The 576716-nt window shown below is 33.8% G+C and overlaps 2 protein-coding genes, 1 long non-coding RNA gene, 1 other non-coding gene and 1 pseudogene across 16 annotated transcripts in view; 2 read left to right on the plus strand and 3 right to left on the minus strand.

Moving 5' to 3' along the window:
• The first annotated feature begins 132456 nt into the window (after positions 1–132456).
• LOC141550789 (crooked neck-like protein 1) lies at positions 132457–134384 on the plus strand (annotated as a pseudogene).
• A 27748-nt stretch (positions 134385–162132) lies between these two features.
• LOC141555202 (uncharacterized) lies at positions 162133–165571 on the minus strand. Its single transcript, XR_012486091.1, has 3 exons — positions 165329–165571; positions 164756–164988; positions 162133–162620 (listed from the first exon to the last, which is right to left on the minus strand). It is a non-coding gene; the product is annotated as an uncharacterized LOC141555202 (long non-coding RNA).
• A 46390-nt stretch (positions 165572–211961) lies between these two features.
• MLLT3 (MLLT3 super elongation complex subunit) lies at positions 211962–480811 on the minus strand. Of its 8 annotated transcripts, XM_074281850.1 has the most exons (14): positions 480391–480798; positions 479968–480062; positions 478804–478984; positions 350824–350862; positions 338452–338534; positions 325938–326081; positions 287196–287801; positions 259308–259364; positions 231849–231924; positions 230066–230198; positions 228144–228243; positions 222604–222675; positions 221304–221375; positions 211962–214732 (listed from the first exon to the last, which is right to left on the minus strand). In XM_074281850.1, exons 2-14 carry the CDS (start codon positions 479968–479970, stop codon positions 214601–214603), a joined length of 1698 nt encoding a protein of 565 aa, XP_074137951.1. In that variant the 5' UTR covers positions 479971–480062; positions 480391–480798; the 3' UTR covers positions 211962–214600. The 8 variants fall into 8 exon arrangements, with proteins under 8 accessions (XP_074137951.1, XP_074137953.1, XP_074137954.1 ...); XM_074281852.1 differs by lacking the exon at positions 350824–350862 and having other exon boundaries at positions 480391–480811; XM_074281853.1 differs by lacking the exon at positions 350824–350862 and having other exon boundaries at positions 479968–480065; positions 480391–480811.
• On the minus strand, positions 244883–244987 carry LOC141552320 (U6 spliceosomal RNA). Its single transcript, XR_012485124.1, has one exon. It is a non-coding gene; the product is annotated as a U6 spliceosomal RNA (small nuclear RNA).
• Positions 480812–542606: 61795 nt separating the features above from the next.
• FOCAD (focadhesin) overlaps positions 542607–576716 on the plus strand; it is a 369886-nt gene continuing 335776 nt past the window's right edge. For 4 of the 6 annotated variants that reach the window (XM_074281856.1, XM_074281859.1, XM_074281857.1 and 1 more), the window contains exons 1-4: positions 542607–542668; positions 558360–558445; positions 567738–567812; positions 570598–570752. In XM_074281856.1, coding sequence (XP_074137957.1) covers positions 558389–558445; positions 567738–567812; positions 570598–570752 — 287 coding nt within the window. In that variant the 5' untranslated portion in view covers positions 542607–542668; positions 558360–558388. Of the gene's footprint in view, positions 542669–558359; positions 558446–562206; positions 562226–564240; positions 564475–567737; positions 567813–570597; positions 570753–576716 lie in introns of those variants that run through there. The other 2 variants (XM_074281861.1, XM_074281862.1) reach the window with 2 other exon arrangements.

A 576716-nucleotide genomic window follows, 5' to 3' on the forward strand; every position in this document is an offset into this window, starting at 1 on the left:
TCCTGACTTTTAAGGAGTTATTTTCTTCTTTCACAGTTTTTAGTTCTTTTTGTAAATGCCCAATTTCGTTTTTAAATGAATTATTTTGCTCTATTGAGTTTTTTTCCATTTCCCTAATTTTTTTTTTGAGAATTATTTTCTTTTTCCAATTCAGAAATTCTATTTTCTTGAGACTTTTTTATCTTTTCCAATTCAGAAATCCTACTTTCCTGTGTTTTTTTAACCTTTTCTAATTCACTAATTTTGTTTCCCTGCATCTCCTGTGAATTCTTTATTTTTTCCAACTCCAATTTCAGTACGTTGTTATTCTCTATCATAACTTCCCTTTCTTTTCCCCATTTTTCTTCGATCTCCCTCAATTTTTTAAGAGCTTCTTCTAGGAGAGAGTTATGTGATGGGGGGCAGGAATCGTTCCCCTTTAGGTTGTTGTCTGTTGATTCTCTGCTATCAACTTCCTCGGGGTTGGTTACCCGCTCTTTCTCTGTATAGAAGGAATCTATGGTTTTTCTAGCTTTTTTGCTCATACTTAAAAAAATCTTTTGGGGTCTGTCTCTGGGGTAGGAAATTATTTACTTCTTTACCAGCTTCCTCCCAGACCGGATGGATGCAACGGCCCCTGCGCCTGAGCTAAGAGAGAGCTCTGGGAGAGAGTTCCCCACCCCCTCCCTGGGAGTGCCTCAGAGATGATTAGCACTGCTGTGCTTCGAGGGCGTAGAATAGTGAAGACAGCACGAAGCCCAGCCTATGTGTCCGGGTGGGGAGTGGACGTCTGCAGCAGGTGACGTGAGAAGCCCCTGTGCTCAAACTGGAAGTGTCTGCCAGAAACCGCGGTCCCTAGTTCAAAGGTTCCGCTTCTCTGGGACTTCCTGGAGCTGAGTTCCACTCCCTCCAGCTAAGCTAGGCAGGGTGTGTTGCCTTGGGCCGTATCCACCCACTTGTCAATCTCTTAACTATTCTCAGGTGGTAGCTGAGGCCACACCCCCTGGTGCCGATTCTCTGCTGAGTCACCCCCCCCCCCCTCGGGGAAAATCTAATTTGTTTTAAAATATTTTGGCTTTCTCTTCTGAACTGCTAAATAATTAGCAGAGAAGAGCTAACAGCCTGTGCCAGATTCCTTTACCTCAGTGGCTTCTCTGATCCCAGAGCCCTTCCCAGCGCAATGGGCGCAGTGTGCCCCTACCCCACCGTCTGTGCTGGTCTTTCTTATTCCTCCCCTGAGAACTGACCTTTCCTGTTGAAACTCCAGATTCTCTTCAGCTGGTAAGTCGTGCTTCCAGTCCTTGTGGTATCTATCAGTCCTGAGCTAATTTTGAGACTTAATTTATCTAATTGGTTGTGAGGGAGTGAGGACGTTCACTGAGTCGTGTGTTTCTTCTCCGCCATCTTGGCTCCGCCCAGCAAAGCATAGTATTTTTGATATGGTGAGTGGCAGTGCAGAGAGTTGTGAGAATACCCTCTGATCAGAGCACAGGTCCAATGCAAAAGAATTTACAAACCTGAAAAATTTGAATGGCAAAAGCTATAAAGGGCTAGAACTGAGCAGATGCACTTAGATAACTGAGCACTTGGGGTTAATTACCAATTGGACAATACTCTATTAACTTATGCTTGGATGATGACTCTGCTCAACTATTCTGTGCTGGCTCTATCTGTGGGTGTGGACAAAGAAGGGGAAGAGAGATCAGAGGATGGAATAGAACAAGCAGGATTATCTTTGGCATTGGAGAGAGAGAAAGGAGGTGTGGGGATTCTTATATCTAATTCTCTGACGGCTACCCCAAAAGACTAAGAATAAAGACTTTTGCTTATTCTGACTCTGGCTGATTCTAAGATATCCAGGGTACTACCGTGGTCACTACAAAAAGGGATTTTTATTGGCACTGAGAAGCCAGCTTTGCTAGGAAGGCAGACTTCTTAGTGGCAAGAGGTCTGTTAGGGATAAAATGTAATCACTGAGAAGAGGGCAAGAGTCCTGCAGACTATTGTGCCAAGAAGAGAGGTTCCTTGGCAAAGCATAACCCTGCTTCAGACTTCTGCAGAGATTTGGAGTTCAAAATTGTCTTTTATTGACAGTCTAGGGCTAGGGCTTGCATTGAATGAGATTCCTTCAATGTTGCCAATGCCCCTAAGCCAGTTGAAAAGAGAATACCTATCTTGGAGTTTCAAGCCACTCAATAGGAATATCAGGCCCAGATCTCCAAATGAATAAAATCATTTTGAAGGCTTTTTCCCAGAGCCTGGAATTTCCTGAAGAGGATCCGGGACACCCCAAAAGATCAATGGAGGGTGACCAAGATCTTCAATTGAATGACATTGTTTAACTTGGAAAAGGCTTGTCTGGAAAAGTATGCTTTTTCCCAGATTTTTCAGAATCTGAGACTCCAAATCTAGTTTCAGGGTTCACTCCCATCGTTTTCATCTTTTGTTTATTTTCTTTCTTCTGTTTTTTTCCCTTTTATTCTGACTTTTCTTCCACAGCATGACAAACCTGGAAATATGTTTGAAAGGATTGCACATAATTAACCTATATTCTATTGCTTGCCATCTTGGGGAGAGCAGAGGAAAGGAAGAGAAGGACGAAAATTTGGAACATAAAGTCTTACAAAAATGAATGTTGAAAACTATATTTATATATAAAATAGGGAAAATAAAATACTGTTTTAAAAATAACAAGTAGGTCATATTTCTATGGAGATGTTTTATGCTAGGACAAAAGTTATCCAAAGTCTGTTCAACAATGACAAGAGAAAGGAGTGAGGAACCTGCCTTCCAGAGGTTGGAAATTGGATTTCTACTTAACATCATTTCACAGGCAACAGCTGAGGGCAGCTATTGTTTGTATTATGGGGTTGGCAGGAATGTACTCATTGTAAATCAAACACAGCTGAGCAAGTAACTCAGAAATCCTTAGAGAAAAAGTCAAAAAGCTAACTCAGAAACCCCAGGTGCAAGGAGTAGTAGGGCAAAACAGACAATATGCTACTGAACTGATTACCAAAACTAGCAGCAAGAGCTACAATTAGCTGAGAATCTTACTTCTGGGAAGGAAGGAGAGTTTGGGGAATCTGTCAGTGATTTATAGAAATTGAGTCATCTTTATACTTCTGCTCATGCCAAGTTACAGTACATCTGGCCCTCTTTCATTTGTCTTCTTTCTGGACTCATTCACTCCCATAATCTACTTCTCCACTGTTCACTTGGATCTTCAGAAAGATAGTTGTGACAACTCTGTGTGCTAGGCACACACAGTTGTGTGGATGATTTTCTAACTCTATAGCTACTGAGCCCCCACCAGCTTCCCAAAAACAAATCAGCCAGTTAACTCATTTAACTTTTCTTTTCTAAATTTTCATTTCTAAATCCTCTCCTTCCTCTCTCTTCTTTCTATCCCTTCTCTCACATATTGACAAAGAAATATAATACCTATTCTACATGTGAAATGATGTAAAACATATTCCACATTATCCATGTTATAATTTTTTAAAAGAAAGAAAAATAAAGAAGCTGGCTCATTAAACTTATAACAAAATCATTTATTCAAAGGGCAAGATAAGAACAATAATTACATGATATTCTACCTACAAACTTCTCCCAATAGTTCTATAGTATCTACAGAAAAGAGAACAGATGCAAAATTAAAATACCAGTGTAGTGATGACAGGGACAGAGTATATTTAAAGAGGAATAATAAATATGCATATAAGACTTGCAGATTTTACAGTAGTGAAGCATCTCAGAGCTGGTAGATATAACCTAATTTAAAAAAAAAAAAACTTTGAACAGAGAGGAGAGAAAACTGGTCATACACAGTCACAAAAAACAGGTACTTCAGTGAGTAACACTTATGACAAAATAAGAATATCAGAGAAGGTAGTACTCATTCACAAGCGGTGATAAGCAAAAAGAAAAGCATGATCTGAGCTTTCTAAATATATTTCAATGGTTGATTAAGTTATGGTTAATAAAATAGAATTCTTAATCCTACCTCCTATCAGCATCCTTAAGATTTGTTAGAATGTTACTTATAAAGAGACTATGACAATTAAATGATAAATGTCAACAGATTTTGGTTTATTAAACTAAATTAAATTAAAAATTGATTTTGGAAAAATTTGTTACTTTTACTGTTACTGATGTAATTATTAACTTCCTATCAATGCAAACTAAAATATTTTGACACCTTCTATGTGTATGTCTGTCTTGTCCAGTTCTATTAGAGCCTCCCTTCTTCTTCTAATAGTTCTTTTAACGCATTGTTGTTCAATTACTTTGAGGTACAACCAATTCTTAAGTCTATTTGAGGTCTTCTTGGCAAAGATATTAGAATGAGTTGTCATTTCTTTCTCCAGCTATTTTACAAATGAGGAAACTGAGACAAACAGAATTGAGTGACTCTCTATTATATGTCTGAAGCCAAATTTAAATTCAGAAAGATGGGTCTTCCTGACTTTAGGTCCAGCACTCTCTCTGCTATGACACATTCTTTTAACTGAAGATTAATTGTACGTTATTTAAGAAGAACAGATTAGTTAAGAGGGGTAATGGCATATCATCAAGAGGTACAAAGAAAACCCAAGAACTAGAGAAAAGAATATTTGAATGAAGCGCAATAGAGAAAGAAACATAAGATACTATAATGAGAACCACCTAGCCAAAAGGAAGAAATAAATATTAATTACCAGAATAAGCATATAGATCTGGCAAAGATTCTTAATATAACAATGATTTAAGACTTCAATTATCTAAATATTTGCAACAGTCCTTTTTCTTTCTGTTAAATCGGAACAGTTAACAAATGCCTGGCTTAGTGTAATGAGTTTGTTGTTCAGTCATTTTCAATGATGTCCAACTTCTGTAGCTCATTTTACAAATGAAAAAACCAAGGCAAACATTGTTAAATTACTTGGCCATGGCTAGTATATATCTGGGGCTGGATTTGAATGGAAGAAGATGAGTCTTTTTGACTCCAGGCCTGGCATCCAATCCATTGTGCCAACCAGCTGTTCTTCTGATTAATGATAACTTCATTATTTTTAAAATGGGGGAAGGGTTGTTATTTGACTTATAAGTGCCCAAAAAGGAGGAGGCGATTGCTTCACAAAAAGTGACTAAGTAGTCTTAAAGTATTAAGACTAAATAAGACCAAATAAGACCTGACACAATCCCTAGATTATAACAAAACAAAGAAAAAAAAGTAGGATGTTGTCTCAAGACATTGATGTAAATGCATAGTGCACTCATGATCCAATTTTCAAAAAATTATTCACATGACACCATAAGTAAATAAATAAGAATGTTTGCAAAACTATGCTATATTAATAATAAGTTTGATAATGGCATATTGATAATACTATAAGAATAATATCAGGAATGCTAAAGCTCAGAATAAGCCACCATAAATACATGCATGAATGAATGGAAAAATGATTTTACTTCTATTTTCTCTCCAGAAGAAAAAGGATGACTTGTATTGAAAAGTTTAGAATAAACACAATTACCCAGAAGGTGGAACCCAAAATAAGTGAGCACTTTTTATTTTATTTTATTTTTAATTTATAAAATAAAACAAGTATTTAGAAAACAATACAAAAAAAAGACAATGCCTGAATTGCTATTGTTTTTAAGTGTATAAATTCACAAATAGTAATTGGACTTTAGTCAAATCTATAAGAATATAGAGCATTGCCCAATCTATAAATAGTCAAAAAATATGAACAGGCAGTTTTCCAATGAAGTATGCAAATTTTTAAGAGAGCACCTAACTGCACTTTATGCATTTCATTTACCCTGCCTATTTGAACTACTTGTGGAAAGAATTTGTATATTTGATTGCTGGGTCACTATCAATAATAAGTGAGCAACTTTGGAAAATGAGTAAATTTTGAATAATGAGTAAATGAGCAATGAGTAAATCTTAAACAATGAGTAAATATTATCTTGATTTTCAACAACAGAATAAGATAATTTCTGCAAACTAAGTTAATTTTTTGCCCAGAGTCACAAAAGTCAAACAATCAACTGTACAATGAAGGAGGCAGAACTAAGTTATGGAAAAAAAAAACATGAGAGTTTTAGCAATTGCAACTTAATTCAAATCAATAGTATGACATAGCAGCTGAAATCACTGTGACCTTAGTTGTATTAATAGTCCTAATTTCCAGAATGAACGAAGAGATAAAAGTATTTTGTTCAGGTAAAACCACTTCTGGAATATTGAGTTCTTCACTTCATATTTTAGAAAAGACAGTGATCTATAAGATTGAAAAATGTGGCCAAAAGGGAAAATGATAATTGTTTCAGAGAGAGCAGGAGACAGGCACAACTAGTACATTCTTGATAGAGCTGTGAATTGGTCAAGACACACTGAATAACAGTTTGAAATCATGTTTCCCAAGCCACTACACTGTGGCTATATTCTGACTCAATGATAATGCTGGGTAGATAACTGAAAGATATAAAAGAAACAAGAAAAGTATCCAAATGTACAAAAATATTTAAAGCATCAACTTTTGTTATAGCAAAGAACTGGAAACAAAAAAGCCAGTTGGGGAATGATTAAAATATTATGGCATATTAATTTAATGAAATATTTTATGCATTTTGGATGGTTTCAAAGAAATTTGGGAAACTGTAGGAAATTATACATAGCAGAGTTGAACTGGAACAATTTATATAAAAACAATATTGTAAAGAAAAATAATTTTAAAGTCATAAGATCTCTGATCACTGTAATGACTCAATGTTTATATTATACTATACTAATTAATACTATACTAACATTATAATGTCCAATGATCAAGCATAACAAATTTTACATGTAGAAAAATGTGTGAATTTGTTTTCTTTGACTATGCTTATTGATTTTAAAAAATTGTGTCCTATTTTAACATTGAGGGAAGAGATTTTGAGAGAGGGGAGCTAATGATAATGTTGCCAAAGAAAAAAAGAAACGAAATAAAAGAGGCTCTGTAGAGGGCCAGAACTTTAGAGACCTATACTTGAAACAAGGATATTTACAACAAGGTGTTAACTCAGTGGAATTGATGAGATGATGGTTCTTTCATATATATATATATATATATATATATATATATACTTAGTACTTGGTGATATAATGGTTCTCTAATTCACACACATTCAGTATGCTGTAATAGGGCTGAGAGGACTAGAAATAAGGCATTCCATCCTTGACCATCCTCCTAGTGGCTCTTCTGCCTTCCATACCCTTCCACTAAGATCAAAACTAGGTCAGACTGTGACAGACTCTGAAGGAGACAGACAATAAAGACTTTAGATTCTATTCCTGTCTATCCTCGTATTGACTATCCTGCGGAGACCCAGTCCCATCCAGAGGTCCTCCAGAAAGCTAGTCCAAAGATTACAAGAGTCATTCAAGCAATTTTTTAAATCCATTGAAGAAAACAGAATGAAGTTCAAAAGGGAACACAGGCAGGAAGGATAGCTTTGAAAGTAACTTTAAGTATTGTAGTGTTTTGGTTGGTTTTCTGGAGGTCTCTGGAGCAGCCATTTCAGCAGAGAATAGCCAGGTATTAAAGTCCAAATTCTTTATTGTCTCCTTGCTTGGGGCCTTGGCTAGCTTTCTGGAGGCCCTTAAGAGCAGCGTTGGTCTCAGTGGGGGAAGCAGGAGGACAGGTGGTGTGAGATGGAGTGAAACTGTCTCTGAGTCTGAAGGCTTGTGCTCTCACCTCCAGTCCTCTGTCTTCTCTGAGTCTGTCTCTGAGCCTCTTGATCCCCCAGAATCCTGACCAAAGATGGAATGAATCTTGCCTAATCCTTGCTGGCTGTTATATACTCTATTATAATTACAATATCATAGGTGTGAATCTTGTGGAACTATATTATGTACTAAATACATGTACTGAACTAGAGAACACTAATCACCATGCTAAACTAGATAACCACTGTCTTATCAATTCCACTGAATTAGCACTTTGTAAGAATCCTTGTTTCAGGTACAGAGTTCTGGCCCATAACATCTCCCACTTTCTTTTGTTTTAGAACATAGGTGGTCATGTCCTCCCTGACTTCTCAGGGAGGTGAGAACCCAATAGGAGGTGATCACGTCTTCCCTGACTGCTCAAAAATGTAGTGTTCTTGTTTGGTTTTCTGGAGGTCTCTGAACCAGCCTTCATTTCAGCAGATTAATCACCACAAGAACAGCCAGGTGTTAAGAGTGCAAATCCTTTATTATCTCCTTCACAGTCTAGTTTCCTTGCCTGTGGCCCGGGGCTAGCTTTCTTAGAGGCCTTCCAGAGTCCTGGTTTCAGTGGAGGAGAAAAGGAGAGCCAGCCACCACAATGGTGTGAGATAGAATGAATCTCTCTGAGTCTGAGGGCTTGAGCTTCAGCCTCCAGCTACCACAAAAGTGGATGATGGAATGAATCTGTCTTTGAGTCCCACCGTGGCTTTGTCCCAGCTTATATGCTCTATTATAATTAGATCATTTACAGTATACTGAGTATAAACCAATCATTATCTGACTAGGAAATCATTATTTGTTGTAATATTAAATCAATCATACTGAACTAAAGAACTAATAATCACCATGCTAAACTAGATAGCCATTGTTTTATCAATTCTACTCAATTAGCACCTTGTAAGAATCCTTGTTGCAGATACAGAACTCTGGCCCTTAACAAAGTATATCATATATCTTTCTAAAAGCAACCTGTACATAATAGAGATTTATATTCTCATATGTAATCCTCTTTTTTCTGTTCTGCTCTGAATATAGAAATATTATCTTTTAGAGGGGGATTTATAGGGGACATCTAGGTAGTGCAGTGGATAGAGCACTATCCCTGAATTCAGGAGGACCTGAGTTCAAATTTGGTCTCAGACATTTAGTACTCCTAGCTATATAACCCTGGGAGGACAAAGGAGGGTTGTTTGTAAAACTCAGATTTTAAAATTTCATTTATTTATTTATTTTTGCAGAGGCAATTAGGGTTAAGTAACTTGCCTAGAGTCACACAGCTAAGAAGTGTTAAATGTCTGAGACCAAATTTGAACTCAGATCTTCCAACTTCAAAGGTGGTACTCTATCCACTGTGCCACCTAGCTGCCCCAAATTTTTTTAAAGAAAAAAATTGGTTTGTGATAAACTAGAGTATTTCTACAAGAAAGTGGCTTTACTGTCAGAGATTTTTTTTCTAAAAGAAAAACATTTACAGGAGATAAAATAACTATTTCCAACTATTTAAAAGGCTGTCATATGAAAGAATATTTGACTTATATTAATATATCCTAGGAACAGGGTGGAGGGAGAGGAGAAGAATTGCTGAGAAGCAGATTTTGGTTTGATGAAATGATTTCCTAACAATTGAAGCTATTCAAAGTGGAATGGTGTTTCCCCACTCCCTTCCCACCACAGAAGGATATGATTTCCCCAGCATCAGAGGTCTCCACATGGAACTTAGATTCCAGTCAATCACCAGCATTGATTAAGGGCCCACTATATGCCAGACATTATAGAATACCAATTCTATCCTGAATATTTGTATGTTCTGATTTATTCTACCCCTTCTCTGGGAGATAAAGAATCACTGAAAGAAAATGTGGTCGGTTCCCACATATCTTGTTTCATACTACTAATCCCAGTGGGTTTAAAAATTAAGTCTGGAGCAGAATTCCCAGGATTCTGACCCTCTGAAGAAAAAAATTATTGAAGTCTCAGTTAAGTCCTGGCAAATCTTCACTTGACTCACTTTTTCAATCCAAGCACACCATTCTTAATGATTTACCTGAGTCTTTATTCTGGCTTTTATTTACCTTCTTTTCCCTCTTCTCTCATCTCACCTTCCCTTTCACCATGGGCTCATTAATATGCTGGGACACCTGAAAAAAATAACATCAACAAATCCAAACAAGACAAGTAATGAAACTAAGGTTTGGTTTGGTTTTTCAAACACACAAATGTTCCTCATTTATAAAATAAAGGTGTAAGAGGTAGATTAGAATACAAGTTTCTATCTTAAACTTGGATGGGGGAAAACTATATCTTTGTTTTCATTAATCTTTAACTGAAATTTTACATTTCTCCAATTGCTTAATTATCCTGAGAGAGGGTCCATAGGCCTCACCAAGCTATCAAAGGAATCTGTAACATGTAATAGATTAAGAAACTTTGAGTTCAGCAGTTATGTAAGTGTCTTCCAAATGATATCATTCTGCTAATATAAATAAAGAATCTGAAGACTTTTGAAAACCTAAAAAACTTTTAGAGGTTCAACAATAAATATTTGTTCAAAAATTGATTATCTGGCCTCTGCAGGTTGTATGAAGTGATGCATTGAATTAAATACATTTAAAAGGCTTGATTCCTATTTTAGCAAAAGAGGAAGCTGCTATTTTATTCAATGAATTAAAAAATTAAAATAATAATAAAAATAATAATCAGGAAGCATTATGAAGAAGCAAGAAGTTCATGAGCATTTGGAAATGGCAAATGCTTGCCATGGAAGCCACACCAGTAGATGCCAGAAGAATGGGGAGTTCAATGTAGACAGTGGGGGGGTGGGGAAATGGCAAAGAATCTGTTCAGGGAGGATGATCTAAAGGGGGAGAAATAACTGGCTATAAGTTATTGGCTGAAGATAAAAAGAAAGTTAATAAAGAATTGAAGAGCAGAGGTTTGTGATTTTTATGAGCTACGGAAGGGGCAGTTATAGGGTATGAGGAAACATTTAAAAAAAAAAAGACTGTCAACTTTAGTTAAATGGCATGATGATTTCTGGAATTTTTTATTTATTTTCCACTCTTGGAACTATTTGTTTTGCTGAAATTACCAAGCAAGACATACTCTTGATAGCCCAGTCTTCCTATATTTTACTTTCCTTCCCAAATGCTGTTTACTCTTTTGTCTGTAATAGTAAATGTAATATTTCCACTCTCACCCTCAAGTCCCAGAAAAAGAGCCCAAGCCAAGTATATGTGGTTTGCTTGAGTGTTTGGGGAAAATAATATTTTGAGAAAGAATAAAATAAATATTTATTTGGGCAGTCTGAAAGTCACACAGTAATATTATATATCATTGGGGATGAGAAGAAAATTTAAGTATTATAGAAGTTCCTTGAATATTATTTAAAGGAAATACAGAAAGTTTACATCCTACCCATAAGCTCTGTCAGAGTGGTGAATAGCAAACCAACCATAAATTGCCTACATCTCAAAGGTCTATATTTTTCAAGCTTAGGAAAATCAACTCCCTAAACAAGTACTGAAAATGTAAAAGCTAACTACTTGACATCTTAGGAAGAATAAAAAAGAAAAATGGAATGATTTTCAAAAATGTAGACATTTGAGACAAAGGCAATTGCATTCTAGTATCTCTGCCCAAAAAACCCCAAAATCAGGTCATAAAGACTTAGAAGTGATTGAAAACAGTAAAGGTAATAATGAACAAATAATGAAACTAGTAATAAATTACAAGAGAGAATGAACTTTATATGTAACAACATATGTATAGCAGTACAAAATTGTACGGAATCTAGAATGCCTCAAGTATTTTCAGAGATCAGAAAAATGGGGAGCTCTATGAGAGAAGACTGTACTACCCAGAGAAGACATTCTGGGATAAGTAATATTTGAGCTTGCCTTTAAAGGATAAATAGAGGAACAATTGAGATGGATAGTAAGACAAAGAAGGTCAGAAACAAGCATTTACTAAGTATCTACTTAAGTGCCAGAAAGCCTTTTGCAAATATTATCTCATTTGATCCTCACAACAACACTAGGAGATAGGTACTATTATTAGCCTCATTTGGCAGTGGAGGAAACTGAAGCAGACAGAGATTAAATTATTTGCCCAGGATCACACAGCTAGTATCTGAGATTAGACTTGGACTCATCTTCTTTCATCCCAGGTAAAAGCAACATGAGTGAAAATATAAATATAATTGCCATGCCTTCCATAATAGCTGACATTTTACAGTACTTTAAATTTTATGAAACACTTTATACATATATTCTCTCATATGAGCCTTACAGGTAGAATTAAGAGGGATCATCACTCCCAGATCTGAACTGAGATTCAGAAAGATTAACAGGCTTTTCCTATAGTCACCCACCTAAATAATTGTCAAAGATCTCAAATTAGTTTCCATTAGATATCTTAAACTAAACACATACAAAACAGAACTCATTCTCTCTCCTCCTAATTTCTCCCACTTTGCCTTTCCTATTAATGTAGAGGGCAGTATGATATTTCCAATCCCTCAAGCTCACGACCTTACAGTCATTCTAGATTCCTCACTATCTTTCCACACCCCCAAATCCAAGATGGCACCAAGTCTTTTCAATTTCTCCTTTTCAGGATTCTCTCCTCTGACCCTGCCTCCACTCTGCACCCTTCATCCCCTAACACTTGAATTATTGCAACAGCAGCTGGTGAGTCTACCTACCTCAAGTCTCTCCTGACTCCAACCCATCCTCCTTTCAACCACTAGAATGATTTTCCTAAAACACAAGTGTGGTCATGTCATTCTCCTATTCAATAAATTCCAGTGCCTTCATAACATCTCCAGGATCAAATATAACATGTTTTATTGTCTTCCAAAGCCCCTTATGTCTTAGCCCCCTTCTATCTTTTATAGCTTTCTTAAATCTTACTCCTCAAAATGTATTCTTCAATTAAGTAACATTGGCTTCCTAGCTGTTCCACAAATAAGAAACTCCATCTCTCTGCTCCAGGTATTTTCTCTGGCTGCCCCCCATGTCTGGAATGCTCTCCTTTTTCTACTCCAACTATTGACCTCCCAATAAGTTGGGAATTATTCCAACTGAAACCCCACCTTTTACCAGAAGCTTTCCCCAATACCTCTTAATTCCAGTATTTTTTGCCTCTGTTAATTATTGCCTATTTATTTTATATACATATATATGTAAACTAAACACATTTTATATATAAACTAAAAATATAGCTTAATAAATGCTTACTGATTGTTTTTTTTTTTAAATACAGGCCCTCCTGATTGGTAGAGCTCTTTTATCCATTATATCACCCTAATTACATGAAGTTATAGGGGAATATTCTTTGGATTTGTTGTGATATTATCATCTCAAAGCTTTAAATCAAAAACTAATAGCTTAATGGAGGTTAGAGAGAGGTATGTTTTAGAGGTAATCAGGGTTAAATGACTTGTTCAGAGTCACACAGCTAGTAAGTGTTTGAGACCAAATTTGAACTTAGATCCTCTTGACCCCAGGGCTAGTGTTCTATCCATTGTTCTAAGTACCCCTTGGTATGTATAGTTTGTACAGCCTTATGTCACCTATGATGATGGCAAATGTTTGTCAATTATGATGATCTATGAGGAGCTAAGCTAAGTGGTCATGTTCATGTCTACAGTTATTCCTGATCTCATAAATGTAGTTGAACAAGTAGTCTAGGTAGTGTTTTAGGGTGATTGATCTCACCAATGTTGGGTTGGTTTTTTTTTTTCATTTCTCTTTTTCTGTGGCTGATATTAGGTATTTTGCTTTCACACAGGAATAATTCTAGTCTACTTTCCCTATCCTTCTCTAAGGTTACCTAAACTTTCCCAGCCTTTGCTTCATTAGAGTAGATGGAAAGAGACTCATAGAGGTTCCTTTCCTGTATTTGGATGATATAATATAACCTAGCCTGAGTCCCTCTGATATATACAACTACATTGATGACACACAGCTGATTGAGTCAATAAAGGTCCATATGACGGATGATTGGTGGAAAATCACCCTAAGAAAATCCATGGTCCAGCATAGTCAGTTAAGTTTGGAAAAATACAATGATTGAAGAAACCCAAGAGGATTCCAGGCACAATCTAGAATAAGCTACTGACACTTATAGACACACACACTTACACACATATACACACACTCTCTCTCTCTCTCTGAAAGAAATTCAGAAACTTATTGGATTCTAGATTTTAAAGAAAATATTCCCCACTTGGGTATTCCCCATTTACTGAGTCATTTCCAAGTCTTTTCCTTTTTAGTGGAGCCCAGAATAGGCTGTAGCCCTGGAAGATATAAATCAGGCTGTCCAGCAGCCTCTCCCTCTGGGCCCTTATGTCCCTGCAGAGCTCAGCTTTGGGGAGGTCTCTGTCCATAAAGATTAGGCTGAGTGGAGCCTTTGGAAAACCCCAAGGGAGTAAATAGAATAAGTAACTATTAGGCCTCCCAAGTTACATTTCCTAAAGCAGCCACTCACTATACCACTTTTGAAAAATGATTGCTTGCCTATAATGGGCCCTAGCTGCTACTTAACAGATGATATGGGTCATATTTTTTATCCAGAATTGTTTATTATGGGTTAGATGATATAAGATGGTCTTGCCTGGGTTCTTTTGGTGTTAGTGCCATTCACAAATAGGTTGTGACTATTGGACAGTAAGGTGACCAGTACAAGCTCTGAAATCCTTTGTTCTCCTCTAGTCCAATGGGCCCATAACTATAAGGATCTAGCTCCTGAAGAATGCCATTTTGCCAGGTTTGCTGAAGCTTTCATTTGCTGTAATAAGGGCATAGGCAGCTGAACTCTAACAATCTCATCTGGTAACAGGGAACACTAGGAAATGAAATGCCAAACAAGGCCCCAAGGGCAAAACTTCCTGTTTTAGCCCCCTGTTTGGTTCATCTTCAACTAAGAATGGTATTCTCATTTTTAGATACAGTATAGAGTATCAAATACAGTATTTTAAAAATGTAAAAGTCATTCTTCATTCATGGATCATATGTGGATTTGGGACTCAGGACATTCTGGACCCCCTAAGGAATAAGGGTCCTATTTGGTCTTCCTAGGGAGCTGAACTCCAGGCCATAGGCTGGCATGTAAGAGAACTCTGAGGAATAGGGCAGAGAAGATTTTTCAATTACACTGATTTTTGGGTAATGGTGAGGAGACCGGACAAGTGGTTGGTGCCTGGAGAGCACAAGACTAGACAATCAAAGACTCTCCCCTTTGGAGCTAGGACCAATAAAGGGATTTTGTCAATGCAACTTATTACATAAAGTTCTTTGTGGGACTTTAAAAAGAGGTTAAAACTGTCATGATTCTCATGATTCAGGCCAGTTCCAATAGACTTATGATGGAAAGAGCCATCTGCATCCAGAAAGGAGACCATGGGGACTAAATGTGCATTACAAAATAGTATTTTCACCTTTTTTATTGTTGTTTGCTTGCTTTTAAAAAATTGTTTAGTTTTTATTTTATTTTTATTTTTCTTATTTATCATCAACATGATAAATGTTGAAATATGTTTAAAACAATTACACATGTTCAAACTGTATTGAATTACTTGCTGTTTAGGGAAGGGGGTGAAAAGAAGAGAGGGAGAAATATTTGGAACAAAAAGTTTTACAAGGGTCAGTGTTAAAAGCTATCTTTGCATGTATTTCAAAACAAAAAAGTATTATTAATTTCAAAAACAGGTTAAAACTATTACAAGAGCAGTAGAAATTGGAGAGGAAGGCCATTACCAATCTCAACTTTGGAATAATGACATGGTTGATTGGTTGGTTGATTTATTGTTGTCCTTTGTTCTGCCATAATTCTGTCCTTATTCCTTCCTCAGCACAGAGTTACCTTAGCCTCAAGGTCCTTGCCCTTTCAGAAGACTGTTCAGACTTCTTCCCACAATTCTGATTGCACTTAGGGGCACTATTGTTGTGAGCTACTTGCTTGCTAACAGCAGGGGGAGGTAAAACTGCCCCCCCCATATAACTACTATATAAGAGTATATTTTCTTGAAGGAAAGATGATAACTTGGTGGGAATTCTGAATCTGTTGATGAAGATTTGGGAAAATCTTTATTTAACCCCAGCCCCTCCAGGGAGGCCTCTAATGTTTCTAATATGATTCTTTACAAGGAGAGGGAAAGAAAAAGTCTAGAATTTCTATATTTGTTTTCTTCTTTTTCTTCTTTTTTCTTTATAGTGATTCCTTGGGGATCTAAAAATGTGTTATTGTTGCTCTGTGCCTTTTTTTCCTGCCCCACCTTTTCTCTATGCTAGTAGGATTGTTCAATAAAACCCCCTAAAAACATTTAAATGGTAAAAGATATAGAAAATCCTTAGAATCTTGTCATCATAGGTTGATATGAAATAATTCACTAATATATACCAGGACTCCTTCCTTCCCCTGAAAAAATGGACTAAGCTAGTTTTTCCTCTAAAAGTTAACAAAGCTGTCCCTGGAATTTTAACTTCAGTGTAATTTCCTGGTAGTCTTGGCCCTTATTTATATGGCTTTCTATTCACCTAAGGGGATAAAAAGGCCAAGCCACATGGGTTGGGGCCCCTCAGACTTGACAAATGTCTCCAGACCTTGCAAGTCACCACACCCTGCCCCTGTTGACCAGATGTGTTTCCATTTGGAGATGAGAAGGCTGGATCTACTCAAACTAAGTGCTGAAGTATACTTGTTCAATATACTTTGCCTAGTAAACCTTTGTTAGCTGTTGAATGACCCAGGAATGTCTCCTTTCATCCCAGCATTGAACATGAACTCACAAGGTACTGACCAGAGAAAGACTTCCTGAGAACATCTATCCTAAACCTGCTATTTTTCTAAATCCAAGTAACAGTTTCCGATTGGCCATTTCACTAGGACAAAATAGGAAAGCGACAGATCAAATATATTTTTTACAATATTATTGATTCTTCTAACAAATTAGATTGATCAAATACTGAATCACAGGTGCAGAAATCTGAAAAAACCCATAAAGATATTTGAAAATATAAAAATGGACAATTACTATTAGCAAACTCTGTCCAAATAATACAAATATAAAGACTACCTGAGGTAGCAAGAATGGTGCAGTGAATGGACTGCTGAGCCTGGAATTAGGACCTGATTCAGTGGGATAGTGCCAAGCATTTTGTACATCCTGAAGAACCATATCAATGTTTGTGGTTGTTATTATTATTAACAGTAGTAGCAGCAGCAGTAATAATAGCAGTAGTAGTAATAACAGTAGCAAGAGCAGTGAAAAAAAATACTCCCATACTGTTCCTCCTCATTCCTAACAGAGTGGGAATGTCACAACTTGTAACAAGGCAGTTTCAAGACGAATTCAGATTCAGATCCCAACACTTAACCAGCCATCTGACCTTTGGAAAATTATTTAACCTCTGTTTGTCTCAATTTTCTTAACTGTAAAATGGAAATAATAATTTATGTCTTATGATTTTAGTGAAGATCAAATGAGATATTTTTTAAATTAATGCCTGGCATATATTAGGCACCAAAAATACTTATTCCTCTTTCTTCCCCCTACTCTACACACACACACACACACACACACACACACACACACACATGCCCTAGACATAAGAACTTCAAAGAACCTGGAAATAACAATGCAATGGAATAGTATGCCCACTTTTTGAAGGAACATAACATAGCAGCAGCCTCTGGGTCTCTCTAGATGCTGATATGAATGAACTTACCCTGATTCCATTAATTCACCCAAAGAACTAAAGGAGGAAATTAACAGAAATGATGATGACTCTCGTTTCCACTTGAGAGCACAAACCCTTACCACTACTTTCATTCTTTACCTTCATGACTTTGAACAGAGCAAGTCTATAAAAAGATACTAAAGCTCTTAGAATTTGCAGGTTGACCTAGTTTCTAAACTATGCCAAGCTTCCTTATTCTTTTTTTCCCCATTCTCTACAAATCTTCCCTGAGAGGGTTTTTCTTGATTAACAAATGAAGCCATAGAAGAATAAGTGTCAAAGCCACTCGAATGGAAACTGCCTCTAAGCAGCTTTGTTGCAAGCCTGTGACATTCCCACTCTCATTGGAATGAGGGGAACAGTATGGGAGTATTTTTTGTTGCTATTGCTACTGCTACTATTACTACTACTATTAATAATAACAACAACTAATGGTTATATAATATTAATGTATGTCAGGGTTTATAAAATGCATAGCACTGATCCATTTAATCATCATAACAAATTTGGGAAGAAGGTGCTGTTATTTCTCCCATTTTCATCTTCATCCAGTCCTTCTTCCCATTCCTATTTCTTTTTGTTACCCCTGCTTTGTCCTTACTTTTCTCACAATATTGACTCCATTATTGTCAATTTCCATGATACACTATGTATGTTCTTAAATCCCTCACTCTCCTTTCCCATCCTTATTCATGTCTTCTAACACCAACCTTAAATACCAATACCATTTGCCTTCTTGAGAGCTATTCACAAGCTACTGGACACTTCAGAAAGAAGGCATACAACCATTTATGTTCATTTATCTCAACTGGGTTCTCACTATTACACAGAAATCCTTTTATTTTTCCCTAATTGCCTATCCATATGTGAACCACAGCACCTGTTTCAAACCTTCTCTCTTCCTCTCCTCAGGCCTCCCACGTCATCACATCCCCTTTATCCCTCTCAGCAAAGGAACATATTTGCTTTCCTGAGAAAACAGTGACCACCCACTGTGATCTTTCTCTCTTCTCCTATCACATGTCTCAGTCCTTCAATACCACCCAGCATTTGCTCCCCATTTATGCCAAGCTCTGATGAAAAGGTGGTTATTCTTCCAAAAACTAACTCCTTGACTTAAACCATTGGTTCTTTGCAATCTTCTCAAGTAGTTAAACCTTTCAATCATTACCTTTTCTCTAATCTTCAATCTCTTTCTACCTACTAATTTTTTATGCTGCCTTAAAACATGATTGGTTCTTCTATCTCACCTTTAAAAATCATTCACTTCATCCTGTTATCCTCTTAAGCTATTATATATATATATATATATGTATAATGCAAATTATATATATGTATATGTAGATATAAATAAACATGCATATACACATATACCTGTGTGTATGTGTATCTTCCCTTACATATCAAGAAAAAAATTGACCCTTCTCTTTACTCCTACTTATAATTTTTATGTAAAATTGTAAGCTTCCATTTTTTTTTTGCAATTTTAAAAAAATGCAAATTAAACTTAATATGATATATACTTTAACAGATTTAATATGTATTGGACTACCTGCCATCTAGGGGAGGGAATGAGGGGAAGGAGGGGAAAAGTTGGAACAGAAGGTTTTGCAAGGGTCAATGTTTAAAATTATTCATGCATATGTTTTATAAATCAAAAGCTATAATAAAAAACAAATAATAATAAACTTAATATGATAAGAACAGAATGCAAATATTTGTCTATGTCCCATTCTAAACTTCCTTATTCTCTCTTCTAAGTATGGTTTAATTTTTCTTTGATGCTCTTTTCATTCTTTTCTGCTTTTTTTTTTCTTTCTTTTCTTCTGGCCCCATGCATGAACACTTCTCAATCTCTGACTTCTGACTTCATCATAGTATAGTTTTGATAGCTATTTCTTCTGGCAGCTCTCTTAACTTCTCCTCTAGAAATTTGGATGCTATAACATTTGGTGCATATATGTTTAGTATTGATATTACTTCATTATCTATGGTACTCTTTAGCAAAATGTAGTTTCCTTTCTTATCTCTTTTAATTAGATCTATTTTTGCTTTTGCTTGATCTGAGATCAGGATCACTACCCCTATTTTTTTGTTTTTGTGCTTTTTTTACTTCAGCTGACCAATAGATTCTGCTCCAATCTTTTATCTTTACTCTGTATGTGTCATTCTGCTTTAAATATTTTTCTTGTAAGCAAAACATTGTAAGATTCTGACTTTTAATCCAGTCTGTTATCCACTTCCATTTTATGGGAGAATTCATCCCATTCATGTTCACATTTAAAATTATTAACTCTGTATTTCCTGCCATCTTATTTTTTTCTAAGTTATACTTTGCTCTTTCCTTTCCCCCTTTCCCTTTTCCCTAGTGTTTTGCTTCTGACCACCACCTCCCTTAAACAACCTTCCCCTTTTACAACCTCTTCCCACTTTCTTATCCTTTTCCCCTTCTATTTCTGTTCTCTCTTCTATTAGTTTCTCCCTTTCCTTTCCCCTTTCCCTATAGGGTAAGACAAGTTTCTCTATAAAATTAAATATGTCTGATAGTGTCTCTTTGAGCCACATCCAGTGAAATTAAGGTTCTCAAAATGCTCATCCCCCTCCCTTTTTTCCTTCAATTGTAATAGGCTTTTTTTGCTCTTTATGAGATATAATTTACCCCATTTTACTTCCCCTTTCCTCTTCTTCTAGCACAATCCCTTTTCTACTCCAAGTTTCTTTTTTTATGTCATCACAATAAAATCAAATTATACCTATATCTCTAAGTATACTTTTTAATAAAGCTTTTTTTATTTTCAAAACATATGCATAGATAATTTGACAACATTGATCCTTGCTTAGTCTTGTGTTTCAGATTTTCTCCTCCTTTCCCCTACCCCCTCCCCTAGATGGCAAACAATTCAATATATGTTAAACATGTTAAAATATATGTTAAATCCAATATGTATAAACATATTTATACAATTCTCTTGCTGCACAAGAGAAATCAAATCAAAAAAAGAAAGTAAATGAGTAAGAACTCAAAATGCAAGTGAACAACAACAGAAAGAATGAGAATATTATGTTGTGATCCACATTCAGTCCCTATAGTTCTCTCTCTGGGTGTAGATGGCTCTCTTCACCACAAGATCATTGGAACTGGCATCAACCATCTCATTGTTGGAAAGAGTCACATTCAGCAGAACCGACTGCATATAATATTAATGTTATCATGTACAATTATCTCCTGGTTCTGTTCATTTCACTTGGCATCAATTCATGTAAGTCTCTCCAGACCTTTCTAAAATCATCCTCCTGATCATTTCTTATAGAACAATAATATTCCATAACATAAATATATCATAACTTATTCAGGCATTCTCCAACTGATGGTTATTCATTCATTTTCCAGTTTGTTTATTTGTTTGTTTGTTTGTTTGCCACTATGAAAAAGGCTGCCACAAATATTTTTGTTTGTGTTTCCTTTCCTTTCTTTAAGATCTCTTTGGGATATAGACCCAATAGAAAAACTGCTGGGTCAAAGGGTATGCACAGTTTAATAACTTTTTGAACATAGTTCCAAATTGCTCTCCAGAATGACTGAATCCATTCACAGTTCTACCAACAACGTATTAGTATTCCAGTTTTCCTACATCTCCTCTAACATTCGTCCTTGTCTTTTCCTGTCATCTTAACCAATCTGAGAAGTGTGTAGTGGTATCTCAGAGTTGTCTTAATTTGTATTTCTCTAATCGATAGTGATTTAGACCACCTTCTCATATGATTAGAAATAGTTTTAATTTCTTCATCTGAAAATTTTATGTTCACATCCTTTGACCATTTATCAATTGGAGAATAGCTTGGATTCTTATAAATTTAAGTCAATTCTCAATATATTTTATAAATAAGGCCTTTATCAGAACTCTTAAATGTAATTTATTGCTTCCCTTCCGATCTTGTCTGCATTAGTTTTGTTTATACAAAATCTTTTTAACTTAATATAATCAAAATTATCTATCTATTGTTCAATTATGAGTTCCAGTTCTTTCTAAGTATACTTCTAACAAAGATATAGTTCTCAAGAGTTAAACATGTCATCTTCCCATATAGGGATGTAAACTTCTTAACTTTAAAAAAACATAGTGCTTTATATTTCAGAAAGATCTTTTTTTTACTAAATAAAAGAGAACCATTCTTTGCCTCAATTCTTATGTAGACTTAATCACTGAATGTTGCAGTCAAACTGAGGCCTGTTCTTTAACATCTCCAGCTGTCCTGATCTATAACTTGCCATTGGACCCAGATGGCTCTAGAGGAGATGGTGAAGCAGACAACTTTGCACAGTCCTAAATCTCTTAAATCCAATTTACTTGCAAGTCATGGTATCACCTTTCTGATGTCATTGTCCTCTTGAAGAATGAATGACAAATGACACCAACAACAACCACCCCATTCCCAATAATAATGGTAGTATTTATCTGATTATTGAACAAGAAGAAAAAATAGGACAGGAAAGTTCAAACACCATACAGTGTCAGCACACAAAGTGAAATCTCTGGTTCTGGTGAATTTCTGGAAGATAGGTGAAGCATACACAGTGGAATGAAAGAAACATTAAGTGATTTGTCCAGGCTCACACAAGTATGTGTAAAGACTGGAACCCAGATCTACTTAGCCCAAAGATCAGCACTCTAGTTACTATATTGTTATGTGACTGAGGCTTAAACAATTTAAATTGGCAAATGGGTGAAAAGAATACTCATTGTGTAAGAATAAGCACAATGTGTTTCTTAGATTAGAGAAGATTAGGTTGACTATGAGGATGCTTGTTGGAAAGTAATAAGAAAGAAAATTAGATAAACTGGATGAATGTATATTACAAAGAAATTTGAAAATCAGTGTAGCACTCTCCCAACTTGCCATTCACACTGGAACATGTGAATTCACAAATTCCCAGAGGATGGTTGCATGGTACTTTCTTCAAGATTCTACAAATAACCCTATGAAACCCAATAGATGTTTCTAGCATTGTTAGTTATAAGCCCCCATTGGTGTACTCCCCATTAACCATCAGTTAATTGACTCCAATAGTTAGTTTTTTTTAGAAAGAGATTTACTAAGAAAATATAGCTGACATAAAAAAATCTATTTGACACAAAACCTTTCTTCCAAACTGCTCCCCCCGTTTCCTTTTAAACACAAAGTCCATGAAAAGAGTAGACTCAAACTCAAAATACAATGGTACTAGGTTGTAGAAAGAATGTGTGGCTAAAGAGTACCTCCTGATTCCTCACCTTACAAGTTCATTTCACCCTTTATGTAGTCCTCAGGGTATGGCATAAGATGAATAAGTTGCTCAGATACTCTATTGAACTAGCTCTTCAAAAGACCATCTCTTTTGGAGTGGGTCAATCTGTTGCGAGACCAGGTACAACTGCTGCTAGACTGAGCAACTTTTCTACAGAGATGGACTGCTACTCTCTGTTGTCCGCTATTATCACCCCTGTGGACTTTTCTATAGATTGAGGTTACTCATCAGACCTCTGTTACAATTAAATCTCCCAGGCAGTCAAGATACTCTCTTCTTGTGAAAACTCATTCACCTAAGATCTGAAAAGAATAAACACAAAGAAATAAAACTCTCATGGCTGGATGGAAGACAATGATGATATCCTTTACTTCATGTGACTCTTGGAACCAACTCAAATATGTTTTTTTTTTTTCTCACAACCACAAAGGAAAATGAATGAGATTTGAGGTCACACTTTTATATGAACAAATAGCTTAACAATTAGTGATTATTGTATTCCACATATAAATTTGAAGACTTATCATCACACAATCTGAACCCTTAAGTCATTCATGGCCAAAAAGCCAGCATCCTAAAATTTGCACATTGTTGATTTAGGGTGAGGGTTCTTAACTTGGGTCTGTGAATTTGCTTTTTATTTTTTTATTTGTGAAAATTTTTATGGTATTTCCTCAAACACATGCAAAGTTTTCAACATTCACCCTCACAAAACCTTGGATTTATTCCATTCCTCCCCTCTCAAGACAGCAAGTAATCTGATATAAGTTAAATGTGTGCAATTAGTCTAAACATTTCCATATTTGTCATGCTGTGGGGAAAATTTCAAAAGAAAAAAATGAGGAAAAAAAGAAAAAGAAGCAAAAAAACTCAATAACAATAACAAAGATGAAACTATTATGTTTGATCCACATTCAATCTCCATAGCTCTGTGTTTGTAAAGTTTGGTACTTTCCATCACAAGTATACTGGAATTATCTTGAATCACCTTATTGTTGAAAAGAACCAAGTCTATCACAATTGATCATCACATAATCTTGTTGTTACTATGTACAATTTTCTCTTGGTTCTGTTCACTTCACTCAGCATCAGTTCACATAAATCTTTCCAGGCTTTTCTGAAATCTGCCTGCTCACCATTTCTTATTGAACAGCAATATTCCATTACATTCATATATCATAACTTATTCAGCCATTCCCCAACTGCTGGGCATCCACTCCATTTCTAGTACCTTGCCAGTACAAAAAGAACTACTGTAAATATTTTTGCACATGTGGGTCCTTTCCCTCTTTTATGATCTCTTTGATATATAGATTCAGTAAAGAGACTGTTAAAGGGTATGCAAAGTTTGGGGCATAATTCCAAATTGCTCTGCAGAAAGGTTGGATCATTTCACAACTCATTAATAATATATTAATGACCCATTTTTCCCACATCCCCTTAAACATTTATCATTGTCTTTTCCTGTCATCTTAGATAATATGGGCAGTGTGAAGTGATACCTCAGTTATTTTAATTTGCATTTTTCTAATCAAGTGATTTAGAGCATTTGTTCTTCATATGATTAATTTTAATTTCTTTGTCTGAAAATTGTCTGTTCATATCCTTTGACCACTTATCAAATGGGGAATGGCTAATATTCCTTTTTTTTTTTGATGGGGTGAAGAAATTGGGTTTAAGTGATTTCCCCAGGGTCACAGAGTTAGGAAGTATTATATGTCTGAAGCTGGATTTGACTCAGTTTCTCCTAACTTGAGAGGCAGTACTGTATTCATTTCACCATCAACCTTCCCCTGAATAGTTTGTATTCTTATAAATTTGAGTCAGTTCTTTATATACTTTAGATATGAGGCCTTTATCAGGAACATTGGCTATAAACAAATTTCCCCAGATTTCTGCTTCCCTTTTAATCTTGGCTTCATTGATTTTGTTTGTGCAAAAACTTTTTAAGTTAATGTAATCAGTTATTCATTTTTGCATTTCATAATGTTCTCAAATTTTTCTTTGGCCAAAAATTCCTACCTTCTCCACACATCTGAGAGATTGACTAGCCCTTATTCTCATAACTTATTGTCTCATCCCTTATGGCTAAATCATGATCCCATTTCAATCTTATTTTAGTATAGGGTCTTAGATGTTGGTTAGCACCTGGTTTATGGCATACTATTTTCCAGTTTTCTCAGCAATTTTTGTCAAATAGTGAGTTCTTTTCCCAGAAGCTAAAGTCTTTGGGTTTATAAACACTAGAGTACTTTAGTCATTGACTATTGTGTCTTATGAAATTAATCTATTCCACAGATCTATTACTCTATTTCTTAGACAGTAGCAAATAGTTTGGATGACTGCCAGTTATAATATAGTTTTAGGTCTGGTATAGGTAAGCTATCTTCCTTTGCATTTTTTTTCTATTAGTTCCCTTAAAATTCTTGATCTTTTGTTCTTCTACATGAATTTTTAAAATTACTTTTTCTAGTTCTATGAAGTGATTTCTTGGCAGTTGAATTGATGTGGCCTTGAATAAGTTGATAATTTAGATACAATTATAAAATTTTTAATATTAGGTCAATCTTCTCATGAGCACTTGATGTTGTTGCAATTGTTTATATCTCACTTTATTTGTGTAAAAAGTGTTTGGTAATTGTGTTCATATAGTTCCTGGGTTTCCCTTGGCAGTTAGACTCTCAAATTTTCTATTATGTTCCTACTATATGTTGTTTACAGGAAACACACCTGAAACAGGATGAGACATTCAAACTAAAAGTAAAAGGGTGGAGCAGAATCTATTATGCTTCAGGCAAAACCAAAAAAGCAGGAGTAGCCATCCTCATCTCAGATCAAGCAAAAACAAAAATTGATCTAATTAAAAGAAATAAGGAAGGGCATTATATCCTGCTAAAGGGAAGCATCAATAGTGAAGCAGTATCAATATTAAACATGTATGCACCAAGTGGTGCAGCATCTAAATTCTTAAAAGAGAAATTAAGAGAGCTGCAAGAGGAAATAGATAGCAAAACTATGATAGCTGGAGATCTCAACCTTGCACTATCAGAATTAGATAAATCAAACCACAAAATAAATAAGAAAGAAGTCAAAGAGGTAAATAGAATACTAGAAAAGTTTGATATGATAGATCTTTGGCAAAAGCTAAATGGAGACAGAAAGGAATATACTTTCTTCTCAGCAGTTCATGGAACCTATACAAAAATTGATCATATACTAGGGCATAAAAACCTCAAAATCAAATGCTGTAAGGCAGAAATAGTAAAGGCATTCTTTTCAGACCATAATGCAATCAAAATAACATTTAATAAAAAGCCAGGGGAAAATAGACCAAAAAATAATTGGAAACTAAATAATCTTATACTAAAGAATGATTGGGTAAAACAGCAAATCATAGACATAATTAATAACTTCACCCAAGAAAATGACAATAATGAGACATCATACCAAAATGTGTGGGATACAGCCAAAGCAGTAATTAGGGGAAGTTTTATATCTCTACAGGCCTACTTGAATAAAATAGAGAAAGAGAGGGCCAACGAATTGGGTTTACAACTAAAATTGCTAGAAAAGGAACAAATTAAAAACCCCCAGACAAACACAAAACTTGAAATTCAAAAAATAAAAGGTGAGATTAATAAAATTGAAAGTAAAAAAACTATTGAATTAATTAATAAAACTAAGAGTTGGTTTTATGAAAAAACCAACAAAATAGACAAACCCTTAGTAAACCTGATTAAAAAAAGGAAAGAGAAAAAGCAAATTGATAGTCTTGAAAATGAAAAGGGTGAACTCACCACTAATGAAGAGGAAATTAGAACAATACTTAGGAGCTACTTTGCTCAACTTTATGCCGATAAATTCGATAACTTAAATGAAATGGAAGAATACCTTCAAAAATATAGCTTGCCCAGATTAACAGAGGAAGAAGTAAGTAGTCTAAATAGTCCCATCTCAGAAAAAGAAATAGACCAAGCTATTAACCAACTTCCTAAGAAAAAGTCCCCAGGACCAGATGGATTTACAGGTGAATTCTACCAAACATTTAAAGAACAACTAACTCCAATGCTATGTAAACTATTTGAAAAAATAGGGATTGAAGGAGTCCTACCAAATTCCTTCTATGACACAGACATGGTACTGATACCTAAACCAGGTAGATCGAAAACTGAGAAAGAAAACTATAGACCAATTTCCTTAATGAATATTGATGCTAAAATCTTAAATAAGATATTAGCAAATAGACTTCAGAAAATCATCCCCAGGATAATACACTATGACCAAGTGGGATTTATACCAGGAATGCAGGGCTGGTTTAATATTAGGAAAACTATTAGTATAATTGACCATATTAATAATCAAATTAATAAAAACCATATGATCATCTCAATAGATGCAGAAAAGGCATTTGATAAAATCCAACATCCATTCCTACTAAAAACGCTTGAGAGTATAGGAATAAATGGACTATTCCTTAAAATAATAAGGAGCATATATTTAAAACCTTCAGTAAACATCATATGTAATGGTGATAAACTAGAACCTTTCCCTGTAAGATCAGGAGTGAAACAAGGTTGCCCACTATCACCATTACTATTCAGTATAGTACTAGAAACTCTAGTCTTGGCAATAAGAGCCGAGAAAGAGATCCAAGGAATTAGAGTAGGAAATGAAGAAATCAAATTGTCACTTTTCGCAGATGACATGATGGTATACTTAGAGAACCCCAAAGACTCTGCTAAAAAGCTATTAGAAATAATTCAGAATTTTAGCAAAGTCGCAGGATACAAAATAAATCCACATAAATCCTCAGGATTTTTATACATTACCAACACAATCCAACAGCAAGAGATACAAAGAGAAATTCCATTCAAAATAACAGTCGATAGTATCAAATATTTGGGAATATATCTACCAAAGGAGAGTCAGGAATTATATGAGCAAAATTACAAAACACTTGCCACAAAAATAAAGTCAGATTTAAATAATTGGAAAGACATTCAGTGTTCTTGGATAGGCCGAGCGAATATAATAAAGATGACAATACTCCCCAAACTAATCTATTTATTTAGTGCTCTACCAATCAGACTACCAAGAAACTATTTTAATGACCTAGAAAAAATAACAACAAAATTCATATGGAAGAATAAAAGGTCGAGAATTGCAAGGGAACTAATGAAAAAAAAGTCAGAGGAAGGTGGTCTAAGTGTACCTGATTTAAAGCTATATTTTAAAGCAACAATCACCAAAACCATTTGGTATTGGCTAAGAAATAGAGTAGTTGATCAGTGGCATAGGTTAGGTTTACAGGGAAAGATAGTGAATAAAAATAGCAATCTAATCTTTGACAAACCCAAAGATCCCAAATTTTGGGATAAGAATTCATTATTTGACAAAAACTGCTGGGAAAACTGGAAATTAGTATGGCAGAAACTAGGCATGGACCCACACTTAACACCACATACTAAGATTAGATCAAAATGGGTCCAAGATTTAGGCATAAAGAACGAAATCATAAATAAATTGGAGGAACATGGGATGGTTTACCTCTCAGACTTGTGGAGGAGGAAGGAGTTTGTGTCCAAGGGAGAACTAGAGACCATTATTGATCACAAAATAGAACATTTTGATTACACCAAATTAAAAAGTTTCTGCACAAACAAAACTAATGCAAACAAGATTAGAAGGGAAGTAACAAATTGGGAAAAAAATTTTACAGTTAAAGGTTCTGAAAAAGGCCTCATCTCCAAAATATACAGAGAATTGACTTTAATTTATAAGAAATCAAGCCATTCTCCAATTGATAAATGGTCAAAGGATATGAACAGACAATTTTCAGATGATGAAATTAAAACTATTTCCACTCATATGAAAGAGTGTTCCAAATCACTATTGATCAGAGAAATGCAAATTAAGACAACTCTGAGGTATCATTACACACCTGTCAGATTGGCTAAGATGACAGGAACAAATAACGATGAATGTTGGAGGGGCTGTGGGAAAACTGGGACACTGATGCATTGTTGGTGGAGTTGTGAAAGAATCCAACCATTCTGGAGAGCAATCTGGAATTATGCCCAAAAAGTTATCAAAATGTGCATACCCTTTGACCCAGCCATACTACTACTGGGCTTATACCCCAAGGAACTACTAGAGAAGGGAAAGGGTCCTGTATGTGCCAAAATGTTTGTGGCAGCCCTTTTCATAGTGGCTAGAAGCTGGAAGATGAATGGATGTCCATCAATTGGAGAATGGTTGGGTAAACTATGGTATATGAATGTTATGGAATATTATTGTTCTATAAGAAATGACCAACAGGAGAAATACAGAGAGGCTTGGAAAGACTTACATCAACTGATGCTGAGTGAAACGAGCAGAACCAGAAGATCATTATACACTTCAACAATGATACTGTACGAGGATGTATGCTGATGGAAGTGGATTTCTTCAACATAGAGAAGAGCTAATCCAATTCCAATTGATTAATGATGGACAGAACCAGCTACATCCAGAAAAGGAACACTGGGAAATGAATGTAAACTGTTATTTTTACCTTCTGAATCCAATTCTTCCTGTGCAGCAAAAAATTCGGTTCTACACACATATATTGTATCTAAATTATACTGTAATATATTTAACATATATAAGACTGCTTGCCATCTGGGGGAGGGGGTTGGGGGAGGAAGGGAAAAAATCTGAATAGAAGTAAGTGCAAGGGATAATGTTGTAAAAAATTACCCATGCATATGTACTGTCAAAAAATGTTATAATTATAAAATAAAATTAAAAATTAAAAAAAAAAAGAACAACTAACAAAAAAAAAATTTTCTATTATGTATAATTATTTTAAATGGCATTTCTCTTTCTATCTCTTGCTGTTGGGCTTTGTTAGTTACATAAAAGTACCAAGAATTTATGTGGGTTTATTTTATATTCTGAAACTTTTCTCGTGTTGTTAACTGTTTCTAGTAGTTTTAGTTGATTTTCTAGGATTCTCTAAATATACCATCATATTCTCTACAAAGAGTGATAGTTTACCTATTCTAATTCTTTCAATTTTTTCTTCTTTCAATTTTTTTTTCTCTTATTGCTAAAGCTAACATTTCTAGTATAAAATGGAATAATAATGGTGATAACAGGAAACCTTGTTTCACCCATGATCTTATTGGGAATGCTTCTAGCTTATTCCCATTAGATATACATTGCTGATGTATGCATACATCATGTAATATGAATACATATTACATTGCTGATGATAGCATAAAATTGGACAAAATAGCTCTTAATTGTTGCTTTAATTTCTTCTTCATTAGTAGTGAGTTTACCCTTTTCATTTTTGACACTGGTAATTTATGTTTCTTCTTTCTTTTTTCTAATCACATTAACTAATTGTTTATCTATTTTGTTGGTTCTCTCATAAAATCAACTCTTATTTTTATTTATTAGTTCAATAGCTTTTTTATTTTCAATTTTATTAATCTCTCCTCTGATTCTCAGAATTTCTAATTTGGTATTTAACTGTGGTTTTTTAATTTGTTTTTTTTTTACTAGCTTTTTTAGTTGCATGCTCAATTCATTTATCTTCTCTTCCTCTATTTTATTTTGGAAGCATTGAGAGATATAAAATTTCCCCTAAGAAATGCTTTGGCTACAACCCATGAATATGTTGTCTCATTATTGTTATTCTCTTGGATGAAATTATCAATTATTTATATGATTTGTTGTTGGCACACTCATTCTTTAGGATTAGATTATTTAGTTTTCAATTACTTTTTTGTCTATTTTCCATAGAACTTTATTACATGTAATTTTTGTTGCATCATGATCTGAAAAGGATGCATTTAATATTTCTGCCTTTCTGCATTTGATTGTGAGATTTTTGTGTCCTAATACATGGTCAATTTTGTGTATGTGCCATTATCATTAAGAAAAAAGATATGTTCCTTTCTATTCCTATTCAAATTTCTCCAAAATTCTACCATACCTAACTTTTCTAAGTTTCTATTCACCTCCTTACCTTCTTTCTTATTTATTTTGTGGTTAGATTTATCTGGTTCTGATAGAGCAAGATTGAAATCCTCTAACTAGTATAGTTTTTCTAGTCTATTTCTACTTGTATTTAACTTCTCCTCTAGGAATATGGATATTATACAACTTGATGCATATATGTTTGGTATTGATATTACTTCATTATCTATGGTACCTTTTAGCAAAATGTAGTTCCTTTCATTATCTCTCTTGATTAGATCTATTTTTGCTTTTGCTTGATCTGAGATCAGGATCACTACCCCTGTTTTTTTTGTTTGTTTGTTTGTTTGTTTTTTGTTTTGTTTTTTTTTTAACTTCCGCTGAAGCATAATATACTCTGCTCCAGAATTTTACCTTACTTTGCTTGTATTTTTCTATTTCACATGTGTTTATTGTAATTAGCTATTGCAGGATTCTGGCTTTTGATTCAGTCTTCTATCCACTTCCACTTTATAAGAGAATTCATCCCATTCATTTTCACAGTTAAGATAACTAACTCTATATTTCCCACCATCCTGTTTTTCCCAAGTTATACTTTTCTCTTTTCTTTTACCCTTTCCCTCTTAATGAGTATTTTGTTTGTGATCATCATCTCCCTCAATTTGCCCTCCCTTTTTTCATTCTTCCCCCCTTTTGTTTCCTCTTTATTCTCCCATCACTCTATACAGTAAGATGAGTTTCTATACCAACTAAGTATTTGTTATTTTCTCTTTGAAACAAATTTGATGAGATTAAGATTCAAACAATGCTCATCTTCATTCCTTCTTTCCCTCAACTATAATAGGTCTTTTGTGCCTCTTCATGTGATTTAATTTACGCCATTTTATCTCCCCTTTCCTCTTCTCCCAATATAATTCCTTTTCCACCCATAATTGCTTTTTTATATTATCACCCTCTTATATACCTCTTCTAACTATCCTGAGAAAGACATAGTTTTCAAGAGTTACATGTACCATCTTCCCATGTAGGGATGTAACACTTTAAATTTTAGAAAACATAGATATTGGGGAGGGGGGTTCTTCCATTTACTTTTTTAATGCTTCTCTTGAGTGTTATATTTGAAGATCACATTTTCTGTTCAGCTCTGGTTTTTTTCATCAGAAATGATTGGAAATCCTCTATATCATTTAATATACATCTTTTCTCCTGAAAGATAGGGCTTAATTTTGCTGAGTTCTTAGTTGTAGTCCAAGCTCCTTTACTTCCAGAATATCATGTTTCAGGCCTCCAATTCTTTAATGTGGAAGTTGTTAGTACTTGATTATGGTTCATTGATATTTGAATTGTTTCCTTCTGGCTAATTGCCATATTTTTTCCTTGATTTGATAATTATTAAATTTAGCTACTATATTCCTATATTCATTGTGGGGTATTTTTCAGAGGGTGATCAGTGGATTCTTTCAATGACTAGTTTGTCCTTTGGTTCTGTGGTATCAAGGCAGTTTTCCTTGGTGATTTCTTGAAAGATTTGTCCAGGCTTTTTTTCATCATAATTTTTAGTTAGTCCAATAATTCTTATATTCTTTCTCTTTGGTTATTTTCCAAGTCAATTGTTTTTCCAATGAAGTATTTTACATTTTCTTCTCCTTTTTCATTTTCAAAAAACATTTGCTTGGCTGACTTATGATGTCTCATTGAGTCATTTACTTCCATTTGTCCAATTCTAATTTTTAGTCAATTATTTTCTCTAGTTAGCTTTTTTACCTCATTTTAATTTGGCCAATGACATTGGCCAACTTTTGAAGAAGCTGTTTTCAGTGGAATTTTTTTCTTCATTCACCAATTCTACCTTTTAAGGAGTTGTTTTCTTCAGTCAATTTCTGTGCTTCCTTTTCTGAGGTGTTGACTTTTTCCAAAAAACTTTCATAACTCTTCTGCAAAGTTCTCATTACTCCCTCTCCACTTTTTTCTATCTCTTTTTTAATATCTTTTTTGAACTGGAGACCAGGTCATACCCCACTCTGAGGCTTCACCTGAAAGCAATTTGCTTTGCTGTACTCTTCCAGATTCATGTTCTGTTCTTCCCTGTCTCCATAATAGCTCTCTATGGTCAGAGCTCTTTTTACTTTTTTGTTTATTTTTAAAGGTTGAACTCTATTTTTAGGGGACAAGGGAGATTGTCCCAAGTTTTCTCTGCAGGGCAACAGGGATTTCTCCCTGACTGTACTGGGATTGGTGATATTGCAAGTTTTCCCACTGTGCTAGGTTGGGGCTAAGTCCTACCTGTTATGCTAAGGTCGCAATTTGTCTTCTGGAGTTGTGTTTAAGGTCCTATAGATATGAAACACCTCACTCCTGCTCTTCTTTCGTGCCTTCCACAGGGTGGACCGTGGCGAGCATTACTGATAGGTCCCGTGCTAGGCCTCCGTACACTCAAGGCCTGTGAGAGGGTCCCAGATGGTCTAGCCTTCTGAACCAGCTACAGAGTAGCCAACACTGCTACATCTTGGCTAAGAGCCTCCTATTAAATTCCCTGGCCTGTGCTAGGCTGGGTTTTCCCCTGCCCAGTTGAGACAGACTTTTCTTGAAATCCTTTCAAGATATTTTAAGCTGGAAAATTATTACACTCTGAATGTTTGTGGGTTCTGTTACTCCAAAATCTGTTCATAGTTCTAGTATTGATTCTAAGGGAAGCTATGGAGATCTCAGGAAATATCCTGTCTATCTTGTCTATCCTCATCTGTCTATCTTGACTCTGCCACTTGTGAACTTGTTTTTTTTTTTTTATTTGATAATTATTTCAATAAAATAATTTTCCTTTTCAATCCTATGTGTTTTATGCATTTAGAAACATTAGTCTATGGTCCTGTCAGCTTCACTAGATTGCCAAAGGGATTAATGACACACAAAATTAAAAATTTCTGCAAAATAAAACATATCAGTACATGTTTTAAGCTAATTATACCAGAAAGAGGAGTTAGATAGGACATAGGAAAGCAAATGCCATTGAAGTTTTTTGAGTATGGGACTAATATGATGTTGAATGAAAATTAATCTGAATGCAGTATAAAGGATAGAGTGAGGAGGAAGGAAGAATCAGAATAAGAAATATTAGCTGGTAGCTAATGAAGTGATTATATTATAGTGCCTATCTCTTAGGGTTGTTGTAAAGATCAGATAATGAGGTAATAATTGTAAAGTGCTTAGCCCAATACCTGGCACATAGTAAGTGATACATAAATTTTGGCTATTATTATTAATTTATTAATTCAGGTGTTAAAGATGAGATCCTGGATTAAAGTAGTGGCAAGTGAAAGAGATAATTCTCTTTCCAAAAGAAAAATTGATAGTACCTGATAAGATTAAGTGGATAAGAATCAAGAAGGAAGTATTATAGATGAGATACAGGTTTCAAGCCTGAGAATGAGACTGACAAGGCTATTGATAAGAAATTAGGAAAAAAAATAATTGAACCAAACATACACTAATTTGGAAATTCTTTCAGCAATGTTCCAACTGTCACTTGTTATAATAATTATTATAGTTCTTATTATTATAGTAACTTATTATAATTCCAAGTGTCACTTATTATAGTAATCAAAGTAGAGTGTTTTCAGGAGATATTCAATCTGTAATTATATGTTACCCGAGAAATATAAGGACAGGTCATGTGCTCTCTGAAAAGTCTAATCATCATTGATAATTTAAACAGTGGGACTATTATGGGAAGTATTTGTCATTCAATTTTGTGGCTACAAGAGAACACATTCTCCACTAATAATAGGTTTTTATTTGTTTAGCACTTTATAGTTTACAAAGTAATTTACATATGTAGTAAATCCCATCCCCTTTTCTCTTATTGATTGACTCACTCATCAGATTAGTTGGTTATCTTCTTGATGGGTTCACTTTTCATTCTAACAGAGTAGGGTTAGGCATGGAGAAGGTAGATGCTAAAACAAACTCCAACTCAATCCCACAAACATTTATCAAGTACCTACTATGTGCAAAGCACCATGTTAAATGATAGGAATGCAATTAATAAAAAGAAAGATAGTCTTGCTTCAAGAAGCTTACAATCTAAGGGGAGAGACAATACACAAAAGTAGGTATTTTTGGCCCTCTATAAAGGAAAGCATTGTGAGGAATTTCGTACTCTCCACTTTAACTCATATAGAGGGAAGAGAAGGCTGAAAGAGTTGGTGTCATCAAATACTGAATTAGTAGCATGGTGGTGAATTTAGAAGGGATGAGCCTATCCTAGGCGGGACATCTTTTTCTGTGGAGTTAAAAATCAGGCAGAGCAGCATAGGTAAAGTGGAATTTTCTCAGAGTTCTCAAAGATCCAAGAGCTAGGAGGAGTCAAAAGGAGGAATATAGTTTCACTACGATACACTACTTTCTGATTCTTCATTGATGTGTTTTCCATTTAATAAATCAGCTAGTTGACTCCACTAAAGCTTTAAATAAAAATTTATCTTTATTTTTAACATGCTTTCTTTTTTACATTAGATTTTATTTTTTCTCAATTATATGTAGGCAAAAAAATTTAACATTAAGGTTTTTTTTAATTTTGAGTTTTAAATCTTCCCCTTAGTTCTTCCACTATCACTCCTTGAGAAAGCAAAATTTTATATAAATTACACGTTTAAAGCTGCAAAATATTTTTATATTAGCCATGTTGTAAAAAAGAACAAAACCCCCTCCAAAGAAATAAAGTTGTTTAAAAGTATGTTTCAATCTAAATACAGACTTTATCAGTTCTTTCTTGGGAAGTGAATTTTTTTTTAAAAATTTAAATTTTTTTTCAATTTTTCTATTTTTTCATCATAAGTCCTTTGAAACTGTATTAGATCATTGTAATGATGAGAATAGCAAGTCATTTACAACTGATCATCGTACAGTTATTACTAGGAATGATGTCCTCCTGCTTCTGCTTATTTGCATCAGTTCAAGCTGATGGCTCCAGGTTTTCCTGAAAGCATTCTGCCCAGCATTTCTTGTAGTGCAATAGTATTCTATCACAATCATATGCCACAATTTGTAAAGCCATTCCCATATTGATGGGCATTCCCTCAATTTCCAATTATTTGGTACCACAAAAAAAGAGCTGCTACAAATATTTTTTTACATATAGGTCTTTTTTATTTGATCCCTTTATGTACAGAATCATCAGTGGTATTGTTCAAACAGCATGCAGTTTTATAGCTCTTTGGGAATAGATCAAAATTGTTCTCCATAATGATTGGAGTTCCACCAATTCACAGTTCCACCAATGGTGCATTAGTGTTTCAATTTTCCAGATCTCCTCCAGCATGTCATTTTCCTTTTCTGTAAAATAAATCAACCTAATAGGTGTTGGATGATACCTCAGAGTTGTTTTAATTTGCATTTCTCTATTCAATAGTGATTTAGAGCATAGTTTTATATGACTATAGATAGCTTTGATTTCTTCTTTTGAAAACTATCAGTACATATATTTTATCAATTGAGGAGTGACTTACAAATTTGACATACTCCTTTATATATTTGAGAAATGAGGTCTTTCTCAGAATAACTTGCTGTATAATTTTTTTTCCAGTTACTTGCTTCCTATCCGATCTTGGTTGCATCAACTTGTTTTGGGATTTTTGTGCAAAAACTTTTTAATTTGAATTAATCAAAAGTACCCATTTTATATCCTATAATACTCTCTGTCTCTTGTTTGGTCATGAATTCTTCTCTAGTCCATAAATCTTGCATGTAAAATATTCCATGCACCATTATTTTGCTTATCATATCATTTATTTCTAAATCATGTATTCATTTTAACTGTATCCTCATTATATAGTGTAAGATATTGGTCTATACCTAATTTCTGCCATATTGATTTCCAGTTTTCCAGCAACTTTTGTCAAATAATAATTTCTTATCCCAAAATTTTGGATCTTTGGGTTTATTAAACATTAAATTGCTGTGTCATTTACTACTGTGTGTTGTCTACCTATTCAATTCATCCAGTTTTCTGTTTCTTGGTCAGTACCAGATTGTGTTGATAATTACCACTTTGTAATATAGTTTGAATTCTGGTATTGCCAAGCCACTTCCTTCACATTTTTTCATTGATTCCTTTAATATTCTTGATTTTTTGTTCCTCTAGATGAATTTTGCTGTTATTTTTCCTAGCTCTATAAAACTTTTTGGGTAATTTGTTAATATGGAACTATGTAAACTAATTTAGGTAGAATTATCATTTTATTATAATTGCTCAGCTGACCCATGAGTAATTATTTTCCAGTTGTTTAGATCTGAATGAAATGTTTTATAAATGAAAACTGTTTTATAAAATAGTTCTTATATTTGTCTTGGAAGGTAGACTTCTCAAGTATTTTATGTTGTCTACAATTATTTGAAATGAAATTTTTCTTTCTATCTCTTCCTGCTGGACATTGTTGGTAATATACAAAAATGCTAATGATTTATGAGAGTTTATTTCATATACTGCAACTTTGCTGAAGTTGTTAATTATTTTAAACTAAGTTTTTGTTGTTGTTGATTCCTTAGGATTTTCTAGGATTTTTCATAGAGTAACAGCTTTCATAGAGTAATAGCTTTTTTTTCCTTGTTGACTATTTTAATTCCTTTCATTTCTTTTTTTTCCCCTCTTATTGCTACAGCTAGTATTTCTAATATGATAGTGGTGATAATGGGCATCCTTGCTTCAACTCTTATTTTATTAAGAAGGCTTCTAGCATATCCCCATTACAATTAATGCTTTTTGATGGTTTTATTACTTGTCATTTTAAGGAAAGATCCTTTTAATCTTATGCTTTATAGTATTTTATTTTGTCAAGAGCTTTTCTGCATCTATTGAAATAATAAAATTATTTTTTGTTGTTTTTGTCATCTGTATGGTCAATTATGCTGATAATTTTCCTAATAAATATTTCCTAATTTGAATTCCTGGTATAATCCATAGCTGCCATAGAGTATGGCCTTTGTGATATATTTCTGTAATCTCCTTAGTAGTGTTTTATTTAAAATTTTTGCATCAAAATTCATTATGGAAATTAGTCTACAGTTTTCTTTCTCCGTTTTTGTGCTTCCTGATTTAGGTATCAGCACAATATTTGTGTTGTAAAGGAAATTTTGTTAAAACCCCTTCTTTGTGTATTTTCCCAAGTAGTTTATATATTATTGGAATGCATTGTTTTTTAATTGTTTGGTAACCATCTGGTACTGGGGATTTTTCTTGAAGAGCTCATTGATGGATTGTTCAATTTTTTTCTAAGATAATATTATTTAAGTATTCTATTTTCTGTTAATATGGACAATTTGTATTTTTGTAAATATTCATTCACTTCTCTGGTTAGTTTTATTAGCATAGAATTGGACAAGATAACTCCTAATAGTTGCTTTCATTTCATCTTCACTGATGATGAATTCACCCTTTTTTTTATACTGATAATTTGTTTTCTTCTTTCTTTTTTAAATCAAATTAACCAATAGTTTGTCTATTTATTTTTTTCCTAAAACAAGTTCCCAGTTTTATTTATTAATTCAGTGTTTCTTACTTTCAATTTTATTAATCTTTCTTGATTTTAAGATTTCCAATTTGATGTGAAGTTAGATTTTTTGTAAATGATTCTTTTTTTGTTTTTGTTTTTGTTTTTGTTTTTTTAGTTGCAAGTCCAGTTCATTGATCTGCTCTATTTTAGCAAAATGTAGTTTTCCAATTTATTTTAATTATGTCTATTTTTGCCTTTGCTGAGTCTGAGATCATGATTACTAACCTTTTTTTTTAACCTCAACTGAAGAATAACAGGTTATACTCCAGCCCCTTACTTTTAATTTTTGTGTGACTCTGTTTCAAGTGTGTTTCTTATAACACACTTGGATTCTGATTTGCTATCCCTTTACATTTTACAGTTATCATTATTACCTGTGCATTTCCCTTCATTCTATTTTTTCTGTTTATCCTTCTCTCTCTCTTTTTACCCTTCTGACCATAAACTCCCTTAATCTGCCCTTTTATCAGCCCCCTTCCCCTTCTTTAGCCTTCTCCACTTCTACTTCCCTGTGGGATAAAATAAATTTTTGAATTTATATGTTTTTTCCTCTTTGAGCCAAGTCCAATGAAAGTAAGGTTTAAGCATTCAAGCACTGCCTGCTTCCCCTCTCATCTTTTCTCCATTGGAAATGCTTTTTCTTTCATGCCTCTTTTATGTGAGATAATTTTTCCTATTCTTCCTCTTCCTTTCCTCTTCTCCAAGTGCATCCCTCTTTTTCACTTTTGCTTTTCCTCTTAATTTTACTTTTTAAAAATATTCCGTCTTAGACATCTGACCCCTGTATCCTCTATCTAGGTATACTCTTATACTCTCTATCTAAATATATGATAATATACCTAATATAATAATTTAATAATGAGAAAATTCTTCAGAGTTTTGATTGCCATCTTCCCATATACAAATGTAAATATATTAACCTTATTTATTCACTCATTGTTTTTCTTTCCTGCTACCTTTTTATGCTTCTTTTGAGTCTTGAATTTAGAAATCAAATTTTCTATTGAGCCTTGATCTTTTCAACAAGAATGCCTGAAAGTCTCTATTTTACTACATGCCCATTTTTCTTCCAAAGAATTGTACTGTTTTCCTGGATAAGTTTGCTGAATAATCATTACTGATTGTAATCCAAATTCCTTTGCTTTCCAAAATATCATATTCCAAGTTCTCTAATCTTTTAATGTAAAAGCTGCTAAATATTTTGTAATCTACTATGGCTCAATGATATTTGAATTGCTTTTTTCTGATTGCTTTTATCTTTAAAAAGATAAAGATAAAAAAGATAAAGAAAAAAGATTTGTTCTAGAACTTGGTTATAATATTCTGAGAGTTTAGACTTGGAGATTTTTTTCAGGAACTGATTGGTAGATTCTTTCCATTTCTGTTTTACTCTCTGTTTCTAGGATATCAAAACGGCTTTTCTTAATTTCTTCAAATATATCTAGGCTTTTTTTATTCACAGCATTCATGTAGTCCAATAAATCTTAAATTGTCTGTCTTTGAGTTACTTTCCACATCAGTTGTTTTGCTAATGAGATATTTCACATTTTCTTTTATTATTTCATTCTTTTGATTTTATTTTGTTTCTTGATTCTCATGGAGTTATTAGTTTCACTTGTCCAATTCTAATTTTGAAAGCATTATTTTCTTCAGTGAAATTTTGTACTCTTTTCCCATTTGACAAATTCTGGTTTTAATGTGTTATTTTCATCAGTTCTTTTACACCTTTTAAAAAACCAAACTCTTGGCTCTTTTTTTCATAATTTTCTTTCATCACTCTAATTTTTTCACAATTTTTCCACAGTCTTTCTTATTTGATTTTTGAGCACTTTCAGGAATTCTTTTTTGAGTCTGTGACCAATTCACATTTTTCTTTGAGGCTTTACTTCCTATGGTTTTGTTGTTGTTCTTTGTTCATTTTTCCTGTCCACTTCTTGACTTCAAATTTTTTGTTAAAATTGGGCTCTATTTCCCCAACTCCAGGTGTAAAAAACACTGTCCTAAGCTTCAGGACTTTTTTTGCTCCTATTTTCTCAGCTAACTCTGTAGTTATCTAGGTTTTTGGTCCTTCCACCTTGGAAGGACCCCTCTAAGGAGTGGTTGGTCATTGCTCTCCTGACCTATGCTCTAGTCTTTATCCAGGAAGAGACCTTGTTTCCATGTAGCCATCAGTGTTATCTCCTAGTAGACTGTGACCAGGTCCTTCACCCTTCTATATTAACAATTTCTAGTACTCCCCTCTCTCTTGAAATTGAGACCAGGGTTCCTACTCCCCCATGAATGACCACAAGCATTCATCTTAATCCCTGAATCATGAGCACAAGCTGCAGGTGTCACCATTCTTTTTGAACCTGAGACTGTGACCTGGAGCTATGAATGGATAATATAACAAGGTTCTGAATCCCGCACTGGCAAAAATCCCCTGCAATTTCTTTCCGACTAGAGGTCAAACCCCCATGTTTGGGGGCAATAAACTCTCCTAAGCGAAGATTATTTCCTTTCCCTTGCCAATCAGATCATTTAGGCTGATTAGGTAGCAGGGCAGGAAAAAAGTAAAACCTTTCTTTCATGAGTTTCCAGGGTTTCTTTTTAGACCTTCCTCTCCTCTCCCCCTGACAATTTTATGTCCAAAGCTGGGTCCTTTTAGTGATAAGCTCCCTCAGAATTTACTGTGATTCACCAGATACTCATTTCTGTTGGATAAGCCATAATTGGGTTAATTCTCCTTTCATATTGTAGACATTTTGTTTGCTGAAAACAAAGCACATTTATACAAAACACATGGCATGAGAAAAACACTGAAACAGTTCTGCAGCCCTAAGAGAAAAAAGCCCCTCAGATAAATGGATTGAATCTGGAAAACAGTTCAGAGGTAGCTGTAAAAATAGCTGTAAGTAATTATTGTTCACCACCTCATTTATATCTGACTACAGTTTTCCCTTCTACATTGCAACTTTCCCATCAGTTTCAATATATCACAGGTTGACATAAGAAATTAAAAGGAAATTTGTGGGAAGTGTTTCAGAAGCTGCAGATTACACATTAAAGCCAGCAGACAACACAGAGCCTAAGATCAAATACTTAACCAAAATTTTACAATGTAAACACCTCATAAAAGAAAAAGAAAAAAAATCTGACTTCTCTGGTACAAAGGGAGGATCAAAAAATTTTATGTGGATTTTCCAGAACACAGGAGTGGTGCACTTGTAACCTCCATGATGTGTAAAGGATAACCATATTTTCAAAATTTTGAAGAATATAAATGAAAATTTGTAAACCAAATGACAATGTTGGGGACTCTTTGGGGACTATGGGAAAATTGTTTAATGTCTATTTTATTTTACTTATTAGAACATTGGATTTGGGTCACTATTCATGAAAAGGTTTTCATTTGAGGCATAAGAGAAGTCAGATATTAGAAGAAGATCCAGAAGTCATCAGAATAAAGAAATGGGCTAGAGAAATGGAAGTACAATAATAGAGCAAAGCTTCATACTGAATAAGATGTAAGAACTGATTAATGCCAGCTATGCTTATTCACTATTGAGATTGCTATTTAGATGAGAGGAAAGCTCTGTAACTTTTAAAACCTCATAGTAGGAGACTAAATTCTGCTGTATGAAGAGTTGGCTGACTTGTCTGTATTGCACTTTAGTGCCTTTACCAGCCCAAGAAAACAGAGGCTTGATTACATTGTTCTTTCTAATCATCTCTGCCTTAAAGAGGCAGAAATTCCTCAAAAGCCAAAGAGCAGATCTAAGGAGCCATATAGTTCTCCAACTTAGGGGAACTACTTGTCACTAAAATGTCTTAAAATCGCTTTAGTGTCCACTCAAGACTTGAAAAGCTGCAGATGTGGGGCACAGAGATGCTGTTCCTTTGAAAAAACGTAATATTCCTGTTTCATCATTGCAAAAATAGCAGAGAAGCAGCTTGGTCCAACAATAGAGTAGTTACTACAGACCACCAACATTCAAGTCTGGGATCAAAAGCTATGATCCTGGGCATACCATGCTTCTCACCACTAGGCTTCTGTAAGGTGTTCACCTTCCTCCCCCCCACCCTCAGATGTAGTGTACATGGGTGGGAAAATATGATTCAAGTTTATTGGTGGACTATTATGTTGTTCAGTCATTTTTCAATTGTGTTTTATTCTTCATGATTTCTTTTGGGTTCTGTTTCAAAGATACTAGAATGGTTTGCCATTTCCTTCTCTATTTCATTTTACAGATGAGGAAACTGAGGCAAACAAGGTTAAATGTCTTACCCAGCATCATACAACTAGTAACTGTCTTCCTAGGGCTTCCTAATTCTGGGGCTGACACTCCAATTACTGAGCCAGATAACTGACTTTATTTTCATTATTTCTGCTTTTGCCTTCTAATAATTAATGTTATCATTATGTTTGGCTTTTGCCTTCTTATTTAGTAAATGTTTCATATTTGAGCCAATAATGTAATTAAGACTTGTTAATATAATTGAGAAACATATTAGTGGAGGCTAAAAAGCTACAGTGAGAAGTAATATGTTTTGGAACCTGAGAGTGAGAGAGATATATATTTGATCATGGCTGTATCTGGTTTCCCCTTCAGAAACTCCTCCATTCAGATTTGCCAGTATCAGTACACACTGAGATTAATAGGCCAACCCAGAGGGAGAGGAGTGGATATAGTTACCAAATCAGGTAACCAAAATAATTGTTATTATTATTAATATTTATATAGCATTTACTATGTGCCAGGCATTGTACTAAACAATTAAAATTATTATTTTATCTTATCTTTACAGCAACCCTGGGAGGAAAATGCTAATATTATCCCCTTTTACAGATGAGAAAACTGAGGTTGAAAGAGTTTACCAGAATCATATAGCTAGTAAATATCTGAAACTGATTTGAACCCAAGTCTTTCTGACTCCAGCCCTAGTGCCCACTGTACCACCTAATTGTAGGTGCCACACTCAGATTATAATGGCAATATACATTTACAAAACAATGTTGAGGTTCAAGGCATTCCAAACTACCAACTCTAAAATTCTTCCATAAGTCATATGAAAACTAGATGCTGAGTAGGGAGTTTTTTTTCTTCCCATCTTCTCCAGACAGCAAGCAATCTGATATAGGTTATACATGTACAATCATTTTAAACATATTTCCATGTTCATCATGTTGTGAAAGAAAAATCAGAACAAAAGGGGAAAATCATGAAAAGGAAAAAGCAAACAAACAAGTAATAGTGAAAATAGTATGCTTTGATCAATGTGAAGTCACCATCTCTCTGGATACAGATGGCATTTTCTATCCCGAGTCTATTGGAATTGTTTTGAATCACTGCAGTGCCCACTTTGAGTCAGTAAAATTACCAAAATTTGAAATTGGTATCTTTTCACAAATACATTTTATATGTATGTATATATAATATATGTATGCATATATAGTATTTTATTTTACTTGTCAGAATAATAGATTTTGGATTTCTTAACTTGTGTTAGAGATGGGACACACACTATTCATGAAGGGGTCAGAAAGGAAATGAGAAGTCAGACATTAGAAGAAGACCACTTAGTAGCCACTATAATAAAGAAATAGGCTAGAGAAATAACATACATACATAATAACAATATATGGTAATATAATATAATGTACACACAGAGCTACATGGTATAGTGGGAAGAGCATTGGAATCAGAGGCAGGAAGAATTGAGTTCAAATCCTTCCTCAGACATTTATTTAGCTTCATGACCCTGGGCAAGTTATTTAATCTCTCTCAGTCAATAAGCAAGTAATTATTACTTAATATGTATGTGCTAGACACTATGCCATACATAGGGATACAAAGAAAGACAATCTCTGCTGTCAAAGATTTCATAGTATTTGGGAAGACAGCATGAAAATAACTGTATAAATAAGATATTTATGGGATAAACTGCAAATTAACAATAAAGAGAAAGTACTAGCATTAGAGGAGACCAAGAAAGGTTCTTGAACATTTAGCTAGAATTTGAAGAAGCCAGTAGAGCCAAAAGATGGAGGTGAGAAGGGAGAACAGAGCATTTCAGGAATGGGAATTGATGTGTCCTGTCTGAGGCCTACAGCAAGCAGTCCTATGACCCTGGATCACAGAATATGTGAAGGGGAATATGTGTAAGACAATTGGGAAGTTAGGAAGAGAGCAAGTTGTGAAGGGCTGTGGATGGTAAACAGAAGGTTTTATATTTGATCCTTGAGGGGATAGTCACTCGAGTTTGCTTCCTCAACTATAAAATAGAGAATAATTATGGTACTTGTGTCACAGAGTGATTATGAGAATTAGACGAGATTATATATGGATAAAATCATTTGTATATTTTAAAGCATTATATATTGTTGTTCAGTCATTTCAGTGATATCTGACTCTTCATGACCCCATTTGGGGTTTTCTTGGGAAAGATACTAAAATTCTTCTCTAGCTCATTTTTAGATAAAGAAACTGAGGTAAATAGGGTTAAGTGACCTGCCCAGATTAATTAGTAAGGATCTAAGGCAGGAAAACTCAGGTTTTCCTGACTAGGCTCAATATTCTATCCATTGGGTCCCTAACTGCTCAAAGTGCTATATAAATGCTAACTATTGCTGTTCTTGTTGTTCTTGCTCTCATTATTTCATTTAGTTATCAATCTAATTTGTTACAATAAAACCATGTATAGTAAGAACTACAAGAATTATTTCCATTTGAGAGATTAGGAAACAGACTCAGAGTTTCAGTGATTTATCTGAAGTTATACAGTTATGTGTCAGAAGTGAAATTTAAAACTAAGTTTTCTTGAATCCAGGTCTACCATGTTATTTACTTCTCGAGATGCTGTCTCTCAACCACACTCCACAAATGGCCAAGATTCCTTGGTAATGCATCTTAATACCATGGACTCTAAACAAGTCCTCTGCCCACACTATAATCACGCTTCAAGTGACTACTTAGTGCCACTAAAAGAATAAATAAAAGGCATTATTAGATTGTGCTCTTTTTTCCCCTCTATAAGACAAAGTTCCCTAACATTTGTAAAATTACCCTGGGATTTACTAATTAACATTGAGTATGACAACTTCATGAAGTAGCTGAGAAGTAAATTGTGGGTTCAGAATGAGGAAAGGCAAAATCTGATGCCCACCCACATGCCTAGAGTATAAAACCAGTGAAAGGGAGAAGGGAATGATGAAAAGGACTGATGGACATTATCTTCCTTGTGTTACTTTTATCTCACCATTTAATCAAAGCCTATAAATAATACAAAGTATTTTATACACACTTCAGAAATTTTCATTAGTGTTGGTTTATGAGAAATTTTTTTAAGCAACATTATCTCTAACTGGATGATGAAATCCACTTGACATTACATGTAAGTTGATGGATGATTTTGTTAACAGCAAGCATGGGGAAAGAGCTCGGCTCCTCCTCTGAACTAGATATAAATTACAGGGTGTTAGCAGAGAGTGAAATGTCAGAAAGCCTCAGCACTACAGTAAAGCATGAAGGTCTTTATGAAAGTTCATCTTTTCACGGCAGTATTAAAGAGCTATACTACCTGTCAAAGTAATAAGACATGGCGGTAAACATCTATCATACTCAAACTGTGGCCACCTATGGCGCCATTACTCCCATCCCCCACAATCCTTTTCCCCAATGGTATTCATCAGCCCCATTCTAAAACTTGCCCACCGTGTGATGTCACGGACCCTCACCTCTAAATTTTGCCCAATTAGGTGACATCGCCTTATTGTTGCTGCATCCTTAAAGGCTTTGTTCTCCCAATATTTTGAAACCAGTTTCCCTATATCCTACATGTTTTCCTGGCTGATTTTCTACTTCAACTGAGTACTGGGTTAAGTTTCAGCAAGAAACTTAACCCTAGTGGCAGTTTTTTTTTTCTTTTCCAAGTTAGGAACAGAGATCAAAGAATGTTTGAAACTAATGGAAAAGATGCTAAGCCTATTAAAGGAATTCCCTCTATTAAAACTCTGTCCCTCTCTTCCAGGAAACTTTCAATAAACCTATATGTCCCTAATCTGTTGGTAGTCTATTTTTCTCACGGCCTTTCTGGTCTCCTTACCCAACTCAGTTTGGTCGCCCAAGAGAAGGTTTCCTAGGTTTAAGTTATTCTGTGTGCCCATACTCTTAGAACTAAAACTCATGAGCACCCACAATGTATTTTCCTGAGGACACAAAGCTAGCCAGAGGATACAAAAAATTAAGGTATTTGTTGAAATAATATACAAAAAGAATAGAATTATAAAATATCTCTCATACATCTAGAATATAGCCTTTCATAAATACACACAGGGCAGAAAGTGATCAAACTTTCTAGTAATACTAATCCTAGTAAATGTAACAGGAACAAACTTGGGGTCAATACATGACCAACCAAGACAAACCGATACTTATAAACCTCTGTGATTTTTCTTGTCCTCGTGCTGCTCCCTTGGATTCAGTATCTCTACTAGGGAGGTCATTCTCCCTTAAAATCTCTGACCCTATTCCTTTCTATAGATCAACTTGACTTTTTAGTGGAACCTTCAGGACTTGATTATTGCTGGATACAGTGTTTCCCTTGAATGGCTCCATTGAATTACATCATTGCTAAACACTTCTCTCAGAACTCTGGAAATAGAGTGAAGGAAAAGACCTTAAAGAGTAATTCTTTAAGCGCTGGGCTCTTCCTCCATAGCTGATTCTTTTCTCAATTTGCAGAAATGAATCTCAACTGGGAAAGATAACTTGACTCCTCAGAACTTATTCTTTTAAGACCACCAGGGGGCATGATTGATACTTCAGCCAGCCAATAACTAGCTATCCTCTCATGCAATCAAATTCATTGAAGACTTTCTTACACACCTAAAAAGAGCAAAGCAGGGTATAAATGTCTTTATATAATTCCTATATGCTAGCCAAAGTCTAAAAGAGATTAACTATTATTACAAGGCAAATGGGTCAATGCAAAGTTTGAAAGAGGGTTACCTTTACATTTCATTGTGTCTTTTATTGGTCCTTTATATCACAGCTGTCAAACGTCAACCCCATAATACTCCTGAGTAAAGTCTGCACTAAGTTAAAACATAATTGGGGATGCAGTACAGCGAGCAGTAGCTCTGAAGTCAGGAGGACCTGAGTTCAAATCTGCCCTCTGATAAGTCGTTCAACCCTGATATCTAAAAGAAAAGAAAAAAAAAAAAAAAAAAAAAAAAAAAAAAAAAAAAAAGGAAAAAATATATTTGGGCAATATTTAATTAAATAAATAAAATACAATATAGATAATGATACCTTTTAAAGCTTAGTCACTCTCTTCCACAGAGATCCTTATATACACAGATTAGTTGACCCACTTATGTTTGAATTTGACACTGTGCCTATATCCTGCAGTTTTATTCTATGGGTTGAGGAAACTCAATTGATCAAGAGTTCTATAAAGAAAGATTGATTCAATCTCTCTTCAAAACATCCTCATTTCCCCCACCCCTTCAGCTGAACTGATCAGCACCTGTATTCTTCCTGACCCATTCTCCCAATGTATTTCAAAAATATATCAGTTGAAGATGAAATGACAGGATGTGTTTAACCAAGCAATTGTTAAGATGGAGTTTGAGATCATAAAATTAAATTTGCAGTGATATGACCACAGTTGAAAAATAAAAACTATACCTGATATAAACAGCAAAAAAATTTTCTTTGGGGTTCTTTTGTTGTTAAATTATTCTCTTGGTAAAAATATTTTCTATAACCACATGGTAGATTTAGAGTTGTAAGGGACCTGTTTCAGAAGTAATCTAGATCAAATTCTCTTATTTTAGAGATAAAGAAGCCAAAGACTTGAAGGAGCAAATGCCCTCTCTAAAGTCACATGGGAAATAAGTGGCTAAGCAAGAATACAAACTAAGGTCCTTCGATGCCAAATCCATTTCTTTGTAAGCCTCACCACACTGCTTTGGAGCTGTTTCCTTCAGATGAATCAGTTGAATGAAAAATCAAAAATTCGCCTTGGTTGGGAACAATTACTTAAAAACTAAGTGTGAACACTGAATATATTGAAGTGATGTTGAGGTGAAGGTCTTCACTGGACAATATAAAGAAGAAAAAAGGTGTCCTTTGAGTTGGAATAGTAACTTTAAAACAAAGTGTGGAAGAGAATCAAAATGAAGTGGTGTTTGTTGTAATAGAGAAGGGGTTATTAACAGAAACCATTATAGTTGCAAGTTAATCTTGAAATGCACCCCCTCATGCATATATTCCACCACAACTATAGGATCTGAACTTGAACCTCAGGAAATTCTAATAATGTCCCTAGCTGACCCATGAGAAACCCCAGAAGATGGAGCAATCACAATATTTTTCTGAGTAAAATAGTATGTCCTAATCAAGACAGAAATATTATAAATGAAGCTAAGAATAAGATCATTGTATAGACTCTTTATAGGACCATGTTTTCATTTCTGTCTTGCTTAATTTCATGATCTCACTTAGTATCTTGGCAAAGATACAGGAATGCTTTGGCATTTCTTTCTCCAGCTCATTTTATAGATGAGGAAATTGAGGAAACAAGGTGAAATGACTTGAGAACCTGAAGTCAGATTTGAATTTAGGAAGAAGAATCTTCTTGATTCTAGTCTTTAAATTGCACTATACCACCTAGCTGCCCAATATAGCATCATGAAAAATCCCCCAAACAAACTCTGTTTTTAATGCTCAATATATTGATCCTAGAGACCCATATGATTCAAAAGCTTAGATATTTTAGACTCTCTTCTATGGAAGGGAATGGGTCTACAAAAGAAATTTTTTTTAATCCTTACTCATTGTGAATTATCTGAAGTTGTGAATGATTGTATATGTATAAGCAGCTTTTCTCAGACTCTGTTAAGTAATCCACAATCACCTATACGGGTGCAAAAGGTCTAGAATGACTTATGAAACAGACTATAGTTACAAGAAGAGATTTAACAACACACTCTGACTTTTAGCATACACTGGCGACCCTGTTGGCACTTACCAATTACAACTAATTAATTGACACTCTCCCTTTATAAATAATATTTTAAAAGGTTTGTTTTAATATCCCCTATCTCAGCGAATATGTATTTTGTGATCCTGACAATACACAGATATGTATAAATGGGGAATTTGACCTCCCTATTCCCTCATTCCTGAGGCTCAAGATATAATCACAAATTGATGAGGTTTTAACACCTCAGGATTTAGTCAGAGGTAAGGAGTTAATTCTTTAACAAGTTATTAACACTTTAGGAAGTGTTAAGCTCTTTATTAAATTAAAAGTATAGTTTCCCATTGGTTGGCAGAAAAATGGGCTTGCCCCAGGTAACCTTTAAAAGTTAGTTAGTATATTTAAGAGGTGGAAAAATTGAGCTAGTTAAAGAAAGAACCAGCAATCAGGGGAAAACCCTGCACTGCATAATTTTGTGCGGGGTGTAGAGGGATTTCTCACCTGCCCTCTCACTCATTAGTCCTGGCATCTAGCAATTCATTTGCTTTCTCAGAAGATATACCATCTAACAAATAGAACAAGTTTGAAAGAATTAAAGTGCAGTTGAGGGAGTTCACATACATACATACATACATACATACATACATATTCTGAGCAGACATGGATGCAAAGAAGTAATCATTCAAGGGTAGAAGCAGTTATAGAGATAGTGCCCTCTGCTAGGTAAGAGAGACAATAATCTACTCAAGACAGAATTAGTCCTAATAATAGAGAATAGAGGAGCAGAACTGGGGGAATCCTGTTGAGGACTCTATTTAGCAGAGACATTGGACAAGAATCTTACTCTTCTAAGAGAAAGGACATCAAAATTCTGCTAATTCCAGAGTTGAGAATTGCATTAGCCACATATATGACTGCCTCAGTTCCATTGTACTTCAAATTCTTGCTCACAATTCCCATAGATATTATAGATTTTTGTGGTAGGATTGTGATAGGACTTTTCCCAGTTATGGAGGAAATGTTTTGTAGTTATGGCTGGGACAGATTCTATGTAGGAGATATATTAAACTCTAGGGATAGAGAATTATTTATCAATTACATCTTTTTCAAAAGACTTTAAAGTGGAGTGGGGAGAAAATGACAAGGGTCATGTTTTTAACTGAGTGAGGAAGATTCTTACATTCAGAATTCATTTTAGAGGGAGTAAAACTATCCCTCCAAATGTATACACTCAATAACAGGCAGATCTACTGGGGATGTCAGCTTTCCGAGAATGATGGGACCCTGAGCTTCGAATTGATAATATTTGACCATTTCAAATCCAACCCTTCCAACATTTTCATGCTCAACTCCTGTTTAAGTTTTAATTTCCACCGAAATTCCAACATTCAACTCTTACCCTGGACTCCTGATTAATGAAATTCTACTTTTTTGAGCCTGATCCAGACCCACCACATTTCTGTTCTCTGAATTCATGCCATGCTGCTTTACTTAATATCCTGGACTCTCCTAAATTTCCAGTTTTGAATCTTGAAACAGAAATCATATCAACAGTAGAAGTCCTAAACAAAGGACATGTGAATTAATTGTTCTGTTACTCCATTCATTATCCCTTTGTTTTCTTGATTTAAAATACCTTATTCACCATTCCCCTGTATGTGTTTTTATTTTTCTATGAGAATGTAAGCTTCTTGAAGGCAAGGACTGTCTTGCTTTTTGTATGTGTATCCTCAAGGCTTGGCACAGTCCCTGATGAAAAATAAGTGCCTAATAAATGCTTCTTAAACTAATTTTTTCATTATTTGTAAGTTTGTTAATATCAATTGAAATCATTTCAAACTATCCTTTGATAGATCAAGAGGTATGTTGTGTCTTTGAGTCAATGTTTTACTCAGACAGCATATATCAAAAGGTCCAAACAAATCATGGAAAGTAAATTGTGAATATTTTTTTAGGAAACTTTGAAAGCTGGCCAAGCATGGCCCTAAAGAAAAAATGAAGATGTATCTCCTTTCCATCTTCACAGAGACAGGGGATTATAAGAATGGAGCATTACATATAATGTTGGATTTGGTTGAGTTTTAATTAGTTTTGCTAAATTTATTTTTTCCCTTTTTCTTTTATTCTTTGTTATAAGGAATGGCCTTCTGGATAAGGGGGGAAAAGGGATATATATTGGGGGAAAGAAGGAATAAAAAAAAGATTTATCAATAAAATTTTTTGAAGAAATCCTTTTCAAATGATATAGTATTTACCATTTTCTTGGGAAGGTAGGGGTAATTGAACATTTCAATTGTACATTGAAATAAACAAGGGAACATTATTTTAGAGCTTGTAAAACACATTTCAACATATTAATATGCTTAAGGTATTTTTAAGTAAACTGTTTCTATCTTTTGATGATATAGAAGCAATCCCCAGATTCCACTTCTGCACATTCTTTAGAGCTTTCAAAAACTACAGTGAAAGTCTCAAAAGAAAAATCAATAATCCTGTCTATGCAAAAGGTGACCACATGAGGGTGTCTAAGATAAAGGGGAAATTTGGACAGGGATATAAGCAGATTTTCACAAGTGAGATTTTTATAGTGCCAGATGTGATGACTAGGGGCTAACTGCCTGTTTATAAGTTGACAGGCTATGATAGGGAACAGATCATAGATACTTTTTTTAAACAGAGGAATTACAGAAAACAAATCCAGGTAAGGACATTACTTACAGAATAAGGGGAGGGGGAATTCTTTGCATCAGGGGTCAGGGGTAGAACAAGAGCATTTGTTCTGGGGGTGGGGGGGGAGGAGGGCCAAAAAGAAGAGTGGAGCCTGAAAAATTTAATAGCTAGATCAAAGTATCAAATTTCCAAGGTTTCTAGAGATAGGGTCATTCTATTCTGAGATGAATCAATCATTTAATTAATTGATTATTTAATGAATACACACACACACACACACACACACACACACACACACAGGAGAGGAAAGGAGACAGACAGAGAAATCATTGTATCTTCCCTAATTGACTTCCCTCTTCATCATAATTTTTGATTCCTCCTCAAATTCCTCATGGTTCCTTATCTCTCCACCTTTTGTTGAAGACTTTACCTCATACCTCACTGAAATATTGAAACCATTCACCAACAGCTCTTTCTTCATCCATCCTCTTCATGTCACATCACTCAGATGTCCTTCCCACTACCTCTTTCAGCATAAAGAGGTGGCTCTTTTTGCTAAGGCAAACCCTTCTACATGTATCCTTCATCCTATTCCATTATGTTTCCAGTATAGTGCCTTCTGTATCATGCCCACTTACTACTTTTCACCCCATCAACTGCTTCCTTGATCCCGACAAGCATACATATATAAGTTTTCTCCATTTTAAAAAATCCTTCTCTTGAGCTTACCGTCCCTGCTAATTATCAAACCATATCTCTCCTCCCAAAAGTCTTCTATCATCAGTGTCCCCACTTCATCTAATTTTTTCTAAACTCTCAGTTATATGGTTTCATCATTGAAATGAAACTACTCTCTCCAAAGTTATCAATAATCTCTTAATTACTAGATCTAATGATCTTTTCTTAATTATTCTTTCTGACCTCTCTGCAATCTTTGACACTATTAATCACCCTTTTCTCATTGATACTCTCTCCTCCCTAGGTTGTTTTTTGTTTGTTTGTTTACTCTGCTTTTTCTGGATTCTTCTCCTACATTCTGTCTCCTCACCACCTTTGCTGAATCTTCATTGTAGGTCATTCTCATTAATCATAGATGTTTTCTAACAGTCTAAAATGTCCTCTCTTCTCTTTCACTGCTATTCCTTCCTCTTCTCCTCTTCTTCCACTTCCTCTTCTCTTTTCCCCTCTCTCCTCTCTTCTCCCTAACCTATATACTATTTCTTTTTAATGATTTCTTCAGTTCAATTATCCTCTTCATGCAATAATTTATGTATCTATATATCCAGACCTAGTCTCTCTCAAGATGCAGTTCCATAGCAACAATTGTTTCTTGGACATATTGAACTACATTATCCTATAGGTATCTCAGTTTTAACACTACTTAAAACAGAACTCATTATCTTTCCACCCAAATCTATCATTTCCAATTTTTCTATTACTATTGAGAGAACCATCATTCTTCCAATTATCTAACCTGATGATACAACTTGTATCATCCTTACTTTTTCTCCCTCACAAACTCCACACACACTCCACATATCCAATCCATTGTCAAATCTTATGGTTTTCCTACTTTTCCAACATCTCTCCTCAGAGGCAATAAATACAAAACTCTTTACAAATAGAAAGTCATATAAAACTAATTTCTGCATTAGTCACAAGTAAGCTCTTTTTGATAGGAATCATGGCATTATTTGTATTTATATTTTATTTTTTTTACTTAGATAAAGAATATATTAGTTTCTTTATACATATATATATATATATTACTGCTATTTACCTAGCACAATGCCTAGCATATAGTAGGTGCTTCATAAATGTTTGCTTGACTGCTTACCCTTTTAAAAAATTATAAATAATGATGAATTCTGTCCACTGTTGCTTTAATGAATAAGTCAAGCGGTTATGGAATCTGTTTTATCTATTAACTTCTTATATTTGCATTGAAGAAAGTGTTTAATGTTGAAGTCCTCTATTAGCCAGCTTATCCAAATATACCCTTCTCTGGCCCAGAATTTGACAGAATTGGCAATTATGAAGTTTGTTTATAACTAAACAAAACCCTATCTTAAATCAGCTCATGAAATTGGTATGGATTTAAAGAGAGAAACAAATGTGTCACTAATCAACTAATCTGTTTTCTTGTGTTTTTTTTTTCCCAGCTGACCCTCAATTACTGTCTCATCAGCAAAAGGAATAGTTATTATCCTTTGTCAGATTTTATTGGATTAATTTGCTTGCTACTGAAATGACCCACTGATGATAGTTTTTGCCTGGACTGGGAAGGGATATTTTACTAGGAAAAGTCAGAATATCATGAAGTAATAAAAATAGAAAGAGATAATGAGGCTTTTGCAAGAATGTCTGACAGAAGGTAGCAGAAGAAGATTCCTCTATACAAGGATTCATCTTTTCAAGAAAAATTACTGCTAAGTGAAATGGACATAGAAATCAATCTAAAAAGGAAGAATGTGTCTGTCTAATCACTGTTGAAGAAACCCAATGGTCTAAGTTATATATTCTTTAGAGCACTGGGGAAAAGTTTTCTTGAGGGAAATAAAACTCTCTAGTATCTGAATGTGTAAGTTTCTGGAAGATATAATATTGAATGGACAGCAATGTTTCCCTGTTATCTCAGGATATATTAAGAGAAATACATGCACTGGGAAAATGCTTGGGAGAAGACACAGAATGTGTAATTTGCTTAGGAACTGAATAGGTAAGAGTGGGGTTAGAATGGAACTAACTGTGAGAGAAGTGGTTCTAGTGGCTAGTATGGATGGTACTGAGAGCAGTGGGCTTCACCATTGCCACTGCCTTCCCTATTTTGGACAGATTGGAATAGCTGAGGCAGGTGTGAGAGGCATGTTTGATATTTCCATTAGAGAAAACTTATATAATGAATGATTTTTTTTTTGCTTACCCTTACTGTTCCTTCTTCCACTTGAAGAGCATATATGTTAAATGTAAAGATTATCTTTCCTTAAAAATTTGCTTAATTAATTTGAAAGCCTAATGAAGAAGTTACTGACCACCAACATTTTGGTGTGTCTTTGTGTTTCATTATTTATGAATTGAAATTTGCAAAATAAAGAGGGACAATGGTATTAAGAGGACAAAGAAAAAGAGATGAGGTTTGAATCCTCTTTTGCTTAAGAAATCATCAATACTATTCTGAATGGAAGTTCTTAAACTAAACAAGAAAGAATCTTAATTATGCTTATATCCTTCATATTATTTTGTATAAATGTTTCAAAGCTGGATAGAACTTTGTTTTCCCCCTTTGGATGAAAAGTGACTTTATTGACATTGCTAGCTATTGGGAGTTTGAGTCATACTGACTTGCTGATTATTACCTCTGTCAAGGACTCATGTACAGAGGGTTCTGTATGGGTAGGGTTAAGAACAATGAGTTGAGAGTCCTTGAATAGTTCCAATAGAGTCTGATTTTTATGACTTCATTTGGGGCTTTCTTGGTAGAGATTCAGGAGTGGTTTGCCATTTCCTTTTCCACCCCATTTTAAGGGGAAACAAGCAAAAAGGGTTAAGTCATTTGCCCTGGATTACACAGCTAATAAATGTCTAAGGCACATTTGAACTCCAGGCCTGGAATTCTATCCACTAAGCCATGTAGTAGATTCTATTCGAGCACGGTTGGAAAAGTCTAATAATATCCACATTCCAAAGGTATGGGCCATCAAAAATGAAGTAGTCTTCTATTTACACAGGTATCTGTACAAACTCTCACTTTCTGTCTTTATCAGAATAACATATCTGTATATATCTGGGGCATGATGAAGCTTTGTTAATATTCAGTTCCAATTGTGGACTGCATATGGGTTAAAATACTCAGCATCCTAAAAGGCAGCCAGATCTATAATCAAGAGAACCTTTTCCCAGGCTAGCAACCTAAGAAGGGCATTGTAAGGTTTATGGATAATGACGTCTTTAATGGGAATAATGTTTCTTAAAACCTTATTGAACTTCAAACATTATGACATTAATTATGTGGCTCTGTATGTAGGTAGTCAACAGGCTTCCATTAAGCCTCTTCCCTCTATTTTTGAGGCCAGAAACTATTATAGAAAGTATATAAACCTGGTCAGACCTCTGGGAAGCATAAGAATGATTGTGAATTCCTATTGAACCATGTAGAATCCTGACAATGTTATATCCTTCTCCCTTTCAATTTGTTTCCTGGAAAAGAACACTTGAGCCTGAAGGCAGAGGCACAGTTTGCCAAAGCCTTAACTTAACAGCGTTAACATGATTATTTAGAAGTATTTGACAATGTTGTGGAGATTAACCTAAGATGCAACATGCACATAACCATGAATGTGTAACAACTTCCAATCTTTTTATTGAAGCAATCTAAACATGAAGCAGGTTCTTGTATGCTTTACTCTGTGACTATCTCCATCTTCTGGCTCTAGGCTTTTTCACTGACTATATCCCCCATCATTTCTGGCTCTTGGCTTCCTTCAAATCCCAGCTAAAATCCCACCTTCTACAAGAATCCTTCCTCAATCCCGCTTAATCCCTCAATCCTTTTTTACCTTTGCTTGTATCCTTGGTTCTAAGCATAGTACCTGATACATAGTAGGTATTTATTACTTATTGACTGAATGACTTACATCTTACAAAAGAAAGTTATTCTGGAAACCCTTGGTGATTACCAAACCAAGAAAGCATTAACTAACTGTTTTATCTAACTGAAAACTGAAAGGAGAAAGTTTTTTTACATCTATGAACATTGAGTAGAAAGTCCATGCTTTCTTAAATCTCTCATGATCTTCTTGAAGAAAATTCTAAAATTATTGTGTTCCAGAATAAACAGTGCTAAGAGTGTTTGACTTGTTACTATTATATTTTACCTGTTCTGCTGTTTTAAGGAGATATCCTTTAACTGAGTTGTAAACATGTATTTTGAAGAGGCTGGTCAAAATGTTAAGATGGATTTTGAAAATTGTAAAGGATGGGTGTGTGCTAGACAAACAAGTCAGTAGTCTTAAACCCTTTATAGACCTATCTCTTGCTAAGAACCTCAATTGTATTAATAACAAAGTATTCCCAACAACTAGAAATTTATTTTATCTTGTCATATTTTTGTCTCTCTGGATCATAGAGCATATCATGCTCTAAATCATTATTGATTAGAGAAATACACATTAAAACATCTTTGAGATATCATTTTACGCAGATCTATCAGATTAGCTAAAGTGATCAGAGAAAGTGACAAATGTTAGAGAGGATGTGGAAAAATCAACACATGAATTCATTTTGGTGGTATTGTGAACTGATCCAAACATTTTGGAAAGTAATCTGGAATTATGCCCAAAGAATTTTTAAACTACCTATATATACCCTTTGATCCAGCAATACCACCCTTGATCTATTTCTGAGATTAATTAAGGGGAAAAGAGAAGAGCCTCTATGTTCTAAAATGTTTAGAGCAACTCTCTTTGTAGTGGCAAAAACTGAAAATTGCAAGGATGTTCCTAACTTTGGGAATGGCTAAACAAGTTGTGGTATATGATTCTAATAGAATACTACTATCCTATCAGAAATACTGAGTTCTGTAACTTAAAAAAATAAAACATAAAAACTTGCACAAAATAATACCAGAACTAAAACAATTTTCTATAGAGTAACAGCAATATTGTTTTAAGAATGACTTTAAGCAACTAAGTTATTTTGTTTGTAATAAATACCCAAATTAACTACAAAGGATTTGTGAAAGAAGACATCTACATCCAGAGAAAGAACTAATAAATATAAGTACATATAGAATAATTTTATACATATATACATATATGTATATGTATCTACCTATTTGTGTCTAATGGCAACCATTTCAGGGTAGGGGGATGAAAGAAAAAAAAGAAAATTACACATTAATTTTGTCATATATTTAAAAGGAATAGCAAAGTGTGCATAATAACTTTGTAGTTCCATGTGCAATCATCTTTTTATTGTATTATGTTAGGGAAATGCTTGCTTTTATTTCATAGAATAAAAATATTTCTTTTAAAAGTTAAATCCAAAATCATATTTTCACACTCATCCTAAACTTCCTATGCTCATTCTCCCATATCTATATCATGAGCCTTATGAGAAGAGGAAAGGAAATCACTGTGTGAGCCAGTATTTTCTTCTTAATTTTGTTCAGAGATTCGGTATAAGTCACCACATAACTTTTCTTCAGGGATACTTTGAAGGAAACTTGATAATTTGACACAACTATAACATTGGAGTGACATGACTTTGATAACTTAGATGTGTCCTGTGAGTAGGACTCCCATGAACAATGACTAGAAAAAGACAGAAGAAGTAAGATATGTTAGAACACTATATACCAGTGGTTCCTAATATGTTCATGATGATATACTTTTGGATACTCACCATCTGTTAAAAACAATTCCACATTTTTTATTAGAGGTTCACACTATCTAAGGCTTCCTGGCTAATGATATCCCATTCCAAGGTATCTTTTGAAGCAGGTGAGTTTGGAGACTCCAGCATTCCATGCTCAGGTAAAAATCATTTTATAGACTTTTTTTCTTAGTTACTTTTGCAAGAATAAGCCTACTACCTGTGAAACAGAAAATTATCTTCTCAGTGACAACTAATTCTCACCATAGTATTATATATTTAATGTCAAAATCCAATTCATGACCATATTTTCCCCACAAGTAACAGGTTTGTTCCTAAGTTGCTTCATCTGAAGGGATGGCACCAGGTATAGTCTTTGAAATGAGTATTGCATTAGTGGTTGATCAAAAATGAACAACCAGAAGGACAACTAAACTTAGCAGAGTTCCCAGAGAACCACATAATTTTTTCAATGATTGTTTTAAGGCTGATACACTTATTACCTAAACTTTTTATAAGCTTTAGCATGCATCAAAAAAAATTTCTGCATCAGTGATGGTGGATTGAAAGCAATTGCTGAAAGTAACTCATTAGAATTACTAGGCAATATAGATTTTCTTTATTGAGGGAGCAATTACACCAGGAGTTCAGCTTTCATCGTATTCTCTGAGATAAGTTTATTGCAATGCTGACTTGTGTGAGAACAAAACATATCTAGCTCTTGGACCTTCAGAGATTGACTTGACATTCCATGGAAATTGCCACAGCCAGCCAGTTTGATGTGAACATGCTGGTTCCCAGTATTCCTCGAATATGGACGGATTTAAAGATGCCAACAGTTATAGAATTTCTTTGTGACATTTTGGAAACTTTCCAGAAAGAAATGTGACCAAATGGAATACATTTGTTGAACCAGTGTCTTGATTTGTCATTTGTCATGGGGATTTTTAAAAAGAACCATGTGTCTCGTATAAGGCTGTAGCTCCTATTATTGTGATAGAATATGAGATGATGATGATGATGATGATGATGATGATGATGATGATGATGATGATGAAGTTAGATGATAAATGGAAGACAGAGAGATAGATTAATTATAGATAGATAGATATCTTAATGGTTCATTTTGCCCTTATAGGATAGGAGATAGATAGATAGATATCTAGATAGATAGATAGATATTTTATATGATAAATATTGTACATATATATGGTGAAATAATGCTGAAATTTGAAATTCTGGTGTTGGATATATCTGGTGAAAAATTATTTTTGAGACCATATTATTATAGACCTCATCCATTACATAATCTGTATTTACCACAGTGACATGATTGATGGGGTGGAGGGGGGAAATTCATTGTCATTAAATGTCAAGTGGAGGCCATAAAAATCATGTTTGGAAATTAATAATAAGCGATAATTTTTGTCACACAGTTTCTGCCAATAAGCTATAGCAACAAACATTGTTTTCAGGAACCCAGGACTTGAGTACTATAGCCAAATTCTAATATTTTTCTCAGAAAAAGGCATTGCTTTTCATTAAATACAGGCTAATAGACACATGGAAATGGATGTTGCCACTTATGGCCCATCCAAAAAGTTCAGTAGCCATAAAAGAATGTTTTGAAAGTCACAGCTAAGATCCATTTCTAATAGATCACATATTGTATCTTTTTCAACATCTTTTTTCTATCAGTCAATGTCTCCTTTCATTGATAGGGAGATTCTGCTCTATGGTTATTTGTACAAGCTCACTCTGTATAATAGTAAAGCTTTTTTTTTTCCAAATTCACTGTAATCTTCTTGACTTTTGGAATAGTCTTTCCATCCCAAGTCTTAAAACCAAATGATTGGAGCCAGCTAATGCCATCCATGTTGTCTTGCTGGTAATTAACTAATCAACTAACTCATCTGGTTAATAATTCCTACTTCCCCAAGTGACTAATGAAAATCTTAAACTTGATATTGTAGTGCTCCTTTAAATAATCAAAGAGCTTGTAAAGAAAGCTTCACTCATGAATAGGCAGTAGTTAAGCAAGCTATGAAGATGTTTAAGGGTCTCTATAACATGTATTGATCCTTGTCCTATTTCCATCAACACTTGAGTTCTGTCATCTTCTATAAAATCACAATATGACACCTTTGGGGAAGGTGAAAAGAGATCCTTGAGAGGCACGATGATGACATTAGGGGATAGATGAATGAGCTAATGGCTAAATTTATTCTATAATGAATTCAAAAGCAACTTCTCAGTCACTTCTGGCAGGGTTTGCAGAGCTGCATTTGAAGCCAAACTTATAGAATCTTTGCTATGGTCATCCTCTATGTATAGTGCTTCCTAAACAGTTGTCATACACCAACTAAAGAAACCTGAAATTTTCTCAATTCCAGTATAGGATGCACAGATAAAGTCACTGGGCATTTGTTGAAAAATTTTTTAAATGCCCAATTTCACAAATTTTGGTGATTTTCACATCCCTCTTTTCAGTGTACCAGGTCCCCATTACAACTTGTTCCTCATCACCATGACGGCCAGATCCGTGCTAATGTCTCTTCCCATATTTTCTCAAGCAACAGCTGCCAAAGCATAAAGTATATATCATAAGATTTTAAATTATGTGCAATGAATGTGAACTTTTAAAATCTGGCAGTTATGAACTTTTTCACAAACTGTTCCATGCAACCCACACTCTTAAATTCTCACTGCTAGTGATACTTGTACATGTGTACTGCATAAATATCATTTGTGCTATGCACTCTTATTTCTTGAATACACTCAAAGTAGCTACATGAATACTTCTCAGTGAGATAAGACACTTCGATAGGACCCAGATATCGTAAATGTCTGCCATCTTTTTCAACACAAATGGGACAGGTTCCACACCAGACATTCCTTACACTTGAAGTGTTTAGAAGACACATCCATTTAACAGCTGTCACAAAGTTTCTCATTCTTATATCATCTCCCTTCTATAGCTGCCAAAGTCACATGCTATAACCAATATGCATCTAGATGAGAAAAGATTCTGCAATGATGGAGCAGGTGAGCAGTTCACCTTTAAACAGGTGGATGACTGACAACTCTGGAAGAAATATGCTACATTTATTTATGCTTCTATACTGTGAGACGCCAATCCCAGAAGTAGTTTATATCAATAAATGCCTCTCCATCTAACAATCTAATTTTTTTTTTGCTAAGGAAATTGGGGTTAAGTGACTTGCCCAGGGTAACACAGCCAGGAACTATTAAGTGTCTGAGGCCAGATTTGAACTGAGGTCCTCCTGACTTCAAGGCTGGTGCTCTGTCCACTGCACCACCTAGCTGCCCTAATAGTCATCCATGTTAGTCAGTCAACAAGTATTTAAATGCCTACTATGTACCAGGCACGTTGATAAGTGGTGGGAATACAAAGAAAAGCAAAAAACAGTTCCTGATCTTAAGAAGCACAAAATCTAATAGGGAACACGATTGCAAAAGTTAAGTATAAATGAGAGATAATCAATAAAGAGAAGAAACTAACATTAAAAGGAATCAAGAAAGACTTGTTACAGAAGGTGGGATTTTTAGCTGAGACTTTAAGGAAGCCAAGAAAACTAGGATTCAAAGATGAGGAGGCAAAGATGAGAATTCCAGGCATGGGCAGACAATCAGTGAAAATGAAGAGAGCCCAGAGTGTTTTATTCTAAGAACAGCAAGGAGGCCATTGTTACTGGATCACAAAATGTGAAGGTTTAGGGGGGAGTTAAGGGGAAGTAGGTAAGACATAAGAAAACTGGAAAAATAGGAGAGGGTCAGGTAATATAGTACTCTATAAGTCAGGGGGCAGTTATGTAGTGCAATAGACCAAGTGCTGGGCATGTGGTCAAGGAAAATCCAAGTTCAAATCTGGCTTCATGCATTTTCTAGCTGTATGTTCCTGAGTAAGTTACTTAACCTGGTTCACCTCAGTTTTCTCATCTATAAAATGAGCTGGAGAAGAAAATGGCAAATGTTCAGTATTCATTATTCAGACAATATTATCCATAGAGTTATGAAGAGTCAGATATGATTAAACAACTTAAGAATCACAGCTTAGGTACAGCTAGGTAGTGCAGTGGATAGAGCACCAGCCCTAGAGTCAGGAGGACCTGAGTTCAAATATGGCCCCAGACTCTTAACACTTCTTAGTTGTGTGACTATTCTATTACATAAGGCAGATAGAAACCTATTGAAAAACAGAGTTTATTGTTTTTGGTTTTTTTTCATAAACTCAGGTAGGGCTAAACATTTTACTTGACAGTTACTTAGTTACTGATAGAAACAAGAGACAAATTCCTTATCACTTGAAGGGCCAATCCCAGCCTAGTTGCTAAGATTTCAAAGTATGTTAAAGACCTCCAGAATTTTCATGAAAAAGTATAACTACTTAATGTTTAAAAATTCTAAAAGTGCTTTCCTCACAACAACTCTTCAAAGTAGGCAGAACAAGTATTCAGGCCATCTTTCACTCAGCTGTCAAATTAATCTTCAGAAAAAGCACAAATCCAGACATGTCATCCCACCCCATTCCATAAACTGTAATGGTGCCTTGTCACTTTCATAATCAAATATTTTTTTAAATCCTCTGTTGGGCCTTTGAAACTCTTGACAATCTGGACCTCTCTTACTTTTCCACTCGTCTCATACTACCCTCCTGCCTCTACCCACTTGCTCTGCAATCCAATGCCAATGGCTTCCTTGCTGTTCCTTGAACAAGACACGCCATCTTCAGACTCAGGAACTTTTTTACTTGCTTCTCTTGGGCCTGGAATACTTCTTCTGTCTGTTTCCTGGCTCCTAGCTTCTTTTAAATCCCAACTAAAATCCTATCTTCTACAAGAAGACTTTATTGATTTTACTTTAATGCTATGCTTTGCTTTTCTTCTACTAATTATTTCCACTTGGTCTAGCATATATCTTATTTGTACATCAGTTTCTACATTGTCTCTCCCATTAAACTACGGGCTTCTTGGGATCACTGCCTTTTGCTTTTCTTTGTATCTTCAGGACTTAGCACATAGCATTTAATAAATGTTTATGTACAGATAAAGAAACTAAGGCTTAGAACAACTAAGCAATATACTTTAAAGTCACAGAGATGATTTCAGAGCTGAAATTTGAACTTATATCTATTGAATCAAAGTATACCAATCTTTCTGTTAACCTAAGGTACCTCTCTAAAACTGACTAATTTGTAACCTAATTGAAATGGTTCAATACTATTTAAGAACTGTCATTTAGCTATTGTTGTTTACAAAATATTTTTACAGATGAGTAAACAGACTAAGAGTCTGAAGTCAGGAAGACTTTAGTCCAAATCCGGGTCTTAGACAAGTACTTAGATGTGCGACTGTGGTCAGGTCACTTAATGCAATTTGTCTCAGTTTTGATGAGCTGGAAAACAAAATGGCAAAAACCACTCCATTATCTTTACCAAGAAAATGCTAAACGGTCTCACAAATAATCAGATAAGACTGAAAAAAATGACTAAATAACAAACAACAATAAAGGAAAGTGATTTTATAGTTAATTATTTGGAGATGGAATTTGAACCAAGTCTCCCAATTCCATTTCCAGTGCTCTCTATATCAAGATAATAGCAGTAAGTATGGCTCACTTCCCTGTGCTTTATTTGCTATAGATATTAACAAAGAAAAGGTAGTCATGGAACTGCCTGAGAAATATTCATTCCAATTTCAACAGATCATGAAATTTGGAACTGAGAGAAACATAGAGTTCCTTTAATTCAACACTCTAATTTTATAGATATGGAAAGTAAGGTCAGAAGAAACTGTGGTCATATAGTTAATCTATAGAAGAGCCAGAATTCAAATTCACCAAACAAAACATTACATCAGAAAAAAACTAGATTTGGAATCAGAGGACTTAGATTTTAATTGTCTTTGCTATCTACTACCTATGTGACTTTGGGTAAGTGACCACACTTCTTTGAGTATTAATTTCCTCATCTGTATAATGAGGGTATTTGGTAAAATTACCTCAAAGTTCTCATTTCTAACCAATGATCTCATGATTCTATTCTCTCTCTACATCAGGGATGTTTTGCCTTCTTTTGTGTCATGAGCCCCACTGATGATGTGGTAAAAGTAACAGAACCCTTCTCAGAATATGTTTTTATATGCATAAAAAAGAATACATAGGATTAAAAAGGAAGCACATTCTATTGAAATTGTTACTCAAAAAAGGAATTTTTAAAAACAAATTCTTGAGCTCCAAGTAAAGAACCCCTGCAATTCAAAATGGTTGACTCCAGATGTTGTAGCCTTAGGTAGGAATTCCCCAAGACCAGATGTGACACTGGAGAGAGTGGGGCTTCTTGAAGCTAATAACTGTAGATTATGAGGTCATGGGCACAAAAAAAGTGAGATGGAAGCATTCACTGGGGGAACAAGGAGGGGAAATATTGTCACTTTTTCTTTTTTCTTGTTTGAAGTCACTAAGCTTCAGGGTTAAGCCAGAATTGTTGCTTTGATTTTATTCTTTTTGGAGGCAAGTGGCTGCCTGCCAGTGGCAGCTGCATATGGGATCATTTGCATTGTGTGCAGTCTCTAGTTTTAAAGGGAACCTCTTCCTTTCCTTAGATCATGTGCTTCTTTAGACTCAGGCCATTGCTTCACACCGATTATATTCTTCCTTTAATCTTCCCCCTCCACCCACCGCTTTCTATGACGACTTATTCCATACAGTTTAACAAGCAACCCAGGAACAGGGCCAAAGGACTCATCCTGATAGCTGCGAAAGCCTAGCCCATGGACAAAAGAGGAATTATTTGATATTCTCATGGCTGGATGCTTAAAAAGAAGCTTTGGGGGATAACACATAGATTGTCTCTCAGATTTCTTTATCTTGCCTCTATCGCCTAGGTATTAATTCCTCTTGCCCAGGAACCAAACGGGCATTGAAATTTGCCTGAATATGATGAACATAGCCTTCCAAAGAAGGGCATTGAGACTCCTAGGATGGCATAAATTCACTTTTGTTGGTACATTATAAAATTAAATAGAGGGATCTTCTTATATTAATATGAAGGAATATAATAATTCAATCAAGCTACAAGCATTTATTAAATGTCTATTGTATGTGAGACACTATGCTAGACACTGGGGATACAAAACCAAAAGTTATTCCTGCCCTCAAGGAGTATAAGTTCTATTTGGGGAAACAACAAATAAATACAAACTCATTTCAAGGGGCCCGTTAGAATCTGGGATGTGGAGGAGAATTCACACAGGTCAAGAGCTCACAAGGTGGTCAGAAAAAAAGTGATACAAGGACATTCTCAAGGTCTTTCGTAAGAACTTTAGAATTGATTATATGAAATGGGAGATACTGACACAGGACCACCTAGGACCCTCATCAGAAAAGGTGCTGTGCTCTATGAGTAGAATTGAATTAACTCAAAAGAAAGATGGGATGTGCAAAGTGAGACCATCTACCCCCGATGTTTATATGAACTATTTGTGGCTGACCTGTGGTAAAGCAATCCAAGTTCATGTGGGTCTGATGAGTTGGACACACTAAACTGACTATAACATAGTGACAGAATTTTGGTCCTCTTCAGGAACAAAGGATCACGACTATCCATGTATCAATCCTAGTGGCAGTTAGGGGTACAGTGGTTGAAAGTTATTTGGTGGTTCGATCATGTTCTCCAAACATGTTTGACTTTTCATAACCCCATATGGGATTTTCCCGACAAAGATACTGGGATGGTTTGCCGTTCCTTCTCCAACTTATTTTATAGAGAAGGAAACTAAAGCAAACAGGATTAAGAGACAGTTATGACTTCCCAATTATATCCACTGATAGCTCCCTCAAATTAGATAGATACATATACACATACATTGACACACAATGCAATAAGACATAAATATACAGATTTGTGTGTATACATATATATATGTGTGTGTACATAATATGTAATCTTTTTTACTACTGATAATAATTCACTGTTACCCAAATTTCTCCTTTCCCTGAGAAGTTTAAACAGCTGTATTTGGTTTTAGTCACATGACCCAAGAGCTAGGAAAATTTTTTTTGCCTTTTTGTAAATAATCAGATGAATAAGCTGTCAATTAATGTTTTCGTAACACCCATATATGTATAAGATTCCACAGCCACTCCCCTCAAGGGGAGATATAAGATTTATTATACATGTAAACAATATAAATAATAGTACAAATGGGCTTTGAGCCTCCTCAAAAAAAGTATACAATAAATGCTATAAAAATTCAGAAGAAGGAGAAGTCACTACAGATTGAAAGATTAAGTGAGATAACATATGTAAAGTACTTTGCAAATCTTAAATAGACTTATAAATGCTAATTACTATTATTGTTGGAACTCTTATCATTACTGGATGAAAATATATTTTTCATGATTTTTATATGAATAGTTCACATCATATTTTTTGCCTTCTTAATGGGTGGGAGAGAAGATGGAGAGAGAATTTGAAACTCAATTTTTTAAATTAATGTTAAAATAATAACTACCTGTATGTGCCAAAATGTTTGTGGCAGCTCTTTTTGTTGTAGCTAGAAACTGGAAGTTGAATAGATGTCCATCAATTGGAGAATGGTTGGGTAAATTATGGTATATGAAGGTTATGGAATATTATCGCTCTGTAAGAAATGACCAGCAGGAGGAATACAGAGAGGCTTAGAGACTTACATCAACTGATGCTGAGTGAAATGAACAGAACCAGAAGATCACTATACACTTCAATGCTGTATGAAGAGGTATTCTGATGGAAGTGGATATCTTCAACATTAAGAAAATCCAACTCACTTCCAGTTGATCAATGATGGACAGAAACAACTACACCCAGAGAAGGAACACTGGGAAGTGAATGTAAATTGTTAGCACTACTGTCTCTCTACCCAGGTTACTTACACCTTCGGAAGCTAATACTTAATGTGCAACAAGAAAATGGTATTTACACACATATATTGTATCTAGGTTATATTGTAACACATTTAAAATGTATGGGATTGCCTGTCATCGGGGGAGGGAGTGGAGGGAGGGCGGGATAATTTGGAAAAATGAATACAAGGGATAATATTATAAAAAAAAATTACTCATGCATATATACTGTGGGGAAAAAAATTCTAAATAAATAAATAAATAATTTATTATTATTATTATTAATGGGACTTGACTGATAAAATTAAATGGAGTCATTCTGTATTTAGGACCATTAAATAAGGTCATTTCAGATGTGAAGAATAACATAAGTTCTGATATGCTAAAGTGGAAAGTTCATGTAGATAGAAGAAGTGAGATTAGGCTTGAGAGAAAAACTGGGAGATGCCTAAGAGTGTGTATTTTCTGCATGAGGAGAAATAAAGGTTTTGAATTGGGAGATAAACTTTGTCTAGCAATAGACTGCTGCCAGTTTGCAATACAGTTGCTAAAAAGGGTATTACTTTAAGGTTTTAAGATAGCTTTGTCAAACAGAATCTGCACAGCCAATGTTTTTTTAAATCATCTTAGGTGGCTATACAGTTATTCTTGACATTTTTAGAATTTCCCTTTTATCATTTGCATACAGAACCTACATCACATTCTTTTGAATATCCTTGATGCTGGTAAATCTCTATCTTTAAAAGATGAATTTAATTTGGGGGGAAAAATGAGATGTCATTCTGACTTGTTAAGTAAGGTAAAAGATTCATTCCAAAGGAGGAAGCCTAACTTACAAGTCACACAATCTTAAATTTATTCCTCATCCTGACCATAACTTCCAGATGTCCCTCCACTTTCTTGTTCTTGATTAGCAACTCCTTCACTGGCCTGTTTCCCTATTACTTCAACAGTGCATTGTTCTCTAATCTTCACTCCCTTTCCTCCTCACTCTTCCATCACCCATGCTCTGTCTGCCCTCAGCTTTGGCTCACCCCCCAACAATTTACTTCTATGTTCCTCCTACTCCTATACCACAGAACATATTAGAGGAAGTTATGTAGCCTGAGTCAACCACCTGGGTCTACTACAAATTCATATTATCCAACCTTACCTAGGCCCTCACTATTGCACAGAAATCTTTCTCTCCATTCCTGATTGATTATCTAACATTCCCCCAAGTGGCTGTTTTAAGTTTTCTTTTCAAGCTCTTAATGCCACTTTTTAATCCTCTCTTTCTATCAAGGGCCTTATTTCCTACTTAACTGTGAAAATTAAGATCATTCATCTCTTCTACTACACATATCAAAGCATTTATACAACTCCATCCATCCTCGCATCCTTTACTCCAATCTTAGAAAATGAGGTAATCTATCTCTTTGTCTCTCTACCTATCCCTTCCAGAAGTTTTTCTCATTGAAATGGAAAGAGAAAAGGAAAGAAACAAGGAAGGAAGGAAGGAAGGAAGGAAGGAAGAAAGGAAGGAAGGAAGGAAGGAAGAAAGGAAGGAAGGAAGGAAGGAAGGAAGGAAGGAAGGAAGGAAGGAAGGAAGGAAGGAAGGAAGGAAGGAAGGAAGGAAGGAAGGAAGGAAGGGAACAAAATATAGAAAAATACAAACAAGTTAAACACTTTTGATACTATACTAAATTTAATAAACTGTGTAATAGAAGTTCATAATTCTTTCCATATTATTTTTACATCAAAATGTTTTTGTTTGTTGATATTTGCTAAGTACATAATAATTTTTAAATGAAAGGATTAAATCTGCATTGATGGAAGGAAAATCCACACTGATTAAATATATTATGAATCATTTGAAGCTGAAAAAAAAAAGGATTATTTCTCGAGCTGACTACTGGTAAAAATTAGCTCAAGGAATCATGAATAAATAATCCATAACAACTTGGGTTGATCTAAGAAGAGAGATGTAATCTGAGAATTAAATTTCTTAGATTTATTTCTTAGGACATATTTTATGTGACTAGCCAAGTTACTTTAAGTTCTCTGTGTCTCACTTCGGAAATGTATGTGAACTAGTGGTTTTGGCAGGGCCTTTACTGTTCCTTTCCCTATTACTCCCTGAGACTTTTCTCAGATGTTATATCCTAGATACTCTGCTTGGCTCAGCCCCTTACTCCCTGGAACCTACTCCTGTTCATATGTACCCATTAAAATTCACTTAGACATCACAGAATAACTAAAGGAAAACTATTTAATTATATTGGAAAAGTATGATAATATCAAAAAGCACCAGATTTAGGCAGCATGAAATGCAGCAAACCAGTCACCATCTCAAATCATCACCAGTCCTCCAACTTTTCAAGTATCTAGGGCTTGCTTCTTGCTCCCCAGCCCTGAAAAGCAAAAACAGGATCCAATTGTTAACATTAGCAGTGAGTCACTGAGGTGCTGCCTTCTAGCCTTCAGAGTTTTTTCTCTAGGTAGTTTAAAGCCCTCTGAGTCATCCCATAAGACTGAAAGTTTGTAAGGATCTCTATGGGGAATGAAATTTTACAAGGGTCACTGTCAGGTTGGGGTATTACCTAACTAGCAATCCCAAATGTCTTTATCTTCTGAGTATCTTCTAATTCACAGGATGGTGTTCTACGTGTGGGGAATTGTGTGTGTGTGTGTGTGTGTGTGTGTGTGTGTGTGTGTGTGTATGTGCACATGCACATCCATGGAAAGCGGTGCTCACCCCACTGGAAAATGCAGGAGAACTGCTGCCCTGACTATCCCAATTCCGTTTCCCTTCTGAAGGGGATCTCCAACTAATTTCAAGGTCAGTTATGGTCAACCTACTACATGAAGCTTTCCTGATCTCCCAGTTTTTCAGTGCTTCCTCAACCAAAGTGACTTTGTATTTATATTGCATTATGTATGAATATATTGTTTCCCACCCTCAGCAGAATGTAAACTCATTGAGAGTAAGGACTATAATATGTTTTGCCTTTCTATTCTCAAGAATTTAGCATAGTTCTTTGAACATAGTAGATACTTGATGAAAGCATAGTAAACTCTGAACAAGTCAACATGAAATGACCTCAGTCATCTGCTTCACAGGAAGGAAATAAAACTCTAAATGTTACAAACTGAGGTAAAGCAATCCCCTCCTCTAATTTTTACTTCTCTCCATTTTCTAGTTGTCTCCATCTCTTTCTCTGTGTCTCTATCTTTGTCTCTGTCTCAATCTCTCTCTCCTTCCCTCCCTCCCTCCCTCCCTCTTTCTCCCTCCTTTCTTTCTCCTTCCTTCCTCTTCCTCCCTTTCTCCCTCTCTCCTCTTCTCTTCTCTTCTCTTCTCTCTCTCACTCCCTTCCTCTCTCTCTCTCTCCCTCACTCCCTTCCTCTCTCTCTCTCTCTCTCTCTCTCTCTCTCTCTCTCTCTCTCTCTCTCTCTCTCTCTCTCTCTCTGTCTCTGTCTGTCTGTCTGTCTGTCTGTCTGTCTCTCTCTCTGTCTCTCTCTCTCTGTCTCTCTCTCTCTCTCTCTCTCTCTGTCTCTCTCTCTCTCTCTCTCTCTCTCTCTCTCTCTCTGTCTCTCTCTCTCTCTCTCTCTCTCTCTCTCTCTCTCTCTTTGGCTCTCTCTATGTCTGTCTTTTTTGTCTCTCTCTATTTCTCTCTGTGTGTCTCTCTTCCTCTTAACCTTATACTCTTTCTTACTAGAATATAAACTCTTTCAGGAATTTTTTTCTTTGTATCCAAATGTTTAGCATCATACCTGGAAAATGGTAAATTTTCAATAAATGTTTGTTGGCTGAGTGATTAATTTGATTTCTCTTTCCTACAATTAGGTGGTGTAATAGATTAGTGCTGGCATGGGAAATTAGAAAGACATGAATTCAAATCCTGCATCAGAAAATACTGGCTTTTTGATCCTGAACAAATCATATTTTATTTCATTTTCCTCATTTGTAAAATGGGGATAATAATAGCACCTGTTTCATAGAGTTCTTGTGAGGACCAAAATGAGTGCTTTAAAAACTTTAAGGCACTAAATATCAACTGTTATTACTATTTTTACTCACTGCCCTTTTCTATATTCTCAATGCAACATCCTTGAGTCTGGAAGTTTGGGTTTGTACTTATCTGAGAATTTGCTTTTCCAGTTTTTTCTTCAACTTTTTTGCCTTTCTGTTTCCTTGAACCAATCCAACTTGAATATTCCATGATTCTAGCATTCTACTAATTTGTAAACAGTGCAGTGGAGGAAGCAGTTTGCTTCAAATCACACGTTTTCAACTCTAGGAATGAACCTGTAATTTCTGATGTTCAGCTAATTGTTCTCTTGGAGACACTTCCTGCACTGAAACACGGATGCTATTGTTTTAATAAAATGTTTGGTATATGCTAAATTTGGAGGTGCTGAAATCATCAGGGATAGCATAGGATCAGAGACTGGACCTTCCTGGCACATGGTAGATGCTAAATAAATTCTAGTTGATTAAAAGACTGACTAGCTGGCACAGGGAGTTCCCAGGAAGGAAGTCACTTTATAGCAAATCAGAATGCTTACCCTGAAGAACGACAGAACTTTTCCAGGTCTGCTCACTTGTCTGGGCTCTGATCCACCATTATATTCTTTTGGTCAAAAGCAGATCCCCTAAGCTTGAGTTCTGCAAAATTTTTCAAAATTGGTTCCCTTGGCTGAGCTTTGAAAAGTTTCTACTGCTTAAGTAGTAAATAGGAAAAAGGAAAAAGAAATCAGCATAATCTTTTGACCACCAGCAAACCTTTTCCTCCAAAGAATTCTGACCACCAGTAAATGTTTTTCTCTAATATGCTCTTCCAAGCAGCAAATAACGATTTAGGTTCTGAGCTCCTGCTATTAACCAACTCTGAAGTCACTTCCTGGATGTAAATCCGAAAACTATTCTCCAGATATTTGGAGATTTGGTCTTGGTCAATGCTACTTGATAAAGGAGAATCTTTTGTGTGAAATGATATATCTCTACCTTTTGCTGAAAAATCACATTTTTGTTAATCACACCACAAATAGGTGAACTCCAGGCCTTCTTGACAACATTCTGTTCACTGTACCATCTATGTTGATGATGGAATGTGTTATATTTATTATTTGACTCCTCATCACCCAACACAATGGGTAGTACATAGTAGATTATAAGTAAATGTATATTAATGAATTGACTTTTCGTGTTAATAAAGATCCTTATGGATAGCTAGGATACAGCTCAGTGTCATAGGAATCCTTACCTTATAGAGCCTGAGGCATTAATTACATTCAGCATAATTATCAAAAGTACTCAAAAAGTAAGACATCTTCTTGCAACTACCTGCTAAATGCCAAATATTTATGTTGTTAATTTTCAGTTTTAAAAAGAATAAGAAATAACAGCATTCTTGATTAGAATAAGAGAAATAAAAACCAAAACCCTCTCCTCTCCTCTTCATAGGTAATGGCTGTTTTTAAGGACCCACTAAACTTTTTCCATGGGGAGTGGTATCATGATAATAGTCTCCCCACATACCCTCTTTTTTTTGCGTATAATGCTGAATAAAAATTATTACTTTCAAGCATTTCTCTGTGGGAAACCCAAATTTCCTCTTGTTCCAGGAACATCTTTAACAGGTTCTGGCGAGCAACCTATAGTCAAAACTCTAGTGGATGTATAATCAGGGAATGGAAGAGGAATGGCATGGTTTTTACAACTGCTGTTCTTAGAGATTCCAATTTCTCCCTCTCTATTTGGAAGTATATTTATTGGAGCCATTCCATGTTCCTCAGAACATATCTTGCTGTAGCATGATCTTCCCTTTATGAAACACTATTGTCCCCTCCTCTCCCCAAGTTTATTTATCTTCTATTAATATTTTATGTCAATTTTTTTCTCTTGCAGACTATTTTTTCCCAGCTTCTTTCCCTTTCTAATTAGTATTCCAGTTTTTCTACATCTTTGAAGCCTTATATCTGATGGATGGGAGCATTGTTTCCAATTCTGGTGGGTGTAGAGATGGGAATGGGAGGGGTCTCTCTGCCAGGTGTAGCCCATTGGGACTCTGAGTGTTTGTGTGTGAAAGGGCACACATGCTTTGCATTCTTTGAAATTTACCCCTTAAAGAAAACCACATCAGGTATTCTATATCTTTTAATGTGGTAATGTATTTTTTAAAAAAATTCCATAAGTAAACTTCAGAGAACTTGTAAGGAATTCAGGAAAAAAATGACTCTAGAAATCTGAAACAAGATGCTACTCATGAACTTCTTTAAATCAAACTGTTCATGAGCATTTGGTGATGTTTAAAAATTTTAAATACTTTCTTGTACTCAGATGCATTAGAAAGTCCAGATAGAAGATATTATATAAAGAGGAAGTGTGGTTGGTAGTACCTTGGCTGTTTTACATAGTCTTTATTCTTTTTTTTTTTTCCTGTGACAAATGGGGTTAAGTGACTTGCCCAGGTTCACACAGCTAGGAAGTGTTAAGTGTTTGAGGCTGGATTTGAATTTAAGTCCTCCTGACTCCAGGGCTGGTGCTCTATCCACTGTGCCATCTAGCAACCCCCCATAGTCTTCTAACCCCTATATATATATATACATAGTGTTTTAAGGTTTGCAGAGCACTTTACCCATGTAATCTTATTTGATTCTCACAACCTTATAAGTAGGGATTTATAAATGAAGAAATGAAAGCTGATAAGAAAGAAAGAGAGAAAGAAAGAGAGAAAGAGAGAAAGAAAGAAAGAAAGAAAGAAAGAAAGAAAGAAAGAAAGAAAGAAAGAAAGAAAGAAAGAAAGAAAGAAAGAAAGAAAGAAGAAGAGAGAGAGAGAAAGAAGGAAAGAAAGAAAGAAAGAAAGAAAGAAAGAGAAAAAGAAAGAGAGAAAGAAAGAAAGAAAGAAAGAGAGAGAGAGAAAGAGAGAAAGAAAGAAAGAGAGAGAGAGAGAGAGAAAGAGAGAAAGAGAGAAAGAAAGAAAGAAAGAGAAAGAGAGAGAGAAAGAAAGAAAGAAAGAGAGAAAAAAAGAAAAAGAAAGAAAGAAAGAGAGAAAGAAAGAAAGAAAGAGAGAAAGAAAGAAAGAGAGAAAGAGAGAGAAAGAGAGAAAGAAAGAAAGAGAGAAAGAGAGAAAGAGAGAGAGAAAGAGAGAAAGAAAGAAAGGACGGAAGGAAGGAAGGAAGGAAGGAAGGAAGGAAGGAAGGAAGGAAGGAAGGAAGGAAGGAAGGAAGGAAGGAAGGAAGGAAGGAAGGAAGGAAGGAAGGAAGGAAGGAAGGAAGGAAGGAAGGAAGAAGCACATACTTTAAGGACCCTTACTCCATTACAGATTATATAAGATGAATTTTTCTTTTACCCATATATGTGACCTGAAGAACTATAGTAAGGAAATTCTCAGAAACTATTAGTACTATTTGGAGTCAGAATTCTTTCACTTACTAACATTCTCACTTGAACAAGTCACTTAGTTTTTCTGTGTGTCAGTTTCTATGTATATAATTGAATGATACAGTGTTTCTGGTTTTAAATCTATAATTCTATGAAGTTATCTTATGTCTTCCTAAATCTGGGAGATGAATAAGAGTAAAGAATAACTTCGATATGATGGTCAATATTATGTCAAGAACTCTGAAGAAACAAAGGCATGAATGATGATAAACAGATCTGCCTTATTTGGATTATATATTATTATGTATTAAATATTATATTACATGTAATAAACATTTTATTTTTTATTTATTAAATGGATCTGTCTTATTATGATTATATATTGTATATTGTTATTAATATATATTATATGTAAATTATTTTATTTACTTATTTTATTTATCTTTGTTATTTTAAAAGTGTCATTACTATGTTATATATATTATATATATATATATATATATATATATATATATATATATGTTTTTTGTTCAGGCAACTGAATTGTGTCTGATTCTTTGTGACCTCATGGAACATACTATTCATAGAGTTTTCTTGGCAAAGATATTGAAATGTTCTGTCATTTCCTTCTTCAGTAAATTAAAGCAAACAGAAGTTAATTTACTTGCCCCATGTCACACAGCTATTAAGTAAGTGTCTGAGGGCAAATTTGAATTTATGTCTTCTTGACTCCAGATTCAGCTCTCTATTCACCAAGGCACTTAGCTGTTTCCATATTTTTTGTAGTTATATATAATATATTATATATTATAAGAATGATTAATAATTATAATGATAATTAATGGCATATAGTACTACATATAAAAATTTGCAAAATAATTTACATACATAAGACATCCCAAAAGTCTTACTGCGTCTTTAAGCTTTTGAGATACCCTGTATAATCTTATTTGAGAGTCACAACAAGCCTACAAGTTATTGGTATCATTTACTAAATAACTTTCTTTTTTTTTCCTTCCTTCCTTCCTTCCTTCCTTCCTTCCTTCCTTCCTTCCTTTCTTTCTTTCTTTCTCTTTCTTCCTTCCTTCCTTCCTCTTTCTTTCTTTCTTCCTTTCTTTTTTCTTTCTTTCTTCCTTTCTTCTTTCTTTCTTTCTTTCTTCCTTCCTTTCTTTCTTTTTTCTTTCTTTCTTTCTTCCTTTCTTTCTTTTTTCTTTCTTTCTTTCTTCCTTCCTTCCTTTTTTCTTTCTTTCTTTCTTTCTTTCTTTCTTTCTTTCTTTCTTTCTTTCTTTCTTTCTTTCTTTCTTTCTTTCTTTCTTTCTTTCTTTCTTTCTTTCTTTCTTTTTCTTTTGTTTCCATCTTCTTTCTGATTCTCAGCCTAGAAATTGAGTTACTATTGAACTATTGCCATTTGTTGACTGACTCTTTGCTGAGTTTCTCTCCAATGAATTGCAACATGGACTTTTCCCAGAAGAGAAGTGGTTCCGTCTCTTCCTGAGAAGCTACAACCTCAGGGATAGTCTAGCTCTTTTGTGAATCATAATCACAGCTGTACTCAGCCAGCTGGCAAAAGGGTCAGGTCACTTTTGTCTTCTGAATTACTTTGTTTCCCTCCAACTGCACTCTTCCTTCTCTTGGAATGAGAAAATTATTTTACTGTCCTATTATATATCTGGCTGATAGCACTATATTCATGCATATTACCATGGTACTTCTACAATAAGAAGTCTAGAGCTCATGAGCCTTACTCCTCCTAGCACTAAAATTGCTATTTTCTATAGTGTCATCTCAGAATATAGTGCTAATGAGACTAAGTATAGTGTTATAGAGATGAGGCTATGCATTTAATTCTGTGTACTGCTTTATGTGACAATGAATTGAGTCTCCAGTCTCTATAATCATCTAATAAAGGGCCATTCCCTGTCTCAAATCTCTCCCTTATCTAATTGATCTTCCACATGACTGCCAAAATGATGTAAAGAAGAGGTTTGAGCATATTACTCCCCTACTCAATAAATTCTAATGGCTCCCTGTTATTAGAATGAAATATTAATACTTCTGGCATTCTTCTTAACTGGACTCCAATCTATCTTTCCAGAGCAATTATACTTCATGCACACCTAAGGTCCAGTTTACCTTCTTATTGGACTTTTGCCTTCCTTACACATGATACTCCTTCTCTGTGCTTTTGCACAGGCTATTTTTTTCATGCCTGAGAAAGCATTTCCTCTTTTTCTCCAACTGGTAGAAGCCTCAATCTCCTTCCAAGACCGACTTAAATTCTACGTTTTATATGAGGCATCTTTAACCTTGATGCATCTATTGTTTTCCATACCCTCCATATTATCTTGTGTTTATTATATGTAATTTTTTGTAACATATAGCAGGGAAAAAGGACTATACATATATTAAATTCCTTCTATGTGAAAGAAACTGAGTCAATGCTTTGCAAATTGCATCTTATTGGTTTCTCACAACAATCCTGACAATCCCCATTTTGTAGTTAAGCAAACTGAGACAGACAGAGGTGAAATAACTTGCCCAGAATCATACAGCTAGCAAGTTTCTGAGACCAGATTTAATTCAGATTTTCCAATTCTTACATCCAGTGTATATTATATCATTTATATATTTTTATAATATATGATATGTTGGATAATGTATGATATATATATTACCTAATTTATATACATGTTGTCTTGCCAAATACATTGTAAGCTTTTTGAGGATAATTACTATTTCATTTTGTCTTTCTATATCTAGGGCCTAGCATTTGCTTCTTGATTGATTTATTGATTGGTGATTCAGAGGACTTCTCAAAAAGAAATAATTAATACAAATCCATCTATATTGCAGGAAAATAAAGTAGCAGGTTTTTATATAATAAGGACATTCAGTATATTGTTGAACAATGCTTCCATTTTGCAGTCATGGGCAAAAGTCTCCTGGTTTTTTGTTCCTTTATTTAATATTTCTCTTCCTGCTTCTTTCTCCACAATGTGTATATATACCAGTCTTGGGATATATAATCTATATATAGCTTGGTATATATATATAGTCAATTCAAAACTTGAATCAGAGAAATCTATGACTTGAGAGATCAAATTTTCTTTTATAAATGACACATTTCAGTGAATTATCAAAATAAAAGCTGAAAGTAATATGATCTTAGGTATCATTTCATCTAATACTACCTATCCTTATAAACTGAGGCTAGGAGATATAGAGATAACAGAATCATACAACTGGATTGAGGGAGGCAGGACAATTAAATCCAGGTCTTCTAGGCATAGAAAAATATACCACATATGAGGGAATTTAGAGAGGGGGTGAAACATTGTGTGAATCTTACTCTCATCAGAGTAGGCTCAAAGAGTAAATAATTGACATATTTGTTTTTCAGAGAATTCTCTCTCATCTCATTAAAAGGGGGGAGAGGAAAAGGAAAAAGGAAAAGGGGAATAAGGGAAGGGTACAAGAAAAGTGAAGGGATTTGGAAGGAGGGGGAGGAATACTAAAAAGGGAGGGCTGCACATCACAAGTGCGGTCTATAAATTAAATATTGGGGAAGAGGTTCAGAGGGATCAGGAGAAAAAAGCATAATCTGGGGATAATATGATGGCAGGAAATACAGAATTAGTAATTTTAACTGTAAATGTGAATGGGATGAACTCTCCCATCAAACAGAGATGGATAGCAGACTGGATCAAAAGTCACAATCCTACAATATGTTGTTTACAGGAAACACACTTAAAGCAGGGAGATACATACAGAATAAAGATAAAAGGTTGGAGCAGAATCTATTATGCTTCAGGTAAAGCCAAAAAAGCAGGGGTAGCCATCCTTATCTCAGATCAAGCAAAAGCAGTTGATCTAATTAAAAGAGAAAAGGAAGGAAACTACATCCTGCTAAAAGTTAGCATAAACAATGAAGCCATAGCAATACTAAACATATATGCACCAAGTGGTATAGCATCTAACTTTCTAAAGGAAAAGTTAAGAGAGTTGCAAGAAGAAATAGACAGTAAAACTATAATAGTGGGAGACCTCAACCTTGCACTCTCAGATTTAGACAAATCAAACCACAAAACAAATAAGAAAGAAATTTAAAAAGTAAATAGAACATTAGAAAAACTAGGTATGATAGACCTTTGGAGAAAACTGAATGGTGATAGAAATGAATATACTTTCTTCTCAGCAGTTCATGGAACCTATACAAAAACTGACCATATATTAGGACATAAAGATCTCAAAATTAAATGCAGGAAGGCAGAAGTAATAAATGCCTTCTTCTCAGATCACAATGCAATTAAAAACTACATTCAATAAGAAGTTAGGGGTAAATAGACCAAAAAGTAATTGGAAACTGAATAATGTCATCTTAAAGAATGACTGGGTGAAACAGCAAATTATAGAAACAATAATTTCACCCAAGATAATGACAATGATGAGACATTACACCAAAATCTGTGGGATGCAGCTAAAGCAGTAATAAGGGGAAATTTTATATCTTTAGAGGCTTGTTTGAACAAAATAGAGAAAGAGAAGATTAATGAATTGGGCCTGCAACTTAAAAAGCTAGAAAAAGACCAAATTAAAAACCTCCAACCAAAAATCAAACTTGAAATATGAAAATTAAAAGGAGAAATCAATAATATTGAAAGTTTAAAAAAAACTATTGAATTAATAAATAAAACCAAGAGTTGGTTTTATGAAAAAGCCAATAAAATAGATAAACCTTTGGTAAATCTGATAAGAAAAAGGAAAAAGGAAAATCAAATTGTTAGTCTTACAAATGAAAAGGGGGATCTTTCTACCAATGAAGAGGAAATTAGAGAAATAATAAGGAATTACTTTGCCCAACTTTATGCCAATAAATTTGATAACTTAAGTGAAATGGATGACTTCCTCCAAAAATATAGGCTTCCTAGATTAACAGAGGAGGAGATAAATTGCTTATTAGTCCCATTTCAGAAAAAGAAATTGAACAAGCTATTAATCAACTCCCCAGGAAAAAATCCCCAGGACCAGATGGATTTACATGTGAATTCTACCAAACATTTAAAGAACAATTAGCCCCATTGTTATATAAACTATTTGAAAAAATAGGGGATGAAAGAGTCCTACCAAATTCCTTTTATGACACAGACATGGTACTTATACCTAAACCAGGTAGATCAAAAACTGAGAAAGAAAACTATAGACCAATTTCATTAATGAATATTGATGCTAAAATCTTAAATAAGATATTAGCAAAAAGAATTCAGAAAATCATCCCCAGCATAATACACTATGATCAAGTAGGATTTATACCAGGAATGCAGGGCTGGTTTAATATTAGGAAAACTATTTGTATAATTGACTATATTAATAATCAAATTAATAAAAACCATATGATCATCTCAATAGATGCAGAAAAAGCATTTGATACAATCCAACATCCATTCCTACTAAAAACGCTTGAGAGTATAGGAATAAATGGACTATTCCTTAGAATAATCAGGAGCATATATTTACAACCGTCAGTAAGCATAATATGCAATGGAGATAAACTGGAACCTTTCCCAGTAAGATCAGGAGTGAAACAAGGTTGCCCACTATCACCATTACTATTCAATATAGTGCTAGAAATGTTAGCCTTGGCAATAAGAGCTGAGAAAGAGATTCAAGGAATTAGAATAGGAAATTAGGAAATCAAACTATCACTCTTTGCAGATGACATGATGGTATACTTAGAGAACCCCAAAGACTCTGCTAAAAAGCTATTAGAAATAATTCAGAATTTTAGCAAAGTTACAGGATACAAAATAAATCCACATAAATCCTCAGCATTTTTATATATCACCAACAAAATGCAACAGCAAGAGAGACAAAGAGAAATTCCATTCCAAACAAATGTTGAGAGTATAAAATATTTGGGAATCCATCTACCAAAGAAAAATCAGGAATTATATGAGCAAAATTACAAAACACTTGCCACAAAAATAAAGTCAAATTTAAATAATTGGAAAGACATTCAGTGCTCTTGGATAGGCCGAGCGAATATAATAAAAATGACAATACTCCCCAAACTAATCTATTTATTTACTGCTATACCAATCAGACTCCCAAGAAACTATTTTAATGACCTAGAAAAAATAACAACAAAATTCATATAAAAGAATAAAAGGTTGAGAATTGCAAGGGAACTAATGAAAAAAAAGTCAGATGAAGGTGGTCTAGGTGTACCTGATATAAAGCTATATTATATAGCAGCAGTCACCAAAACCATTTGGTATTGGCTAAGAAATAGACCAGTCGATCAGTGGAACAGATTAGGTACAAAGGACAAAAAAGGGTATATCTATAGCAATCTAGTCTTTGACAAACCCAAAGATACCAACATTAGGGATAAAAATTCATTATTTGGAAAAAACTGTTGGGAAAACTGGAAATTAGTATGGCAGAAATTAGATATGGATCCACACTTAACATCATATACCAAGATAAGATCAAAATGGGTCCATGATTTAGGCATAAAGAATGAGATAATAAATAGATTAGAGGAACAGAGGATAATCTACCTCTCAGACCTGTGGAGGAGGAAGGAATTTATGACCAGAGGAGAACTAGAGATCATTATTGATCACAAAATACAAGATTTTGATTAGATCAAACTAAAAAGTTTCCGTACAAACAATACTAATGCAAACAAGATTAGAAGGGAAGTAACAACTTGGGAAAATATTTTTACAGTTAAAGGTTCTGATAAAGGTCTCATTTCCAAAATATATAGAGAACTAACCCTAATTTATAAGAAATTAAACCATTCTCCAATTGATAAATGGTCAAAGGATATGAACAGACAATTCTCAGATGATGAAATTGAAATTATATCCACTCATATGAAAGTGTTCCAAATCACTACTGATCAGAGAAATGAAAATTAAGACAACTCTGAGATACCACTACACACCTGTCAGATTGGCTAAGATGACAGGAACAAATAATGATGAATGTTGGAGGGGATGTGGGAAAACTGGGACACTAATACATTGTTGGTGGAGTTGTGAAAGAATCCAACCATTCTGGAGAGCAATTTGGAACTATGCCCAAAAAGTTATCAAACTGTGCATACCCTTTGATATTAGCATTGCTGCTATTGGGCTTATATCCCAAAGAAATACTAAAGAGGGGAAAGGGAACTATATGTGCCAAAATGTTTGTGGCAGCTCTTTTCATAGTGGCTAGAAACTGGAAGATGAATGGATGTCCATCAATTGGAGAATGGTTGAGTAAATTATGGTATATGAAGGTTATGGAATATTATTGCTCTGTAAGAAATGACCAGCAGGACGAATACAGAGAGGTTTGGAAAGATTTACATCAACTGATGCTGAGTGAAATGAATAGAACCAGAAGATGGCTGTACACTTCAGTGCTATATGAAGATGCATTCTGATGGAAGTGGTTATCTTCAACATAAAGAAGATCCAACTCACTTCCAGTTGATCAATGATGGACAGAAACAACTACACCCAGAGAAGGAACACTGGGGAGTGAATGTAAATTGTTAGCACTACTGTCTATCTACCCAGGTTACTTATACCTTCGGAATCTAATACTTAATGTGCAACAAGAAAATTGGGTTTACACACATATATTGTATCTAGGTTATACTGTAACACATGTAAAATGTATGGGATTGCCTGTCATCTAGGGGAGGGAGTAGAAGGAGGGAGGGGATAATTTGGAAAAATGAATACAAGGGATAATGTTATAAAAAAAATTACTTATGCATATATGCTGTCAAAAAAAATTTTATAATTATAAAATAAAATTAAAAATCCAGGTCTTCTGACCCCTTGGCCAAGATACTATTATATCTGCCACTCTATTATTTGATTTGGAGGATTTTGTTGTTGTTCAGTCATTTTACTGTATGTCCAATTCTTCATAAACTCTTTTGGGATTTTCTTGGCAAATAGAGAAGTTCTTTGAATTTCCTTTTCAGGTCATTTTACAAATAAGGTAAACAATGTTAAATGACTTGCCCAAGTCACACAGTTAATAAATATATAAGCCAGATTTGAACTCAAGAAATTGAATCTTCCTGACTCCAGCCCTAACAATCTAACCATGCAGCATGATTTAGAGGACAGTGATATCCTAAGACAATAATAAGGAAATTTGGAAGAGACAGGGGTTTTGGAGAAAAGATAATGAGTTCTATTTTAGATATATTAACTTTGAGAAATGTACAGGATATTTGGTTCTATATATCCAAAAGGCTTTTGGTAATGTGAGATCAGAGGATCTCAGATATGAAAATCACCTTTGTAGAGATGGTAATTGAACTCCTGCCTTTCCATAAACATTTCTTAAGGTAGGATCTCTGAACTTGGTTTTTAATAACATTTTGATAACTATAATTTGATAGTATTGATTTCCTTTATAATGCTATGTATTTTATTTTATCCATTTAAAAGCATTCTGAGAAGGGATTCATAGGCTCCATCAGACCACTAAAAAAATCCATGACAGAAAAAAGAATTCCTTGTTACCAAACATTAGATTGCTGTGCTCATTTGCTTCTATATATTGCCTTCCTCACCTATTTCACTGATCAAACTCTCAATTTTTTGTTCAGTATTGAACTATTTTGGTGACTACTGCTTTGTAGCATACCTCAATATCAGGTACTGCTGGGCTCCCTTCCTTCCTGTTTTCATTAGTTTTCTTGATATTCTTGACTTTTTGTTGTTCCAGACGGACTTTGTTATTATTTTTTCTAGCTCTAAAACTTAATCCTTTGGTAATTTGATTGCTATGACGTCAAACAAATAAATTCATTTAGGTACTATTAGCACAAATAGTTTCTTAACAAATAGCTTAGGGATGCCATCTAATCAAGTTTGTTTTCACATAAGTCACCTAATGATGGAATGGCTAGCTGGTGCAGTGGTTAGAGTGCTGGGCCTAAGAGACAGGAACTCAAATTCCTGAGTTTAAATATAGTCTCAGACACTTAGTAGGACAAGTCATTTAATCTTGTTTGGCTCAGTTTTTCATCTCTAAAATGAGCTGAAGGGGAAAATGGCAAACTACTCTAGCATCTTTGCCAAGAAAACTCTCAGTGGGGTAATGAAGAATTAATTGGACACAACTGAAAAATGATTGGACAACAACAATCACCTAATGATCAGTGCTGCCTTGTATATGATCAATGGCAAAATTATGAGAGTTATGCTTTAAAGGCCAGTTCAAACTGTCTAAAAAAGGCTAATGTTTCTTCCCTCTGTCTCCAGAAAGCCATTCCAATAAAAGCTCAACATAACAAGTTAGGCACATTGTCAGATCAAAACTATTCATTGACTTCAAAATAAAATTCAAATTCTTTTGTATGGCACCCAAGGCCCTGTCCAATATGACTATTTAATTATTCATACTTACAGAATTTACATTTGGTTAGGATCCTGTACATAATCTAATCTCTCATTCAACCACATCTTTATACTATACAGCTTTGAGTACCACTTTAGCTGTAAATTACTCATGTTGTTTTGTCAGTTAGTTATGTCTAACTCTAACCCCATTTGGGGTTTTCTTAGCAGAGATAATAGAATGGTTTGCTGTTTTTGTTTTTTTTCCAGTTCATTTTACAGATAGGGAAATTGAGACAAACAGAGCTGAGTGACTTGCCCCAGGTCACACAACTTTTATGTGTCTGACTAGACTTGTACTCCAGTCTTCCTGACTCCAGAGCTAGTACTCTATCCACTGATCCATCTAGCTGTATATAATAATATTTTCCTACCTTTGCATCTTTGCTCCTGCCATTTTTCTTTGAGCAAATTCCCTTTATTTCCCTGCCCTGGTTTTTTTTTTCCTTTTGAAATTCCATATTGTCTTTAAGTACCAACTTAGATCTCACTTTCTTCCACGAAAATTTCCATGATTTCCCGAACTGGTGATAATGTTTTCTTTCTCAGATCTTTTTCTGGAAAAAAGGGGGGAAACATTAGACTTTCTTGGCCATTGTGATTTAATCTTTAAAATATAACTCCTAAATTGGATGGATGCCCATCAGTTGGGGAGAGCTTGAATAAGTTTGGTATGTGAATGTAATGGGATATTATTGTTGTTTAAGAAATGACGAGCAGACCGATTTCAGAAAAGCCTGGAGAAACTCACATGAACTGATGCTAATGAAGTGAGCAGGACCAAGAAAACACTGTACACGTAATAGCAAGATTATGTGATGATCAACTGTGATGGACATGGCTCTTTTCAATAATGAGATAATTCAAGACAACTCCAATAGACTTGTGGTGAAGAGGGCCACCAACATCCAGAGAGAGAGAGAATGATGGAGATTGAATCTTGACCAAAGCATAGTATTTTCACCTTTATTGTTGTTTGTTTGTTTGTTTTTTCCTCATGTTTTCCCCCTTTGATCTGATTTTTTCTTGTATGACAGATATGACACATATGGAAATGCATAATTGCACTATATTGGATTGCTTATTGTCTTGGGAGGAAGGGTGGAAAGAGGGAGAAAAAACTGTGACTCAAGGTTTTGCAAAGGCAAATGGTGAAAGCTATTTTTGCATATATTTGGAAAAATAAGACACTATTAAAAATCAAAATAAAATACATAACTTGTATAACTTTGCTATTGATCAGATCAGGCAACAATAATCATTAGGTGACTAGAGGAAGACAAATTGATTAAGTGTATCACTAATGGAGAAGAAAAGCTCATTGTTAAAAAAAAAAAAAAAAAAAACATGTATAAGATTTTGGATCCCTCTTAGAGTCTTCAATGGAACTATAACAAATGGAATTACTCCCTCCAATAGTTCAGATTGCAATTTTCTCAGAAAGTGCTGTCTTCCCATATCTCAGATATCTACTGAGGTCTTCTCAAACTATTGACTAATTGATCATTAATCAATAGAGGGAATGGGCCTTCTTCAGTTTTCTATGACTGAATATATACCAATATGCCAATATATTATTACCATATATATATGTTACCAATATGCCTCACATGTATGTCCAACAATATCCTTTATAACAATTTTATTTCCCAATTCTTGCTTCGTAATATTTTTATGTTTATTCATACCCACCAGACACATTTCCATTGCTTTTTGAGTCTTCCTCAATTTTAATTCATTGGAGACCATAGTATTCTACATCATTGCTATAATATTGATTTTTAGAAACGCCTTTTTTCAGGATGATATTTAGAGTCATTAACTGTGCAAATTAGATAGAACTGAGATGAAAATTCAGGTTTCTAAATTCTCAGTCTTCAACTTAGTATATTATATCCCACTATTCCTCTAACTCTTAAACTGCTCCTAATAAAAATATCATATATAAAAGAAATCTGCCACCAATTGTTGATTTTTCCCAGTTTTACATTGTTCTAGAATATATTATCACTACCTTTACCTACAAATATTTACAGTATTTTCCTCCTGCCCTGAAACATTTGATGATGGGGGAGGGGGGGAATGTTCATCTGAGACCTACAGACTATCACTTGACCAAGCCAATATTTACAGTTTTCCATTGTGTACTTTCCCGTATTCTCCTCACAGGGAAACCCACAAAATCCTACCTCCAGCATTACAGTCAATGTTTTCACTGCTGCCAAACTCCCCATACTGAATCCTAGGTGGCAGGCACTGACCAGAACTGAATACCAATGAGTGTGTGGAAAATGGTATTGAGTTAGGTGAAGAACAAAAGCATTCTGGCTTCAAAGGGAAAGCCCTAGAGTGGAATCTACAGTTTCTGCACACAAGGGGCTTAACAGGGCCTGGGTTAACAACAGCCAAGACAAAAAAGGAAAGAAGAAGAAGAGAGAGAAAAGAACTACAAAGAACTGCAAACTAAGCATTTATCAGTCCTTTCTATACATTCTGCAAAAGCTTTTAGAACTTAAAAACATGTTCCAAAAAGTAGTTCTTTGGTCACCATTTGGCCTATGATGAGTGTAAGCAACATTAATTCTTTCTAATATTTCTCAATAATTTACTCAGATAGAACATTTTGTTGAATCCTTGCTATATTAAAAGAGAGAGAGCGAGAAGGAGAGAGAGAAAGATACATTTTCATATATAGGTGCTCTGAGAAAAACAGAAATGCAGACACATATACACATACATGCTCACACAAACACAAAACTTCTCCAGCAAATCTGAATTGGTTGGCTAGAAATGAGTTCTGGCTGACTTCCCAAAGATTAGAGGCCTTGCTGTGTTTTTTTTTCCTTGCTGATTTTTTCTCTTTTTATCCATTCTAGTCAGCCACTGATGTGTGCACCTCAAGCAATGGTGACTTCACAAATGCTCCATCCTATTTTTAATGCTTGTTCTAATGACCATGTTTTCAGGGGATAGAAACTGAGTTCTTGAAGGGTTAGAAGAGAAATGTTAGAATGGGGATGGAAAATAGGGAAAGAATCTTTATCTGATCTTTCCCCTTTTCCCTAAACTAGTGTGTTTTTATAAAAAAAAAACAAAACTATTATAACTACCTTTATACTTGATGTTGTATTATTTTCATTGTTGAAATACTAAATACTTTCTCCTTTTCTTCAGATTTTCTCATATATATCTCTTCCCCTCCACACTTTCTATTTTTCTTTTCTTCCCTTCCTGTGTTCCTCCCTTTCTGCCTTTCTCCCATACTTCTTCTCCCCTTCCCTTTCCTTGGAGAGAAGCCAGTCACTCAGGCCCCCGTCCTTTGCCATATCACTAGCTTTGCCAGTTGTTGATGAAAATCTGGCAGCAGGAAAAGGGACCATCTGTGGCAAAGTTGAAACTTATTTAGTTCTCTAACAAGCTGGGGAGGGTTGGGGGTGGGGAACATCTTTCTTTATATTCAACCAGGCTAAAGATGGCAATTATAGTTGGATTAAAATCATGAAATAAAGTATGAATGAGGAAGACTTCTCCAAAACAGCAAATATCATAATAACAATCAATTTTGAATATCAGAAACTCCCATATTTTTACAATGTGCACCTGAGACAAAAATCAGACTTTCTCTACAGCCAGCTATGTTAGAATTCTATTCTTGGACACCAAAAATTATAATCAAGACTGATACTCTCAAATGACATGATATTTGTAAAGTGCTTAATACAATGCCTAGCATGTAGTAGGCATTTAATAAATACTTGCTTCCTCCCTAGCCCCTACTTTTGCTAAGTGATTTTAGGTAATAATCTCCTGTATTTTCCACAAACATATTAAGCAACTACTATGTGAAAGGTATTGTGTTAGGCCCCAAAGATAAAAAGACAAAAGCAAAAATCCCTTTCCTCAAAAAACTTATATATTCTATTAGATGAATTTTTTACATAAACCCAACTATGTTCGTATTAGGTATAGAGTGAATGAATGACATGTATTCAGCATTTCTTACTTACCAACCACCTTGGTAAGTGCTAGAAATACAAATATTTTTTTTTAATTTTTTATTTTATTTTATAATTATAACATTTTTTGACAGTACATATGCATGGATAATTTTTTACAACATTATCCCTTGCACTTACTTCTATTCAGATTTTTTCCCTTCCTCCCCCAACCCCCTCCCCCAGATGGCAAGCAGTCTTATATATGTTAAATATATTACAGTATAATTTAGATACAATATATGTGTGTAGAACCGAATTTTTTGTTGCACAGGAAGAATTGGATTCAGAAGGTAAAAATAACAGTTTACATTCATTTCCCAGTGTTCCTTTTCTGGGTGTAGCTAGTTCTGTCCATCATTAATCAATTGAAATTGGATTAGTTCTTCTCTATGTTGAAGAAATCCACTTCCATCAGCATACATCCTCGTACAGTATCATTGTTGAAGTGTATAATGATCTTCTGGTTCTGCTCGTTTCACTCAGCATCAGTTGATGTAAGTCTCTCCAAGCCTCTCTGTATTTCTCCTGTTGGTCATTTCTTATAGAACAATAATATTCCATAACATTCATATACCATAGTTTACCCAACCATTCTCCAATTGATGGACATCCATTCATCTTCCAGCTTCTAGCCACTATGAAAAGGGCTGCCACAAACATTTTGGCACATACAGGACCCTTTCCCTTCTCTAGTAGTTCCTTGGGGTATAAGCCCAATAGTAGTATGGCTGGGTCAAAGGGTATGCACATTTTGATAACTTTTTGGGCATAATTCCAGATTGCTCTCCAGAATGGTTGGATTCTTTCACAACTCCACCAACAATGCATCAGTGTCCCAGTTTTCCCACAGCCCCTCCAACATTCATCGTTATTTGTTCCTGTCATCTTAGCCAATCTGACAGGTGTGTAATGATACCTCAGAGTTGTCTTAATTTGCATTTCTCTGATCAATAGTGATTTGGAACACTCTTTCATATGAGTGGAAATAGTTTTAATTTCATCATCTGAAAATTGTCTGTTCATATCCTTTGACCATTTATCAATTGGAGAATGGCTTGATAGAAATACAAATTTTAAAAAGACAATCCCTGACCTCATGAAGCTTTCATTATAATAGGGAAGGCATTACATATAAGGAAGTAGTTGCTTGAGAAGGAAATTTTGATCCAGAGCATAAGGGTCAAAGTACAGTTGAGCTAGAGAGCTCTAGGAATAATGAAGGAGGAAGAGAAAAGTCACTAAGAACTGAAGAATTCTAATAGTTTCCTGGATAAATATTTAAAATGATGTGAAGAGAGATTTAGGGATGGATTGGAATTTAGAAGGCAGCAAGTACAAATTTTTTTATTTTTATTTTATTTTATTTTTTTTGCTGAGGCAGGTGGGATTAAATGACTTGCCCAGGGTCACACAGCTAGCAAGTGTCGGAGACCAGTGTCTGATACCAGATTTGAACTCAGGTCCTCCTGACTTCAGGGCTGGTGCTCTATCCACTGTACTACATAGCTGCCTCCAAATCTTCGTTTTACAGAAGAGTAACTGAGAACAGAGAGATTAAGTGATCTGCTTCAGTTTATAATATCTGGAATAGAAATGCAACTCAGATCTTTCTGACTCTTAATCTAATTCTCTATCTATTTTGCCTTCATTGGCACCTAAGGTAGTAGCAGATAAGCTAATCCTGATGGAATATAAAAATTTGGAAGGGTATAAATGAGGAAAGAGTGTATTACCGGGAAATAGGATGGCTTGCATGAATGCATGGAAGCAAGAGATGAACTTTTGAGTTCTTTTCCAATTTTGATTGAAATGAAGAGTTAATAGAAATGATAGAATTTAAAAATAAGGCCAGAACAGTAGATGGAACCAGATTATGGTGGGTCTTAAATAGCAGTTTATCTTTTATCCTAGAGATGATGAAGAAAACTGAAACTTTTTAGTCCAAAAAGTTACAAAGTCAGTCCTATGCCTTTGAAAAATTATTTTGGTAGTCATGTAAAGGATGGATTATGAAAAGGAGAGATAGCTACTTAATAAACTTATCATAATAATCCCAGATGAAAGCGATGACAGCTTGAACAAGAGTTATTGCCACAAGAGTGAAGAGGAGATGGGTTTGAGAAGTGATAATCAAATGAATCTCCCAAAAATAGAATCTTCAAAACATAGACTATTGGGGTAAAAAGGAGAAGGAGGAGGCAAAAATGATCCTGAAGCTATAAATCTCCATGACTAAAGGATGGTAGTGATGAACAGAAATTGGGTTTACACAGTAATATCATGACTCCAATTTTGTATATATTGAGATTAAGATATCCATATCAGATATCCAAAAAGTAGTTGGTGATATGGGTCTAGAATTTAAGAGATTTGTCTCCAAAAGGATGGCATGTAAACCATGGGAAGAGATGAGATGATGAAGTAATGAAGAGATAGCTTTTGTTGAGTCACTTCCATCATGTCTGAGTCTTCATGATTCCATTTGGGGTTTTCTTGACAAAGATACTGGGATGGGTTGCCATTCCTTCTCCACCTCATTTTATAGAAAGGGAACTGAGGCAAACAGGATTAAGTCATTTGCCCAGGGTCATACATCTAGTTAGTGTCCAAGGATGAATTTGAACTCATGAAGATGTATGTATCTCCTTGATTCCAAGTCCAGTATTCTATACTCTATGTCACTTAGCTGCCCTCTTTATTTACATATTGAAACAGAAAAAGAGGAGACTATAAATCTTTAGTATGTACAGTTTTCCTTTTTAGAGCATATGGTAAATTGAAACTTTTGTATTATTTTGAAGATGAAGTGTTTTTAATTTTTCCATGCTGGATTTTGTTTATAATATAGGGGGGAAAGCTGATAATTATATGGCTTTGTTTTACACCTTCCAAATAAAAATATAGCATAGATTATGGCAGGTTTCCTTCAGCATTTTACCATGATAGAAAAGCTTTAGGTATAATGTCAGATTTATTTTCCATAGACCAAACTAGTCCCCTACCAACTAATGAATTTTGGGGGCTATGACAATCCATTAAACAACGATAAATTTTAAATGGCCCTCAGACCCTCAAGATACCCTTTCTCCTTTTGTGGTATGGTAACAAAGTGATGGGAAAGAGTGCTAAGAGTACTCAGAGAAAGAGAGCTAAGAGTACTAAGAATCACAAATCAGTATTTTTCACTTTGACTCTCTAAATGGTATTTCAAATGTTATCCTTTTAAAGAATAAGAAGGAAGGAAGGAAGGAAGGAAGGAAGGAAGGAAGGAAGGAAGGAAGGAAGGAAGGAAGGAAGGAAGGAAGGAAGGAAGGAAGGAAGGAAGGAAGGAAGAGGGAGGGAGGGAGGGAGAGAGGGAGGAAAAGAGGGAGGGAGAAAGGAAGAAAAGTTTCATAAAGAACAAATTAAAGTATAGTTTTATCATACAGAAAAAGACTTATTATTGATATAAAAAATATTCCCAAGTCAATTATCTTTATATAGTCAGATCATTCATTCATATTATAAGATCAGAATTAGAAAAGTACAAAAAAGACAATAAAAAGATGGCATGCAGAGAAATTACTTATGTCTAAATTATTTAAACAAGTACCTGAAAATCAAAAAGGAGAAATGGAGAACAAAATTACATAGACATTGACTTTATTTCATCCAGAAGTTTAATTGATATAAATTAATTTCTGCAACAAAGAAACCAAAAGAGCCAAAAATATGCCTTGGTCAGCAAATATCTAACTTATTTGCCAAATAGAAAGAGATGGCTCCCAAAGGGAACAATAAGTTAGAATAGAAACTTATTGTAAAACCTGTTTGTAAAATCTTACAAACCAGAATGAGGGATTACTCTTAGTAGTATTCTTCATATAAAGGGAAGTAGAGAAGATGAGAAATATAAAATACTATACTGAGGTAATTAGAATCTGTGTGTTAGACTTCCTTGGGATGCCTAGACATTTGGGGGGGGTTATTACATTTTTTCATATATTTATGAATATGCCACCCTTCCTCTATTTTAGATTAAAAATTCTTAAGGACATAGACTATGAGATATCTGCCTCAAGAGGTAATAGATAGATTTCCAGGCGAAGCTTTGATGACCACTTGCTATATATATATATGTATGTATATATAAAACTTCTTGCTCAAGACTTGTCTGACCTCTGGGGTCCCTTCAAGTTGGGATTCTGGGATTCTGTATTTCCATTTTTAGCACAGTATCTTGCATACAGTGAATAACATGTTTCCTGATTTGTTTGAATTCCTGGGTCCCTAAAATATTTAAATATGTTCATCAGAGGCTCCTGATGGCTTATTCCTATGGTATATTACCACTTCCTTCACTCCACCAGACTAGTTTTATGTGTCAAATAGAGCAACCCCAAGAACTCATAGGTGGATCTCTATATGTCTCTCCATGATACCTCACTGCAGAGATATCTAAGAATAAATATATTTCCCAAAACAGGTTTTCTAGAGACATCTTTTTGTTACCTTGACATACTTATGCATCCCCTGATGACTACCTGTAATTCATATTTTTAAATACTCAGCTCTGAATTATTACCATATTTCCAATTACCTCCCCTGTATAGATAGCAAGGAACCCCTTAATGGCTCAGCCACTGGTGGAATTCTCTACTTCCTAGAGCATAAAGCCTTTCTAAAAAGTAAAACAAAACTTTGTTTGATCCATGCTTTTCACCCTTTGTTACCCAACAGATGTGGAAAAGGAAGTTTCCTGTGATTTCTAGCACCTCCATCACAGACAACAGAAAAAGGATGGGATTCTATGTTTGTTTAGCTCTCACTTTGCTGGTCTGAGGCAAAAGTTGATTTTTTAAAATTTATTTTCTTTTCTAAAAATGTCATTTTTATCTTTTTTCATTTATATTTCCCCTTTTCTCAGAATTTATCCATGATATCATGTCACTCTTAATTGTTGTTGAATCTACTAGTCATAGAAGACATGTTTATAATGTATACTAGTTGCATTTCTGGCTAAAGTTAAGCAATATAACTTTGCTTATATCATTTTCCTTTGAAATCCCCATGATCTACAATTGTCCAAAGCTGACAAATTAATTTTCAATTCCATTCCATTAAAGAAATATTTATTAAGCATCTGCTATGTGCAGACCGCAGTTCTAAGTACTAGAAGAGATAAAAATAAATAAATGAAAAGCAATTTCTATCAATACTAGCTTATATTCATTTTCAAATCATTCTATCTAAATGATTGACTTAAAAAGCTGAATTCAATGTTTTGTGAATATCCAAAGCTTTTCTCCATGGCATATTATCTCCTCACAATTCATTCTTTTCATAATGATTCCTAATGCTTTATCTCAGCCATCATTTGGCTAACAGGTTCCTGGCCTCTTCCACCCTAGCTTTTTTTTTTTACACCTATTCCCTTCTTCTTTCATTAGAGATGATTTCCTATTGCAAAACTTTGACATTGAACAGTTGAAGCTTCCCCTCAGCCCATTCTTTGTAAGAAATGGTTCAGCTGTGCCTGTTTGTGACAAATCAGCCAGTAAACATTTATTAAGAGCCTACTGTGTGCCAGGTACTATACTAAGTGCTAGGGATTTAAAGAAAGACCAAATATGGTCAGAATAGCCCCTGATAGCCTGGATTGCAATGAAAGACCTTAGGATCTTTGTTATCTGACCAAGCTCTAAGAGTCCCAAAGCACCTGCTTTAGCCATCTTTGTTGACATTGAAACAAATTGTTCTCATCCACCTATTCCACCAGAGAAAGTCTCCGCATGCCTCAGGGACACATCCCCCTGATTCAGCAACAGACCTGTTAGCTATTCTCAATCTAGTTTAGACCATTTGCTGCGATGTAGCCACTGTGCATAACACAATTTCTTGAGCCACAGGTGAAAGTTGGTTGGCAGATGGAAAAGTACTCAAAGGTGCTAAGCCTCCTTGAATGCCCCTACAATTACTATAACAAGGAAGCATGAAGGGATTGGGATCAAAAGTTTAGTTAGAAAAATTTGCCATCTTTTCAACAATGAAGTGATTCAAGACAATTCAAATAGTCTTGTTATGGAAAGAGCCATATGGAGACTGAATGTGGATCAAAGCATAGTGTTTTCACCTTTTTTGTTGTTGCTGCTGATTTTTTGTTTGCTTTTTTTCCCTTGATTTTTTTCCCCTTTTGATCTTATTTTTCTTGTGCAGCATGATGAATACAGAAATATGTTTAGAAGAACTGAACATGTTTAACCTATATCAGATGGCTTACTATCTTGAGGGGGGGACAGAGAAGAGAGAGGGAGAAAAAATTAGAAGACAAGGTTTTTCAAATATGAATGTTGAAAACTGCCTTTGCATGTATTTGGGAAAATATAATACTATTTTAAAAAAGAAATATTAGCCATGATAAAGTAATAGAAATTCCCCATAACAGGAGGTAAGAAAGAGAAGGAGGTAAGGCTGCTAATGAAGAGATAGAGAAATTGGGGCAATAGGGAGTAGAGCAGAGATTGAAGGGATGGGATTTAAATTCAGGTATCCATAATCCAGAGATAATGTTCTTTGCACCATTCCAAGACAATCCAAAATTAACTGGAGAGCTTAAACAGAGATTGAATGACCACTTGTCAAGTATGATAGCATGGATTTTCTTTCAAATTCTCTGGATTCTGTGATTCTGAAATTCAATAAATTAAGTATATAACTGTTTTTATGAGCTAGAGATACAAAGCTTTTAAAAACAACAATGACAATATTACTTATCTTCAAGGATCTTGTAACATATTGAGTGGGGGAATGGGGTATGGCAGAGATTGACACATACAGCACTGCAGGAAGAATCTATGTACTCCCAAACTTCTATATTATGTGACTTTTAGAAATTTAAGAAAAGAATTATTGAGATCATTTAAAAAAACAGTGAGTGCATTAATTACGATTCACTAGAGTTATATTAGTATTTGTTAGTGCTTACTGTGTTCTAGTTGGCAGCTAGGTGGTTCAGCATGTTCCAGAGTTTAGATCTGGCTTCACACTAGCTACGTGATTCTGGGCAAGTCACTTACCTCTGTTTACCCCAATTTCCTCATGAATTAAATGAGTTGGAGAAGGAAATAGAAAACTGCTCCAGTATTTTTGGAATATAAAGATAGGCACACCTGACATTCTCTCCCAATGAGAAGCACATATTCTAATGAGGGAAAACAATACTTAAATGAAACCTGGGAAAACTGGTAGAAGAGCAGTTTTGCAGCATGGCTTGGAGCAATCCAGAAAGTTGTGTGGAGACCTGAGCCTTACAAAATACAGCAAAAACTGACTTATATGCGCATAGGGACGCACAGGTCCCTAAGGCCATAAACATTAAGGAAGTGAAGGTGATGGTCTTAGAAGAAAAGGCATGGAATGGATAAATATGGAAAGTGATGTGGAATCCTCACCCTGGCAATATAAGAAAGTATGTTTTAAAAAACTGTTCCCAGTGTCAACTTCAGGAAGTATAGTTGGTTTTTTTAAAATTATATTTAAATTATTTTTTCCAATTACAAATGAAAGCATTCTTTTAAAAAAAAATAGGGGAAAGGATTCTGGAAAGATGGCAAAATAGGTAAGAAAAGTTTCAACTCTCCAAATTTTCTCCCCCCAAAAAAGACAGAACATCATCTCAAAGGGAACATAGAGCAGAGGACACAAACAAAAGTTGAGAGAAAGCAATTGTACAACTAAAGACAACTCCTAAAATCCCAGGAAAGACTTCCAAGGGGTGGAGATTTGGCTTGAATGAAGTGCAAACGCCTCTGGCTTATTCTGTGGAATAAACAAATAATAACCTTGGGGACAGCTGGGTTAAGAGGCAGCCTCAGCCTTAGAAACTTTAATCTCATAGGCAGTGTGGAGGTTTGGTCACCGAGTAGGAGAAGATTGTAGGACCTTCTACTGAGAGACACCAAGCACAGCTGTGCTGCCCAGACTGCCTAAGCTGCAGCTGCAGGGAAAAGAAGCTAGCACACATCTGGTAGTAACAATAGGAAAAGATGAACAGAGATTCATTCCTCATACCTTGGGACTAGAACTTGATTACACTCATTGTTACTAAAAACAAAACAAAAAATAAAAATAAAAATGAGTAAGCAAAGGAGAAAGAATTCAATCATAGATAGCTACTATTGGGATGGAGAATAATTGGGTTCATATGCAGAGAAAGATAATGAATTGTAAAAAGCTATGCCTTTTCCAATGAAAAAGTCAAATGATTCCAAGAACACAAAAAAAGCTCTTAGAAGAACTTTAAAAAAAAATTTTTAAATAAAATAAGAGAGATCAAGGAAAAGTTAGAAAAGAAATATGAACAATCCAGGAAAATCATGAAAATTATTAAAAGAAAGTCAAACAAGGTAAAAATAGAGAATCAAAAACTTAAAAAAGAAAATAATTCCTAGAAAATAAGAATTGAAAAAGGGGAAGCTAATGACATGCTAAGTCACCAAGAAACTATAAAAAAAAAAATTAACAGAATGAAAAAATGGAAGATGTGAAACATCAGAAAAATAACATCTAAAGAACAGCTTAAAGAGAAATAATATAATAATGTTCACAATACCTAAAAATTATAATTAAAAAAATAAGTTTGATACAGTATTATAAGAAATTATCAAGGAAAATTGTCCATAAGTTCTAGACCAAGAAGGCAAAGGAGAAATAAGAAAAACCCAGTGATCCACACCTGAAAAAGGCCCCAGGAGAAAAACTTACAGGAATATCATAGCCAAATTTCAAAGCTCCTAGGCTAAAGATAAATATTGGAAACAACCAGAAAAAATTAAATATCATGAAGCTATAATAAATATTACACAAGACTTCGAAGCTACCATACTGAAGGACCATGGTCTTGAAATACTTTATTTCATAGAACAAAAGAGATGAGGCTATGACCAAGAGTAACTTACAAAGTTAAGTATATAATGATAATATATATAATATATATATATTAAGTATATAATGACATATAAAGTAAGTATAAATGATAAAAAGGACATTTAATAAACTCAAACACTTTCAAGAATTTGTGACAAAAACAGCAGAATTTAAGGGGAAATTCAACATATAATATACAGGAGAAATATGAAGTAAAAATAAAAGATCAATTAAAAGTGATTCAATAAGGTCAAATTGTGTTTACTTATATGTGAAAATGCAATCAAGTATTGTTATAACTTTCATCATTATTTGGTAGTTTAAAAAAAAGGCTTGGACTAAGCTGAATATGATAAAGTGATTCTTTAAAAAACTGTAGGGAGAGATTAAAAGGAGAATTATGTCATATAAATGAGGCAAAAAAAAAAGGAAAAACTGATACAGAAGAAGCTAGTGGGGGGAAGGCAGGTAGTACAACCTTACTCTCATTGGGAATGGGTTAAACAGGGAACTCTGTGGGGGGAGGTGGGGTGTGCATGTCTGTGTGATATATGTGATAAATTCAGAATAAGAATAAATTCAGAAAGAAATAAGAGGGTGGACAGAGTTGGGAGCGAGGATAAGGAAGGGACTCTTAGAGGAGTGTGTAGGCTAAAAAAGAGAACGAGGTAGAAGAAGTAAAGCAGAAGAGTGAGGAAGAATAGGGTAAACAGGGTGAGAAAGATAGTGAGGAAAAATAGGAAGGAGGAAAATATACAATAAGTAATTATAATATGTCATATGAATAGTATGGATTTACCCATAAGATGGAAATTGAATACAGCAATATGTCGCTTTCAGGAAATACTAAAAAAAAATAAATGAAACATACACACAAAGATAAAATAAAGGGCAGAGTAGAATTTATGTTAAAAAAAAAAAAGCAGAGGTAGTAATCAATGATCTCAGACAAAGTTAAAGCTTAAATAGACTTAATTAAAAGAGAAAAATAGGGCAATTACACTATATATCAGCAATATTATTCTAAATTGTTTCAGACCATTTAAAATAACTAGATAGTATAAAATACTTGAGAGTCTACCTGCCAAAATAGGCACAGGAACTATATGGGCATAAACATAAAACACTTTTATACAAATAAAGTTAGATCTAAATAATTTAAATAATATTTCTTGTTCATGTTCTGAATATTTAAAAATGACCATTTTACCTAACTAATCTATTATTTAATGTCATCCCAATTAAATCACTAAAAAAATTTAACTTGTTACAAAAAATAATAAATTTCATTTGAAAGAACAAACAGTAATTTCAAAGAAACTGGGGGGAAAGATTTATTTATAGATATTATAATACCCTTAAGTCACAAGAGCTTATAGAAAATTATGTCAAATTTTGGTTGCCCAAAGAAGTTCATCATTATCATACAACAGTTTCAGACAATGCTTGTCTGGGTTCTTGATAATGGATGATGCTCTAGTGTTCAAATCCCAGTCACCAATGGAGTAAAACAAGGCTATGTTACAGCAAATGGAGAAGTTTTGGATGCAGTGGATAAGTTCACTTACCTTGGCAGTATACTTGGTGATATCACTACCTTTGGCAGTATTATCAATATATACATTGATAGTGAGGTTGACACATGCTAGCTCAGTGTTTGGGAGACTTAGAAGGAAAGTATGGGAGAAAAGAGCATCAAACTAAAGGTCTGCAGAGCTATTATACTGACCTCATTGCTGTTTGCCTGTGAAAGCTGGACAATATATCAGTACCATGCCAGGAAACTGAATCACTTCCATTTGAGCTATCTCAAGAAGATTCTGAAGATCACCTGGCAGGATAAGATACCAAGCACTAAGGTCCTTTCTTGATCTAAACCTGTCAAGCATTCCTATTCTACTGGAGAAAGCACAACTACTGCAGATGGCTGGCCATGTTGTTCAAATGCCAAACATGTGATTATAAAAAAGATTTCTTCATGGAGAACTCTTTTAGGGCAAGTGCTCACTTGTTAGTCAGAAAAGTAGAAAAAGCAGAAGCAGGAAAATACTTTTAAAGTCTTTCTGAAGAACTTTGGAATTGATTATGTAACATGAAAAACATGGGGGGAAAGAAAGGGAAAAAATAGAGATAGAAACATAGGTAGCTAAAGATACAGATATAGTTAAAGTACAGCTACTAGTTATATACCAAACAAATAGTTCTTGAATTCAATGAAGCATGGAGGTGATTTGTAGAGGTCAAATTCAATATTTAGGCATCTGTAAGGATATGTGGTCACAAACATATGAAATGAAATGATCCAATCTGTCTGCTAACTGCATACATATGACACAAGGCAATATAACTTTTGACCTTTGGCTCCCAAACAACATGCTTTCTACTTATTTAAAATAGAGCTTGGGATTCATCATATAAGTTCTAGCTTAACAATATTAGGCAAATAGTAGCTAGAAATTAATAAGATGAGTATTACAGTTTTCTCTCTCTGGTCTTAAGTGTGTTTATACACATCTGCTTACCATATATGTCTTGATATATAACTATCTATTTCCCTTTTTCATCAGCTAGTTGGTATATTCTTATTTCTAATATTATTTAAATGTTATGTATCAAAATTTCTTAACCTGAAGCCCATGTAAACCCCAAGGGTTCTGTGAATAGATTTTAAGGAATCCATATAATTGAAACATTTCATATTTTGGTCATTGTATTTCAATATAATTGGTTTCCCTGAACCATTCTCCAATTGATAAATGGTCAAAGGATATGAACAGACAATTCTCAGATGAAGAAATTGAAACTATATCCACTCACATGAAAGAGTGTTCCAAATCACTACTGATTAGAGAAATGCAAATTAAGACAACTCTGAGATACCACTACACACCTGTCAGATTGGCTAAGATGACAGGAACAAATAATGATGAATGTTGGAGAGGATGTGGGAAAACTGGGACACTAATACATTGCTGGTGGAGTTGTGAAAGAATCCAGCCATTCTGGAGAGCAATTTGGAACTATGCCCAAAAAGTTATCAAACTGTGCATACCCTTTGACCCAGCAGTGCTACTACTGGGCTTATATCCCAAAGAAATACTAAAGAGTGGAAAGGGACCTGTATGTGCCAAAATGTTTGTGGCAGCTCTTTTTGTTGTAGCTAGAAACTGGAAGATGAATGGATGTCCATCAGTTGGAGAATGGTTGGGTAAATTATGGTATATGAAGGTTATGGAATATTATTGCTCTGTAAGAAATGACCAGCAGGAGGAATGCAGAGAGGCCTGGAGAGACTTACATCAACTGATGCTGAGTGAAATGAGCAGAACCAGAAGATCACTGTACACTTCAACAACAATAATGTATGAGGATGTATTCTGATGGAAGTGGAAATCTTCAACATAAAGAAGATCCAACTCACTTCCAGTTGATCAATGATGGACAGAGGTAGCTACACCCAGAGAAGAAACACTGGGAAATGAATGTAAATTGTTAGCACTAATATGTCTGCCCAGGTTACATGTACCTTCGGAATCTAATGCTTATTGTGCAACAAGAAAATGGTATTTACACACATGTATTGTATCTAGGTTATATTGTAACACAAGTAAAATGTATGGGATTGCCTGTCATCGGGGGGAGGGAGTAGAAGGGGGGGGATAATTTGGAAAAATGAATACAAGGGATAATATTATAAAAATATATATAATAAAAAATTATTTAAAAAAATATATAATTGGTTTCCTTTGTATTTTAAGTATTTTATTTTATGCATTTCAAAAGAGAAATGATCTCTAAGTAGCCAGGCTACCATATGGTTCTATGACACACACAAAAGATTAAAAACTCTTATTATTGATAGATAAATATTTATGATCTTTCCAAGGATGCCAGGACAGCTGAACTACAGCATGGATAAGCAGAAATTGTATTCATTGATACTGGAGAGATAACATTTAGTTAAATAACATTGGGGAACATAGAAGATGAGACTCAGTATTACTAAGGAAAAAAACTCAGCTTTTAAGGGTTATATACAAAACCCTAAGGGGAGAAGTTAGTCAAGCACCTTCTGGGAACTAAGTCTACAAGTTGAGTAAGTTCATAGAATCTATGCTATATAAAATGCCACAATTAGCAAAGAGGATAACCTAAAGAGATCAATCTTAGAAGGAGGAATTATAGTTTGTTAAAAAACTATCTTTAAAAGCTACCAGACTTTTTAAAGAAAAAGTAATTCTTATATCATCTAGACTATTTCTAAACATAGAGAAAAACTAGAGAATTATGGTAGGCCAAACATATGCATATATGAATATTTATGTGTATGTATGGAACATACCTATATTGTATACTATAATATTAGACATATATACATGTATGTATACATACACATATATATATATATATATATATAGGAGATCCCCCTACAGAGGATTTTTAATTAATAAAATAGAGGAAGCATTAACTATGCTGATTTTTTTTTTCCTGAGGCAATTGGAGTTGTGACTTGCCCAGGAATACACAGCTAGGAAATGTTAAGTGTCTGAGAGGAGATTTGAACTCAGGTCCTCCTGACTTCAGGGTAGGTGCTCTATGCACTGTGCCATCTAGCTGTCCCCCTAAGCTGATTTTTTTTAAAAGAGAAATCAAATCAGCAAGATAAAGAAAAATCACTATCAATGAAAATATTTTTTTAATTGCTATAATTATTTTACTCTATTCTATTCCAGCAAGAATATTTGCCAAAAATATGATATTCAGATTAAGGTAGTATAAAGATGAGAATTTAAACATCAAAATCTTAAAATAAAAGAAAGAAACTGAACAAACCTTGAATAAACTCCTGTCCTTTGGTTGCTGATTAGATCTGTGAAAGATCAACTCCTTTTCATCAATATGAAGAGACTTCTAAGAAATGAGGAATGAAGCAAGTAGGATGAGAAGAACAGCAATGACTAAAATAATGTAAATGAATATAACACTAAAAGCTAATCAGATTCTCAGTGATAACAATTACTAATCTCAGTCCCAGAGAAATGATGATGAAACGCATTTCACTATTTTCTGACTATAGAAAGGGAAGGTAATGTACACTTATTTTATTAAGCAAAATCACTAAGTTAACTGGCTTTGCTTAATTTTTTTTTCCTTTTTTACAAAGGAATATTCAAAGAAGACCTAGCTTCCTTTGAGTCTCATCTCAAGCTGTACTTCCTGCATGGGTCTATTCCTGACCTCTATAGTTTCTAGGGATTTTCACCACCACCTCCAATGTCCTTATCTTTATTTTGTGTCTGTTTTATATGTACTTATCATATACATAGTTATATATATATATATATATACACATGTATATGTATACATATATATGCAATACCCATTCATATATATGTAGGCATATAAAGCACACAAGCACAACGCATATACATTCACATCCATATAAATATATACTATATATATGTGTATATGCATATATATACATAAATACCATACATATACATGTTTATTCTCCTATCAAAAATATAAGCTCTTTTAGATCAGGGATGGTTGCTTTTCTGGTTTTGTATTAAGTGCCCAGCTTTTAATAAACTACTTATAAATTGAGTGGTTGAGATATCAAAACAAAAGGCTTAAATAAAACTTACTCAAAATGGAAAGGAGGAAAAATAATCTTATTTGTCATTAATATCACATTTGAGAGGATTAGTCCACTCTATCAATAAAGCAAAGCTCCAGCACCACCAAAAGCTGAATATCCCAATTATGCTGAAAAATCCAAATAATTGAATTAAAATTTCTTTGCACAATGAATAATCAAATGGCTCCCAGTGTACAAATTTGGTCTTCTTTAGCCCTAAAAAGTGGGATTTTTTTTTCCCTCTGCAGTGGATGGAACTATTTGCACAAGGAACTGCAGCATTAGACTTGTCAAGACACTGGCACTAGACTTCTTTCCGGTTGTGCTGTGCTGTTATGCTATTGGAAAGGTATGTGCCTGTGATTTCTTAATTATCAGCATCTGCTTGTTTGGTCCTGCACTTAATCAAGTACAGTTAAAGCTAAACGTGACCCAAATCAATGAGGACATATAGAATGGGGTGAGGGGAGGGTTGGTGTATAGGGGAGGGGAGACACAAGCCATGTGTGTGCAAGCAGAGGCAAAGCAGATCCCACATGGGCAAGTAGGAATGGTATGCAGTCAGAAAAGCCAGAGGGAAGTCTAAAAAAGACATTCAAAATGTGGGAGCAAAACAAATTGCTAGGAGAAAGGGAGCTACCAGCAGGTAGGATCAAGGAACACCTCATGGATTAGTTTTTTTGTTTGTTTGTTTTGCTTTGTTTTGTTTTTAACTAAGTAGGAATCCAGCAGAGTAATATGGGGCAGGAAGGGCATTAGAAGTACTAGGAACATGAATAAAGACAGAGTTGGGAAAGCTGTGAAAAAGGCAGCCAGAAGTAAGACTATGGAGAATGCCAGACTAAGAACTCTGAATTATTAAGGCAACGATTAAAAATCAGGGGATCAAGATATTGGATCTTTGAAACCAAATCATTTTACCTTTTTAAGTTCTCATCCTAGCCACTCATCATGCCAAACAATTAATCAAGAAGCATTTATTAAAAACCTACTATGAGCTAGATCCTGTGCTAAGAGCACAAAAGGAGCACAAAGAAATGAATGAAACAGTTCCTGCCTTCAAGAAGCTTATAAGGAAACAATGTCCCTATAAGCATATATTAAAATACATATTTTAATATGTATAAAATAAACATGACAGCTGGGGATAGGAAACACAACTCACTCATGGGCTTGTGTAGAAGGTTGCTTTATAGTTAAGCTTTTGAAGAGAATTAGAGATTACAAGAGTCAGAGATAATAATTATTTTGCAAGTATTAATGGACAGTTTTTGCAAAGACCTGAAGATAAGAAATGGAGCATTGTGTGTAAGGATTAGCAAGACCAATTTGGTTAAACCATAGCATGTATGAAGTGTAATGAAGGACTGACCCCTAAAAGCCCAGTTTTCATGAGAATGTGCAGCTCTGTGCGAGGCAATCTCCTTGATGGACTCTGCAACAACAGGCATTCTGTGAATGTTTCCTATCCCTTACCGTATGTGATGAAGACAAGATCTCTAGGTTGGCTCCTAAGTTAGGGCATATGAAAGATGCTCACTGGATAATTCCATCTCTCTCCTTGGTGATATCAGTGTAAGAACTACTGTAAGCCTTGGGATGAGGAGAGAGGTAGAAGCATGTACTTTCTTGTTCAGGCTGTGTCTGTAAACTCAATGCTCCTGTTCCTTTGCCTCTTCTTGACCAGGAAGTGCTGGAGAAGGAAAGAACTAGGATTTGATCTTGTGAGATCTCAAAAGGTCCAGGAACTGGAATCCATACCAGAATTGCCACAAGCCAAATTCAGCAAAGAGCAACTTTTTTCATCACAGAAGCCAAGAAGTCAGTCATCCATTGGCTGTTATATTCAAAATTCTACTTGATGAGGGTGAATACTTTGTAACCACCACTGAAGCTCAAGGTAGTATAGAGGGAAAATTGTTTCCAGTTCAGGAGAATATGTTTATTCTATTCTAGTTGTATCATCTCAGTAAATCTTTCTGTAAAAGCTAATTGATATTCATTAGTTAAATAATACTGAGGTACAATCACTGTATAGCATCAATGATATGAGTAGATAATAACTATAATCGTGAATTAATATTAGAAAGAACACACCAGACTATAGTTATCCCTTCCCCATTGTGACTTTCCCTATTGTGGTTTTGATATATCACAGGTCAAAATAAGAAATCAAATGGGAATTTTGAGAGAGTTTTGTGGAAGCCACAGATAGTATGCAAGGCCCAGCAGATGAAACAGAAAATGTTTAGAAACTTAGAAATGCATGAAAATGAAACATATGTATAACACTGTATGATATTAATATATTTTATCTTGTAATATAATAAATATTCATAATTTCTTTTTTAAGTCAAAATTGTTTCATATTTCTATTTCTTTTTCATACAGCATTTTTTCTTAACATTTACCTACATATAGTCTATGGTAAGTCAAATATTTACACAAGTTTTACTGTAAACACCTCATAAAAAAGGGGGAAAAAATTCCAATTTCTTCTCTTGTACAGAGAGTGCCAAAAAATTTGGATTTTCCAAATCATGGGCCATGCCCATGACCCTAAGAGATAATTGTAGTAACTTAAACCAATGACATTAAAAAGATAATCCCAATCCCTCAGCAGTTGAATCCTGAGAGGAAGATTAAGTCTTCACAGGGAAGCCAACTTTCTAGTAAGAATAGAAATTTGAATAGGACTCCCAAAGGATATAGCTAATAGCCTTATGGAAAATCAATTTGCAAATGAGAACAAATTATGATATGGATATCCAGAATCCAAAATTCTAAAGCTTAAACCTGGACTAAAACTTTTGGAATACCCTGTGTAGTTTACACGAGTAATATATAAGACTAGAAAGTCAGGTTATTATGGACTTTAAATATAAAGGAAACGAGTTTGCATTTCATTTTATAGGAGATAAAGACTCACTGAAGGTATTGAGCCAAGGAATACTGTGGTCAGTCTAAGTGGCTGGATGAAGGATGAAGAGGAGAAGGAAGAGATTTGAGGCAGGAAGATCATTTAGGAAATATTACAATAGTTCAGGTAAAAGATAAGGAGGGTCTAAACTAGGGTATGTGTGAGTAAAGAAAAGAAGGCAAATGGGAGAGATGCTATGAAGGCAAAATCAGAAGGATTTGACTAATGATTAGATGTGTAAGGAAACAGACTTTGTGAACATTATGCTTCATGGACAAAAGACAGAGCTTGCTGTGACAACCTAGTTAAGGAATTTGAGGATTCATATGAGATATGAAGAGTATTCCCCCTAGCTAGAGGACACAAAGGTGATTGAAAGGAAGTTGCCAAGTCAAGACAACAGAAGAAGGTCAAATGTGTAAATAACTTCTAAAGGAAGGACCAGGTAGCCTCAGAAAATCCTTCAAACTCTGAAATCTTGGAATTGAGAAAAAATAAAATGGAAGGATATTCACAAATAATCATTTTAACTCTGAATGTGAATGGTTATAGCAGCTCTCTTTGTGGGAGCAAAGAACTAGAAATTGCAAAGGTCCTCATAAATTGGCTGAACAAATTGTGGTATAAGATTTTGATGGAATTCTACTTATGTTATAAGAAATGATGAACTCAGTGATCTTAGAAAGTCATGGAAAGACTTTCACAAAACGATGAGGAACAAAGTGACCAGAACCAAGAGAAGATTGTATACAGTAACAGCAATTTTGTTTTAAAAATGACTTTGAATGAATATTATTTTGATTATTATAAATACACAAATTAAAAATAAAGGACATATGAGCAAAGAACTGATAAAGAGAAATATGTATGGAATAATATTTGTGTCTAATAGTAGAGCAGAGGTAGGGGCAGGAAAAAAAGGAGAAAAAAAGAAATTTATATCATAATTTTATTGTATATTTGGAGGGAATAGCAAGTTGTACATGGTAGATTTGGAGTTTTGTGTGCAGTCATATTTTTAATCATATTGTGTTGTGAAAATGCTTATTCTGTTCCACGAATTGAAAATAAAATAAATTTGTAATGCAAAAAAAAAAAAAAACCTATAAGATGGAGGTGGGGGAAAAGAATTCTAATACTAACAAAAAAAGAAGTTTCCTCAATCTTTGAATTTTATTGTCTTTACTATGAGCAGGAGCATGGGGATGAGAGGGAGGAAGAGATCAACTTTTTGTTTTATTTTGTTCTACTTTGTTTTTGGTCAAAAGTTAGCTGTCACTCTACTGGGCTCCTGTGATTTGTATTATAATTAATTATCACCTGTTATATGTCTCACATAAGATTCTCAAGAGTAGGAATGGGTGTGATATTATTTTAATAATATTTTATTTTTCCAGATATATGCAAAGATCGTTTTTAACATTCACCTTCACAAAACCTTGTGTTCCAGATTTTTCTCTTTCTCCTCCTCAAGAGAGCAAGCAATCTGAAGGGTTAAATGTGTGCAATTCTTTTAAATATATTTCCATATCTGTCATGTTGAACAGAAGAAAAAAAATCAGATCAAAATGAGAAAATCACCAGAAAGGAAAATAAAAACAAAAACAAACAAACAAAAAAAAAGGTGAAAATACTATGTTTTGATCCACATTCAGTCTTCATAGTTCTCTCTTTGGATGTGGATGGCATTTTCTATTACAAGTCTATTGAAATTGCCTTGAATCACCTCATTGTTGAAAAGGACTTGGGTCCATGTGATCCATTTGTAGGTCATTACACCAAATATATGACTCTGTCTATGCTTTACTTCACTTCCTCAAGAATTCACATTTTCATTTATGTGTCTTTCAGAGTTGTAATGAGGAATTTTTACACCAAAAGCAAGTAATATAAATGATATTTAGAGGCAAATGGAAAAAATAATCACTGGAGAATATTTGATTATCTTTGACCCTAAGCAAATTTCCAAAAACCTCCTTCTCTGTCACTCAGAGATTACCTAACTCCTTGTACAGAACTTAACTGGAGTCTGCCCTTCTCCTTGCCCCACTCCCCATTTCAGTCTTGCTATTGCTTTTCAGCATTCCTGCAGAACTACACAGTTACCTACCAACTGCCAGTGTTGGTAAATATTAATATGCTACTAATCAAATTTCCTGCAAAGACTTTTGGAGTTCTTCCTTTCTGGAAGAATCCAGTTGAACAAGCTAAATGGGTAATAGCTCAAGGCATGATTACTTCTCTTAACTTGCTGAACCAATGACCGGAGTTATGACTAAGATTCCCAGCTGTTCTACCTCCAGAAACAGTGACAGATAGCCCCACTTCTACTCCTGTCCATTCCAAAGAGGAAAGGGAATGGGTTTCTAAACCATGGGTTCCAGTATTAGGAATGCCTGCAATCATTACCTTTTTTTCCCATCTCTAAGCTCATGTACTGTTGTCCAGAAAGAGGATTGTTCAATATCCCAATATCCTGATGAGCATGTGTAATGATTCGGAACTCAAAACCCAAGGACTTGGCTGGGGAATCTTGTAGTTTCCTATTACATCCAAAAATTTCTGATGGAGGCTGAAACTAGTACCATCAGTATCCTGATAAACATGGCACTGTGATATAAGACCCAAAAGCAAAAGTCAAGGACCTCAACCCTATGTTTCAATAAAAGGAAACTCCCTTCTTCCCTTTAAATTCATGAGTTTGGGCCAAGGCTGCGAGAAGGGTCCCCAGCAGTTACACCTTCACAAATAGGAATTCTTGCAACCACCAGAGCCAGAACCAAATGCCTCAGCAACCAAAAAAAACCTCTCTCCTTCCTTGTGGCTAAGATAAATCCAGTATCCTCCTAATAATGCAAATGAGTTAAAACATAAATTGTACCCATGAGCAAAACATAAGTAAAGTAGAATTTAATTTTAATTTAATTAGGCATTGTATTTTTTTTTTATTTCATAGCTACAATTGTCCTATTGAACTTTATGGTCCATTGCATTCTTATTTCAAGCTTGGACTTGCCTGAGCTATCTGATACAGAATAGCAAGGGGTGAGGGTGGGAGGAGTTATCAAAGAGCTCACTTGGGGTGTGCCTGCTACAGAAGGGAACTGAGAGTTTTCTATTCATTCTAATTATTACTGCCAAGGAGGTGCTGATTGTTTCTGTACTATAGAAGTGCTGTCAGCACCCTATAAATTTCATCACTTTAAATCAAAATTTCAGCAACCCATCTACCCTCATCTTCAACATCTTCTGACCTGACATACTCTACATGGACTACAGGACTTCCTATGTCACGTTACAGTAAATATACATTTATCATATAAGACTGAATCGTGGGTCCAATCTCTAGCACCAACTCTAGAGCTTTAATCAAATGCCTCTCTGCCCATTCTCCCATCTTTAAAAGAAAGTTTATAATAGCTCAAGAGAGTTGTAAGCCTTAAGGAGACTATATTTATAAAAGAATGAGGCTAGAGAAATTTATATCATTTAGTATTTTTCTAGTTGTTTGCAGTATATGAATTTAATAAATTAGTATAACTAATGTGAGCTCCCAGAGAGTAGGAACTATCTTTTGCTTTTAGTACAGTGTTTGACACATAGTAGATACATAATAAATATTTATTGACTGGTTGAATTGTAGTATGTGAACACACAGTAGAATGTTGTTGCTCCATAAAAAACAATGTGTTTGAAGAATTCAGAGAAACTGTGGAAAACTTGTATAAGCTGACATAAAGTGAAGTAAGCAGGACCAACAAAACCATTTGTGAAATGATCACAAGACAATAAAAGGGAGAAAAAACTTTCAAAACAGAAAATCTTAGTTCAATGTCATGATCATTCTTAACGTTAGAAATGGTAAGCCACAGATGTGGAATCAAACATACATTGACATGGTCAAGGTGCTAATTTCATTTTCTTTACTATACTTCTTATTTTTTTAAAAGAGTATTGGAATATGAAATCAAAAAAGAAATCATAATAAATCCATTTTTATCAAGCTAGATCTTCATAAAGACAGCCAGAAGCCTTCAGAAACTAAGGGAGGTTTTAAGTTAGAAAAAGCCTTGCCCAAGAGTACAATACCCAGCAACTTTCCAATTCAAAGAACAGAGGAAGCCTGAAGACTCTATGTACTGAGATAAGGCCCCCAGATCAAGGTCTAATTGAGAAAACTTGAAAAAAATCCCAAGATCAGACACATTAATAAATTAATTTTACCAGGTGTTCAAAGAACAATAAATTATAATATTACATATTTTTTTGGCAAAAATTAGTAAAGATAGGGTTCTTCTAAATTCCTATTATGGCCCATATATGATCTTGATACTTAGAACAAGGAGATACAACTCAAAGAAAGAAAAGTATGGATTCGTATCACTATTGAATGTTGACACACACAAAAAAAAAAAAACTGAAATAAAATATTAGCAAAGAGGCTGCAAGACACATCATACATTATAATCAGGCAAGATTTATATTAAGAATGGTTAGTTTAATATTAGGGGAAATTTAACTATAATAGGCCATATCAACAATAAAAACAATCAATAAATAATTTTATTAAGAACTTACTGTGTGCCAGATACTATACTAAGCATTAGAGGTATGAAAAAGAGACAAAAGAATATTAATAGATGCAGGACATGCTTTTGACAAAATAAAATACCAATTTTGGGAGAGGGAGGGATCAAACACACTAAAAGCCTAAGAATAAATTAATTTTTCCTTATGACAAAATAGTATCTCTTTAAATCTGAAAGGTAGTCTTACATGTAATGGATTTATCTAGAGGCCTTTCCAATAAGATCAGAGGTAAAGCAAAGGATATCCATTGTCATAAGTATTATTTAACATAGTACTAGAAATATTAGTTATAGAAAAAAGGAAGAAATTAAATTGAAGAAATAAACATAGTCAAAGAAGAAACAAAATATATCTTTTTGCAGATAATATGACAGTTTATTTAAAGAACCCTAGAGAGTCAACTAAAAGTTAATAAAAAGAATTAGCAATTCAAACAAAATGGAAGGAATTAGCAGCCAGAAGAAATAAAAGAAATTCCATTCAAGATGATGGAATGTTTAAATAGTAATAATAGAATATTGTATCTATCATGCTACACACAAAACGATGTGGCTGCAAATAAACAGTTCTTTGTTACAGGGAAAGGTTCTATGAGAGAAAGGTGTGTGATTGGGAGATGATTTTAAAAGGCAACTTTCTTTTTAAAAGAACTAAGGTATCTTATTAAATACTTTGTTTTCTTTTCCTTTGCCTCTGGTGTCATTCTGTCTCCTAGTATCATAATGTATATTGCTGACTATGTGGAAGTGAATAAATCCATGTCCTGTATAGAATCTGGCCAGAATTATCTTCCAAAACCATTGACTCACGTCATCTTCTGGTTAGAACCAAGGAAACTTACCTTGAATAGAATAAGAATTTTATTTTATTTCTCTTTTTTTTTTTTCCTTTTCAGTTTTGGTTTCCCTTTACTTCTCTTTTTTTCTTTTCCTTTCACACCCTCTCTTTTTCCTTCTCCCATTCGCCCCTCACCCAAAAGTAGCAACACACTATATCAAAGAAACTCTAGCCAGTGTAGTTCTCCAAATGGCTGGAGAGAAAACATCCTGGCGTTAATTAAAAACATAGAATTTAGCTACAAGAAAAAGTAAACATTACCTAATGAAGTTCTTTGTCTTCTGCCAAAACACTTAACTTCTTGCTTCATTCATTTGGTTAATTGCTCCCTCACTGTTGATCTGCTCCTGTCAGCTAGGCCAATTACCATTAAGACATATATGCAAACCACATAGCCCACTCAGTCCTAGACCTTATCCTTTGAAAGAAAAGTGTGAAAGACTATCGCATCTCCCACCAGTCCATTGCAAAGGGAAAAACTTCATTTTTATTGGATTAGGTGCCAAGAGCTTTCTTCAGTCACCCAGTGGCACTTTCTTTTTTATTTCGTAAACTTTAAAATGAGGCTTATTATCCTCTACTTCCTGCAGACCAAAGGAGCCCTGCCATGTTTTTGTTGTTGTTGTGTGTTTTTTTTCACTCCCCTTTTTATTACTGTTTGCCCTTCCACGTTTTTCCCTCTCTGAAAAATTTGCACTCTCCCCACCCCCCCACTCCAAGCACCATAAATTAATAGCCTCCTTCCCTTATGGTCATTTTTATTCTTTCAGACTAGTTGCAAATTAAAGCTTTGCTTTCAAAAAAAAAAATCCCCATGACAAAAGCACTTGTAAACTGAAAGCTGCTACACTATAACCTCTCCTATAGTTCTTCAGGAAGCTTGTGACCTGGGATAATTTTACAAGTCCAGTTATGAATCAGCTTATAAATACACACACACACACATACACACACACACACACACACATACACACACACACCTTCTTATGTGCACATACTCCTTCAGTTTGGAGTTGTATGAACAAACAGGTCTGGAGTTTTATTACAAGCCTGAAAGATTACTTCGTAGGCTTTTAATTTATCGTTTAAAAATGAAAGCTGGATAAATGAGAGTTTTGTTGTTGCTGGTAGTTTAATGACTTCCCTTTTCAGGGGCTCTCTGACTGCCTTCCAGTAGCTCCCCTCCTGGGTCCATTTTTGTGCCACACTAAAGCTTGGCCCCGTGCCAGTGTGACAATCACTGCCTGAGAAGCCTCCTCTGTAAGAGATTATTTCTCAGGTTTCTTTGTTTTATTGGTAGTTGGGGGAAAGGGGGAGAAGAGGGTGGAGATAGAAAGAGAGAGAAGGGAAATGGGACAGAGGGGGTAGGGGGGTGATTTCTAAACTCAAACAGGATGTCCTGCTGGCGTCTCAGGCTGGGAACGCTTCGGTTTCACCAAAAGGGCAATGTAGGATGGCTTAAGTTAATCCAGGGTGTCTAGGCTGGCGAATTTTGCTTTGGGCTTTTTCTCTTTGAGAAGCTCTAAATCTCAGAGGGGACTCCACCCACCCTGGCAGCACTGAAGCTGTAGATTCTAAAAACAATGAACTCAGAAAAAGGAAAGAAGGGTGAAAAGGAAAAAAAAAAATCATGTTAAAACATGTGCCTTTGAACATATAACGGCTAGACACTAAAATAGTCTTTAATGTGTGTGTATGTTGTCTCCACAAGATAAATAAGAAACAAGTATAAAAATTAAACAATGGCAAATTACCTCATTTCAACACATGCCCACTTTAATATAGGTGCAGAGAGGAAAGAGCAGTCACCAAATCTCAGCTCTTAAACTCTCAAATTGAGCAAGGAAGGAAAAAGGGAGCAGATGGCCCTTACCCTTATGCCAGCTCCCTGCCTTCATACAAAGTATATGCAGATTGCATATCCTGCCAAATTTACACCCTCCCTTTATAAGTTTTGAAATGATAGCAACCATTACTAAGTGTTCTTGAACATCAATTTAAAAAAACTAATATTCAAGGATTAATTTCTTTGATTGCATGATTGATGTTCTCATTTAAAAAAAAAATAAAAATAATTTCCCTCCATAATTGAATGGGAGTCCCTACAAAATCTCACCCTTTATGTTCAAAAAGGAAATCTATATTTCCACTAACTCTTAAATGGCTGATCTGACAGAAAAGAAGGAATTGTACTGGAGGATACAAAAGAGAGACAGACAGAGAGAGAGAAAAATAGACACAGAGACTGAGATAAAGACAAAAAAGACAGAGCTAGGGATGGAGATAGACAGAAAGACACACAGAGAGAGCAAGCAAAATAATTGTACTTAGAGAAATTTTCCTAAAAAGTGAAATTATTTTTCTTTGCTTAGAAATCTGAAACAAAGAGAAATGTCTCATGCTTTTCAACAAGGTGATATAGCAAAAGTGTACGTCTGCTCTGTTGCTTTAGAGGTTTTTGTCTGTATTGTCGTCATAGGCACTAGCTGCTCTCTACTTCTCCAGGACCTCGATAGATAAGTTAACACTTTAATAAGTTACAGACTATTTCTGCTCCAAATTTCATGTCTGTCATAATCATAATTTTTCACATTTATAAAGTGACTAAGGTTTGCAGTAAACAAGATAGTCAGGTGCTGGGCAGAGACAGAAATGAGAGGTATAGAAGACAGATAGAGAGATAGGGGAGGAAGGAAGGGAGAGAGAGACAGAGAGAGAGAGAGTCGAGAGAGACTGACTGAGAAAGAGGAATCTATAAATCTCATTTGATCCTATATACCTGTTAGATATATTCATCCCTTTCAGACGAGGATAAAGATAAGGAAAGTAAGGATGAGAGAGATTAAGTGGCTTCTCCAGGGTCACACAGTAAGAGTATGAGGCAGAATTTGAATACAGATCAAACCCTCCATCTACTATATCACCTAGTTTGGGCACATGGATTGGTTGGCCCTGCTAAAGGTAATAATGTCTGTGTCATTTGCATTGACAGTCATTAAATTCAGTTCAACAATAATTTTAACATTTATCATATGCATATTGGGTATTATAAAAAAGGTTTTAAGTTTTGAGTGATGTATAAAGTTTAAAAAAGACAAAGCCCTACCTTTGTGGAGTCTAGTAGGGGACTGGACCAAAAACACAAACAATAATACAAAATAATATTATGAGATACATAATATACATATATGCATATATACACATTAATATTTAAAAGAATAGTAAGATCTGAGAGGAAAACTGGGAGGACCAGAGAAGGCTTCAACAAATACAAGGAATAAGCTGAACCTTCAAAGGAATTGTAAAAGATTAGTAGGAATAGTTTTCTGTTGGATTCTTGCTGGATGGAAGGCAGAGCATAGTTGGACTCCAAGTTGGAAGTTCCAAGCGGAGAGGATTAACTCTCCCAAGGAGCTAGAGGAAAGACGTTTAAAGGTCCACAAAAAAATAAATTTCTCTTTGTGACTCTCTGTGCCTCTGTATACCTATCTGTCTGTCTTTCTCTATCTCTCCGTTCTCTCTCTCACTTTCTCTCTTTCCTTCCCTCTTTCCAACCCTGCACTTTTTCCTTACTTACACACACGCACACACACACACGACACACACACACACACACACACACACACTTCTAAGTTCAGGCTTTACAACAGCCGTATTCTGTGGGCTCTTGGAAATTATTCCTATAACTACTACAACCTGTGTTTCCTCATCTATAAATAAAGAGAGATATGTCAACAGGCATCATCATCAATGTCTGTGAGCAAATATTGGAGTTTCCCCAAAATTGAGGGCTCTTTTCACTTACCATTGCTTTTATAGTAAGCTACTACCTGAACATTAAAAAGAATGCAAGTTCTCTCCACTTTAGATGGTGAATTGAGAAAATAGTCCTGCAATTCCTTTTGAACTTGTTCCCTTGTGAGTGAGTGAGACTGCATCTAGTTAGTCACTTAAGAGTTCAAAAAACTTCCTTTTTTTTTTCTTTTTTGAGGCAATTGGAGTTAAATGATTTGCCCAGGTACATATAGCTAGGGAGTGTTAAGTGTCTGAAGCCAGATTTGATTTCAGGGGTGGTGCTGTATCCACTGCACCAACTAGCTGCCCCTCAGGAAACTTCTTTACCATACTGGGACACATTCTATTTATCAGCAAATTATAGTTGTACAGTTTAGTCACAGTGTATCACCTTCTAACAATTTGAAACAATTCTCTTTCTTGTTGACTACACACTATGACAAGCTGCTTCTCTTAGAAGCAGATAAAAAGACATTCCCTAAGGATGATGAGGATCTCCAGATTCTATTTGTGGATGACATTTTACAAGTTGAATCAATCCCCAGAGCAATGTAAAACTTCCTAAAAACCATCTACTCAGCAAAGACCAACTGTCTTAAGGAAACTCTATAATAGACCAAATTTAGATTAGATTGCCTTCACAATAATGAAAATATCCTATGGCAATCACAAGTGTCCTTGAAACTGAGTTCAACCAAGAAAACACTGTACATAGTAACAACAAGATTATGTGATAATCAATTGTGATGGATTTGGCTCTTTTCAGCAATGCCATGATTCCAGGGAAATTCAACAGGCATGGGATGGAAAGTGTCATTTACATCTTGAGAGAGGACTATGGAAACTGAATGTGGATCAAAGCATAGTATTTTTACCTATTTTGTTGTTGTTTGCTTGTTTTTTATCTTATTTTTTCCCTCTTGATTTGATTTTTCTTGCATAGCATGACAAATATGGAAATATGTTTTAAAGAATTATGTGTGTTTAACCTATGTCAGATTGCTTGTTTCTTGGGGAGGGAGGGAGAAAGGGGAAAAAATTTCTAAAACAAGATTTTGCAAAGATGAATGATAAAAACTATCTTTACATATATTTGGGGAAATAAAATACTATTTAAAAATAAAAACAAAATGCTTTAATTTTTTTTAAAGAAACTGAGTTCAAATCTAGAAAGAAAAAAAAAGACTTATTTTTTAATACTAGTATTCTACTTCTGTGACTTCTCTGAGACCTGGAATATAGAAGTCTGCAAAGAACACAAAAAGGGGTATCACACAGGAGACAGTGGGGACCTTTATGGTGATTATGAACAGGTTGTGAAATGTAACAATTAGGAACTTTGAAGAACAAAAGTTTCATCAGGAAAATGTATGAGTGACTAGAAAATAAGCTGACTATATAGTAAGGATTTGGGATGACAAGTAAACAACCTCACTGATATCCTCTCTGCATCATGAGAAAGTAAGAAACACTTTCAGGGTACTTAGTGGAACTGCTGTGGCAAACTTGTTGAAAAGCACAGACAAGAAAGGCACAGGATGGGAAAGCATGTCTGGATTATGATCTATATACTGTAGGGAAAGGTTAATAGGAGCCAGCTCTAATCAACTCATGGATTATTAAATTTACAATGTAAGCATTTATATCTCAAAAATTAGCAGTCGATATAAATCAAGACTTGATTTTTTATTTAATTGATTGTCTGAACTGAAGAAAGTGCTAATAATATAGATTAAACTTAAAAGTGTATTCATATATTTTTCCTCTGACCCCAATTGTTAAACATTTACCAATGTTTATTCCTATATACATATTCCTATAAACATTGCTTGAACCTAGAAAAAACATGGTAGAAGGCTCAGGTTAAAAAGCTGTCATCAGGCTGGAAGGGATGATGATGATGATGATGATGATGATGATGATGATGATACCCATTTGTATAGAGCTTTAAGGTTTGTAAAGTGCTTTATATCCATTATTTCATTTTAACCTCACAATATCCCCAATTATAAAGAACATTCAAACCCTTGAACTCACTGATCAAGCTCAGTAAAGCATTCTCCCTGCCTTCATAGAGTGATGGTCAATTAGAGTGGTAGATATAAAGCAAAATAATATATGATGAAGGCCTAAGAACAGAATAAACCAAGTATGATATGCAAAATCCATGTTGGGAAAGATTATTGTTTAGTAAGGAAAAATCAGAGAAGGCTTCACAGATTTGAATTGGCCGTTAAAAGATAGGTTAGAAATCAACAAGTAGGAGGAATAAGGGTATATGAATGAATTTAATTATGCCAAGTAGAAGGCTAAGGGGTGTCCTGTAAGTAATGTTGGACAACCTTGCATAGTTATGCTGCATTTGGGGGTTCATCCTTCCCATAGCTCTGTTAGATATAAAGGAGCATCCTCTCAAACCTGGTTAAATTTATATTATGTTTATATTCTCAATGATCTCTAAACCCAAAGATGCATCTTTAACCTAATATATGTATATGGGCTAGAGGAAAAATACTGACCAACACAGGGCTGCCATAAAAATAAAATACCACATCAAGCCAATTCTCTGTATGAAACAAATTGCCATTAGTTGAAATCCCTCTCATCCATGAGTTATTTCCCTAATTCTTGTGTGTGTGTGTGTGTGTGTGTGTGTGTGTGTGTGTGTGTGTGTGTGTGTGGATTCACCCTGATTTGAACTTATTATTCCAAAACTCAGTTCCTGCCTAACCCACTAGATCTGTTATGTCTTGAATTTGTCTTTGACTTTTGGATGACTTAACATTTGCTTCTTTGATCCTGGCTTAGGCATTATGCACAAAACATTCTTAAAAGCTTGTGAATTTCTTCTTACCTGTTATAAATCAAGATCTAATTCTCGGGACCAGCCGACCCCTCCCCATCTCTAGAAGGCATATCCTGGAAAAAAAAGGTTGAAACAGTATGCCAAGCAGCAGTTACTTTCATAAGACTAATGTTATAAATGGGCTATTGGACAAATTAGTAGGGTTTCATGATTCTACCATGAGGTTTAGTTATAATACATTAATCAGTATATTTCATTGATCAAAGTAACTTCATATGGAACATAATATGGTTGTATATAGGATGTTACATTACTACATATTAGGCTGTTATTTTAAAAAATCATTTCCTGTAATCACAATAACAAATCTTTCAGTTGAAATGGAATCTTTTTCAAAGAAATTCGGTTGGCTTTCAGGTAAATTTTCAACAATCCTCACAGTTTTCTTTCAGAAAAAAGTCTGGTAGTCACCTCTGAAAAAGAAGTTACACTAAAGAAATTAAAATAAGCATTTTTCCCTAATTCTACCTATCCAAACATCTTCCAGTCTGTTCTGTAAAATGAGAATAATAATAATAATAATAATAATAATAATAATAATAATAATATCTACCTCCTAGAGTTATCATAAGAATAAGAATAAATCTTTATAAACTGCTCTATAGATCTTAAAAAGCACTATATAAACACTATCATTATTATTGATAGTTTGTCATTCCCCTAAATGTTAATGCCTCCACTAAAAATAATCTCATATTTATTTTGAATATACTGATTTGTGTATATATATCTTTATTTAACCAATTTAATATAAACTCCTTAAGGTCAGAGAATATTTCAATTTAATCTTTGTATCTATCGTTCCCCACACATAGTAGGCACTTAATTAATGTTTGTGTATTGATTGTTTTGAGTTAATTGCAGATTTGAGAACAAATAACCTGAATTGAAATCCTATGCCACATCTAAACTAGATGCCATTAGTCAAGTTATTTCAATCTCTCAGATAAGTTTCCACATCCGTCAAATAAGGAGGTTGAGCTAGATGCCCTCCAAAGTCCCTGCCCATTGCTCTTTCTAAAACATATTTTGTACTTCTCTTGAAAGAACAGCTAATATGCCAGAGTAATTATTAAGTAGCTGTTTGTATATCCATTCTCCTCCCATTCTCATCCACTCTTTTTGTTGGTCCTTTTGGCACTCAACTTATTTCCAGTCTTTATCTCTTTGGGTAGTTTATTTTATGAAGTTAATATTTTAAAAAAATTTACAAGTAAGAATTATTATATAATGAATCATTTCAGAATTTCCGTTTTATTCCACTCATGCTTGATAAGTTAGATATAATAACATGAGTTTAATATACATGTATGTGTATATTCATATAAACAATATCTATATCTCATTTAAAAATAAGAAAAAATAATTTGTGGAAAGCTTCTCTATAAAGTAAACTAGAAATAACTTCTCAGGTTCAATGAAGTTAATATCATTTTGCCTAAAGGATTTGCCATAATACTATATGCCATACAATGTTATATAATATATGTCATAGTACATAACATATGTTATATAATATATAATTGTAATATAAATGTATATTATATTATCATATTACATATATTATATAATCTATCCATGGATCTCTATGAAACAAGAAGAAAAGCATAGAATTCTTGGGTCAGAAAGCTCAAATTTAGTCTAAGATCTTCCCAGAGCAAACATTTTGGCTTAAAAAAAACTTTCTGGACAGAACCAAGACCAGTGTTAGATAAGGTAAATAGCTAAGAGGCAATACACAGTGGGATGCATCAAGAAAAACTTTTTAACATGGTAAACAGCAAATATATATTTACATTCTAAGTCTTTGATGAATCTATGATGTCATGAATGTGAATCTTCTTTCCTCTAACAGGAACATCTGGGACATAGACTAAGCTAGTTTCTCTCTAAAAAGGCAAGGACAATTTATCTCAGAACTTCTTTGGTTCAACTGATTAAGGTTTCAACCACTGGGAAAACTTGCCAGTTGCTTAAGGTATTAAAATCCCTTCTAATGAGGAATCAGCACTTCTTAGACTTGATAGAGTTCCAGGTACCATGCAGAGCAGGAGGACTCTCTTCTTACCAAATACATTTACCTTAGGCCATAAGAGTTGACTATTTGATCTACTGCTATATCAGAGCTGAAAATTTTTAGAATGTTGCTATGAAATAAACTCTCTTTTTTGGTTGTTAAATAACTAGCATTACAAAGCACTTTGGTTTTCAAAGTACTTTGCAAATATCTCATTTTATCCTTCCAATTTGTGGTATTATTATCCCCACTTTATAAATGAAAAAGCTGAAGCAAACCAAGATTAAATGACTTGCCCAGGGTCATCCAGATAATAAGTATATGAGACTGGGTTTGAATTTAGGTTTTTCTGATTCTATTGCTCTAACCTGCTCTTTTTCTGAAAATAAGCTCAAGGATAAGCCACTTATTATACATATATCATCACTGGAAACAGATTACAGCCTATGTCCCTCACCATGTGTCTCCCCATTCCTTTTCAGAGGAAGGAAAGATGTTTTCAACATTGATGTTTCAGATATTATGGTGTCCCAGGGTTCAATCATATGGTAACACTGGAGAACTTTAGTATTTAGAAGAAAAATAAATTTGTTTTTTGGGTTTTTTTTCTGAACTGGAGAACAGCTTGGAATCATTAAAAAAAAAAAGTGCTGCCCTCTTCTCAAATGCAATCCAGCTTGCTATTTTCCTAGTACTCACTCCCAGGAGCAACTTATTCCCATTCCACAGGGACTATTTTAAATATATGGCCTGATTATCTAACTCAATGGACTAGCCACACAGCTATTTGTCATCATTTGGACAACAGGCATTTTTCATCTATTTAATTTTAATATAGATTATTAGGTCAATCTCTTTTAAGTAATTAAGGCTTTCATTGGGGAAGACCTATTCTGAAGCTTGATGCACTCAGTACAGTATCTTCTGCCAACAGGAAACTCCAGGAGATCTTAACATCTACAAAGAACCCTGCTTGCATTTGGAGCCTGAACAAGACATCATCCATGACAGCAACAAGCACCACTGGCAAGCAAGTATTTTCCTGTTTTTTGACTTGCTTGTTGTTAATAATTACAGTTTCACTGAATAGTATTATTTTTCATATTTGCATTAGCAAGGAATTTTGTGGGATCTCAACATATGCACAAGATTTCTTAGAGGAGAAAAAATCAGTTGAATGTTACTTGACCACATCAAAAATCTTTTTTTATAATTAATAAATAATAAAATGAGCACCTTTCAGTAGGTTTTGCAACTACAAAGATAATGTCTACAGTAGAAAAATATGTGTAAAAGCATATTTCTAATGCCAGAAAATTCTACTCTGTGTCGTAAGTTGGTATTTATTTTGGGATATCAAGTTACATTCATCATGACAAGAATTCAAAACCTTTCAATATACAATTCAATTCAAATCAATTCTTAAAATATTCATTAAGCATCTATTATATACAAAAATCTAAAATATTCCACTCCCTTTATCACTGTAATATAGAAGTGATTGTATTTCTTGAGGAATATTTCTACAGAACAAAGGTTCTGGCAGGTTCTACCATGCTGAAAAGTTTGGAGATTAGGTATCATTAATTATCTGTTGGATAAAGATATCTTAAACATAACCAAAACTGAACTTTTTATCTTTTATCCTAAATTTTCTTATCTTCTAAACTTCCCTATTTCTCTCAAAGGAGCCTCTATTTCCCCAGTATCTCAGACTCATTATACCTGCATTTTCCTAGATTTCTTACTGTCCCTTATCCCTCATATGCTGGAACTCTGTCTTCCCAGAAATCAGCCCGAGTCAGGATAATCAAAAGTCTTTATTCTTGGTCTTTTGCGGTTGAGCTCAGGGGATTAGATCTAGCAATCTCCACACCTCCTTTCTCTCTCTCCACCACCAGGAGAATGCCTCAATTTCCTCCTCCTACTCTAAGCACTCATGTCACTTCCCCTCCTTTGTCCACACCCACTGATCCAGCCAGCACGGAATAGTTGGGGAGGGTCATCCTTCAAACATGTTAATAGAGAATTGTCTAATTGGCAATTAGCCTCATGTGCCCCATTATCCAAATGTATTTGCTCAGTTCTAGCCCTTTACACCTCATATCCAATCTATCAATAAAGCTGGCCATTTTTACTTTCACAACTTTCCTCACACATATAGTTTTCTTTTTAATTATGCAGCTACTACTTTAGTTCAAATGCTCCTCTATTCTTGCCATGGCTGTGCTTTTTTTTTTTTTTTAATTTTGACAAAAATTGTTGAGAAAACTGGAAAATAATATGGCAGAAACTAAGCATAGCCCAACATCTCACACTGTATAGAAAGTGATAAGGTTAAAATGAGGATATGATTTAGATATAAAGAGTAATACTATAAGCAAATTATTAGAGAAAGGAATAATTTACCTCCCAGATCTATAAAGAAGGAAAGAATTTATAACCATACAAGAAATAGAGAACATTTGAAATGCAAAATAGATAATTTTAATTGCATTTAAATGGTTATGCACAAAGTCAGTGCAGACAAGATTAGAAGGGAAGAAAGCTGGGAAACAATTTTTACATTTAGTATTTCTGATAAAGGCCTCATTTCTATAATATAGAGATAACTGAGTCAAATTTATAAGAATATATAAGAATGTATAAAAATTAATAAATGGAGAAAGCATATAAAGAGGAAATTTTCAGATGAAGAAATTAAAACTATCATCATATGAAAAAAATTGCTCTAAATCACTATTGATTAGAGAAATGCAAATTAAAACAAATTTAAGGTACGACCTCACAGTTATCATATTGGCTAAAATGACAATGTTGGAGAAGATGTGGGAAAAATGGAACACTGATGCATTGTTGATAGAGTTGTGAACTGATCCAGTCATTCTGGAGAGAAATTTGGAACTATGCACAAAAGGCTATAAAACTGTGCATACCCTTTGATCCAGCAATACCACTATTAGGTCTGTATTCCAAAGAGATTATGTGGGTACCTACACAGAAATATTTATAGTAACTTTGTGGTGGCAAAGAATTTGACATTGAGGGGATACCCATCAGTTGGGAGAATGGCTGAACAAGTTGTGGTATATGAATGTAATGGAATACTATTGTGTTGTAAAAAATAATTTCAGAAAAATTCTAGAAAGTCTTAAATGAACCAATAAGGAGTGAAATGAGCAGAACCAAGAGAACATTGTACACAATAACAGGAACATTGTGTGATGACCAACTATGATAGACTTAGATCTTCTCAGCAATACAATGATGGGACATAATTCAAAATAATCCATGATGGAAAATGCTATCCATATCTAGAGAAAGAACTATAGAACTTAAATGCAGATTGAACAATATTATTTTTACTTTTTTCTTTTTCATGTTGTTTTTTTTTCCTTCTCATTGTTTCTTTTGGTTCTGATTCTTCTTTCACAAGATGACTAATGTTTAACATGGATACACATTCTGTCTCTCTCTTGACCATACTCATTGAGAAGGCAAGAAATATAATACCCATTATACATATGAAGTCATTCAAAACACATTTCTGCATTAGCTTTGTTGCACCCCCTCAAAAAAACAAAAATATGTTTCAATCTGCACTCAATGCAGGAGTATTTTATTTAGAAGTGAATAGCATCTTTCATCATGGAGTTGTAATAAATTACTATAATAATTATAGTTCCTTGTCTAAATTATCAAAACAATCTCCCCATTTGCCTTCTTCCCTTGAGTCTCTCCCCAATTCTGTCCATCTTACATGCTGCTAAAAAATTAAGTTTCTTTAAACATAGATCTAATCCTATAATTCAACCATCTTCAGTAGCTTCCTATTGCCTCTAAGATAAATTATAAATTTCTATTTACTTCTAAAAGCCTTATGCAACTTGGTCTCAACCTCTCTTTAAAAGCTTATTGAATATTATTCTCCCTCATGAACTTTTCAAAGAAGATAAACTGACCTTTTCTCTGTCCTTCACAAAAGATACTTCATTTCATGTCTCTTTTCCTTTGCCCTGGCTTCCTCCATATTTGGAATGTATTCCTTTGCTATCTTTCTCCTTTATTCCCTTAAAATGCATTTTAAGCATTTTCTTCAAAATGAAGCCTTTCCTGATCCTAACTGCTAATATAATCCTTCTCAAACTACTTTGTATTTAACTACTTTCTACATATTTTTATTTATTTCCCTAATATTTGTGATTAATATATTTTTATGCATCTGTTTCTCCCTCATTAGAAAACAAGTCCATTGTGAGGAGAGATTATTTCATTCTTTGTATTTGTTTTGCCAGTACTCAGCACATTGCCTAACACTCAGTGGATACATAGTACATAACAGATTGATTGATTGGCTAGTGATTTCTTTGGCCATGGCTATCCATTAGGAAGGGAGGAAGGGAGGAAAGGAGGAAGGGAAGAAAAGAAGAAGGGAAGAAAGGAGGAAGGGAGGAAGAGAAGAAAGGAGGAAGTGTGAAAGGAAAAAGGGAGGAAGAGAGGGAAGGAAGAAAAGAAGGAAGGAAGGGAAGGAAGGAAGGAAGAAACAAACAAAGAAGTTCTCAGGATCTTCAGAATCAGACAGTTTTTAGGCTGCCTATAAATATTAATTTTTGACTTAATAGTATTTTAATTTTTCCAATTATATATAAATATACTTTTCAATATTTACTTATAAAATTTTGAGTTGTAAAATGTTTATATGTACAATCATATTAAACATATTTTCACAGGTGAAAAAATGAATCAGAACAAAAGGGAAAAGAACAAAAGAAAGAAAAAAAAAAGGGAAAATAGTATGCTTATTTCTGCATTCACACATCATAGTTCTTTCTCTGGATAGCATTTTCCATCATAAGTCTTTTGTAATTGTCTTAGACCACTGAGCTAAACATATCAAAGTTGATCATCACACAATGCTGTCACTCCGTTCTCTCAGTAAAGTTCTCTCAGCTCTGCTCATCTCACTCAGCATCAATTCACATAAGACCTTTGAAGTTTTTTTTCTGAAATCCACCTGCTCATCATTTCTTATAGAATAATAGTATTCCATTACATTTATATACCACAATTTGTTCAAGCATTTGTACACTACAATTGCTCAACCATTTCTAGTTGATAGGTACTCCCTCAATTTCTAATTCTTTGCCAACATAAAAAGAACTACTATAAGTGTATACATGTGGGTCCTTTTTTTCTTTTTTTAATCTCTTTTGAATACAGACCTAGTTAACAGTATTGCTGGATCAAAGGGTATGAACAGTTTTATAGTCCTTTGGGCATAATTCCAAATTGCTCTCCAAAATGATTGGATCAGTTCACAACTCTACCAACAATTCAATAGTGTTCCACTTTCCCCATGCTGTCTCCAATACTTATCTTCCTTTTCTGTCATTTTAGCCAATCTGGTAAGTGTGAGGTGGTACCTTACATTTGTTTTAATTTGCATTTCTCTAATCAATAGTGATTTAGACCATTTTTTCATATGACTATAAATAACTTTAATTTCTTAATCTGAAAATTGCCTGTCCATGTCCTTCAGCTATCCATCAATTGGGAAATGACCTGCATTCCAATGTAATTGACCCAGTTAGGCTTTCATCAGAAACACTGACTGAAAAATTATTTCCCAGCTTTCTACTTTTCTTCTAATCTTGGTAGCTTTGGCTCCATTTGTGCAAACACTTTTTAATGTAATCAAACCCATTTATTTTGTACTTTATAATGTCTCTATCTTCTATTTGGTCATAAATTCTTCCTATCTTCATTAATCTGACAGGTAAACTATTCTTTGAACTTCTAATTTGCTTAAGGTATTACATCTAAACCCAATTTCCCAGGTGTTAAACCCTATGTCTAAATCATGTACTCATTTTCACCTTTTCTTGGTATATGGAATGTTGATCAATGCCTGGATTCTGTCATGCTATTTTCCAGTTTTCCCAGCAGTTTTTGTCAAATGGTGAGCTCTTAACCCAGAAACCGAAGTCTGTGGGTTTATTAAACAGTGCATTATTATAGTTATTTTCTACTGTGTCTTGTGTACCTAACTTATTTCATTGATCCATCACTAAATTTCTTAACTAGTACCAAATAGTTTTTTTAATAGTTTTTATTTACCAGATATATGCATGGGTAATTTTACAACATTGACAATTGCCAAACTTTTTGTTCTAATTTTTCCCCTCCTTACCCCTCCCCAGATGGCAGATTGACCAATACATGTTAAATTTGTTAAAGTATACATTAAATACAATATATTTATACTGTCCAAACAGTTGTTTTGCTGTAGTACCAAATAGTTGTGATGACTGCTACTCTATAATATAGTTTTAGATCTGATAGATCTTAGGGCATCTTCTTTTGCATTTTTCCATAACTTCTCTTGATATTCTTGACCTTTTGTTCTTCTAGACAAATTTTGTTATGATTTTCCTAGCTCTGAAATAAATATTAATTTAGAAATGCATATTCTAAATATCAGATCTTTATCCTGGGACCAATGAATGAACTTACTAATGAAAGAACTGAGTTATAACAATCTCTGCATTCTCACTGTAAATGAATTCCTAACATGAAAAGAAGTTGAAGTTAAGTGGAAGGATATCTCAAATATTTTCTTTTCAAGAACAAATAAAAGAGTTGGAAGAGTTGTTTTTATCATTCATCTGAAGGCAATAGGAAATATTTCAGGGGAAGTGTGATCATTTTATTTGACAGTTTTCATGATAAGCATTTTTTAAAAGATCACCATGAAAATAATTTCAGCTTACAGATCACCATCTATTGCAGAGGGTAAGGACATAAAGAATTACTACACAAAATTGCTAAGATTTTTTTCCAGATAAATAAACATATAATTTAATACTTTGCTACTTCAGTGTAAAAAGTAGCATAGAGGAATACAGAATCATGCTTCCTGCACTCTGGCCCTTCTCTTCCAATGGCAGGAATTTAGACTTTAACAAAAGCCTAGGAACTTGGGTTCAGACAGATGGGACAAAAAAACTGGATGAAAAGTTCCACATCTATATCATAAAGAACATAAAGAAATAAGTACTATGGGAAAGATCTCAGTAGGGGTACATACTAAGTAAGGTCTGAACAGGGAAGTTTTATATCTTAAAGATAGGCTTGGTTGTGAACAGGTAATCAATGCCAGATAGAAAAGGGGGCATTCCTAAACAGATCCAGATGTGTTGAGAAAATCTGGCTGGGTTGCTTATTGATACCAGAATCAAGTAAGGTAGTTACCTCATTGGAACCAGAAATTGGGTGAGATTTTGAATGCATATTGGTGATCTCAGAAATGGGTGTTGGCTTGAAAGTGCTACAGTCCAAGAGCCTTGTCCAATGAGGAGTCTCTGTCACTGACATCAGTGGTATCAAACTCAAACAGAAACAGATTCCTGCAGGCTGCATATTGATGTTAAAAAAATACAAATTAATATTATTTATGTTTTTATTTTTATTTTTTGTTAAACATTTCATTTTAATCTCGTTTCCTTGAACTTGGGTCACTGACAACTCTGATTTACAACATATTTAACAAAGAATTAGAACACTAGAAAATTATAAACTATTTGTCATTGGTCTTTAGGGCTACTTAGCCTAAGTGACTCCTTACTGGAATCCTATCACTTATAACATCAAACAATATATTTCAAATTATAACTACTGCAGTTCTTCATCTATAAACTGAGGAACTGGGATAGATTAATTCTAAAGATCCTTCCAACTTTAATCTATAATCCTATAAATACTTTGTTCAGTAAGAGGAATAGAAATGTAGGGAAGAATCAGGGAGTGCTGAACATCACAAATGCTAAATAAAATCACAAAAATGAAATTGATTCTATTATAACGGACAGGAAAGAGCTCAGAAGCAGCAAGATGGTGAAGTTTCATACAGATCTCTTCAACCCAAAGCTCACCCCCAAAAAAGAAATAAGCTATCATATATAGAATCATTAAAGCTGAATCCACAAAATAAAAATGTAGAAACCTGGTACAAGCAAGATATAAAGCTTATGATATAACACTAAAGAACTGAATATTTGATTCTCCCATTCCCAAACTATGCCATATACAACCAACGCAAGCAACTTCATAGCCTTACTCTTCAGGGTTTTGCTATGAGGAGTTTCTCCTTATTATATCCAGTGAAAAGACTCAATCTGAATAGCAACATGCACTCCTAAAAAGAAGTCATACATTGATTCTTTTTGGCCACAGGAAGGAAAAGGAGAAAGGAGGGAGGGCAAAGGAAGAAAGTATTTCTGTCATTAAAAAAAAAAAGGACAAATTCAGAGAAATCTGGAAAAACTTGTGTGAAATGCAGAGAGAAGTGAGCAAAACCAGGAAAGTAATTTAAACAAGTAGAAGAATATAAAGGAAAATAACTCTGAAAGACTTAACTCTGATCAAGGTAAGAATCAACCGTGACTCCAAAAGACTGATGGTGAAACATGCTTTTTAACTCTTGACAGAGATGTGATGGATTATTGGTACAGATTAAGACATGTTTTTTCAGACACAATCAATGTGGATTTGGGAGATTTTTTTTTTAGTTCATTATGCTTATTTATTGAAGAAAATGCTACTATGGAAGGAGAGGAGAATATGAAGAATGAGAAAAAAAAAGAAAAAGAAAAAAAGAGAAAATCAGGAAGAGATTTTAAAATCCATAGAAAAAAAGCAGATAGAAATCCAGAGGGAGACATTAAAAAGGCCAATTCGTGTTAAATTTGTTACACACTAATCTAGAAAAAAAGCTAATCTCATCAACAATGAGATGATTCAGACCAGTTCCAATGATCTTGTGATGAAGAAAACTATCTATACTCAGAAAGAGGACTGTGGGAACTGAGTGTGGTTCACAACATAGCATTTTCACTCTTTTTGTTATTTGCTTGCATTATATTTTTTCTCATTTTTTCTGGTTTGATTTGATTTTTCTTGTGCAACAAGATAATTGTATAAATATGTATGCATATATTGGATTTAACATGTATTTCTACCATGTTTAACATATATTGGACTACTTGCCATCTAGGAGAGAGGGGCGAATTGGAACACAAGGTTTTGCAATGGTTAATGTAGAAGAATTCTCCATGCATATGTTTTGGAAAATTAAAATTAAAGAAAACAAGTCAATATCACTACTAAGTCTATTTCCAAGGATGACTAGGGAAAAGGTAAAAAAATTACATGTTCTAAAATGTTTAAAGAAGTTCCCTTTATAGTAGCAAAGAACTGGAAATTTTGGGAATCCCCATCAATTTCCTAATGGTTGAACAAGTTGTGGTATACAATTGTAATGTAAATATCACTGTGCTATAAGAAATTAACTTGATAATTTTAGAAAAACATGGATAGACTTGCATGAAATAATCAAGAATAGAATGGACAGAATCAAGAGAATATTATATAGAGTAAAAACAATATTATTTTAAAAACAACTTTGAGTGAATAAGTCATTTTGAATATTATAAACAAATACTTTAACTACAAGAGAGAAATAAAGATGCTATCTGCATCCAGAGAAAGAACAGTTCAATAGAAGTATGTATAAGATAATTTTACATAAATACATATATATGCATATATTTATATATGTGTGTGTATATGTGTGTATGTGTTTGATCATAATCATTTCTAGCACAGGGCAGGGAGAGAGAAAAAAGAAATTACATGATAACTATTATACATTCTTTTAAAAATAGCAAATTGTACATACTAGATTTACTGTTTCACATAAAATCATTTTTCTATTATACTATGTTAAAGAAATGCTTTTTTATTCCACTTTTAAAAGTCAATCATAATAAATTCATGTTTCATATATAATCTTATTTTTTTATTCTTTTTAGTTTTTAAATATATTTTAATAGTATTTTATTTTTCAAAGTACACCCAAAATAGTTTTCAACATTCACCTTTGCAAAATCTTGCATTCCAAATTTTTCTCCCCACCCCCTTCACTTTCCCCAAGACAGAAAGAAATCTGATATAGGTTAAATGTGTGCAATTCTTCTAAATATATTTCCATGTTCATCATGCTGCACAAGAAAAATCAGTTCAAAAAAGAAAAAATATTAGAAAGAAAAAACAAGCAAACAAACAGCAACAATAAAAAATATGAAAATACCATGTTTTGATATACATTCAGTCTTCATAGTTCTTTCTCTGGATGCACATGAAATGGTCTTGGACCTCCTCATTTTTTAAAAGAGCCAAGTCCATTACAGTTGATCATCACAGTCTTCTTGTTATGGTATAGAATATTTTCTTGGTTCTGCTCATTTTACTTAGCACAAGTTTATATAAGTCTTTCCAGGCTTTTCTTTTCTTTGCAGCCTACTAATCATTTCTGTTTTTTTATGTGGAAATTACAATATACTTTATATTTGTCAAGTTCATAAGAGGAAAAAAAAAGCTGTGAAACTTTGAATTGGGTGGTCTGAGAATTTAGTGAAAAAAAAATAGAGAAATTATAAAACTAGACACAAGTAATTTGGATATGGAAAACATAGGAAAGGAGAAAGTAAGGTGGAGGCTAAAAAATGCCTTTAACAGAAACAGAGGAATTGGAAAATGGCAAATTTAGGAGACTAGAAGCTGCATGTTGCCACAGAAGGAGCATTGAATTTGGAATCAAGAGTACTTTAAATCCAAACCCTAACTCTGCCACAGAGGAGCAAGTTGTTTAAAAATCAAAACAATGAATTGAGTTGACTCTCCAAAAAATAGTTATGAAGGCAAAAAGACAAGAATAATGGCTTGAACCCATGGCAGAGTCAAGTGAATAATTTTTATTTACTTTTGTTTTATTTTTATAAGATCAAAAGACCATAGTTTCATAACTGGAAGAGATCTCATAAATTATATAGTTCAACTCCTTCATTTTATAGATGGAGAAACTGATGTTTACTGAGCTTTTATGACTTGCTCAAGGACTACAAAGGTAGCAAACATCAAGAGCAAGATTTGAATGTAGTCCTCCAATTTGAGATATAGTGCCTTTCCTACCATAACACATTGCTTTGGTTTGGTTTAGGAAAGAAATAACTTTGAATGTTTGTAAGTAATAAGGAAAAACCCAATAGAAAGGACTAGGTTGATTATAAAGAGAGAACAGAAATGATCAATGAAGCAAGATTCTGGAGTCAAAAGTGAGAGGAAGATGGAGAAGAAGGATAAAGGAGATGGAGATGGAGGAGAAGGATGGGAGAGAATGGAGAAGATGGAAGAGGAGATGAAGGAGATGGAGGAGATAGAGAAGGAGATGGAGGAGAAAGAGATGGACGATTGATGATAGTTAGCATTCATTTAATGCTTTAAGGTCTGCAAAGCACTTTACAAATATTATTTCATCTGGTCCTCACAACAATCCTGGGATATAGGTGCTATTATTAATACATATTTTAAAAATAAGAATACTGAAGTAAACGTTAAATTACTTAAGTATGTATGGGTCCACACATCTTATAAATGTCTGAGGCCTGATCTCAATTTGGGTCTTCAGTCCAGACCTGTCGCTCTATCCGCTACATCATATATATGATGGACTTAAAGGCAAAGAGGCAAAACTGTAGACACATAAAAGTCTAATTTCCGACCCTTGTCTAAGGTGTATGAATATCCCCCTATCATTCATTCCATGGATGAGGAAAAAGAGGGCCAGATACATTAAATAACTTTCCAAAAGTCACATAGCTAATGACAGAACCAAGATTAAAACAGAAATTCCCTGACTCTCCATTTAGGATTTTTCCCATGATACCAGCTTGTGTTCCTTCCTATTCTCTCTGTCCTCCACATTCTATTTCATCTTCAAAATCCAGGAGTAATCTTCTTTCCTTTATCTTTTCAAGGAAAGTGAATATTTCCAAGAAACAAGAAGCTGGTATTTTACCTGTCACTAGAATGGTGGCTATTAGCTTTTACTTTCTGTCTTCCTCCTTAGGAGATCAGAATCATTTCGATTAAATTAAGGAGTCCACAGTCATTGAACTTTCCTATCTAAATTTTAAATGGGGAGACTGAAGCAGAAGTAATTTGCTTGTCATCAATCCTCCAATTTCTTCTTTAAATAAAGACAAATAATTATTAGTCCTCTGATCGCTACAAGTCTTCTCTTACTTTGTCAATTTTCTTCTGGCCATATTACTCTTACTCTTTCAGAAAGCAATACAAAAAGAAACTATGTCCAGTAAGTGGTAAGCCAGAGAGACTTTTAAATAAAAAAGCAAGAATTAAACTTCATACAAGAAAACATCATTACAAAAAAATAATCATAAAAAGCATACTGGATTCATTTTCCTATTTATCCAAGCCTTTCTTCCACCATGATTATGTTTTACACTTTCATTTCCCCAAGAATGTGTCCTCAAGAGTACTCTTTCTTTCTCTTTTCCTTTGCTAATTGGTCTCTATATTTGGAGGAATAGCTAGGTGGATAGAGAGCCCTGGTCCTGGAATTGAGAAGACTCGTATTCCTGATCTCAAATCCAACCCAGATATTTAATAACTGTATGATCCTGGGCAAATCAATTAACACTATTTGCCTCAGTTTCCCCATCTGTAAAAAGAATTGGAGAAGGAAATGGAACATTGGGAAGACACATAAGCCCTTCTCTCCTGAGCTGAGCCCATCTTACTTGATTCACCTCAGCTACAGCTCTCTTCACTGTAATTCCTGAGACACTTTCAAGTATTATAAAAAGGGTATTCTCCATCATGTGATAGCGAAGGGTGAACAGTCACATCACAGGGGCCCACACTTACATTTCCAGTTTCTGCTTGGAGTTTCTAGGGGGCTCTTGAACTGGTTGAGTCTGAGGAAGTTCCATAGGAGGCACAACCTGGGGATTGGAACCAGCCCACATATATGGAGGCCTCTACCTTGGCCCAAAGTAGCAGATCTCCAAAATGGCCAGAGTGAAAAACAAAGCCCCTGCTGAAGCACAGGTCACAGCAGATCAGGTTTTAAGGGCAGCTAAAGAGAATTTGAACTTCTTTCTCTAATTCCTCAACAGAAAATTCACAGGTAAAATGATTAAATGGTTATAAATTAAGGAAAAGGAAGACTTTTGAGGACAATATAAGGAAGAACAGAGAAGAACTGAGATTAATAACTGGATAACATATGTTAATGCAAAGAGAGTCTAAAAGGACCTCTTACATATAAGAAGTGTGCTTTAGAGATTAACTTTTGAAATATCACTCTGGCTAAAATACACAAAAATGAAAATGAAAAATTGGCAAGTAAATCATGCCTGAAATATCTAGGATAAGGCCTTCACTACCAGCTCTGGTACAAATAGGAACTGTGGGAAAATATTGCTGAACACTGGCAAATATTTGATGGGTGGATGGAATGGCAACTTGAGAAGCAAGTCTGACAATCTTAGATCAACTCTGAAGGGAGATATAAAGATGTAGCTAGGATGTGTTGCATTTTTTTCAAGATTTGACCTGGTGTACCCTCATGTTAATAACTATGTCAAGTATGCTCACTTTGAAGAAAAACAGCCACTTTGACTAAAAAAGGAAAATATTTAAAAGAACTGCCCAGTTCTTTGGAGATGAGCATATAGATGGCCATCTCTATGTGGTCTTTACAAAGTTTAAAGAAAATCAGAAAAAATTTTAAAGGGTAAAAGTAATTGACAAATATGCCTTATGCAGGATTTGGAAGCAGGAAGCATAAGAACTCTTTTAAAATTACACATTTTTCAAAGAAACTTGGGGATAGGGGCAGCTAGGTGGCGCAGTGGATAGAGCACCAGCCTTGAATTCAGGAGGACCCGAGTTCAAATCTGGTCTCAGACACTTAACACATCCTCGCTGTGTGACCTTAGGCAAGTCACCTAATTCCCAGCCTCAAAAAGAAAAAAAAAGAAACTTGGGGATATATGGAATATTGAAGATGTCATTGTGACCAAATGAAGATTCCAGTATGAAGAAGAGATGAAGGCTTATCTGCACAATTATCCTGCCTCATTTGATTATTTGTGATTGGTGGAAAATGATATGCAACCAAATACTATGTGTCAGTGTACCAGGGGTCCAAGAGAAGAAGCATTGTAAGTGGTATATATTCCTCTGGTTCAACTATGCATTTTATGAAGAGTTGGAATAAAGGACCACATAGATATATCAAACTTGGAACCTGCTCCTCACAAAAAGTTTATATTTGTCAAAATATGGCATCTGTGTGCCCAGTTCAAAATAAGACAGGAAAATGAATCATTCTCCAAAGAGCTTTGGGAATTTCCAAAAACAAATTATTTAAAGTCTATACTAAATTGAAATTGCAGCTTCAAGAAACTGAATAGTGCCAGAAACTCTATGAAAACTTCCTGGAATTTGCATCAGAAAAATTGGACATCATGGCATCAAATTTGCTGAGATAAAGACAATTTTTGGAGATATTGAGGTACCCTAGACAACATATTAGTTGGCTATTAGCTAGCCATACTAGGCATGCCATAGGTATTTTGGAAATTCTACACAGATTTTGAAATTGAACAATGAATAATCTAAAAAACAAAAAGTTTTTACTGGAGCTTGTTGCAATGAACACACATCAAGGTATAGGTCAGTTTTGCACCATTTGAGCTGTCTGCAGGAAATGAGAAAGTTTAAATGCAGACAAATTTATGAAGAAGCCAGCAAAACTATGAGAAACTGACAAGAGAAGAAAAAAATACTCATGTTACTACAATCCTGGTGAAACCTTGAAGATGAATTTGGAACAGAATCTCATAAGTAGAGTGGACAAACTCATGCCAGAGAAAGTTAAGGAGCTTGAGGGAAAGACAAAAACACTGTCCCTTATCCCATTCTAATGGGGGAGATGACATTCAAATAATTAAGTAGATACACAATGCCAATAGAAAGTAAGTCAAAAAGAAAGGCACTAGAATCAGGAGGACTAGAAAAGGTTTCCTGTGATACTCATATGAGCAGAGAGAATGGAACATATACAATGTGAAAGAAACAAAGAATTAAGGGAATAATTACTGAAAGAAATGACATATGAGTTGGGCTTTGGAGAAATAAAGGAATAAATGAAAATGGAGGTGAGAGTCAATCCAAGGCACAGGAATGTAAATCAAAGATGTGGAGATGGGTGTGGATGGGACCAGAACAAGGGACAGAAAATAGTTCAGATTGACTGGAATATAGAGGAATATTGTAAAATAAAGCTGCATACATAGATTGGAATCAATTGTGAAGGGTTCTAAATGTCAGAGTAATGAGCTTCTTGTTCATTTTTCCTTCTGAAAGAGTGAGTAAATCCTTTACTAGTGCAGGTGAGCACTTTTTTTGTTTTTCAACTTAGACTGTTAGAAAGTTATATAGAATGCTAAGATATTAAGGAATTTGTCAATATCATAGCCAGTATGTGTCAGAAGCAAGATTTGAACCCAGGTTTCTCAAACTCTAAGGGTAGCATTCTATACATTATGTTATTCTGTTTCCTCAAGAAATAATGAATTTAAGAATTCAAAAAATGATGAAAATGAAAAGTTATATGAACAGATACAGAATGAAGTAAGCAGAACCACTTTCAAATAAATTGGATTTAAGTGATGCAGAGCTTCTCAATGTCATCAGCCTCTCCCTTCTCCAGAATCACTGGAAGTCTAAAGGCAAGACTTAAGTTGAGATGATTGGCCCAGAAAATCATGAATTTATATTTTATGCAATAGATGAGAGAGATCCACTTTAGGTTTCTGTGTGAAAGAATAAAGTGATCATAGAGATAAATTAGGAAGATATCCAGGTAGTAGAGTGGAAAATGGATGGAATAAATGGGCAATTCATAGTAGCTGAACCAGTTACTATCACTGATTGATTTCTCAGTACCTTGAATTTCTTCCCTGCTTTGTCCAATTATTAGTCATGTTGTTAACCCCAATCCTGGGTGCACTTGATTTCCTACAAGCTTGTTATCTAAACTCCTCTGGATCCTTACTGCTATAAAGTAACCCTCTTATTCCTCCTAGAACTACTCTCTATCCCTGTGCTTTCAAGGACAAATGGACTTGGGGCCAGAAGTCAAGGACACCCATTTCATTGTTTCAGAAACAACAGAGCCAAAGAACTGAGCTGCATTTTGTTACAAATATATATTGGATGCTCAAGAAGGGAATCCAGTCCTTGTTTGCTGTACATCAGACTGGCACTGAAAAATAGAAATGAGGGATAAAATCCCTCAAAACCTTTGTACCTAAAATCATAAGATCTTTAAACATCAAAGGTAGTGAAGATTAAAGAAGATTATACTGAACTGTGTCCCAAATGACAGTTATATTCTGGATGTTTTTTAAAGGGAACTTGCAGTATAGTTCTGGGACTATATGCAAGGGGCTGGGCTTCAGTGGATTTACAAGAAGGACTACATACATTTGGATTGTCTTAGTAAGTCTAGAGTTCCCTAAGGGAAGTTATAGCAAAAAGGGGTGAGGGATTCTAGAGTACTTTGAAGTCAATAATAGTTAAAGCTGATTCAGCAGCTATGAACAGCCCCATTCACTCATCTTCCCATTCACTTTCCACACTGCTACCTGAATATTTATCTTCCTAATCCATCCTATGATAACTTCACTCCTTTATACAAATTTTAAATGGTTTTTCTTGTCTATAGAAAAAAAAAGTTTAAAGAGATGAATGTAATGAATAACCAATTCCAGAAAACTGATGAAACAAGCCACTTACCTTCCTGACAGAGTGATAATGGAGTCAGGGTAAAATGTGAGACATATTTTGAATATGCCACAGAAAATATGCTACAAGAAATTTTTTAACAGTGGATTAAGAGGAAGAAATAGATTTTTTACCTAGTTAAAAAACTTGCAACTAGTTAGAACTTTCCCCATTTTTTCATTAAGTTGAAATTTAGCTATAATATTCTTGGGAGTTTTCTTTTGGGGATCTCTCAGGAGGTGATAAGTAAATTCTTTCCATTTCTATTTTATCCTCTGAATCTAAGGTATCTAGGAAAGTTTTCCTTTATGACTTTTTGAAATATGATATCTAAGTTGTTTTTTGATTATAACTTTCAGGTAGGTAGTCCAATAATTCTTAAATTCTCTCTCCCAATTTATTGTTTTCCAGGTCAATTGTTTTTCTGATGAGATATTTCACATATTCTTCTATGTTCATTCTGTTGATTTTGTTTTATTGTTTCTTGATATTTCATGGAGTCATTAGCTTCCACTTGCCCAATTCCAATTTTTAAGAGTAGCCATTCTATAAGAAATGATTAGCAGGATGATTTCAGAGAGGCCTGAAGAGACTTACATGATGTTAAGTGAATAACATTAAGTTATTATTAAGTGAAGTGAGTAGAACCAGAAGAACATTGTACACAGCAACAGCAAGTTTATATGATGATCAATTCTGATGGATGTGGCTCTTTTCAACAATGAGATGATTCAGGCCAGTTCCTATGGTCTTGTGATGAAGAGAGCTATGTGCACCCAGAGAGAGTCTGTGGGGATTGAGCGTGTATCATAACATAGTATTTTCACTTTTTTGTTGTTTGCTTGCCTTTTGTTCTCTCTCATTTTTTTTTCCTTTTTGATCTGAATTTTCTTGTGTAGCATGATAATTGTGGAAATTTGTATAGGAGATTTGTACATGTTTAACATATTATTTACTTGCCATTTGGGAGGGGTTTTGGGGAAGCAAGAAGAAAAAAAATTTGGAACACAAAATTTTGCAAGAGTGAATGTTGAAAATCATAGATAATTTGTGAAAATAAAAATTTGTAATAATTATGAAAATAAAAAACTTTTTAAAAAAAGAGATGCCAATCAGCACCAACTGTAACCAGTTACAGTAACCAGGAAAGGGTCCCCTATAATCTCTTTCTGACCAGTTCTCCTACCACTTGATTTTTCTGAGCTATGATCTCCCAAATCTGCTGCTGCTGCCATTGTTGTAGTTCCAAGGCTCTGCATGAGCCTACTCACAGCAAATCCTCCAGATGCAGCTCTATTCAATATCAGAAACTTCTCCCACTGACATCCTAAGTTGTCTTTAGCTAGAAAAAGGTCTCACTTTGAGCTTTTATTGCCTCTGCTTTTCCAAAACTTGAGTTGAGGAGTTATGTTAAGTTGTTGATAGAGAAACAGTGGGAGCATTCAGCTGGCTTACTGCCTGTACTCTAACATCTTGGCTCCACTTTTTCATTTAATCGGAATAAACCTAAGAATGCGATCATTCTGTCCTTTTATTAAAACTTCAGACTGAGTTCTTAAGAAAGTGATAAGATTTTTCTCTCTACAACCTCAGGACTCTAGGGGATTGCCTAGAGATCACAGAAGTTCTTACATTTAACTAGATCCGCCTATGATTTAGCTGCAATGAGAGGAGCAAAAAATTCTAAGGGCTGTAATTACTTCTGCTGATGCTTAAAGAATTCATTCTGAAGACTTTTAAGAACTAAAGGTATGTACCTAGAAGGCAATAGAGGAAGGAAAATGGGAAATGTCAGTAATGAGACAGGCAAAGAACTAAAGAAAAAGACAAGCGGTAACACAATAAGAAAGCAAAATTACATTGATAGTAGATTTCAGAATTCAAACTGGTAAACATATGGCCAAGCTATTAGCTTGCCTGTAATTACTACTTTCTCAGAAATAAGACAACTTACATTAAAAGATATGGATTGAAGCTTTTGCATCTTTTTTAATAATTCTGCTCCAGGCTCATACTTTATTTTGTTTCAATTCAGAGTTATGTTTCCTATGATGTCAATTATTCTGAATTTTAGTATTTTAAAATGTAAAAATAACAGTACAAATTTTAAGAGAGTGAGTTCATATCTCTTTAGCCTGACCTTTTATCTAAGAATTTAAAATAGGTCCCTTAGGTCATACCAAAAAAAATAGAGAATTATACACAATGATCATAGGGAATAAAATGGAAGTGTGATAAGAGGTTTGAGTAGTTCATTATTTCTTATAAATGGGAATATGATCAGGAAGATTCAAATGTTAATTGATCACAGTTTTTTGGGAGTGGTTTTTTATTTGTTTTGAGATTTGGGATAGGGTTTTTGTTGTGTTGTTTTTTTGTTGTTTGTTTTGTTTGTTTTTTTTCCTGAGGCTGAGGTTAAGTGACTTGCCCAGGGTCACACAGCTAGGAAATGTTAAGTGTCTGAGACCAGATTTGAACTTGGGTCCTCCTGACTTCAAGGCTGATGATCCTGATGATCCACTATACCACCTAACTGCCCCCCCCCTTTTTTTTTTTTTTTTTTTTTTTTTTACAAATTACTATCAATTTCTCTCATTTCCATCTCTCCACTGGGGGGAGGGGGAGGGGAAGAGGGGGAAGAAAAGGAAAGAAAAACCTTTAAGATGTATATGCATAATCAAGGAAAACAAATGTCCACATTGACTGTATCAAAAATGTGTCTCATTCTTCATATTTAGTCCTCCTTTCTGTCAGAAGAAAAATAGCATTCTTCAGCATCAGTGCTGTCTTTGATTTGATTCTTCTCTCTCAAAATCGTTCACTTGCACAATTTAGTTGTTATATTATGTCATGCTACTGATTTTGATCACTTTATTATGGTATGTGAATATAATGGATTACTCCTGTGCCATAAGCAGGTGCTGATAATGACTTGAACACACAACATGAAAGCAATGGCATACTGAAGACAGTTCAAATCATGTGTTAGCATTTACACCTTGGAAATCAGGCAAAACTACAAACCAAGGTTTGATTTATTGTTTTGTTGATTTTCTAAAATTAAGAAAGTGATGGAAAAAATGTCAATGATTCATTTTCAGCTAAAAAGTATGTCATGCATACCTTTTTTTTTTTCCCCCAGAGCATCTGGTCATTAAATTTAACAGCACATTCCTGTACAAAAGTCATATCAAAAGCACATATGAATGGGGAAAAGATAGTGAAGTAAAATAGTGAAAACGAAGGCTAACAGATACTGGTATTCACAAAATATTAAAATACTTAGAGGATCTATTCACAATGGTTTGGCAATATATTGTAAATTGCTGTACAGAGTTTCAAAATTCAAAGAATGGGAAAGGTTTCTTGTAGAAGCTGGGATTTTAATTAGGACTTGAAGAGGAATTAGAGTAGGAAATGAGGAAATCAAACTATCACTCTTTGCAGATGACATGATGGTATACTTAGAGAACCCCAAAGACTCTGCTAAAAAGCTATTAGAAATAATTCAGAATTTTAGCAAAGTTGCAGGATACAAAATAAATCCACATAAATCCTCAGCATTTTTATATATCACCAACAAAATGCAACAGCAAGAGATACAAAGAGAAATTCCATTCCAAACAAATGTTGAGAGTATAAAATATTTGGGAATCCATCTACCAAAGAATAGTCAGGAATTATATGAAAAAAATTATGAAACACTTGACACAAAAATAAAGTCAGATTTAAATGATTAGAAAGACATTCAGTGCTCTTGGATAGGCCGAGCGAATATAATAAAGATGACAATACTCCCCAAACTAATCTATTTATTTAGTGCTATATCAATCAGACTCCCAAGAAACTATTTTAATGACCTAGAAAAAATAACAACAAAATTCATATGGAAGAATAACAGGTCGAGAATTGCAAGGGAACTAATGAAAAAAAAGTCAGATGAAGGTGGTCTAGGTGTACCTGATCTAAAGCTATATTATATAGCAGCAATCATCAAAACCATTTGGTATTGGCTAAGAAATAGACCAGTCGATCAGTGGAACAGATTAGATACAAAGGACAAAAAAGGGTACATCTATAGCAATCTAATCTTTGACAAACCCAAAGATACCAACATTAGGGATAAAAATTCATTATTCGGAATAAACTGTTGGGAAAACTGGAAATTAGTATGGCAGAAATTAGATATGGATCCACACTTAACACCATATACCAAGATAAGATCAAAATGGGTCCATGATTTAGGCATAAAGAATGAGATCATAAATAGATTAGAGAAACAGAGAATAGTCTACCTCTCAGACCTGTGGAGGAGGAAGGAATTTATGACCAGAGGAGAATTAGAGATCATTACTGATCACAAAATAGAAGATTTTGATTAGATCAAACTAAAAAGTTTCTGTACAAACAATACTAATGCAAACAAGATTAGAAGGGAAGTAACAACTTGGGAAAATATTTTTACAGTTAAAGGTTCTGATAAAGGTCTCATTTCCAAAATATATAGAGAACTGACCCTAATTTATAAGAAATCAAACCATTCTCCAATTGATAAATGGTCAAAGGATATGAACAGACAATTATCAGATGATGAAATTGAAATTATATCCACTCATATGAAAGAGTGTTCCAAATCACTACTAATCAGAGAAATGCAAATTAAGACAACTCTGAGATACCACTACACACCTGTCAGATTGGCTAAGATGACAGGAACAAATAATGATGAATGTTGGAGGAGATGTGGGAAAACTGGGACACAAATACATTGTTGGTGGAATTGTGAAAGAATCCAGCCATTCTGGAGAGCAATTTGGAACTATGCCCAAAAAGTTATCAAACTGTGCATACCCTTTGATATTAGCATTGCTGCTATTGGGCTTATATCCCAAAGAAATACTAAAGAGGGGAAAGGGGCCTGTATGTGCCAAAATGTTTGTGGCAGCTCTTTTTGTTGTAGCTAGAAACTGGAGATGAATGGATGCTCATCAATTGGAAAATGGTTGGGTAAATTGTGGTATATGAAGGTTATGGAATATTATTGCTCTGTAAGAAATGACCAACAGGAGGAATACAGAGAGGGTTGGAGAGACTTACATCAACTGATGCTGAGTGAAATGAATAGAACCAGAACATCGTTGTACACTTCAATGTTGTATGAAGATGTATTCTGATGGAAGTGGAAATCTTCAACATAAAGAAGATCCAACTCACTTCCAGTTGATCAATGATGGACAGAAACAACTACACCCAGAGAAGGAACACTGGGAAGTAAATGTAAATTGTTAGCACTACTATCTATCTACCCAGGTTACTTATACCTTAGGAATCTAATACTTAATGTGCAACAAGAAAATGGTATTTACACACATATATTGTATCTAGGTTATACTGTAACACATGTAAAATGTATGGGATTGCCTGTCATCAAGGGGAGGGAGTAGAGGGAGGGAGGGGATAATTTGGAAAAATGAATACAAGGGATAATGTTATAAAAAAATTACTCATGCATATATACTGTCAAAAAAATTATAAATAAATAAAATTTAAAAATAAATAAAAATAATTAGGACTTGAAGGAAGCTGAGAGAACCAGGAAGAAGAGGTTTTCAGACATAGAGGACAGCCAGTGAAAATGTTTTAAGTCAGAAGTTACAGAATCTCTTGCACAAGGAATAGCAAAAAAAAAAAAAATTGAAGAATACATAGGATGTGTGTTGGAGGGAAGAGGAATAAATCTAGAATGGTCCAAATGTTGCATTCCCAGAGCAAGAGTCCTGCCAAGGCTCTGTCAATCTGGTCTCAGGTTGACATGGTCTATGCGCTAATGGACTTTTTTATTGATTACTTTTTTTCTCTTCTGATCCAAGAACTCTTTCTAACACACAGGTGTGCTATCTATTTTGTACTGTGAGTTCCTCCCCCCAATTCCTTTTCATTCCTGGCTTCCCACTGCCATTGGAGGTACAAGCATTTGTACTGTCTAAGTGTGGGATATTTCTTCATGATCCTCTTAAATCTAGTTGTATAGGGTAGAACTGATAGAAATGTCAGGCTTTGAGTATACGTATACTCAATATTTTTGGCTGTGGCTGTCGACACATTAGCCAGGTACTATTCACAGCTGCTCGAGTTAATGAATTCCAGACAAGTTTGTTGCATCTTTTAGTTTTTATTTTCTATTGCCATGCGCACTGAGCACGAAATGGCTCCCAAGGGGAGGAGGAGACTAAAAGATGGAGACAAAACCCCAACACTTCCCTAAAGTGAATCAGTATATGGAGTCAATCATATTATTCTCACACAATAAAAAAAAATCTTCCATTTGTTTCTGATTATCAAAGACTTGCTTAATGGGGGAAGAGGGGAAGAGAAAAAGCAATTTTATGACCTTCACTGTGGTGAATAAGGTAGAAATATATTAATTTGGTTTTACAACTTGTTACAGGTTTCTATAAATATCACCTCAGCTATATTCCCATTTTCTTAAGAACATTTCCAATGGAAATGTAAACACCCTGTTTTTGGATCTATTCACAATAGTTTGGCAATATATTGTAAATTGCTATTCAAAGTTTCAAAATTCAAATAGACAGTTGGAAAATTACAGAACTAAAATTAAAAATCTACCTAATTTAGAGCCTTCAGGATAACTTCAAGATCCTATGATCCATTTGGAATTTTTATAGTATGGTATAATGGAAGGATAATAGTTAAAAGTCAGGGAGACAGAGAATAATCAGCAGCTCCAATTCTGGATTAGGGAAATCTGTATTCAATTTTCAGCATGGTGAAGTGGGCAAATAACTTAATTTCTCTGAATCCCTGTTTTCTCACTAATAAAACAAAGATTAAAAATACTTGTGTGAACTTTTTTCATGTGGTAGCTGTGAAGTGACTTATAAGCCTTCAAGTGCTACTAAATAAAAATGTAGGCATTATTATTAAAACTCGTGGCCCAAGGGCTCCTCATATGTCTGTGGAGCAGGTCAAATTCTGAGGGCTTGACTCAAGAAAGGCCTGTTTTCTCTCTGTTTCATTTCCATCATCTGTAGTTACCCCATGAACTCTCCAAAAGATAATTGGGGTATAGTTCATGTCTAGATTTCACCAAACATAAGCAAATGAGTCCACAGTTCCCATATAAGTATTGAAGGTAGCAGATGCAAATAGGTAATGGACCACATCAAAGGTGGGCAGTGGAGACAGCATTTAACATGTTGTCAGGAAGATCTGAGTTCAAATACAACCTCACACACTTAATAGCAATGGGATCTTGGGCAAGAAATTTAACTTCTGCCTGCCTCACTTTCCTTTCCTATAAAACAGGGATTATCTTAATACCTATTCTCCCTTGTTGAGATGATCCAATGAAATATTTATAAAGTACTTAACACAATGTCTGGTACATAGTAATTTAGTAGATACTTAAAATCTTTTGAAAAAATTTTCAATTCAGAAAATACAGAAGAGGTCAAGTATTCATGGGATCCCATAAATTGATACATATATATAATATATATGTGTAAATATATTATAAGCATATGTTAGAAGAGTCAACAATCCTCTTCCCACTGGACTTTTATTGTCCAAAAAACTAATTGACTATGATATCGAGGCTAGACATTGTAATGTGCTGTTGTCTGCAGAAGCTGCCGATCGCTCTCTGGGAGGAAATCTGCTGTGTCAACTCAAATCTCTTGGACAGATTCTTCTTCCTGTAGAGAGCCAACTTCCCTTCCTGCAGAGAGCTGCCTCAAGTCTGTCTAGAGCAGAGACTGACTATCTCTGGAGTGCTGCCCTCTTTATCCTCCCAGAGAATGGGCATGGGATAATGCAAGGGCTTCTGGGAAGAATTACTTCAACCAATGAGCTTGCTCCTCCTAAGCATGCAAGCTCTTCCCCAGGAAAGGCCGGAACTAGAGAATTGTCAAGTACCGACTTAGCACTTAGTAAAAACCTAATATCTCATTATCTCATTAGCACTTAGTAAGAACCTAACATCTCCCCCTTTCTTTTGATTTAGAACATGATGTGGTCATGACCTTGAAACATAAATCCATCTATAGGGGAGGCATTACACATAATTACATAGATTATATAAACACATAGTAACATAGTAACATAACACATGCTAGAAGTATGTAACAAATAACATGATCAAATAATCATAAATTGAGAATTTATAAATGTCCATAAGTCCATTGTCCATTAGTCTCATCTTGTGTTAGGAAATCCAATGATTCCTGCTGGTTTTAAAGTTCTTTAACAGTCTTCTTATTAGCCATGCTCTTTCAGTGTCAGATGTTTCTTAGATTTTCTCCTTTGTTTTGAGGTCTTTCTCTTTTTCTGTCTCTCTCTGATGGACAAGGTGAATACGACTCGTTGGCACCCATCTGATTCCTTCTCCATCTGAAGGAATACAAGCAAACCCTCTCCCTCAGGCAGTTAATCTATCTGGTCCCTTCCATTCACCACTTTCTGGGTCTCTCCACATCACCTGGCGATTATCTAAGGACAGTGGAGCTGCTTGCACTGGACACTGCCCTTCTGGTGGGTTACAAAACCTGTCTGCTGGAGCCAGTGCATCTTTGTCAAAAATTAGAAAATTAATGGTATAGAGAACTAAATTTAGAAGTTCCCTAGGGCTACCTGTGGCTCCCCCTTTCTTTTGTTTTTGGAGGAGTGCCTTAATGTCTCTGTTTCTTCTCTCTACTATTGTCTGACCTTGCAGATTAAAAGGTATTCCAGTAATGTGTAATATCTTATACTGCACACAGAAGTGCACAAAATGTTTAGAACTATATGCAGGTCCATTATCTGTTTTTATTTCTTGTGGCACACCCATAATTGCAAATGCTTGGATAAGGAATTCAGTGACTACTCGGGCTGTCTCTTTTGCTGTTGGCACTGCAAAAGTGAATCCTGAAAAGGTATCTACTACCACATGGATGAAAGACAGACAACCAAAAGATTTATAGTGAATCACATCCATTTGCCAGATTTCATTGGGTTCCAAACCACAAGGATTTTCCCTGGAGGGAGTGTAGGAGTATGGAAAGGAAGACAAGCTGTACAGCTTTTTACTATGCTCCCAGCTTCCTCTCTTGTGATTCCAAATTGTAAACATAAAGCTCAAGCAGCCTGATGATATTTAGAATGAGATTCTTGTGCTTCCTGAAATAAAGGACTACTGGCTAACATGGTTAGAAGGCTATCTGTCTTTGAATTTCCATCAAAAATAGGGCCTGGAAGTCCACTATGTGAGTGGACATGCAAGATATAAATCTTGCCTAGATGTTTTCTCACTTGCTCTTGAAGTTCCTTAAAGAGCTGATAAATATTAGACGCTGCAAATTTTATTTGGGCTGTGGCAATTCTTTGTACTACACCTACTGAATAGGCTGAATCAGTAATTATATTTACGTCTCCTGGGTAATAAGTAAGAGCTAGCATGATAGCAAATAATTCATTCTGTTGAGTGGACTGAAAAGAAGTCCTGACTACTCTCTTTATGGTTAAATCATGAGAGTATACAGCACAAATATTTTCTTTTGGAGGCGTCTGTAAAGATTGTTGGTCCTTTAAGAGGAACCTTAGAAACCTTTTCTTCAAAAATCCATCCCCAATTATGTAGTAACCGGGTTATCTTTAATGGAGATCCATGTGCAAAATTTGGAGCAGTGGCCAATAAAATTTGCCATTCTGGGATGGTCTCACAGCATACATTAATTTGTGTGTTAGTATAGTTAGTATAGAATGTGTATATTTTTTTCAGGACTTATTCCTGAACCATCTTTCTTCTTTATCTAAGGAGTTGCTCTGAAAAGAGTCTATCCAACTAAGTCTCAATCAGCCATTGGTTGTATCCACATTGCAAAACACCTGGCACAGAGTAAGTACCAAAATGCTTGTTACCTAATTGACTAGCCAAACAAGACCCTAGAACACAGCCGTCTAGCCAGAGATTTGTTAGATGGTACTAGCTTTGGGGATTTACCTTGTGGATAACTCTAAGTTTAAGTTTAGGGATAAATCCTTCTGAAGAAATAAGAGTCAGCTAAGTACCTTAGTAGATAACAGTGGCTAGGTGCCTGGAACCAAGAAGACCTGAGTTAAAATCCAGTCTCTGATACATACTGTGTGACTCTGGGCAAGTCACTTAAACTGCTGTTTGCCCCAGTTACTTCAACTGTAAAATAAGGATCATAATATCATCTACTTTCCATAATGATTGTGAGAATCAAAAAGATAATATATATATAAAGCATTTAGCTCAGTGTCTAGCACATAGTAGGTAGCATATAAATATTAGCTAGTTTAACAATCATTTTCTGGTTCAGTGTATACCCTAAAAAAAAGGTAGATGACCTACTACATGAAAAGTATTTTGCTAGACACTGAATAGTTAAAGGCAAAAAGAAAAAAAAAAATCTCTGTCCTCAAGAAGTTTGTTTTCCACTTGGGGTTTCAGGAGATACAACGCACATACAGATAAGTCAATGCAAGCTAACTTCAGAAGGAAGAGAGCACAGTAACTGAGAGTGAAGAGAAACCATGAAAGACTTCACATAGGAGATGGCACCTAAGCTAAATTTGAGATAAAAGTAAAAAAGAAGTAACTTGTTTCTATTTCTAATTAATCCAGAATTTCATAGAGAAATAATTTTTAAAATAAGTAAGACCACCTTTTGTTTTCAATGACACTTTCTCATCTTCTAAGAAGCTAAGATAACTTTTTGAAGGATGGGATATTTTGTGTAGCTTGTAAAAATCTGTAAAGCACTTTTAAAAAACCATTATCTCATTGAATCTTTTTTAAATTAAAACTTTTTATTTATAAAACATATGCATGGGTAATTTTTCAATATTGACCCTTGCAAAACCTTGTGTTCCAAATTTTCCCCTCCTTTCCTCCATCCCCTCCCCTAGATGGCAGATAATCCAAAACATAATAAAAATGTTAAAATATAATCTAACATATATATACATATTCATACAGTTACCTTGCTGCACAAGAAAAAATTGGATCAAGAAGGGAAAAAAACTGAGAAAATGGAAACAACAACACAAAGAGTGAAAATGCTATGTTGTGGTCTACACTCAGTTCCACAGTCCTCTCTCTGGGTAACTTCATCATAAGTTTATAGGAAATTACCTGAATCATCTCATTATTGGAAAGAGCTATGTCCATCAAAATTGATCATCATACAATCTTCTTGTTGCTGTGTACGACGATCTCCTGGTTCTACTCATTTCACTTATCAAAAGTTCATTTCATTGAATCTTTATGATAGCCACATCACATGAGTAGATACTATGGACATTTTATTATCTACATTTTATAATTGAAGAAACAGACTCAGAATAGATAACTATAAATAGATAGATATAGATAGATATAAATAGATAATTACAAGACATAGATTTAGAGCTAAAAGAGCCTCAGAAGTGATTTAGACTAATACTCCTCTACCATATACATGTGAGGATCAGAAAAATTAAATGTCAGGGGCAGAATTCAAACTCAAGATTTTCTGGTTCTATCCTGATCATTCTATCTGCTGACATCAATCTCCTTCTCTATCTAAAATATTGAACAAATGTTTGTTGAATTGAATTATAAAGGAGGATGACATTACTGATCACTATCAATACATTTGGAGTTGTTTGAGTTGAAAGTTTTTTTTGTTTTTTTGCCACATGTAGTAGGGAAAGATTGAATCATCCACATTCTAGTACTTGATCTTCTTTATGATAAAATGTATTCTCTTACAAGACAATTGGGTGAAATTTGGCCTCGGCTTTTATTATTATTAGGTTCAAACTCTCTGCCTTCGGAAGAGTATGGCCTAGGAAGAAAAGAAAGGAACAAAAAGATAAGATATGGAATAACATGAAGATATGTAGAGATTACTCATAGGTTTCACTGAGAAAGCCTGGGAAAGAGTTATAAATGACATCAGTGAAAGGTCCATCTGATGAAGTTTTGGGTAACTAGGTGGGGTTGGCAGAAAAAGACTGACATAATCATAAGATTATTCCTTGAGACAAGCAGGGAAGGGCACTGATGGGGATTAGATGTTCAACCTTATAGTCCCACCCTCTGTGGAGGTCATAGGTAGCCCCACCTTGCTGTGTGGAATCAGAAATCCAAGTCAACTCCCTGTGGTTAAATTTTCCCTATAAATCTGTCCAAGGTTTGTGCCATCTTTGCTGAATCCTTTTTGGGTTAGTCCATCATGGTGTTCTGCTTCATGGTGCCTTTCTCTTTCCCCTCCCCCATGTTTCATGGTGTCTTTTCTCTCATCCCCCCATCTTTTTTCTCTTTCTTAAAGATAAATTTTTTAGGGTGCTAAATCTCTATGAATTTAGCTTGACAGTCAATGGAGTACTTCCACTTCATGGCATATTCCTTTAATGGATTTTTCCAAATGCCTTTCCTTGGTAACCCTATTTCTCTCCCAACTCTATTTCATATTTACCCTTCCTGGTGTCTATTGTACCTCTTCTTTTGTTTGTAACGTCTTCTTCTAAATAAACCTTTTGACAAAGAATAACTATTGCAAATTCTTCATATGACTGAACCCCAACATTCAGTGCCTCCATCAACCTCATCATTTGATGCGGTACCCCAAACATCCCATTTAGTCAAAAGTCCTGATTCTAGCATCAGGTGTATTCTTGGCTACCTGCTAGGTCATTTAACTTCTACAGGTGTCCATTTCTACCAATTGAAACGGAGAGAATTGAATCAGATGCTATCTGGGCCTTTTCCAGTGCAAGCATTCTATGTTCTAAAGCCCCATCTCAGGGGTTCTATTCTTTCACCAAAGCAGTGAATCATGCCATTCAACATCATTATATCTCAGATCATCAGAGTTCTAAATATAATTCTACTGTTAGCAGCTGGGATAGCCCTAGACAAAATCATGAAGTCAGCAAAGTTATTCTTTGGAATGGCTCATGTTCCCTGCCATTATGGTGAGGCAATGGTAGAAGAATATTCTTGGATGGACGCCTTTCCAATATCTCTCAAATCACTTAATCCAAAGGTCAGCCTTGATCTGCAGAAACAATTACAGAAGAAATAATAAGATGTCTCCTGGCACCAAACTCTTGATAGGGAAAATAAAATCTATAATTTGGATTCTGAGCTATGAAAATTCATTAACTGGCTGTGACATATTTGTGCCATACAGGAGAAGAGAACCAAAAAAGTCATAGGAAAGTGATTTAATCTCTCCGAGGCTCAATTTCCTCATCTGTAAAAAGGGAAGTAATAATGCTTGTAATACCTATTTCACATGACTTTTAAGAGAAAATACAAAAATAGCTTTGTGAACGTATCTAAATCTGTTATTGTTACTATTATTAATTTACTTTTAAACATCAAGAGCTCAGTCTCCAAGTTCAAAAATGCCAATTTGTCATGGAATTGCAAGTCCTAAAATGTTAGATTTAGTGTTGCCCTCCCCACATAAATCTCTAAGATAATTACAAATGGATTGATGACTCATTTTGATAGAAATAGTGTCTTAGAATTCTACACTGATGTTTTCACAGGTTCAAAACAAAAAAAACAAATGAATGAATGAATGAATGAATGAACATGTGAATAAATGGATAGACAAACAAATCAATAAACTGATGAATAAACAAAGCAGATACATAGATATGGATGGATAAATATGGGTAAATAGACAAATACAAAACTAAACAGATGTAGAGAAAGATGATAGACAAATAGATATAAATGAGAGAGAGAGAGAGAGAGAAAGAGAGAGAGAGAGAGAGAGAGAGAGAGAGAGAGAGAGAGAGAGAGAGAGAGATCATCCTCTTAATAAAAATCACTTAAGAATCACTGATGGCAAAAAGGCCCCAAAGCTCTCATTCTAAAAAGGTATTAGAAAGTAAATAGTTTTTAATTACACAGTACCTTCTTTATTACTCAAAGCCACAGAACTAGAAGTAACTTTAAAGTTTATCTAATACAACTTCTTTATTTTGTGGAGAGAATAACTAATATCAAAGTGACGTAACTTGTAACAGGTCATTTGGCAAATAAAAAGTATCACTGGACTCATGTCCATGTGTATTGACCATAGGATCTAGAATACCTGAAATCAAATCTGGCCTCAGACACTCAATAGTTGTATGCCTTTAGGCAAAGCATTTAATCCCTGTCTGCCTCAGTTTTCCTCAACTATAATATAGTGATAGTAACTCCTTCTACCTCCCGGGGTTGTTGTGAGGATCAAATGTGACTTTTTTTTAATTATTCACTTTGAACTTAAATAGAAAAGGATTTTTTAAAATCCATGTATATGGCACTGCACAAAAAAAATATTCAATATGAAACCATGTATTTCCATTTCATATTATTAACTTTTGTTCAAATCTATGTAATAAATACTACACATTGTTTTCAAAACTATCCTGCTTTTCTGTGCTTCCTTCTGGATCTTCTTTTGTTCTATGCTGTATACTTTTTTTTTTTCTCTCTGTTCCCAACTGGCATAGAGAAGGCCTCCATTAGACACAGATATGTGTGTATATACATATACATACAGAGAGATAGAGAGAAATAGAGAGTCAGAGAGAGAAAGACAGACCGTGCTATACATACTTTTATTTATCAGTTCTTTCTCTGGAGGTAAATAGCATCTTCCTTCATTGGTCCTTTATCGTTGATTTGAGTAATTAATTTGGTCATTCACATTTATTCTTTGAATAATATTGCTGTTACTATATATATATATATATATATATATATATATATATATATATATATATATGTGTGTGTGTGTGTGTGTATGTATATATATATGTGTGTGTATGTATATATATATATATATATATGTATATGTGTGTGTATATGTATGTATATATACACATAAACACAAAGTTCTTGGTTCTGACCATTTTATTCTTCATATTTACTGCAAGTATTTCCATGTTTTTTTTCTAAAATCAACCAGCTGATCATTTCTTACAATATAGTTGTATTCCATTAAATACCAGTAATCATAAACCAGTAATAATTATATACCAGGGATATTTATTAAGAACTTCATGAACCTTAAAGTGCTACAACAGTGCTAACATTATTATGCTTACATTTTCATAATCTTTGACTAAATCAAGTCTGCCATGCTAAAGAATGGGAGTGAGTTACAGTGGAAAAGCCCTAGAATTGGAAAGTTGTGACCTTAGGTAGAGAAAACGACCTTTTTAGGGCCTCAGTTTTTTCATCTGGAAAAAAATGAAAAAGTTCAAATAGATGATCTCCAAGGTCCCTTTTATGTTCTGTGATATTCAGCAATCAATTATACAATGTGTATAATTGTACAACCTGTACCCTGGACTTCCCTTGTCACCTTGCTCTTCCTGGTGTACCTTCCCAGTTTTTTTTTAGTTCTTCTGCCTCTGGTTCTCTGCTTTGGAGCCAATGGAGAAGCAGTGTTAAGGAACTGAAAATCATCTAGCTCTCAACTAGTTCATTTTGGAAAGCAATTTGGAATTATTCAAATAAAATGACTAAAATGTCTCTACCCTTTGACCCAGAGTCTTCATTGTGGGATATATAAATCAAAGAAAAAAGTTCCCAAGTACATCAAAAGATCTGTAGCAGCACTTTTTGTGGTAGCAAAGAAACAAAGTAGATGTGATTTGCATGCCAGAATTATCTTAGATTCTGCCTTTCTGAGTTGAACTATCACTTGTGCTCATGTCTATCCTGAATTCCCTTTCCTCTCTAAGTCTGAATAATGTTCTCTTGACTGTGTTTGTAGGGATAGTGTCTTCTATGATTAGATTTTCTGTATTTAGATTATTCACCCTTCTTGTGTCATCAACAGAGATCTGTAAAAGTGAATTTCCCACACAAATAAAATATGCTGCAATTTCAAATGAGTCAAGAATTTTCAAATAAGAATGTCTTTTTGTCAATCAACAAGCATTAATTAAGGGTTTATGTTAGATCTGGAATTGTTCTAATCAGTCTGTCCTCAAGGAACCTCCCAAAGGAACTGGCCAAAGAGGGAACTACAAAAAGGTTCCTACAGAAAGTTTTATTTGAACTGAGTCTTGAAGTAAGTCAGAGAAGCAAGGATGAAGAGGCAAGGAAGGAGAATATCACTCATTTTTAGCAGAATTATGCTATTTCTCGTTAGAGATATTTAAGGATTTTTTTTTTTGTTTAGTTTGGTTTTAATTTTCCTTTCTGTTATACAACAGAACATTTTTGAATAGTAACTGAGTGATAGTCTGTGGTTATTAATGAAAAATGTCTCTGACAGCACTACTCATGTAAACAACATGAAGAAGATTCAGATACAAGTGTTTCTGTTCCCAAAGAAATGAAGAAAGGAAATAGCAAGTTCAGATGGCACACAAAGAGAAAAAATAACTAAATAAGGCATAAAGTTATCAGAATACTGGGATTTTTCCAGACTGGGTATTGGAGAGGTTTACAATTGTTACTGGGGAGAAAGCCAGTGGGAAAATCTAAGAAGTGTAGTGAATTTTAAAAAGCTATCAAGGTTCTTAAGGTATAACAGGAAGTAGGAAATATGATCCACAAACTTTGGTGAAGGGAAAGACCAGCCATTTATTTTGCTGAAGAGTTAAAGAATGAAGAATGTTTTGCATAAAATAAAGAATTAATTGTATTCAATTTTGGTTGGTGATCAGTATTTAAGAAAGATATGGGTGTGGAAGTCCAGGCCAGGAGGGGAAGAGGGAAGGGGAGATGGAAGGGAAGAGTTGGGGGAGATGGAGAGGGAGAGATGGAGGAAAAGAGATGGGGGATATGAAGGGGGAGATGGGAGGAGATGAAGGGAGAGATGGAGGGGGAAATAGAGGGGAACATGGGGAGAGGGGAAGAGGGAAAGGGAAAAGAAGATGGGGGAGAGGGGAAAGGGAAAGAAAAGAAGGAAAGAGGGAAGGGGAAATAGAGAAGGAGAAAGGGGAAGAGAGGGAGAAGGGGAGAGAGGGGGAGAGAGAGAAAAAGGGGAGAAGGAAGGAAGGAAAAGAGGAAGGGAGGGAGCGGAGACAGAAGGAGAAACAGACAGAGGCAGAAAGAAGATAGATGGATAGATAGATAAATAATAAAGTGAGTAAGCACTTACTACATAACAGACATTTTGTAGGTGCTAAGGATAAAAATTCAGGCAGAAATATATTCCATTTATGATTAAAACCAAGCATATAGCCACAGAGATGAAAGATGGTGTAACACACATAGAAAGTATGAGAGGGAGTAATGTATCTTAAGGCTAGAAAGGTAGGTTATAGAAACAAGTTAAGATCCAATGAGAATTTATAAATGATCCTTAGAGCTCTGGATCTGGAATCATGAATACGTGAGTTCAAATCCAGCTTCAGACATTCAGTAGATGTGTGACCCTAAGCAAGTCACTTAACCCTGTTTGCCTCAATTTCTTCATCGTACAATGAGCTAGAGACGAAAATGATAAACCACTCCAGTTTCTTTGCCAAGAACAGCTTAAATGAGGGGCATGAAGAGTCAGACATGACTGGAAAAAACATATGAAAAAAAAACCAGGTAAAAGAGAGCCAACCGAGTTTACTGAGTGGGGGAGATAACACGATCATAACTGTGCTGTAAGAAAATCACTTTAGCAAGTGTTTGGAGGATGAATTGAAATGGGGAGACTTACGCCAGGGACGCTATTTTAATAGTCTAGAAAAAGAGGATAAGTATCTGAACTAGGGTGATGATTATAGGAATGAACAGGAGACATATCCAAAGATATAGAGGTAGAAACAACATAGCTATGTGAGATAAAGAGGTTGGAATGTTAGAAATGTTGAAAATATGAAAATAAGGTGATGGTGCCCTCAGTTAAAAGTGGAAGGATAGATTTTGAGGGAGATAATGAAGAATTTTATTTTCCAAGTGTTAAACTTGAGATGTCTGTGGAACATCCATTTCTGAAGGTCAAGGTTTGGTGATAACTAGAGTCCAAGAGAGAGGCTGAATACTGAGGTTAAATCCAAAATCATCTGTATAGAGATGATAATTAAATGCAAGGGAAATGATGTCACTCAAGTTAAAAACATGTAGAAGAAAATGATCCAGAATTGAGCTTTGAGATCACTGAGGTAAACCAGTTGGCAGAGAGAGACTGAAGATTAAAGCAGTAGGAAGGATGGTTATAAAGAACAATGTATCCGAAAAAGAGAGAGAGAGAGAGAGAGAGAGAGAAAGAGAGAGAGAGAGAGAAGGAATGGGATCAAAGTCATATGTAAAGTTAGCCCCTAATAGCCTTAGGTTTGGGATCTGTCAAAAAACAAATACACTCAGACTACAATGTTGTTAATTATACCTTTACTAAGATCTACAAAGGATACAAAAACATTATTGATTAAGCCTAGAGGATGAATCTGATAGCAGTTTCAGTTAGATGTTAACATCAGCAAACAGGCTCTTCTTCCCTCTATCCTCAACAGATACTCAACCCAGGGGTTTCTCAGTCAGCTGTTTAAAGAGGGACGTCTTAATTTGGTTACATATCTTCAAATACACAATTTTGTTTTTCTGCAAATTTTCTCCATCAGCCTTGTCTTCTTGTTAAGGTATTTCTTTGTTTTGAATCTATTTAAAGCAAATTTTATGTTTTAGAAGACCACTATGTGTAGTTATTGGCATTAAGGACCAATTATTCATCAGAAACTGGAGTAAAGGAGAAAGTGGGATCAGGATTCAGACTGGATCAATGAACTCCCATTGCAATTTGGCACCTTCTCTGCAATGTATAGTTTTAGAGAGTTCCCTAAAATATTAAAAAGTCAAATGATTTTCCCAGAGTCACACAAACAATATGTGTTAGTCCGAACTTTAATGCTGGTCTTCCTGAGTTCAAAGCTAACTTTTCCAGCCATTATGGTCAAGGCGTCTCTCAAAGGACAAGGTAGTTGGGGATCATTATCCAAGCAATTTAAAAAGGCACTTCTCGCCAAAGATCAATTCAAAAAATATTTATTAAGGCTTGTGTGTCCAGAATTGTTCTAGACTCAAATTCAAATGACTTATGCGCTTCTTCCCTATGAAGAACTTATAATCCTCTGGGGAGATACACGGTTTGATTTTTAAAAACGTTATGACAATGCTAGACCATGTAACTCTACAGGATTTCAGAGAAAGGCAAAAATTAATGTCAGTTTCCCATGGTCTCTAACTGCCAGTATCCTTTGAATAAGATAGTAAAGTGTTGTCAAAGAGAGGCTGACATTGATCTTATGACACAGATTCAACATGGCCAATTTTTTGTTTATTTTGTTTTTCTTGCCCAAGACCTTGGACAGCTCTACTTTAGAGAACTCTCTAAAACTATACATTGCAGAGAAGGCATCAACTTACAATGGAAGTTCGCTGGGCCAGTTTGCATCCTTACCCTACATTCTCCTTTACTCTAGTTTCTGATAAATAACTGGTCCTTGAAATACCAAGTTTTGCCATAAGCAGCACAGAGGAACACAAGGAACAACAACAGCTTTCCAAAGCCTCTGTGCTTCAAATCAAAGGGGCCTCACATGATTCTATCTCTCTCTCTTTCCAGGAAAATAAGTTCTGCCACTTTAGCAAATGGGACCAAGCCTACTAATACTGGTCCAAAAGTTGTTCTGTCTCCCTGATTTTATCTGATACATGTAGGTAGCCAAAGAGTTGGAGTAAGACTGGCTCAGTTCCCAAGGCTATTTCCATAGCTGCTGCCTACTGCTTCTAGTATTCAATTCCCCTGCTTTCTTAGTGGGGTAAAATACTATGGCAAAATGGTTAATAGAATGGAAGTATGATCAGTTAGAAAATATATCACTCTAGGAAGAAAAAAAGAAATGAAATACCATTTCTCTTTTACATGGAAAATGATATTTTTAAAATAATGGTTTTCATACCAGCTGCTCCCTCCGAGAACCCTGGGATTTCAGTATACAATGGTATACTTTGTTCTCTCTGGGTCTTATCCTCCTCCTCCTGGGGTGGACAGGTTAAATGAGATTGACTGAGATCCTGAGTGAACAGAGTGAAAATAACCAATGTTGCTGCTCCTCCCCTCCCTTTGTGTCATAGATAAAAACAGAAACTAGATAGATTTGATGCTCCAGGGGATGGGTAATGAAATCCAGAAGTTTTTATTTCCATGGCTATGGTTCAAACTCCACTGCCTAAAGGATTAACAGGCTAGTATCTCTATTATCCAAAGAAAGGACTAGGAATAAGCAAGACAGTTACCTGCTTAAAACTCATAAGCAGAGGTGGGAGAATAACATAAATCTCTTTAAAATATTTTGTGTAAACATACATATAGGCACCATGTAGCAATGCAAAGCAAAGTAGTTTGAGCTGTTATGATGCTGAATGAGCTAGGAAAACTCCCTCTCTTCTTTGCACTTTGGAGAGATGTGGTTTTCTTGCTCCCTCTTCCCTCAGAAATATGGTTTATCTTTTATGCATGGCCCATCAATATACCTGGCTTTATGAAGTCAGGGTGCTTGCTTATCAGCTTGAGTCTCAAGAGGCAGCTGATTCCGAGTTAGGTCAGTTAAGTTGCTGTTGTTATTGAGTCTTTTCAGTCATGTTCAGTTCTCTGAGACCCCATTTGAAGTTTTCTTGGCAAAAGTATTAGAGTGCTTTGTCATTTCCCTCTCAAGTTCATTTTACAGATGAGAACACTGAGGTAAACAGGGTTAAGTGACTTGCCCAGAATCATACAGTTACTGTCTGAGGTCAAATTTTAATTCAGGTCTTCCAGCCTTCAGATCTGGAGATCTATTTACTTCACCCCCATCTATCCTTAACAAGTATTTATTAAATGCTTATTATGTGCCAGGTACTGTACTAAGTGCTTGAGATAGAAGGAGCTCACAATCTAAAAGGAGGAAAGGACATGCAAATAACTAAATACAAACAAGATACATACAGGATAAACTGGAGATAATCTTAGAGGAAAGGCACTGGAATTAAGAGGAATCAGGAAACACTTCCTGAAAAAAGTTTTTACCTGAAGGATGTCAGGAAAGCCAGATGAGAAGCAGAATATTTCAGTCGTGGGAGCAACCAAGAGAATGCATGGAGTATCCCATGAAAGGTGCAATGAGGAAGCCAATGTTACTATGTCATAGAACAGAAAAAAGGTAGTAAAATTTAAGAAGATTGGAAAAGTAAGAAGGGACCAGATTGTGTAGGGCTTTAAAACTCAAACAGAAAATTTTACTTGATCTTGTAGGCAATAAGGAGTCACTAGAGACATTGACTGTGGGAGAGGAAAGCAAGTGTTATGATCACACCTGTATTGTAGATCAATTTGACAGCTGACTAGAGAATGTGGGAGTGGGGAGAGAGGAGGGAGGGAGGGAGACCAAGCAGAAGGCTATTTTAATGACCTATGTAAAAATTGTCACAGGGTCAGAAGAAAGAAGGGAGAATATATAAGAAATGTTACAGGAATAGACTTGGCAACAATTATACTCAGAGGGGTAAGTAAGAAAGAGTGAGGAGTAAAGGATGACATCTAGATTGCAGTCCTCAGTGACTTGGAAGATGGTAATGTCCTTAACAGTAATAGGGAAATAAGGAAGAGAGCAGGATTTGGGAGGAAAGATAATGAATTCAGTTTTGTACATGTAGAGTTTAAGATATCTGAGATATGGAGTTTGAAATGTTAGTCAACAAGCATTTATCAACAATTTTATTTATTTATCACAGTGACAGGCATTGTATTAAGCAATACAAAAGGAAAAAGCAAAAGACAATTCTTGTTCTCATAGAGCTCACAGTCTGATGGGGTATAGAGAACATGCAGACATATACAAAAAAAAAAAAAACATACAGAATAAATGGGAAATAATCAACAAAGACAAGGCATTTGAATTAAAGAAATTAGGAAAGAATCTGGGATTTTAGCTGAGACTTGAGGATATCCAAGAAGTAGATATGAGGAAGGAGGGCAACAACAAAGGGGACAGCCAGTGAAAATGCCTAATGCAAAAGTTGGAATATCTTGTTCAAGGAATAGCATATTGCCAGTGTCATTAGATAAAAAAGAATATGAAGGAAGGAGTGGAGGAGAATATTAAGGGAGAAAGGATAAAGCATAAGAAAATTTAAAAGGTGGAGCCTTAAATGCCAAAGAGAAGCTCTATATATTTATACCTGGAAGTGACAAGGAGTCATTGGTGATTATTGAGCAGGGGAGTAACATGGTCAGACCTGAGTTTTAAGAAAATCACTTTGGCAGCTGAATAAAAGATTGCCTGGAGTGGGGAGAGACTTGTGGCAGGCAGACAAACCAACAGGCTATTGCAGTAACAGTGTGAAATGAGGCTCTACCAGGATGGCAGCAATATCAGAGGAGAAAAAGGGGCATATTCAAGACATGTTTCAGTGGGTAAAATAAACAGACCTTGGTAACAGACTGGCTAGGACAGGATGAAACAAAGATGATACCGAGGTTTTGATTCCAGGGGATTGGGAGAATGGTGAAGTTCTCCATAATTAACAGGGGAGTTTGGAAAGGGAGAGTGTTGGAAGAAAGATAATGAACTCAGTTTTAAACTTTTTAAATTTAAGATATCTACAAAACATCCAATTTTATGTGTTTAATGGGCAGTTAGAAATGTGAGTCTGGTGTTCAAGATCTGAGAATTGCCTACTTTAGAAATGATAATCAAATCAATAGAAACTGAAAAGATAACCAAGTGAAGCAGAGGGAAAAAAGAGGTCTCAAGACAGAGGCTGGCTTAACATCTACATTATGGGCATGATTTAGAGAAATATACAGCAAAGGAGACCTAGAAGGATCAATTGGATAAGTAGGAGAATGAGGAGAAAACAATGTCAGGAAAACATATAAAGAAGAAGCAGGCAGTAGACAGTCAAAGGCTGATGAGAAGTCAAGAAGGATTAGGAGTGAGAAAAGGCTTTTGAATTTGGAACTCAAGATATATTCTGATGGAAGTGGATATCTTCAACATAGAGAAGAGCTAATCCAATTCCAATTAATCAATGATGGACAGAATCAGCTACACCCAAAGAAGGAACACTGGGAAATGAGTGTAAACTGTTAGCATTATTTTTGTTTTTCTCCCCAAGTTATTTTTACCTTCTGAATCCAATTCTTCCTTTGCAACAACAACAACAACAACCACCACAAAATTCGGTTCTGCACATATATATTGTACCTAGGATATACTATAACATATTTAATATGTATGGGAATGCCTGCCATCTAGGAGAGGGAGTGGAGGGAGGAGGGAAAAATTCGGAACACAAGGAGTACAAGGGATAATGTTGTAAAAAATTACCTATATATATGTACTGTCAAAAAATGTTATAATTATAAAATTAATTTAAAAAAAGAATTTGGAACTCAAGAGATCTCGGTTAACTTTGGAGAGATCTGTTTCAGCTAAATGATAAGGTCAGAAAGCAAGCTTCAGAAAAGGAAAAGAGAAAAGAAAGTAGTCACCCTGATCATAGGCATCCTTATGACAAATCCTAGATACAAAAGGGAATAGAATTAGGAAGACAGGAAGAATGGATCAAGTGAGATCTTTGAGAATGGGGGAGAGATAGACATGTTCATAGGCAACAGAGAAACTGCCAGTCGACTAGGAAAGACTACAGACTAGTAAATGAGTGGGGATGATGGAGGGGTCAATCTGTTGGAAAAAGATATGATGCAATAGGAATAAATTAAAGAAGAATAATATTTTTTATACCTTTAGTGCACTTTACTCAGGTCCCCAGCTGGCTTTAGCTGACAAATTCAAATTTGGGGATTTTAAACTTCAGTATTTTAAATGTTCCCCTTCCAGATTTTGTCCTCCATCTGTTCCCAGTCTCATTGCTAGCCTACAAGTAAGTGGAGGGAGCACAGATTCAAATAGCCACCCAAATTTTAATACATTGTCACATACATTGAGAAACATTTAAAATAATGCTATTTATAACAACCAGGGTTTTTTGTGTTTTTTTTTTTTTTTTAATGATCACAATATGTCTCCATAAGAGGAAAGAAGGGAAAGCAGGAGAAGTAGAGCTAGACTAGCCTGTTCTCATTTTTTGGTCATTTTAGTCATATCTGACTCTGTCACCCTATTTGGGGTTTTCTTGGCAGAGATACTGGAGTGGCTTACCAGTTCCTTCTTCTGTTTGTTTCTCATTAAGGAATAGGTAAAGCAAAAGAGAAAAGAAGCTAGGTAAAAGGAGACCCAATTCTAGTTCCTCCACCTAGCTCAGGGGAGGATGTCTTTAAGGCATTCTCATTAACAGCCCCATTCTTTGCTTTTCATCTTCCATGCTTGGCTTGGATTCCATTTTTCTAACCTACGAGTCTTTTCAAAATCAGTGGTCCCTTCAAGGTCAACACCAAAGAATCCTAGTATAATCTAGTGCAATCTGAAATCAGCCTCAGACTTGGAGAATCAAAATTATTTAGGAAAGAAGAAAAGCTGTGTAGATGAGTCTGCAGTGGCACTGCCCCATTACCCAGAAGCAGTGGAGTATTCCTGAGATACACAAACAAGGAGAGAGATTTGAAGTCATTGAAAATAAAGAAGTAGGAGTCAGTTGGAAGAAAAAGGCTTTAGGAATTTAAAAGACTTGCATTTATATCTCAATTCTGTCACTCATTATCTGTGCCATCTTGGACAAGGGCCTCAATTTTCTCATCTTTTATGAAATGAGGGTATTGGTACAAATGATCTTAAAGGTCATTAAGCTGAACTATAATCAAGCAGCCCAAAGTGGAATGCTATCTATTGAGTAGGAATGCCTAAGAGCTTGGCATTTTTCTTTTTAGTTTTTCTGATATTAAACATCAACAAATATGAGAATAGAAGAGGATTATAGATGAAACATTATGTCTTCATTATGTTCAGCATATTCTTTTTCAAAATATTAATTAATTCAATATATTAGTTCTAAAGTTGTCTTGCTCAGTGTTTCTCTCTGCCTGAACTCCCTTCTGTTTTCTTCTTTTAATTTTCCATTGATGCTCTTTTCAGTTTGTTTGTTTGTTTGTTTTACTCAACTCTTATTTCCTTGCCTTTTAATCAAAAATTGTCATTAAGGAAAACAAATCCACACATTAGCCATGTCGGAAACTTTCTTCACCTCTAGCCCATCATCATCCCTTCATCAAAAGGTAGGAAGCATTTTTCATCTTTAGTCCTGAAAATAGTAGAGATTAGACATTGCACTTATTGGTTCTTAAATCTTAGCTTGATTCCATGTTAAGGACAAGAATAGTGACTTATACTGAAGGGAGTTCAGCCTCAACACAGAATCCATGCCCTAAAACTGAGCTCAATTGGCCATTGAGCAAATTGAAAGTCACCTAAAGGACCATATCTCTGACTATTGAGCATGTTTCCCATCTATAACCCAATGACATCTTTGGATGTTTTGCCATTCACTTTGCCTTGCTCTTGTTTCCCCTTACTCTTATCTCTGAACCCTTTCAGCAGAGCTCTAAAAAGTGGGCTAGATATCAATAGCTTAGTCCATAATTCCATGGTACCTGGATTTTTTTAAGGAGTCAATCTATAAATAATTAAGAGAAAGTTCAAAATCCCCAGCAGAAACCCATAAGAGACACATTTTTTTTATTAAAACTTTATTTTCAAAAAATATGCATGCATTATTTTTTAACATTGACAGCTGCATAGCCTTGTGTTCCAAATTTTCCCCTCCTCCCCCCACCCTCTCTCCTAGATAGTAAGCAATCCAATATATGCTATGCAATATTCAATATATGTAAACATATTTATACAATTATCTTTTTTTTTATAATATTATCCCTTGTATTCATTTTTCCAAATTATCCTCCTCTCCCTCCACTCCCTCCCCCCGATGACAGGTAATCCCATACATTTTACATGTGTTACAATATAACCTAGATACAATATATGTGTGTAAACACCATTTTCTTGTTGCACATTAAGTATTAGATTCCGAAGGTATAAGTAACCTGGGTAGACAGACAGTAGTGCTAACAATTTACATTCGCTTCCCAGTGTTCCTTCTCTGGGTGTAGTTATTTCTGTCCATCATTGATCAACTGGAAGTGAGTTGGATCTTCTTTATGTTGAAGATATCCACTTCCATCAGACTACCTAAGAGACACATTTTTATAAACCTTGCTGAGGGAACACAAATACACCATCATAGCCCTGCTATCATTTCTCACCTTTGTGACTTTGGAGTACATTATTAGGCATCAGCCTCATTCCCAGCAGCCTGATGTCCTAAAAGCAAATAGTTCTCAATTCTCACTTAATTGTTGTCTTGAGTCCAGATGTTCAGGAATAAATGGAGATATCAGCTATTCCAGTAGCAAATCCTGAAAAACAAGCCTTTAAAAGTTTTTTTTCCCCAAAATCCTTCTCTATTTCTACATAGATTTCTTATCACAATTTACAAAATAATGAGTTTATGGTTGTTATTATAGAATATAAATTTTAAATAATCAAAAACAATTTTGATCTCTCTTCTGCATTTTCTTATTCACTTTTTTCCTTTACTTATATGGAAGGTGAATCTTTAGTTAATTTTTTGTTCTCAGGTAATATCATGAGCCAGGTGCTGGATCTGGTCTCAGAAAAATCTGGATTCAAATAATGCCTCTGCTACTTTTTGAATTTCTGGCAAGTGTCTGAGCCTCAAACTATTATAGACAAACTAATTAATATCTGATATTATAAAAATTTTCCATTTACAGGTCACAGAATCATAGCATTTTAAAACTGGAAGGGAACCTTTAAGATCATTTGTACCAATACCCTCATTTCATAAAAGATGAGAAAATTGAGGCCCTTGCCCAAGATGACACAGATAATGAGTGACAGAATTGAGATATAAATGCAAGTCTTTTAAATTCCTAAGGCCTTTTTCTTCCAACTGTCTCCTACTTCTGAGTTCAAAATCTAATTCTGTTAGATACTACCTATGTAACCTTTAATAATTCACTTAACTTATCTGGGCCTAGTATCCTTATTTACATAACTAATCAGCTATGAATGACAGCAATTCTGAGCAAAACAATGGTCCAAGACAATATGATTAATGATGAAGAGTGCTATCAGAGAAAACATCGATGGTATCTGAATATAGTTCAATGCATACTTTTTCCTTTTTTTTTTTTTTTCTTTTCTTGAGGGTTGCTTTTTTTGGTTTGTTTTATTTTGCAATATGAATAATATGAAAATATGTTTAGTATGACTACACATGTATAACCTATATCAAATTCTTGCCCTCTCAATGAGGAGGGTGGAGACGGAAGGAGAGAATTTAGAACTCAAAATGTTTAAAATGAATGTTAAAAATTGTTTTTACATGTAATGGAAAATAAAATGCTAAATAAATTTTTTTTTAATGTAAGTGCATGATGAACTTAGCTCTTTTCAATATTGAGGTGATTCAAGGCAATTCCAATGAACTTGTGATGAAAAGAGCCATCCACATCCAGAGAGAAGACTGTGGAGACAAAATGTGAATCACAGCATAGTAGTTTCACCTCTTTTTGTTGTTTGCTTGTTTTTTCTTTCTCATTTTCCTTTTGATCTGAATTTTCTTGCACAGCATGATAAATGTGGAAATATATTTAGAAGAATTGCAAGGAAGGGAGAAAATTTTGGAACACAAGGTTTTGCAAAGGTGAATGTTGAAAACTACCTTTGCATGTATTTTGAAAAATAAAAAGCTATTATTATTTTTAAAATTTTAAATGGATTTTATGTGTTTTGGGGTGGAATTTTGGGGGGAGCTGATTGCTATTTACTAGCACAATCTTAGATTTAGTCTAGATAACTCTAAGAGTCTTTCAGCTTTAAATCTATGATTGCTCATTATATTTCTAATTATATTTATTTCAATCATAAAATCCTAGAATGCTTTGAGCTAGATCTGGAACTTTAGTCCTTTCTCTGCCCTAACTAGCTGTGTAGCCCCAACAAGCTCTTCATCTATCTGAGCCTTAGGCATCTCTTTAAAATGAGGGGGGTTGAGCTAGGTGCTTTCTAAGGTCCCTTACAATGCTAAAATCCTACCTTTCTGGGATCCCCACTCAGTGGTTGACTCGGTGACTAGTTTGCAAATTTTCAAAATGTTCAGTCTCATACGTATGAGTTTTAGTTTTGTTTTCCATTTAGTAATTTGATTGTAAACTCCTTGAGGACAGGGGATGTAGTGGCCTCCTCTGTTTTGTACCTTGTTCAGGATAATGTTATATATGCAGGCAGATCTTTAGTAATTGGTTTTCTTTTGTTTTGTTTTTCTTACAACAACCACAAAGTACATCAAACCTCATACTTAAGTCATAGAAGGCACAGCTGAGAATAATTGACATGGAGTTGCTAGCAAGTATGCATTAGCCCAAGTCAGAGAGATATCATTTTGCACAGTTATACATCTACCATCTTTACTACAAACACTAAATTCACTATTTAAAAAACAAAAACAAACAAAAAAAAACCTTACCATTGCATACCAAGGATCTGGACCTAGTACACATATTGCTTCCCTTATTTGTTACTGAGTTTACAGGATTTGCAGCTGAAAAAAACTTTGGAGTTCTCATTCATCTTCCCATCTTTTATAGGTAAGAAACACCAGCAGCTCAGAAAAGTGAATTAATTTCCTTGAGGACACACAGCCAAGGAGGAGCAGAGCCAGGAATCCAGCACCTTCTCTTCACACCTCCTTGTTCCAACCTGTCACAAAGTGCCATTGTTGAGAGTTCTTCCATTTGCCTGTCCCTGCCTAAGGTCATCTTCTGCAGAGAACACTCCCTTGTTTATGCCCCCAGACAAAGCTTAGGTTATGATTATCCTTAGCTACCATGCTCTGGCACAACTACAGCCTTTCAGAGCTCTCCGCTGCAGAAATATTAGAAAGATTATTTTCGTTTCTAGCCATCGTTCAGGGAATTATGCTGGGTAAGGATGGACTCTGACAAACAATGCTATAAAATGCGAATTAATACTCTGATGAGCCCAATTTTATGACAGGCATGTTAAATGTGATTAAAACTGTACAGCATTCCCCACATACCCATCTGCTGCTTTTTAGGTGCTCCCAGCTGTTCCGATTTCCTACATTACGGTTTCTTGTCAGTTACTTCCAACGCATCAAAGTCTCGCACATATTCTTGGCCTTCCCCTCCGTTCTGGCTGGGCCTTGGCTGGATTTTCTGAAGCCGAAAAGCTGGGTGCCTCTGGCTACTCGGGCTGCGGAGGCATGTGTGGTTTATATTGCTGCTTCGCAAAAGCTCAGCTCATTAGCAGCTAAAATTAATCTCCTGGTTCCTTCTCTGTCATTACTCTTACCACCTGCAGCTCGTCGGAGCTTTTTTTTTTTTTTAATAAGGACTGAGGGAAGACATCATTTTAGCCACTAAGAACAGGTTCTGCTAATCTCGTCAGTTTCTGTAATAACCATCACCTCTGCAAACTCCCACACCCCAGTCTCTTACAGATAGCTCTCGGGTAGCCACTCTTACTCCACCCTCTGCTTCAAAACTTTGCTGATTTCATAAAAGAGCTTTATGGAGAAACTTCATAAAACAGTATATTTACAAATTAATCAATCATCAAGTATTTATAAGCCCTTGCTTTGTGCCGGGCGCTATGCAAAGTGTTGAGACCACAAAGACATAAATGAAACAGTCTCAGTCCTCAAGCCTGTGGGGAGAGACAGTATTGTTACACATATGACAATATACAAAAATAAGCCTATAAATACATATACAATCAATAGAGGGTAATTGGAAGGAGGCACTATCAGCTGGGAGAATCAGCAATGGCTTCATAAGGATGTGGCATTTGATACCCACTTACAGTAAAACCCTCCAAATATCCTGAGGCAGCTACTTGGGAGAGATTAATTACTTTACTGGTTGAGAGTTCATTAACAGAGGCAGCTTGGCATAGTGGATAAAGTGCTATACTTAGAGGCAAAAAGACTTAGGTCTGAATTACTTTATATACTTAGAAGTTGTGAGACATGGTCAAATTATTTAACCTTTCAGTCTCAGTTTCCTCATCTATAAAATGGGGATAATAAAGACACCTGCATCACAGGGTTGCTATGAGGCTTAATCTATAAAATGAAACAATATCATCAAAATTATTTACAAGCAGTTGAAAAGTAAAAGTGGATAGATGAATCTAATTAGGCACATAATAATATATAATAATAATAATAATAATAATAAAGGCACATAATAATAGGATAAACCCAAGGATCCCAATTACTAGGACTATGGAAAATTTGAAATAAGTTTGATAGATATAGTTTTAGACCAACATCTCACATTACATACTATAATAAGCTCCAAATGTATACATGATGTAAATATAAAAAGTCATATCATAAATAAATTAGAGAAAGGAAAGATCTTACAACTATGACTAAAGAGAAAATTAACTAATAATAAGGAATATATATGATTATAAAAGATAAAATGAATAATTTCAGTTGCATCAAAATGAGAAGCTTTTGCATAAGCAAAAAAATATATATGGTAAACAATAGAAGGGAAGCCATTAATTGGAAAAAATAACCTTGGCAGCAAATTTCTGATGTTTGATATACAAAATATATAGGGAATTAATGCACTTAAAATACATTCTTAATAAATAAAGAATTAATAATTTCTTAAGAATTTTGCTGAGAAATCTTGTTCAAAGTATACACATGTTCATGAACAAATGTATTAATTTATTTGTTTGATTAATAAATACAGTTTATGGAGAAGGACTTCTATTTGGTATTTGGGGTAAATAATAGTGATATCAGTGCAAAAATAAAAGAAGAGGAAAAAAGAATCAGTAAAAGATTAAAATACACTCATAAAGAAAAGAGAACTTATCTTAACATTACCGAATCCCTCATTTCTAGGCTTGATAATTTATGGATTTGTTTATCTATCATATTCTGCTCATTGATTTATTTTTCCAGTTGTTGGAGCAGACCAGTATCTAATATTTTAATGATTATTACTTTATAATAAAATTGGCAATGCTAAAAAAAAAAAGAAAGAAAGAAAAGAAAAAGAAAAGAGAACTTATTTGTACAAAAAATTTATAGCAGTTTTTTTCTCTGATGGAAAAGAATTGAATACTGAGGGGATGCCCATCATTTGAGAAATGGCTGAAAAAATTGTGAAGTATGATTCTGATGAAACATTATTATGCTATAAGCAATGATATCTGAATGGTTTCAGAAAAACCTGAAAAGAATAACATGAATTTTCAAAATAAAGTGAGTAAAACATGGAGAATATTGTACATGGTGTTAGCGTTATTATAATAATGATCATCTATAAGAGACTTAGTTACTGTGATCAGGACAATTCCAAAGGACCATGATGAAAAATGCTATCCACCTCTAGAGAGAGAACTGATAGACTCGAGTACAGATATAAAAACACATATATAAATATATATGTTCATGCTTTTAGATGTTTTAAGTTCTCAATAAACAAGAAAAAATATTTTAAGATGTAAATTTATGTGATTTTACACATGATTTAAAGAATGCCAGCAATATTCCCATCTCTAGAAATGTTGAAATGTCTGAAATTCTTCCTTTGAAATCCACCTCAAATTCCACACTCTGGGTCTGTATTCCATCTAAAAAGAGCAGGTAAATGAAAGGGAAGATGGACATCTATAGAAAAAAAATTCCTATCTTGAATTTTGCCTGGATATCCCTATCCCTTGACAATTAATGAACACTTTTTTACTATTTCTTTCCCTAAGCTTCCCAATAGATTGAGAGTCAGCTGCAGAACCAGGAAGACTAAATTCAAATCCTTCAGGTGTTACAATGGAAATGATCTATTTCAAACCCTCATTTTGGATAAGGAAACTAAGGTCCAGGAAAGCATTGATATTTCCTTGAGAATACATAGATAGCAGGTAGCAGAACTAAAGTTTGCATGCAGGTCTTCGAACTCTAAATGCAGTGTTCTTATAGCCTGCTTCCTGAAATAGAAAAGATTCAGAGTATGAAAGTAACAGACAATATGCCTATCAGGGGACAAGACTAGTTAAGTGTAGAAAGAGAAATCACCAGAGCATTGCTCGTGAAGGAATGAATATCTTCTGCCAAGGCAACTAATAAAAGCTTTCTATTAAGGCATGGATGGGAGTGGCAATCTACATTAGTGGAGGAAGGACTCCCACTAATAAAATGATAGATCCAAAATGCTTTCACATAGATTATCTCAATAAATACAACAATCTAGAAACATAGGCAGATCAGGATTACTATCCTTAGTCAATATTTTTTTATTAGATGAATAAAGTGAGTCTCAAACAAGTTAAACGATATGTCTAAGCTGAAGTTAACCCATTTCTTTAATTTGAATTGATTAATTTAAGAAAACATTTGGGTTTGTTTGAACAATCACTTGCTAGTTGTCTTCACAGGGACCAATAAAATACAAACCAAATCATTAATGACTAGTTTAAAATTATACTAAGACTTTTAGAACACCCTGTATTTATTTGTGAACACACATGTTATCTCCCACTATAGAATTTAAACTACTTGAGGGAAGAAACTGAGGCTTTGTTTTGTTTTATTTTAAGTCTTTATACCACTACGTACCTAGCACAGGGCCTGACATATAACCAATTTTTTTTTTTATTCTACAAACATTTTTTTCATTTTTTCATTTTTCAATATTATTTTATTTTTACAAATCTGTGTAAAGACAGTTTTTAACATTCATTTTTTCTAAGACTTTGTGTTTTACTATAGACCTTTAAAGGGCTATAAAACTGTGCATATCCTTTGATTCAGCAATGTTTCTACTGGATTTGTATCCCAAAGAGATCATAAAAGAAGGGAAAGGACCCACATGTGCAAAAATGTTTGTAGCAGTCCTTTTTGAAGTGGCAAGAAACTGGAAATTGAGTGGGTGCCCATCAGTTGAGGAATGGCTGAATAAGTTATGGTAAATGAATGTAAGGGAATATATTGTTCTATAAGAAATGATGAGCAGGATGATTTCAGAAAAACTTGGAAAAACTTACAAAAACTAATGCTAAGTGAAGTGAGCAGAACCAAGAGAACATTGTACTCAGTAACAACAAGATTATGTGATGATCAACTGTGATGGACTTGGCTTTTTTCCACAAAGAAGACAATTCCAATAGACTTGTGATGGAAAGTGCCATCTGCATCCAGAGAGAGAACTATGGAGACTGAATGTGGATCAAAGCATAGTATTTTCATGTCTGTTGTTTGTTTGTTTGCTTGCTTGTTTGTTTGTTTTTTCTCATATTTTTTTCTTTTGATCTGATTTTTTGCACAGCATGACGAGTATAGAAATATGTTTAGAAGAATTACACATGTTGGAGGAGAGGAAAAGGGAGAAAGATTTGGGACACAAGGTTTCACAAAAATGAATGTTGAAAATAATCTTTGCACATAATTGAAGAAAATATTATTAATTTTAAAAAAGAGTTTGTGTTCCAAATTCCCTGAACTCCCCAAGTCAAACAAATTGATAAAAGTTTAACATGTGCAATCCTTTTAAATATATACAACTGACTCTTAATACGTCCTTTTGATTAAACAATTATCAAATATCAATTATTAATTAAGCAATTAAGCTCTCAGAGTTTAAGGTAGCAAGATAGTTCTGGATTTGAAATCCAGAAGTATAATTTTGAATTTCAGCTCTGGAATATGATAGAATGCTATAGTGCTAGAAGAAATGATGAAGGAAATAGTTGCAAAAAAAACATGAGAAGTAAAAATATGAATGGAGACTAAGTGAAGTGAGCAGAACCCAGAGAATTATCTACACAGTAACCAATAAAGAGAATCAATTTTAAAAAAACAATAATCTACTACAATTTCAAGGGACTCGTGATGAAATATGCTATCCAGTTCCATAATGACAGGCTCAAAGGAAAGATTGAATTATATTTTCTTCTATTTCTTGCTTTTCCCCCCCTATGGAACATGGCTAATGAAGATATGTTTTGCATGTCTATACATATTTGTAATGATTTTATTTTTCTTGTCTTCTCAATAAATGGGGAGGGAGGAGAAAAAAGATATGAAATTGAAAATAAAATTAAGAATCAAAAAATAGATAAGTAAATAATTTCAGCTTTGTTATTATGTAGGATCAAAGAATCATACAATTGGATCTGGAGGGGCTTTAAAGGCCAGTCCAATTTGTCAATGTGTATTTGTTAAACTCTTAATGAATGCCAAACATATTCCCCTCCTCCAAAAAATGTCCCCTGCTCTCATGGACTTTACATTCTACTAAGGAGTGTAAGCCAGTCCTCTCAATTTGGAGATAAAGAAACTAAAGTTGAGGTACTTTGCGCAAAGTCACAAAAGTAAAAGGCCAAACTTTGATTCCAAAACTTTCTACAAAATAATACCTCTGGGCAAATAATTTCATTTCCCTGAACCTCTGTTTCTTCATCAACAAAATTGGGGGAGAAATAATATTTGCATCACATAACTTCATGGGATTGTTATGGAAAGAAGATTTTGCCAATCCCTTCAAGCTAAAGAAATCACAACTATTTTATTGGCCAGGCATAGGAGATGTCTGTGGTGGATATCTCAAACTGGTTCTTTGCTCTTGTTTTCTTATAAAGTAATCTTCCTTTGTGAGATCTTCCTTAAATGAAAGAAAAAAAGAAAAGGAAGTACTTATCCAGTATTTAATCCCATCAGCTAATTATGAGACCTTTATTGTGGCTTTCCTAGAGTCTTTCAATAAAGTGGATAGATTTACACTGTTTGTATTTTGTACTTGGATTATCCCTGAATTTACCAGCCTGATGATGATAGACTTTACTATAGAAGACCAAGTAGAGAGAAAGGAGCCTCAGAGAGCTTCAATAAAAAAGGCACCCCTTGTATTTTTGTTTATCTGTAATATATATAGCTGTTTGGAACAAAGCATTGCCCCCAAGACATCATTTTCAAAGAGGATTTAATAAACAACAGATTCTTGTTAAGGTATTAATTAAATATTTTAAACAGAATGTCTTCAGCCTGGCAAGGGTTTTTGTTTGCAGGGAAGAAAATATGGAAAGAGAATCAGTTAAATGGAACCCATGTATATAAGGGATTTATTTCAGGCTGGTCCCGGGAGGGATCTTTGTTTCTTCCCAGTGATACAGTGACGAGGTCTATGATTTTATTAGTGTAAGGAACTCGTAAGGAAGGGAAATTCCCTCTATTTATGCAGGATAGCACTTTCTCTGGAATTTATGATCTTTTAGAGTTTTCTGATGTTAAGTAATTTGTCACATAGGCAACATGAGTCCTGAACAGGGCCTGAACCCAGGACTTATTGACTTTAGGTCATTTCTCTATCAGCAATATCATAATAACTTCAGTGTGACAAATTATAAAAATTAAGGGCCAATTTGATGTCAAAAGTAGACCTCCCAAATGTTTTAAATGATGTTTTGCTTGGATTCTTTCTATATAATTTGGATAGCATCCCAGCTGGTAGTTTAACATGGAGAGTGCTCAGAGAGGGCCAGAGTTGGCTCACATTGACCAAGATGAATCCCGGGAATTTTTCTTCCTGGAGAGTGAGAAGTAGAGGAATTTGGGGAAGGTAGAAAGGTGATGAAAAATATACTACCCCTTTCCTCATCATTGTCTCCTTTCTCTATCTACAGAATTCTATCAAAACTATAAGAACCATATCTTTTTAATTCACACAATAAGATTAATACTACCTGGACTCCTTTAACTTTTGGCTGTGCCTTCCACACTTTTAATATATCTACTCCCACTGACAAAAAGTTGGTCTAAAGTGGAAATTTCAAAGAATAAAAGTGATTGTAATAGACAACTTACATAACTGATATAAGCTGAGGTTGGAATTTTTATTTTAAAAAATAATATATAAATTCTAGCAATATATTATTACCTATCTATACATAGCATATATACATATATGTCATATGTATATGTCCATACACATATTATATATAGAGTATTCCAAAGTTTTGGTGCAATTTTAAGCTTTAATAGCAGTATATCTGAAAGATGAGGCTTAAGTAGGGTTATCCTGATCTTCCTATGTTGGCTTTCTTTTTACCATTCAATTGTCTCTCATTTCTTTCTATCTATATATCTATCTACTCATATATGTATATGTATTTGGGAGAGATGATGAGGCAGTAACAACTGAGGAAATCAGGAAAGGCCTCATGTAGGAAAATGATAGTGGTTAAACTGAGCTTTGAAAGAAGTTAGGGATTCTAAATAGCAGAAGTGGGAAGGGAAGACATTTCTGGCTTGTACAAAGACATTGAGATTGTGTGTGTGTCTGTGTGTCTATGTCTGTGATTGCAGGAAAACCAGTTCAGATTATAGAGTACATATGTGGAGGGAAGGAAGGAAGGAAGGAAGAAAGGGAGGAAGGAAGCTTTACTCATCATTCTTCTATGTTCCAGGTCTTATACTAAGCACTTTATGAGTATTATCTAATTTGATCCCAAACAACTGTACACATATGTAAAGTTGGAACCATGATATGAGATTTTAATGCCAAAGTCCATATTTAATTCTAGAGGTAATCATGAGCCACTGGAGAGCATCGAAGTAACATGGGATTGTGGGAACTGTGTTTTAGCAACATAATTTTGATAACTTTAGAGAATGAATTGCAGAGAGAGAAAAGAACAAGAAAGGAGAATTCGGAGGCAAATGTAATTACCCAGTTGATAAGGACCTAAACTAGAGTGGTAACTGATGAGTAGTTCTTGTCATCCACAAATGGATATATTTAGGAATTCCTTAATACTGAGGTCCTTAAATCCTCCCTGGGAATAATTCCTCCCACTTTTGACTGGAAGTCAAACAAAAAGTTTACAATTGCCAGATGAATGGTAATTCCCCAAATAAAGAGAAATAACCGCACATAAAGTTTTACACAACTTGATTGACATTAAGAGCTGAAAAATATCAGATGATACTGCTCAGCCAGTTTCCTAATTTGAGAAGTTGAGCAACAGCAACAGGATGTCAAATGATTTTGAGGAAAATGTGTTAACCTTGAATTAAAAACTTAGCATCTCAAAAATCAAATTAATTTCTTTGGGATTTTGAGTTTGGTTTTCTTAGAATATCCTAGTGGAGCAGGAAACCTCTAAAATAGTGGAAAGCTCCTTTAAAGTGAAAATTAGTATAACTTTGTCATCATGAAGATTTATATTCACACAAGTGCTGTTTCTTTGATTTCTAAGGTTACTTTTTCTAGGAAGAAGATGTTTTCCCCAAACTCAGACTACTTCCTCCACAGATTTATATCTATAAATCCCACATTGTGGGATTTTCCTAAAACAGAGAAACAACTCATATATAAATTTGTTCATAATATATATAAACATATATGTTGATGCATGCCTAGTCTTAAAAGTGCCTCCTCCAAGACTATAAAAAACAAGTTTTCAGCACCTTTCTCTCCATATCTAACAGAAACCATGCTAGAAAAAGAAGTTTAGGGGCACATAAGTGGCTAGTGTCCAAGCAAGCCCTAAAAAGATTTAGGAACATAAAATGAAGATCTTATCTGATGTCATTGGGTTCTGGTAGGAAATAACCAAGGTCCCTAGAATTTGAACGGAGGATACTAGTCTTGAGAGTGCAAACAAATTTAAATCTTCAAGCTTTCTGCTTATAAATGCATAAAATGAATTGGAATGATCCTTAGACATCATTTAATCTAGTTTTCTTTGTTTATAGAGAAACTGAGGGGGTTGAATTAGGTGACTTCTAAATTCTCTTTTAATTCTAATAATGTAAAATACTAAAGATTGTTTTCTCCCTGATAGGAAGAAGTGAGCTGAAACTCATTCATCTATCTGAACTCAAAAGAACTGGCTAGGTCTGGCTGGTTTAAAAATGATTGTAGTTTACAAATTGGGAGTCTTTAAAGGGCCACACAGTTTACAAATGAAAAGAAACTGGGACATTGGTTGAATAATTCATATTCATAAAAATTATTACGTTTTTACTAAGCAAAGAGACCCTGAGAGGGCTAAATTTCCATGGAACTTTGCTTTTCAATATGTTATTTCATTTGCTCTTCACAACACCCTTGTGAAGTCCAGTTATTATTATCTCCATTTTACAGATGAACCTCAGAGAGGATAATTTGCCTAAAGTTACATAGCAAATATGTAGCAAAGATAGGAGTCAAACTCAAACTTTCCAGCTTCAAATTCAATATTCTTTCCACTATGCATATCCTAGTTTACTCGAGAGTAAAACAAGTATTGGATTTGGAAACAAGGGACTCAGCTACAAATCCTGAGGCAGCATTTTGCCATTGGTCATGTATTGAGTCTCAGCCCAGAAGAAGATTTGAGAAGTATTTTTTTAGCACAGGAAACTGAGCCAGCCAGTCATGCCTATGGTAAGGCTATTACAGAATAAGATTTCCATGCTTTAAAATTCCACAATTCTAAATTCCATAAATGTGTTCCATGTTTTCCTACAACTGAGTTTCTTATTATTGACCTGAAGCCCTCTTTCCCTTCTTCTGACTTTTTTCCATGCCATAGGTTATGGTTAAAATCCACACTGAAATTATGAAAATAAGAGTTATTTCTTATTTAACTATCTTCAGCCACTTGGTGAAGTTCCCTATTCCCCCACTAGTGATGCCTTTTTATCCCAGATATGCACTAACTCCTTGTGGCAATTGGGGCTGAAGAAAAATAACTTTGTGGCAGTTGGGGAAACACCAGAACAAGAAGAGGCTTGGACTCCTGGACTTGAGTCCTAACTCTGATGGTCCTTGAGCAAGTGAATCCATTTCACATCTATAAAAGAATCAATACTTGCCCTTCTGCCCTTACAGGATTGTTTTGATTAAAATTCCTTGTAAACTTTAATGTGCTTTCAGCAATGTGGACCCTGTTGAACCAAAACAAAGAAAAAGGACATTCATGATAAGACTCGTGGCAATAGTAATACACAGATATCCCTTTCACATCAAGGGAGTTAACAGTGTGGTTCTCCGTGATCTGGAAAATCCATGTAAAAAGTTTTGACCCTGTCTTTATACCAGAAAAGACTGAATTATTATGGTATCCAAAGATTGAAAATATTTTTATATTATACTACACTGTGCATATATTTACACAATTCTGAATTTTTAAACATTTTCTGTGTCATTGCTTACTTTTATGTGTCATCTGTGCCTTCCACAAAACTCCCTCAAAATTTCCATTTAATTTCTTTTGCCAACCCATGATGTATCAAAACCACAATGGAGTAAGCTGCAATGTAGAAAGGATCACTGAAGCAGGAATCTATCAATAGGAGTCATATCAATCCCTCTTTGTCCTCCCCCTTCTGGTGGAGCAGATGAAAAGTCAAAGAGCAAATGCCCCAAAAACACCAAGAAGGAGCTCCCATGGTGACCATATGGGATGGAGACCTGGCTAGGGCAGTTCTGTACATCTTGGAAAAGAGATAGGACACCCAAGAACAGAGAGAATACAGTACTGAAGGGTGTAAGATTAGGTAAGAACTAGAGCAGGGGAACAGCTCCTGATTGCGAGTACCATGATGAGAGCTGACCTGGCACAGAGTAGCCATTTCTGATCTCCTACAGCCAGGTAGATCCACCAGACACGGAAGGGAGGTGCCAGATTGGGAGGTTACACCAGCCTCCAAAACGGCAATTTCACTCACGGTACAGACTTGACAAAGCAGTTCTATGAGTTTATAAGGACTGTGAGCCAAAATCTCTGGGAAGGAAAATAAGGGTCATTCACATAGACTCACCCAATTGTTTTTATAAAGTCTGAGATTGGGAGTTCCTCCTATGTTAAATCCCCGTAAATTAACATGTGCCATTTTTAATATCTTTGCTAACCTAAATGTTTTTGAGGCTGCAGAGGACCCTTTGAAGTAAATTTGAAGATCCTGAATGAGACAGTGAGCCAGGAAAATTTTATTAAAAAAGAGGCTCTGGAAATAGAATTTAATCTTTTTTTGTCAGAGGTCAGGAGAGAACCCATAGAATTTAACAGAAAGGCTGAAGGGGCCAGCAACTTAGCAACTCTGGGGTATAGGCCTACTATATATATATATAGTGAGAGAGAAGAGATTATGCCTTCACAATACCTACCATATTTTTCTCAGAGTGAGACTGCCCTTTCAGCACATAAAACATTTAACAGTCAGATACCGATGGAACCTGCCATCTATGTTTCATCTGAATGCTTAAGGCACAGGAGACATGGTCTTTGTCAGTTCTGTGATATTTTGTGTCCAGTTCTCATTTTATTTTCACATATCTAATTATTCCTAACATCTAATGACTTCCCAAGATGATCCCCAACTCAGAGAAATTTTCACAATAGAACTATAAAACAGATCCATGAATGAATTTCTAAGTCTTGGATTTTATGCTGAGCAAGTTTGAAACACTTGATTAAAGAGGCTATCTTTGGTTTTCACCCTGCAAGGCTGCTTAAATTTATTACAGCAGAAAACAGGCATCAGCATCTCAAAGATAGAAAAGTTAACTGTTTCATGACTGGTGGGTCATTGTAGCTTATATTCAGCCAATAATAGCATTGAAAATTTGAACAACTCATTTATGAGAGCACATCAGAACTTGCAAGATGTTTTCCTCACAACAATCCTTGTAAGAAAAGCAAGATTCTTCATTTACAGATGGATAAATTGAGTCACACAGAAGTGAAATGACACCAAAAGTTATACATGCCAGAAATATAAGAATCTGATCTCAAGCCCATAAACCTTCTGACTAGTCTAGTGATTTTTCCACTATACTCACTAATGATAAGGGATGGAGGGAGAAGGAGGATCCCTTAAATAGAGAGCTAATCAGGTCATCTCTAAGAGACAATATTTTAGTAGAAAAACATTGAACTGCTAGAGGTCTATAAAGTCCAAATTCTGCCACTGGTTAGCTATCTGACTTTGGTTAACCATAACCTCTCATGGCCTTGGTTTTCCCATCTATAAAAGAAGAATGGATTGACAGATGGCTCAGGATTCTCTTAGTTCAAGTGTTTGATGCATCTCTGAGTAGCCAATGTGAGGATATAAATTTCAGAAGTTCTCCCAGGTCTAGTATCCTCAGTTAAAATTCTAGGGTCCAAAACTCTTTCAAAAGGTATATTTCCTTCATCTCCTACTCTGATTCAGTCCCAATTGTCATAAGCAGTCATTGGATATCTAGTCATCTGGAACAAAAATATTCCTGGGGAGGTGAAGAGGGGTTACCTGTGTGCCTTCTACAGAGAGAAGCCATAAAGTAATTAATGGGAAGCAAAGATTAAAGTTGACTATGGATCTGAAGGAGACTGTGGATAGCCATAATGAGAAATTATTTTTCCTGGTTGGGGAGGTGGGTAAAAAGAAAGAGATAGAAGGGCAGAAGGGGAGAAAAACAATGGAAGGAGGGAGACAGAGATAAATAAGACAGCAATGGCAACCTAGCTTTGAGGGTAATTTCATTGGAATGGAGTTGGGGGAGATGACAGATCTTGAGGAAGGGGGCATTCTATTTTTAAAATTAATTTTATAATTACAATCCTTCTTGATAGTACATGTGTATGAGTAATACTTTTTTACACAACATTATCCCTTGTATTCATTTTTCCAAATTTTCTTCTCCCTCCCCTAGATGACAGGCAATCCCATATATCTCAACTGTGCTACAGTATAAACTAGACAATACATGTGTGCAAAACCAAACTTGAAGGAGGGATTCTAAAAACAATTGGCACATTGCATAACTGATGGAAGTCCTGGAGGCGAGGTTCATAGTGGAAGCTGCTAAAGAAAGTACTTCCTATGTCAGCTCCCTGAGGGAGAAGCAGTAGCTCCTCTATTATACTGGATTAACTATGAAAATCGTTTAGAAATATTCACAAATAGGGAAGGTGATCAAACATCTATTACAAATGCCCCTGTACTATTCCTTAAACAAGACACTCCATCTTCCAATTCAGAGAAAGGTTTTTAAAAAACAAAATAATGATGATTTTCATATGTGGCTACTAACAAGGGCTATGAAAGTAGTTTTTTAAGTTCCAAAAAAAGAGTTTCTGAATCTTTTTAGCTATAAGAGAATTGAGGGAATATGTTCTCTCTCTTGAACATTTTTGAAGAACATTATTTGGATGTTTAAGTTCTGATACTCTTTTGACCAAAGACAAAGCTAAAAACCTTGATCCTTAGAATAAGCATCACAAAATATAACCATAAATCAACTTTTAAAGATAAATTCAGTGGTGATACACAGTGAGAGATCCTGATACCCAAAGGTGTGTGTAGGGAGAGATCATGGAACATCACCATGTGACAAAGAGACAGAGACCCTAAAATGAGGAGAAGTTGCTACTGGGGATAGAGAGATATCCTATCCAGGGAGGAGAGGAGCTTACTAGAGAGAGGAAATATGCCATTTTTAGCTTAATTAAATATTCTTACTAATTAGACATGATATGATCAATAGAGAGGCAGCCTCAGGTTCAGGAAGATCTGCCTTCAATTCCTACATATGACACATGCTAGCTATGTGACCCCGGACAAAGTAACCTCTCAGTGCCTAGACAACTATACTAGACAACTATAAATTCAAGAACATTTGCTGATGATCTACATTGGAAGAGGTAGGGAATTTCCTCACCAGAAAGCCCACTAAGATGTCCAAATGTCCTATGATTACAAGTCCCGAAACTTACTGCTGCCTCCTCCACAAAAAAATAATACATGTTAACCCAATACTGTTTGGTTATTTCTATACTGTTGCAAGTTATATCTCTGCCTGTTTTAAATTAATTGACCCAACTACTTTAGAGCTCAAATCTCAGTTCTACTACTTTGTAGCTGATATATGCCAGAAAAAGTTCTCTCTACCTTCTGCCTTTCCCAAATTCCTTCAAAATGCAGCTCAACAGCTTTTTTGTGTATGTGTGTGTTGGCAAAGAATGGGAAAATGAGTCGATGCCCACCAAATGGGGAATGACTGAATAAGTTATGATGTATGGAAGTAATGAAATATTATTGTTCTATAAAAATAACAAATAGGCTGATTTTAGAAAAACATGGAGATTTACACAAACTGATGCTGAATGAAACAAATAGAACCAGGATAACACTGAAAACAGCAATAACAATATTGTGCTACCATCAACTATGACAGATTTGGTTCTTTTCAGTGGCTAAGTGATCTGAGGAAATCCCGATAAACTTTGGATGTAAAATACCATCTGCATCTAGAAGGAGAATTATGAAAACTTAACGTAAATCAACACATGCTATGTTTACTTTTTGTTCTTTTTCTTTTTTCTTTCCTTAGTAGTTTTTCCTTTTGTTCTGATTTTTCTCTTCCAACACGATTCATAAGGAAATATGTAAAAAAAAATTGAATGTATATTTATAAACCCCAAAATGGGTTTTTTACAAGTAACTGTTAAAAATAATTTTTTAAAAATTTATTAGGAAAAAATACACATAGCTCAAATGGTAGCTTCTGCAGGCAGCCTTTTCCACAGAACCCTTTTCTTCTAAGGAGCTTTCCCTCTGAAATTACCTTCCATTTACACTAGGTACATATCTTGTATGTGCATTGTTGTTTGCATTTTGTCTTCCCCATTAGAATGTGACATCCTTGAGGACAGAGACTATGCTTTTTTTTTGTCTTTCTTAGCAAGGCCTGGCATACAGTAAGCACTTAATAAATGCCTGCTGACTGATGACTCTTTAAGATTCCTCACCTATTAAATGAGGGGATAATAGCACCTAAACTACCTATTTCATAAAATTATTGTTAAAAATAAAAATGTGGGGGCAGCTAGGTGGCGCAGTGGATAGAACACCAGCCTTGAATTCAGGAGGACCTGAGTTCAAATCTGGTCTCAGACACTTAACACTTCCTAGCTGTGTGACCCTGGGCAAGTCACTTAACCCTAGCCTCACAAAAAATAAATAAATAAAATAAATAAAAAATAAAAATGTTTTGCAAAGTTTAAAGTCCTGCATAAAAGAGAGGGGACTATTGAATTTCTTCATTCAGGCATCACCATTGTCAGAGATTGTCCCTCTGTTATTTTTTGGCTTTTGGATAACTACCCAGAATCCTAAGTGCTTTGTATAAATCCAAACTCTCCTTATGTGGTTGAGTGGAAGCCTAGAAGGTAGAAAGGACACTATAAGAGTTCAAAGACTTGAATTGACAGTTCTAACACACATTGTCTGAGATCTTGAGAAAAAGTACTTGATCTTTCAGAATTCAGTCTTCTCATCTGTAAAATGAGATTAATATCATCTACCTCCTCTCCCTTCAATCTACCATCACATTGAGTTATTATGAGGAGCAAATAAAATATATTTAAGAAAATGTTTTGTAAATAGAAAAAATGAATTCAAATTATCACCATTATTATTAAATAGAAAGGGATAGAGAAAAATTCTAAGATAAATACGTCTATCGGATTCTTATCAGACTTTCTCATTACCACATACTCATTAAAGTATTTGTTCAATATACTCAAATAATAAAGGACATTCAGTACCACTCAGGGATCTATCACCAATTATAAAGGCATTCCAATCAACCCCCATCTGATTAACAAGATATTACTAAAGTCAGATTTGTATAATAGCCCTAGTGATCAAGTGACTTCCAGAAGAGAAAGTTCCAATGAAAAGTGGAATGATGGAAAATTCACTACCCAATCTCTAGCAGATCAAAATTAATCATTTCCCATTCCTGGCTGAAAATGAGATTCTTCAGATTTATTGCAAATGCAAGTAAAGTCCTGAAAGTCCTCTAATCTGAAATACTCTGGCTCAAATGAAGTTGAAGGTTTCTTGCTCTGAGGGATCATCCACTGATTTCACACATAAAATGCCCAAATAATTTCACCTATAAGGAGGCAACTAACCCTAGTCTTTCTCTGACCTAATCATCAGTCATTCCACAACTTGTTTCACTTCTGAAGCATAAGTCATTGAGTTAAAGTAATTCTTCAAGCATTTGCTTTGGTACACAATGTGGCAGAACCTGATTAAAACATAATCAGGACATATTTAACTAAATAAAAATACAATAGAGCAAATAATATTAATATGTGGTTTTCTAAGTCAATTTACAGTCTGAAGGATTCATATGTATGGTTTATGTTTCTGAGTTTGACAGCACTGCTCTAAAGCACACTACTACAGCTTGGAAAGAAAAGCCAAACTCTGGCCCTAATTAGAATACTTTATACCAAGGATCAACCCAGACAGTGTTTATAGCTCCATTAAGGATCTACATACATGCATATATGTCTGTCACCGACTTACCTCCCAATTTAAAGTATGTTTTGAAGAGTGCCTTAGAGGCAACACAAATACATTCAACTAGTTGCTTTGCTAATTATATCACACATACCAGCATTACATGTCCAGTTGAATCTAATTAGTGTAATATCTCCATCTATAAATGAGATTTCTATCATGCCCAGAGAGATGTTGAAGAATTCGGGGTTGGGGAGGTGAGGAGCTGGCCACATTGTTCTGTTGGTTTGAAATAATATAAACACACAACAGGCCTCTGCATATCTGATTCCAATGAGCCTGAGACTGTCAATTCTCAGAGGGGCTAAGTGGAATAACATGAGATCTAGAGGCTCTGTATGGCATAGAATTACTCACACTATTCAGGGAACTTTCAAGGGGATTAAGGAAGTTTCTGCAATATCCTAACTCTACAGATATGAAAGAAGACAACTTTTTTTCTTCCTCCACACATTAACAATCCAAGAGATGCATTTCCAGTTTCCAGCTTGATGGAGTAAATCAAACAAAATTCTGCAAAGCTATCTAATCAGCTCCTATTGTTTCTGTTATATATTTAATATCTAAGCATATGGAAATATATGAGAAAGACAAATGAAAAATATCTTGTGCTTGGAATTAGTGGAAGCAAAGGATATATTTCCAGATCATTTTTCTCTTCCCACACAACTTTTTCATTACCTTAATAATGGCAACATTTCTGGGCGTCTCTCTTTTGCTCCTTTTTTTTTTCTTTTCTGAAAGCAAAAAGAACCTTTTCTCAAGAAAACAGCCAAGTGAGCAATTTTCTCAGACTGTCTTCTAACAGAATCCAAAGTATTAGCAATATGACACTTACATAAGGCAATCTTTTTTATTATTTGTAATTAAATTATAGGGATTTGGGAAGACCACCATTTAAGTCTATATTAATCAACTGAATACTCCCCTACTTTGATTCTAGGCATTACAAGACACACAAAGGTACCTGAGACACTGGCTCAATAAGTAGCCCACCCAAGAGATCAGTGCAGCTGCCATCTATCTCTAAGTGTTATCATGTGCCCTCTAAAAATGCTTATATCCAGCTAGTATATGTCACAGTGGGTTATAGGACAGGAAATCACTAAGAACTTTAATCCTCTCAAGTCATTAGAAAAAGAGTTCTGACAACAATTGGACAGATCAGACTTGAATGGTTAAGACTCATAAAAAAAAAAAAAAATTGGACCACAAAGGTGGGGCAGGTGATCAGGAAAGGTTCCAGGGGAAAATAACAGGGAGAAGTTTCAGTGACTATATTTTCATGCAGAAAAAAAAACATGACAAAAATTGGAAGCCCAAACAGACAGGGAGTTGGTATAAAAAAGGTCTAACATGAGGCTAAAGGGAACCAGCCATAGGTGCCAGAAGGAACTTCTAGAAATAGTGAGGGTGACCAGGACCCAACTCCAAAGAAACCGAGGCCCTAGACGAGAAACTAGTGCAAAAAATTCAGGCATTGGGATCTATTGGCACATCTTTCACCAGCTGCAAGTCTGACTTTCCTAAAGCATAGGTCTGATCATATAATTTCCTTGTTCAAGAAATTCCCATGGCTCCCTATTACCTCTAGAATAGGGGTTGTTAAGCTAGGGTCTGTGAACTTGTATTACTGTTTTTCAATATTTTGATAACTGTTTTCAGTATAATTGGCTTCCTTTGTAATCCTATGTACTTTTAAAATCATTTACATACATTCTTATAGAAAGAGATGCATTGACTTAACCAGGCTGCCAAAAGGGGGTCATGATAAAAATGAAGTAAGTATCTCTGCTCTGGTATCAAGTACAAATGTGTGTCTTTGAAATGTAAGCTTCACAATTTACCTCTAATCTTCTAGCCTTTTTTTTTTTTTTTTAAATAATTGGAGTTGCCCAGGGTCATACCACTGGAAAGCATTAAGTGTGTAGTGCAAACCAGCCTTCAGGGTTGGTGCTCTGTCCACTGCACCACCCAGCTGCCCCTAGTCTTTTTATTCTTTACTCTTTGTTACAAGCTTTCTGGTCTAGGCAGAGGTAGCTAAGTGGCACAGTGGACAGAGTCAGGAAAATTCATCTTCCTGAGTTCAAATCTGGCCTCAGACACTTAGTTGCATGAGCCTGGGCAAGTCACTTAATTGCAGTTTGCCTCAGTTTCCTCATCTGTAAATGAGCTGAAGAAGGAAATGGCAAACCACTCCAATATTGTCAACAAAACCTCAAATGGGGTCATGAAGATTTGGACAGTACTGAAAAATGACTGAACAACATGGCCTAGTCAGGGGACAACTAGATGGTGTGATGGAGAGAGGATCAAGCTTAGAGTCAGCAAAATATGAGTTCTAATCCAGCCTCATACATTTAGTAGCTGTGTGACCTGAGCAAATCACTTAATCCTGTATTCTTCAGTTCCTCCCTCATCTGTAAAATGGGGACACACCTAGTGAAAGAAATGGCAAACCATTCCAGTATCTTTGACAAGATAACCCCATGGACTAGTTAATCTGTGATGTCAGGTGAACATGACTGAACAACAACAAATGACAAATGGCCTGGTCAACCGGACTATCTTGACTATTCCTCACACCAGATATTCTATCTTCTATTTCCCTGCTTTTGTGGCTGGAATACATTTCCTTCTCACATCTACTTTTCAGAACTCCTAGTTTTCTTCCAAAATCAACTTTAAACAAAGCAACTTAGTTAAATTAAGTAATTTGTAGTTATACAAATGTTAAAGCATTAAACTCAGTATTCAAATAGAAAATTAAACTACATTAAAATAACAAAGTGCTAGGATTACATGGAATAATAAATACGAATACAAGGTAATAAAGGAAAACCTATATGAAGTGACAGAAAGTGGGATAAATAAAATATACAAAATGCAATTGACAAAGCAAATATGTATTTGAAAAGGGATTCAAGGCAAAAATTCAGTTTTTAGATTTTTGTTTAAAGGTTATATCATATACAACAGTGGTCCTCAAACTTTTTAAATAGGGTCCAGTTCACTGTCTCTCAGACTGTGGGAGGGCCGGACTATAGTAAAAACAAAACCTCACACTCTGTCTCCGCCCTCTGCCCATTTGCCATAACCTGACGGGCCTCATAAACGTCCTCAGTGGCCAGGTGGGCCATAGTTTGAGAACCCCCTGATATATACTATAACACATTTAACATGTATGGGACTGCCTGCCATCTAAGGGAGGGGATGAAGGGAAGGACAGGAAAATTCGGAACAGAAGTGAGTGCGACAGATTCTCCCTTATAAATTTTACCATTACCCATGCATATGTACTGTCAAAAAAAGTTATAATTATAAAATTAATAAAAAAATAAAGTATCAAAAAAATTAAAGTTTATATCATAGAATGCTTTTTTTTCTTGTTTTGTGAGAAAATTTATAAAAAGGAAATTATGAAGAAATAGCAAAACATGACATCAAAAACATTAATGGCCACAGAAAATAGTCTTGTCTCATGGCCAAAGGAAAATATAACTCCTTTATTACTTTGGCATTCCTGAGATGATAATATAACATAAAGATTCTTTCCTTTCTCTCCCACTCCTCTCTTCCCTTCAATAATTGGATTGACCCACTGTAGCAAACATTAATATATATATATATATATATATGCTTCTCTTTTGTTCAAGACTTAATCACATCTTGATTATGATAAGGAGGATATAACCTAAAAACTCAGAGCTGTTATAAAAATCAAATGAGATAACTGTTTAGCACAGAAACTGGCACATAGTACGTGCTGTATAAATATTTCAGTCATTCCACTCTTTGTGACCTTATGGACCATACTGTCCATGGGGTTTTCTTGGCAAAGAGGCAGGAATATTTTCTTCTCTAGTAGATTAAAACAAAGAAAGATTAAGTGGCTTGCCCAGGATCACACAGTAATTGTCTGAAGTCAAATTTCAACTCATATCTTCCTGACTCAAGGGCATATAGCTGCAATTGTTAGCAATTATTTTTAATAATTTGTATACCATTGATTATATAAAAACATATATAATAAATAAAATGAATATTTATATTATTTGTTGTTATGATAATAAATATAATAAAAGTTAAATTTTAAAGGATAAAATAACATTTGATTCTATCATTAGTAGGGAGTTATGGGATTTGTTTGTTTAGTAGGCAAATGGTATGAACAGAACTGTACTTTAGGAAAAGTAATTTAGCAGCTAGGCAGAAGAACATTGCAGAAGAAAGAACATTAAGACAAGGAGAGCACGCTATCACAAAAGCCTAATCAAGATGTGATTAAGTCTTGAACAAAAGAGAAGCAGGTAGAAGTAAAATCCTTCCAACTTCCCTCCTCTCATGTTCCCAGTCTTTGTACACTTACCAGCTCCCATCCCCACCACCACCCACCACCACCACCACCACCACCTCCATCTCCAAACCCTCACTACATTCTCTGCACTGGACTCCTTGTGGTCCCTTATACAAGACTTTCCATTTCCTACCAGTTATCCTCCATCCTAGGAATCCTTTCCCTCCTCATCTTAGTCCTCTGGCTTTCCATCTTCCTTAATTCCTTAATTCTGTGCTTTTTCTCTGTTATCTCCAATTTATCCTGCATATAGGTGTTTGCATACTGTCCTACCCATTAGACTGTGAGTTCCTTAAGAACAGAAACAGGCAATTTTGTCCTGTTCCTGTTCCAAGAACTTAATCTAATCTCTAGCACATAGTGAGCATGTAATAAATGCTTGTTGGCTACTGACTGTCTACCCAGGGCTCCTTATCATATGGGATTCACTCTGTTGCTCTCTGCCTATGACACTTTCGTGCATCTTTTTGTTCAAATCTGTTTGGTAATGGCTTTAAAGGTAATGGCTTTAAAGCCTTTTAAGTGGTCCTGTAGAAAATTTTTTAAATTTTGATACCAAGATAGGAGCAATAACTTTTATTTTATGTAGGCAAGACAGGTCTGTTTTCAGTAGGGCAATAAGGAAACTCTCAGGACTTGATTTTTCTGAGGGAACAGAGCTCAAAACATCAGGCATCATGAATTCCTATGGCACAGAAAATCCAGCTTATGAAGAAATAATGCTCCTTAGATAAAGTCAATAAGTTAAATCAATAAGAAGGCACCATGCTAAGGATTGGAGATATAAAGGTTTAAAAAAAAGTCCCTGGTAGGTTGAATGGTAAATCTCATAGGATAGTCCATGATTCATGATTCAATTTCAGTTTATTAGGAGATCTCTAGTAGAGTGTCTCAAGAATCTGTGTTTAATCCTATGCTGTTTCCATTTTTATTAATGAGTTAGATGAAACAGAGATTACATATTCATCAATTTACCTATGATGCAAAGCTAAAAGGAAGAGGTAGGAGCCAAAAAGATCTTGATAGGTTAAAACATTTGGCTGAATCTAAAATTAAATTCAGTAGTAGACAAATTTAAAGTTTTATATTTGTGTCAAAAAAGTCAACTATGTAAGTAAAAGATGGGGCTCACATAGTGAGGCAGAATTTTGTCAGAAAATGATCTGTAAGCCCTTTTTTTCCTTGGACTACAAACTCAAGATGAGGCTTAGAGTCAAGAAGGCTAATGAAATCCTTAATTTCATGGAAAAGGATAACTTCCAGGTTTCCTCTGTTTACCCTACTCAAAGGTAGAATTTGTACATATATAGATTATGTTCAGTTTTGGGTGCCATGATGTAACATGAACATTGAATTGTATCCAAAGAAAGAGAAAGGAAGGGATAGAAACAAGCATTTACTAAGTAGCACTATGTGCCAGGCACCAAGCTAAATGCTTTACCAATATTATCTTCTCTTGATCTGTACCTGGTGTGGTATGAAAAAAGAAAAAAAATTTTACATTTTATAGCTGAGGAAACTGAGGCAGACATTAAATAACTTGTCCAGGGTCACAAAGTTAAGAAGTGTGGAAAGCTGGATTTGAACTCAGATTTTCCTGAATAAAGTCCAGCAGTCTACTAGTTGCCTGGAAGACAATGAGAAAGGTGAAAGGCTTTGAGTCCATTTCATATATGGATGAAATGCAAGATTAGAGATGGTTAGCTTGGAAAAGAGAAGACTGAGGGGAGGGAAATAACATGCTAGCTTTCTCAAGATATTTGAATGACTGTTGTGTGGAAAAGGGATTACATATTTTTTTCATTTTGGCCTCAGAATGTAGAGCTAAAAACAGTGAACAAAATTTTTGAAGTAAAAAATTAAGAAAAATCTTCTTTTTTTAAACTGCTGAATGGGCTGCCTTGAAAAGTGGTGAATTTTGTTTCATTGGAGGTCTTCAAGGACAGTCAACTTTTTGATATAAGTTCCTTTCAGTTTAGAACTACCTGCTTTCTATAAGATCATTCTAAGTCTTAAATCCTGTGATTCTGTGATTTATTATTAGCATTTGTTGAGAATGATGCTTGAACGATGATGACAACACACTTCTCTTCTTTGTGGAAGAAGTGGGTCTTAAATACTAAATTCATTTTCAGATATTAAATTGCTTTCCCTACTCTTTTATTTTTTGATACAAAATATCAAATACCACTGTTTAGGTGTAGAAGAATAAATCTAAGTAGACATGAGAAGGTGACAAAAAGAAAAGGGAGAAAGAAATAGGAAAAGACTGAAAATAAAGGTAACATGAAAAGAAAATTTGCCAATAAAAATGTTTTAATTTAAAAAGAAAAAAGAAATGATGAGGATTACTGAGAATTTTAAGTTTATGATCCAATTATTTTGGAGAGCAATCAGGAACTATGCCCAAAAGACTATAAAACTGCATAGTCTTTAATCCAGAAATACTACTACTAGGACTGTATCCCAAGAAGTTCAAAGGAAAAGGAAAAGGATAGAATACAAATATACAAAATACAAAACACAAAAATATTTATAGCAGACCTTTTATATGGCAAAAAAATTAGATACTGAGGGAATTTCTATCAATTGGGGAATGGCTAAATAAGTTGGAGTATATGATGTAATGGAATACTATTGAATTATAAAAAATGATGAGCAGAATATTTTCACACAAACCTGGAAATATTTACATTAATGAATGTAAAAGGAAATGAGTGAAACCAAGAGAATATTATATACAATAATTGCAAAGTTATACAATGATCAATTGTGAATGACTTAACTGTACAACAATTCAAGACAATTCCAAAGGGTTGGAATATCTGTCACCATAGGAAAAAACTGATGTAGGCTTAATACAGATTAAAACATACTATTTTTAACTTTATTATTCTTGTTTTTTTTCAGGCTGTGTTTTTCTTTTGCCACATTGCACATATATAATCTATATCAAATTACTTGTTTTCTCAAAGAGTGGGAAGGGAAGGGAAGGAAGAAGAGAATTTGTAACTCAAAATTCTTAAAGATGAAGGTTTAAAATTTGTGTTTACATTTAATTGAAAAAAAAAGAAAAAGGTGTTAAATTTATAGAAATAAAATACAATAAAAATTACAAATTAGAAAGCATCAAAATACTGTATAAAAGCAAACTATTATTATTTATATTTGTTTCTCTCCCAGGAACTTAAGGCAGTGTAGTTTAACCAATTTTTGCTAAAACAATGAAAGAAAGACAGAATATCAATGAATAGATATAATACTTCATGGCAGGGATACTTTCCCTAGTGAATGAAGCCTGTGTGTAAAATGCAAACCCTTGGGTGCTGCATAGCCAGCTGTCCACTTTTTAAATTTCCCAGTATCAAAATCTATTCTGAGTATACTGTATATTTAAATTCAAAATTATTTAAAACTGTGTATTTTTTGAATGCAAGTTAGTAAGTTAATTTATTTCTTTATGCCAAAGTAATTTCAATTTCTACATAATCCTCTCTGGTGAAAGACATTTCTATAATGAAGTGACTTATCTTTTATAAGAGTCACTTCAAGGTGATTTAATAATAAATCTTACCATGAATCACATTTTACCCCATAGACATCCATTCATCAGTCTCTCTGAATAGAGTTTCAAGTACAGAAAAGAGAAGGCATTTGCCTAAGCTTCTAACCCACTTAGTATTCCTGACCAAATGTATAGCTTTCAGTTATTTTAGGACAAAATCCTTAAGAAATTGGACATGGCATCTTAAATCCAAAATTGACCTTGAGAAGCAACTGTATAATGCTTTCATTGCAAGTAATGGTAATTTTTAAAATTTTAAACTCCTTAAAATAAACATGAATTTTATAACTATGAAGAAAAGGGGAACAGAACATTGAAGTTTCAAGAGTCCTAACAGCAATGCCCAAAATAAATAGTATGACTACATCAAGATACTTGTCCAGAATTGCTCACGGACTAATTGGCACAAGAACTGGGGTACTAGGAGGTTATATCTATGATGAACCACTTGACCATGTATTTAATCTGAATCCCTACAAAAGATAATATTTCCCTGGCAATGATTCCCAACATCTCTTGAATACATCCTGATCCAATCATCCACAAGATGAATGTTGGAGCATCATTTGGCTGATTGGTCAAGGGAAGGGAAAGGTAATAATACTTTACATAGCACCTACTATATGTCAGGCACTATGCCAAGTTCTTTTTACAAAAATTATTTCATTTATTCCTCACAAAAATCCTGTGAGGTAAATGATGTTATTATCATCTCTATTTTACGGTTGAGAAAATTGTCTGACCTTTTGTGGGGGAAGAGGGTCATTGATATCACGAAGTGATGTCTTGACTCATGAGTGAATTGGTTTTAAAGTGAGTTGCACAAAGTCATCAGCCTCTCTCAGAATCCAGTGGCAAGACAAAAGTCAGGACAATGGGTGATGGCCATGGATGCAGTAGATGACCTTGATATTTTTCATTTCTGACCAAGCTTTAAGTGTTCCACAGTGCCTGCTTCAGTCACCTTCATGACCACTGAAATAATTATCCTCCTTTGCTCATTCCACTGAGGGGAGTTTTTACATGCTTGCATTAGACATCCCCCTAACTGATCAACAATTTTGAGGCATATTGGTCACCGTCAACTTGGTTTAACCCTTCTGCTGAGACAGTTTACTGGAGCATGGCCACAGCACTTCCTATCACTTATTGGATCCACAGGTAAGATCTGAATGTCAAGTGGACACCAAAGATAGATGAGTAGCCCTGAAAAGGCCTTGGCAAGTCTTCACACCAAAAGTGCTAGTCGTCCTTGAATAGTCATACATCCCTATTATACTGTTGACAAAACTGAAGCAAACATATTAGTTAAAAATCATATGATTATATCAATAGATTGAGAAAAAACTTTTGGCAAAAATGCAATATTCATTTCTATTTAAAAATACTAGAAGACTTAGGAATAAATGGAGCTTTTAAAAAACAATTTATATCTATGAAAAAAACAAGAGTAAGCTTTATCTGTTAGGGGTATAAATTAAAAGCTTTTCCAATAAGATCAGGTGAAGCAAGGATGTCTGTTATCACTGTTGCTATTCAATATTGCACTAGAAATGCTAGCCATAGCAATAAAATAAGAAAGAAAAATTGAAGGAATAAGTATAGGCATTGAGGAAATAAACTATTACTTTTTTCAGATGATGTGAAGGTACACTTAAAAAACTCTTGAGAATCAACTAATATATATATATATACATATATATATATATAAACAACTATAAATAGTATAAAAATTAACAACTTTAGCAAAGTTGTAATGTATGAAATAAACACATACAATCCATCAGCATTTGTATATATAACCAACAAAATCTAGCAGGAAAATATAGATAATTATACATTAAAATAACTATAGACTATCTGAAATATTTAGGAGCCTATTTGCCAACGCATACACAGGAACTATATCAACACTATTACAAAATACTCTGTACAAATGCAGACAGATCTGGGTAATTAGAGATTTGCTCATAAGTCAGTTATTATTTAAATTAATTTACTTATTTAGTGATATATTAATTAAAGTACCAAAACTATTTTATAGAGCTAGAAAAAATAGTAACAGAATTCATCTTAAAAAATAAAAGGTCAGGTATATTAAAGAAATCAGTAAATAAATAAATGTGAAGGAAGAGGTCCTAAGCAAAACTAGATCTTAAATTATATTACTAAAGGATAATCATAAAAAACAATTTGCTACTGGATAGGAATTAGGGTATTGGATCACTGAATTAGATTAAGGACACAATATACAGAAGTAAAAGAGTATAGTTACCTCCTACTATTTGATAAACCCAAAGATCCCAGCTATTGGGATAAGAACTCATTGTTTGAGAAAAACTGCTTGGAAAACTGGCAAGTAATCTGGGAGAAATTAGACACAGACCAACATCTCATATTATATACCAAGAAAATATATGAAACAAGAATTGCATTTCCCTAAAAGGTGACCAGGTGGCCCTTAAATCTGTTTAATCTCTGCCTCCTGTGATGAAGCTTCCTGGTCAACTAAGGACATAAAAATCCTTATTTATGAGCAATTGGGCCTCTCCAATTTGGTAGATTTCTGAAGGCCGTAAGACTTGTAATCTCTAGTCTATAACTAGACACATTTCCAGACGGAGACAAGGGAAGTCTTTTATCTATAGAAGTTGAATATCACTGTATCATTGTTATGTAGCTTTGCTTTTAGTTCACTGCTCAATGATGACAAGTGGTTCATTTAGACCCAACTAGAATTTGAACTAAAGGTTTCTGTGGCAATCTTTTTACTCATCCCCAATCACCTCTCTATTGCACCCTATGTAGTGACTATTCTGAACCTTTTCATTTCTTCCCAAGACACCTACATTATAACTTCCTGATTTCTCAGTGGAGAACCTCACTTTATATCTCAAAACAAAAATTGACGTTATCTTTCTGAAACTTCCTATTCAGCATCATCCTCTATCTCTTCCTCTTCCTTTGTTCCAGGCTCAGATGATATAGTTTTTCTAGCCAGTATCAGTCCTTTCACTTTTTTTGACCCATTTCCTTGAAGAATTTGGCCTTTTAATCAAACATTCTTTCTTTCTTAATTTTCAAACTCTCCTTAGCCCATAGGCTCTTTTTCTTTGCAACCTTCACTTATAGATCTTCCCACCACTAAAAAAAGGAAAAGAAAAGAAAAAGGAAACATTACTCAACTCTAGCATTCCCTCAAACTTAGAAAAAAAAAAACAACTATATCTTGCCTCTAGCTTCTCACCCCCAATTCATTTCTTAGACTTTAATATTATGGCTTCCATTAACACCCCTAGATAAAAATTCATTTCACTAAAGTCACCAGTGACCTTTAATTGATTACCAAATTTTCTTTTTTTAAGTATTCATACTTGACATTGTTAACCTTTTACATACTCTTTCTTGGATTTTAGAGACATTGCTCTCTACATTACTTTTGCACACATTTCATGGAAATGTTTTGATCTCCTATTATCAGCCCTATTCATGAGTATATCCCAGAATTTTGTCTTCTCTTTGCTATAAATTTTCTATCAGTGATCTCCACTAGCATCTCTATATAGCTGACATTCAGTTCTTCCTTTCTCCCTAGTTTCAATTCTATATCCCCAACTACCTGTATGTATGTATGTGTGTGTGTATATATATATATAATATACATATATACAAAGATATTTCAGCCATTTCAAACTCAACATGTCTAAAACAGAACTCATTTATCTCTTCCCCAAACCCAGGCCTCCTCCTTACTTGTTATTTCTGTCAAAGATATCACGATTCTTACACCTTCCTAGCTTTCCAAACAAGGAGTCATTCCTTCATACCCCCTAATCAAATAGTTGCCAAATCTTAGAGATTCTACCCCATCCACATCTCTCACATTGATTCCCCTTTTCTTTCCTCATACCATAACCTCCCTAGTCCTGGTCTGGACTATTGTGATATTGTACTAAATGGTCTTCCTGGCTCCAGTCTATCCTTCCCTACAATTTATCCTCCTGCCAGTTTAGATATTCCTAAAGTGCAGATAAAATCACTCCACTCCTTTTCTCTAGAGGCTTCAATAGCTTCCCATTGCCTTTAGAATAATACACAAACTTATCTGTTGGGAATTTACAACCTTTCAAAATCTGGCTCCAGGATAATCACTCCCTTGCCATGCATTTTACATTCCCCCTGTTTGGCCAATCTTCTTCTATTCTCTGTAAAAGACATTCCATTTCCCACTCTGGAGACTTTTTCATAGGCTGTCCCTCATAACTGGAATGTTCTTTTCCCTCATCTCTGCCTTTTGGAATTCCAAGTCTCTTTAAAGTTTTAGCTCAACTTTCTGATTCCCCTGATTGTCGGTGCTCTTATCCCATCATCATGCAATGATTTGTCTGTTCTGGGTTTCCTTGTCTGTGGACGTGTTGTCTTCCCCAATAGATCTAAGTTTCTTGAGAGGAAGGGTAGGAATGATTTGGTTTTTATAGTTTTATCCCCAATCAGTGAAGAAGTACTTAATAAATACTTGATTGAATGATTGATAGGAGGAAGTCAAACTCCTTATCTCAAAGGAATGTTATGAAGAAAGCCTTTTATAAACCTTAAGCATTCTAAAAATGTGACATTATTATTAAATACAAAGAGAAAGGGACATGAGTATCTAGTCTTTATAGTTTGCTATTTTACCCCAAAGAGATCTTACTTATTTTTCCTTTCTCTTCTCAGAACTACATGGCTCTGTGAATTTGGTGCTATGGGAACTAGTTTCCAAACACTAGCAGAGGAAACCCTGCTTCCTTGTGGTTAAATATGAAAGGATCCCCAATGTATATAAAAAGCTGGGACTTTCCATTACAGCTGTTCTAATAAAAATAACAACAGCTAGCATTTATATAATAGGTTAGAGTTTGCAAAACATTATTATCTCATTTATCCTCACAATGACCCTGGGATGTAGGTGCTATCATTTTCTCCATTTTTAGAAAACTGAGGGAGACAAGAGATTAAGGAACTGTCTCAGGGTAACACAACTAGTGTTTGAAGCCAGATTTGAACTCAGGTATTCCTGGCTTTGAGTTCAGTGCTCTGTATACCATGCTACCTAGCTGATCACCTATGTAAACTTAGGAAAATGACAACTTCCTTGGGACTCAGCTTCTTCATCTACAAAATGAGTGAAATGAAACACTTCATCTACAAATGGGTCTCTGAGGTACCCCCCAGCTCTACAGCTAACTCCTAGAGATTTTTAAACAGATTTCATGACTGAGAATCACCAGCTGAGGACACATTAAAGAACACAAATAGCTTCAAGCAATGTGACAGTGGACAACAGATCAGCTTCTCATGTATGCAGCAATACTCCCACAAAGGTACTGGCTGCAGATTGGCTCAGTAAGCAGAGGAGTATATTCTGGAGTCAGCAGACCTAGGTACAAAGTCTAGTTTTGCTTTTATGGCTTGTGATCATAAGTCATTTTCCCTCCTGCGGTCCCCAGTTTCTTTCTCTATAAAAGACAGTGAATAGACTAGATATTTGCTTTAAAAATGTTTTTATTGATATTTTTAAACAGAATTTCTCCTAATATCCCTCTTCCACAGAGACTTCCGAAATATAAATTATATTTTTAAAGAAAAAGAAGAAGAAGAGAAAAAATCAGCAAAACCAATACTTTGAAAAAATTCTCAAGATATATGCAATCTACCACATCTATGGGCCTTCCAGCTTTGCGAAGAAGTGGGGTGGAGGGGATGTTTTCTCATTTTTCTTTTTTGGGACTATGTTCTTCTTTGTAATTCTGCCACATTTACTTTTGATGATTTTATGGCTTTTCTTTACATTGTTGTGATTATGTATATTGCTTAGTTGGCCCTACTTACTTTACTTTGCATCACATTCTATAAATCCTTTCATGCTTCTCTGTATGCTTTATATTTGCTATTTCTTACAGCATAGTAATATTCTATTACAATCAGGCATCACAATTTGTTTAGTTATTTCCAGGTCAATGAGCATCTACTTTATTTCTAATTTTTTGTTACCATGAGTAATGCTGCTATAAATATATTTTGGTGTATATGTATATCCCATTGTCTCCTTTTGTTTAGCCTCACTGGACTGGAAGCCTCACTTCCCCTCAAGTGCTCTGGGATCCAGTCAAACTGGCTTTCTCTCAGTTCCCCATGGGCAGTTAGGTGGCTCAGTAGATGGAGTTCTGGGCCTAGAATCAGGAAGACTCATCTCCTGAGTTTAAATTCAACCTTAGTTTGGACCTTATTTACTTAGTTACTAATTTACCAATTTAGTTTTTACTTGTGTGAGTCTAGGCAAGTCATTTAACCCTGTTTGTCTCAGTTTCTTCATCTGTAAATGAGCTGGAGAAGAAAATGACAAACCATTTCACTATCTTTGCCAAGAAAACTCTAAATGAGGTCATGAATAGTCAAAGAATTGAACATAATTGAAAATGCCTGAAATACTCTTTGTTTTAAGATGCTCAACATCATCTTCATGAAACCTTTCTTGATTCCCCCAACGGTGTTTCCTCCTTCCCAATTATCTTGTGTTTATCTATGTTGGATATAATTTATTCTTATTTACTTTATATTTATGTTGTATGTATTTTAATATGTGCTTATTATCCTACCCTTTTAGAGTGTAAACTTATTGATTGAGAGTAGCAGTTGCTTTATTCTTTATCCTGGAATCCACAGTGCTTTGCACAGTACCTGGGACATACATGTCAGCCAGGGAACAAAACTGAGTCCACAAATGGAAAATTATTGCATTTTATACTATTCCTATCCTGTTTCAGTGAGGGAAAGGAAAGGAAGAAAAGCTGCAGGGAACACTAAGTACTCCAGCCTTTTGATTAATATTAAGCAGAGTAGAGATCCAAATATTTAAATGACTAAGCAAAGTTAAGACTTGGTCTCCCAGAACAAAGGCAGAAAGTTTCTTTATGCTATCGGAGCTCTGGATGACATTGGGCTAAGCCGGTCATTAAGGCCTCCCTGTACTGCTCTAAAACTAAGCCATCTTGCTGCATTTAGCACTTCTGTCTAGACCACCCACTCAGACATGGATACACAAACCACATGTGCCCCGGAATGTCTGCCAGGCTCTGAAATCAATATCAGCATTACAGCCTTATTACTTGCACAGACAGCCTTTTAGGTAGATTCATTTGTTTTATCTTTTCAATAGCTTTGATTATTTTCTTTTAATGTCTTGCATCCCTTTTTAAACCTTCTGAAACTTCAGGACTGTGTGGCAGAGGTGGGGGTGGGGGAGGAGACAGGGTGGTGGGAAATGACTAGAAACATACACACACACATAGCTTTACTATACACACTATTCACTCCCCTGCTCTCTCTGACCTTCTCATCTTGGAGGATAGGCTTTCATGCATCCTAATACCCACCCTGAATTTTGTTTTTGTTAAGCAGCTATCACATTTCCATAAGGGATGATGATTATTGTTACTTAACAGATGAAGGGCTCCTTTCTGATATTTGAATTTTTTCCCCCTAATGCTGAGGCAATTATTTATTATAGTTCTCTCTGTAAATGACTTATTCATTCCCACCCACCCCCACCCCAACTAAATCACAACTTCCAGAAAGGCAGAAACTATGATCCAGACTCTACTAGTTTGAATTCCAAATCTCTTCTCTCCCCCAGCCTCCCACACTCCACCCTTCCCCACTCTTTCAATTAAAAACCTAGTTCCTTAGTCAAGAAAGTTGAGACTATTTTCTATGATCTCCCTTTATTCCCCTTTTCTTCATCTTAAAATTTCTTCATATCATCACCTCATCCAGCCCTCTGTTAAAGTGACCCTTCTCCTAGTCAAAGCCAATTCTGCATGTGTCTTTGGACCCATTCCCTCTTAGTTTCTGCAGCAGATTGCTTCTGAAAACATTCCCACTCTAATGAAGAAATCAAAACAATTTATAGTCATATAAAAATATTCTAAATCATTATTGATTTGAGAAATGCAAATTAAAACAACCTTGAAATATCATTTTACACCTATCAGATTAGCTAAAATGATTGAAGGGGAAAGTGAAAAATGGTGGGAATATGGAAAATTGAGACACTAATTCAATTGTTGATGGAAACATTTTGGAGAGCAATTTGGAATTGTGCCCAAAAAGTTACTAAACTATCTTTGACCTATCAATACTACTTTCAGATCTTATTTCCAAATACGATCAGGGAAAAGAGAAAAAAACCTATACGTTCTGAAAGTTTATGGCAACTTTCTTTGTGTTGACAAAGAACTGGAAATTGCAGAGTTATCTACCAGTTGGGGAAAGGTTGAATAAGTTGTGGTATATGATTGTGATAGAATACTACTGTGCTGTAAGAAATGATGAACTCGATGATTTTAGAAAACATGGAAGGACTTGCACAATATAATGAAGAGTGAAACAAGCAGAACTAAGAGAAGCAGAAATAGAATACCCACCCCTCTAATTTTCAATATCTTCCTACCAATGGTTCCTTCTCTATTGCCTTCAAACATAAGTCCACACTATCCCTAAAAAAAAAAAAATCGTCAGTGGAGTCTACCATCCCTAGCTATCGCCTTTATCTTTTCTCTTTTTCTTTAATGAAACTCTTAGAAAAAAATAAACTTGTTGCCTCCACTTCAGTATGGCTTCCAACCCCCTCATTCAAGTCATCAGTAATTCAATTCTGAAATTCAATAATGTTCTTATCTCAGTCTTCACCTATCTTGATCTCTCTGCTGCATTTGATGGTGTTAACCACCTTGTTTTCTTTTTTAAATTAATTTTATTTTTAAATTAAAATTAATTTTTAAAATTTTATTATAACTTTATTTACAAAACATATGCATGAGTAATTTTTCAGCATTGACCATTACAAAACATTTTGTTCTAAATTTTCCCCTTCTTTCCCTAAAGGGCAAATAGTCTAATACATGTTAAATATGGTAAAATATATGTTAAATACAACATATGTATACATATTTATCTTGCTGCACAAGAAAAATCAGATCAAGAAAGAAAACAAAATGCAAGCAAACATCAACAGAGTGAGAATGCTATGTTGTGGTCCACACTCTGTTCCCAAGGTCCTCTCTGGGTATAGATGGTTCTCTTCATCACTGAACAATTGGAAATGGTTTGGATCCTCTCATTGTTGAGGAGAGCCAAATCCATCAGAATTGATCATCGTACAATCTTGCTGCTGCCATGTATAATGATCTCCTGGTTCTGCTCACTTCACTCAGCATCAGTTCATGTAAGTCTCTTCAGGCCTTTCTGAAATCAACCTGCTGGTCATTTCTTACAGAACAATAATATTCCATAACATAAATATACCATAACTTGTTCAGCCATCCCCCAACTGATGGGCATCCACTCAGTTTCCAATTTCTTGACACTACAAAAAGAGCTGCCACAAATACTTTTGCATATTCCACCTTACTTTCTTACATAATATTTCCTAAGTTCTCATGACAATACTTTTTCCTCATCTGATTTCTCCTTCTTAGTCTCTTTTTGATTCATGATCTACATTACGTCCTCTGAGTATACCCCGAAGACCTGTTTTGGACCCTCTTGTCTCTTCACATTCTCTCTCAGTGGCCTCATCAGCTCCTCAGTGTGCTCATTTAGCATATCTTTTCTAATGATTTATAGATCCATACAAGCAGATCTGGAGTTTCAATCCCACATTGCCAATTACCTATTAGACATTTCAAACCGAGCAACCTAGAGATACCTCCAACTCGCTATGTCCAAAACAGAACTCATTACTTTTCTCAAACCTACTCCTATTTCAAACTTCACTATTTTTCCTGAAATAATCACCATTCTTTGAGTCTCAGGTTCAATCCTTAACTTGTTCTACCTCATTTCACACACTCATTTGCCAAATTTTGTCATTTCTGTTTCCACAACAGTTCACATCCAATTCCTTCTCTTTCTTACACAGTTACCATCTTACTTCAGTCCTTCATTACCTTTCATCTAGATTATTTCATTGAACTCCTAAATGACTGTCCTGCCTAAAAGCCTGACATCCCTCTATTCATCCTCTACATATCTGTTTTAATGATTTTCCTGAAGCTCAAGTGTGTTATTCCCTTTTCAATAACTTCTATTGGCTGTTTATTACCACTAGAATAAAATAAACCCTTCCATTTGGGCATTTAAACCCTTCAAAATCTTAGCACAACCTATATTTATAGGCCCATTTTATATAATCCCTCTTCCAGTACTCTAAACCACAGCTAAATTATCACTGTGTTTTTGTTCTTTTCCCCTCCTCCCATGCCTAGAATGCACTCCCTCCTCATCCCATACCTCAGGGTCCTTCTCTTCCTTTAAGGAATACCTTTTATATTAGCACTACTGTCTATCTATCCAAATTACTTATACCTTCGGAATCCAATCCTTAAAATGCAACAAGAAAATTGGATTTACACACATATATTATATCTAGGTTATATTGTAACACATGTAAAATGTATGGGATTGCCTGTCATCAAGGGGAAGGAATAGAGAGAGGGAGGGGAAAATCTGGAAAAATGAATACAAGGGATAATGTTATAAAAAAAATTACTCATGCATATATACTGTCAAAAAATTTATAATTATAAAATTAATTTAAAAAAGGATACCCTTTTACATGGAGTTTTTCTGGCTCTCTCCAAATTCTAGTTCCCTTCCCCTATCTCATATTAATTTTGTAGTATATATTACATTCTCTCTCTCTTAGTCTTTCTCTCTACATACACATACATAACTTCTTTTCCGGAAGAATGTAAACCTTTTGAAAATAGGTGTGTTATTTCTTGTTTTTTTACCTTTAAAATTTAGAAAAACAATACCTGGCACATAGTAAGCACTTAAAAACACTTATTGATTTGTTGAATTAACTGAAAACAGCCTTATTACTATGGTCTTGAATATGGGTAAATTTTGGAATGGATCTTTAAAGAATTGCTCAGTGAATGAATAATTACAAAAAGATAACTTGCTTCATCAAGGATAGATCATGCCAGACTAATTCTAATTAATTTTTGGTTTAATTTCCTTTAAAAAAAAAAAAAGACAGGTTTACAAAAATAGTATAAAAATTTAGCAGATGTTATAGAAATTATCTGCTTAAATTTTACCAAAGCATGGATAAAACTCTGCTTTCCTCCCTTGAGGAAAATTTGTAAAGACATAGATCAACCTAATAAAATGAAATTGATAAAGACCAGATTAAATAGCTGAATTCAAAGGGTTGTTATTAATGGTTCAACATCAGTTTTACAGAAGTCTCCAGTGGAGTACCTCAGGAGTCTGTATGTAATTCTGTGCTTTGTATTTTTATGAATGATCTGGACCAAGGCATAAATATCATTGTCTTCAAATTTGAAGATGATAAAAATCTGGGAAGGACAGTTAACACTCTGAATGACAGCTGGTATTAAACAGATCTTGGCAGGCTATAGCACCAGACTGCATCAAATCAAATGCATTAGTTATATATGAGTTCAAAAAATTCATCTTCACAAGTACAAGATGGGAAAAGAACATTTAAATAGTAGTTTTTCTGAAAAAGATCAGAGTTTTAATAGACTGAATGCTCAATGAGTCATGTGGTAACTAAAAAAAATTAAGTTAATGCTATTTTGGGTCACATTAAGAGGAGGGAAAGGAATAAACATTTACATAGTACCTACTACCTGGCAGACACTGGTTTGAATGCTTTCCAACTATTCCATCATTTGAACCCTACAAGAAGGTCTTTTCTCATTCTTCATTTTCTTCTTGACTTCACTACAGCTTTTGATATTATCCTATTTGACACTCTTTTCTCTCAGATTTTCAGGACATCACTCTATTGATTTTCCTCCTATTTATCTGAGCACTCTTTCTGACTCCTTTGCTGGATCCTCCTCCACATCATAATAACCATAGGTGTCCTTCAGGATCTGTCTTCTCTTCTTCTATACTATTTCACTTGGGGATCTCATCAACTTCCATGGATTTAATTGTCACCTCTATGACGATGATTCTCAAATTTATTTTTCCTGATCTAATCTCTCTGTCAATCTCCAATCCTATATCTCAATTGAATTTCAGACATCTTGAACTGGATTTCCAGGAGTCATCTTTAATTCAAGATGTCTATAACTTGTGTTTTCCTTAAATCTCTATTTCCTCATCTTCCCTAACCCTGCAGAAGGCAACACATCCTCTCAGTCCCTCATGCTCACAGCCTAGGAGTCATCCTGGATTCCTCACTATCTCTTCCCCTATAGTCAAATGCTGCCATTTGTTTTCACCTTTGCAATATCTCTTAAAAAAATGACCTTTTTTTTTTTTCCTTTGACACTGACACTGCTATGGTGTGGGCCCACATTACTTCCCACCTTGATTATTGCGATAGCCTGCTAATGGATCTGCTGCTTGTGTCTTTAAGTCTCTACCCACTACAATCTATCCTCCATTTAAGCCACTAAATGATTTTCCTAAAATACATATCCAATATCTTACCCCCTTCTCAATAACTCCTATTGGCTCCAACAGCAAATGCAAAATCCTCTGCTTGGCATTCAGAGCCCTTTATAATCAAGTCTTCTCCTAACTTTCCAGTCTTTTTACAACTTACTCCCCAACACAAACTCTTCAATCCAATAACATTGGACTGCACAAATAAGACTTCTATCTCTTTGATTCTACCATCATTTTCTCTGGCCCGGAATGATCTCCCTCTTCTATTCTTACTATTGATCATCCAGGTCTACTTTAAGCTCCAATTAAAAATTCCACCTTTTATAGAAAACTTTCTCCAAGCCCTCTTAATTTCAGTATTTTCCCTCTGTTGATTATTTCCTCTTTATTCTGTATATAGGTTGCTTTGTATATATTTGTTTATATGTTGTCTCCTCTATTAGACTGCAAGTTCCTTAACTATCTGTTGATTCTCTTTATATCTTCAAATTTTACATAGTGCCTGACACTTAATACATTTTTACTGATTATTATTTCCATTCTATAGTTGAATAAACTGAGGCAGAGTTTAAGCTATTTGTCTAGGGTCACGTTGGGTATGGTAAAACTGATGATTCTCAATTCTACCTTTCTTGCTCCAATCTCCTTTGCTGACTTCCAATTTCACATCTTAACTGCCTTTAACTACTTGAACTAGATGACCACTAGTCATCTTAAAGTCACTAAGCCAAATTTGAACTCATCTCCCTGACTCCAGGCCCAGTACTCTATACACTGTGTCACCTACCTGATTCATAACTTCCATGGATAAGGATAGTTCTTCTCTAGTCTGAACCAATTGGACCGCATCTCAGATGTGATGTTCAAATTAAAGTGCTAAAGTTTAACAAAAGCATTGATAAATGTCTGCATTCCAGAAGGCAAGCAGGATTATAATCTATGTCATAAAGGGACTATTGATTGAAGAAATTGGGCATGTTTAGCCTGAAGAAGAAAACTCAGTGTATGTGGGCAGGGAGTGGGGAGAGGAGGGAAACCACTGAGAGAGGAGGGAACAAAGATGAATGATTTCAAAAATTTGAGCTTGAAGTGTTGTTTAGAGAAAGGTTGAGAATTAAATCTTTGGCCACAGAACCAGGACTAACCAGATTTATACAGGTGCAGATTTAGATTTATGTCAAAAAAAAAAAAAAAAAAAAGGCAAAAAAGCTTTCTAACAAACAGAGCTGTCTAAAAAGGAAATGAAATGCCTTGGGAGGAAGTTTGTTCATTTTATTGGGAATTTCAAAAAAAAGACTATACTTGTTCATATGTATTATACTGAAGATTCCTTGTTGAGTTATAAAAATGGGTAATGAAGTCCCTTCCAACTCTAAAATTCTATGGTGCTAAGACATTCCCTTGATAGGGTTTGAAGTGGAGAGAGAAATAAATATTAGCAATTGTTTTCATCCAATAAAAAACTAAGGCCCAGAGAGCCAAATTACCTTATTCATAGCAAAGTGACAAAGTTGGGCAAACAACCAACACTCCACTGCTAAAGGAGAGGCTGTTTATAATAAACAGGAGGAGGAACTTTTATAGTATGTAACATTGCAAAAGAAGCAGAGATGTGCTGATCCAGATCCAGAAAATTAAGTATAGTAAGCATTTTGTATAGAAGCATCAATATAGAAGCTTTAAACAGAGCAAAATCTAAGGCGGGTAAAATTGATATCTTTTAAGTTTAGTAGTGATATTATATCTTGGACATTTCTTCAATAAATCAATAAGAATTTATTAAGTGACTACTTTGGACTACCTAGGTGTGGAGGACGAGGACAAAAGTGAAATAATTCCAATCCTTGAATTTCAAGTTCAGCCAACATATGCACACACATTTGTTTATACAAAATAAATACAAGTTTATTGGCAGGGGAAACACTAGCATGTGGGAAGATAATGAAAAGTGTTTGTTCAAATGGAAGTATTTAAGCAGAGCCTTGCAGAAAACGAGGAATTCTGAGGTTTAAGTGGAAAGAGGACATGCCAGGAGTAGTGGACAAGCAGTGCAAAAGGAGAGAATGGAGGGTCATGTATGATATGACAAACAATGAGACCATTTGGTTGGATCAGTGTGATACTGAAGGGAGTGATATAGAATAAAGCTGAAAAGGTAGGTTGGGACCACTTGTGAAAAGCTTTAAATACCAAAAATTGAGGTTTAATTCTGCAGGCAAAGGGAAGCCACAGAATCTGAGCAGGGATGCGACATGATCAGATTTGTCTTTCAGGAAAATCACAGTGGCAAAATATATGAACAGGCAATTTTCAAATGAAGAAATTAAAATCATTCCTAGTCATAGGAAAAAATGTTGTAAATCACAAAGTTGAACAGAGAATGCAAATTAAGACAACTCTGAGATATCACTACACACTTCTCAGATTGGCTAAGATGACAGAAAAAGATAATGATCAATACTAAAGGGAATGTGGGAAAACTGGGACACTATTGTGAGCTTATCCAACCATTCTGAAGAACAATCTGGAACTATATCCAAAGAGCTGTCAAAGTGTGCGTACTCTTTGATCCAGCAGTGTTTCTACTAGGTTTGTATCCCAAAAAGATCATAAAAAAGAGAAAAAACCCACAGGTGCAAAAATATTTGTGGCAGCCCTTTTTGTAGTGGCCAGGAAATGGAAAGTGAATGCATGCCCATCAATTGGGGAATGGCTGATTAAATTATGAATGCTATGGGATATTATTGTTCTATAAGAAATGACCAGCAGAATGATTTTAGAGAAGCCTGGAGAGACTTACATGAACTGATGCTGAGTGAAGTGAATAGAATCAAGGAAAATCATTCACAGCAACAAGATTTGGACATGGCTCTTTTCAACACTGAGGTGATTCAGGCCAATTCCAATAAAAGTGATGACGAGAGCCATTTACATCCAGACAGAGGATTGTTGGGGTTGAATGTAGTATTTTCACTTTTTTGTTATTGATTTTTTTTGTTTTCTTTCTTATTTTTTTTGCTCTGATTTTTCTTGTGTAGCATGATAATTGTGTATAGAAGAATTACACATTTTTAACATATAATGGATTACTTGCCATCTAGGGAGGGGGAAAGGAGGGAGAAAAATTTGGAACACAAGGTTTTGTAGGAGTGAATGTTGAAAATTATATTTGTATGTATTTTTAAAATACATGCAGTTTGTAGGCTATGCTGATCTAGGAGTAGACAGTATAAAAATGTAAATAAAACACTAAATCACTTGTGCTTTATGCTAGGCACTATTCTAAATGCTAAGGATGATATATAAGCAAATAAGATAGGTCTTGCTCTCAAGGGGTTTACATTCTAATTGAGGACCTGAAAAGGCATGGAGAACCGGAGGAATAATGTAATTCAGTTGTGAAACTGAAAAGAAAAACAGCAGAGCAAATGTATTATGTCTCAGTAAAATAAGAGGTCAGATCTTCCACAGCAGTTCTAAGACTTTGTATGAGAGATCTAAGGTATACAATATTCTTGAGACAACACTGGATGAGTTTTTGTGAATATCTCCTGTGATGATCCATTTTTTTCAGTGTGAAAATTCAAAAATATAGAAACTCCTTTCAACAATTCAAATGAGTAACTCTTCGTATTAGAGAATTACTTGAGGCACTAAATTAGGTGATCTGACCGTCATCACACAACCAATTTTTTTTTTTTTCCCCAGAACAGGGACTTGAACTGAATTATAAGGTTGGTATTCTGTATACCACACTATTCTGCCTCTCAATCATTGATTTGAATCGAGAGCTAGAAAAGGCAATTCTGCCAAAGTATGGTAGAGAGACTCATCTGACATCTAAATTGAGCTATGTGGGCAAAAGATTGTCTATAATACAAGATGTGTTTGTTGCTAAAAAGGACAAAGAGGCTATTTTCCTCTACCTCTGGGCTACAAATGATACAAAGAACATTCTCTGGAAATGTCAATTTTTATGTTGAAGCTAGCAGAGAATAGGAATAATTGTCTCTGTTCATATGATTTGTTCAGCTCATTAAGAACGGCCAAATTGGTAATAAATTACTCACTGGAGTTAAGATTTAAACAGTCCAACAGAGTCCCACTACGTGACATCTGCAATTCTCAGATCTAACTGTGCATCGGCAAACAACCTTCTCTCCAATGAATATTGCATTAATCACTTAGTTATTTGCCAAAAATGAAATGGTATTGTTCTCACTGTGGTAGCATTTTTCCTTCCTGTCTAGTCACCAGGGCATTTTTAGCTGCTTAAATGAATGCAGGTCCTTTATAAGTTTTAATTTTGATGCATATGTCAGTTTTCTTACAGGGCTAGCCTTATAAAAATTAGCTAAATCACCACCTTGATTAGCTCAGACATACCCACATTCACACAAAAGTAGACTGTGTCCCTTAGTTTTGAAGGAAAGAAATTCTTAACCCCTTTCATACTAAAAGAAAAAAGTTTTCTCAGTTAGCTATTTCCAGTACTTTTAATTCAGCACTTGGAAAGTAAATAATGTGATACAAAAAAGCTTTTTTCAGTTATAGTGATAGTAAACACATACCCATATATTCATTCTTTCTTTTTGTCATAGCTTTTGCAAAGTGAGTAGTTAAAATTTGCTAAGGTTTTTCCTCTTTGTAAATGTTAACATCAACTGCAAAAGCTTCCCCCAAAGAAAATACAGATACTCTTACAGCTTTTAAGAATTTTGGACAATAACACTTTAACTATCATCATAAGGGAAATCTATAAGGAAACCAAATATTAGCTGTCATTAATGAAAAATAGTGGTGATGGCTGGAAGAGGAGATAGGAAAAAAAAATAAGGACCAAAGGAATTTACCTGACAACTGAATTTACCCATAATTTTGTGAAGAAAATATGAAGAGAATATTTAAGAAGTTTCAAGTGGTATCCTGAGAGAACCGAGTAGTAGGACTGTGTTTCCAGAATTGAGAATTCAGCAATTGTTGGGATATGGTCTTACTCACAGCTGACATATTTGTGATTTTACCTTTTGTTGTGTTTGATAAATAGTAATAATTAGCAATGTTTACTTTATGTTTACTTAAAGCTAGGAAATTAGGGATTTGATTAAAGTTGAGTAAATGCTTGATATTTAATAAACTGAGGTAGGAGTCCACAATAAATTGGAAAAATGTTGAAATTTTAATAACTAATATGAAAATATCAGAACATATTTCCTGATTACCTGGAAAACCAGGGTGAAAATTAACAGGAAAAATTAACTAGAAATAGATATAACAAAAGTTATCACTTTCACCTATGCTGCATTTGAAGATGGTTACTCAAACCACTGTTACAAAATATTAACTAACTCTTGGCCATAACAATGAGATGCACATAAATATATGGGGAAAGAGTTGGACTTAGGGAATCTAGGTTCAAATCTCAACTCTACCATGTATTTCTTTTTTTACTCTAAAAATTAATCTAGTGTCTCTGAAACTTGGTTTTAACATCTATAAAATGATGAGCTTGGACCAGACAACATCCTGGATCCCTTCTAGTTCCATATCTATTCACAATTTTGCTCACATTGTTCAAATCAATTTTGTAAGAAAAATACTTGTGATCAGGTGGAACAATTATGTCTTTTTGCCTATATATAACTGGAAATTGTTTCTACTGTGAGGTTTATGTTAAATCTTCAATTTAGAGTTGTTGCTGAATCATCTTTTTCAGTCATGTTTCAGATTTTTCATGACCCCATTTGAGGTTTATTTTGGGAAAGATATTGTAATTGGTTGCTGTTTCCATCTTCAGTTCATTTTACAGATGAGAAAACTGAGGCAAACTGGGTTAAGTGATTTGCTCAAAATCATATAGCTTCTAAGTGTCTGAGGTTGGATTTGCATTCAGGAAGAGGAGTCTTTGTGACTCCACCCGCCAGGTGCCCCAAAGATCATTTATTAAATCCTACTACAATATGTGCAAGGCACTGATACAAAGACAAAAACAGCCCCTGCCTTCAAAGAACTTGTATTTTACTCAGGGATGGGGAAGGGTTGGAGGAAAGTGGTCAATATACAACATTTAAATAAGTAAATGAATACAAAGAACAGTATATACAAAGTAATACAAAGTAATTTCAAGGAGAATACTACTGGAGTAACTAGAGGCAAGAAGAAAAATCTTATCTAGGAGGTGATACCTGAGCTGTGCTTTGAAGGAAGCTAGAGGTCTACTTGGCAGAGCAAAGGTGCAGAGGGAATTGACTCCAGGTATAGGGACCACTGGTGTAAAGGCACGTCAAATGTTCTTATGCACTTGCGTCTACTTATATACCTGTCTTTCTTTTTCTCTACACACTCATCCATTGAAGAGATGCTGACATTTTCATAACACTTCTTGACTCGGGTTTGTCTTAATGCACTTTTACTTAATATGTACTTTTTCCATGTGAAAGAGCGCCTACCAGTTTTTTTTTTTTCTTTTAATCAATCAACTTTTTTTCTTGTAAAGGTTATAGTACAAGAGCCAAAATACATATTTGTGTTTAAAATAGAATGGTAGTTTGTCCTTCTCACTTATTTTTTCAATGCCCCCTTAACAAGGACTATAGGAAATAGCAAGTTACTGGGGACCTAATAGATCAGTTCTTGATAAAGGTACTTAAACTGTGAAGTTGGAAAATAAGCACAGTGATACAAAAAGCATTGAAAAGCATCCTCATCCTCCTATTCAAAAATAAATTAGGTTTATCATTCATAATACTGAATGGTTCAGAAGTGAAACAAACTTTTAAAAGACTAAAATACCCACAATTATCAAATATTGCTGATAATTACCCTTTCAAAAAGGCTTAAAATAATCCAAGATATTTTATTTCATATTTAAGTAACTTAGTTGTGTAAGGGATTAAATGGGTATATAAAAATATAAAATGTTTCACTGTCAGAATTTCAAAAGGGGGATTAATTTAATTGACTTTGAGCATAAAGGGGAACTGAGTGAAATAGTCTTTTGTTTAGTAATGTTTTTTTAAATGTATATCACTATGGCATTTTTTTCCCTGACCTTAGATTTCCTTTTTTGCTTTTATATTCATTTCAATATTGCTACCCACATAAGCTCTCAGAAATATGAATAAAGTTTTTCATAGAAAAGGACATTTCTCTATGGATTCAAAGATGACAAAACAGTTGCAGAAACTTTTTGTGCTCAGATGACTTTTGTTTGGTGGAGGGGACAGAACTGACCCTGTGATTTCAATGGTAAAGGGAATTGCCCATGAGGAAATTTCCTACACCAAAGATCTATTCTGCAACTGATGGTCTTGTCTATGGTTGTGCAAGTATGGCTCTGTTAAAATGACTATATCATCCTCACATAAGACTGGCCTCTCATTATACCATGCTAAAATTCACAAAACATGTTAATTTATAAGCAAAATGTTTATAAAACATGCCACAATATAATTTCTCATCACTTTACTAGAGAACATTTTAAGTATTAGGATAACCTGATGTCGGATGAATTTGATGGACTGTTTATATATTCTTAATTGTCTTTTCATATATATTTTATGTATTTACATTATATATTTATGTGTATTATGATACATATCTCATTACAAATCACACATTGAGAGGTAGCTCAGTGTAGTGTGGATAGAAAGCTGGTATCAACGGCAGGAAGACTTAGATTCAAGGCTTGTCCCTGAAAGATTGTGTAACTCTAGTCAAGTCCCTTGCTCGCTCACGGCTCCAGACCACACTCCAAGACTAGAGGATGTGGAACTCATTTCCCTGACTAAGGTAGCTTCCTCCCTGGGAGTTCTCAATACTAATTAAACTATGGGTTGTTCGTATGTGTATTTGTGCCAAGTATGCACATGTACACATGGAAGATGCACAAAACTGTAGTTTGCATAGTGATCTCTCCTAGCCAGTCATACTATTATGACCCAGAACTTTCAGGGACACTTCCTCTCCTCTCATTCACTATTCAATCTTTTGTGATTTGACTTCTTACCTCATCATTAAAATGAAACAACTCTCTCTAAAGCTAACAGTTTATCTTCTTACATGTCAACTTTAATGGCCTGATCCTTCATGGACTTCTCTGTAGCACATAACACTTTTATGTTGCACTTTCGTTTCCTCATACTCCCCCCTCTTAAGATTTTCATGGCTCTATCCTGATATCTATCCTAGATTGCCCCTTCTCATTCTCCTTTGCTCTTTAATCATCCAAGTCATTCCAACTAATCATGGTTGTTCCCTAAGGCAGCTTTCCTTTCTCCTCCTGTGTTAGCTCACTTGGCAATCTCACCTGCTGCCATTAGTCTAATTATCATCTATGCAAATGACCATGTCTATGCAGATGAATTCCAGATTTATATATCCAATATTGGTCTCTTTCCTGATCTCCAATGTCACATTGCCAACTGACTTTTGGACATGTTCCATAGACAGACAGACTCAACATGTCACATGTCCAAAATAGAATTATCTTTCCTACTAAACCCTTCTCTTCCCAACTTATTACTGTCAAGAACACTACCATTCTTGTAGTCACCTAGGCTTACAATCTTGATCTCATTCCCATATCTTCCAACTCATTTTGATCTTTATAGTATCTCCCGTATGTCCTCTTCTGTTACTCCAGGTCTTCCTCATCCCATACTGATGGCTTTTGTAGTATTCTTACCTCTTTTCCCCCCATTCCAATTCTAAATAGCTGCTAAAACAATTTCCAAAAACATAGGTTTGATCCTATTACCACCCTATTTAACAAACGTCAATAGCTCCTTATTACCTAATAAATACAAAATCCTCTTGTGTTAAAACCCCTTTATAACTTGGCCCTTTTCTACTTTTTACCACATCTTCTGAACATTATTCCCCTCTCTGAATGCTGAGAATAAACTACACTCAGCTATTTGCACAGGACAATCTAGCTTCCAACCCCATGTATTTTCACTGGCTATATCTGGCCCTGGAATTCTCTTCCTTCTGGCTTGTCTGAAGACAGTTTAAAAAAATCCATTCTGCAAAATTAAAAGTGCCCCCATACCTACCCTCTCAAGTTATCTTTTCTTTACACTGCATACACATTGTATAGTGTTATTTTTATGTTGTTTCCTTCATTAGAATGAGATCCTTGAGAGCAGAGACTATGTTCTGTGTTTTTGCCTTTCTTTGTTATCCCATCATTTAGTACATGTTAGGAACATAGTATGTACTTAATAAATGCTAGGTTTGGAGTCAAGGAGACCTGGGTGCAAATCATACCTGACACTACTTATTTAGCCCTGGTCAAATCACTTAATCTCTATGTACTCGAGGCACCAGAATCTATCTAAAAAGTTTAGATGGATTTCACCTGTGAAATCTGGTGAAGGGAAGGACCATACCAAAGAGTTCCTAGTTTTATGCTAGTTAATAAAATCAGATCCTTCCTGTGGGGGGAGAATTTTTTAGTGTGTGTCCACTCTCTACTAATAGACACTAGACCCCATTATATCTTAGGTTATTTCACAAGTTGTCTTGGCTAAAAAAAAAAAAACATCATCTTATAGATAGACCTCTGATGATAACCTTAACCAGGTTCATTGTCACATGTTATTAAGATTACATTTGGAGCTTCATAGACTTTCCAGAATGTCCAGTCTACTGGAATACTCTGCCAGAACCCAGCAGGGCATTGTCATCATGGTAAAGAACAAGAGAAATAGCACAGCAATAGAAGCTTTTACACATATGGGTTAAATGCATAAAAATATGTGGCTAATTCCCTCCTTCCCTCCCCACACGAAACACCATCTTGTAGTTAAAGTATCAAAGTTACTATTACCAGCATAAAGTGCATGCGAAACAACATTTTAACAAATTCTCAAGATAAGCATTTATAAATGTGGTAGCTCTATGTGGGTTACTTTAAGAGAAGTATGACTAATTGTAAATAATTGAAAAAAGGATTTATTGTTTCTGCATACAAAATTAGATGAAAATAGCTAATGTAAAACTTTTTTTAAAAAAGATCAACACCGCATGACTCTTGTTCTATCAAAATTTTGTGGAAAACTCATTTTGTTGTCACCAAGAATGGGGAATAATTACATTCTTCCCAATTTTAACAACAAATCAGAGACTCTTCATTTTGGCAATGTTTTCAAGGCAATTCATGAATTTCCTAAATGTGGGTCTAAACTCATCTTCAAAGTAATTACCTTTAATTTTCCCCATCTTTCCTTTTGGAATATTACTTATATTTTCTTTGTGCTTGGCTAGTAAGTTCATGGATGAAATGTCTGTATGTAAATAAGAATTCTATAAAAGGGATGCAAAGTTATTCCCCTCCCCAAATTCTGAGTTTTTGCCACAAAATTTAGTTAGAAAAGTCAAAATGGTCCAAACTACATATGTAAGTATTGGGTTTAACTAATAAAAAGATACCAAGTTGACTGTGTACTAGGAGTTCAACATTTTTTTTAAAGATTGCTTTGAAAATTTGCAAACGGTTTCATATAAACATTGACCCTCCCCTAGCCCCACAATGTTAAAAAAAAAAAAAAAGAGCCAAACCTACACAAAACCCAACATCAACCACCAAATGTCCAAAATGATTCAGAAAGAAGATTCTTCTGCAATTGCACATTGAAATGTGGACTCAACAACAACAAATGCTTCAAGTAAGTTTCATGCCAATCATCATTAAGAGTCATAACATTACTGAAAAAAGTACACTTGTTCTTTTGGAAGAAGTCTTACAGAGACCTTCCATGGAGCATGGTTTGAATCATAATTTAAGATTTTTTTAAAAAGAAAAAAAAACAAAAAACAAAAAACAAAGTCTTCTCTTTGGACGTAAAGAAACAATGAAAAAATTCCAATTTTGATTATGTAGAAATAACTCCACTATGAATCCGCATTTACATTAATGGACGCCTGGAAATACCACTACTATACAGACACTAATCCCAATATGTAAAAGATGGTATCTGGCATGTAAGTAAACATGAGAGATACTGATCTATCAACAAGCATCATGTTTCCTTAAAGCCGATCCATTGAACAAACCTTTGGATCCAGAAGTATTTCTTTATTCCTCTTCCTTTCAGAGGGATGAAGTCCTAAAACAAGGACTTAAGGGATCCATGGAGAGGATGGAGTAACAGCATCAAAAGTATTTTTGGCCAACCCCCCACCTTTGAAAAGAAAAAAATTCATCTGCTTTGTTTTACACGTTGCAGGACAGAGTCCCTCCTAAACATAAGGGTTCAGATAATGAAACAATCACCCTCTTTTCAGCAACTGAAGAAATTCTTCTGGAAACACAAGTATGCTACCTAAATAGCTACTAAACTGCTGAAACTGCAAGTCAGACCATAATCTAATGTCATTGTAGAACAACATAGAATTTTTTTCCAAAAAAAATTTTTTTTTAAATTTTCAAAGGTTAAAAAAAAAAAAAGTCTGAGCAGATAATATTAACAAACAAAACTCTCTTATCCCAGTTTTATGAAAAAAGGTAGGTAATACAAAGGCAGCAGGAGAGTGTTGAAAATTCCAAATAATAAATAGTTTCAAATTTAGAACTTTCTACAAGGTTTCTTTAGAAAACAGGACCAGTACTTTTTCCCCCTTTAAAAAAAAGTTGATGATCCTGTGGAATGCCTTCAATTCCAGATATAAAGATATAAGAATATTGTTGACAGGTCAACAATGCTGGATTTGGGATAGCTTACAGTAATATTTGTTTGTTTTTTTAAAAAGTCTCACTGATTTATTGACTAAGGTTAGAGAGTAAATCATATGATCCTATTTGATGTATTTTCTACCATGATCCAAGATCACTGTATAGATACAGACAGACTGGATTCAATTCAAAGCAGAAAGACCCCAAAGAAAATCAGGACTCTTGTTTGGTCCCTCCCCTTCCCAATTTGTACTTTGTTTCCAGAACTAGGAAAAAAAAAAAATAAATAAAGACAGAAACAAGATTGTAACATTTCAAGTGACTAAGAAAAGTCATTATTGACTGGCATAAAAATGGGTAAGGTCACTGGGTACTGGTCCTGCATCCAAAGGAGCATAGGTGGGACTCGAGTAGTTATTACATCTGGTAGTGTCATTCCCTCAATGACATTAGAATAGCTGTATGCAATAATAAATAGATCAGTTATAAGGCAGTGTGTTGAACATGTATTCATCTTGTGGAATGGAACCTCACAGAGAGATACATGATACCATACACATTCATTAAGAACGAGTTTTTTTGTTGTTGTTGTTTTGAATTTTTTTTTTTTTTTCGAGGCTATCCAGGCTAACTCTTCTGGAGTATTTTCTTGGTAAGAAGAGCGATCCTCTGAGTCTTGTCACTTAACCTCTCCTTTATCAAGAGATGATGACTGGCTTTAAAGAAAAATAAAGCTGAAGAGGGTTGTTTCATTTTTATTTTTTTTTTCCTTTTGGTTGCATCATTCTGAGTGTTTCATATTAAAAAAAAAAAAAAAAAAAAAAAAAAACCACAACCAAAAAAAATATATAATAATAATAATAGGAGCCCCGATAGTTTTCGATGTATCCAGTTGCTGTATCCTCAGGATGTTCCAGATGTTTCCAGGTAACTCTGTAGTTTACGAACTGTGGTTTTATCCAGAGAGCAAAGGTCAAAGTCAAAGGTTGTATTCGTGATATGAAAGTGTCCAGTTTCTTCTATAAGGTTTACAATCTGGCAAATGAAAAAAAGAGAAAGTTTTGAAAGTGAGCAGTAGGAAGACAGAGGAAAAGAGTAAAAGATGGAGACGTAATTTTAGTTCAACAGATACCATGATTCTTTATATCCCAATATATTTCTACAGATATCAACTTGGGTACATAAATGATGGTGAACATCTTATCTTACCACATTTCAAGGGACTTGGGGTTCAGTATTTAATTTCCCAAACCTAAAGATTCTGAGATTCACTCAATAAGTTATGATTCATTGGTTGATTTAAAAAAATCCAACAATCATAGTGCTTAACACAGTGGGGTGAACATTTGAAATAAAGATATCAGTTATCTCCTGATGAGGTAAAAGCCTAGATAGTTGAGTTGTAGAGGAACTAAGCTGAAATAATTATGGAAAAAGAAGTGTACATGTTGATTAAGATCTACTGAATTATGAACTCTAAAGGCAAAATAAAGTGATGATTCTCATCTTCATTATATCTCCAGATCTTAGCATCACAGGAGCTTCATAAACATATGTTTGAACAGATCCTGGCTAGTTTTGCTTCTTTCTTTTCTACTTATCTTTCTTATTCCAAATAACTCTTTCCTTTTCCTCAACTCTCTACCTTGCTCAGGCTCATCTTTCTTTAACAGGAGAGAATGGAAATACAATTATGACTCAAGGGTTATTTCATTTCCCAGTCTCAGTTTCAAAAAACTCAAAACTTTTATTCTTTTTAGGGAGCTGCTAGATAGTGCAGTGGATAGGACGGATCAGAGTTAAAGTCCGGGCTCAGACACTTAATACTTCCTACCAAGTCACTTAACCCAAATGCCTCAGCAAAATACGCACATACTTCTTTTTATTTGTAGTAAGGGGTATTTAATTAATTTCAACTACCATCATTTTCCCTTCAAGTCAGTGACTCTTGGTAGGAAAAACAATACACCAACAAAAGTTATCCCTATCCCTGAACTATAATTTTAATCTTTATCTTTGGACACTCATAATTTTAATAAAATAATATCTTGCTATTTTAATATAACTCAAGACTTGCAGGCAGCATAGCACAATAAGGTGGAGGGCAACACCTGATTTGGAGTCAAAGGATAAGGTTTAAATGCGGGTTATGTCACTCGCTATTCATATGATTTGGAAGTGATTCAATTAACCTCTTAGGGCTTCAGTTTCCTTTAAGGGAAAATGAAGAAATTGGACTAGATGATCTCTAAAGTCCTTTCTAGTCCAATATCCTATAAACTTGGCAGTTTCTACATCTCATTCATTTTCACAGAACTATTATTCATACATATATCTAGGTTTTTCTCTGCAACACTTAAGTAACCCACCCAATCGGCACAGAACCTTCCCAGACCCCATCTAATCCAGTTGTTCCAGTTCTATTTTTATGTGACAACAAAGTGATGGTTACTTTCCATATCTAGTTTAATGGTTATAGTTGATAAGACTTATAGTTGATAAGTTTTCTACTCTTTAAAAAGCCCCTTTAAATTATAGATAGATTACCTAACCTACAAATAGAAGGACTGTTACCCTAACTTTACAGATTGAGGAAACAAGGTTCAAAGATTAAATGACTTCTCTACTAGTAAATAGTAGAGATAGAACCCAGACTTTCTAAGACTTTCAAAATATTTTAGTGCTGGCCTTTCAAACTTCAATATGTCTCAGTTTCTGGAAAAGAATTAATGAATATGAAATGACTTAATAAATGTTTGTCTTTTTTTCCCCCAGTTCCAGACACTACCAATAACAATGTGATACCCCAGGCTGAGAGCCAAGCTTTTGAATTTTATCGGTTCATCCCAAGAACCTCAAGGTATCCTTAAAGGAATGAGAACTCTATTTTAGTGATGCTAATTATTTTAAATGGTAAACAAGAATTCTATTTAAACTGTATCTATCCCAGTATATGACACAAGAAAATCAGCAAGCATTCTTTATGCTAATAATTAGCATTTTGAACAGGTTACTAGAATATCATGTTTAAGTCTGGTCATTATAATGTCAAAAGTTGGTAGAAAAACTTTGATCTAGAGGGAGGTTAAAAAAATTAATTGTTAATGGGACAGAAGATGAAGGCCTGCTGGGGAAAAGGCTATAAGGGACGCATGCCTAAAAACGCCAGCTTTTATAAGCCAACTAAAACATTGTGGTTAAAAAAAAAATCTCCCTTTGTCTATCAATATTCATCATATAATATCAGTTCTTAAACTTTCATATTCAGGTAGAGTAACAGTTATTTTATCCCATGCTAAATCTTTCCTTTATTTTTCTCTTTTTTTCCTTCACTCTTTCCTCTCCATCCATTCCCTTTTCTTATTCATGTACACAGAATAAAGGGCATTTGACAAATTTCACTAAAACAAGCCCAAGTTTTTATGAGCCTATAAGAATACATCACAGTTGAATCAAGACAGCAAGACAAACAGCAGCAACCTTCTAAGGAATTCATTACTGCCTGCCAGAGGGAGCAACATTAACGATTTGAATCATTAGTGCCTACATACCCATCCTCAATTAAGTCAAAAATACTTTATAAAGAAAAATAAGTTTTGGTGCTTTGCCAGGATGTCAGAAGCACTACATGAAAATGCTGTATTACAATGACACAGACACCCGTGACTGACTCATTCTGTTTTTTATATATTAATGTACAAGTCTATTTATCAATGTGGTTCTACTTGTACTTGATTTCCATTTATCACACTGCAATAATTAATCTGTCTTTATGTCCCTCCCCTGAAAAATAATAAGATCCAGAGTGTCTGAAAAAAAAAAAAAATAGAGGATTATAATGAAGGAACAGGGGAAGGGAAGTAAGCTGTGAAATTCATTTTTCAGATGATGGGGTATGTGAACATATATGAGACTGATTACCTCTAGCCACATCAGACTTGTAAAGGGCAAATTGTGTGGTTTTTTTTGTTTTGGTTTTTTTTCTTTAAACTATGAGATCTACTTAGTTAACTCCCAACCATTCTTAATTACAAAAAGGTAAAAGCATTGTCATCATTATACATTATCATTATTGTATGTGTTGCATTAAAATCAAAATGTCTTGGTGTTTGGCTGGTCATCAGGAAAGGTATGAAATGTCTTTCCCTTGTAATAACACAATAGTGATACCAATAGTGCCTTCTGCAAAGGATTACTGTGATTCTAAAGTTGGTGCTTTGGCCCCTTTTGAGGAAACTTAAGGATGCCCTTCCTTGGAATATTTTAAAATACATAGAATTACAAAAAATCCCTGAGGTTAATGAAAATGTACTTATTAATTCCCTCCCTCTCCATCAAAATTCATGAACTCCCTGATATCTATCCAGGGCCAATCATAATATAAAGAACTCTGCTATGGCTAGTTTTGCCCTAGCATGAATTAAGCTTTTGATTGTCAGGATTTTTCTTCATTGATATATCTTTAGAACACATACACAAGTATAATGCATGTTTTTGAATTGGAGAAAAATGTTCATGAATGCAGTAAAACTTGAGAGATCATACAAATCTTCTATTACACATTTCCATTAAAATGTGGAATTATGGCACAGTGGAAAGAACAAAGGACAGATTGGAATCTTGCTTATAAGACAACCTGGGTATATGAATGAAGCAGTCAGGGTTTAAATGACTTGCCCAGGGTCAACCAAATGTCAAGTGTCTGAATCCAAATTTGAACTCAGGTCCTTCTGACTACAAGACCATTGCTCTAGCCATGTAGCTGCCCCATCTGTGAGATCTTAAAACAAGTCACTTAACATAATCATTCCTTCAAAAAAATGGAAATTAGATCATCTTAAAGGTATCTCACAATTCACAATCTACAATCTTCTAGTTTCAGTTATCACATTCCTTGAGCCTTTGGGAAGGCTTTTTTCAACAAAAAAGTAAAAAACCTAGCTCTTTTTATTCATTATTCAGACACACAAATAAACAATGATGATGATAAGAATAATTTTAAAAACCCACTTCTGTGCAGACTCCTTAGAGTCTGATTTTGGGGGGTTTTTTAATAGGAAAGTTACATGGAAGAACCCAAGAATAGTTAGAATAGGAACCTGCTTCACTGTGAATTTTCCTTTGAATGGATCTACTAAAAAGAGCACATGAGCATTTATGGAATGCAATTTGCAAAATGAGAAGCTCACAAGGTGGAGAATAGCATTAGTACTCAATAACCTTAAGTTTTACAATAGGAATTAATTAAGCGGTAAACCATGACAGGACATGCATCATGGTCTCATAATCACACGCTTCAGATGCATTACAAGGCAAAAGGCCAAAGACAGAGTGCTTTCAATAGTCCAAGAAATGCAATTAGGGTGAAACAATGTGTGCCCTGGAGTGCCTTTATGCCAGGTTAAAAATTCATAGCTACTCCCCCTCTGTCCCCTATACTATTTCCAAGGTTATCCATTTTGATCTAGCCCTACAGTCAGGCACCTTCTTCATTGTTCTTGGGTCAGAATAAAGGGGGATGCTAATTTTGGCACTATGATAACACCCCCAGGAGAAGTCACTAAAAAGATATTTTCTATTGTTTTAGCTTTTATTCTTCCTAAGAAACTGAAGTAACCAGATGAGTAAGAAGATTATTTGGGGATCTTGGAGATAGAATGAAGCAAAAGTTCTAATAGTAATAGGAATAATAATAATTATTATTATTATTATTATTATTGTAGTAGTAGTAGTAGTAGTAGTAGTAGTAGTAGTAGTAGTAGTAGTAGTAGTAGTAGTAGTAGTAGTAGTGATGATGATGAATTGGCTTCTTTCCCTCTTACTTTATATTTTATCCATTCATAGAATTTAGAGAAGTGAAGATAGTAGGAAGAGAGGAATTGCCATTTCTCTGCTGGCAGCCCTGTGGAATTGGGCAGTCATTTTGAAGTATAGGACTCACTGTGAATGTCTGCCTTGGAGACTTTGCTGAGTGGCCTGGCATCATGATATTTGCCTGGATTGCTTTGTGGAATCCTTCCAATCTGGGGCAGGTTAACAAAAGGCAGAGGCTCTGGGGCAAACACAGCCTTTGAAGATTGAATATTTGTTTTACAATTTACTGTGTGAAATGAAGTATTAGGATCCATCAAATATGGGTTATGGAGCAACTGCCTCTTTGGAATTCCTTTAACTGACCTCTCTGTCCTACTCAGTCTAAATGTTTTCCTCTCCTTTCACAACTGGATTCTATGCTTGGAAGAATTAACAAATTCAAGGGGATGTGGTCTATTCCAATGATTGGATTCAATTTCCTTTTTTGGGAAAATGCAAGATTAGTTCATAGAGAGGGAGACAGAAGTTGGATGGGAAAAATGAAAACTAATGAATTAATAACAGCATATAATAAACTAAACCCAAGATTTACTAAATAACAAACACCAAACCTGAATTCTGTAAGTGAGGACGCATAGTAAAATACTACTAGAACAGTCACAATAAATAATGTGAGGCTGAATGGTATACTAGAAAGAACAAAGACACAGTAAGGGGAACTGGGTTCAAATCTTCTTTCTAATATTTATCTATCTGGGCAAGTAAATGGACCTCCTGGAATTGCCTAATTTGTAAATTGAAGGGGTGGGAAAAGATAACCCTGAGTTTATTTTTGGCTCTGGTTCTGTCGTCCTATATATGCATGCTGCTTCCCAAATACATGCCTATTTTAAACAAAACCCTCCTGCCCCCCATTTTAGAATTCTAGATTTGCTCTTGTTTAGAAAACTTTGAAAGAATTAGAAAGAATATCAGACTAAACAAAGAACTTGGCAGGTTGAAAAGGTTCAATCTATTTGGAGGTTTAAACAAAAATGCATGCATAATATCATACTGGTTTTTTAAAAAAAGGTAAATTAAATATCCCCTGAAATTCACTTGAAAGTAATGCAAATAAATATATAAAAACAAGATGGCATTTTATATATCTATCTATGATGGAAAATATATTTTCTTCTTGGGTATAAAAGGGAGCTATTTTATCTTTAATCACTGGAAATACATTCAGAAGACCCATATATTCAACCTCACAAAAAATGTAAAAATTGTCCTCTTTATTTTTTTAAAACACAACATGGTCCTAATATAAATGATCATGTTCTTTAAGAGTTCTATAGTTGGGACAGGGTTGCAGAAGATAAGAGAAACAACAAAAATGTTTATTTTTCATAGCATGGTACTGGTAATTGGTCCCCTAATTGAATCATAAATGTTTACAACACAGGATTGAAATTCTTATTGTAGTCTTTCCAAATTTCAGAAGTTCTGCCTTAAGGGTTTCACATTCCTGTTATTCCATTCCTATATCTCAGCCACTGATTGTGATCAGTAAATTACAATGGCAATGCTAAACTTTACTTTCATGGGTCCCCATTTTCCACCTGGCCTACTATTAAGGCCAAAAAAATCATTCAATTGATTCACAGCCAAAGAGCAGCCCGGTAGTAATGTAAATGAGCATCCTCATCAGACGCTTCTTTAGGTGTTTGCCACATGTTATTCATTATATAGATATCACAAGGAAGCCAACTGGCTAGGAGACTTGTTAGGAAAGGACCAGAGCAATACACACCTGTTGAAGTACATGCCGTTCCCTCAATGTCATTAACCTTCTATGGAGTTCTACTAGTTCATCTAGATATGCCTGGGAAAAAAAAAAAAGACAACCCCTAATTAAAAAAATAAAAAACTTTAGCAGCTGGATGGACTACAATTCCCAGCTGTTCTGGCTGTCGGGACTGGTCTGATCAGGTTTAAATCAAACATAGACGAACGAACAATCCCCACATAAACACAGTAAGTAAAGGACAGAAGCATTTTTGTACTGATCTCTGGCCATTTATACATAAACAGGTAATACCACAGTCATTAGTCACAGTCCCTTCAAATCACAAAAGACAGCAACAGCCCATGAGTAGTAACACTTTGCCTAATGAATACTTCTAAATCAATATTATTCACAAAGGAATAGCATTTTGGGTTTTTCATGATAGTCATATAATCACCAGAGTACGCAATCAGAAGCACTAAATGGGAGACCTGAAGGTCTTGAATGGCATCACATAATTATTTCTTCCTTCTTTCATTTACTTGAATCAAAGGAAAGCAGCATAAAGTCAGGTGAATGAATAAGTAGCATAAGAACTTGGGGCAAACACTAACCTGCTCACATATAGCATTCATCATTAATAAACCATTCTCCGTGATTAAAAAGCATTGTCAATTTTTTTTTTCATAAACTGTAACTGAATACTAAATGTTTATTTTTGTTGTCAGAAATCCCCCCCCCCCCCCCCCCGCAGGAGGACATCCCTCTCCTTTATCCATTTTACTGTTTCCGTTCTGGTCAGTTTCAGAGACCATTAAGGAGCACGAGCCTCCGCAGGAGGCCCCCTAGTATGTTGCTAATAAAACCAGAGGAAAGACTTGTTAAGTGAGCCTTAGGGTTGTTGGAAGGAATGTCACCGACAACGTAGAGTAAGCCTCTTCCAGTCCAGGATAATTAAAATCAGTCAGATTTCTGAGACATATGGCACACTCTCCGAGGGTAACCCACTGCAATTCACATTGTTGCTTTAACTCACTTCTCAGTCCCCCCCTACCAACTCAATCGTCTACCTCAATTACAATTCTTTGAAAATGGCTGGTACTGTAGGCACTGCTCCAAATGATAATGCAAGTCCAAACTAAATGCTGGAAGACAAAAGGATTTTAAAAGTAAAAGCATGAGACTGGGATAGTACTCAGGCCAGGAAGTAAATTACATCTGAGCATTTCTTTAGGTAGAAAGAATGAAAGTGGAATCAATGAATGAAAAAATGTGTTAACTCTGCACGACATACTTAGCCCATAACCAGCAACTAAAAACCTACCTTGTCACAATCCCCATTCTTTATTTGCTTATCAGATTTGCTTTGCTTTATTGGGCTTTTCACTTCAAGAATCTAGGGATCAAAGAAAGACCACTATTAAACAAGTATTTTAGAGCTTCTTGGTTAACAACATTCAAAGTTAAAAAAAAAAAAAAAAAAAGACATACACATGTGTCATAGAATAACGTATAAGAATCACAAAAGTTTCCAGTTTTTAAAAAATAAATTATTTTTTTCTATTTAATTTTACAGGGCAATTATTTCTGAATATATCTTTCCACCCTTTTCTACCTAGGTAGACTATCTCTTGAAGTAAAGAGTAATGGAAAGCAGCAGTTCATCAAAATCAACACCAATCAATTACATCTGAGAGTTTACGCAATATTCACTAATAATAATACATCACTAATTCTGGAAGGAAGATCACCATTTAGAGAGCATTTCCCTCAAGAAAGGTCTATATATTTAACTGAAACACATTCCAAAAGGCAAACTGAATCTATTTCCTTTCTTCTTATTGAGACCTGCTATATAATTTTTTGCTCTGATCATAAATAATTTCTATTAGAAGTATTACGTCAAAAATGATGGCAGAGACACCGATTTGATATTATTAGATTTCTTAGATTTCTTTTTTTAATGTAATGTCTATCTAATGTTAGATGAGTCAACATTTCATTCGGGGTCACACTGGCAGAACTTCCAAAAGAGGAAAACTGAAATCCCAAATCTTGTACTGCTAATAACAAAAACCTTAAAAGAAATGAAACCTAAAGGGAAAACAGGATGTACACAGGTCTAGGAATGGGTAGGTCAGTAGATGGCACTCCTCCCTAATTCAGAAGCTATTGGGAGGTAGAAACTGAACATTCTGGGTGGGCAGAGTACAAGGTCCCTCAAAGCATTGGGGCAAGAGAAAAACAATTGTTCCTCCCATGGTAGAAAAGTGATTTTTATTTGGCTTACTTTTTCCTTTAAAATTTAACTTCATTCCATAGTATATAGTGATTGTAAATCTTACTTGATATTAGTGTGTAAAAAACTGCTACCTAATGTTAGATCACTTGACCTTCCATTCAGTAGTATAGTTGGTAGAGCACCCTGGTCCCCAAAGATTGAAGTTTCCCATTCCTCCCATTTCCTAAGTGCCATAGCCTAAGAAAGTTTTAAATGTGCCTGGGGACGAAAAATCAAGATATAGGGAAAATTCAAGTTCTTTCTTTAGAAGTTGCAAGGGCAGAGAACAAGAAGGTCCTTTTGGTGTTGATGACCAGCCTCAAGTTACAGAGTAGCTGCCCAGAAAAAGGCCCAGTTAATCTTTTCCCTTTGATCTCTTACTGCTGCAAAGTAAACAGCTTTGTTGAAAACCTCACAGAATGACAGAGCTATATCATTCTAGAGACAATTGCTTTATTTAGTATCTGTTCTTATCTTTAGGGAAATGGTTCCAGAATACAAAAGTGTACCCCACATTCTCCACTGTTTCAAACCAGTTTAACTGGATAGAAGCTCTGATTTCACTCAGCTGGCCTTTGCAGTCTTCCAGCCTGGAGAGTGATTTATTATATTCTGAATATTAAGCCTGGTGCAATGAATCCCCTGAACTCTTTCACTAAAGAGTCTTTTAGCAGCTTGTTTTCTGTTCACACATAAAAGTGATTCAAGTAATGGCATTAGAATTTTGGGTGAAATAATGCCTTTCCTGTTTATTTCAAATTCAGTAGTAACATTCAAAAAGAAAAAGTTTGCCTATTGACAATCACAAAGATGTATGTTCAAATAAGCTTGAAAATAATGTTATTTAGGTACATGTGAAATAATAAACAGAACTTCTACATTTAATCTTTTTTTGATGTTCTCTAACTTTGTAAGTCAATTATTGAGTATTTATAGGTTGAGGTATGACATCTCATTTATTATTTTTGACTATAAAAATTTGCCATTTGAAAAATAATCTTCGTCATTTACTCTTTTTCCTATAGCAAGGAAAAAGCTTTGAGACACAAATCAACAACCTCCCTCCTCATAAGAAAGGCTTGAGAAAAGGCAAATCCAGTTAGTCTGATGCTTTAGATAACACAAGAGGAAAAACTAGTAAAGGGTGAAAAGAATTTATTCAAAGGGACAGGAAAAGGAAATTGAACAGCTTTCAAAGTCTCCTGGGTCATCTTCATGGTAGGTCTTCAGCTATTTTGTTTAATGTGAATTCCCAGGGCACCATACAACCCGTTTTATATTCAAATATAAATGCAAAAATTCATTTCAAGATAAAATGAAAATTTTCAATAACCATTCATTAAATCTTATTTATTTAGTGACTATAATACATTTAATGGTGTATGAGCAACAAATATTAATTTTTTAATTTACCTATATTAAATGTATTTTGTATTGCTTAAATGCTTTCCTTCTCCATCATTCTCATTAATGTGGATCATCTTGAGAATATAATACTCATAATGACACTTAATTTAGTGGCAGATTATAAGTCACAATGATGACAATAAAAAGATCACACTTATCTCTTCCTTGACAGTTTACAAAGTACTTTCTTCAAGACAACCTTGTTCAAATTGAATAACAAGATGAAGCATCCATTAAAGGTGGTGGTGACAATGATTAGAGATTTGATTTCTGCATTGTGTAGCAATCTCTTTTAATTCTTCATGTCATTCAAATGAAGAATCATGACAAGAGAAACAGCCAAGCTCAGCTGCTTGTATCCAAAGAACAAAGAAATAATTCAATTCAGTTCAACAAACATTTATTAAAGGTGCTGGAGATATAAAGATTAAACAACAGCAACTTTCTCAAAAAGGGATTACAATTTAACAGAGGAAAAGGCATATACCTAAATAATAATGACACAAAGTAGAATATATTAATGGCAAAAGAGAAATCCAGACAAAGGGTTTTGAGAAAATTTGTGAAGCTGGATTCCACTTTAACTCTGGAGTGTTAGGGAAAGAAAATGTCATAGAGAAAGAAGAGCCTAAGCCGGATCTTGAAATAAAAGATGTGGAAAGAATGAATTTCCAGGATCAAGATGAAGGTTATAGACAAAATAAGGCTTAAAAGATAGGTTACAGGCAGATTGTTGAAAATCTTAAATGTCAGGCTAAAGATATAAATCATGTCCTTAAAAAAAAATGAAGGTGGAACTTCTCAGGAAGAATTAATCTTAAAGCAATCTTTTACTACTTTTCTGCCTTCAAGTTAGGGATGTAAAGCTCAAGATCTCCTGAGATACTTATTGGAGGTTCACACATGCAGTGCGCCAAGTGTTTACATCTGTTATTTGTCCTGGGACCAGAGATATCTTATCAGAAAAATTTAATCAAAGAAATTTTCTTTTGTTGCTTGAGACAGAAAACATCTTTCTTTGACAAGAATGATGCATAAGAAAACTAATCTTATTCTTTGTATGCAATCTACTAAGCATTCTAGATTCCACAGATAACCTGAAAGAATTTGTAAATGAAAAAGTCTTAAACTGAATTGACTAATGCTTTCAGTTTTGGAATTATATTAAAAAGGGAGATCAATCTTAACATCCACAAAATGGATGGAAAAATTACAGATTGCCCAGACTCTGAAATGGACCTAGGAGGGGCAGGGAATAGAAAAGTTGCAACAGTATGTATAGCTTAAACAAATGCTACAAGTATACAATAAATTGGGCCCCAAATTAAAGAGGATGAAGAAGAAATTGGGCTAAATTATATTAAAATACATTCAAAATATTTCTTACCACAAAGTTTATCTTTTTAATTCTATTATTCTGTCAATGATGCTATACCTACAAATGATGGAATATCACAATTTCAGAAAAATCTAAATTTGGAATTCTAATAAAAATTTTTACTGACAGCAGTCAAAAAACAGTGATTTAAATACCTCTTCATTACAATTTGCCCTTCTACTTTATTTAACAATCCCCTTTAGGATAGGTAGTCAATTTGGAGTCAACATATTACAAATTCTAAACTACTGGATTCTGAATTAACAAATTAAGAAAATGAATATTTGATTTACATGTTTATTCAACTCAACACGTGTTTATGAGTACCTCAAGACCTGATGCAAAGATAAAAATGACATAATCTACAGACTTCAATTAATTTACATTCTACCAAATGGGGAAAATCAACAGTTTAAGACTAGACAGGTAGCTATAAGTCAGATAGATTATAAAGAGCTTAACATTTGAAAAGCCAGGCTAAAAAAATTTCTATTTTATCCAAAAGAGGTTTTTTGGTTTTCAGTTTTTTGTTTTTTGTTTTTTTTTAAGCAAGAAAATATCCAAAGATTACAGTATTTAGAGCTAGAAAGGTACTCAACTAACTTTCCCAAGGTCACAAATGTTGCAAGTAGCAGAGCTCAAATTTGAACATGTCTTTTGATACCAAATTCAGTGCTTGTGAACCCCTCCCTCCTAACCATGACATGGTTCTCATCATCAAATCTGAGCTTTAAGAAGGTTATAATGGTAGCTGTGTGAAGAATGTAAATGAATTGTAAATGGATTTTTGAGGGTCACAGACTAAAGGAAAAGAACTAGAAAATATTTTATAAAAATCCAAATGAAGAACATGTAGGGGCTAAAACAGGCTGGTGGTTGTGAGTGGAGAGAAAGAGGCAAAATGGAACAGCTCTTATATTAAGGAATAAAAAATTCAACAAAGATGAATACATTTCATCATAATTTTAACAATGGTGAACTATTCAGTGAGACAATGATTCAATTAGAGAGGAAACTTGACTACCTCATACCACACATAGCAATTTGCTTTGCAACTGATCTCTCAGCTAATATTTTATACTTTGTTCTTCTGTTAAGATTATATATTCCACAAGAGTAAGTACCCTATGTCATCTGATTTTGTGTCTTCCCAGACCCTAGTGAAGAGCAAATAGTAGGAAACTGACAAAATTTATTAAATTTGTTGAAGGAATGACCAAAAAGAAGGGGAAAAAAAAGAGAGATTAGAACTACAATTCAAGAAATTGGTGGAAAAATAAGCACCTGCTTTTTTTTTTTTTAAGGTCCCAACTGTTCCTCATAGCACATCTCAGAAAAAGTGCATATAACTGTTATATCTATTATCCTATCCAGAGGATAAAGGAGTATCAAAGGGACAATTTATATGGATTCTTTAGGGAATACCATGATACTAGTGGTTTCCTTTAAGTCCTAACTAAAATCCCACCTTCTACAGGAAGCCTTCCACAAAGCCCCTCTTAATTCCAAGCACTTTCTTTCAGTTATTTATCATTCATTTATCCTTTATGTAGCTTGCGTCATATAAATTTGTTGCATGTTGCTTCTGCTACCAGACTGTAAGCTCCTTGAGGGCAGAGATGGATTTTGTATCCATGCACTTAGCATAGTTCTTAGCCCAGAGTAGATGCTTACTAAATGTTTATTGATTGATGGAATATCACCAAATACCAGAAATCTTTCTTAAAGCAACAGGAAAACTAAGGTGACCCAGAAGCCTGATTCTGCATAGATGAGCACAGGCTATCCCTTTATTTACCTGGTTGCTGTTGGTTTTTAATAAAGGCGGTGGGGGTTCATGCCGTAGAGGAGAAGAGGCAGAACTACTCTCACTGTCACTGCCATCGCTTAAGCTAACTCTGAAAAGACAAAAGGAAAAAAAGATGGAAACATACACACACACACACACACCCAAGAAGCATGAGCAACCCAAGCAAGTTATAAGGACCTTAAAAATGAAATACAATTTTAAAAATCAATAAAAACAACAAGAACAGAACAGGATGATTTACCTCCTATTTTCAACAATGAGACCTTTCCCAATAAGCTTTTCACTTTAGCTCCTATGAGGGGAGACCCATTTCTATTTTAATCCCCTTTTATTCCCCCTTCCCACCCTTCCTTTTGTAAAGATGATATTATATACCTACAATGGCCCAAAGGCAGCAAATGAGAAATAACAGAAGCAAAGGGAAAGTAAGCAACTAAAATCTTGAATTAAGGAGAATTAACAATGATACTATTAGAATGAATTACATGCCATTTTAGGAAATTCATTCAATCTTCCACTGCAGAATGTTGCTTCCTTAGCATGTAAATAGTGGTGCTCAAGATCAACAAAGTAGTGTTGCACTGCCAGGATTTTAACCTAGACATTTTTATAGATTTTTAAACATACCACCATTTGCGGTTTCTTCTTCTTTCCTCCTCATTTTAGCAGATTATAGATGGAAATGTTGGTGGGGGGAAGAGAAGGCCATACATTCAAATAGCTTATGGATAAGTAATCATAAGTAAGATTACTTGCCCCTCAACTTATTTTTTCCTGTTTAGGAGACTTCATGGAACAAGTGTATGTATGAGAATATGTGGACTGGCTGACAAGCAATAATTGATTGGGCTTACTGTGCATGTATTTTACTTTCAGTTCTCCTAAAGTAATAATACTAAGGTGTTGACAGTTTAGGAGGTTCATGTCAACTTTTCCCTTTTAACAAGCTGCAAACATTATGTTCAATATAGTATTCCTTCAGGAATTATGGGACCACCAGAAATAGGAAATATCAATAAATACTAGAAATGCAATTTATGAGGAAACTAGCAGTACTAATTTTGGAATCAGGAAGACCAGAATTAAGCCTCAGACATTTTCTAGCTAGCTATGTGACTCTAAGCTTAGCTTCAGTTTTCTCATGTGTAAAATAAGGATAATAATAGTATCTAAATGAGGTAATAGAAGTAAAGAACTTTAAAAACCTAAGAGCATAATATAAATATTATATAGTATATGTAACATAACTAAAATTTTACATAGCAAACTTATGTTGATCCACATTACTATCATTTAAAACAGTAGAAAGAAAACAAAAGTTGGGGTATCTACAATAAATAAAATTCCTAAAGGTAATTTCAAGTTAGCTCTGAAAATATACGATATGGATTACCATCTTGCAGGTGGCATTACATCTCGTAAAGTCAAATCTGCTTAAGAATTTAAGTGTTAATCCACTAAGAAAGAAAGTCCTGTGTATGCACACAGACTAGATTTGCTACATTATGCAATGAAATTGATTACTGTATTTCCAACATCAAATGCCAAAACAACTTCCTTGGGCCTTGTGAATATCCTGAGGAATAGGAGATAATAATTCTACCTGGAAAAACAAAAACAAAAACAAAAAAAAAACCAGAATTTTTCAGCTATGGGTCCTTCAAAGCTATAATGTCAATCACTAAGACATCCCATTTTGGAGTTTTCCCATTTAATGAAAAGTAAAGTAAATAAATGGTTTCCTGTAGATTTAACACATGCATGAGATATCCATGTGCCAATTTAATGGGAACATCAAGTGTCACTGCTTCAGCTTTCTTTGAAATAAAATTCTTATTTAAACTCTTTTGACGTTAGTAGGTTTTCCTAAGCTATCATCAAGCTCCTCCCAGCCAAGAAAAGATGCTCACCTTCGACTCCGACTGCCTCCTCGGGTATTTATAGGTCTCTCCATTTCAGAGTCATTATCATTTTCATCTGCTTCCTCTGATTCATCTTCATTGTCGTCAGAATGCAGATCTTTCATTATAGACCTTAACGGACCTGTGTCATGACAAACCACAGACACAAGATTGAGCCAATTTAGGATTCACTTTGCACTATTAGACAGAAGTGGTCATAGGCGAGCTTAAAAGAAGTTCACTATAAACAGAGTATCTACTTTTAAGAAGCATCATCAAATTTGAGTAATACTGGTAGTACTTCTGGAAAGGGACCATGTTAATTTAACTGTTTGCATCACATATATTTGGCTAAGTATATGTTTTTTTGAGAAGTCTATATTAAAGGAATTCAGGGTTCTTTTTCTTTTTCCTTCCTGAACCCAATTTACACCTAAAAAGATCTGTAGAGACCTATTAGTAAGCTGCAGTTATTTTGTTAGGTTAATCCACCCATTCAAAAACAGAGACTAATAAATCACTCTGGTTGTAACTTGTTCTAGGCAATGCAGCCTTTGTGTGGCTGTTTTTGATCTCTTTAGGTTCATCTCTTTAACTGTTTTCCTTTATTTCAAGGCCAATTTCAGGTCAAGCATGAACTTTAGTAAACTTCAGATTTTTAAGGTATTTCAAATTCCATGCTGCAAATGGTGACCTCGGTCTTCAAATTCATCTGAGCTAGTAGAATAACCCTTTCTGAAATAATTTCATTAAAATGTTTTTCCACTTTTCAAGCGATCACTGATAAAAGGGCAGAGTACATTTACAAAAATGAGGACATGTCATTAGTGAAAAAATTCAAGCTAGAATCCAACTATATGATGAGCAAAGAAAAGCAACTTGATTCTAGAGCAGATCATATCTGAAAGGACAAAGAGAAAATCAGTAGGATACTAAGCTTATCTTCCACTCTGAGTCAATAAATATGGGGAATAAATTAAAAGTTACATGAATATAAATGTGTATAAGGTACTTTGATTCTGGAATAGATAAATCCTAAAGCCTAATTTCACAATTGAGGATTTTATTAACTCAATTACAAAAGTCTGATCACTTTGCAGTCTGCGATACAAAACCCAAATCACTTTGCTTTTGTCATAGGCTCATTGGAATAGTAGCTTGAATAGCCAAAATGAGAGTTTTTTCCTTCCCTTACTTTCCTACCCCTATATCTACCCCAGGAGGATTATCAACAATTACTTTCTTTTCAGGACACAGAAATTCATCAGTAATGTTAACTGTGATTGAAAGAAGGATGTAAGAAATATTAAAGCAAATCACTCTGATATATCACTGATATCTGATATGTTTTTTTCAAAAATGTCTTCTTGTTTATTCAAAACCTTACATTAAGTTTCTTGAATCTGAGTCCGTTTAAATTAAAATCTGATAATGACAAAAGAAAAATAATCAACTAGAATTCATATTCCTTAAAGAAAAAATTAAGAGATATCTGCAGGTATGGTAAATATATTTCTCTAAGAGCTAAAGTTCATGGTCCTACTACAAATTTAGTATTCTGTTTATTATTTTATTTGGTGTCATTCTCACTGGAATCTTCCTACTCCTTTTATATATAATTACATCTTAAGACATTAGAATATAAACCATGAAGGAATAACAGAAAATTCAACAGAAGCCAAGTAATTATACATTCTTACGAAATGATAGAAGAAATATCATAAACCAAATGGTTAACAGCATTCTTTTGTGCTTGTTTTTAAGTTTTAAAATTCTTAGATGGTTCAGGTACCTTGTTGTCTGGTCTGGGATGGAGTAAAGCTGGAACTTGAGCTTGAACTTGAACTGGCTGGACTAGGTTGTTCAGACTTTAAAAAAAAAAAAAAGAAAAGAAAAAATAAGTCAACAAAAGGGTAAATTCAAAGGACACAAGATCTTAAATGACAGGTTCTTTTTGCTTGTTTGTTTTAATCATTTTTGCCAGGTTTAGCAATGGCATATACCTCTCTGTGCTCCTGTGTTTTTGTTTTTGTTCTTTTGGTTGTTTGATTGATTTTTTTTTGGGGGGGTGCACAAGATCTTATTTTAATGAGTTCTAGAAAAACAAGGACAAAGGCTTGCTTGTCCATATTAACAGCAGATCTTCTGCTGAAGATCATATCTATTATCTCTATCAATTTGCAACAGCTAGTTCTACTCAGTGGGTTAAAGCCTGGTGGTAATTAGGGCAAAGTCATGGGTTGTTTCTAATGTGACCCAGTTGATTTCACTCTCTTCTAAGACCAAAAATAGTACCTGTAATCTTGACTCACAAATGTATAGCTTTTGGTCACAATGGGTTCAGATTGGCAGCATAAATCCTTTACTTCTCTTAGAAAAATAACTCAAAGCCCATCCTCTACTAACAATGAGTTAGGAGTATTATCAATCAATAAACATTTATCTGCAAGCTAGACACTGTGCCAAGTATCAGGAATACAAAAAGAGACAAAAGACAATCTTTGCTTCCAAGAAGCTTACACTCTAATGAGGAGACAACATTAAACAAATATAAAAGAAGCCATATATATGAAGGGAAGGCACTAAAGAGTGTAGGAAAAGACTTTCTGTAGAAGATGATTAATAAACCTACTCCTTTTGTTTCCAAATACTACCCATTTAATATTTTATTTTTTTAATTCCACGTAAACATAGTTTTCAACAATCATTTTTATTAGATTTTGAGTACTAAATTTTTCCTCCCTTATCTGCCCACTTTCCAAGACATGTACATACATATACATGCACAATTATCATTTTACACATATTTCCATATTAGTCAAGTTGTGAAAGAAAAATCACAACAAAACAGAGAAAGAAAAAAATAAAAAAAGTGAATATATTATACTTGATTGATCCACATTCAATGGACCATGGATTCAATGGATCACATGGATGGCATTTTCCACCACAAGCTTTTTGGAATTGTCTTGGATCTCTGTATTGTTGAAAAAAACTAAAGTTATCATTGATCACAACATAATCTTGTAGTTACTGTGTACAACGTTGTCCTGGTTCTGCTCATTTCACTCAGCATCAATTTATGTAACTTTTTCCAGGCTTCTCTGAAACCATTTCCATATAGAACAATTATATTCCACCAGAACTTATTCAGCCATTCCCCAATTAAGCATCCACTCAATTTTCATTTTCTTGCCAATACAAAAAGGGTTTTGCAGATGTGGGTCCTTTTCCCTCTTCATGATATCTTTGGGATAAAGACTCAGAGGCAGGGAGTCTGTATCTGTGACTTCATCAGTATAGTGAAGGAATTCCTGGTGAGGCAGGAAGTGCAATGGCTAATCACTAATTGCAATCACTGAGACTGTGTGACCTGTTCCATTTCTGGAGGAAAGCAGCCTGGTGATTATTCCCTGGTGTTACTCCCCAGGGGCTCACAATATTGTTGAACTTCTGGTTACCCTATCAGCTATAGCCCTACTTTTGAGCTTTAACCTTCACAAGCATGCTTTATAAAACTCTGGTTTATCAGTTCTATAATGTATAATCTTAGAAAATTTTACATATAAGAAGAAGGAGGTCCATGTTTTGAAAATTTTCCTGATCATCTCTTTTTCTTTCAAACTTGTATTAATATTGCCTGGATACATTAATTTTGAACTTTACATGTATAGCCCTGCATGATTATTTTCTTCCTAATTAGGACAAACACTCTTAAGAGTTTGGATCCTGTCTGGTATGTCTTTGTGCCTTTTTCCTCCTTCCCACCCCACCTTACTTAGGAATAGAACCAGAAAATATTTTGGGGCTAGGGAAAATGTATGATCTGAAAAAGTAAAAGGACTATGATCCTCCTAATTTTGCAAGAAATACAAAAAAAAAATTTACATCACCTAAATATAATTATTGCAAGGTCTTTCACACCAATAATCTTATTATTATTGCAGTATGTTTTTTCCCCTAATTCAGACTACTAAATCTCCCAAAGTCCTTCTAGTTCTGTAATTCTTCCATTTATTCAACAAATATGTACTAACAGTTTGTGAAATGATGATATACTATTGCACAAGACACATTCATTTTCCACTAAGCTGGGTTCATTACTAAGAAACCTGATAAAAATGGTCACTTGTGGCATAGATGATCATTGGTTCACAAGGTAGGCAATATTTCTTAGTCCTCTTCAATCCTTCACAAATAAAGTCAAATCCCACAGAAATCTAAATCTATATTGCCATCCTCTCTCCTGCCAAAAAAATATAAGCTGAGGAACTATTTTTTATGCATCAGAAATAAACAAAAAAAATTTTTTTTTCTAGTTCTTGATCCATCCTTAGGTTCAACAGGGAAAAAAAAAAGTGCCAGAATCTTTTGCAAGAATGGAACCAAAAAACACACAAGCTCCAACATGTAAAAGGTGGGTTTTCCTTTTAAAAAAAAAAAAATGTAATCTACACTAGGCAAATCTAGATATTTCTACTATCTTTCAGAAAAGAAGAATGTTTCTAAATAAAGATGACTGCAATGTCTTTGTTCTTGTAAAAATTATATGCTTATAGTATAGTATAGTACAGCCAGACTATACTTTACTAAACTGAATAACATTAGTAAGAACTATATGCAAATCCCTCAATTCTTGAATCCCATTTTTTTCTTTTGCTCTCCAAGTTGTCATTTTCTTCCATGAAAAATGTCTGTGAAAGGTGTGATTTTGATAGTCCTGCAAACCAAAGCCCATGCAGCTAAATACTAGGTTTCTGTTGGCAGCAGAGATTTTATTCCTCATGCTACTGAACCAAGAGGTTCCATTTGACCTGTCTTAGAAAGAAGTCTTTCCAAAAGAATCCATTCCAATATAGTCCAACTCCAAAGCTGAGAACATTTACAATAACAGAAAAAAAAAAAAAAAAAAATCCAAGCTACTCTGATTCTCACTGATTGGCAACCAACAGGTCCCAAGCCCAGCCCCATTCAGTCATTGTTTGGTCTGGACTGACCCAGAATAAATGTAAATAGCAATCATCTCAGGTTTGGCCAGAACAGCCAGAACCCTTGAGGGCCTTCCCCTGGTAAGATTTATTTATTTAGTTAGTTTTTTTGTTTTGTTTTGTTTTGTTTTCTGAGGGGGGACAAGGTTAAAGGGGACATTCATTGCCCCAGTGGCTACCTAGCCTTAATCACTGAACCGGTGCAGCCTTAATCAAACTGAAACCTGTTGAAGACCAAAGACCAAGGTTTCCCCTTGCATCCAGGGCCATCTTCAGTCTTACTGATCTATATCTGGCCACTGGACCCAGGTGGCTCTGGAGGGGAAACTGAGGCAGGTGAACTTGCCCAACCCTCCCTCACTTAAATCCATCTTACCTCACCTGCATGTCATGGCATCAACTATCTGATATCATGGTCCTCTTCAAGAATGACAGACAAATAACAACAGAAGAAATCTATATGATACCACTGACTCCCTATCCAAACACCAATGTCAACACACAAGAACCCAACTAAGACGCTAGTGGCTTGGATAATCATTATGCTATGCTGTAATAAGGGGGGAAAATACAAATGATGAGCAACAGCATCCAAACACTGTCAGCAGCTAGGACACAGAATGTTATGATTTTGGAACTAGCAGGGACCCTTAGAGATTATTAAATGGAAATAAATTGTTAGTTGGCAAATATTAATTACATAATTCAGATCATGACTCTGTAGTAGTGCTCCATGGTCTTTTCAATATGTTAAAAACAAACAAAAAATTTTATGACACTTAACTGGCCAGGAGATGGATATTCCTACTCTCAAATGGGTCCTTATATGAAAGAAGAAATAAATTTACTTTTGTTAGAATTAAGTTGATATAGTGGATGGAATATTGAGCCTGAAGTCAGGAAGACACCTCTTCCTGATTCAGATCTGAATCCATACACTTTGTAGCTGTGTGACTTTAGGGAAGTCACTTTATCCTGTTTGTCTCATTTTCCTCTTCTACAAAATAAGCTGAAGAAAGAAATGGCAATCCACTGTAAGATCTTTGCCAAGAAAGCCCCAAATGAGGACACAGAAGAGTCAGACATGACTGAAATGACTAAATTGAACAAAAATCACTGAACATTTCAGGGAAGGACAGGAGGAAAAGGGAAAAAGAAGTGGGAAAGGAATATATATTGTTTGAAAACAGCACCTGGGTTATTTAGTTCTAAATTTCTCAATTCATTTTTGACTCCATATCCTTTTCTAGCTCTGGAACCTCTTCAGTGGGCATGGATATAATTATTAGGGTTCTTACAGGCAGAGTTGGCCAAAATCAGGAAGAAATGTGATTTTTTTTTTAAAACTGATTTCTTACCAAATACTACTCTGGCCAATAGTAGCTTGCCACACCAGCTGGGATGTTTCATTGGCTTCTATCACACCTACTGTCAGCACAAAACCTCTTACACCATCTCACCGCCTGGCAGGAAGCTATAAATATGAGAAAAATCATGGATCTGCTCCAAAGCAGATGAGATACTCCAACAAAAGAGTAAGAATTTAAACACTTCATCATGCTTATCTTTTAAGACATGTATTATTTAATCTATTATTAGGGTGTGGGTTTTTTAATGTGAAAAAAATTCTGATTACAAACATCAAAAAATGCAAATACTTTAATATATAAAGAACAAGGACTTTATAAACTGAATGTTTTTTTAAAGAATATATATAATTACAGAGCATCCTTAAATTCACATAATTATATATGTAAACATGTTAAAATAATTATGTTATGAATAAATATGTATGAAATTAAATCAAGCACTAAAAGAAATTGCTGTTTATGTATCCTTCTCAACTTGTTTTCTTATGTGCACTCAATTTTCTTTTTTAATTTCACTGATGTGCTTTGCTTTTGCAATACAAAGTAAAAGTTAAGTGAAATTAATATTATATATTAACTTCATCTGAAATCTCACCCATTTTAAATCTATAGTAAAAAATAATTAGCTAGAAATCTCTTCATTCTTTCTTCCTCCCAACCCCATTAGCAAAAAAAAAAAAAAAAAAAAAAAATTATATATATATATATATATATATATATATATATATATATATATATATAATATAAATTATATATATATATAAAGGGAAGGGAGAATAGGGACAGCATGCACACAAGAAATTAGTTTTTAATATAATATTCATAGCCAAACAAAATTAATTCTCCAAATAGCTGTACATACATCCTAAATCTATCATTTTTTTGTTAGTGATAGAATGCTTCTTTACTGATGCATTTGTAATCATGAATGGTGATGTAGTGATCATAGTTTATGGCTTTCAAAACTGTTTTTACACCATTATTGGATAAAATATTCATCTTCTAGGGCAACTAGGTGGTACAGTGGACAGAGCACAGCCTGAAGTCAGGAAGATCAGAGATGAAATCTGACTTCAGACACTTAACACTTCCTAGCTGTGTGACCTCAATTGCTTCAGGAGGAAAAAAAATGTACAGCTTCTAACTTGCTTCATTTTTGATGAGTTTATAAAAATCCTAAAAACTGTTGGTTTTATAACAAATTGTTGTGCTTCTGCCCCTTCATTCTTCTGTGCATTAAAAAATGTTTTATTTATATACCTTTTTTCTATTGTTAGATTAAGGTCACATATAATTAATGTTAAAAACAAAAAACTCATGGATACTGTTAGAGCTCAGTAGGTTTGATGGCAAAGCGCTATTATTCCCATTTCATAAAGTTTGGAAAATGAAGAAAGTAAGAGGTAATGTTGAGAAGGTAGTTAAATGGAATGCCAGAAAAGAGTCCGGAGTTAATAATAGAACTTTGAGTTAGAAAAGAGATTACCTATTTCAGCCTCCTCCTTTTTATGAAGAGCTGAGACTCATAAAGAGATAAAGAGACTTGATAACGTAGCAATCTTAGGATTCAAAGTCAATTCTTGTGACTAAAAAGCCAATTATACCTGGCTGTCTCCACAAAACACAGGAAGAAATAACTTAATTTGCTGTTCTTTAGTCATTTGCAGTTGTAGCAGAATCTTTGTGACCCTTTTTGGAATTTTCTTGGCAAAAGAATTGAAGGGGTTTGCCATTTCCTACAAATGAGGAAGCGGTAAAATGGCTTACCCAGGTCACACAGGTACTAAGTAGCTGGTGACAACTTTGAATTTATGTCTTTCTAATTCCATGCTTGGCATTCTATCTATTGCACCACCTAGCTGCCAGCATAACTTAACCTCAGCTTTGACAGTAAGCAAATCACTTAACTTTTTAGAACCTTGATTTCCTCCCATATAAAGTTGGGTTGGTAATATGGAGAAAGCATTTTTTTTTTCAATGTTCCTTTTTTTTTGGGAAGACAAAGCAAGTTAATAAAGGCTATAATTATATTAAAACACTATTTTATTAGATTGCTAGTAAAGGGGAAATAACACACTGGGATGAATTTAGCAAAGTCTTATTAATCCTAGTCTGGATATAGTTACATGCTAGTCTGGATGTAGTTAATAGAGTTGGCTTTGAGACCAAAAGGACCTGTGTGGAAGCTCTGCCTGTGACCTACTGGCTATGTAACCTGGGGCAAGCCATTTAATTTCTCACTACTGCAGTAAAGGGAAAAAAAAAAAAAAAAAAAAAAAAAGGTGTCAAAGCTGATATATTAAGAACCTGAAAGCACTTCTGAAATCATTATACTCAAGAATCACAAACTTAGGCTGTTCTTTTCCCCATTCCCCCCATACTAGAGTCTGGTAAGCATCCCTACATCTCACCCCCTAATCCATAACCCAAGCCAGATACCATCTCTTCACTGTGCTTGACTTGGGTGAAGAGAATACTGGGTAGCATTGTAGTTCTGGAATCACAAATATTTAGCTGCCAGCCACAGTCTGACCGAACTGGTGACTGACTTCCAGCAACAGTCTGCTATAAGCATTAGGATACATTGTAGTTCTGGAATCATAAACATTTTAGCTTCAGGCTACAGTCCAACTAACTGCTTACTTCCCAGCAATAGTCTATGAGAATGTACCTCCACAGTCCAGGGTAATTGTTATCACCATCATCAATAAACATTTATTCAACAAATCCCAATCGATGACATGCTGGGGCTTTTACAATATTAATCAGTTAATCCAAGCCCACAATGAATAATGACCAATAGTAACTGGGGCAGACTGTACAAATTGCAATTCTGCCATTAGATGCAACTGGAAATTTTCTAGATTCCACAATTCAAATACAAATGTACAACTATTTTAAGCAAAACTAATGGGTTCTAAAAATTCATATTCTTATTGAAAAGGCTAGTTGTTCCCTCCACAGAAGTGTTTTTTCCTTTAGTAAAGTATTCACCATTAACTTTCTTTGAACAGAAAGTTTCTGTAGGCATTCAAGACATATCATGATATTCCTTACAAAACTCAGGAACAGGAGCAGCTAGATGGCACAGTGGATAGAGTACCAGCTCTGAAATCAGGAGGACCAGAGTTCATTTCCAGCCTCAGACACTTAACACTAGCTGTGGCTCAACTACCCCCCCAAAAAAAAAAAATCAGGAACAGATTTGGTGTGTAAAATAAAAACAATGAGTTACAAATAACTTAATAAAACCTGAAATGAGAAACATAAAAATCATATCCTTTGCATTCCTCAAACATGCTTAGGAAGAAAGTCAAGGTGCTGGCATAACAAGTTGATTTGTTTTAGGGAAAGTTACCCTCTTCAAGCATCAACTTCCATTCAATTTATTTCAAATCAACAAGCAATTTATTAAACATCTACTATATACAAAGTAAATCTTCATTAATAAAACAGGAATGAAAATATTCATAGTAAGGCAGTATAGTGAGCTGATCTTGAATCCAAAAAGTCCTGCTTCTAGTATCTGCTAGCAGTATAAAATTAGGCTAACAACTTAATCCCTTAGTTTTCTAGGTCAGTGGTCCTCAAAATATGTTCTGAAGACACTGGGAGTTCCTAGGACCCTATGAGATCAAAATCACTTTCATAATAGTAATACATGATTTATAATTAAAATACTCCTCCCTTTTCCAACTACACATCTGTGTGAGGGCAAATTTTCTCCATGTAGTTGTGAAAGACTGATTTCAGAAGCAGATAATTCTCTATTAAGCTATACAATAAAGAAACTTTATGAAAATATGTAAAACTACAGTAACTCATCTCATTAATCTTTAATTTTGAAAAATACAACTATTTTAGACAAAACCAGTGATTATGCTAACATGCAATGATTTCTTGTTTATGAAATATTTTAAAATTATATCAGTTTGTTTTATAATATGGTAAATATAGGTAACAACTTAATTAAACAAAATCTTTGGGATCTTCAATTTTTAAGAGTGTCAAGGGATCAATTTTCAAGTGTATAAAAGAGTACCAAGACCAAAAAACTGGAGAACAGCTATTCAGGGAAATGTGCTAAGGCTCTACATTGCAGAAATTTGTGTTGACCTGTAATTCATCCAGGAGCCTCTTCATCTGGGAATTATATATTTCTATGAAATCTCATGCCTTATGTCTATTTCCTAATAATATTTATATTCTTATAACAATAACACAGTTGTAAAGGAGACCGTTTGATATTTGAAAAGAGCTACATAAATATGAACTGCTACACTTATTTCATTGGAAGCATATCTCTTATAAAGAAAATGGATAGAAATTTAATACTTATATCTATTAACTTCTTTACAGCACATGCATAAAGGACAGCAAATTAGTCTAGTTTTGAGATAATAATGAGCCAAGGAATGAAATATCCTAATTTTTAGTACATTTGATTTAATTTTCTTTTCTGTTTTTATTAGGCACTATAACATGAATCCTGAAAATTATAAAATTCAAAAATAATGACATATAAAACTCACAAATTAGATTAACTGCTGTTTTCCAAATTAAAATATTAACAAAAATTTTGAATCTTGTGAATCTAATCAAGATTGAGAGTATTATATTGGTATCTTAGCAAAATTTTAAAATAAGGTAAATGCATAAAAATGATCAAATTATACATTTATATGAGGACAAAATGGACTTGAAAAGGAAATTGAGTATCTACAAATAATAAGAAAACAAAATGAACAAAACAAGAGAGATATCTTAAACAACAACTCAGTTAACCAAAAGAATAAGCTTTAAAAAAGACTCAAAATAATTACAAAATGAATAAGATATCTTAGAACAACTAACATTTATATAGTGCTTATGATGTGCTAGGAATTATACTAAACTCTTTAGAATTATCTTATGTGATCTTCACAATAACACTGGAAGGTAGGTGTTATTATTCCCATTTTACAGATAAGGAAACTGAGGCAGACAAAGGTTAAGCAATAAAGAATGTGGAAATGGATATCATGCAATAAAAAGGTAGAGTCCTAATTATGCTAACATACTAAATATACAAATCAATTCAAGATAAAGGCAAGAGAAGATTAAAAGATATTAACACTTACTTTGGTCATTAAACTATAATTACACGGCATTCATAGTTAGTTTTATTCTTTTTATTTATATATAGTCAATATTGATAGCCATTATATGTAAAATTTTCCTAATTCTGATTAGGAATCGATCAAAAAACAAACAATAACTACTATGTTGGATGCTGTGCTAATTAATAAGCACAGGGAAACAAAGACAGACCCTGCTTTTAAGGAGCTAAAGGGAGAAGACAAAATACAAATTTCAATATTCAAAAATTCAGTATTTCAAGTTGAATCAGTTTATATAAGTCTTCACAGGCTTCATAGTCATCATTTCTTATAGTGCAGTAATACTCCATTATATAACCACATGACAATTTGGTTCTCTGATTTTGTGTACTGGGAGGAAAAGTCATTTATATTATAAGCTTAGCCTCTGGGAATAATTTGAAATTGACTTACAGAATGATTGAACCAATTCACAAACTTTATCAATATCTGTGTGTATATATTTTCACAGTCTTTTGACACATTTGCAAATTTGACAGTTGTTAGATGAAACTTCAAAGGTTATTTAATTATAATGCTCTTAATAGTAGTAATTTAGCCTATTCTTACATATGGTTGTTAAGTTTGTCATTCTTATTTTGAATAATGTTGATTCTATAGGGAACTGGCTCTCCTAATCATGGTGCTCTGGAACACATCAAAATAAGAATCAGACCTTGTGATCAAATCCCAATTTTTCCACTTGACAGTAATATGACTTTATTTAATTAATCTTTTTGGACCTCATTTTCGTCATGTGTAAAATGAAGGAATTATAAACTAGATGACCTGTAAGGTCTACTCTAGAACTAAATCTATGATTCTAATATCTTCTAGACCTTCAGATTCTATCATCCAAAGAATTCTTTTCTTTACACCTTTTCCTTTTGATTATGTTTTTTTAAGTAGTAGGAAAGGAGGGGTTCCTAGCAGAGAATTTTTAACCATAACACCTCCTGGAATAGAACTGAAAAAAATCCATATGTTCCTTGATTCTATCACCCTAGGAATGATCTGTCACTAGAGTTGTTCCTCTCACATCTAAACAACACTCCAGTTATCAGAAGTAATGCATTCTGTTGTCAGGATGACTATTATTCAGTTACTTGTGAAATAATCTACTGGTATAACAGTGTAAAGACTGAAATAGCTCCAGATGATTTGCATTCCTAAGATAGAAAGGGACTACTAGTAGAGTTTTCTAAAAGTTCTAAAATTGACAACTAAAAAGCAAATTACCTACAATTATGTTTCTCGTTTATAGATAATAAAGCTAGATTTGGGAAATCACAATAATATATCAGTAAAATTTCCTAAAAAATATACTGCCTAGACAGAATATAGTACATGTCAAGAAAATTAACATTAAAATTTATTCAGCTTTCTATTCTTCAATCTATTTTGTGGGAATGGGGAGATGGAGAATTAGCAAGCCTGCCAGTCTTCATGTTTTCTCCTGGTTCTGATCCTTATTTCCAAACTTCAGAACTTTTCCCGTAATCTCTTCACTCCCTCTGATCCCAACCAACATTTTAGCCCTGATTAGAATGTAAGTATCTTGAGGGCAGGAAATACTTCTCTTTTTGCTTATATTGGTATCCCTAATACAGAGTCAGGTACACATATTGTTTAATAAATGCTTGTTTTCTGTAATTTGTAGTAAAAATTTATATCAATGGAAATAATTTCTTCACAAGTCAATTTTCTTAATTAATCTAAAAATCTTATAAGGCATCTAAGTTAAACATATATTATCCTCTTCCATCAATATTATTATCAATGACAAACTTGCTCTCATTCTACTTACACAAGCATTGTATCATAAAGATATTAATTTCCAAGATGATCTGTAAGCAATAGATGTGGATATGAATATGGGTAAGAAAAGATTCGTATCAATGCCAAATTTAATGAGAAAAACTTTAAATGGGTGTCAAAATTATTATAGTCATGATTTTAAGAAATTGAAATGTATTTTAAAATAATAATTATAAAAAGACTGTCTTTACTATCCTGATGTTTGATTTAGAAAACAGGATTAGCCCTGTTACAGCAAACATTGCTTGAAGAAGGACTTCAATTTCACCTCCTCGTGCTTGCAATCAAGAGTTTAATATCTAGGTTATTCCTTTTAACGGAATTTGAGCATGAAATAATGAATTCAAATCAAACCTAATTTAAAAGCAAATGAAAGGTGCTGGTGTTTCCAAAGAGAAAATTCTCTTCATTGGTTGCTCTTTAGATAGATTTCCCCTTCTTTTTTCAGTGCCCATTTTAATCTGGGATCATTGAAAACCACACACTAAATGAGAGGCCTGGTTTAAATGAGCTATCCTGTAAGAAATGTCTCTTAAAAATATTAGCTTCCTAGACTTATCTATCTCCATTCTGACTATATAACATAAAAAATTCTTTTTTAAAAGGAGGGAACAAGCACATGCATTTAGAAGTGAAAAAGTGAACAAGAACTGAAAGAGCAAAATGTCTAAAACCCAACATGCTTTTAAATATCAGAGGATGACAATGTGATCTGTCCTCAATTTTAACCCACAAGATATACTATTTTTTTTAAATCTCCATAATAAATACTTAAGAATAATAATTTGTTTTTTAAAAGTCATGCTTGTAAGGTTCTAAATCTTCATTTTCATGCACTCAATCTTATATGAGCCCAACAGTTGCTTTTCTCCATAAATCAATCCATTGTTGCCCTTCAGAATGAGAAGGCAGATTTATAGCCTTTTACCCCTTTTTCTCACAATCAAAAAAATGGCTATTTGGGTAACAGAATGTTTCTCTTCTTCAAGAGTGTTTGGGATTAGGTGGTAGGGGGCAAGGGCCTTTAACATCTGCTCTCTTCAAATGAATGACACCTCTAGTTCTCACAGTTAAGAAATTGAAAAGCAAATAGCCATCAATAGATATAATTTTCCAAATGCAAGAGTTAAGACTGTGCTATACTATAGCACCCTTGCTTTCACTTTTAGTATTCAAAGGTTGTTACTTAAAGTTCCAAATTCCCAAGTAAAACCACCTATTTTTATTGAGGAAAATAATTAGAATATAAATTCTACAAAATTAAAATTAATTTATGTAATGTGAGCATATAACAAGAACTACCTTTGGCACTAATATCTTGAATTTTCCTAATCCTGAAAATATGTCTAAATTATTTATCAAGTTATCAAGGTTATCAAGTTCTATTCTCTTCAGATTTCTGTAGCAACAACAAAAAATGTTCTGTCTATATCAAAACTGGTAAGCTTTTATTCTTTTTTTCTTAATTAATATATTGTTCTTACATCCTAGATTTCTTCCTGTAGCTTTCACAAAAATGTGGATCGCTTCATTAATTTGCATACCAATTTTATGCAGGAACTATGCTAATCTTCCCAATATTGTTTCAATTGTAGCAGAAAGACTGCAGAAGCAAGCACTTTTGTGTACTTCAAAAAACCTTTGGAAAAAATTATTAAATTTACAAACTTTATGCCTTGATTTTGAATAAAGGTATTTTATTGTAATCATCCAATTCCTGACACATATATACACACATAATAGATGTCTGCATGGAGAAACCTGCATATTTCTGCATAAATAGTCATTTATGAGGTACTTTTATCTGTATAAATATTATAGGTAATTATGATTTCTAAAACCTCAGGCAACAAGGAGATCTATGTTAAGATAAAGTCTAATGCTAATCAGCCACAATTTTGGGAAGAAAAGCTACTTTTAAATAGATATCAGATATAGGAGAAGATACTGATGTATAAAAAGCTTCAAGGATTATTTTTTTCAGAGTCAGTAAAAAATAAAGGACACAGGTACTAGTTGAGAAAAAAAAAAAAAAGTTTAAGCTTTCAGAAGACTAAATTGGGCCTTACCTCTATGAATATGGAATAGTGCCTGCTGGGCTAACACTTCTTGTTACCAGAGGCTATCTTTTGTCACTTAAGCAAAGCTTTCTGACAGTTTTACAGGCTGTTATCCCAAGGACTTTGGTATTTATGGCCTTTATTCACTTGGGCTTTCTGCTCTTATCTGCAGGTTACTAATCACTAAATAGATTTTTTTATGGGTCTGAAATTAGCTCAAAGGATGTCCTTCAACAATGGCAAATCAGGACAGAACCAGCTAAAGGTCTTCTCCTATGTGTCCTTCCCCTGTTACCCACAATTTTCTCTTTATGCAGATGAGTCAGTCAATACAGGTTCAGATCCAAACGAATATATTAAGGAATTGGCCTATGTAATTTGCAGCATTCTCAACTGAATATTCGGTATAAATATGTAATGTCAGTATCTGTAGACCAATGCCATAAATATGGCTGACTGTTTAAAAAGAATGCAAATTCTTCTACCAGAATCACAACTCAAACCAAGCTCCCCATTTTAATTAATCAATCAACAATTAATTACCCAAACTATGTGCAAAAACCCTGTGATTGATGGCAAAGGTCACGAATAGGAAAATGAGACAGTTCCTGCCCTTGCAAAGCTTACATGGTAAGGAGAAAGGTAAGATAAAATAAATAAGGAAATACAACATACAGACAAAATAAACAGATGGATGCTTTGCAGAAAAAGGTGAAGAGGAAAAAGAAAGAACCAGAAACTGAAATAAGTTTTTGTGGGAGCTAAGAAAGAAGGGAAAAAAGAAGAAAGAATGGGAAGAGAATAAAGAGCTAATTTATACAAAGGTAAGAAAAAGATAAAATGTTTTGTTCACCCAAGAAATGTTAGGTAAGCCAGCTGGTCAGACAATAAGATTTATTAAGTGCCTACTATGAAACAGGTAATGAACCATGTGCTACATTTGGAATTAGATGCCCCAAGCATTGTGGTTTGACACTCCTGATAATAGTCATTTTTAAACAACCTGGGATTAGGGTGTATCCACTTTGTTAAGGATTTTAGTTATGGTGGGATTTTGAAATAAACCAGTGGGACATAGCTAGTAAATGTCTGAGACCAGAATAAAACTCAGGAAAAAGAGTTTTCCTGAATCCAGGTCCAGCTTCTACCCCTTATGCCACTTATTTTATATTTACCATATCAGAAATTAAAAGATTATGAAAATAGTTCTAAAATTCTAGACACAACTGAAAAAAAACAACAACAACAACAAAATCTGGCCAGAAAAAGAAAAATTGTGATTAATAAGATTCTACTTCCTCTCACTTTATAACTGAACATAAGAATCTATAAGACAATACTGATTTCTCCTAACTATGTGACCTGGGCAAGTCACTTAATATCAAATGCCTCAGCAAAAACCAAAAAACCCAAAACAAAACAAAAAAAAAAAAAACAAAAAAACCTTCATTTCTTAATAATCTTTAAAGTTACAGCAGTACTGACAAAACTATTTTATCACAAAAAGAATCCCTTATATTTCACTATGAGTAGCTTGTATCTTTAATAATATCCCCACATTTTGACTTTATATTTCTTAAGATTATTTCAAAATTCTAACAAATCATATTAAATATTGGTTTACTACCTAATAACATGTGCTTTGAATATGCATTTATATGGGAAATTCCTTAAATTTAATAAGGGGCCTGGGGGAGAAAAGGGAAGAAAATACTTTCTGACTCACCAGAGCTGATTTCCAAACTTTTTTACTTCTCATGATACCCTAACCTCAAAAGTTGAGGATCCTGTTTTACCTTTGACCAAAAAAACTGAGGCCATTCAGTATCCTGCTCCCTATCCTCCCTTCTCAATTATCTTACATCACTCAGCTATCTTACCCCATTATCTTTGTCTTCATCCCAAAGTGGCTGGGTTTAACAAGAAAAGCCTATGTACATATATATGTGATCCTATTTCACTCTCTTCTAAGATTGCTCCCCATCATCTCCACTCTCATTATTCTTATCAAATTCATCAGAAATTAATCAGAGAAGGAAAATGATGTAACTTCATAGTATTTTTTCAATTGGACTTCAAAGTAAATTAAAGAGGAAAATTTACTACTTAATTCTTGCTGAAAAAACACTATTGAAAATTTCACATTTTTGTTTTATGCCTAAATATATTCTTTTCAAATCCTTTCACTATCTGTAATGTTATAAGTCTTTTCAATTTCTTTAGAAAATAAGTGAGGCAGTATTTCTATTGGGCTTCTATCCCAAAGAAATTTTAAAGGAGGGAAAGGGACCCACATGTGCAAAAAATATTTGTGGTAGCCCTTTTTGTTTGTTTGTAGTGGCAAGAAACTGTAAACTAAGTGAATGCCCATCAATTGGAGAATGGCTGAATAAATTATGGTATATGAATGCTATGGAATATTATTGTTCTATAAGAAATGATCAACAGGATAATTTTAGAGAGGCCTGGAGGGATGTGAAGTGAAATGAGCAGAACCAGTAGACCAGAAGACTATACAATGATCAATTCTGATGGACGTGGCTCTCTTCAACAATGACATGATTCAAACCAGTTCCAATTGTTCAGTGATGAAGAGAGCTACCTACACCCAAAGAAAGGGACTGTGGGAACTGAATATGGAACATAACATAGCATTTTCATGCTTTATGTTGATATTTGCTTGCATTTTTTTCTTTCTCAGGTTATTTTTTTCCTTCTTCTTGATCTGATTTTTCTTGTGCAGCAAGATAACTGTATAAATATGTATACATATATTGGATTTAATATATTTAACATATATTGGACTACCTGTCATCTAGGGGAGGGGGGAGGAGGGAAAAATTTGGAACAGGAAGTTTTGCAAGAGTCAATGTTGAAAAATAATGCATATGTTTTGTAAATAAAAGCTTTAATTTAAAAAAAAGAGGGAAAAGTAAGTTAGGCATAGAAGTTAAATATAGCACTTTATAGTCTAAAGAAATAATCTACAAATACTTATTTTAAAAAGAAAACAGAAGCATTCTCAAGAAAATAACAGTATCACAAAAGACACTGTTGTCAGAGTCAAGAGTTATGAAGAGCATTCACTTCAGAAAAGAAGGAAGCGGGCTTAAACACATTTATATTTAAATTAAGCTGAAAGTTTAAATGACATAAAACATGTTAATTCATCCAAATACACTGGCTAAAATCCCTAAAGAGTCTTTTAAAAAATATTAATAACTTTATTTTTCAAAATACATGCAAAGATAGCTTTCAACATTCATCCTTGCAAAACCTTAGCCTTGTATTTCCTAATTTTTTTTTACCTCCCTCCCACATCCCTCCCCTAGATAACAAGTAGTTTGACATAGGTTAAACTTGGGCAATTCTTCTAAACATATTTCTACTTTTATCAAGCTGCACAAGAAAAATCAGATCAAAAAGGAAAAAAAAAGAGAGAGGGGGGAAAAAAACAAGCAAACAACAACAAACATAAAGATGAAAATACTATATGTATTGTAATCCATATTCAGTCTCCACAGTCCTCCTTAAAGAGTTTTTTTAAACTATGCATCCATTTAACATTAGATGTACTGTAAGCTTACATTTTGTTGGGTAAGCTTACATTTTGTTTAACAGAATACATGTCAAATAGATTATGATCTCTTGAAGCATCCCTGAACTTCTAGATTAATTGATACACTAGAAGATAGATAGATAGATAGGTAGATAGGTAGATATTTGTATAAGAGGTTTCAGACCTCTATAAATTTCTGAACCCACAGCTCCAAAGAGTCTGACAACCCCGAAACTGACAAGGAAACTCAAGAAAACAAATGGGCAATAGCATCCTTCCATCTACTTCCCTAAACAAAACTGGTGCAAATCTCCTACAGGATCAAGTGGAGAAGTGACAATTCGGTTGTTCTATTTGTGTTCTTTCTTCAAGTTGCCTTGCCATTCTGTCTTAATTAAATATTTTAATCAGGGTTCACACACAAGTTCTGCTTACAAAATAATCATCCTTAAATACATCCTGGTATTAAGAATAAGAGACCTGAGAATTTGGAAGAAGGAAAATTTAATTATTGGTAACACATATGGGTACAGAGAATGAAGCAAGAAGACTCCTTAAGAAGTGATAGATAGTAATGAAAGCGTAAAATGGGGCAGTAAGAATGCAGAGTACAAAAGGCTAAGAGGCAAATGTAAAAGGCTATATCATGATATAAAATTTCCTTAATACATACTATTTACTCAAAATAAAATCTCCAGGAGTATGGGAGAGTTGTGGTTTATTTATGTATGTGTTAGAGTACATATTACAATCAGTTGCTGAACTCTTCCCTCTTTTCTCCCACTGACTGTGTTTACCTTGGAGAGCCAGAAAGGGATTTAACATATTGATTAGTTTCAGCTCAAGCTGGTATTGCTCCTGACTTAGGTGACAATCTCCAGATGCAAGATCAAAGTACAAGAGCAAAGAATGGATTAGAATGGCAAGGGAAGTGGGTAGTAGTGACACATACCTATAATCCCTGCTTGTTGGGAGACTTTAGGCTAAGAGACTCTTTCTTTGAGTTTGAGATTCAGAACTGAAGCACAGCTAAAGGAAAGTGGGTCTCCGTACTAAGTCCAACACCAATATGGTAAGCCTCTCATGGGAAGTGATAGAGAAAGGGGCATCAGGCTACATAAGAAAGGGCACACATGTCCTGGTCAGAAAAATGGATCAAGTTAAAGCTTTAGTACTGATGAGCAGGGGGACTGAACCTGTTACCTGCCAGTCATGGTAGCTAAGATAGGAATACTTAGTTTTCAAGCAAAAAACAAAACAAAATTCTAAAATGAGACCAGTTAGGAGGTTATGACAACAGTTTGAACTCTTAACTATGGTAGTATTCAGGAAGAGCAGTAAGTATATGTGAAAGATTGATTAAAAACAAGATTAATAACTGGGTAGGAGAATATGGGAAGGTTGAAGGTAAGTTAAGTTTATATGACTGGGACAATCAAAGTCACAGGAGCATAAATGAAACAGAGGCAGGTTTAAGAGGAAAAATTCTAAATATTATTTTATCCCAATTGTATTACAAGTTATCTATAGGATATAGATATAAATATAAGATACTAGATCAGAAGAAAGATATCTGTATAAAAATATTCACTGAAGCTGTAAGAGTCAATTAGAATGCCATGAAACAATATGGAAAAGTAGATAAGAGTGTTAAACTTTTTAGAAAGAGTTGGATTCAAATTCCTCACTCAAATTTACTGACTGTGTATATGTGTATATGGAGTGAGAAAAGGACAAAGAGAAGAAAAAAAAAAAAAAAAAGACAAAGACCAACCATGCTTGGCCTTCAATAGCTTAAAGGACATGAAACTGATCCTGCAGTCATCAAAATATAATGTCTATGGACTAGTGCCAGCATTAGGCCATGACCTTACAGCAGTCTCAAATTGCCACACTAAAATCAGCCTTAACTATGTCAGAAAGTCAGGCCCCATATTTATTAAATCAATGTAATTCGACAAGTGCCTACTAGGTGCAGTGCACTGCTGTGATAAATAATAGTATAGGGAATAACAAGGAAATTGCATGGTTGTTTTAGTTCATATAAGAAAATTAGGTAATGAGAAGATATCTCCAAAACTCTTTTAGGAAACATTCTTAAGGCAGTGGTTCTCAAACTGTATTTTGGAGAATCCCAGGAGAGCTTAAGATTGTTTCCAGGGACTTTTGCGGTTAAAATTATTTTCAAAATACTAAGATATTTTCATTTTTAATATGGCGTGTCAATAGATAAATCCACATCAACAAGGGCTCTTTGGCGGGGGAGAGTATGCTCAATAACTTTTAAGAGTATAAAGGGATCCTGAGACCAAAATGTCCTAAATACAGCAGTACTTGTAGAAAAACATTTTGAAGAATATCCCACATGGAAAGCAAAGTAGAAACACATTAAATTCAGAGATGGGATAGATCTGGATTGGAAATCTTGTTTGTGACACTTACTATCTATGTGATTGCAGACATATCATTAAAATCTCACTGAACCTTAATTTTTCCATTTAAAAAATGGGAACAGTAAAAAATAGGAATGTCATAACTGTCTCTACAGATTGTTTTGAGATCCAATTAAGATAAATGTGCATAATGGATTTCATGAATAATAAAACATTATATAGATAATAAATGTTACCATTACTGTCCCAGCTCCAACCCTTTACTTCTCTGATACTTGAGAGCTCTTTAATAGAATTTTCTTTGCCCAGTGGAAAAGAAACGACAACAGAAAACAACACAGCTTTAGAATGTAATCTTATTTCAGTATTTTAGAAGGGAAGGAAGAGGGAAAAATACAATGTTACAAAGCTGGAAATGTGAGTCAAGGGAAAAAGAGACTCTAAAAAAGCTAGGGATACTAATGTACTATAAGAAATAATGAGCAGGATTGTTTCAAAAAAACCTGGGAAAATTTCAATGAAATTATGTGAAATAAAGTGAGCAGTACCAGAAGAACAGCAATATGATAAGGATGATCAGGTAGTAAAGAATTAGTGACTTTGATCAAGACAATGATCTAATAAAATTCCAAAGAACCCAACATATAAAATGTCATCCATCTCCAGAGAAGGAGAAAGGACTGATGAACTCTTAAATACAAATTGAAGCATATTTTTAAAAACTTTTTTTTCTTGGAATCTTTGGGTATTTTGCAACATGGCTAATATTGAATCATATTTTGCATAATTTCACATGTATAATACTAGCCTTCTCAAGGGATGAAGGAGGAGCAGGAGGAAAGAAAAAAAAATTTTTTTTAATTTATTTATCAGGGGTAAAGAATTTCAAATAAACTTTAACATCTTAAAATTTTTCTCTCCTTATACACACTTTATTTCATATTTAGAGAAATAAAGTGTGTGTGTATGTGTGTGTGTGTGTGTGTGTGTGTGTGTGTGTGTGTGTGTGTGTGTGTGTGTAAAGAGAGAAAAAAAAAAAAACAGACAAAAAGTAAGTATGAGATCCAGCTAAACTAGATCATACTGAAAACAACTGATCACTGATTTAGACTTAGAAGGGATATTAGATATCATTAATGCAACCCCTTCACTTTACGGATGAGGAAAGTGAGGTCCAAAAAGGGGAGGCAGGTTTGTACAATATGTACAGAGCTCATCAGCTTGCTCTTGCTATGTTGCGCTCTCTCTTGCTTTCTTTCTTGGTAGCATTTTTTATAATGGGTTTTTCAAAATTTTCTTATATCACTGCTTTAATCAATTAAGTGAAAGAGTCGGAATTAAAATTGCAATCCAAGTTCTCTGACTCCAAATTCAGGATTCTTTCCAATAAAGGAGGAAAACAAATATATGCAAAATGTTATAGGTCTATTGGTTTTTCCATGAGTGATCTATTATTATCATTCTTTAAAAATTAATAGCTGCTATTTACATTGTGTTAAGTCTCACAAAACATCTTCCTGGCAATGTCTAGGTACATAAAGTAAATACTGCCAGTATTACTACCTCCATTATATTGATTAAGAAGGTAAATAGAAGAAGGATAAAATGGCTTGTCTGCATCCACATTTCAGTTAATAAACAATAGAATTAGGACTTGAATTCAGACCCTCTGATACCAAATCCAATGCTATTCCTACTATGGCACCTTTTTTCTTATTCCTTTTAATTCAAACCCTCAACATAGTATACAAACTCTAAGGGTAATTGTATAACAAAGTGAGACTAACTACTATAATTAATCAATACTGACATCCTTACATAAATTGTTTATTGATTGATACTTAAAAGTTGAGGGGGGAGAAGAGAAATAATGAGAAGTTTTTTATTAATATATTTCCTAGTTAGGCTCCTTTAATATAACTTTATTCATGGATTAAAGATTTATGACTCCCAGGATCTAATCTTTGACTGAACTTTATATATCTCTAACTAAATTATTAATCATTCATAGGATATAAAAGCAAGGGGGTGGGAGGGAGGTGGGAAAAGAAGGGGGTAGGAGAAAGGCCAAATATTAGATAGTCAGACAATAGTATTTCTGAATTTCAAAAGTACAGAGAGTACAGCTGGGGAGTAATATATTTTCTGTATCCTTGGTAAGTTAAATTTGGTTTGGCAGAGAACCTTTGGAATAGATAAGGCTATGTAAGTAAAACTCTTTAGTTTTAGCCAAAGAAAACAGTCTGTAGATTTGATGACTGTACTTGATTTATTACAACCATATGCAATGCCTTTTGATCTTCTATAGCCAGTAAACCAACACATTGATATTTATCAGGAATATGCTCCATTTAAATAAGTCTTACTTTGACCACACCATTGCTAATAATATAATTATGCCATCACCTGCATCCCACTGACAACAATTGAGTTATATCAAAATTGACAAATACATACAGGCTTAGCCTTTGTAGAAGACCTTTTTGAAAAGTATTAATATTGCATGTTTTTTAAGTGGAAATATGCTTGGTGCTAAATACTGTTATCAAAGGAACTGTCTACTTTTGGTGGAGAAAATGTAAAATTGATATATTTGAAACAGGAAGGAAATAAATTCAACCTCTTGAACTTGCTAATATATACCTGGCCCTCCATTTCCTCAAAAATAAAATGCACATCAATACATTCTGGTAACTGTGTGAACAGGTCTATATGTCTGTATCCAATTTAAAAGTTTTCAATAGCCTGACTCACACCTACAATTCAATTTCAGTATATATCCTTTTCATATATTATAAACTCAAACTCAGCTGTATTAGTAGCTAATACCCAGATTCAACACTCCATTTTTTGCCTCCATGAATTCTATATGCACTTTCCCAATGCATGAAAAGCTCTTTTTCATTTGAATTTATCAGAATCCCATGTCTTGCTTCAAAGGTTCAGCATAAGTACAGACTTTCTGATCAGAGAATAGCTTTATAAAGAACACAGGCAATTTTTTCAGCTAGACTAATAAGAAATCCATGAGTAAGTGTGGATTTCTATGCTCCGATTAAGATGCCAGTTGCAATTTCCTTAATAATATGTGATTCAGAATAATGGTGAATTGAATTTAATGTAATGAATTCTGGAAACAATGAAGTTCACTTACTGTTTTTCTAGGTATCCACTCCTCTCAGATATATGACCTACTCAACACATTAGAGAAACTAGTTCCTAATTTCATTTGGAAAATGGTTCCCATTGATGTAAGACTTTATTATTTTTACTCAAAAATATACAATGTAATTGACTATTTGGAAAGGATAATGATAATCTCATTGGTTTTAATTTATTAGAGGCAACTGAGTGGAACAGTAGAAAAGAGTTCTGGACCTGAAATTAAAAAGAGTTCAAAGACCTGGCCTCAGATATTTACTAGCTGTGTGAACTTGGGTAAATCACTGAACCTATTTGCCTCACTTTTCTGAACTGTAAAACGATAACAACAATTACAATGTTGTGATAATCAAAGTAATATTTGTAAAGCAATTAGCAAAATCACTGGAAGATAGCAGTCACTATGTAAATGTTCACTCCATTTTTCCTTTACTTTCTCCCATCCTGTTCCTTCTCCTTCGCTCTTGGGTTTTTTTGTAAAATTGTCCATATTTTTATGGAAGCCCCCCCAAAACAACCAAATACACACATCTTATTAAATTATCATGAATGGGGTAAACAGAACATATTTTCATAAATGTATTATTAGTTCTGATCAATTTTTTTTCTTTTTTTTGTCTTTAAAAATATTCATTATATGAAATTGCTCTATGAGAGGGAATGAAGTTCACATGTTAGGAAAAATTCTGGCCATATTTTTTAAAAGGTATCTATTAAAATTTTTATTTATGATCTTGGTATCTCAAGATTCTAAAGGCTGACTTCAAAGACTCAACTATGAAATGCTACCTAGGCAAATTAAGCATTAACATCAATTAGATTCTGCTATATTTGTCAATGATAATGTCCAGATTTTATTTTGCATAGTGCTTTGATGCATAAAACACTTTACATATATTATCTCAACGAGGTTTCAAGTGAGATGATATGTATGAAGAAACAAACAAATGAAGTAGGTACTACAGATATTATCTCCAGTTGAACAATTTAAACTAATGAAGATAGAAATAAAATACCTAGTACACTAGTCTACAAGTTTTCTTATCTCAATTTTCTTCTTTATTTTCCATGCACACATGCACACACACACACACACACACACACACACACACACACACACACACACACACACACTTATTTATCATGTTTTTTAATCCTTTTGCCATCCAGTAAGATTAGAAGATATGTTGCTGCTGTCCTACATGTATTCAGAGATCATCTATTTTATTTTTTTAATTTTATTTTATTTCTTTAGGAAAATACTTTTTAGAAGTACAAGTAATGAAGAGAAGTTGTTTACAATACAAATGACAGATTTAGAGTTGATAATGTTATGTCAACAAACCAGTTTATGACTAAAGAAGAAAGATAGATGCTTCAGATGAAGAAATCAAAGTTATCTGTAGTCTTATATAAATGCTCTAAATCACTGTTAATTACAGAAATGGAAATTAAAACAACTCATACCTATCAGATTGGCTAAATGACAGAAAGGGAAAAAGTCAAATGCTGGAGCAGATATGGAAAAACTGACACACTAGTGTGCTATTGGTGGCGTTGCAAATTGTACCAGCCATTCTGAAAAACAATTTGGAACTATGCCCAAAGGTCTATAAAATTGTATATATCCTTTGAATACCACTACTTGGTTTGTATTCCAAACTACTAGATTTGAATTTCAAAGAGAAGCACAAAAAAACTAAAACTATTTATGAGGTAGCAAAGAATTGGAAATGTAAGGGGATGCCTATATAATCAGAAATGGCTGAACAAGTTGGGGTAAACAATTATGCTGGAGCACTGTTGTACTTTAAGAAATGATGAACAAAATGCTTTCAGGAAAAACTTGAGAAGACTTATATAAACTAATACAAAGCAAAGTGAGTAGAACTAGGAGATAAATGTATACAGGATAAGCAATACTGTTACAATGATCAATCAGGAAGGACTTCACTATTTTGATTACTACATTGTTCTAAGAAAATTCCAAAAGACTATGATGAAAAATATTATTCACCTACAGAGAAAGAACTGCTGAACTGAATGTAGATTAAAATATCATTTTTTTTCATTTCCTTCATTTTTCTTGCCTTTTTTTTTTTTTGGGGGGGGGGGAACCAGATGTGATATGGTCAAAATGGAAATATATTCTGCATGATTTCATATGTGTAATTAATATCATATCACATGCTTTCTCAAAGGGGAGACAAGTGAGAGAGAGAAAATTTGGAATTCAATTGTCTTTTTTTTAATTTTTTAGATGAATATAAAAAACAACTAATAAATCTGAATGACGTTGATTGATTTCAGAATATGAGAAATTCTGTGACAAAGTCAAAACTAAACTACCATTCATGTTTCTACTAGACTCAAGTCAAACATGTATAGATTTCATTGTCCTTCTTTGCCTCAAAACTATCAATGGTTCCTATTGCCTACCAAATAATAATTAGCATTTCTATACCATTTACTATGTTCCAGGTACCATGTTAAGTGCATCACAATTATTACCTAATTTAATCCCTGAAAGTAGGTGCTATCTTTACAGATGAGGAAATTGATGCAAACATGAGTAAAATTAGTTGCCTACAAGCAAATTTGAATTCGCCCAGTTATAACACTCTATTTATTCACTGTACCACCTAGCCACCAAATATAAGCCTGGAATTCAAGACCTCCACATTCTAGTACTAACTTGGTCTTAGCTCATACTATGCTCCTCACATTAATCCCTTTTACATCATAGAAATTAAGGTCATAGCTCCCCCATGATCTAAAAAATCTGAATAAAAATTTTGGATTTTTTTTCCTTTTCCTTTTATATAGTGTTTACAGTATCTTATTGTGAAATTTGGTTGGATATTATAAAATACTATAAATATATTTTATGTATTTTTGAATTTATAAACTTCTGTATCATCTGGGGTTTCTGTAAAACTCCCTCAAAAATTCCATTTAATTTCATATGCTAACACACAATATATTTTGCATTTTCACTGTATATGTATTTCACTTGCAAATACACTGCATTGTCAGGAGTTATAAGGTAGCTTACTTGGAGTATTCAGGAATATTGCAATTTTCAAGTGGCACTAAGTTACCTTATAGATGAATGGATAAAGGTGCCAAACTATTCGATCTCTGTACCAGTCAGCAATACCTTAAACCCTACCAATCACTCAATTCCATCAAGCAAATGGAATTTGCTGGCCTGAAAAGGCTACTTTCTGTTACTGATACAGCAAGACTTTTTACTGAGAACTAAAATTCTAAAATCTCAAACACCTTGAAAGAGATACTTCCATGAACCTTTGTACCTGGTTGAATCTGTTGTAGAAAGCAAAGTGTTACCTATAAGTCTAAAGACTTGTATTCTGGCAAGGAGGAGGATGTGACCTGAGCAAATTAAGGTAGTAGTAAAAAAAAAAAAAATAATAATAATAGTAATGGCTAAAAAAAAAAATATAGAATTTCTAAGGGGTTCTGATTTTTCCTATTTCTCTTTATGTCTCTTACTGATTGAGAGATATAAAGGTTATCTTTTCTTCATCATTGTGGTGAGCAAAGACAACTCCTTGACTATTTGACTCTTCTTGGGAGGCTATGGGGTATTTCTAAACGTAGGAGAGGTAATAATCAATGACCCATTTCCATTCTATTTGCAGGAATGTTTGTGTGTCATATCTTTATGGTTACTTGATTTTTAAAAATTAAAATTCCTTTTTCAATTATAAACTTGACAAACATCAAATGTAAATTTCAATGGGGGAAAACCTAGAAGATTATATTTATATTCTATTTATATGTATATGAAATTCTTGTATGTGAATTTCTGACATTCATTTTAAAAAATATATCTTAAATTTAACATGTTATTAGCAATACTTCCCTGTCTCTGTAAGCCCTTTTGAAATATTTTTTCTTAAATATTTCACTAACATTGGTTTTTCTTTTTTCCACTAATATTATCCACCCACTATCTCCACGATTCTCCACCCAAAAGATGAGAAACCTCCTTTGTAACAAGAATAGTCAAGAAAAACTAAGACTCATGCTTGATCCAGTCTGAAAACACAGCTCATTCTGCCAAAAGATAGTAGGTATATTTCATAAATCTTGAGAAATGACCACTTGCTGCAATGCCATAGTTCTTAAATGTTTTAGAGATACTTTATCACTTTTCCTCTACTTAAATCTTATGCAATGCTTATAATCAAAACAACACTGAATAATTGTTTTTTCTGTTATAACCTTTGAAAGAATTTTGAATGATTTTTTTATGTATAAGTGGGAGATACCTTATAGGGAGAGTATTTAAAGTAGCATTTCGTTCTGTCAAACTATTTGCTCTTTCATCACAAATGATGTAAGTATATTAGGTACTTGCATTTTCTACCTCTTTCAGTCAATTATATAATAATCATGCACTTGGATTGAGTATGCCCTTGATGAGTTTCAATCTGTATCAGTGAGGAAATATACATTATATAATACACACACACAACCTCATCAGGAATGTGAAATTTCTTACTGACCTCTCTGAGCCAACCTCTAAAATTGGCTGGAGCAGGGATGAGATTAGATAATCCAGTGATATAGAATTCTATATAATACACTAAATCTATTATCCTATTATTAAACCTACATCCACAAATATCCCAGAACAGAATAAAACAATATAGGTTCTTCAATTTCTTTGAAAGGAGATGGTCTCTAATGAAAAGGATACAAAGAAATATTATATTGGGAAGAAAATATCCTACCTCTCTCATCTTCCAATCAGGATTTTCCAAATCTTCTGAAAGATCTGCAGGATGTCCCTGTCAACAATAAAAACATACAATCAAGAAAGTTGGGGACAGTGAATGCTGCTGCAGTATCATAAAGTATTAATTTCTAAGTGATAACCAGTGATATAATTATATTACTGATAACTTACACAACCATATTTATTATTTCATTTTGTCCAGCTAGCCAACACGAAATAATTATTGTTTCACGATAATCAAAATACCTATTCTTTGGGGAATTGTCTATTAGCCCACCAGATTCTCATAAAAGAGATGGAAATTGAATGACTTTAATGGTGAGCTTGGAGGAAACATTTCTAAAGTACTACATATAAAATATACAGCTTTTAGCCAAAGGAAATAGTGGCATATTTGATATTGCTCCATTAAAAAGGTTATAAAAAATCTATCAAGACATTTGGAGGTAGAAGGTAATAAGTTTAAATAATGTGTAAAGAAAATGATGTCAATAAAAGAAACTGCATATTTTGTTTGATTGTTTAATTCAAACTCCAAAGCTACTACACAAACCAAGAGATAGAATATAGACTGAAAGTGACATTATACAATGTTCAAGTAACCTAAATCATTGCTTCATCTTATTACATTGAATTCCATTTATTTGAATGTAAATATTGTGTCCTTGTTAAGAATAAAGAAATTAAACTATCAGTAGTAAACTTTTTAGAAATTATATTTAAGTTCTATTGATCAAGAAATAATATGAATGTGTAGTCATCAAATTCACAAGAGAATTTAAATTCACACAAAATTGTGTCTAAAAGAACAAAAATCATTTCCCATTTTTATTGCATAACTGAAAGCACTGATTACTATAGTTTAGTTTACAACTATCCAATAATAGCAAATTTCACTAGCTATTTAATGTATTATTGAACAATGACAAATGATAATATTTATTACTATGGAAGTAATTTCTTGGAAGGAATTCAAAGAAATTTCAATTCTGGGAAAAGAAATCTCGTGAGTTCACATCCATCAAGTTTCACTTTGTTCTAAGTTCCTCCCTAAATTTCTGCCCAGAGGAATGACTAAGAAAATGGGTGAGATTGGGATTTAGGGTTTTCAATCTCTACTCTAAAAAATGTCTTTTACCTGCTTTCTACTAATGACAATTAACTGTTTAAAAAGTTTAAACTATTTAAACTGTCTAAAAGTTTAAAAAGACAGAATTTCTATCAATTAATAAAAAAAAAGATCCCTTCTCATTGCCTTCAGTTAGAAAATATCTTAGCTGGTTCTATATTATCTGAAAGAAAGCATGATGAAGACTATCTCTACAAGCCCTCCTTTAATGGACAGGTTTCTTTTTTTCTTTTTTGGGGGGTGGGGGGATAATCTTTTTTAATTTTTATTTAGTTATTTATTTTATAATTAAATTTTTTTGACAGTACATATTCATGGGTAAAAAAAAAAAAAAATTTTTTTCTTTTTACAACCTTATTCCTTGTATTCATTTTTCGAAGTTTTCCCCTCCATAGATGAGAGGCAATCCTATACATATTAAATGTGTTACAGTATAACCTAGATACAATATATGTGTGTAAAACCAAATTTCTTGTTGCACGGTAAGAATTGGATTCCAAAGGTATAAGTAACCTGGATAGAAAGACAATAGTGCAAACATTTTACACTCAATTCCCAGTGTTCCTTCTCTGGGTGTAGCTGTTTCTGTCCATCATTGATCAACTGGAAGTGAGTTGGATCTTCTTTATGTTGAAAATATCCACTTCAATCAGAATATATCTTCATACAGTATCACAGCTGAAGTATATAGTGATCTCCTGGTTCTGCTCATTTCACTCAGCATCAGTTGATGTAAGTCTCTCCAAGACTCTCTGTATTCATCCTGCTGGTCATTTCTTACAGAACAATAATATCCCATAACATTCATATACCATAATTTACCCAACCATTCTCCAATTAATGGGCACCCATTCATCTTCCAGTTTCTAGCCATTACAAAAAGAGCTGCCACAAACATTTTGGCACATACTGGTCCCTTTCCCTTCTTTAGTATTTCCTTGGGATATAAGCCCAGTAGTAGCACTGCTGGGTCAAAGGGTATGCACAGTTTGATAACTTTTTGGGCATAGTTCCAAATTGCTCTCCAGAATGGCTGGATTCTTTCACAACTCCACCAACAATGCATCAGTGAATGGACAGGTTTCTTAAACTGGAGTTAATTTTATATACAAATTTTTTTAAAAACTGAATTTCAATGTAATTTGTTTCCTTTATCGATTTAAAAATCCTATCAAGAAAGAGTCTGTAGTTTTTTCCAGACTGCCAAAGGGGAACATAATAATCCCCTTACCCTCCCCACCACAAAAGTTCAAGAATTCCTTTTCTTAAATCTATCCTCATTAAGCAAACCTGTTATCTTGTATTTTGGGGAAACTTGGATTTGAATCCTGTCTCCAACACTAAGTAGTTATTCCCTTCTTATCACTTCTCTACTAGATATTAGGGCAGCTACATGGCATAGTAGAGAGAGCACTGAACTTAGAATCAGGAAGACCCCTTTTCCTGGGCAAGTCATTTAAGCCTATTTGTCTCCATTTCCTCATCTATAAAATGAGCTGAAAAAGAAAATGGCAAACCACTCCAATATAGTTAACAAAAAGAATCCAAATGGGGCCAAAAAGAGTTGGACACAACTGAGATGACTGAACAGATCCCACTTTTTGTACTCTCTCTTTTCTTCTTCTTTCATAGGAAAATCACAAACCCCCCAAGCCTAAACATCCCTGTTATAAAGTTGGAATGATATCAACAGTATTTACTTCATAGTAATAATGGAAGGATCAAATGCTTCAAAGACTTTACAAATCTTTGAGCTCAAAATGAAAATCAGTTTTTTTATCTTACTGATAATTTTTACCCTTGAATAAGTTCATCGATGCATCAAATTCTGTATTACAGGTATTCATATTCTACATGTAGGCAGGACAGAACAATGAATAATTTAAGAGAAAAATTTGAATTTTTTTAAAAAGTGATACCATAATCAATTTGGCTGTAATAACAGAAATGGTGTGAGAAGAATCACAGAAATAAAGACAACCAACATTGGAAGATATACAGCTTATCCTACTACCTTCAGAGATGAGCACACTTAATTCATTTTAGACAGACAAAAAAATTATTATTATTTTTAAAGATCTCTAGGGAAGGAGCTTCTATAATGACTCAAAATTATATTCTAGTGTTTAAATACCCACAAGGCTGGGAAATAATCCCATCTAACTGAACTTATCCTACTTCCTCTCTTGCTGCAGCTTAAGGTTATTTTTCTTCTCAAAGGAATGTTTCACTATACCCTTTTGATTAAACATAATCACTTTCAACAAAATTCAAAGGCAACATCATGTAATGTAAAAGAACGTGAGATGTGATCAAAAGATCTGATCTAACTGTGTGAAAGTGTGAAAGCCATGAGATTTCAGTTTCCTTTTCCATGAAATGAGAATGCCAGATAGCAGTGCTACTAAGAAGGACTTTGGTAAAACTCTGGATATTAATATGAATTATTAACCTTCTTGACCAAACCATCACAGAATGTGACTAAAGATTATGAATATGTAAGAAATGACATATAAAAGATAATATAAATTACAAATATGCCCTGAAAAATTGGCACATCAGTTATACAATAAAAAAGTTAGGCAGTACCGGGGAAAAGTGAGATGTTTCATGGGTGCTTAAAAATACTGAAGAAATAAGAGGAAGTATATGTAAATGCCTAGAGAAGGATTTGTGAGGGGGAAGGAAAGCAAAAATAATTATAGATGATAAGTGCTTGAGGGAATGGTTTGCTATCTACTGCTATCTATCTTTCCCCTCCCCACCCATTCTCACTCTGGCTGGATACCAGAAATGTTGCTGTCTCCTTTCTGCCTCCTAATTTCCCTGGCTTCCTTCAAGTCTCAGCTAAGTCTCCTGAATGAGTCCCAGGTCCTCTCAATTTTGTCACCATCCCCCTAGAACTAAACCTGATTTATCTTGATTTATTTGTTTGTATACAGTTTTTTGCCCATTGTCTCTTCCAGGGGCTATGAGCTTCTATTTCCCAGGACTTTGATTGGTTTTTCAGCAATTGAAAATTGGGCATTATTCTACTGAACTTTTCATTTACACTGCAGAAATCATTGTGCATATTTTTCTTTTGGATCCTCTTCAATCTGTATCAATTCATATAAATCTTCTCCTGTTTCTCTGAATACCCCATATATGTAATTACACTGTACAACAACATTTTATATTTGGTTATACTTATATATAAGATTTGTTGGACATTGTCTAAACAATGGCCTTCAGACGTATAACCATTTACTTACTATAAGAAGAGTTATTGGAATTGTTTTGATTGGTATGAAATATATATGCATTAAACAGTTGGATCATTAAAGGATATGAATAGTTAATGCTTTATCATGAATGATTTCAAACAGATATCCAGAAAACATTTGAACCAATTCATATTTTCATCAACAATATTAGTGTTATTGTGGATGGGGTAACAAGTCTAGAGCTGCCACACCAACAAATGATTCAACAAATTATAGCATGTAAATTTAATGGAGTATAGCTGCAGAGTTAGAAATGACAAAATATGAAGAATTCAGAAAAGCATGAAAAGATATGTGACCTGGGAGAGATTGAAAGAAACCGTCACAGGAAAACCATGTACATACAATGACTATAAAAATGTAAATGAAATGTTATGTAATTTTGATGACAAAGTATGGCACCAGCAAAGGCTTAAGGAAATGGACACAGTTTTGCAGAGCTGAAGCAATACTGATGCAGTATAATACATTGGATGTGAGCAAAATTAAACTGCTTTTAATTTCTTTTTAATTTTTTTTTTTTTGTGGGAAGGGGTGACTCTAAGGGTAAGAAGAAAATTATATTCAAAACCAAAAGTGTTGAAACAACAAAAGAACTAAAATTGTTTTAAAGAATAACAGAGTGATTACTTTTCACAAACCGGTGCAATATAGAGTGTTTTCATTCTTTGAACATTTGCCAGGTATGAGATGAACCTCAAACCCATGTTAAATTTCCTTTCTTTTGATAAGTTATTTGGCTTATGTTTCCAAATGCTCTTTTATAGTTACAACAGCAATTCTTTTGCAATTCTTCAAGTTCTTATTTTAAAAAGCAGATTTAAATAAATTTTAAAAACAGAAACATCTTTCTATTATGACTTATAGCATTCTTTCTAGATCTGAAACAAAGCAAAATTACTTATAGTCATAATAAATTAAAAAATTAAAAACAAAATACGTACTCAACAAAAGGAATGGCTCAATAAATTATGCTATGTGAATATAATGAAATATAACTGAATTATAAAGAAGAAATATGAAGAAAATACAGAAACTTGAGTCTTATATCAACTACTGTAAAGAAAAGTAAATATGATGCAGTATATAGAGCACCAGACCTGGATTTGAGAGGACCCGAGTTCATATCTAGCCTTAGACACTTAAACTTGCTAGCAGTGTAACCCTGAATAAGTCACTTAACTCCAATAAAAAAGAAAACTGCTTTTCAAGAAAATATAAATTAAAAATATGAAAGAACTACAAAATGCAAATAAAACCAAAAGGGAAGAGTGGTAAAACTTTAATCAAAATACTCAATGCTATCATAATGTAAAACTTAAAGAACTTTTTTTCTGTTAACTATGAATAAACTAATTATTTTAAAGGAAATGTACTTTGTAAGACAGACTAGCATCAAAAGAAGTAAATATTTTCTTTTTAAAAAAATTAACTAATGTAAATCAGTTGCCTGGCATAAGGTACTTCATTGAATTTAATTGAACTAAATCTTTATTTTCCTTAAACATACTAAAAAAGCCTATTTTTTTTTTTTTTGGTTGTGGGTGCTTGAAAAAGAACAATACATATTTCTTTATTTTTTAAGTAACATTATCTTCTGTGTTTTATGAAAATATTTGCTCATTATAACATAGAAATTTATTGCAACATTAGGTTTAAGTAATCCCAAATAATAACCCACATTCTCTTTGAAAATACCACCTTGTCAATAGGAACAGATAAACTTCAATTTTAGATGAGAAACAGTTCTGGTAACAAGAAGAAAATCTAATGTCCCATATTTATAATGCTATAGGAATTAACAGTGATCAATTTTAGAACATCTAATCATTTTTCTCTGACACTTTTTTCTTTTTAACAAGCATGAAAGCATATTAAATTACAATTATTGATTAATAAGATTTATGGTTCTTGCAGAACATAACTTCAAATGATTTACAATGATTTAAGTTGTTTGCATAACATTTCACAATTATATCATTTCATCATCATAAGAACCTTGGGAAACAGGTGTTATTTCTACCCCCATTTTAGACAAAAGGAAACTAAGACAGGAAAACTTGCCTAAAGTTATACAGCTAGCAAGTATCTAAAACCAAAATAGAACTAGAAATTTCTGATTTTCATTGTTCTATCTACTATATGATGTGATTTACTTATGATAGTAAAAAAAAGAGATAAGAGAGGCTCCCTACTAAGCTTACAGTATTTTTCCAATTACATCTGTTGCACTATATTTTCTCATTTAGCACAAAGAAGCAAGAAATCCATGTTTCAGACAAAGGAGAAGGTAGGTAATTTAAGGGAATCACACCCTTACACATTGCGTGCAATGTAAATATTGGGACAGGAGCAGACTCAGGATTGGTTTGGTAAAAACCTGTGGACACAACAGTGGCTTACCGTGGAAAATTAACTTGTTATAGTTAGTATTATTTTTAGTTCATAATGATAACTCATGAGGTTTACCATCCATTGTATGGCATTCAATTTGGATGAATTAATGACCAACAGGATGAATACAGAGAGGCTTGGAGAGACTTACATCAACTGATGCTGAGTGAAATGAGCAGAACTAGGAGATCATTATACACTTCAACAATGATACTGTATCAGGATGTATTCTGATTGAAGTGGATATTTTCAACATAGAGAAGAGCTAATGCAATTCCAATTGATCAATGATGGACAGAATCAGCTACAGCCAGAAAAGAAACACTGGGAAATGAGTGTAAACTGTGAGCATTTTTTGTTTTTCTCCGCCGATTATTTTTACCTTCCGAATCCAATTCTTTCTTTGCAACAACAACAACAACAAAATTCGGTTCTACACATATATATTGGATGTACTATAACATATTTAATATATATGGGAATGCCTGCCATCTAGGGAAGGGGGTGGAGGGAAGGAGGGGAAAAATTTGCAATAGAAGGGAGTACAAGGGATAATGTTGTAAAAAATTACCTATGCATATGTACTGTCAAAAAATGTTATAATTATAAAATTAGCAAAAATTTTTTTTTTTAATTGGATGAATTAGAGTCAGGGAGGCTGAGCTTCAACTTTACTTATACCTAGCTATCTAATCATTGATAAATAATCACTTTATGCCAGAAAGCCTCAGTTTCCTCCTCTATAAAATGGAAATGATGAGATCTGCACTATCTACTAATCTCACAGAATTACTACCACATATAAAATGCTTTTATAAATGTGAAAATATATTTAGAAGAATTGAAAATGTTTGACCCATGTTAGATTGCTTGTTGTCTAGGGGAGAGGGGAGAGGAGGAGGTAGAAAGAAAATTTTGGAATACAGGGTTTTACAAGGGTGAATGTTGAAAACTTTCTTTGCATGCATTTTTAAAAATTAAAAGATAAAATTATAAATTTCTTTAAAATTAAAAATTAAATGTATACAAAATACTTGCAAATTCAAACTATGAAGTAAATCTAACAGTAATAGTAGTCACTGATGTTTACATAACAATCTAAAGTTTGCAGAATGCTTTGTGGTGATTATCTTAAGTATGTCTCACAAAAAACAATCCTATGAGATAGTAACTACAAATTATAATTAGTTCTTCCTTTTGCTAGGCACTATGACAGAAATAAAACATTTCCTAGCCTCAAGAGGCTTATGATCTCCTGAAAGAAAATAATATAAACACAGAAAACTAAATATAAAATATATAAAAATACAGAATTGTCTTATTTTAAAGAGGGAAGACACCAATAATAAGGAAATATCAGGAAAGACTTTGTGTTAGAGTTGTCACTGGAGTTGAGCCTGTAAGTATACATGGAATTCTAAGAGGGAAAGAGGAAGGGGAGTATGGAAGATAATTTATATGGAGGTGAAAATCTAAGATACAAGTCCTGATTAGTTCTGAAGAATAAACTACTTCTTTTTTTCTAAGATTAGATAACAGACAGAAAGAACACTGGACTAGGATGAAAATCCTGGCTCTGTTACTTAATACTATGACTACATCTCTTAATATTTCTGGGACTTAAGTTTCTTTGTCAAAAAGATGGAATTATGAAAATATCTATAAGAATGTAGTGGAGTAAAGACTAGGATTTTAATGGTGAATCTGGTACTACTGGGATGAAATCATTTAAGCTTTCTGGACCTCAGCTTTAAAATAAAAGGATTCAACTATGTAAAGATATTTAGGTGATTGGGTTGTGATCTCTTTTAGGACAAAAGCTATAAAAACTGCAAAAAAGCTATATACCTAAAAAATGCCTTTCTTGGACAAAAAGTAAATAGTTGTAATCATATAATAAAAATTTATACCGAGAACTAGCCCACAGAAAAGTATTTTAATAAAGACTGTGCCTAGAGTCTTTACTCTTACAGCTTATTCTCCTACTTTCAGATGATAAGAAAACAAGGCATGAAAAGACTGGGAAATATTTTAGAGAAATAAATCGATGAGAAAATGACAAGGTTTCCTGAAAGGCCAGATCTATCTAGATTTGTGCAGAAAAGGAAAAGAGGGCATATAAAATAAATTGTGTTCTGACAAGACAATTTTTTCATTCAGTCATTCATTCATTTACCAAAATTTTATTAGGCATCTGCTATTTATTCGGCATAGAACTAGATACAATAAAAAATTCTATACACACACATGATCACAGAAGTATAAAAGGAACAGGCAAAATGAATCAAGGAAACCTAAAATTTCCGGAGTTATCTATTACCATCCATTAAATTATTTATTAATATTGTTTTAGAACCTATCAGTACCATGGCCAGCGATTGTGAGCTTCACAGGGTGACTGGTTCAGCACTGAAAATAAGGGAAAGCTAAGCTGCTGTGTTAGTGGGGTGCAGGTGGGGGTGTGGAGTTAACAAAGATAACTAAGGAAAAATGAAAAGCCTGCTATGGTAGCAAGTTGGACACTTGGGTTGGCCATCTTTCACTTATGTCATTAAGTAGTCTGGATTATTCAAAGAGTCCAGACTACTGCATTGTATGGATTTCTTAAGGTAAAATTTCCTCAGGTGAATACATTTTAATATATACTGCTTCAGTTATGCTTGGGGCTCATGTGGTAAGGGATCTGTACAAAGGCTCTCTAGTGAGGAAATCTTTCAGAGATTTTTAAGATATTTTGTTTTGAGTTTATTTTCTGAGACATAGCCCCAGAAAACTGTCTATATGTGCTCTACATGAGAATCCCCTACTAGAGCATTTTTGGAAAGGAAACACATAGTCTTAACACCCAGATCCATTAAAGCCAGCAAATGGTTAACAGAAATTAGTCATTGTCTCCCCTAGGATGCCTTCCATAAAGAGAAGATGGTTAAGCAATACTTTTACTGAAATAAACTTATCTTCTTTGTCTTCACCATGCCTGAAGCTTCATACAAGAGATTTCAATTGGATAACAACTTTAAAGCTCTATGTGGACTTCTTTTTCATTATTACTATGTTAAACAGGAAATGTTATCTCCACAAGGATCTTGCCTTGGCTTCATGTGCTGGCAAAATACAGGAATTTTTAGCTAATGAGGACCTAGAGGTTTTACAAGACCACAGGAGTTTTCAGAATATTCTTACATATTCATAACAGTTAAATGAACAGATCTGATGCCAGATGTAAAGTGGCATTTTATGGGCAACTTTAAAAGATACTAATGGGGTAACTTTTAAAGCAGCTTTAAAATATGTAGCTTTGAACTTAATACAAAATCATGTAGGCTTTTGATCTTTTGTTATATGTCCACCATTCCACAGTGAAGTAATCAGAAAAACTTTCTTATCCTATCCCCATCCCTAACACCTAGAAGATTTTAGATACTTTCCATCCCACTTCTACAAAAAAGAAATTTAGATTGAATATTTTAACAATACTTAATAATAGTAATAATTAAAAGCTTTCCCTGTGACTTAATGACAAAGTTTATAGCAGTTGCGATGGCAGCAAAATAAATCTTCCTTATATACCATATTATATGTTCATAGATGGATTTAAATACTTTTGCAGAGCCTATAACTCCATCAATCTCAGATTGCTGAAGACTGAACAGCATTAACATAGCAAATAAGAATAATTAATTACTACTTATTGAGAACTGGTAAGGAGGTGAAGGTGGGGAAGCTTGAAACTTACTTTGAAACAGCATTACTCTCAGAAAAGATGTGATTGTCCTTTACAACAAGGAATGAACAATTCTAATAAATTATCAGAAAAAGACACACACATACATAGACAAAGGCTACCTGGTAATATATATATATATATATGTAAACAGACCAAGGCTACCTGGGAATATGAGATAGAATCACACAAACACATGTACATAGTATAAGTTGCCCATGAATGTATATATTGGGCATGTACATGTGTGTGTATTTGTTGTTCAGTTGTTTTTCAGTTGGGTCCAATTCATTGTGACACATAAGTATGTATACACACACTCATGATAATTGCACCATATAAAAAAGCGTGTTATCAAACAGTACAGTCATAAATCATTTTTCTATTTAGCGAATTCAATTATGTTGCATATCAAATTATGCTGAGTTTTCAAAATGTATGTACCATGGGTCACCATCACATAGAAAATCTTCCATGTGTCAGAGGATCATCTTTTTATAGCTGGGACAGACTACAGAGGTGATCTAGTTCAACATCATCATTATTTTTCAACTAATAAAACTGAGGCCCAGTTAGGCAAATGACTTACTCAAGGATGTACAAAGACTAAAAATGAGCAGAGCTACAGAGTCAGTGTTCTTTTTCCTGCACCCTACTGTTAGGTTTGTTCAATAAGTGGGACTTTAGTTAAGTACACCGAAGTGCAAAGAATATTTGCACCTAAATAAATTGAAGAGAAATATGATTTGTGATGGAGATGGCATATTAAGCTAAGTGAATGCAGCTTCCTCAGAAGCTACATAAAAGTACATGTGAATGAAATCTTGAGGAGTAAGATGGAACAATCTGGGAAGAGAAATATATGGATGTTTTCTCCATAATGGCAGTCAGTCTATAAAAAGATAATGTATTAGAACTAGTGAAATAGTTGGTTATAAGGGAAAAATAAGGTAAGTAGTCCACCTTACTTCAAATTTTAAGTTTATAATCAACAGTAAATTATGTGATACATTCAGGCTATTGTTAACAAGTAGGCAAAATTGTTTAACTACAGAAGGCTCACCACTCATCAACATTATAAGCGCATTTAGAGGAGTCTTCAGTAAGGTAAGGAAAAAGAATTCACGGCACAAAGGGTACCAGTATGATGCTAATCAAAAAGTGAATTTCAGGGAAAAAAAGTTCAGTTACCAATATGTAATTAGATTATGATTATGTGATTATTTCATTTTCATCCAAATAGCTTATTTCTTTAGCTTATGGATGCAATATTCATAAGGTGATGAATACATAAAACACACCAAAACAAAATCATATTAGGCATCCCAAAGGAAGCCCAACTTGATTTGCTCTCAAGAAAAATTACAACTTTTTTGAAGCACTGATTCTACAATAAACTGGTCAATAAAAAAAAGTCAAATAAAGCATAAGATAGAAACAAAGATTGGGATAACAGGCACAAAATAGCTGACACTCATATAATATTTTAAGATTTAATTTTTATAGATACTACCTCATTTTGAACATTACAAAAAATAAAACTGTAAGGTTATTTAGAGATGAGGAAAAATGAGACAAGAAAGACTTAAGTAATTTGCTCATTGTCACATACCTAATTTATGTTGAAGAAACTGAATCAGAATCACACTTTTTTCTAGTTTCAGCATTTTTTTCAACACAAAATACTAAACATTACACCTTGTCAATTGCTAAAAGACAATATTAGTATATACTTATACAAATATTAGTATATTATAGTATTATTTTATCTTATTATTATTTTATATTTTATTTCTCTCAGTATATTGTTTATATACATATACAAGTTTATATGTGCATATACTTAGAGATGTATATATGTATTGGGTATTTACACACATATACATACATTATATATATATATATATATATATATATATATATACACATACACACACACACAAGTTTATATGTGCATACATTTAAAAGTATGTGGGGTATTTACTCACATACATATGCTTAAACACACATGCATGTTCCTGATATCTATGACATTTAATGTAGAACATATTACAGATAAATTCACATATCCACTTTATATCTCCTACATCTAGAACAGTTTATACATAGTTTGTGATTAACAAATCATTGTTTAATTTGCATTTATAGAAACATTAACATAAGAAGTTTTAATAATTTGATGATAAAATGTTAAAAAAAATATATAGATTTAAGTTCATGAACTGTTTTTATTGGTATAAGGAATTCCCAGCTGAAAAAACTCTACCAAAGCAGAGGAGGACAATCTTAGAAAATTATCTAAAAACAGAGCCACTTAATACAACGGTCACATATGACTCACAACACTAAAGAATGAGGTACAAATCAAATTAAAATGTAATTGGAAAATGCTTAACAAAATTAAAAATATATGATAAAATATAGATAATGCTAGATTTTAAAACTAAGTCATTATGTGGCCTTTAGTAATTTTTACATCTCAGTTAGTGAAACCTCAGCTTTCTTGTTTTGGGGCTAGTTGTATTTTTCAAGTTTGACACCACTGGCCTAAGACATTAAGATGCTGAGTACATAGCCAGTATATTCAAGGTGGGAACAGAACCATCTTCCTACCTTTGAGACTAGCTCTCAACTCCAGTAGACAATCACCTATAATGTGCCAGGCATTGTGCTATTTGGCAATGCTTTGTGTTCTCTCATGTGTTAGGATCTTACTTGAAAATTTTAACTGTTCCTCTAGGAGCCTTCTAGGCTTCATGGCATCCAAGTGGACATATTTTACCATTTCATCCAATTCACTTAATAGCTCATATAAAAGTTATTGGCATTTCAATTTATTTCATGATTGCAAGGGCAGCAAAAACAAGAAGGCCATGTAAATTCATATTATGCTATTTCACCAGCTCACATAAGTGAGCAGGGAGGCTGACATTTCTTTCACTTCTCACATCCTGTTATTGAAATTTTTCTCAAGTTGATTTATTCTTTAAAAAGAAAGAAGCAAATATTTGAAATTTAAAATGGACTGTACCATTCTCTATCTCAATAAAAGATTAATCTGCCCTCAAAGACCTCACAATCTAATAGGAAAGATGCTGCATGATTATATTCATATTTATGAAGAGGGCTTATTTGTCCAATACATTATTCCCTATTTGTTGGCATTAAAAGGATAAAAGATTAATATATTAGACCAAGTATATTACTCAATGTTTTATTTTTTTTCAAACCAATTCCTAACACTCTCATGTAAATTGTAAATGTTTCTCTATACCTTTGATATAAGAATGAGGACATTTTTCTAACCTGGAGGTTTTTCACCAGGAGTTCATAAGTAACTGTTTTAAAAACTGACAACTGTTTCCTTGTGATTCTATATACTTTATTTTGCTCATTTAATAAATTTCATCAGGTAGTCAATGGGATTCAACATACACACACACAATTAAAAAAAAGACTTGCCCTGATAATTATAGTTTGTTTGTTTTTTCTTCTTTTGGAGTTTTTTGAGATATGGGAGAAAGGATCACAGTTTGTGTAGGGGTTGAACTAAATATTTTCTGAGTCCATGCAAACTCAAGGCTCTATGATCCCTTTCTCCTTTGTTTTTCTGGCTTCATACCAAAATTCATAAAAATTTACTCTATGCTGTTTTATTTATGCATTTTTATTCCCTTACAACTTGACTAGCTAACATATTCCAACATAAAATCAGTAATGTCAAGGCAAATAACTAAAAGTTTCATTTATCTGGTTCCCATCTATTTGAAGAGAGAGAGAGAGAGAGAGAGAGAGAGAGAGAGAGAATGTGTGTGTGTGTGTGTATATATACACTCACTTTATGAGCAGACGCCTCAAATTTGTGGAAGATAAACATATGCCATTTATTTTTTCCACATTGTCTGTGGGTATAACCTATCTAGAAAACAATTTGGAATAATGCATATAAAGGGATTATTCATTCTCTTTGCCTAAGAGTCCATTCTTAGATCCATGGATGTGGCCAAAAAAAGGAAAAATATACAACCAAATATTTCTAAGAACTCTTTTTTTGTAGTAGCAAAGAACCTGAAATTAATTGAACTGAAATTAAGCCCATATAAATTGAAATGAAATACTACTATGCTATAATAAATGATGAATAGAAGGAAATATGGAAAGATTTAAACCAATTAATACAAAGTGGAGCAAGCAGAAACAGAAAAAAATAAACAATGATTACAAAAATATAAATGAAGAAAATAATTACAAAATAATAAAAAATGAATGCTACAAAAATATCAAGAACAAGTTTGGGGCCAAAGAAGAAATATGAGAAGACATATATCCTATTTTCTTTGATGAAGTGGGATTCCATGAATGTAAAACACTAGATATAACACATTTTTCAAGGTTTTAATTCATATTACTGCATTTTTTTAAAATGTTTTTAATGTTCTCTGGAAAGAATAACTAAGAGACATAAAGAAAAATATTTTTAAATTATTATAAATATTAATTGAAAAAATAAAAATAAAGAAGACAATGGAAATAAACAGAGTTTATATAAATAAGCTATAAGGACTTTTGAACTCAGGAGAACCTGAGTTCAAATCTGACCTCAGACATTTAACACATCCTACCTGTATGACCCTGAGCAAGTCGCTTAATTCCAATTGCCTCAGCAAAAAAAAAAAAAAAAAAAAAAAAAAAGAAAAGAAAAGAAAAAGAAAAAGAAAAAAAAAAAAGAAAAGAAGATGAAGTTAGCAACAAAAACTTGCTGAGAATAAGAGTATCAACAAGTAGAGTGTAAGGAGAACTAATTATGGATCCAACTTTGAGAGGAAATAGGTTCAAATCTTTTTCATGGGTTATCTTTTGACTCCGGAAAAGCTATATAATATCTCTTCACCTTTTCTCATCTTTTAAAGTAGAGAAAAGAGGCATTAACTTTTCTAAATTGACTTTCAAGGTCTAAATCTATGATCTCATAATCAAAGACAAGTTTAGTCATATATCAGGAGTGAGTAACAAGAGAGGCAGAATGATTGTTTCATTAGTATCCTCAAATTACTAAGAGCCAAAGTAGGACCTCTATTTTTTGGGAGACGGATCGTTTACAAAAAGACACAGTTGAGAATTGAACAAGACAGGAAAGCATGAGAATGTTTTATTATATATATTCAGTGGAAAGAACATCCAAAGCTATGAGATCAAGTATCTATCAAAATATGTACTGAGAAGTGGGTATGGAATGTATTTATTTTGTGTTTTTCACAACCAATCAATAAGAATTTATAAAATATGTGCTAGACCCTGGGAAACATTGAGGATTTTTTTTTTAAAGGCAAAAAATTCCTACTTTTAAGGAGTTCACAGCTTTCTCAAAAATTTGGTCCCAACAGGGAAAGGAGAAATAGGTAAACAGATCAAGGGAGAATTTTTGAAGATGGGAAGACAAGAGTATATTTCTAGGCAGGGAAAAGTTGAAGATAGATGAGAGCAGACAAATGATAAAGGGAAAGATGTGCTTGAGAAGACAGACTGGAATGGGATCACTTGTGAATGTAGAGGAGTTTGCATTGCACCTGACAAAGGGAGGAGATAATGCAGAAGGTATCTCTGTCATATAAGCTAAGGATAAGATGGGAAAGAGTTCTTGATGAATGGCCTCAATTTCATTGTAAAATTTTTTTTTTTATTGTACAATGTTATGAAAACACTAGTTTTATTCCATGTGTGTGTGTGTGTGTGTGTGTGTGTGTGTACTATATCAAGATTCTAAGCTGATAGAGTGGTTGGTGGAAGACCCTTTGAAGGTTTGAGGAAAAATAATTAAAAAATGTAGAAAAGCTGCACTGTAATGATAGTGATCAATCACATAAGTACTTTTTTCCACTTTTAACACTTAAGATGTTTATGGTAATAAACTAAATTAATACCATTTAAATGGCCTACATTGTTAACGTGTATGGTTTCTTTTCCCCACTCTCTTTAATTTATTTGGAAAAAATATATAGTCACCTATATTATAAAGTTTGGCAACTTCCAAGAGAAATGTCAAGGTAAAGGGGATAAACAAAACATATGTATTTTCTGTTTAATGGATGATCTGAAATAAATGATTATGAACATTCCTTTCAATGCTGAGAGTCTATCATTCTATTTAATCTCTTTTAAGAGGAAAAAGAATTGATCAAATGTCTATTGTTTATCAGGTAGGATGCTAAGAGCTTTATGAATGTTATTATATTTGATATTCACAATTCACAGGAGGTAGATATTATTACTAACCCTATTCTAGAACTAAGGAAACTGACAGAGAGGATAAGGGACTTGTGCAAGATTATACAAACACTACATATGTAAACTCATATTGGACTTAAATATTCCTGGCTCCAGCTCCACCACTGTTCCACCTGCCTACCTTTACAACATCTTCTGGGTGTAATCTTCTGTTTCACTATAGAAATGCATCAAATAGGGAAAGGCACTAAGGCGACACAGAGAATGTAGCCAGTGTCATAGTTAAGTGTTTAGGGAGAAAGAAACTATTTGTCATATAGTTTTGGAAGCTTATAAAATCATATGATCATATGATCAATTTTTTTTTAAGAAAGATCTAATTCTAATGATCTAATTCAATGCCCTTAATTTTTAATTGAAATAGTGAAACTCATGATGGTCAATAATTTGCCTATAAACTGCTCTACTAGGATGTAGATGGCAAAGTTAGTATCTAAATTAATTTGCTATGTGTTGAATTCTGGTACCATTCTCACTGCATAAAAACTTATTATTATAAATTATAATTTATATATGATACAACATGCATTATATATATACATGTATATATATATATATATATTTTATAATTATAAATTATTTGATTTGTGATGTCAGCTGCTCAAGAGAGGTCATTTGAAACGCTATCTCAATTTGGGGCTGGCTACCATTATTTGTTGTCTAAATATCAGTGTTCTGTGCAAGGGGCTAAAAAGACTAGGAATGAAATTCTGTCCAAAAAAATTTAATAGCATATAACAATGACTTAAAAAAAAAAAAAAGTTTCCAACTCAATGAATCATTAGTATTATATAACTCTCAGAAGTTTGTGGTTTCCAAATTTGGTCTCTGATTCTGGAGAAAAGAACATTTTGCCCTTGTAAATTTCTAAGGAGGAAAAGGCCAAACAAATGACAACATGTGCTAAAACCTAAGTCTGTAGGGTCTAAGAAGATTGGTGACTTACCAGAGCAAGGATGTGAGAGATGTGACAGGTCATTTTCACCTCCATGCTCTCCAACTAACCTTTGCTTTTCATGGAAAATATGAATCTGGGATATGGTTTTAATATAGGAAACAAAGAGTACTAGTAAATGACTTTCATGGTTTGCTTGTTTTTTTTGTTTGTTGTTTTGTGTTTTTTTTTTTTTAATTAAGAGTCAACTGCTTTGGTAAAGATTTTAGAGCATGTGTTTTCTACTGGTATAGAAAACACAATTCATACCAAAAAAATTCATCTTCTAAAATTTTGTAAAGGTCAAAGATCTTATTATTTCAATATTCTTAGTACAACTGCCTTCTATGTGAAACTACTCAGAGATAAAGGGAAAGAAGGACAAAAACAAAAAGATTTTTGTATAAAATCAATATTTCATAGCATTTAAAATATATCACACCAATTCTGATGATATAGGTTGTCACACACAATAAATACTTCTCCAAGACAAAGTATTTGAAAAACTCCACTAGGACTTAAAAATAGGGATAGGCTGAATGAAAAATGAAATCAACCACAAATAAATAAATGCCCTTCAACACATAGCTTTGTAAGCAAAAATTCTGCACAAACACAAGTTACAAACATATGCACATACATATACCGCCACACATCCCAATTTTTCATTTTTGAGAAACACTTATAAGCCTTTTTGTGAAAAGACAGTTCCAAGTTTCCACAAAACACTATCTAGGAATAACAGATCTGAGGAAAGTAGTCTAGTTATCATAGTGATGCAATTGAAAAGGCAAAATAGTCTGTCTTAGAACACGATGTAACTATTAAAAATTTACATAATAATACAATAATAATAGGTGTAATTCCTACTATATTCTTCTCTACATCCTTGCTATAAGACCACTTCATACATAATTATATATTATATAATGAGGTCCTCTTAGTACTTCCATAACTAAGTTTTTGGAAGGGGTCCAAAATAGATTCTCCGAGTCTAAATCCTGGGAGGAAGCTCATTATAATAGAAAGACTCAGATTCTAGAGACCTAGGCCTTCTGTTCTGGTTCTCCTATGAATTAGGTGTGAGATTTACCTCTCCGGCTCTCAGTTCCTCATCTGTAATGAGATATAGATGCCTAAAGTTCTTTCCACGTCTGTGACTTTTTTAACATTGAAAATGCTCTATTAATGTTGTGAATTATCTCATTTTTGCCTTATTCATTTCATTTTCTCATATTCCTCATCTTCTAAACATTCTTTTTGTGGTTCTTCTACTAACCTATGAGGACTTCTAAAAGAGAGAGTCACCAGCTTTTAAAAAGGTTTGGTGTATATGTACAAGGATGCTAGTTAATGGGAATTTTGGGAATTACCTTTAAATTTTATTTTCATGCTCTCTTTAGTACATTTTCAGTAAGGCTAATGTACTTATGATTTTAGATTAATATGAGAAGGCATCTAAGAAAATGAAAAATAACTGAAGGTTAAAAAAGTTTTACATGAGAGTCTTATAGCTAAAATTATTCAAGTGAACAGAGAGCAGAGGCAAAAGGAAACTTGGGAAGCTCTGAAGGATTTTTTTTTTAAATACTCAAACTAGATTTAGTTAGAAAGTGACTGATCACTATTAAACAACAATAGATGCAAGAGCCGCCAAAAAATGGGACAGAGAGATTGCCCCTGCAAGGGGCAATAAATATGAATTTTTAAAATTAACTGTAAAATTTTTGTTTTCTGAAGATCCAAAGAGACAAAACCAGAAATTCTACTAGACACAAATTGCAACATGGTTTAATGGCAAACACACCAAACAGGGACTTGGATTTGACCTTTGATACTTAATATTTAGGAGCTATGTGATCTTGGTCAAATCAATTTAACTTTTAATGCCTCAGGTAAGGCTCTAAATCTTTATGTTACAGGGAAAAAAATTTAGTTTTCTGGATCGGAACTTTTAGGTCCCCCTCCCCAAAAAAATACACAAATAAAATTACAATACTATAATACAGGCTAGAACAGGAGCTTCAATTTCTACAAGGAGGAAGTCTTCTTCAAGACTTATTCATTAAGAAAATCCTTTTTTTTTCTCTCTGTGGAGGAACAGATTTCCTTTCCACTATCCCTGCATCTACCTCTATCTAGTTAACACTGTATACATAGGAAGTAATTTAGAAGCTCAACAGCATGATCGCTGGTATAACTATAATTTCACTTCTGAATATTACACAGAAGGAATAATGTTGGCATATCAATTTTTGTCCTAACTTGTACAATGAGAAAAATATCTGATGGTGCATGAAGTCTACACAGACTACCTCGAACTACATAGTTCTTTACAGAATCTGATGTTATTTCTCAATCTGGTATTAAAAGATTTATAAAGAAACTGAAAGGATTGATTACCATCTTACTCTCCATTATAATTTCATTTTTACGATACCTCTGAAAAGTAACACAGTTACCAAATATAGCAAAATCTGGTATTTATAGGCACATCTAAATAAGTGAAATTATCTTATAGAACTGACAGAACTATCTTGTTTTCTCTAACTAGAGAAATATTCAAGCTAAAAATGTACTTTGTAATATTGTAGCATGGTTTAAAAATTACATTATTAAGGATCAGCTTTGCTTAGCAGAGATAAATAATACCCAGACAATAAAGGAGGTAACCAAAGTTGTGGGAGCAACTACAAAATAATTTTTTCAAGAACAGGACAAATTTAGCAAATTAAACTTGTACCACATTTGCAACAAAGAAATCAATCAAGGATGTTTCACTATCAAAATTCCAATGAGAAACAGTACTGCATAGTACTGTTATTGTATTATAAAATTCTTCAATGATAAAGTAGTTTTCTCAAGGTTAAAACACAATAATATTCACCTAATAAATGGCTAAAACAGAAAACTAAAGGTTACAAGAGTAAAATCTAGACTGTGTCTTTGTAATTTTAATAAGAATTAAACATGAAAATCAGATTTATTTTGCAGAAATCCATCTTAAAAGCTCTATCTAAAAAAAGGCATCTCACATGTAAAGTATTCTTGCAGTGGTTTTTCAAATAAAAGATTATATCATATCTTTGACTTTGCTTATCTGTATCTCTCTGTCTCTCTCCACCCATGCCCTAATTAGTAGCTTATTGCCCCAAATTAGTTAATTCAGCTTTTGGAGATATATCACACACACACACACACACACACACACACACACACACACACACACACACACACACACAATCACAGAGACACTCAAACAGCTAAATTTTAGAAATCATTATTATCTCAACAGGTTAGATCTCAAGCAGAAAGAGAATTAAAGAATCAGAAAGATGAAATAGAAATTTTCTTTCACCCCTACTCCCTATATGGGTTTATGTAAGTCACTTAATCCTCTTTCCTTCTCTATAAAATAAAATAATCAAATTTTGAAATACTTCTTTCACAGGGTTTTTGTGAGGATCAAAATAAATAATAGATAAATTTTTAAACCATATAATATTACTCAAATGTAACCCATTATTATGCTCTGGACCTTCTCTCATACAAAGGGATAGCTTGGGAACAATTTAGAAGCAAAATATTACAGAGTACAATATGAAACAAAAAGAAAGAAATTTCGGCATTACTCTATTAAGACTAAAGCAAATGAAGGAAACCGTGGTAGACAAAGACAGACACTTAAGAGTAAAAATAAATTCAGCAAACAGGTAGAATATTTATGATCCAAAGGGGTCAAAAGCCTTCAAAAATCTAAAATTATCTTTCTCAGTGCTCTGAATATACACAGAAGGCACTTTAGCCCCAAAGGTATTTTCTCCCCCTAGTTCGAAGGCAGCCAGAATGAAAAGTACCACAGGAGAGCCTGCAAAGCACTATAATGGATGGCCTCTACAAACTGCATACTTACCATACTTTCAGATTTTACAACCCTTGCATTCGCTAAAGGAACAAGTCATTAAAAAGCCACTTTGAAAATACAATAAAGACCTTCTTCTCTGATTGTGACAACCTTCCATCAAATAAAAACCTAAGGTCGAAGCTTCAACAGCAGGATATTTACTACCAGTTCCAGACATTTTAAACAGGGTAATGAACAGAGTGGGGGAGGGAGAGAGGAAATAAGACAAACACAAAAAAGGAGGTAGGGTTTTGGGATTTTTTTTTTAAGCTGCAACTTAGGTGGCTTGCAGTACTTACGCTGTACCTCAGTTACTATCACACCCCTGAAAAACATGGAGCCACCAAAGTAAAGCTCATTCTCCTCCTCTAGCTATATTACCTAACAATATAATGCTAATTAACTCAAAACAAGAAATGATTAAAATTGTTCCATAGACTTGATATTTTATTAAATTTAATCCAAAAAGAGGAGTTAATAGGGACATTTTAATCTGCTAACTTTAATTTTTGTGTAAGAATTGAGTTTTCATTAAATATGCCTGTAAAAAACAGGTAAAGAAAAGCAAATTCATTAAAATAGCTCTATTCATTCTTCATTTCTAAGATACCAAAACTTGCCCTCTCAAAAAAATCAAAGCTTCCTTAAAGCTCATAAACTCTCTTGAAAATAAAAATCTGGAGTATTTCAAATTGCTTGCTGTACAAGGGAAAAATGTTAGAGACCCAGGAAGGATAGAAAAGTTTTCAACACTTGGGTTTTTTTCATTGTTCTTTATGTTTTAAAGTAATGGATACAACCTACAATCATAAAATGTGAAGTTTTTACTGATATTCAAAGATCTAAAGGACCACCCAAGCATCATGTTGCATTAGGGCAGCAAAGTTTACAAGCAAAGAAAGGATAATTCCAAAGCTATCTATTTATAAGTTTTCCCTCTTTTAAATAGCATAGATCTATAAATACATAATCATATCCTTTTGGCGATTATTAAAAAGTTAAATTTTTAAAAGGGGAGAGGAAAGTCACTTTAATAAACAATTGTTTTAAATAACAAAAGATGCCCTCTAGTCCCTTCATTTTAGGTCAAAAACTCTATCCCTTAAATCTATGACTCTTCTCCCTTATTTGTGGGATAAACAGAAAGGTTTTTAAAAATGACTAATATGGATGGCACGTAATTCATTACTAAACTCCAACAGCCTAAACAGTAATCAATTCACCTAAAAAAACTTTTTCTTTTCCAAAAAGAAGGTAGCTTAAAATTGAAGAAATCTGAATCAGAATTTCCTTTTAAGATTTAAGGATCCTTTTGTCCAGAATTTTTCCTGTTCTATAACATAACATAAGCATATCATTAAAAAGAATCACACACCTCCTTAAAACAAAATTCAGGGCAAAATGCCATCTGCTCCAAGTAATTCTTGCCTTGAAAAGTTTTAAATTCAAGAAAATGTTAAATCCAAATACATGAGAAACAAGTCAACTTAACCATTTTTGTTTTTAAAATTATTTTGAAAATAACTATGTTATTATAAGGAATTCATACTAATAGAGATTTCTGAGAAAATGCCCAACAACACTTAGAAATTAGAAAAATATAAATTTCCTTTCTCTTTACATTTATATTCTTAAATGTATGTGTGCCTCTGTGTGTATAAGTAAAAGCACACACCTTTTATCTCAAGAGAGGAAAATGACAGGAATAATTACTATAGTCTTTATTACTAATTTTTTTAAAATCCCTTCGATATTTTCCCTTAAAACCTGCTTTTAAAGTGAATGTCTTAAATAATGCAACAATTCTGCTGACCTGTAACATATAGCATATAGACATTTTAGAAGTGATTAATTCAGGAATACTTTGGTTAATTGGGTTACTTAGCCCAGCCCTTCCCAGTTCTCTTAAAACTACCCCACTTCATCCAGGATTTCTGCCTCTTATACCTGAAACTGGCTAAAAATAAACATTCAGTCAAAGTCCAATCAGTCTGCCAAGTTGGTTCACAGTTGCTTCCTAGAACAAATGAATAAAAGAAGGACCCTTCCCTTCTCAATAGCTCAAGCCTGCATTTCCTCAGGGCAGAAACTCATTCCGAATTATTTTAGTTGCTATGCTACACAACCCACATGGATGATCACAGATTTGGAGCTGGAAGTAAATTCAGAGGCCATCTAGTCCAACTACCTTATATTATAAGTGAGGAAACCAAGGCCCAGAAAAATTAATCAACTTGCCATGATCATAATAATATAGTAGATCTTGATAAGTGGTAGAACTGGAATTTGCCTCCCTGGGCCTCACAGTTGCCACAACTGTAAAATAAAAGGCTGGGGTAGATGATATGAAAAAACTCCTCCCAGTTCTAAATTTATTATGATCTTATGATATCTTGACTTCAAATTCCCTATCATTTATCCCTATCATTTATTATGATCCTTGTATTTACATTATACAAATTAATAACCACAAAAATAAAGAACCCAAGAACCCAATTAGCTATATATTATACTAACAGATAAATGTTTCTGTGTTTATAACTACAAAATGAGAAAACCTAGAGAATATACTTCTAGTCATGAGCTGAATATATATTAAAAAGAACTCTTCTATTTCCCCTTACTACATTTATGGCTATTACAATCTGTCAAGCATAATTTTTAAATCTTACCACATATTATGTAGAATTAGTAAACAACTGATTCCATGCTATTTTTCAAGGGACTGCTTTATCTTGCAGAAAATAATATAAGAGAGACTCGCTTTAAAAATCATACATCATTGAGAGAATACTATAGGTAAAAAAAGAAATGAGATACAATATGAAGCATTAGAAAATGGAAAGCATAGAATTTGGAATCAAAAAAGGAGTTCAAATCCCCAAACCTCAGACATTTAACTATGTGACCCTAAGTAAGTCATTAAACCGCAGTGCCTTAGTTTTCTTTTCAACAGAATGAAGGGGTTGGACTCCTTAACTTCCAAGATCTTTCACATTCTATATCTATAATCCTTGGAAGACTGATTATGATAGCAGATTTAAGGATAATACTCAGTAGTGCTAATAATGGAAGTTCACTGGAACACTTGGCAAGCATGCAGCCTACCGCAATCTTGGAAAGCAGGAAAGCATGAAAATAAATTATCAAGTACCATCCAAATACATTAAGTTCAAATACTTTTGATAAACAATGCAATATAATTGAAAAGGATGAACTGAGGGAAGACCTCTCATAAGAATATGGTCTCAACCTATACCCTAATTGTAACTTGAGATTCTGCAATAACAAGTTGAGCTATAAGTAAAATTTGCAGGTGTTCAATTATTTTAGATAAACTTACATTTCCCTCCAGTACATCTGTCCCTAACTCTTCCATTAGCATTTAAGAACCTAATACAGAAAAGAGTATGTTAGTGACTAGTATTCTTTGTCTCCGGGGTAGACAGAGTGGCAGTCCCAGCCAATAGGAAGAAGGGCCAGTAAAAGAGAGTGGAAGAGTTCTACATTAGGGTCTCTTACATAATCTTGTGTTTTAAAGTTTGTGCTTTGTACTTCTTTAAGTGACACCTTGTCTGTTGGGAGTTGCTCAAGACTGTAATAAATCCTTTTTTTTGCTTTTCTACCTTGGGAGTCTTTTTTAAATTTGGTCATAGCTGTCCCACACATAAATGAAGAAAAAACTATATATAATCAACATTGGACAGAAGTAACTTTTGCTTAATTCAACCTCTCAAAGTACTTTTTAAATTTATCTTTTTTATTTCAAGACTATAATTATTATGCTACATATCCTGCTAAATAGTATGGTGTTTCATCACTTCTGCTAGATTTTAAAATTCATTAGGACAGAAAATAGCATTTTAATGATCTTTGTATTTCTCCTAGTACTCATGCAATCCTTTCTATACAATAAGGATTTAAGAAATGGGTTATTAAATGAATTATTGCAACAATTTAATAAGCCCAGACCACCAAGTTGCATTATTATATGAGCAAAATTTAAAAGTATGTTCTAGAAGATAGGTGGCGTAGTGGGGAAAATATTGAAGTCAGGAAGATTTCTTTCGCTGAGTGATCCTAGATAAGTCAATTAACTTCTCTCATCTCTAAAGCAAGGAAATAGTAGCACATGGTTCACAGGGTTTGCTGTGACACTCAAATGACAAAATTTGAAAAGTACCTTGCATACTTCAAAGTACTACATATGCTATTATTTTCATCATCTCTAAACAAAGGATAAAGTGATACAATATCAAATATTCAAAATACAACTAAATAGTAGCTATAATTTATTCATAGCACCCAAATTGTCTGGTACTTTGAATAAACTGCTCTTAGGTATGTGATTTTTTTAATGAGAAATACTCTGATTTTAAACTACAAGAAACCACAAACTTATCAAATGAGTAGAGAAACTTAAAAAAAAAAAAAAAACCTTATTTCAATTTTAAAAAGTAAAAATGGTATGTGTAAGAAACTGATAAGTCGCTTGACAATGAATTTTCATTACTTTTTTAAAATAATATTTGATTAGAAAAAATGTACAATGGTGTTATTATAAAGGCATCTTCAAACATTGCTTTTTTTAAGCTATTAAAAAACATTGCAGGGATCTGCACTTGGATGGAATGAGAATAGATGTTTTAGTAACTAATTTGAAAGTAGTTTAGGCATAACACAAGGTAGGTAAATGTTTCTGAAATGAAATTCTCTAGAATAACATGGTGTAGAACACACTAGATTTATGATTCTAGAGACAAATTCTACTCTTGACTGCCCTTTAAATTTATTCGCTCATGTAACTTAAGCCAAATCAATTAACTCCTCAGGCCCTCAAAGTTTCCTCATCTGGAAATAGGAGATCTGACTAAAGAATCTTCAAGTTTCTTTTCAACTCCCAATACTATGACTTCAAACAAGGGTCTCAAAAACCAGACTCTGTAGCAGATTGATTGTTGTAGTTTCTTAAAATCCTTAAGCCGAAATGTATTTGTGAACAAGCACATGCATGCTGAGGTTTTCCCTCAGAGATTTAAAAATACTAATCACCAAGAGAGGAATGGACAGTGTTGGTATAGCCAACTCTAATTCCTTTGCCAGCATTCCAATCTGCAAGTTATGAGAAGGAAAGCATGGAAGTCACCACTACACTCCTACCTTTACCACTATTTCACTGGGTAAAATACTGACATCTATCACATGGAGAGGAGATATAAGCAATAATGCACTCTGTTCTCTGCTATGTACCTCTAAAGGAAATGTTAATTCAATTCAAAGAAAATTTCTTAATAGCTTATTTTGTCCAAGGCATTTTGCTAGACTTAGGAATAGAAAGACAAAATTCAAACTGTAGAAAATTACTGGACAAATACAAAGAGGCAGCACTTCCTATGCATTCACTGTCATTTTATTATCACTGGTCTTCCAAATTAACTAGTAGATCAAAATTAATCTCCTTGAGACCTATGGATTCAAAATTAGTTGGTACTGTTAGATAGGTAATTCCCTGTTACAGCATGCATTCCAGTCAAAGTTAATCAGAATAGGATCAAATAACCTTTAAATTTCCATCTACCTCTAAAATTTTATGATTCTAAATCCCCAAAACAAAGAACATTATATTCTTTCCTTCAGAAAAGGGATTTTTTTAACATAGGAATATTCAAGGAACAAACAGAATCCTCCTATTAATAAAAGAATACAAGTAGAAGTTATTACCCTTAACAAAAATAGATTAGATTAACTGAATAGATAATAAAATTACAATTACCTTTTCATAGTATTGACAAAAGATTAAGAGCTTACCTCATTCTGCTTTTTCTTCTTTATTAACCTGAATTACTCTTAGATTCTTTTTACCTTTTAAAATCTACTAGCATTAGAAAATAATAAAAAGTAAATTGAAGGTTTAACAATTGGTGAGGAGGGGAAGAAAGGGATGAGGGGAAGGAAGCACTAATGAGCGGATAATAATTTCAATTATTGTTCTGATGACCTATTATCATGCTAGGACATACAGCTTTGCCTGGACAATATGAATCACAAAATAAGACATATGAAATGCTACAGACGCACTAGCAACTTAATTTTTCTTCATTACTTTTCCTGAACTATGTCTGTTCTATCTATGTTACTGATTTATTCATTTTCTCCTCCCCCAGCCCCCAAACTGTAAAGCTATGTAAAAGAAAAACTTAAGACTGAAAACCAAAGGGGAAAATGAAAACAAAAGCACAATACTCACTTCAGATTTAGAGGACATGTTTTCCTCCATGTCAGAGTCATTGGGATCCACAATATCATCAAAGGGGGGTAAAGTTGATTTCTTCTTCTCTGATGTATCACCTTCCATTTTTACCTTTCCCATCTTGACATGAGATTTATCTCTTGTAGGTTTTTTCTCAGCCGAACAAGTAAGTATCAGTGGTGGGGCACTAGAAAAACTTTTAAACAAAGCCTCCGAGCTGCTTTTTTTCCTTTTTTTGGCTGCAAGGTCCTCAGACTCTGAAACAGGGGGCCTTTTACTGGGGGCTTTTTTGTCTTGCTGTTGCCCCCCTGTGATGGTAAGTAAGCTGCTTTCATGTTTTGGCTCTTTTGACATGGGTTTAGGTTCCTTGAAGGCCATCTTAGGAACTATTTTTTCTTCTTTTAGTGGTTTGTTTTCTTTGGGTTTCTTAGAGGATTCTTTGGAAGATTTGTTATGTTCCCTGGAAGGTTCTTTGAAGGCACTTTTATGTTCTCTTGAGTCCTTAGGAGGTTTTTCCTTGTGCTCCTTTGATAACTTGTGAGGTTTTGAGAAACTGTTACCACTGGTGCTGCTGCTATTTGTATGGCTACTCCTATTGGGATCCTGCAAAAAAGACAAGCACAAATCTGTGAGGCTCCTGAAGCTGAGGAGAAAAGCAGCACAACTCCCAGTTTCTCCTGCACATAATGGTTACATTGTGATTTCTCTCAAAGTAATCTTGTGGACACCAAGTTCCCACAATGTGATAAGTGGGTAGAGAACAGAACAGACTTAAGAAAAAGTGGGATGGAACTGTCTAGCAAACTAATGAGATAGGACAAACTAAGCTAGGGTCACTTTTCTAAGAACAACATGTAGTTTTACAAAACCATCAAAGGATTTAAGGAATCGGTGATAGAAGAGTTATTAGAATAGCAACCAGGCTGATCCCTTCTTTCTGTAGATAAAGGAAACTGAGACTCAGGAGACTAAGTAATTTCCCCAAGATGACTCAGGGAGGAATTAGCAAAGCCAAGATTGGAACTGAGGTCCACTGATTCCAAATTCAGTATGCTCCTTACTATAAATAAACTTTCAAAATAAAACAGCCAAAGTTAAGGTCTGATGCAAAGGTCTGAGAAAAGGTTGTTAAACATAAAGAATAAATAAATAAAAGAAAGGTTTGTTCTACTTTTCAAAGCTCTCCAGGAAATGAAAGTGTGTTTTAAGAATTCTTTACTAATAATTGTAATTCATAACATTTTAAAATATGACCAAGTACTTTGCTTCCAATTAGTCTTTTACAGGGTCATATAGTCAATCAGTAGCTAGAAAGATTAGGATATGAACTCCAGTTTTCTGACTCCAGGTCCAGCTCTCTGGGATTTCCAAATTAGATTAATGAATTAAGGTAAATAAACTTATGACTGTAGTGTCCTTTGTTAAAGGCTTAATATGGATAATATAAATGCATACTCATTCCCTTAACAATGTAGCATGAGACATGGGATGATTTTATAAATACTATTTTTTAATGCTTATAAAGATCAAAAAAACAACCTTTCATTTTATAGACAAAAATGTAATTTTATATTTATTAAATACATGGACATTTACTGTTGTAATAAAAATCACAAATGAACTCAAATTAGATCTTTAGCGTACAAAACTGGGTAATCAATACAAAAACCAGAAGAATTTTGCCGTACTTACCTTTATCTTCTTAATTGATACCAGGAAAATGAAAGGATAAGTAAGTTTTGCAACTGGAATTTGCTTCTCCTAGCATGCTTATTATGTCTGATCTTTAATTCACCTTTCCTGTTTTAAGTCCAATTATATGTAAACCAAATGTGTATAGAAACCTCAAAAAAGTCTACTCTACAAATTCTGGAAAGGGAGAAGAGATTCTTTTTTTACACCTAAATACATATTCAACAAATCTATTCTGTGAGTTCCTCAGAAATATAACAGACTTCACTATTTTCTTGCCAAAAAGAAAAAAAAAAAAAAAAAAAAAAAAAAAAGCCATCTAGAAAAACTTTTTCCCCCAATTTTGACAAACTTTACAAGTCAAAAAAAAAAAAAAAAAAAAAAAAAAAAAGAGGGTAGAGGAATTATCAGTTAAACTACAATCAGAATCAAAAGCTAGAAGTAGGTTTAATGTTTCTGAAACTTTATTATTTTAGTAAACTATCTTAGAGGACATTTCCTGAGAGTAAGCAATGATATGAATAATCCAAAATACAGTATAAAAATGGTGAACTACAACTGCATGCTCTTAAATTTATCAATCTGTTGATATACTCAAGTTTTTTAACTTGCAAAAAATACCATAACTATAAAACTAAAATCCCCAAGTTTGGCAGTTCACTCAAAGTTATGTAAGTACTGTATTAAACACATTTTTCTGGGCACTTATTTTTAAAAGTATACAAGTATTAATTAACCAGTGTATTTTTCTAAGAAACAATAATAAAACTAAATAACTTTAGAACAAAGTCTTCAAGAGGATACCTTTAGTTAAAATGCAAAATAACATCCTGGAATTTATTATAAAAGTACAATAAAATATCTTGTTTTAAATATGCAGATCAATTAAATCTGGGAATAATGCTAAAAGTCTTACCTAAACTTTAGCCTTTTTTCCTGTACTATGTTATCATATGAGATTAACTATGGAGTGCCAGTGCAATATGTAAAAAGCACAGAAAGTACACTGGAGCAACATACTGAAAGGCTTTGAATGCCTAGCAGTTTTATGTTTTATCCTAAAAGCAAAAGGAGTCAATGAAGGTTTTGAATAAATATAATTCATCTAGAAATATCACTGTGAATTTCATGGAAGACAAATGAGCGAGGAGAGCTTGGAAACAAGAAAACCAACTAAATGGCTATGGGCAATAGACAAGGGAAAGGTTATGACAGCCAGACAAGAGTGATAATCATGAAAAGGGGCAGATGCCAGAAACATTGTAGTAGAACTTAAAAGATGATTGTCCTGGAAGAAAAAGTAAATAAAAGGAGAGTAAAGATATTTAAGATTTTGAACCTAAACGACTTGATATATGGTAGTGATGTTTAAAGAAATAGAGAACCTAGGAAACAAGTTAGGTTTGCATGAAAAGATAAAAAGTTTTGATTTAAAAATATTGTTTAATATGTGAATTTGAAATACCCTATAGGCAGTTCATAATAAGTGATTGAATGAACAATATTAATTTTTAACTATATGGAAAACACTATTAAATTCTAGAAATACAAATAGAAAATACAGTCTCTGCTATCAAAGAACTCGCCCCCTAATGGGAAAAGAAAGTAGTTTCAGTTAAAAGTCTAAAATTAACTAATGATCCATGGAGTACAATAGATGGCAATGTAACTTTTTTAGTGTCATTGTTACTGATGATTTTGTTTCTAATATTGAACTACTTGACTGCCACAGAGATGCTGACAGCACGGACTGGGATGCAGCAGATCCCTTGGGATGTGAAAAGGGAACCTATCACTACCACTACAGCTCTGGGGCTTATTGCCCAATGTTAGGGATTGGTCAGCACTGACTATGGATGGAGACAAAGGAAATGGTCCAGATGTTCACAATATTGTAGGAATCAATCAGGAAAAAGACTAGGGAGTATCATTTACAAAGAATAGATCTATGAAAGCTAATGAGCTCATGAAGAAAAAAGATATTGTGTTCAGTATAGAGGACTGTGGTACACCCACTGTTAGAAGGTAAGAGACAGATTGAGACATTGATGAAGATCCAGCAAAAAGAGTAGTCAAATACAAAACAGAACCAAGAAAGCAGGACATCAAAAAAAGAAAGGGAAAAAAAAGCATCAAGAAACAAATATGTTATCTAGGAAGAGAAGATAATCAATGTCAAATTCAGAAAAGTCAAAAAGAAAATGTTTTAGATAAAAAGAACATTTGTAAATTAAGAGATAAATAACAGGCAGACTAATCAGTTACTTGGAGAGAATTATACAATGTCCCATTTAGGCATAAAATGTAAAGTACACTTTGCTTAAGGTCAATTAGAACTAATGGAAGATAAGGCAATCTAATATCCCTATAATCTACTAGCTCTGGGAGATGATTAAGGAATTAAAGAATTTATAAATATTGGCTAAATCAGGTTTGGGGATATTTTTGAATTTCACTTTCCATACTGTCTCTGGCACCTATTATCACTGACAATCAAGGGCTAGCTTGACTGATTTTCTCTCCAGCTGCAACTTCTTTCCATTAGATAGATGTCCCTTTATTTAAAGTTCCCCACACACACCTATTTAAACTATATTAATTTCTTGCATGTTCCAGAAATATTTTCCTACACCCAAAAATGTAGGAGATGTAAAAAATATTCTAGTACATTTTTTATATAAGCATGTTCCCTAAAATATTGCAAGAAATAATACTTGAGAAATAAAGACATGCCTTCATAATAGGATTTCTCTCTGCATCAAATTTTTTTTAAATGCAAATATAAACAAACTACATGCCACCCAAGAACTGGAATAACATGTAAATTACAACTTGTCAAGAGTCCTCCACTCAATGTCTCTCACCAGGAGAAACCACATCTACAATCCAGAGAACCTGTTAATTTCTGTTTGAACAAGACATCTGAAACATCTATAAGGGCTTGTTCTTTGTTACTCAAGTTCTTCCTTACCTTCTGTCACTGAACCATCTCAATACTATTTATTTATTTGACAAATATGCAAACATGTTGTGATATTATTTTATATAAATGTCGCTGAATTCTATCTGTGTGCCTGCCTTTCTACAGCTCACCCAACAATATTTTGTCTTTGAGATTTTTGCTAATTTTCTATGTATAAGGAGAAATCTAAAAATTGTTTTAATTTGCATTTTTCTTTGGTGATTAATATCATTTCCACAAGATTGAGGAAAATTTACAGGAGTTTTGGAAACTTTATTCATAATCTAAGATTAATATTGGGGAATGATAATCAAAACAGATATTTTAAATCAAGTCTCAAGATTTTTAAAAAATGAAACATTTTAAAATATTTCCTGCAAATTTTCCCTCCATATGACTTCTCTTAATATTTTTTTCCTGAACTGATTTTAATCATAGAAAGCTTTAAAATTTTTATTTTACTGGATTTGCCAATTTGGTTTTTCATAAAATTTATATTAAAAATTCTCTGCCTACTCATGGAATTTCCTCTATTTTCCCCAGTTTTTAAAGATGCACTATAACTTTTTGATATTTAGATACACTTATGCTGTATATAGTGAAACTCTGGCATAAACAATTACTGACAAATGTTTTCCTAGTTTCTTCCAACAATTTTTGTTAAATAAAGAATATAAGCCCCACCTTCCTGGGTTTATTGAATACAGGACCACTATGTCTTATGATTTTTCAGACCTATTTCAACTGAACTAATTCAATTTTTTTTACCAGTACCAAAGAATTTTGATGATTATTGTTTTATAATATAGTTTTGAGATGAAGTATTATCATGATTCTCTTATTCTTAATTTGTTACTTTTTCAGTGGAGTTCAAATGTTTACATAATTTAGGCCAAATGGTATGAGAGAAGAACTCAACGGTTATGGTATATACCAAATTATTAAAGTTACTATTTCAGTGTAATTGATCTAACAAATGGATTCATAGAATTAAACTCAAAAAGTAATAATTTCATAATTCCAATCTAATTATGCTAATCAAGTTTTCAAAACTGTTTAAGATCTCAATACTATTTTTGCTATCTATATAGTTGTTAGATATAATTTATGATGCTTGATTTAAGTAAAATTTTTCAATGACCTCAAAGTTTTCAACTTTCCCTGCTCTGATTTCTGTAGCTCTTTGACTTAATTAATCTCTCATTTCTACTAACTCAGATACAATTATCAAATTATGTTTTATAATTGCCTTGTACTGGGTCAGCAATACCTTACAATGTGGTTTGAAGCTGAAGTTACTATTGACAAAAAAGCCATGTGAAGCTCTTGCCTTCAGTTTATTTATCTTTTTATGCACTTCAGCTTATTTATCTTATTGTGCACTCCTGGTTTACCAGGTTACTGGTCAATATCATCCACAATGAAGCTCTTCTAGCTTGTGGGTTACTGTTATTTCTGATTTGTTCTGATGTCCTTTGCTCACTTCTGGTACATGAAGGAACATAATTTTTTACTACCCACTTTGTCAAACAGATCATCAACAGTTTTCAGGAAAACTAGTCAATATCTCTCCGCCATCCCATCTACATTTTAGATTCATAGGTGTCACTGATCAGAATGCTAACCTAATTTGAGTGCAGTGTCTAACTGGCAAGCATTTCAGGATTCGTGCTTGGTATTAACAGCTGCCATAGCAGTCTCATGATATAAAAAAATCCCTGTGATACATTACCCTGACTAACATAGCCTTATTCTGGCATTAAAACTTCTCTCACAATATGGATGATATATTGGACTTTGAGGTTTTATTGACACTATTATTATTATCATTTCTCTTAATATTGCAGAACTGTTTTTATTTTCTCTTGATGAATTGTTATTAATTAAAGGTTTCTAGGATCTGGTTTCCAATAACATTTCCAATCTTATCTCATATTATTTTCTTTAACATACTCTCTATTTCAGCCAAATTGTATAATTATTGCATATACATGACATTCAATTCCCCAGTTGGGTGCCTTTGAACAAATGGTTCTATAATTCTAGAATTCACTCCTTTCTCATCTCTGTACCATGGAATTACTAAAAAATAAAATTAATATTTTATCCAAAACTTAATCCTAAAAATCAATATAAGCACTTAAGCTGGTTTAATAATTTAAAAAAATAATTTCAATGAATACAATATTCATAAAATTTTCTTTTTTTCTTCTGTGTCTAGCACTATCTAAACCTTCCCACCCTGAAATAAATCTGTTTATTCTAATAAATATACAGTCAGTCAGAATAGATCAACCCATTAGCCATGTCTAAGAAGGCATATCTCATTCTGGAACTTCTAGTTTATTGCTTTTCTACTAACGGATGGAAGGTATGATTCATCCTCAGTCTTTTGTAGGTATGATTGATTGCAGTTTAGTCAGAGTTCTGAGGTCTTTCAGAGATGATTCCCATCACGTTATTGTTATAGTAACTGCCAAACTGTTCTCCCAGTTCTACTAACCTCATTCTGCATGAATTCATTCAAGTCTCTCCACTTTCTCTCAATCTGTCATATTATTCATATCTTATGTTGGAATAAAATTCCATTGCATCCACAATAGTACAGTTTGTTCAACCATTCCCCAACAGATGGAGACTTTTGTTTCTAGCTCTTTGCTACAACAAAAAAGTGATATTATTATTAATTATTAATATTCTTATAGATACTGGTCCTTTGCCTTTGTCCTTGACCTCATTAAGGTCCAAGCTTAATAGTAGTTAAATCACAAAGTCAAAGGATAAATCATTTAGTGATTTTTTAAAACATAATAACAAACTTTTTCAGAATGACTGAGCTTAAGTATAATATATCAAACTGCTTGCCTTCACAATGAGGAAGGAAGGTAGAGAATTTGGAACTAAAAAAAATTGTAATTAATATTAAAAATCATTTTACATGTAACTAGGGGAAATGATATTTTTTTTAAATGGTGAACCATAGGTAAACCAAGAGGATATTAGCTTGTCTGTCCTTCAATACTTCTTCCAATAACTGTGAGTGTTCTATTTTTGTCATCACTATCAATCTGATTAATATAAGGTATACCCTCAATTATTTTAACCTGAATAAATAGCAAACATTAAAAAACAGGTCAAGAGTTACCTTGTACACAAAATCTTTCCTGACCCACTAATATGGGTCCTTTCTTCCTCTTGAAATTGCTTTTGTTATTTTTTTTAAATTTATTTGCATTTACTTGCATATATGTTATATTTCCTATCATGTCCTCAGAAGATAAGTTCCTCAATGTCAATGAAGGTCTTTATTTCCCAGACAGTATAGAACCATACATATAGTGAAGGGTTTAAAAAATTCTTGATGAATTGAAATGGATTGTATAATTCTATAAAGTTTCCCCTTGTAATTTTTATTAGAAGAAAATCCATAAGCTAATTTAAACAACATTATCAATTTTATTATAGTTATCTGGCCTAATCATAAGCAATATATTGTATTTATATGTCCTAAATTAATCTCAGAAGGCTAACAACTAGATACTTTATAAATTTCAGGGTTTTTTTTTTTAAAGGAATTTGTTTCCTCCTAGTTTCTATTCTATTCATACTAGATAGAAATATTATGATTTTATGGAATTACTGAAACATTAATTATTAATTAATTTTTCCCATGATTCTCTGGGATTTGTTTTTTATAAATCATCACAAAGATAACTATTTTATTTTGCCTATGTTTTTAAATTTAGTAACTCCTTTTCATATGGTAACTATCATTTCTAGACCTTTAAGAAATGTTTTTTGTTGTGTTGAATGATTATATAAAAGAACAGTGGAGAAATTTAAAAAGTAACTCTTCTTATATATTTGCTTTTGCCAGGAAATCTTTTTTTTTTTAATTCATTGTTAATAATGATAAATCTTGATTTTTAGATACATACTTTTGATCATGTGAAAAGAGGGTCCTTTTGTATCTATGATTTGAGTTTAAAAATATAATAGGGATGTACTTTTCAAAGGAATTTTTCCATTTATTAACATAATTATATATTTTAATTGCTTATATGATTAAGTAATCATATAAGCAATTAAAATATATAATTATGTTAATTATCCTACTCATTTTCTTCTGAGAAATAATATGGTATACTGGTCAGAGGGCTGGCCTGGTTGGGAAAACCTAGGTTCAATACCTATCTCTGATATAAATGTGGCCATGAAAAATTCACCTACCTTTCCAAAGTACCAAGAAGCTTTCTAAGACTATATGTTGCAGTAAAATTGCCTCTAGGCATTTGTGGAGGGACATTCCTAAACAGGAATTCCCTACAAAAATTAAATTGTTCCTTAATGTTGACTAAGACTTCCATTTCTGGTATGCATGAATTTTGTATATATTCCCATAGTGTATTTACTAGGAATTTATTTACAACTTTTCAAATCGATTTTCAGTGGAAAAATTGGCCCATAGTTCTTCTTCTTGACTTTATTACAGGTCTGATATCAGAACCATATTTGTCTCATTAAATTTGGAGTCTTTCTCTTTTGGGGGGAAAATCAATTTTATAGACCCCAAATTCAGTGTTCTTTAAACAAGACAGAATTCAGTTCTAAGTCCTTGTGAAAATTAGGGTGTTCACCCTACTTTGGTCATGCATTTATGCCTTGATCTGTTTCTTTTTTTTTTTTTCTGATATTAGACAAAGACCTCTTTCATATATTGATATTTTGTTTAATTTATATTTTCAACACATTCATTTCCTTTTAATTCTCAAGACTGCTGGCATAAGTCTGGGTCTGGGAGTTTGTTGTAATATTTTTTCGTGTATATGTTGAACAAAAGAATATTGGTTTTATTTTTTCCACATCATAGTAACAACATAAACATATTAGATAGAATTTGGAAAATCCAGTGAAGTCAAAGCTGTTTCTTTATGAGTTGGTAAAATAGAAAACATAGACTAACAATAAGATACTCATATGTGCAATTAAATCCAATTCAAGAAGATGATTCTGATAGATTTAGTAATAGTTACAGAAATTAGATATTTGATTAATCAAATCATTACTTAGGAAAATCAAATAACAAAAACAATAGCAGTAATAGCTAGCATTTATATAGATATTTAAGATTTACAAAATACTTTATGTATTTTATATCATTTGTCTTTTACTGTTACCACATGAGGTAATTGCTACTATCTTCATTTTACAGACAGAAGAACTGAAACAGACAAAAGTTAAGGATCACCACAGCTACTAAGTGTCTGAGACCAGAAATGTATGCTAGTCTTCCTAACTCCAAATCCAGTGTTCAATCAAAGGCAATTTTCACACCTAAATAACAATTCCACTTGCCTATCTTAAATTAAGATAAATCTAGATAAGAAGATGAGACAGTGATTTAAAATGACAAAAATCACATAAACTGATATTTATTTGGTACCTTCTTTTCAAAATGCTCTCCATAAATTAACATCATTTATTCCTTATTATGAATCTGTCAGAAAAGTTATAGGTATTATCATCTCCATTTTGTAGAAAAACAATATGAGGAAGTGACTTAACTAGAGTCACAAAGTTATTACTAAATGTAGAAAGCAAAATTTGAATTCAGATTTAACTGACTGCAAGGCCAGCACTCTATCCATAATGTATAGTGATATAAATTGGGATAAAACTCTTAAAAAAAAAAAAATAATAATAATAATAATAAGATGAATTTCCATTCAGAACCAGTAGAGGGAGCATAAAACATTGTTTTATATTAAGTGTTTCAGGTTCTGAAAAAGGAGGATTCTCACCTAAGGTTAAAAAATAAATATGAAGTTAAAGCATTATGAAATTGTAGACCTAGTGCTGGTCAGAGGTCAATGCTGGAACTCAAGAGTTACTTGTTTTACAGAGGAAAAAAAAAATTGAAAATGATTAAGGTAAGTGACTTGCTCAAGGTCTCACAGGTATTCAACTAAGGTAAAATTTTAAGCTAATTCCTCTGCCTGTAGAGTCAGAATGTATTTTATTATACTAAATATGTATTTTCAAATTAAAATTTCAAATTAGGGGGAAAAAATTAGTGATTAGAGTATCAGCTATGTTATAACACCTGCCTTCTAGCCTATCTGGCTTTTAACAGAACTATAGAAACAATTTAAATATCTCTCCTCTTCCCTTTTCAGTTCAAATTCCTTTAGCAACCATCTAGGCCAAACAAGGCAACCCCACAAGCCCCAAAGAGATCTCTACTATAACAGATCAAACAAGAATGCCTCTGATCAAAGATCTCCAATAAAGAGGAACCTATTTTATTATACTTTTAGTTAGCTTGACTTGTTAGAAAACTTTTCCCCAATATCCAGTCTAATGTTTGACTTCATTGATCCTAGCCTACTCTCTGAAGCCAAATAGAACCAAATCTAATCCCTCTGCCACATGTACAGTCCTTCAAATAACTGAGAATAACTATCATATCTCTGGGTGTTTTATTCTCTAGGCTAAACAACCCCAATTCTTTTCATCAATCCTCACAAGACAATCCTCACAATAGTCTTTATCATCCTACTCATCCTGCTCTAAATTCTTTCCAGATTATCAATGTTATTCTAAAATTATGGCACCAAAAATGAACACAGTATTCCAGATGTATTATTGAATAGTCCACAGTAAAAATGGATTATCACATTCTTAATCCTGGAACCAAAGCCTTTCTCATCTAAAAACAGCTAATCTTTTCAAGGCAAAAAAGCTTCCATTTTATATCTATAAAGTTGGTTTGTTTTTTACTTTCTTAATGTATCCAAAATAGTAAGATATTTAGCTTTATTTAATTTTATAACATTAAATTCATCCCAATGCCCTGGATTTTTCCTGGATCCTGACCAATATTCTATGTCTTAGCTATCCTCTCCTAGGGATTCCATTCTGTAAATGTGCCCAATCTGGCATTTATGCTTTTGATCCAAGTCATGGATGAAAATGCCAAACATAATCCAGGCCTAGTACAACCCCCCCCAAACACTCTGCTTGAACACCTCCTATCAAACTGACAATTGAACAATTAGTGGCTTCTCAAGAATTGTGTAAACCAGTTCAAAATTCAATTAATTGTATTATTATTTGTGGATCATTCTCCATCTCTTTTTTTCTCAAGAACAGTATGAGATTAAAGTGCTTCGTCAAAAATCTATGTAAACTCTATCTCCAGCAGAGGTATCAAATACTAAGTGCACAACACTTCCAAGTATAGTGTTGAGTAGATTAAAGTGTAGTTGAAAAAAATTTAACAAAATAAATTAAAACACAAAACTGACAATATTAATATGCAGTTTCCAAAGTAAATAGGAGGCCCATGGCGATGTTTATTTTGACTAATTTCTCCCATTTCTATTTGAATTTGACACCACTGATCTATAATATTCCCCTGAATTAACTACTTATTTAGTAACTGAATTTTTAAAAATATAATAAGGTTATTCTGATGTAGCTTATTTTTTAATGAATCTAAACAAGCTCCTTTGGGTAAATACTCACTAGCATTCCTTTAAATATTTGTAACAGAATTTTACTAGCAATTGAAATACTGCTCACTCAGTTCTAGATATAGATTCTTTTCTTTTCCCCTACCCCACCCCTCAAGTCATGGCTTTTACATTTCTCCAGTCTTTCACTCTCCCATTACTATATCATTAAACACTTAATTAAAAAAAAATCTGTTTGCAGTAATATTAATAACTGGTAAGTGGGAAGATGGTAGTGGCCTTGACAATGATAGGGAAGTCATGAAGAAAAAGGATTGTTAAAGGAAAAGATAATGAGCAACTTTGGATATGTGGAATTCGACAGAGCCAATAGGTAGTTGGAGGTACAAGACCAGAGGTCAGTAGAAGGTTAGAATCATCTGCATGGGGATGATAACTGAATCCAGGAAAGTGAGGGAAAAGAGAAAAGAGCCTTTGGGGGACAAAAATGTTCTGAATGAAACTTATTTATCCAGAAGTTTTACTCTCTGTTGGAGGCTTCTTGACATTTTAGTGTGCAAATTTTTTTTCTCCAGATTTTAATCTCTAAATGCCAATACAACTTAATCATGAACATAATGGCTACATAAACCAACACAGCCCCCCCAAAATAGGGTTTAGGGTCCTTGTTCATTATTTCAACTGAAAAAGGCTTTCTGCTATCTCAAGACATAAAGTTTCTTTTCTCTCCTTGACCTTTTATATCCATATATGGCAGCTTATTAAAAAACAAACAAACAAAAAAAGCCTAGAGTTTACCCTAACTTTACTCCCCCCCCAAAATAAGCAATGATATAAGAAAAGGTACCAAAACAGGAAAAAATAATGATAAATGTTGGAGGTGATGTGGGAAAAATAGAATACTAATGCATTGTTGGTGGAGTTGTGAAACAATCCAACCATTCTGGAGAGCAATCTGGAACTATGCCCCAAAAGGCTATAAAACTGTGCATACTCTTTGACCCCAAAAGTGCCATTACTGCATCTGTATCCCAAGGAAATTATAAAGGAGGGAAAAGTATCCACATATGCAAAAACATTTGTAGCAATTCTTTTTGTGGTAGCAAAGAAATGGAAAATGAGTGGATGTCCATCAATTAAGAAATAGCTGAGCAAGCTGTGGTATATGAATGGAATGGAATATTAATTTCTATAAAAAATTGATGAACAAGCCAATTTTAGAAAAGCCTGGAAAATTTACATGAACTGATGCTGAGTGAAACAAGCAGAACCCTGTATACATTGTACACAATAACAGCAAGAAGAGGCGCCAAAGAGCTCAACTTTTTACCTCACATCATCACTCAAAAACCTTCACTTCAACCTCCCCTTAATTCCAGGCTTAGATGAGTGAAGGAGGAAATTATGAAGGGACAGGGCAACTCCTTACCAAGGCAAATCCCCATATATGTACTTTTTATCTCCTCCCCTGTCTTTTCCCATCAATTTCATCTCTTCCTATTTACTGATTGTTTCCTTCCTACCTGCAAACATCTCCCCCATCTTAAAAACTCTCTTTTGTTCCCAGCATCCAAGATAGACACTCTCAAAATATTTCTTGCTCATCTTTCAGCTAAAATCTTTGGAAATGCAATCTTCCGAGAGACTCACAACTCCTCTAGTTTTCATGAAAATGCTGCTTTCTGCTTCAGTTCCTGCATATCTGACCTCTCCCATTTCTCTTACTGTAATAACTCTCCCCTACAACTCTATGTTCTTCTCTTGTCAATCTAAAATTTCCACTTCCAGTTCATTCCTTTCCTATACTAAAGACATATCACTAACTGACTTTTGTACCTTCTACTGGATGTTCTGCAAATATTTCACACTCATCATGTTAAAAGAAAACCATCTATTGCCTCACATTTCCCAGTTCTTTTGAACTTTAGTATAACTAACAAGCGCACGACTGTCCTCCCAGACACTCCTATTCCAAACTCAGCTCCTCACTCAAATGTCCAACTGCCCAATCTTGTGATTTCTACATCATACTCTACTCTATTTGTTGCCACCCAAGTTGAGGTGTTCACCTCTCTCCCACTGATCTCCCTACCTCATCTCTTTCCATTCTAATCCATCCTTCACTTAAGGCCAAAATGACTTTCTTCAAGTAGGTCTACTCAAGGGAATAAACTCTAGTGCTTCTATTATTGCCTCCAAGACCAAATATTAACAGTGACTTGGCTAAAAGCTCTTTGTAACCTGAAGAAAATATTTTTTTTTAAACACAGTATTTTTAAGTACAAGGCTTTCTAAATCTTCAAGTGCTACAGAAATGGAAGAAGCTCTTATTACCTCCTGAAATGACCAATTTTAGGTAATTGACTGAAGCTTGACAAATTGCCATATATTTTTATTCCTGATGACATAGAGGCTTACTTCTATCTTGACTGATTCTATTTATATCCAATTTACAATATACAAAGTTTTGATGAAGCTTAGGCCCTGTGCTTTAATTCAGTTACATTTGGTAGAAGTTTCTGTTTCAAGACTATTCTTTATGTTTAAGGTTTGAAACCAAAAAAAGAAACTTGATTTCAGTAATTCTTTTCTAAGATCAGGTGCAGTTTATTTAGCTTCATACTGTTTCTATTTTCTTGATTAACTTTCAGAAAATACTATTAATGACTCAGGCCTTCTGACTTCTGATCTATCACTTTAGTTTGTCATTTCTGTCTATGTTCTATGGATGAAGACAAGAATGGCAAGCCATCACTTTGGATGGGAAGTTGGATAGGTGTTTGAACCCTTCCAAATCTGCCTAATATTAAAACACACACACAGGCCGAGCAACAATTCCCGAGTCAATAACAAATCCTAAGTTAATTGTATTAAATCCAAATTTCATTTGCACCATGGTTTCAAATTAACTAGATGTTCTTTAACATTCCTCTCCAGTCCTGTATCTGTCACTCTACTTACAACTTTGTGCTTGTTTGAGGTTTTTTTTACTATCTTTACTAACAAACATTCTCAAAGATAGCAAAGTTTGGAAAGATATGAAAAAGTGGTGAGTTTTTAACCCATTTTTTCATCATGTTCTACTTTGTGCACCTCTGAGAAATGTAACAAGTTTAGGGAGCTCAAATCTTTGTTAATGCAGAACAGAATACTGAGACTAGAAATAACTTTTGCTTTTGGTTTATTCTTCTTCCTTTTTCTGCATTCTGTTATGATCGGAGGAAAAAATCATTTTTAGATCAAATCAATCACTTTGTTAGTAGCACTTGTACAATGTTACAATGTTTTGGATTGTGCCAAATTGAGAGGAAAAAAAAGATGAAATGAGATTTGGGGACCATCACTGGATTTATATTGTATTTCAAATGAAAACAGAGGAAAGGAAAGTAGGCCCTATGGTCATAAATAAGATAGCTGTCTATAGGTGGAGTACTAAAACAAGGTTATAGAAATAGAAGGAAAGGAATCTTTCAAGTTGAAAAAAAAAAGAAAAGAAAAAAGCAAGTTTTACTTGTCAAAGCTTCAAATAAAAACAGGAAGTTCACTTTAGAATAATAAGAACAGTTCCACAAGGTTCAATGAGGAGAAAGTTGTGATCTAGAAAGAAATGGACAAAAAAGACCAGAGGATATGTAGAAGGCTTAGCTGGCCATAAAGGTTCAGTAACTGCATGTCTCTCTGGGAAATAATTCCATACTGCTCTGTGGTGGACCCTTTGAGTAGTCTGGTAAAATCTATGGATACTTTCTCAGAATAAGATTTATAATTGATGAAATGCAAATTTTTCAGTTAGAAGTTAAGGAAAATAAAAATTAATAATTTTTCCCATCCAATTTCAAGAAATCTTGAAATGTATCAAGAATTTCTTAAGGGAGCCTTAGAACCCAAGATAAAATTTCTGCCCTGAAGTGAGGAAAACATTGATGGATTTCCCCTCTTTTTTTTTAAAAGAATAATTGACTTTACAATTACATTTCTCATCAATATCTTTATGCTTAATCTTACATGAGGCAACATGACATATTAAATAATTTAAAACTTAAATCAGTAAGACTTGCACAACAGATAAAGTAAGACTTGTATACTGGATCTAGAGATCAAATCTAGCTTCAGAATATATACTACCTATCTATGACTCTGTACAAGTCAATTAACTCATGACTACCTCAATTTCTTCACTTAGGAAAAAGAAGGTAATACTAGGGAGATAAAAAATAAATGGCTGAATGAACTAATGAATACCCACTCAGCCCACTGTAAGTACAAAATGGAATAATATTTATAAATTACTTCACAAACCTTAAAAGTGCTATATAAATTTGACTTATTCAGACTTATTAATTGTATTAGCATAGGCAAGTCAGCCATGGATATGACTACTTTGAGAATCATTTTCCTTTCCTCAAAAATAATGGATAGGATTATATTATATTATTTATGCTAACAGGTATTTTTGAGCCAAATAATCCAAATGTCATTTTAGATCTAAGGAAACTGAGTATCAGAGAGATTAGTGACTTTTTCCAAGTTACATAGATTGTAAGTGCTAAGAGACAGGATAACATCTGTAATACTTCTTAGGATTTTTTAATGGCTTAAATTAGATAGTACAGGTAAACACACTGCATATCCTGGAACATAATGTAAGTTATTATTAGCCCCACTAGATTTGCATCCAATGAAACTAGCAAGAAATGAGTTAGCTATCTATAATTGGATACGTGAATATAAAACCACTCTTAGTCACTGTATTCTCCCACAAGACATATCAGAATGTGAAAAGAACAAAGATTATAGCACACCTTTATTCATAGATCTGTCAGAAATATACCAATGTTGAAAAGACAATAAATATGCTATGTATGCAAACAAATGCAGTTTAACAAAAAAAAAAAAAAAAAAAAAAAAAAAAAAAATCAACAAAAGTTCTGTCAATTAAAGAAGAGAAAAATAAAACTGAAAGCAAAAATAAAAATAAATTGGATAGGTACAACTAAGGGCAGTCATTATATTTTAAAATTTTATTCACTTCCTTCTCCCATTCAATGTAAACCTGGAATAAAATATCTATGGTAGACAAATGTTCCACAAAGGCTAACATGAAATATAAGGACATCTATCTGCACACAATGTCTTTAGCTCATATGAGAAAACTCAATACTAAGGCATTTGTTAAACAAACTCAAGGAACTGATCAAATTAGCTAACAATTTAGATATTGGGTTTTTTGGGGTTTTTTAAAGAGCTGTTAGCTTTACCAATTCAATGAGTTTCATTTTCAATTTTATTACTTCTTTAATTTTCAGAATTTCTCTTTTGTTTGATTGGAGTTCTCATTTGTTAAAGCAACTATGATAAACAATAATTTGGAGAAGTCAGAAACTTTTCTAGTCTAAATTTCCACAACTGGGAAAAAAGGAATTTACACAATATGACTTACAACATCCATTTCTAGATCTAGTCCTAGCTCTATGATCCAATGAACAATGATCAATGCAATGATCAATTGTCACTCTAAAAGACTCACAACAAATCATGTTTCTCTAACTTACTGGCAAAGAAGTAATGGACACATGACTGAGACATAAATTTCTTAACACAAAAACAATGTATGAATTTCTTCACTATTACTATGCTTATCTATTATAAGGGAGAAACTATTAAAAACAACAAGCTACTTTTAGAGAAGGAAAAAAACCCTTTATAACAGATTTCATAAAGAATACGGTCTTGTTTTTCCTGTGTACCTTAAGACTTTCAAGTATGCTAATGTTCATTAAGTTCACAATAAAAAGAAAACAAAAAACAAAAAAAAACAAAAAAAAACAAAAAAAAAAAAAAAAGAAACTCAGCAAAGTCACCAATTTAATTTTACTACTTAAAAGAATCATCTAAAAGACCCTACTTCCAGAATACATAATACATAATGCTACTTTATATAAAGGGTTACTAAATCTTCATCAGGTTATAGAATACTGTTTTAAAGCCAGCTATAAATCTATGAGTCACATTTCCTATTATTTGTATGATATGAGCCAGAAACCTTGCAAATGGTCCCTCTCCTCTGGCCTAGTTCTGATCAGAAACAGGTTTCAAAAAAGCTGTAGGGTATCTAGTCTAAACTTAGATTATTTTGATCTAGAAAAGGCCCATGAATTCTCCAGCCAATGAAAAGTACAAATTTAATTTACAGTCATTTAGAACAAATCAAGCAGATTCCAATATTGCCTATTTATCCTCTTTTTTAAACTGACAGTCAATAAACACTCCCTCTGAGGATGATCCAAGAGTTATAATGTATTAAATTCTATACCCAAAAAAGCAGTTATACATCAACACCAAAATCACTCTGTCATAATCCTAAAATTTCTCCATCTCCCAGAATACATTAGACCAAACCATATCCCTGAAACCTTCTATAGCCAAAAATGTCCCACAATCCCAAGACTATTTGTGATTGCCTAATGGTTCAACAGCCCAAGGACTACCATTTGAATAATATTTGTTATCTTAGAAATATTCACTATGCTAAAAAAATTATTACAACAATGAATAACACTTTTATTCTTAGCAAAATGAATGCTTCACAGTAACCAATGTAGGTTGTAGTTTTTGAACATCTCCTTAAAACTTTAAATTTCTTTGCATTTATAACTATATATATATATACATATATATACATATATATATACATATATATAGGGGTGCATATAAAACTAAGCATTTATGCAATGAGAATGACATCAAATAAATTGGAGAGAAAGTTAATCTCATTTATATAATATTCATAAATTAGCATCAGTCTTTGTGGAATCATTACTTCCTACTTGGTTACTTTCTTAAACTTTATCAGAATTTCTTCATTTATAAGATCACATCAACTCTTAAACTCATATCTCCTCAGTACCTTCTTGGAACTTCCCACCTTTGCCTGAAGAGAGCAAAGAGTAGACAATAGAGAGTTTTTCTCATAACCACCATTTGAGGAGAGCATCCAGAACAGCTAACATCATTGCTGATAGACAACCCTCCATACTCTGTCAGGTCCCCTTCCTCCTTCTTCAGCTTCTATTTTTTATTAAAGAATTCTCCTTCTACTAGATGAGCTCCTTGAGGACAAAGATTGTCTTTTCCTTTAAAAAAAAAAAAAATAGCACTTATTCACAGTGCTTAGCACATGGCAGACATTTAATAAATAGTTAATAACTGACTGACTACCACAATTACTAATATTTATATACCATCACACCAATAACAGCCAAGGTCAACTGACGGGTGGAGTGGTCCTGAGAAAGTGAGGGAAAAAGCAAAGTCTGTTATCTTTGCCCCTCCCTTTTGTAGGAGCAGGTTTTCCAAGTCAACTGCTGTTCATGATCTTTCTAATTATAACCTGTAGCAAACTTATAAAAGTTAGGAAAGATTAGAGCTGGAAAGAACCTCAGAAATTATCTTTTTAAACACTCTCCTTTTACAGGCAAAGAAACTGAGGTTTCAGGAAGTTAATTTGGTCCATAAGATACAACTAATTCTTAAAAGATATGAGGGATCAGCTTTAAACTTTCTAGTAAATTTCTTTTAAACTTAAAAAACATCAATGGGAAAGGGATTAGATCTGGGATTTCATTGTTGCACATGTTTCCCCAGCTCAGTGTCAGCAATTCTTCTCCAACTTACTTGTCCAGGGTTCTATAGCTACTACTATGAATCAGAAGCTAAACCTTGAATCCTATCTTCCTGGATGTGACATCAGCTCCCTAACCCTACTATTCCACCCAGACTGAGAAAATTATAAAATGAGTAATCCCTGCACTCCTCTCAACCTCCCCAAAAAACAATTCAAATTCTAAGTGGATTTACTACTCATTCCACCTTCCAGTGTTTTTGAGAGAACAAGAGGAAGATATAAAAATTTAGGATCTGAAAACTTCCAAAAATCATGGTGATAAAGACTTGTTTTGGTCCCCATTTAAAAAATCTTAAACTTTTTTTTTTTAAAGTTGCTTTCCTCAGTTTATGTCTGAAAAAAGAGGAGCCTTTTCACATTCTGGAAAATATCACTGAAAACCACTTTTGAAGTCATCCATGCTCATCTTTTTCATCTAAAAAAATTACTTCAAAACTGTGCTTATCCATAATTTACTGAAAATGAAAACTTATCCAACCCTCATAGATAGATAGGCTGTAGTAGGTTGATTCTGGCTTAAGAAAAGAGCTCTAATCAACATTTTTCCTTTATTTTGGAAGGGAACCACAAACTATGGAGGAAGAAACAAGAGGATTGAAAAAAAAATCACTGCCAACCCCAATTGCCTCTAACTACTCTGGAAAGTTTACCAAGTCAATTTCATCTCTGCAACGAAAGACCTTGCTGAAGATTGTTTTACTGGTCCAAAATGAGAGAGATGACAACAATGGGAGTTTGGTTTTCTTTAAAATTTCTCCAAGTTAAAAGAAAAAAAGTATTTTAAAAACAAGATTCTATGACAAGCTAGAAAACACTGCAGGGTGTAAGGGAAAGGACAGGGGAAAGAAGAAACTTGATTTCTCCTAGTCCCAAGTCTCCATTAGACTGCCCTACAAAAAACTTTATGCTAGGAAATCTAAGTAAAATTCCTTCATGAATCCTGAACACAAAACAAAAGGCATTTAACTTTTTTTTTCCTTTTGCTCCCTGCCAAGCTCATGGTTTTTGTTCAGAAATGCATATGAATAAAAATCTTGGCTCCTTTGAACACTTTCACATACCAGCCATGTTCATAGTTAAGCAATGGCTAGGATCTGTCAGGACCTATATCACTCAGGGAATACTTCTCTTACTGGATTCATCTTCACCAAGATCCAACTGATTATTCTTGCTTCATAATAGGCAGAACCATCAGAAAATTAGACAAAGCAGCATTCCTCGAGGGCTATATCATGGTAGGCAAGTGCTTATTGGGCTAGCAAATAAAGCAAAGCATTGGAACTAGGAGATAAGGAGCTTTAAGAGATTGGGTAGGGCAAAAAGACTCTAACTGATCCCACACCAGACAGTCCAAATAGTACTATCCTCCACCATATTCTGCCTCATGTATTCTTTATAACCAGAGGGCTACAAGCTGATGTATCTGCACATCTAATTTCTCACCAATCCCCTAATTGTGTAATCTCCCCAATAGAACATAAGCTCCTTGAGGGTAGAATTCTCTATGAGACTTCATTTGTACCCCAGGACTTGGCACACTACTTGGCATATAGAACATGTTTAATAAATTCTTTTCTATTTAAATACACGAAAACTTGGTAAAAGTTCTATGAAATGATATAAAAGGGATTAAGCAGAACCAACAGAACAAGGACAATGGCCAGACTGGAGCCCCTCTGCTGTGGCACTTGCAGGGAGCAGAGTCCCTGGTTTCAGGTGCAGGGAAAAAAACACAACTGAACTCTAGCCACTAGAGGGACTACAAGAAGAACATTTGTGGGACAGCTTGATCAAGGGCTCTAACTGTGGCACAGAAATGGAGAGCCCAAGGCTGAGTGCTGCCTTAAAGTAATTGTAAAAAGAACCTGCAGTGGGGCACAGTAGTCCATAATTCAGGACTGGAACCTGACCACATTAATAACTGCTAAAAATACAATGAATAAAAATAACAAGCAAAGTAGAAAGAACCCAACCAGATACCCACTATGAGAATAGGGTACAATCACAGGAAGAGAAATAAAGCTAAAAAAGCCATTCCTTTTTCCATGAAAAACATCAAATAGTCCTAAGTACAAACAGATTTCTTAGAGAGAGATCAAATAAAAAATAGAGAAAAAAAATCAAGAAAAAATATATTTGTTTTTGATATTCCTATAAGTTTTCTTGAGTTCTTACAGGTGGCAATCAGTGAATTTTTTTCTCTTTCTGTTTTGCCTTCTTGTTCTACAACTTAAGGGCAATTTCCTTTGATAAGTTGGATAAACTGGATAATGATAAGTTGACTACACTGTGAGATACCAAGAAAGCATAAAACAAATTCAAAAGAATGAAAAAATAGAAGAGAATTTAAAACATGTCTTCAGAAAAACAAGAACAAGTTAGGCAGCCTGAAAATTATGATTAAAAATAATCTTGATACAACATTCCAAGAGTTTATCAAGAGAAATTGCCCTTAACTTGCAGAATAAGAAGGCAAAGCAGAAAGAGAAAAAAATCCACTGATTATTACCTGAAAAAACTCAAGAAGAAAACATATAGGAATATCAAAACCAAATTTCAAAACTTCCAGGTTAAATAGAAAATATTGGAAGCAACAAGAAAAAAGCAATTTAAATATTGTGAAGGTACAATAGGATTACGCAAGATCTAGCAGCTATTGTATGAACTATGGGTCTTGGAATATTATATTTCATACAGCAAAAAAGCAGGGGTTACAAAGATAACCAGAAAAGTTAAGAATAATTATGAATAGCTGAGGGCAAAGGACATTTAATAAACTGAAAGACTTTCAGATATTTCTGACAAAAACAGTGCAACTTAAGGGAAAATTCAATTTACAGCATCCAGGAAAAAAAATAAAGTATATATCAAGGACTATTATAATTAGTCCTTAGGACTCAGGAAGTCAAACCATTTACTTCTATATAAAAACAATATAAGATCTTTTATGTCATTTTTATTTGGGTATTATGAAGAAAGGCTTATGCAGAACTGAGCATGATTATTTTACATATATATATATATATATATATATACATAACATATTTTATATATATATATATATATATATATATATATATATATATTATAGAATAATCATATAGAAGAATAGAAAGGGATAATAGAAATAAGGTGAGAATGATAGAGAAGAAAAATAAGAAGAAGGAAAATATACAACAATAATAGTTTATATAGTTTTATAGAATGTGAATGGGATGAATTTACCCATAAAGTGGAAACTGATAGTAGATTAAAAGCTGGGATAGTAACCATGATTTCAGACAAAGTTAAAGTTAAAATACTTTTAAACAAAAGAGAAAAATAAGGGAACTACACTGTTAGCCATGTTATTCAATATTATTTTAGACCATTTAAAACTAATCAGTAAAAATTATCTAAGAGAATACCTGCTAAAATAAACTTACTTTTTCATTATAATTAAAGTAATCATTAGCTTTTATTTGTCAATACTCTGTTTAAATGCTCATATTAAAAAAAAAAAAAACACAAAATGTTTTATGCAAAGAAAACTATTAATAATTAAAGTAATATAATAAAATCATCAATAATAAAATGTAATTTTACTTAATCTACATAAGGCACCTCAATTAAATTACTAAAAATTATTTTATATATGAAAAAAATAACAAAGTTCAATTAGAAGAACAAAAGATCAGAAATTTCAAATAAATCAGGAGGGAAAAGATATAAAGGTAACAAAGTCAGTAGTATCACACCTTAAATCATATAAAGAGCATTGTTAAAATGTAAAATGAATAATTGATTATTTTAAATTAAATTTTCTTCTAAAAATAAAATCTATGCAGTCAAGAAAAGAAGGAATACAGAAAAATGAGGAAAACTTTCATAGACAATGTTTCAAGCAATATGATTGGGTTGCAACATTGCTGTGGTCTAGGAAAGGATGAGCTGGTTGATATATATATATATATATATATATATATGCAGATATACATGTGTGTGTATATATATGTGTATCTGATCCTAGTTATAGCCTTCTTTAGGGAAGTGGGGTAGGGAGAGGGAAAAAAATAAAATAACAGAATTATATAACATTATACAATAGAAAAGAAAAAACACAAAGAAAAACAGTATAGCTTGAAAACAATTATATTAGCTATTATAGAGGTTTTCTTGAAATTCTATTGTTTCATATTGAATTCTCTCTTATGATTTGCTATAGAACTTCTTTATTATTGCAACCTGAGAAAACATCACATAGCCTGTCCAACTAGCCTGTCTCCCAATTAGAGTACAAGTCCTTTGAGAGCAGGGATTGTGTTGATTTTCTATTTGTATCACTAGATCTTCTATTTAATAACGTCTAATATATGCTTTTTTATTCATTTTCATTATTATATATGCAAATGTGTATGCCTGTAGAAAGATAGGATATAGATATGTGGATGAAAATATGAATATACATAAAAGTACCTCAAAAACAAAGATTCCCACATAAATCAAAAATCCAATTTTTTAAAATGTAATGTTTTTAATTATAAAAGCCCAATACAAGAAAAAAATCAACTATGCCCTAATCTACTTTGTTGATAAACTTATTATGACTGAAAGTATAAGAATCACCAACAAAGGGAGTTTATCAAAATTGTTATGTTTTGCATATTTTTGTTACATATGCAATGTTAGATATATTTACAAAAACAGAAATAAACACAAAATTTAATTTTGAATTTTACTACATCCATTAATTTTCTTTTCTGTAAAGGTATACGGTAACAGAAATACAATATAACACAGTACTGAACTGGGGGGGAGGAGGAGGGAAAGAAGAGAAAGAAGAATTAATTCCAATTGTGAAACTTATAATATTGACCATAAACTATTTACTTTACCTCAATGATTTCCAATTTCCTTATCTACAAAAGAGAGGCAATCCCAGGATTATAGATTTAGAATTTAAATGGAAAAGAACTCAAAGGTCACCTATTCTTACCCATTAATTTTGCAGATAAGGAAAGATGCTCAAAGAAATTACTTAGATAATAAACAGAAGTTAATAATGCTTCCAGTATCTGCTTCATTTTTGTTGTGAGGTTTTAATGAAACAATGTGTAAAATTTGTTCCAAATTTTACAGTGCTATATAAATGTTAAAATTTCAACTGGTTTTCACTTGATTATAATACTAATTATTTTTTGAATTTTCTTATCATTTGGCAATTTCCTAAATGGTGTCAAAACTTATAAGAAGTTAGGGGAAAAAACCCATATCACATGATGTTCACTTTCCCATTCAATGTAGCCACAAATGTGTATTAAAGCAAAGGAATTAAGAAAACTGGGAATAAATCTTCAAGGCAAGAAGTGAATAACCCACTAACTAAACTGAAAGAAGTTTTATTAAAAATGGATTTTCAATATTTTTATGCTTTTAAAAAAAGAAGGAATCACTTCACTTTCATTAAGGTTTTTTTTTTCAACAATATGATTAACAACTCTTTTTCATTTCTAATTAGGATTTATTAGGCTTTTCTATTTTTGACATGAAGAAAGGAATCTGGAAATAAAAAGATTAATTACAAAAAAATCAATCAACATGCATCTGCTATGTCAGAAGCACAATAATAAGCATTAAGGATACAAAAACAAAAATGGAAAAAGTTCCTGCCCTTAAAGAGTTAATAATCTATCAAGGAAACATTTCCATATATGTAAATGCGAAATGTATAAACAAAAGGTTATTTGAGGGAAAGACAGAGAGACCAAAAAATAAATAAATAAATAAATGAAAGAAAGGGGAAAAAGCCTCATATATGAAAAGTATTTGAACTAAGTTTTGAAAAGCTATAGATAGATTCTAGCTATCAAGATTTGAAGGTCAGTATGCAAAGGATGTAGAGTGAATGTTAGGGTAGGTGCCATAGCAAATAAGGTAAACTATATAGGGTTTTTGTGGAAACAGGACTTTTCTTTGAAATAGTAACAACTAGAACCCAAGAGAGATTTTATCATTGCCAGTCATTTGCCTCTTTTCATTTTCCATTTAATTTTTCCTTAGCCTTAATTCTCTCTCTCTTTTTTTATCATAGCTTTTTATTTACAAGATTTATGCATGGGTAATTTTTCAGCATTGACCCCTGTAAAACCTTCTGTTCCAACTTTTCCTCTCCTTTTCCCCAACCCCTCCCCTAGATGGCAGGTTGTCCCATACATGTTAAATATGTTAAAGTATATGTTAAATACAATATATGTATACACATCCATACAGTTATTTTGCTGCACAAGATGATTCAGACTTTGAAATAATGTAAAATTGACCTGTGAAGGAAATCAAAAATCCAAGCAGACAAAAAAAAAAAAAAAAAAAAAAAAAAAAAAAAAAGGGATTGGAAATGCTATGTAGTGATTCACACTCATTTCCCAGAGTAGCCTTAATTCTCTTGAGAGATTTGGTTTTGGAAAGCAGGAAGATATGCATGGTAGCTTCATTTTTGTCTCTTTAAAAAAATGAAAGAGAGATTAGCTAAGATGACAGAAAAAGATAATGATACATGTTGAAGGAATGTGGAAAACCTGAGACATTAATATACTGTGGTGGAGTTGTGAAGTGATCCAACCATTCGGAAGAACAATTTGAAACTGTGTCCCAAGGGTTATCAAACTGTGCATACTCTTTAATCCATCAGTGTTTCTATGGGATTTGTACTCCAAAGAGATCATAAAAGAGAGAAAAGGACCCACAAATGTGCAAAAAATATTCATGGCAGCACTTTTTATAGTGACAAGAAACTAGAAACTTAGTGTGTGCTCATCAGTTGGGGAATGGCTGAATAAGTTATAGTATATGAATGCTATAGCATATTATTCTATTAGAAATGATCAGCAGGATGATTTCAGAGACTCCTGGAAAGATTTACATGAACTAAGTAGAACCAAGAGAACACTGTACACAGAAACATCAAGATTATAAGAGGATCAGTTCTGATGGACAGGATTCTTTTTAACAGTGAGGTGATTCAGGCTAGTTCCAATGATCTTGTGATGGAGTGAGCCATCTACACGCAGAGAGAGACTGGAGATTGAGTGTGAATCACAACATAATGATTTCAATTTTTTTGTTGTTGTATGCTTGCTTTTTTTTCCCCCTCATTTTTTCCCCTTTTTGATATGATTTTTCTTGGGCATCATGATAAATGTGGAAATATGCATAGAAAAATTGAACATGTTTAATATATATTGGATTAATTGCTATCTAGGAGAGGGAGGTTAGGAAGAAGAGAGGAAGAGAAATTTATAACACAAGGTTTTGCAAGAGTGAATGATGAAAACTGCCTTTTGTATGTACTTTGAAAACAAGCTATTATTGTTGAAAAAGAATAAAAGTTAAATTAAAAATAAGATGACATTTTAAACAGAGAGCTTTCTTGTGCTTATTTTCAAATGCCTACAAGAGGGAAAAATAACATCATGTTAAGATGTTAATCCATAATGGCCATTTTATTCATTGGGGTTTTTTTTTAATTTGATGATATTTATAGTATTATCAATACTATATCAATAAATGCTTCAGGAAAATTCAAAATCTCCAAACCAAATATCCAAACAATAGGGAAATATTTAGATATAGCACTATAACAAAAGGAAGACTATGATAAATATGGAAAGGTTTATCTGTATAAAATAATGGAAAGCTAAAATAAATAAATGAATGAATATAGCACACTCATTGGACCTCAAAAGAATCACAGAAGTCAACAAGTCCAATATCCCAGCTTTTCAAATGAAGCAATAAGGACCCAAAGAAATATAGTTATTAAAAGACAAACAAAACCCTTAAAAAGGAACAAGCAAAATTCAGAGCCAGGTTTGCTAAATTAAATTTGAAAATTATTTTAATAACACTATAAATTATACATAAATACTGATTATATAACAAAGTGAAAGTTAAGTTGGTGTAATCATAATGATCAAGTGACCTTTGAGTTGGGGCTTTTAAAAATAAAGTTGTTAAAACTTAGAATCTTAACAATAGCATTAGATGCTATGACTATCTCTCCATATACATGAAGGATATATATATTCCAACATTTTTATATCTCTACCAGCTTTACTATAAGTTTTAAGCTATTCAGTCTCAGGAAAGAAAAGTCAAAAATAAAAAAAACAATTATTAAATTACCATCAAATGTCATTTCAAAAAAATTAACAACACTTTTCTAAACACTTTGAAATAACAATGTAAAATAAAGCATTCAGGCTTGTCTCTAATATACACAAATGAATGACTTTTTTCCAGGACAAGAGCAGATAAGAGCAGAATCCTTGGGTAGCTCCCAAAGTCAATATAGATCAGAAAATAATCAAAAGGTCAGTATTCCCCTAGTTCCAAGCGAGCCTCTCCAGTAACACATACTGAAATAATTTCTAAGGTATGATTCGTTTCAGTCATCTGTTAATAAGCAGCCAGCTGTCTATTTGGGCACTGAAGAGATATGTCTGCCACTACAGTACTTAAATTGTATTTTCAAATCTGTTTCACAAGAAAAATCTAGGCAAAGCTGTTACTAAGAAAGTAATTTGTTACACTGGATAACAACAGCTTAGCCCTCTATTGAACAATAGTCTGAAAACAAATCATTTTAGTCCAAAGGCTTTTAGAATTTTTTGTAATTTTTACAAATCCCTGTGAACAAGAAAAATGCCTATAGTATTTGAAGAAAGAAAAGCCTTAAGTTTTCAGATCTGTAATTAAGAAAATATCTCAAGTCCAAATACTTAAAATTAGCAGTACACTGGAACTTTACTATAAATTCGTCTCCTGGAACCTACTAGGGGACAATTCCATTGATGGAATGATCTTTTAATACAGTTTTCCAGTATGTTTAAGAGTATTAAAAATTGGGTCCTTTTTGGGTTCAAGTAGAACCCAAGCACGGCTTCTTAATAAAGAATGCTTCATGTAGGTTCCACTATACTATAAAAGCAAAGCTTATAAATATTCTTTCCCACTCCAGGAAACAAGACTGCATTATACTGCAGGCTTAAAACAAACAGAAAATATTTTTACTACTTCTTCCCTGGCAAGTCTTACAGAATGGTTGTCTAATGTCCTAAGGAAACAGGTTGTCTCTGAGCAGAATTGGATTTGTGCCCCTGGAAAAGCAGCTTTAACTATTGCTACAGTTAACTTTAATTTTTAATCCACAAAACAAATTGCTTGTCAAGCAATTCAGAAATGGATTAAATAACACATTAAAACTATGCATTGTTGGTAAAAGAATCACAAGAAAAATCCCAGAAAATGGAAATACTCCATAGCAGACAAAAAAAAAAAGGAGAATGACAAAAGATATGATGAAAATCACGTTCTTGATAAGAAAGCATATGTGGATGTACCTTGTTCTGAACATGTTTCTGCATATAAATTTTAAAACCTTGTTGAGAAAGTTATGACCAGAGAGAGGAGAATGCTCTTTATTTTTTTTTTAAAGATAAGTTATTGTTATCTAATGAATATCTTATTCTTAGCAAAGTAGTGTCTTTCTCAGAATTTTATCTGGTTCATTTCAGGGGTAAAGGTAGGGGCATTGTCTTATACATGTCTATGCCTTTCCTGAAACCTAGCTGAGTGAGAACATAAAATGTTAGAATCTGGAGTCAGAAAGATCCTTGTTCAAAATAAAGCTGTATGATATTGAGCAACTTGCCCCACCTCTCTTTCCCTCAGTTTCCCCACCTGTAAATAGGGACAATAAAAGCATCTTCTTCCCTGGGTGTTGTGAGGAAAAAATTAAATAATATATGTAAAATACTCAACAAACCTTGTAGTATTATATAAATACTAGCTATTGTTATTCTTATTACTTAATATGTAATATTTACTTAATATTTGCTGAATTAAAGAATGAGAAATAGTTGCTATAGTGAAGTGTTATAAACGTTTACCAATCACATCTTATATCACTACTTCTTAATTTCACAGGATTTGAGAGAACTATCTTATCCAGATTTCTACGCAATATAAGAACATAATTTTTGAAGAAATTAAAAAAAAAAAAAAAGAAAGAAATGAAATGGTTTCATTCAGTGACTTAGCTCTATGTTACAATAAATTTTCAGGGTATCTCACTATTTCAGAAGGGTTTCAGGTGATATTCAAGGTAAGACTGGTCAATGGTGACATGTTATAGTGAAGATACCTTTTATAGACAGGCTGAACTAGAAGTTGTTAATCATTCTAACTCCTGAGATACTATGGGTAGGGATGATAATTAATAAAAAGAACTTTAAGTTTCCTTCCATAGTGAAAATCCTAGAATTCAATCATTTTCAATATATTGAAAAGTACCTGCTGGAAAAATCTCAATGGAAAATGTAAGTTTAAGATCCTTATCACAATTAGCTGCATGATACCAGATATGCAATATGATTTAGGATTTGTTTGGATATTTTTTTTAAACCAAAAATATCTTTGTTCCATTCAATCTTTTATATAAGTGAACTTACAAATCCAAGGGGCAAAAACTACATAGTAATTTAGAAAAATAAGGAATCCAAAGACCAACTGTTAGGAAATGTTTTCCTACAACAAACCTAAATTTGTCTCTTTTAACCTCTAAGATTTCATCATGTTCTGCTCCCTATGGCCAAAAAAAAAAAATCTAAATTCTTCTGTCATGTCACTCCTTCAAAATACTTAATAATACCTTCTCTACTTTTTTCTTTTTTTTTAATGATAAATGTATTTGAAGTTCAGTTGCATATACTGCTTCATTTTAAACAAAATTTGAATAAAGCCAATCTTTATAGGTAAAGCATCTCTTCAGATGTGGCTTTCTTCTTTTCTTCTATTGGAACACATATTACACTCTTACAGAAACTCAGACACATGACCAGTACTATCAACTAGCTCATTTCAAAATCTATCAAATGGAAAATAGTATCAGATGTAAATTTAAATTGGAAAATAGTCTTAACCCTGCAAAAAGATGCAATATAAGATTTATCTACTTAGAATGTTTATAATTGTAATGGTTTCAGGGTAGCTTCTAGTGCATGTACCTGGAGATCTAGGTCTTCAAACAATCTGACATTTGCACTGCAAGAACCAAACTTGCATAAAATCTTGATAACATGATTTTACAGTTGATTAGGTATAATTACAGGTAGCAGGAATAAAGGAGCTTTTTTAGTACAATAGAATGCAAATGAGATTATATGAATCTGAACCTCTGTTGGGAATAAGTTTGAGCTTAAATGTTGAAGCCTTATTGCAATTTGGAAACAATTTGATAACAATTTGAGAATATGGATATGCTTCAAGCATGTATATCCTTGTTATCACAGAGTAATATATGTATATAAACACACACTTATACACACACACACACATACACACATATATATATATATGTGCAACAATTATTTACTGCTCAAAGTAACAAACTCAGAGCCTTCAAATTATTGTTTTATTACATGTCCTCAAGTTCATTTGCCTATATCATACAATTCAGGAAGTGTTAAAGGTCTTCCAAACAAACATTGGGACTAAGATCTGAATATATGATACTAGTTGTGATGCAAAAAAAGAAAATTCAATGAACCTATTATTTTCTATATTCTGAAAGTATTTTGGTTATAATTTTTTTGTGTTGTTTTTTAATTTCAAAAATTCTCATCAGGATTTAAAATCAAGAAAGTACAAACCAATGCCTTTTACCTCTAATTTGGCCAAGCTCTAAAGAAATCTCAATCAGAAAAATCAGGAATTTAAGTGGAAATCAGAATGGTTCATAGGGCTGTTCATTAGAGTGACTAATACATCAATACTTCAAGGGTCCAGGACTTCATAGGCACAGGGATTCCCTCCAAGAATGCAGCCCATGGACCCTTTCCCAGAGCAATTGAGACTGAGTAATTCATCTGTCTGAATCAAATGTGAAGATAACTTCATCTGAATTCAGCAAGGCTAATTATCAAACAGCACAAGTAGTCATTATGGGATTGATATTGATAGGATACCCTCTGGGATCTAATTTTTTATTAGAAAACTCTTTATACTTCCATGTTTAAACTCTATCTTGAGATCTCATCTCTTTTCTCTTCAGATTGTCTGCCTTGGTAACTTCATCAATTCCTATGGGTCTAATTATTATTTCTACATAAATGATCAATATAGCCAACCTCATCTTCTCCCCCGAGTTCTAGCCTTGAATCATAAGCAGACTATTTGACATTTCCAAATAGATACCCAGTGGGCATCTTGGATTCACTATATATTAAAACAGAACTCATTATTATTCTCCTCAAACCTTGAATTACTGAATATCTCTATTTTGATCAAGGTGATGCAATATACAATAAAGTGGGGGGCGGGGGAGTTGCATAAAATAATAAATGTGTTTTAATATACCTAATATCAAATATATTATATAACATACATTAAAATGATAAATAATATGGTAAATCTAAATACAAAGTAGTTATAACTGACTTCCAAATTCTCTCTCATTATATCCCCATATACATATTGAAAAGGCAATGAATCATACCCATACACAATGTCATGTAAAATGTAAAATATCCATATTATCCATGTTCCCAAACAAAAAATAGAAAAATTAGAAGTTTTAAAAGTGAAAAAATGATTTGATATTTCATAACTTTTCAGTTTCCCTTATTCTATGTACCAATCAGTTGCCAATTATTGCCATTTCTCCTTCACAGCACCTCTCAAATCTGATCACTTCTCTCTACTCACACAAGAAACTGGCTCACTTTTGTCATAGTAAGTAATGACATGGACTAAACTAATGTCCCTTCCCACTCTAAACTATCCTTCACATAGGTGGAAAAATAATTTTTTCTTAAATTGGGGATCTGACCATATCATTACTCTTTTCAACCTCTAGTGACTTCCTAAATGTAAAAGATAAAAATTTCTGGTTTGGCCTCCAATTTATTTCCTATGTTCATTATACATTATTCTCTATCCTATAATCTAATTTAATATATCTAAACTGACCCTCTCTCTATTCCAAATGATGCCATTCTGCCTCCATCTCTCTTAAGCACTTACCATCACCAAATCATGCAAAGTACTGACCCCTCAATCTACTCCCCAAAGTCACCTCCATAAGACATAGAACTAATCTGTACACAAATCACTCCCTAAAATTGTCAAAACTAGTGGCTTCTCTTTTTGTATTTATTTTGTATATCATTGTTCTAGACATACTTCCATTCATGTTATCTCTACTGATTGAATGAGCTCTTTAAAAGGATTATTTAATTTTTATCAGAACATATGACAGTTCCTAATATGTAATAGATGTTTAATAAATGTTTGTTCATAATGATAAAGCATCATATAAAGCAGACTATATGTTGCATTCTAACTTTTGTTAAAAAGGGATACTGAAAAAATAGGCAAAATCTGGACAGGGCAAAAGTGGTGCTTTTAAAATAAAATCTGTAAGAATGCTTTCAATAAATACAAGATTTCTCAAAAGGAAAATGCCATTTTAAGATTCAGTAACTTCATTTACCTCACCACCATCTCCCAATTTGAAAGATTATTAGACATTTTTAAACATTAATGTTTTAATTAAAAATAAAACATAATCGCCACCTTGTGTTAATTGTCTCAACAATTTTGTAAAAAAGCAAAATTTTATCAACTGTTTTCCTTGTAGCTGAAAGGATTATTATTTATAATTCTATCCTTAAGGTCACCCAAAGAATAAGGAGTCAATAAGCACATGACAATTCGGAGGTAAAAGAAAAAGAAAAAGTTTAATTGAAATAGCAGGAGGGTTGAAATTCTACCAGTCTGGGAAGATTTTCTTACTGAAATTGTTAAACAAGAAAAGAATATTGAAAATGCTCATTCATTAAAAATTAAAATTAAAAATGAATTATTCAAAATTCAAAAATTATGCAAGAAAGACAAATCATTAAGCTTAAAAATTAATTTTAGTAAGTCTGTAGCATTTATACTTCTGTATTTTCTAAAAATTAAAATTGTACTAAGATTTTTAGGATGCCCTACAAAAGATAAGCTTCTATTTGCAACTGGTTGAATTTGTGATAAAATATAAAAAGGTGATGGATTATTTTAGTGGTATCATCACAAAATACAATCTTCAAAAGAGCATTTAAATATAGGAAAGGAAGGCAAACTATCAAGTGGAAGAACTCCATATAAAAGACAAAAAATGACAAAAACTTATTAGGACAGAGGTTGAATCATCAGTGACCTCAAGTTTATCACCCATTAGGCACACTAATAGTAAGAAGATTTTTTTTTTAAAATAAGTGCTTCTGGTATGTTTATTTTTGAGCCAAGACTTATCAAGTATTCTATGTACTTAAGTGAATCACACATACTCAATCAAATTACATACCCAACTATTAAATTCAAGTTACCAGTTAATTATTAGGTAACTTTTATGTGTAGACAGTAAACTCAAATTGACAAAACAAAAGCAAAAATGAAATTCTATCCATCTTGAAAAAGATTTAAATCTATTGAAAGAATTCAACAAGTATAAATAAATATAATTAGACTAGAATGACAAAACTGAGAAATGGAAGGATGCAGAAAAAAAAAATTACATATCGATGGTTATCACCCAAAATAAATTGTGAAGGATAAAAAGGATTCTGAGAGGCTTTCGTGGAAAAAAAAACAGGAAATGCAATATCAATTTTAAGGGAAAACTAGTAAGTCAGTTTAGATGGCATGAAAGATGAATTAGGTGAATTATGAAAAGTCAGAAAAAGGAAAGTGGAAGTCCAACTGTAAAAAACTTTAAATGACAGAATGAGAATTTAGGAATTTACTGTAGAAGCAATAGAGTACCTGAAATTTTTTAAGGGTTGGAATGGGAATGAAGAAATGCTCAACTATGATTTTGGATCAATTTTCTCACCTTAAAAAAATGGTTTTTGAAATAGAAGGTGCAGAAAAAAACCAAGATTCAGTGGCGATGTAATAGAGAAGAACCAACTAGGGCTCATTAAGTTCAAGTAATTCAATGCAGTAATCCACATCCATGAAAACTGAGAAAACTGCTATGTCATTGTCAATCATGTCTGGAAAACTATAGATGTATTAAAAAATGAGGAAAAGGAAAACATCCTAATTTTCAAAAAAGGGAAATCTGAAAAAAATAAAAAAAGAGCCAGGGAGGCTTAGTTCAACTACAGGTAAAATTGTAGCATTTTTCATTTAAAAGGCAGTTAATAATTCCTTCTAGAAAAGGAAGCAATAATCACAAAAGGCTGAGCTTTACCTATTAGAGATTATGCAAAAGTAAATTTCTTTCCTTTTTCCACTAGGTGAAAAAAAGAATTAATCTACATTTTAGCAAATCATTTCACAGATTTGCCTATAATGTTTTTATGAAGAAAATAAAGAGGGAGTGGTGTAATGAGAAATAGACTCACAACTTGATGGATGGCTACTCAAAAAGAAAAGTCATCAATGGCAGCTTCTAAAGTTAAATTGTTAATCAAAAATTACACATAAACAGAGACACATCCATTATATATCATTTTCTAAATTAATTTAATAAAAATGTAGTATATGTGCTAATCAAATTCATAGATGAAGGAGAAAGAATAAGAAAGAAGAATATGATAATACTATAAAGAAGAAAGATGAAGGAGAAAGAAATCAACATTTCTATTCATATGAAAATGAGATATGATTTTTAAAAAGAAAAGAAAAGAAAGTCACTATAGACTGAATCAAGAGTAGAATATCCCACTTCAACAACAACATTATATGAGGAAGTATTCTGGTGGAATTGGATATCTTCAACAAAGAAAAGATCTAATTCAGTTCCAATTGATCAATGATGGACAGAATCAGATACACCCACAAAAGGAACACTGGGAAATGAGTGCAAACTGTTTGCACTTTTGTTTTCCTTCCCAGGTTATGTTAACCTTCTGAATCCAATTCTTCCTGTGCAACAAGAAATTCGGTTCTGCACACATATATTGTATCTAGGATATACTATAACATATTTAACATGTATGGACTGCCTGCCATCGAGGGGAAGGGATGGAGGGAAGGAGGGGAAAATTCAGAACAGAAGTGAGTGCAAGGGATAATGTTGTTAAAAATTATCTATGCATATGTACTGTCAAAAAAAAAAAAAAAAAAAAAAAAAGGAGTAGAGTATCCAGAAACTTAGATTGTATGTGTTTCATTGTGAACATTTTTTAAAATTATACTAACTGATGAGCTAGAAGGTGGCCAAATAAAAGTAAGTAGGACATTAAAGGATTTCTGAATCATGTTATATGATATACATATTTAAACTGATTGAAAAATGCATTACCTTTAATATAGTAAAATGGATCTTTAAAATATATATCAAAAAATATTAAAAATGGATTGTATTCCAAAGGTTAATTTATTGGTTAATTTATACAGAAATAATGCTATATAGAAACAGGAGAACACTATACACAATAATAGCATGAATCTGTGATGATCAACTATGACAGACTTAGCTCCTCTCAGCAATACAGTGATCTAAGAAAACTCCAATAAATTTGAGATTGGAAATGCCATCCACTTCAGAATGAATTATGGAGACTAAATACAGATCAAAGCACCAGATTTTCACCTTTTGTTCTTAGTTGTTTTTTTCTTTCTCATGGTTTTTCCCATTGTTTTAATGTTTCTTTCACATTTTGTGAAATATGTTTAATATGGAAATGTTTAAAATAATTGTACATTTATAATCTGAGATTACTTGCTGTGTTGGGGTAAGGAGAGGGGAGAAATAAGGGGAAAAAATTTTTTTGGGGGAATCCAAAATCATATAATTAAAAACATATAATTTTTAAAAATAAAATACTATTAAGTGGGGAACAAAAGAAGGAATGTGATTCTAGAAACCCTTGTCAGTAAAGTGTTAATTAGCTTTTCTTTTTCAGATATAAATATAAATATATAAATAATATAATATACACATACACACACACACCAAGATATTTCCTTCTAATCCATAAAAAAAATTGATAAGGAAAATTTCATCATGATATAGTCAATGATATAAACAAAACAATTATTTCTCTTCATATAATGAGAATGATTTATATTTATTCTGATTTGTCAGTACTCTCTCTTTATAATCATGTCATCTTGGATCATAGTTACTTGATACAAGAGGAAGTAATCTGTCCTTTTGCTGGCTACAGAAATCCTGAAATCCTGCAGAAAAACATTTTAAGTGTCTATGTTACAGAAACGATAAATTCTTTGAGATTACCTATCAAGACAAAGCTGGCTATAGAAATCCTACAATTAGTCAGTACAGCATTTTAAGTTATATGTTACAGAAATGATAAATTCCTTGAGACTACCTATCAACAAAAAGCTACAAACTTAAAACTACAATATTAAACCTAAACACTTAACAAAATAATGCAATAAAGAAGAAGACTTACAAGGAAATTGACTAATACTAGCTGAAGGATTCAGGCTTTCAAAACAAAAGAGTAGAGCAGGTAAAAACCCCACAGATCAATGGAAAAAGGGACTCTAAACTGTCATGTGCTGCTGTGCCTAAGAGATTTAGGAATTGCACCTAGAACTGAGATATGCATCCCAAGTTAGGACATCTATCTTTGCTGGGAACTCATGAGAAACATGAGCATTTAAAATAGAGGATGGCAGAGGAAGACGAGGCAGCTAGGTGAACCAGTGAATAAACTGCCAGGCCGGGAGTCAAGACTTGGTTCACATTTGAAATCAGGCAGCTGTGCAATACTGGGCAAGTAATTTACTTGTGCAATTCCCTCACTTGTAACAGAGAAGAAAATAGCAAGACATTCCCATATATGTTACAAGAAAACCCCAAATGAATTCACAGTCTGACACAACTTTAAAAAAAAAAAAAAAAAACCAGACAACAAATATACAAACACGGAGGAAGACATATTTGAGTTATCTTAATTAAATGCACTATGTCCAGCCCACAGAGTCAGAGTAGAAGGCAAAATTTTGTTTGGACTACCCTGTATCTCCATCTCCCTACAAAAGTCACTTCTTTGCATAATGAACCTAAAAGAAGGTTTTTTGCAGAATTAGTTCTAGAGAGCAGTTTCCAAAAAATGTGGAGTCTGAGCTGCCACATAATGCTAGAAAGCAGGGGGTTCAGAGAAAAGGCACAAATCAATTTTAAATTAATAACCAGAAGTTAGTTAGTAGAAGTTAGTAAAAGAATAAACCATTTGTATATATGAAAGGATATTAGGATTGTGTTTATATTATACCCTTCTTTGATCTCACAGTCCCCTTTAATCTCACTGAATTACAAAGGAAGAGTCTATACATTAGAATAGAACCTCATGATTTATTAAATTATTTATCTTAACCCTGTCACAATCTCAATGAGAAATTCCATTTCTGGGCAAGCGACTTCAAATAAATAAAGATACACATTCATCTCACTAAAATAAATAAATAAATAAATAAATAGAATACCTTTTTCCAGCTATATAATCAAGAAAGAAAATTTTGGAAAGCAACTTAGCCTTCAGACAATAATTTTTCTTGATATTAACTTAAAATGAGTTTTCACCCTCACACAGAAATCTTATAATTCAGTTCTTGACCTTATATTAAAAGGTTTTTATTGTGTACATGTATGAGAATTTGCCTTTGGTACAACAAATGTGAAGGGCTCTAACCTTAAAAAGAGACTGACATTCCATTAACAAAATATTTATATCAGGTAGTTGGTTCAGAATTTCTTTGCTTACCTTCTGCTTCAGAGACAATGAGACAAGATCTGAGCAAATTCTTTCAGATAACTATCAACTGCTTTCAAGAGAGGAGTAAATTTTATTGAATTTTATAATGCACTAACAAATCAGTACATTCTATAATGGGATGGCTTTGACATGAGTAGCAGCACTCACCCCTCCTGCCTTCAGCAGCTTTCTTCTGAAGTCCTCTGTGGGGTTGTTGAAAGTTAGCTTTTCACAACGGAGGTGATTTACAGGTGGATGGCCTTCAAGGTGCAGGAATAAGTCATAATCAAAGCGGACTTTCTTAGGTTCTTCCTGAGGGTTGAAAAATAGCCAGAAATAGAAAGTCTAATAGAGGAAATGGTTATCTACACAAAGAAAAGAGACTCAAACATCTAGCATTCAATCTGTCAAAGTAGGTATTTCAAAATAGAATGGTTCCATGAATTATTTTATTTGTCATAAGCTATTAAACTAATGGAATCAACAACATAGCAAAAACAAATTCTCTGTACATTAGTATTGCATGTGCTATTATAAAATTTAGCAGGACTTTTTCCTGAATGTGGACAAAATTAAAATGGTAGCAAAGGCAAAATAACCTAGAGTAGGGGTGAAGGAATCCCTAATCTCAACAAGTTCTATTCTCAACTAAATATTTTCATATGACTTACTTGGTGGAATTTTAAAATTCCTTCCACATCTATTGTTTCTACAGTACTGATGCCTTAAAAAAAACACCATGGATTCAAAAGTAAAATGACATAACTTCATTATTTTTATAAAAGGCATTATTAATATAAAACAAAATAATATTAAACACAGTACTGAATATTTCAGTTGAATCTTTTGCTACACATTGCTTATTAAACTTATGATATGGAAATAGACAGAAAATCTAATGAAGCATTTTTAAATTTTCACAGAAAAAAAATGTTGGTATTCCCTTCTCCTTACTTTTATGGAAAAGAAAAGCACTCTACCAGCTCTCAAACAGAAATGAGTATCAAGTCTTTTCAAGTCACCAGGAAGAGATTAACAGAAGTATTTAGAAAATTCCTTGGAAGAATAAAAATGACTCTGGCTTACATGGTAATGAAAGGCACAGTTAAAATGATTAAAAAAAAAAAAAAAAAAAGAAGATCAGTACCCTGGACAAGGGCCCTATCCTACATCAATTCTGACAAGACACAATAATTTGATATCCTAGGCATGTAGTGCCCCTGGTTTATATATTATAGGAGCAACATGCAAACTGAAGAATAAAAGAGTGGTCCATCTTCCTGGTAATGATAGACTGTGATAGTAGCCCTTTTTTTTTTTTTTTTTTTTTTTTTGGGGGGGGGGCTGGGGGGTATGGCAGCAATTTTAAACCCTCTCAAAGGTAATGTTTCCTTAATGTAGATATATCTTCTCAAGTTTGTCTGTCTCTCTGTTTCCCAAGATGTAATACTAAGTAAAGATTGTAAAGAAAAATCTGCATATGTGGATAGGGGATAATGTGTAGGGGACATAGCTACACTTCCATCATCCTCATTAGATAAAGAGTTTTCAAGTAATTAGGCAAGCCCAAATAAGTCCTTCCAAAGATAACCAAAAGAAACAAAATTTAGGGAAATTGAGATTCTCAGAATTGAAGTAAGCATCACATCGGATTCAAAGATAAAAAAAAAAAAAAAAAAAAAAAAAAAAAACACCTCACATAGTATCTAGTCTAACTCCTTAATTTTAGAAACAATTTTTATCAGGGAGTAAATTGGTAGACACATAATACTATCTCTAAAAAAAAAAAAAAAATGAATATATATATTAGGCTTACATATGAACTTAAAAGCAAGGAGAACAAACCACTCATTCACTAATAAGCAAGGGATACAAGACACAGACCAAGTAGTCAATACCCCCCTCCCCCCCTGCAGCTGAGGTTAGTGACTTGCCCAGGGTCACACAGCTAGGAGGTGTTCAGTGTCTGAGACCAGATTTGAACTCAGGTTCTCCTGAATTCAAGGCTGGTGCTCTATCCACTGTGCCACCTAGATGCCCCAATGTTTTTTAAAAAATTATTTTGTAAAAAAAAAAAAAAAAAAAAAAAAAAAAAAAAAAAAAAAAAAAAAATTATTTTGTTCTCTACCGTTTCTGATCCTGTTATGTGTTAATTAGTGAAAATGTTGTTTTATAGAAAAGTAACTGTGTTTCTATTTTTTAATGTTCTCTATGAAACAAAGGTACAAGTAGTGACTAGGTTTATATGCAGACAATAACACTCATAACTATGACACAATGTGAAAGGCTCACCCACCTAGAACATCATCTGTTATCAATTCTGAGGAACCAATATCATATAAACAGGGGGGGCTCATACTTGAATGCTACATGATCCTTGAGAAAAGAGCTTCTTTAAAAGTCCAAAATAAGAATGTAAACATGAAACTAATAACATTTTAGAGTCAGAAAACTATGTTTAGGCAACACCTTCCCTCTTAACATTTATATAAAACTGAGTAGCTGGAATTGTTTTCAGTGTACTTGCAGGATAACTGAAGAAATTGTAAGAAATTGCAAGTTTCAATCACAATAATGAGTAGGATTTTAAGCCTACAGATGAAACTGAAGTAAGTCCTGTTACTAGTAAGGTTTCCAAAAGTGTGAGGATGGAATTAAAGAATATACTTTATACTTTATACATTGAGAATTGAGGAGATATTGATAACTAATAACTGCATTTCCAATATTTCTGTACCTTAAACCACACCATCCCATATTCTTTTATTATTTATCACTGGCCTTCCTGCTAATATATGAATAATATACTCCTTCTTGTGATTTAAATATTCTCATTAACTGGCCCTAATTCAAAAAATGCTTACCTTTTCGTATCCTCCTAAGCTTTCTTTAGCTTTCTGAAAATTTTAGCTAAAATCTCACCACTATAGTAAACCTTTCCACATATGAATTTAATCTAATGTTTTTCCCCAATTGAATACATCCAATTTGTGCTATTTCTACATATTTCTATAATTGTTTGAATATTGTCTTCCCCCACTAGGTTATGAGCTCTTTGAGGACAGTGACTCTCTTTCCTTTTATCTCCAGATTTTACTATAAAACCTGGTACATATTAGGTATTTTTAAAATGTGTATTGCTTGACCACTGAATAGCTATACAAATCTCATCACATAAAAAATTAAAACTGAAGACCTTGAGAATCCCACAAAATGTATTGTAGTATCTACTAAAATGAATGAGAAAAGATAATGTTGATATAAAAAAAATTATGAAATAAAAAAAATATCAAAAGAATTCAGGTATCTATTTATCTGTAGCTGCTCTCTGCCTGAGTGTATGTGTAAATATTAATTAAGACTATGTCCTAAAGATATGATATGAGGAATGTTATTTTAAGTAAAAATGGCAAAAGATAGTTCTTAACTATCTAACAACAAAGAAAATATGGATAAATAAAAGATCAAAAGGAAACCAATTCTGAAAAATATAATTCACATGAAAAACTATAACTCTAGAAGTTTTATGTACACTCAGAATAAAATCAATAAATCTATACTTGTAAAGTCTATATCATATAGTGTGCTTTCTTAAGGAGGGAGGGAGAAAATAGAGAGGAAGAGATGAAATTTAGAACTCAAAATTTAAAAAAATGTGTGGCTAATGATTTAGAAAAATATGAAAAAAAATTGTAAAAGACGAAAAAAGATATGTAATTAGTAAATACTACTCTAGGTTAAGAGAACTTTAAAGACAAAGCTGCCTTATAATTAAGTATACAGAATTAACCAAAGGTGAAATGATTCCAAATTCTACAAGACTGTGAACTAAAACAAGTTGTAATTAATTAGAAGTAAAATTATTCCTCATAAGCATACATCATTTCAAGTCTAATACAGAATACATAATGGATTAAATTTCTATCTTTGAGAGATAATAAATTTATTTCTGTACCAATGCTGTACTTCAAGGAACTATAATGAAATGAAAATGACCTTGAGTTCTCAAAGGTTAAGTCAGTGGACAATAACGTCTGCCATATACTAAAAGTTGGAAGGATTTGGGAGTCTGTTGCCATGAAGTCTTCTGAATAAGGATCAGTTTAGTTAAATGCTGAGAGTAGCATTAAAATGATATCAAATTCAATGAGTTTGGTCACAGGCAAGAAAACTATACTCAAGCCTCTGTTTACTCAACTGTAAAATAGGGATAATATAGCATCTACCTCACAGAATTGTAAAGGTCTACCAAGATAATATTTGTAATTTTTTTTAAGACACTTAGCACAGTGTCTGGCACAAGGTGAATATTTTATAAATGCTGATTCTCTTCTCTTCCCTATTCCCTATGTGACAAGTAGTAAAGGGAACCATGTGGCAAGATGTAGACAAAGCTAGATTTGAAGTAAGCAGAGCAGGATACAAATCTAGCCATGGACATTGATTTATGGCTGTGAACAATTAACATAATCTTCATCTCAAGTTTCCTTATCTATACATTCCAATGTTGTTAGGATTGAATAAAATAATATTTGTAAAGGACTTGCCAACTTTAAAATGCTATATAAATTTAATATCATTATTATCATCATTATCATCATCATCATCATCATCTTCATCTTCAAACTTTTACTTGGGATACATAGTGAGATTTTGTTTTTTTGTTCTTTTTTTAAATTTAGAAATGATGCAGAAGAAAAAACCCATAATTGATTTTTATTTTCTTTTGATTTGAACTAGAAAATAATTGCTTTTGAAAGAATGCTTTAAAAAAAATTTACCATATAACAACATCATTCACTCCTGTCAAAGATCTGAAGGAAAGAAAATAACTAAAACAAAACATAGCCAAGAATGCCCTGAAGAAAAAAAATTTTTTATTAAAACCAAATTCCTAATTCTATACCTATCTTGTAAAGGGATATATACATTCTAGGTATGAAATCAACACAATTTCACAATCCTCTCTAGTGATGATCACAGCAACCTTATGGTAAGAATTGTAAAGAATAAAGGTAGACTTTACCCCTGGATGATATAATCTCATTATCAACTTCACTTAAAACTTTAGCCAAGAAACGTGTCAATAATGAGTATTACAAGAACCAAAAGAATAAAAGATACATATACTGCAAAATTCTTTGCAGACTTTTTCTCTTAAGGTCAATAAGTAAAACAAATTAAGTACAAAAAATATAGACAGATTCTGGAAAGATGGCAGAATAAGTCTGAAAATACCAGGCTCTCTAAGTTTGCTCCATAAACACATAAAACATCACCTCAAAGTGAATACAGAACAGGAAAAATAAAGAGGTGGAGACAATTTGAAAGGACCATAGAAAGAAAAAATTGAGCCTTCAGAGGCAGAGATTTAGACTGAATGAAATGCAATCTCCAGGCAAAATATACTGAATTAACAATTATCTCTAGGGTAGCACCTAGGTCTTAGGAGTGTTCATCTAGGAAGAGCATGGGAGTAAGGAAAGACTGATGGAACCTCCTTTGTCTCCTAATGCTGGGCCTAGGGATCCTGTAATCCCCAGCCAAGGATATGGGCAAGAGATATACATATTTAGGGACTGCCTGACCTGAGGGAGAAATATAGTGTGACTAAGGGCCCTAAACAAGGCTTAGGGAAGAAGAGCCCAAGACATCAAGCCTTCCAATGCTGACCAGAACTGATTGGGAGATCAGATGGCCCAGGAGAAGCATGAATGAAACAAGAAGAAAAAACCATGGCTATGGGCACTATCTGGTGCACGGGGGAGAAAATTCCTAAAAGTCCCTAGACAGAATTCAGAAAGTAACAGTAAAAAGGATCTAAAACCTGGGGCATCCTTAATATTAAATCAGGATAAAAATTTGATTACAATATTAAGCTGCTAAAAATAAAACACAACAAAAATGAGAAAACAAAGAAAGGACCCAACCATAAATAACCACTAAGGTGTAATAAAAGATCTAGGTTCAAAGGAAAAAAGTGATGTTAAATTGGAAAAAAAAAAAAAAAAAAAAAATCATACCCCAAAGAGCAATATTAAATGGTCACAAATCTAAAAAGAGCTAGGAAAACTTAAAAGGCAACTTCAAAAATTAGAGAGAGAGAGAGAGAGAGAGAGAGAGAGAGAGAGAGAGAGAAGAGAAGAGAAGAGAAGAGAAGAGAAGAGAAGAGAAGAGAAGAGAAGAGAAGAGAAGAGAAGAGAAGAGAAGAGAAGAGAAGAGAAGAGAAGAGAAGAGAAGAGAAGAGAAGAGAAGAGAAGAGAAGAGAAGAGAAGAGAAGAGAAGAGAAGAGAAGAGAAGAGAAGAGAAGAGAAGAGAAGAGAAGAGAAGAGAAGAGAAGAGAAGAGAAGAGAAGAGAAGAGAAGAAGAGAGAAAGCAGAAAATAAAGGCAATTCAATAAAATTATAAAAGAAAGAGATTTCTTTAGAAATTGAGATTCAAAATTTTAAAGAAGAAAGTTATTCATTGAAAACTAGAATTTAGGGAGGGGAAGTAAATGATATATAACACCAGCAAAGTTGCATATAAGCCTGACGTAAAAAAAACATGGACATAAAAAACCAATACTAAGTGAAAAATCTGATATAATATCCAAAAGAAATATAAAGAAAACTTTAAAGAACTCATTAAAGAGGAAATATAAAGGAAAGTATTAAAGACCTCATTAAAAAAGAAACAATATCATCTAATTTTTTAAAGAAAAAAATGAAATACATATAGAAATGATGATAATGGTATTATAATAGTGGGGAGCTATACTTATAGGATAAGATAAATCTAACCAAAAATAATTAAGTCGAGGAAGGGAATAGAATTTTAAATTAGCTAGATAGGATAGATATCTACAGAAAATTTAAGGGACTAGAAAGAAATACATCTTTTTCTCAGTGGCTTATTGATAAAGTACAACACTCATTTCTATTTTAAAAAATTTGAAAGTATAGGTATATAAATAAAATTTTCCTTCAATTGAAAAAAAAGCATTTAAAAAAAAACTAAAACTAAAACCATTAGCAAACATTATTTGTAATGACTCTAAGCTAGAAGCCTGCCCAAAAAAGATCAGGTCTGAAATAAGGATGGCCATTGTCACTAATAATATTCAGTATTATATTGGAAATCCTAGCAAATAGGAATAAAAGAAAAAGATATAGAAGGAATCAGAGCAGGAAATGCAGATGATATGATCATATACAAGGAATATGACAAAGACTCAATTAAAAAGTTAGTTGAAACAATAATTTTAGCAAAGTAACAAGATATAAAATAATGCATATAAATCATCAGCATTCCTGCATATCACAAACAAAATCTGCAAGAAGAAAGAGTTAAGAGCTACCCCATTTAAAATAACTCTGGATTATAAATTACCTTACAGTACACCCTGCTAAAACTAGGAACTAAAACATTTATTTTTTTGCAAATATCTTTTATAGGAATAAAATCAGATTAAAACAATTGAAGAAATATTAATTGTTCATGTGTAGACAGAAACAATATAAGGAAAATGACAAGCTTACCCAAACTAATTTATTACCAAAACTATATGGTATAAGCTAAGGAAGAGAAAAGTAGATGGGGGCAAAGAATCTATATGACAAACTGGAAAGCAGACTCAGAGATATCATATGCTAAAAGAAGCTTAAAATGGATAAAGGACTATTTAAAAGGTAACATCATAAATAAATTAGAGGAATAAGAAAGAAATTGCCTTTTAGATATTATATTTTAGATACAGGGATATGAGAATAATTCATGATGAAATGAGGAATAGAGAGAATAACAGAATATTAACCAAACAATACTGATTATATAAAATTTAAGTTTCTGCACAAACAAAACTTAATATACTTAAGATTAGAGTTGAGATATTTAACTATGAAAATCTTTGCAGCAAGATTTTTTCCATAAATGTCTTTTTTTCCAAGATATATTAATAAAAGATTCAAATTAAGACTAAGAGACTGCCAAAATAATAAATAATTAGTCAATTTTCAACAGAAGAAATTCAAGGTATCTGTGAAAAATGCCCCAAATCACTAATAATTAGAAAGAAAAAAAAAAAAGAAAAAAACAAACTCAGAGATTCCATTTTAAACCCATCCAATCAGCAAAGTATATTAACAACAACAAAAAGACATGCTGGAGATGAGATTAATATGTCTTTTTTTCCTAACTGAGATAGAAGTTGTGAATTGTTTCAGCTTTCCTGGAAAGAATTTTGGAACTTTTGCCACTAAAGTTGCTAAACTGGTCATATGCCATTTGATCCAATGACTACCATGCTAATACCCCAAACAGATAAAAAAATAAATAATTTCATATATGCAAAAATATTTATAAAAATCCTTTTTGTAATGGCAAGAACTAGAAATAAACTGGAAGATGGCTAGAAACATAAAATATATAATAAAATCCTAGGCTGGGGAAGTTAGGAGGTGCAGAGGATAAAGTGCCAGTCTTAAAGTCACGAGGACCTGAATTCAAATTCACTGTGTCACTTAACTCTCATTGTGAGGGAGGAAAAAAAAGGAAGGAAGAAGGAAGACAGGAAGAAAGGAAAGAGGCAAAAAGGGAGAGAAAGATGGAAGAACAGAGGGAAAGAATGAGAAAAGGTGAAAGGAAAGGAGAAAGGAAAGGTGGTAATAAAGGAGGGAGGAAGGGAGAGAAGAAGGGAAAAAGGAAAGGAAAGAGGGAGGGAGGGAGGGAAGAAGGAAGGAATAATATGCTATAAAAAAAAAAAAGAGGAAAAATATGGCCTCAAAGAGACATAAGAGACTGGTTTTAAACTGATGCAGAATGTAGTGAGCACACCTACTATAATAAAGATGTAAGAACAATTTTAAATGACTTAAGAGTTCTATTTACTAAAATATTATACCACTACTGCTACCCAGTTTCTGACAAGTGAAAGATTAAACATGGAGAATTAAATACAGATTTTTAGATAGGGCCAATATGGTTATTTATTTTGCATAACTTAGAATATTTTTTGGCAAGAGTTTTGCTTTTCTTCTTTTTCTCACCCCAATGTCAGTAGTAAGGAGAGAAAAACTATAAATACTCATTAATTTGAAAAAATTTTGGAAAAAAAATGGAATATTGTCTTTTTTCCCTTCAACTCATATTTGTTGTTGTTACCTATTAATACTTCTTCAATACCTGAAAAACAGCTATACACATTAGTCTAAGGTGGCAAGCAGCAGGATTGAAAATATAAAATTGATGTAATGGCTATGAAGTTTTCTGTACATGATCATAACATTTGCAACTGGGTGGAAATTTGGAAATTACTTGTTTCTAGCCCTCCACAGGAAAAAGGAATTATTTTCTTGAAGCATCTAAGTCATTCAGTGGCTAGAGTGATAGGTTTGGGGTCATTTAAAATCTGGTTTGGAGTCGACTCAAATACTGGCTGTGGGATCCTGAGAAAGTAACTTAACCTTGTTTTTCTCATTTTCCTCCTCTGTAAAATAAATTGGAGAAGGAAATAGCTATGCATTCCAGTAGTTTTGCCAAGAAATGGGGTCAAAAAAATCACACATAACTGAAAATAGTTAAACAAATTCAAACTCCTTCATTTTACAGGAGTAAAATATAAAACTGTTCAAATAACTTGACCAGTCACAAAAGTGACCTTTACCACAAAACCTACTTTTTCTAACGTATTTCTGTATATAATAACATCATATCTATATTGCTGATTACCTAAGCTCCAAATCTGGCATCTTGATTCTCCTTTCTTTTTCCCCATACTGAATCAGTAGCTAAGCCTTGTTCATTGTCCCTGTGTCCAATTTTTTACAGATAGGCTCTCTTCCACTATCATCCTCCCACTAGTGATGTCATTAAGTGAAATAACCTGTCTTTTCTGGAAGGGAGTGAATATCTCACTGAAAAGATGGGTGAACTTGCTGAACATGCTGTAGATTTTTGTAGAAGATGACTCTAGAAGTCCTTGTCTACTATTAACTGAACATCTCTACAAGAGAAAATGTAACCTCTCCACAACTGTAGACATTCTGCATAAGATGATGGAACCAACAGAAAAAGAAAAGCAAACCATCATCTAGTAACCATTCTTCTAGACTGACATTAGACAAAGACTATAATCTCATCTTTATCAGGCTATGGCAAACTAGGAAACAAGACTTTGGGCTTTGTGCTCTAAGGAGTCAAAGAATCCTGGGTCATCTTTTTATACTGAGGATCATATAAATAAAGTGTCCCAAATGAAAATCCAAAGCATTGAAGGTTCAGCGTACTAATAATGATTATAATGTTAACATCAAAATATCTTGGAAAAAAGCATTCATCAATTAATACATAGATCTTCCCCCACAAATACAGGACACAAGCCATCCTTTTTAAGAGATGGTTTTATGAGTTGCTATGAATAAATAAACGATTCAAAGAGTGTTTAATCCTCCTTTCTTGACTTTCTCTGAAAATAGCCATTCTGGTATAAGAACGATATGTGGGATATACACCCTGGTAAATAATTAATTGATAGATTGAATATTAATTGAAAGATTGGAAGATAACCTACAATTGGCTATTTCTTAGACCCATCATGCAATCTCCTGGAACTTAATGTCTATTAAAAGAAAGAAGAAATGTAAGCAAAAAGTTACAATACATACAAAGAGGAAGTGATACAAATGTAAGAGAGGTTAAAAAAAAGTGAGGACATCATTCAGATGAAGAAAGCAGAAATCACTTCTGTATTGAAGAACTGTGAAAGACTAAGAGGAGAAGGTAATTATAAGACTATGAAGGATTTCCTCTTAATGATAGGATTTCCACTAATATTTTGATTAGGACAGCTAAATACCTCAGGAGTGTACAGAGAGGGGGTCTGGAGTGAGGAAGATGAATTCAAATTCAGGTTCAGACATTTTCATAACCCTGCAAGTCATTTCTGTTTGCCTGAGATTGTTCTTCTGAAAAATGTAAATAATAATAGCACTGACCTCCTAGGATAATAAGGATCAAATGAGATAACATATGCAAACTGTTTAGCACAGTGCTTGGCATAAAGTAGGTATTTTTAGCCACTGTTGTTATTGTTATTAGAGGTAATTTAGAAAATATAAAGTAGCTATTAAGATCAAGGCATTTTATTAGACTCTCAAAGAATAAAGAAGAAATAAATAATAAGGTATAGTGACTAATATTAGCAAAAAAAAAAAAAAAGGCAGGGGGAGGATTACAAAAAGCATATGACATTCTCAGAAAATGAGTCAAGCAATTTGGTTATGTGAAGGGGAATAGCAATGCATAAGATTAGGAAGGTACACAGATATACTCTGAATACCCCTGCAATCCAAGGTAAGGAAATCGGACTTTATTCATTAAGCAATGAGGAATTATTAAAGTTTTATCAGCAAAGAAATGTTGTGATCCAATCTACATAAAAGGAAAATTAACCTGATTTGAAGATCAAGATATCAGTGTTATGTAGGATGGATTGGAAAATGGAGCAAGCAGAAGTCTTCACACAATCAAAAAGAATTGATGAATAAATGAACAAATTTTAATTTGTTATCCAAAAGTGTCTACAAACACGACAACTTATGAAATGCATTCTATCTTAAGTGCTAAACATGATATTAAAATATCAGGAATTATCCATGTAACAGTTTTATAATATATATTATTCAAAATGGTGGGGTAGGGTGGGGTATGATCTAAAAATTTTTCTTCACCCTAGTTTGGAATAAAAGAAAATCCAGTTCTAAATATGGGTTTCCTATAACTAAAATCCACTACTGTGAAAACACATTTCTTGATGACAAGGTTGATTATTGTATACTAAATACATTACAAGTGTATTTTCTAAACCATTAGAAAACAGGCTATGTGAAGTAAAGCAATTTTGTAGGCAAATAAATTTTTTCTAACATAGCGTATGAGATTGTAGAAAATATAGAATTCTTAGAAAAGTGTATATACTAATCTTTCTTGTGCAGCATAATTGTACTACTATGTTTACATTTATTGGATTTAACATATATTTTAACATACATAACATAGATTGGACTACTTGCCATCTAGGGAAAGGTATGTAGGGAAGGAGGGGAAACACAAGGCTATACAAGGATCAATGTTGAAAAATCATCTGTGTATATGTTTTGAAAATAAAAAGTTTAATAAAATAATAATAAAAAAAATTTTTAAACAAAAAAAAAAAAAAAAAAAAAAAAAAAAAGCTTTATATATATAAAACTCCTTCTAGCTAAACACCAGATATGGTTCACTCCCAGACAAAAAGTAAATGGTGCTGGTATTATGATGAGTTGGAAAAATGCTTTAAAAAATTCAAGGATGGAAATCTAACTTCCACTTTCCTTCTTACATACATACATACAATAATTTTCTCTTCTAAAAAATGATTCTTTGGAAGAATTACTGTTTTTTCCTCCTTAAGAAGATTAAAAATCTGAGGGAACAAAAATAAATTAAAAATCTCTCCTATTCTAGTAACTTACTTTTTGATTAAGTGTAACACCATACATTATTCTCAGGGGAAAACAAAGATAAATTTGATTTAAAATACTCTAGTTAATTCAAATGTTGGTACATCAAAACAGCTGCATCATTATTACACAATAAATCATTCAACAGAATTTTAAAAATGCTTTCCAAATATTGACTCAATAAGTAAGAGAATGTTACATACCTTGTTCTTAAAATAAACCTCAATTGGCAAAATGAAACCAGCATACCCAGATTCTTCTACTTTGTAAGGTGGATCTTTGCACACTGTAACATGAGAGGGGAAAAAAAAGAAATACATGAATTAAAAAAATAAACAGAACTTTTCTCTTAAAAGAAGAATAAATAATATCTTGATCTATCAAGCACCTTTTCTCAGTTCTAAGCCATCTGCCTCTTTCTTCCCTAGTCAATCTTATCCTTTTAAGTAAGTATACTTTACAATTACTCTACAAGTAGACTTTACAATTATCCCTTATATGTCATGACTTTCCCCATCAAGATTTCAATATATTAATCCAACTTATGAAACTAAGTGGGAATTTGGGGATAGTTCTAAGGAAGCCATAAATGAGAAAAAGTTGAAAAATTCAGGAAGGTATAAAAAATATGTGTAGTGTTGTGTAATATCAACATTTTTACATTTTAATATAATAATTCAGACTTTTCTGGTACAAAGGGAGAATCAAAAATTTCTAGTGAGGGGGTGCCACTCCCCTTACCCCCATGATATGGAAGGAATAACTATTTTAAACAATGGTTTATTGCTTTAAATGTTGCAACAGATTTGAATTCTTATTCTTATTACAAAGTCCCCAAGAAGTAGGTCAGAATAAAATAATAGGTTACAAAGATATGTGTAGCATATTATTCAACCAACAACTGTCATCATGCTGCAACTCTTCAATTTAACAAGCAATTATTGTTAGACAAGATGATAAGCACTAGTGAGCTCTAAGCAAGAATAAAGACAATCCCTGTCCTCTAAAACTTCATATTCTAAAGGGGGAAGATGCATTGCCAGTGGCTTGACCTTTGTCTCCACTAGATTGCAATAACTCTGGAGCAGAGAATGAGAGGGATGAGTTTGCACAGCCTTCCTTCACTCAAATCCAATTCACAGGCAAGTCAAGACATCATCCTAGAAATATTGTGCACAAAAAGCAATAGCAACAAAAAGAAAAGGTCCCCATACAAATCTACTACCTCTTAGACAAGATTCAGAAGTCAAAAAGGAGCTTTATAATATGTGGGGAAAAAATAGAAACAGATTTCTTTCCTCTGGAGACCAAACAAAGAAAGGAATACCTTGCACAGTACCCATATCCATGAACCTAAAAACAATCAATAAATCTTTATTGAATAATTTAAATGTATTCATCTTAAATTCCATCACTTGCAATTGCTTGCAAATGTTGAGATAAAAATAAAGCATTATACAGGAGAAGCAAAAACTTTAGATTGAAAGTTATTTGGGCAGTTTAGAATTGTTTTCCTCTCAATACAATCTCTACTATACTAAAATTCAACATAGAATTTAAAAAAAAAAAAAAAAAGTAATTCCAATACAGAATATTATTTTGGAATATTGCAGAAAAATTTGTATAGAAATCGTATAATCCAAGTAATTGAGCTTTTCAGGAAACTGGTCCCATATAAATCTTTCCAGGCTTATTTCTCTACTCCTCCTGGCCACTTTATTTTAACCAAACTAGTACTCTATGTCCCATTAAAATACCATTATTTCTTAGCTGCTGAAATTGATCCTTTTACTAAACAAATAACAATATCTTAAACACATATGTGGTTAGGGACTAAAGAATTTTTCTCTTAGCAAATCTGGAAAAATAAGTAGCGGAAATATTAACTTCATTTTATAAATAAAGAAACTGATACTCAAAGAAAATGAGTGATTCTGACAACCACCAAGAGGGGAAAGTTCTCCAGTGGAAGCTGAAAGTTAGTATTCTTTCATGAGATGCTGTCTCTTAAAAGTCAAAATAAAAGTATAACGAATTAATAATGGGGTACCTTAATAATTGTCCACTAAAACCAAAATGGTCTCTCTCTAAATTCTACTTAACATTTTTTATTCTCAATCATCTTTTTATAGGTATTCTCTCATCTCCAAAAGTATAATTTTTTCAAACTCCAAAAAATCTCTCAAAATAAAATCCTTTGGGGAAAAGACCCTGAGAATACAAAGATGAAAAAAGAAAAAGAAAAAAAATAATAATAACCGGTCCCCAACCACACCTACCATAATGTCTTCATGATAAGTGCTCAACAAAATTCATTTTTTACTGCTATTAAGACCCTTCAAATGCAATAATAATCATAACTTGTATTTGTGGGGTGCAAAGGAAAGATGAACAATTCTGAACAAAGTTATTTTAAAAATCATAAAGCTAGAAATAAATATTGCAAAGAAGGGAAAATGCAAAATTAAGAACAAAGAACATCCTTAGGGTGTTTTCAGAGAAACCTAGGGCAACTAATACAAAGTGAAGTAGGAAAATAATTATATAAAAATATTTTAAAGACAAACAACTTTAGAGGTTTTAAAAACTCTGATGAATACTATAAGAACTTGGATTCCAGAATAATCAAGGTGAAAACATGATGGTCTTTCTGAGACATGATTTTAGAGTGCACTTTCAGATGTATATTTTTAGATATGCTTTCCATTATCATGTGTCTGTGTGTGTTGAAACTCCAAGAATTTGGATTGGCCTTTTGTTCCATTTGGGGGACTGGAGGAGGAGATATAATGTTGAGTCCAAAAAAAAAAATTATATATATATATATAAAATTTTTTTTAAGTCACCTATGTCACCATATAAACAGATTAAAACAAGAGGATATGCTTCTCACAACCTATCATGCTAGGATATACCAGGAACTAAATATAGAGGACAATTCTTTCATCTCCCAAGCTGGTACTTAGGGACCCCTTCAATGAATTTGCCCAGTGCCTAACATAGCCTGCTCTATCTAGGTAGCTTTGAAACACTCCATCTCCCTCTCTGTTCAGTTTTCTCACTAGTCATGCTGCATGCGGTTCTTTTTAGTACTCAGACAGCAATCAAATTGCTAGTGAAAAAGATGTATTAAACTACTTGTCCATGCTCAGAAAGTTAGAATATAAAACAAGTATTAACACTATCTCTAAATGCAAAGATCCATTATATTCAGAACATTTAGTTCATTCACAGAAATTCTCCAAGTCAAGATTACTTTATTTCTGTGAAATCCTTTGTGTGTTTAATCATTCCAATGGTATTTAAATAAATTTTATTCTGTGGGATGCTAAAGATATGAAGAAAGATATAGTTCTCTCAGTATGATGGTTCTGGTATAATTCATAATTTCCATTTTGAATGGAATTTACTTCTATTATGAAAAACATATCAATGGATATATATTATGGCTCAGTCATTGACTGTTTTTAATCTTCCAAATGAATCAATGTTATGTTTTAATAGCCTATAAACTATTTTTTTTTTGTAAATTTGAACTATTGAGATCCTATTTTAAATGCAAAATGTCTATTAATAATTTTGGAAATTATCTATAAAAAACATCTAACCATTTTCTCATCTAAATGAAGCATTAAAATTTTTCAGGTAAAACATGACTTTGAATGCAAGTTTCCCTAACAAGAACAAAGTCAAATTATGAGATATAGCTTATTTAATTCTTTGAAAAGAGTACAAATCAAAAACAATAAGAAATTTTCAACCATTTTGAAAAGATATATTAGGATAAAAAATAAGAATGAACAACAAATTAAATCATAAAGCATTCCATTCCAAAATTTACTCCCATAATGAACGATTTATCTACTATAAACTCTCATCTCTGATTCCATACCCTTGCTCATATACCATATACCGCATTTGGTAGAGATTCCTATTTAAGTCTTGATTATCTATTCAAGTTCCTGGCTTTGAGCATCTCTTTAATGGTAATTCGTACATGAAGTCTTTCCTAAAGCCCTAACCTAAAAGTAAACACTCTCCTTAAATTTCTGTGTCTCTTAAAACATAATGTTTAGATTTAATGGAAGAGAAATTAAAGATGGATAAAGTGAAAAAATTATAAATGAAGCATTGTAGTTTTATAATCAAATTTATATTTTACACACACACACACACGTGTGTGTGTGTGTGTGTGTGTGTAGCCATTTAAGAATAGAGAATATTTGAACTTTTAACAATTTGAACAATTAATAAATGACTAAGAAGGAATGTTAGGTTGTTGTTGTTGTTTTTTTTTTAAGTTAATAAAAATCTACAGAGAAAGGGAAATTCTTTTGGAGAAGTTACATGCAAGTCAGACTATTATTGTATAGAAATCACCTTGGCTTCCATGGACATATCAATTTAAATATTTTAGTTCAGGACATGGCCAAGTTGTCCAATGATAATTTTTGGTTTTATTTTATTCATTACACAAGGCCCTCTAGGAGGGGAAATAACTGAACTGTCTTTATATATACACTCATTTTTACCACTATTTTCCTTTGAAACATGTTCAACCAAATATTCTTCCCAGCTCAAGAGATTTGAAGTACACTCCCCTCATGAGTTAATTTATAACACATCACAGTCTCTTAGAATAGCGGGTGTCCTTCATTCTATCTTTGGGATGAGCTAGCACTACAGGTGACCATTGCTAGCATTTGGAAGTCTGAGAACTGTGAGGAAACCCACCATGTTACCATTAAACATAGTCTAATTTTGTAGACTTTTATATAAAATTTTGGAAAGAGCAAAAATATTCAAATGCATCAGCTTGGAAGGACAGAGAAAATCAAGAAAGCACTAGTCAATTCTACAACTGCTTCTAAAAAATGAAATTTAAAAATAAAAGGGGAAAATATATAAAGCAAATCTACTTTTGGCATTGTTTTTGTGACTTAACATGCCTCCTTTCATCCCAATCCTAATAATAATAATAATCAATAATGGTATAGAAAACACAAAATACATTACCTACCTCTAAAAATTTCCTTTAGTATCTATCACACAAAAGAAATAAACTTGGCAAAAGAAACTAGCTAATCGAGGAGATCCTGGTAATAAAACTGAGATTAAAGATTTTTTGTGGAAAGGAAGACAGTTTTGCAAGGTACCCTGATTTTGGGGAAATAATTCATGAAAAGGCCTGAAAAAGGAAATACCTAATAAAATAGGAGTCAGGAAAAGTAAATGTTGTGCTAATTAAGAAGAAGAATACATGAACTGATCTGAAGCTCTCTACTGGATAACATGGTTATTTATTCAGGAAAGCTCAGCAATAAATATATTGTTGGGTACTCAAATATTTTTCAAAGACTATATAATAATACCAATGGAAAATGAAGAGGGGAATGTAATGCTGCTTAAGCTAAGATTAAAAAGTGAAACAAGTAGGAAAAGAAATTCATAAATACACACACACACATATATGTACTGATTTACATGTGTGGATATATTTTTATGATGCATCTTTTTATGTACATATTTGCATACAATCAATGAGGGAATTTGCCTTTATCATGCATATTTGTTACAAGAAATGTGTTATTTTTTTCTCCCTTTTTAAAAATAGGATTGCAAGTGAGAGTAAAAGATTCCCATAAATTAAAAGAACAAAAATAAAAGGATAGTCAGAGAAGAAGCTCTACAAATATGGAATGATATAAGCACTTGCAGTTGATTTGACTGTAAAGTTAGTTTTACCTGTCTTAGTTTGATAAAAAGATCTTCCATGGAGTGGGGCAAATTTATAAATAGTTATAAAATTGAAATTATCAATAAAAACTTTCTTAAAGGACATCAATACAAATTGAGTAAAAAAAAAAAAAAAAAAAAAAAAAAAAAAAAAAAAAAAAAAAGGTAAATGGAAAGGCAGGAACAATAACAAAAAAAAAATTGCAAATAACAATTACAATTTTTAAAAACTAAATTCCATTCAATTATCATGATCAAGACTGGTCCCAAAGAAGACATGAAATTACAAATCTACAAATCTCCTCCCTCATTTCTTTAAAGAATTAAGGGAACCATGGATGTTTCACTATGTTAGTTTATTATTTGCTTAAATTTTTATTTCCTCTATCTATATCTTTAAATATAAAGGTTGGTGTTCTAGGTTGAGACAGAGAAATAGATAAACATCTATAAAATTTATTGCCAAAAAAAATCTATTTAAAGACTTTCATAATCGCATTATATTTTTAACTTTTTAAAGTGTACGCAACTAAAACACACCACCAGGGGAGTGGTTAAATAAATCATGATAGATTAAGATAATAGAATTTTATAATGCAATAAAGATCAATATGCATGAAAAATATAAGGATATTTGGAGATACCTTTATGAAATAATGAGTAGAGGAAAAAAAAAGTATAGTATAGAGAATACACTAGTTTAAGTCACATTAAGAAAAGTAAATTAAATTGAAAGAACAAAGAAATTTTAAGAATACTGAGAATAGTAGTATCGGAGGTACTTAATGCATCCAAAATAATGAACTTTAAATTAGTTACTGAGCATACTTATTAATATATATAATTTAAAAGCAAGGCTATTTCTGGACTCTTGTCTGCTTAAAAAGAAAGGATTATAGAGAAAAAAACAAAGAGATGAGACAGAGAAGGAGCTTTAAAGGCAATTATTCTTAAAAGGCAAGATGAGTATAATAAAAGGGAAGGGAAGGAAAGTAGTTTTTTGTTTTGTTGTTGTTGTTGTTGTTTTTTACTGAGGCAATTGGGGCTAAGTGACTTGCCCCAGTTTACACAATTAGGAAACTTTAAGTATCTGAGGTCAGGTTTGAACTCAGGTCCTCCTGAGTTCAGGTTCTCTATCCACTATACCAACTAGCCACCCCAGGAACTAGATCTTTAAAAAAAAAAAGACATTGATAAAGGAAACTTGCTGTTGCTCCCAAAAGAAACTCATCTAAAGACTCCAGGCATTTTCACTGGTTGTTTAGTTCCCATTTTTGAAAAATTCTGCCCTTTCATCTGTCCTCAGGCTTCCTTAAAATATCACTTAAAATCCCATCTACCATGAGTTTTTTCCTGATTCCTCTTGATGACAGTATCTATCTTATGTATATATACATATATAGTGGTGTGTGTACATGTTTTTATGTATATGTGCCTGTATGCAAATATATGTAAATAGTTTTACAAAGTGACAAAGTCTGCCTATATCTCCACAATTAAATTTAACTAGATATTGTCTCATAATTCACTAGACAGTCCCTCAAACCAACCTGGTTCTTGCTATTCAAATATCATTACATTTGAATATAATCTCCTAGTCATTCTTTTTTATTTTTTTTGGGGGGGGAGGGGTACAGGTTGTTTCCTATGCCTGGAATGAACTTATTCTCTTCCTCTTCTTTTAAAAATTAGCTTCCAGTAAGAATTAACTCAAGTATCACCTCCTGGCAGGAGATAATGCTGATTACTATCAATAAAATGGAAAAGATCATAAGAGGGGAAAACAACAGATGTACCCACAAGCTAGACAAGAGGACACAAATGTCCCAACTGCTGTAAAAGGGAAAAGAATTTGCAATTCACACCAATGAATACAAGTTCAAGTCTTGGGAAAATTCTAGAATGAATCATTAAAATAATGGCTGGCGAAATTCTAGAAAAGGAAGTGGTGATTACAGTCAAAAAGACTTCATTTGTTCATTCATATCCTGTTCACACCATACAAGATTATTGTTGATAACCTTCCCCTTGGATACTTCTTTAGACTCTCAAATGGTTATAACTCCTATCTGTCCCACTGCTCTTTCTCAGTCTTCTTTGCTGTTAACCATGAGTTACCCCCAAAACTCTGCCCTGGACCCAATTTTATTTTCTCTCTATCCTAACTAAAATCCCATCTTTTACAGAGCTTTTCCCAATCCCTTTTAATCCCAGTGACTCCCCAGCTTGAATAACTTCCTACTGAGGTTTATAGCTTGTTTATATGTGTCTGTCTCCATACTATCTCTCCAGCTACACTGTCAGTTTCAAGAGTAGGGATTGCCTTTTGTCTCATACTAGATGACACATAGAAGATGCTAATTAAATGGCTATTGACTAATCTCATAAGCAACCATGAAGTCAATTATCATTTTTGTGCAGATGACTCTGAGAGCTGTACATGCCTTCCTAGAGTTTCAGCCACATGTCACTTCCATTAGACCTTAAATTCCTAGATTTATTTTTAAACGTTCTTTGTATTCCCAGTGCTTACCACAGTATAGCATTTAATAGATGCTTGTTGACATACTGACTGGCTTCCTGCTATGCTTCCTCTAAAATGATTAGGGAGAGAGAGAAATCTTCCAGGATTTGTGAGGATGGAGGAGTGAAGTAACAAATGGGAAAAGTACTGAGAAATAAAACCAAAAGATAAAAAAAAAAAAAAAAAAAAAAAAAACAAGCTTTTTCTTTTCTATTCCATTTTCCTCTGTATGGCAAGAACTGCAAGAGGAGCAATTAACCTTTGTTGTAAACACAAATTTTACTGATAAGGGAATATCCAGGTGCTAAGTGAACTGTTCTATAAAGTGATGATTATCTCTCAGCCACTTAAAAGCCTTACTAAAAGTCAGAGATTCAAAAATGATGCCAGAACTGAAGGAGACTGCCCTCCAGGAAAGCTCCAGAATGTTTCAATGAGGAAGGGATGTGGTAATAATGTTGTTGTGACATTGTTTCCTTAAGGATAACCTTATGCAAAATTCCTTTCAGGACATTCTGAACTTGACTTTTACATTTAGTCTTTTAATAATATATTTATACTATCTTATCTGTTATAAAAGGGTGGGGGGGTGGAGAGAGTGAGGGAGATAGATCACAATGGATAAAGCACTGGACCTAGAGTGAGAAAATTTGAGTTCAAATTCACATCTTTATTAGCTTTGTAACCATGCAAATCACTTAATCTCTAAATAACTCCGTTTCTTCACCTACAAAATAGAGATAGTTACAGCATTTAACTTTGAAGATTATTGTGAGGTTCAAATGAGATATTGTTTTAAATGCTTTACAAACTTTAAAGCATTATATAAATGATTGCTATGATCATTGTTAAACTGATTTCTGGGGAATCTTGGTTTCTATAAGGCAGTCTACTAAAATTTTCAAAAATGAAATATACAGTAACTATAGTAATACAAAAGAAAACAATGATAATATAATTCATATGAATTATCAGAAACTTTTGCACTGCACTGTGTTATAAGTACATACAACATTAGTTAACATATAAAATCATAAGAAATATCTTGAAAATTGATCACATGGTTTAAAGGAGGTATCTTGCTGATTTAAACTCAAGAAAATTCCAAGTAGTTTGGATAGGTAAACTGACAATCTATAATTTCATAGCATGTGAATATTAAATAATGTCCATTTATATTCATCACATATTACTAATTCATTAAACTACTGGTTTCATGGGTGTAAACTCATATTTTGGAGAACTCCCTGTACCAATGCAAAAATGAATTTTTTTTTTGCATAGTTATTTTCTTATATAGATGACTGAGCCAAGTTAAGTGACAATATGGGGCAAGAGGCTGTCAAGGAAGCTAATATGAGTTTGAAGGTTGGATTAACCCATGTCTTCTTGATTCTGAGCCAAGCTCTCTTAACACTATATAGTGCTACTATCGTTGCCCCACATTTTTAATGATCAGGATAAATGGATGTTACTAGAAACTCTGAAGAGTCAAGAAAGCAGATGAATATTTTAATAAAGAAACTAAGAATAAATGTAAAACCCTCTAGGCTGAAAATCAAGTCCTAAATTGAGGGGAGGAAATGCAATTTGATGACTAACTCTAATTTGAATTCATGTCTTGTCATCTTAGTTTGTGGTTCAAAAAAAGACAATTTTACATCTACAGCAAAATTACAAAGGGAGGAGGAGGAAAAGGAGGAGGAGGAGGAGGCAGGGGGGAAGGGTGGGAGAGAGAGAGAAAGAGAGAGAGAAGAAAAGAGGAGGGAAGGAGAGAGGGAGGAAAAAAAGAAAGGGAAAAAGGGAGAGAGAGACAGAGGGAGAAAACAACTTACAAACAAAGCTCTTATTCTTGTAAAAGAAATTTAATCATATGCTAATCATGGACAATATTTTGTTGAAAGAGAACTTTAAGTAGGTATTTTACTTTATGTAAACAAATGATTTTTTTGAAAGTTAACAAGCAATAATCACAGAGGATCTTGTACTCCTTGTACCTTTCAGGCAATTCTATGGCCATAAATATGTGATCTCGTATAAAATAATGTTTGTGAATGCCTGTTTATTATGTTTGCATATTTTTAAAAGATGTTTTTTGATTTATGTAAAACCTAGAAATGGATGAGCATTATCTTTTCATGAATATTTATTTTCTGGTATTAATAAATGGCAGTAATTTTTCTAATATTTTGTATCTTTTCCTCTTTTCGATAACATCAGAATAAATTCAACTATTTATTAATGCCTACTATGTATCAATTCCTACTTCTACTTACATATTCCACAAAGAAAAGATGATACATATAAATATACAAGATAGAGCTATAAATATAAATGATATAGATCTGATACATTGACTCTGATTCTATAATTTTAAGGAGATGAGGACATATACAAATTTAGGCATGGGGGATAGGAAATGACAAGTTATAAAAAGCAAATGCTAAATAAATTGACAATAAGTGGGCAATGATTTACCATACTATAGAATATATGAAGAAAAAATGTACAATAAGCCTATAAAAATATCCTGAAGCATATTGTGAATGATTTTAAAAGCTAAATATAATATTTTACCATGCAAGCAAGTAACACTATCAAACTTTTGCTGAAAGACTAGAAAAGAGGGATACCAATTAGAAGGCTATTTGAACTAGTCCACACAAAAATACCTTAACTAAAATTGTCATGTGAGTAAAGGGGACAGATACAATATATATTCTTGAGGTAAAATCATTAATATTTGGCAAAAGAAGAACTAGTTAAGGATAAAGTTGAGATAGCAAAATTAGCTAAAAGAAACTGAGAAGGTAATGTGTCTGGGGATTATTGGGCTACATTTCTATTTGAGATTAATAATACCACTGTTTTGGGTATTAATCTCAAATAAAAACATAGCCCAACAATGCAAACAAAGACCCCTACAGGTTTCATATCAACTTAGTTATAAAATATTATTTTGCGATGTATTTTTATTTATTCTGTTAACTATTACTATTATTAATTACATTTGAATCTGGTTCCCAAATTTACCTCCTTGTCACTTTTGATTTTGGAGAAAAGGTTATAATCCATCTGGCATTGGATTATTCTCACCATGTGCCTGATTCTCAATACTCTTGGATGAAGTCACAAAACTGTTCTAACTGGGTTCACTGCAATTATTATCAGGTAATCTCATCTGTGTCTTCACTGCTATTTCCCAAACTTTTAGTCTTTTTCTGACTGACATGCCCCTTCTCTCCTTCAATTACTCATTCCATATCCTTTGTGCCTCTTCTGTCATTTAAGGATTTACAAATTCCTTCTTCTACTGAGAAGTTGGAAATCCTTCTTTATGATGATTTTTTTCTTTGTCCATTGACCTACTGTTGTACCTTAAGAATTCCTGGGTTTTGTCATCATAGCACCATTGAATCATTAGGACTACCAGGTCTTAACCATTTGGCCATCAGCAAAACTTTCATTTGTATTGCCTCTCCCAAATAGAGATAACAGAGAGAAAGAATGTTATCATTTGTTCTATTTATATCAATTCAACATGTGTGTGCATACACACATGTATGCATGTAAAACCTATGTATGTGTACACATGTGTGGATATAAAACCATGTGTGTTTTATATGAATATACATATATACATTATATATATTCACACAAACCTATATGTAAGAAAAAGTGGTTAATAAATGTTTTTTCATCCATTCATTTTATGTGTCTGAGGTCTTCTATTCTTTAGCATGTTAATACAATTAAAGACTCCTAGATAGATTTAACATATATAACTTTCATGTTCATCTGATTACTAATCAAGTAAACCATTGCACTGGGAAAATCAGCAAGCATTTATTAAGTCATCAAGCATTAACAAGTACTTCCTATGTGCCACCCACTATATTATCTACTGGCAATACAAAGAAAGGCAAAAATAGTCCTGCTGACAAGGAATTCACATTCTAATGGGGGGATAAAATATGCTAACAATGTCACATACAAAATATATACAGAGAAAATTGAAGGCAAACTCAGAGGGGAGGCAGTAAAATTGAGAAGGCTGGGGAAAGCCAATTAAATTTCAAAAATTAAGTATTAGAATAGCTTGAATCATGGAAAGTTCTGAATAGTCTGTTCAAGAAACCCCCCTGTAGGATTCCTATAAACACTTGCTTCTATAAACACTCTACTCTACACTGCAATTTAAGAAAGCTTTACTTTGGCTGATGTAACCACAAAGGCAAAACTCCCATTTGGGAGATTTCCCTTCAACCACAAAGTGAAAGAAATATATGAATATGTCTGTAAAGCTTTCACTTACTTGGCAATATTCCTGACATCTTCCTGAAAGCATCCCAACCTACAATAGATAAGATGTTTTACCAAAACCATAAGGACAAATGAGATGCCAAAAGAACCATCTTACATGCAACAATGAACAAGGAAAAAGGGCAAAAGATAGATCCAGAATCAGAAAATAAAGATTCTTTGGTTTCCCACCAATTCAAAGCAAAGATTAAGGAATTGACAAAACAAAGGGATGAGACAAAAGGATTTGGAATGGGAGGATTTAAATTCAAGTATAAGCTCTATTTACTACCTACATGACTTTAGACAAGCCACTGAAACTCTCAAAAAGCTTCACTTTCCCAATCAGGAAAATGAAAAGATGAGACTCAATGACCTATAAAGTTTCTATCAGCAGTAATTCTATGATGATGAGTTCTATGGATGATGGACTCATGTTAGGAGACCTAAAGTATCCCAGTATTTTGGACAGACTCCCAATGGAAGATTGCTGAGAAAGCATGGACATGAGTCACATAAGATGAAGAGGTACAGATTGCCTCTTGCACTGTATGCTTGCAGGGTGAACTAATGGTATAGAGTTCAAAAAGACATTGAAAAAAGAAACATGACTAAATGGAACAACCATGAAGTAATATTGCCTGTGGAGGTAAGTTCCATCCTAATTCTAAATCTATGGAACTATTACACAATTCAAATTAGAAATTGAGGCCTGAAAGCTTCCATGATCTGACAAAAGTTTTCTACTGTTATTCAGTCATTTTTCAGTCACATCCAATTCTTTAAGAACCCACTTGGGGTTTTCTTGGCAAAGATAAAGCGGAGTGATTTGCCATGTCCTTCTCCAGCTCATTTTACAAATGCAAATAGAGTTCAGTCTCTCAGCTAGGACATGTCTGAGGTCAAACTTGAACTCAAGTCCAGACCCAGCAATCCATCCCCATACTAAGACACCTACTAGCCCTAACAAAAGTAACAAGTAATGAATGGCAGAGTTAAGATAGGAATACATATCTTCTGATAACAAATCTAGCACTCTTACTACTATACAATGAATTGCTTGTGATTTTATTTAATGTCTGAAATGAAATTAATATGAAAATAGGTTTGGGGTTTTAAATCGTCATTTTATTTTAAACCAGTAGTGAATCTTAAAATGTCCAACATCCACCTCCCTATTTATTCTGAAAGTAGAAAACTGGCAAAACAGTTTAACTGACCTAATCATCAAAGTCACAAAACTAATTCAAATCAAGTGAACAATCATTTAAATGCACCATATGCAGACATATTATACTGGGAATGCAAAAAAAAAAAAAAAAAAAGGCAAAGAACATTCTCTAATCTCAAGGAGTAGACAGTCTGATAGACTGGAGAGATAATATGCAAAAAACCATGTAAAAATAAGATTTCTATGGGATAAATTGGGGATTTAGCAAAATGAATTTGGGGGGGGGGGAGAATTGGGGAAACTAGTAAAAAGGAGAATGAGGGGGAAACCATAGAGAAAGCTGCATTTTAATAGAGACTTGAAGGAAACCAAGCAGAGGAGATGAATTGGAAGAATACCAGATACTTGGGAGACAGAGAAAAATACTGAGTCAGTACATAGGAGGGCCTTGAGCAAAATAGGATTTTATATTTGATCCTGGAGCAGGAACTAGAATTCAGATGTGCTATTATTATAATACTGAATATACTAATATACTACTATACAGGAAGTTTTCTTTATTGAATGGAAACAATAATTACAAAATCATACTGAACCAGAATGAAACCAATACTACAATAATTCTTTATGGAAAGGGTATGAAGCAATTCTTGATGTTTCTCTGCGAATTGGCTTTCTTTTCATTTTTTCCCCAACTGATTCATAAAGTTTAAAAAAAAAAAAAAAAAAGTGAAGACAAATTGGCCAACAAGCTATTGATAAACCTCTGCTCAATATAGGAGAAAAGAGGATAAATAACAACTATTATATGCCAGGTACTGTCAAAAACACATTTTAGAAATGTCATTTCATTTGAGAGAATCTAGAAAAGTACACTTATACTCCCTCTATTATTGTTGCACCAGTTCTGCAGTAAATTTTCCATTACTAAATGGTATAATATCTTTTTTTTTTAATTGGAGACAAAAGAATTAAGATAATTAGATTTCAATTTATTGAGAATTTCCAGGAATTATCTGTAATTATTCTCAACCTTACAATTGTAAGATTCAGAGTGAATTTTTAAAATAGTTATTATGTTGTATCTACCAGAATAAAGAATGGAAAGAATACTTATTTTTCTTTTAACTTTGACACAAAGATCGAACTCTGAAGATATAGTGAACGTACAAATGTGGCAAGCAACATGAAAATTCAGTTCATTTGAATCATGAACCTACAATTATTGACAGTGAAAGTGGCAGATGGCACCCACATTGAACTTCAATGCTCAGATTTGACCTCATTTGCACATAACATATTAAATAATTTTTATGCTGCATTGTCAGTTGGAACAAATTTGCTACATTAGTCTCGCTTTTGTTGACTTTATTTTGAATTTTGTTTTCATTGAAAAAGCTAAATATTGTATTTATATGGAACTTGCACCCCCCAAAAAAAATTTCTTGGTTTTGATGATGGCTTTTTGCCTTCCACCCAGAGGGTCTCCTTCCCTCAACTCACCCAGATATATACACTGAAAAGTTAGAAAAACTCTGAACCAGAATAATAAGTAAAATATACTAAGGCAAATTTTAATCCAGTCACGACTTTTTTTTTTTTTTTAATTTCACATCTTAGAACTTTTGCTAAGAAGGTTGAAACAGATTTCAAGGATTCTTAAGTTTGCAGGATCATAGAACCCTTTGACAATCTGATAGTTCCAGACTCATGTTTTTAAATGCATAAAATAAAATACAACAGCAAAGAAAACACAAATTACTGAAATACAGTAAGAAAAGCATTAAAAAACAAAAAACAAAAACAACTCATGGATTATATGGTAATCTTAGACCCTATCCAGCTCTAAAATTTTATGATATATTCTAAACACAGATCTTTTCAAACTACAAAACTTGGCCACTTATTTCAATTACTATTATCAAGTTCAAAAGGAAGGTGATTTTTTCAGTGGTTATAATGGAAAAGACAAGTACCTAATTTTCCATTGAATGTTTTTACACACACACACACAAACAAACACACACACACACACACACACACACACACACACACCCCTTATGCAATATGATACAGTGAGTATGGTATTTTTAAATATCTATTTTGTGAAAATTTTATTCTCAATTGTAAATTCTGACTTTTATTCAAACATAAAATTCATTCTACATTTCAGTAGGTGCTGGAGCCTACAATAATAAGTCTTATCAATAAATTATTTTTTTCCTTTTAGTCTCTTAAAATCAAGGTAGATTAAATATTTTGATTAAAAATCCGCAGGTCACTGATTTGTATGCATAATGACAGAATTTAGTTCCACTAAATAAATATGCTTATTAGGATAATGTATTGATCAAATATTAAAGAAGGAAATAACATATTGGCATAAATAACAGGAATAATGTAATTCTAAAAGATCAGAAGAAAATGTCAAATTTATTTCTTATACTTATTTGAAAAGCTATTGCTTTTTATTTTTAGAAAATTTTTTATGGCCTGAACAAATACCAAGAGTTATGAACATTTTAATTATATGTAATTGTGTTTCTTTTTAAAAATTATATATCCTTTGCCACTCCTAAGGCACAGCTTAATACTTTTTTTTTTTTAAAGAAAAAAAAGTATGTATCTTTACACCTAACTCTGTATAACAAAGAGAGGGGGGAAAAAGAGAAAAGAATCTTTTTGTACCTAAAATGTTTATAGCAGCTCTTTTTGTGGTGGTCAAGAATTAGAAATTGAAAGAATGTCTATCAATTGGGAAATAGCTAAATAAGGTCTGTCATATAATTGTAATAAAACATTATTGTGCTATATAAGAAATAATGAGCAGGATGATTTCAGAAGAACTTGAGAAGACTTATATGAACTGATACAGAGAAAAGTAAACAAAAACCAGGAAAATATACACAGTAAATAGCAATATTGTACAATGAACAGTTGTAAATGAATTAGCAATGATCCAAGACAATTCCAAAGGACTCATGATGAATGATGCTACATATAACCTAAATCAGATTGCTTACCATCTCAGGAATGGTAAGTGGGGGGAAAGAATGATAGAATACATGAAAATTGTACATGAAATTGGGGGAATTAAAATAGTATTGCTCAAAGTGTTAATTAAATTATCAAGTTAATTAAATTATTAATTAAATTAAATTAATTTCATTAATTGAGACTAATCAAAATCTATGTTGGTTATATTCAATGTCAATAAGCTATTTCATATATTAGTCTGAAACACTAACCAATGTTCACTAAATAATATACACCAAAAATAGAAAAAAGCAAACTTCTTTTAGTAGTGATCTTTTCAATTTTAATGTCAATCACAATTTACAAAAATCATCAAATAAAAAGTACGTTTAAGTGCCAAAGTATGTTATCTAATTTATTTTGACCAGCAACCATACTAAAAGCAAAACTTAATCATCTGCCTTTTAATTTGCAGTTTCATGTCATATAAATGAATGTCATTTTTAAAAAGTTCTTTCATCTGTATATATGCTTTATTCATAAATAAAGAACAATAATGTGTTTATCATTATTCAAAGACTTTTTTGTAATCAAACAAATTACCTAGGATAAACTGTCAATTTATTTAGTTGGTCTCCATTTAGTGGTTTTTAGTTTGGAATGATGTTAAGCTCAATGCATTCTGTAAAAATAATATTTTGATCATTAATGTCTCTGTTTGTAAACATAGAGAAGTCTCTAACTTGGTTCTGTGTTATTAAGTAGCCTTAAACCTTAAGAAAACTTAACAGAAACAAAGCAGGTAAGAAAGAAAAGTAAAATCTGTTTCCACTTCATTAATTCTATTCCAGGATTTCAATCATTTATATAAATGCTGAATCTGACTCTGGATTATTTGTATATGTCCAAAGCAGCTGTCTAGCCCAGACCTGGTAAAGAACAAAGGGAAAATATATATTGAAAATAAGCATCCTTGGCAATCACAGAGTTCCCTGTCTTTCTGATACCTTTTTGGGGTCCAAAGCTGAGCTTCAGAGGATTATTCATCTTGCTCTATCTATTATAGTGAGGCACCAAGGGCCTTTAACTATAAATAAGTCAAGATTACAATTTTAGGATATTATTTAGTGAAACTACTTATATGATTTCAAAAAGACTTTTTAAATTCCATTTAAGTCATTAAATTAAATCAAAAATTAAGTCACTGGTTTTCCCAAATTTTGATTATTTTTTAAGTGATTCCTAAAGTCTTCCATTACCTAATTAGGGGTGACAAAAAAGGGGTTCTGGCTTCTTGTAGCCTATAACAGAAGAAGGCAAGCTCTGTCAGGGCGTTATACCTTACATGTCACTCTTGTACCTGGCTATGTTCAAAGAAACCCATGAAGGAAAGATTAAACACCAAATGATTCGTTTATTTGCCCATAGGAACTCATAAAATCATAAGAATGAAGCTGTATTCTGTATTTGTAGAGAAAGAATATCTACATAAAATAGAAGACCTTTGCAGATCTAAAGAACTGCTTCAATTTATGATCAAAATTATTTTTATATTTTCTAAACCTATTTGTTCTTCTTTTGCCAATTTATAGGTTAATACAATGTTTCAAAAATAATTATCTCAGTTGACAATTACCTGACATCTGAAGATTTAAAAGGTATAAATTCGTTTTGCCTTTCTAACACAGAAAAGGAAATACAAGTGTTAATAATCCACAGGTGAAGAAACATGAAGAGAGTCATCCATAATCAAAGTCATACTGGACACAGAACTGTATTCAGATGTTGCTTGATTTTCTCAGTCAAGTAATATTTCCATGACAATAGTAAGTCCTAAAACTCCTTTCACCAACAATCAACCCCTCCCTAAAAATGTGATTTTTAAGATAATGTAATATGCTATTCATAATTGGTTGTTTTACAATTACAAGCTACAAGAAGTCTTTCAAAGCAATTGGACTATCTAAAGAGACTCAACATATTTTAGAGAAATGCAAATTCAGACATAAGAAAACAGGAAGCTACTTTTTAAAAATCATAAAACACCACCAAAATGCATCAGAATTTTCCAGATAAAGGCAAATATAATGAAAAACAAAACCATTACATGCATATTATATACTCAAGGAAGGAGGGATGGGATAGATACATAGAGAAATTTTGATGAGTAACAAGGAACAATATCAATACAATTTATATTTTTAAAAGAAAGAACTATAAACTTTTAACGGCAAGGCTGGTTCTTTTTGACTTTATCTAGGACAAAAGAGCATTCTGTCTTCTACTAAAGGTTTTGTTCAGTTGCTGACACTTTTCATTATGAAGGAGCTTTATGTTTAAACAAAAGGCTCTTCTGACTATATAGATTTATTGAATTTATGGAGTGCTTATTATGGGCCAGGTATGATGCTAAGAATGGGGGATACATCCTAGCAATGTAAAGTAGTCTCAACTTTCAGTCTTATAAAGAATTCCTGAGCAAACACCGTCAACTCTCAAACCCCTGCTCTGCTCCTATCCCCTTCCTCTGATGGGCCACTTCCTCCACTTGAAGGGCAGTCCCCATGCTTCCAGCCCGGTTACCCCATTATTCTCCATGCTCTGCTCCCAGACTCGCTGGAATTCTTTCTCCACCATGCTTCAGAACAAATACATTCTCTGCAACTTCCCCATTTTTCAGCTTTCTTTTATATGAATTCTTCCCATTATAAATGGCCACTCCTTGAGATGAGGGATCAACTTTCTTATTGTTTATATCTATATTTTCAACATTTGCATTGTGCGATGCATTTATTAAACACTTGTTTACGTGAGAGGAGACAAACCATGATAAATGCGATACAAACAGATGTTGCTATTGTTGAGGCATTTTTCAGTCCTGTTGGACTCTTCATGATCACATATGGGGTTTCTTGGCAAAGATACAAAGATGCTTTCCCATTTCCTTCTCCAATTTATTTTACATATCAGAAAGGCAAACTGCGACCAAAACTGAACGGGCTCTGTCACCTAGCTAGCAGCCTGAATAACACATTATCTCATTTGATCTTCACAATAACCCAATTACTTATTTTTTTACTTCATACACAAGAAAAGAACATCTTTGAGAACTTGCAAAAATTCTTCAGAAACTAAAGCAGGAGAACAGATTTTTCCCTACTCTAATGTAAAATTTCCTACATACAGTCAGTGATATCCTAGGCAACACACTTAACCCTGTTTAGCTCAGTATACCTAAAATGATCTAGGGAAGTAAATGGTAAATGTCTCCAGTATCTTTGCCAAGAAAATCCCAAAGGATCCACAAAAAGATATAAATGACAAAACTGAAAGACAAAAACCAAAAAGGAACAAGTATATTACAGGTATGGGGATAAGATCCCCGGACTAGAGAGAGAATGTTGTCTTTGAGCAATAAGCAGGCTAGTTTAATAGAAACACAAAGTTGGAATGAAAAAGTGACTGGAGACAAATTGTGAAGAGCTTTCAATGGCAAACTGCAAAATTTGCATTTTATCCCCGAGGCAATATAAAAACCACCTGACCCTTTTTGATCACAGAAGGAAGTTAAAGTCTAAAAGTCTAAAGACTTTTGGAAATATCACTTTAGCAGCCTAATATCATTTTGGTGGCCATGTAGGAGATGAATTGGAATTGGGGAAGAGTAGATGCATGTGGACCAAATAGCAGACTACCCAATAGTACAGATGAGAACACTAATTTTAAATCCAAATACTGTATTTTGCATGGTCAAAGGCAAAATATGACAAAAATGTTCTTAATTTCTTTTAAGGAAAAATCTTAACTTGTCACCCTCTATAAAATGAACTCCAAGAAAGGATTTTCTTTTATTTCCTTTCTTTGTATCTCCAATGCCAAGTACAATTGTTTAGAACAGATGAGATGCTTAATAAAGGCTTATTGATTGATAATAGTTTTGACTGGTCTCAAATTACTTTTTAAAAATTGAAGATGAAGGTGATTACTACATACCAATCTGATACAAAAATGAGCAAGTACAAAGTACACATTTTTGTTTATTTTCTTAATTTGAATTTCATACAAAAATGCTTTCTAAATCTTTTTCTGATATTTGCAAAAGTTATATTCATTTCAAAAACTATGCAAAGTCTAAAGTGCCCCACAGAATTTGTTCACATCAATTTAATGTGTTTGTTATGTGAGAATCTATTGGGCTAAAAAGCTGAGTAGACAAATCTGAATCATAAATTAAAAAAGAAAATCTGACATGTCACATAAAGCCTTTGTCAATATTTTATTCTAATGACTTAGAAACGTATTTCTTAAGCTGTATAGACCTTAATATTCCAAGAAGATTTAAAAGTTTGAAACACATTACCAAGATTCATTATATAACTTAATTCTTTTTGATGGACATTTCACTTTTATGATCTTGTCTCCAACTTACCATTGAAATGAGTCCAAACCCCTTTACAAACCTAACAAAGATTTTTGGTTGTCTTCTATATGCCCTATTATATTATTTCTGTGTTATAGAATACTGTAAATTATATGGCTAAATTATTAATTAGTATAAATTAATATGGGCAGCTAGGTGGACAGTGGATAGAATATTAGGCCAGAAGTCACAAAGATCTGAGTTCAGAATTGACTTCAGATACTTATTAGCTGTGTGATTCTAGACAAGTCATTTAACCCTGTTTGCATCAGTTTCCTCATGTGCAGAATGAGCTAGAGAAGGAAATGGCAAACTATTCTAGTGTCTTTGTATTGAAACTCCAAACTGGGTCATAAAGAATCAGACATAAATGAAAATAGCTTTCAACAACAAATAAATACAGAAACAAATTTAAATAGTCAACAAGTACTTACTAAGTAGCTATTATCATCTATTAAATATTAGAGATAGAAAGAAAAGGCAAGACAAAGATAGGGAGAGCTATATAACATTTTAATAATTTTTTATATCACAGACATGCAAAATACACCAGACAAAAATATCACATACAAATTTAATATAAATTTTAAAAATTAAAAAAAAAACTTGTCATTTTACTATCTCACTTTAATGAGGCTGTTAAATTTTTAGTACAAGCCATTCATTTTAGCATGAAAATAAGTTAGTCCTCATACCTAAGAAATGTCTTATCATGAAAACCTCCAGAAATATAGTTCAAATCTGGTAATTATATAATATTTTTCATGAAACTATCATGTGGCACCAAAACACATACGAACATTAAATATTTTTTAGATTAAATGATGATTATCAAGCATGGGGAATTGGCTCAAGCCCATGTTCATTTCAACATCTGAGGATTTAAGTTTCTTGACAAGAAAAAAAGCCATTCACCATCTTTGCAGAAAAGTTCATACTTTTTAACCTATAGTTCTTTTTTTTTATATGATACTATAAACATGTTATATATAGCTTGATGGACAGTTTCACCTTTAACTGAACCAACTCAAGTTAAGGGAAGATATGGACATTTATCCAGGTTCCTTTTACTGAGGCCCACTATAATGATGCTGCCAGAGGGATTCCATAGCAGCCTTAGATATCTTGGAATTATGCTATATTTATTTTGGAACTGTGGGTCTTTCCTTCTCTTATTAAATCTTCTTTTTGCCAAGAGAAAATTGGAATAAAAAGCAGAAAAGCTTAGATGTATAGATATTTCAACTTGATAGAATAGCATAAAATTTCAAGCCTAGGGGGAAAAAAATCTCAGTGTTGTTAAGGTTCTCCTATATGAAAAGGATCTATCTCATTTTTAAAAAAAAAGGATATTGCATCAAAACAACACATTGACCATGTTGAATATTTTACGGGTTCTATTTGGGAATGTAGAGGAAGTTAATTCCTTATTAATTTTTTTTAAAGTGAAAAGATGGAGGGGAAAGCTTCAATAAACAAACAAATAAAGACAAAAAGCTACCCGAACAAGGTAATATGTTAGTAAGCTATTGTTAAATTTTTAATTTTTAAATGAAATTTACAAAAGAATTCACATGTATTTCAAGTGAATTTCACAATCCTCTGTTTTCTGTACATGGCAAATTCTGTGCTTGATTACTAAATCCACAATAAATGTGTGTATACACATACATATAGTACAGAGAACAATATATATGATTCATTACTTCTTTTATTATGATAAATTGCACAGGAAACACTGGATGACAGAATTGGGGGAAAACACAAGCATCATGGATGGAAACTAACAATTAAGGATAAATGCAGAATCTATTTTTTTTTCAAGTTTATTAAATGGGGTAAAGATGTCACCAGAAAGCAACTCATGGGGAAATTATATGAGTTCCAGCCAATTTCAAATTCAAAATAAATCAAGATGTAGCAATTCCAAAAACTAATGCAATAACACCTTGCAATAGTTCAATCAGTGTAACAGAATCACAACCTCTTCATTTCTTCTTTCCTTGTGCAATTTCTTGTTCACCTTTTCCCATAAATTCTTCATAAAGACACTGGTTGCAGGACCTTTTTATAAGGCATTAATTGTTCTATGGAAACCACTATCACAGGCTACATTAATAGAAACTAGAAAAGGAGTGATCTGTAGAATTGTGTGGTTAGTCTGTGCCCAGATTTAGATTATTGACAAAAAGGCATATATCCAGAAGAGAGTTAAAAGAATAAGAAGGAGAATAGAAACTAGAACTAATAGAACTGCTTTTAAAAATTGGACATTTTCAGTCTACAGAAGAGAAAACTTTAGAGAAGAACATGACAGCAGCTTTCAAATTACACCACTGTTATGAAAAACAAGGAAAGGGACTCAGCTTGCTCTTCCTAGCACCTAACAGCAGAACTATTAACAACTAGGTATAAGTTACAGGGATGCAGATGCTTGTTCTATATGCTACTTAGTAATGTCCAAAAAGAGATCTGAAAGCTTTAGGAAGTACTGAGTTCCTTGTAATGAAAGGATGTTAGGCACAATCTGGATACTATAAAGGAGAATTCATGATCTTATCATTATGAATTAGCCTCAATCACTTCCAAATCAATTAGTCTTAAAATGAACAAAAATTCATATTATATGTATGTATATATGTGTATTGAGTGTATAAAGTCTATACAATCTATATATAGTGTACACACTATATATTAGGCATATATATATATCACATATAAACACACATTTGTGTATTTAATTAGTATATTTATTTATGCTTCCCCGAACTTGGTAAATTATAACACAAATTAAAGTCTAAATAAATTAACTACTTTGTCAAAAAAAAAAAAAAAAAAAAAATTTTAGGGGCAGCTAGGTGGTGCAGTGGATAGAGCACCAGCCCTGAATTCAGGAGGACTCGAGTTCAAATCTGATCTCAGACACTTAACACTTCCTAGCTGTGTGACCCTGGGCAAGTCACTTAACTCCAGCCTCAAAAAAAAAAAAAAAAAAAAAAAAAAAATTTAGAATACGCTCCTCCTAACATTATACTATAATAACTACCAATTACCAGTTATTACCAATAAGTTTAAAGCTGATGAGAACATCAATATATATTATACTATAATAACTACCAATTACCAGTTATTACCAATAAGTTTAAAGCTGATGAGAACAAGTGCTAAAGACACAAACATCCATGTGTACAGTCATATCATAAAAACCTAAACAGCAGAGATACAAATTCCCTAACATTTATTCCTGTGATCTTAGAAAAACAAGAACCAGCTAATGGCCTGGCTTCTTTTGCATGTTACCTTTGTGTACTGCTTCATGAATTTTCTGGAATCTGTAGCAAAATGTCATAAATTTGAAGAGAAAAAAAAATGGATGAATGTGCTAGAGGCTCCCTAAAGGATTATTATGAATGACAAGATTTGCTTATTGTTAAACTGAATAACTATAAGCAACAAATCAAGGTGACTTACAGGAAACCACCAGATGGAGGAATACAGAACTCAAATAAAACTTCTTATCAACCCAATGAAACATAAATTCCACCCCCACACCCTTTCAAATTAGTTTGCCAAAATTTTTTATTGATAAAAACAGAGTAACAGAGAATAGAATGATTGTAAAGTTTTTGCAATTTATTCCAGAAGGAATATTAATCCTATTATTCAAAATAAGAACAATAATAAAATAAAAGGAAATTAACTAGAGATCACAGAAGGGGATGGAAGGGAACAAACACTTACAAAGGATCCCATTTGATTCACACAATAAACCTGGAAAATAAGTATTGTAACTCTTAAATTGTCCTTCTCTCTTCCCAAAAAACTGCAATACCTCTAGAATTAAGTATAAACTCAAGTATCTTATATTTAAAATCTTTTCTACTGACTCCATTCTAGCTTCTTGCTTTGTTACACATTCTAAAATCTTCAGGCCTTCTATAATCCAGCTGATCTGACCTTCTTACCTTACACATTGCCTCTGTCTGTACCTTTGGCACTGGACATTAGAAATATACTACATCCTCACCTCTACCTCTTAGAAAAGCTGCCTTTCACACTCAGCTCTAGGGCAGGGAACCCCCTCACACACACACACACACACACACACACACACACACACACACACACACACACACAAATAGAGAGAGAGAATATTTTAATAGAACATATTTTAATATATAATGTAATAAATATATATGTACATGTAACCATACATATACATATGTGGATATTTGTGTGAACATGTATGATAACTAATTTAACATTTACAAAGCATTTAAAATATACAAATTTATTTGATCCCCATGACAATCCTATGAGACAGGTGCAATTATTACTCCCATTTCACAAATGGGGACAATGAGGGAAATGGTTCAATGGCTTGTTCAGTAAGACACAGTTTGCATCTTAGATTTTTAACTCAGATTTTCTTGACTTTGTGACTCAACCATATTTTTTTCTTTCCAGACAGAATATAAGGTTCTTAAAGGCAAGGACTTTTTTTCAACTTTTTTTCTTTAAGCCTCTAGCACCCAGAACAGAGGTTGACAAATAATGTGCTAAACAAATCCTTGGGATCCTTGGTGATTAAGGTAGGAGTCCACATACCAGTGGAAATGGACTAAGTAAAAAAAAAAAAAAAAAAAAAAAAAAAGAGTGCTTTCTGTTATGGTAAGATCAATCAGAACAGACAGACAGACAGGATCTGCTAGGGTTCAGAGGAAGTATACAGAAAAACTAACAGGTCAGGAAAGGGAGATCAAAATGAGATATGAGGGTTCTCAATTTACCACTTTTCCCCACTAAATCTGGGATCTACAAGATCATTCTATCGTGAGCTACCCAAATGTCATTCATAAACCTCTCAATTTTAAAAGACTACATTCCACAAATATACAATAGACTGTAAAATACAAAAAAAGTACCCAAGGAAACATACACCCTCTCAAGATGGTATAAGAAAATAGAGTATAAGAGATCACTTCTGACTACGGCAGACGAAGAAGAAGACAAAGGAGGATTCCCTTTGGATGGAAAGGTCCTACAGATGTTCCTGTTCACAAATGACATGTGGTTTTCTATCCCTTCTTCTTTTTCATCATCTTCTTCACACTGTCCAGACCTTTGAATCCTCCCTTCATATATCAGGGGATTAGAGAAACATATTGTGGTAGAAGAGAATGAGTACGTTGCTCTATGAAAATGTCTATTAAGAGAGAACTCAGATATTTGAGATTTATATGAACTAAGGTACAGAAAACCAAGCAGAATTAAAGAACAATTTACAGTGATAGCAACAAATAAAAAGAAAACTTGATAAATCTGAGCAATGCTGTAACAAGGATCAAAAGCCTAAAGATGATTTCTGCCTTCTATAACTTGAAAGACTAGTATGGAAGTGAGATGCAAAATAAAGCAGATATTTTCTGATATCCTCAATATGCTGCTTTGTTTTGCTCAACTATACTTGTCAAAAGGGATGATTCTATGGAGGAACGGAGGAGAATCAGCAAACAAGTGAAAAAACAATAATGTTTTCGTTTTTAATTAATCCAACCCAACAAATATTTCAATTCAATAAACATTTATTAAATGCCTACTGCAAACCAGGTCTTTCCCATTAAAAGGTACCACTTCTAAATATTTCAGGAGATGTGGAGTTGTTTAATAAAATCAAGCTGAGAGAAATCAAGGTTTTATGAAGAGACCACTATTGCCATCTCCTAAAAATACACTGACATGGAGCTGACACAATGAATAGAGTACAGAACCTCAAGTTAGGAAAATTTAACTTCCTGAATTCAAATCTTGCCTGAGATACTAGCTGTATGACTACCTGCAAGTCGCTTAATCCTATTTGCCTCAGTTTCCTTATCTTTAAAGTGGACTTGAGAACAGCAAACCACTCAAGGACCTTTGCCAAGAAAACCTAATTGGATCAGGAGTTGAGCATAACTGAACAACCACAAATACTTTTTTACTTCTGGAATACCAAAACATACACCAAAAACAGCATTTAATCATCCTTTTTCCATAGTTGCTATATGCGTTCTTTCCCAACACAAAAACTGTAGTAATCAAAAATGCTCAAAACAAATAAAAGGATAGGAAGAATTATTGCACAGGGAAGCACAAAGGAATAAGGAGTTCCCCATATTTCATGATTACATGATACACTTGAAAGTTGAAGTTTATTTCCTACTCTGAAGATTAATCTCTATTAGTAGTAATAGTAGTAAAAATTACCCTGACAAATTTAAGTTAATTATCAGATTGATGACTCAACATGAGAAAGAGGCCTTTGCTGTATTATTCTACTATTTTAGCAAGTTTTGGGTGAGTGCTAATTGTGACCCTTTGGTTATACACTAGCTTTTGTCACCAGGAGGAAAAAGCAAAAGTGAGCAGAGCCAAGATGGTGGAGTAAAGGCAGGAAAAAGCAAAAGAAAAAAGCTTCCAAGAACAAAGAATGCAATGGTTTGAAGAACAGAATTGGATATACACTAATAATGGTTGTAGTATATTCAAAAATGCTAGTCATTAAAAGTAAAGAATATTGATTTTCTAACGTGTTTTGAAAAAGAATACTTTCCCCATGGAGGAAAGCCAAAGTCTAAGGATGAAAGGTAAAGAAAGTTGCATTCCAAGTATAAAAGTGACTAAAACTTAGAAATAAATGATCACTTTTCTGAAGAAAGAAAGCAATCCTACCAACTAAATTGTTAAACAGTAGAAAAATAGAAAGAACAAAGATCGGGTCATTTTGTTCCAAATGCTTAGAGGCTTTCTGGAATGGTACAACCTGGTTAAATGCCTAAATAGCATTCTATTGAGTGAAATTTAAGGGAAAAAATAAGCAGGACATCTGTGGCAAAAAAATGACTTAAAATATTTGCACAGAAAGCAATCTTCCTCATTAAAAACCTTGTTGGATGTGAAAAGATGGACTCACTTTGGAGAGCAATTTCAGAATAAATGATTTAAAAGATGAGGATGGATCACAATGGGTAAATTTTCTAGATATCAGTGAATATGAATATATAATGAATCTGAGACGAGGGTCTATTACTGTGAAAATAAAATTGCAAATCTATCTTACAAAAGATTTACTGAAATTGCATGTTCCTTCCTACTCTAAAAATAAAAGAGAAAAAGCATGGTAGGGTATAAAAAGATTTGACTTCAGAACCAAAAAATCTAAGATCAAATGTGTCCTCTGCTATGATCAGGAGGAAGTCACCTAATGTTTCAGTACTCTGAAAAACTAGCAATTATAGAAATTGTGGAGAAGATGATGACCTTGAGAAAGAAAGTAAAACAGAAGGGGGGAATGAAAGGAAGAGACCCAAAAAAAGAAAAGAAACACCATAGACTATACAGAAAACCATATGAATGGGAAATATAGCAACAATTGAAAAAATGATTTTTTTTGGGGGGAATTATAATGACTAAGCTTGAACCAAAAGAAGAGCTCTGAGATAGTACTTCTCTCCTTATTTGCCAGACATAGGAAATTTCTGACATGACATTCTACAGATGGCTCAGTGAACAAAGCATTGTAAGCTGGAATTAGGAAGACCTGAATTCAAATCCATTCTCAAATATTTGACTGATGCAACCCAAGACATATATTTAAATATGTCTTCCTCAGTTTCCACAATTGTAAAATGAAGATAACAGTTCCTATCTTCCAGCATTGTTGTGAAAATAATACAAAAATAATATTTGCAAAAAAGCTTATCACAGCACCTGCCATATAGGTGCTCAATAAAGTTTCCTTTCCTTCCTCCTTCCTATAGGAAATGTCAAACTTTTTATATTATTTTTCTTTTGTTATATATTTTCTTTCTCTTTCTATTTTTTATTAAAAGGGATAGCTTTCTGGATAGAAGTAAGGAAAAAGATATTTGTTAAAAAATAATAATAATAAAGCAATATCAACAAAACATTGTTTTTAAAACTTGGGAACTAGTAGGAAGAAGAGGCTTCACTTATGTGTGTCCCTATTTAGACTTTGGCATAGTCAATTAGCTCCATTTGAAACACAATAGGCTTTTTTAAATCCTGAGTTTTTCAGGCTTATAATTGGAAAAATCAAAAACAATAACTGTACAGGACAAAAGTAGCCCCTAGATCAAGCATCAGCATTCAGGTATTGAAGGCTTATCATTTTCTGTTTTGGGCACAAACTCTAAGGTTTTTACCTTCCCAGATTAATGTATTTGTGATGAAGAATTGGGCCCATGTTTTGTCTCAATTTTTACCTGGCTCATAATGACTGAATGAGCTTTGCCTCAAATAAACTGAGACCTGGGAAACAATTGAAAAAGGAGAAGGTCCCCACTGCCTCCTAAGCCCAGTACCAGCTTTTCTTTGTCTTCACTTTGTCTTGTCATTGGACCCCAATGACTGTGGAGAAAATGCAAGACTGATAACATTGCTCAACTTTGCCTCATTTAAAACCATTCATACCCTGTGAGCAAGAAGAACAACAAAAACGTATCCCTATTATATATCTCATTATAGCCTCACTGTAATTCTGATACATAGTCATCAAGTGGAACTTTCCTATTACAATAAAATCTTGTTCCATAAAGTATCACAATGAGAATTGGAAAAATAACTAAAAATCTAATAACAGGAAATGGTAAATGAGTTATGTTTTCAAAAAGGCAAGGGATCCTGGAAGTAAAAGAGTAATATTCTAGATTTGGGCAAAGACACATATAGGGAGAAGATTGAATATCTCATAACCTATATTACACTTAGGATAGAATGGAGAATTCTTGAGAGAGATTAATACTAGATTGGGGCAGGGGAGGAGAGAAATAATTGGGTGTTGAACACCCAGCAAAGGAGTTTTTATTTGATTCTATAAATAATACAGATCCAAAAACATTTCTTAATTGTCAATGTCAGACCTGCACTTTAAAATATCCAGTTAACAACTTTGTAGAAGATAAATTAGAGAGACAGAAACACATAGGTCAATTAGAAGGCTATTACGATAGCACAAAGGGTAAGGGGCTGAGTTAAAGGTAATGACTATAATCAGGAAGAGGTGGACATATAAAAGAGATATGATTGAAGCGAAATTGTCAGAACTTGACAAGTGATTGGATGGTGGAGATAGTGAAAAGTCTAGAATGCCCAGTCAACATGGCAACATTACCCATGTCATGAAAATTCTACTAACTTCAATTCACTTTTTTTTTTAACATCTCATTTTTCAAGACTAGAGGAGACAATAAGAAGAAATTCAAAGAAAAAATGTAGCTCCTAGAGAGGCTCAGTAAAAAAACTGAAAAGAGATGACAATAAACACAAAGAAAGATATTTAAGAAATCCAAAAACTGGAATCATAACATTAAAAAAAACACTCTAGACACCTCAATACTCCAACATATCCTTCATCTCTATATTATATCCTAATACAATAATTAATAGTCTTGAATTATCAAGAGCACATTGAATAATTTTTAAGAACACATGCAAGCATGTAACACATTTCAGAAAAAAAAAAAAATTCCCCAAAATCATCAAAACAAAGTTTAATAAAGAAATGGATAGATCTTTTTGTAGTGGCAAGAAACTGGAAACTGAATGAATGCCCATGTATTGTAGAATGGCTGCATAAATTATGGTATATGGACATTATGGAATATTATTATTCTGTAAGAAATGACCAGAAGGGTGATTTCAGAGAGGCCTAGGGAGAACTACATGAACTGATGCTAAGTGAAATGAGCAAAACCAAAAGACTCCTTTGTTTGCATTTTTTCTTTCTCAGTTTTTTTTTTCCTTCTTGATCCAATTGTTCTTATACAGCAAGATAATTATACAAATATGTATATATATATTGGATTTAACATATATTTCAACATATTTAACACAAATTGGAATATCTGTCATTTAAAGGAAGGGGCAGGAGGAAGAAGGGGAAAATTTGGAACAGAAGATTTTGCAAGTGTCAATGTTGAAAAATTACCCATGCATATGTTTTATAAATAAAAAGCTTTTTTAAAAATTAAAAAAAAAAGAAATGGTAAGATTTCTTTGGGTCATTGTTGTTCAGGCATTTTTCAATTATGAGTGACTCTTCATGATCCCTTTTTGGGGTTTTCATGGCAAAGATGCAGGAATGGTTTGCAATTTCCTTCTCCAGCTCATTTTACAACAGAGGAAATTGAGGCAAACAGGATTAAATGATTTGCCCAGGGTCACACAACTAGTATACATCTGATGCCAGATTTGAAATCTTTCTGACTTCGGGCTATCCACCCTATCATTATCCTTCAATAAACTTTAGTTATCTAGAAAATAAATACCTTATAAATATCTGAAATATCTTATGCAGATATGGTATTGTGTTTATTCATTACTTCACTGCCTACTGGATAGATATAGTGTGAAGAAAGTAAAATATATGAAGGAAAGCAAGACATGGATAAATTGGGATTCCTTTTATCATTAATATTACATTCACCATTAGGCAGTTTGATTAGTATGATACTGAACATATAGAACAAGTTATTAAAAACTATTTATATTTTTACTACAATAAAAAACAAAATGCAGTACTCTTAATATATATAATATACATATATACTGCAATAAAAAATAAAATGCAGTACCCTTAATATATATATATATATATATATATATATATATATATATATATATATATATAAAACATTCAATATTTTTCTTTCTTTTTCCCCACTGCCATATACTAGAGCAGGAGAAAATAATGCTGAAAGAAGAGCAAGTAGGTATCATTATTTCCCATTTTGCAGAAAAGGAAACTAAGAAAATAGTAATCAAGTGACTTTCCATACAACTAGTCTAGTCAATTTTTGAAGATGGATTTGGAGGGAAGTCTTATGCTATTTTATCACAATGTTACCTAAGTTCAGAGATGAAACTGACTCTGAGAAGCTACCTATTTATTCCAACAGGTGCCAGGACAGTAATCAAGAAGATTTCTAAAACATTGCCAATGTGTAGTTATCCATTAATCATATATGCTCTGGGCAAGCTGAGGCTGGCAATCATCAGAGGATGAGGACAAAGCACTCTGCGTCCCCAGCATCCCCACAACCACAAAACTTTGCAAAGAGAAGTGACTCACACTACAAAAATTTTATCTTTGCTCCTATTGCTGCTATCCAGGCTTACGTTCTCATCAGAGAGCAGAGGACTCACATTGGTACAAGAAGCAGTCCCAGGCACTTTTCAACCAACCCTTTTGGTGACCTACTATTTTAGTGGTTTATGAAATTCTGTTTTCCCCATGTGTGTGTCCTTCATTTAGATAAATATGTCAATTGATATAAATATTAAATTATTTTCCCCTGAAAACACTCAATTGCCAATTAACATGTGAGATACCTTCTATAAGCAATATTCAAAGTTATTCTTTATATATTTATTGTGTTTAATTAATTATATTGCATTGTTTTATATATAATGCAATATATAATATAATAATTATAATATATTTATTATATAAAAGTTATTCACTCAACTATTTCTACCGACAAATAGGTCAAGAATCTGTTGCTAAGAATCTTCTTGCACTTTCCCACCTTCCCCTTCCATGAATTCTATGATCCAGGGTCACTACCTTCTCCAGGCATTTCCATTGGTCCCCTATGCCTACAACGTTCTTGCTCGTCACTACCTCCCAGCTTCCTTCAAGTCCCAATTTAAAAATCCTTTCTTCCATGAGAACTCAATCCCAATCCCCTTTACCGCTCTAATTTCTTAAGCCCCAATTGATAATTTCCAATTTATCTCTCATATATATATCTTATTGTACCTAGTTGTTTGTATACTGATTGCCCTTTAGACTATGAGCTCCCTGACAAAAGAAAGTTACTTTTTATTGTATTGCTAACACTAAGCATAACACCTATCACATAGAAGATGATTAATAAATGTCCATTACTTGATTAAAAGCAGAGCAAAGCAGCCATATTTGTTGGTTACCCACCAAAAAAAGTCTTGTTACAATGCCTTGTGTTGGCAGGGAAGCAAAATTGAATCCTTAAAACTGGTCAATAAAGAATAAGCTCCAGTAGCAACATTCTCAACTATAAAAGCTTCAAAAAAAAAAAGGAGTTAAGATTTGAGAAGCAATAGTTTTGCTACAGAAAAAAAAAAATTTAAAACAAGCCATTAAAAAAGAACTACTAAGTTATTAGAGGGGTTTAATCTGTATCAGTGGAGAGGGACTAATAAAATTGTGGCTCAGTGAAGAATTCAAGAATCCTTTGTTAATATTCCATTGATAAATACTCAAAAATTAGTCATATTGTAAAACTTTTTCCCCCTCAGAACAAAAGCAATTTATAGTCTATAATCAAGCAAAATTTCAGGTTAGTGTTATTTATTATTCAGGTTAGTCATATCGATTCCGAGGTCATAGAAACCAGTCTATACCTCCAAAGGAATCATATTCACAGCAGTCTTGTACAGTGGTTATCTGGCCAGTACTTGGCTTCCAGAGATGGAAGACTCATTGACTCTTGAGGCAACCCTATTGCACTTACGGAACACTATAATTTTTATTTTTTATTCATTATATTGAGTTCTGTTGTCTATAATAAAGCAGGAAAAAAGTCAAATGCTTCTTCTATATGAAGGCAATCAGTTGAAGCAGGGGGTCATTTCTTCATCTAGGCTGTACAGCAAATATCATCTAAGAAGCTCCAGGTCCTCAACTAAAAGCCTCCCTTAAAGATTGGATTCTACATAGTAGAAGTATTCTCTGCCCTTTGAGATGTCTCCCTATAGAACCTCCTAGAAATACAATTTAAGGAGACCACTCAAGCCAGCCATTTCTCAATCCTCTCAAGACTATTTGATTCTGGTCTCCAAACAATCTAAGAAAGAACATTAATAAGAAGGAGATTTGCACAAAATTCGATAAGACAGCTAACATACCAAAAGATGGCAGTTAGGAACCAAAACAATTTTAATAGCCTAGAAAAGCCCCTAGGCCAAATCTGAATACAAATTCTAAATCTATATAGCCCCAAACTAAGAATGATTTTTACATTTTAAAATAAAGTTTCATTGTATTTAAAGATATAATAACCATTCTTAGGTGGTAAGCACTATAAAGCAGGGCTGTAGTTTGTTGAACCGTGGCCTAAAACATTTGGACCTAAAGTATGAAAAGAATACATGTAAAGTCTTTACAAGTGGATCAAAATTTTAATTGGGTTGAAATTTGCATTTAAAAAAAACTTCACAAGTATAAGAAAAAAATTCAAGGGTAAATAGCAGTTCATTTTTTTTTTTAAATTGAGACTTATGGTGTCCCTTGAGCTCAATATGTCCACTTTGTAGCAGCCAAAATAAGTAATGAAAATTGCAGTGCACTAAAGGCTTCTAAGAATAATAAGAGCTGATAACTGCCATACTTTTTCTGTTTAAATCAAGAGAAACTTAACAGAATATAACCAGGTCTTTTAGGAAAGGCTTTGTTAAGTTGGAAAGTAATTCCAAAAGCAGCTAACCAGGATAAAAATGGAATCATATTATATGAGAATGAAATGAAGAAGCTAGGAAAGCTCTTCATAAAAATACGTATGCTACGAAAACGTGTCCCAAGGGAATTACAGTCAACATGAGAATAAATAATATGCTTATGTATGCTACTTCTATAAGGTTGCATGTATGAAATGCCATTACTGTATAGCTATATTTTATTAAGTCTATGCTCTCATTTGGTAACATAAAACTCATATACACTACAAAATGCAACTGGGACTGCAATTGATTGAAAGCAGATCTGAGCATTACATAAAAATACTCACAAGACAGAAAACTCCTTTTCCTGCCTTTATTTATACTTTATCACAAATGTTTCCACTACAAACAAATATTAAAGATTCATTTCAAGAAGAATCATGATGCAAACAATATCAAGTGTTTATGAACACCACAAGTTGGAAAATTAAATAATATATGCAAATATTCAGAACTCTGTAAAAGAAAAATTCCAAAGGAAAAACAGAAGCCACTGAAATAATGAGCAAAAGATAATTCAATTAAAAAGTTTAAATTTATACATAAAACTAATGTCAATATAAAAATTGTAAGTCAATCCCCCTGTCACAGTTACATAGACTATAAGCTATATGAGGAAAGGACACGATGTCTTTTTTTTTTTTAATTAAAGCTTTTTATTTTTCAAAACATATGCGTGGACAATACTTCAACATTAGCCCTTGCAAAATCCTGTGTTCCAATTTTCACCCCCTCCCCTCACACTCTCCCCTAGATGGCAAAGTAATCCAATATATGTTAAATATGGCAGAAATATATGTTAAATCCAATATATGCATACATATGCATTTCGCTTAGTATCATTTCATGTAAGTTTCTTCAAGCCTCTCTGTATTCATCCTGCTAGTCATTTTTTATAGAAAATAATATTCCAGAACATTCATATACCACAATTTATTCAGCCATTCTCCAATTGGTGAGCATCCATTCAATTTCCAGTTTCTTGCCACTATACAAGGGATGCCATAAACATTTTTGTACATATAGATCCCTTTCCCTCCTTTAAGTTCTCATTAGAAACACTGCTGGATCAAAAGTTATGTACAATTTGATAATTTTTTGAGTATAGTTCCAAATTGCTCCCCAGAATGGTTGGATCCATTCACAATTCCACAGTGTCTTAATTTTTCCACATCCCCTCCAACATTCCTCGTTATTTGTTCCTGTCATCTTAGTCAATCTGGAGGTGTATAGTGATATCTCAGAGTTGTCTTAATTTGCATTTCTCTGATAAATAGTGATTTAGAATCTCTTTTCATATCCCTAGAAATAGTTTCAATTTCTTCATCTGAAAATTGAGGAGACCATGTCTTAATTATTTTTATACTAAAGCTTTTATACAATGCTTTATATCCCCCCCCCTTTTTTAATTTTCTTTAACTTTTAAAAAAATTTCTATAAATTTCCCCCCCCCTGAGCCTGGAGTTAAGTGACTTGCCCAGGGTCACACAGCTAGGAAGTGTTAAGTGTCTGAGACCAGATTTGAACTCGGGTCCTCCTGAATTCAGGGCTGATGCTCTATCCACCGAGCCACCTAGCTGCCCCTATAAATTCTTAAATTATTAGATGTCCAAATCTATTAGAAGTCCAAATCTTCAGTTAATGCAAAAGGAATCGTGTCATAACTTAGTCTTATAGAGTTGCCTAGGTCACCAAGAGATTATGTTATTTTCCCAAAACCACATAGTCAGTTTAGGTTATAATTAAACTAAACTTCTTAAATTGTTTTCCATCTATTAAGACATACATGCCACTTCTCTGTTTTATATAGGCAAATAAATGAGTTTTTGAAAAAAACAATGCAAGAACCTTTTGTCACAAGCTACTTTTAATTATATTTCATTCTAGGGCAGCTAGGTGGCGCAGTGGATAGAGCACCAGCCCTGAATTCAGTAGGACCCGAGTTCAAATGTGGTCTCAGACACTTAATACTTCCTAGCTGTGTGACCCTGGACAAATCACTTAAACCCAGCCTCAAAAAAAAAAAAAAAAAAAAAAAAAAAAAAAAAAAAATTATATTTCATTCTGAACTTTGAAACTGTAAATCTATTGTGTACAACTTGCTATTCCAATTAAATATTTAATAGTTATATAATTTTTTCCATTTTATCTTCTACCTAGTCTATCTATATACCAAAAAAACATTTAGGAAGGAAGATTTTAGATTCATTTATATCTAGATCTAGATCTAGATCTAGATATAGATATAGAGATAGAGATATATAGATATATACTTCCTAAATCCTTTGTAGCTGGTTTGGATATGTATAGTAGACAAATTACTTAGTCATTCAAAGGTGTTCTTAAAATAATACTGCTCTTACTAAAAATAATGTTCACTTTGTTCTTCTCATTTTACTCTTCATTATTTCGTGTAGGTCTATATTCATGTGTTGTTTTTTTTAAAAACAATTGAGAGCTCATCATTTCTTATAGCACATTAGTATTCCTTCACAATCATATACTATACTTTGTTCAGCCATTCCCCAAATGACAGGCACTAATTTTTTTGTCATGGCTATTGTGTTTTTTTTTCTAACTTCATGACACTTCACATTATGTTTTTAACACTCAGTCTCCTACCTCAGTGGCTTTGTCCTGACTATATATATTCGATGCCTGGAATGTGTTCTCTCCTCATCTCTCCCTCTTGGAATCCCTTGTTTCCTTCAAAACTCCAATCAAACAATACCTTTCAAATTTCCATATTACTTTTATTCTCATGCTGACTATAAAATACCCTTGGGACACATGCTTTGGCAGTATATGAACACATATAAAGAACATCCCTAGCTCCTTCATTTCAGGAAAAGCTTTAGCCTTTCCTGATCCCCAAAAAGTATACATACTTTAAAAAATATATTTTTGCAAATTCCAGATATGGACAGGATTTGCTAATTCATGTACCTACTGAGCAATACAAAGTAAGATCCTTCAAGGTCAGGACCTGTTTCATTTCTGTGTAACCCTTGTGACAATGACAGTACCTGACACATAATAAATGTAAAATGTAAATGCTTGTTGATTAATTGAAAAGAATAAAGGTCTTACTTCTACAGTTGTCTTATCACTATTGAATTTCATTTCTACTAATGTGTAACTAAAACACACAGCATTCAACGCTACCAAAAGTTATCCATAACTTCCCATAAATCAATGGGAAAGAAAAAATTAAGCTCTTTCTAGCCTATAACTGAACATTCAAAGGATTAGGAAAACAGGATTTTTCTCAACAACTTAAAGCAAGAAAGAGGATTAAATCTTTCCAGAAACACTTTGTAAATAGCTTCATTAAATAATGCCTTCATAAAAAAGATTATAAGGTCCAGAGAGCTTAGAAATGGATTTTCTCCACACATTGTCAGAAGCAAGGTTAACTAATAAGGATATGCTCAAGAGACCAGAAGGACTACTCAAACTTTGGGTCAGGAAAGTCAGGAAATTTTGGGTTCAAATTCTGACTCAGACACTTACTAGCAAGGTAAGTCATGTACTTCCCTTGGACTCATTTCATATCGGTGAAAAGAGGTGGTTGACCTAAATCATCCCTTCTAACTCTAAATCCAGATTCATTATTATTTCCAGGATGCCTACTAAGCTGCCTTAGGGACTTACCAGATTTGGTGCTCATTTCAATTTCTCCTGTTCAGATTGTTTTTTCTTCTTTCTTTTTTTAAATATTGTTTTTATTTTCTTCTAATTATAATTTTAATATAATTCATTTATGAATCATATTGGGAAAGAAAAATCAAAATAAAAGGGAAAATCTAGGGGAAAAAAAAAAGGTAAACATAGCATGCATTGATTTCGATTCAGTCTCCATAGTTTTCATGGTGTTTTCTATCCAAAGTTTATTGAGTTTTCCCTGGACAACTCACTGAGAAGAAACAAATTTTCCATAGTTGATCTTCACACAATCTTATTTTTACTGTGCACAATGTATTCCTGATTCTGCTTATTTTGCTCAGCATCAGCTCATATAAATCTTTCCAGGCCTTTCTAAAATCATCATTTTATAGAACAATAATATTTCTATTTTCATAAAACTTATCCACCCATCCCCCAACTGATGGGCACCTACGCATTTTCTGATTCTTTGCCACCAAAAAAAGAGCTGACGAGTGAATGTATCACTTAGACCAGTCTTTGAGGGCAGTGTAGTCTTCTTTGATTTCCCCTAAAGAAGGGGAAGAAAGGGGAATGACAGAGAGAGAGAGAGAGAGAGAGAGAGAGAGAGAGAGAGAGAGAGAGAGAGAGAGAGAGAGAGAGAGAAAGAGAGAGATACTGCCAAGCAATACTGAAACTACATGTGAGAAAAATTGTTGCAGTTGTACAGACAACTCTTCCATTTCAGTAGTAAAGAGTTATCTCAAATCTACAAGAAACTAAATAATCATTTGAGAGGTGACATAAGGCAGTATGTATCTTGAATTCAGGTTATCCTGATTCCGAAGCTAGCTCTCTATACACTATTCTATGCTGCCTGTGTGATCCTAAAACTAGACATTTTTATAAAGAGAGCCTGTCTTGAAGATTTCTAAAGATTGTTTCATATCATTTAAATTATATCTCCATTATAACCCAAGTCCTTAAGTACTCTAAATCTTTGGAAAAGTATAGTTTGTTTGGGTTGGGTTTTTTTTTTTTTGTCTTTTTTTGTTGTTTTATTAGGAAAAGAACATTTCCTGAATGCTCAGGAGAATGCTTATATATAATTGTGTTGGAATAGTGTTTACATTGCAGTAAACATCTTCTTTATAAGAAGGGACTGAAAAGACATTGCTTTATGTCAAAGAAATTCATGATGTTTACAATAAACACTTTCTGGAAAAGTGCTTTTAAACTTGTTCTTTCTATCCTAACTTAATAACACCTCACTTTACTCCACTTTTGCTCTGTGTTCCCTTGGTATACTTCTACAACAATGTAAAACAATTTACAAATTTATTATTTAGGCATTCTCTCTAATGCTATTTGTCTGTTTATTTGAACTTGTCTCCTTAAAAAAAAAAATTCAATACAAAATTTTACTTAGTAAAATGATATAGATCATATAAAGACCTATAAAACCTGCAAAAGGGGCCCATATTTCACCAAAAAAATTTCACTATCAAATGAATCTTCTCATTGACATTCACTTAAAAAGCAAGGGAGCTTTAATATTTTTGCTAAGCAGCATAATAAAATCATGTTGTAAAAAATAAAACTTGAAATAATAAATTTTAAAACTAACTTTTTTAAATGTTATTAAAAATATTTTTAAATTATAGATAAAAATGAAAATTAGTTCCATAATAAAAATATTAATCATAAAATACTCTTATGACCTACAAATTTTGACACAGAAATAGTTCCCACCACCACAGATATAATAATCTCTTGATGATTTAACAAAGCCAAAGTCTTAGACCTTGAACAATTTCAGCTTTTATTTCTTATAAATAACTTCACAAGGCTCAAAAAAGTAGGATTAGGCACAAATACACACACACACACACACAATGAAGTGATACAAAAATTCTGAAAAGTAATTTGCAATTGTGCATTTTTTAAATAGCAAAATTATTCTCACTAAGTATATACCTAAAAGCAGTTCAAAGACAGAATAGTCTCATACCCACTATGTTATTCCTTGCAGTGCTTTTCATGGTATCAAAGAACTAGAAACAGTAGATGGCCATGGAGTGCAGCAGAGCAAAACAAACTATGATATGTGAATGTAATGGAATAGTACTGTACCCTCTAAAATTAAAAACATTGATTCAAAGGAGCATAGGAAGATCCATGTGAATTGATGCAGAATAAAATAAAATATGTAAAATATGTACTGGGGCCACAGGTCTGCTGATCCTGAAGAAGGTAGAGAAGCATTTTCTGAGACTTCCGATTATGCTTTACCAGATGAAAGCATTTAAGTTCAGGATTCCATTAAGGTGAGCTGGGGTTAAGCAAGGAAATACTTGTACTCTATTTAATTACTTGCTTTGTTGACTTCTTTTTAATACAACACATCCACTTCCTCCTTCAAGGGAATGTTCCAGTGAATCAGTTTTACCTGCCTCATACTGAGATCAGAATAAGAAGGAATAATATTGCCAGCATGATATGGTTTCCAAGGAATTGGGGCAAGAGGTGGAATTGTCAGTTATTGTTACCATTGGGAAAAGTAGAGAGCTTATAGGCTACTCTAAACTGCAGGTTATCTAATTATACTGGGGTCAAAGGGCCACTGATCCATACATAAGGATCCCTGCTGGCCACATACTGACTTAGTTTTGAAATGTAATATTATCTATGTTTTATTGTATTTTTATTTATTTTCTTAATATTTCCCAATTACATTTTAATCTTAGGGTACTAGTCAATTCCTACAGATCTGACACATAAGGAAGCAAAGATTCAAAGAAATGTGACTTGCTGAAGGGAACACAATTAGTAATTAGAGGAAAAAATAAAATATTCAGATAGCTCCCAGGTCAAAACCTTTTAACTGTTTTTTTCACAGCACTGTGTGATTACTGAACCCAGTCTTCACAGTATTATTTCTCTAACCCAAAAAGCCATGAACTTCCAGAATTCATGACACATTTATACAGAACTACAAAATCATTATAAAGTCAAATAAGAGTGATGTTTTGACATATACACGATTCTGTATTCCCTAAAACTCCAGCGCTGTCCATTAATTATAAAAATGAAATGGTACTTGCAAATATCTTTTTTATAGAAAGTATATTAAATAACTGTCAACTTTCTGTAATCATTTCACAAATACTCAAGGTTTTATTGCAAGTACACATTTAGCTTAAGACTCATTGTTTTCTGTAAAAAATAATAAAAAATTAGGCATGAAGATAAAATGTTAATAGGATATAACCCAAAATTACAACGAGTTTATAAGCTTGAGTTCAGCAGAAAAACTAATTAGGAGGAGACATTTCAGGAATGTATATTTCTTCCATGACATACCAAGTGGATGACTGCATATTAAACAAAGACCACAGTCTCAAAGGGTGTGAATTCTAATCCTGGTAAGAATCATATTTATTTATTAAACAAAGTTGAGCTCTATATTTTTAATGGTGACAAAAAAAATCAGAGACAGAGGAGGGAAAGGCTATAGGAAGAAGAATAAAAAGGAGACAGTAAAAAAGAGGAGTGTTTGGAGAAATAAAAATAAAAGCTGTACTTTTTAAAAAGTAAGATACATTCTAAATATCAAAACCAAAAAAAATATAATTTTAAAGATAACTAAAAATAAAAACAACCATGTCATTAATTTCTTATTTGTTTACACCTAAAGTCTAGTTCAGAAACAAACATCTCATATTACAAATAAGAAACAGCCTCATTTGCAATGACAGCTATTGGTTTGGTTTGTCCCCCAACCCCCTCATCCTTTCTCTTTCCTTCTACCAAATAAAGGGTTCCCTGAGGGAGGCTAATATTACATGTTAGCAGTAATCCTAGCATGAAACAATTGAATATATCTCAAATTATGTATCTGAATTAACTAAAAAGGTTTGGATACAAACTAAATCTGATATTGGGTCTATAGTGCTTAATCCTAGCTATGTCAATGTTCACCTGTTTAATAAGCACCAGGAGAGATCCCATATTAAATTTTTGGTCTTTAGTACTGGGGACATTAACTATTTTGTTCTAGAGAAAGATATAAAGGGGGTATAAAAGAGCAGACATTCTATAAGAAATCATCCGGCTCACAGCAAAAACCTGGGCAAGCCACTTAACTTCTCAGTGCCTCCAATTCTTCAACTTTAAAAAATAGACAGTAATATCTACCCCATCTATCTCACAGAACTGAGGCAAGAAAAATGTTTTATAAAGCATTATAATGTCCTATTGAACATTATTATCATTGTGGTTATTTTGGAGATCAGTATTACTACAATGCCTATCACCTCTTCATTATGAATTTAAAAAACCTTTTAGGAAGCACAGCTGTCAAATAATTTTAGTTTAAAATTATTAAAGAATTGAACAAGAACTGTTGCTCTATGGAAATATGCTGTTGAGAGAAGAAACAAAGATTTCCAGCTTTGTGAATCAATTCTAATTACTATGCATGGCAGATCTTATGCCAACATTCTAATGAACATTTATATGAAAACAGATTTTCACACATATCAAAAGACTTTTTAAAATATTGCTTTCCAGGAACTATTCCATTGTTAAAATGATTCTCACTTGTCTTTTGACATTTAAGTTGAATATTCCACATCAGAATTAGGTGTTCTGGTTTTTACATTAATTTATTCTTGTTCAAACTAGTTTTCCCTCAGCATATAGTAAACACAAGGAAAGAAAGTAAGTATATTTGGGAACTGTTAAAGCTACATGTAATCAAAATCTGTGAATAAAACACTAATCTGGAAAAAAAAATTAAATAGGGATCACTATTTGGGGGAAAAAAAATCTTTTTAACTTGCAATGAGAAAAAAATCTCACAGAAAGGAACATTTCTTGTTCTAGAAAGATTATAAATATAATTGCTTTACACTTAAAATGTCAACAAAAAAGAATTGTCATCTTTCATAGTCAGGAGGCAATTCCACCCACACCCACCCACCCAATTTACTGAGATACTAACCTGAATTCCAAAATTTGTCAATTCTTTTTCCCCTTGGAGAAAAGACCTCACTTTCCCCAGGCACCACATGTCACCTGTCTGTTCCAAAAGTTGAATTCTATCAGAAACCTAGCCATTTACATATTCATATACCTCATTCTGAATGTTATTAAAATTTTAAATTAAAAAAAAGTCTTACAATGCCTCATATCAACTGGAAGCAAGCCTGGTTTTTCGAAGGTAATGGCAGCACAGCTCAGGTTCCGTCAGGTCTTAGCAATCGGGAAAGGCAGTATTATGGGCCTGGTGATGCTTGCAGTCCAAGGACAAGCCTAGCTCACTTCAAAGAGGCTAATAACCAACTTAGTCACATAGCAATGAATTTTTCAAACAGAACAGAAGGTCAGCTGCTTGGTTAGGTTAGAGTGTCTATGATGGGCATCAGCAGAGTAAGTATCAACACTGACAAAATCAGCACCTCTTTAATAAGTAAAAAATGAACCTAAGAGTGTCAAATTGACACTACAGTTTTACCCCAAACCCTGAGTTGTAGAAAAATGTGTCAACATGTTGTTGAAGAAGATATAAATTGTCCCAACTGTTCCAGAAAGCAATTTGGCATTTTATAAGTAAACTATTCATTCCCTTCAATCTAGAGATCCCATCCCAGTACCAAGACCAATGATAAGGGGACTGAGAGATAGATAGGCAAATGAAAGAAAGAACCACAAAATATCTAAATATTCATAGCAGCATTTTTGTGGTAGGAACTGAAATAACGTATATGACCATCAATAGAGAAATTGCTGAAAAAAGTGTGCTGTATTTGTAAAGTATAATGTCAATGAAGAGTAAGAAATGGTTAAAAAAAAGGAATTAAGAGGGAGATTTATATGAACCAATGCAAAAATAAATATATCTAGAACAATATATAAAAAGCAATGACAGTTTTTTTAAATGTAAATTGAACAATTAAAAAAAAAAAAAAAAAAAAAAAAAACAATGTTTCCAGAAAAGATAAGAAATGATGTTTCCAGAAAAGACTTTTTGACAAAGTCATGGAACCAATTAGCATGAAATGTTTCATGCATTGTCAGATGACTCATATCAGTGTTCCTTAAATACGTTTCCATGTTATAAGAAGGTTTCAGTTGAAGGAAAGAGAAGATAGTGAGATACATGAAAACATCAATAAGACATTTAATTAAAAATACCTGTTAATCATAAACTGCTTCTTTTCATGAGATGCTTACCTGTTTTCAGTAACATACAAGGTACTAAGAGGATAGTGTTCCTATTTACTAATGTTTATCAACTAAAAACAGAGGATTTGGAAGACAAAGGAGACACTGAGTATTTAAGGAAGAGAAAAACATTTAGCCTAACTGAGGAGATAGCAAAGTATAATACTGAATATGGAATATGAACATGGCATATTTTCAAGATTCACCATTTTAAAATAAAGATGCTGAAATGTCATTTTAAAAGCTCTGTAATAAACAAGGTCAAGTTTTACGTAATCATTAAATCAGAAGAATAGTTTATTTTTGCCTTACTTAGGTATTTAGGTCTCAAAAGGAAAGGTCTTTCCTCACAATTCTACTGATCTAAGAGAGAAAAGAAATGTAATCATCAACAAAACTGAGAAAAACCTGGTTCTTCTAAATAACTCCCAGGAAGGGGGGAAAAAAATTGTGTAACAGCATTGATTCTAAAACCTTTTTTTTTTTTAAATTATAAATCTCAAAGTGTTTTTGAAATTAGAGGAAAAAGGTGTTCTCCAAAAAGATCACATTATTTTCTTTAAAATAAATTCAAATAAAGTCTAACTTATATAAACATAATTTTACTATAAAGTGTTACAAATAGAAACAATCTTAAAGAGAGCCAAACAAAAGAAGTCATTCGCTATGTAGTCAACCTATGATGTGTTAGTCACTGTACTAAGTACTAGAGATCAAAAGAATGGGAAAGAGAGTGCCTCTTTCCTCAAAGAGTTAATAATGTAATAGGGTGTGAGACATGGAAACAACCATGTATACAAGGAATATTAAGTTTGGGGGGAGAAAATCCAAGAAACATCTTAATTCAGCCACTATTCTTCATGACTCCATTTGGAACTTTTTTTTTTTTTTTTTTTTTTTTTTTTAGCAAAAACACTAGAATTCCTTCTTCAATTCATTTTAGAGATTAAGATTTGAGAAAAACAAGGGTAGGTGACTTGCCCAGTAACATAGCTATTATCAAACTGAGTGGCTTTCAACTTAGAATATGGCTTCAGGTTTGAAGGTGTCACAATCCACTGTGACACCTACATATCCACAAATGTTCAAATGGTGAGGTGCTTTTATAAAATTAGGAATTTTTTTAAAATATCAATTTTTTTTATTAAATTTAATTAAAGTATCAAATTTTTTTCAGAGAAACTCACCACTGAAGCCTCATAAAATCTCAATGAAAACTAATCCCACAGAATACTTGAGTTGAGCAAGGAACATATTTCCTCACATTTTACTCTCCCTAAGTTAAAAAGTCAAGTTATCTTTAGTCTTATCAGTTCCCTTTCACAAATACTGCATCACGCATACTCATGAGGCATATACAGCAATAACATAATGAAAAGTATTGCAGATGGTAAAAACAGATATGGGAAAACACAAAGAAAATCTTTCAGGTAGAAACAAGAATGAAATGGAAAATGAGTTCAAAACCCAGGCTAAAAGAAATTTAAAGTAAAATAACAATGCCTAGCACTAAAAATATGCCAAAAAAAGGTGAAATGTTCCATCAAGGATTTTTCTTGAGAATTTTTCCTCTCTTTGGGGGTAAAAAAATAAAATAAAATAAAACTTTAATTTTGTTTTGAAAGGGAATGACATTATTTGACATCTTCACAAGGACAAATATTATAGGGACTGCACTAAGCAAAGAAAATTACAGCTGAAAATTCAAGATTCTAATTTTATACCTGTTTTCTAAATTTGTGTTCCATGATATTAATAATTCATACAATCCTCCTCTCTGCAGTCCCTATGTACTTTGCATAACCAAAAGAATTCAGTTCATACATTTCATTTAAAAGTCATTAGGTTGGTAAGGAATGAGACATACATTTTCAGACATGGCCAAGGTATTGATTTGTTTTGCTTGGCTGTACTCATTTGTTATAAGGGAGTGTTCAGACTTGGAAGGAGTCACTGAGAAGTTACTCTTGATGATTTAAAAAAAAAAAAAAAAAAAAGCACCCATAACATTTTAAAAGGCTTTAAAAATCATTAGGCAATTTCTGAAGGTACAGAATACACTATAGAAGCTCAACTCAAAATAAACTTCCATATAAAGAGATCTTTTCTAGTTTTGCTATAATCATGGAATAGAATAACTATTAGACTACATTATGCATACTTCAAAGGATTCTCATTGCCTCAAAGAAGCTATTTGAGTTTGCTATGAATCTTTTTAAGAGGTAGTACTTTTAACTTTTCTTCCAGAGACATTAATACCATTATCAATACTTTAGGATTTTTCTCCTAAGAGATATGTAACTAAAGATCAGTAAAACTCTGACCTTACAAATACCAATCTAGGGGTCGCTAAATGGGGCTGTAGATATTAGTCAGACCTGGAGTCAGGAGGACCTGAGTTCAAATATGTTCTCAGATACTTACTAGCTGTGTGACCTTGGACAAATCACAACCCTGATTGCCTCCCAAAAAAAAGAAAGAAAGAAATACTGTTCTATTTTTTTTCAATGCACTCAGTTCAAAAATGTAATCCGTTCAAATTAAATTGATGATGAAGTTGTATTAAATTATATTTACAATTCACTTCATTTGAATGGGTCAGTTTCAAAGAAATCTAGGAAGACTTCTTTGAACTAATAATGAGTAAATTGAATATAATCAGAATAGTTTATAAAATTTAAAAAATTGTCCAAACTTTAAGATTTAAAAAAAAACTTGAGGACCAATGGTGAAGAATGTTTCATCAAAACAGAGATAATGTGCTCAAGATACAAAAAGAAACCCATCAGGGTCAAGGCGATTATGTTTGCTTACTTGTTTGTTTGATTCACTACGCAGTGCTACAAAAGTTCTTTCTTTATAATTTTTTTTTAATTGAGGTGGGGTAGTACCTTTCTAACTCTGACAATCCATGAGTCTGTGGACCTATTAAAAATTTACTTTTATGTTTCTTCATATTCTTGGACAGAATTTAAAGGATTCCTCTACAAAAATAACAAAAACCATCCTGTGATTCTGTTGCTAATAAAGCCTACTAAAACTTTTGTTCAACTCCTTGTAAAAACAAGTACATAGTAATGTTACAAAATAAGCTCTTTAAAAAAAGCATAAAACTTCAATAGCACACACAATATGCATATGTCATACAACTATGTCAAAGGCAGTATTTATTAACTGTGCTCTTCACGTTGATATTATTCATACAATTTTGTGGCCAGTCATTTCTTATTATTCACTTGATAGTATCAATGATTTTTTTTTAACTAACATGCAAACCAAATAACAGGCACTCCAAAAATATGCTACAAGAATTATTATGTGTTACATTAAATGCAAACATTTCTTTTGAAAATTGTAAGATTTCATCAGCAACAACTACCAAGAAAAATCCTCTGGCAACTACAGAATGTAGATAATTTTTAGTTAGAAGTCTGTATTCACAGGAGCATGGCAATCAGTCAGATTGTAATAATGTGTGGATATCACACCAGGAATTTTTCCACTGACATAGGTATGATCCAAACTCAGTTATTAAGCACATTTTAAACCCAGCATAGATCCAGGCTAAAGGTGGGAGGGAAAAATAAGCAAACAACTCTCTATCAATAAGAATGCTTATGTTAACAATGACATGAAGGAATGAGCCACTGAATGACAGATAAATCCTACTTTGTCTATAGATCTTGTGATATAATAATCACCAAAACAAGTATTTATTATATGCTTTTTTTAAAAATCCCTTAAAAGTATTCAGGATATATTCAGGTGCAGATGGTGACACAGTGGATAGAATGCCAGGACTGACTGAGACAGGAAGAACTCTTCCTGAGTTCAAATCCCCATCTGAGGTAGGTACTAAGTATGTGACCCAAGGCAAGCTAATTAGCCCTGTTTACTTCAGCTTCTTTATCTATAAAATGAGCAGGGCAAAGAAATAGCAAAAGCACTCCAGTATCTTTGTCAAAAAAAAAAAAAAAAAAAAAAAAAAAAATTGGGGTCAGAATCAGACAAAACTGAAATGACTGAAAAAATTCAGGATTGCTACAGTTACAAGGACAGTTTTATTGAGATTCACCTTCACAAAAACCTACATGGCCTTCAAGACTTTATTGCATGAATTGCCTTGAGATTTAGATCTTGGGGAGAGAGGAATGGGAGAACAGGATTGCTATAGATTCTACCTCATTTCTCTGTGGCAATATATTTCTGTATAGTTCATGATACTAATGAAGGGAAAAGTCTAGAATTGCTCCTGTTTTACAAGGATCTGTCCCCTGTTGCCACTGGCTCCAGCTCCTAGATGGTCCCAGCAATTCATTTGGTTTAGGAATTCTTCCTCAATTTAATAAGTATTCATTCACTATGAACTGAACTGGAGTTTGCATATAAACAGCTCTTTTTAGTATCTGTAATGCATGGTTCCCAAATTCTTCCATTTGTCCAGAAACTCTGCCTTCACTCACACCACTGTCAGGTGCTTTTGTTCTTGCAATTGGCAGCTTATCCTAAAAATTCTTTGCCAATCTACCTTCTGCTAAAACCTTAACCCCATGTCTAGGGTCTAAGTAATTGTCTTCTCTCTTGGTTCTCAGATCTACCTGGTTGTCTGAAGGAACCATAGGGGTCATATTGGCTTTTCACACAGAATCTATGTACATCCTATGGTTTTCAAGAGTTTGTCATTTTAAAGGTCAAATCCAAGAACCCTTCAGGTGTTTATGTCAAGCATCGGGGTCAGGTTTAATGCAGGCCAGTCTAGGGATTCAGGTTTGGTTTTATGCGACACTTATAGACCATAAAATGCAATTAAAATGCTTTAAAAACAACTAAAATATGTATGAAATTCCTGAAGTTAAAAAATTATAAAGTTTAAAAATTATATTGAATCATAAAATTCTACTCTCCATCACTTCCACATTCATCATTGCAATAGGCTAAGTCAGGAAGATATTCCCAACGATTAGTGGGGATTTTGCTGTAACATACACTACCAACACCCCATAAACTGGGTCTTTTATCCTAGAAGTGGTAAGGAAGCCAAAGTGGGGGGGTTCTAAGAACCACCAATCTGCCAGGTTTTATAAAACAGGTATCACTTTTATTTTATCTGTTCCTTAGTGCCAAAGGTTTAAAAAGTCTTCTACTGGTCCTTATATCTTAGTTTTTAAATAATCCTTAAGCAATCCTAGCATTAGAAGCCCAAGAAAAAGAGATTCATATAAATAAGAAAGGGATTAAAAGAATTCAATTTCTTTAAAAGATATTGCAGAATGGTAGTTACATCGGGGCAATTCAGAATATGCTTCCTTATTTAAAAACAAAACAAAAGCATGTCAGGAAGTACAGCAGAAGAACACACAATAAAGATTTGTCCAACAGCATCATTACTCTCCATTACAAGTTTGAGTCTTCCTTTTTCTTGCAATCAACATATCTCAAAGCCTGAACTGAGACTAACTTCTCTCAACAGCAAGAATTTTTCTCATCTCTGGGAGCCTTATTTAAGGAAAGGTACCAAATTTTGGCCCTTTTGAAGGCTTCTTAATGAAGAAGTCCCTCTTTCTACAAAGGTAATAACCTCTCTACTACCATAAAGAACAACAATCTATCATAGATAATAAAATAGATACCACTTCTACATTGCCATGATTCAATAATCAAATATAATCTTATGTGAAATGTTTACATATCAGATAGCAAAATAATCTGAAAACAAAACAAAGCCCAAACCTCCAAAAAGAAATGAATTTTGATCTAGTTCTTGCTGAACACAGTCTACTGTACAATTCAATCATTGTAAGTATTTTTCCTAAACAAAATTCACAATTTGTTTTTGGAGTTTCTATGAATTACAGTTGCAGAAAGGATTTTTACATACTGCTGTAGAATTCTGTAAAAAGAAAAGAATTAAGGAAAAAGGACAATGTCGGCTACAGCAATGTCATCTTCCTGACTAAGAAGCTTTCTCATGTATCTAGAGAGATTAAGAAATAAAATTCATTATGCTTCAGTCAAACTGGGAAGAAAAATCTTTGCAGTAAATTTCTCTGAGAAAGATGTTATCCAAGATTTATTAGGATTTGATACAAATATTTATGAGCAAGACCAATTCCCCAAAATAGGACATGAAGAGACATCTTGAAGAAGAAAGATAAAATATGAAAAATGCTATAAATCAATAATAACAGAAATTAACATTAAAATGATTCTTTGGGAAATTCAATCTCACAACTATAAGAATGAACAGTAAAGATGGAATAAGAAGAAAATGTTGGCAGGGTTGCAGGAAAGGCATACTAATTCAATTAGTAGATAGTCCATCCATCCTGAAGGGCAATTTGGAATTGTGCCCAAAAAGTCACGAACCTGTGCAAATCTTTTGATCCAGAAATAAAACTCTCGGACATACATAAATGCACATGTATAAATATATGTCTAGCAGCTATAGTAAAGGATTGAAAACAAAGTTGGTGTTCATAAATAGAGAAGAGACTGAAAAAAATCTGAATGTAATGGAAAATATGTAATGGAAAAAAATTTGACATCTGAATGTAATGGAATATTACTGTACCATAAGACATTATGAAAGGGATAGATTCAAAAGAACCTAGGAAGACTTGCATGAACCAATGGAGAATAAAATGAGCAGAACCAAGGGAACAATTTGTCTAATGACGTCAGTAATATGAGGAAAAGAACCTTGAAAGCACTAATGAGTGTGATGAATGTCATGAGTCTCGAAAATCATTTCCCCTTTATTTTTGGTTCATATTGGAACCTCCTTTCAATCTGGAGCAACCTATCACCACCGTGGAATATTCACCACCTCCTGCCTTTGAGCCTCCAATTTTTGGAAGGGTCAAGGCTGGCTAGCCTTCATTTTCCTCAGGATTATCCATCCTTTTCAGCAATCTTTTATGTACAGTTGTACCCATTACAAAGTAATCTCCTTTTTGGCAGCTTTTTTACTTTTATTTATATCCTTAGTAGTTAGCACAGTGCCTACCACACATCAGACACTAACATATGCTTATTTCCTTCCTATCTTTCCTGATTCAGGGGAATAATCAAATGAGATTTATTTATATGTATGTATTTGTATAAATACCTATTTACATAGGTCTGTATATGTAAATATCCAATATGTGGATTTTTCATAAATAAAAACACTCATATAGAACATTTTTCAAACCTTAAATCACTGCCATTTAATATTAGCTAATATATAAGTAAGTAAATGTATAAGGGAACAAGCACATTTTAAACTTCACTTGAATCTGAGCTAGATATAGGAAATTTGGGGAGTGGGGAAGACATTGACAAAATGCAATAATGTGAAATAATAAAATGTAAAATAAGTCAGGAAAAATACAGAGAACAATTTCCATAGTGATCACAACAATGGTAAAGGAAAAGAAAATTAAAAAACAATCAATGGAGAGAAACTCAATGGAGTTGAAACTCTCAATGGGGAGAAACTTGGAAAGTCTCCCCAAGCACATGGATGCCTCAGACAAACAGACCTGAAAGACCTATGGCCAGAGTCTCCTACTACATCCTGGGCCTTCATCAATCATCCTGATCTAGGACTGGAGGAGAGAGAGGCTAATAACTTTGAACATTTCTACCTCACTTAAATCCAATTCACTTGCAAGTCAAGCCATTGCCTTCCTGATGTCATTGATTCTCTCACAGAAGATGAATACCCTAAATCACCATAAAGATACAGATTCAGACGTCCATTTTCAGAGCTGATGATTGAGTTTCTTTGCTTTTAACTAACTGTTATTTGTTAAAAAGGGGAAAAAATAAGTTTCCACTTGAGGGAGATTATCAATGGCAATGAACAAGGATTTTTTTTTAATTAAACATTTTTAAGGGAAAAAATTTTGCTAGAAAATGATAGGCAGGAGATACTATTATTTTCTGCATATATGTGTGAAATGCAATATTTTGTTGTTTTTTAAAAAAATATTTATTATATCTTTTTATTTACAAGACATATGCATGGATAATTTTTATAGCATTGACCTTTGCAAAACCTTCTGTTCCAACTTTTCCCTTTCTCCCCGGCCCCTCCCCTAGATAGCAGGTTGACCAATACATGTTAAATATGTTAAAGTTTATGCTAAATGCAATATATGTATACATATTTATATAGTTATCTTGCTGCACAAGAAAAATTGGATTTAGAAATAAGGTAAAAAATAACCTGAGAAGGAAAACAAAAATGCACACAACCAACAGAAGGAGTGGTCCTCCTATGCTGTGGCCCACACTCATTTCCCATAGTTCTTTTGCTGAGTGTAGCTAATTCTCTTCATTATTGAACAATTGAAACTGATTTAGTTCATCTCATTGTTGAAGATAGCCATGTTCATCAGAACTGATCATTATATAGTCTTGTTGTTGAAGTGTATAAATGACCTCCTGGTTCTGCTCATTTCATTCAACATCAGTTCATGTAAGTCTCTCCAGACCTTTCTGAAATCATCCTGTTGGTCATGTCTTACAGAACAATATTATTCCATAACATTCATATATCACAGTTTATTCAGCCATTCTCCAATTGATGGACATCCATTCAATTTCCAGTTTCTAGCCACTACAAAAAAGGCTGCCCAAACATTTTGAAACGCAGTATTTTGAAAAGCACATTAGAGGCATCATCCTATGTAGTCTTTTTTTTTTTTTTTTTGGGGGGGGGGGTAAATTAGCTCATTTTATTTTTTTTATTAATTTTATAATTATAATATTTTTTGACAATACATATGTATAGGTAATTTTTTTTAACATTATCCCTTGTACTCCCTTTTGTTCCGAATTTTTCCCCTCCTTGCCTTCACCTCCTCCCCTAGATGACAGGCATTAACATACATATTAAATATGTTATAGTATATCCTAGGTACAATATATATGTGCAGAACCGAATTTTGTTGTTGTTGTTATTGCAAAGGAAGAATTGGATTCTCAAGGTAAAAATAATCTGGGGAGTAAAACAACAGATGCTAACAGTTTACACTCATTTCCCAGTGTTCCTTTTCTGGGTATAGCTGATTGTGTCCATCATTGATCAATTGGAACTGAATTAGATCTTTTCTTTGTTGAAGATATCCACTTCTATCAGAATATATCCTCCTACAGTATTGTTGTTGAAGTGTATAATGATTCCTAGTTCTGCTCATTTCACTCAGCATCAGTTGATGTAAGTCTCTCCAAGCCTCTCTGTATTCCTCCTCTTGGTCATTTCTTATAGAACAATAATATTCCATAACATTCATATACCATAATTTACCCAACCATTCTCCAATTGATGGGCATCCATTCATTTTCCAGTTTCTAGCCACTACAAAAAGAGCTGCCACAAACATTTTGGCACATACAGGTCCCTTTCCCCTCTTTAGTATTTCCTTGGGATATAAGCCCAGAAGTAGCACTGCTGGGTCAAAGGGTATGCACAGTTTGATAACTTTTGGGGCATAATTCCAGATTGCTCTCCAGAATGGTTGGATTCTTTCACAACTCCACCAACAATGCATCAGTGTCCCAGTTTTTCCACATCCCCTCCAACATTCATCATTATTTGTTCCTGTCATCTTAGCCAATCTGACAGGTGTGTAGTGGTATCTCAGAGTGGTCTTAATTTGCATTTCTCTGATCAGTAGTGATTTGGAACACTCTTTCATATGAGTGGATATAGTTTCAATTTCATCATCTGAAAATTGTCTGTTCATATCCTTTGACCATATATCAATTGGAGAATGGCTTGATTTCTTATAAATTAGAGTCAATTCTCTGTATATTTTGAAGATGAAGCCTTTATCAGAACCTTTAACTGTAAAAATGTTTTCCCAATTTGTTACTTCCCTTCTAATCTTGCTTGCATTAGTTTTGTTTGTACAAAACCTATATAGTCTTAAAAATCAGATTAAGAAACAATTGATTAGGCAGACTGAGTTGATATAAGAAAGAATATGGGAGGGAGCAATGCCCAAAAGTCTCAAACAAGATTAAGAATGGTTTTATTGCCAAACAGCGAGTTTCTATTTATTTTAGAGGCAATATCTCCAAGCCAGTGGAGCTTTTCAACTTGAAAAACAAATATAAAACAACTTCTGTACAGATATACTTTCTTTAGCTGATGTATTCACTAGAAATAATACTACAAAAAGGAGAAGAGAGAATGAGAACAGAGGGAAATAAGTTAAGAAATGTACTAATAGATGATATTCAGTTATTTCAGTCAAGGTGGACTCTTCAAGACCCCATTTCAGGTTTTCTTGGCAAAGATAATAGAGTGGTTTGCCATTCTCTTCTCCTATTCATTAAACAGATGAGAGATTGAGAATTAAAAGACTTGCCCAGGGTCACACAGCTAATATGTATGTGATACCAGATCTGAACTCAGGAAAATGAGTTTTCCTGACTCCAAACCCAATACTTTATAATTGTGCTACATAGCTGCTCTGTACTAATAGCTAAGATCATCTAATATAGGAAATCATAAGTAACACTGAATATATCATAATACAGAATACTTTTCTGAAATTTTAGTCAGTAAAAATTCAACAAACTCAAATCCAAGCCCACACCCATTTAGAGAGAGACTAAAAGCACAAATATGGCATAATAATAACAAAGAAATTCTAGGTCTATTTAGAATTTTCAAATCTATTGGAATATGTGAAATGAAATATAATGTTGTTTTTTTAAATTTATATTTCAGTGAACAGACAATTTTCAAATGAAGACATTAAAACTATTTGTAGCCGCATGAAAAGGTGTTCCAAATCACTATTTATCAGAGAAATGCAAACTAAGAAAATCCTGAGATACCACTACACACTTCTCAGATTATCTAAAATGGCAGGAAAAGATAATGACAAATGTGGAAGGAGATGTGGGAAAACTGGGACATTGATGCACTGTTGGTGAAGTTATGAACAGATCCAGCCATTCTGGAGAGCAATTTGGTACTGTGCTTAAAGGACTATTCTTTGTATATCCTTTAACCCAGAAGTGTTTCTACTGGGCCTATATCCTAAAGAGATCTTAAAGGAGGGAAAGGGACCCACATATGCAAAAATATTTGTGGCAGCCCTCTTTGTAGTGGCAAGAAACTGGAAACTGAATGGATGCCCATCAGTTGAAGAATGGTGAATAAATTATGGTATATGAATGTTATGAAATACTATTGTTCTGTAAGAAATTATCAGGAGGATGATTTCAGAAAAGCCTGGGGAGGCCTACGTGAAATGAGCCAAACCAGGAGATAATTATACATGGCACCAACAAGATTATATACAATGATCAGTTCTGATGGACGTGGCTCTCTTCAACAGTGAGGGATTCAAACCAGTTCCAACTGTTCAGTGATGAAGAGAGCCATCTACACCCAGAGAGAGAACCATGGAAACAGTGTAGTACACAACATAGAACTCTCCCTCTCCCTATTGTTATTTGCTTGCATTTTGTTTTCTTTCTCAGTTTTTCTTTTTCTTCCTTCTTGATCTGATTTTTCTTGTGTAACAAGATAACTGTATAAATATGTATACATATATTGGTTCTAACATGTACTTCAACATATTTAACATGTATTGGACTACCTGCCAGCTAGAGGAGAGGGTGGGGGGAAGGAGAGGAAAATTTGGAACAAAAGGGTATGCAAGAATCAACGTTGGAAAAATTACCCATGCATATGTTTTGTAAATAAAAAGCTTCAATAATAAAACATATATATATATATATATATATTTCAGACAAGTGAAAGATTCTGAAAAATTACTTTTTACATTAAAGCAATTATCATTCTAAAAATCTTACTATTTGTAAAAGGATTAATTTTTTTTATTGCTATTAAGCACATTTGGAGAATCCAATAGTTTTTAAATCTTCTTGTCCCTCAAAACCATAGTTAAACTAACAAACATTCTATACCATGCTATTTAATTGATTATCCCAGAGTAAACACAATTATTAACTGTGGATGTGGGTGTTTTGTTGGGTTTTTTTTTAATATTTTTAAAGTAGCAATGGAGAAAGGAGTCTGTGTTTCTGAAATTAAACTTCAAGGCTACCTACACTATTTATCCTGCTAATCTCCAAATGCTGGACTAATAACTGAAAGCTCATCTGAGTCTGTCATATCTGAAACACCTCAAGCTCATAGAAACAAAGAAGATGACAACAAAAATCAGTGTTTCATCTTTTGAAATAAGCACCATTTGAGTCAAGATCTAGAGAACTGAGAAGCAAATGTTGAGCTTATAATGTGGCTCAACAATGAAGAGGAGCATAATGTCTCAGAGAAACTAATAAGAAAATACAAAAGGTATTTTACCACGGTGAAAAATAATTTTTAAAATTCACCTTTTAAATAATAAAAAGGCTTCCTTCAGAGGAGAAACTCCATAATTTTAAGAGTTTTCCCTCTGAAGGAAACCCTCCCACCCACGAAAATAGTCCGAAAACTTAAGAAGCCCTATGACTTCTGGAATCTGATACAATTAATAAAATCCACTGAATAAAGTCTAAAAATTTTGATAGTATATTCAATTTTGATGGTAAATAGTTAGTAAGGGAGAGTGAAAAAAAAATTTTTTCACCAAAGAGGAAAAACATATGATACAACCTAAGCAATCTGTTATTAGGGTCTGAAGCAGTAATTCCCCAAGCCACAAAGAAGCAGCTGATGAATCTTAGCCATTCACACTGGGCCACCTACTCAGCAAATAAGCATTTTCTAATCAGGGTCTAATAAGTTTGTCTTATTTTTCTTTCAGTTATATTTATTTAAAAAAAAAAAAGTGGGAGAAAAAGTAAATGGTGACTAAAATTTTACTAAGAGAAAGTTAAATGGCATTTCATTTAGACAACTTTTTTTTCTTTTTCAATTATTTGGTGTGGGGTTTTGTAAGTACAGAAGTTTTAAATGAAATTTAAAGCCCTTGTTTTAGTTCCAGCTATCAGATGTCACAGTACCCTCACTACACATGCTTCTTATTTCAGTCGTCTGCAAACCATTCCTGTCAAATCCCAAATGCAGGTCTATTCAGTCCCAAGGTCACTATGAACACATGCTTCCCTCCTTAATAAATAGCCTTGGTGTACAGCATTACTGCTATGGGATTTTTAATTCAACAGTAGGGGCTTTTAATACCTTTCATCAAAATATTACTTATAACCAATCTCAACAAACCATTTTTTTTAAAAAACATGCTGACCTTCAAAAATTCCTACTTTGTGACATTCTTTGAAGGCATTTAGTAAAATATTATTTTCAAGGATATTTGTACTTCAAAATTGAGTCTGCCATAACTGTTATAATTACTCCTATTTGGGAGCACAGATTTATATAGCTTTGAATTTGACAAGATGCAGGAACTAGGAAAAAAGAATTCAGCACCAGCAAATGGCATTGACAATCCAATTCATTTCTCTTTAAACATACAACATATTCTGCAAGTTATTCAGGATCATAATGTCATAACAAGTCAAATTAACAAAAATTTAGCACCTACTGAGAGCACACAGAATTGTGCTAGATCAGAGGGATGAAAAACTGGGGGGAGGGGGGGGGGGAATTGTCATGCTGACCTAATTTTAACACATTTAACATCATGAAATAAAATGACTCATGACAAACTTCATTTTTTGGATATCTCTAATTAGAAATTTTTTCTTAAAATGACCTGAAATCAGAGCCTCAGTAATTTTGGACTTTTGTTGCTACATTCTTGACCTTTGTCATTAATCTGCACCTCCTATCATTTCATCCCTTAATACCTTTAAGAAATATGGCCTCAGCTACTTATGACTTCAGACAAGTCACTTCACTCTGTTTCTCTCAGTTTCATCATCTGTAAAATGATCTAGAGAAGGAAATGGCAAATTATTCCAGTGTCTTTGCCAAGAAAAACCCAAAAGGGCCACAAATAGTCCAAAAGGATGAAATGCCTAAACAACAACAACAACAAATAGTGGAAGCAACAAAGGCAGAGAGAAATTAAGTTACTTGCCCAGGATCACACAGCTAATAAGTGTCTGCAGTTAGACTGGAACCCTTCTTGATGATAGACCCAGTTTTCTATCCACTGTGCCATCTAATTAATTCTGACTCGAAATCCTACACTCTGACTCTAATTCAGCAAATTATACAACTTGAGACATTTCTAATAGGAAGATTTGACTTTTTTGATCATAGGTATATTTTCAATTATTATGGCACAAGTGTACCCCATATCAGATCACCAATAACTAGCTTTCATTTTCAACATTTAAGAATTTTGGATAATAGTTTGAGAATATGAAATAAAGTTTAATATAAATGTGAAATATTTGGGATTAAGCTCTAAAAAGGAACTGATAAGTATAGAGAAAGAAATGAGAGATTCAAAAATATCTTTCCCAGCATCACTACCATGAAGAACAAGACAAGCATTTTTCCAAATACGTCTTTGACTAAATGAAAGAGGTTCACTGAGCCACCAGTCTTATAAAATGGGCAGTACATCATCTAATAGAAAAAAAAGAATTCCATGCTTCCACTTCAATTAATCATTCACATTAACTCATTAAAGTTTACATCTAGAAATGTTACCTCTCATCTAGACTACTATGGAGGAGAATCAATAACCAAGACAAAATTTTCATTTCTCAGTTATATCATTTACCTATCACATTATCAAATATTCTTATGGCTGTGTCCAAGTAAGTCAGACTTTACAATCATAAATTTGGAGCTGGAAATCATCATATCCAAACCACTCACTTAACTGTGATTGAAGGAAGTTAAGGGACAAAGGGCTACTTTGAGTCTGACAAATATAAGGCTTTGATCACATCTCTACCCTGTTCAAAAGTCTTCAATCTCTTTCCCTCCCCCCCACTACCAAAGTCCAAACTCCTTATCCTAGAACTCAAGATCTTCTCAAATTATATCACCAACATATCTTGCTGGTCCTACATTTGAACACTCCAGTCAAACTTATTTTATTCATGATGTGCTGAACATAGCTGTAGAGATACAATCAATACTAGATATCATCTAGTAACTTTCTATTTCTCTTTCCTGATACCCACCTCTGCTTGTCAAAATCCTACCTATCTCTCAAGTTACAGTTCAGATATCATAAAGTCTTTGATAATCACCCACAGATCTCTATCCCTCAATTCTTTTTCCAAAAAAGTACATGATTTACACAAAAAGTAACAGAGACTGGATCATCTTCATTTCCTTTTAGTTATGCTATGTGGCCACTCTTCTCACAGTAATTTTTAATGCAGTTTCTTTTGTATAAATAGTTTATCTCCCAAGACCTACCACAGTTCCTAGTATAAAGTAGGTATATAATAAATGCTTATTAATTGATCCATCTCAATCACATTTTAAGCTTTTTGAAAACAGACTGCATCTACCACAAAACTAATACTGTGCACCTTAAAACCTAAAGATATTCAATCTTTGCTTATTAATTACAACAGCAACAAGATCAGGTAGGTACTCAATAAACACCATATTTACAAATGCCAAAAACAGAACACAAACAGCAAATCAACGAAGATCTTTGTCATATCCAGTCCCAAAAAAATCAATTGCATTTTTCATGCTAGATTTGTGTTATTGTGATCATATCCATTCTCTTAACTCCATCCCCTAGAAAATCCAGAACCCTGCCATTGAAATAATAAATAATAACTATCTTTGGCACTTATTTTAGGGGTGGGGATCTTCATTGCTTACTACTTGTGCTCAGAAGTGTAGAAGGTAGAAAAGAAAGAGAAAAATTAATGCTGGGAAAGGTATAGAATAGCACTTCCAATTTTCCTAGACTTTGAATTAATACAGACAAGGGAGGTTAAATACATACTCGTGGCTGCCAGATGGAGGGATCTTAACTAATACTTTTTCATTAAAAACTGTGCTCTTGAGAAAAGCATTAATAAGTGGTTTTATGTAGTATTCTCATAAATTTCTAAAAATTTTTATATTCTCAAAGAACCCTGGGATGAGCAAGATGGTAGAATTCCTCTACAAACTTCTCCACCCTCCAAAACAAATTATGTGGTAGCTATGGAATAACAAAAGTTGAATCCACAAGTCAAGCAGATAAAAAACACTGTACCATATAAAAACTTGATGAATTTTTTTAAAAATCAAACAAAGAAAACATTCAGAGTTTTCCCACTGCACACAGACACATACAAGCAATCTCATAGGGTTATATTTCAGAGTTCAGCTCCGGGTTCTACGTAGGCAATGAATTATTTTTTTTCATATAGTATAAAAGGCACAAGATTATCACTCTCACACTCTCTAGATATAGACATAGAGATAGAGATAGATATAGATGTGTGTATATACATGCATACATACATACAAATATATACACAAATACATATATGTATATAAATGTATTTGTTTAAACGTGTGCATACACACATACATTATACATACATACAAACACACATATAATCTGCCTCAAGGAAACAAAAACTAAAAAGGGGAAGAGAAGAAAAGGAAATGAAGGTAGGGCAGAGGTTGTTTAAACATACCTGAGAAAAAGTGGAGCGAAAAGCCAATTGGAGGCAGTTGTCTTTCCAATGCAGTCTCTGGTGAGTGAGTCAATCAATAAGCATTTATCAAGCACCTAATATGTGTAGGTATACAAAAAGGAAGATAGTCCCTATTCTCTAGGAACTCACAATGTAATGGTGGTTAAGAGCTGCAAGATATTCAAATTTCCCAACACATGTAAGTATGCCTTTGTGATGGTACAAGAGGAGATGGATAGAGAAGATGGGCACATTCTGTCTAATGATAGAGGGAAAAAAGTCAAAGATTGAGGAGAGATAAACAAACAAAAGGGAATAATAAAGAGGTTAGAAGACTAAAAGCACAAGGAAAGGATAAATATAAGGAGATAAACTGAGTAAGGATAGAAGAAAAAAATGAATAAAAAAATTGAGAGGGCCAAGAACACAATGAAAAAAAAGGAATCTGCAGATTCCCCAGAAATTATGGAAAAACATCAAGAAACTTCAAAATCATTAAAGTGAGGAATAACTTCAGAGGAAGATATTGGGATATTCTTGTTGGATCATAGACACGCATACATTCTTGTTGGGTTATACACACACATACAGAGTATACAAAAAGTAGAAATAAAGACCAAATAAAGGCAATGATCTCTATTTGAAAAAGACATTCACAGTCATTTAGTACAGGTAACTCCTATTATTAGAGTTGAGGCTCAAAGGGAGCACAATTCAGTTGGAATGAGATTCGAAATCAGAATGTAAAGTGAGTGAAGGCAAAGGGTATGTTTAGAATTCGGGGGGTTTTTTTTGTTTGTTTGTTTGTTTCCCCTCCCCCAAAGATTTCCAGTAAGAAAGGGAAAGAAAATATAGGACAAGAGCTTGAGGGAGGAGTAAAATCCTACTGAAAGGTCTTTTAAGAAGGTGAGAAACTGGGGGCATGTTTTAGGGTAATAGAAAAGGAAATGATCGATTGAAGAATTAGAGAGAGAAGGAAGATGATTGAAAGACCAATGTGCTAGAAAAGACCAAGAGGGAATGTAATCAGGGACTCGTAATGGAGATGGTCTTGGCAAGAAGGCCATCTTCCCACTTCATCAGAGTGGTGGAAAGAAGGAAAGATTGAGTAATCTAAAAGAATTAATAGAAAAAGAAGGAATAAAAAAGAAAGTTCATGATCAGTTTTCTCAATAACAAAAATGGTGAGAGCTTCGATTGAGATGGTGCATGTTAGGAGGCCTGAGGAAAGATTTAAAATAACTTCTCTAAAGAGTGGTACTGGGAATCAATTAGGAAGGAATAAGTTCTTCAGTGAAGGCCCAGTTGAGATTAGATAATGAGGTTTTAATGTATCTAGTCTATTCTATATTCCCACCTAGGGACCCAATTTGCTCCAAATCTTAAAAAATATATAATAAAATTGGTGTACTCTATAATATTTTCAATTAATAGTCCCACTTTTTTTCCCCTTTTGTTCTGACTCCTTTCACAACATGACTAATGTGGAAATATGTTTAGTATGATTGTACATGTATAACTTATATCAGATTGCTTGCTCTTTTGGGAAAGGGGAAAATGTGGAACTCAAAACCTTATAAAAAGTGAATATTGAAAAAAATATATATACATATTTTAAAAATTGGAAAAAATAAAATACAGGGGGGGGCGGGGGCGGGGGAAGGAGAGAGGAGAGGGACCAATCCCAGTACTGAAGAGTCTATATGGTATGAAAGGAGACAGTAGTTAGAATATTTTTTTTAAGATTCAAAGAACTTTTACAAGAAATCAAAGAAGAAAAATACTCTACATAAGCGGGGAAGGGTGATGATTGTGGTGGTAGAACCAAAGCATATTGCATTTATTGAAAAGATACAAAAGTTACCCTAAAATTTATATACATACAGGAAAAATAAAATCTCCCACTTAGAAACTTTGGATGTAGCACTTATTTAAATCAATAATATTGTTTGATAACAAAAATGAGCTAGCCACTACATTAGACACAACCACAGGCTCAAAAGATGTTTCAAAAAAATTTTTTTTTTATTTTAATTCAGAAGGCTTAGGAGGTTCATAGGTATTTATCATAGTTAAACATCTTTAAATAAGTTGTATATCACATCTTTTTATACTTTCTTACTTTTAATCTAATAAAAAAAACAGGACAGTGTTTAAACAGTTTTAATTTTTTTTCCATCACTATTTCCCCCTATTTCCCTTTCCTTCTCTTTTCTAGAGTCAAGTATCATTTGAAAGAAAAGAAAAACAGCAAGGAAATATCGTAACTACTCAATACATTAAAAATTTTAAAATATGTGCAAGGGACAATCCTGGATCTCATAAATGCATTTCTACTCTCTTAAATTAATCATAGTGATCATGCTGATCATAATTTAATTCAGTCAGGCAGGTAAGGCTCCAATTAATCCATTTACAAAATCAAGTATCCAAAAATATATGTAACTGTCATTGTTCTAGCCATGGAAGACGGCATTGCGACTGAACTATTGTGGTTTGGTTTGCTGTTACTTTTATTTTCTTTAGGGGCACTAAGTTAGCCAAAAATTTGAAGAAAATCAAACAAAAACAAAACACACTGAGAAGATTCTCAAACTAGAACTCCCTCTATCTGCCATACCCCCCACTCACTTTGTAGCCAGTCCAAAGGGTTTGGCTTTTTGTTTGTTTTTAAGGTTCAAAGGGATAGCTCTAGTTACTATCCCTTTAGAAGAGAAGAGGCAAGCTTACATTCTCAGACTTTATTCCTTCTCAACGTATTTCAGCTATACAAAAGACCATCAGAAACAGTTACTAGCAAATAAACCCATTTATTGATTATAAGATAGTCAATGGAAGTTTAAGTTAATAGATTAAAATAAACAAGCTATTTAACTGGGACTGGGATATCTCAGTTCCACCATTTTCATCCAAAGCTAAATTACCTGAAGTCTCTCAAAGACAAACTGGAAAGTAGGAACTAGCTGCTATATATAACAGCAACCTGCCCAAGTCTTTTTTCTTATATAGGTATCTCCTTAAAGAATGTACAGCAGTACTTGGGCACTTTTCTGCTTCCAAACTTGTCAAATTTACTCTCTGACACTTCCCTCCCCAACAACATTGCTGCTTTTACCAGCTCCTCCCCAGGGAAGGCTGAGGTCGCAGGACTGGAGGAGCCCACAAATGCTATGGTTGTGGTCCACAGGCCTGTCAGAGGGCAGTTCCTGCACGACAGACTGCAGCATACAGTCTCCTGACTCTCAAAACAGTGGTTCTGGAAGTAACAGAGGGACTTTGCTCAAAGGAGGAGAAGCAGCAGGAACAGCAGAGCCCAAGCAGCAGAGGCAAAAGTGCAGATGAAGGCATAAAACTCAGGAACTTCTGGGAGCCCCGAGGAGTGGAGGGCTCCAGAACTAGCTTCAACCTCCACATGCAGGATCCCTACTCCCCAGAGGGAAGCTTGGGCAGTTGGTATAGGGAGAATGTATAAAGGTAGGGTATCTCTCATAAAGCTATTTGGCCCAAGAGGACAGAGGCTGGGCCAGCTGAAAGCCCCACTTGCCCCTTTGGGGGGGTTGGATGGCGAGGTATAGTTAGGCTATAAACTGCAGACTACTCCTTGTGGGAAAAATTTGTTCAGCACTCATTTGGCCATTCTCATACCTTCTGGAACCAATTAATGACTGTACTACTGTATAGTCCCATGCATCTCACTAGAAATAATAAAGACAACCAATTCTCTACTCCAAAGTTCTCACACAAACTTACCCCTAGTGTAAGAACTTAGGCTTGTGTCATTTCTTTAAGAATCAATGAGAAGAATCTTCTTGAAACCCTGATGAAATCAATATTTAGGCAAGATGTAAAATAGAGATCTATCTTGCTAATGTAACTGTCATGGAAGATGTCTAATGAATATGTCAAATGAAGGGCTCCCTATAAATAATAGGACCGGGCATTCTTTAAATGGGATATATGGAACATCAAAGAATAGATGGTTGGATTTCAGGGAGCCCATAAACTTGATTTAAAAAACCTTCAATGGGGGCAGCTCAGTGGTGCAGTAGACAGAGCACCAGCCCTGAATTCAGGAGGACCCGAGTTCAAATCTGGTCTCAGACACTTAGCACTGACTAGCTGTGTGACCCTGGGCAAGTCACTTAACCCCAGCCTCAGGGGGGATAGATAGATAGATATAGATATACATATACATATATATATAACATTATATTATATATAAAAAACCTTCAATATAATTTATTTTGTGATCCTATACTATATATATATATATATATATATATATATATATATAACTTCACTCTGAGAAGTCCATAGAGTCAAATAGACTATTAGAGAGATACATGATAAAAAATAATAAATAAAAAATATAAATTGAATTCATGTCCTCAACCCCAGAACCCACACTCTTAGCTGTCCCCAGAATAAGATTAACAATAAGAACCTTTTGATCATTTTAAGCAGTTAGCTAGATAGTGCAATGAGGAGTACCAGGTCTGGAGTCAGGAAGATTCTTCTCTCAAGTTCAAATTTGGTCTCAGACTCTAGCTGTGTGACCCTGGGAAAGTCACTAATTTGCTGCAGATTCCTCATCTGTGGAATAGGCTAAAGAAGGAACTGGCAAACCATTCCAGTGCCAAAAAAATCCCGAATTGGGTCATAAAATGCTCGGTAAGATTTGAACTGATTCAATTACAATAACATCCAACATTTGCTATATGTATTTTGATTTCCTCAAAGAAATCCATGCTTACATGTACTAAGAAGTCAAAGGAAAAACTAAATGGATTTAAAGTAGCTGCTGTGTAGTCTAGACTTCATTTTGTAATTGAATTGCCAATCCATTGAATTAGTATGCCAGTAAATATATTGGAGTGGATACAGATGGAAAATGAGTTGGGCTGAATTGGGCCAAGAATCAAATAAGAAGAGAATTTCTTTTCAATAAATACATAGTGCTTTCAACAATTCCAAGCTGCTCCCAGAAATTATTCCATTCTTATATACTTCTAGCCTCTCTCAGATGTTACACTCATAAGGCAGCTTTTGAACTGTTAATATCAAGCATTTGTTTTTGTGCTTCATGTCTAACTTTAAGTTAATAATTCTGGGTAAACAAAGAACATGGTAGTGTTAGTTTTATAAAACTCTAGTATATTCATTCACAACGAAGTTCAGCAATCAGCAATTTATTTTTTAAAGTACTAGTATGGGGAAGATACTGAAAAAACATACAAGGGGGAAATCTGGGAAAATAGGAAAAACTGGGAAATCAGAAGTCAAGTTTTTACATTTGAAGATGAAGCAATCTAATATAGCTAAAAGTTTATTTTAAGAATGTTTTCCTTGCTAATATTAAGATTTCTGAAAACTTCCTTTATATAGAGAGGGCTGACATTAGAACTTTTCAAGCAGCTTCCACCTCCACATCCAAGCTTTTCAAGTCACTCTCCATTTTCCATCAGCACTTATGCTTGATAGACTAAGTAGAAGAATATCACAAAAAGGTAATTCCTATTCTTCCATCCTCAGTAGATTCCATCACTAAATAGTCACCTCCCCAATCCCCACCGCATTAGATTAGTTTAAGGGCAGGGGTTGACTTTCTTTTTCTAATTGGTACATAAGGTATTCTGGCATAATAGGTGCTTAATAGATGTTTATTTAATTGATTAAAAGTATCAGTCAGTCATTATCTTTGCAAACATAACATTTTTAAATTTTCAAGTAAAACAAAGGTATTTTTCTTATCCCTTTGGGTGTGGAAATTTACTTCCCAGAATACATTTCCATAATTATTTGATTTTATTTCTAGTCAAGGATGATGGGGAGTGGATTCATATTTAGGTAGGAGTTATGCCAGATGTAGTCAAATTCCCACTCAAGATTCTTGTGATAATATACGCTTAAAAATGGTGCAACACCTCAATTCCAAAAAGCAAAAACTGTGGGCAACTAAAGAGTGACAGAAAGACATATGGTAGACTTACAAAGACTACAGTTTATTACCAATGACTTATATGCAAGGAATGTGGCAAAAGATATCTCTTTCCAAAAAATATATTACCAATGGAACACAGAATCTATACTTACCAATGTAATGTTAAATTAATAATAAAATAATAAATTAAAAATAATAACATTAAAACACACAAAGTAAAGCATCAAATATTGTGAGATCTCATTGAGGAAGATGTAGATGAGAATCACTTAAGAATATAAAACATGGAGGGATTACAACCTACAACAATAGAGTCAACAAAGTAAAATTAAATGCAGATTCCGTTTGTTATGAAATAGATCTTTTGTTTAAATATATATATATACACACACACACATATATATAGCACATCACATTTGGTACTTGGTACAGTTTTTATCCTTTTAAGTAATAAAAAGTCACTCAAAAATGGTGTTTCTAAAGCCTGAACAATCACTTTCAAAAATTTTACAAAATTAGCTTGTCATTTGAATGCACACTAAAATGAAAAATAAATTTTAAAAATTTTAAAAGAAAAAGCTAAGTGGCATAGTAAATAGAGAATTGCACCTGAAGTCAGGAACACCTGAATACTAATCTAGCCCTAGCTAGTTATAAGTTATGTGACTCTGAGCAAATTATTTAAACTCTGAACTCCCACCTACCTGTCAGGATTACTGAAGGACATAGAGAGGACTATTGAGAGGACAAAATGGAATCATATTTGAAAGGTACTCCATAGACATCAAGCTCTATATAAAAACTAGGCATTGTTTTTATTACTCAGTATCATTATTATACAAAGCTAAAGATATATTCCTGAAAAGTTATATCTGAACAAATTTTGGAGAAATGAATGACATCTACTTGTTTAAAAATCGTTTTATGTAAAATCATCCCTTAAATTGTTTTGAATTAGCATTATCATAAATTAATGTGAAGTCTGTATTTTCAAATACAAGTCTGATTGCCTAGAGGTGACATTTCATAACATGATGAATGACAGATTTTCCAGTGCACAATTTTCATGAAGAAATAGACTTGAATTTATTCATTTTCATAGCTGAATTAAAATTAAAGCATTCTAGTTTTAAAATCAATATATTTCTAAGTGTTAAGAAATTAACCCATTCCATGTGAAATTTAGCTTCTGGTTTTTCATGTGAAATTTAACCTTTTTCCTAAAGATTTACATAATTCAAAAAAAAATCAAGATTACGAAATTTCAAAGTATCACTATAAAATTTTAAATGTGACACAGAGACATCAAACTTCAAATCATTGTAATTATTTGTTATTAGAAATCAAGAAACCACTCAAATGCAAATAAGGAGAAGACCCAAAGTGACTTGAGAAATGGACCTGTTTCTTGCTATTACATGCTAGGAGGCTATTAGCCTCCTCTCTGCTCCTAGAGCAAAATGCCATCGGGCATTGGTAACATTACCATATAATGGAAAGAATGCTAGGTTGGAATAAGGAGACCAAATCTCACCTAAATCACATTGGACAAGTACTTCACTTCTGTGGATCTGTTTCTTTACCTGTATTTTTTAACTAGGAGACCTCAAAGTTCCCTTCCATTTCTAAATCTTTTGACCCTATCATGACTGACAAATAATAGAACAGCATTTTTAATTAAATTTTAAATAAATGCAATTTTCATTCAAGTATTTGGAAGTCCCTACTGATCAAAGAACATAACTTTCCATCATGCTCTGTAATTGAATTAAAATTGAAATCCAGAGTCATTTGCAAGACAGAAATTACCACAAACTATGTTCAAAGGGGAGAGCTATGAACATTTTTCATACTTAAGAATCAAAGAGCTGGAAGGGACCTTGAAAGACATCTACTTCAATGGTGTAAAAAACTAAACAAAAATGGGGGCCACTAAACTATGTGTAAGGATCCCTGTGGACCACATACTAACTTAAAAAACACACACACATTTACATATTTCATTTTTTATTAATACATTAACACATTAAAAATCGTAAAGGAGCTACATTTTAATAAAATGGAGCTGATCATTTCGACATCTCTAATCTAGTTCAACTCCAGCATGTTACAAATGAGGAAACCAAAGAAAAGAAAGGTTAAATGATCTGCCCAAATGTGGTAGAACTAGAATTAGAATTTAGGCTCTAATTTCTGGGGTGGGGACTGGAAAGAAGAAAGGGAGAGGGGGGGGGGGGGAAGAGAGAACAATAATACTCACAGCTGTCAACAGGCAAGTAATTTTTGAAAATAAATTAATAACAAAAAATATTAAAGCAAACCTGTCACATTTACTATATTTTCTCTATCCTACTACTTTAGGAGTCCAAAGCAGAATCAGGAAATGCAAGTAAATTTGGAATATTAAGTGGTACTTCCTGAACATAACTAATGTTGCCTGATGCTGCCCTTCTTTTCCATCTAGAAAAAAGCTTGCTAATTTATTTATTGTTGTTGTTGTTGTTGTTTTAGATGTTCTGGCATCATTTCTAATTTTGTTGATGACTATTAAAAAGATAAATATGTAATATAGCCAGCAATACCTATGAAAACCCTCAATGGAGCAGTTATAGTAAGTGGACTTTAATTATAAAAATTTCTTATTGGAGGGGGGAAAGTAGTGAAATTTAGTTCACCTAATTAAATGAAAATTGGCCTGACATGCTTTTTTAATCTTCCCTTAAGCTACTAACACAGTAGTGTTAGTTAGGGAAAAGACACTACTTTCAAAGTCACAGTCTTCCCTGAGGGACCAAACTACCCAAAAGCAGAGTAGAGTAGAATACTTTTTGAATTTAATTCAAAGAGCAGCAAATACCTTCAAATAGTCATATAATTAATAGTTCAGTTCCTTCAAAAGCAATTCATGTGAAAAAATCTTGGTCACTAGAAATGTTATACATAATGTACACAGAAAAAAATCATGGAAGCAGCCATGGGGCAAATAAGTTTTGGGCTGACTTTATCTTGAATAGCATACACTGGCAAAAAAAAATTTTAAGTCCTTATAAAATGGGGGGAAGAGGGGGAAGAAAGAGAAGGAAAGTAGTGGTTTCAATTGTCCTAAAGAGACAAAGAAGCATCTGAAAGAGAGTCTTCTGTATAATAAACTACCACTTCAGCAGCCAACCTATGATGAATTTAGAATGATAATGAGGTCAACACTACCTAAGCTGGGATAAATCAGCCTTAATGGCTAAAAAAAAATAAGCAGGCCTTGGGAGGGAGCAAGTGAGTTTGAGGATTGGGGGGGATGGGGGGAGGAGAGGGAAAGGATTTTGAAAACCCCTTTCATCATTATTTAGAGTCCAGCATACAACACGAGGAAAAAAATGCATTTAAAGACAATATTTATTATTATGAACCTTAGGAAATTTCCAGTGGAAATTATTTCTTTAATGTCCTTCTAGGACTAGGTCTTAGAATGAATATAGCTCACTCTTAAAAATATAAAACAATGAAGGGATAAGAAAAGCATGGACTGAAATTCATAATTTCCAAATACCCAAACCTTATTTTAGATTACTGGTTCAACCTGTTTTACTACTTAATCTTTTACCAGAGCTGCAAATGAATAGCAATATTAACTGCTTTGAGTTTGTTTTCTTATATTTGTTCAATCTATTCTATAACAGAGATTGATAATAAGTAAGACAGTCAAGTGGCATAGTTAAAAAGAATATTGAATTGTGGGGCCAATTATAATATTACTGCTATCTATCTATCTGGATGGTTACCTATTTGACCTCTATCTGGGGCCTCAATTTATCTGTAAAATACTGAAGCATTTAGTCAAGTCCCTTCTAACTCTTAACTTCCTATGACCTAAGAAAGGACTACAAAATGCACAACCAGATAATCAACCACTCAAGTGAGAGATGAACACATTAGGATTACAAATGTATCATTCGATTTTATTTTAATTGCCCTCCCCTTTCTCCCCCACCATCCATATACTATTTCCATTTTATTTTTTATTTTTATCTTACATCTTAACTTAGTCTTCTTTAACAGATTTAAAGTCATCTAACTCCAGAGAGAAAATGTCATACAAGTGTTAATATAATACTTGTTGCAAGCATATATAACACTTTCATGTTTGCTAAATGTTCTGTAGACATCAATCATTTCATATGATCTTTATCAAACCCTCTGAAAAAACTTATCCTCATTTTACAGATGAAGAAGATCAATTAATAAAGGGAATTTTGCTCTACCATAAGTTTTTACTAACACCTTTAGTAAGTAAATACAGTACCTGAAACTTCAGATTCAAAATTTTGTTTATAGTTTCTCTTCAAATCCACAGCTCTAAGGCTCCACTAACATTATTTCTATGTCAGATTACACTGGATAACATGCAAATTTCAAGGAACTGGTAATTAACAGAATCAAGATGTAAACATTTTTTATCTACAAAAGTCTCAAAGAATTTATCAACTCTCCAACTAATTCCTACATCTCCCCAACACAAAGGAAGGACATTTTCATCTAAAAAACAGAGTTTGAAGTTCTGCCCTCTACAAAGTACTAACTGCTCAGTAAGGCAGCTGAGAAGAAATGAACAGATATTTATGATGTCTCTGACTTTTCGTTAGTATCTGGACACCATAGTCAGTTCCAAGTTGCTCATGACTTCTTTTAGGTCTCCCAAGATAGAAATCAAATGAAGTTATATCAACAATTATTTATTAACAAATTATACGCAAAAGGAAGCTGAAAGTAGAGTGAAAAGGGGACATACTAGAAGATGTGACCATGACTTACAAAGTCTAGAGATTCATTAGTACAATGTAGAGAGAAATGAAGATATAGCTAGTCTGGGGAGAAGACTCTGGCAATTCTCAGATAAGAAAGTAAAGCCATTTATAGTCATATATAAATTGCTCTAAATCCCTACTGATTAGAGAAATACAAATTAAGACAACCCTGAAGTATTACCTCAGTCCTGTCATATTGGATAACATGACAGGAAAAAATAATGATAAATGTTGAAGCAATGTGGGAAAACTGGGACACTATTAATGGGGTGGAGTTGTAAAATAATCCTAACATTCTGGAGATCAGATCAGAATTATGTGCAAAGGGCTATCAAACTCTGCATACCCTTCAATCCACCAGTGTTATTACTCTTGGATCTATATCCAAAGAGATCATAAAAGAGGGGAAAGGACCTACATGTACAAAAATGTTTATAGCAGCTCTTTTTGTGGTGTCAAGGAGTTGGAAACTGAGTGAATGTCAGTTGGGGAATGGCTGAATAAATTATATAGTATGTGAATATAATTCTATAAAGTTCTATAATTTCAGAAAAGCCTGGAGAGACTTATGTGAACAGAAGTTGAATGAAGTGAGCAGAACCAGAATGATCAACTCTGATAGACTCAGCTCTTCTCAGTAATGCAGTGATCCAAGATAATTTCAAAACAATTAGAATATGTACCAAGTAGTCTCAGTGAAAGGTCACACACAACCTTCGGGGAGGTTTAGTCCATAAAATTCACCCTAGTAACCAGGTCTGTCTTGGCCCAAGCATTGTGTTTATCCACAGGCACATCCTCTAATAAAAAAAAGCAAACACTAGCAAAAAAAGCTAACACTATAAATTTTCTGGTGATTTAAATAACAAATATACATGAAGACAAAGCTGGAAATATGAATATTTGAATTTACTTTTAAAACATTCACATTCAAAGAAAGCATTGCATATTTTAATTTCTAAGATATAGCTTTAATAAAAGTCATTCAGTTACTGTCCTAAACTTCAATGACACAAGTTTTCCTGGCCTATATCATTCCACAGATTTATCAAAAGATCAAGAAAAAGAAATTGTGGCTTTTGTTAACTTCATTTTTTTCATTTTTCATATTAACAAAACGTGGTGTGGTAAATTTAGGGAAAGAGACTGACTTCACTGGAAAAAATATTTAGGAAGTCTGTTAATCAAAGGGATCTTAAAAAAAAAAATCAAAGGGATCTAGCAAAAAATACAACCTATAAATTCTCCTTGCTATTGTTAAAAACTAAAAACCAGAATATTACCACTCAAATTTTCTAATCTGAAAATAAAGCTCAAAGTAGCCTTCAAGAAATCTGAAGCACTTAAATGAAACAGAACAAACCGGCTTCTCTTATTCAGCAATCTACTTAAAATAAAAGATCTTAAAATACCTAATATCATTGCAATATTTTCCCATAGAGCCTATGTGGCACCCCTCTAGGGCTTCCTCCAATTCCCAATACAATTTCAATTTGGGCCCCCAGGAAAAATGATTACATCAATTTCAAAGCAGATCCAAGATCCCCAACTGGTGTTTACCTTGTGTTTCATCAAGAGTATGGGACACAATTAACTCAAGCAAAGGCATTTAATAAAATGACAGTAAGACTAGGAGAAAGAAAAAAAAAAAAAAATTCTCCATCTAGCCTGGGGCTCACTCTTCTCCAAATATAACCTACATCTATGGAAAGGATAAAGATCTATGGATTTCAAAAACAGAGGCTAAAAAGAATTCATGTACTCAAAGCAACCCACAACTCTGAAGTCTCACTACTGTCCTTCCTCTCAGAGATCTGGACCGTCCAGTCAGGATGCTAGGCTATATTCACAATTGCCTTTAGCTGAAGTCTCCATTGAAGTCTAAAATACTCCTAAGACTTTTCCCAGAAAAAACTCTTTGCCTTGGGGTCAGTTGGTCTTTTCCTAATCCTTCTAAGTCTTCACTCTGAGGCAAGATCCTAAAACCAACAGGTTTTCAGATCTGCAAAGTTTAGGTACCCAGCCCAAAGCTCTCTATTCTTATTGATAATTTGGCTTTTAAAACTGGACTCTCTAGCAAGCATCCTTTCCTAGCTTTTAAATCCCATCTCTCCACCTCCAGTGAAAGGGCAAAGAAAAGACTAAGGAGTAAAAACTCTTTGTACTGGCCAATAATGAGGGGTTTTGACTTTTTCATATGCAAATAATTCACTCATTTTACAATCTGGGAATATCAAAGTTTCGCTTTCTGCATTTTGCAAACAAGCCACTCAATTTAGCTACTCAAGCTTTTAAAAGGGCAAAGTCTGAAATGCAGGCTGCCCCACACCCTTAAAATCAAACTCTTGTTTTGCTAGAAGCTGTTGACATATTATTCTATGTCAACATCACACAACCTAGATATTCAGTCAAATGAACTGGTATTTTATGTGGCAATTTTAATTTTCTGGCATGTTACAATCATTTATAAATAATTATGTTCATGTCACATTTCCCAGGTTATCACAAATGCAGAATCTTACTTTGACAAAAATCAACAATTATACTTGCTTTTTCCTCTCAGCCATCAAGTTATCAGATCCAACTACCTTGTTTAGATCCCTGTAAGACAATATAGTCTTATTGATTATTTATTTGGTGTGGTTTATTCCTCGCTCAAACTGTGACCATTTTTGCTTTAGAGGACAACAATAAATCACTTGAACCTTAACCAGGATGGCATGTGCAAAACAACAGATGGTAGGAAATGTTTTCAGACATTTTTTTTAACTTATTACAAGGAGTTTGTATTTAAAAAAAAAAAAAAAAACCCTTCATGTCATTCCAGATTGTTTTACAACACACCAGAGGATTATTAATTGGTTATGTGACTTCCAGAAGCCTTCCCAGTACACCAAAAGAAGAGTAAAAAAGCAAACTCAAAAATTACTCTTAGACTGATTCAGAATAAAGTTGCTCGAATTTTTCCTATCACAACTATCATATAAGAGGATTTTTCTGGAAGAAGTAGAAACGAAAAGACTAATTTCTTAACAAGACCAAATTCCAGGGAATTTAATTTCTGAAAACTTATTTCAGAAAAGAAGCATGCTTCTGATGATCAAAAAAGAAAAGTTTCTAAATGTCACCTTTTGATATAACTTTGCCAAAATTATAATTTTATTTAAAGATGCTATAGTCATTTATAAAATTTTTAAATATTTAAATAAGGTACAAAACGAATTTTTGTCCCAATGATAAATCTGGTTTTCATAAAGAATCTTAGGCAGCTAGATGACTCACTGGATAAAATTCTGGATTTGAGAGTCAGGAAGACCTTGGAAGCTTCTCTTCTATTTTTAATATTATATATTTATAGGTCACATTTCTATTTTGAAATTTATTTATAAAATTATGGTCTAAGCCTAATTTCTACCAACTGGCTCCTCAATTTTTTTCAGCAGTTCTTATCAAATAGGAAGTTCTTTCCGAAGTAATTTATGCTTTCAGGATTATGGAACACTAGAGGTTACTGATTTTTATTTGATATAATTCTGCCTTGTCACATCTGTTGTCTGTTATTTATTTTTAAAACAATATTAATTGGTTTTGATAAATGCTATTTTACAATATAATAAAAAGATTTGTTAAGAGATTATTAGTTTTCAAACCTAGACACAATTGTATTTTGCATATGCACATTTAGATTGAAATTAAACTAGTGTAATTTCTAATTTGAACAGATATTGTTTTATTTTCAGATTTTATCCTTATGAGCACATAAGCATTTTTACTACTACATCTAAGAGTTTCTTTAAATGTTGCTGTATGGAGTAAAAGTACAAACCTCTAGAGTCAATAAGAATAAAATATTTAAGATAAAGGATTAGAAAGAAAAAAAGTCAAAAATAACAGTCATCTCATAGCTGTGGGATATGAAACGTAAAGGACCTTAGGAGTCAGTGGGAATGGGCTTGAATAACCATTTACCTGTCATGTAAACAGAAGAAAGTAAAAATCTTTCTGACCCTCAATTACACCTCATCTGCAAAATGGGTACAAATATAGATTGTACCATCTATTTTGAGCAGTCAGGTGGTGCACAATGACTTGAGCACAGAGGCTGGAATTAGGAAGACTGTCCCAAATTCAAAATGGTCTCTGACACTAACAAGCTGTGTGACCCTGAGTAGGAGTACTTAGCAAGTATCTGCCTCAATTTTCTCATCTATAAAATAATCTGGAAAAAGAAATGCCAAACCACTCTGACAAAAAGATACAGAAGAAGCTATAAATGAAAAACAACATTACAATGTTGCTCAGAAGAAAGGATTTTATAAGCTTCTTCCAAGGTGTTCTTTAAATTTAAATTTAACCTCAAATAAGAGGTTGCCTCTAAAACATTATAAAAATGTAATACTTTATATAATATTTTACACTTTAAGGTTCACAAAGCATTTTTATAAATATTTTATTCTCACAATTTTGGGCGATTTCCCCATTTAACTGATGAAGAAACTGAGGCAGACATAAGCATAAGCCTAACTTTATTGTCCTAGGAAGACATAATTAATAAATGTCTGAGGGTGAATTTGAACTCACATCTTCTTGTCTCCAGGAGGTTCAGTATATAGACTTGAATTCAAATTCAACCGACACTTACTAGTCTCAATTGATTCCTCTGTAAAAATGAGCTTGAGAAGGAAATGGCAAACCATTGCAGTATATCATTGCCAAGAATACCCAAAACGGATCAGGAAGAGTGGGAAAGGAAAATAACTCCACAAACTTAAAACACTATCTATTCAGACCAGTTCCAATAGTCTAGTGATGAAGACAGCCATCCATACTCAGAGAGAGGACTGTGGGAACTGAAGTGTTTCACAACTTAGCATTTTCACTCTTTTTGTTCTTGTTTGCTTGCATTTTATTTTCCTCATTTTTTTTCCGGTTTGAGTTTTCTTGTGCAACAAGATAATTGTATAAATATGCATATATTGGATTTAATATATTTTTTACCAAGTTTAACATATCCTGGACTACTTGCCATGGGGGGGGGGGGGGATGAGGGAAAGGAGGAAAAAATTGGAACATAAGGTTCTGCAAGGGTTAATGCTGAAGAATTATCCTCGCATATATTTTGAAAAATAAAAAGCTTTAATAAAGAAAAAAAAGAAATATTCATCTAGTAATAAAATTAATTCCTATGCAAAAGATGAATATTTATGAAAGGAAAGACCTCCTCACACCCAAAAAAAAGTTATCAGCAAAGCAATACTTTTGGCCAAGGTGACTTAAATAAATCAGAAGGCTAGTAACAAAATTGCAAAAATACAAGAATAAATAACAAGGAGGGACCTTTTATTGCTTCCTCTCAGGATAAGTAAAACACAAGACACAAAACTACAAAAGGATCATAGTACCCAAGATCAGAGACAAAGTATATCCAGAAAGGATACCCTTTCACCTCCAGAAGTGCAGCTCAGAGAACAGATTGCAGAGAGCCTCAGGATTTGATCTAACTAGGTAAGCTTCAAAGTACAACAGGCCACATTCCCACCAACAACTATATCCAGCCCCACCCTCATCCACCTTTTCCAATGCTAAAATGATAATCAAATCAATATCTCTAAATTTTCAAAGCAAAATACCCCTCCCAACACAAGTTCTCTTTATTTTAATGTAAATTCCTTGAGGACTGACACCCTCCCATTTATATCACCAGAAATTAACACTAAGTTTAGGTAGTAAAAGTTTAATAAATCCTTTTTCATTCCTTTTTCATTCAATCATTCTTAACTTCCAAACTCTTCTGCCACCCCCACCCCCCTTGCTCTAGTATCTTCCAATAGAGCTAATCATCCAGAAACATATTTCCTAATCTCACCTTTGTTCACAAATACTCAATCTCTTGATTGGCTATAAGAGGGGGAAAAAAAAATGATTTCTCAATCAATCCTTAAGCCATCATTCTAAGTTTATTTTTTTCCCCACCTTACAAATTTTTCTAGTTAAAATTACTACCCATCACTAGAACATGTACTATAAGGCATGGAAGTCCCTACCTTTAAAGATTTATAATATTCTCTGTAATTGGAATAACATCTTTCTCATTTTGGCCAAAAAATAATCTCACCCATTCTTCAAATCCTCCTTCCACAAATCTACAGTTATCACGCACTATTTACTACTTCCTTCCATGCAAGAGGAAAAATTATAGAAAGGAACAGCCATCTCACTATACATGTCTAATCACTCTAATTAGATTGTAAACACCTTAAAGTCATACTATTCTTTAGTAACAAATAGACCAACAAGTACAGAGTTCAAATCAGGGTCATAAAATGTATCAAAGGCTGAACTTGAAATCAGGTCTTCCTGATTTCAAGTCAGCTTTCCATCCACAATGACCAACAGCATAAGGAAGGAACAAAATAATTCTGCAGTCACTGCATATTCCTGAGTGTTCACAATACTTTACTTATACTAAGCATCAATAAATATTCGTTGATTATTCGAGACAATGACTATATATATGAATTTTTTTTTAATCTGGAAAATAACAGAATTAAGCCAAATGACTAAAATCCTAGCAGAACATTTTTCTCCCCTTTTGGGCTGAGTCTCTAAGAAATTCTATTTCAATTATTTAACATTTAACATCTTTGAGAAATCTAAAACAATTTGCCAAAATAAAAGGATCAAGAAAAAATAAAGACATAATAAAGGGGAAAAAAACGGATTGATTGCCAAATTTTGAATTGGGAATATTATTTCTCATACCTATCTCTCTCAGGATTGCTGTGAGGCCCAAATGTAATTAGTTTGTAAACACTAAAGTGTCTGAACCCGAAAAGAAAGATCAAATTGTTCTAAATTTTTAGAAGAACTTTTGTGTAAGGTTATTACAGCTACTGTCTTCCCAGTGTTGCCCTCCTGAGATTCATATAAATGAAAACTTCTAAAAAAAAAAAGAGGGGGACAAAGAAATTAATATGCATTAAGTAGTTATGAATAGTATTGTGAGGACTGTAAGAATGAGGACTAGTAGGAAAGAAAATGAAATAGAACTTCTAATCCTGAGGAATCTTTTAAAATGATTTCCTGAAATACAGTGAACATATTCTTTTCTTCTCTGAAGTTGACTGTGACTTCAAAAATTCTACAGAATAAACCAGGATAGGTATGTAAAAGGTCTTAAATGACAGGCAGGCCACAAAAAAACTGAATTCTTTTGATCAAGGCAACCCATAAATCAAACAAAAAAAAAAAAAAATGCAGTATGGTCCCCCATCTTATACCATGCCATTTTATATTCATGACAGCAAAGTGACAGAAAAAGGGAAGAACTACTAAGAATGAAAGTTTTAAACCTATCTATAAACTTTCTCCTTGATGCTCTCTGAGATATTTCCAATGACTAACTATTAAACATACTATTGCAAGAACAGAACTATCAGTTTTGATCTTCTTGCTACATAGGAAATCAGAAGAAAATCAAGTTGCATCTAAATAAAATCAAAATATACTTGAAAACTCGATGCAATGATAGGAAAGAAAAGGCAAATGTTGAAAAACAAAGATCAAGAACAACAAACTTCAAAGCCTTGTAGAATACAATAAGCTGGTCTATTTTTCATAATTCCAGGAAAAAAAACAAAACTGAACAATGATGTACTAGGCAAAAACCAAATAGTATCAAGAGAAAAAAAAATCTGATTTTTTTTTTAACCGAGAAAATGACTTGTTTTTAATGTGGTAGTCAATCTTGAGTCAGCTTTTCATATCTAGTTAGCCCACCAACTTGTTAAAAAAAATAAATTAGGTTAGAACAATTTTTTAAAGGGGAAAAAGATATTAAATACAACTAAAATAATTACTTCCAGATCTATAACAACTTCATTATTATTAACTTTAATATCAAAAGTTGAGATAACAGAAATATAACTTTTATACCATTATAATTTTACACAAAAAGCCTGTCCAGTATATGAATTTTATTGTTCTGTAAGAAATTATTTCAGAAAGGCCTGGAGAGACTTACATGAACTAATGCTGAGTGAAATGAGCAGGACCAGGAGATCCTTGTATACTTCAACAATACTATATAATGATCAATTCTGATGAATGTGGCCATTTTCAACAGTGAAATGAACCAAATCAGTTCCAATAGAGCAGTAATGAACTGAACCAGCTACACCCAGCGAAAGAACTCTGGGAGATGACTATGAACCACTACAAAGAATTCCCAATCCCTCTATTTTTGTCTGCCTGCATTTTGGATTTCCTTCACAGGTTAATTGTACACTGTTTCAAAGTCCAATTCTTTTTGTACAGCAAAACAACTGTTTGGACATGTATACATATATTGTATTTAATTTATACTTTAACATATTTAACATGTATTGGTCAACCTGCCATCTGGGGGGGTGGGAGGGGGAAGGAGGGGAAAAATTAGAACAAAAGGTTTGGCAATTGTCAATGCTGTAAAATTACCCATGCATATAGCTGGTAAATAAAAACTATTAATTAAAAAAAAAAAAAGCCTGCCCAATTGACATAAGAAAATGAAAAGAGCCTAAAAATATTTTGACTTATACGAGCAAAAAAATAAATTTACACTATAAAATAAAAACCTATGAAATATGATGGAAGATGAGCAGTATGAACTCATAAAACAGAAATACAGAAGAGTAAAATTTGTTTAAAGAAACTTAAAGACCCAGGCAGGGCCTTAAGAATGAAACTGAAGAGATGACAACAAATAAAATAAAAATAGAAAAAAATCTGCAAAGATTTTTCTAACAAATTCTTTTTAACATCAACAAGAGTAATGGACTCTAAAACCACAAGTCACAAGATGGATTTTGTAGAACTAGCACTAAAGAAAACTCTGTCTAGATTTTCCCACCATGCTTCAGCCCCATTCCTTTATCCTCCTCCAAATTAAAATGCTCCTCAAAACCTTGATTTTGAGGAAATGCCCATCTTCTTTCATTCTCTGGGCTTTGCTACCAGGCTCCTAAACTTATGTCTTCTCTACTCAATGACCAGCTCACAACTTTTCAACTTCCTTTGGTATGTTGACTTTCCCTACTGGAATGCAAGCTCCTTGGGTACAGAAAAGATCTTTCTTTTTGCCCATATTTGTATCCCCAGTGCTTAGTACAATGCCTAGAACTTGGAAGCATTTAATAAATGCTTGTGGCCTTAACTTAAAGACAGATAAGCAATTAGTTTACACCACATGTACATAGAAAAGATCTACTTGTGATGATTTTGAGAGTGCTAGTTATCAGTTCACAATGAATTTGAAGGAGAAAAAGATAAAGGCATGGGGAAATTTTCTGATTTTATTAATACTGAAAAAATTAAAAAATAAAAACCTTTATATCTACATTCATATATGTGTATATACATACATATACACACATATGTAGATATGTAGATATAGATTTTTCATTTTTGTATATTTGTGTATATGTGTTTTATGACAATCATCTGTACACACATGAAAGGCACCTCCTAGAAAAACTTAGCTTAGCACATTACATTGGAAATAGGAAGGTTTTCCCAAGTGACATTCCTTAGCATAGCCCATATTTATCATAAACATCACTGATAAATATAAGGAATACAAGATTTATATTGCATTTATGGTTTAGAGATTTTTTTTTAAACTGGTTTTGGCAAAACCTTCCAAACCCTACCTTCAAGGCTTTCTTACCATAAGGTATCTCCCACACATTCTTCAAAATTATGCAGATATTTTAAAAGATAAATTGTAATAATCTTATCACTCACCCTCTGATCTCTTTATCAAGCAAGTCATAAAACAGCATGATAGAGGATATTCCTCACTGTCATACAGAGCAGCTAAATCTGTATAATCCACGTAAAAGATGAGCTTTTTATTCTGGTAAGGCCCTCCAAATGCTCCTTTTTGTGGATAACATTGTGCTGATTGTTATGAAGTCCAAGAATACTACAGGAGACAGTTAAGATAGTATAGCAAATGCAACATTTGGCCTGGACTCAGAAAGCTCCAAGTTTAAAGGCACTAGCTGTGTGTGCAAGTCAATCAATTTTCATTTGCCTCAGTTTCCTCATCAGTAAAATGGGGATAATAATGCTATCTTCTTTCCAGGGTCGCTGTGAGAATCAAATGAGAAAGTAATTGTAAAGTACTTTGCATAGTGCCATGCAGATGTTAGCTATTAATATTATTACTATATAGCTCTTAGCTATTAGTATATGAGACACTCATCAAAAATCCACAGCTGCTCAGAGTAACCTCAGAATTTTTTTTTGTTTTAAGTTGTGATTTATCAGTATGAGATACTCTAAATTGAATAACCTTCTAATAAAGAAGATCTGCATCTTCTTTGCAACTTGTGGTTTTAAAGAGTTGCCAAAGACATCATAAGATTAAATGACTTGACCAGTTTCACAAAGCCAACACATGTCAAATATGGGATTTGTACTCAAATCTTCCTGATTCTGAAGCTAGTTCTCTAACTACAATACAAGATACACATAGGAAAAGCCAAGTGAATTAAGAAAGTCTATTGTCTAGATTATGACAAGCTTTCGGTCTTATCCACCCATCAATCAATATCCCATAAGCATTTATTTAGAAACTGCTATGTGCCAGGCACTTGCTGATCAGTATATTTCATAAAACGAACAGGTTAGAAACCAGAGGTCATTAAGAAGAATTGGGCTGGATTTTTTTTTTTCAGAAAATTATTATGCTCATTTTGTAGAATACTAACTTTCAAAATGAGCATAATAATTTTCTGGAAAAAAAAAAGTTAGTATTCTACAAAGGTATCTCTCAAAATGCAATTAAAAGGCTCAGCAGACTGAAACATATACCCAAATAATAGAGATATCAAGAAGGAAATGTATGATGGAAAAGCATATATGGCAGCCACATGGACAAAGGGTAACCAACATACATTAGCCTGTTGATATTGGAAGGAACTGAGGATATTTCACTACCCCCCCCCAACAAGCTGAAGATGACTAACTTATGTGAAGATATAGGTACATCATTTATAAATAATAATTTTGGAGATCAAGAAACCACTTGAATGTAAGACATCCAAAAAGCTTTTAAGGTACTAGAGAGTTCACTATAAGCTATTTTAAAGGTATTATATGAGCTTTAAACTACACTAAGATTTTGGAGACACTTTATGTTGTATTTTTTTTTTAAGGGGAATGGCAAAATGCCTGGCTAACTTTATAATTTCTCATTATGCCTTTTACCTGGTGTTTTCACTGTCAAATTATATCTAAATACAATTGATCAACCAGTACCTAGCACTGGTCACAATAGATAAAAGTCTGAGAATTGAAATGAATTCCTTCATTTATTCTTTATTCCAACCAATACTGGAAATTGCTGCTCCCCAAACATAGCCATCCAACCCTGCCTCCCACTAATACCCTCCCATCCCTTTGTACTTATTCAGAACTCTCTATACTCCCACCTTACTTATACCACCTTAAAATCCTGAGCTTCTTTCAAAGATCAATTTGTGCCAGTTATTTTTTCTGTATCCCTCTTCAAAATGGCTTATTTTTACTTATCTAACTAGATGTTACAAATGTTACTCCCTCCTACCCCCACCTTAGAATGAATGTTCATGAGAACAGAAATTGCTTCCCATTTTGTCTTTATATTTCCAATGCTTCATATAGAATCTTATCAGTAACTAATTAAAATGAATCTTTTTTATATTAGGAAAAAAAGGAAAAGAATAAAATTGTTTTGGTAAGTTAAGTTATAACTGCATAAACAAGTTATAAATGCAGAGGACAGGATTGATCTAGAATGCTCACTCTAAAAACATTTGCTTTGTGGGAAAAGGGAGCCCTTTAAATAACAGATTAATTTTAAGTACCATAAGGAAAATTTAATTCCAAAAACAATTAGTATATTACAAAGACTTTTCAAATCAAGAGAAAAAGAAGAAAAATTATATTCTCTTTCAGAGACCACCTGGGAAGATTTAGACTTATTATTCTTCAGTACTAATGATTGCTGGTTTTACTTTTTTTTATTTAATGAAAAACAAATAAGTACTGAATTCTGATTGACAATTTGTGTTCCAAGTTTCTTTCCAGTCATCTTTAAAGTCTATGCTACAAATTTTCTCATAGAACTGCTGAGGGATCTTTGACTCTTAACAGACCTGGTTGGCATCAATGGTTCAAAAGCATTATGAAAATCTCCAAACAAACTCAATTTTTAAAAGTACAGAACTGGCATTCACTTCCCCAAATCTGTTTGATCTCTGGAGTTACAAAACCATATGGCACACAGAGAAAAACAAATTATCTTTGCTCATAAAATAAAAACCTTCTGTAAGACTAGGGGACCATCAGCCAGGATGTCCTGGTTGTTGTGTATTACCATAATTAACTCTCCCTGATCCTCTTTAACAATGGAAACATAGTATGTGAGGGGGAAGGGAGAGAAAGGAGAAATAGAAAGAACAGGAAGAATGGCAGACTTCAGGCATGTAAATTTAAATATTCCAAATTTATAAATAATTCAGTACACAATATTTTCTTGTTTTATTTAAGTAAATTTAATGTGGAAGGGAAACACAAAGGCATGCATGTCAATATTTACAATATAACTACCCAAGAGGGTTATTCTTGTGAAAAGGGCAATGTCACCACACTCAATGGTTCTAAAGCTTCCGAGATCAAACATTAGCCAGTTTCATAATCAGTGTAATTTTCCAGTCATCAGCTACATAGAAGCAACAGCCAAATGTGACAGGGTGAAAAGGAAATTCAGTAATCTAAAACTCAGTTATTTAAAACTAAGATCCAACTGCCTTCCCTGTTCTCTTCCACTCAAAAAAAAATTTTTTTTAATATTTCCCATTTTGCAAAGGCAATGTTTTTGATCTCTATCTTATTGACTGAAATGATCTGACTTAAGTAAAAGCAATGATCTAATCTAGCACAAAAGTTTAGGAAACTACATTCTACAACTAACAAGGAGAGTAGTTCATACACAGGTCAAAAAAAAGTGAAAGCAAGGGGGAAAAAATGAGTAGAAAAAAGGAAAGATTTTTTGTTTCCTAACAAAGATTCCCTAAGTCTAGGGTGTTAAATCAGTATATATATACACACACACACACACACCTACTGGTATATATTAGGTTATTCTGAGTAGAGGGGAACAATTTGTAATTTTTTTTTTTTTATTTCCTAGGGGAAGATACTATTCTTAGGAATAATGGTCTCAGTCTTCCTGTCTTTCCACTCAGTTGGACTGGAATAATGAAAATATTTTTCCTAACACATTACATGGAATCAGTTAATGTAATAGTTCTTCTCTTGAGTCCTTGCTTCTAGTCACAACAAATTCTAGCTTCAGGGTTTTCATTCAAAGAAAGAGTGGTAATACCAGTACATTTGGGTGTTATTTTATTATTAACACCACTCCCTCCCTCCCCCAAGTCTTCATCACAACCCAGCACAACTGGTAAGCCTCAGAGCCAGAGAACCTAGGGGCCAAGGAGAAGAGAAACCTGTCAAAACTGTCAAGTAGGGTCTGGGTAAGTTTCCAAGAAGCAAACTAGCCAGGGTTCAAGCTGGAAACTTTATCCTTTAGCCATGATCTCCTCCAAATTTAAATAGTTTTAAAACATATAGATTACAAATGCAATCCTGGGAAAATCAGTAACATGTCACCGAGAAACAGTATTAATGGGTTTACAGGGAATCTGATCTGGTTATTTCTCAACATCCTAGTATTTTTTTTAACCTGATTACAGTATGAAGGTGAATTACAATGAAGAATACCTTTTATTCATTCACTTATCAAATCTCATTGTTCCCAAGCCAGATATTACTTGAGGGTGAGTGTCAAAGACTTAAAAGATAATAGATTTCCAGCTGCAGACCTTCAGACCACCTTAAAAAAAAAAAAAAAAAATTAAGGCTAACAGCTTAACAGCTTTCACTTGAAATAAGTGAAATCCAGTACATTTCTAAATCTCCTTTTTCCTGGGAAGGGTGAAAACAAGAGAAAGAAAAGGGAGAAATTAGATGACAGATGAACAAAATATAAGGAGTAAAGCCAAGAGTCTACCTGCATGGCGCTGTTCTATTTACTGCAGTCCATTTTTCTGAAATGTTTCATTCTAATAAGTTTTGCTTAGATTAAAAAACCTACAGGTTTTCCCCTTTTCTACATTTTCCAGAGGTAAAGGAAGAAAAAGAAAATCATAGATTTAGAGATCATCTTATGACAATCACTTCATTTTATAGATGAAAAAAAAAAAAAAATCAAAGCCTGAAAAAGTTAAAGGTTGAGCATAAATAGTAAATGGCAAAGTTAGAAATGTGAACCCAGATACTCTTAATTCCAAACCCCATATTCTCTCCACAAGACTTCATCAATGCTGACTAAAACTAGAGATTTTTGTCCTCAGAGATCTTATAGATTGTCTACTCATACAAGGCCAATGCAGATATCTATTTGGCTTGGCAATGGATAGTTCTTAAAAGAGATGGGGAGAGGGAAGGAGGAATTTTTAATAATTGCAAAAAATAATAATTTTTTTAAAATCCTTGCAGAATAATTTTTAAAATTGTTGTCTAAAATAGTCAAAGACATACTGGATATCAAGAAATAAGTGACCTTTAAAAGTCACCTAGGTTCAATCCCCCCACTTTACAGTTGAAGAGGCACAGTGAGCCTATGCGAGTAGCCTGTCCCAAATCACATAGATTTTAAAAAAAAAAAAAAAAAAAAAAGTCTGAAATTTGAATTTTGGTCCTCTTGACTCCACTATTCCTTCCACTCAATTAAGGGCCACTTTATAAGGTAAAGGTATCTATGGACAAACTTAAATCAACAACAGAACCAATTGAAAAGAAATAAGGAGCTTCCAAGTTAAGGTTTATAACAATCATAGAACCTCAGAATCGGAAATGGCTTCAGAAGCCTTCTAATCCATTCTGGAACTGGAATCTCCTCTACACTATCACTGACAATTGGTAGAAGAAAAAAAAATATCCATTTTACATGAATCACTCCCTTTCTTATAACTTAGAGGGGTAGTCCAGTAGATATAGGTCTGAGCCTGGAGTAAATAAAACTCAAGTTCAAATCTAGTCTCAGATACTCACTTAGGAACCTGGGGGAAAAAAATTATTTAACCTTTTCCCTCAGCTTCCTCACCTAAAATGGGGGTAATAACAGCAGCTACCAGGGTTACTGTGAGGATCAAATGATATAATAATATTTATAAAAAGCTTAGCACAGTATTTGGTAGGTAGATCCTACATAAAACTTAATTGTCTTCCTTTCCCTTTCTTCTTATGGGACTCATCCAACTCCACAATGATAGTTATGTATGAAAAACTGGACCTTAAAACCGGATTTTCCAAATTTCAAGTCAATGCTGAAAACCACTAAACCAAGCTACTCTAATAAAATATTACTGATGATGATTAACTATGATAGACTAAGCTCTTCTCAGCAATGCAATGATCCAAAATAATTCCAACAGACTTGGAATAGAAAGTGACATTTGTTTCCAAAGAGAGAATTGGAGATTGAATGTCGATCGAAACATAGTATTTTCACCTTTTTTGTTTGTTTTTTCTTTCTTGTGGTTTTTTTCCCCTTTTGGTCTGATTTTTCTTATATAACATGACAAACATGGAAATTCGCTTCAAAATATTGTATATGTACAACTTATATCAGATTGCTTGCTGTACTGGGGAGGAAAAAAATTGGAACATAAAAACTTTCAAAAATGAATGTTGAAAACTATCTTTACATGTATTTGTAAAAATAAAATATTATTGAGGAAAAAATAAAATTAAATAAAATTATTTTAAGAATCCATACATACCCTTCCCTGAATAGTTTTATAAGTAAACTTGTAGTCCCACAATATCCTCCCAATTAGGCTTTAAAGTTCTATAGGAGCAGAAATCAAATAATTTTCCATCTCTGTCCCCAGAGGCCTGCATTTAACAGGCATTTCACAAATGTTGGCTACAAAGAATTATACTTAATCAGTTTCAGAATATTTGTAAACAAAACTGTACTCCTGTAATCCCTTCAGAAGTCAGTCAGAGAGAAGTGTGCTTTAAATTTCACCTAGTAGAAAAATAGACTAGAGTTATTAATGGAGGTAAATCCCTTTGTCCCCATTATCTGTTGTGGGGAGAAAAGGATAATATAACAAATAAAGAATGATCATTACTGTTCTTTTATATAAATTTAATGGCATGTTAAGAAAACAAACTTACCCACAGCTAAGCTATCCAACAAACAAAGTTTCTAAATAGATTTAAGAGCACCATGCACAGTTGCAATTCTGGCATCCTCAGCATGATTTACACATAAGAGAGATTACAATTTGAGTCATGATGATTTTCTGAGGGCTAGAGGGCAATAAAGTTTCTAAATATTTCAATTCTGCCATGAGAGTTACAAGCAAAGCATCAAAGAACTACAGATAATTCTCTGTTGACACTAGCTTCCAAAGTGGACAGAACCTCTTTAATGACAACAAAATGCAACTTTGTTTTATAGAGGCTCTGACCATGGCCAAATCTAAAGCAATGTAAAAGTTTTCCCTTTTCCATTGAAAACCCCAACCATGCTATTAATCATTCCCAAGATGCAAGTGTTTTCTAAGGGGGGAAAAAAATTCATGAATAATTTTCTAGGTTGTTGGGGTTTTTTTTCTTTTTTAAGTCTTCAGTTTCTTACATCATCATTTTTTGTGTTTGTTCAGTCATTTCAGTTGTGTCCAATTCTTGTGACAACATTTGAAATTTTCTTGGCAAAGACTCAGGGGTGGTTTGCCATTTCCTTCTCTAGCTCATTTTACGGATGAGAAATTGAGACAAATCAGGTTAAGTGACTTGCCCAGAATCACACAGTAAGTATCTGAGGTCAGTTTGAACTCTGAAGATGAGTTTTCCCAACTGTAAGCCTGGTACTCTGTCCACTGAACTACCTAGCTGAACTATATCAGCATCATATTATTATCCCAAAGAGCTTTCAACAAGGCTTATGTTTTCAAAACAAACTTACAAAACAAGTCATTAGTATATATCTGCATCTAAAATCAGTCAACTTAACTTATTAAAAGTTCTATTCAAAATCTGTAAGCTAGAGATCACTATAAATAGTAAGAAAATCAGTATTTTCCCCACAAAATTCTAGAAATCCTAAGTGCTTGCAAGGATATTCCTAATAAATACTAGGTTTTACTCTGGTGACATAATTTTTCCCTTCAAAGCTTGAGGGTGAAAACAAAGCTTAGTCACACCAGACACTTAACTTATGGCCTTAGCAGTTCAAAGGTTCAATTGTCTAAAGATTTGGCCCAGATTATATTAGAACCTGTTCTACTTAGGGTCAATTAAGTTTCCCAAAGAGGATAGAAGGTGAGACAAACCCCAGAGACCTAGATTATGCTCTGTATCAGTTTCATTATAACCAGTTCACAGAATAACACTTTTAAGAGTAGGGAAAGAACTTGAAAAGTATATATAGAGAGACATATTTATTATTATTATTATTATTATTATTATTATTATTATTATTATTATTATTATTATTATTTTTGCTGAGACAATCAGGGTTAAGTGACTTGCCCAGTGTCACACAGCTAGGATAAGGGTAAATTTTCCAGAATGCCATTACTGGCCTAATAATTTAAGAGCCCTTAAAGAACTACTTCCATAAATACAACCAAGAACAAATAGGCAGGCATGTGACTATATACCCTTACCGCAGCAAGGGATTTTGGGACCCTTTTACATACATATATATATATATATATATATATATATATATATATATATATATATATATATATATATATATATATATATATATATATATATATATATATATATACATATATATACATATACATATATATATTATTTTTTTTAAGTCATTGGAAAACAGGAATTCTAAATGAAAATCAAAGGAGATCCCAGTTATTCCAAAAGGGGTGAGATGATATTTCTAATATCATACACCAAGACATGAATTTAGGCCAGCATTGACCAAAATAAAAAAGGTAGAAAATAATTAATTGTTGAAAACTAAAACTATCTTCCATTATCAATTGTAAAACAGAAATAAATAGCACCAAACAAGTAAAATATTAAGTTGTTAATTATATTATATTGTGTGTATATTTATAACAATATTGCTAATTAGCTGATTAGCTAATTGTTGCAGTTCTGGCTTAAGGAATGCAAACAAGACCCTAGATTCCTTATTTTAAAAGAAAAAAAGAGATATTCTTATTATTTGAAATTAATTCATTAAGAGAGATCAAAAGCAAAAATATGTATGTAATTTATACATGGAAAAAAATCATGTAAATATACCCTGAGACTAAAAATTTATCACAGCTTAATGCAATTGAAATCATGAAATTATAATTGGCTCACTTCATCTTTACCAGTTTGCTATTGTATATTGTCAGAATTCCAGAAAACAGACCTTCAAGAAATCATTTGGCACAAGAAAACCTCCATGACTTACAGTCAATAAAACAGCAGCTTTAACCACATTATTATTATATGAATTTATAGCATGTGCCCAGTGCCTAAGCCTCTGGGTGTCTATCCAATAGTAACATTCAAATTCAAAATGAACAAACTAGCTTATACTCTCCAATGAGGTTAAAACTCTTTCTCCAACAAGCTCATGTTTGGTTGCATCGATGATTGCTTGGCTTCATGCCCTATAAAACAACAAGCTCTGGCTTTGTTGAGCCAGGAATGCAAATGAGTTACTCAAAAACAGGCCTTACTAGGAATTATCAAAAGATATACCAGAGGCAGTAGCTTTCAATCCTATTTTAGGGATACCAAAAAAATTTAGGAATCCATATCCATTAGGGACTGCTTATATTAAGCAATTATATTAAGCTAAATCTATTCTGAACAATAAAAAACAAAAAATGGTGAAAACCAGAGTGATCATTATTTTAAAAGCATATGGTCACAATACACACAATGAATATGTGAATTATAATCACCACAAATAAAAACTGAATGTTGCAAAATAAAAAAGAATTTACAAGCAGGCCCTCAGACAAAGAAGATACTGAATATATTTTCAGTCTTAAAAAAAAAAAAAAAAATCCTGAGATAGCACTCTGAAATAGGAGAAGAGGAATAAAAGGGGAAATTTAAGGAATGTATAAATGAAAGATTTCAATTAAAAAACATTATTATATGACTATACTACCAATGAACCACAATTCTATAACAATCCAATTATACTGAATGTCTTTCCAGGCAGTTGTATGGCCATAATATGATATAAAATCTTAAAGGCAGAGGCACTATAACTCGTACCTATTGCCAGGTGAAATCCCCTATCCATATGTGATAGATGTTTCATAGTTGTAAATCTCTGAGAGGCTTTCAACACATACACAGTAGGAAGGTTCCTTCCTTGAACAACAGTTTCCACAGAGAAAAATCAGTGAAATACTAAATAAAATGCTCGTCTTCTGTAGAAGCTTTTGCCTCTTAATTCTAGCCACTTCTGGGTCAGTCTTCATCTAACAGATTCATCTCCTTCTTCAAGAAGAAACTGAGTACTTTAGAAACTAAGCTATTCAAATACATAAAGGCAGAGAGGTCTATTTTTAAAAATCCTTCCAGCAAAACTGTACATAAAACTTCACACTATAATACTTAATATTAGGACTCAATTGTAAGGATTTTTCTCCCTATACACACTCCCCCTCTACTACAGATTTTCTCATTTCAAAGAATTACAAATTAACAGTTTACAAATGGGCTTTTTACAATAGTTTGCTGATGGGTCCAACTGCATCAAGTCTCTTTCCACTATTATCTTTACTCCATTCATAGTGATTTTCATAAAGCACAGATCTGGCCATGTCATTCTTGCTCCTCAATAAACTCCAATGGCTCCCTATATTCTCTAGAATTAAATATAAAATCCCCTATTTGGCTTTCAAAGCATTTCATAACATAGCCCCTCCTATTTTTTCCACATCTTTTTATCATCCTTTTCAAAGTAATGACAATGACCCCCTTGCTGTAAGTTGCAAGAACAAGGTATCTCTGGGCTGTGGATATTTTTTCCACCTGTGCCTCATGCCTGGAATGCTCTCCCTTCTTATTCCCACCTACTGGCTTAGGGGCTTCCTTTAAGTCTCAGCAAAAACCCAATTTCTATAAGAAGCCTTTCCCAATCTCGCTAAATTTTAGTTCCTTATCTCTTTAAATAATAATAATACCCAGGAAATGGTTAGCTAAGCTATAAAAATGACTAATGGCATTTGACACTGTCTATTCCCCAAAATTACCACTACCCTAACAAAACAAAAAAAAACTTTAGCCAGTTAGTACAAATTCTAAGTCTCCCAACAGCCTTTAGATAGATTTAAAAACTTCTTGAGAGCTATCAAAGACAATATTCCAAAAAAAGAAACTAGCTCTATTCTCAACAATGTTCAATGATTTAACAAAAAGAAACTAAAAGAAAATTAGGAAAATTATCTATGGCAAATTAAAAGCTTGAAATCCAAATTATAAAAAGAACTATTACATACTTAGAAAGACAACCTGGAGGCCCCCAGTGAATAAATGCCTTAGGAGATATGAACAATTTTCAAAAGAAGGAAAAAGAAAAAAAGACACTATAATGACCACAAAAACAGTGGTTGAGTTATAGAAAAATAAGTATATTCATTCCTTGCTGGTAGACTTGCAAACAAGTAGGGAGAATCTTCTTTGAAACTAGTCTGGCAAGATTGAAGTAAAACTTAAGAAAATAATCAATCCTTCTGACACAATAATTCCATTGTTGGGACTATTATCAAAAAGGTCAAGGAAAAAAAAGTTTTGTCAGAAAATTTTTATAGCAGCATTATTTAAAATTGGAGTGGGGGAGGAGGGAAAAGGGAAACAACATAAATATCCAATGATAAGAAAGTGAAGTCAAATAAATTGTGAAATATCAATATGATGGAATACAAATCAAGAAATTTGAGGAATATGATGAAAACTGATTAGACCTTAATGAAAAAAGTGAAACTAGAAATTACAGTACACAATTTTAAATAATTTCATAAAAGAAAAAATTAATGGAAATGAACCATCATTCCTGATTAAGATTTGGGAGAAATTATGATTTTTTGTGTGTTAATTTTTTTTTTTTTTTTGAGGCTGGGGTTAAGTGACTTGCCCAGGGTCACACAGCTAGGAAGTGTTAAGTGTCCGAGATCACATTTGAACTCGGGTCCTCCTGAATTCAAGGCTGGTGCTCTATCCACTGCGCCACCTAGCTGTCCCGTGTGTTAATTTTTTAAAAAGGTAAACAGCTGTAAAGCAATTTTAATGGCTTTTTCAATGCTTAAAAAAAATTATAATAAATTTTTTAATATTTTAACCAGCAAGAATCAGAGTTAAAGGGTTATATGGTTATCAATTAGAAAGTAAACTTAAAGAAAAGCAATGAACTTTCCCCCTCCCCTTCTGCTATAATATAAGCCTAAGGATTTATAGCATCCCTCATTTATGGCTGAAAGGCGTGCTTTGTTGGAGCAGGCACAAATGCATTATCTCTCTCATCTCCTATGATTCAATGCCATCTTTATATTAAAGATTCTCAAATTGTGGGGGTTTATACTGATTGTATACTTACTTTTCTACGTGTTGCAATACTATCATTTTACTTTATTGGACACTCAGAGAGGCTTTGTTTGGTATGATTATTTTGAAGCCAACTTCTCACTTAAGATTCTAGATTCTTGGCTTTGGCAAAGGAATATGAAAAGTGACTCAACTTTGATTCAATTATGTGTCTAAGAGCCAAGGGAAAGTGGCAATAAAAATTAGCCTTCTAAAAGTCATCTGTCACTTATTGTGTGAGTAGTCTCTTTTGGTTTGGTCATTGGTAATTAAGTTCTTAAAATTTAAAAAAAAAAATTTTTTTCTTTTCCCAAACTCACAGTCACTATTTTACCTGATCAATGGCACCAAGAAAACAGAAATGATAAAGACAAATATCAAAGATAAATATCCTAATTATGCCTCAATTATTTAATATATAATTATTAATGCTAAAGATAAACATCCCAATTTAAATAATTGATGTTTTTACATAACTAGCCCCACAGATAAAACTGTATTAAATGTATATAATATCAGAAATATTCTGCTCTGATTCTAAATTGATTAATGGTCTTGTAAATTCTTGCAGAATTTCTCTTTTTTTCTTCTTTATTTGGTAACAATATTAAAGCTTATCAAAATTAAAATTCTGAAGTTGTTTTTAAAAGTACAATACTACAATGAAATAAGAAGATTCCAAATTACAGGTGAAGTTCTTACTGAAGTTAACCAAAAAACGGTTGAAACATTCTCTATACAAGACTGTTATCAGTTTTTCTCCCTAGGGGGAAAAAAAAAAACAAACTATTCTTGTTGGTTTTAGTTCACTGTCACAAAACTTAGTGAATGGTGTTTCTTGTGTCTATTATTTCATGTCTGCCTGGAAAAGGAGGAGTTCAGAACAAAATGAAGTCTGATCTGTGAGGTTCTCTGGGAAGTAAGAGATTAATCATAGATGGTAAAAGTAATACACAATTGCTGCATTGTGCTTCATTCATAAAACTTATAAAGTATTAATAAATAACCCCATCTTTTTGCTTTACTTGTCATTGAAAACAATGCTTTTTTTTTTAAACAATATAAGCAGTTTAAGAAAACTTTCTCCTGCTATTATAAAACACAGGTACCAAAAATTCAAGAAAAAGGAGAGGGGGGGGGACCCTAACTTCTCAGACAAGACTTGATCTGCCTTTAAGAACAAAGACTGGCCAAATTTAACCTACTCATAGTATCTTATGAACACAGTTACAGACAAACACAGGTAAAATTAGATGCAGGCACACATGATAATCCTAATGAAACTTCCCACCAACTTCCATAGTTTTTGGAATAAACACCTCCAAGGTCACACAATTAGTTAATTAAAAAGCACATGTAGGGGCTCACACCAATGTCCTTCAATTCTCTATTTAGTACCTCTACTAGGAAACAATGTCCTGTCAAGGACACAAATAGGTTTGTTATTTCTTTTTTCCAATAGAAGAGGCATCCTCTTTTAACACAAAATTTAAAAAAGAAGGGAATAAGAGTTCTGGAAAACTAAAGTTATCAACAAGTTCCACATCTATAGTACCTCACCTCCACAAAGAAGGGGGAAAGGTTCAATCTCAAGTCTTTCTTGAAGACAAGCTTGTCATTACAATTTCACGGCAACATTTCCATCTTGTCATTGTTGTTACTGTTCTTTCCATTTACACTGTTGTAATCATTGTGTACATCTGTTTTCTTGGTTCTGATTATTTCATACATAAGTTAATGTTTTCTCACGCTTCTCTGAATTCTAAGTATTTTGTTTCTTGGAATGCTGCTATATGCAACCATATGCAAACACCCACACAAAATTGAGGTTAATCTCAGAGGAAAGGGACTAAAATCAGGGAAGATTAGAAAAGGCTCCTGGTGGTTTACTCTTCATTTTCAAGGAGGATAATGATATATCACAAGTTGGACTTGCACATGAATTGGATTTAAATGAGGCAGAGTTTCTCAAAGTTATCAGAATCACTGTTTCTTCAGGAGTCCAAGTCCACTGGCAAGACCAAAGTCAAAACAACTGAGCATAGCCCAGGATGACCTAAACTCTACAACCCCTATTTCAGCTGATTAGATTTCAGCCATTAGAAAAGTCTGTTCTCATCTAACCATTGTGCTGTTGGGGAAAGTCCCCACACCCTTGGGGTAGATATCCCCTTAATTCACTGATGGGTTTGAGGCCTATAGCTTACCTTTCACCTCATTTAACCAGTCTGCTGAGACAGTTTGACCAAGGTATGGTCACTGCACACACTACAACTTCCTGGAGCCACAGGTGAGAGGTGGGTAACAAGTGAAGGCCAAAGGTTCTGAAAGTCTTCCCTGAATATCAGATGCACCCCAAGAAAGGCCCCTTACAGAACTGTGGCTAGGATCTGAAGCCAGGGAGAAATCAGGAACTGGAAATGAGGAGTGTGTCCTAGACATGGAGACAGCAAAAATATTCAGGCTCAGAAGATATTTTAGGAAGAGAAAGAAGCCAATCCTACTGAGTTACAGGGGACACAAAGGAAAGTACATTGTTGGATGAGAAAGACATAGAAAGATCAGGTTATAAAGAGTTTAGCTTTCAAATATAGAATTTAGGAAATATTTTTACCTGATTCATATTTCCTTTTGAGTGACTTCAGATGTCTTTCGACTTGTTTTATTCCCCTGTCCTGAAACCTTCTCCTCTTCTTCCCAACTCCTCCCCTTCATCCAAATACAGATATGCAAGATACTTAGACCACAACAGCAGCAATTAGACACAGTATTGGAAAGGGAGTCAAAAACAGTTGATTTATTCTGGTTATATATACCATTGGCTATCTCACTGTGAATCTGAGCCAGTCATTTAAACCTTGTGGGTCTCATTTTTTCTCTGTAAGATCTGGCACTTGGACTAGATTATCTTCATAGATTAAAAAGGTAGAAAGAAACTCAGAGAGCAAATCCAGCCTGCAGATTTTAGAGATAAACTGAGGTAGAGGAAGATTATGTCTGCTTATAGGTCTGTCTGTCTCTCTTCTCTATGGGGGTCTCTCTCTCTCTCTCTCTCTCTCTCACACACACACACACACACACACACACACACACTGTAAACCGCAAATATAGGATTCAACCAGATATGCTTTGACCTTCCGGTTCTGGTGGGATTCTATGACTTTAATCTGAGGATAATCTGTGCAATGATTCACAAATCTAAAGTAGATTTAAGGCAATCAACTGACAGTTGAATAGGCAAGCAGATAGGGAAGTGAATAAGTATTAATTAAGATCAAACTGAAATAATCAATAAGCAAATGCCAAGAATTGAACTAATTACTGGGTGGGAAAGAGACATAAAAGAAATGATCCTTGATCCCAAGGAACTGAATCCCTATGAGGATTATCAATATAAAGAATATTCAGTCAAAAGAAAATCATGAGACCACATAGTCCAACTGGCATATCTTACCAATTAGTTAATGGAGGATGAAAGCTAGTTGGTGGTATCAGAACTGATAGGTACCTGAAGGCAATTCTACTAGTTCTCAGGATGCTTCACTAATAATACCTACCACTTGATGTTTATATAGTGCAATGTGATTTACAAAATGTATTCTATTGAGCTTTATCCTCACAACAACCAAGGAAATTGGAAAGACAGGTGTTAATATCCCAATCTGACTGAGCATTAATGAGGGGAAGTGATTTTTGCCTAAACAAGCCCACACAGGTAAGAAGCAAAATTTGAACACCAGTGAAATGGCCTAATGATGTACAAAACCACAAATGAACATTATCTTTGTAGTATTGTACTTGGGCTTTTTTTTTTTAAACATTTCCCAATTACAGTATTAATCTGGTTCAGACTGTCCTCCACAGCAAGCTATGAGTTAAACAAGGAATTTTTGCTTTACATTATTCTGTAACTTCCCCTTTCCCTCTTTTACCACTGATTTCCTCAGATTTACAAACTGGGGGAAAAAAAAGAAAAATACAATTTTGAGACTTCAGAAGACTTTTTTTTCCCCTAATATAGTAGGAAAAAGTAATAAAAAAAAAAAAAATTAAAAAAAAAAAGACTAATCATAATACAAATTTTATAAAATGCCAGATCAGTTTGGAAGTCAAATATGAAGACTAAATTTTCTTAAAGTAGAAAAACATGTACTTATAATGAGATAAAACCTAATTAAAATATATTATAGGTTTGGTTATAAAACCTAATCTAAACTGTATTCTGCTTTCTCTGTAAAAGTGACCCACTTTGAAGAAGGCAAGCCAAATGAACATATGTGAATTTCAGTCCCCTTACAACAAAAGAAAGAAACTGACTGCAAAAGAAACATTTGGATACTAAAACAAAGTGGAAAAAAAGTAGAATATATAATTCCTTTAAAAAGTGATATCCATATTACCTTATTCTAATCCCTTTACAAGAACTCATTCATCAAACAGATACCAACATTGAAAACTTTTAGAACACTGGTAGGAAAGAAACAGCTTTATTCAATGTGCAACTGCCAACTCCTTGCCTCCTAAAATAACTAAATATAGGAACATTTTGGTTAGAAGAAGGTATGGCCCTGATCCAGAAGAAGAAAAACATCTATTTGAATAGAACAGGTCCCTTAGTCAAAATTAAAGCTGTATCAATTTGCCATGAGGCCCAAGAGGAAAAAATCATCATGGCAAAAATCTGGATTCACAATCTATTCATTCATTTCACTTCTTGACCAGTATTCATTTTATAAATTCTATGTACCCAGGACTATGAAAGAATAAAAAACTAACTCGTGAAAAGAAAAGTAAATTGGTAGAAGCTATTTTACGCAATTATATGCCAACAAACCTTATCCCTTAAAATAGATTAACACATGTAAAAACAATGTCATATTATTAAGGAAAAAAACACCAGACCCCTTTTATGGTATCTAACCAGGACAGAAATAATGAAGAAAAACATAGATCAATATAGAAGAAATAGTGATGCAAAAATTTGCATTGATAATTCTTCTATTTTATCCAAGTATGTCAACCATCAATTCTTTAATTTAATAATACTAAAAATACTAACTATACTATTTAGACAAGAAAAGAAAATAAAGGAATAACCCATAGGCAAATAAGAAACAAAACTATTGGTTTTGAAGATAATATCTTAAAGACTTAAAGGACCCCTCTCAGGACATGATCAAGACTTAGAAGTAAAAATACAAAAAAAAAAAAAAAAATACAAAACACTATAAAAAATTAAGATAAATAGAGAGGTATACAATGTTCTTAATTAAGCCATGCCAATAAAGTTTAAAAAAAGTTTTAAAAAGTTAAAAGTTAAAGTTATAAAAAATAAAGTTAATATATTTAATGCCAAAACAAATTATTGAAAGGTTGCTGATAGAGGTGAAAAAAAAAAATCATTAATAAGACATTTTTAAAAGGCCAAGAAAAAAAAAAAAAAAAAGATGAATAATTACTATCTTGTTATTTACTACAATTTTCCTTTTTAAAGCTATAGGGAAGAAGTTCACTACATAAAACAAAGTAAAAAAATTCTACAGTAACAAAAAGTTAAGAATTACAAGGGATTTTTTTTTTTTAAGTAGAAAGAAAGGGAGCCTAACAGTAATAGATCTTAAACTCTACTATAAAGCAACAACTATCACAACTACTTTGCAATGGTTGAAAACTAGAAACATTGATCAATGGAAGAACTCAAAAGTTCTTGAGAAACAATTGACTACAATATCATGAGATTGAGTGAAATCCAAGATACTATTGTGGTAAGAAGATACTATTGTGGTAAGAACTCCCTATTTGAAAGTTTATGAAATAACTAAAAAGGTTCTAGCAAAAATTAGATATAAACCAAAATGTCATTACTATCTCACAATAAAGTATAAATAGACGAATAATGCATAAGCATAATGCAAAATCTCATATTAAGAATTCACTATATAGATTCCAGAGAAAGAGAAACATGTGTATGAACTAATGTATATGAAATATATATATATTCAATGAGAATGAGAATGAAAGGAAACAACACTGTAAGACCTCAGAACTCTGACCAAAGCAGACTATCATGATATTAAGACAAATGAAGAAAATCTACCTACCCTCCTACCACTTGGGAAATAATGAATTAAAGCAGAGATACAGTAGAACCCATACATTTTCATGCATAATCAATACTTTCTGTAGTTGAGTACATACATATTTGTTACAAATTGGAAGGGCAGAGAGCAGTAGTGGGTTAGAAGATAGTTACAGATATGAAGAAAAAAAAGACTTTTTAATGCAAAAAAAAAGAAATAATTACTACCTTGTTAAATTCAGTTTGGATTTTTTTTCTACAGTTGAAAGAAACAAATTCATAGCTTTTTATATTATCTTTCTTAGTGGGGGGAGGGTAGTTCTTGAAGGAGAAGTATATTGATATGCTTGTTGGTGACAAGTTAAATTTTTAAATTAAAAAATAATAATAATAATAACAAAAAAATTGACCACTGTATGTAAGGATGCGGTTCCTGCAAAACAAGAGAAGGGAATTGTAAAGGTCCTTTAAATGGGCGGGTACAGCGCAACAGGAGATTAAGTGGCCCAGAAGTAATCTCTGTGGATATAGGACTGCCCTGTGAGTGGGATCCTGGCCATATTGAGATAGCTTCATAATGGGTGACAGCTCTCTCGCTGGTTGGCTGTGTATGTGACCTCACAGGCCCTTTATAAGCCCACTGCTTGCAGCAAGTCGCTCTCTTTAACCTGGCTCCCTAGCCTGGGGTAGCTGAGCCAAGCTGAGGGATAGCAGAGAGGTAAGGAGTTTGGTAGTGAACACAGTGGGTCTTCAGACCAGGTGTTCACTAGGGAGCTGACAAGTCAGGGCATTACGTGAGTACGTATAATAAAGGCTTTTAAGATTACACGTGGCTATTCTTGAGTGCGCTACCGGTTATTAAACTACAGATTCAAGAGATCGTGGCCAGAGACCTTTGAAGGACTCAGAGGAGGCAAGCTGGTTAGAATTGACACTGCAAAGGTCAGTGGTTAAAGGTACTCTGTTGGGCATAGGGTAGACTAGTAATTGTAACTGCTAGGAGGGCATGTTACAACTGTACAAGAAGATAGGAAACTATATTCTACTTCTGGCTTTTCTGCCCAAACACCCAAACAAGTCATCTTCACTATGGCCTTGGTTTTCCTAATCTGAAGATATTTTTTCCCTAATTCATAAAGAAGAACAAAAACAAAAAAGGACTCTATAATACACATAAAACATGTCAAAATGACAAAATAAAGATTTTTTTTTAAAGGAAAAAGAAAAACATGCACTGCTTCTAGGAAGAGACTTAAAAGTCATCTCTAAATAACATTAAGTTCCAAAAATGCTTATTTACTATAAAGGAAATTGACTTGTTGATAACTACGAATAGATTCTTTTTAAAAAAAAATTATAGCTTTTTATTGACAGTACATATGCATGAGTAATTTTTCAACACTGACCCTTGCAATCACTTCGTTCCAACTCTACCCTTCCCTCCCTCCACCTCCTCCCCTAGAAGGCAGGCAGTTTAACATGTTAAACATGTTAAAGTATATCTTAAACACAATATATGTGTACACATCTGCACAGTTCTCTTGTTGCACAAGAAAAAATCAGATTCAGAAGGTAAAAATAACCTGGGAAGAAAAACAAAAATGCAAACAGTTTACACTCATTTCCCAGTGTTCCTTCTCTGGATGTAGCTGACTGTCCATCATTGATCAATTGGAACTGAATGGGATCTTCTCTTTGTTGAGGATATCCACTTCCATCAGAATCGATTTTCATACAGTATTGTTGCTGAAGTGTATAGTGATCTTCTGGTTCTGCTCATTTCACTCAGCATCAGTTCACTCTGCAGGCCTTTCTGAAATCATCCTGGTCATTTTTTACAGAACAATAATATTTCATAACATTCATAATTTACTCAACCATTCTCCAATTGTTGGGCGATCCATTCACTTTCCAGTTTCTAGCTGCTACAAAGAGGGCTGACACAAACATTTTGGCACGTGTGGATACCTTTCTCTTCTTTAAGATCTCTTTGGTACATAAGCCCAGTAGTAGCACTGCTGGATCAAAGGGTATGCACAATTTGATAACTTTTTGAGCATAGTTCCAAATCATTCTCCAGAATGGTTGGATCCATTCACAGTTCCACCAACAATGCATCAGTGTCTCAGTTTTCCCGTATCCCCTCCAACATTCCTTATTTAGATTCATCTTTTTAAAAAATTAACAAGAAACCTACAAAAAGTAGAGGAACTAAAAAGTTTGCTGAAAGTGGTAAATGCACAAACACAAATATGAAAGCTATGAATAAGTGTGGACTTGGGGTTCTATTCCACTCCTGCATAGATGCTCTATTCCAACAAACTTATGTGAACCCCTCTCTCATCTAAATTGGTTCAAGGAGAGGAAGGAAGGAAGGAAGGATGGATGGATGGGTGGGTAGATGGATACACACACACACATTTGAGTGCACAAATTTATCTTACTCAATAAGAAAGCATGAAAGAAAGGGACAAAATGATTTAGGACAAGGCTCATCCCAATTCTTAATAGAATACATGCCGAGCATCCCCTCTATCTCCACAACATTTCTACCCTCAAATCCCCTCCTTGAGAGCCACCAACATATTTACCAACATACCCCCTTTTCACCCCAACCATTGAAGTGGCCTTCTGATTTTTGTGCCTTAATTCTCCTCCTTCTACAATTCACCCTCCTAAAAACTAACAAAGAAATTATCCTAAAGTGAACATCTAATTAAGCATTCCTCAATGACAAACTCCACTAGTGCCCCTATTATAACAGAATTAAATATAAACTCATTAATTTTGTCATTCAAAAGTCCATTACAACCTGATCCCAACCAACATTTTCTAGGTTATCATACATTATTCTTATTCATAAACTCTATCTTCTAGATTTCATTTAGCATTTTTCAGCTTTTAAAAAATATGTTCTCCATGTAACCAGAATGATCCAGATCTCAGAATCTCTGGTTTCTCAAGATTCACCTCAAAGACAACCTTCTCCAAAAAGCTTCCCCTTCCCAACTTCAAGCGTCTTAATCTTTAAAATCATTCTGTATTATGTTTGTATCTACTAATTAACATGAGTAAGTATAAAGAATTTTTTTAAATAAAGAATATACTAAGAAATGATACAAAGATACCACTCTGCCTCTGGGGATTCCTAATTTCCATTAAACTCCTACTTAAGGGAGTTTTTCCTGATTCCTACTACCAGCTACTAGTGCCCTCCTGCCAAAATAAATATAAATGTTTTGTATATTTAGATGCTGTTTTCCCTGATAGAATGTAAGCTCCTTCAAAGCAGGGACTGTTTCATTTCTATCCTGTACTTATGGCACATAATAGGCACTTCATAAATATTTACTGATTGACTGAAGCCTGGTTAAAAATACAGCTCAGTTACAAGCACTCCAAGAATGACTCATATAATTATAAGTCAGAAAATAAACTGGTCCTCATGAGGCCCCAAAAGCTCCCTTCCCCAAAATTTCTTTCAAAAACACTCTGGAGCTGATGTGTGAGAAGCCTAGGAGATTAGACCTATCTCCTCACTTTCAGAAAGGATAAAGAAGGAAAAGAAACAGAAATGAAAACAAAAAAAAAAAAAAAAAAACCTTATTTTTGAAATAATACCTTCTTCCTTTCCATTTACTTTATTTTTTTCCAAAAATTCAAGATGAGTTATCATCATTATCAATGATTTCCTACTACAAGAATCCTTAGAGATCATCTAGTAAAATGGTCACCTCTGAGATCAGGAAACCACAGCTCAAACTGTATTATCTCTTATTTCTATATTTATCCCTTTTCCCACTATTCCACACTTGTCTTCCAATTTCTTGGGCAATTTTTTAAACATAAAATGATATTGCTTTAAGATAACTGTATAAATATGTATACAGTTATCTTAAAGCAATATCATTTTAATATAAATATGTATACATATATTTTAACATAAATTATATTGGTCTACCTGCCATCTAGGGAAGGGGGGAGGGAGAAGGGGGAAAGAGGGGAAAAGTTGCAACAAAAGGTTTTGCAAGGGTCAATGCTGAAAAATTACCCATGCAATAAAAAGCTATAATAAAAAGAAATTTAAAAGTCAGATTGATCTGTGAACATCACTAGGACATTTTTTGTCAGTTCTTTCCCTTGTTTTAGCCACTGTTGCATATGAAATATATTTTGCATTAAATATACAAATTTATACTATTTTCATCCTAATACAGATATCAATTTCCTCTAAAAAAAAAAAAGATGTTTTATTAAATCAACAATTCTTAAGTTGATTTTCTTTTAAAATCCTATAAAATAACACCCATTTAGCATTATTATTTACTTTACTTAAAATATTTTAACATTATTTATTTAAAATAATACTTTCCAAAGCCAACAATTATAGTAATTGCTTTTGAAAAATTACATCAAGTTTTCCTCTGAATTTGGGCAAAAAAATTTATCTACCAATTTGAATCTGGGAAAGGCTATTTGCAAGATAGGCTGCTTTTACCTTGTGAGTCTTATATCAGGTCAGAGATGAAAAGAAAAAAATTAAGCCCTAAAAGAAAAGTATCTGAAAATACAACCAAGTTGCGAATTCACACTATTAAACCAAAATTTGATTCTCCATCCTAATTACAATCAGTTCACTACTTTACATTAAACTTTGACTCTAAAGCTTTGTCGTAACAACTATTAACAAACAGAAAATAATCTAAAGATGAAAAACTACTATTTTAATGCACTCTATGAGAAAAGCTAGAAAGTTTGAAGAACTAGAGACCTAAGCTTCATAGTTTTCAAAGCCTCCAATGGAGATTACCTAAACTTGATGATCACCATTATATAACTACCAATGGCATCCTATAACTAAATGTTTCATGCCAAGCTAATCATACTGTAATTTTCCACTTAAAAATAAATTGTCAATCATTTAAAATAATTTTAATTTTACCCTTTCTTTCCTTCAGCACTATGACAGATTAATATCCACAGCTACTATATAAAACGAATACTCTTACAACTCTTGCTTTTTAGTTATCCCTGAAATTATTTCCTCAAAACAAAACAGTAGTGAAGCCATATTTTTCCTGTCTCCAGATAATCACTCCTATTGGCCCCAGAACCTAAATTTCATGAATTTAAGTCTTTAAAATTATAGTCCTTATTATATGCCTTCCAGTTGTGGATCATAAGGCTGCATCAAAGAATCACAGATTTAAGGCTAGAAGAAGGCAAATTCATTTTTACTCATGTATAGTCAACTCCTCATTTTTACAAATGAGTAAACTGAGTGCCAGTGAGGCTATGTAATGATGGAGACAGTAAATGTAAAGTGGAATTTTAGTTTTTTTCATTCAAAATTGTCTCTCAAGCCCCCACAATATTAAAATAAGATTTCTTCAATTCCACCCCCAAACTGTGGTTCTTGAGCTTCCTAGAGATAATTTCTTGAAAGTTGGATTAATATTTTTAAGTGTCACATGCAGTTCCTAAATTTCCCCATGAAAGAGACTAAGGATATACTAAGAGCAGATCATTATATTAGATATTAGGGATCCTAGTACACTGCCTGGTACATAGCAAGCATTTTAACAAATTATTGAATTTAATTGCATTAGAGAACCAAATGTATTATTTAAAAAAAAAAAAAAAAAAAAAAAAAAAAGGCATGAAATCATTTAGATTTTGATTGAAGGATTTTCTACCTGCCTTCCCTGGAATCTGGGTTGGTTCCAGCCGAAGGGATACCACTTTATACTGAAACTATTCCAAGAAGTCTGGTCTATTTAGCCTAGCAGCAAAAATCAGGTCAAAAACTATCCTGAGATTTCTAAGTCAGTTCCTCTGAGAGTAATGAAATTTCAGGCAAATTTCACACCCATCCCTGGTGATAAAATGAAAAAAGAAATATTAAGCCAACAATGAAAAAAATGGTTTACATAGCAACACTCCAAAACTAGCTTCCAAAGTTGTTAAGTGCATGTTGGCATTCTTGACACACATACTTTGACCATGCCCAGTACTTAATAAAAGTTCCCAAAATGACCTTAACTGGAGCTTTACAAGTCTCAGAAATGGAAATTTCTTAGACAGTTTGTCTCCTCTACAATTATGGACAATTTCAATTTTTTTGAATTAACAAGTGCTAGAACATTAAATTCAAGAAATTATCTCTAGGAAACTCAAGAACCACAGTTTGGGGGTGGAATTGAAGAAATCTTATTTTAATATTGTGGGGGCTTGAGAGACAATTTTGAATGAAAGAAACTAAAATTCCACTTTGCATTTACTGTCTCCATCATTACATAGCCTCCCTGGCACTCAGTAGCTGGCACAGGTCTAAAGAAATATAGGCTGAAAAGTCAGATCACAGTTGCCAACAGACACAAAAAAAAGCTCCATAGAAAACCCTTAACAAAATTAATACTTATAAATGACAAGAAAAATGGAAAAGTTATGGTTACAGATGAAATTTTTCTTTTATCACTCTTCATGTCATCAGCACTTAAAGCAGACATTAGATTTTTTTTGCCACACTACAAAAATAAGTAAAAATTAGAATTAAATTATAATCCATATAGCTACCCAAATAATCTTCCTAAGAACCAACCTCTAACCCCATCCTCTCTCCAGAAGCTCTTTACTAACCATAGAAAAGAATACAATAGCATTTGAAGTCTTTAAAGATCTAGTTCTAGTCCACCTTTCCAGGATTATTTTATATTACTCCCCCCTTTGCACCCTCTATCTTAGAGACCAGCTGGCCTTTTTGCAGGTTCTTTAACTTAAGCACACCACCTTCCACATAAATGCTTTGCCAGTTTGTTCCCCAGGTATCAAATAAAGAATGTTCTCTTTACTCATCTCTGTCTCAAATTCCTAAAAGTTCAAAGAATATACCATCGAATACTGATTCTTGATTCTCCTAATTATTTTTCCTCCCCAAATCCCTATCAATTAATCATTTGACCAACAATTACAATGTGGCAGGCAAATGTTGTTAATTAGAAATTAAGTACAAAGAATATAATTGCTTTTTCAAAATGGGCTTGCTTTCTAATGTGATAAGGATCTAATGAAGGATATAAGTGCATGTAAATATATATAATATAAATATTTATTACATAAATATAAATTTTATAAATATAAGTATATATACCTGAGCTATAGAGATGACATAAAAGAGAAAGATATCAAAGAGATAGGGAGGGGATACATTTCAGACACACTGCAGAGGTACAAATGCCAGAAAGGAGTGTGACAAATGAGAAACAGAGAGAAAGCCAAATGGCTAGACTGCAGAAAGAGAGGAATGTCCAATGAGGCTATAAAGATAGTTTGGAACAAGATTATGAAGGACTTTAAAAGCTAGATGGGGGAGGAGGAGAGGGCAAAGAGTATATTTTTTTATTAGAGGCAAATGGAAGTCACTGAAGTTGGTGGAAGAGAGCCACATGGTCAGATAAGCACTTAAAGAAACTTATTTTGGGAGCAATATGTAAGGTGGACTGGAAGACAGAGAAATCATCTAGTTCAAAGGGCTGTGTGTACACATGCATTTATTTACATGTTGCATCCCTCAGTAAGATGTAAGCTACTTAAGAACAGGGACTGTATTTCATTTTATCATTCTACTTCCATTGCTTAAGGTACAATGCCTTAATATTAGTTGGTCCTTAATAAGGGCTGGTCAGAGGCAGGTAGCTGGCATCGTGGTAAATCACTGAATCTGGAGAGTCAGAGTGACTCACAGACTTTCAAATAAACCTTAGATCCTTACTAGCTGTGTGACTGGATCACAATCTCTATTTGTTTCAGTCTCAACTATAAAATGAGGATAATAACAGCACTTATCTTAAAGGATAGTTATAAAAATAAAATGATATGGTACATAAAAGGTGCCATACACATGTAAAAATAGGCATCAGGAGTGGTAAATAGAAATAGATTCAGGAGAATAATAAACTGTAAAAATATTATATAGATAGATATATGTAGATATATATAATAAAAATATTATATACTAGTTTGTGACATCACAGATTACAAACATATGGAGTTTACTGAGGAAATTAACAACTAACAAGAGAAAAGAAAGACAAGTTCCCTAGTGGAACTCACAATTAGTGAAGGAAGATGCCATTAAGTGGGAGTAAACCTTGACTGGCAGACTAACTATACAGGAGTTTAGCAGACTGACCCAAAAAGGGGGTTGGCAAGGGAAGGGAATTATCCTATTAACTGGCTTGCTAAATACTAAAAGTCATTTAGCAAAAATCTATACCTTCAGATGTAGTATAGGGGAAACCCTCTAAGGTTTGACATCATAACTCCAACTTCAGATTGAATACAATGAGGTAGGATTTCTAAAGACCTCCACCAGAGGTGGGACTGTAATTGAGAGTCAGAACAAAAAAAAAAAAAAAAAAAAAAAAAAGGAACAAAAGGCCCACTTAAGTCTAAGAAGATCAGATCAGTGCTTGTCCCAGGGAGTACTAAAATCCTATCAATGCTTCAGGCTTTCTCTGCATATACTTACTTAGCTATCTAGGACCTCAACACATGATTTTTCCTTTCTCCATCTATCCCTACACATAATTATATAGGAACCAAATAGATTTTTAAATAAATGAATGAATGAATAAATAAATAAATAAATAAAATGTAACAAGTTCTGGCTAACTGCTTTTGTTAAAAATAAAAAATTGTCAGTCATAAATTTATCTTTGATCTAATATTATGCTTATTAATAATGAAGTAATTACACTGTCATATTTTTGGTAGAACATTTGTTTTTTAAATGTCATTGTATAATTGAAAACATTCATTTTTCAATTACAAACAACATCCTATTCACTGATTCCAAAATTTTTGTTTGGGAAGGATTCAAAATAAAGCTTGTATCTTTAAAAATTGCTATCTTCTATTTAAAGATTTCAATATGAAATCTGATTGTAAAAAGTTTCCAATTTGACATTAAATGTAAGCAGTCTCAAATTAGTCACACTGGATACAAAAAGAACCAATAAAGTTCCATTAATAGCTTCCTCTAATATATATCTACAAAGAATTAAAATTGAAATCAGCAGAACAAAGAGGCAATATGATGCTGTGAAAAGAGCTATATCTTCAAGTCAGAGGACTTGGATTCAAAGCTCGCCATAAATAAAAGTCTGTGTGACCTTGAAGGTGTTAATTAGCCTCCTTAGTTCTCAGTTTCCTTATCTGTACAAAAAGGGGGCAAGGCTAGTTGGTCTCAAAAGTCCTTTCCAGTTCTAGTGCTATGAGAACCTATGATAGTAACTTTGGAAAAACAGACAACGGTAGAAAACAATCCTGATTCAACTGATTCATACCAAGCTATTGTTAATCAAGCCTGGCTATCTTCTACCCTCCCCGCCCCCACCACCAACTTTGCCCATATCTCCTTTAATCCATCAATAGCAAAAAATGTTTGCTTAATAAATCTCAGTCCAACCTGCTGAGAAACAAAGGAAGAGACAGCTGCTTACTTTTAGGGCTGCCAAAATGGTCAAAATTTGTGAAAACTTGAGAACTGAAAGTCCAAAATTATAAAGCTATAAAATTAGAAGTACTTCTTTGCTTTATAAAATTATTCTCTGAATGATTCTTTCACAATCAGTTTCCAATAGAGAATGTAACAAATTATCTTATTAACAAAAAATTTATGCAAACTTTCTGAAATATACTAAATCCATTCACTCAACTCTCCTGGGTCTCAACTCTGAAAATGTTCTTTCCAGGATAAGCTCATCCCTTCTCATCACATTACCTTAGATTGGATATGCAGAAAATTTCCCATCACAATAGTACTTTGCCCTAGTTCTAGAAGACACTAAGGAAGGTAATAACATTACAAGTAAATTAATTGGATTAAGTGAGAGAGGAGTGTGAAAATTCAACAGCCCAGCTTTCTCCTGCAAAGTCATCTGGGTCCAGGGATAAGCTATAGAATAGCATGACTGGAGATGGCCCACAAAGCTGCGGGGAAACCTTAGCCTTTTTAAACTAAGGCTTTAAAAGGGTCTCAGTTTGAAAGAAGCCCAATCGATGATTAAGATTAGGTAAGAAATGAGACAGAGAATAGCCTCTTTTACCTAGCCAAAAATATATCAATCTAGAAGGGTATGCAGGAAGCGTGCTAGACCCCTTTCCTAAATTAACTAATCAGAGACATCTTCAGGAACAAAGAGAAAGCCTGGGGGAGAGGCCCAGACACACCTGGGAACCATCCCAGCCCACGCCATGTGCTGGTAAACCTGACCAGCTTTAGGCTTGTCCCGGATTTAAAAAGCAAAAGATCCAAGATTTTTCATTGGATAGACTAAAAGAACATAACCATCCTTGACCAATGTTATTTGCTTCTTGTGAGTCCCATCATTTCCTGTAATTTCACTAACTTCATGTGACTTCTGCATCCCTGGGTTCAAGGCCTGCGAATAGGGATCATGTGACTTAGTCTCTAAGAAAACTTCATCCAATCAGTCCAATTCTAGGGGAAGACCCTCAGAGTTTTAGGTCAAAACAAAAAGAATTGCTATTTATATTCACTCTGAGCCAATCAGGGCCCAAAAAGTGACCAAGTGGATTTTGGCCTAGAACCTACAGTTGGTCAATCAGACAGTCAAAAGGATTTGGGTTTAAGGGAAGGTCCAAGCCTTAAACCCCAAGATATTCTTTCTCCCCTCTGATTGAGGGGCTAAAGGAATGAAATATTAAAAGCCTTCCTTTTATAGAGAACAGAAATTATTTCTAGCTTACTCAATTCTTAACCTACATACAGCACTGCTTAATTTCAACCCCATAAAACAGGAAACTCCCACACTAGGAAGCTCCTTCCTTTTGCTGCTTCTTTTCGTGTATTCTCTCCCCCCATTAGATTGTAAGTTGCTTGAGGGCAAGAACTGTCCAAATTCTAAATTTTTTTTTTAATCAGGAAGCACTTAATAAATATTTATTGAATTGAATTGAATTATAAATGTGTCATTATCAATACTATTTAACCCATTGGTTAGAGATCCCGATTTTGAGCTATTTTAACAACTAAAATTTCTATTCCCTCTCCTTCTGTCATATACACACAAAATTCCAAAACAAAACAAACCTTAAAATGTATCTCCTATATGGAGGTCTTTATTTTTTTTCCATTTTATGTGGACTGTGACACCACATGTGTTTTCTAGATATATCAGATGAGAAGTTAAGAATGTTAAGTCAATAACTACTCAGAGAAGATCAAAGTCAGATCAACACATAACAAACATTTCATTTTTACTGAGTGATGACTTATGTGTAAAGTTCAATGCTTACTGCTACAAATGAAAGAGATGAGAGTTCTTGCCTTCAAAGACCTTATACTTCAATTTAAGAAGAGACATACAAATAATTATAATAAACATTAGACTGTGATTAAGTGTATAGGAGAGGGTCAAACAAGAGATTTGAATAAGAAGTGATCATCCTTACATAGGAAAAAAAAGAGAAGTGCCCTCAGCAACACTATAATTAAAGGAATTTGGAACTAATTGAAAAAAATTAGACCTACAGACTAGTCATCAATTGTGTGCTGTCAATGTGAAGAAAGCTCCCAAGGAATTTTGATCTGCTCTCTGTTAATCACTTTTTTCAGAAGTTTTAATAATGGAAAAGATGACAAGCTCATCAACTTTTTGGATGACATTATCCTTGTTAGAACAGGCATCATGTTAAATGACAGTCACAGTTCAATATAATCAATAAACTAAGAATTTATGAAGGGGTTCTGATAGATTTCAAGTTTCATATGACCCAAGAATATGACTAGGAAACAAAATAAGCAAACAAACAAAAAAATGCCTTCTGTCTGAATTAATAGAGGCAATGTCCAGAATGAGAGAGATGATGGCCCCACTGTATTTTCCTTTCATCACAATTGTGATATTCTTTCAGTTCTGGGTGCCATTCTATAGACTAATAAGCCTAGTCCACTTGAGGATGAATTGAAGTGAGCTTAGTGAATTTAACTTGGAGAAGAGATAACTTGGGAAGGGCCAGTGGGTAGATAAGTATTTTGAAGAACAAGGATTAGATTTGTTTTGCTTGGCTCCAGAGTGCAGAACTCAAAAAGAATTGGTTGATAATCATAAAGAAAATAAAAAAGATATTTCAACTTCATAAGAGGAAACTAAATTTTTTTTGAGTTGAGAGGTACTAGGATCCCATCAACAGAGATCTTGGTGCATTTTCAAAAATGTGTTTCAATCTGCATCATAAACCCATCCTTTCTCTCAGAAGAAGTGGGGTAGCATATATAAGTCTTGCTCATCACGATTAGTCACTGAAATGTGGAAACCTGTTTTGCTTTATAACAAAAGTAACATGGAGTTTTTCTTTTTTCTTGTAAATTAGAGGTAAGATGGGGAAGGGAAACAAAACAAAATTAAAAAAAAAAAAAAAAAGCTAGTAAGCTGACAATTTTTCATGGATATTGTAAAGGGGATAGCCATTCAAATTGGTGTTGAACTAGGCGGCTTCAGAAGTCCCTTTTAATTCTAAAACTGGATGTTATTTGGTAATACTATCAACACAAGAGACTACAGAACCCATAAATAAGTTGCAGGTTAATGGAAGAACATCCTCAAAAATAAAAATAAAAGAGTTGGCAAGAAAAAAATATTTAGAATATCTTATCTCTCTTTGACATGTCCATGATCAGCAAAGCAGAGCAACATTAAATTGTAAATTTTCTGTCAAAATCTATTATAAAAAATGAGAACTAGAATGGTTTGCAATTTCCTTCTTCAGCTCATTTAAAAGATGAGGCAACTGAGGCAAATAGGGTTAAGTGATTGAGTTGTCCAGGATTTAACAGCCTAATAAGGATTTGAACTAATGAAGACAAATCTTGGCTCCAGGCCTAGTACTCTAATCACTGTACCACATACATATCTTAATGAGACATTTAATCTCCCATTTCTGGGTCTCTACACAGGCCTGGAATTCTCTCTTTCCTCTCATATGCATTTTGGAATCCCCAGCTGTCTTCAAGAATCATCTCAAATGCCCCACACCACCAGTAAGAAACTTTTCTTGATTAACCCTACAATACTACAAACCAAGATTTGCATTCATTTTATATTTTGCTATTTTCCCAAGAAGAATGTAAGCTTCATGAGGACATGGATAGCTAACTTTTTTTTCATTCCAGGTATAGCACAAATTCTTCTGATTAGGAAACTGTAATAAATTCTTATTGAGTGGAAAAAATAAATATGAAGATCTGTGGAAAACGGGGTTGGATTTAAGTAGTAAGATGACTGAGAAGCCAATGCTTACATATTGTAACTGTAATACAAACTGGACTTTTGATTTCATTGAGACAGAGTTCTAGGAGATAAAATTTTCTAAGGCAATGAAGCTACCTTTAATTGCCCAGTCTCTGCAATTTAAAGAGAGTCAAAAGGAAAACCCTGAAAAAATATTACCAAAAAAATTTTTAAACATAATTATCTTATTATTTATTCTCTCTCTCTCTCTCTCTCTCTCTCTCAATCCTAACTCATGTAATATCTATGTAACTATAGTTAAATCACTTATTTGTCTACCTTAGTTAACTTTATCAACTGTAAAATGGGGATTATAACAACACCTACATCTCTAATTTTTGTTAAGGATCAAACTAGATAATATTTATAAGACACTTTACATCTTAAAAGCACTATATAAATATTAGCAAATGAGATGATGAATGAAAGAAAAAAGACAAAATCAACATCAAATTAAAAGAAAAATAACTTTATCACAACCTAAACTATGCTAAGTAAAAAGTAAGAAATGTGTAGAAATAAATGCATTCAATCTACATTTCTTAGAAAGTGTAAAGAAGTAGCCAGATGCCAGTTCAGAAATCACCTCAGCCAGCACACACTCAATCTACTTGTCAAGGGGTAAGACATGACAACCAATTGTCTTTGTCATATTCTAATATAAACTCCTTAGCAAAACAATATAGGAGGAAGATTGTAAATGATATCACATTATAATTATAAACAATACCATATCACAAAATAATAAATACTAGAACAGAATCACACAAAAAAAAATCTACCTTTTAAATAAAATTCTCTTAGTAATAATATTTTATTGTGAACCGTGGAATACCATAGTCATAAAAGAATCCAAACTATATGTGACCCAAGGAGCAATATGCTGCAAATTACCTATGTGAATTTTATATATATATATATGCCTCAGAAAACATCAACACAATTTAGCAAAGAAAAAAGGGATGAGCCAGGAATATAGCAAGAAATAAAGGGTACTAACTAGAGCAAATATTGCCCTACTATTCCTAAAATTCACAAAATATTAAAAGATTGAGAAGATGCTCAGAATATTGATTAGATTCTTTGGTTAGATTGATTAGATATTGGCTAGATTCTTTATGGAGGACTTATGGAAGGGCATAAAGAGAAAGCAAGCATGGGTTATCACCTGCACTAGTGAAGAAAGTAGACACACTAATGAACTCACAGGTATATATTCAAATATGATCCACAGAGCTGAGAAGATATGTCTAAAGTCAAAGGATGGATAAATAAGCATCCATGTTGGGGGGGAAAAAAATTGTTCTGTTTCCCATAGGCTATTAAAAGAATCCTAACAAATAACAGAAGAGAGGTACAGAAATAGGCAATTTCTTTGGTGGTCATTAACCTTTACTTAAGTATTCATGGGCAAAAAGAGATTTATTTTTCCTAATGTCAATAGAATCTGCATTCTAAAAAAGGGTTGAAGGAATTTCTGATGGCTCATTCTTCAGATTGTTTATAACTGATTTAGTTTCATATTTTGTGACCCTCACTCTATTTGGAACAGAAAAACAATTATTTTTCTTTTACTAATATACTGCTCCCAAATTTTAACTTCAAATGAATAGGGGAAGAAGCACTAAAGCATTTGGTCTTGGAGAGAAAAATATAACATAAAGAGTTATTATCCCAGCTTTCACACTTACTAGCTTTGTCACCAGGCACAAGTTACTCGAGTTTATGAAGCCTCAGTTTTCCTATCTGTAAAATGGGGAACAATAATACTTGTATTTATCTACTTTACAAGATTTTGAGGGCTTTAAGGTAACAAAACTTAAAGTATAAAATTATAAAAGAAAGTACAAAAGTTACTGCAACTAATTATTTTTGAAGAATTACCATTTGTAAAATTTTTGCAAGTCTAAAAGTATTATATAAATGCTATTACTATCATTATTGTCATTATTAAAGAGAAAATAAAGAGAAGTTGCTATCTACTTTGATAAAGGGAATATTCATATTGGTGAAGTCATACATATTTAAATACCCAAAGTAAGTCAGTCAACTTTTCAAGACTACTAATCTTGACAATGTCTCTTCTAATTTTATTTTACAAACAAATTTCCTGAAATACATTCTTTTGATAATAAAACTGATAATGTAATGTTTAATTTCCTTATAGAATTACATAAATTATAAGGTCACATTGTTATGAGAAGCTAAAGCAAGTTTTTATTTATTCAGCAGATCTGGAGAATTGCCTCTAAGAATGAAATAAAAGAAATAATTTTGGAAAATTAACTTCTTCAGCATTCTCCCTTTGCCTCATTCCCCAAGATACATCACAGCAATGCATCTAATCACTGGTTAATGTAAAAATCCATTATTAAAAAAAAATCTGCCTTATATGCACACTATTTCACAAGAATCAGCAGAAAAGGTGCTTATTTCATGCAATGCAAATGTTTGCTCAGTCCTTCCTTTGCTTCTTATTTTATGTCTCATATCATATTCTTTCACACTTTTTCTGAACACAGAAGTTGGTAAAGAGTAATGTCATTATGCTTCAATGAATACTCCAAAAGTATATTAGTATCTTCTAATAACTATGATTTATCTTTAAAAATGTGTTCTTTTCCTTCTGAAATTATTTAAAGTTTATAGAAGTTCACCAGGACTAATAAGTAAAAAAAACTAAAAAATCACAACTGATCAAGTTCAGTACAAACTGACATTACCATCCTACTGCTACACAAAAACTTCCTATATGCTCCACCCTTTTATATCTTACATAGAAAAAAATATTCTATTCCAAAAAAATCACCGATTTTGTAAACAGTGACAGTAATTGTTGCAAAGTGCCAACTTTGTTGATCAAATCTTTTTTTGCCTCAAACTTTTTTATTTGGAAAACAATAACATTTAAAAATCATTGCATTGCCAGAATAAACACAATCTAAAGCACATCAATTTGTATAAGCAATCTCAATTGAAAATGCAGATTCAGTTCCATCTTTCTAAAAAAGAACTTCAAATAAGAGATTGTCATTCTGTTATAATTAGGATATAAAAAATTTCTAAAAGCAGCAACATAAAATTAATATAAACACAACATAAAATAAATATATGTAAACCAAATAACAAATTCTAAGTGCATATATTCATTTTTCTCAGTAATTAGTCTGAATTCTCCTATTCTCACTCCCCCCAACACACACACACACACACACACACACACACACACACACACACACCAGTATTTCTTCCCTGTCTAACAGACTTTGAAATTATCTGAATTGAAAATTCTTTAAACATCACTTAAGTTCTACTTCTAGCATCATATGATAATGGACTTCTAAAAATAGCTGATTCACAAATTGAGGACAGAAGTCTTCAGAGATTCACAGTGGAGCTATGAGATTCAATCTGATGAAGAGCTTCTAAGGCCCATTTAAATGTAATTCCATCTTGATACAGTAGTCAACAGTCAGGGGCATAAACTCGAAGAAAAAGGTTTTTAAATTATTAGGTAAATTCCCATCTTACTTGTATTTTAGCCAATTACCTAATACACTAAGAAAATCTATACAGTTTTAGCACTTTACTATCTAGAAAGATCATATGTATATATACACACCTTCATTCCTCAAAGAAGAGAGAGAAGGTATAAAAAGAGAGAGGAGTAAGGAAGGAAAAAAAGAGAGAGAAAAAAGGGGGTAAAAAGGAAAGCCTCTTGAAAGCTTGTTCCTAAATAGGAAAACTGAGCAATTATCCACTGAATTTGATAAGTAAAATGGCCAATCTAGACAAATCAAAAAATTTTCTTTGCAGCATTACAGGCTATTACCTTGACTACTATTCCAATGATGCAGGTTCAGTTTAGATGTCCCTGCATGTTTTTTTTTTTTAATTTGAAAAATAGTAGAAAAGAATTCAAAAGAAGCTCAAAAATATTATATGATGGGGCAGCTAGGTGGCGCAGTGGATAGAACACCAGCCTTGAATTCAGGAGGACCCGAGTTCAAGTCTGGTCTCCTAGCTGTGTGACCCTGGGCAAGTCACTTAACCCCAGCCTCAAAAGAAAAAAAAAAAGAAAAATATTATATGAATACAACTTCTAAGGATAGTTTATTTCTGTTTATCCATGTCAAACGACGACATTTCTTTCTGCAGTAACACAGAGGACTGATGGATATTTGTTATGAAGGATGAGCAGTGTAGATGTAGTGAATATAGATTTAAACTTGGAATCAGAAAGAGACTCCAGTCTGGATTCTGACACATACTTGTTATATTACCCAAGCCAAATCACTTAACCTCTCAAGGTTCCAGAGAGTGCTTTAAAACTACAAACTGCAAAGAAAGCAGCAACCTTCATTGATAAAGAGAGTCTAATCAATTGTTCCTATCTATCAAGGGAAACAGATGGATAGCATATTATATACAACAATAGGCCTGCAGTCAGAAAGGCCTGAGTTCAAATCTAATCTCAGATACTTATTAGCTGTATGACTGGGCAAGGTAACCTATGCCTTAATCCATTAGGCATTCTAGTACCTTTGTCAAGAAAACCCCATGGGCAGTATTGCTGTGCTAAGTCCATAGTGCCATGAATTTACATGTCTAAATAATAATTCTTATTTGTAATGATGACCCTAAAATATCTTAGGATGTCAAATTAGTTTTGAAACAAGGTTTTTCTTTAAACTATTTTTTTTTGTTTTATAGGCAGTTTCAATTTTGTCCATTCTTCATAAAATCACTATGCAATTGAAATTTATTATACTGGTATTTCACTTCTTGCTCATTTGATGACTTCTACCAATGAAGGGATAGATAAAAGCTCCAGAATCTCACAAACCAGCATCTCAACTTATACTAACACTCCTTGAGTTGTGATTTAATGGAAAATACTATTTCTAAAGCCATTTATAAACATTTGCTATCTATAAAACATAAAACAGGAGTTCTAAACCTGATTTCATGGATTATCCTTCCCCTACCCTTCCTGTCAAAGGGTCCATGGATAGATTCCAGGGGGTTAAAGTGGAGGAGGATTACATCTTCATTTTCTCTACTAACATTACTGTTACTAACATTAACCATGTCTTTATATTATGAATATAGGTAACAAATGACAGGAATAATGACCTTTAACTTTTGTCACCAACAAAAATATACACTGGTAGTGGAAGGTCACATTACAATAAAGTTATTACAGGTATCTCAAACTAACATTTGCAGTCATTTATACTTTGAGATTATGTGATGATCAACTAGGATAGACTTGACTCTTCTCAACAATACACTGATGCAAGACAATTCCAATAGATTTGGATGGATTTGAATGCAAATGGAAACATACTATTTTCCCCTTTTTTTGTCTGTTTATTCTTTCTTATGGTTTTCTCCCTTTGTTTTAAAATTTTCTTTCGTAAAATGACTATTATGCAAACATGTTTAAAATGATTGAAAATGTATAGCCTTATTATCTTGAGGAGGGGGAGATAAATAAGGGAAGGAGAAAACATTTTGTAACTCAAAATCTTACAAAAATGAATGATGAAAACTATCTTTTTATGTAATTAAAACAATAAAAAACTATTGAATTTAAAAAAAAAATACAGACTGAGAACTAGAAAAGTGATTGTACTCTTTGACCCAGTAAATCAACTTATAAGACTAACAATGACATATCTAAATGAGAAAAAGTTCAAAGGTGGGGAAGGAGGGAGGAGTTTGTGGTTATTTTTAAATAACAAAAAAATTAATAGAAATCACCATTTATATGTAACACAATTAAAGAATAGCTGCTTAACACTACTGTCTATCTACCCAGGTTACTTATACCTTTGGAATCTAATACTTAATGTGCAACAAGAAAATGGTATTTACACACATATATTGTATCTGGGTTATATTGTAACATATGTAAAATGTATGGGATTGCCTGTCATGGGGGGGAGGGAGTAGAGGGAGGGAAGGGATAATTTGGAAAAATTAATACAAGGGATAATATTATTTAAAAAAATTACTCATGCATATATACTGTGGAAAAAAATTCTAAAAAAAAAAAGAATAGCTGCTTAAGTTGCACTGTTAATTTAATGAAATAAGTCTAAAATAAGGATATTTAGAGTAGTAAAAACTACAGGTCTTACAAAAGGTATTACAATCATAGCAGATTAAAACTATACAACATTTCCCTAAAAAACCCTGTGAAGTTCCAGAAGAGATAAAAAGATACAAATCATCACAAGAAAAACTAATTATTAAAACTAACAAATCAAAGGTTACCAATGACAAAAATTTTAAGGATAATCAAAAATGTAATATATTGTCATCAAAAGTATTGTTCTATCAGAACCAAAGCTCAAATTTTCAAGGCACAACAAAATATATTAAAAAACATGAAGAAATTAATGGGAAAAAAATCATAAGAAATTAATATATCATCTCTAATTAAATACTAAATCACAAAAAATATAAACTCAAGGCTTTTAAAAATAAGATGGAAGACATAAGCACAACCATGTAACAGATAAAACTGTTTATTTCAGTAGAGAAAATGAACAAGGAATATTTGGAAACAAAAGATTTTCAAGTGAAGAAGAAAAAAAGTAACCAATCTGGAGAAAAGAAAAATTATTTAAAAAAATACAAACAAGGGACAGGTTGTTAGTTAACTGAATTTGTAGGATACTAATAAAAAAATATTGAACTCAAACAAATAATACTGACAAGTTTTAAAAACTATAAGACAAAGAGATAACCCAATAATTGATGATGATAATGACTGATATTCACAAAGCACTTTATAAACATTCTTTCATTTGTACTCACAAAGATACTAAAATATAGGTACTGCAACCCCCAACTTTCAGGATAAGAGAAATGAGGTTCCTGATTCTAAGTTTGATGTTCCATACACCAGGGGTTCTTAAAACTTTTTCCACTTGTGATGCTTTTCACCTGAGAAATTTTTAATGTGACCCCAGGTATATAAATATGGAAAATGGATAGACAAATCAAACATTTACTAAAAATAATCTTGTAAACTACTCTCCTAATTACAATTACAGAGGAATATACACTACCACAAAAAGTCAGGGGGGAAAAACATCACATTTGGGGGAGAAAAAAATTCATTGATTTGACTATTGCAAGATTTTGCAAAATCTTGTGGAATAAAATAAACAGTATGGATTATGTAAAAATTTTCCAGTGAAACATACTTTTCAAAAACAAAAATAAAATAGGAATTTAATGTTTAAAGTAACTTCACAATTTATGGCAAAAAGTCCAAATCTTGAAGGAGATTCTCTTTTACAAACTTAAAAGATCTCTGAGTGACTGATTTATAGTTTAATTGTTTCAGTTGTGTCCAATTCTTTATTGACCCCATTTGAGGTTTTCTTGGCAAAGATAATGGAGTGGTTTGCTATTTTCTTCTCCAGCTCATGGTACAGAAAAGCAAACTGAGGCAAGCCAAAATTAAATGATTTGTGGAAGGTCACATAGCTAGTAAGCTTTTGAAGCCATATTTCAACTTTGGTCATTCAACTCTAGTCAGAGCTCTAATCACTTCACCACCTAACTGCCATAAAAAGTTAATAGAAAAAAATGCAAAGAAGGAGATTATTCAAATAAAGGATAAACTAGTAAGACAGAGAAAAAAGAAACCAATGAATTGATAAATCAAACTAAGAGTTGTGGGAAGAAGTGGAAGAGCCATCATAAATTTACAGGTTTTCATATTTAAGCAAAAAAAAAGAGGAAAATAAATTATTAGTATCAAAAAGGAATGATCACAATGTACATAAGAGAAAATCTAAAGTATTGCATACAAGTAAACATCAAAAAACTGAGACTTTAAAAGAAATGGATGAAAATAACAAAATTATAAAATATCCAAATTGACAAAAAACAGTAATTAAATAAATTGATGTTAAATGGAGAGATAAAAAAGGACACTAAGAAACCATTTTATAAAAAAGCATTGGGAGGGGAGTTAGACGGAACAGTGGGTAAAGCACCAGCCCTGAAGTCAGGAGGACCTGAGTTCAAATCTGCCCTCAGACATTTAGACTTCCTAAAATTTTGAATCCAGATGTTGCTCTCTCTTCATCTTACATATTATTCCCTATCCCATGTCACTCATTTTAACATAAATGAAGAAATATTAGTGTTAAAAAGACTATAACAATACATCAAAATATTGTCTAATCAAAAGGGACTTGTATCAAAGATAATTCAATTTTAAGGAAAAAAAAATCAAGACAATTCATCTCAATAAGAAAAACCCTAACTATTCCACCTCTTGACAATTTTTGAAAAACTACTAGAGAAACTTGTGTCATTCCTACAAAAAAGGAATAATCTACCTCCACCATTACTATTTGACATAGTTTAAAAATGTTACTTAACCAAAGCAATAAGGCTTGAAAATAAATTAATGGAAAGTTACTAGGCTCATAAAGGATTTAGAACTAGAGTGATAAAACTACTTTACATGGAAGAAAGGACAATTCATACCTACTAAACAAACTGAAATAGAAGACAAAAATAAATGGATTTCATTCTATTTTTTAAAAATCTTTTCACAAAATACAAATTAATTAGGAAATAGCATGACCTCAAAATTATATGGAATCAGCAAATTTATGAACAAGATTTATTCTCCAATAGTAAAAGAACATAGACAATTTAGTTTTTTCTTAAAGAATAAAACAAATTGTCAATATCCATTTAAAACACTAAGTGAGTTAATAACTGAAACCTTAATAAGAGAAAAAAATTAAAATTAAAAAAAACTTTGGAACACCTTGGAATCAGAAAATTGGCAAAAATACTTAAAAACAATAAAATTCTATTTTTGCATGTTCCTAAAAATATAAGCATACTAGCAGTAGGTGCTAATAGATCTGTCAAATGGAATATCTTTGAAAAGCAAGAAAGCTGTTCATACTCTCTGACCCAGTTATCCTACTATTAGAGCTCTAAGCTCTATAACCTAAGGGTTTAATAAATGGAAAAAGAAAATTACAAAAATATTTATAGTAACTTAAGCTATGATAGGCAGGTTGGCAATCTCTCTACCATTCCTAGTATTAAAAAGGTGCCTACAGCTGAGTCTAATTGGAGTCCAATTGCCATTCCACAAAACCAGATTCAAATATAAATAGAGAAATATTTTTTTAAATATAATGATGAGATATAACAAAAAAAAAGAATATCAATATCAATACAATGTCAATGGGGGGGGGGTGTCAATATGCAACACAGGAATACATATAAAGTTTAGTGACCCTAGATACATACCTAGAGATTAATAAGTAAAATGATTTCACAAGATGACACCATCAGAATCTGTCAGAGACAGTACTTAAATACAGGTGAAGTTTTCCTGGCTATAAGAACAGACTTTAACCAACTAAACCATGTTGCTTATATATATTAAATCCTGGAAAGGAGAAGGAATCAGGAGAAACAAAGGGAAAGAATATTTGATTGAAGAAAACAGACATAGGACAGCAATATACAGAATGATTACACCTATGTAGTTTTCAATTATAGAAATGAGGATAGGGGGAAGAAGGGTATAAAAACAAATCAGATGAAGATAAAAGAAAAAAAGTCATTTGTGTTATTTAATTAAAATCAATTTACACTTTTAAACAAATTATAAATAATTAGGACTTGTGATTTTGCATACAGTCACTTTCCATTTTACTTCATTGGATTTTTATATTTGGGTACTTTTGCTAAGTTTAGAATTTAATCTTGTTAAAAAAAATAAAAATCAGTAAGACCCAATAAAAAGGATGACAAAGTGTCAGAGAAAATATCCCACAGATATTACTTTCCCTTTAGTGAATACACAAACATTAAGATTGTACCAGGCTTTATTACTAACAACTTAGAATTGAAAGTCAAAAGAGAATCAATTCCAGCTGCCCTAAAGGAGATTACATTCTAACTAGAAAGACAAGTGCATGTATAAATATATACAAAACTCATACAAAGCAAATACAAGGGAACCTCGGAGAAGAAAGGAGGCAGGGAACTTCCTCTTGAGCAGTCTTCAAGGAAAGCTATCTGTACACAGACAGATAAGAAATAAGATTATAGATCATTTGTAGCTTAAGATGCGATTTTTTTTCCCTGAAATTCATTTATAAACAATCATTTTAAAGATGCTCTATATCAGGTGTTTTTAATCTTGTATCATGAACCTCTCTTTGCCAATCTGGTCAAGGATACACTCAGAAAAATCTTTTAAAAGCACAAAAATACAAAAGGAAACAATTACACTGAAATAATTATTTTTAACAAAAGATTCCCAACAAATTTACAAACCAGACTCCAAGAATCTCTGCTCAGTAGCAAGGTTTTTATGCCGTAACATTAAACTTGGGACAATCTATTAAAAGGCTTCAGTCTTAAAGTTCTTTAAAGTATATCTAAAAACACAAAATATACACACACAAACACACACACACAGACTTCTACATGATTTAATTATCTCCACACCTAAACCCTATTCTGATTGCCATGTATAGGAATAAAGATAAAGTTAAAAATCTCAGAAAGTGTGAAAAATGATCTAAGAAATATAAATTTCATAGTGAGATGCTCTCTTTAATGAAACCTGTGTTCCATATAGTATCCATCTTTGAATTCAGAATACATATATGATAAGGTTGTCAAATAAAACGGAAATTTACATATTTCTTTTATCCATTTAAAGACTACTAAAACTTTTTATTAGGTTAAAAATATAAATCCCCTCAAGTTATCTCCTCCAAAAAGTGAAAAAGTCTTCCACATTTGTTAACAGTAGACAACTTTCATTTGAAACATAAAAATTGGTAAAACATCAATTTTCTTTTCATCTCCAAAAACTATATTTTAAAAGTGTGTATCTGTTATAATTTGATTAGAAACTGAACTATGAGTCTTTCTTCTTATCCATTATTTCTGTCTTAAAACAATTTTGTAAATGTTTAAGGAGGAAAAATCAATTATTTCTCTTGAAGAGAAACAAACTTTAAGTTTTTATGTGAATACATTATATATACTGAAAGCATACAAGTCCTAGGTAATCTAACTTTAATAAAAAGCTTCCTAAACTCCCTTTCCTTTTTTGTTCCTTTGAGAAAATGGTGAAGCAATTTGCATTTACAGCTTAGTTCCTGTTTCCAAAATACCCCCTTTAACTTTTTCTTTTCCCTTTTTATGATGGGTATAAATAGCACCAAATTGTCAAATCACAGCTATTTTGTATGCTACCTATACAAATAGGTCTGATTCCTGGCAAGTCATAAAACAATGACTCCTGAATTCCATAGTCCTTTGATATCCCAGCTAGTCTGCAGGGCTTCAAAGCTATTTTCCAAAACTTCTTTCTTGGGGCGCTACTAAAAAACAACTTCCACAGAAACACACAGAAGATAAAATGTCCCAGCCCTATAAACACACACAGACATAAGTCAAACCAATCTGCAGCATTGTGGTAGGGCTTCAGCCATAAAGAAAAATCTTCATTCTTTGGGTTCTTTGTATTGATTCAAAATTTTGGGTCAATTCAAATTTCTCCCTCCTACTATTCATCTAGTATATCTATCCACTCTCTCTCCTGACCCAGCTCACCCTAATTCTCAAAAAAATATTTTTTTTTCCCTCAAAGATCTGCTCTCCTGACACATAAATGATTATAGTGTACTGTATGTGTTCCATACAAAATTTATTTCTTCAGTATCATAAAACTCATTTATGCTAGTGCTTTACCATTATATAATATCCTGAAAAAAATCAATATTAAAATGGATATGAACCATTTTAATGTGGCTGAATAGCAAAGAAAATTATTTTGCTTGTGGAGGGAGTGGGGAGAGATGATTCTTGTCTAACTTATAGAAACCTGTCTTACTACTTTATAGCCACATCCTATTTGTATTTATTGTATCAGCTCTAAGCACAGTGCCCAACACACCATACACACTTAACAAATGCTGGTGGACTACATCAACATAAATACACACTAAGACACATGCCTGGCCACTAACTATTATTTACTGTAAAAAAATGGCAATTGAAATACACAACCATGACAGTAAGATGATAAATAATAACTCCAGGATAGCCTTTGGCAGATCACAGCTTGGGACTTTACTGAGCTGGCCACTGGGGGAGAAAAGAGTTTTAACATCTCCCATCACTGAAAGTTTAATTACAAAAAAAATTATAAAGGCTATATATAACCACTAAAATATAATAAGAGTGGCAGATATTTTCTCAGGTTTTCCCCCACTCTTGCCAATGGCAAGAAGCCAAATCATTTTCCTTAATACAATACTGCTGGCAGCTCCATTATAATATGCCAGTTTTAATGGAAAAACTATTCCAAAAGATAAAAGCAGGTAGTGAATACTTAATCCCTGAGCTAACAGTGAGACAATATAACCTACCCTTTCACATGGGAGAACTCATCCTTTGGGGTATATAAAGAAACAATAAAGAATATTCCCCAATCTTATTCTTTTATGCCAAAAAAAAGTCTAGAATATAAAGGTTACAGTAGGTATTTTTAACATTAATTCCAGTTTCAGTTCTGAATCTCCTCCCTCTTTCATATATTTGTAACTATATAAGTATAGCAAATACTAAAATGGCCTTATTTCTGAAGAAAAAAAAACTAATAAAAGTATTTATATAGTTTGATAATAGCTGTATAAAACTGTTCACAATAATTCTCTTTATCCTAAAAGTAGACATTTCAAAACATCTAAACCACTTGTCCAGAACTGTTTACTCAATTATATATAGCTTGCTTTTCCTCTCTTTGCAATCAAAACTGGCAGGCCAACCTGATCCTAAATTTTCTCATAATTTGATTATGCAATCCTTCACATTTAATTTTATTTCCTCACTTTTTTTCCCTTAGGAAAAAAAAAGGTTGGCTAAATACATTAACATACAACAAAATTCTAAACATGAGTGATAAAAATGCATATAGAGTAACCTTTAATCCATGCTATTAACTGACTTTATTCTATCTTGGCACGTTTGAAGTAACTCATCTAAGGATTAGTTAGGCTTTTATACACTTCTTTTTATCAGGAGTCTACCATTCTTGATTTAGTTTTGAGAGAAAAGGGTTTGCAAAAACTATAATAATCTCACAGCTGGAGATGGCTGGAAAGTCCGTTAGTACTCATTGTGCCCTTAATTTGCAATAAGCCTTTGTGCCCTTCTACTCCTCATTTTACATGCTGAGCAGTTTTATCACTGATAAAGTATTTATAAGCCAGTTATTTTAGATTAATGAACAAACCACTAAACTTTTATGCAAAATGACATTGAATTTTCTCTTTAAAACACTGTAATTTATCTTTAGCATCTTGATTGCATGAAAATCTTAACCACTTGTAATTTGCTTCAGTAGTTTTCATATGACTATTCCAAGGCCAGATATAATTTTTAAGTAGTATTATTTTCAAACAAAGAAACAGAAATTTTCAGTAATGATGAAGCCTTGAGGCAAACACACTGATCTAATCACAAAGTTGTGAATTCCAAAATCCCATCTTGTACAGCCTTTAAAAGAAAGGATTTTTATTGCTTACTTAACTTCCCAGTTAATAGGAGAAACTTTTGCATCATGCAAAAATGATTACTGCATAACTTTAATGTTTAACCTCATCAATTTTTCAAAGTAGATAAACTGTTTAATTGTAGACTCACATCCAACTAGATTTTTTAAGTCAATAGATTAATATTTCCTCTACACTTCTTAAATTGCAAAGATATGTTTAAACAGCCAGATGTCAAAGCAATATAAACAATTTTTAATTATGCATATAACTTCAGTTATTATCAAACAAACCTCCACAAAACTTTCTACCTTAAGTAGAAGTTTTGAAATATTAGCACTTGTGAAAATAAAGATTTCTGAAATTATCACATTCCAAGATTTAGTGTCACAAAGAAATATTCAAGTTACTCATTTTCTGTCATATTACTTCCTGCAAATCAGCGGTTCAAATCATTATCATGGAAAATTCCTACCTAACCCACTAAATATCTCTGTTAAATAGAGATGATAGCATCTAAAACTAACAAGATCAAACAAATTTTGCAAAGGCACTGAGCAAAAATCTATAGCAGCTGTTTAACTATCCCTTAAACTATAGTATCAAAAGTTCAAGTGACTCAATACAGTGCTGGTCTTTAGTAACCAGATCATTTCTATTTCATTTTCTGCCATTCGAATGGATGATACAAACAAAATTAATCTATAGCATAGTTGGCATAATTTTTGCCAACTATTAACTTTTTGTTCACGTGTATAATCTTCAGTTACTTTTTCAATGTTGAGGCATGAGCTACACAAGATAAAGCTCAGACACTTAACATTCTGCCTTATAGAAAAAAACCATTTGCAAAAACTAATTATTGGGAAAGTTAGCTACCCAAGAAATAGAATTAGTCTAAAAATTAAAGGCACATACATATTGATTCATTGTTATACACAAATTATTAAGCCACAAGTCTTTGCCAGAATTCACATGGAAACAAATCTCTCAATTTTGTGTATTCCCAAAAATTCAAATAAAAAAAAAAAATCTAACTGAATTTCTCTAAGATTCTAATTTTCCTCCTAAAATGAATAATAAGTTTTTGTTACTTTTAAATAACAAAAACAATAAGTCATCATACTATTTCTAGCATCTGTTAAGATGCTCTCTGATAAATGTCATAGGTGAGAACTAACAATTGAAAAGGACAAATAAATGATAACAAAAGCTTTTCATTCTATTACAGTATAAATTATTAATCTTAATTTTCTAAAGAATGGGAATGATAAAAAGGGAGATGGGGGTGAAATCATGTAAAGATGAGAAAGCAAAATAATCAAAGTTCCAAAGGACTAAAACCCTTACTTCATTTCTCATTGGAATCATGACAAGATCCATGCTAGAACAAATCTCCCCAAATTAGTTTGAAACTAAGTGTATTAATTGGCATGAATCCAACTGTTTCAACCTCTTTTTGGTCAGACTGTGTTTTTAATATAGGCAATCATATTGCCATATTGTTAAAGAAAATATTAATCCAACAATGATTTTAGTCAAATAAAATCCTATGACATGTCCTGCAAAGGTATTGGGATTTGAGGAAGTAAACTTTCAACACTATCCTGAATATTTAAGAATATGGTTTGTTATCACTCAAGTAGGAAAACAAACATTTGGGAAATTTTTTCTTTAACAAATTTAGGATTTTTGTTTAATTTTGGTTTTTTTTCTTTTTCTTTTTTCTTTTTCCTTTTTTTTTTTTAACTAGTAACAATTTAGGTGTTTTAATGATGAAAAACTAAAAGGAAAATTACAACAAATAAAAATTATTTTAACCTAAATGACCTGCATTTATGATTAGTTTAAATTATATTTAAATGAAACACAATAGGTAGTCATATTGAAACCTTGCCAAATTTGAAGCATATATATAAAATCTTCATTTACAACTAAATTTAAAATTCATAATTAATACCCTTCAAACTTTGAGAAGTTACTCCATAAGTTCTTTTATGGTCATGTCACTGAAACGATTTTTCTTAAAAATAAATAAATAAGGAAATTGAATTATACTAAATTGTCAACTGCATATTTTGTGCAAAAATTTAACGTTACACACAAGTCCTAGTTCTCACAGCATATAGCTAGCAAGAAAGCACTGGTTCTATCCCCATGGAGATTTAAGATAAAAAGGAAATGATGACCTAGATAGAATTTAGAGTCTAAGTTATTCAAATCTTTTAAAAACTATTTTGTGAAAGATTGTCCCTGAGGAGCATAGTAGGCACTTTAAAATTCTTATTTAAGAAAAGTATACAGAAAATAGGGAGTTTTTTTGTTCTTTTTAAACTGAATGATTAATATAGAAAAGAATTTAGAAGAACCTATTTAAAACTACACATTACTACTCCTTATTTGAACATTTTTTTGCTCTTTAAGTAAGTTGTACTCAACTTCACAAAAAAGAAAATGCAGGAGTTAGGAAAATGTCCCTGTATCTTCCCACTTAAAAAGATCATCCAACAAAAAGTCTCTAGAGAACTTTTAAAACTCTTTTTTTTTCTACAAATAGCAAATACAGGACATTCTTCTCTTCTAAGGTACCCTGTCTCTTTAAATTCTAGGCCTGCCTATGGCCCACACTCAATGAAAGCCCTATGTTTGCTGGCCTCCAGCCCAAAGTATCAAGTAGTTTTCTTACTATTGAATTTCAAGATTATTCTTTTTGGATCACTTGCCCTTTAATTTTTAAGCATGCCAAAGTAAAAATAATGTCTTTTTTTTTTACAATAATGTAAAGAAAGCCTTAAGTTATTTCCAACTCTAAGTACAGAACAGCTTGTCCTTTAGGCCCCTTCTCACTATGAACTATGCTTCCATTATATATACATATACGTACGTATGTATATTAGCACACACACTTCTTGTTTTGAGTATTTGCATAAACATATATGCTTATTACTTAAGTTTTTTGCATCTGTTCTTATATTGTGTCTTATTTTTGTGATAAATTTTACATTTGCCACTAACTTTGAATACTCTAGAAAATTATTCCCATTTTCAGTATCCAATACCTTAAGCTTTGTTACGGAATATAATTTAAGCTTTGTTACGGAATATAACATTCATGTTATTCATGTTGCTAAAGTTTACTAAAAATATACTAAAACCAACTAAAAATTAAGGAGGCTAATTTATCACATTCAAAAACAAAATTCTTGTGTGTTATATGTATTCAATCAGTTCCCAAATACAATTTAAGATTCTCCTCTAGTGATATTATACTCACAAAATTATTCCTTATTTCACTATTTCATGTTTAACCAACATGAGTGAGGCCCATCCATGAGAAACAAAATCATAAGCACAATTTCACCCAATAAAAGTATCTTCCCATAGCCAAAAAGTAAATATACAAATACAAATCAAAACAAATGTTATTAATAACCAGTCATTTTCAGGTCTCAAGCAGTAATATTCATTTTTCGAGATTTAAAGTACATGATACAATCTGATTTTTCTTATGCAGCATGATAATTGTGTAAATATGTATAGAAGAATTGCATATGTTTAACATATATTAGATTACTTGCTTTCTAAGGGAGAGGAAGAAGGGAAAGGAGGGAGAAAATAATTTAGAACACAAGGTTTTGTAAGAGTGAAAGTTGAAATCTATCCATGCATATATTTTGAAAATAGCTAAAAAAAATAAATAAATAAAGTACATAATACAGCATAAGCAAACCACATGAAACAGAAAAGTCTATGGATTCAGACTGCAGGTGCCACCCATCATGTTAGTAACACCATGTAAAAATTTTTTCTAACAAATTTATGAATTTATTCCTCAAACATTTCCTTCAATAGACAAATGAAATTACAAAGATACACATATCCAAAAGTCTTTTTTTTTATTTTATTTTTTTTCAAAAGTCTTATTAAAATATAATTTAAAGCAATATGAACTAAATATTAAGCCTCAAAATTTTTAGATGGGGGTGAAAGCACTAAACAGCTATGATTTCAATGATTTAAGCAACTCTCAGGTAAGGAAGCTGCTGCTACTAATCCAAGTCAGCATATTCTTTGCAAATTCTACCACTACTTCATACAAGCTTAAGTGACTTACTCCCTGGTCAGAGAGCCAGATCTTCCTGGCTTCTACAGCCAGTACTATATCCATCAAGATCAATAGCCTCTCAGCACATAGGCTTTTAAAGTTAAAGTTGCACTCAAACTTTAAGCTTTTTTAAAAATGCTATCTCATTCCAATTACAGAATAACAAAAATAAATATACCATATACACAATGATAGATATTTCTCCTTTTAAAAATTAATTACAATTATCAAACACATGGGCTATGAAGTATTTCAGGAAAATATTCAAAGATGGTTTTCATCTAAAATATGTGAAATATTAAAAAGCTTCTCAGAGAAAGGTAGAGTACCTATTACTCATGTTCCCATTAAAAATATAGTAATCATTTTTATTGTAAAATAATCTACCACAAAAATCCCTGTATATATTTATAACAGTGCAACTGAATTCAATGTTCAACATAGCTACAGAATTGGATATATGAAAAAGTTGCAAGATGATTAACAATTCTAGCTAAAGCAATGTCAGCGGAATATTCTAAATCAATTTTTAAAAATCAAATAATTTCCTAAAAACATTTTTAAACTTACAGGACATATATAGTAAACATGTTTAACATATATAATGTAATGGTCAAAAACAAAGGAAAGGATTTTTGTTATTTCCTAATGTTCAGTCTTTAGGAACTTTCTTTTTTTAAGTTTCTCACAGTCATGTTCCAGGTAAACGAATTTAAGATTCCTGTCAAGACATTATAGATACTTCAGGTAGATAGAACTATCTTTATCAAATAACATGCCTTTAAACCAACTGCAATCATTGTTTATTGGGAGAAAAAATAATTGCAACCGTACATGAAGACTTTGCAAGTAAACATCAGAATTTATTGTTTCAACAATTTCTATTAGAATTCTGAAATACATTTAAAAATTGTTGAGATTTTCAGTGCTCAGAGATTACAGGGAATTCCTAACACACACAAATAACAAAATACACAGATTGGAGAAATACAAATGCAAACACTTTATACATCCATCAGCAAGTGATGGATGGCATAAATCATACCAATACATCAAGAAGTTAGTCAATTGTAATAAATGAAAAACATATAGTTTAGAAGTTCTCCATGTCTTTTCCGTGTTCTTTCCATTTCTCCCCACTGCTACCAATTTTTTAATGATTTATTTCACTATTGATCTGTAAAACAGGTGAAATTTTGATCAATCAATTAAACTTTTTATTGGAATCTTCTGTAGGAAAGGTCGATATACACTTAATTTACTGACTAGAATGAAGTTTGGATGCTAGAGATCTTAAGTTTTCTAAGTCACCATCTCTTTCCAACTCATTACCAATAAATGCTCTAATTAGAAAACACAAAATACCATTTAATGAACAAATCATATCAACAACCATTAAAGTCAACTCTTTCATGTCCTTGGGTTGTTGATTTTAGAAATGAAAATAAATATAACTCAAAAAGTATATTACTGATCTACGAAATCAGCTTTATTGTGCCAAAGCAAGAAATCCATTCTCTCTATCTTTAAAAGTTAGTTTTCATTAAATCTAAAATAAGCAAAATTTCCACATCCATAAAATTTTACTTAATTTTTAAAATGCAAAAAAAAGTAGTAACAAAGCAGGTCTTCAGGAAGGGCAGAAAAGCAAAGATCAACAGCTGTTTTAATTAAGCTTTAACACACTCAGAAAAATGGTCTCTTGGTAGCCAAGATATTTCCTATAAATTTCACATGGAGTTTGTTTATACATCATGCAGTCAACTACTAGCAATATAGAAAAAATTGAGCTTTAGTTGGTTACATAATAAATAAGTTACATAATAAATAAGTGGTGGGAAGTAGGAAAAATCAGTTCAGCAATGCTACCCTCCCTCTTTCTGCTTGTATTCAATAACATAAAAGCAGATTTCTTTTTCTGACTTTCAGTGCCTTCTTTTAAATTATATGCAGCCAAAAAGAATTTTTTAATTAACAAAATAAAATTGTAGACATCAATTAAGAAAAAAGGGGATCTACACTCAATACGAATAACATTTCAAAAGATAATAATAAAGAACAGATCATTTAGATCCCAGAAGAGTCTGAAAGTCAGTTCTAGCAATATAGATAACTTCAGTTTTTTCACCTCTATACAACACAAAGATAAATTTGACTTTGATATTACACCATGTCATTATATTTTTTAATGAAGTGTTTAAGTAAGTTTTGTTTGCATCCATACATTCAAGGACCAGCAACAAAAGAAACGAATACTCAAAACATCTAAAAGATAAACAGAATCTGAACACCTATGTTTTTCAAAGTTCTCTACCTCACTAAAAACAACCAAATCCCAATAGCCAACTCTCTTATCTTCATGAGTAGTCATCTTGAAACAGCTGCTAATAATAGATCAGGTAGGGAGAAATCAAAAGCAAGGAAAAAGCTGAGTAAAATGGTTTCCACCTCCCCCCCCAAAAAAGAAGGCTTTCATTATTCAACCACTCATATTAATGAAGTATTTTTGGGGGGAGGAGAAAAGTATGATTGATTAAAAAAAAAACCCACAGTAAGTCTGTTTTTCAATAATCCAAATTAATAGTTCCCTAGCATAATCACACAGCTAAAAAGAGTAGTATTGGGCAGATTAAAAGGTACAATGTAGTCTAAATTTAGGCCTACAGATAATAATGGGCAAATTATAAATTACCTCTATAATCTACTGCTGTTATTGATACTTAAGAAAAATTATAATAGATTCTACCTTTAGGGAGGAAAAATACCTCCAAGAAAATGAATTATTATCTCTCATAAAAGGATAGCTATCAGTGCTACAAAGACAAATAGCCCATGCAAAGACACTCTTCCCTTCAAGATTCAAAGAACTTTTTGAAAAAGTAATAGTTTTGTTAAGATTATATTTCCACTTCAAGATGGGAAAGCAATTTCAGTAATGAAATATGTGTGTATACACACGCATACATACATCCATATACACATTTGGTTATAATTCTAATTAGACTCAATAAATGGACCCCACAAGTCAAAAAAAAAAAAAAGTCTGAATGATCATTTGTTGAAAATACTACAAAAAGCAATCTTGCTTCCTTTAGAAATTTAAGTTAGATAATCTGAGATTCCTTCCAACTCTTTTTAGAATCTGTAACTTCATTATTGTGTGCAAATATTAAGCATGAAAAGACCACAGACATAGCCTTACATCTCTGAAGGAGTTAAAACCTGAATATCCCAGTTCAATTTTATGCCCAAATGAATTCGGTGCTAGTTACTAACATTTAAGGACTCGCTAATTCATATAAATTCCAGTCTTTTTCTTTGAAAACCCACATCAAAAACATTAACAGATGACTAAAGCACACAAATGATTTTTCACAGAAACCAAGGCCACAGGTGGAAGGGACCTTAAAATTCATTGCTCAACATCCTCATTTTATAGATGAGGAAACCAAGACACAGAATGGCTAAGTGGTACAAGGTCCAAGTTTTAGTAGCAGATCTTTCTTCCAAGATAATCAGAATAAAAAACTAACAAAGGATGGCTAACGAATAATGAAAAGTTGTTTTAACTGAAGTGGTGAACCATAAAAATAATGCTGCATATTTAATTACAAGCAGTTTTTTTTTAAGCAATTAAAAAAATGACACCTATAAGGGCAACATTGTATGTTTCCATATTCAAATTAAAATCAAGGGAAAGAAGGACTACAAGTTTCAACAAGTAGAATTGGATTTCTCCTTTCCTTGACCAAAATATGTCTCTGCTACTTCAACACAACTAACACCTTATTGGTTAACAGGCAGAAATCAGTATATTACCCTTAACATCATTTATATAATAAATCGTGACTTCAGCCTGAAACAAACCTGAGGGAACATGTTTTTCACAATAATATTGTTATTTCATGTTAACTAAACCCTATGATTCAGATATTCATCAATCTCATCATTCTTCTTATAGATTTAACTATAACTACAAGGTTGTTTTAGTTTCCCCATCAGACCAGTGATAATAGGTACATTCCTAGAGTCTGACTTTGGGAAATGTTCAAAGACTGTTTTGTTTTGGTTTGTTTTTTTTAAACCAACAGTCAAGCATTCACCACACCATAAATTGATATTTTCTTTTGTTTCTCTCCTCTGAAAATAATCTAAAATATATTTCACAATTTTCAAAACTGTGGAGGAAAAATAAGCATTTCATTCAGAGTTTTGAATTTGGAAGGCAATAATACATACCTATCAGTCATTCATTTATTATATACCCTATTATATGCCAGATGCTAGGTTGAGTATAAGTGAGGAAAAAAGAAAAAAAATCTTCAATCAGGTAAACAAATATGTTAAGTACAAAATACAAAGTTTATATAAAGTAATATAAAGTAATTTGGGGATATGGGACTAGTAGCTGGGGTGATCAGAAAACAGTTAATGAAAAGTCACTTAATTTCAACTGTTTTACTTACATACAGACACACACCATGTTATTTGTTTTGTTTTCTTTTTTAAACCATATGGAGAATCTCAAACTAGGAATGGGGAAGGGTGAGATGGATGGGAGAGAATAGTGTGTGCATAAGGCAGGAAAGAATAGGGAGCAAATCAAAAGCACAGATCATAGAATAGAAAAAATAAGTTTGTTCTTTCATTACCTTCTCATAAAGACTCTAATTATTCTTCTGGGTTGAACTATGAACATTTCTCAATAGTGATTTAACTGAATAACTGAATATGTATAAAGTAAGCAAAATGCTACCTGCTATTTTTAGTTACCTTTTCATAAGTATCCATAATGTTGTTATTGCCTTTCCAAATAAAATTTTATTTGGAGTAATGTCCTGTCTATACTTCTTTGTAGAGCACACACAGCAGGCACATAGTACCTTATACAACTTACACACTCACCAGACATTTGTTGGCCAAATAAACATTATACTGAAATGTTCCCTCAAATATGATTAGTTATAGCATATACAAGATCTTCAAAGTTTTTGATGCCCTTTTAAAAGAGATTTTTAAGATTTTAATAGCATATTGGAAGCATGAAAGAAATATCACATTATTTCTAATAACAAGTAAGCAGTGAACTTTCTTCTTGTTCACAGAATTCATAGAATTACAACAGGAAGCTATCTTAGTGATCCTAGAACAGAAAGATACCTTAAAGGTCACCTAGACCAATCCCCTTATTTTATATGGGAGAACATTAAAGGACATCATAATTAAGTGACTTGCCCAAGTTTATTTGTCTAATAAAAAGAACAAGATTCAAAGATGTTTTAGAATTTCATATGCCAAGCCATGGTCTAAATTGGCTCCTGTATCTTTATTTTTCTTTGTCATGGGATCTAAAATAAAAATTTCATTTCCATTCACATTTCAGGTTTAAAACTACATAAGGATTTGGAGGAAAATATCGATCACTTTTCTTTGGAAAATATGTAACTATTTCTCTGTGACAACTTTTAGGCAAATCATGGTCTGCCCAACAATTTAAGACATTAATAACATTTAGAAATAAAAAGGACACTGGATAATTTAATAATATCTAAAATTAAAAATAAAACATTTAAGTGATATAAGTTATGAAGTAATAAATACAGTTCAGGCTATAATGTAACTAACATTTTAATAATTCTAAGGATTCTAAGAATCTAAGGTAAAAATAGATCTTTTATTCTATATGATACATGGTCTTCTCTTGGTGGGGAGGTGGACATGATTCAAATAGATGAGAAGATTGTAACAAAAGCAAAGAAAAGCACAACATAAGAAAAGAAAACTGTCAAAGGATAATGCAAAAGCACTATGATTCAAAGACCTGGCATATTTCAAATGTTTTAATGAATGGAAGTAAAATTTTAAAATAAAAGTTTCTTCCAAAATGCAAAATTGGTATAATTAAACCTTGTCCCACTATCCCACCCCCACTAGTTATTTCTACCTACACACACTGACAAGAAAACACAGAAAAGCAAATATTTTCATTCATACTGACAAACCTATATAGGAATAGATACTGTAATGGTAAATGGTTAGAAGAACAAAGATCAATGGTCATGGAGCATTCTCCCCAACCATCGAAAAAATAAAGTGTGCTATGATACCTGTTTACATGGAAAGGTTATCAAAAAGGAAAAAATATAACTGTCAGACTATGAAACCTTTAATATTATATTGGACAAAATGAAATGCCTCCTTTTTATGTGACTAGCTCTTCATGGGGGAAAAAAGCAATAAACCAGCACCGCACAGATTCAAGTCAACAGACTACAAGAAAGACCATTGCATGACGTTCATAGAATTAAGATCAACATATATGAATTGATGAAAACCACATCATCACCTTAACATACTGTTACTTTTTAAGTAGAAACCATTAGTTTTCCCTTCAAAATGCTACTACCCATCATTACTTTCTTACAGCAAAGTTTTTTGAAAACCTTACTTAGGACTCCAAAAACAATGTGAATGCAATCAAACATCTGAAAAGGTTCTCCCTCCCCAATTCTAGGTGCTTTATAAAAAATTGCCAACATCAGTTGTCATATAAATTCAACATTAAAGATTCAAGTCAGGATTAGAAAATGCTAAATCGAAGCACATCTTTTAGGCTTAGATTAATTGTTTTATGCTTTTCTAGTTTCCTCTTTGCCCGCTTTTTTTCTCATTCTGCTCTCCCCAAAAAAGATGTAGCTTCAACTGAAAAGCCATTAAATTATACCAGTAGTCAAATTAGCTTACAGAATTATACTACTAGCCATCAAATTAGCTTACAGAAAATAATAAGCAACAGATTTAATATCATAAATGTCAACTGAACAGATTGCGATGCTAGAAATAGCTATAATTAGAAAGAAAGTTCACTCAAATTCACATCTTACTGCAAATGAAGGCATTAATATTTAACATGAAGTACTGAGAATATGCCTTATACATGGTCAGAGTAGAATATTATAAATCCAGTTCAAATAAATAAGCATGGAGGTTTTATTGTATTTTCTATATCTACATAATTTTAACAATGACAGCACCATCTGCCTGCTTCCTCAACAGTAGATGTTCTAGATTCCAAACAACATCATTTGACCAAAATGTAGGACAAGAAATCTGACTATAACTAGTTTTCAAATTCAGGTCTTCTATACATGTATTAGCGGAAGAGTAAAACTTCATTCATTTGACCATATCAAATTAAAACTCAAAAAAAGGGATATGTAATTCTAATTAAGTAAAAAGTTCAAAGTTTTGTCATTTTTTCCTCTACAAAGTCTCAAGTAAAAGGAAATCAGGTTTTTCAAAACAACAAATTAATGACTAAATCAACTTGTAGGTCCAGCAAATGCTGTGTTCTTAAAGCATGTATTCATATGCTATAGATCCTTAGATGTATCTGAGACATAGCATATTCAGTATAATTTTATATTATCTACTAATACACTCTTTTACAATATATACTACTTGAAAGTAGGGTTTTTTAAACTACATTTCTTTTAAAACCATCCATAGTTTAGACTTTTCACTAAGTCAGACTGGCATTCCCTTCATTAGTGAGATTTTATCCTGCCACTATGATGCAGGACCTTAAAAGGGCAGGAGTAGATGAAGAAATTTCTGGGACGCCTCTTCTATCATCATTGTTGTAATTTTGAAATTGTCTTATTTCAATAAACTGAAATCAGTCACAGGAATGACTGGCATGTTTGGTGTTGCTTGAACTTACAACTGTTCCCAATGAACAGAGAAATGTTCTCTTGCAATCTGAGTCATGTGTAATTACAATATGACAAGGTCTCTCCCAGGCTATGTAAGCTGGCATTTTTCCCAGCACTTGTCACATCATGGAAAACACACATACAAATAAAAATCTAAAAAATAAACATTTTAAAACAATGGCTTGCATGACTGGGCTTTTTTTTTTTTTAAATAAGTAAAAGTTATCCATACCAGAGAATACACAAGTACATTCTACCAACAAGCAGACATCTCACCCTTGAAACACCAGAAATTGTCCTACTATTAAACAAGCAGCACACCACACCTAGCAACAATTCCCAGGTCTGGGCTGCAGAGTCATGTTCCCTCAGGCTGGACAGAAAATCATTAAGTATAGGAAATAAAGGGAGAGTGTCACATCACACACCCACTAGAGCAGAGATGGAGCTATGTGAAAAACAATTCTTAATTTTGAAATTTCTGGATGCCAATCTGTTCATTGTCACAGTATATAAACTGTTACCTCAATTGCTGTACTTCATGAAAAAAAAAAAAAAAGAAAAAAAAAAGGGGGGGGGGCTTTTTCTCCCAAAACATAAGCTGTGAATTTTTTTAAACATTCTAAGTCAATAGCAGTCAGATAATGGCAACCTTGGGTACCAAGAGTCTCAGGGGTAGATGGCTTCTTTTGTTAAAAACACCGCAGTGACTAACAAACCCCAGAAGAAAAGATACTAAGAGCCATCTTACCCAATCCTGTACAGTAATTAAGAACTGACAGCCTACTCAGTATCATGACTTTGAGATACAAAATAGGATTCGGTTAAAGGATAATTCTTTCTCTGGTTATGCTTGGATACAAATTCCAACATAAAGAGTTCCCACTAGGCATATTCCTTGTACTAGAGATGTAATTCATTTATTAATCATCAAACAAAGCCTGTCAAACTCAACTTCTCCTATTTGAAAAGAGCATTACAAACTAAGTCAGGGAAAGAAAACATAACACAGCCCTTCACCACTTGAGCTTGGGAAACAAAAAACGCATCAAAACAACCTCTGCCACCTCTACACTCGACCCAGCATTTCTCCTTTCTTTATTCACTGCCTGTATGTTCAATAATTCCCACATAGCTCTAAGCAGAATGGATTTATTATGATGTTGTTCTAAGGAACTGCAGGAGTTCTAGATGCCAATAAAGATTACAGATCAAATGGGAGATAACTACTAACCATTGTGTCTACTTAGATAAATAAACCTGCTCACAAACAAAGCACCTTATTGTAGTGGTACTGTTACCTCCACTAATCCAACTAAAACAACCAGACAGTAGCTTCCAGGAGGGTGAAAGAAACTGAAATTGAGGTTACCCAAACCTTTTTTCCCAATATCCTGTGACACTACAAACTGTCTCCTTTGAGCACTGTCTTGCCCTGCACAGAAAAACGTTTGAAATTGTACAGACCAGGCAGAATTATGCAAACTCAAAAAAATAAATAAATAAAAAAAGTCAAAGAAACAAGATGGTGAAGCCTTCCAAGCAGAAGGCAAGCGTTCCTCCTGAAACTTAAGAAACATTTTCACAAAACAATCTCAGACAGCAAACTCTTGCCCTACAGCTAAGATCGGGAACCCCACCCGCTTAAAACACCACAATCTAGGCGGGACTCAGTGCCATCAAAGAGGAGGGAAGATTAAACCTTTATTCAGACAGAAAGATAAGGCTGGAAAGACCTAGTAGAGAGGAGGAAAAAAAGAAGTCTGTGGTAACCTTCAAACAAGCAAAGATCGGGGCAAGGAACACGAATACCTGAACAGGAAACAAGCACTCACGATGCATTTTTATTTTTAAAATGCTGCAAATCAAACTCAATTTTTTTTTTTTCTGGAGAAACGCGAATGCCATTTATTCTCCCCAGCCCCACCCCCAGCCCTTAACGACTGTACCATCCACAGCCTGAGCTGCTAACCCCAGAGGACCGGCCGATTCTTGCTTTGGAAAAGAAAATGCCGTACACCTGATGGCCCTTTTACATGCGGTGACTTTTGAAAAATCAGAGACTGGGCTGGGGAGCCCCTGGCTTTCTCGCCGCAGCAAACACCAGAGTGAGAGCTCAGCAAACACACGGAAGGAGAGAAGGAAGGAGGAGGGGAGGAAAGCACACTGGCAAAGTCAATTGTTTTCCCCTCGCTGTCTTCTAAAGCAAATACTTAAAAAAGCCAGCCCCCCTTATGTCCGTCCTACCTCTTTTTGGCCTAGGAAAGCTTTCATGCAAGTGAAAGACGACTTTCTCCACAAAGTGCTGAATGTTACTGTGCTCGGGTCCGCGAACAAACACCATCCAGTCGTGGGTGAAGCCCTCCACGGTGGGTTTCTTCCTGACCTGGGCTCGGTGCCCCAGCTCCAGCTTCACCTGAACAGCACACTGAGAAGGGAGGACAGAGGGAGAGGGTGAATAACGGGGAAAGGTGGCTTTAAGATTGTGCACGCTCTGTTTTTTGAAGCACACAAAAGAAAACAGTGTTCTTCACACCCACGTTTCACACGCGTACAAACACCACCGACCCACACACGCCTCATGTCTCTCCCACACAGCCAGCTAGGTGAGATCGGGTCAGCCACCTTCCAGATGAGCGCTAATTGTAACGGAATGTTACCCCCATGGGGGGGGGGGGGGGGAGGAAGAGGAGGGTGAGGACGCCTAACAACAGACACATTGGAATCAAATTAAACACAATTAGAAAGCAAGGCGAGATCGGCCCTCAGACAATATGGGGCCAGGTGGCAGCGGAGAATGGGGGCGGGGGCACCCCTCCACAGAAAGTAACCCCGCAAAAGGAACAATCCCAGCAAGTCTTTGTGTGTATCGGTGTCTATGTGCTGAGAGTGCATGCATGCAAGCGTGCATGCTTGTGCAGCGCTGTGCCAGGCAGGATTTAAACTGGAGGCATCTTTTGCTAGTGGGCAAGTCACAAACTCCTGTGCTTTTTATTGCAGGACTCGTGGACAGCAAATACGAGACGTCGTCACACACACACACCCAAAAAGCACACAACGCGCCAGTGCATTAATAACTCAGCGTGCCCCGCCACTACCCCCTCCCCAAAACAAACATTACGCATAATAGGTAGCGTGCCCTGTTGCCGAGAACCCCACACAGGCACAGAAAACCGCCCGGACAAACCCCGCAAACACCCCGACAAGCACCACAGGGCCTATCCCCATCCCATGCTCCCCCCAAATTAATTTAGAAAAAAAGAAGGGAAGAGAAGCGGGGGCGGAGGGCGGGGTGAGGCGGCTACGCCGACACACATACAGGCACACACGGCACACACACACACACATGCATGGGGTTAAAGTTGCGTGTGAGCACCGCTGCTGTCACAGACACGCCGGGAAAGAACGCACCATCCTAGCGGCGACCGCGGCGCCCGCCTCCGCTGCCGCTACTGCTGAGAGTCCGCCCTGTACAGTACACACTCCGCTCCCGGCTGCTGCAGCGGCTGCTGAAATATGGCTGAGTTATTATTCGCCTCCTCCACCGTGTCTGCGTGTGTGTCTGTGTGTGTGAGAGTGTGTGTTCGTGTGTGCGCGCGCGCGTATGTGGGGGGGGGTGCGCGCTTCTTGCAATTGCAAGGCGGGGGGGGGGTGGAGTATCTGGGGGGGTGAGAGTGCAGAGGAGGGAGTGGAGATTTAGAGGGAAAAGCAGCATACTGCAAACCATACCAACCTTTCTCTAATTGGAAGCACGGAGCGGTGTCTGGGCAGCAGCAGCGGCAGCAGCGCTGGGTGAGGGAGGAGGAAAGAAGGGGGTTTTTTGCGTGTACTTACCGAGCTGGCCATGCCTGGGGGCCCGGAGGTTTGCTGGGGTGTTTTTTGCTACCCCGACTCCCCCCCGCCCCCACCCTCCCCTTCTCAGCTGTAATTCATGAAGAAGCTGATATGAATGAGAGTGCGCCTAGGAGAGGAGGGTAGATGGCGGACATTCTCTGTCTTTACCCCCCTCCCCTTGCCCTGTCTCCCTCTCTCTGTCTCTCTCGCTCTCCCTCTTTCTCTCAATCTCAGTCTGTATCTCTCTCCTTCTTCTCTCTTTCTCTGACTCTCTCGCTTTCTCTTTCTCTCTCCCTCTTATTAAACTGAGCCCCGACAGCCAAAGCAAAAGCAACCAAACAGCAGCAACAGCAGCAGGGGCTGAGACTGGATTTCGGAGCATGCGCCTTGAGCTGGGAGCTACTGACACTAGACACAGAACCCGGTGCAAGAGGGAGGGACTGTGGAGGGAAAGAGGGAGGGACTGGCTGGAGGTGGGGGGGGAGGGAGAAGGGCGAGGGAAAGAGCCCGACGGAGCCAATCAAACACGGTAACTAAATTACACTAAACCTCGGCCGCCCTCCCCGCCCGACTACGGCCGAAACCGAAATGCATTACTTAAAGTAACAGGTTACTGAGGAAAAGGCTAGAGGAGAGCTAGAACACTTGGAAAGTCTTGGGCGGCGGGGGGAGCGATCCCAGCCCCTGCGCAAACACCTCCGGCCTTACAATAAAAAACGGATTAAAAGTGTTGGAATGTAGCCAAAGGAGAGCCCCCTTGAAAGCCCCAGCTTCGGAGTGAGGGGGAGAGAGGGCAGAAGGAGCGGGGACCGAGGCTGTTGGAGCTCTGGGCTTGCTGGAAAAGTTTGCTCTCTCCCAGAAGGAAGATAGCCACTTCATAAATGCTTAAATCGTGCGTTTACCTTCCACCAAAAATGTTTGCCTTTGTGCTTAAATAAAACATCGGAACACCCGGGAGCACACCCCCAAATAAACTTAACGTACACGCACGCACGCACACGTCAAACTGGGGAATTACTAGGTAGTTCCGATGCGAGAGCCCCGGGTTTGGAGTTATTACTTCAACTTTTTAAGCGCGGACTCGGTGCCCCGGCCTATCCCGGGCTCTTGGAGTCACTGCCAAAAAGCAAAGAAGTTCTAAAGCGAACTGAAAGTCCCGCCTCTGTCCTGTACTAAGTGACTTACGGCAAATCTCTGTCTCTGAAAGCCTCAGTTTACCCATCTGCCAAATGAGAGGGTTGTCGTTACTGCCTCTTCCAGCAGCCTATGATTGAAAAGCGCATAGTGCCCATGGCCTGTGCTGGGTTCAAAATCGGAGAAATGTATATCAAGATAGCATTACAATGGAGGGAGGGAGAAAGGAGAGAGACAGAGACTGAGACACAGAGACAGACAGAGAGAGGAGAGAGAGACAGAGAAAAAGGAAAAAAACAGAGAGATGAGAGAGAAATTAGAGAAGGAAGGAAACTGATCCTTCTCCCTTAGGGAATGCTTGGAGAAGCTGCCCCGGCTTGGAGCAGTCCGACATCTAAGATGCCCAGGTGACCGTAGGAGACTAACGTCACGTCTCGGAGCTGTGGCGGGAAGTTGTTTTCTTTTGTAGTCTTTTTTCCCCCTCTCCTTGGCAGCGGGTTGGATTGCATCAGAACTGGCTTAGTTGCCCTTTGAGGACTCGTGGGGCAACTGGGAGGCTCAAAATAGCAGACAAAGCTAATATTGACAGTAATGCGCATAAATTGGATTATAATCTCTATGAGTTTTGGTGACAGTAAACATAATCCATCTCAGGATAATAATCGGGTTAGCCTCCCGGGTGACAAACTTCCCACCAGAGGGGAGCCCTCAAGGGCTCCCCGTAAATTTTTCTGCTGGTATTATCTCGCTTATGGACCAAAGACTAGGGTACTGGAGGGGATGGTGTCAAACTAGGAAAATAATCATTAGCAAAAAGTAACTCCGGAGTGGGCAAAACCAGCGTAGATGTAACTTATTGAGTCGGAAAGGCGAGATAATGTAATTGAGAAGGTATAAATTGTTTGCATTTTTCTTTCTTTCCCCTCCCCCCCGTGTCCTCCCCCTTCCAGGTCTCTCCCTTTCACTTTCCCTGCCTTTCCTCCCTCTTTCCCTACATTTCATTTGACTCTCTTCTTTATCTTCCCTAACCTCCACCTAGCCCCAACTTCTTCCTCTGTTCCTATCCATCCTTCTAACCGAAACAAAATAAAAACTACCACACTTCAGGTAGCTATTCTTAGGGTTCGAAGCCAAAGAGCTTAAATACCAGCACTAGAGATGATTCACTTGAGGTGTCAGAGGACAGGTAGCCTGCCTCCGACAGACACCTGGTGAGCGTCAGCTCCACTCCTCCTAGGAGGTCCCTTTGTAACGCCAACCCTGCGGGCAGTTAAACAGCAGCTATCCCGAGGGAAGTCCTGCCTAGTCCCTGGGGCGGGCTTTCCCAACAGCCCCGCACCGCTCAGGGTCGCAGCCACCCTACTTCTCAGCCCCCAATACAAACCACAACAAGCAGGAAGACTTTCAGGCACGGAGGCTGGCTCCCCTTTTCTTTATCGATGACCCCAATTCCCTCCATCGTCCTACACTGAAAAACCAGCCACGTTTGTTAATTCGCACATTAGCAGAGAAAAACGAGCGAGCAGGAAAAAGGCCTTTGTGACAGCTTACGCAGAAATAACAATGTGACTCTGTGGTACGGTGTCTAGGTGAACACCCCCTAGATGCAGTGAAATTAATTGATAAAATAAATTCTTCAGGTAAGAAAGAGTCCTTGCCAGACAAGAAAGGAAATCTTTTGTTTCTTAACTACTCTTTTTCAATGCATTTATTTAAAAGAGAGAGAGAGAACCCACTGAACAGGTGAAGATCCTGTTAAAATACAGGTGACATCAAACAAAACTATCTCTTAGTGTTCATTTAGTCAGTGTCAAAACAGGCTCGAATCTCTTTCGAATATCGTACATAATACTAGAAATCTGAACTCTCTCATTTATGAATGGTAGATTTTTAAATTTCAGAATTGGTCAAGACCCAAAAAGAGTAAATTTAAATCAAAAGTGTATTTCGCCCACTCTTCAACCCTTTAAAAGAAATTATTTCAGAACTATTTTTGAAGGATAAAACCTGTGAGAAAGGAAGATGCACAATATAGTCAGTAGGTGGCGCGATGAGTCCTTACTCTACCGTCCTCACTTGACCTTTTTACAAAATTTTAAAAGAAATTTATTAGGAGTAGTTTTCACATTTTGGGAGAGAGGGATTCAAGACTGTCGAACAATTTTTGCCCACTATTTAACGAAAATAACCTTTTATGGGCCATTTCGATAAAAAGTAATGAAAACAAGGTCTTGCTAATAAAATGAAAATTATGATAAATATTGGAAATCCGGATCTTGAAAGGTGGATTTTGTTTTGGTTTTCTTCCCCTTTAAAAGCGAGCTAAATTTAGACATAACTTTTGGGGGGTTTTTCCCCTTTAAATGCGAGTTAAATTTAGACCAAAATTTTTTTTTTTTTGGTCTATAGTGATGAGAACTGTATATTTGTAGTTGAAGGAAATGGATTCAAATGTCAGCTCTCAATGTAGCTCCCACTCACTGCACGAATGATAATTCAGCAAGTGACAACCTGTCTCAACTATTTCTTCAGCAAAATTAAAAGATATTTTTAAGGTCCTTTCCAGCTCTAAATCTATGATCTTACAAATTACAGGATCTATATTCCTCTAATTAAACATTAACTTTTAAAGTAATAAGTAGGTTTTTATTTCTGCCTTTTCACTAAATTGTGTGACCTTGAATAAATCTTTTAATCCTTCTGAACCTTAGATGCCTTTGCTATAAAGTGAGAATATTCATAGCATCATAGATCTAGACCTGGAAATCTAGTTTAATCCAAAATGGATAATCCTTCTAGGATCTAAAATTTCACAGTTCTTAATAATGACATTTATTTAATCTTTCCCCAATAAATATTTATTTAGAATACAGTTAGAAAAGTGGTAGAATTTTATTATAATGCATATATTTTCAAAGTCAATTCAAATCTTTAGGATCTGGGGGCGGAAAGAAAAGAAATCTCTATAAATAATTTGCAAGTGAAAAGAAATGTTTTAAATATAGTAGAATAGCAAAGTATTCTCAAAGACCATCTTCACCTTCCTCCCTTTCTAGCCCATCCACCTACTCACCTTTTTTTTTTTTTTTTTTTTTTTTAAACCCCAGGCTCTACCTGCAGCTGTGTTTGGTTTAACTGGGTGATTTGAAATGGGATTCTGAGGTAGCCAGACTTTGGAGTATTTGAGGTAGAGTGTAGTGTTGTTGAAAGAATCTAAATGCTAATTACTTAAAGGAGCTAAAGAATTATTGCTGCTAGTAGAACAAACTAAAGAAAGGAGAATTTTGTTGTGTTTAATTATTTCTTGTGCAGAATTCCTTATCAGGTCAACAAAAACAAAGTTACTCCTCTTCTATTACTCATTCTGCTCAAAAAAGAGAATGGATTTGTTATTGGCACACTTCCTACTAATTATATTTGGGTTTTTTAAAGTTATTTTTAATTGCAAAGTAGGGTGCTTGTCCAAAGCAAGTTAATTGAGGAAATAATATATGCATATCCTTTAGATCACAGAAAACAGGAGAAAAAGAAGGCATTTTACAAAATAAAAGTTTTTATGTGGGCCCCCAAAGCCAATCTTTATTTTCATTTCACAGTATTTCAAGAGAAGGATATGTGTGTTGTACAGACATATATGTATATGTTGTACGATAATATAAAACAGGTACAGAGAATTAAAATGAATCATCTGAAAACAAAACCAATCATTTGCAGAGCAAGGAAGAAAACCCAGGCGTACTTTTTCCTAGTCCCATCTCTTACTTTAGAAAACTCAGCACAATAACAGTAAATTGATCAGAATAGCAGCCCATTCATAGTTGCCTTTTCTCTAAACTAAAGTATGTTCTAAGTATACCTGATTGAAACTCTAGGAGAAAAAAAATCTTTTAATGGAATAAAGAATTATAGTCTTCTTGATCATAAGAATATTTTTTCTGTTGAAGAACCCAATCCATTTTATTATCATGGAAATGTGTTGAAAATTTCACATATTTTAAGGATGTCATTAGTGATCATATTTAATTCATGATTCTGTTATAATGTGTCAGGATCTCCAAAAGAGTAGGGTTTCTCATCATTCTAACTAGAGGAAAAAATTTGTTTTGATAACCATTTAAGCATCTTGTCAAAGACTATCCAGAAAAAAGAAAAGTCACTGTCTTCATCAGTTAGAAATATACAAGATATTTGAAATAATTTGAATTGAATTGAAATATTGAAAATAAATTTAGAAAAATATTAACTTCCAGAAGATAAAGGCTCCCCATAGCAATCATTTAACAATTTAGCAAGCTGCTGCCCTTACTAAATAATAATAATAATATTGGCTAGCTAATAATAATTATTATTATAGCTAACATGTTAAGATTTGCTTAGTGTCCTAAAGTTATTTTTGCAAATTTCTTAGACCAAGAATACAGAAATGGAGAGGAGGGGAATATCCAAAAACATTTTGTGTCAATTAAGACAGTGTGATTGAAAACCTTTGCCTAATATGCACAAAATTCTAAAAGACTATATAGCTGAAAGGCAAAATAAATTTGAACTTATTTTATTTTTTACATCTCCTAAACTTTGTTTTGTCTTTCAATTAATCTTTATATAAAATTTTAACTTTATGTCAGTGGTATATTAGTGGCATTATTTAGCATCCCAGCAAATAACTGGCACAATTCAAGAATGGAATTCAGGTCATCTGATCTGACTCCAGAATTCATATTCAGATCCTGGATCTGACTCCAAACATAGCAAACCTTTCCACTGTAAAATGTTGGACCCCTAACGGGGAGGGGGGGGGGGGTTGAATGAGAGGGGCATAGTAGACTGAAACAGATTTTAACAGTAAGAAGTTGATTATTTCATGGTATTAATAATTTTTTACTACCTTGAAAAAGTTATTTAGCTTCAAAAAGTTTTATCCTTGATAGGATCAGGTTAAACTAATCAGACTCAGTTCTGTATTGACAAGCTTCAATAATCAATTTCATAGACTTTCAGAACTAAATGAACACTGGAATTAATTATTAAATCAACACCTTCCCCCCTCTCTTTACAGGTGGAGGAAAAGGAGGTAGCAGAGGAAAAGTGACCTGTTGGAAATCCACTTTCTGGAAGGTAGAACTACTAGCACTAGACACTCTCAAGGGCTCTCTTAAGAACTTTAGAATTAATTGTAGAACATGGAAGGCACTGGCACAGGGACTGCCCAGCATGGTGTGCCCTCATCAGAAAAGGTGCTGGGCTCTGAGAATGAAGCAGAATTGAAAAAATTCGAGACGCACAAAGAAGTCACCCCAAACGTCAATAGGGACTATTTGTGTCCAATCTGTAGCCACAGAATTCCATATTCATACTGGTCTGATTGACTAGCCACAGTCGGACACAGTTGAGAGTAACTCTAACATACTGATGTCATTTTGGTCCTTTTCAAGAACCAAGGACAACCATCAGCTCTAATTAGCCCTAGAACTATGGTCTTCTGACTTCCAGGTCTTTACCTTTCTTGGATGAGCAGATTATTCCAATCACTCACATTGATTTAGGTTAAATTTGCAATCTGCTAAAAGCCCTGGAGATTTTCCAGACAAACTTCTGTCTAAACATGTCCTCTCCTATCTTCTACTTGTAAAATCATTTTTTCAGACCTCAGTGTAACACTTTACATTTGTCCCTATTGAGCAGGATTGTATTAAATTCAGCTTAATATCACAGACTGTTATAATCTTTTTGGAGACTCATTCAATGAATTAGATATGCTTCTTAGCTTTATGTCATCAGCAAATTTGATAAGCATGCCGTTTATGTCAATGATGAAAATGAGCAGGAGGGTTTGAAAGCATATACATGCTACTTTCATTACAGATTGAATTTTGTCTCTCAATGGTGAGAATTCCTGAAGGTCTCTAAGCAGAGTCTTTGGCACCTCTGCCAGTTTTCTTCCCCTTTGCCTAAGGAATGCAGAACAGAAGCAGCTTTATAATCTTATCCCTGAAACCTTGGAGTCCAACCTATTCTTTTGTCAGGCTTTAGCACCCCTACCCCAATATCTCCCTGAGAATTCCGTTCCTGCAAATCTTCCTTAAGCCATGATAATTTCTAGGCCTGATACCTCCTTCTCGGTAAGCTATCCATCCCATTTATAATTAGATCCCAGTGAAAATAAAGCTATTTATCCATTCTTTTTTTAAAATAATTAAATAATTTCCTCTTTTTTAAAATTAAAGCTTTTTATTTTCAATATATATATACTTGGATAATTTTGAACATCCCCCCACTAAAAACCTGGTATTCTAATTTTTTTTACTCCCTTCCCCCACCCCTGCCCTCAGTAAGCAAGTGATCCAATATTTGTTAAACATGTGAAATTCCTCTATACATATTTTCACAAATATCATGCTTCACAAGAAAAATCATATCAAAAAGGAAAAAAAAATGAGAAAGAAAACAAAATGCAAGCAAACAACAACAAAAAGTGAGAATACTATGCTGTGGCCTACATTCAGTTCCCACTGTCCTCTCTCTGGGTGCATTTTTTTTTTAACTTTGTAGACTCAAAAATAGAGCGATTATCTTAAAGATAATCTATTCAACTTCTCCCATCTAAGGCAAGAATTCCCTTTACAATATTTCTGAACAAAATAGTATTTTGACGGCTGCCTGGATTTTTTTTTTTCAATAACAGGAAACACTCAGAAGGTAGCCTATTCCGATGATGAACAGAACTAGTTATTACAAAGTTCTTCCTTTATAGCAAGCAAAAATCTGCTGCCCTGTGACCTCCATTTATTAGTTCTGGTTCTCGTGGCCAAGCAGAACAAGTCTAATCTTTCCTGAGTTTGACAGCTCTTTAAATATCTGAAAACACTGATTATATCCCTAGTAAGTCTTTTTTTTTCCCCTTGAGACAAACCATTTTGTTAGTAGTCCATAGTATTTATTTCATTTGTGACTACTGATACAAATTTAAGTCACAGTCTATGTCATCTTACCCTCTCTCTTCTCTCCAATACATCTGTCACACCAATCAGAATAATTTTTCTTATGTAAAAATCTAGAGATGTTATTTATTCCTTCACTCAAAAATTTTTCTATAGCTCCCTGTTAACTACCAAATAAAGTTCAAACTTCCTCATGTGTCATTCAAGTTCCTCTAAAATGTCCCTTTCCAGCCTCATTTCAAGTTGTTCTATCTTATAACTGAATTAAGCAAAAATCTGTGCTTCCCTATTAGTCATGAGCACAATTATCTTCATAGTCACCCAAGCCTGCTGTATACCATTATATATATATATATATATATCATTGCCAAATCTTGTCATTGTTATCTTCACAAACCCAGCACTCATCTCCTCTAATAGAGACAGCCAAAAACCTAATTCATCTTCATCACCTTCCTCTCTCTCTTTTTAAATTTCATTTTTCTGCAATTACATGTTAAAACAATTTTTAAACATTTTTAAAAGCTTTGAGTTCCAAATTCTATTGCTGCCTCCTTTTCTTTTCCCCTAAGGTGATAAGCAATCAGATATAGATGATACATGTGTAATCATGTGAGATATTTCCATATTAGTTATTTTATACAAGAAAACTCAAATATAAGAAAAAGGGAAAAAAGAAAATTAAAAATAGCATGCTTTCAGCCTGTATTAAAATACTATCAATTCTTTCTCTGCAGGCAGATAATATGCTTCATTATAATTCCTTTGAGATTGTCTTGGATCACTGTATTACTGAGAATAACTAAGTCATTCACGATTCTTCATTGAATAATATTGCTATTACTGTAAAAAAAACCATTCTTCTGGTTCTGTTCACTTCATTTCTCAACACTTCATGTAAATCTTTCCAGGTTTTTCTGAAATAATCTTGCTTGTCATTTCTTATAGATAATAATATTCCATCTCAATCATATATCATAATTGTTTAGCAATTCCCCAATTGATGGGCATCCCTTTGATTTCCAATTCTTAGCCTCCATGAAAAGAGCTGCTCTAAATTTCAAACTGGATGTCTTATTGACATCTCAAACTATACATGTCCGAAAGTGAGCTCATTATCTGCTCCCCTGCCAATAAAATCTTTTCCCTTGCCCAGTTCTCCAGAGGGTACCACCATCTACCCATTCACCCAGGCTCCAAACCTGAGTGTCAGTCTTTCTCACTCCACCATATCTAATCTATTGCAAAGGCTGTGAATTGTACTTTTGTAACATCTCTCACATACTCCCCCTTCTCACTAGCAACACTGACACTCCCTGATGCAGCTCTCATCACCTTATACTTTGACTATTGAAAAAGTCAATGTCCTTTCCTCAATTCTTTCCAGTTCATCCTCCATTCAGCTGTCAAAAGCATCTTCCTATACAGCAGGTTTGACCAGGTTCTGTTTCTCTCTCTCTCTCTGTCTCTCTCTCTCTGTCTCTCTCTCTCTCTCTGTCTCTCTCTCTCTGTCTCTCTCTCTCTCTCTCTCTCTCTCTCTCTCTCTCTTTTTCTCTGTCTCTGTGTCTCTGTCTTTCTCTCTGTTTTTCTCTGTCTCTGTCTCTGACTCTGTCCCTGTCTCTGTCTCTCTGTCTCTGTCTTTCCCCCTTTTCCCTCCCTCTCCCTCTCTCTCTCTCTCTCTCTCTCTGTCTCCTTCCTTCCTTCCCTCTCTCTGTCTCCCTCTTCCTCCTCTCCCTTCTTTTTCTTACACACATACACACACACAAACACATTCAATAATTTCCAGGGGTTCCATAAATTAAAGCCCTTCATCACCTGTCTCCCCACTTTTTCAATCACCTTACAGATCTCATACTCTGGGATCCAGTAATACTAATCTCCCTGATATTCTTTGCATAAAATATTTCATTGTCAGCTTCTAAGCATATTTATCATGACTAGCTCTCATCTTTTTCTCCTGGCTTTTCTGGCTTCTTTTAAGTCCCAGTTAAAATCCCACCTTTTAGAGAAAGTCTTTTTAGATTCCTCCTTATTTATATCTGTTTACATATTGTCTCACCCATTAAACTGGGAGCTACTTCAAAGCAGGGGCTGTCTTTTGTCTTTTTTTTTTTTTCCAATCCAAAATGCCTAGCAAGTGGCTGGCACATAGTATAATATGTGTTACTAACTGAACAACTAACTGGGGGTATGGCCTTTGAGAACTCAGGGTTACCTTGACACCTCCATAAGAAATATGAATAGGACTTCATTGGAAGATCTTCGCAACCCAAAATATTGGTCCGACAGTGCATGCACATATTAGGCAGAAATCCAAAATGAACAATGAGCTGAACCCAGGGCTGATCAGAAAGAGTGGGCTAGATTATTTTTCATGATCCTAATATTTTAGTTTTATTAATTGATTGTACTTAATTAATTTTATTGAATACTCTAAGAATACAATTAGCTAGTAAACAAAATATAATAGGATACTATTGTCAAATTGGTGTCATATAACACTTTTAAATGCTATTCAAAGTTTACTAAGTATAAAGCAGTAGAGACAGGAACGAGGTAGATCAGAGGGCTTCCTGATCAGTTGAATGGGTTCTATAGTATGAAGACAGAACAACAAAATGAAAAGAATGTTGAATTTGGATTCAGAAGACCAGTATTTTAGCTCCAAATTTATTAAGCATTGAGCATTACTGATGTGACATTAAATTTAAGTCAGGGTTTGTCAGGGATTATAAATCAAACACATCTTAAAGATTCAGTTTTAAATTGAGGAAGTAAGACTAGATGGCTTCTAAGATCTCTTCCAGTCTAAAATAAGATCCTACAACCCTAATTAAACTGACAAGATTATAGTCTGTGAGTTTCTTTTTGGAGGCATCACAAGGGTACAGGTAGCAAAGAACCACAGGTACCTTGTACAGAGCCCCCAGACTTGTGTCATCTCAGGCTCCTCACTCTCGCTTTCCCCACATATACAATCCATTGCCATATCTTTTCATTTTTATCTTTATAAAATTTCTCCTATATATTCCCTCTTCTCCACTCACAAAGCCATCAAGCTTTTTCAGGCCCTCATCCTTTCTTGCTTGGATTGTATTGTAAACTCATACAATTCATGTCTTGGTCTCAGCTCTCTTACTGAAATCCCCCCTCCATAAAGTTGCCAGATGATTTTTACTAAGGCATGGTTCTGAATATTTCACCCCTCTGAGCCATCAGCTTCAGTGGCTCCATATTATCTCCATCATGAGATGTAAAGTTTTTTGGTATTCAAAATGTTTCTTGGTCCTTTCCTAACTTTAAACATAGGCATATGAAAAAAAAAAAAAAAAAAAAAAAAAAAAAAGAAGAAGAAGAATTGTAGCTTGCTGGAACTCTTATCTTTCCAGAAATCAGCAGGAGTCAGGATCACTAAACGTCTTTATTCTAGATCTTTACCGTCGCCTCCAACGCCAGGTCACGAGTGCAAGTGAGCGTGAGTTCCACCACCCAAGTTTCTCTTACTCCTCCCACACAAGTCACTTCCTTCTCTTTGTCCCACCAATCAAGTCAGCACAGAACAGCTGGGGAGGGTCAACCTTAAACAAGTTAATAGGGAACCGTCCAATTGGCAATTAGTCTCACGTGCTTCATCATCCAAGTGCATTGCTCAGTTCTAGCCCTTTACAGTAGCTTATCAGTACCGGACCTAAACTCTATTATAAAGCAATAATCATCAAAATCATTTGGTACTGGCTAAGAAACAGAATGATGAATCAGTGGAATAAATTAGATTCACAAGACACAATAATCAATGATTATAGTAATCTATTGTTTGATAAACCAAAAGACTCCAGCTTCTGGAATAAGAACTCACTATTCACAAAAACTGATGGGAAAATTAGAGAATAGTATGGAAGAAAATAAGCATTAACCAATATCTAACACCCTATACAAAGATAAAGACAAAATGGATTCATGATTTAGACATAAAGTATGATACTATAAGCAAATTAGGAGAAGAAGGGATAGTTTACCTCCGATCTATGAAGAAGGGAGGAATTTATGACCAAGGAACAACTAGAGAACATTATGAAATGAAAAATGGACAATTTTGATAACATTAAATGAAGAAAGGTTTTGCATGAACAAAATCAGTGCAGACAAGATTAGAAGAAAGCTGAAGGGAAAAATTTTATAGCGAATGTTTCTGATAAAGGCCTTATTTTATAATTATAAATTATAAAGATTTATATATATATATATATATATATATATATATTATAATTTATACAAATTTATATAACTTATTTAAATTACAGAATTATAAATTATAAAGAGAATTGAATAAAATTTATAAGATTATACACCATTGCCCAGTTTATAAATGATCAGGCAATTTTTAGATGAAGAAATTGAAGCCACTTCTAGTCATATGAAAAAATGCTCTAAATCACTATTGATTAGAAAAATGAAAATTAAGACAACTCTAATATACTACTTCATACCTCTCAGATTGGCTAAGATGACAGGAAAAGACAATCATGAATGTTGGAGGGGATGTGGGAAAATTGGGACACTGGTGGAGTTGTGAACTGATCCAACCATTCTGGAGAGCAATTTAGAACTATGACCAAAAGACTATAAAACTGTGTATGTCCTTTGACCCAGCAGTGTTTATATTGGCCTATATCCCAAAGAAATCTTAAAGGAGGGAAAGAGACCCACATGTGCAAAAATGTTTGTATAGCCCTTTTTGTAGTGGCTAGAAACTGGAAATTGAACAGATGCCCATCAATTGGAGAATGGCTGAATAAATTGTGGTATATAAATGTTATGGAATATTATTGTTCTGTAAGAAATGACAAACAGGATGATTTCAGAGAGGCCTGGAGATACTTACATGAACTGATGCTAAATGAAGTGAGCAGAACCAAGAGAACATTGTACATGGCAATAAGATTATGTGATGATCAGCTGTGATGAACTTGGCTCTTTCCAGCAATGAGGTGATTAAAGACAATTCCAGTAAACTTGTGATAGAAAGTGTCATCCACATTCAGAGAGAGAACTATGGAACCTGAATGTGGATCACAAAATAGTGATCCTTTTTTTGCACCTTTTTTGTTGTTGTTGTTGTTTTCTTGTTTTTTTCCTTTCTTCTGTTTTTTTTTTTTTTTTTACAACGTGATGAATATGGAAATTTGTTTAGAAGAATTGTATATGTTTAACCTATATCAGATTGATTGCTGTTTTGGGGAGGGGAGAGGATAGAGGAGAGGGAGAAATAATTGAAACAGTATTTTGCAAAAGTAAATGTTGAAAACTATCTTTGCATGTATTTGGAAAAATAAAATACTATTAACATTTTTTTAAAAAGAAAACATACTTAAAGACCATCTAATAGATAGCAAAAGGAAGTGTAATTAATCCTAGCCTAGAAATTTTATTCAGGTAAAACTTAGGTAGAGCCACAATTGCAGAGTAGCAAGAAGTATAGCTGAGCTCTTTCCCACATTTCTCCACAAAGATCTAGAACAGCCACCAGACTGAGTCCTAACTGGGAATTCTGACAAAAAAATGAATAATTTTTCCAGACCCCATCACCATAGAGATACAGACAGAGATTTATAAGAACTATGAAAATGATCTAGCAGAAACATTCTAGTACAAGACTCTAAAAAGGGCCAATCAGGGTAAGAGGTCCCAGATCCATGCATAGGAGGCTAATGTTAAACAAGCTACAGGAACAGCTCTGTTGCTCACCACCAAGTTCTGGGTCACAAATCCATTGTGAGCCTGAGGAGAGAACCTGTGTCTCAGAGCAGCAGGCAAGATTGAGTAGCTCTTGTGGGTGTTGGGTCATGTATTGAGCAAGGAGCAAGACACAAATTCAGTTCAGGAACTTGTAGGAAGTTAGCAAATAGATTTTGTTCTGGATCAGAACACTTTGGGAACATTGAAAGCCGTAGATTGAGCTATCTTTTTAAACCTTAACACAACACTTAATATTTCAAGAAAGCAGCAGCAGGAATGGACACAAGGTCAGACCCTAAATTTTCTTCAGAAATGTGCAGAGCCTGGCCTTAACATTAAGTCCAAAGTTGTCCATCAATTGGAGAATGGTTGGGTAAATTATGGTATATGAATGTTATGGAATATTATTGTTCTGTAAGAAATGACCAACAGGAGGAATAGAGAGGCTTGGAGAGACTTACATCAACTGATGCTGAGTGAAACGAGCAGAACCAGAAGATCATTATACACTTCAACAATGATACTGTATGAGGATGTATGCTGATGGAAGTGGATATCTTCAACATAGAGAAGAGCTAATCCAATTCCAATTGATTAATGATGGACAGAATCAGCTACATCCAGAAAAGGAACACTGGGAAATGAGTGTAAACTGTTATTTTTACCTTCTGAATCCAATTCTTTCTGTGCAACAAGAAATTCGGTTCTACACACATATATTGTATCTAGAATATACTGTAATATATTTAACATGTATAAGACTGCCTGCCATCTGGGGGAGGGGGTTGGGGGAGAAAGGGAAAAAATCTGAATAGATGTAAGTGCAAGGGATAATGTTGTAAAAAATTACCCATGCATATGTACTGTCAAAAAAAAAAGTTATAATTATATAATTAAATAAAAATTAAAAAACAAAACAAAACAAAACAAAAAAACATTAAGTCCAAAGTCAGGAAATAGGCTGGAAGAATGTGCATACATTCACACACAAATAATCCCACCATAATAAGTTATCATGGTGATAAGGATGCTCAAGAAATAAACACAGGAAAAAAACAAAACTCTAAAACATCTATAAGTAAAGTCAAAAGGAAAAACACAGCTAGGGAACAAGTTCAATTAGAATCCCCCAAAAAGATGAAATAAGTGGCTTTTTTAAGTCAAAAAATATTTTATAAATTAAATGAGAGCACTAAAGAAAAATGGTAAAGAAGTGAGAGCTAAGAAGAAAGGTTTGGTAAGGAAATTAAAATCTGGACATAAGAGATAAACAGTCTTAACCCCCAAAAAAATAAATAAATCAAATAGAAGTTAATGACTCTGTGAGATAAGAAATATTAAAATTTTTAAAAAGGAAATTAGCTTATAGTACATTCATTCTTCTCTAGACTATGTTATAGACTTTCTTCATCATGCCCCAGAAACCTCTTCATCTTGGAAGATTACTTCAGTTCTGGAATTAATATATCATAATTCACTCCTACAGTTTCTCCCATTAATTGGATGGTTCCTCTCTTCCAGATCCTCCATTTAGGGAAGGTATCTAGGCCAGTTATGTTTCATTCCTTTCCAAGTTACACTTTGAATTTTCTCTTTCAGCTCCAGTATTAGTTCTTTCAGCTTCTTTCTTTATATTGTCTTCGTTTACTAAAATGTAAGCTCTTTGAGGGCGGGGATTGCCTTTCTGTTTTTATTTGTATTCCCTGGGTTTAGCACAGAGTCACTAGATTTAATAAATGTTTGTTGTATCTTGACTGTTTTTAAAAATTGACTTAGAAAACAAATAAGGAAAGGTAATATAATAAACATTGGATTAACCAAAATTATGACCCTAAAAATTTAGACATCTATCAAGAAATCTTTTTTTAATTAAAGCTTTTTATTTTCAAAATATATGTTGATAATTTTCAACATTCACCCTTACAAAACCTTGAGTTCTAATTTTTTCCTTACCTTCCCCCACTCTCTCCCCAGATGGCAAATGATCCAATATATGTTAAATATATGCAATTATTGTATACATAATTGCACAAATATCATGCTACATAAGAAAAATCAGATCAAAAAGGGGAAAAAATGAGAAAGAAAACAAAGTGCAAGCAAATAACAAAAAATTATAATACTATGTTGAGATCCACACTAAATCTCCCCAGGCCTCTCTCTAGGTGTAGATGGCTCTCTTCATCACAAGACCATTGGCATTGGACTTAATCAACTCACTGTTGACAAGAGCCTTGCCCATCAGAATTGCTCTTGTATAATCTTATCACAAAATCTTAAAAGAAAATTACCCAGAGCTCTTAGAACCAAAGGATACTCCACAATAATCACCAGAAAGAAATTCCCAAATGAAAACTCTCAGTGTTATTATAGCCAAAAATCCAGTTTCTAGGTCAAAGAGAAAGTACTTCAATCAGTTAGAAAACATTCAAGGAGCCACAGGGGTTATCACACTTAATTTAACAGCACTCACTATAAAAGACATAAAAGATACATAAAAGATAATATTTTAGAAGGCAAAGGATATACAGGCTTATAACCAAGAATAACTTTAAATTGAGTATTATTCTAGAGGGATGAAAATAATAATAATAAAATACCTTTAATGAAATGGAGAAACATCAGTTGCATAGATTTCAAAATACAAACATAAGAATAAAAGCACAAAAAAGTAAACAGGAATAAACAATCATTTAGGACTAAACAAATACAAAATGTTTACCTTCTAATAATGAGTTTGGTGATAGTTGTGTTCTCTAAAAACCTATCATTATCAGGGGTCTTAGATAATTATTGCCCTTTTGTTTTTCCAGATGAATTTTATTATTTTTTCAAACTCTATAAAATAACTTTTTGGCAGTTTGATGGGTATGGCACTGAACAAGTAGACCAATTTAGGTAGAATTGTCATTTTTAATTATATTAGCTTGGCCTATTGGTGAGCAATTTATATTTTTCCAATTGTTTAGGCATGACTATTTGTCAGAAGTATTTTGTAATAGTGTTCTTTTAATTCCTAGGTCTAGTCTTTTTTTTTTTTTTTTTTAAAGAAAAGAATATGTACTTTCTTATTTTTAATTATTTATTTCTTCAAATTTTAAGAAAACCACTATAAGAAAAAATCTATTATATGAGATTGCCTTTAAAACAAACAAACAAACCAAAAAAAAAAAAAAAACCAGCCCAAACTTCCTCTTTATCAAAGATAGGTACTTTGCTTTTGGTTCTCTGAAATATTCTTTTGGAATACTAATAATTTAGCTAATATAATGTCAGATCAGCTTAAAACTGTTAGCAACTCATTTCTTGGGTTGAGAAGTGAAGAATTAGTTTTTTCTTTTTTGTTTCATTTAAACATTTTTATTTTTAAAAAATTTTTATTGAAGCTTTTTATTTTTCAAAACTTATGCATGTATAATTCTGCAACATTAGTCCTTGCAAAACCTTATATCACAATTTTCCCCCTCCTTTTCCCACCTCCTCCCCTACATGGCTAGTAGTTTAATATACGTTAAACATGATAGAAATATATATTAGATCCAACACATACATACATATTTATACAATTATCTTTCTGTAAAAGAAAAATTAAATCAAATCAGAAAAAAATGATAAAATTAAATGCGAGCAAACAACCAAAAGTGGAAATGCTATGTTGTGATCCACACTCAGTTCCCACAGTCCTCTCTGTGGTTGCACCTGGCTCTCTTCATCACAAAATCACTGGAACTGTTTTGAATCATCTCATTGTTGAAGAGGGCCACATCCATCATCGTATAATGTTGCCGTATACAATGATCTCCTGGTCCCGCTCATTTCACTCAGCATCAGTTCATTTAAGTCTCTCCAGGCCTCTCTGAAATCATCCTGCTGATCATTTCTTACAGAACAATAATATTCCATAGCATTCATATACCACAACTTATTCAGCCATTCTTCAATTAATGGGTATCCATTCAATTTCCAGTTTCTAGCCACTACAAAGAGGGCTGCCTCATTTTGGCACATACAGGTCCCTTTCCCTTCTTTAGTATTTCTTTGGGATATAAGCCCAGTAGTAGCACTGCTGGATCAAAGGGTATGCACAGTTTGATAACTTTTTGAGCATGATTCCAAATTGCTCTCCAGAATGACTAGATTTGTTCACAGTTCCACCAACAATGCATCAGTGTCCCAGTTTTCCCACATCCCCGCCAACATTCTGCATTATCTTTCCCTGTTATCCTAGCCAATCTGACAGGTGTGTAGTAGTATCTCACAGTTGTCTTAATTTGCATTTCTCTGATCAGTAGTGATTTAGAGCACCTTTTCATATGACTAGTAATTATTTCAGTTTCTTCATCTGAAAATTATTATGTTCATATCTTTTGACCATTTATCAATTGGAGAATGTCTTGAATTTTTATAAATTTAGGTCGATTCTCTATATATTTTAGAAAAGAGGCCTTTATTAGAACGCTTAATAAATATTTATTTTTTATAAGATTTTTCAGTTTCTAATTTTTCTTCCTCCTTCCCTCTCCTTTCCCCTTTCCAAGAGAGCAAGGAAGCTGATAAAGGTTATACATGTGTGATCAAGTCAAACATATTTCCACATTAGTTATGTGAAAAAAAAGGAACAGAACAAAAAGAAAAAAAAAACACCAAAAAAAAAGTGAAGATAGTATGCTTTGATCTGCATCCAGACTTCATAATTCTTGTTGTGGATAGCATTTTCCATTTTGAATCTTTTGAAATTGTCTTGGATCATTGTATCGCCAAGAAAAGCTAAGTCTATCATAGCTGAATATTGCACAATATTGCTATGACAATGAATAATATTTTTGTTCTGCTCACTTCACTATCAGTTCATCCAAATCTTTCCAGGTTTTTCTGAAATCTGTCTGCTCATCATTCTTATAGCATAATAGTATTCCATTACATTTATGTACCACTTGTTCACCCATTCCCCGAGTGATGGGCATTCCCTAAAAATCCAAGTCAATTTCCACCACAAAAAGGTACTTTTTCCTTTTTTGTGATATAAACCTAACAGTGATATTGCTGAATCAAAGGATATGCAGTTTGGTTGCTCTTTGATTGCCCTTTGGGAATAGGTGAACAATTATTTTAAATACTTATCTTTTTGACTTGGAGATCTCACTGCTAATCAAAAGCTTCCTTGAAGTATGTTTTTTTGTAAACTTCTCTGTTATGAAGTGGAAAGCATTAAAAAAAAAGTGGGAACCATGATTCCTCATTAATCTTGGAGTCATGTTATTAATTTTATTGATAATAGTTCTTAAATCTCTCAAAATTGTTTTGCTTTAGAATAATGTAGATATTCTATGAGTTCTTAACTTAGTATCTCAGAGTTGTCTTAATTTGCATTTCTCTGATCAGTAGTGATTTGGAACACTCTTTCATATGAGTGGAAATAGTTTCAATTTCATCATCTGAGAATTGTCTGTTCATATCCCTTGACCATTTATCAATTGGAGAATGGTTTGGTTTCCTATAAATCAGGGTCAGTTCTCTATATATTTTGGAAATGAGACCTTTGTCAGAACCTTTCCTTTTAAAAATATTTTCCCAATTTGTTACTTCCCTTCTAATCTTGTTTGCATTAGTATTGTTTGTACAGAAACTTTTTAGTTTGATGTAATCAAAATCTTCTATTTTGTGATCAATAATGATCTCTAGTTCTCCTCTGGTCATAAATTCCTTCCTCCTCCACAGGTCTGAGAGGTAGACTATTCTCTGTTCCTCTAATCTATTTATGATTTCATTCTTTATGCCTAAATCATGGACCCATTTTGATCTTATCTTGGTATATGGTGTTAAGTGTGGGTCCATATCTAATTTCTGCCATACTAATTTCCAGTTTTCCCAACAGTTTCTTCCGAATAATGAATTTTTGTCCCTAATGTTGGTATCTTTGGGTTTGTCAAAGATTAGATTGCTATAGATGTACCCTTTTTTGTCCTTTGTATCTAATCTGTTCCACTGATCTACCGTTCTATTTCTTAGCCAGTACCAAATGGTTTTGGTGACTGCTGCTATATAATATAGCTTTAGATCAGGTACACTTAGACCACCTTCCTCTGAGTTTTTTTTCATTAGTTCCCTTGCAATTCTCGACCTTTTATTCTTCCATATGAATTTTGTTGTTATTTTTTCTAAGTCATTAAAATAGTTTCTTGGGAGTCTGATTGGTATAGCACTAAATAAATAGATTAGTTTGGGGAGTATTGTCATCTTTATTATATTCGCTCGGCCTATCCAAGAGCACTGAATGTCTTTCCAATTATTTAAATCTGACTTTATTTTTGTGGCAAGTGTTTTGTAATTTTTCTCATATAATTCCTGACTATTCTTTGGTAGATGGATTCCCAAATACTTTATACTCTCAACATTTGTTTGGAATGGAATTTCTCTTTGTATTTCTTGCTGTTGCATTTTGTTGGTGATATATAAGAATGCTGAGGATTTATGTGGATTTATTTTGTATCCTGCCACTTTTCTAAAATTCTGAATTATTTCTACTAGCTTTTTAGCAGAGTCTTTGGGGTTCTCTAAATATACCATCATGTCATCTGCAAAGAGTGATAGCTTGATTTCCTCATTTCCTACTCTAATTCCTTGAATCTCTTTCTCAGCTCTTATTGCCGAGGCTAGCGTTTCTAGTACTATATTGAATAGTAATGGTGATAGTGGGCAACCTTGTATCACTCCTGATCTTACTGGGAAAGGTTGCAGTTTATTTCTATTGCATATTATGCTTACTGAAGGTCTTAAATATATGATCCTGATTATTCTAAGGAATAATTCATTTATTCCTATACTCTCAAGAGTTTTTAGTAGGAATGGATGTTGGATTTTGTCAAATGCTTTTTCTGCATCTATTGAGATGATCATATGGTTTTTATTAATTTGATTATTAATATGGTCAATTATACTAATAGTTTTCCTAATATTAAACCAGCCCTGCATTCCTGGTATGAATCCTACTTGATCATTGTGTATTATCCTGGGGATGATTTTCTGAAGTCTTTTTGCTAATATCTTATTTAAGATTTTAGCATCAATATTCATTAAGGAAATTGGTCTATAATTTTCTTTCTCAGAATTCACCAGAAAAAAAATTCTAGACTAACAAATCTTTTTTTCAATGGGATAACAGATAGATCAGGGGAATGCCAGAAGTTTAAAAAAAAAAAAAAAAAAGGCACACACAACATGCTTTTAAGTATAATCTTATTATTAACTTCTTCTCCATTACTTTTTTTAGCTCTAGACAGTTGATAAAACAACATTTCAAGCCCTGGTTTGAAATATTTTCAACTTCTGTGGTATAAATGCTCACATTGAAAATTTAACAACCAGCTTTTGAAAGATGGCTTGAGTAGACCCCAGGACATCCCTGCTGAGAACAACAACGAAAAGAATAGATTTTAACAGGCTAGAACATTGGACTGAATCTAATCCAGTTACCACATTAAAGAAGTGGAGGGCTTAGAATACGAAATTCTGGAAGGTAAAAGAGTTGGATTACAACCAAGAATAACCTACCTGGCGAAACTAAACACAGACATACCTTTTTTTATTGCACTTGGCTTTATCGAGCTCTACAGATGTTATGTTTTGTTTTTTTCAAACTGAAGGTTTGGGACAACCCTGCATTGAGCAAGTCTATTAGCAAAATAGCATGTACTCACATTGTGTCTCTGTCACATTTTGGTATTTCTCTAAATATTTCAAACTTTTTCATTACTATATTTATTATGGTCATCTTTGGTCAGTGATCTTTGAGTTGATAGTGTGATGTTTTGGGAATACCATGAGCCATGCTCCTATAAAACAGTGAACTTAACCCATAAATGTTGTATGGGTTCTGATTAATCCACCAACTGCTTACCCCCATCTTTTTCCCTCTTCTTAGGCCTCCCTATTCCCTGACACACAACAATATTTAAATTAGACCTATCTATTAATGACTTCTAAGTGAAAAGAAATCAACGTGGAAAAAGCTTCATTCTTGTCTTATTTTAAGAAATGACCATAGCCACCCTAAGCTTCAGGAACCACCACCCAGATCCCTCAGAAGCTATCCACAAGGCAAACAAGACTCCCCACCAGCAAAAAATATTATGACTTGCTGAAGTCTCAGAAGATGATTAGCATTTTTTAGCAATAAAATATTTTTAAATTAAGATATGTATGTTTTTTGGGGGTAGAGGTTAATAATACTATTGCACACTTAATAAACTTTGGTATAAAGTAAACATAATTTTTATGTGTACTGGAAAACAAAAAAAAAATCATATGACTTGCTTTATTGAAATATTCACATTATTGCATTGGATTGGAATCAAACTCAAAATGTCTCAAAGCTATGCTTATTGTAATCCTTCAAGAAATGAAATATTTATTGAAATAAAAGATTTTATTTTCCCCCAATTTTTAATCATTTTTATTTAAAGTTCTGAGTTCTAAATTCTATCCCTTTCTATCTCCACTTCTCCTTGAGATGATAAGCAATCATATATATATATATATATATAGTATACATTTTTTCATATCAATCATTCTGTACAGAAGACTCAAAGAAAAGAAAAAAATGAAAAAACAAAGTGGAAAATAGTTTTTTTTCAGTCTATATTCAATTATTATCAGTTCTTTTTCTGGAAACAGTTAGGATATTTCATCATTAGTCCTTTGGAATTGTCTTAGATTATTGTATTGCTGAAAATAGCTAAATCAGTCATAGTTCTTCATCGAACAACATTGTTGATACTGTGTACAATGTTCCCCTGATTACGTTCACTTCTCTCTGCATCAGTTCATTTAAGTCTTTCCAGGTTTTCCTGAAATCATGCTCCTTGTCATTTCTTATAATCCAATAATATTCCATTATAATCATATACCACAACTTGTTTAGCCATTTCCCAACTGATGGGTATTCCTTTGAATTTCAATTCTTAGCCACCACAAAAGAACCTGCTAAAAATACTTTTGTAAAAATAGGTCCTTTCCTCCTTTTTTGTTATGTCTTTGGGATATAGACCTAGCAGTGGTCTTGCTGGAGCAAGAGGTATATGTGATTTTATAGTCCTTGGACGTAGTATTAAATTGTTCTCCAGGATGACTAGATCAATTCACAATTCCATCAATAATGCATTAGGGTCTCAGTTTTCTCACATGCCTTCTAACATCTTATATTTTCACTTTTTTTCATATTAGCCACTCTGATAGATGTGAGATGGTATCTCAGAGTTACTTTAATTTGTATTTTTATGATTAATTGTGATTTAGAGCATTATTTCATGGGACAAAAGATAGCTTTGATTTCTTTGTCTGAAAACTGCCTGTTCATATCCTTTGACAATGTATCAGTTGGGAAATGAACTTGTAATTTCTTATAAATTCGACTCAGTTTTTTATATATTTGAGAAATCTCTTTGAGAAATTTGAGAATCTCTTTGTCAAAGATATTTGTTACAAAATTTCCCCTCCCAATTTTCTGCTTTCCTTATAATTTTGGGTTTTGTTTTGTTCACATTGGTTTTGTTTGTGCAAAAAAAAAGTTATTTTATAGAATCAAAATTATCCTTTTTTTACATTTTATAATGTTCTCTTTATGTTCTTTGGCCCTAAATTCTTCACTTATCTATAAATCTGACAGAACTATTCCATTATCACTTAATTTGCTTGTGGTATTATCATTTTAAGTATAAATTGTACTCATTTTGACCTTATCTTGGTACACAGTGTGAGATGTTGGTCTATACCTAGTTTCTACCATCCTGTGCAATTTTTGTCAAAGAATTACTTTTTGTTAAAAAAAATTTGGATCTTTGGATTTATCATACATTAAATTATTATAGTCATTTACTACAATGTAGTTTGTAACTAACAAAATAGAAGATTTTCAAACATTTCTGGTGAAAAGACTAGAACAGAATAGAAAACTGACTTTCAAATACCATTCTCAAAAGAAGCATAAAGAAGGTAAACATAAAATAGAACTCATACCAGAATCAGTTAAACTATTTACTTATAGAAAAAAAAAAAAAAAAAAATATATATATATATATATATATATATATATATATATATATATTACCATATAGAAATAGTAAGAACTTTTATCACTATTTGGGCAGTTAGAAGTATTTTACATAGAAAGAGGTTTTAGGGATGAGTAGGTTATGTTGAGATAATGTTAAAAAACACAAATACATCAGAAAGAGAGATTCCCTAAGAAAGAGGGAAGGAAGAGGAAGAATGGGAAAAAATTATCTCTTATAAAAGAGGTGTGCTGAGAAGAACATTTTCAGTGGAGAGGAGAATGGTGTTTGTGTGTATATTTAATCTCACATCTAAGTTTGTTCAAAGATGAAAATATATCTAGATATTTGAATGATAATAGAAATTTATGTTACCCAATAGCAAATAGAAGAAGCTATGAAAAAATGGTGAGTGAGGGAGAAAATAAAGGCAGAGAAGATTAAAAAGAAGACAGTGGTCAGAAGCAAAACAGACTTTAGAGGAGGGACAGAATAAAAAGAGAAAGAGAAGGATAAATGGAATAAAATAGGTTGGAGGGAAATTATAGTTAGTATTCACAACTGTCAATTTGAATAGGATGAACTCACCCACAAAATGAAAGCAGATAGCAGAATGGATCAGAAATTAGAATCCAACAATGTGTTGTTTATAGTAGACACATTTGAAACTAAGAGACACACACATAGAATTAAAATTAGGGATTAGAGCAGAATCTATTAGGTTTCAACTGAAGTTAAAAAGGAGTAGCAAATGTGATCTCAGATAAAGCAAAAGCAAAAATAGACACAATTAAAAGGATTAAGCAGGAAAACTATATCTTGCTAAAAAGAATCATAGACAATGAAGTAATATCAACACTAAACATATATGCACCAAATACCATAGTGTCCAAGTTTTTTTTTTTTTTTTTTTTTTTTTTAAATTGGTAATATAGTTACTTCCCAAGAACAAATCCTCAGGACAAGATAGTTTTACAAATAGATTCTACCAAACATTTAAGGAACAATTAATCACATCTATAGAAACTATTTGAAAAAATAGACGAAGAATGAGTCCTACTGAATTATGATACAAATATTATTTTGATATCTAAATAAGAGAGAATGAAAACAAAGAAAGAAACTATAGATCAATTTTCCTAATGAATATCAATGCAAAAAAATTAAATAAAGATTACAGTAATTTATCACAAAGATCACACTGTCTTCAGGTGGAATTTCCAGGAATGCAGGACTAGTTCTATATTTTAAAAAAATCATCAGTATAATTTACTATATCAATAGTAATAATAACAAAAATCACATGATCATGTCCAGAAATATAGAAGATAGCTTTTGACAAAATGCAACACCCATTCCAAATTTTTTTTTAATGAGAAAACATAAGAATCAATGGAACCTATCTTGAAATAATAAGTAGCATCTACCTAAAACTAAGAGCAAGCATTATCTACAATGAGGATAAACAATAGTGATATTATAAACTTTGAAAGACTTAGCTACTCTGATCAGAACAGTGATCCAAAATAATTCCAAAGGACAAATTATAAAAGAAGTTATCACCTCCAAAGATGAACTCTGAATGCAAAATGAAGTATGTTTTAAAATAAAAAAGCAGCCTTGCAGGTCCTGATTTCAAACTGTATTGCAAGTAGAAATGAACAAAACAACTTGTACTGGCTAAGAAATAGAGTAGAGAGTAGTGGATCAATGAAATAGATTAGGGGCACAATACATGGTATTAAATGACAAACGAAAAAAATGAAAATATTATGCTTTGATCCACATTAAGTCTCCAGTTCTCTCTCTGGATGCTATTGGCATTTTCCATCCCAAATCATTTTGAATAAGACATTAAATTTTCCCCCAAGAAGTAGAACTATGAGCAATAGGTTGAGCAATAGGTAGAGGTTGCAGAAAGGCATGTTTTGATTCAGGATAAGGAAAAACTTCTTAGCAATGAGGACTACCCACTTGTATGTATTTCATTAAATTCAATGACCTTTACTTAGTCCTCATCCTTCAAGACCTTTCTAGAGCATTTGACACATTGAACACTCTCCCCTAAATTTTCATGACAATACTTTTTTCTGTTTTCACTGTTTACTTCTTCCCTGTTGGATTATTCTTTTATAGGTTTCTTATCCATGTCCTACCCCCTTTTCCTGGATGTACTACAGGGTTCAGTCCTAAGCTTTTCCAAATAAAATAAAATAAAATAAACAACAAACAAAAACTCCCTCTAAATTCTCTTTATGCGATTTTGTAAGTTCCATAGAATCAATTATCTCCAAGAGGATCACTCCAAAATCTACATATCCAACTCATCACTCTCCTAAACACCATTCTCTATTCTACAGTTGTCTCCTTGACATCTATACCTACATATTCCACTGTATTTCAAAATTAATATATATAAAAAACAGAATTCCTTTTTTTCCCTAAAATGATACATCCTCTTAACTTCCCTAATTTTTGTCCCATCATTTTTTATACTTTGATTTACAACCCAGAAGCCATGCTTAAATTTTCACATTCATTTATAATCACTCTTATCAATTGCCAAGTTTTATTGATTTAACCAAATGAATCTCTCATACTGATGAGGTTTATAATTGGGGTACCTAAATGAAATTAGGGATTAATTGAGGTCTAGTGGCAGATTCGGGGTATAGGGAGTCAAATAGAGCTCCCCTGCAATGCCTTTGGATTCAGTGCAAGGACACAGAGTTAGATGAGGTCTAGTGGCGGCGCAGAGTCCCCTGTAAAGGAATTTACAGATCCGAAAGCCTAGATCGATAAAAGAGGTTTATTATGGGGTTTGGAAGTAAAGTCTACTTAATAAAGTTGAAGGTAGAGAAGGTAGGAAGGCACCAGAACCAGGGTTCCAGTGGGTAGAGATCCTTGGTATGCCAGGTGTAAGGCTGCCATGTTTGGGACCTCTGCAAAGAGAGGACTCCAGTTTGGCTCTTTTATAATGAGAGATTTAACTAACGGGGTCTGTGGGTGGAGTCCCAAGTTGGCTCCTGGCTGTGTTTCAGCAAGGGCTAGAATTTGCTAGGTGGGGGTTGGGAAACCTGAGCAGATCATTAGAATGGGGAATTGTTCAGCCCAAGTTGGCTCAGATCCGATAGGGGTTGTAAGAGCCCGGATATCTTCTATTGGAATTCAAAAGGGTGCTTTTGACCAGGATTTGTGAATCAAAGGTCCTAGCTTCTTCAGCTAGGAGGGGTTGGGAATCAGAAAGGAATAAATCAATCTGAAAGGACTAGTTTTAAAGGGACCATAACCACATCAATACCAGCCTCCTATTCTCCACTCCTCAGTCCTTTTGCCTGAACCATAACCCCCTAGTTGATCTCTTTATTTCTATTCTTTTTTTAACTCTCTAGTCCAAACTCCATGTAATTGCACAATTGATATTGCTAATGTTTAGGTTTGCTCTCTGATTGGATCACTTCTCCACTTAAAAAGCTTCAGTGCATATTGGTATAATTCTTGTTTCCAACTAGGAAAAGAGAAGGGCCCTAAACTGCATGTTGCTTATGTTCCAAATTTTTTTCTCCACCCTCCCCTTATCTCCCCTCTCCCCAAAACAGCAAGCAATTTAATATAAGTTATTCATGTATAATTATTTAAAACTCTGATCTCTCCCAACACACCTCCCACTCCCCAAGCCCAGGTTTTATTTCCCCTAAAAAAGAACCTATCTGTACTTCACTGGCTGCTAGGTCCTTTTTAGGGTTAGTCAGTCAGTGGCAATCCTCTAATTTTCACACTTTAATGGTAGTTTTCCTTCCCCCTTATTATTTGCTAAAAACTAGTCTCCTGCTAAAAACTCTTATGGATTTAGCCTGCTGTTAGTAAATCTTTGTCTTTTAATTTGGAGGTCTAAGACTACAGATTCTTTTGAGATACCTCATGACAGTAGCTCAAGACTCAAATATGCTTTTGCAGTTCAACACCCCTAAAACTCAACAGGAGGAATATCTGGGTTATAGAGCTGAGTTTACTTGGGACTCTGTAAGAGTTGGCTAGCATAATAATCCCGGTAATGTGTTGTATGGGGGGGAAAGGATGTTGAATGAGCTCAGTGTATTAGTTCAAGAGCTTGTGTTTTTTAACTTCTTTTGGATTTTGGGTATTCTAAATCATGGGGATAGCTGAAAGGTATTTATCTTTGGTATATAATTTCTGTTTTGGAGAGACTGAGAGGTTGAACAGTTAAGAGAAAATGTCTAGTCTTTCATATTTATCATGTGATCCATTCACTCCTTTTTTTAAACTTGCAAAAAAAAATCAATCTACCAGTGCTTCTAAAAAAAAAGTGTTGATTCTAGCATAAATTTTTTGTTTGTTTGTTTGTCCCTTTGGTCCAGTCTGTGTCTTCTCCAATTGCATTTTTATCATGTGCTATTTCTGCTTTGTAATACAGTATTCAGTCTATCATTGAGGACAAAAATAGGTCAGTATAAAACTACCAGTAAGTTTGTCCCATTTTCAATTTATTTGTTCTCTCAATTTAATCTAAAAAATTCTTGACCTCCCATGATGAAGGTGAATAAGAAACCAGCAAAAGACCATGTCCTTGCTAGCAACCCAGTGTCTACATGGACTACTGTGTATGTCCTGTGTCCTGAACTACTAAATTACTACCTGAGGCAAACGGGAGGACCACTGACAAGATTATCTCTTAAGTGGGCCTTTTGTTCTTAAATAGGCCTGTAGTCCCTTTTCAGTTCCTTACTTTAACAAAATTATTGTGACCCCACAGCTTATTATATGCAATCTGGAAGGGAAATTATGATGTCAACCCTCCCCCTACCCCAGGTTATTTCTCTTCTATAAAAGAATCTATCTGTAATTTAACTTCCTTGCTAACACCTATTTTGAGATTAACCTAGTAGTCAATGTTATAATCCTCCAATTCTTTTCGGGTTCTTTAGGAACTACTTACCTTATGGTAGCAAGTTCATAGTCTGCCTAATGGTGTCTTCCCCCTTGTTATTAATTAATTTCCCTTGGAATTTAGCCGGCTGGCTAATGACATAATAATAAAATCTTTGCCTCTTTATATGGAGAAGATATAAACCTACAAATTCTTTGGTGTCCAAACCCTTTCTCAACATTTGATAAAGTCCTGAAACCCCAATATGTATCTTTTAGGGTTCAGCACTTCTGCTCCCTACCCCATCATTCCAAATTAGTTATCTGTTCTTAATTCTTAATTCCCTTCTTCCATACTTTTCTATTATCTAAGGCATTTATCCTAAATCTTCTATAGTTCTCATTAGCATTTTACGAATAGGTCAGTATTGAATTGTAAAAATGTCTTGTAGCATGGTAGATTCAATTTAATTTTTTCTTCTGTTTTGATATAAATTTTGATTTCTACTCTTTAACTCAATGTTTCCTAATTTTTTTTTTTTTCGTTGCTCTCAGCACAGAATCATTCTTTGCCATAAAGAATCATGGCACATTGAACATTTAAGTTGGAAATACCACCACAGGAAAATTGGGAAGACGTGCAAATATTTGGAAGTCCTGTACAAACCATCAACGTACTAGTAAGCATGTAGTCAAATTCCTTTTTCCATGATATTTTCTTGCCTATCATCTGCATGTTATCTATGTCAATAATCTCTTTTATTTTTTAATCTTGAACCATATTTTCTAACATTTGCCTTCTACCTTTCACTCCAGTTACCAAGAATTAATGTATATTAAATAGTGTGTCCTAATTAGGGAATCCATCTTTCACAATATACCAAAGTGATTTTCTTAAAGCTGAGAGAAATGATTATTTTTCTGTTATTAATTGATAAGCTAAGATTGAGGTTTTTCCCTTTATTTCTTCATTCAGAAATTAAACTTTATAGGTTAGCCAGTCTTTGAAGGATAAAGTTAATGATGAGACTGGCCTAACCCTCTTAAAAAAATTCTCAATCTTGGGTGGGATTCCACTTAACTGGAAGAATTTATTTCTGATTAAAGTATAAAGGGAATCTAATCTAATCTTGATTAGATTAGATTAGATTCCTAAAAAGCATTGGGCTCACCACTTTAAAACACCTCATCCCATTATACCTCTACAAACACATTCTTCAACAAGGGGTAGGGTACAGATGGATTCTTTTGTCCTGAGAGCTGGAAAGCTACCGTTGTCTCAGAACCTCGTCACTTTTTCAGCAGGAAAAGCTTTCAAACCATCTCCTAATTTGAATGTCTGACCCACTGATTGTTTACCAGTCCAGATTGACCTCCTACTGTTAGGGGCACTCACATTTCCAAAAGTCTTTAAGCATTTGATGCTCTCCATTAATTGTCTTAGTTACAGAGATCACTAACCATCAATTTATTGATTATTTGCTAGCCTAATCATCCAGAAACTCTGCCTCTTGGGTTTTTCATTCATCTTAAAGCTACAGAATCACAGATTTTTTTTGTACTCATGTGTAAGACTACATTTATCCCTATTGAACTCTATCTTCTTAGTTTTCATAATAGTTCTTGTTCTTGTTGTCCATTGTGCTCATCAAGATATTTTCCAGAGCTAAATGCCAGCAAACAGGCTGTGCCCAGAACTTTTTTGTAACAACCCTTTGGGCTCAGCTCCAGCAAAATCCTAGAATTGCTAGCATCAGATGGTCTTTCAGCTTAGACAGGTTCCTGTAATCTCCTTGTGATGAATCAAACTTGTCACATTGTCATGTTGCTATGCAGTCATAGGCATAACAATTGAGACCTCCCCACACTGCCTCAGGTCTCCCCACTAGGGTGGATCTCCAACTCACTTGCTAGCTGTTTCCCTCACTTTTCTACTTGCTTCCTGACTCCTGCTTCTATTGTGCTATATGTGGTTCTGGCTACCCATTGGTTAGAGCCCAGTTCTGGTCCCGTGGACACGCTCAAAGATCAAAATTACATCATGATGTCTGGCTGTGGTTGATCTGGATTATGGTTGACCAATATGAACTCAACAGGCTCTATCATAGATTAGGCACAAACAGTCCACATGACTATTTTGGAGAGAGATGTCTCTAAATTTGCACATTTTACAATTCTTTTGAGCTATTGCAATTCTGTTTTGCTCAAACAGCACAGGGTATTCTTTGTTGCAGTGACACTATGCTGGACAATCTGGCATCATTGTTTTCCATGTCTTTTAATCAATATCAGTTTCAGAGAATACATCAAGTGCACAATGAGAACAAAGAATCAAACACCAACTCTTCATCTATTTTAGTCTTATAACCTTTTCAAGTTAAATACTTTATTGTCAGTATGGTAGTTGATCTTGATGCCATCTTTATCTTCATTGAAGACAACTAACTGAAAACATCATATTAAAAAGTATGGGAGCAAGCCATAGCCCTGCTTCACTATTGGTAACTGGAAAAGCACAAGAAAATTCTTTCTAGAATCAGTGATTTTATCAGAGATGAGTAGCTGAGATGCACTAGAAGACTTTGACCCATATATAGCCTTCCAGGCATTTAAAAAACATTTTGGATTTTATTATCAACATAAAACTGAATTTCATTTGAGCCAAGAATCCTGCAACTCTGTTTTGCTTATATTTTACTTAGTTTGAAGTTAAATTTTTTTTAGAGAGTAGAATTCTCATTTTTCATTTAGTAGCTTTCAAATTTCCCCGTAATTTTCATCAAACCAATTCTGATATTTGCAAGTATTCTAGCCCAGATGAGTGAATGAGACACAGATACACCAGATCTCTGAAAGCTTCCCACTCCTTTTCTGCTCCATTATTACCAACAGTGAGTTGGCTCAACTTTCTCTTCAAGTTAGCAATAACTGACCACATAGAAAGAAGCACATTGAATCTTCTGATAGTCATCATGCTTTAGGGCTGCCATTTTTATTGAATAAAAAGGTTTAGAAAAAATAAGTTTATAATCATCCCAGAAATTTGAGCCACATATTCCCTTCACTTTCGGGTGACATAGTCTATTAAATACTAATGTTTGATGCAAGGGCATATCCATTAAGTTTTATTGTATTTAGGTACATAAAAGACAATGTTGGTGAGAGAAGGTCATGAGATGAACAAGTCTTCAATACTAAGTGACCACTGCTGTTGCTATTTCCAATTCCATTGACCCCTTGCCATGTCAGATAGTTTGAGCATATTCTGGCATTAAAGTCACCCAGAATTATAAACTTGTTCTCGTTTATCACATTGATGAGGGTCTCCAGATCTTCATAAAATTTTTTTTGACCTTAGTAGATTTCATCATAGTGGGAGAACTTATACTCTGTTGAGATGGTATGGTGCTTCCCAGCAAGTGAAAAATCACATTGTCATGAGCCTATTGTTCATTTCTCTTGGGAGGTGTAATGTTCTCTTGAGGGTAGGTTTCTTGAGGAGCTTCTGGAGAGGCAGCCTTGGCTTTAGTTCCAGTTCAATAATCCCAAAAATGCAGCCAGGAGTTAAATGAATCTTTTCCTGTCAGAATGTCTCCAGCCAGCTTCAGTCTCCAGCTCCCTCTGAATCCAAAGCCTCCAGGCAGCACGAAGGTAGATGTGGGAATGAATCAGACTCTGCCTCTGAGAGTGTGGGATTGTGGTTTCCCAGAATTCAATCCTAGCTGCAAATCTCCAGGAAGTCCATAAGCAGGCTTTTCCTTTAGACTTGTGAATCTGCTCTTGGCCAAGTGTCCCCAGACAGTACCACAGTAGAATCTCAAATCCTGGCTCCTTATATCCTCCCAGAGAATGGGCTTGTGGGAGCTTCTTACAACCAATGAGCAAACTCCTTTTAAAGGAGTAAACTCCTTTAAAGGTTTGAACTAAAGGTGTGTGAACTCTGAGCTAGAGAATTGTTAAGTACCGACTTTGCACCTAGTAAGGATCCTAACAGGAGGTATACAAGTTTGTTGATTAAATTAGATTTGATTATGAAACCTATGCCAGCTTCTGCATTCTTATCATTAACACCATTACAGAAAAAAAAAAAAAAAAAAAAAAAAAAAAACCGCAAGCATATATGTATCCAGTTCTGACTTTGGTAAGCAATCCTTCATTTACCAGCCTTGTTTCACTCTGGGCTGCTCTACAGATAAAATGCCCACTGAGTTATTTTACAGAGCTATTTGTTTTTCTGATCTATTGGATTTTGTTTTGTCCATAAGCATGTGGATATTCCATGTCCTGAGGGTGAACAAAATAATCTTTCCATAAGTTTTTGTACATTTTTTTGGTGCTTCAGTTACAGAATGGGATACCCATCTGCTTCAGTAAGTAGACCAGGATTAGATGAAGCAGACAATTTCTGCGGCACCTTTTCTAGTCCCTTCTTCATGCCATGAGATAAGGAATGCTGTCCTTAAGTAGGCTGCTCAGAATCAAAGCTATTTATGCTAACATAAAAAATACTGTAAATTATTATTGACTAAAGAAATCAAAATGAAAATAACTCTGAAGTACCACTCACACCTATCAGATTGGCAATTATGACATAAAAGGAAAATAATAAGTGATGGAAGGAATATGGGAAAATTGGGACACTCAAGCATTGTTGGTGGAGTTGTGAACTGATCCAATCATTCTAGAGAGTGATTTGGATCTGTGTCCAAAGGGAAACACAACTGTGCATATCTTCTGTTCCAGCAATGCCACTAGTAGGCATCCAAAAGAGGTCCCAAAAAGGGGAATGAAGTACCTATTTGCACAAAAAAAAATTATAGCAGCTCTTTTGGTAGTGGCAAAGAACTGGGAAATTATGGTATACGATTATAATGGAATATTACTGTGCCATAAGAAATGATGAACAAGAAGATTTCAGAAAAACCTGGAAAGACTTATATGAACTGATGCAAAGTGAAGTGAGCAGGTAATAGCAATACTGCAAGATGATCAACTATGAATGACTCAGCAATACAATGATCTAAGACAATTTCAAAGAACTCGTGTTGAGAAATGCTGCTCACCTCCAGAGAAAGAACTGAGTCTGAATGCAGATTATAACATACTAATTTTTACTTTCTGTATTTTTTTAAAATGTTTTCCCTTTCGAAGTGCATCTTCTTTCACCACATGATTAACATGGTAATATGTTTTGCATGATTGAACACATGTAACCCAATTAAATTTCTTACTGTCTCAAAGATGGAGGAAATAAGGAAGAGTGAAAATTTGGAACTCAAAAATTAAAAAAAAAATGAACTTTAAAAATTGTCTTTATATGTAACTAGGGAAATTTTTTTTAAAAGAAAAAAAAAAAAAGCAGCTCAGACTATCCTACTGACTCCTATTTCTGCTTCAGTCCAGTGAAACTGTGTTCCAGGGACTAGATGTGATGTTAAAAGGGTGCAATGTGGTTGGCAAACTCAGAAGGGAAGGAGGTTAAACTGCTGTATCTATTCGCTGGGGGTTTGTCTTCATAATCAAAGAGAATTTAGTGTTTATTTTAACAACTTCCCAGAACAGAGAGAATAGTGGTGTTCCCTAGAATTAAAATCAACAATCAATGGGGCAGCTGGTTAGGATGAGTCAGAAACTAACATAATCCTCTTGGCCACAGTGTGTTTGAAAGGATTGATGCTCCAATAAGTGAGCTGGGTGGGATCAGGGAGAGTGAGAAAGTGGTACAAGGAGAAAGTCCTGCCTCAGGGAGATTTGTGAATCTGGGAAAGCTAAGCCCCAACCAAGATGAGAGTGGGGGTAGTAAAGTGACTGATGTCTCTGACTTCCTTCCCACAAGCCCACTTTTATAATTATACTTTGTATCCATCAAACCTCAGACCTGCTTGGGAGCTCTTTACTAACTCCTCTCAGCTGCCAGTGCTTCCCACTCTTTAAAACACCTTGCATATATTTTGTTATATGGCACAATTATATAGCACAGTAATTGCTATGTAGTAGATAATTAATATTGTTGACTGACTGATTGTATGTACATATCAATAATTCTTAATTAATTAATGATTTTTTATTAAAGATTTTCATTTTCAAAATATAAATATAGATAATTTTCAACATTCATACTTTCAAAACCCTGTGTTCCAAATTTTTTCCTTTCCTTCCCCCCCTACCCTCTCCCTTAGATGGCTAGTAATCCAATATATGTTAAACGTGCAATTCTATACATATTTCCACAATTATCATGCTGCACAAGAAAAATCAGATCAAAAAAGGGAAAAAATGAGAAAGAAAACAAAATGCAATCAAACAACCACAAAAAAGTGTGAAAATACCATTTTGTGATCCACACTCAGTTCCACAGTCCTCCCCGGGTGCCGATGGTTCTCTTCATCACAAGTTTATTAGGACTGGCCTGAATCATCTATCAACAATTCTTTAAATCATTTTTTCTACCTCTTCATCTAAGAAGATTAACAAACTGCAATTATATCCATATAGGTTTTTCTGCTAGGTTCAACTTGAGGACTTCAAGAGAAAGTGACCAAGGAGCTCTTGAAATTAGCTTCTTGTTACTTATGGGCTAATGAAATAATGAAACCAGCTCTGTTAACTCCTTTATCTTCTTTCTAAGGAAAACTTCTGACCTTTTCATTTGGCTACAACTTTCTTATTTTGACATAGTTCAAATTCTCCAGCAATATATTGACCTTTTAACTGTTGAGAAAAAATATTGACGTTTTGAATACAAACTTCCCCCCCCCCACCCTGAGGCTGAGGTTAAGTGACTTGCCCAGGGTCACACAGCTAGGAAGTGATAAGTGTCTGAGATCACATTTGAACTCCGGTCCTCCGGAATTCAGGACTGGTGCTCTATCCACTGCTCCACCTAGCTGCCCCTAGAATACAAACTTTTAAATTCATTGAGACTCACAAACATGAGAACCTTTATGGCCATGAAATATACATGAAATGACACAATCCAGAAGGTATACATTTCAGGAAATCATGTGGGCAGGATGGAGAGTGTGCTTATGTCAGAAACATGTGTGACCCAGAGTTTATGTTTAGTCAGGACATCTCACGCTTCCAAGATGGCAAAGGTACTGACACATTTTGATGATCGCATTGAACCGTTCTTTTTGACATCCACTTCTCTTCAGGGAGTTATTCCTAATCTAGTCCTAACTGCACCCCCTCTGTTGGGCTCGAGCTCTTCAAGGTTACCCTCTGGGATTTCTGCTCCCACATCCAAATACATAATGCCTAGAAAAATCTTACAGTGACAAAGACAAGCGGGCTACTCTTTTTTATTGCACAGAATCTGGGGCTATGAGCCATTTTACCTGGCCAGTCAGGGATTAGGACTTGGGGATAGGGGGAGGAAAGAGAAGGAAATAAACAGTTACACAGAATCTAAAAGCTAGGTATTGTCCTAAGAGCTTTACAAATATTATCTTACAACAACTCTGGGAAATAGATGCTATTATTATCCCTATTTTACATCTAAGGAAACTGAGGCAATCAGGATCTTGCCCGGGGCCTCACAGATAGCAAATATCTAAGGCCAGATTGTTCTGATTCCAAGTCCAATTGCCTTTTTCGACCAAAGCCAGCAAAGTGTTGTCAAAGTAAGATTGTCTATCATTGTAATTACTTCTTATTTGTTGCTGATTTAGTCCCCTACCCCTCTAAGATACCTATCAGACATAAAAGAAAATATCTTATAACTGATAAATGCAGTAACCAATTTGAGGCTTTAAAAGACTGATTATTAAGTATGTGTCCTACTTCCTGATGGAACAAAAGCATGGAAAAAGCATACCTCTCATCAGTTTGTGGAACAGAAGTACAAAATGAGACAGATTTTCAAACATGGCCAGTATTTTTTTCCTTGAATATAGCTATTTGCTACAAGGAAGGATTTCTATTGGTGGGAGTGGATGAGTTAAAAATTAGTGATAAAGATGTAGAAAAAAATTTTTTAAAAGAGTTGCAATAACATTTTAAAAATGTACAGAATGAAAAAGAAATTCAGAAGTAGACAATACAGAACAATTTCTTACCATCTTGTTGAATTTAATATATACTTTTAAAAAAACCTACATAATAGAAGTTTACGATTTCATATAACACCCACTTTTTTTGGTTTTTGGCTTATAATTCAAATGCCTATTTGTTTTAATATCAAGGGACTGAGACATTGTACCCTCTCCCTTTTGAGTAAGGGCTTTCTTGCACTAGGTCAATGCATGTAATACAGACCTGATTCATTCTGGGGAACCTGACAACTTTAAAGAACCACACTGCTTTTCTCTCATTCTTTGGTTCATTATACCTCTTCCCCAGTACCTTGAGGAAAATTCACTTAAAGATCTTATTTGGCTTCTGTCTAGGATGTTCCCCAAAAGAAGAAGGGAACAACATACAATATACAAGGTAAATGAGATATAGGGCATATATTTTTTTCTATCCACCAAAGAATGGCTTAACACAAGACTCACAAATGCACATTGAAAGGTCTTAAAAAATCAGTATCTAAAGTTATTATTCTCCTGAGAGATTTAGGCTTAAATATTAAAACATGAATCAGTTTTCAGGATTGCTAATTAGACATCATTCATTCATTTACTTGATTTTTTCCAATTACATGTAAAATTTTTTTAACATTAATTTTAAAACTTTTTAAATTCCAAATTCTCTTCTTTCTTTCCAATTTCTCCCCATCATTGGAAACGCAAGCAATCACATGTGTAGTTATACAAAAAAAAAATTCACATTAATTATGTTGTGAAAGAAAAAACAAAAAACAAAACCCAAGAAAAATAAATAAAGTAAAAAAGAAAGTATGCTTCAATCTGCATTCAGACTCCATCAGTTCTTTCTCTGAAGATGTATAGTGTTTTCATCTTAAGTTCTTCAGAAGTATCTTGGAACACAATGTTCCAATACTTGCAATTTTTACGTACCACAACTTGGTTCAGCCATTCCCCATTGATGAGCATCCCCTCAGTTTGCAATTCCTTGCCACCAGAAATAGAGCTGAGTAGGTATTATTTAACTTCTTCATAGCTCCAAACTTTCTCCCTCAAAAGTCTGTATCTGTTGGCAAAATAAGTCAAGGGACAGAGCTCCTTATCTTGATATGTCCCTTTCTAATGTAGTGATTTTCTCTTTCAACAAGTCAATTCTGTCAGGGGATTCAGACACGGTCATCTCCAAACCTAGAATTATCTATTTGGGGATTACTATTCAATTAATTATATTTCATGAAAAGAAGTACAAAATAAGAAAGGCAGCCTATGCTCAGCTCACCTAGCTGACTGCATGCAGGAAAGTCACCCTTTCTGAAGGATTAGGGGGAAAGTGTGGCTAATGCTCTTGCTGCCCTGTCCAACCTACCCAGGGATTTACCTAAATAAACTTGATCAGAGACAATGTAGTATAGAATTTCTCTTTTAAAGATCTATATCAGCAGTTCTTTCTGCTTGGTAGCCAATAAGGGGATGGCTTCATTATTCTTAAAGCACCCCAGTCCTTCAATACTGAAGCCAGAAATATCCGGAGACATCATTATCCCCAAAATGTCCAAAAAACAAGCTAGCACAGTGATCAACCAGAAGCATGGCAGCTCTGTGCATGTCATTTTACATGTCTATTTCAATTTTTTTGTTTGTTGAAAATTTACTTTGACTGTATCCCAAGGAAATCATCAAGGAGGGAAAAGCACCCACATGTGCAAAAATTTTTGTTGCAGCTCTTTTTTTGGTGTTTTTTTTTTTTGTTTTGTTTTGTTTTTTGAGAGACAGTCAGAGAGAGACAGAGAATCTCTTTTGCTCAAATTCTTATGTAACTTTTATGGAGTTAAGAAAGCAGACATATGCTAGTAGGTATTGGTAATTTCTCAATTGTTCTTTTAGGGTAAGTCTTATCTATAATTTTTTCCAATTATTCTGTATCTTCCCCTCTTTCAAAATTGACAATTACTTGATAATTACTTCTTCTATATCCTAAAATTTTAGGGTGGATTTCCTCTCTATTTGATCTGATCCAGTTCCTTTTCCTATCTATGTATTCTTTAGGGCTATTTTCACTTCCTTATATAGCACTGACATTATAGAGTTCAAAGGTAATAGCTTTCCTTCATTATTGATAAAGGAAAGACTTTGTAAAAGAATTAATTATAGATCAATTATTCCTTCCAATTTTATTTTAACATTCTTGAGAGGAACTAGTTTAGTTGTATATCCTGCCAAGCTTCCTGCAAATTTTTATGTCTTACTGTTTAATGAGATACTTTTTCTTATAGTTTTCTACTATTTCCTCCATGAAATTTTGCAGAGGAGTTCATAATCTAAACATGTTGCCCTTGATTGTTAATTTATTTTTGTTTAATAAGGAGATCATATTTTCTGTACAATTTCTGGACTCATTTGTCCTTATTGTGATGGTTGTTTTGCATCAATTCAGCTTCTCTAAGAAATATTAGTTTTTCTCCATATCTTTTCTTTTATTTATTTCCCACTTTTCTTAAGTCTAATTCACTTACATTCAGGTTAAAGTTGTGATTATATTCTATATCTTGTTCAGTGTACATTATCTTTTTTTTTTTCCCCTGAAGCAATTGGGGTTAAGTGACTTGCCCAGGGTCACACAGATAGAAAGTGTTAAGTGCTGAAGCCAGATTTGAACTTAGGTCTTCCTGACTTCAGGACTGGTGCTCTATGCACTGTGCCACCTAGCTTAGCTGCCCCTGGTGCATTATCTTTAAAGTGTGTCTTCTGACACTCTTATTAATATGTTCATGATATGCAGGAGATGTCTGATTACTATTCTTAAGCTTACCTTCAAATATGTGTGTATATGGGGAGGGGGCAAGCAATTGGGGTAAAGTGAATTGCGAAGGGCCACATAGTTAAGTATTAAGTGTCAAAGATGGGATTTGAATTTAGGTCCTCTTGATTACAGGACTAGTGATCTATCCAGTGCACCATCCAGCTTCCCCTTCCAATATATTTTTGACATTTTTCCTCATGCCCTCTATTACACTGAGTTTGCCAGTAGATGGGTTTATATTAGTTTGGAGAATCTTAATGAGTTCTTTGTAGAATTTCTTCAAATAATTTCTTTCTCTTCTAAATGAATTAAATATTCTGTAAATAGCAGAACACTGAAAAATGGAAAATTTATGTTTGAGGGATGGTGAGAAAACTAATGAAGACGTAAATTTATCCTACTTTTTAATGTACAAAAACAATCATGCAAATTTTTCATTCCCTTTGACCGTTTGATTCTATTTCTGAGACAATATCCCAAAGAAGTTATAAGCAACATGATAAAGTTTATATTCATGAAATATGTACTACAGCATCATGTATGATAACAAAAACTTATGAAACAAAATGTATGACCTGCAATTATAGAATTGCTTAACAGTATATGGCCCAAAATTGTAAGCTATAGCTCTGGTGAAATATAATGTTTAATATAAGTACCATTCTATCAGTCAGTCAGTTGACAAGCATTTATTAGGGGCTTACTATTTGCTGGGCATTGTGCTAAGTTCTTGGAATGCAAAATAAAAAGGAACAAAAACATTTTGTTTTTAATAACCAAAATAACTGTCAGGGACAGTTAATTGTAATTGTGGAAGAAATCTGTGAGAAATACTATAAGAAAATTAAGTTTAGAATTTTCCTTAATTGGAAGACTGAAAGATAACTATCATCTGTGTGGAGGTTTTCCTTTCTTTTGGGGCCAGACTCACTTTAAACAGAACTTTATCTATGTACATGGATCCAGATCTAAAAGGGATTCCCCCCCACCCCCTTACTAGAAGAGTGAGAGAGTATGCAATGAAATCTCTTTAGGCAAAATAATAGTGCTTTTCAATTTGTTCTTTTACACAAATGCTTTTCTTGCTCTACATCCTCTATATCATAGTACTGAGTAATTAAGATTTAGAGATAACCTTAGGTTAATAATAACCAAACTGATTTTTTTTTTATGGCTACATAAAAGCCAAAGCAATAATAAATAGTAGTCTCTGTTTAGTTTCTAGTGATGAAGAATAAAATTGATGAAAATCATATTACCAATTTTTCAAACTCAAAAAAGAAGACAAAAAAAGAAGGCACCTAGAAATCAGTTTCTTCCTCTGTTAAATGAGAAGAATAATAGTACCTACCTCCTAGAACTGCTGTCACAATAAATTGGATGACATTTATAAAGCAATTTGACAATCTTAAAGCATCATAGAAAAATTATCTATTATTAATATTATTATTATTCTTTACTTCATCTTTATTATTTTGTGGAATTATTTCACTTCTAGATATTTAAGGGAACAGCTCAAAGTTTAGAGGAAATTGATCATACTTATTTCTCCTATATTTACTGATTTTTCTTCATATGACTAGATTTACTGCATAGCTATTATGTTCTACTTGGTTCTTAATTTGTTTTTTGTTAGTAGGATCCTTTGTAAGATCTGTATTTCTCCAAGTTACGGTAAGTATGCACTTAACCATCTATATGCAAAGATCTTAAAAATTTTTTTTTCAATGTGTGTACTAGGTGATAAAATTACTTCTGGCTCCCCATTTATGATCTTATATATTTCAAGAGAAAATTGTCTGATGAGTAATCTTTAGTTAAAGACTTTAGGAGAGGTATTCAATCTTTTATGCATTTAGTTTATCAGTTATACTGATTTTAGGACATTGCTATTCTTCAATGAGGAAATGGGTAGCCAAATTGTTCAGAACTTGGGCCTTTGACTTATTGGAACAGAATGAAAGTTAAAGCCCAAGTTAGTATTGGTTAGTTTTATAACTAAGATTTTAAACTGCAAAGGAGAAGGTAGCCAATAAATTATTCATTTCTTGTGTTCTAATACCAACTTTAATCCTACCCATTTGGTTATATCCATAACAATAGATTCTTTCATTCCAATCCTAGGATGTCACTAGAATCTTGGAGCATCCACAGGAAGGCATAAAGGAGTTGCCAAGGAAACCACAATGGAAATTCCAACTATCTTTTAGGTGCTTTACAATTGACAGCTAAATGCCTTTTGGACATGGTTACTGTTGTGATAGGGTGTACTGCTTCAGCTGTCATGCATCTAGTAAGATTGTGTGTGGATAACCTTGGACTTCCAGGGGGGAGGAGGGGGAAGACAGCAAAAATCTCCAGCCTCCGAGGAAAAGAGATTAGATTCTCTTTTCTTGCAGACAGCTACAAAAGAGGTCATTCTCTTGATTTGGAGGAGAGCAGTGGAGCTTGATTGCTATTTTTTTTTTTTTTTCAGTTGCTGATAGATACAATTAGAAAGGATTTAAGTGTGTTTAGTCAGTGATGAGTGTATGTACTTCTGTTAATCATCCTGGGAGAATTACGACTCAGTAAGAGTTTCCACTTGTAACAAGATTTTGTTTTTATGGTTTCCTGTAGAAAAATACGTTTTCTTGTTTAGTAGGACATAGAAGGAACTTCTGATTTTTTATGTCTGTTTTATGTAGTTTAGAATAAAGTGTTAAAATGTAGTCATATATTTATCTTTTCCTCTAATCTGTACTTAATATCAAAGTTATAACGTTTTAACAAGCCCTTAAGAATCACCTGACCTTGATTACTTGTTTCATTTTTAATAATTAGGAAAGAAAATTTAGAGAGTTAAAGGACATCATAGCATAATAGGATCACAGATCTAGAAATGGGAGGGACCTGAGAAGTCATCTATTCCAGTCTTCTAATTTTACAGAAGAGGAAACTGAGTTAAATTACTTGCCCAAGGTAACGTGCAATAATAAGTGATTTTTTTTTTAATTTAAAAGAATGGCTGAGCCTTCAAAAATTATGCCTATACAAAAAGAAAATATTTCATTAATTTTTAATTTAATAAACAAGGTGTTAATAGCTAGCAGCATAGTTACATTTTTTTCAGGAAAATGTCCTGTGGTAAGAAAGACTTATTGTTGGCAAACATTTTGTATGTTCATATCATATTTCCTATAATCATGATCTGATAAGACAATTTCTAAAGCAATGGGGATAGAAGAGAAGAAATTAGTAAATTAGATCAAGTTTAAAAGTTTAGTTAGGCCCCCAGATCTCTAAATATTTGTTTTATCTAAAATTTTGTCCATCAGTTTGAATGCCACTCAATTCTTCCTTTTATTCTACTTTGTGATATGGAAATGCTATAGGCCTCTTTAAGATTATTTTAGTGATCTGTAAATATGGGCAGATTCTAGCAAGCTCTTTCCAAGGGATTTTCTCTTTAAGTAGATATATTCACCGTCTATTTAATTCTTTTCCCATGCCCAGCAAAAGAGTTTCTCAGGTCATTTAATTACATTCCCAAAAATCCAATGCATAAATGATGCTACAAATGTATTACATTAATTAGGAAATTAACACAACATTTTCTGATATCTCTACTGTGTGAAATATCTTTGGAAGAAAGTAGAATTTTTAAAATATTAAAATATATTCATTTGGATTTTTAAAATTTCAAAAGAAATGAATCTCAATGGAAAAAGATTCTCCAAAATGAATGTGCATTTCTAAGCAATACTAAAGTCTCAAAATCCAGCAATTTCATTTATTATTAGTATATACAACTTAATCTCAAGACTCCAGTGTTTCCAGGCTATTTTTTCCATCCATTTTTATAAGTCCTTATCTCATTTACTATTTAAAAAAAAACTTTTAAACTTTTCCACTATTATCAAACTCACAATCTTTTCCTCACCATCCACTTTAAGTGACCTTACCAAGACTTTCCAGACTATCTTGCCTGATTTCCCTCAAATTTCCACTTAGCATCTTCAACTCCTTTCCTCTTTCCCTTATTATGCAAAGGAAGATGTCTTATTGCCAAAGCTTATATACTCTTTTATAATTCCCTTTTAAATACAAAGGGCTTCTGAGATATTTTCCCTTAAAAACACCTTTTTTTTTTCTCTCAAGGAAAATTGAGGTTAAGTGACTTGCCCAGGTTCACATAGCTGGTAAGTGTTAAGTATCTGAGGTCAGATTTGAATTAAAGTCTTCCTGGCTCCAAGGCTCTGCTCCATCCACTGCACCATTTAGCTGCCCCCAAAGAATGTACTTTTGATTTTAACTTTATGTCTTAAAATTTTACTCCTTCAATAATAATGTAGGAGACTACATAATCCTCTCTATTCTCTATCCCAAGCCCACCAAACCTTCAGTTTCTTCCTTTCTACCGCATTACTCCTGTCTGGAACAAAACTGCTCAAGTTTTAGTAAGAAACAAATAAATCAATAAAAGCCTTTCTCAATCTTTTTATCCCAATGAGCTTCCATTCCTTTTGTCACCTAATTTGTTGAGAAAGTAATTTACAAAAAAGGAAAGGACCCACATGTACAAAACATTTTAGGAGCACCTTTTTTTTTTCTTGTAGCAAAGAATTAGAAACAATGTGGGAAATTGTGGGAAACAATGTGGGAACATAATCATTTGTGCCATGTGAAAGGAAATATTTATTATTCCATAAAATTTGCTTATGTACCAAAGATAAAGAAACTTCACCTGTCTCTATGATTCAGGGTAGACAGGATCCAAAAGGTAAAGAAATAAACAGACTAAACTATGAACAGATGCTCCCCTGAACTCACTCAGTACCCCTCCGATATACCTCAGGCTACCAGCAGAAAGGCTGCTAGCTACGACAAAATCCAACATTTTCTAGTCCTGTACATATTCTGGCTCCAAGCTGTAGAAATCTTGAAACAAGCCAAGGGTCCTCTGCAGTGCTCCAGAATATGGAGTCCCACAGCCAGTCCCCTGAAGGCAGCTTGTGGGTGGCAAAAAGCCAGAAACAGAGGGAAAAAGGTAGGACCTCTACTTCAACTTATAATAGAAGTCAATTCTGTATCTCAAACTTCTCTTCTGAGAAACATAAATTACATGACTCAATAATGTAGTACAGCAAAGATCTGAACTGCTGGTGCCGGGTCAGTGAACTAAGGAACTGGAGTGAGTGAGATAGGACTCGTGTGTGTGTGTGTGTGTGTGTGTGTGTGTGTGTGTGTGTGTATTTTGTGAAATGCCCAAGGTGAAAGGAGGCTGAGAAGCTTTGAGATTCAGCTTCCAAGGAAACCACCAACAGAAGGTCTGAATCAGAAACTCAGAAAGTAAAAAGAGAAAATAAGATGGGGAGGGAAGGGAGAGAAAGATCCCAGAAAGAAGAAAACTCAAGGACCTTGAAAGTAAACATAAATCAACAAGGAAATCATCAGCCACAGAAAGAAATTTGTCCTTGAGAACTAATAAATGACTTCTGGCATCTGTGAATAAATACAGTCAAACCAAGGAAAATGATCTAACACTTGATAATAAATACAGAAGATCCTCTGAAATTTGATGACTTGGAACGAAAACATACTCTTCTTGAGTGGTTTAAAAGAGAAATGAAAATTGAGCTGAATATATGATTTGCACAGCAAAAAGAATGGGTAGAATAGAACAGAATTTGCAGTGACAAGCTCATCAAAGAAACAAAAAAAGAGAATTCAAATGCACATAAATGAAGGACAATCTAGAAAGTAAGTAAAAAACAATAATATTAAAAGAAAGTATTCTCACTATGCAAACAAAATATATTCACTGTGAAGACAATGTGTAGAGACAACCTAAAAATCTTGTCTCCCAGAAAAACACAAGACAAAAAAACCTTAATATCACAATGCAGAAAATAATAGAATAGAGCTGCCCAGAATTTCTAAACATGGAAAATGAACAATTGAAAGAATTCATAAATTACTTCGGGGAAAAAACTCCATGACACACAGTGGTTAAATTAACAATTCTTTTCAAAATATGATGAATTCAAAGAAACTTGGAAAGACTCATATGATACAAAGTGAAATGTGTAGTACTAAGAGAATATCTATTTTGTCTGTCGGTTTATGTATCTATCCATCCAGAGTGGGCAGAGGGATATCTTTGAAAGGCTACAGAATTCTTGTAGCCAATTATGGCTTGAGATGAGTGATAAAGTACACTGCTCATTTCTTGACCAAGTTGTAGACTAAATGGGTAGCATGAGACAAATACAATGTGTATCAACATGTTTTGCTTGACTATGCTTGTTTGTTATACAAGAGAGATTCTTTTTGAGAAGAGTGGTAAATTAGTTAGTAGTGAAAAACATAAGTAAAGGACATCAAATCAATGCTGATCAAGGTGGCTCTGAATAATGGTATTCCTGGTGTTTGCTGCTTCTTAAATATTCTCTCCTTGGTCTTTTTTTTTTTTTTTTTTTTTTTTTTTTTCCAAATTAGTTGTTTTTCATAGTAGATACCTCACAAGTTTTTCTAATTCTTCTAATTCATTCTTCTAATGATTCCATCCCCTGTTGTGACTTTTATTGGCCCCAATACTGAAGATCTTACTCCTCTCAGGCCCCTGAATCTGCTTCTCTTCTGGCATCTAAAAAACGAATTTTTCCTGTCTGTCATTGTGTCTTGTGCTTAGAAGAGCACCCCATTTCCCTGTGCAATGATCTATGAGGGCAGACTAGGTACCTAAGTCATTGAGGCTAGTCCTGGCCTACAGTGCTTTTTAGCACTTTCTTCACCTTCTCTGGTTCCTAGCTCAGGAACCAAAATTCTTTCTGGTTTCTCTAGCACTATGTCTTTTTAACTTTGACATTTCTGAGATTATATGAGAGGGTTTTATTTTTTTATTTCCCCATTTTTTTTGATGTAGTTCTGACCTACATGAAACACTTGACTCATTTCTTTCTTTTTTTTTTTCACCACTAATATTTTTGCTGATATTTTCAGATATTTGCTGACATTTATATAAGGAAGTTGGGCTTTTCTATGGCCAATCATATGATCATCTTTAATTGAATAATCCTGAATCACATTAAAACCCTACACAATCAGGCTCAAATCTATCTTTCTGGATTACTCACTACTCATCTTCATATACTTATGTTTCACTCAAAGCGTCTTACTTGCTACACATCATACATAAGCTTTTATATCCTGTTTATAATCCATGCTTTTGCATAGATTGTTTTTTATATGGGGAATGCTCTTCTTTCTCACCTCTTGGTACCCTTAGTTCCCTTTAAGCCCCAGCTAAAGTGCTACCTTCTATGAGAGGTCTATCTCCATTTTCTTTTTTTCTTTTAATAGTTTTTATTTACCAGATATATGCATGGGTAATTTTACAACATGGACAATTGCCAAACCTTTTATTCTAATTTTTCCCCTCCTTCTCCCCCCAGATGGCAGGTTGACCAATACATGTTAAATATAGTAGAGTATAAATTAAATACAATATATGTATACATGTCCAACAGTTGTTTTGCTGTACAAAAAGAATCAAACTTTGAAACAGTGTACAATTAACCTGTGAAGGAAATCCAAAATGAAGGTGGACAAAATTAGAGGGACTGGAAATTCTATGTAGTGGTTCATAGTCATCTCTCAGAGTTCTTTCGCTGGGTGTAGCTGGTTCAGTTCATTACTGCTCTATTGGAACTGATTTGGTTTATCTCATTGTTGAAAATGGTCACATCCATCAGAATACATCCTCATACAGTATTGTTGTTGAAGTGTATAATGATCTCCTGGTCCTGCTCATTTCACTCAGCATCACTTCATGTAATATCTCCATTTTCCAATCTTCAATATTTCCCTACTTCTCTCAAAAAATTCCTTTGTACTTATTTTTTCTAAGTAATTATACTTTTGCATTTATTTATATCTACTTATTGTTATTTGTGTATATATTTTTTTCCTACCTCATTCCCACCTTTTTTTTTTTCTTTTTTTTTTTTTTTTTTGCTGAGGCCATTGCGGTTAAGTAACTTGCCCAGGATCACACAGCTAGGAAGTATTAAGTGTCTGAGGTTAAATTTGAACTCAGGTTCTCCTGACTTCAGGGCTGGTGCTCTATCTACTGCGCCACCTAGCTGCCCCCCAAAGGTAAACTCTTTAGAAAATGGATTGTTTAATTTTTGTCTGTAAATCCCCAGAATGTAGGACAGTTCTTGTTATATAACAGATAGTTAATAAATTAAATAAGCAAGTGATTGTTGACTTGTATCAAATTGAGTCCACACACACACACACACACACACACACACACACACACACACAATATATATATATATATATCGAAAGTCTCTCTTTCTATATACCATCCTGAAACCCAAACCCTCTACAGGATGTGGCAGAGGGAAGCCACAACTAGAACATAGGTTTCAGAGGTAATTACTATCTGCACCTGGATAGCTCACTGACACCTTAATCTCAATATGTCCACAACCAAGCTTACTGTTTCCTTCCTAAACACGCTCTCTTCTTGACTATAAAGTTTTTCTTTTTGGCATTTTCATTTAAGCTCTCTGCTTAAACCTTGGTGTTATCTTTTACTTTTACCTTTCTCACATCTAATATCCAATCAATTACCAGGTTCTGTCAATTCTACCTTCACATTTTACAAATCTGTCTTATTCTCTTTAGACTCACTGTCAGCACCCTTATTACCACTGGCTTGAATTATTGCAGTACCTTCCATATAAATCTTACTTTCCTTCTTTTAAAAAAGTTTCCTCCAATGAATTCTTCATTCTGTTGCCAGACAATCTTTCTTATACAGAAACTTAGGTTTTTCATTCTTCTGTTGGAAAATCTTCAGTAGTTCCCTACTACCTACCAAATAAATTTCATATTCCCCCACCTAGTTTTAAATACTTTCCACAATCATGTACTACCTTATTTTTCTATGTGACTTAATATATTCAGTGGTAGCTTTATAATCAGGAAGACCTGTGTTCAGATTTGACTCCCAATATTTATTAGCTATGTGCCATTGGGCAAGTTCCTCTGTATACTTCAGTTACCTCAACTGTAAAATGAAGATAATAAAAGCACCTACCTTCCAGAGTTGGTGTGAAAATGAACTTAGATAATAGTTGCTTACTACAGTGCCTGACAACTAATAAGCACTTAATAAATGCTTATATTATTCCTTCCCTTTAAATTATTTGCTTTAACCTAGGGTTTTTCCTGTGTGCTTAATACTATTTTACTTTTTTTCCTCAATTACATGTTAATTCAGTTTTTAACATTCACTTCTGTAAGCTTTCAAATTCCAAATTTTTTCTTTCTCCTTCCCTTCTCACCCAAGGCAGTAAGCAATCTGATATAGGTTTTACATATATAACCATTTTAAGCATATTTCCGTAATAATCATGTTGTGAAAAAAAATCAAAAGGACAAGGAAAAATCATGAGGAAGAAAAAACAAAAATGAAAAACTGAAAATAGTATGCTTTGATCTGCATTCAGTCTCCACAGTTCTTTCTCTGAATGTGGATTGGCATTTTTCATTACAAGTCTATTTACTATAATCATTCTGAATTTTTTTTTTTTTGTGCATGTTATGTACCTCTCTCAGACTGGTGAAGCCTATAGATTCCTTCACAGAATGTTTTAAAGTGCATAAAATAAAATACATAGGTTTAATAAAAAGGACGCCAATTGGGAGGCAGAGCCAAAATGCAGAACAAACGCAGGGATGCACCAATCTTTCCTTCCAAATTCCTTTAAATAATGATTAAATAAATTTTAGAGCATCCTAACATATTAAAAGATGGAATGGAACATTTTACAGTGGAAGATAACCTAGAAGGTCAGCAGGAAAAGTCTGACACCACAGTGGGGGTCCAGCTCATCGACCCAGCCCTTGACAAAGCAGGAACGGGACTTGGGCTTCTTTCTGGATCAGCAGGAGTTGGGGCGGTTTTCAGACCTCTCAGATCAGAGATCCCAAAGATGACTGGGAAGGTCTGAAGGAAAGGTTTGCTACTGGAGAGAGGGCCTTGGGAAACCAGCAAACCAGTAATAGGTATGGGCCGTGGGAGCTTCCTCAGGCCTCTGCCCACAGAAGGGTCTTTATGCTAGGACAGTGCTGCTTTACAGATGCAGTGGAGTAGAACTGCTCACAGCTCCAGGGCAGAAAGAGTGCTTGTGGTCAGGTCCCTAGAAGGAGTTCTGAAAACAGCTGCATAAAACCCCTGAAGTTTGGAACAGTATTCTGGAAACAGAATACTTTAACAGAGTTAAGAGCTGAGTCATAGGCTAGGAAAATGAGCAGGCAACAGGAAAAGATTCTGACAACAGAAATAATAATAGTGAACAGAAAAAATGGATATTCATCGGGACTTTCTCTCAATTAGACCTGAATTTAATAGAAAATTTAGCATATAAGAGCCAGTTTTATTTATTTTTTAGATGATATAGTTTTTTTTCTATTTTTAAATCAATCAATTAATTTAATAAAGCTTTTTATTTTCAAAATATATGCATGGATAATTTGACAACATTGACCCTTACATATACTTGTGTTTCAGATTTCCTCTTCCTTTCCCCCATCCCCTCCCCTAGATGGCAACTAATTCAAAATATGTTAAATATGTTAAAATATATGTTAAACCCAATGCGTATAAACCTATTTATACAATTCTTTTGCTGCACAAGAGATATCAGATTAAGAACAGAAAGTAAATAAGTAAAAAAACAAAATGCAAGTGAACAACAAAAAGAGTGAGAATCAAATGTTGTGATCCACATTCAATTCCTACAGTCGTCTTTCTGAATGTAGATGGCTTTCTTCATCACAAGATCATTGGAACTGGCATCAATCATTTCATTGTTGGAAAGAGTCATGTTCATCAGAATTGATCATCATATAATATTGTTGTTGCTGTGTACAATGATTTCCTGGTTCTGCTCATTTCACTTAACATCAGTTCATGTAAATAAGAGCCAATTTTAAAGATTAATTTCAAGGAAATCAATATGGACAAACCATTTATTTTTTTTTTTAATGTGAAAATATATACCAAATGTTTAAAATTGGCATCAGTGACAGGGTAACTCAAAACAAAGATTGGGATAGGAGTGAGTATAATGCGATTCTAAAAGGCAAAACTGTTTAGAAAAAGATAAAAATATTAATTATGTTATACAAATGAGGTGCAGAGGGAAAACTGACACAGAGGCATTAAAGGAAGGAGGAGGGGTCATAATTCTGAAAATCTACTTATATTGGGAAATAGGTTAAATAGGGATACAATACACACACACAAACACACATATACACCATGAAAAGTATAAAAAAATAAGAGGAAAGGGAGAGGAAGGAGGGGAATAAGATAAGATGGAGTATGAAAGGATGTATAACAGTACAGCAGTGGGACAAGGTGTGTAGGTTAATGGGAATGGGATAAAAAGGGAATGAAAGGGTTAGGGAAGACAATAAGGGAGGGATCTATTGGAGGGGGAAGGTTAAGAAATATCAAGGTAAGCAAAGGAGCAGAATTAAAGCAGAAGAGTTAGCAGGGATAGGAAATAAAAAATATGTACAAACATAATAAGGAAGATCAGGAGTAGAATTTATTAGAAAAAAAAAGTAGGACTAATAATCATGGATCTTAAACTCAAATTTAAAAATTCAATCAAGAGAAGTCTACATTACGTCAGCTATATTAATAGTTTTATAGATACATATTTACTCATATGAGTAAATGTGTATAGATATCTATATGTCTCTGAACATATGTGGATATGAATATATGTGTGTATATATACATATATACACACACATATATATATACACACACACACACACACATATATATATATAAATATATAGTGCTTGACTGTAACTTGCTTGAGGGGATGAAAGGGAAAAAAAAAGAACAAAGTGAAGTACATAGCAGAGAATAAAAGAATAACTTAGAAGGAGAGCTTTCTTGAAATGGAAATTTATTGTTATATATTTTGAATCTTTCCTGATATTCTTCTGGGCACATGGCAATGTTTTGTTTTGTGTTTTGTTTTCTTTTTCTCTCTTTCTTTTTCTATTCTGTATTTTTCTTATTTTCTAGTTAGTTCAATTAAAAATATGGGGAAAAGAGAACCAAGTAAGAGAGAGATGGGAAGAGAATTGACTTGGGGGAAAAAAAAAATTAATAAGGAGAAAAATGCCTTAAAAAAGCAAAATTGGCCAAATGGAGAAAGAGGAACAAAATCTCACTGAAAAAAAAATAATTCTTTTAAAATTAGAATTGAGTAAATGGAAGCTAATGATTTTATGAGAAATCAAGGAACAATAAAAACAAAACCAAAAGAATGGAAAAAAAAAAAAGAAAACAATATGAAATATTTTATTGGAAAAACAACTGACCTGGAAAATAGATTTAGGAGAAATAATTTTAAAATTAGTTAATTATTATTATATAATATTATCCACCCAAAAACTACGCTCAAAAAACCCCCTAGATATCATCTTTCAAGAAATTATCAGAGAAAACTTTCCTGGAACCAAAGGTTTGCATGAGTAAGAAACTTGATTGTTCAGATACACACAACTATAAAAAGACACACTTAAGAAGAAGGAGATAAATATTTCATTGATTTATAGAAAAGGCAAAAGCATACACAATTTGAGGTGACAGTGACAATAGCTCTAATGCTAATATAATTATAGCAATACAGTAAATGTAAAAAGTAGTAGAAAATATCACCAATTTAGGGGAGCACCAACTCCTGAGTCTCTCCACTGGGGAATCCCAGATTCCACTTCTCAGGGTGCACAGTGGGAAAGTCCCAGGCAAAAATCTCCATGGGTAAGATTTCTAAGCTAATAAGATATCATGGTCATTTAAATATTAGTTGAAACAAAGGAGGCCCTGTGTCCACAGATTGTGTAATGATTCCTCACTTGGGTCTGGCCTAGGTCCAAGGGATGCACGGCTCCTTTAATAGTAAACATGTTTTGCAGGAATTTGTCTGAGTTTCTGCAAAACATTTGAGGGGAGCAGTTGGGAGGTTGGCCAATCCTCCTAATTTTTCTGGCTTACAGTCAGCCTCTCTGTTCCTCGGTTCTCAAGATGTAATTGGATTGGCGTTCAAATATCTTTCTTTAGAGGGGCAGATATTTTCTTTGGGCATGGGAATCACTCAGAAGATATGAGTCTTATCTACTGGGTCTGTACAGAGACATGGAAGAAATTCTAATCCTTATTAACCATTCAAGGATAAAAATAAAATTTGAAAGACTCCATTAATCACCTCCTGAAAGAGATCTCAAAATGAAAACTCTGGAGAGTATTTTATTTTTAATTTTTAGCTTTTTATTTTCAAAATATATGCATAGTTCTCAATATTCACCTTTGCAAAACTTTGTGTTACAAATTTTTCCCCCTCCTTTCTCCCCACTCTTTCCCTTAGACAGCAAGTAATCCAATATATGTTAATTCTTCTATACAGATTTCCACAATTATCACCTTGCACAAGAAAAATCAGATCAAAAAAAGGGAAAAAAATGAGAAAAGAACAGAATGTAAGCAAACAACAAAAAAGTGAAAATACTATCCACACTCAGTTCCCACAGTCCTCTCTCTGGATGTAAATGGCTCTCTTCATCACAAGATCATTGGAACTGGCCTTAATCCTCTCATTGTTGGAGAGTCACATCCATCTGAATTGATCATTGTATAATCTTCTTGTTGCCATGTACAATGTTCTGCTCATTTCACTCAGCATCAGTTCATGTAAGTCTCTCCAGGCCTCTCTGAAATCAACCTGCTGGTCATTTCTTACAGAACAATAATATTCCATGACATTCATGTACCACAATTTATTCAGCCATTCTCCAATTGATGGGTGTCTATCTACTCAATTTCCAGTTCCTGGCCACTACAAAGAGGGATGCCACAAATATTTTTGCACATGTAGGTCCCTTTCCCTCCTTTAAGATCTCATTGGGATATAGACCCAGTAGAAATAATACTGCATCAAAGGGTTTGATGGCCCTTTACGTGTAGTTCCACTTTGCTCTCCAGAATTCCATGAATATTTTAGCCAAATTCCAGAACTCCCAGGTCAAGGAGAAAGTATTGCAAGCATCCAGAAACAATTCAAATATTATAGAGCCACAATCAGGATAACACAAGATTTATCAGTTTCTACATTAAGGGATCAGAGGGCTTGGAATACATATTCCAGAGACAAATGGAGCTAGGATTACAACCAAGAATCACTTAGTCAGCAAAACTGAGTATAATCTTTCAGGGGAAAAAGTGTATATTAAATGAAACAGAGGACTTCTAAGCATTCTTGATGAAAAGACTAGAGCTGAAAAGAAAATTTGATTTTCAAATATAGGCCTCAGGAGAAGCATAAGTAGATAATCAGGAAAGGGAAATCATAGGAGAATATTTATGTATCCAATTTTCTTCTTCTCCTTCTTCTCCTTCTTCTTCTCCTTCTGCAATTGGAGTTAAGTGATTTGCCCAGGATCACACAGCTAGCAAGTGTTAAGTGTCTGAGACTAAATTTGAACTCAGGTCCTTCTGACTTCAGGGCTGGTGCTCTATCCACTGCGCCAACTAGCTGACCCTCTTTTCTCTTCTTTATGATTTCCTTGGGATACAGATCCAGTAAAGGCACTGCTGAGTCAAAGGGTATGCACAGTTTGATAGCCCTTTGGGCATTGTTTCAAGTTGCTCTCCAGAATGGTTGGATCATTGTATAACTCCACCAACAATGTATCAGTGTCCCAGTTTTCCCACATCCCCTCTAATATTCATGATTATCTTTTCCTGTCATCTTAGCCAATCTGAGAGGTGTGAAGTAATATCTCAGAGTTTTTTAATTTGCATTTCTCTAATCAATAGTGAATTAGAGAATTTTTTCATATTGAAAGAATAATATTTTAAAGAAATAAAACTAAGGAATGATAAAGGAATATACTGGGAGAATAGGAAAGGGAGAGGTTAAATGGTGTAAATTATTTGCCAGAAATTAGGCAAAAAAAGGGGGCTTTTACAGTGGAGGGATAGAGGGGGAAGGGAAGAAATGACCTTTGTCTCATCAGAATTGGCTCAGAGGAAATAACATTTATGCTCAATATGGATATAGAAATCTGTTACACTGCAGGAAAGTAGGAGTCAGGAAGGAGATAAGGGAAGAGGGGAAAGTGGTAGAAGAGAGGACATATTGAGAGAGAAGGTGGTCAGAAGAAAAACATTTCTGAGGAGGGATGGGTAAAAGGAGAGAGAGAATAACATAAATGGGGGAAATACAATTAACAATATTAATTGAGGAAAAGAATTTTGAAACAGGTTTCTCTGATGAGGTCCTCATTTCTTAAGTATATAGGAAACAATCAAATTTATAAAATAAAATGAACCATTATATGAAGATTATGGAATATTATTGTTCTATAAGAAATGACCAACAGGATGATTTCAGAGAGGCCTGAAGAGACTTATGTAAACTGATGCTGAGTGAAATGAGCAAGACCAGAAGATCGTTGTATACTCTTTTGTTGTATACTTCAACAACAATAGTATATGATGATCAATTCTGATGGACGTGGCCCTCTTCAACAATGAGATGAATAAAATCAGTTCCAATAGAGCAGTAATGAACTGAACCAGCTACACCCAGCAAAAGAACTCTGGGAGATGATTATGAACCACTACATAGAATTCCCAATCCCTCTAATTTTGTCTGCCTGCATTTTGGATTTCCCTCACAGGCTAATTGTACACTATTTCAAAGTCCGATTCTTTTTGTACAGCAAAACAACTATTTGGACATGTATACATATATTGTATTTAATTTATACTTTAACATATTTAACATGTATTGGCCAACCTGCCATCTGGGGTAGAGGGAAGGAGGGGAAAATTAGAACAAAAGGTTTGGCAATTGTCAATATTGTAAAATTATTCATGCATGTATCTGGTAAATAAAAACTATTAATATAAATCTTTTTTTTAAAAAATGAACCATTTCTCAATGAAAAATGAACTATGCCCAAAACATTATAGAATCATGCATATTCTTTTACCTAACAATACCACTACTAGGCATGAATCCCAAAAGATTTAAAAAAAAAAAAAGAAAAAAAAGGACCCATATGTACAAAAATATTTATAGCAGCTCTCTTCTTAGGGTAAAGACTTGGAACTTGAGAGAATGCCCCACAATTGGGAAATAGCTGAATATGTTGTGGTATGGGATTATGATGGAATAGTATTGTGCTTTGGGAAATTATGAGTGGGATGCTCTCAGAAAAACCTGGAAGGTCCTCTATGAACTCAAGCAAAGTGAGATGTACTGTGTACAAAGTAATAGCAATGCTGTAGAGTGATCAGCTGGGAATGACTTTGCTCTTCTTAATGATACAAGATTACTCAGGACTCATGATGAAAAATCATATCCATACCCAGAGAAACAACTGATTGTGTTTGCATACAGATTGAAACATAGTCTTTTTTGTTAACTTTATTTTTCTTAAGGGTTTTTTGGGAGGATGAAAGGAGATATATATATATATATATATATATATATATATATATATATATATATATATATATATATATATTTTTTTTTTTTTCACAATGAGCTTTTATGGAAATATTTTGCATAACGTCACATATGCCTTCTTAATAGGTAGATAGAGAGAGAGAATCTAGACTCAAAGTTGTAAAAATAAATGGAAAAATTGTTTTACATGTAAGTGGGGAAAATAAAATATTAAATAAATAAATATTAAATACTAAAAAGAAACCAATTATATTAAAAGACAGTTATTAAAAATATATATTTAAAAAATCAAGTCCATAGCCCTGGATTAACAAACTAGGCTGTAGACATTTTTTCCCCCTGAGGGCAAGTGTTGCTTTACTCCGATAATTTTCCTTCTGTTCTGTTTTGTTGACACTATTCTGTAAGTTTCTTTAAAGCCTCTCACAAATGCTATCTCTTCCATGAAGCTTTTCCTGAATTCCCTGTCAGTAATGTCCTTTTGTCTCATCCTTCACATAATTTGTAATTCCTTATTGGCCTTATCATGTAATATTATATATTACAGTTTTGCCCCATTCCTCTATTAGATGAACCATGGCTTATCTAACTTTTGCATCTGCTCCAGAACCTACCATATTGGTTTTGCATACACTGTAAATATTTATATAATGATCACAGAAGATTGAAGATTATATTGGACAATTAAATTTCTCTCTTTATCATTCTATTCCCACTTGAAAGTTATAGATCCTTTTACCAAGTCCAGATTCTATCTTTACACTATGACAATTATGATGAATCTCAAAGGCACTGAAGTTTGTCTTTTTCTGAAATAGCAACAGAAAATTGTATGAATAATTTCTGACATTTTTAAATCAAATTATGGATTGGAAAAGTTTAGAACTATTTTTATTAAGCTCTTCCTACTATTTTTTTTGATCATCCTCTATTAGTTGACCAAGCATTGTTATATTTTAACCTTAAAATCATTTCTCATATCTCCTCTACTTTCCATTACCTTCAATTGAGAAATGGCTGAATAATTTGTGATAAATGATTATGATGATCACCCCAGCTAAATGAATAAAAGAGTAGTAGGAGACAAATTATTTGGACAAAAGTCTAATTCTGCTACAAATTAAGCATCTGATAAATTGCTGATTTTAAATTATGCTCTATTTCATTTCTTAGCCAGTACAGCTAGACATCAGGAAGAAGAGTTAACAGAGGCAGGAGGTCTTTACCGATAAGTAGCCTTTACATGACATCCCATATCACTTTCATTCCCTATTTACTCCCCTGCAAGATTTCCTTTATAAAGAATAAAAAAGAAAGAAATCTACTTTCTAACTACAGCGTTAATGACATACCCCATATTATATGTTTAGAGAGCATTTATTACTTATATGTTGGGTGAATAGAAAACAGATTGAATAATACTCTTTATCCTATAGAATTGGCCTTTCAAATACTGGCTACATTCCTTTTTTTATTATAGCTTTTTATTTACAAGATATATGCATGGGTAAATTTTCAGCATTGACAGTTGCAAAACCTTTTGTTCCAATTTTTCCCCTCCTGCCCCACCACCCCACAGATGGCAGGTAGACCAATACATGTTAAATGTTAAAGTATATGTTAAATACAATATATGTATACTTATCCATACAGTTATTTTGCTGCACAAGAAGAATCAGATTTTGAAATAATGTACAATTAACTTGTGAAGGAAATAAAAAATGCAGGTGGATGTAAGGGGCCTTTAAATGGGTGCCAGAGCGCATCGGGAGATTGAGGCCCAGAAGTAATTTCTGTGGATATTAGGACTGCCCTTGGGCGGGATCCTGGCCATATTGAGATAGCTTCGTAATGGGTGACTCTCTTGCTGATTGGCTGTGTGTGTGACCTCACAGGCCCTATGTAAGCCCACTGCAGGCAGCAGGCGGTCCTCTTTAACCTCGCGCTCTTCACCCTGGCTCCCTAGCCTGGGTGGCCAAACCAAGATGGGTAGCCAAAAGAGGTAAGGGTTTTGGTAGTGAACACGTGGGTCTTCTGACCAGGTGTTCACTTGGGAACCAACAAGTCAGGGGATCAAGTCAGGGCATTATGTGAGTAGGTATAATAAAGGCTTTTAAGATTACACGTGGTTGTTCTTGAGTGCGCTACCGGTTATTAAGCTATAGATTCAAGAGATTGTGGCCAGAGACCTTAGAAGGCCTCAGAGGAGGCAAGCCGGGTAGAGTTCACACTGCAAAGGACAGTGGTCAAAGATACTCTGGTGGGTCTAGGACAGACTAGTAATTGTAACTGCCAGGAGAGCACGCTACAGGTGGACAAAAATAGAGGGATTGGAAATGCTATGTAGTGGTTCACACTCATTTCCCAGAGTTTTTCTGCTGGGTGTGGCTGCTTCTATCCATTATTGAACAAATGGAGCTGATTTGGTTCATCTCATTGTTGAAGAGGGCCACATCCATCAGAATTGAACATCATACAGTATTGTTGTTGAAGTATATAATGATCTCCTGGTCCTGCTCATTTAACCCAGCATCAGTTCGTGTAAGTTACACCAGGCCTTTCTGAAAACATCCTGCTGGTCATTTCCTACAGAACAATAATATTCCATAGTATTCATATATCACAATTTATTCAGTCATTCTCCAATTGATGGGCATACACTCAATTTCCAGTTTCTGGCCACTACAAAGAGGGCTGTCTGGCTACTTTCCTAATCAAAATCCTATTATTTTTAATTTTCAAACAGTTGGTTCAATTAAAACAAATAAATCAGCTTATTAGGAAAACCGTAAATATTTGAACTAAAACAATAGAAACAATTTAGTAAAGTTTCAGATAGAAAAGAAACCCCAAATCAGCCTTTCTGCATATTGACAGAAAAATCTGGAGGGGAGGGGGAAAGAATGAGAAAGATAGAAAAAGACATTTCATTCAAAATAAAAAAAAAATTAGATAAAATATCTGATTTTCCACATACTAGGCCCTGAGGAACTATATAAATACAATTATGAAACATTCTTTATATGAATAAAGAACTAAATAATTAGGGATGGATTAATTGTGCATGTTTGGCCTATGACTATATTATAAAAAGAACAATAAAATCAATTAACAAATTTATTCAGTACTGTACCAATCAATTCAGTGTCAAATCAAAGAATTAGCTGGAAAAACAAAAGGTCAAAAATCTCGAGATAATAATGGAAAAAATATGAGAAGAAAAAATTGTTTGCTGTGCTACATTACAAGGTGGTAAACTATTTGGTATGGATTTAAAAAAGAAAAATTGATTAGTAGAAGAGATTAAGTATTCAAAACTAAGAAGCAAATGATCATGGTGGCATAGTATTCACAAATCCCGGATGCTAACTGCTAGGGTACGTACTCATATTTTCCAAAACCTGTTGGCAAAACTGGAAAGCAATTTGGCACAAATTAGGCTTATTCCATCAACTCACATTATATACCATAATAAGCTCCAAATAGACAATCTAATTATAAAATAACACATCAAAACAAAATTAGAAGAGAAAAGAAGGAGCTTCCTTTCATCAATAAGAAAAAAACAATTTGACTAAAAAAGAGACAGATGATCACAGGAAGTAAATTGAATATTTTTGATTACATAAATTAAAAATGTTTTTTTCACAAACAAAAATCCATACACTTTAAAAAAAATTAACAATGAATTGATCAGAAGTCTTGGTAAATTTAGGTTTATTACATGTTATCCATTCCCCAGGTGCTGATAATACAAGAAAGGCAAAAATAGTCTATGTTTTCTAGGATTTCAGTGTAATAGAACAAACAGCATGTAAATAACAAAGTACACAAAAATTTTATATAGAATGGATGGAAGGCTATCTTAGAAGAGAAGACAAAGCAGGAGGGAGGGAAAAGGAAGGGATGAGAAAGACTTTGTGCCAAAGGAAGAATTTGAGATGAGTCTTGCAGAAAGTCTTTTGGGGAAAGATAATGAGTTCTGTTTTGGACATGGTGAGCTTGAGGTGCTTAATGTGGCATCCAGTTGGGATGTATTTAAAAGGCAGTTGGGATTAATAGTAATTCAGAAGAGAGATTAGAAAATATCTGTATCTATGTACATGTACATATATCATCTGTAAGGTCAAAATAACTGAATCCATGGGAGCTAAGGAAATTTCCCAAGTAACAGAATATAAAGGGAAAAAAGAAAAAGGTCTAAGACAGAACTTTGGGAGATACCCACAGCTAGTGGGTATGACATGGATGAAGAACCAGCAAAGGAGACAGAAGAATTGTGAGAATGGCAAGAGGACAAACCAAGAAAGCAATGTCATACAAACCTAGAAATGACAGAGTATTCCAGGGCAGAAGGTTATCAACCGTACTAATGCTTTAGAGAATTTTTATAGCTAAGCTATATGGGAAATGCATAATGCATAATATAAACATACATATACAAATACATGATACAAATATGATACACAAATACATGCACAATGCAAATATAGAAATATAGAATGCAAATATATAGGGTATCCCAAAAGTCTTAGGCCCTTTGGCTTTTGGGACACTGAATAAGAACATATAGTTGGACAGTTAAAAAGCAGGTTTTTATTTTTTTTCCTCAATAGTATTCAAAGTATAGTTCTTAAGGGAATAAAGGCAAACTAACAACAATCACATAAAATGCTATAGATCACTAAGAATGTTATTTCTACTTCATATCACTTTTAATCAAGGTGACAAATAAGGGGGGGGATTACAGTCATTGGAGACACTGTAAAAAGACAGGTATGCTAACACACTTCTGGTGGGGCCGTGAAATGGTCCAACAATGCTGGAAAGCAATTTGGAACAGTGCTCTTTGATTTAGCAATATCATCAATAGGAAAATATTCAGTAAAGATAAAAAAAATTGGGAAAGGACCCAATTTAAAAAAAGTATTTATACAAACTCTTTTTTCTTGTAGCAGTAACTGGAAACCAAGTGTGAACCCAACAACTGGGAAATGGCTGAACAAATTGTGGGGAAGGGAGCAAATTGTGTATATGAAGGAAGCTGAGGGAACAGTATGGTGGAATGCCTTATTTTGAATGTAGTAGAATATCATTTTGCCACAAGAAATAGTGAATAGGATAAATTTAGAGAAATCCGGAAGACTTATATGAACTGATAGAAAATGAAGTGAATGGAATCAGAACATTTTAAATAGCGCCTACAATATTGTAAAGCAAATCACTGATCAATTCTTACTGTTGCACTCTGATGAGTCAATATGCTTCCTAATGAAATATGCCTTTTCATGCAGTCACTGCATGATTGTTTTGCTTGACTATCTGTCATAAGATTTATGAGAATAGGGGAAAAAGGCTTAAGTTAATGGAAGTCACAGGGACCAGTATACTAATATAAAAAAATTAAGAGCACCTCAGAAGCTCTTAAAAACATTTTAGACAGCAGAAGAAAATTCAGAAGAGGAAATCAGATTGTGTTAAAATTAATATATGTTCTTTCAAAAGCTAGCTACATCTAGATTTTGTGCTTGTTTACTTCCATTTCGAATCGGAATATAGGCTGCTTGGCAGCAGCAAACAGAAAATGTCCTGGAGCAAAGGAGAATAGTTCTAGTTCGATTATATTTAACATAAACTAAAAATGTAAACAAAACAAAATTTCTTTAACTACTTTGTATTTCTAGCAAAGCTAACTTCAAGCCACTGTCACCAAGATGCCCGATGGGGCGTCCCTTTAACCGAAAGAGCAGGGAGTAAGTTTTTATAAATTGCCTACTTGTATACCTTCATTTTTGGGCTCGGGTTCTCCATGGACCCACCCCTGAATTTTGGAGCGTTTCCCCAGCTGCACATCTCCCTGCACCCCCACTCCCTCCGCTTTGGGCGCTAGCTCGGGAGAGCTTCTGCAGGAAGAGCCCTGGCTCAAGCCTCCGGCTGCGTCTGTTTCTCCCCCAGCGCGCGGGAGCACTAGGTTTGGGGGAGGGAGAAGGGGGCTGAAGCAGGGGGTGTGGCGGAATGGACCAATGCCAGCACCCTATTGGTCCCTTTTCGTTTTCCCCGCCCACAAGTCTGAGAGACGGCGGGGGCGGGCCACGTAGCTGCCGGGGCCGGCACTGGGACTGGAGCGTGGGGCCGGACGGAGGTAAGTGGAGCGGCCTGGTACTGTCCACTCTCCTCTTCCTCCTCCTTCTCGTTCCCCTGGAGAGCGGATCCGCGATTCCCAGCCGGCCTCGGGAGCTGGGGATGCGGGGTGGGGGTGCTGCAGGAAGGGCGGGCGGCGGCGCGTGGCATTCGGGGATTGTGGATCATGAAATGGACCAGCCCTTGCAACTTGGCCGCTTGTTGCCCCGTTTTGGCGCGGGGAACCGTTTTCGGTGTTTGCATTTAAAGCCCTGTTGGGAAGGAAGCTAGCTCTGCAGTGGTGCCTTCTACCCACTTAGGACTTGCAAACTCAGCAAACTTACCGATTTTTCCTTTTGGTTTGTCCACTTTAGCGACCAGCTATGTGTAACTTTGTTTCATAAGGGGGATTAAAATACATTCCCTACGTTCCAAGGTGGGAATCCTTCTTGAATATTTCAATTTAGCTGCATGTGTCTTAGAGCTCACAGTTTTCCAGAACCCTGTTCTTGCATTGTAAAGGCTTCTGGGTGAAAGGCCCAGCCTTTGCAAAGCAGTCTGGTTAGTTGGCTGTGTTTTCCCTTTGCAGCAGTTTCCCTAAGGGAGGAGGCCGAGAGAAAAACTAGCATGATTTTTTTTTTTTTTTTTGGAGGACGTGATGTGGGGGAGAATTGCATTTTTAAATGCATGCTATCTGTTTTAATTACAAAGACATCTGAGAGAGAGCGTGTTTTGACACTCATTCACTTCTGACTTCTGGATCCAATATTAATAGCCAATGACTTGACCTGGGAGAGGTTTAAAGCAGTGCATAGACTTGAAGCTGTTGAAACTAATCAGTTTCTGGCATTGGGGATTTCACTTAGTATGGTGTTTCAATTTTGAAATCTTGGTTAGAATAGAAACACTCAAAAGGTAGTGATGGGAGAGAGATATTTAGTGGTGCCTAAAATGACTCAGGTGATTTGGAGGAATATGAAAAAAGCATAGCCCTGGGAGTTGACTAATATTTTAGCTTTGCTAAAGTGTTAGTGGACCAGATCTTTTAGTAATTGGGCCTCGATTGTTTTTGTTTTAAACAAGCATTTTATTAGCATGGCATTGCATATAGTAGGCAATTGTTGCTTATTTCTCCTTCCCCTTATTTTATAGGGATAATATACCTACTGTGTGCTTTTTTTTACAAATATCACATCATTTTATTCTCAACAACAATCCTGGGAGTGAGGTACCATTATTACTCACATTTTACAGGTGAGCAAGCTGAAACAGGTAGAGGTTAAGTAACTTGCTCAGGATCACACAGATTTTAAGTATCTGAAAGTAACTTTGAACTGATGTTTTCCTGGTTCCAAGTTCTGGGCTCTCTTAAGAGGGTTACAATATATTCTATCTAAAATCCTCTTTAATTTTTTCAACTCATTTTGTGATTCTGTACTTGTTGGCAGCTTAAATGAATGCCATATAAATTACTGAGTACATGCAAAAATTCTAATGGACAAAAGTGCCTTTCTAACATTCTGATGTGCTGTTTAAATTTCTATTGGACACAAGAGTTGAGTTCATTACTATATTATTTTAGGAAATTTCTATTTAAATGTGTCATAAGGCAACTTTTATGCAAGAAAAAATAAATTTTGAAGTTAATGTTCAAGTATGCTGTGAATTTTTCTCAGTTCATAGCTTTCACCTTCTCATTTGATAGTTACTATATTAAGTAGTTCGGTCATTGGCTTTTGTTCTTAGTGCTTTCTATATAGACAATTCTATTATCATCCCCTAATGATTTGTTTATTTAACTGTTTTCTTAAGTAGGTGCAACTTTGAACCTGTTATAGTGTTGTTGTTGTTGTTTTTTTTTTTACACTACACTTTTAATGTACTTCCAGCCTTACTGATAATATTTAAAACCATTACTTAGATGGATATTTACTAGTTGATTATTAATCCCTACATAAGACCTTTGATGCTTCTCTCAATTGTAGAAATTGGGTCCATTCAACTTGTGGATTTTCTGCAATTATCCAGTCACAATTTTTTTTCCTTCTTCCATACTTTAATACAAGTATTTCTGAAAGTAAGTTTTAATAAAACTTAATATTCGTGAATGGATGAATGAAAATGAAATTTTAACCCCCTTCTATGTACTAGGCACTCTGCTAAGTGTTAGGGATACAAAAAAAGTGAATACATTCTTGCCCTCAAGAAGCTTACATTATTGTGTATGAAGAGGAATATGATCTTTAGAAAAGGGAGTTTCAGTCTTTTGGTACCACAGAAAAGGTGAATGGAAGCTTAAGTGGTTCAGTGATCTTCTGTTATCTTTTCAAAAGTTTTAGAATTGTTGATTTGTTTACTACTCTTCTTAGAGCAAGAGTTAGAAAGTTACTGTGAGGTTGCAGAGTAGGTGATAAATTGTGTATATATAAAATAATGGCTAGGACTGGTTAGCTGGGCTGGGTTAGGTGAGTCAACACTTATTCACCAATCCAGATAGTTTAGGTGCAACTGAATATCAGAGCCTCAAAGCGGAATGCATTAACTTTCTGGTGAATGATATTGAGGATGTTCTGAACATTTGGAGGTTGGTAGAGAAGGCTAGAGGACCAGTCTGGATGAATTTCATCAGTCCCCTTGCCTGACTCTTTGCTAGAGTATGTATAAAAGCAGTTGATAAATAAGTTGTTAATTTCTTATGACTAAGGAATACTAGATTATGATATACTTTTTTTTTTTTTTTTGGATTCAGATTGAGAAAATTTGACTCCTAGAATGGTTGAGTTTGATCTGTTGTTAATTTGAGCAACACATCAAAGATCAAATTAAGGAGCTCTACAGTGTTGAGAAACTATAAATGGAATCTTATCTGAAATAGTATTCTTTAGAGTGAAAAAGCTATAAGAAAACTGGGTAAAGACATAACCCACAAAGTATAGGCATAGGATTGTTGATGATTAGAAATATTACAAGAAAGTTTGGTTTAACTAACAAAAAGAAATAAAATAAGGTGATGATCTTAGCAAACATGCAGACTTGTTTCATTCTATTAATGTTTCCTTTTTTAAGAGGTGTGAAATTTACTAGGTCTTTAATTTATGTGATGGTTGGCTTTGCATCATACTGTACCTTTAAAATATTTCCTTGTGCCTTTAATTTACATTTCACTAACACATTGGATTTTGACTCATTTCAGAATAGGGACAGGCTCCAGATCTTTATATTTACATATATAAAAGCATTTGCTGAAGAAATTAATATTAAACAATTCTCAAAGAAATATTTAACCATTTAAAAAGAGCACCTTTGCCAAACTTGTGAAAACATTTGCATACAAATACTATTTATATTACCTCTATATCTGTTTCTGTCAGTTCATAAAAGGGGTTCTAAAAAGTGTCAACTTTACTTAGCCTATCATGTTATTTTATTTACTTCACTTGAAAATAATACTTTTTTTTTGTTTTTAAAATTAAAAAATGTTTTTTATTTACCCCAGTTACTTATAAAACAATTTTTTGACATTTGGTTTTTAAAATTTTGAGTTCTAGATTCTCCCCCCCAACATTGTGAAGGCCCATGTGAACTTGGGTAGAACATTTCCATAATTATGTTGCAAAAGAAAACATAGATCTTCCCTAACCTCCCACCTCTCCCTCAAACCCTCAAGAAATAAGAGAAAATAAATGAAATAGTATGCTTCAGTCTGTATTCAGACATAATCAGTTTTTTCTCTGGGTATGGGTAGCATTTTTCATCATAAGTCCTTCAGAATAATAATAATACTTAAAAAAAATCTGAACTTAATTCACACTGAACTGGATCCCAGTTAACCTATAGTTACTATTGTTAATGTATAATAGTAGCATACATTTGTTTATTGAATCATTGTTTACAAGATAGTATTGCAATTATTATTCCCATTTTACAGCTAAGGAAATTGAAGATAATGTAAGAGAATTTAGTTTCAAGGTTACATATCTAATAAATTTTGGAATCTGGACTTGTGTTTGTATGTATGTGTATATACATATGGAAATGCACATATGTGGATATATGTTTGTATATATGTACATATATATGTTTTTTTGAAATGTATGTATATAATTGCATAAATTATAGTGATAGGGACTGAAGCTGTATCACAAAGTCAAACAGGTCAGCAAGTAAGTACTGAAGGCTTGTTGCTGTGTACAATGTCTTCTTGAGAACTTCCTTTTTTAAGTGGTAGGTTAATAACTTTTCAGTTGAGTAACTTGCCCAGAATTATACAGCCAGTATGTGTAAGACTTGATGCCACGGAATTCTAGTTCCATTTGTCAATTCTCTAAATAGTAAGCCACGATACCATTATCTATAGACCTAAATATAGGTCATATCTCTAAAATAAAATCTCTTGGAAAGAGAAAAAGCATATATGTATATATCAGAAATAATATAAATGGGTAGACTGTGTCTTAAATTTTATATGAGGCAAAATAAGGGGAAAAGGTGTACAATATTTGAAACCTCTATGGTAGACAGCTCGGTGGATTATATTAGAATTGGAGTCAGGAAGAATTTATTCTTGAAATTAATTAATTAATTAAATAAATAAAATAAATAAACTTATCAATATATTGATTATTATTAAGAATGACAATAAATAATAATAAATTATTAATATATTAAATAAATAGATGCTTTAGTACTTACTTGCTGAGCATATCTCTTGCTCTCTTTAAGCCTCAGTTTCTTTATCTATTAAATGGCAATAATGATAGCACCTAACTCTTAGGATTGTTATGAGAATCAAATGAGATAAAACATGTAAAGTGTTTTGTAAAACTTAACACTTTTTTCTTTTAATAGTATTTTTTTCCAATACATGCAAAGATAGTTTTCAACATTCACCTTTGCAAAACCTTGTTTTCCAAATTTTTCTCCATCTCTTTCCCTCTCCCCCTTCCCAAGACAAGTAGCAATCCAATATAGATGAATCATGTTCAATTCTTCTGAAAATATGTCCATATTCATCATACTGCACACACAAAAAAATCAAATCAAAAGGACAAAATGACAAGAGAGGAAAAAAACAAACATATAGCAACAATAATAAAAGGCTGAAAATACTATGCTTTAATCCACATTCAGTTTCCATAGTTCCTTTCCTAGATGTGGATGGCACTTTGCATCACAAGCCTATTCAAATTGCCTTGAATCACCTTATATATATACTCTTTTTGATGATCATAATGATGGAAAGAGGATAAACTGAAATATGAAGCTCTGATTTTGAAGCCTGGCCTACCTGACACCTGGGTGATTTTGGATAACATTTCTTTACTTACCCTCACCTTAGGATCCTCATTTGTTACATGGATATTGGAGTAGACAATCCTTAAGATCCCTTATGACTCAAAATCTGAAACTAGTAATTAACATCACCATTTAATAATAAATAACAATTTTTGAAGTCTGTATTAGTTTCATTACTTATGATGGACCCATCATAGTCCAGAAGAAATTTAGAATCTAAGTATGCAAACACTCAGAACTATTATTTTATTCACTTTTATATATCAATCAATAAGCATTTACTTTGCAACTATGTGCAAAGACATTGGGGATACAAAGACTAAAATGAAACAGCACCGGTTTCCAAGGAAGCAACATGTATAAGTACAAATATACCAGTTAATTTAGTAAGAGAAGTGCTGGCAGGTAGATTGGGGGGTGGGAGGGGGAGGAAGAGAATCAAGAAAGGCTTATTGTGGGAGGTGGTAATTGTACTTTGAAAGAAGCTGAGAATTTTGGAAGGGCCATCCTTCCCTCTTTGCCGAAGACTTTTTGGTCCTCCCAGAACCTGTTTAGGCAGTTTGGCTGCTTACCTGAGAAGAGTTACCATTGTAACTGATGTTGGGGTGAGATGGAGGACACCACCAGTGCCCTGCTACTGCCTCCTTCAGATTTAACATCTGCATCTTTATACTTTGCAGACTTGCACTCTCATATGATCTACTTACTTAGCCTAAGGACCTGTAAACATTGTTACCTGCTTGCCTCTGAACTTGTAGAACTCCTAGGTTTTTACATCTGCCTTGTAGCTGAACTTTCTCTTGTATTTTTTTTTTTTTTTTTTTTTTTTTTTGAGAGCAGAGGTTGTCTTTTTGCAATTTCATTGCTTAGTGCAGTACTTAGCACATAAGATAACCCTTCATTCGTTTATTTAAGTTAGAGAAGTGAGAAAGTGCATGGGAAGCAGCTTATGCAAAACAAGATACATTGTCATTTGTGAGGAGTAGCTAGAGGGCCAGTTTCCCTGGTCTGTGAAGCCTGGGAAGGAACTTCTGGAGAAGATTGCAAAAGTAGATCAGATGAAGATCAGAAAGAACTTCAGATCCTTAACCATAGGGGTCTGTATTTAATTCTAGTTGTACTAGAGAACCATTGAAATTTATTGAGTATGGAAGTGACGTGGTCAGACCAGTACTTCCAGAATATCACTTTGGCTGTGCAGTGGGAATGGGTTCAAGAGGGGAGAGACTCTATATGTTCTCCTCTGTTAACCTTTGAGCAGATGTACAAAAATAACTCATAAACTCATAAATTATTTTTAGTTTTTCTTATTTTATATGTGTCTTCTAATTTTTTTCAGTTTACAAGGTAGATGTGTTTAGCCACATGCCTGATATTAAGTACAATTTAGTAGTTTTAAGTAAAATTTTAGCAAGCATTTGAGATTTAAGTTGATAGGATCATTCACTGAGTGTATTCTTACTGTTTGCTTGCTACTATGTTAAGGGCTGGAGAAGATAAGTAGAAAAGGTCAGTCAATCTTGGAAATTTGCCTAAGTGCAAACTGAGTATGAAGGATGAAGACTTGGGAGCCTGTAGCTATTCATAAAAGCTTTAAGGATAGATCTTGTCAAGTATAAGACATAAGAATTGTGGCTATTGCCGAGTATCTGGATGCATGAGGGGAACCAGATGAGCAAGCAATTATAATTTTCTTTTGTAATAGTAAAAAGGGGCTATGGCATAGTGTTATCAATGTATATGTATGTGTGTGTATATATATATATATATATATTTTTTTTTTTTTAAACCCCACCAAAATTCACAAACTTCAGATTAAAAATTGACTGACTTTGGCATTGTTGGTTGGACACAGGATAGAATTGATGAGGAGAAAAGGACAAAAGTTGCCTTGGTTAAGAAGATGTTTATGGGTTGAGATCTGTTTGGTTGGAGATGCAGAGTATTGATATTGATGAAATCAAAGATCTATTGAAGTAATACAGTGCTTTAAAGTAATAGTGTCAAACTCAAGCAGAAACAGGAGTCACTGACTGTATATAATGTGTGGAATAGAGAGATAAGGTGAAGAACTTACAGGAATGTTTGAATTATTTTTATGTATTTTATTTTCATTATTTCTGTGTTTCCCCTATGACTTGTATAATATGTTCAGACCCATATTTACTTGAACCTTAGCCATCTATAAACTTATTTACTTGACCTGAGCTGATGACATTTATCCGTATTTGACATTTATTAATATTTAGTCTATTAGCTTGACCATTGTTTGCTTAATTATCTGAAGCCTAAAGGCCGGATTTTCCGTTTCCTAGAAATCAGGTGATTTCGGGGAAACAGAAACCTTCCATTACAATCTCTCCATATAGCAACAACCAATTAGATGCCTCCCCAATTCACCCTTCTCAATGCTGTCTTACTTGTGATGTAATGTCTTGTATAAAAATTGTGTATTTTTACTACTTCTTTAGCCCTCATACCACGAGCTTTCTCTTTCCCTTATCTCGTGATGGGATAGCTTGTCCTACAGAGATTTAATAAACAATCTTTCTTCTTTCTATTTTGAAGAAATCTCTAAGTAGTTAATTTTGGGTAAGGGTCTTCTACATCACACACAATAAGAACTTTGCAGGTTGCATATTTATTTATTTTTTAAAATAGGCCATTATCTATATCTATTTTTAGTTTTTACTTTTGTTGAATATTTCCCAATTTTACTTTAATATTGTCCTGGCTGTAGTAGGGAGTATTATGGGTTGCCTGTAGCTCTGGATAGTGTGTTTGACATCTGGGCTTTAAAAGACTTAGATATATTTCATTTTCCCCACTACCAATTTTGCAATATATTTATACACAGAAAAAAATTTATCTCTTACCCTCCAAATTTGGATTAAGAATCTACAAAATTTACATCTGTAAGCATGTGACCTCATTGACAGAATTTCCTGGAAATTAGAGTTGAAAGGTGAACAAATCTATACATTTTAAGGAGTGTAGTTACTTTTGTTTTAAAGAGCCTAGAGATATGCATGGCTGATTATGGGTAAAGGATGGGGAGTTAAAGCATTTTGGAGGTTCAGGGTAAATTTTGATTCAAAGTAGAATCAAGAACAGAAACATTGGTTAGGGGTGGAAGTAAGAAGCAGATGGGCTGCTGATCCAAATGTGTGTCATGATAGTCAATAAACACTTTCTGCTTCTTTACCCCAGTCTCATGTTTAAAGCCTTACTTCTCTCATCTTCTCCATCTAGTATTTTCATGCTGCTTTTTCCATAAGGGTGAATGATAAAAAGTTCTATTGTTCAGTCAACTAACATATATTAAGTGCCCCAAAAATTCAGATGCAAAAATGAAATTACTCCTGCTCTCTTACATTCTTTTGAGATAGACATGTATGTACTTAAGTATGTACAGATAAAAAAAGTAATTTTTGGAGGGAAGGCATGAAATAGTTAGTTTCATATAACAGTATCACTTGAATCTAGTTCTGAAAGAACCTCTTTTAAGAGGCAATAGTGAGAAGAGTGCAGTCCTCAGTGCACGGGGAATAGGCAGTGCAAAGGCAGAGAGATGAGAGATATGAGGAGCTATAAGAAGGTCAGATTATGAAGAGTAATGTGACAGGAGTCTCAAAAGGTAATTTGGGGTTACACTGTGAAGGCTTTCCTTTGCCAAACAAAGGTTTTGGTATTTAATCCTTCACCAATAATTAAAGGTTTTTAAATGATTGTTCCTTTTTAAAAAGAGTCATACACAAATAAGACGAATGTATTACAGATGGTGGCAATTTTTTCCCCATTGAAAATTAATATTTGATGATTTGTTTGGAGCTGTGAAATCTTAAAGGTTTCTTATATTATTTCATGTACCTTTCCTAGGCCTTTGATTCTCCTCTGTAAAATGAAGTGTATAGTTAGCCCTACATTTTAGGAAAATGATTTTGGCATCTAAGGTAAGAGTAGATTAGATAAGGGAGATATTTGAGATATAAACTAACCATTTAGAAGGCTATTGCAGTAGTACAGGTAAGGGGTGATAAGAAACTGAAGTAAATGGTTCTCTTAAGTGAGAAAGATATATATATATATATATATATATATATATATATATATATGAAATGTTGTAGAGATAATTGGTTTTGTCAACTGATTGACTCTGTGAGCTTAGGGAGAGTAAGGAGTCCAACATAACCCTTAATTGTGAATGTGGATGCCTGGGAAAATGATTACACCATTGAAAATAATATGTAAGTAGGGGGCAGCCTAGGTGGCACAGTGGATAGAGCACCAGCCTTGAATTCAGGAGGACCCGACTTCAAATCTAGTCTCAGACACTTAATACTTCCTAGCTGTGTGACTCTGGGGAAGTCACTTAACCCTAGCCTCAGGGAAAAAAAAGAAAAAAAGAAAATAATATGTAAGTTTGAAAGAGGAATAGGATTTGGGGGAAAGATAACATAATTAAATTTTGTTCTGTTTCAGATTTATAACTCCTACATTCTAGCCATTATTTTTTTAAAAGTATTTTATTTTTCCAAATACATGTAAAGACAGTTTTCAACATTCATTTTTGCAAAACTTTTTTTTTGCAAATTTTTCTCCCTCTCTTCTCCCCAACAAGCAGTCTGATAAAAGTTAAACATGTACAATTCTTTTAAATATGTTTCTATATTTGCCAAGTTGTGCAAGAAAAATGAGATCAAAAAGGGAAAAAAATCCCCATGAGAAATAATAATTAAAAAAACCAACCAACTAACAAAAATAACATCAACAAAAGGTGAAAACATTATGCTTCCATGCGGAAGGCCTTTTTTTTGTCTCAGGTCTATTGGAATAGTCTTGAATTACCTCATTGTTGAAAAGAGCCAAGTGCATCACAGTTGATCATCAATAATCTTGTTGCTGTGTAATGTTCTTTTAGTTCTGCTCACTTCACTCAGCATCAGTTCTTGTCTTTTCAAACTTTTTTGAAATCAGTCTACTCATCATTTCTTATAGAACAATAATATTTCATTATATTCATATGCCATAACTTACTCAGCTGTTCCCCAAATAATGGGTATCAACTCAGTTTCCAATTCCTTGCTACTACTACAAGAAGAGTCTGGCTAGTATTCTTATCTCTGGTTCCTCTAGAAATTTGTATCCCTATCCCTAGAACCACCATGGTCTCTGATAGGTGAGCTTGCCCAGGACCTCTATTTCATTTTCTGCCCATGTTTCTGTGTGTAACCTCATATCTCTTCCAACTCCCTGTTGTATGATACCTTTCCCTTAGTAGAATATAAATTTCTTGAGGCTAGGGGTTAGACCTTGCTTTTACTTGTTTCTTCAATTCTCTGGCTGCCTTATGGTCTCATGTTCACTGGTCATTGCTCACTGCAGCCAACAGTTGATCTGGGTGCAGGGAGTTACTATGCTTCAAGTTCCCTTTCCTTTTTCTGTAAGATTCCCAGATTTATAGTTAGGTCAGAACTGCCTTGAGGAGCTGGACTTGACATAGAAATTAAACTTGGCAGCTTACAGAGAAGGAGAGCATTGAATAGAAGAATGTTGGAGAATACAGTTAGGTGTTACTCCATTGGAAAGAAGGCTTTATTTTTGGCTTTTTCTGGGAGAATAAATGGTACCTATTTTTCCGTCTTCTGGTTCATTACCACTCTTTGGGAGTCATACCATGGTTACCGTTTTGGAAGACCATCAAAGGTCCCTTCTAATTTTAAATCTAAAGATTTTCTTGGCATCTACCTTTTACACTGAAGGAAAGTTCAATTTATCATTGAGATCAGTCCTGAGGGATAGAGGACTATTAGAAGCCCTAGAGATGGGATTCATTGCAGAAGCACCTTTGATTGTGGTTCTGATGGATGCTGGTGCAACCTGGAATAAATTTGACTAGGCCTTTTCTTTGTTTTTTTGTTGTGGAAAATAGTTCTTTGGAATTCTGTGTTTTCTTTTTACTCTTATTCAATGTTTTCCCATGTTCCATTCACTGCCCGTGTTGGAATTCCATTCCATTGTGGTTGTGTAGAAGGTGTGACAGGACTGGAACTCACAGAAGAACAGGGACTGGAACTCACAGAAGACAAGGCACAAAGGCTTCCAAAATTCAGCAGATTGTTAGTACCTAAAATGCAATGTGGTAGTATTATAAGATAATATAATTTTTAATTATTTTAATTGTTAGTAATCTTTTATTGTTAATACTATATATGCTGTGTAGGCTTATGACATGCTAAAACAGACACTTTTTGTGTTTTCAGAAACATACCTCAGGGGTGAGTATACCTGATCAGAGTGAATTTGGAAAAGAATGTTCCACATGCTGGATAAAAATATCTTTTGGTTTTGTTTTTGGAGAGAAACAACTAGAAAACACATTATTATATTAGAGATAATATCTTTGCTTTTAAAAAACATTCACTTTTGCCAAATAGCCATAGCTGTAGCAGTATCAGCATAATGTAGTAGAAAGAGTACAGTACTTGGAAATCAGGGGTGGCTGTCACATGGGGCAAATCATCTATTATCATTTCTGAGCCTTGGTCTCCCTTATTTAAAATGTCTGTATCCACCTAGAGTGATTATTGTGAAAATCCTATGAAATAATGTATTTGAAAGTTTTTTTGTAATTGCCATTTGCTAGAGAAATATTATTGCTAGTTCAAAGATTTTGTGATATTTGGTCAGTGTGGATGTTCCCTTCACTGTTGTAGATTGCAGTCTCTGTTTTTTTGTCAGTCTTAGCTTTTTGCAAAGCACTTTCCATATGTTCTCTCATTTGATCCTGTAAGATAGTTGCCCTATCACAGATGAATGAATGGTGGCTAAGAGAGAGTGATTGAGTTGCTTGTGATCACATAGCTAATAAATATCTGAACTGGACTTTGAATACTAGTCTGCTAAACTTCAGCGTTTTATCTGCTATGCCTCTGTAATTCAGTGCCTTGGCTCAACAGGGATAGGACTTCATCTCTCTCAATAGTTATCTCTGAATAATTCCTTGCACATAGTAGGTAATAGGATAAGTTATTTGTTAAATTGAATTCATTTGACCTGAGCTAGTATTCCCATTTGACACATGTGCATTCTGTTATTGGACTCACATTTGAAGTTCTCCTGTCTTAATAAGTAAGACCTACCATTAATAACAGAGGAGTTGTTTATCCAGTTTGTTAGATGTTCTCCCAGCTTTGGGTGAGCTCCAGATTTGCTCTGTGCCATTTATGCCTGAATCCAAGTCATTGTAAAATATGTTGTATAGCACTAGGCCAAACAAAATTTCTTGGAACACACTACTAGTGACTTCTTTCCAATTTGACATTGAATTGTTAATTTTAGAGTTTGATCATTCAACCAGTTAACATTTCATGTGATTCCATGCTGCTTTTCCCACATATCTCCATCTTTTTTTCACAGAAATAACATTGGATGTATGAAACACCATCAAATACTTTGCTAAAATGTAGCCAGATTATGTCTACAATACTCTCCTGATTTACTAGCTTAATGACCCTGTTAGAAATAAGATTCATCTTGACTTAAGCTTGATGAAGCTATGCTCTTTCTTTTTGACTATTCAGCTTCTTTTTCTAGATGTTTATTTGTTATTTCTCTTATAATTGCAGTATTTTTCTAGAGATTGAAGTGAAAATTCACTGATCTAAAATTTGCAGATTCTATTCTTTTTCCTTTGAAGAAGATAAATGATTTCTGTGTTATGTTTTTGGGTCGTGTATTAAAAAAATTCTCTTTACAGAGAAAACAGAAAAGTAATGCCAAATTTTTGGTGTTCTTGGATATATAATTTATTAGGAGGGTAGCTGTCATAAGAACCGCCAACTAAGTATTTAAAAAAAACATATTAGCACTCTGAAATAGACACTTTTTTTCCCCCTCCAAACTGCAACCTCTTCCACCCTGCAGCTGCTTTTAAGCTAATAAGTAAGGCTGATCTGGAATCTAAGTTTTTAAAAGATATATCCTTCTTAATTCATCAAAATGAAAATTGTGTAGTAGAGTAAAATGTAAAACAAAACTGAGATTAAGAATGTTTAAGTTACTTAAAAAGACAAAAGGCTTCTAACTAGCTGAGTTTTATTTGTAATTATGTTCTAGTTAATCTAGTCCCTGGAAAATAAAATAACTGTATTCCTTTTTTCTTTATATTTGTTCTTAGAATTTTGTTTTGTTTCAAACTCTCCCTCCCCTTCTCCCACTCAATTGAGAAGACAAGAAATATATTAATTATAGCATGTGAAATCGTGTAAAACAAATCTTGTAAAACATTTTTACATTAGCCATGTCTTGGTTCTGTTCACTTTAGTTTGTATTGGTTTATATAGGTTTTCTCATATTTTTCTGAAATTTCTTATAATAGTATTCTGTCATGATTATGTGCTATGACTTGTTCAGAAGATGTTATTAAAGGCTTTTTAAAGTTGAGGAAAGTGAGTTAGATAAAAGCTAAGGAACTTGCCTAGTATCAGACAGCTAATAAGTGTGGGAGGCTAGCTTTGGACTCAAATGTTGCCCAGTCCCAGTAGCTGATAGAGATCAGCTGAGCTCTGTCCCCATTTCCTGATTCATATCATCTTACCTCTGACAGGTACCAGAAAGATTATTTAGTAGACTAACATACTATAAGACCCACAGTAAATAATCACAAATGTGAATGTAAATGGGACAGTCATAAAATGAAAGCAGACTGCAATACAGATTTAGAAACCAGGCTCCGACCACATGTTTACACAATCATGACCTTAGACAAATCAAAAATAGGCAATTCAAAGAAAAAAAAGGGAAACTACCAAAAAAAAATCATAGACAAAATAATAGCAAAAGTTATCATAGGCTGTATCTCTGATAAAGGCCTCTTTTCTCAAATATACAGGGAAATGAGTTGTTTATAAAAAGAAAAACCATTCCCCAAATAATAAATGATCAAGAGATATGAAATAAGTGATTTTTAGAAGAAATCAAAGATATGTAGAGATATAAAAAGTATTCTTCATCACTACTGATTAGAGAAATGCAAATCAAACTCTGAGATACCACCTCTCACTTATCAAATATGGCAAACCCTGGAGAGAATGAGAAAATAGAAACATAAATGAATTGTTGGTGATATTGTGAACTGGTCCAATCATTCTGGAGAACAATTTGAAAGTAGGCCCAAAGGGTTACATAACTGTGCATACCCATCTACCCAGCAATATTATTTCTGGGTCTGTAACTTAAAAAACATCAAAGAAAAAAGGAAAAGGACTCACATGTACAAAAATATTTACAGCAACTTTTTTTCTGGTGGTAAAGAATTGGAAATTAAGAAGATGTCCATCACTTGGGGAATGTAATTTTTCTTGTGCAGAATGATAATTATAGAAATATGTAAGGAATTGCACATTTTAACATATGTTGGATTACTTGAAGAGAGGAGAGTAGAAGGAAGAGAGAGAAAAATTTAGAAAACAAGGTTTTGCAAGGGTGAATGTTGAAAACTATCTTTGCATGTATTTAGAAAATTTTAAAAAATTATTTTAAAAATTGATATGTTGATTTTCTTTTGAAAATCTTTGAGGACCTAGACATAACTGTCATAAAAGATGTCATTGAAAAAGTGTATAGTTAGAAAAAATGGGTGAGGAATGTAGTTAATGGGAATCAATATATGAAAGGGCTAGTTCAAAAGGTTCAAAAGGAATAAAAGAAGTAGTCCAGCAAATTAAGTAAATTCTCCTATGGAAACATTGTAGGGAAAAAGATTGAGAAGACTTATACAATATTATAAGCTATGGAGGGTTGTGGGGAGCAATATGTATCCAATGTAATTTCAGGCAGTCACATTGGGAGAAGAGTGGAAGAAATCAGAAAAAAGAATTTAGAGAAAGTATTTGAGATGGTTTTTAGTGGTAAGGAAGGTTAGCTTTCAGGCAAAGGACAAATCCTATGCAATGGCATGGTGGCAAGACTTGAGATTTTTTTGTCTTGGAAAATAGTAGATATGTTAGTTATCAAAGTAAAAATTTGACTGTGGAATTTGAGCAATTCTGTTGACTTTCACTTGAAAATGAAAATTCTACTTCATCTACTTTTTGTGGAAGTTTAAAAGTTTTTGTCTTATTCTATATTTTGCTACTTTGTCTTTTTTTCTTCTTAATAATGTGTAGTTGGCCCTTTAGGCATTAGTATTTCTGTTTTAGTATTACTAAATATCAGAGAGTTACTCTGAGTGAGGGCATTGATTTCAGCCCTGTAAAACTCAAGTGGTTAATAAGAATGAGCATGTCAAGTGTTTAAGTGTCTTCTGAATGAGTTCCTTTATTAATTTAGGGTTATGGGTTTTTCCTCATACGTGTATTTAATTTGCCATGAGTTCTTTTTTTTAGTACTAATAAGTATTCTCTTATCTTTTGCAGGTTCTCTCTATCTTGTATGATAAGCAAAAATGTCAGAGGATATAAAGAAAAGGTTTGAGTTTCCTAATTCTCTTATCCAGTCACAGGTAATTATCTTGTTGACAACCTATAAATTTTACTGCTATGTTGATTTAACTTTTGAATTTTTGACTTTTAAATGATTTTGCCTTATAAACACTTCTTTTAAAAATAATTAAAAAGTCAAAATTAAAATTACGAGATGATTCATTAGAAACACACTACCTAAGGATAATTGTCTGAGACAGATTGCTTTCCCTGGATTCTCTTGTTATATCACAATTCCCTTCTTAGCACACTAGAATCTGATTAATGTACATTTCCTCTGAAAATAGTAATATTTAAAATATTTTTGTCCTAAGTAGATAATAAGAAAGTAAGTAATTTTTTGGTGATTTTTTTATTTTTTAAAAAGCAAACTTAAGTAGTCTATGAAGGACTGAGTTTTTGATCTATTCTTAATGTCTTAATATTCTTTATTTGTGGTATTATACAAAAAGAATTACTTTTCAGAATGACCTTTGTGAAACCATGTGAAGTTTAAAAAAAATTTTTTTTCTGATTATACATGTATATTAATTTTTAAAAAATACACATTTCTTTATGAATCATGTTATGAATCATGAAAAAATCAGAACAAAAGGGAAAAACCATGAGAGGAAAAAAAGAAAAAATAAAAACCATAAAGTGAAACATTTCATGTGTTGTTTTTACATTCAGCATATGTTCAGTGTTTTTACTGGTCCTGGGTCAGTACTGTAACATTTCTTTATTCTCTGTGAGGTCTCTCATTTCCCTCTCAACACCACTTAATTCTCTCATCAGAGTTCTTTCTGATTCTCTTCAGATGGGGATGCAGGTTATACTTGTCCTCTCTACTCTGCTGCCTGTATAATAATAATAATAATAATAATAATAATAATAATAATAACAACAGCCCTTTTCAGATTTTCTAAAGGTTTTTTGTTTCTAGTTGACATAAGTGAATGAACAGATTTAAAATATTAAAATAGAACAAGCATAAGAAGTCTTTAAGACTTGTGGGTCTTCCTTCTTTTATGGGTAATTCAGATAAGACCCAGGACCTTTTCACGAATCCATCTCTTTGTTCTTGGTTAGGAGTTAGTCTTCTTGTAAAGGAATCAAAAATATAAGGAGAGAAAAAAAGTATCCCAAACTAAGTAAAAATTTAGTCTCATATTGGTTAATTAGTAGAAAACTTTTGAAACCACCTGATCTTCCTGTTTTGTTTTTGCTGTTGTTTATTTGCTTTTTATTATTTCGGGGAGATTATGATTGTAAAAAACTTTCATTTCATTTTTATTTATCTTCATTTGTTCTTAGAGTTATAAGGACTTTAAAAAATATTATATTGTTAATTTAAAAATAAAAAAGTGACAGTGTTATCACTTCTTAATGATTGCCCCTCCTCCCTACTTCCACCTCATGCCTTATGATTGAGAAAATACAGTGAACTAAAATCTACACATTGACCATAAACTAATAGTGACACCTAGTAACACTCTGTCCACTGCTGAAAGGAAACAAGACCACACTCTCATTAGTCTTCTGAAGTCATAATTGGTTAGAGAATTTCTCAAATTCATTTTTTTCATTTTTTTGTTCCATTTCACATTATTATGATTATTATGTAAAATTGTTTTTCTGATTCTTCTCACTTTCACTGTAAACATTCAGACAAGGCTTCCTTGGTTTTTATGAATCCCTTGTGGTCTAAATCTAATCATGTCTGTTCATTATTTGGCTAAAAGTCTTCCAGCCATTAGTTTACATTTTTTTTTTGTGTGTGAATATTTATGTTTAGGTCACAAAATACATCTGAAAACTTATTGTAGAACACAGTGTGAGATTTTGGTCTAAACCTAATTCCTGTCAGTGTGTTTTCTAATTATCCCAGAAAATTCTTGTTAAAAAGGGAAACTACTCTCAATAGTTTTGTATTTGGGGTTTTATTGGATGGCATTACATTTGTTTTGCTCCTGGGTTGTAACATTTGATTTGTAACCCTGACCAAGGTTCTTTGACTCCAACTGTAAGTAGATTTATATTGCTAATGCATTCCAGCAAGCATTTATTAAGCACCTTCCTATATACTAGGCACTTGGGATAGAAAGACAAAAATTAGGGAGGGAAGAAGGATCGAAAAACAACAGATTTTTTCTCTGAAGGACCTAAAAATTTTATTGAAGAGTTTAGGGTTTTGTTTTTTGTTTTTGTTTTTGTTTTTAATTTTAGTCCCATCTCAGACTTTGGGTTATATTCTACTTTCTTTCTGCAGCTTGTTTTAGTATTCTTGGATTTTTCCTTTGGTCCTTGCCTTCCTGGATGGAAGGAAAAAGTGCTTCCATATGAGATCCCTAGAGAGAGTTTCCTCTGGGTTTCAGTTACTACCTTGTTTGCTTCCTTTTGCTTCTTTTCTGGAAAAGATTAATAGTCTAGGGCTCAGAAGTCTTAAATTCTCTTGTGACCCATTTTTTGATCTAAACTAGTTGTTGTTCAGTCTCATCCAGCTCTTCTGACCCCATTTTGGGGTTTTTCTTGGCAATGATACACTGGAGTAGTTTCCCACTTCCTTCTTCAGCTCATGCTATAAATGAGGAAATTGAGGTAATCAAGATTGAGTGACTTGTGCAGGGTCACAGAAATAGTGTCTGAGGCTAGATTTGAACTAAGGAAGAGGAGCCTTTCTAACTCCAGGCCTGGCACTTCGTCACTGTGCCACCTGGCTGTTCCTGGCTAAAAAAATTATGATGTCATGGGTTTTTTCCCCCCTTTTGGCCTGATTTTTCTTGCACAACATAACAAATATGGAAATATGTTTGAAGAATTGTGCACGTTTGACCTGTATCAGATTGCTTCCTGTCTTGGTTGGGAGGATACATAAAGGAGGGAAGGAGAAGAATTTGGAACACAGGATCTTAAAGAAAATGAATTTTAAAAGCTATTTTACAAGTATTTGGAAAATAAAATACTATTTTATTTACTATTAAATTACTATTAAATACTATTTTTAAAAAAGAAAAATAAAATAGTGATGTTGACCTCAAATAGAAAACAGGACACCAGTATGGGACATATGACTCCTTGTAGGCCATATATCAACATAGAAAAAATCACATGTTAACATCTATGTTTCATTCTGCTTTTATTATTTTGTTAAAGATTTTTCAGCTTTACTTTAATCTGGCTTGGGGAACATTACGGAGTCTCATAGGGAAACATGTGGTTTGTGGGGCCATATGTTTGAAACCCCTTTTTTTATTGCACATTGCACACTTTTACTTATTTATTTTAAAAAAAATAATAGCTTTTTATTTTTAAAATACGTGCAAAAGTAGTTTTCAACATTCACCCTTGCAAAACCTTGTGTTCTGAATTTTCCTCCCTTTCTTTTCCCCATTCTCCTCCCCTAGATAGTAAGTAATTCAATGTAGGTTAAACATCTGCAATTCTTCTAAACATTTCCACATTTATCTGCACAAGAAAAATTAGATCAAAAAGGGGAAAATATGAGAAAGAAAAAAACAAACAACCAAACAACAACAAAAAGGTGAAAATACTATGTTGTGATTCACATTTCAGTCCCTTAGTTTTCATGGCTATGAGTCATAATTTTTACTTTCTGGGTTCTCTCCAAAACTTTGCCTATATGTACTGCATAATTTTTCCTTCTTTCCTTCCCTTGAGTTTCAGTCGCTGTAAATTACAACAAAAAAAAAATCTATTATTCATGCCTTAAACAGTTTACAGTTTGAGAGGAAATTGTCCTTGCATTCTGAGATCATGAAAAAGTCCTGAATCTTACATAATTGACACATTGAATTAAGGTAATTATATTACATCTACCTGAAAGGAAAAAAGCTCACAATTTTAAAAGATTTACTAGAATAGTTCTCTGTAACCCTTAGGATTTCATGTTCTATATAGCATGATTCAAGTGGAACTCTAACAGGAAAGAAGAACAGCCTGACTCATTAATGTGGTCACGGCAGAGTGGTAATCACCAAAATTTTTTGTTTGTGTAAATCCACACTTTTACTATATGTATATTAATTTATCTGTGGATTATATTATCCAATACTGTACTAATTATGGACATTATAGAACTCAGAAATAGAAATTTTCAAAGCACGAGATGAAGATAAAATAACATTTTATCCTTGAGTTACTAGATTGTGATTAGAGTTTATTAAGTAGGAGAATGAAGTAATTAAGCTTGTGCTTTAAGAAGGTCATTTCTTAAATGGGGGATGCACTCCAGAAGGGAAACACTTGAGGTAGAGGGATTAAATAGAAAGCTATTGTGATAGTACAGGTAGGAGGTGCTAAAGGTTGTATAAGTAGAGACAAGAGACATATCAAAGAGATTGTGAAGGTGGGGAGGTGAAATGAATGAAAAGAACAAACGCCACATTTCTAGTCTTTGCCCCAAAGTTCAGAGCTTTCCTTTAGAGAGGTGTCTACCAAAATCACAATCTCATTTAGGATATTGGATATGTTTTGAGGCATGGAAACAGATGGGCAGATCCTTTCTATGATTGATAGCTGAACAGTTGATGTTTTATATCAAAGTCTTGATGTAGTGTTTGAAAAAAAATCTATAAAATAATTATAAATTATATGTCACTCCTAATTTCTGAGGTAGAATAATTTGAGAAGATTCTCTAAACTAAATCAAGATAAATACTCTGATATTTGGTGATTTCATTTTAAAATTTGGAAAAGAAGGGGAAATGTATGAAACCATGAATAAGGACAAATCAATAGAGGGAACAAAGGCTTGTAGGTGACCCAGAAGCCTCATGTCTTTTATATCATGAGCATATTCTTTGAGAAAAGCATTGATGTTGACACCCTGTAGCATCATACCCCCTGCTCCTGCGAGTTGATTATATTTGAACTGTCTGTAAAAGATTTGTCATTGATTTGGATTTATCCCTGAATCAGTTGTCTGTGTAGTGAGATAACCAATTTGTCAGAAGTAAAATCAGAATTCGTAAAAGGCAATAAGGAATTTTAAGAAAATGAGAGTAAGGGGCAGCTAGGTGGTCCAGTGGATAGAGCACCAGCCCTGAAGCCAGGAAGACTTGAATTCAAATCTGGCCTCAGATACTTATCACTCCCTGACTGTGTGACCCTGGGCAAGTCACTTAACCCCAATTGCCTCAGGAAAAAAAAAAGAGAGAGAGAGAGAGAATGAACAAAAAGATTGGACTTAAAACAATTGACTGGCAAAAATTGGAAGTGGACAAAGAAACTAAAAAAGTTTCAAAGCTTTAAATAACTATAACTATATATATATATATATATGTAAGGCTTTGAGGTTTGCAAAGCATTTTACACATATTATATCATTTAATCCTAAAGATTATTGCTATTATTATCTTCATTTTGCAAATGAGGAAACCAATTAAAGGTTAAATGACTTTTGCAGGGTCACAGACCTAGTAAAAGTGTGAGGTAGGATTTAAATTCAGATCTTCCCGATAACAAGTCCAGCATTCCACCCACTGTACTTTCCATCTGCCTATGCTTATCTAAGGCAGCAAACACATGCTTTTGTTGCCAGTGGAGTATAGTCAGAGGCTTCACAGGGTGAGAATTAAAGTTTGTAAAATTTTGGTAGGAAGACTAAATGATGTTTGTGAGCAGTATCACTTCAAAAAGCAGACAAGCAGTGAAAGGCAAAAAACAATATAAAAGATGGGTTGGCAGAAAATTTGACAAAATAGAGACATTCTAAAGATATTTAAGGGCAGAAATGGATGGAGGACAAAAAACAAACGAAAAATGGAAAACGTGTTAAAAATGACAACGAACTTTTTTTTTTTTTTCCACTAAGGACAGTATTACCACTATGACATCACAGATCCAGATGTGCTTATTGGGAGATAAGACTGATACTAAAGAGAAAGACTGGGAAAAGCAGCTGCCATTGACCATATAAATAGAGCAAGATCTATGCTGGATGCTTCACAGTTGTGAGGGTGTTGAGAGATTGATATGAGATAACTGAAAAAAGGAGATGGTAAATGTACAGATAAAAATTCTGACATCTTCCTAATATTGAAAAAAGGTGAGGAAGAGAACAGTAAATAACTACTGACCTGTATTTCTCTTAATCTACCAGCTAAACAAAATCTTAATGAGCCCTCTATATAAATGGAGGGCATCGCTAGCAAGGTACAAATAGGCTTTCATGAATAATATTTAAAAATGAACTACATCTTTATCATGTCATGAAGAATCGATGTAGAGCCTGTAAGAACCACTGTGTTTATTGTTTGCTGGCTATAAAAAAGGTATTTTATTTGGCAGCATTATATGGTACAATATATACTTTTCAACAAAGCATCTCCAATTTATAAATTAAAATCATCCAAGATCCCATGATCTTTAATTTAACAAGAGAAATATGATCAGCGATCTTCTGATCATAAAAATTAGGCAAGGAATAAAATATGGTGATGTATGCTTACCAAAGAAATATGATCAATGATTCTCTGATCATAAAAATCAGGTAAGGAATAAAACATGGGGATGCATATTTTTCAAAGGTTTGTCATTCTGATGGAAGAGATGTAGTATAAAGTAGTTTTGAGAAGGAATTCTCAGAGAATGGTGAAGTTCTCCAGATCCTCCTATTTGCAGATGACTGCACTGATTGTATTTAGTCATTTTAGGTTACAGACCTCCTAGATCTGAAGTCACTTAATGGAATTTGGCCTGAGCATCTGCATAGGAAAGTCCTTGTTGACAAAGAATGTCTATTGCCCAGTTTAACATGTATTCAGATGGACAGCCTATAGAGCTTGTTCATCAGTTTGTAAAACTGGGACAGACAGGACAGATGAATAATAATTTGAGCTGAGGATTTCATAGGAGAGGAGCAGGCTAAGTTACCCTTAGAACATTGCAGGCTCCATCAGAAACACCATGCTTATCATGAAAGCAAAGGCTTAGCTTTTTAATAATATAATACTATTGTTGCTGTATGGCAGCAAGAGATGGAATGTAACTGTCTCTGAAGAGTTAAAAATTAATATTCTAAAAACAATGGAAAGAAGCCTAGTAAATGTGAGCAGGCGGCAACATGTAACCAGTGAAGAATTTTGAAGAATGAGAATAAAAGGAATTGTTCACTAGGAAGAGAAGATGAGCTAATGGGATGGTCAGGGCAAGAGACCGCAGATGCAGAGCCAAAGTACTCTGCACTATCTGCAGGGAGAATTGAAGAGAGCTTCTAATATTTGCAATGGAACCCTTGGAATGCTTGTTTTATTCCATAAATTAAAAATAAAATACTTGGGAAAAAATACCTGTACAAGAATTCTAAAGCATGAGCAGTCAAAGATGGAGTGATTTGCATGTTTGCAAGAAACTTTCAAATTGGTGAGATCATAGACCCATCTGAAGATTTGAGTTCTTTAATTATGGTTTTATTTTTCAGTCTTATGATTTTCCCTGATCCTCTCTCTATCCAGTCCAGTCTAATAAATATCCCTCCCTCCCTCAATTAAAAAACATTCAATGACAAGTACTATGCTTGCATCTAGGTTATACAAAGACAGGAATGACAACAGCCTTCAACTAGCTATGTTCTAGTAGTCCTTCAGACAAACTGATATTTTTTATTGTGCAAATCTGATAATCATACTCCTTTTCAAAAGCTTGCATTTGTTCCCTATTACTTATGGAGTAAAAAAAGAGACTATAGAACTCTGGCCTTCTAGGTCTTCTGTGTCTTGGCTTCCAGCCTTATTTTATACTCCTCCCCTTCCTGTAGTCTACCTTATCACCACTAGCCTCTTTGCCCTGGATATGTCTCCTTGGGATCTCTTTAGGAAATTCTTGGTCTAGAATTCTGTTTTTGAGGTACCTAGGCTCCTTACTCCTGACTTCTTTCCTCACTTTCTGTGCATTTCCACTTTGCTGATATAGTTGAGATGATGCAACTGTTTTGTCCTATCTTTGAATTCCTAAGTCCCTGATCTGGACCAATATTCATTGGCTTGATGAAGGCCCAGGCAATGTTTATTTCACTATTCGTGCTCTTTTTTTATCCCCTTCTTATTTTCTTGCCATATACTCTGCTTTCCAGCTTCCTCTTCCCTCATGAGAATGTAAGATCCTTTAGTATAGATGACGTCCTTTTTGGTTGTATTTTTGTCTTTTCTGTTTAGCATGGTGCCTGGAACATAATAAGTGCATAACAAGTCCTTCTCTTCCTCCCTCCCTCCCTCTTCCTTCCCTTTCTTCCTTCCTTTCTTCCCTCCCTCCCTCCCTTTTCTTCCTCCCTCTTTTCCTTCTCTCCCTCCCACCCTTACTTCCCTCTCTGCCTCTTTCTTTTCTTTCCCTCCTTCCTTTGCTTTCTTTCTCTCCTTCCCTCTCTCCCCCTAAATAATTATTTTGTATATTTTTCATAATATTTTATCTCAAGCTCTTCATTATACTTAACCTAATCCTGCCTTGTATCATAATTTTCATAAATGCCTTTAGCTATACTGCCTTCCTACCCCCAGTAGATTCTGTGTTGTAAATGATGTCTGATTTTTCATCTTTGTCTTGATTATTACAGTAATTTGCAGATGGTAGACACTGTTATTTGTTATGAATTGGTTCAAGTTTTTGTTGGCTTAAGATACCAAGAATTTTCTGGGCAGTTTTATGAAGGGCAGAGTAAAATGAAAACTATATTTATATCATGACCACATTTAGTAATACTTAAGAGTTGACATTTGCTAACAAGATGGATTCTCTTCTGTCTGAAATACATGTTTAATGGTTCTGTGATGATAAATCAATTTTACAATGTACTTTCTAACCCTAAAAATAATAATAACAATCCAGCACTTAAACAGTTTTAAAGTGATTTACATAGATTACATGTTTCAAGCCTCACAACAACCCTATGAGCTGAGTATCATGGGTAGTAGTAGTATAACCATTTTATAGAAGAAGCCAAGGTTCAGAAAAAAATTAAAGGACTTATTTATGTGTATATATATATATATACATACATATATATGTATGTGTATATATATACACATATATATGTGTATATATATATATATATATATGTGTGTGTATATATATATACACATATATATGTATGTGTATATATATATATATACACATATATATGTATATATACATATATATGTGTGTGTATATATATATATATATATAAAAACTTGTTCTCATCATGTCCGGTGTCATTTGAAGCCTAATTCTATGTCCAGTATTCCACTGTACTTTTATGTACTCCACTTATTTTAGATAAGAAAAACACTTGGGAAGAACTTCTTTGTTAATTAGATTTATTTACTTGTTTTCTAGGCTGTAGGTCACCTTATTGCTGCAGTACTGAAGGAAAATAGTTCATCTGAAAAGATCAGCCAATCTACAAATCAGGTCTGTGTTGAACTTTATTTTTTATTTTACTTCTTTTATTGGTCTTTACTATGTAGTTCTAGTGTATCCTTTGCTGTTTGGGAGATGGTAAATGTGACTAAATAAAGACTCATTGCTCAGTTTTTCAACTTTTGTTGTGAGAAGGTATATTTATGATCATGCTTAAACATTGATAAAACAACGATAATAATAGGAAATCCATTTGGAGGTTGGCTTCAGAAAATACAATCCATTAAACATTTATTAAGTGCTTGCTATATGCAGGACACTATGCTGGATGCAGGGAGATACACAAACAAAACAAAACAAAATCAAGAGCTTTTATTTGACTTGGAGGGAGGAAGTGATATTGGTGATGAATTGAACATGTAAATAGATAATTATACACAGGATTGTTTCAAGGGGAAGGGAGATCAGGGAAGGCTTCCCCGTAAGAAATGGTTCATGAGCATTGAAGGAAGATGCTAGGGATTTTAAGGAATGTAGAGGTGCCTGAGGTGAGGAAAAGGAAACTGCATTTCAGGGGTGGGAGACAGTGTCCAAAAAGAATTCTCAGAAATATTAAATGACTTACCTGTAAAAACAGGGTCAGTGATGAACTTAGACTCTACTTATGTGTTCTTTTCCATGCTGTGATAACATTCTGCTCTTTCAGAGCTGGGTGTAAACCTGACTGGCATTGTTTGTGACTGATTAGCTTGCTCCCTGTAAGAGAGTTGCATTTTATGAACCTAGACTTTCATATAATCCCATCCTGTCTGTCTGAATTTGTATCAATTTCAAGAAATTTCATTCAACAGATATATATGTATGCACATATGTGTATATATGTGTATATGTACACCTACCATATATAGCATGATATAGTGTAGCCAGGTATATGCTGATAAATGTTTTAAAATTGACTTTTTGGAGGGGAAGGCAAGAAGAGAAAATATGACACATTCCTAAAGTATAATTTGAATTTTTAACATTTTCTCTATCACTTTTTTGAGACTAGCCCCTTAACATAATTTAAGCCTTGATTTCTAGTGTTTGTCTAATTCTGAGGTGTAAATGGTCACATTGGAAATTTAATAGTGGGCTCTTTAAAGACATTATGAATTGGCTCCAACACACCTCTGAATAATGTAGTTCTCAAAGTGTGTTATACAGACACCTTTCTTCCAGGGATTATCAAGGTCAGAACTATTGTCATAATAATATGAAGACGTTGTTTACCTATTTAAATATTTTCTCCTTTCCCAGTTATCTATCTGTGTGAGGCTGGTTTTTCTTCATATATTTTAGTTAGAACAGCATATTCTAATAGATTGAATTCAGAAGCAAATATTGATATTCATCTGTCTTTTAAGGCAGATATGAAGAAAATTTGCTAAAATATGTGAAGCATTGTTTCTCATTACTATGTCTGTATATACATGCATATATATAAGAATGTATGTTTTTAAAGTATTGTTTATGTTAACATGTAAATTTATTGTTATATTTATTTATTTTTTCTTTTTCTAAAATTTTCTTTTTCTTTTCTTTTTCTTTTTTTAAAGCTTTTTATTTTTCAAAACATATGAGTGGACAATTCTTCAACATTAGCCCTTGCAAAACCTTGTGCTCCAGTTTTATCCCCTCTCCCCATGCCCTCCCTAGGTGGCAAGTAGTCTAATATATGTTAAACATGGTAGAAATAAATATATGTTAAACCCTTATTGTTATATTTAAATGAAGGAATACATATTTAAAATTTCTGTCAAATTTAATTTTGTATGTGGTCACTATTAATGGCCATAACTCATGTAAATAAAAGTTTTGTGGGGAAGTTGTTAATAATTTTAAAGAGTGTGATGTGGTCCTGTGACCAAAAAGTTTGACTACCACTCAAGTAATGAATAGAGAGAGGGTTAGTCTCTAAACCAGAAAAACCTGGATGCAAATCCTGTGCATGATACATTTTAGTTTTGTTACTTTGACAGGTCACTTGACCTCTCAGTGTTCTGGTCTTATCTTTGACTGTATAGGTTTTAGGGAAGCTGCCAACTTGCATTACTAAAAAGTTTACTTATTCAGGAGATCCCTCTACCAGTGAAATCATAGATATATGGTCCTTTTTCTTTTTCTTATTCCCTTTTTATATAAACCGATTGTGCTTGGCATTCTGGAGATCTGAAAAAGAATAGGACTTGGTTTCCATTCTCATGGAACTTATATTTTAAAAGGGAATATAAAATGTGTTCCCAGAAACTTCTCCTGCATTGTATAATTTATAGGTACTATGAGAAATGTACAAAGTATCCTGAATCAGTGAAGGAAATTCTGAGTCTTCAACAGGGAGAGTATTTGAAACAGCTGGAATGGGATCATTGAAGGAATGAGGAAATGGCATTCTAGATAGTAGGAGTAGAAGCAATTGAACAAAAGTGGGGAGCCACAGGGTGTTTTGGGCATTCATAGAGAGACAATGGAGTAAAAAAGAATAGGAAGAGATAATAATGGCTTTAGTTGTTGTGGTCAAAATTAATTCAGGTAAGAGACTCCTGCTTTATGAATTTGAATCTGCTTATTTTTGGAAAAATGTTTTGCTGTTGATGGATCAATATTATTGATTTTGTTATTTGTTAACATTTATTAAACTCCTACTGTGTGTTAGACACTGTGCTGAGTACTGGAACAAAAGACGGTTCCTGCCCTTGCTTAGGAATAAGTGGTAGGGAGGATGGTACAATGCATGCACATGAATGCATATGAGCTGTTCACCAGACATCATTTGGAAATGTTCTTTGGATTTCAGACTCCTGCTTTGAATCTCTTGTGGGAGAAGTGTTGCAGTGACAATGTTGTGGTCCGAACTGCCTGCTGTGAGGGTCTGGTGGCACTTGTTGTACAGAATCATGCTGAGTTCACTTATGTTCTTAATGGGATACTCAACCTTATTCCTTCAACCAGGTATTTTTTCTCTGTAATTGATTCCTTAAGCTTCTTATTTCAATTATTAAAAAAAAAAAGACAGTGGTCCATATTAAATCTGGCCATATTGACTGTTTCTCTCTCTCTCTCTTTTTTTTCCTCCTTTGTGTAGATGTGATATCTTTTACAGTAGAGGTTCATTAATTTGCTACTCAGTTTTGGAATTTGTGATCATTGGAGAGGAGCTTGGGCTAAATTTTCTAATTGTGAGACCCATAAGAAAATTTTTTTTTCTGAACAAAAACCACATATGAAATTACAAGAGGAATCAATATCCCAGAAAGCATTCATATATGCATTTGCCAGACACTTTATATCTAGCTACATACTTGGAAGTAGTCTTATTTACAAATTTGAAAATAGTATTGCTTTGTGTCTTTAAAAAGTCATGTTAATTATAAATGATTCTTTGTTGCTTTATCAAAGTCACTGCTTTGTTTAGCCATACTTTGTCCACTTTTGGTATTTCTGAAAGTGTTAGTAGTAATGATAATAACAATTAATTTTTGTCTGTAGACTTAAAGTTTTCATGGAATGTTACATGTACTGTTTGAGCCTCCCAAAAATCCTGTAATTCAGAATACGTTGTATATACTCCTCATTTTACAGATGAGGAATCTGAGTCTGATAGAAGTTGTGACTTGCTTAGGAATATAATCATACTAAGTCAAGTATGGTTATACCTGTATATTATATGGTTATACTAAGTCAGGACTTAAACTTAGTTATCCTAAGCCCAAGAGTAGCAGACTTCCAATAATATATAAGTTCTTTGAAAGTATACTATAATTCCAAGTGCCTTTTCTGATTGTTTCAATTAAATATAGTTTTGTGGTGTGTATGTTTGTTCATGTGAAATGTATACTATCTACCAAGTTATAGAGAGATTGTAAGATTTATTAATGGAAGGAATACCCATGCCCGTGAAATATGTGGTTTTAAAATGAAATATTAATACTCATACTAGAGCCATAAAGTTTCCAAAACTTTTTATATATTCACAAGAACCCTGAGAGGTGGGTGCTATTATGGTCCTCATTTTAGAATTAAATAAACTGAGGCTTACTGAAGTAGTAAGGCACTGAAGCTGGGTTTGAACTTTGTTTTTCCTGACTCTAGATCTAGTTCTCTTGCAGCCTGAGAGTCATGGAATCTCAGGAGTTAAAGGAACTTTAGAGTAATATGTGCTTCATGCCTTCGGTTAATCAGAAATGAAGTTCTGACAATTTCCCCAAAAGGCCCTCAAGGAAAGGAAAAGTGCTGATCAATTGGTCTAGATGTAAGGCCCTGTACTAAGTATGGGGTATAAGATAAATAATCCTTACCCTGTTCCAAGGATAGGAGACAACATACACAAATTAGTAGGTCTGGAAGGTATGCTATGTGAATGAAGTATGGTTTGGGGAGATATTTTTCTAGCAGTGGATGGAAGGGGGAAGCTTCCTGGTGAAGGTGACATTTGACTGAGCCTTGGAGGAAACCAGTGATTCCGAGAGACTGCGGAAAGGAGGGAGGGGGCACATTTCAGATGTTTGGGACCCTGGGTGCTGAGGCATGGAGAGGAGAGCTCGAGTGTCATGGATGGAAAAGCACGTTCTTCTCTCTGACTCTAACATGGATCCTGAGGAGTTAATTAAATGAAAGAAGACTGGGAATCTAGGAAGGGGCTAGGTTGTGGAAAGTGTCCCACTGAGAAGTGTAAAACTTTGGCCATTTGATTTTAGATCTGTTTTTTGAGGCGATATGGAAGAAGAGACCTGTGTATCACATCATAACTTTGTTTTAGGAAAACTGCTTTGACTGCTAAATGAAGAATCAGTTGTCACAGAGAGAGGTTTTAGCGAGGGTGACCAAAAAGAAGGCTACTTCAGCAGTCCAGATGAGAGCTTTGAGGGCCTGCTAGCAAGGTCATGACTGTGAGAACAGAGGGCTTCAGGAGCTGAGCAGAAAGAACAGTTGGCCTGCTCACTTGACCTGATTAAAAGATGAGAAGGGAAGAAGAATGTAGCCAGAGTGGGCTGAGTGCTTACACAATTTTGACATGTAGAGGCGCCCTGTTGGGTGTTGGGCAGGACAGAGAATAAGATTTGGGAAGAATGAGACGAAGGGAGAGATGGATCAAGGAACTTTGGAGTTCTTGAACCACAGATGTGTGGAGTGTGACGGTGATGGCAGAATCCAAGGGGTGAGGGGAATGAGAGTTACAGGTCGGGGAAGGTGATGCAGTTGAGGAGAAGGAAGGGAACAGTTACATGTAGTTTCATGTCCCTCAGCATAAGGTCAGGAGTTTGGTTGTCTTGGGATAATAATGAGACACTGACCTTATTGAGAAAAAAGAGAGGGTCTTGGGTGGGGTCAGCAAAAACACCACAGTCTGAATTGAGTGGTGAATTTGACCCCTGAACAAGAGGAGATTGCCAAGTGATTGGTGGGAGAGTGTGAAAGTGCTAGGTCAGGGGATATGGAAGAAGGTACACCCTGTACAGGTGAGGCAGGCCTGAATGCTGGGTTCCTTTTCTTAATTATACAGAGTGTGTTTCAGAGGCCATAGTGAAAAGGGAGTGCAGATCTGAAGGGGAACATTGTGGGTATGATAGTATTGAGGTGAATAGGGATGAGGGAGCATGGTAGTAGGCGTTGGAATAATCTGAATTGCAGCCATGGGGAGGAGAGTTGATGGGATGAGAGATTGCTCACCAGTGGGAAATGATATTCCCTTTGCAAGCTCTTCCGAGAATTACCACTTAAGGCCTCTAGCTTTAACTAAGAGGGATAGAGACTGACCTTGTGATATCATTGGTATTACCCCCAGGTGAGGACATTACCTTTACTCTTGCAAGTCAGCACCAACAATGCAAGCTGTTGTCTTGCCTGGAGCTAAATGGCTTGCTGAGAGAGTACATGATCCAGTCTGTATAGTTCAGAGCCAGAATTGTACTTTACACCTGATCCAAGTCCCTCAAATTTCTGCTTAGGCCTATGAAACAATAACATATTTATGTAGTGCTTTTAAGTTTTATACAATACTCTCTTGCAAGGAAACCTGTAAAATAAAAAAGTCCTCATTTTACAGATGAAAAAAACTGACTTATCTGATATATACAGCCGATTAAAATTGTAGCTACGAATTGAGCCCAAGTCTTTTGTTGTGACATCAGGTTCACTGGGCTGGTTTACAATGTACCAACATGAAATTTGTAATGAATTAGTTTGTCTGTTTCTCAGAAACCCCCAGAATTGAACTTTGAGTCACTATGATTTTTTCATTGGCTTTCAGAAACTTGACCAAATTAAGTGGGTAGGATTGTAAGTAAGCATTTATTTGATGACTATTTTGTGCTAGGCACTGTGCTAACCATCAATTTTTGTTTTGTTTTGTTTTGTTTAAAATATTATCTCATTTGATCCCTATAACAACCTTGCAACGTAAGTGCAGGTATTATCCTCATTTTATAGTTGAGGAAAAACGAAGTAAACAAAAGTTAAATGACTTGTCTAGGGTTACTGAACTAGTGAATATCTGAATCTAGATTTGAACTCAGAGCTTTCTGGTTTCAGGCCTATCCTGTATCCATTGAACCACCTAGCTGCCCATAAGATTAAATCTCTATTTTGGAAGTAAGCTTGTTGTAGGAGTTTAATGATTGATAGAAGCAGAAAAAACTTCCTTTTAACTTTTTTTTTCTTTTAATAAGAATCTAAAGATAGAGTCACCTTTCATGTACAGATTGTCTGCTCCACAAAGGTTGGCTAATATTTTTGAATTCCTCTGAAGATAAAGATATACTACTTGTCCCCAGTCAGTGCTGTTTGTCTTTTAGTTTTTTTCATTCTCATCTAAGGTTGTACTTGTTATGTGGGGTTGTTTTGATCTTCTGGCTTGTTCACCTGAAATTGTATTATTATTTATTGTTAACAAGAGAACACATGATAGAGGTGACCATATTTGTTAAAGCTCTGCTTCTAGAAAGATTAGTTATGAAAAGTTCACCTGGTTTCTAAATGTATAACTTAATATTGTTCTGAACATTAAAGTAATTAAATAATTGCTGTCAGTGAAAGGCACAGAGGATAATAATAATGATATTAGTAAAGTTAATAGCTAGCATTTATATAACACCTAATGTCTGCCCAGCACTGAGCACATACAAATGTCTCATTTTATTCATGCAACAACTCTGGGAGGTAGATAATATTTTCATCCCTATTTTATAGAGGAGCAAACTAAAGGCCTAGAGACTTTAAGTGACTTACTTAGTGTATGTAGTGTTTACTACACATTTGAACTCAGACTTTCCTGGCTTCAGGCCCAGCATTCAGTTTACTGGTACCAAGCTCTCCTGGAAGTGTAATCCTGCCCCTTCTATGCCCTTGCAGTGATCTAAAAAGGGCATTAGATTGAAAAATGATCAACAAATCCTAAGAGAAGCATTAGTAAGCCTCTGAATCCAGTGTAGGATTACACAGAAAAGATAGAAACCCTGAAAGAGAGGGACTGGTAATAATTCCAGCATGAGTCTGGCCGAACAGGTTAGAAGATCAAAGTAACACTGTGACCTTAGGGGGAATGAGAGCTTTATAGGGAGTGAAAGACTATAATAATACCCAGACTATAGATAGACATCTAGGTAGAACTAACTGAGGACAATGAAGTTTGTAAAACTTCTTTTTTTTTAAAATTATATTTTATTTTTTTCTAACTACATATAAAGAAAAATCTTAATGTTAATTTAAAAAATTGTTCCACATTTTTTCCCTTCTCCCTAATACAGTAAGCATTTTGATTTATATTTTATATATATATATATATATATATATATATATGTAATCACATAATACACATTTCCATATTAGTCATGTTCGGAAAGGTGAAATAGACCAAAAGAAAAACCCCACAAAATCATAACCAAATCATGGTATGTGAATGTAATAATATTAGTGACAATAGCAAACATTTATACATATACCTTTATATATTATTGTATATAGATAGTCATAGCATTTGTATAGGTAGAGCTCTTTAAGGATGCAAAGATCATCAGATCTTTGTGACAATGTTGGAAAGTAAAAGTAATTAATATCTCTCTTTTATGGATGAAGAAACTGAGGCAAATGAGAGTTTAAGTTACTTAACTAGGGTAACACAAATATTAAGTGTCTGAAGACAAAGTTAATTTCATATTTTCTTCTATCCAGGTTTAATGTGGTATCCATTGTGCCAAATTGTGTGTAGGAAATGATGAAAGGAAATGATAGTTTCAAAAAAAAAAAAACCTTTGGAAAGACTTCTATGTCTTAAATACAAAGTAAAAGGAGCAGAAGTAGGAGAACTATACAATAATGGTAATATTATAAAGAATAATAAGTTGGAAAAATTAAAAGACTGATCAACTCAATGTTTATTCAGGATTTTAGAATATAGGCTATAAAGTATGTTACCCACTTCTTTCATATGCATGATGAATTCATGATGAAGAATAACATAGATTTATAGACATATCCAATGTGGGAATTTGTGTTGCTTAACTATGTGTATTTGTTAAATTTGGGGAAGAAGGTGGGTTGAAAGAAAATAAATGCTTGTTAGTCAAAAAAAAATTTTTTTTAATGAGAAGGTAAATACTTTGGGATAAATGAAGAAGAGGATACTATCTATGATATCTCATAATTTGGGTGAATTGAGAACATTAAAATGGGGAGAGAGGGAGTATAAATCTATTTTCTATTCAATAAGCATTTTTAAGTGCCTATTATGTGGTAGGCATTGTGCCAAGTGCTAAATTTACAAAGAAAGATAAAAATATAGTTTCTGTTCTAAAAGAACTCACATTCTAATGGAGGAGATAGCCATTAACAACTACATGTATATGTAATATAGATACTGAGAGGATGGACAGTAATGTTACCAGTGGGGGAGGGCCTGGAAAGGCCTGCTGCAAGAGG

This window comes from Sminthopsis crassicaudata, chromosome 1 (genome assembly GCF_048593235.1).
Source record: "Sminthopsis crassicaudata isolate SCR6 chromosome 1, ASM4859323v1, whole genome shotgun sequence".
Lineage (NCBI taxonomy): Eukaryota > Metazoa > Chordata > Mammalia > Dasyuromorphia > Dasyuridae > Sminthopsis > Sminthopsis crassicaudata.

Coding starts and splice junctions, on each gene's coding strand:
- MLLT3 (XM_074281848.1), bottom strand. Junction 326,082..338,451: donor AGGTTTATTTTAAGAACAAG/GTATGTAACATT, acceptor TTCAACCCTCAG/GAAGAACCTAAGAAAGTCCG. Junction 231,925..259,307: donor CTGATTGGAAGATGAGAGAG/GTAGGATATTTT, acceptor TTTTTTTTAAAG/TCTGAACAACCTAGTCCAGC.